At 41.1% G+C, this 576716-nt stretch overlaps 1 protein-coding gene across 3 annotated transcripts; it reads left to right on the top strand.

Annotated features, from left to right (window-relative positions):
- Positions 1-99105: 99105 nt before the first annotated feature.
- LDB2 (LIM domain binding 2) lies at positions 99106-488108 on the top strand. 3 transcript variants are annotated; one of them, XM_022566920.2, is made up of 8 exons: positions 99106-100052; positions 239342-239444; positions 407554-407726; positions 414522-414644; positions 417326-417409; positions 477643-477766; positions 480824-480975; positions 486628-488108. In XM_022566920.2, exons 1-8 carry the CDS (start codon positions 99921-99923, stop codon positions 486856-486858), a joined length of 1122 nt encoding a protein of 373 aa, XP_022422628.1. In that variant the 5' UTR covers positions 99106-99920; the 3' UTR covers positions 486859-488108. The 3 variants fall into 3 exon arrangements, with proteins under 3 accessions (XP_022422628.1, XP_089767826.1, XP_022422630.2); XM_089911700.1 differs by having other exon boundaries at positions 483572-486633; XM_022566922.2 differs by lacking the exon at positions 486628-488108 and having other exon boundaries at positions 480827-481067.
- The last annotated feature ends 88608 nt before the right edge of the window (positions 488109-576716 follow it).

Here is a 576716-nt window from a genome sequence, read left to right as displayed (position 1 = left end):
TCTGACAGAGAAAGACAAACATCATGTGATATTGCTTATATGTGGAATTTAAGAAAATGTTACAGATGAACTTATTTACAAAACAGAAATAGACCCACAGACATAGAAAACAAAATTATGGTTACCAAAGGGGAAAGGGAGAGGAGGGATAGATTAGGAGTTTGGGATGAAAATATACACAATATAAAAAATATTACTATATACAAAATAGATAAACAACAAGGACCTACTGTATAGCGCAGGAAGTATACTCAATATCTTGTAATAACTTATAATGGAAAATAATCTAAAAAAGTATATATATATATATATATATATATACATGTATATAACTGAATCACTTTGCTGTACACCTGAAACTAACACAACATTGTAGATCAACTATATTTCAATACAATTTTTTTAAAACCCAGAAATAGGTTTCTCTCCAAAATGATTCCCAACCCCTGAGCCATTTCTGGCTGTTTTCTCCCTTCTGCTGTAGAAGCCTCAGGATTGATCTTGCAGGTCACTGGGAAGCAGAAAGGCACTGTGCTGGCTGCATTATTGAGATGTTTATCACTGCGATGATCAAGCAGGATCTAACATTCCGGGCCTTTACACTGCCAAGCACTGCTTTATCTCCCCACACTCGATCACAGGAACAAGAGAGGAAAGAGGGGCTGCGTGAGACTCAGCTGAAGTGAGCAAGAAGAGAAAGAATCCATCTCATTACTTAAAATGATGTTTTTATAACAAACTAGCACTTTTTCTGCCTGAGAATGCCATGTTGTCCTTTCCATAATATTTCAGAAGATATCCATAAGCATCATTTTTTTGTCTTATATTCCAAGAAGATTAAAATGCTAAAAGCATGGGGTTTAGAGATCAGCAGGCCTGAGTTTAGATCTAAGTTCCATCACTTACTGGCTATGGAGTGGGATTGAGTCCCATCCCTCCTTCTGACTCAGTTTCCTCAATGGCAAAGCAGGGCCGACAGCACTGGATGGGGATCTAATGGGTCCCCTACCTCTACATGGCAATCAGCGGTAAGGCTCCCCCTATGCCCCACGTTCCTTCTCTTCCCTTTCTGCATCTAAACTCCAAGCACCCAACATTCTCCCTGTGGTCTCTGACTAATTAGAGATACCCGGTTCCTTCTGTTCTCAGTGGCCAGGAGACCCTCCCACATCTCTCACCCCATCACATCGAAATGTACTAGTCTCCTGTTCCCTCCCCTCGGGACACAGACCTCTGTTCGCCCCTAGCTCTGAGCAAAGAGTCCTGTGCTGCCGTGTCCATGGTTAATGATGACTTCATTGACCATCTCTGTGGTTACAGACTTGTCCAGAGTCATTCAGTCACATAGTAACAAAGCAAGGGCTAGCGCTCAGGACTCTTCATTTCTAAAGTGAGAATGAGTAGATTTATACCCTCCTTCCCATTCCATGGGGGGCCCCAGGATGCTGTCCTTCAGCCCCTGTACTTTGTTGGGGACGCCCACAGTGGCAGGACTCCTTGACACTATTTACAATTTTTAATATGTTCTGGGTTCGGGTTTCAGCTCAGAGACTTCTGGGATCGGTAGTGGACGACATCTGGGGGCCTCAGGAGTTTTTTGGTTTGTTTTTTACTTTTTTTTTTTTCCTTTTCCTTAAATGAATAGAATGCTTTGAAAGGGACAGCATGCCAGCAGTAGCCTAGACCTCATAACTTTTTTTTGCTCTTAGCTATGCTTTGAGGAATTGGAAAAAATGCCAATTCCTGCACTGCAATGCAACATATTGTGATAGATGCTTCTTCTGAGATCCCATATGCTTCATATTGCCATGGAAAAAGCACTGGCATAGCAAGATTTTTTTTCTATAAATTTCCCCAGAGATTGAATTGGATTTCTGTTGGTTGCTTTTACAGCAACATGGTCTCAGCAAAGGGAGAGAGAGAGACAGAGACAGAGACAGAGAGAGAGATTGCACATTAACAAATGGTGTGGATTTTAACGCACACATGCTTTAAGACGGCAGCTTGGAGGACATGGCCCCAAAATGTTCCTGGTTCTGACTGTGTGAGCTAATATTCAAAGAGACTAGTCCAGGAATGATGGAGAAACAGTGAATTTAGGAGAAGGAAGCTACAATTCTTAACTTGGCCACTCCCCAGCTCTGGATCTGAAATAAGGGTATCAATTAAGTTTTGCTGAAATGATTTAGTGATTCAAACACATCTTTTTTTTCTTTCTCACATCTTGGTCTGGGCTGGCTCTGATAGGGCTGGTCTAAGGTGACCTCACTCTTGTGTCTGGTGGTTGGAGTGATGTCAGCTGGGGTGACAGGGTGATGTGTCTCTCATCTTCCAGCAGGCTACCCCACCTTGTCCCCATGGTGGCGGTCATGGTCTTGGCAACATGACTTTCTAAGTCTCCACTTTTGTCATATTTGCTGATATCTGACTGGGACAAAGCAAGTCACATATCTAAGCCCACATCCAAAGAGTGGAGAAATAGACACCCCCCTTGATGCGAAGTGTCTCAAGGTCACATTGCAAGCGGGGAGGCATAGACAATCTACTGCAGCAAGTAAATTATGCTCTGGGAGCCTGAATGTCCTCAAAGTTAAAATGGGTAACCACTATGTACCTAACAGCTCAAATTTACCATGTCAAACATGAACTGTTGACCAGCTGTGCACTCCACCCCACACGCTCTCCCTATGTGCACGCCACGTGCTCACTCTTTCCCATCTCTCTAAGTGCCATCATCGTTCACCAATTAGCTGAAAGCAGAAACCTGAGAGTCATCCTTTATTCATCCTTTTCCGTATCCCTGCTGTCCTTCCCATTTAAGAAAGATCTCTGGACTCTAACTCTGAAAATTATCTTGAACCTATCCACTTCTCTCCCTGCTTCTGCCCTTGCTCCCTCAGCAAGTATGATCTTATAACAATTTTCCTGCATATATTCACATGGTTCCTTCTGGTCTTGACTCAAGATCACATTCTGAGTGAGGTCCTCCTTGACCACTAGATGTTATTGTCAACCCCACTGTCTTCATATTTCACCTCCTCTCTTGCCTTATTTTTTCCCGTATACTTATCACTATTTATTTTTTAATTGTCTGTCTGCCCCACCAGAATTTCAGTGCCTAGATGTTTTGGGGATAGCCGGTCATTTGGTTCACCATTGAATCCCCGATGCCTGTAAAAGCGGAGGGAACATGATTAGCTATCAATTTCTTGAATAAATAGTGAAGGAAGCTTTTAATGTGTTTAACCCTGTTATCTAGATCAGTATAATGACAGGTAGGCTCACCTTGAAATATGATGGTCTGTTTTCTTGTGCAAAGGCCCTGAGGCACCTAACTCAGTCCTAAAGAGTCAGAGAAACTCACCAGGGCAGTAATATCTAAGACCTAAATAATAAGTAGTAATAAAGAAACAGGCTAGGTAAGAAGCAGTGTAAGGTAATGAGGTGGGCACATAGGTTCCCCAGAGGGTATGGATAAGCACCACCCCCACTTATGTTTATTCTTGTTAAGAATAAAATAAGCTTTACTCATTTTTAATATACTGATTAGCACTGTGGTCCTTCTTAAGTCCCTAAGAGAGACAGGCAGGGGCTCTAACTGTTACTAACATGTGGAGAGGCATCCCTATGGGGAGATCCAGGGCTCCACAGCATGCAGAACTTGACAAGTTCCTCTTTATTTGTTTGTTTTAACCATGTTGTGACTCACTGAGCATTTCCTGTTGTATCATGGCAGTTTTATAACTAAACTAACCTTCACAAAATGGACAAGCCACTTGGAAAGATTCCTGCAAAGAAACCAACTTGTATTAAAGATAATACTATACAAGCAAGCATAAAAGAAGACTGAGAAGGCAGAGATGATATTTCATCTTCTCCTAAAACAATGACAGTCTAACCAGATCAGATAAGAAGGTTGAGTGGGGGGAGATAAAACTGCAATCGTCAAGACAATTTGAGAAATAAATTTTCATCCATTATTGTTAATAATTCTGAACAGATTATGCTTAAGCTATTAGCAAACCAGTGGTATAAAACATTATGTTGAAGAAGATATGAAATGTTGTTCATTGAAATTTTAATCTTATTTTAGCTTCTTTCGTATTGAGGTTTTATTTACAGACAATTGCACACATCTTAAGTATTTGATTCAATTAGTTCTGAATAATTTTGTACAATCATATAATAACCACCCCAAACTAAATATGGGATCTTTTGATCAACCCAGAAATGCTCCTTATGCTCCAGTTTGTGTCAATGATTTTCTAACTTCTGTCGCCATAGATTAATTTTGTCTTCCTGAACTTTATATAAATGTAGTTGTGTGTAAGGCTTTTTATGCTTGATATAACGTTTATAAAGTTCATCTTTGTTATTTCTATCAGTAGTTTGTTCTTTTTTTTTCTTGTTAAATAGTATTTCATTGTATAAATTTACCACAAATTTAAAATTCATTTTCTTATTGATGGACATTTGAATTGTTTCAAGTTTCTAGCAGTTATGAATAGGGTTGCTATGAATATTCTTGTACAAGTTTTGGTGGACATTTGATTTTAAATATTTCTTTTGTACAAACACTCAGGAGAGAAATTCCTGGATCAATGAATAGGTGCATTTTTAACTTTGTAAATGTTGGTAGCATTTTGTGTTGACACCAGGAATGCTGAGTGCTGTTACTCTTCATCCTCGCCAACATTTCATGTTATCATCTATCAAATTTTGGTCATTCTTGTATGGTGGTATCTCATTATAATTTTCATTTTCATTTATGTGTTTCCCAGTATCAGCTGAGCACTTTTTTTTTGGCCGTGCCCTGCGGCATGGGGTATCTTAGCTCCAGAGATGAACCCAAGCTCCCTGCAGTGGAAGCACGGAGCCTTAACCACTGGACCACCAGGGAAGTTCCCAGCTGAGCATTTTTTCACAAGCTGATTGGTCATTCCTATATCTTTTTTAGTCAAGTGTTTGTTCATGTCTTTTGTCCATTTGAAATTTTTTTTATCATTGAGTTTTTGTATTCTGAAAGGACTCCTTGATCAGATATACATATGCAAATATTTTGCCCCATCTGTGTCTTGACTGTTTTCTTAATGATATCTTCTGGTGAATAGAAAGAAGATTTTTATTTGACCAAGTACAATGTATCTTTTTTTCTCTCTTTGATGATTCGTGATTTCTGTATCCCCTCAAGGAAATCTTTGCTTATCGAAGGGTTGTGAAGATCTTCTCCTATGTTTTCTTCTAGAAGACTTACCTTTCTGGCTTTTGTGTTTAGATCTACAATCTATCTCAAATTAACTTTGTGTATACTAGTATGAGGTAAGAATGTAGGCGTATTTTTTTCCTATATGGATATCTATTAGTTCCAGTGCCATTTGTTGAATGAACTTTCCTTTCTCTATCGAATTGCTTTGCACCTTTGATGAAAATCAATTGACCATATGAAAGAATCTATTTCTGAATTTCATTCTGTTCCATTGATTGATTTGTCTATCCGTTTGCAAATACCACACTCTTGATGAATTTAGCATTACAGTAGAGCTTAAATTGCATAGTGTAAGTTCTCTAGTTGTATTCTTCTTGAAGATTGATTTGGTTTTTCTAGGTCTTTTACATTTCAATGTAAATTTTATATATAGTTTGCAAATTCCTATGTAAAAAGTCTGCTGGGACCATGAGTTGGGTTGGGTTGAATTACTGGGGAATTATTGTTAATATCTTAAGAATATTAAGTATTTTTAACTGTAAACAGGACATATCTTCTCAATCATTTAAGTCATTTAAAATTTCTCTCTGGAGACTTATAGTTTTGAGAAAATAATTCTTGTCAATCTTTGGTTAAATTTACTCTTAAACATCTGAAGTGTGTATGACACTATTGTAACTGGAATTAAATATTTTTTGCTTTCCAATGTTTGCTGATAATACATAGAAAAAAAAATAATGGTTGGATGTTGACCTGGCTTGTATTATAAGACCTTGCTAAACTCACTTATTAGTTGTTATAGTTTTTTGAGAGGAAGTGTGGTTGATTACTTACGATTTTCTATGTAAACAATTACATTGCTTGCAAAAAGGAAGTTTTACTTCTTAATTTCCAATCTTTGTACATTTTTCTATTGCTATATTGAATTAGCTAGTGCCTCCAATACAATGTTGAATGGAAGTGGTGAGAATGAGAAAACTTACTTTGCTCTTGAACTTATGGTTAGATAGTTTACTATTTCACTCTTAAGTATGATGTTAGCTCTAGATTTTTCATAGTTGCCTTTTATCATATTGAGGAATTTTTCTTCTGATTTTAATTTTCTACGAGTTATTATTATGAATGAATACAGACTTTTATGCATTTATTGAATTTACCATATAACCACTCTTTATTCTGTAAATATGGTGAATTACTTTGATTTTCAAATGTTAAACCAAACTTGCTTAAAACCCACTTAGTCATAACATATTATCCTTTTAATGAATTTATATTTTTATATTATTTATATTTTGTAAGTATCAATATGTGTGCATCTATGTTTGTGAGAGATATTGGTGTATATATTTTTTTCCTGTCAAGCTTTGTGCAGGTTTTGGTATCAGAATAATGCAGTCATCATAAAATAAGTAGGTAAGTGTCTTGTCCCTTTTGCTTGAATGAATTTCTGTAGAATTGTTATTATTTCTTCTTTAAAGAATAGTACTTTTCTTTTTGATAAAAATCACCTGCCCCTAGATATTTTTGTGTGAAAAGGTTTTTCACAACAAATTCAATTATTTTAATAAATATAAATCTATTTAGATTTTGTAGTTCATCTTTTGTCCATTTTGTTAAGTTATACTTTTAAAAATATTCATCTATTTCATCTATGTTGCTGCATTTATTGGCATTATGCTATTTAAAATGTTCTATTAACATTTTCATGTGTATAGGATTTTCAAAGGTATCTTCTCTTTCATAACAGATTGGTTATTTATATTTTTTCTTTGTCATTGATCAGTGTCCCTAGGGGTTTATCAATTTTATTGATCTTTTTAAGAAACTATTTTTTTATTTTGTTAATTTTTTTAATGTTCTCTAGTCCTCGTTTGTTTTCTATTTCATTGATTTCTGCTATGATCTTTCCATTCTCTTACTTTCTTAGGGTTTAATTTTATCTTTATTTGTTTGTTTATTTTTAGCATTTTAAGATTGGAAACTAGATAATTGATTTAAGTTTTCTCTTTCTTATATAATAATTTCAGATGTAATTTCACTACAAATTGCATCTCATAACTTTTGATATATTCTTAACCTCACCTGAGTCAAAATATATATTCTTTGACTCATAGATCATTTAGAAATATATTGTTTAAATTCCAAGTATGAGGGAGTCTTTCTCAATGTCTTATTGGTATTAACTTCAATTAGATATTATTGTGGTCAGAAAACATACTTTGTAGATATCAATGTTTTAAAATATATTTAATTTGTTTTATGGTGATTTTAAAGAATATTTTGTCTAGGTTTTATAATCGTTATCTGAAGGAAGGTTATTCCAATCAAGTTTCTCTAACTACGTTAGTTAGCTATTGTTGTGTAACAAATTACCACAACTTAGTACTTTAAAACAACACACATTTACTATCTCTCAGTTTCTGTGTGTCAGGAGCCTGGGCATGGCTTAGCTGGGTTCCCTGCTCAGAGTCTCACAAAGTTGTAATTGAGGTGTTGGCTGATCTACATTCCTTCCTGGAACTCAAAATTCTCTTCCAAGTTCACATAATTGCTGGCAGAATTCAGTTCCTTGAGGTTGTTGGACTGAGGTCTCCATATTCCAGTGGCCACTGGCAGTTTCCTTCCATCCAGAACTCTCCATAGGGAGGGTACAACATGGAAGTTAGCTTCTTTGAGGCCAGCAAAAGGGGTATACTTTATTTCTCTCAGGCATGATAAGAAAACGTGTGTGTGTGTGTGTGTGTGTATATGTGAATGTATATATGTGTATACATGTAATATATATGTATGTGTATGCTATATATATATATATTTATATAATTCCAGGAATGACATCCCATCAGCTTTGTCATACTTATTGATTAGAAGCAGCTTACCAGTCTCCCCCAGACAACACACTCAAGGGTAGGGGATTCTATAGGATGTACCACCAGGGCACAGAGATCATGGGGCCCATGCTAGAATTCTACTTCCCATACTAACCACTATTACTAGAAAGCAGAACTCTGCTTTCTTTTTGTAAAGATATTTTTGCTAGATATAGAATGGATTCTACATCGATGGATTTTTTTTTCTTTCAACACATAGAAGATATCATTCCATTATTGTCAAGCTTCCATATTTCTGGTGAAAAGTTAGTTATAATTCACATCGTGGTAGTATATTTTGAATGGGTCTTTTTTCCTCTGGCTGCTTTTAAGATTCAATCTTAATCTCTTAATTTTCAGCCAAACAGCTGAGAATAATGAGCCTGCATGGTTTTCTTTGTATTTATTCTGTTTTGAGCTCACTCAGTTTTTTGATCTAGAAATTGGAGTTTGGCGATTTTTTTTTTTTTTTTTTTTTTTTTTTGCGGTACGCAGGCCTCTCACTGTTGTGGCCTCTCCCGTTGCGGAGCACAGGCTCCGGACGCGCAGGCTCAGCGGCCATGGCTCACGGGCCTAGCCACTTCGCGGCATGTGGGATCTTCCCAGACCGGGGCACGAACCCGTGTCCCCTGCATCGGCAGGTGGACTCTCAACCACTGCGCCACTAGGGAAGCCCTTTGGCGATTTTTTAATTAAATTTTTATTTTGAGATAATTTTAGATTGGCATGCAGTTCCAAGAAATAATACAGAGAGGTCTTGTTTACTTTTTAACTAGTTTTCCCCAATGGTAGATTATTGTAAAACTCTAGTGCTCTATCACAACTAGGATCTTGACATTGACACAGTTAAGGTACAAATTATTTCCATCATCACAAAGATTCCTCATGTTTCACTTTTATAGCCATATCCACTTCCCTCCCAACCCACTCTCTCCTTAACATCTGACAACCATTAATCTGTTCACCATTTGTATAATTTAGTCATTTCAGAATATATATTATACAGGGAAGCATAACGTATGCAAACTTTTGGGACTGGCTTTTTCACTTGTCATAATTCTCTGTGTGTATCAATAGTTTATGCCTTTTCATTGCCAAGTAGTATTTCATCATATGAATGTACCTACGCAGCTATGTTTAACCATTCACCAATTGAAGCTATCTGGATTGTTTCCATTCTGGGGATATTACAAATAAAGCTGCTATAAACATTCATGTGCATATTTTTGTGTGAACTTAAGTCTTCATTTCTCTGAGATAAATGTCCAGGAGTGCAATTTCTGGGCTATTTGATAGTTAACTTTTTAAGAAATTGATGGTTTTTATGAGTGATTGTATAGTTTTACATTTACATCAGGAAAATATCAGTAATCCTGTTTCTATGCATCCTCCCTCATGTATGGTGTTGTCACTAATTTAAACTTTAACTTGAGATATCTTACTGTAGTTTTAATTTGCATTGCCCTATCTATGTGCTTATTTACCACCTGTGTATCTCCTTTAGTAAATGTTCCTTCATGTATTTTGCCCACTTAAAATTGGATTGTATTTTTTTTTTTTAGTGTTGAGTTTGAGAGTTCTTTATATATTCCAAATGCTAATCCCTCTTCAGATATGTGGTTTGCAAATATTTTCTCCCACATATATGTGGACTTTTAATTATTTAAACAGGGTCTTTCACACAGCAAAAGTTTTAATTTTGATGAAGTCAAATTAATCAATTTTTCCTTTTATGAATTGCGCTTTTGGCATCCAATCTAAGAACGTTTTTTCTGTCCTTAGATTTCCAAAGATTTTCTCCTAATTTTTTCTCTTAAAGTTTTATGGTTTTACATGTAATTCCACAATCATCTTTGAGTTAATTTTTTGTATAAGATCTGAAATTTAGGTAGAGGTTAATTTGTATGCCTATACATTTCCAACTGTTGCAGCATCATTTGTTGGAAAGGCTATCTTTTCTCTATTGATTTACTTTTTTCCAAAAATCAGTTGAACATATTTGTGTAGGTCTATTTCTGGGTTTTCTATTCTGTTCTATTGATCTATATGTCTATTCTCATGTCCATCTTTATCACACAGTCTTGGTTACTGTAGCTATACAGTTGTCTTGAAATCAAGCAGAGTGATTCCTTTTATTTTTCAAAATTGTTTTACATATTTTAGTTCCTTTACTTTTCCATGTATATTTTAGAATAATCTGTATTTATATCTACAAAATATCTTGCTGAGATCTTGACAGGAATTCTGTTAAACCTGTATATGAGTTTGGGAAGAATTGACATCTTTACTATGTTGAGTACTCCAATCAATGAACATGGTATGTCTCTCCATTTATTTAGTTCTTTGATTTCTTTCATCAGCACAGTGTAATTTTCATAATACAAATCTTGCCCATGCTTTGTTAGATTTATATCTAAGTATTCCCTTATTCTTTTCTTTAATATAAATGGAATTGTGTTTTTTATTTTAGCATAAAAATATTCATTGGTATTATATAGATACACAACTGGTTTTGTATGTTTATTTTTTATCCTGTGATCTGGCAGAACTCACTTATTGGTTCCAGGAATTTTTTTGATAGATTCCTGGGGATTTTCTATGTAGAAAATCATGTCATTTTCAAATAGGAACAGTTTTATTACTTCTTTGATAATCTGTGTTCCTTTTATTTCATTTGTCTTGTGATGGTGGCTAACTTCTAACACTCTGTTGAATAAGAGTAGTGAGAGCAGAGATCCTTGCCTTCCTGATCTTAAGGGGAAAGCATTCAGTCTTTCAGCTTTAGGTATAATGTTAACAGTTATTTTTTTCCTACGATTCTCTTTATCAGGTTGAGGAAATTCCCCTCTATGCTAACTTTCTGAGCATATTATCATGAAAAGGTGTTGAACTTTGTTGAATACTTTTTCTGCATCCACTTATAGGATCATGTGATGTTTTTCTTCTTTAGCTCGTTAGTCTGGTAGATTACACTGATTGATTTCCAAATATTGAGCCAACCTTGTATCACTGGAATAAACCCCATTTGTCATGGTGTAAAATTATTTTTATATATTGCTGAACTCTCTTTGCTAATATTTTGTTGAGAATTTTTGTGCTTGTATTAATAAGGAATATTGATCTTCAGTTTTCTGTTTTGTACTGTCTTTGTCTGGTTTTGGTATACTAGCTTTATAAAATAAATTGAGGATTATTTGTCCCTTTTTTATGTCTGAAAGAAATTGTGTAAAATTGTTGTTCATTCTTCTTTAAACATTTGGAAGAATTTTACAGTAAAACTATCTGGGCTTGGAGATGCCTTTTTGATCGTTTTTAAATTAAAAATTCAATTTTATTGAAGTAAACTCATGTACTTATGGTCAACTAATCTACTACAAAGGAGGCAGGAATATGCAATGGAGAAAAGACAGTGTCTTCAATAAATGGTGCTTGGAAAACTGGACAGCTACATGCAAAAGAATGAAATTGGAACATTCTCCAACACTATATACAAAAATAAACTCAAAATGGATTAAAGACCTAAATGTAAGACCAGATACTATAAAACTCCTAGAGGAAAGCATAGGCAGAACACACTGACATAAATTGCAGCAACATTTTCTTGGACCCATCTCCTAAGTAAAGGAAATAAAAGTAAAAATAAACAAAGGGGACCTAATTAAACTTAAAAACTTTTGCACAGCAAAGGAAATCATTGACAAAACAAAAAGACAACCTACTGAATGGGAGAAAATATTTGCAAATTATATTACCGATAAGGGATTAATATCCAACATATATTAATATCCAACAACATATAAAAAACTTGTACAACTCAACATTAAAAAAAGAAACAGCCCAATTAAAAAATTGGCAGAAGAACTGAGTAAACATTTTCCAAAAAGGAAGTGCAGATGGCCAACAGGCACATGAAAAGATACTCAACATCACTAATCATCAGGGAAATGCAAATTAAAACCACAGTGAGATATCGCCTCACGCCTGTCAGAATGGCTATCATACAAAGGAACACAAATAAGAAATGTTGGTGAGGTTGTGGAGGAAAGGGAACCCTTGTACTGTTGGTAGGAATATACATTGGTACAGCCACTGTGGAAACAGTATGGAGGTTTCTCAAAAAACTAAATATTGAACCATCATATGACCCAGCAATTCCACTCCTGGGTCTATACCTAAAAAAACACTAATTCAAAAAGATACATTCACCCCAATGTTCTTAGCAGCATTATGTACAATTGCCAAGATATGGAAGCAACTTAAGTGTCCATCAACAGATGAATGGATAAAGAAGTGGTATATATATACAATGGAATACTACTCAGCCATAAAAAAGAATAAAATTTTGGCATTTGCAGCAACATGGATGAACTTGAAGGACATTATGATAAGCGAAATAAGTCAGAGAAAGACAAATACTGTATGATACCACTTTTATGTGGAATCTAAAAGACACAACAAACTACTGTAGTGAATATAACAAAAAAGAAGCAGTCTCACAGACACAGAGAACAAGCTACTTATTACCATTGGAGGGGGGGGACAATAATAAGGGTGAGGGAGTGGGAGACACAAATTATTGGGTGTAAGATAGGCTCAAGATTGTATTGTACAACACAGGGAATATAGCCAATACTTTGTAATAAATGTAAATGGAAAGTTAACATTTAAAAATTGTATAAAAATAAAATTTTAAAAAGTTCAATTTTCTTAATAGTTATAGGAATATTCAAATTATCTGTTTCATATTGAATGAGTTGTGATAATTTGCATATTTTCAAGGAACTGGTTCATTTTTTCTGCCCAATATGTATATATGTATATAGAATTATTTGTAAGAGCTCCTTATTATCTTTTTGATGTATGCACAGTCTATAATAACTCCTGTTTCATTCCTGATATTAGTAATTTGTGTCTTCTCTCTTTTTCTTTGTCAGTCTTTCTGGAGTTTTGTTGATTTTATTAATCTTTTCAAAGAACTATTTCTTTGTTTTATTGATTTTCTCTATTCTTCTTCTGTTTTTGATTTCAATGATTTCTGCTCATATCTTTATTATTTCTTTCCTTCTACTTGCTTTAGGTTTATTATGCCCTTCTCTTTCTAGTTTCTTGAGGCTGGAGTTCAGATTATTGCTTTGAGACATTTTATCTTTTCTGTTATCTACATTTAATGCTATAAATTTCCCTCTCAGCACTGCTTTAGCCATGTCTCACAAAGTTTGCTATATTCTATTTTCATTTTTATTTACTTTTATTTATTAAAATAATTTCTGTTGAGAGTTGGATTGACGCATAGATTATTTTTTAATAAATTTATTTATTAATTTTTGGCTGCTTTGTGTCCTCACTGCTGTGTGCTGGCTCTCTCTAGTTGTGGCAAGCAGGGGCTACTCTTTGTTGTGGTGCATGGGCTTCTCATTGTGGTGGCTTTTCTTGTTGTGGGGCACAGGCTCTAGGCCTGCGGGCTTCAGTAGTTGTGGCATGCAGGCTTTAGAGTGCAGGCTCAGTAGTTGTGGCACAGGGGATTTGTTGCTCCACAGCATGTGGGGTCTTTGAACCTGTGTCCCCTGCATTGGCAGGCAGATTCTTCACCACTGTGCCACCAGGGATATGGTTTTATCTTCCAAGTGTTTTTCTCTTTTCTTCCCCTTACTGATTTCTAGTTTTATTACATTTTGATTGGAGGGCACATTGTATGATTTCAGTTCTTTTACGTTTATTGAGGTTTCTTTCATGGCCTAGGATATGGTCTATCTTGGTATATGTCCTTTGGGCACTTGAACAGAATGAGTATTCTGCTATTGTCCTATAACTGTTGATTAGGTCTTATTGTTCGATAGTGTTGTTTAGTTCTTCTCTATCTTTGCTGATTTTCTGTCAAGTTGTTCTGTCAGTTATAGAGAGATGGATGCTGAAGTCTCCAGCCATAACTGTGGATTTGTCTATTTCAAAAACAGTTTCTTTTGACTTTCTATATTGGAGCCATTCACATAACTTATGTATTTTATTTTATTTCTATTTTAGTACATCTTTTATAATAATATATTGATATAGTAGTTTACAGATAGATATATGTTAGGAGTGCATGTTCAAATATATTTTTCTGTTAAGGATGTACGATCAAGAGTTTGGAGAAACCACCTGAATCCAGAAATAGTGGTGAGACCATACATTAAGGAACCTTGTTAGTCATGTTAAAGAGTTTAAATTTTATCCTGATGGTATTGGGGAGTATTAGAAGACCTTAAATAGGATGCTAAAATGACATTGATTATTTAGATAGGTTATTCTTGCTACAGAGTGGAAGACTGGAGTCAAGGAGACCATTTGGAGGCTGGTGCAGTTCTGAGTCCATTAACTTTTCCTCAGAAGTTTATACTAGTGTAGGCCATATCAGTGTTCACATATTACATATAAAAGTTATAGATCTCATAGCAAAGCATTTAGTTGCTGATATCTACCAACTTCTTTTCTATCATTATTCCTGTCCCATATTGAGTGACTTTAATATCCCCATGGATCTTGTTTTTCTTGGTCTCTTGGTTTCTCAAACTTTGTAACTCTTTTCTGTTTATCTTTTTCTAGTACTGTCATAGTCACACCCTAGACATCATCATAGCCTTAACTTCAAATACCTGTCTTTAACTATCTCCTATTTTTCCAGCATACTTACTTCCATACTCTCAATTTAGCAATTATATGATTTCATTAAGACCCCAAGTCCATTCTCAATGTCAATGACCTTTTTTCCTGTTTCTATCCATCTTCCACATGATTCAGGACATCCAAAGCCAATCATGACAATCCATTTATTCCCTCTGCCACTGATTGGTTGAGAGATCGGCATGTAACCCAGAGTTGATCCATGAGACATCATGGAAGGTCTGCTTGGCATTTTTTCACACTTAAGAGATCTTGGGAAGAAAATAATGGTTTCTATTTGTCTCTATATATGCATACCATACAGGATATATTATACGTACTTATAGTACCTGGATCTGTGGTAGTCACTTTGAGACCATTAAAGGAGCCATCTTGTAGGAATCTGACATGTTAAAGATCGAAGAGCTGAGTTATGAAAGAACTTCACTACTAGATGGTATTTTTAAGCCACTGCTAAATCAACGCTTGATCCCTGTACTACCTTTGAACTTCATGTGATGTAAGAAAATACTTCCTATTATTTAATTCAATCAAGTCAGAATTTTCTCTTTCACACTTTGTGTGTGTGTGTGTGTGTGTGTGTGTGTGACTGAACATATCCAAACTGATACTCTCTCCTTCTTCACAAACCTTCTGAATATACCCATGTATCCATCTCTTACTTGCCTCCATGTCTTTATTAGAGCCGTTCTCTACCACCACCCTCCTTGGAATCCACTCTCTTCTCCTCCTCTTCCTCATCTTACCTACCTGCCCACGGTTGATTGTACTTTCCAAAGATGATTGTAATGATATTCTTATCCCATATACTCTTCTAGAATCTTGCTACTCTCCCATCAAATGTATATCTTTTCTTGAAGTCTTTTGACTGATGGATGAATAGAGAATGGTGAAAGTAACACCATGTGACTTCTAAAATTAAGTCAAAGAAGGCAATTCAGCTTATTCACTCCTGAAACCTTCAACCACTGGGAGAAGTCCAACTGTCCTGACACTGTCATGCTGCAAGGAAACCTAAAGTACTTCTTCCAGGAATACCACATGAAGAATCCCTGAGACCTTATTGGGAAAGAGCACCTATGGTCATTTCCTGCTCTTCCAGATCTAGCCAAACCTACCTACAACTTCATGAGAGACCCTGGGCCAGAACTACCCAGCCAGTCTATCCTGAATTCCTGACCCACAAAAATCAGGAGAGATAATAAAGTTATTACTGTTTAAACCACTAGATTTTGGGGTGATATTGCACAGACAATAGATAAGCAATAAAAACTACCTTCATAGTGATTCAAAGTAATGTCATGTGAAAATACAAATTTTCTTTTAATATTTGGAATGCTTTGTAAATGGGTGAAATTAATATTCTGTATTTTAGGACAAAATTTGAGTGGATAGAGGGGAGGGAAAGGATAATTCAGATAGGGCAGCAATCAAACTGTAGTCTCTGCTGGAAAGCTCTTTTCTACCTCTTCACACAGCTAGCTTCCTTTCATGTCAATGTCTCCACCAAAAGGTCAACTTCTCAGAGAGGCATTCCTTGAATCTATAAAATAGCCTCTTCATGCTGTCCTTTATCACTACACCTGGATTGACAATTGCCCTCATTGCATTTATCATAATATGAAATTCTATCTTTATTGGTTTGCTTTCTTATTTCTTGCTTTTCTCCTTGCTGTGAATCAAGGAGGGAAGAACGATGCCATTTTTCTTTCCCACTGTCTGCCCAATACCTATCCCAAGCACCCAGTCAGCGCTCAATAAAGACTTTTGAATGAATAACTAAAAGAATTAATAAAAATTTCTTGGGATCCTTAACATGGGATTCATTCACATACTCCCACTTCCCTGACCCAGTGAAGGAAGGTCTGTAACTTTCATCAGATTCTAAGAAATAATCCATGGAGACAAAATATTAAGATCTGCTGATTTGAGGAATAAGATGTAAAAGGGAGTCCAAAAAATGACAGAAAGGAAAATTCTGAGGAAATGAAGATGTTCTATATCTTGATCAGGATGGAATTACAAGGGTATACATAGACATTTGTAAAACTCATAAAACTGCACTTAAAAATCTGTGCATTTTATTAAATTAACATTAATAATGTTAATGGGAAAATCCATTGAACTTGCTTCATCACATTCTTTTTCAAGCTAAAACAAAGAAAAAGGCTCTGAACAAATTATACATTAATTTTAAATCCTGAATCTGCTCTGGCATTCAGTGTGAAGTATTTAGAGCCAGTTTAAACTCTGGATTCATTTTAGAGACCTTTCGTATTCTTTTCTTACACTCATTCTCTTCCCTTAAATTCTCTTACCTTTTTTTCCCTGTGCACACATAAGAGAAGCCAGCTTATAACTCTTAAAATCTTCACAAATACATGGAAAATTAAATAATTCCTGCTGTAAAATTATAATTGATGATAGGAAACAATAAAAATAACCCCAAAAACTGTGGAGAGGAAATATGTTTTTTGACATCAATTAGGAGTTAGGGCTCCACCATTCCTTTCTGTAAAAGAAAGTCATGAAGAAACTAATAGATATTGCAGTTCCTATATGCATGAGACTCTTCTTGGGTAATTTTACGTCATTGAGAGCTGGAAAAGACCTGCCCTGGTGAGGTAGGTTATAAATGCACCTGGAAATTGAAGAGTGCAAATGCAAAGTGCCATATGTGCTGGCGCTTTGGAAAGTAAAATGATTGCACAGTGTGAGAGAGATGTTTTATAACAGAAATGATAATGACACCTTCATTTTCTGAGTTAGTTAGGTCTGGAGATTTTGATGACATTCATTCATTCATTTTACAAATATTTGGAAAGACCTCCTTTGTGTAAGAGACCATCTCAGGTCTGGGGATTCATGAGTGAATATGGATTGGTAAATGCCATGGAGGTATTTCTAATCTAGTAAGGGACAAGGACTAAAAAAGAGTAGTAGGACATGGTTGATGTTGTAATGATGATGTGTGCTATGTGTAATGGGAGTATACAGGTAGAGGACCGCTAATGGCTGGGAAGTCAGGGAAGAGTTTACTCTGGTGGTTCAATTTCAGCTAGGTTTTCAGAGTCTGATTTGATTGACATTTCATGTAGTCTCTGTTCTAAGATTTGTATACATATTCTCTTGGTCAATCCTATAAGTTACCATCTTGGGAAGTAGTAATATTCTCCTGAAGGAGAAACCTGAGATTCAGAAAGGTAAGAAAAATATTTTGTCTAAGTAGCATAGGTGGTCAGTGGCAGAGCCAGGATTTGAATGCAGGATTTTGATTGCAAATGCAGCCTTTCTTTCTTCTTTCCTTCCTCTCTCCCTTCCTTCTTTGCTTCCTTTTTACCATTTTTTCCTCCCAGTGTCCTTCCCACCATTTCATATTGGATGTTAAAATGTTGAAAGAAGGAGAGAAAATAGGCATCTAGAAAAGCCGGCCAAGGGCATCTCAGTTCCCACCCCCATTCCCCAAAAGCCAACATGGATGCAAGGTCCAGAGGTGTCATAATTTATTCAGGAAAGAACCCAGAGATAACAGAAATTTTCAAGTTCGTACTCATTTTCTTACAATTCTTTGTACTCTACTAGAATGTCCTTCCATTCCATCTCCACACATTCCAAGCACCATGTTGAGGTTCCTGCCCCAATAACACATTTTTACACTCAACAAATATTTTTGATTCCTTATTTTTATCATATTTGTGATCTGTGATGTGATATATCACAAATTTGGAAAGAGGGGAAATAAAATTGCCCTTAGGGTTCAAATACAAAATTAACAGCTAGAAAAAGCACAGCAGAGATGTCACAAGTCTCTTTGAGGAAAGAGAAAGAGGCCTAAGTCATAAGCCACATCTGTGACTTGAATGAATCAACAGGCAAATGAGAGGATCCACAGTGAAGCATGGAGGAGTCCCAGGGTAAACTGCATGGTGCTCGTCTCAGAAGAGTCCAAGAAGCCCATATTTGTATCTTCACATCTTGTATGGGAAGATGATCTTTATGGTAAAGTGTCTTCTTTGGAATCAATTAGGTAAACACTATTTTAACAAACTCATTTTGTTCCAGTCCATGCTCACTCAGTGCCTTCTAATTGGGGGATGGCTCCCTGAGCAGGTTGGCCTGCAGCAAGGGAAGGCCTTGGCCATTGCAGAGAGAACTGTGACCCAATGGACAACACCCTCTGCATGAATTAATACATTGATGTCTATACTAGAGATGACTTGGGAGGAAATTTTCCTATAGGTCCAAAACCCTAAAACATTACCAGGGGATGACACTTTCTGCCCATAAGTGGGAAGTGGAATTAGCAAACTGACATTGTTAAAAGAAAGGATGTTCTCCTTTCCATGCATAGACCACATCAAAGATGGAGAAAAATACAACCCCAGAAAAGACTTTTGTCCAAAACCTCTTTGTTTACAATTTCTGCTGGCTTGCTTTCTATGCCTTAATTATAGAAATGCAGGAAGCTTAGCTTTCTGTGTCCAGGGAAGTAGGGAATTGTGATTGAAGGTCAACACAGACCCATCCTCAGTTGCTTCTCTGAAGGAGGACTGCTCAGAGGAACAAACATGTGGAGAAGGATTGCCTACCTGGCCTGAGAGATTTGGCTACAACACATGGATACCCCTTTTCTCATATATGGTCAGATCATTAAGGGATTACCTGTCAGCTCAGGAGGTGGTATCATTTGCACAATTAAAGAATCCCACTTGGGCAGAGGGCTGGAAGCTGGGCCAGTGACATCTCCATTCAGAATGGCATTGCTTTTGTCCAAGAATAAACAATGCAACTAGATAAAGCATAACCTTTTTTATCCCTTTGTTTGTTCTTTATTTCCCCCAAATTTCCATCTCTTTAAGATCAAAAAGAAATGAGAGAAGAATGCTCCATAATTTTTGAGAATTCTAAAAGGGTTTTATGGCTCAGTCACTTGAACTGGGTTAGTAGGAATCTGCCCTTGTGATATAGAACTATTCTTTCTACAATATCAAAATCAAGTTTTTGAGCCCAAAGTGCCAACATAAATTCATCAGGACAAAGCCTTCTGGTGAGGGTCCTTGGAAGGGAGTCAAGGTGCCCTTTCAGTAATCACGTTTGATCACACCCTTTCCTCATAGGGAACTATTAAAACTATTCTGTGCAATTCATGGGAATGAATGTTCTCAAGGATAAAGACACGAGTAAGACAAGCTTTTCAAACCTCAAGGATCTAGTGGCTGGAACAGACTTGCAAATAACTCATTTATTTGAGTTATTTAATAAACAGAATGATATCAATGCCGAATAGCTGTATATTCTGAGAGCTCAGAGCAGAGGGTGATTCGTTTTGTTTAAGCATTCCAAGAATGCTTCATGGAAGAGGTGGCATTTGAGCTGTAAAAGTCTGTGATGATTGGTGGGCAAGAGTCTAAGAGGTAGTGCTTGACATAGAGTAAGTGTCCATTAAATGTTGGCTGACAGCTCCTGCATTTTAACTGTTCTTCCCCTAAACTCCTGTCTCCCTTATGAGTCACTATCACAGAAATGATGCTGCACCACTATACACACATTTTTGGCTTGCTTATTCTTACCTACTACCTCTTTAAGTCCCCATATTGAATCCTTGCAGCTGGCGTACATATCAGGTATTCCAATGAACTTGATTCTGTAGTTAGGTTATTTCGAGATTCATTAGCAACATCCATAATATGACTCTTCGGTACCTCTTAAGACTTAATGTAGAGTTGCTTCATACAGTTGGCACATAATAAATGTTGCTGACTATGCACTGATGGATTGAGAGAAAGAAATCGACCTTTCTTGAGATTCTGAGCCTGCGTCTCTCTGGGCTAAGGTAATTACACAGATAATTATGGCTAAAAGAAACTTGCTGTTTTCATTTGCACTGAACTACTGGGAGTCTACGTCTGCAGTGATCAGATTTTCTAGTTGATGGTTTAGCTCTCTGTCTCCCCAACTTTTACAGAAAAAGCTGAAGCTGTGAGCCATCCTAGAGAGCCTTAAAGAGCTAGAGTTAAAATAATGGACAAGCATCACCTTTGAGAGAGAGAGAAAGAAAATAAACATGGCATTTTTATCCTTAGAATAATTATCACCCCACTTACTGCATTTTGGTAAATGATGGGTAGATGCCTATTAAGATAATGATCGAAAAGCTGAATGAAATTGCAGACAGAGGTCAAGAGCAAACTGTGGGAGACAGGTATTTGATATTTGGTGAGATAAAGGATGGCACCCACTCCCATCTTTCCTCCACTTTCCCCATTTATCTCTCAGGATGAGGTCTTTCTTGTTGTCCTTGTGAGAGAACCCCTATATACTAGACACTTGGGAGAAAATTGAAACCTGAGGGAGAAGTGATGCTGCTAGTTTTTGCCAGGCACACCAGAAGGAAAGGCCCACTTCAGGTCCACAGAAGTGTGAAGAACAGAAAATGAGAGATGAGCTGGTGATGAGCCTTCTTGGGAGCTAGGCCTGTCCCTGGAGCTGCAGGTTGGTAAAGATGGGCCACTATGGTGGTGGCCTCTGCTCCTCTTCAAGGGCTCTTGTCCCACACAACCACTAAACAAGGCAGGCGCTGGCCCACACTTTCCTCACCAACTAAGGCGTCTATTAAATATTTTTACAACATGCCTCCACATGCATAGTTTAAGTGCCTGTGTATAACACTGTCGTACTATATTTGAAGTTACAATGGATTTTGTCAAGATGGCACTGAAAAATGTCAAATAACTGCTATGAAAAATAAAGTTATATAGTTCTTCCTTAATGTAACAGGTCTTTTTATTTGTTTATTTATGTTTTTTTTTTCCCCCTGGCCTCGGCATGCAGGATCTTAGTTCCCCAACCCCAGTGATCAAACCCACGTGCCCTGAAGTAGAAGCGTGGAGCCTTAACCACTGGACCACCAGGGAAGTCCTGCAACAGGTCCTAATATTAATTCTTTTACGCATTTAAAATAACCACCACTGCAAAAAAAGAAAAAAAAGTCACCCTCTACAATTACCATTAAATTACTCATGCATTACTATTAAATGAGCATTGTAGGGGTTATGCTTTTAATAATTTTTTGTTCTCAAATTTATTGGGAATGTCTTTTTCTCAATATCTTTATTAGAGTATAATTGCTCTACACTGGTGCATTAGCTTCTGCTGTATAACAAAGTGAATCAGTCACATGTATTCACATATCCCCATATCCCCTCCCTCTTACGTCTCGCTCCCACCTTCCCTAGCCCACCCATCTAGGTAGTCACAAAGCACGGACCTGATCTCCCTGTGCTATACAGCTGCTTCCCACTAGCTATTTTACATTTGGTAGTGTATACATGTCAATACTACTCTCTCACTTTGTCCCAGCTTACGCTTCCCCCTCCCTGTGTCCTCAAGTCCATTTTCTATATCTGCATCTTCAATCCTTTTCTGCCCCTAAGTTCATCAGAAACTTTTATTTTCTTTTTTAGATTCCATATATATGTGTTAGCATATGGTAATTGTTTTTCTCTTTCTGACTTACTTCATTCTGTATGACAGACTCTACGTTCATCCACCTCACTACAAATAGTTCAATTTCGTTTCTATTTATGGCCGAGTAATATTCCGTTGTATATATGTGCCACATTTTTATCCATTCATCTGTTGATGGACACTTAGGTTGCTTCCATGTCCTGGCTATCGTAAATAGTGCTGCAATGAACATTGTGGTGCATGTCTCTTTTTGAATTACGGTTTTCTCAGGGTATAAGCCCAGTAATGGGATTGCTGGGTCATGTGGTAGTTCTATTTTTAGTTTTTTAAGGAAGCTCCATACTGTTCTCCATAGTGGCTGTATCAGTTTACATTCCCACAAACAGTGCAAGAGGGTTCCCTTTTCCCCACACCCTCTCCAGCATTTATTGTCTGTAGATTTCTTGATGATTCCCATTCTGACTGGTGTGAGGTGATACCTCATTGTAGTTTTGATTTGCATTTCTCTAATGATTAGTGATGTTGCGCATCCTTTCATGTGTTTATTGGCAATCTGTAGATCTTCTCCGGAGAAACGTCTATTTAAGTCTTCTGCCCATTTTTGGATTGGGTTGTTTGTTTTTTTGATACTGAGCTGCATGAGCTACTTGTAAATTTTGGAGATTAACCCTTTGTCAGTTGTTTCATTTGCAAATATTTTCCCCCATTCTGAGGGTTGTCTTTTCATCTGGTTTATGGTTTCCTTTACTGTGTAAAAGCTTTTAAGTTTCATTAGGTCCCATTTGTTTATTTTTGTTTTTACTTCCCCTTCTCTAGGAGGTGGATCAAAAAGGATCTTGCTGTGATGTATGTCATAGAGTGTTCTGCCTATGTTTTCCTCTAAGAGTTTTATAGTGTCTGGACTTACATTTAGGTCTTTAATCCATTTTTGAGTTTATTTTTGTGTATGGGGTTAGGGAGTGTTCTAATTTCATTCTTTTACATGTAGCTGTTCCGTTTTCCCAGCACCACTTATTGAAGAGGCTGTCTTTTCTCCATTGTATATTCTTGCCTCCTTTATCAAAGATAAGTTGACAATATGTGTGTGGGTTTATCTCTGGGCTTTCTATTCTGTTCCATTGATCTATATTTCTGTTTTTGTGCCAGTACCATACTGTCTTGATTACTGTAGCTTTGTAGTATATTTTGAAGTCAGGGAGCGTGGTTCCTCCATATCCGTTTTTCATTCTCAAGATTGCTTTAGCTATTCGGGGTCTTTTGTGTTTCCATACAAAATGTGAAATTTTTTGTTCTAGTTTTGTGAAAAATGCCATTGGTTGTTTCATATGGATTGAATTGAATCTGTGGATTGCTTTGGGTAGTATAGTCATTTCCACAATGTTGATTCTTCCAATCCAAGGACATGGTATATCTCTCCATCTATTTGTGTCATCTTTAATTTTTATCATCAGTGTCTTATAGTTTTCTGCATACAGGTCTTTTGTCTCCTTGGGTAGGTTTATTCCTAGGTTTTTTGTTGTTGTTGTTGAAATGGTAAATGGGAGTGTTTCCTTAATTTCTCTTTCAGATTTTTCATCATTACTGTATAAGAATGCAAAAGATTTCTGTGCATTAATTTTGTATCCTGATACTTTAACAGATTCATTGATTAGCTCTAATAGTTTTCTGGTAGTATCTTTAGGATTCTCTATGTAGATTTTCATGTCATCTGCAAACAGTGACAGCTTTACTTCTTCTTTTCCAATTTGGATTCCTTTTATTTCTTTTTCTTCTCTGATTGCTGTGGCCAAAACTTCCAAAACTATGTTGTCTTTGTTTTTAATTTTTGATAGTTTGATTAATATGTGTCTTGGTGTGTTTCTCCTTGGATTTATCCTGTATGGGACTGTTTGTGGTTCCTGGACTTGATTGACTTTTTCCTTTCCCATATTAGGGAAGTTTTCAACTATAGTCTCTTCAAATATTTTCTCAGTCCCTCTCTTTTTCTTTTCTTCTTCTGGGACCGATATAATTCGAATGTTAGTGTATTTCATGTTGTCCCAGAGGTCTCTGAGACTGTCCTCAATTCTTTTAATTCTTTTTTCTTTACTATTCTCTGTGATAGTTATTTCCAGTATTTTATCTTCCTGGTCACTTATCCATTCTTCTGCCTCTGTTATTCTGCTATTGATTCCTTCTAGAGAATTTTAAATTTCATTTATCGTGTTGTTCATCATTGTTTGTTTGCTCTTTAGTTCTTCTAGGTTCTTATTAAATGTTTCTTGTATTTTCTCCATTCTATTTCCAAGATTTTGGATCATCTTTACTATCATTACTCTGAATTCTTTTTCAGGTAGACTGCCTATTTCCTCTTTATTTTTTGGTCTGGTGGGTTTTTACCTTGCTCCTTCATCTGCTGTATATTTCTCTGTCTTCTCATTTTGTTTAACTTACTCTGTTTGGGGTCTCCTTTTCACAGGCTGCAGGTTTGTAGTTCCCGTTGCTTTTGGTGTCTGCCCCCAGTAGCTAAGGTTGGTTCAGTGGGTTGTGTAGGCTTCCTGATGGAGGGGACTGGTGTCTGTGTTCTGGTGGATGAGGCTGGGTCTTGTCTTTCTGGTGGGCAGTACCACGTCTGGTGGTGTGTTTTGAGGTGTCTGTGAACTTAGAATGATTTTAGGCAGCCTCTCTGCTAATGGGTGGGGTTGTGGTCCTGTCTTGCTAGTTGTTTGGCATGGGGTGTCCAGCAGTGGAGCTTGCTGGTCGTTGAGTGGAGCTGGGTTTTAGCATTGAGATGGAGATCTCTGGGAGAGCTCTTGCTGATTGATATTATGTGGGGGGGGGAGGTCTCTGATGTACCAATATCCTGAATTCAGCTTTCCCACCTCAGAGGCTCATGCCTGACAGCTGGCCAGAGAACCAAGGCTCTGTCAGCCACACGGTTGGAGAAGATGGACTATGAGTTGGTTGTCAGCCACTGCCCTGTTGTAGCCCTGTCTCAGCTTTCTCCAAAGGTCACCCAGATGCAGTGGGTTATTCCACCATTCCTCAGAACTTGCACCTGCCAGTCTGGGATTTGTAGATGTCCTCCTGATACTCTTCATTGAAATACCTTGCATTCATGGTGGTGAGAGATATGCTAATAGTGTTTGTTCTCTTCAGTTCAGAGACTGGGGCAGTCTGAGCCTTCATGTGGTCAAGTCAGGAGCAGCTGGCCAATGGTCCCAAAGTGATAACATGTCAGATTCCAAGAAGGCTTTTTGCAGCTCCCAAGCAGTAGTCCCACACAGCTGCTCCGCTCAGCTGCAGCACTCTGACCAGGGAACTTGGTGGGACCCTCAAACGAGGATTTCTGCCGGCTCTAGAGACTGAGTCGCCCACTCAGGCAAGGAGCTGAGGAGAGCATCTCCCAGCCCCATCTCACCAGAGGAGCGGACCTGGGGAATAATTTTTTCACAATAAACTACTTGCATCTAAAGTGTACAATTCGATCAGTTTTGACAGTGTCATATGCCCATGAAGGCACCACCACAATCCTGACTCGGAACGTGTCCATCATTTCAGAAGGACTCCTCAAGCCCTTTTAGAATTCTTCTTTCCCTCTATTGCCCACCCCAGGAAACCACAGAACTGCTTTTTGTCATAGTGCATTGGTTTACATATATAAATGTAATCATACATGCACCTAGCTTCTCTCACTCAGGACAATGCCTTTGAGATTCACTCACATCGTTGTGTGTGTCAGTAGCACATTCCTTTTTATCACTGAGTACCATTCCATTGCATGGGTTGCACCGCAGCTGGTTTAGCCATTCATCTGTTAATGCACACTTTTTTTGAAGTTTTTGGCTGTTGTGAAGGAAGCTGCTATAAATATTTACATACAAGTTATTGTGTGGACATATGTTTTCATAATACTTAGGAGCAGAATAGCTGTTATGTCCTTTTGGAATTTGAGACAACTGTGGCTCAGAGAGATTACATAATTAGCACATGGTCACCAGTAAGTGACAGGGCTGGGATTTGAACTCAACTTGATTTAACTGTAAACTCAAGGTCTTTTCTGGAATTAAACGTTGGATATCTTTACTGGTTGAACATGCAGGCTCTTTAGAAACCAAGAGAGGGTGTAAGTCCATGTCAATGTGCTAGCCATGTTGGCCTTCTCAGTTTAGTTTATTTCTAAAAACATTTGAGTTTTATTCTGTGGCCAGCACTGGGCCCCATGTGGTGTCCCTGCCTGGGGTGGGGCGTGGCATTATTCTCCAATGAGGTCAGCAGGCAAAGTACACGTTCCAAGTGTTATGAATGGCAAAGCCTAGATTCAGGCTGAAAAAGGAAACCCAAGCTGTTTAGTGTTGCTGAAAAATGTGAGACAGGAAGTGGAGAGCATGGAGGCTGGGGATAGATGTGGACTCCATTTTGAGTCACAAATTGAAACACCAGACAGGTAGCTGGAATTATGGGTGCACGGGGAGGGGGGCCGACTGTGGAGCACTGCCGCCCCTCCTGGGGGAGCACGGCTGCCCAGCACCAGCCACCAAGGGTCATGCCAGTGAGGGCCTTGCTGGCATCTATGGTCATAACACTAACGAAGACACACACTGGTCAAGCACTTTCATTTCGTTTGTGTTATTACTGAAGAAATAAATTTCACTGAGGAAAAAACTAAGGTATGAAGAATAACTTCCCTTTTCTTAAGAGGAGTTAGAAATGTGCTTTTTTAAATTGCAATACTGGAATTATTAGGGCATTTGGGGCTGAACGAATTTATCTCTGAGCTGGATTCTGCAGAGCCCACAGTCTGAGATCTTTGCACTGGCTCCTGGATGAGCTTGTACACTGAGTGAAGGAATTGGGACTCTGTCCCAGGGCCAAGGGAAGAAGTGATGGGGTTTAGGCAGGGCAGTGATCTAAAATCTGGAAAGATCATTCCAACTGTAGAATGGAGAATGGGTGTAAAAGGCAAGAAGCTGTGGCAACAAGGCTGGGACTTGGGGACGCTAGTGAGGTGCCTAGGACAAAAAAATTAAGGAGGTGCTCCCTTTCAGGGTGGTGCAAGTGCCAATAGAGAAAGGCTTAAAGCAGCTACAAGAAAGGATCCAAAAGGCTACAGCAGGACTATGGGCTCTCAGGGCAGGAGAGGATGGGGGCTAATATTCAGAAATGGGGACATTCCTGGCCTCGGATCACACAGTGACTTCAGCCTGGGGTTTGGAGTGAGTTTCTCTGCAGTTGACACCTGGCCCCTTCACACACCCTCCCGGAGTCCTGGAGCAGGGCTCTTGAACTCTCTGGACTCCGATCTCTTCTGTAAACAAAGAGGAGCATTTGCTCTGAAGTTAGTATGGTCATCAAAGGAAATAGGATCTGGTAATCTGGAGAGAGGGGGTGTTTATCCCTCCTTATTGGGGGAGGGGTTACTCTTTCTAGAAAGCTGAGTCTGGAAATTCCCAAATGCTGAGAGACCTAGACTGAGTCAGGACACCAGGTCCTAACCCGGCCCTGTCCTGGCTGTCACTTTACCTCTCTGGGCTTATTTCCTTCTGCAAAATCCAGTGATTGGTTTAAAGTTCTAAGATTCTTTCCAACTTTAAAAGAGAAAAGCAATATATCTGTGGTTCCATGAACACAGAGGAAAAAATGAGACTAGACTAAAAGACTGAAAATTATAAAGCACCTCCTAGTCTGAGCTTATCACACTGTACGGTACAAGAGGAGTTTTCCTTGTTGGCCATAGATATATCCTTGTCTTCTCCAATCTTAATTGTGCTCCGCTGTAAGAAACCAGGCTGAGTCTAAGGGGCGTGGTGGTGTGGTTTTCTTTCTTTCTTTCTTTCTTTCTTTGTTAATGATTTTTAATTTGAAGTATAGTTGATTTGCAATGTTTCAGGTGTACAGCAAAGTGATTCATTTATACATATATATATCTATACTTTCTCAGGTATTTTTCAATTATAGGTTATTACAGGATATTGAATATAGTTCCCTGTGCTATACAGTAAATCCTTGTTGTCTATTTATACATATAGTCGTGTGTATCTCTTAATCTCAATTTCCTAATTTATCCCTTCCCCCCTTTCCCCTTTGGTAACCATAAGTTTGTTTTCCATGTCTGTGAGTCTATTTCTGTTTTGTAAATAAGTTCATTTGTATAATTTTTTTTAGATTCCATGTACAAGTGATATAATATGATATTTATCTTTGACTTACTTCACTTAGTATGATAATCTGTAGGTCCATCCATACTGCTGCAAATGGCAGTATTTAATTCTTTTTTGTGGCTGAATAATACTCCATTGTATATACATACAGGCAGTGTGGTTTTAAGAGTCCTGACTGAGCCCTTCTGCTAAAGACCTCTGCTGAATATACTGCCTTTCATCTTCACTGTCTATTGTCCGGTGGGAAGGAAACCTTCCTTGGAAGCCCCTAGTAAATGCAAACCTCCAGCTGGCATCTTCCCCAGGGACAACTCTTGCTTTGTCACCTCCTCCCTGAACACTGCTGCTGCCCCCCCTTCTTCTTTCTTGGTCACCATGCCTGGCAGGCGGCAACTTGGCTTCTATGAGAAGTGCTGGCTGGGTTTCCAGATTCAGCCAAAGCCCGAGCTTCTCTGAATTTCCAGAAAAGGAGGGAGTGATTCAGATCAGATCCCCAAGATGAAAATGTTTTATCTTTCTTCTGAGAGTTAAAGTTGAATCCACACCTTAAGTAAAAAAACAGATACCTTCATACCAAAACAATAGCAGTTATAAAAATACTTGTGGAGCAGGGTGGACACACGCAGTATAAACAGCTGGCATTAGAACAGACTTGATTTATTTAGGAAAATCCTTTGATTAACCTCTTGGGGGTGAAACCCTGAGGGAATGGATTAGCAGAAAACAAGAGTCAGAGGAGGAGGGGAAGGAATGGTCTGCCTTTAAAAATGGAAGGAGACTTTGGGAGGTGGTACATAGATGGAAAAGTTAATAGGGTGGGAGTTTGGCAGCCAAGTTAAGCTGGTTGGGGGACGTTTCTAACACTTAACTGCAGTGACAGTTGTAGCTCACATCTCCTGAGGAGCTTGTGATCAGTGGGCTCCCTCTCCTGTGGAAGTCAGAGTTCTCTCTTCCTTCGCTTGTCTCGTATTTGGGGACCATACTCAGTTGTCACCTCCCAGCAGAGGCAGCTACTCTCCTCTCTATTGCGTGGTGCCTGGTTTGTTGTTTGCTAGCTCTTTCATTCGTTTGTTGTTCATTCAGAAAAGCTTCCTTTAGGCCCTGCTCTCTGCCCTCTGTCACACCTTTCATTTGGCACCTTCCTGCCACCTTACGGTGGAGAGGCGATGGCAGGGAAAGGGTCAGGAAGGACAGTGAGCTGCCAGCACGGACACCAGGTCGCACTGCGCAGACCTCTGTCCTACAGGCTGTGCTTACGAGCCTGTTGGCCTGAGTTCAAATCCCAGCTCTCCCCATATCCTGCTGTGTGGCCTAGGGCAAGCCATTTCACCTCTCAGAGACTCCGTTTTCCTTTATAATTTGAAGGGCTGCCTCCCAGGACTACTGTAAGAATGAGAGCAGTCCCAGGTGCAGCATTCACGCAGCAGCTGACTTAGCTATTGTTTCATTTCTTCCTCACCCACCCCACACAGGAAAGCCAGAAGTCATAAAAACATCCCCAGTTCTCAGATGTGGGAACTGAGGCTTCCAGGGAAGGTGCTGATCCAGATGCAGGGATCTGGGGCTATACAGGTGAAACAAGGACCCACATCAGAATTCTGACAGCTTTTCCACATAGTTCACTCTATACCTGTGACTTAAATGCTGACTCAAGTTTATGTATCTTGGATGTAAATGAAGATCCATAATCAGACTGTGTATAGAACCAAAAGTCTCAGGAGGGGTTTTTTTGAGGGGGAGTCTCCTCTTTCAGAAAGTTGCACGTTTCTAGTAGTCACCCACAGGGATAGAGCCTTGGGTAATGACGAAAAAGAACATACAGTTGGACAGATACGTTGTAGGTGTTGTGTAGGAAATGAACTTGATGCAATGGTGGCCTCAAGGGCAATGTTATCCCAGAGGTCACTGAACAGGGAGGCTCAGAGGCCAAACTAAGATAAGGTATTCCCCCCGCCCCACCTTTTGAAAGTTTACTTTATGCCACTTGGTTTTTATGAAAAACCTGCATTAGTATCTGTTTTCACTAACCCGAAGAAATCCAAAGTGGATTTCCCTTTTTTGAAAAAATGCAAAAAGCAAAAATAGGGTTCAGCGTTTGTTTTGCAGCGAGGCATTATAGAGGCAGCGTGCACCCCAAGCAGCAAGGGTGGCACGGTCAAGCTCCTTCCCTGGGAACTACACTTAGCATCTCAACTTCAAGCCACCATGCTTTGAACTGTGTCTGTGAGCATCTGTGCTCCACCACCATGTATTTTGTGCATCCATTAGCAAGATGCGTCTTAAGGTAATTTCTTCTTCCAGCTTCAAAAAGCCTTCATAAGAACGCTCTGCTTTTGGATAGCGAGAGAAGCCTGTGCTTGAATTCATTTATTTGATCAATTTTAAAAACTCATGTGTAATGGAAAAGAGATGGTACAAGTTAGCACACTTAGGATAGGGTGCAAGTGGGGTAGAAGGGCCACATGCCCAGATTCTGGGTTAGTCAATTTTCATATGTTCTCTCTTTCCCCACTGACCATCATTCCATCACCATCACTTTCCATCCAGAAACACTCTTGTTTGTTCCATTCATTTTATTTATATTTAATACACATACATTCTACTTACTCTATCTGTGTATGATATGTCTCATGAGCTATATACTTCTATACTTGGTTTCTATTTTCTATAGAAGAGTTGTTTTTTTTAAATAAATTAAGCAAACATAGTTTACAATGAGAAAGCCACTTAGTTTTCTGAATCACAGAATTGATCACAGAATCACAGAATTGCTGAGTGAGATAGACAAAGAAGTATACAGAGAGGAAAGTGATGCACAGACATTGACTTTTAGACATGCCACACTGGACATGATTTGGGACATCAGACAATTCACTAAAACTCTCTGAGCCCCAGTTTCACCACCTGGGAAATGTGGATATTCATACATGTCTCACAGATTGTCGTGAGGATGAAACAAAATAGTTGTGGGAAAGTGGCTAAATCAGTGAGTGGCACAAGGAGGGTGATTAGTAAATGTCAGCTTCCATCCCCTGCAATTAAATCACAGGGTCCAAATTGGACAAAACTTTTCCTCCTTTTAAAAAGAAAACATCCAATCTGACCCTTGGCAATGAGTTAATGTTAATCAACAGACTCAAATATGTTTATTGAGCACTTCCTGTGTGTCACTTCATAAGTTAGCAGCCTTTCAAGACTCCATGGTAGTTGTAGGGAAAGGGTATATATCTATATCCATCCACATCTATCTATCTATCTATCTATCTATTTAATCATCTATCTATAATAGATATATCTCAGTTACAATAACGCAAACATTATTCATTGATCTATTCAACAAATATGGTTTGAGCATTGTATAAGGTTGCTAGGGCTGCTATAATAAGGTATCACAGACCAACAGAAATTTATTTCCTTGCAGTTCTGGAGGCTAGAAGTCCAAAATCAAGGTGTGGGGGGGGTTGATTCCTTCTGAGACCTCTCTTTTTGGCTTGTAGACAGCTGTCTTCACCCTGTGTCCCTGTGTGGTCTTCCCTCTGTGCATGTCTGTGTACTAATCTCTTCTTATAAGGACACCAGTCTGATTGCTTTAGGGTCTATCTAGATGAGCTTACTTGTCCTTAATTACCTCTTTAAAGATCCTATCTCCAATTACTTTCTGCAATGCTGGGGGGTTAGGACTTCAACATGTGATTTTGGGGTGGGGCAGGGAGAGACACAATTCAGCCCATAACAAGCATCCACTATGTGCCAGACACTGTTCTAAGATGCTAAGGATATGGCAGTGAGTGAAAAAAGTGGGGAGAAGTGATTATTGACGAGAATAAGGGAGAGAGAAAAAAGGTGGCATTCTTGGGAGGCTCCTTGACTGAGGGGAGAGGTTGCCAGCAAGTCTTGCTCCTCTGAGCCACATGATAAGTTCTGTCCCCCACCCTTTTGATGAACATTGTCTGTAGCCCTCTCCTTTCTGCTTCCTGACAAACTTCTAACATTGCATTTTCTTCATTGTGTTTTTTATATGTCTGACTCCCCTCTCTACTGTGAGAATAGAAATGTTGTCTTATCCGCTGCTGGTCCAGAGCCTAACATGCTGCCTGGTATATAGAAGATGCTCAGTAAATGTTTGATGAATAAATGAATAAAACCAGAGCAGGCTCTGCTCTGCAGGCTTTGCAGTCAGGGGCCTGTGGGATCAGGCAATGGGTGAGACAGGATTTTAATCAGCAGCAGAAAATTCAAGAACCTGAGACATCTAAAGGCAGCTCTGCTGACTTCCCTGCCATCAGCTGCAGGGTTTCTGAAAGGCAAAGATGGATAAAAAATTTTGTGGGCTGGTTAAAATAAAATCTGAAGTGTGAACATTTTATTTTAGTTTTTAATTGTGAGGCTTTCTGCAAGAGAATCGTAGAATGATAGCTCTGCTCACCCACAAATGTAAGCCTAAGACTATGATTTGTAGTTCTTTCATCTTAAAAGTGCAAGACAGGATGTGTGGGGTGGGGGGAGATAAGATTGGGATATTAGGGGAAATAATAAAACTATAATTTATTTAGTTCTTACTTACATGCCTGGCACATTGCTCAACTTGTTACACACATGATCCTATTTAATCCTCGCATCAACAGGCAATGAATGCTCTCATTTCGAACATGAGAAAACGGCTCAGAGGGTGTGAATAACCAGCTCCAGGACACACGACCTTCAGATCCCAGAGCCAAGATTCATCCCAGACCATCTTGACACCAGCATCCCTGCTCTTACTGAAATGGAGCAGGACCCTATGGTCCTGGCCCCCACTATGTCCTCAGCCTGCCTTTTGTCTGTGGAAAAACTTTAGCCAAAGAATAAGTTTAACCAGAGAGGTGAGAAAATGCAGAAACAAAGGAAAACAGTCAAAGGAGACCAAATAATAATAGTTTAATCATTAAGCATAGTCAAGGACCTTTAGTTCCTCCTTAAGGCCTATAGATAATATTCTGAGCCATATCTTGTGAGCTGTTTTGCAGACACTGAAGCCCATACCAGGTGGAGGAGGATGGCTACATGATGACCAAATTGAAGCCATGACATAAGCTACCACAATTCCGAGAACTCTGGCCTCAAAGAAATGGGAACTGAACATTAACTGTACCTAAAACAATCGAGATGATGCCGGTCAGAAAACCGTTGACCAATTTCAAGATGACTGTCAGAGCTGACTGCATTGTTTCTGCATGTAGCCCCCTCCCTCTGTCTATAAAAGCCCTTGCCCACTGATTGTCGGGGATGGGGGGAGTCGGCCTTTGGACAGCCGTCCACCCTCTCCACAGCCCAGTTGCCGGCAACCAAAATAAAACAAACTTTCCTTTCCACCAACCTGGCCTCTTTATTGGCTTTTGAGTGGTGAGCAGCCAGACCTGGGTTCAGTAACGTTGCCTTCTCTTCTGAGAAACTCTTTCTCTTAAGATGTCTCAGTTGCCTTCTCCAAGAGGTCCCTCGAATTCTTTCCTCACCACAATTCTGCTCCTGCATAATGGCACATGAGCTGTGCACTGAGACTTTACATTTAAACCAAGCTCCAGGGCTCACAGATTCTGAGTCAAAAGAAAACTAACCAATCTGGCGACCCATTGGTGGAGCTAAGAGGTAATTTTCAGTTGTTTGTTTGTTTTCCAGTTTTTAGTTTGCAGAGCTTAGTATGCAGTATCAAAGTAAAAACCAAGGCAATTAACTCTCAAGAAATCATTTCACCAAACTTCGCTCTGTGAAAAATCAATGTTTGAATCTTTTTCTGAAGGTATAGACCCTGTCCGAGGCAGGTCGGGCTGTTCTAACAAAATGCCATAGACTGAGTGGCTTAAACAATGGATGTTTCTTTCTCATAATTCTGGAGTCTGGGAAGTCCAAGATCAAGGGACTGACTGACTTCATTCCTAGTGAGAGCTCTCTTGCCAAAGGCTGCCTTTTTGCTGTATCCTCACATGATGGAAAAAGAGAGCTCTGTTTTCTCTTCCTCTTCTTATCAGGGCACTAATGCCATTATGGGAGCCCCACCCTTATGACCTCATCTAAACCTAATTAACCCACAAAGGCCCTGCCTCCATAAAACATCACAATGGGGGTTAGAATTTCAACATAAGAATTTTGGGGAGATATGAACATTCAGTCCATAACGGTCCCCTTGGCTGATTTTTAATAATTTAAACTGTTTCTTTACTTACTGCAAAGAAATCTATCCTGACCCACAGAAAGCTCATTGAGGTAAGCAGGAGGCCAGTCCTGCCTGGATCTGTGCCTGAATATTATTTTGATGGGTTTGTGATCTGATAGGACAAAATGCCCAAGAATTTGGTAGCTCCATTTCATTAAAATTTCAACTACAAGGTGAATGTCTACTTCTCCTTGAACAGCCTGTCCTATATTGATACCACCCCAGAAACATCTTTCTTCTACTACATTATTTGTGTTGCAGGGTGAAAAAATAAATATTTGATAAAAGAGACTCATTTACCCAAGTTAGGAGGTCTAAAGTGAATTCTCTTTTTGATATGTGTTCTGGCATCCTAGTGAATATAATCACCTGGAATGTTTATGAAGGTTAGACACCACCTATCTATAAAAATATGCCCAAGTCTGTCATCCTACATGTGAATCCTCTACTTGTGCAATACTACCAATCAAAGAAAAACATATTTAAAATAAGAACATGCAAGGGCAGCTCTGATTTGAAATGCAGGGCTATTTTCTGAGCAAAGATAGAAAAGTAAGTAGTTTTTGTTCATTTGATGACTATTTTTCACTGGTCTTAAAATTTTGCTTTGTTCACAAAAGTTCTCCTCCTAGTCCCATCCTCCCAAGATTGTATATCACTTTCCTTCAATAAGTCCAATATGATGCGTCTTATGAGGGATAACCTTAGCTGAGAAATTAAGAGAGGGAATTGCAGGTACATGATGGAGCTACTTCCCCTTGTAAGGTTTAAACAGCATTGAATTTTGAGTTAGGTATAGGTCTGCAAGCCCTCGACCAGGACTTGAGGATCAGATGTGTTCTAGAATTCAGAATTACAGAAATTTTAGAAGGTAGCTCAGTGTACACGTTGAGTACATTACATGATACTCACAGCAGAGGCTGTGAGGAGTTACCCAGTATCCTAACCTTACTATTTCTGCAGGAAAATACACTAATAATTACACTAAGTGGGATAGAGACCATCAGTAATGGTTAGATTTTCAGCCAAATGAGTTTTGAAGAAAGCTTCCAAATCTTCAGAGTGCTTTGGATTTCAGAGTTCCAAAGAAGGGGTTGTGAAGCCATGGTGTATAATTAAAGGAAGGTAGACTCTGTGATCTCATTTTCAGACCATCAGCTGCGTTGGAGAAAAATCCTGGGGAAAAAACCCAAAATCTGTTGAGTGAGCGTGAAGGCAGGAGCACAAGACTCACTTCTATATATTTTTTGTTAGTTTTCCTTTAGTTTACATACTAATACTCATTTTAATGAGAGAGAGAACTGACGTGTTTTCTCTCAAAGGTTTTCCTTTTTCTTCAATTTTTCCTTTTTTCCCGCCTTGGAGTACACCTTCGTAGTTGTTAATATCCCTCCCTGTCTCCTTCCCTGCTTTGCTTTCTGCTTTCCTCCCTCCCTTCCTCCTTCCCTCCTTCCTTTCTTTCCTTCCTCCCTTCCTTCCTTCCTTCCTCCCTTCCTTCCTTCCTTCCTCTTTCCTTAAATGCACAAATCTGGAATTACACAGCTTGCCTTTGGGCAGGTATTTTAGTCTCTAGTCTAAACCTTAGTTTCCTCATCTATAAAATGGATATAGTATCAGTACATCTTATTCTGGTGTAGTGTGTTTCTGTAATGTGAACACCTCCAATCTTAATGGAAAATAAAGAACTTATGCTGTAAAAAAAAAAAAATCTCTCCAAAACTTTCTCTCCCCAACAAAACACTGCTCAATTAAACACATTAGGAATCTGTGCAATTTAGATTAAATCTCAGGGAAATCTCTCCCTCATCCCCCACTCCCCATTCTGTGTTTCCTTCCTCAAGTTGAAATTATCGGAATTTAAGAAGAAGGGAAAAGGAGAAGATTTCTTTGTTTTTGTTTTATTTTTTAGTTTATTGTTCTTTTTTCTTCTTTTTATGAAAGCCTTACAAATTCATGGAAAAACTGGTTATGACAACAAAACAAACAAAAAGAGTTTCAAGCTGCTGACCACCCAAAGAAAATGTCAACAACTTCCTATATATCTTTCCGGAGTTTTATTTTTCTAAGTGTTGAAACAATTTTTTTTAGCAAAATGAACAAATGCTACACAAAATTCTCTAATGGAAGACGTTTAGAAAAAGTAAGATTTTACAAATATGTTATATGTATTTTCAGCAGGCAGAAATTAAGAACAAAAACATCTGTAATCCCACCATGTGTATTTTCAGTTGGGGGTTGGGCATTTTTTTTAATCCTACATTTTGTTTGGGATTTCTGTTAACTTCTTGTGCTTGAGAATATATATATTAAACCTCTGAGAACCCAATGCAGACCCTCAGCATGGAGCTGCTTTCCCCAGAGCACGATGAGATCTTTGGCTTCCTCTTTAAAATTTGACTTAAAACTAGAATGACAGAGAAATTCATAAACTGTTAGAGCTGGAAGGAAATGTAGAAGTGAGGTTGAATGGTCAAGCCTCTCATTTCACAGACAGACACTGGGGCTGGTGAGATCCACTCCAAGGCAGCAACATTGGGTCCCAATGCCTGGATTCAAGTCCCAGCTACTTCACTGTGAAAATCATTTAACTTCTCTGAGCCTCATTTTCCTGGTCGGGTATGGAGTTAGTACCAGTATCCACTTCATCAGGCATCCTAGGGATGAAACGAACTGACATACTTGAGGGCTAAGCCCTGTACACAGTTGCTAGTGAGATTCCAGGAGGTTTAGCTCTGCCTTTTGGTGACAAACCTCTTTACTCCCTGTACAGGGCTTTTGCCCTGACATCATCCAGGGAGGATTGGGGGCGGCAGTCTGTGATTGGATGGGCTTCCGGAAAGGTGATGTGGTGGGAGAGGAGTAAAGACAAGGCAAGAGCTGCTTGATTATTCTCACCCTCTCTCTTCCTTTAAAATAATCACTGTCGGGTGAGCAGCTGTAGGGACCATCTTCCTTTTGTAAGAGAAGCTTGAACTGTCAGCATAAGGTCTCCTTCCTTGATGACCCTTTCAACAGAAGAATGGGGAGGGGTGGGATGCAGGGGACTGGAGTAAACATGATCCTGGAAGGGAATCATTGCAGCGGGTGGGGGAATATCCATGAAGTAGGCACTTGCCCTGAGAAAACAATTTTCCACCTAAACGTGGCTAAAATTTTTCTGAAATTAAGATGAAATGTAAAAGGTGTAGTCACTGTGCTGGGAAGTAATGTATAGATTCCTCAGTAGCGCCTGAACCCTGGAGTTTAATATCAACTTGCTACGAGAGATGTAGAAAACACAATAAAATTTGGCTTAAACCCGATTACTGAAGAAATAGACATATAACATTAATACGAATGCATCTGGCTGGAGGAAATATGAACTGCCTTTGGGTGGCTTGAAACATCCATGCACACACGCACTCAAGCACACACACAAACACGTGCACACACAAATAGCACACCTATGCACATGTGCATATGCTTGTACACACACGTATATTCTCCTAAATTTCCTCGTGACATGATGGATTAGGGAATTGGTGGTGGGCTCTTGATGTATGATTTGCTGACCATATGATCCCTTTTCTTTGCTGAAAATTCCCCAGTTATAAGATCTATCATCTCATTTCTATTTTTTTTTTAAGTGAGGCTGCCACAAAAGGGAAGCCATGTTTGTAACATAACAACCAGCCCTGTCTTTGAATCATATTTACTATTAGATTTCAGGAAATCTTCAAGATTCTCTTAATTTGGAGGATTCAAAGCACCCAAACCTCTTGGAAAACCATGATATATAACCTTAATTTACTTAAAAGAAAATCTTACTAGGGTCCAATAATATGTGGCCTGACACTAATTTTTATGCAACACTGAGATGGCCATTCATCCTTTTACCCAGGGGGCTTCTGGCGGGAAGGTGCTAAGTCCCTCTAAATCACTAATGGAATTAGTTTGAGGGCTGGATTGGTATTTTTGAAAGAAAAAATATTCCACCCCATTTCTCTTCATTGCCTTCATGTTGTTCAGAGGAGGCTGCTTGGTGATCCCTGGGGAATAGAGAGAAGAATTTAGAGTTTAAATATAGTTTGGAATCAGTAAAAAGAGGAAAAGGAATCTAAGACTCTACTCCTGTTTACAAAGAATTGGGGGCAATCTGAAAGCAGATGGGGAAAGGGAGAGTCTGAGCTTACCTATTTAAAGAAATGCCATCCGCATTTAAACAATTAAACCTGTCTTCTACTCTTTGCAAGAATTAATCCATTAGGGCCTTCAGAAATTCCCTTCTTGGGTGTGTTTTCTTGACACATTTGGAGTAAGTGCTAGTGCAAATGGGGAATTTATGAAAAAAAACCCGAATGGAAAATTTTTTAAGCATGCAGCATTAACAGGGTTTCAAACTTCCATGAATCAAATCTCAAAAAGATATAGAAAATATTTCATTTCCTTTTTGCAAGAATGATCTGGCAGACAAACCCAGTTCCTCCTCTGCTGGAAGGGAAAAATGTCCATTACCACCACATTTTAGGTCCTTTCAAAGGGATGCTGGGAACCCAGACCAATGCCGTGTGTGCTTCTGAGCTGCTGTTTTCAATGACCCCATGTGCCTTGATGGCTGGGTTCCTGCTCGCCTTTCAGACCCGTGCACGCACATCTAATCCGCTGGTACGGAGCTGCCCGAGCCCTACCCCCAGGAGGCTCTGAGCTCCTGGCAGAATCTCAGCTTCTCTGAATAAGATGGAAATTTATTAGGAGGAAATTATTCTGGTGTCTTCAGAAATACAACATTCCTGATAAAAATCTTGCTTCTGACAGCAGACTAACAAGATACATTTGTTAGTGGTTTCTGTTCTCGGGAATCCACGGTGAACGCTCTGCCCTTTTATTGCACCGTTTGCGGGAGAGGCATGCAGTGACAGGCATGATTCAAGTTTTTCATTTTGCAAACATTTGAGTTGGATATTACGGGCCACGCACTCTCCTGAACGTGCTCTACCTGCCCCGCGCTCTACGAAGAGATGTGGAGTAATGAGGGGTGTTCATCTTTTGCTGAGCACCTACTAAGTGCCAGGAACTGTATTATTCACAGGGAATACAGGATGGCCTAATGCCTACAGCAAGGTATCATTTCCTTATCTGTTCTGGACAGGTCACTTTATCTCTCGATCTCAGTATCCATTTCTGTCAAATGAGGAATGGAATAACTATTGTGTGTGTGTGCTTTAAACGAGATTTCCATGTATTTTACACAGTGCCTGATACAACTCTCCCCTTCGGAGAGCTCATAACCTAACAGGCAGACAAACAGTTCATTTCAGATACTGGTAATCATCCCACTGGACCTTTGCATACCCAAACGCATATGTCTCCAACTCAGATAGAAGCACTTATGCACTTTACTCACAAGCTAGCCTCTTTGAAAGCTGAGCTCTTATTTATTTAGGAAAATATTGTTACAAGCTTAGTTTTCTGATTTCCTATTTCATTGTACATTAGAAATACCAATTAAGAAAGACTAGAGCTTCCTAAAAGCAGTGTAGAAGCAGCAGTATATGGAGATAGACCAGGCATCTCCAGAGCATGGAAGGCAGAACAATGAGAATGATCTGGCCAAAGAATTCAGACACCCTAGAAGTTCTGGGGGAATTTGAAATAGAAGTTAATAGCCCGATATTACATCTCAATACATTAAGGACATTTGAGTACACAGATCCTACTTTTTACAATCACATTTGTGACCCTCAATTACAAACAAAATGAAGACTCAAATCTGTTCAGTGTGGTATATTGAAGAAGACTGGGAATATATGAATCTTTTAAGAGAAACTTAGAGCAAAACGGTAAAATGTTAAACTTTGGAGACTTTAAAGGGAAGTCTCAGTATCTGTACAATTTACTGATATGCTTTTCCCATTATCCACTAGGTCAAATAAGACCTCACTGTAGTTAAATAAGATCTCACTGTATTTGAGACGGAAGTAGATCCCTGCTTTAAGCATAAGGCATATTTGTAAGAAAGAGAAAGGATATGGGTTATTTTATACTAAATTACAGTTAACAGAACCCTGTAAATACTTTTTGTAATTATGTAAACATGGTTATTGAATTTTTTAGAAACATGTATTAGTCTCCTATTGCTGCTGTAACAAATTAACATAAACTTAGTGACTTAAAGCAACACAAAATTATTGCCTTAAAATTCTGGAAGTCAGAAGTCCGCCCAGAAAAATCAAGATGTTGGCAGGGATGGTTCCTTCTGAAGGCTCTCAGGGGAGAATCTGTTTCCTTGGCTTTCCCAGCTTCTAGTGGTCTCTGTATTCCTTGTCTCCTGGCCTCTTCCTCGATCCTTAAAGCCAGCAGCACTGCATCTTCAAATCTCTCTCCATCTCTTCCTGTGTCTATTATTGGGTAGTTTTTCTCTTCTGTGTCAAATCTCCCTCTGCCCCCCTTTTATAAGGACCCTTGTGATTACATTTAGGGCACATTTAGGATATTCCAGAATAATCTCCCCATCTCGAGATTCTTGATCACATCTGAAAAGTCCCTCTGCCATGTGCATGAACATTGACAAGTTCCAGGGATTGAGATTTGGACACATCTGGGGACACTTATTCAGCCCACCATAGATCATACGTAAGTGATCGTTGGTAGAGGGAACATTTCTTTCCCACATAGTCTTACTTCCCCATTAACACCTTGATCTCACTTTGCCCCCTCACTCTTTCTATCCCAGCTGAGGAGGAAAAGTGATTTAATCCGATTGGTATGAAAGGAGAAAGAGACATCCTTGTCTCAGCCCCTCCCATGCAATAATCTTAGCCTTAAAGACTATGTCCCAAGGTTGGAGGGTGGGGGAGCCTGGAACATCTGATATGAACTTCATAGCAACGATGATGTTATTTGGGGCCCTGGTTTCATGACTTTTTGTCATATTTCACAGTTGGTATAGGATGCAGAAAGGAGGTGCTCTTCCAGGAGAACCTCTGTAGTATCACATGCTAATTATTTAAATTAAAATAATACACATTTCATAAAGTAGACTTCATAATCTTTCCACTTAGAGATAATTGCTGTGAATACTGTGAAATGCTTTCTATATATTTAAACAAATATATATACAGTATCTGTATCCTCCTTTTTTCACTCAATAATATATCATGGTTATCTCTTCATGTCAATACATATAGATCTATTTCATTGTTTTCAATAGTGCCATCCCATTGTGTAAACGTACCTTTATTTATTAAACTAACCACCTAACCTCTTAGGTTGTGCTCAAGTTTCTGCTATTATAAAAAATAGTACAATGAGTTTTTGTTCACAGTCCCCAAGGAAATTTGTTAAATTTCTTAACTTCTCTAAGAAACCGTTTTCTCAACTGTAAAATGGGGATAATAGCAGTATCTATCTCAAAGATATTTTTTAGGAACTAAAACAGTTAATGAATGGAAACTGAATATCATAGCGACTGGTAGATAGTTCAATAAATATTAGTTATTGTTTCATTATTATTTTCACTATTACTACTAAGCATCTTTTCACATAATTGTTATTGATTCCTTTGCATACTTCTTAGAAGTAAAGTTATTGGATCAAAGAGTTTGTACATTTAAAAATTTGGTACATATTGCCAAACCCCTCAGGTATGTGAGATTGTGTTTCCAAGCTCCTTTATCAATATGGAACAATTTTCAATCTTTGAAAATCTGATTCGATAAAAAATACATCTCATTGTTTTATTTTCCATTTAGTAGATTAATACTGAAATGACATTCCTTTTATGACCATGGCCTTTTTTATTTCTTCATTTATGATTTTCATGCTTTTTAGAAAAAAATGCCTTTTTTCTTATCTATTTATAGGAGTTCTTTATATACTTAAAATTTCTTATCTTTGTAGTTCATCCATTATAAATACTTCCTCACATTTTTCTTTAGTCCTCAAATATTATTTATATTGTATTTTCAACACCTCTAAGGCTTCAAAACTTTATAATGGCATATCCTTAGAAATTCTATAGTAATAAGAATATTTTAAATAATATTTTAACAACTAATAAGTATTTCAAGTAAATGTTGAGTTATTATACCTCCAAAAGTGAATGAATACAGTCTTTTCTCATTTGTAAAGGACAAGAAATAAGTTAGTGGATAGATTTTCTTAATTTTTAATTATTTTTCTTTAGCTCACTAACTCGTTGCCTAGTGAGAACTAGCAAGCAACAAAACAAATGAAGAATAGCAAACACATACTAAAGAGAAACTTTAGAAACAGTCGTGCTTAGTTTGATGGTTACTCTTATTCATGGATATATGTGCTTATTGGAGTATTTTTATTGTGGATATTTATCTTGGAGTTTACATATATAATATATATATTCTTATAGCTTATATCCTTTTAAATATTCATTTACTAACTTAATTGGTGTTCATTGAACATCTATAATGAGCTAGACTCGTATCTGTAGTATATATTTTTCACAGTGTTGTGGATTGGTCACTGGGCTTCTGAATCTTTCCAGTCACAATTAGCTTCTTTTCCTCTGTTCTCTCATTGTATGCCAATTTTTTTCCCAGTACTACGTGATTTTATTACCTTCTGCCATGCATCAAAGACTCACTCCGGGTATACTTTTAACTTTTCCAGGGGGGATAAATACCCTATTCATCGAGGTAGCTCCACAAGGCCTAGGACAGTGATTTGCTCATGCAAAGGGCTCACTAAAAGCACTGGCTTCAGGTTCTGTCATTAGCAGTGTGACTCTCCCTAAGTCACGTAACTAACTCATGTCTCAGTTTCCTCATCTGTGAACTCAATGGTTCAGTTACTGGAGAGATGGGCCAATAGTGTCATTTGTCCTGCCAAACTGATGGATGTGTCATGTCTTCTTAGAGTGGAGGATGTGACTGAGACCGGCATTGGCACTGAGAGAAAGAGGCCATCATCAATTATTGACACCTGCCGTGGGAAAGCAGAGGGAAGGAATGGGCCATATTTTCCCTCCAGTCAACTAGAGCAGCTCTAAGTTTCTTTCTAGCTAGACAATCCAACATTTTCACGTGATCTGTTTATTAACCACTCTACCCCTTCCCTTTTATTTGACACATACTGAGCATGTAACATTACTCAAATTTTGAAGTAGCTTTTTCTCCTTCATACTATTCTGAAACTCAAAGGGTTTTACAGCCTGTGGAAACTTGCCCATTTAAAGTGAATGACACCAGATGGTCCCCCAACCAAATATATAATTACTTCTGACTTGAGCTAACAAACCAGGCAAGGAACTCATGAAAAGGTAATTGTGAAACATTTGTGTGTTGATAATTTTGAGAATGACTTTTATTTTTTAGGAAATAAATAACTCTGGCATTTTTAATCAATAAAATAGGAACATACATTTATTGTAGACTTTTTAAAAGTACATGTAATCTAAAAGAATATTTAAAAAAACCATTATTCTACCACTCCAGGATAACTGCTGTTAACTATTCATGCTGCCATTTGAGACTTTTGTTCTATTGTTAAATGTTACCTACAAGTAAATGTATACATTTTCGACAAAACCAGAATCTCAGCATACATTCTATTTCATAATTTTTTTCCTAACAGCATATAATGAATGTTATTCTATTATTCTATATCAATAAACATGTATCTATTAAATTATTTTAAACTTATGGTATTCCACGGTGTTATGTTGGAGCTTTGAGAACACCAACAAAAGAGCCACCATCTTTCCTATCTGAGCTGTAAGCTACTTGAGATATAAGTATCACCTTTACCCCCCATGAGGCTGATATTGGACATGGAAGCCAACACTTGAAGAATGGTAGCCTTCCTAACATTGAACCCCAGAATAATACAGAATCTCCTACCCAGCCCCAGGCAGTGCTAGACAGACAGGCCCTGCCCTATAGAGATGGATTCCTGAGAACATCTCATTCCTAAGAGAGAGGAGGGAGGGGCTAGCTCAGCCTGCCCTGTTTATTCTTCCCAAACTCACCAATTAGAGAAATCACCCCTCCTTTCCCGTGGAAGAGCGATAAGGGGATCAAGAGGGATAGAGATTATCCTGGTAGAGCTCCCTCCACATCAAAGGAAACATCAGAAATGGAGAAGAAGCTCCCCATGTATGGATGCATCATAATTCATACAGCCCTTGTGGGACATTTGGCTTGTTTCCAATGATTCCATTATATCACAAATTATTTTGTCTGGACATGATTATTGTCCCCCTCCAGGCACAGAAAGGGATGCTCAGCAAGTCTCCACATGTTATCCAGGATCAATGGTTAGTGTTGGACCTGCACTTTGAATTCAAGTTCTCCAAAATCTGAAATCCCACAGTGACAAGGCAATTCAGAGGTCTCCCAGGCCAATCCTGTAAGCAGCTATGCGAAAGGCTAGGTGGAAGAGGTGGGGCTTGGTGGGTCTTAACTATAGAGTCAGAACAACTAGAAAATTTCCCAAGTATGTGATGGTCTGGCACAGACCATGGCAGGTGAACGATCCCAGGGGGGCAGAGTTAGGTAGGCAAGATTCTGTAAAGAGGAACTTGTTCTGTGTGCTGCCAGCCAGCCTGTAAACAGCAGCGTTTGTCCTTGGAGCATCTTTCTAAAGGACTGCCCTGCTTCAGTTCAACTGACGGTGACCACGCCTTATCTTCACTTCCCAGGAAATGACAAGAGAAATTACAGACATGTGTCTTCAGAGCCCAAGTCCTAGCGGCGTTTTATTGGAGACTTTGTCATAAACTATAAAGTAGAAAAAGCAGCACCCAGGTGTCAGCAATGAAACTCAGATGGCAAGGGTTGGCAGCCTTCCTCATACACTACTAGTTTGATCTGAAGATGGATGTTTCATTGACAGCAGGCACTTCTGTTGTGTCACATCCCACACTAACGGATCACTCTCGTTTTCTAGTTTCTAGCCTAATGGTCTGCAGTGTGTAAGTAGTTTTTTCCTCTTCTTCTTCATATCTCAAAGTCCTGCTATTCACTCTGACTTGAGCTATAGACACAATCTTGCATTTTTGTCAAATGTATGATGTGCTTTATTTAGCTGGAATCTGCTAAGATGCTGGAGATAATTCTTTGCCCAAGTGTCGCTTGGCTGGATTGTTTTGTAGCAAGTCTTGATTCATTGCTGGTGACTTGATACAGGAAGAAAAAAAAAACTGCCCAGTAGAAGATGGAAGCAGATGGTTATAGAAAGACAGGGGAGCGGGGAGGTCTGGTGTGTAAGAGACCACAGGCAGACACAAAGGAGATGTAGATGGAGCAGGGCCACAGGAGTGGAAATGCTGTAGGACTCATTCATTCGTTTATTTATTCCTTCTTCTAGCCTGCAGGCAATAGGTGCTTAGCATATGGGAGGCTCTGTATTAAGAACTGCTTTATGTAATGTGCTTGGATGATACAAAAAGGAACACAACATATTCCCTGTTCTCAAAGGGCTTAAAAATAAAACATGTATACAGCTATAAAGTGAAACAATGTGTGATACACCAAGTGTAATGGGACAGCTTGTTGAGATGTTAATTTGTATCTTGTTTTCACTCTGTTTTCCCCCTCATCCCAGAGTTGCTGGAAACTTCTATTGTCTCTTGTCCCAGGGAAGGGTTCTGTAAAGAAGAGAGAAGTAACCTGCCGACTAGGTACTAGCCAACCTTGTGTTAGATTATATGTGTCATAGGGGATGAGAGTAAACCTAGTGAACTCGTTAAGTAATATGACGAATATTTAGTTTCAACAGCATTTACTGACCGCACTTACAGCCAGGTATTTCATTCCTGTAACCTCATTATTATTGTAGTAGTTGTCATTAGCTTTGCCCCATTCAAGAGATTTAAACTGTATAAACTGAGGCACAGGGTTTAAGAAACTTGTCCCAATTCTCAGTGCTAAATTAGCGGCAGAGATGAGATTTAAATCCATAGATTAAAGTTTTGGATGTTGGGACTGCAAGCAATTTTTGCATTCTAACAAGAATCTGTCAAGCTATTATTCTAAGGCTGTGGACTCTATAACCTAAGGATTGCAGTAACTCATTGAGGGCTCAGAATTGAGCAGAGGGAAGGCCAGGCTGGAGTCATGGAAATATGGTGGTTGATTGGACTTGAGTTTGATCTCACCTCCGTCGGTGACTACCCTGTAATTTTGGATCGGTTATTCTCCACTCTGTCTCACTCTGCTCACTTACAATGCGGACACTGAACCAACAAATTCTTAGATCTCTGCCTGGTGGAAGGCGCATTCAAATTATATAAGAAGAAAGAAGAACTGCAATTCTTGAATGTAAAATTCAGAAGAATGAGTGAACATAAGACGTCAGTGTTAGAAAGGACACATTTATTTGTACATCTATGCTTACATGGATCTTCAGAAGCTTGGTACCTAGAATTGCCCAGTGCAAAGTAAGTTCTCAAGAAATACTTATTGACTGATACAGTTTACATTGTAGGAGCTGAAATTTAAGTCACTTTTTAAAAAAAAAGTGTGGTTGATATTAAAGTCAAATATAAAAAGGAGATAATGAAAGAAACTCAATCTTATCTCTGAGTCTATTGATTCTCAAAATTAGGCAAATGTTCATCCATTTTGAATACAAAACTATCTTTTCCCAAAGTATATTTTATAATATGCTTGTCTTCAGGATTTTATGTGATTAATGGGTTTTATGATCAAATAAGTTTAGCAGATATTCATTCATACCTCCTCTTAGAGATTCTGTATATATGTTAGCATATCAAAGGTCCTGAGAAGTTCCAAAATCAGAAAATACGTTTAACTTCATCTAAGATTTCCCATCATCACCTCCTCTTTTCTAAAAATATATTTATTTACATATATAGAGTAAACTTTGTGAAGCACTGAATTAAACACAGTTAATCCAGGAAAAAGAAAAATGGATTAAGTAATTCCCCAAGGTCCTCTTTAACATTATAATAACATTTAGGTATTATAAATGTAAATTTATACCTCCTCCTCCTTAAATATTTGGAGATAAGTCTGTTACTTTACTTGATTTTTATGTGGTCAAAATTTGTAAAACAGTATTTGAAATTTTATTTTCAGGTTCAAAAATTTGTTTAATGCTCTTTTGCAATTATTTTCCTACTTTCATATAGCACTTTATAATCTAAAAAGCATCTAAAAACAAGTTGTTTTCAAATATATATTGTTCTCTTTCTCTGGAAAAATAATATTAGACAATTCTAAAGAAAGAAGACTTAAATCCCCTTATTCTCACAGACTTCTGCTTTCTAAGGAGGGTGATCTTTGAGCAGAGGAAAATGGGTGTATATGGTAATATTCTAGAAACTAAAGTATTACCCAAATATTAAGATAAGTTGGGCTTCCCTGGTGGCGCAGTGGTTGAGAGTCCACCTGCTGATTCAGGGGACGCGGGTTCGTGCCCCGGTCCGGGAGAATCCCGCGTGCCGTGGAGCGGCTGGGCCCGTGAGCCATGGCCACTGGGCCTGCGCGTCCGGAGCCTGTGCTCTGCAACGGGAGAGGCCACAGCAGTGAGAGGCCCGCGTACCACAAAAAAAAAAAAAAAAAAAAAAGATAAGTCACCACTATATTAATCCAGAAAGTGGGTGATCCTCAGTGTATACAAGGTAAGCTTCTTTCATGTATATAATTTCTAAGCACTCAGAATACAAAGCTTATGATTCTAAATTTCATGCTCTTTCAAATCTACCAAAACATTTCACCTCTTCATCATCTAAATTTTGCTTCTCTGTTCACTGCTGAAACCCTACCATCTAGAAATCCGATCTTCGCCAAATCTCAAATTCTACCCAGAGAGTTGGCCCTAAAGGGTTTTGAAGCTAAAGGTGGTATCTCCAACAGCCCATCTAAAATTGAGCACATCATCTGTCCCTTGAAATCTGCTCTTGTCCCAAGATCCTTTTTGAGTTGCACCACTATTCACTAGGTATTCACTTTTCACCCACTATTTGCCCATGTCAGCCTTCTGAACCATAACTTTGATTCCTCACCATCCCCAGTGAATCAATCTCCTGGTAACATCTCACAAATTCATTTATTTTGTTCCATGTTTTAGTGGATTGAATCTTGTCTCCCCATAAATATGCATTTAAGTCTTAAACCCCAGTACCTGAGAATATGACCTTATTTAGAAATAGGATTTTTGCATGTGTAATCAAATTAAGATGAGGTTATATTGGATTAGGGTGGACCCTAATCCAATGACTGGTGGCCTTATAACAAGAGAGAACTTTGGACACAGAGACAGAGACACACAGGGAGAATGCCATGTCACTATGGAGGCAGAGATTGGCATCTACAAGCCAGGGAATACCAAGGATTGTGGCCATCCACCAGAAGCTAGGAAAAGGTAAAGAAAGATTCTCCCCTAGAGCCTTCAGAGGGAGAATGGCTCTGCCAATCCCTTGATTTAGGACTCCTAGCCTCTAGAACTGTGTTAGAATACATTTCTGCTGTTTTAAACCACCCAGTTTGTGATGCTTTGTATGACAGCCCTAGGAAACTAACACTCTTGCCCACTATCGCTTTCCTAGTTCAGACTTCCATCAACTCTTGCCTGAATGGCTGGCTACCAACACTGCTTGTGAGATTTACCTGCTCCTGCCTTGCCTCTCTGCTTTCCATCGAATTCCATTTTGCACATGGCCACCTGAGTAATCCCACTAGGATGCACGCAGGTCATGTCTTTTTTCGGATTAAAACTCATTGCTATTAAGATAAAGCCACCAAGTTTTTTTACATAGTTTTTTGGGGATTTTTTGTTTTTGTTTTGTTTTGTTTTTTTACGTAGTTTCTCAGCTCTCTGCCCCTTTCCTCCAACTCAGCTCACCCTCCCTTCTCAGTTTACATTCCCACTCTCCTAGTTGAGGGCAGTTATCATCCTTCTGGATTTCTGGAAGACCCTTTACTGGCCCAACATTTCACATGATATTGAAATTGCCAGTTTGTTTTTTTTCATTAAACAAGAAACTCCATGAAGAGAAGCCCTGGGTCACTGCGCTGTGCTTGGCACACAAACATATAAACACTTGTTACATTAATGAATGCATTATTCCCTGAGTACAGATGTGGAGACTGAGGCTCAGTGTTTGCATGAAATCCCAGATGATATGCTGTGGAACTGCTAGCCTCATAGCTATTCACAGCCTAAATTTATTTAATGAGGTATCTTTGCAACGATTCTCTGAGGTGGGTTCTTTTCTTATCTACCTTTGCAGAAGGAACAACTAAGTCACAGGAGCTTTAAAGACATTTGCCTAAGGTCATACCACTAGTTAGTGGTGGAGCCAGAGTTTGAACCCAGGTAATCTGACTTCAGATTTCACAATTTTAGCATAGCTCCATTTTCCCAGGATACTTTGGTTTAAATATTCAGATCTGGTTTTGGACCATGTTATCAGAAGGTCACGTCTTTTTTCTTTTTTTTTTTTTTGACAGTTACATTTTGTTATTGAAGTATAGTTGATTTACAACATTGAGTTAGTTTCAGGTATACAGCAAAGCTATTCAGTTATATATATATTTTTTCAGATTCTTTTCCATTATAGGTTATTACAAGACATTGAATAGAGTTCCGTGTGCTTTACAGTAAATCCTTGTTGCTTATCTAGTTTATATATAGCAGTTTGTAAATATTAAACCCATACTCCTAATTTATCCAGAAGTTCACGTCTTTAATTTTGTTTTTTGAGTGGGGAGTTGCTATGCAATGTAAAGAAATGGGCATTGTTCATATACCTTCTACACAATGCTTTATTGAAGCCTAGATAACAAAGTTCAAGTTCTGACTTCTCTTCATTCAACATCATTTAATGAACACCTACTATTCACCAGGTGCTATGATAGATGCTGGATGTACAGAGATAGTCAAAACCAGGCATTGGCCTCAGGAGCTTGCGTCCTGAGAGGGGAGACTGTCAAGCAAACAAAAATATTGTAGTTCAGTGTGATTAATACAATCGTGGATTCATCTCCAAGGTAAAGAGGTGGTCCTGAGAGGGCTGGACTCATTCAATGTGTGAAAAGGGAGCCAGGAAAAAAGCTTGCTGTTGAGTTGTGAAAGATGAAAGAGCATTTACCAGTGGGGAAGGGCAACGGCTTGCAAGATAGTACACTGTTTTCTCTTTCTTTTGTTTTTTAATTCTAAGCAGTTTAGTAATATCAGGACAAAACAAAGAAGGCAGAGATCAGACAGGGAAAAAGCCTGGAGCCAGAAAATAATGGGATATCAATTTCATCCTATGGAACTTGGATTTTGCCATGGCGGTGATATAATTACCAAAGGATTTAAAGAAGAGGAGAGACATAAATACGTTTGTTTTAAAAAGAGCAAGTGGGTGGCCTCCTTACATTATAAAAAGTGTGTTCTGTTTCCATTACACATACATATGTCTATTTTTTATGTGCACGCATTTTCATGTGGTTATTTATATGTATACACTATACATATACCTCTACTACTATTCAGTTGAACTGTATGATATTGCCATTTTTATAGGTCAAAAATGGTCAAATATTACAATTTCAAATAGTTTGACCTATAATTGACAGTGTGGTAGAACAGATTTTGAAATAGAAAAGCTTAGGTTTGAAACTCATTACCTTAGTTTGAGTTCCCTAGGACCAGACTCTGTCACAAGGACTTACTGTCAAGGAGTTTACTTGGCAGGTGAAGGACACACTCATTGGGGAAAGTGACACAGAGAAGGGAAGGCATCAACAAAAGATATATTATCAAGCCAGCCACTACCGAGGGCAGCAAAAGTTTAATATCTCTGGGCAAATGAGAATGCCACTGTAGGTGCTCATCTTAGAGGTTTCCTACCAGAGGCGAGGGATCTGGGGTATTTATACACTTGCTCCCATCAATAGTCGGTTGAGGGCTGCTCCTTGGGCTTGCTAATTTGGGGCACCTCTTGCTGAGAGGCAGGCAAAGTAACCTTCCAAGCTTCAGAGAAAGGCCCCTATGGATGAGGTTCAGATACTAGCAGTTTGAAGTCAGCCAGGTGGCATTCAAATGGTAAGGCCCAAGGCACATAGTCCACCATACCCATCTTTATTACTTACCATCCTTAATCTAGTCCCTTAATTTCTTGAGGCTTATTTTTCTTATGAGCAAAATGGAAATACTTACCTCGGCTGGTTTTATAGGCTGAATTGTGTCCCCCCAAATTCATACGTTGAATTCCCAACTCTCAGTACCTCACAATGTGACTATATGCAGAAATAAAGTCTTTAAAGAGCTGATTAAGTTAAAATTAGGTAATATGGGTGGGCTTTAACCCAATGTGAATAGTGTCCTTATAAGAAGAGGAGATTAAGATATAGAGGGAAGAGCACACAGGGAGAAGACAGCCATCTACAAGCCAAGGAGATAGGCCTTAGAAGAAATCAAACCTGCTAACACCTTGAGTTTGGATTTCTAAGCTCCAGACTTGTGAGAAAATAAGTTTCTGTTGTTTAAGCCCCCAACCTGAGGTACCTTGTGACGGCAGCCCTAGGAAATTATTATATCTGGGGAGGATTAACACATTTTACTGTGCTCTAAACAAATATTACTAATGTAGTATATACTTCTAGTGCATAAACTCCCAAATAAATAGCCATACCAAATTTAAGAAATAATTTCACTTTTCACATAGCCCTTCTTGTTACTGACCTTTCATTCCTATTCCCAGAGAAGTCCCACAAGCCTTGAACTTAGTGGGATAAGCTCTTAGAATTGAGAAGTAACATATGCCTATCCACTGTGTTCCTTGCAGTCAAATACAGCCCACTTATAGCTAATAATATTTCTGCTTCTTCATCCAAAGGGGATGTCAGTGGTGAGGTCACTTGTGTGGCCTATAGAGAAAGTTTGTGCGGTTTCCGTGGTGTCACACTAAGAATTCTGGATCGTGACTGCGGCAAGAGGAGTTCAGATCTCAGGGATGTCTGGCTGCTCTGCACTGATGCCTAAGCAAAGGGGAACTCAAATTTCTCAAGGGGGTCCCAGAGTCCTCCATCCCAGGGGCACGGCTGGCAGAAAGGCCCAGAAGATGTGGCCTTCCACCATAAAATACCTCTCTTGCTGATATCTGAAATTCTCCTACTAGCAACACATTCCTTTGTATTAGGTATTTTTCTCTCTCACTTTCTTTAAATTGAAATATAATTACGTAGGGTAAAACGCACAGATCTTAATGTAGAATTTGATGAGTTTTGACAACGTATACACCTGTGTAACCAATAGCCCACTGAAGATAATAGAACATTGCTGTCACCCTAGAAAGTTCCCTCCTGCCCTTTTTCCATTCCTCTGACAACCATTGTTTTCAATTCTATTCCTACAGATTAATTTTGCCTGATCTAGAAATTCATAATGAAATCATATAATATGCATTCGTCTGTATCTGGCTTCTTTCATTAAACACAGTGTTTTCAAGATTCATTTATGTTGCATTTAACAGTAGCTTGTTCTTTTTTAATGCTGAGTAATATTTCATTACATAATATGCCACCATTTATTTATCTGTTTTCCTGTTGGTAGACTTTGGGTTGTCTATTTTATTTTACTTTATCTTATTTTATTTATTTTTTGCTATTGTGAATGAAGCTGCCATAAACCTTCTTTCACAAGTCATTTTGTGGAGAGATGTTTTCATTTCCTTCAGGAAAATGCCTTGGAATGTCACTTTACAAAAGAAAATGTACAAATGCCCAATAAGCACATATAAAAGATATTCAACATCATTATTCATAAAAGAGATGCAAATTAAAATCATTATGAGATACCACTACATCTTGCTAGGATGTCTACATTTTACAAATACTCTCTTTGAACAGGCAAATGAATCTGGAAAGAGCATTTTTAAATTTTTTAGTGCTTTTGTTAATAAAGTTTTGAAACATATAAAGGGAGGAAGAAAAGTATAATGAACTACCATGTACCATCCCACAAATTCAACAATGATCAACATTTTGCCATAATTACCCTGTGTCATTTTTCGACAACAACCAATTCTCCAACACTGCTAGGTGACCTATAATTCAATTCTGACACTAACTCCTGGGAGTAAGCACAGACCTCACAAGTCTAGGGCTCAGTCCCTTGGGACTGCCCCCACTTCACATGCCAGCTGCAAGTGGGATCCCAGGTTATGTGAACTTCTGCCTAGCTGACTGCAGGTTCAGGGGTTCCCATGCTAGCCCCCATCAGGTTTGATATTTCACCAAAATGACAAAACAGAACTCAGGAAAGTGCCTTACTTACAATTGCCATTTTATTACAATGAATACAGGCCAGCAACAGCCAAATGGAAGAGAGATATAGGATGAATTGCAGGGGAGAGGGGTGGGGTGGAACAGAGCTTCCCTGTCTGCTCCAGATGTGCCACCCTCCTAGCATATCACCATGTTCACCAACCTGGAAGCTTCCCTAAACCCTGATGTTTTGGGTTTTCACATGGGATTTCATTATATAAACATGATTGACCAAATCATTGGCCATTGGTAATTGAACTCAATTTCCAACCCTTTCCCCTCCCCAAAGTTTGAGGGTGGAGCCAAAAGTTCTAACTCTCTAATCAGAGGGTTGGTTCTTCAGATGACTCATCCCCATCCTGAAGCTATCTAGGGCATCACCGTGAATTACCTCATTAACATAAGCCCAGGTGTGGTTGAAAGGTGCTCGTTATGAAAACAAAAAACAGTCCCATCGCTCAGGAAATTCCAAGAGTTTAGGAGCTCAGTGTCAGTAACAGGGGACAAAGCCGCTAGATATATTTTTATTATACCACACAACCCAACTATGCCTTATCGATGTCTATCAATTTTTCTACTTATTTCTTTGGCTGTAGTATTTTAAAGAAAAGCCTTTGGGCTTCCCTGGTGGCGCAGTGGTTGAGAGTCCGCCTGCCGATGCAGGGGACACGGGTTCGTGCCCTGGTCCGGGAGGATCCCACATGCTGCGGAGCGGCTGGGCCCGTGAGCCATGGCCGCTGAGCCTGCGCATCCGGAGCCTGTGCTCCGCAACAAGGAGAGGCCACAACAGTGCGAGGCCCGCATACCACAAAATAAATAAATAACTAAAATTTTAAAAAAAGAAAAGCCTTAAAAAATTATTTTTATCTTTTTAACATCTTTATTGGAGTGTAATTGCTTTCCATTGTTGTGTTAGTTGCTGCTGTATGTATACATATATCCCCATATCCCCTCCCTCTTGCGTCTCCCTCCCACCCTCCCTATCCCACCCCTCTAGGTGGTCACAAAGCACCAACCTGATCTCCCTGTGCTATGCGGCTGCTTCCCACTAGCTATCTATTTTACATTTGGTAGTGTATATATGTCCATGCCACTCTCACACTTCATCCCAGCTTACCCTTCCCCCTCCCCATTCTCAAGCCCATACTCTATATCTGTGTCTTTATTCCTGTCCTGCCCCTAGGTTCTTCAGAAACTTTAAAATTTTTTTTAGATTCCATATATATGTGTTAGCATATGATATTTGTTTTTCTCTCTGACTTACTTCACTCTGTATGACAGACTCTAGGTCCATCCACCTCACTACAAATAACTCAATTTCATTCCTTTTTATGGCTGAATAAGATTCCATTGTATATATGTGCCACATCTTCTTTATCCATTCATCTGTCGATGGACGCTTAGGTTGCTTCCATGTCCTGGCTATTGTAAATAGAGCTGCAATGAACATTGTGGTACATGACTCTTTTTGAATTATGGTTTTCTCAGGGTATATGCCAAGTAGTGGGATATGCTAGTTCTATTTTTAGTTTTTTAAGGAAGCTCCATACTGTTCTCCATAGTGGCTGTGTCAATTTACATTCCCACCAACAGTGCAAGAGGGTTCCCTTTTCTCCACACCCTCTCCAGAACTTACTGTTTGTAGATTTTTTTTTTTTTTTTTTTTGTGGTACGCAGGCCTCTCACTGTTGTGGCCTCTCCCGTTGCAGAACACAGGCTCCGGATGCACAGGCTCAGCGACCATGGCTCACGGGCCCAGCCGCTCTGCGGCATGTGGGATCTTCCCAGACCGGGGCACGAACCCGTGTCCCCTGCATCGGCAGACGGACTCTCAACCACTGCGCCACCAGGGAAGCCCTGTTTATAGATTTTTTTGATGCTGGCCATTCTGACTGGTATGAGGTGATACCTGATTGTAGTTTTGATTTGCATTTCTCTAATGATTAGTGATTTTGAGCACTCTTTCATGTGTTTGTTGGCAATCTGTATATCTTCTTTGGAGAAATGTCTATTTAGGTCTTCTGCCCATTTTTGGATTGGGTTGTTTGTTTTCTTGATACTGAGCTGCATGAGCTGCTTGTATGTTTTGGAGATTAACCCTTTGTCAGTTGCTTCATTTGCAAATATTTTCTCCAATTCTGAGGATTATCTTTTCGTCTTATTTATGGTTTCCTTTGTTATGCAAAAGCTTTTAAGTTTCATTAGGTCCCATTTGTTTAGTTTTTTTTTTTAATTTCCATTTCTCTAGGAGGTGGGTCAAAAAAGGATCTTGCTGTGATTTATGTCATAGAGTGTTCTGCCTGTTTTCCTCTAAGAGTTTGATAGTGTCTGGACTTACATTTAGGTCTTTAACCCATTTTGAGTTTATTTTTGTGTATGGTGTTAGGGAGTGTTCTAATTTCATTCTTTTACATGTAGCTGTTCAGTTTTCCCAGCACCACTTATTGAAGAGGCTGTCTTTTCTCCATTGTATATTCTTGCCTCCTTTATCAAAGATAAGTTGACCATATGTTCATGGGTTTATCTCTGGGCTTTCTATTCTGTTCCACTGATCTATATTTCTGTTTTTGTGGCAGTACCATACTGTCTCAATTACTGTAGCTTTGTAGTATCGTCTGAAGTCAGGGAGCCTGATTCCTCCAGCTCCGTTTTTCTTTCTCAAGATTGCTTTGGCTATTCGGGGTCTTTTGTGTTTCCATACAAAATGTGAAATTTTTTGTTCTAGTTCTGTGAAAAATGCCATTGGTAGCTTGATGGGGACTGCACTGAATCTGTAGATTGCTTTGGATAGTATAACCATTTTCACAGTGTTGATTCTTCCAATCCAAGAACATGGTATATCTCTCCATCTGTTTGTATCATCTTTAATTTCTTTCATCAGTGTCTTATAGTTTTCTGCATACAGGTCTTTTGTCTCCTTAGGTAGGTTTATTCCTAGGTATTTTATTCTTTTTGTTGCAATGGTAAATGGGAGTGTTTCCTTAATTTCTCTTTCAGATTTTTCATCATTAATGTATAGGAATGCAAGAGATTTAAACTCTGCAAACCAGAAGGGAGTGGCAGGACAGATTTAAAGTGATGAAAGGGAAAAACCTACAACCAAGATTACTCTACCCAGCAAGGATCTCATTCAGATTTGATGGAGAAATTAGAACCCTTACAGACAAGCAAAAGCTAAGAGAATTCAGTGTCACCAAACCAGCTTTACAACAAATGCTAAAGGAACTTCTCTAGGCAAGAAACACAAGAGTAGGATAAGACCTACAATAACAAACCCAAAACAATTAAGAAAATGGTAATAGGAACATACATATCAATAATTACCTTAAATGTAAATGGATTAGATGCTCTAACCAAAAGACATAGACTGGCTGAATGGATACAAAAACAAGACCCGTATATATGCTGTCTACAAGAGACCCACTTCAGACCTAGGGACATATACAGGCTGAAAGTGAGGGGATGGAAAAAGATATTCCATGCAAATGGAAATCAAAAGAAAGCTGGAGTAGCAATTCTCATATCAGACAAAATAGACTTTAAAGTAAAGACTATTACAAGAGACAAAGAAGGACACTACATAATGATCAAGGGATCAATCCAAGAAGAAAATATAACAATTGTAAATATTTATGCACCCAACATAGGAACACCTCAATACATAAGGCAAATGCTAACAGCCATAAAAGGGGAAATCGACAGTAACACAATCATAGTAGGGGACTTTAACACCCTACTTTCTCCAATGGACAGATCAACCAAAATGAAAATAAGGAAACACAAGCTTTAAATGACACATTAGGTCAGATGGACTTAACTGATATTTATAGGACATTCCATCCAAAAACAACAGAATACACTTTCTTCTCAAGTGCTCATGGAACATTCTCCAGGATAGATCATATCTTGGCTCACAAACCAAGCCTTGGTAAATTTATGAAAATTGAAATCATATCAAGTATCTTTTCCGACCACAATGTTATCAAACTAGATATCAATTACAGGAAAAACAACTGTAAAAACCACAAATACATGGAGGCTAAACAATACTCTACTAACTAACCAAGAGATCACTGAAGAAATCAAAGAGGAAATCAAAAAATACCTAGAAACAAATGACAATGAAAACACAACCCAAAACCTATGGGATGCAGCAAAAGCAGTTCTAAGAGGGAAGTTTATAGCAATACAATCCTACCTCAAGAATCAAGAAAAATCTCAAATAAACAACCTAAACTTACACCTAAAGCAATTAGAGAAAGAAGAACAAAAATCCCCAAAATTAGCAGAAGTAAAGAAAATCCTTTACATCACATTATTCTACCCTTAAATAAGGACATTTCACACATAACCAAAATACTATTTTCATACCTAACAAATAATAACTTCATATTATCTAATACTCTCTCCATACTCAGATATCTCTAATCATCTCAAAAATATTTTTGCATTAGGTTTATACATTTCATTTGGTTGTAATATATTTTTAAGTCTTTTTTTATTCTAGAAGAGTCCCATGATCTCCTTTCTTTCCCATGTCATTGACTTATTAAAGAAACCAGATCAGAGAAAGACAAATATCATATGATGTCACTTATATGTAGAATCTAAAAAAATGATACAAATGAACTTATTTATAAAACAGAAATAGACTCACAGACATAGAAAACAAACTTATGATAACCAAAGGGGAAAGTGGAGGGGCGGGGCAGGAGACGTAAGTTAGGAGTTTTGGGGATTAACAGATAGACACTACTATATACAAACAGATAAACAATAAGGACCTACTTATAGCACAGGGAACTATATTCAATATCTGTAATAACGTATAATGGAAAAGAATCTGAAAAAGAATATATATGTGGATAACTGAATCACTTTGATGTACACCTGAAATTAGCACAACATTGTAAATCAACTATACTTCAATGAAAAAAAAAAAAGAAACCATATCAGCTGCCCAAAGAATCCACATTATGAATGTTTCCTGATAGTATCATTTTCCTTGCTCCTCCAGTGCTGTCTTTTTTAAACAAGAATTTAGATCTAAAAGGCTTAGGTTCATGTTCAGCACTTCATAGGTGGTGTCATTTATTTTGAAAAGCTGCTGTGTGGTTTTTTTTTTTAGTGTCTACCATGTTTTCAGCTCTGGGAGTTGCAAAAGTAAATACCATATGTCATAGTTTTGCCATTAAAGATCTTACAGCCTCATAGGAGAGAAAGGCATGTAAACCAATCAATACAACAGTATAAGGGCCATGGAGGATTTGGGTGGGGTTATAAATTCTGAAGGGGCATCAAGGCTACACGAGGAAGTGATAAATGAGCTGGCTCTGGAAGACAAGTAGGGTCTACCAAACAAAGGAGGAAGAGTGGAGATGGGCATGCTGAACCAAGGACCTGCACCTCTAAAGGCAGAGACACATAAATATACTGAACCAGGTTGTGCAGGGCCTTTGATGCTAAATCAAGGAATTTGGACTTTGTCTTTTGAGCAATGGCAAGCCTGGGAAAGATTTTAATTGAGGGAGATTTTCAGCCCTGTGTGTAGTCTTTAGCACCTTAGCATGAAAAGTTATTCCAAAAATCGCCCTCCCAGCCTAAAGTGGAATCCATAAGTCCTGTTCTGATTCCTCAGCATGTGGCCCCAGACAAAAGCTTAACATTTGGTGTTTTAGAAGTTCCGATGCCATGTTTACTCTGCCCTTTGCCCCATTAAGTGATCTTTGTAACCATGGCAACAGTTTAGGTTTCTCCATCCAGCAGCATAGAAAGAACAGAGATATATTGTTCTGTGGACTATGCAGATAATAGTACCTTCCTTTTCCTGCACTGATCAGTGATGCTAATCAAGTTGTAGTGGCAACAAATAGTCCCAGCTGCCTCTTCTTCAGGCACTTTTTGCTTGTTAATGATTGCAAGAGTAATTGTGGTACATGCTCAGAGGGACCAATAAATAAAAGGCAGGCCGGCACCCACACCTCTGGAAAACTGTGAAAGTGGCTCAAAGAAACTGAGTGGAAGTGCTAGAGCAGAGACAAGACAATCATCTGTTGCTTCACTACAAAGCTGTGGCTCCCAATTCACTCTTCTTGGCTGCACACAGAGGCCAGAACCCAGATGGAAGAACTTTACAAAATACTGCTTTCCAGCCCCTACCCATATACATTTCCATCAAGGTGGGACTTAGGCACTAATTTTTCAAAATTCACAGGAGATTCTAATGCAACTGAGTTTGCAAGTATAGGAGAGGGGAAAAAAAAAACAAACAACTTTCCTTTACCATATCAGGTTCAGTGTCTGGGGTCTGTGAATTAAACTGACAAAAAAACAGATTAACAGGAGAAAAAGTTAGTATTAGGTGTATATGTAGGCTTCAAAGAAGAGAAGTGAAAACCCCAAAGAGGTGGTTGGACCCAGGGGCATATATACCATTTTAACAAAAAGTAATAAAGAGTGAAGAAGAGACTAGACAATGGAAAAGGGAGCATCTGGAGAGAGGGTAAGTTGTGGGAAGAGTAAATAAGAGTTGTTTGGTAAGTTTTGTTATGTAGACTCAAGTCCTCTTAGGTGATAAGAGTTGTCTCCTGAGTCTGTTTCCTCTTCCTGGATAATAGAGGCCAACTTTACAAATATAAATTTTCTTCACAAAAGGGAATTTTATGCCCTGCTTTTAGGCAGAAAGAGCAAGGCCAGAGAGCTTCTCCTGTGTTCACTGTTTCTTAACTGACCTTCAGCTCAAAATAATCCTAATGGCAAAGTGGCAAATTCTAAGATGGCATATTCTGATCCACTTCACAAACAACTGAGCAAAGGAAACTTAGATGGCCAGGCAGAGAGGGGATGGGCTAAATGTAAGACCAGGCATTAAACTTCACAGCAGCCTAGTAAGAGTTGGGAGAGGAGGTCTTGCTACTTTTGAACACAGTCCCCTAAATGGGTCATATTTAATTAGAGAGATAAAACTGCTATGACAGTAAAGAGTTCCTACAATACATAGTGAGGGCCATTGGGATAGAATCAGCCTTACTTCACCGTGTTGCCCAGCATTGGTCAACAGACTGCATCAGGTAGCAAAGTAAGTATCTGCTACAGCCTACCTATAGAGGGGAGGCATGGAATCCATCTCTCTGAGCCCTTGGCATCAACAATCCTGGTACCCCTTAGTGGAGAGATCTGGCCAGATATTCAGAGCTTGTTTGGAATTTTTAGCAGGAAATAAAGAGCATGTGCTTGTATGAAAACAAATCATTAAATAACAAAAAGAACCCAAGCTGCAATCCACCAGGGGTTTAGGGCACTCAGTGAGGAAACATTTACCAAGTGTAATAAGGGAGTGTGGAATTCTGTTGGACTTCACTGAAGAAACAGGTATGTTGTTTTGCCAAAAGACTAAGGATACCACATGTTAGTATTATGAACTCCAACTTTGGGCTGTTTTCCCAGAGCATAAACTCTTACCTACTCTCTTGTGTCCACCTAGAAGGTGGGATAGGGAGGGTGGGAGGGAGGCACGAGAGAGAGGGGATATGGGGACATATGTATACGTACAGCTGATTCACTTTGTTATACAGCAGCAACTAACACAACAATGTAAAGCAATTATACTCCAATAAAGATGCTATAAAAACAGTACATAAAAAAAGAAAAAATCATGGTGAATAATATTTGATTTTTTTAACCAATAAAGAAATCAATATAAAGTTTTTCATGGAAAACAGATGTAAGAATTGAAAAAATAAATTCTTTATAAACTTAAAAAAAAAAAGAAAAGAAACTCTTACCTACTCTTTATCATTCAGTGCTCTAAAGAAGGGACTCAAAGTGAAGATACAACCGTAATAGAAATTTAGTTTCTTCTCCACTCCCCCACAACCAGTCTCTTTTTCTAGAACTCCTAGCATACATTTGGGTCCATGATTCTTTGCTTACTGATAAAATAAGTAGGTGTCAACAGAAACAATTGTTTGGGAAGTATCAGGAGGTATAGACAACTATTTACAGAGGCCAGTAAAAGTCATAGATAAAGAAATCAATCAGTAAATATTACTAAACACCTCGTTTATACTTCTTTGCTCTTTGATTTTTTTCCAGGGCACATTTCACCATCTAACAAAATTCATTCATTTATTAAGCATACTTTTTTCTGTCTGTCTGCTCTTGTCAGAATATAAACTTCTTTGTGTCTGTGTTATGTGATTGTCCTAAGTCTTTGCTCAGTGCCTCGTACCTAGTAAGCATTCAGAACTCATTATTGAATGAAATCCATGAATGAAAGGTGAATGGTACTGGGTTCCTGGAGATCACTTCACATTAACAAAATGGGCTAGGGCCTAATTTACAAATCCAAATTGCAGTTTATGAATTAATGCAACCCCTTCTGATTTAATAGGAAACAGCATAAGATTGTCTAATGTAGGTCCGTTTAGAGAGCAGATCAACATTGGCAGTCAGCATGGTAAGCCAAGAAGAAAACACAATACTCCAATGTCCTTTAAAGCTAGTTTCATCTAATGGGGTTCTGCAAACAGATTTTCTTTTCCACTTTGGGAAAAAAAGACCATTGGAACCTATTTTACTTCATTTGCAAACTAACTCAGTGAAAGTATTATGATCTGTGATTATTGGAATAGCAATTTTAGAATTGAAGAAACAGAGTTACTTTAGGCTCTAGATTTTTAACTCCTTCACAGCAGTGTCCTAGTTTTTTGGGGCTAGCACAGAGAAGATGCTTTCATATATATATGAAATATTTTTTAAGTGGAACCAAATAACTTGTCCCCAGTTCATAAATGGAAAGGTCAAGATGTGAACTAGGTCCATTCTCTTTCCATGGCCCAGGCTGATGATAATCTTGATTCCTAAAATTTTCTGAGTGTTATCTATGTGCCAGGCACTGTTCTAAATACTTTGTATTTTATAATTCAAGTTCCTGGAGAGAAGGAATTAAAGTCAAAGCTGCCTCCCTCCAGGGCATAGCTTATCTATGGGTTTTCATGTTCCTTAAATTGACTTTTGTGAATAGAAAACACTACACAGGAGTTGCTTTTTGCTTTAACTCATTCATATTCAATTTATTAAAGTTAGAGAGTCACAGAAACTAGTTCTTCCTTAGGATTTTAGTTTCATCTAGTAAATTAATGCTTCCTTTATAAATCTAGGAAATTCTAGAAATCCTTTTATTTACTTCTACTAAGTAATGTTGACTTCTTAATTTTTTTTTTGGAAAATTTTAAATATACACAAAAATTGAATGGATAAAATATTAAATTCACAGGTACTCATCACTCAATTTCAATAATCATCAACTACAGGTCAATTTATTTCATCTATACTTCTACCCACTTCACCCTCTCTTATTATTATGAGCTAATTCTCATATCATTTTGTCCATAATTATGTGAATATATATGTTAAAAAGGTAAAAATTCATACTCATAAGCACTTAGAATTTGAAATGTATTAAATATTGCAAACTTTATGAGTAAGAAGTCATACTTCATTAGTTTCATTTCTAACCTCTAATTAGTCATAAATTTAGGCATATTTTATCCACCAGTAGGAATGCTCTCATATGAATAATTTGTTCATGTCTCTTATTTATAAACTGCTATTAAAATCGAGCAGGACCTTGTGGGGTTCCTGGGCACAAAAGCCTTTCTGTCCCCTGTTTCTTGTTTGTAGGGAACAGACTCCAGCCTCCATGACCTTCCCTGGGTTCCAAAGGGCAGATTTAGCAGTTGCTATTCAGGGAAGGGAGGAGATGCAGAGACAGGGAGGAGCCACCAAGAAACAATAGCGCCACCTTGGGGCAGAGTCCTGGTTCGCCTCAAGCGATACACATAACAATATCTTTTGAGCTCTATACAAAACTAAAAACCCTAATAAATGGAAGATGAAGCAATCCTCACTCCAGGGAGAAGGTTGTGGTATGATAGCCTTGAGAACCAGAGAAGCTCTTCAGGAGACCACCTGAGGCCAGATGAAAGGAGTGCAAGCCCTGCACACACCCTAATCTTACCAGCAACCCCACCCTTGAACCCTTGTTATGAAACTCATCAAATCCTAATGGATGGGGACACACCATTTTGAGAGGCATGAGTCCACTGTGTCCCCCTTTGCCTGGCAAAGCAATAAAGCTATTCTTTTCTACTTCACGCAGAACCCTGTCTCTGAGATTTGATTTGGCACTGGTGCACAGAAGCCAAGCTTTCGACATCACTATTAGTATTTGTATTGATTTAGAAATTCGTTCTAAGTTTTGTTAAGATTTCAGTTTCTTTTGCTCTATAATAAACCATCTAAAACTCAAAATAAAAAGGTAAAAACTCTATAAAAAACATAAACCCATTTCATTACTATACATAAACAAAATAGCAATGTTACCAATACCAATTATCCAGTCATTTAGATTTCCAATTGTCTCATAAATATCATCTTCTAAAAAACATTTTGTTTGTCTGAATCAGAATTTAATAAGGTCTATATATTGCCATAGTTTGATAAGTGTGATAAGTTTACTTTAATCTATAGGTTATTTCTCTTTCTCTTTCCTACTAAGGGTTTATTTTGAAGAAAATGGGTCATTCGTCTCATAGTCCTTTCTTCACAGTTATGATAAAATTTACATTTCACATAACTACTTAATTGCATTATTTCTCAAAGCAAATACAACAGTGACAAAATAAGCAAAATAATACAACAGTGACAAAATAATACAATAAGTGACAAAACATTGCAGTAAGCAATACGATTACTTTTAAAACTTTACATATATTTTTAGGGGGGCAGGTCTTTTTGTCATTAAGGTTTATTCCACTAGGGATGAAAAGTCAAATCACTTGGAGTTCTTTTTCTCCTGTGGATTTGATACAAACTGGATACACAGTAAAGTTCACCTATTTCATTTTACTTTCTGTTATTATATATTGATTTTTAAAAGTTAAATTTTATTTTAAATTATTTGCATGATTTGAAAGTCAAATCTATAAAACCAATCCCTCATAGGCACCCTTTTTTTTTAAAACATCTTTATTGGAGTAAAATTGCTTTACAATGTTGTTTTAGTTTCTGCTGCATAAAAAGGGAATCAGCTATACATATACATACATCCCCATATCCCCTCCCTCTTGTGCTTCCCTCTCACACTCCATACCCCGCCCCTCTAGGTGGTCACAAAGCACGGAGCTGAACTCCCTGTGAGATGCAGCTGCTTCCCACTAGCTATCTAGTTTACATTTGGTAGTGTACATATGTCAATGCTACTCTCTCACTTTGTCCCAGCTTACCCTTCCCAACCCCTGTGTCCTCAAGTCCATTCTCTGTCTGTGTCTTTATTCCTGTCCTGCCCTTACGTTCATCAAAACCATTTTTTTTTTAAGATTCCATATATGTGTTAGCATACGATATTTGTTTTTCTCTTTCTGACTTACTTCACTCTGTATGACAGCCTCTAGGTCCATCCATCTCACTACAAAAAACTCAATTTCATTTCTTTTTATGGCTGAGGACTGTTCCATCATATATTTGCGTGATATCTTCTTTATCCATTCATCTGTTGATGGACACTTAGGTTACTTCCATGTCCTGGCTATTGTAAATAGTGTTGCAATGAACATTGTGGTACATGACTCTTTAAAGTATGGTTTTCTCAGGGTACAAGCCCAGCAGTGATATTGCTGGGTCATATGGTAGTTCTATTTTTCGTTTTTTAAGGAAGCTCCATACTGTTCTCCATAGTGGCTGTATCAATTTACATTCCCACCAACAGCTCACAAGGGTTGGCTTCTCTCCACAACCTCTCCAGCATTTATTGTTTGTAGATTTTTTGACGATGGCCATTCTGACCGGTGCGAGGTTATGCCTCATTGTAGTTTTGATTTGCATTTCTCTAATGATTAGTGATGTTGAGCATCCTTTCATGTGTTTGTTGTCAGTCTGTATATCTTCTTTGGAGAAATGTCTACTTAGGTCTTCTGCCCATTTCTGCATTGGGTTGTTTGTTTTTGTGATATTGAACTGCATGAGCTACTTGCATATTTTGGAGATTAATCCTTTGTCACTTGCTTCATTTGCAAATATTTTCTCCCAGTTCTGAGGGTTGTCTTTTCATCTTGTTTATGGTTTCCTTTGCTGTGCAAAAGCTTTTAAGTTTCATTAGGTCTCATTTGTTTATTTTTGTTTTCATTTCCATTTCTCTAGGATGTGGGTCAAAAAGGATCTTGCTGTAATTTATGTCATAGAGTGTTCTGCTTGTGTTTTCCTTTAAGAGTTTTATAGTGTCGGGCCTTACATTTATGTCTTTAATCCATTTTGAGTTTATTTTTGTGCACGGTGTTAAGGAATGCTCTAATTTCATTCTTCTACGTGTAGCTGTCCAGTTTTCCCAGCACCACTTATTGAAGAGGCTGTCTTTTCTCCATTGTACATTCTTGCTTCCTTTATCAAAAATAAGGTGACCATATATATGTGGGTTTATCTCTGGGCTTTCTATTCTGTTCCACTGATCTATATTTCTGTTTTTGTGCCAGCACCATACTGTCTTGATTACTGTAGCTTTGTATGATAGACTGAAGTCAGGGAGCCTGATTCCTCCAGCTCCGTTTTTCTTTCTCAATATTGCTTTGGCTATTCGGAGTCTTTTGTGTGTCCACACAAACTGTAAAATTTTTTGTTCTAGTTCTGTGAAAAATGCCATTGGTAGTTTGACAGGGATTGCATTGAATCTGTAGATTGCTTTGTGTAGTAGAGTCATTAGCACAATATTGATTCTTCCAATCCAAGAACATGATATATCTCTCCATCTGTTTGTATCATCTTTAATTTCATTCATCAGTGCCTTATAGTTTTTTGCATACAGGTCATTTGTCTCCTTAGGTAGGTTTATTCCTAGCTATTTTATTATTTTTGTTGCAGTGGTAGAGACTGTTTTCTTGATTTCACTTTCAGATTTTTCATCGCTAGTGTATAAGAATGCAAGAGATTTCTGTGCATTAATTTTGTATCCTGCTACTTTACCAAATTCCTTGATTAGCTCTAGTAGTTTTCTGGTAGCATCTTTAGGATTCTCTATGTATAGTATCATGTCATCTGCAAACAGTGACAGCTTTACTTCTTCTTTTCCGATTTGGATTCCTTTTATTTCCTTTTCTTCTCTGATTGCTGTGGCTAAAACTTCCAAAACTATGTTGAATAAGAGTGGTGAGAGTGGGCAACCTTGTCTTGTTCCTGATCTTAGTGGAAATGGTTTCAGTTTTTCACCATTGAGGACGATGTTGGCTGTGGGTTTGTCATATATGGCCTTTATTATGTTGAGGAAAGTTCCCTCTATGCCTACTTTCTGCAGGGTTTTTATCATAAATGGGTGTTGAATTTTGTCAAAAGCTTTCTCTGCATCTATTGAGATGATCATATGGTTTTTCTCCTTCAATTTGTTAATATGGTGTATCACGTTGATTGATTTGCGTATATTGAAGAATCCTTGCATTCCTGGAATAAACCCCACTTGATCATGGTGTATGATCCGTTTAATGTGCTGTTGGATTCTGTTTGCTAGTATTTTGTTGAGGAGTTTTGTATCTATGTTCATCAGTGATATTGGCCTGTAGTTTTCTTTCTTTGTGACATCCTTGTCTGGCTTTGGTATCAGGGTGATGGTGGACTCGTAGAATGAGTTGGGGAGTGTTCCTCCCTCTGCTCTATTTTGGAAGAGTTTGAGAAGGATAGGTGATAGCTCTTCTCTAAATGTTTGATAGAATTCGCCTGTGAAGCCATCTGGTCCTGGGCTTTTGCTTGTTGGAAGATTTTTAATGACAGTTTCAATTTCAGTGCTTGTGATTGGTCTGTTCATATTTTCTATTTCTTCCTGATTCAGTCTTGGCAGGTTGTGCCTTTCTAAGAATTTGTCCATTTCTTCCAGGTTGTCCATTTTATTGGCATAGAGTTGCTTGTAGTAATCTCTCATGATCTTTTGTATTTCTGCAGTGTCAGTTGTTACTTCTCCTTTTTCATTTCTAATTCTATTGATTTCAGTCTTCCTTTTTTTCTTGATGAGTCTGGCTAATGGTTTATCAATTTTGTTTATCCTTTCAAAGAACCAGCTTTTAGTTTTATTGATCTTTGCTATCATTTCCTTCATTTCTTTTTCATTTATTTCTGATCTGATTTTTATGATTTCTTTCCATCTGCTAACTTTGGGGTTTTTTTGTTCTGCTTTCTCTAATTGCTTTAGGTGCAAGGTTAGGTTGTTTATTCGAGATGTTTCCTGTTTCTTAAGGTAGGATTGTATTGCTATAAACTTCCCTCTTAGAACTGCTTTTGCGGCATCCCATAGATTTTGAGTCGTCGTGTCTCCATTGTCATTTGTTTCTAGGTATTTTTTGATTTCTTCTTTGATTTCTTCAGTGATCACTTCGTTATTAAGTAGTGTATTGTTTAGCCTCCATGTGTTTGTATTTTTTACAGATCTTTTCCTGTAATTGATATCTAGTCTCATAGCATTGTGGTCAGAAAAGATACTTGATAGAATTTCAATTTTCTTAAATTTACCAAGGCTTGATTTGTGACCCAAGATATAATCTATCCTGGAGAATGTTCCATGAGCACTTGAGAAGAAAGTGTATTCTGTTGTTTTTGGATGGAATGTCCTATAAATATCAATTAAGTCCATCTTGTTTAATGTATCATTTAAAGCTTGTGTTTCCTTATTTATTTTCATTTTGGATGATCTGTCCATTGGTGAAAGTGGGGTGTTAAAGTCCCCTACTATGAATGTGTTACTGTTGATTTCCCCTTTTATGGCTGTTAGTATTTGCCTTATGTATTGAGGTGCTCCTATGTTGGGTGCATAAATATTTACAATTGTTATATCTTCTTCTTGGATCGATCCCTTGATCATTATGTAGTGTCCTTCTTTGTCTCTTCTAATAGTCTTTATTTTAAAGTCTATTTTGTCTGATATGAGAATTGCTACTCCAGCTTTCTTTTGGTTTCCATTTGCATGAAATACCTTTTTCCATCCCCTTACTTTCAGTCTGTATGTGTCTCTAGGTCTGAAGTGGGTCTCTTGTAGACAGCAAATATATGCATCTTGTTTTTGTATCCATTCAGCCAATCTGTGTCTTTTGGTGGGAGCATTTAGTCCATTTACATTTAAGGTAATTATTGATATGTATGTTCCCATTCCTATTTTCTTAATTGTTTTGGGTTCGTTATTGTAGGTCTTTTCCTTCTTTTGTGTTTCTTGCCTAGAGAAGTTCCTTTAGCAGTTGTTGTAGAGGTGGTTTGGCAGTGCTGAACTCTCTCAGCTTTTGCTTGTCTGTAAAGGTTTTAATTTCTCCATCAAATCTGAATGAGATCCTTGCTGGGTAGAGTAATCTTGGTTGCAGGTTCTTCTCCTTCAACACTTTCAATATGTCCTGCCACTCCCTTCTGGCTTGCAGAGTTTCTGCTGAAAGATCAGCTGCTAACCTTATGGGGATTCCCTTGTGTGTTATTTGTTGTTTTTCCCTTGCTGCTTTTAATATGCTTTCTTTGTATTTAATTTTTGATAGTTTGAGTAATATGTGTCTTGGCGTATTTCTCCTTGGATTTATCCTGTATGGGACTCTCTGTGCTTCCTGGACTTGATTAACTATTTCCTTTCCCATATTAGGGAAGTTTTCAACTATAATGTCTTCAAATATTTTCTCAGTCCCTTTCTTTTTCTCTTCTTCTTCTGGAACCCCTATAATTCGAATGTTGGTGCGTTTAATGTTGTCCCAGAGGTCTCTGAGACTGTCCTCAGTTCTTTTCATTCTTTTTTCTTTATTCTGCTCTGCATTAGTTATTTCCACTATTTTATCTTCCAGGTCACTTATCCGTTCTTCTGCCTCAGTTATTCTGCTATTGATCCCATCTAGAGTATTTTTAATTTCATTTATTGTGTTGTACATTGTTTGTTTCATCTTTAGTTCTTCTAGGTCCTTGTTAACTGTTTCTTGCATTTTGTCTATTCTATTTCCAAGATTTTGGATCATCTTTACTATCATTATTCTGAATTCTTTTTCAGGTGGACTGCCTATTTCCTCTTCATATGTTAGGTCTGGTGGGTTTTTTTCTTGCTCCTTCATCTGCTGTGTGTTTTTCTGTCTTTTCATTTTGCTTATCTTACTGTGTTTGGGGTCTCCTTTTTGCAGGCTGAAGGTTCGTAGTTCCTGTTGTTTTTAGTGTCTGTCCCCAGTGGCTAAGGTTGGTTCAGTGGGTTGTGTAGGTTTCCTGGTGGAGGGTACTAGTGCCTGTGTTCTGGTGGATGAGGCTGGATCTTGTCTTTCTGGTGGGCAGGTCCACGTCTGGTGGTGTGTTTTCGGGTGTCTGTAGACTTATTATGATTTTGGGCAGCCTCTCTGCTAATGGGTGGGGTTGTGTTCCTGTCTTGCTAGTTGTTTGGCATAGGATGTCCAGCACTGTAGCTTGCTGGTCGTTGCGTGAAGCTGGGTGCTGGCGTTGAGATGGAGATCTCTGGGAGATTTTCGCCGTTTGATATTATGTGCAGCTGGGAGGCCTCCTGTGGACCAGTGTCCTGAAGTTGGCTCTCCCACCTCAGAGGCACAGCACTAACTCCTGGCTGCAGCACCAAGAGCCTTTCATCCACACGGCTCCTTAATTTGGGATGATTCGTTGTCTATTCATGTATTCCACAGATGCAGGGTACATCAAGTTGATTGCGGAGCTTTAATCCGCTGCTTCTGAGGCTGCTGGGAGAGATTTCCCTTTCTCTTCTTTGTTCTCACAGCTCCCAGGGGCTCAGCTTTGGATTTGGCCCCGCCTGTGCGTGTAGGTCGCCGGAGGGCGTCTGTTCTTTGCTCAGACAGGACGGGGTTAAAGGAGCCGCTGATTCGGAGGCTCTGGCTCACTCAGGCCGGGGGTGGGGAGGGTCACGGAGTACGGGGCAGGCCTGCAGCGGCAGAGGCCGGCGTGATGTTTCCGGCCTGAGGCGCGCCGTGCGTTCTCCCGGGGGAGTTGTCCCTGGATCCCGGGACCCTGGCTGCACAGGCTCCCCGGAAGGGGGGTGTGGATAGTGACCTGTGTTCGCACACAGGCTTCTTGGTGGCGGCAGCAGCAGTCTTAGCGTCTCATGTCTGTCTCTGGGGTCCACACTTTTAGCCGCGGCTCGCGCCCGTCTCTGGAGCTCCTTTAAGCAGCGCTCTTAATCCCGTCTCCTCGCGCACCAGGAAATAAAGAGGGAAGAAAAAGTCTCTTGCCTCTTCGGCAGGTCCAGACTTTTCCCCGGACTCCCTTCCGGCTAGCTGTGGCGCACTAACGCCCTGCAGGCTGTGTTCACGCGGCCAACCCCAGTCCTCTCCCTGCGCTCCGACTGAAGCCGGAGCCTCAGCTCCCAGTCCCGCCCGCCCGGGCGGGTGAGCAGAAAAGCCTCTCGGCTGGTGAGTGCCGGTTGGCCCTGATCCTCTGCGCTGGAATCTCCCTGCTTTGCCCTCCGCACCCCTGTTGCTGTGCTCTCCTCCGCGGTTCCGAAGCTCCCCCACTCCGCCACCCGCAGTCTCCGCCCGCGAAGGGGCTTCCTAGTGTGTGGACACTTTTCCTCCTTCACAGCTCCCTGCCGCTGGTGCAGGACCTGTCCCTATCCTTTTGTCTCTGTTTATTTTGTTCTTTTGCCCTAACCAGGTACGTGAGGGGTTTCTTGCCTTTTGGGAGGTCTGAGGTCTTCTGCCAGCGTTCAGTAGGTGCTCTGTAGGAGTTGTTCCACGTGTAGATGTATTTCTGGTGTATTCTTGGGGAGGAAGGTGATCTCCGCGTCTTACTCTTCCGCCTTCTTCCCGGAAGTCGTGAATAGTTCTTAGTTTTCTTTTTTGGTGCAATTTTATGAACTTTCAGTATCAATGTCATATTCACTTTATAAGATGTATTTAGGATTTTTTTCTTTTTTTTTATATTTAATTCCTAATGTCACTGGGATTGAAAAATACATTTTCATTGAGAAGCACTTTTACCATTCCAATTAACTAAGGTTGCCTATCCATTAAGGGAGACAGATAACATCCCAGTTAACTGTATAAGAGGCTTTGGCTGTGAATGAGGCTTAAAGCTTCAGACAGCTATATGTCACACTCTCAGAGCTACTTTTTCTCATTTCAGGATAGACAGAGTAAGTGCTCAACACTGTTAGGTATTGAGATAAGATGACCCAAGGAACAGGAGCCTAATGAAAATCATGAATCTGAAATCAAAATCAGTACACATTGTCTTTCAACAGGATGAAATATTTGAAACTGGAACTATTTTGGAAACTCCTGGGTGTATAGTTGTGGCTTTTAGAGACCCTCTAATGTTTAATTGACTTTAACATTTGCTGTATAAGAAGAGAAGAAAAAAAGTAAATGGATTAACACTGAGAGTATTTACTAAACATGAAGCTCTGTGCTAAGGGTTTTTCTTACTTGATATTATTGAATTCAAACCAAGAACCCATGGGGGTATTTATTACTTATTATCACTATTTTCAGGTGAAGAAACTAAGACTTAGACTAGCTAAGAAACTTAAAAAATATATAATTTTAGCAGGTGACAGAGAAAGAATTGAAAGAAAACTGAACATTTATTTATAGAGCCTACTTTTAACTAAATAAGGGATTTTTTTTCATTTCTGAGATTATTGGGATAGTCTATATTAGTAGCAGAAAATTTAGAAAACAAAAATGAGAAAAAAAGAAATGAAAGTAATCTGAAATGCCACCATTTAAGAAAATAAACTTGGGGTATATTCTTTCATAACATTTTCTGTGCAAATTCATTCATATAAATATGCATATTTAAATATGTATATAAAATACATATATATACTTTTTAGCAAAAGTGGGGACATTATACACATAGCATCTTCTTAGCTTTTATTTTTTTAACTTAACAATACATGGAGAATTTTAAAGTTTTCGAGATTCTGTTTTTAAAATTTTAATAACAGAATTTTTCTTCTGGCTCAGATGTGACTGTGTGGACCCTGATGGCTGGCCTCGATTCTTCTGCCATTGTTCTGAAGGACTTATTTTGTACATATTTTATAAGTAAGAGCAAAAGGGTTGAGGAAGGATGGCTAAAGCAGTACCTGGCAAATGTAGGTAGTCAACACATGTTTACTAATTGAATTTAAAAATGCACGATGAATTACATTTCTTAAAAATGTGCATGCAGTCATTCCATCCTTTTTAGCAAGTTATGAGGGATGCAAGTTCCTGGAATGCGGCCACTGCTGAGAAACAATTGTATTTATAGTATTGTTTCAATACTACTGGCTCCACTATTGAAAGTGAAAATATAAAGGAGTTCAATAGTCCTTGTGAGAAGAAATACATTTTCAGGCCCTTTTTGTGTTTTTCTGCATCTCCAGTCTTACTCAGCTGACAATCTAATGGTAGCAAAACAGGCAACAGCCATAAACTGGCAAGTTCAGAACAGAAAAATACAGAGATGAGCAAGTAACATAAAAAGTACTTAATCTCAGTTGTATTCAAAGAAATGTCAATTACCATAAATAACGTAAGTATGAAATTATTGTCATGTGCAGTATATATTTTGGCAGGTACTGACAAATTGATCTTCAAAAGGCAGTACACATTTATACTCTTTCCCATGATAACCGTGGCCGTTTCTCCACATCCACAACAGCTTTCGACCTTTTTTGTTTCATTAATCTGATAGGAAAAAAATTCTATGCTGATTTTCATTTTCTTGATTATAAGTGAAGTTAAATGCCTCTCCCCATTGTTACTGGCCATCTGTACCATGTGAATTGTTTGTGAATGTCTAATGTCTGTACTGTTTTCTTTTTCTTATTGATTTGTAAAATTTTTAAATTAAGGTTATTAATCCTTGGTTATTTATTTTGAAAATATTTTCATCCAATGTTTCACTTATTGTTTACCTTGGTTTAGTGTGCCATGCAAACTTTTAACGTTTTATTGCCAGATTTGCCAATCCCTTCTGTACTGGCTTCTGAGTCTTACATTTGACTTTGGAATAACTTTTTCCATTGAGATGTTTTTTTCCTATTGCAACGTTATAAGAATATTTGCCTTTAAATATCATCTCTATATTTCTTTACATGCAGCTCTTTACTCTATCTGGAATTTACCTTTGCATGTGGGGTGAACTCAGGATCTCTAGCAAGGTGTCATCTCGATGCGGTAATATGCAGTGGAAAAAAACACAATTAGTTAATTCTTTGCCGTGTGTGGATGTTGGCTGGGAGAGTGGCGGATCAGTTCATTAATAAATGCATACTGAGCCCCTCTCTACTCTGTGCCAGGCACTACTATAAATGCCAGGAATAGAGAGCTGAAGAAAAATCACTGTTCTTGTATGAAGCTTCTGTTTAAGTTGCAAAAGAAGTAAACACAAAGATGAACAAGAAAATATCAAGTGGCGATGAGTACCATGACGAGCTTAAGAAACTATGGCCATGTGATGAAGAAAGAAAACTTCTTTCTCTCTGGTTAGGGAAGACTTCTCTAAAGATGTTGTATCTAAGCTGAGATCTGAAGGATGAGCAGAAACTAGTCTTAAAGAATCTGAGGAAGAGGCTCCCAGAGAGTAAAAAGCAAGTAGCACAAAGATTCTAAGTGTGGTCCTAGTTTGGAATATTTGAAGTCAGAATGAAGGTGGAAGTATTGAGCGGACAAAAGAGTGGTCATTGAGGGAGACAAGGTCCAGATAGTGCTTAGCCTCGCAGAGCCTGGTAAATAGCTGGGTTTTATTCTAAGTGATGGGAAGACTGAAGATTTTAAACAAGGGCACCGTGTGGTATGAATTACAATTTACAGTTGTGTACCTGCCATCCCTGAAGCTGCCAGTAGAGGGAGGTAGGCAGAGCTGGGGCAGTCATACCACAAGCTGCCCAGTTCACATCCTTTCCCATGAAAAATCACCTTCAATTAAAATGTGAACTGCTTACAGAGGAGCAAATATACAGAAGGAGAACAGACTGCATCCAGTTAAAAAAGGAGGCCAGAAATGTCTAATTTTAAAAAGGTGGGTCTTAAATGGATTTTTATAGATAACTTTTGGAGATTATTTCCAGTAGCAACTGAAAAAAGGTGTCTCCTCAGGACTGGGTGGCCACGCAACCCTCACAAGGTGGCAGGGTCTCTGCAGACAGGGGCTTCTGGTGACTTCTCCAAGAGTCTGGCCCATAGCCCAGCAAGTCTGGGCTTTTGGTGTTTTACAGCACTCCGAAGGCAATGGAATGAGAGAGGCTGACCGACTTCAGCCACCTCAGGAGAGCCTGGCATCTAAGGGGAGCCACATACCAGATTACAGTCAGAACCTCATCTGCCAGGCAGGCTTTCCTTAGCACATCCTTCCCTTAATGAAACAAAACTGGAAATCACAGCCACATGCTGTGAGCAGAGCATGAGCGTTGGGTTGGCCAAGAAGGGCGGTGAGTGAAGAAAATAGAAAAAGTTTCATGTGGCTCTGTATCAGGCTCTGATTTTCATAGCTGAGATGGCTGCCAGGTCAATGTGACTTTTGGGGGGCCTTCTCTGCTGACAGTTCTTGAGAAGGCATAACCGGTGTTTGCCTTAGGGACTCTCTTCACTGCAAGTGGCACTCATTGTGCTGCTTAAGAAAGCCGGTGTCGGAAGGACACCAGTGAGTTCCAACTGTGGCTCTGTCACCCATTCACTCTATGATCTTGGGCAAGTGACTCAGCCTGAGTCTTACATCCCTCATCTCTAAAAGGGGATGATGGGGTAATGTGTCTGCTTCCTAAGGTTGTTGCTGGACTGGATGAAATGACACATGCAGTGACTGACACAGCACCAGCACAAGACAAACACTGTCGAATGGGAGCTTGCCTTCTGTGGTTAATTTCCCTTTTTGATCCACAGAGTCTTTCGTTATATATATATTCAACGGATCTGTTGGATTGTGTTTGTGTATTTTCATTATTTAATTCTAAATGGGCCATCTTATTCCGGATATAGGGGTGGGTGGGTCACTTCCTGTTTACTACATACTGACCATAACCACCTGCAGGGCCATTATCCCCTCCCCCACCCCCCTTGAGTGGCTATTTAGCTCCCCAAGGGGGACCCCCCCAGGCCACTACCACTGCCACTTTTCCAAACCCTTTGATCTTGGGTAATTATTCAACTTGACCATTACCTTAAGCAGAATCTTATAAATAGCAAAAGTTTATGGCTCCAATCTCCTTCTAAGAACCATGTTGGAAAGAATAATGTGTAATCAAATTAGGTTCCAGTAGACAACGAGCTTATTTTTAAAACTACTGAAACTGATGCATCAAAATTCCCATAGAACAGAATAATTGGGATTCTGTCTTAGGTTTTAACATAGCAGAAGCTGAAACAAAGGAGCTGGTATGAAGACCTTAAAGGAAAAAGAGAAATGTCTTCAAGATTTTAAGCTCAGAAGAATATATTTCTATCAAGGGAATGTGATCTAAGATCTGGGTCACTGACCACATTGACTATTGAATCTTGACACAATGGGGAATTCTAAGACAGCACTGTTGCCATTTACGGGGAGACTAAAAGGGATGCCAAAATTTTTAAATAGTCTTAGGAAATACACTGCTGTAATAAATACACCAAAGGCAAAATTAAAATAACTCAATGACTGGGGGAGAAGAAGTAACCCATACTCATCCCGGAAGTGGAAAAGTAAGTGACAACCCACAGTTTCTTTTACATTTCTGTTATACATTTCTTGCAATAAGTGGGTATATAGCTGATACATGACCAGTAGACCAGAAGGAGTCTGCATTTAAAGCACTTTAGTCAATATTCTAGTCATTTCCTTGCATGCTGAAATGTATTTTACATATTCAAGTAGAAGCTTCAAAGTTAATCAATAGACTGTGTACCAGTATTGTGAGGTAATTATAATTAGACTTGCAAATACCCCAACTATGCTGCCCTCTGGCTGCTCCACCAAGTGACTGTAGTGAGCAAGAGACAAATGACAAGGGAATCTACTTATATCAAGAATACATAGGACAACATTATTAGTCAAGGTTCTCCAGAGTACCAATGAGAGATAGAAATAGAGATAGAGATAGAGATAGAGATATATGGCTATAGATAGAGATAAAGATAGAGTTATAGATCCCTCTCAGGCAGGAAGAGATGGTGTTGCAGATGTAGTCCAAGAACAGCAGTCTGCTGGAGAATTCTCTCTTACTTGGGGGAGGCCAACCTTTCGTTCTATTGAAGCCTTCAACTGATTGGATGGGGCCCACCCACATTATGGAGGGCAATCTGCCTTACTCAGAAGTCCACCAACTTAAACGTTAATCTCAACCCAAAACACCCTTACAGAAACAGAGAATAATGTTTGATCAAATACCTGGGTATCCTGCGGCCTAGGCAAGCTGAAGCATAAAATTAACCATCACAACAATCTACTTGTAGAGAACAGCCTTGAGTAAGAGCACAGGCAGTCCAATCTTCTCCATAGACTTCAGCACTGATGCCAATTTAGACAACTCAGCTCGGGCACCATGATGAATTCATTAAAGAAAGATGCTTTTGTATCAACTAAATTTAGGGTTGTGGCTAAGGAGGGGAGCCAGAGCAAATGTTCCTTTAGTCTGCAGCAGACATGCCTGAGTCAGCTTACTCAAAAGCGTACAAATTATTTGACATCTTGGAATGCATTTCCTCAACTGCAAAAGAAATGTCAGAATGTAGGACCTGTTCTTCATCTATGGGTTTTTGGCAAGATCAATTAGGGTTCATCATACATCTGAGAGAGCATTTTAGAAGGATGTTCAACTACCTATAATGAGAAGGAGGTTGATAATGATCGCATTCAGTTCAACAATTGTGGGCATCAGCTGCCTTTACAGATAGGAGACCCCCAAATAACTTGGAGTGAATTTCTGCTGGTGAGAATAGCTTATGTGAGAGCATAGGAACACGGAAGACACAGTTTGAGGACTCTACAGAGCAGGGTCTCCAACATGGATGAGGCAAAAAAATCCACTAGACACTGGAAGGTAATGGTTCAAATTCTATTAGTGTGTGTGTGTGTGTGTGTATATAATTTTTAGTATATATATAATTTTTAGTATATATATAATTTTGAAAAAAATTACACTTACAGAAAAGTTGCAAAAATAGTACAGAGAGTTCTCATATACCCTTCACTTAGCTTCACCTAATGTTAACATCTTACATAATCATATTGCAGTGATCTAAACCAGGGCATTACACTGACAAAATACCATCAACTATTTTACAGACCTAATATGAATTTTGCCAGTTTCCCTACTAATATTTTTTTTTCTGGTCTTGGATCCAAGTAAGGATCCCACATTAATTTAGTTGTTATATTTCCCTAGTCTCCTCCAACCTGTAATGGTTCCCACTCTTTGCTTGTCATCTTTGAAGACTAGTGGTCACATTTTGTAGAATGTCTCTGAGTTTGAGTTTGTCTGATGTCTTCTCATGATTTGTCTGTGGTCATACTTTTTTTGGCAAGAACTTCACAGAAGTGATGTATCCTTTCCAGTATATTGTATCAAGTGGTACATGGTGTCAATGTGTCTTATTACTGTTAATGCTAACTTTGATCCCTTGGTTAAAATGGCACCTGCCAGGTCCATTGTAAAGTTACTATTTTTTCTTCAGCAATTAAAAAGTTTATGGTGGAGAGAGATTTTGAGACTATACATATGGCCTGTTCTCATCCCACATATACCACTACGTTTATCTTCTACCACTGGCCCCTTCCTGCAATGATATTTGCTGTGGTATCTGCCTAATGGTAATTTCCTAATTTTATCCAAAAATAGGAAAGAAGTTTAGCTTTAGTAATATTTCATTGGATTTACAGTGTTGCCTTCATTGGATCTACAAATCAACATAGATATATAAGGTTTAAAAATAACAAAACCGCTGGTCTGCCCAACTTCAAATTTGACATTATCAAGAATGCTGTTTAAAATATGAATTTGTATATCCATTATCAATAACCATAAATATCTTCCCAAATACATATTGCATGATGTGTGCTTTTCCAAAGTAATTTTTCAGTCCTGACAGCTATGATAATCAAGTCTTGAAATAAATTGAATTTAAAACCTGGTTTTCAAATACTATATCTATGTGTTAAACTATGATTCACCAGGGAGGGAGATGCAAGAGGGAGGAGATATGGGGATATATGTATATGTATAGCTAATTCACTTTGTTATGAAGCAGAAGCTAACACACCATTGTAGAGCAATTATACTCCAATAAAGATGTTCAAAAAAAAAAACTATGATTCACCAAAATAGTAAAGAATGATCAAACCCATTATTATTACTAAATGTTTATCTATAATAATTTTAGAAAAATTTCTCCAAAATTATATTATTAAGAAATTAACAAAATAACATTGTTTTATCTTTAATCCTTTAAAACTCCTATTTTGGGAATAGTTACTGTTCAGGTATAAATTAAACACATAAAATACTTTTTTTTGTAGGCACTGATGCAATTTGTTTTCCTAATAAGGATGTATAAACAAAAGATTTTGGAGTTCACTCTTTTTGAATAAGTAGAATTTCAAAAATGTTTCCAAAATTTGCCATTTTTTCCTTTGAAAAACAAAACCTATATTATTCATTCTCACTATCATTTACTAAAACAAAGGTTTCAATACCAAAAGGATAGGGAGACATAATCTTAGAATAAAGAACAATATTTTTTTATTAATTTTTATTGGAGCGTAGTTGCTTTACAATGTTATGTTAGCTTCTACTGTACAGCAAAGTGAATCAGCTAAACATGTACATGTATCCCTTCTTTAAGAACAATACTGTAAAAGGAATACATTTAGCTTTACTTAAAACCTATGTTATTATCTTCTTATCTTACTGTTCACTGGGGAACTTTCTATAATATTCCAATATTATAGGTTGAATTGCATTCCCCCCCCAAAAAAAGATAGTTGAAGTCCTGACCCCCAGTACCTCAAAAAGTAAACTTGGAAATATATGATTACAGATGTAATTAGCTAAATTAAGATGAGGTTGTACTAGATTAAGGCAGGCACCCAAGATGAGGGCCGCAAGAGGAGACAGAGGAGAGGCTCAGGAAACAAAGTTGATCATAAACTCTCAGGTTCTGCGGCCAGGGGGCAGGACATGCCACGCAGGGCACATGGAAAGACACCAGGGTGGTCAGGAACAGAAGACAAGAGGGGCTGAGAGCTCAGCTCATGGCCTTTCTTGGGATTTCTGAGGGAAAGACAAGGCAGGGCAGGGTAAGCAGTTTATGGTTGGCGGGTTCGAGTGGTTCTGGGGGGCTCTAAGCTATAGGGGTGGTCCCTAGTTGCCTGGTACCTGGCCCTGGGATGATCCAAGCAGAGGAATCTTGCTTCCTGGGGTTGTACTGGCCAGACAGAGGAGGTAGGGCTCTGGATAGGATACTGTACATATCAAAGTCATACTCCAGGCCGAGTCCTTTGCTATCTCTAAAACCTGGCTAGCCCAGGGAGAGGCAGTCTCTCCCTAGCCTGAAATGTTTCTTAAGCTCAAACATCATAATATAAAATATATATATACATATAAATAATTAATACACATAAATAATTATTATAATATTACTAGAAAATAAATATACATAAATAATACTGTACTGTATCTATATATGTATATCTATACACACACACACACACACACACACACACACACACACACACACACACACACACACTACACATCCCTAGGAAACCAGTGCATCCAAATTCAATAATTAGCAATGTTTTGGGGAATCTGGTTAATACTATGTTGTGGAAATTCCATATTGAGTTTATATTTCTTTGACCCTTGGAATACTTCTGAGCAGAGATAGATGTAGCAAGTCAGAATTGAGCTTTAGTAAAATTATTCTGGCAGTGGAGTATAGAATAGATTAGTAAACAAAGTGTCTAGAAGTGGAGAGAATGGCCAGAAGATGATGGCAAGGATCTTCCTAACTGATATCAAGAACCCAGCCATGAAGGGGGTCTCTGAGAAGGAAAACATTGTCCTAAAATCAGAGAGGTTGTGGAGATTTTTTTTTTTTTTTTTTTTTTGCGGTACGCGGGCCTCTCCCGCTGCACAGGCTCTGGACGCGCAGGCTCAGCGGCCATGGCTCACGGGCCCAGCCGCTCCGCGGCATGTGGGATCCTCCCGGACCGGGGCACGAACCCGTGTCCCCTGCATCGGCAGGCGGACTCTCAACCACTGCGCCACCGGGGAAGCCTGGAGATTTTTTTTAATTAAAAATATTTTTGTGCTCATAATTGTCAGAATGTTTATCAAATAAGAAAGGAATTTTTAATATTATGCAAAAAGCTTAAAATTGGGTCTGCCTTTAGAACGTAGAATCCCATTCATGGGACTGTCTCCCACAGTGGTCATGGAAATGTGCCTTTCAGCCTCTCAGCTCTCTGAATGCCAGGAGCGGAACTGATTGGCGGCCTCAGCTGCAGTGCTCTGAAATCCACCATTCCTGCCCCGCTGAGGCCACAGTTGCCATGAGCTGCTCCAGCCAATGGCTGAATGCAGCAAAGATACTTAGGCAGGATGCTCCCACAAGGAGATGCAGGACTTCTCTGCTGGGCAACTTTGGCTTGAGTAAGTCTCATTGAACTTCTGGAATTTTCTTAGAACTGCACTTCAGACTAAGACTCTTCCACTCAACCTTCTTCCCTTCCTCTCTCCTCTGCAGGGGTTAGACCTGCATCTTGATGGCACAGCTCTTCCCGCCTCCCCCCAGCTCTCTCCTCATTTTCCCTTAGTCACTTCCCCTAGTAAACCTCCTGCATTTCTAATCCTGTCTTGTGTCTGCATCTCAGAGGATCTGGACTAAAGGAAACAATAAGAAATAAGGCTAAAGATTTACAATGAATATTCATCTCAGTATTATTCAAAAAGAGCAAAACATTAGAAAAGTCCTAAAAATCCAATAATATGGAATTGTTCAATCATGATACCCCCATAAACTAGAATATTATAGTTATTTAAAATTATGTTTTTAATATTAATGATAAAAGAAAATGGTCATATGTAAGTGAAAAAGATGTAAATTTTATATATAATCTTATGGCAATCATATATAAAAATAATCTACGGGGCTTCCCTGGTGGCGCAGTGGTTGAGAGTCCACCTGCCGATGCAGGGGACACGGGTTTGTGCCCCGGTCCGGGAGGATCCATAATAATAATAATAATAATAATCTATGTATGCATAAACAATCCCTAGGAAAAAATATGCCAAAGTGCTAGTGATTATTTCTCTGGGTAGTAGAATTACTGGTTTTCAATTTCCTCTTTATTGTCTTTTAATTTTCTTAATATTTAAAATGTTCTATATAAAATAGGTAAACAACAAGGACCTACTATATAGAACAGGGAACTATATTCAATACCTTGTAATAATCTGTAAAGGAAAAAATCTGAAAAAGAACATATGTATTCTGTATGTACGTATAACTGAATCACTTTGCTGTACACCTGAAACTAACACAATATAGTAAATCAACTATACTTCAAAACAAAAGCAAAGAGTATAATACAGAGAAGAATATACAGCCTTTTAAGTAAAAACAAAAAAAGTTCTATAATGATCATGACTACAAATATAATTGGAAAACTACTAAACAACTTAAAAAACTGATTGATCCTTCAGTCTTATTTAAATATATTACATATAATATAAGATATATCTATGAGATTTTTGCCTACATTTTCAGGTGATGTCTCACTTGATTCTTTTTTGCAACTCTTGATCAGTGCTTGTGTAACTCTTCCAGGGAAAGGGAGCTGGCATTTCACTAGAAGAAACTAATTAGTAGGAGTGTGGTATGATGGTCCCAATATGAAATGACCCACAGAGTTGCACTCACAGTTATAGGAAAACTTTCTAGTTTCCAGGGATTGGAATGAATTACTCTACTCCAAGTGCTCTCAACTGTTATCCTGACCATGCAGCAATTCTCATTGTGAATCACACAGACTGTCTTGAGAGTTCCTTGAGGGCATTCATTTTGTGTCCCTCTCAATACTTAGTGCTCAACTCTAATCATAGCAGGGATCTGACTATAGTTTGGATCATTGAATTGAATCATCTATCACCAAAAAGACATCCAAATTTTGTTTTAATCAATGGAACCAAAAAATAGTATATAATTTAAAATAATATTATTTTCATACCATTTCTGTTATTTCATGCCAGAAACTGTATGTGAATAATCTTGTCTCCTCTGACTCCCTTATTTTTTGTTTGTTTTGTTTTGTTTTGCTTTGCTTTCATCACTCTTCAGGCATTTGGAGTTTCTAATTGCACAATGCTGATTTTTCTCTTCTCTGGCTTTACACATGCCCTTCTCTCAGGCTTGAGTGTTATACAACTTTCAGCTTCCATTGGATGATGGAGCACTGCTATGCACGCCCAACTTCATGGCATGGTGAATTAAATGACACCCAGTTGATGACTGGCGGCCTTGATCACATGATAACTTGGTGGCCATGGCTAAGAATTCAGTTTCTACTAAGGCCCGGTAACAGGCCAAGAACTGTTCCTCAAAAGCAAAAGAATTATTCACAAAGGATGGCAGGGCTTTGCTCCCAAATCCTAAGGGCTTGTGCTCCAATTCACCCATTGAGGTCTGCCAAGTGCTCCAAACTCCATCCCTATCTGCAGCTGACCCTCCAAGCACCATTAGCTCTGCTGGATCATATGGTCCAACTGGCAGTGCAGATTGAATGGTAGCCTGGACCTGTTGCAGAGCCTTCTTTGGTTCCGGGTCTCGCTCAAAACTAGCCGCTTTTTGAGTCACTTGGTACATGGACCAGAATAACACATTCAAATGAGGAATATGTTGTCTCCCAAATCCAAAGACCCCACTAGGCACTGTCTCTTTTTGGTTGTAGCAGATGCAACAACTCAGTCTTCACCTTGGAAGGGATACCTCCACATGCCCCATCTCACTGGGACCCTAGAAATCTCACTGAGATAGAAGACCCCTGAATTTGCATTGCATTTATATCCTACCATCTCACATGCGAATATATTAACAGTAAGTTTAGAGGAGTTGCTGCACCTTGTTCACTGGAATCAATCATGAAAATGTCACCAATATAATGGACATGGGTAATGCCTTGTAGGGGAGGATGATAAAAATGCCTGTGAACTGAATTATGACATAGGGCTGGGGAGTTTATATACTCCTATGGTAGGACAGTGAAGGTGCATTGCTGGCCTTCCCAACTGAAAGTAAACTGGTTCCGGTGGCCTTTATTGACAGGTATAGAGAAAAAAACATTTGCCAGGTCAATAGTGCAAACCAGACACCAGGGGATGTGTTAATTTGCCCAAGCAATGAAACTACATCTGGTACAACAGCTGCAATTGGTGTCACCACTCGATTAATCTTACAATAATCCACTGTTATTCTCCAAGATGCATCTGTCTCCTGCACAGGCTATATAAGCAGGTTAAATGGGGAAGTGGTGGGAACCACAGCTCCTGCATCTTTCAGGTCCTTGATGGTGACACTAGTCTCGGCAACCCCTCCGAGAATGTGGTATTTCTTTTGTTTTTACTATTTTCCTAGGTGAAGCCTGTTCTAGTGATTTCCACTTGGTCTTTTCCATCATAAAAGCCCTCCGTCCATAGGACAGGGAAACAATGTGGGAATTTTGCAGGTAGCTAAGTCTATTCCAATTACGCATTCCAAAACTGAGGAAATAACCACAGTATGGGTCCAAGGACCCACTGGCTCCACTGTGAGATGGACCTGAGCTAAAATTTCATTGATCATGTGACCTCCATAAGCCCCCTACTCTGACTGGTAGACCCCAGTGATGTTTTGGGTTCCTTGAAATCAGGGTCAGTTCAGTAGTCCCTGAAAGGTTTGTATTATTTCCTTTTCCCCATTGCACAGTCACCATGATAAAAACTCATAGATCCCTTTGGGGAAGGCTGGAGGAAAGATTAACAACATAAATTTTGACAGTGTACTGGGATCCTTCCTCAAAGGGACACCGCCTCCCCTTCATTCATTTGGTTCTGGGTCTATAAACTGGCTCAAGTCTGGGAATTGATAAAGGGGCCATGACTCTTTGTTTTTAAGATTCAAGTGATACTTTTGTTCACTTGACCTTGAACTTTTCTGTTTATTCAGGTGAAGTAAGGATTTAGTAGGTTTCCTATCTATTTCACTTCTAGGAATGCCCTGATCAACTAGCCAACACCACAGGTCTGGGTGAGTTAAACTCTTCTCATTGCTGCTTTGACTCCTCTGCCCATTAGGATAACCAGACCCACCTCATCTTTGGCATTTGAGTGCTTCCATTTGGCCCCTAGCATCCTGGGGTCTAGTTACTTCCAGTGCATTTAGATTTCCCAACTCAGTGACTGTGATTCCCCCTGCGAGGTCTGGTCTACATAGAAGAGCAATCACAGTGCTATTCAGGGATGCTAGGGCCCCCCTCAAAAATTTATTTCTCACAGGAATTGTGAACTGTGTCTCTTCTGGACACTCCCAGGGTGAGTGGGTAGGTCTTAAGTGACAAATCCACTCTAACATGCTAATCTCCCTAAGCCTTTGTATCTCTTCATCTACATTAAACCAAGGAAGGTCCAGCATTTCTAATTTGCCCACCATGGGCCACATTTTCCATGTCCATGTTTCAGTCAACCAACCAGCCAAGCTCTTGGAGCTCTTTCTAACTCCCTAGAGTTAATGAGCCACAACATTAAGTGCAGAATCTCGGCTTAGTGAGCCCGTATCAATAAGTTTGGCCTGATCTAACTTTATGATCCTTCCACCATTACCCCACACCTTTAAAGTTCATCCCCACCCTTATCGCTCAGATTTGTGTCTGTATAAGTTAGAAAACCCAAGTAGTTCTTTCGCAGTTTGGTGCGCCTCCTCATGGGTCACGCTTTGGGCCTCACATTGAGAGGCCTGCTGGCACATGAGTCCAGTTAGGGGTCTAGACACATAGAGTGGTGGGGGTGGATCCTGAGGAGAATCAGCATTGTCTTGAAAAACAGCTGCCTCAGCGCTGTTCACTACTATTTCCCCAGACAAGGTAGGGTTAACCCCCTCAGCCAGAGATGGAGAAGCAGCCCCCACTGGGGGCGAATAAACCTCTTTCATTGGTAAAGAAGACTCATTAGAATTTAAGGGCTCAATATTCCCACTTTCATCAGGGTCTTCCCACACATCCCCATTCCAACATTCAGGATTCCAGTCCTTCCCAATCAGTGTCCTCACTTTAACAGGAAACAGTCTACAAGATTGAACCTCACCTCAGGTTGTAATTTGCTGGTCACAGGATGAGATTCTGGGTTTGGTTTTCAACAATCTCAGCCCTGCAACTACAGGAGATAAACCTCTCCTTCATGACACACAAAGAAGATTTCAGGTCATTTACATGGCACTTGAGCCAAGCTGAGAATCTGAAGCCCTGAGCTCATCCTTTTCTTTCTTCACTTTGTCCAGTAACATTGGGAGCAACCAGCCAATCTCATTCTATTTGTTAGTTTGAAAAACATGTTTAAAAGTATAATGTAGGGCTTCCCTGGTGGCACAGTGGTTGAGAGTCCGCCTGCCGATGCAGGGGACGCAGGTTCGTGCCCCGGTCCGGGAGGATCCCACATGACGCGGAGCAGCTGGGCCCGTGAGCCATGGTCGCTGGGCCTGCGCGTCTGGAGCCTGTGCTCCGTGGCGGGAGAGGCCACAGCAGTGAGAGGCCCACATACCGCAAAAAAAAAAAAAAAAAAAAAGTATAATGTAAATAATCACCCAGATCCTTGCTTCTTATAAGTGGGTAGTTAGGAGCATCCAAAGTGATGTTGCCAGATCTCTATTGCCAGATCATACCATGGACCATCATTGTTCTCTTAACTACTGGAAATAGAGTCATTAATATATTTAAGTATAACAACTCTATTTTCAGTAGTTAAGATAGCTGGAGGAATCACACTCCCTAACTTCAGACTATACTACAAAGTTACAGTAATCAAAACAGTATGGTACTGTACAAAAACAGACACATAGATCAATGGAACAGGATATAAAGCCGAGAAATAAACCTATGCACTTATGGTCAATCAATCTATGACAAAGGAGGCAAGAATATACAATGTAGAAAAAAGATAGTCTTTTCAATAAGTGGTGCTGGGAAAACTGGACAGCTACATGTAAAGAATGAAATTAGAACGTTCTCTAACACTATATACAAAAATAAACTCAAAATGGATTGAAGACCTAAATGTAAGACCGGATACTATAAAACTCATAGAGGAAAACATAGACAGGACACTCTTTGATATAAATTGCAGTGATATTTTTTTGGATCCTTCTAGAGTAATGGATTCAAAAACAAAACTAAACAAATGGGATGTAATTAAACTTAAAAGCTTTTGCACAGCAAAGGAAAACATAAACAAAACAAAAAGACAACATACAGAATGGGAGAAAATATTTGCAAGTAATGTGACTGACAAGGGATTAATTTCCAAAATATACAAACAGCCCATACAGCTCAATAGCAAAAAAACAAAACAAAACAAAAAACACAACCCAATCAAAAAATGGGCAGAAGACCTAAATAGACATTTCTCCAAAGAAAACATACAGATGGTCAACAGGCATGTGAAAAAGTGCTCGGCATCACTAATATTAGAGAAATGCAAATCAAAAGTACAATAAGTTATCACCTCATACTGGTCCGGATGGCCATCATCAAAAAGTCTACAAATAATAAATGCTGGGGAGGGTGTTGAGGAAAGGGAACCCTCCTGCACTGTTGGTGGGAATGTAAATTGATGCAGCCATTATGGAGAACAGTATGGAGGTCCTTTAAAAAACTAAAAATAGAGTTACCATACGATCCAGCGATCCCACTCCTGGGCATACATCCAGAGAAAACTCTAACTCATAAAGATACACACACCCCCAATGTTCTTTGCCACACTATTTACGATAGCCAAGACACGAAGCAACCTAAATGTCCGTCAACAGATGAATAGATAAAGAGGATGTGAGATATATATATATATATATATATATAGTATATATATGATGGAATATTACTCAGCCATAAAAAAGAATGAAATAATGCCATTTGCAGCAACATGGATGGACCCAGAGATTATCATACCTAGCAAAGTAAGTCAGACAGAGAAAGACAAATACCATATGATATCACATATTCTAAAAAACTGATACAAATGAACTTATTTACAAAACAGAAATAGACTCACAGACATAGAAAGCAAACTTATAGTTACCAAAGGGGGAGAGAGCAGAGGGATAAATTAAGAGTTTGGAATTAAAATATACACAATATATAAAATATTACTATATATAAAATATATAACAAACAGGGACCTACTGTATAGCACAGGAACTATACTATAATATACTACAGTATCTTATAATAACCTATAATAGAAAAGAATCTGAAAAAGTATAGATATATATGTATCACTAAACCACTTCACGGTACCTCTGAAACATTGTAAATCAACTATACTTCAATAAAAAATAGAAATCAAAAAATATATATATTTAAATCTAATCAGAGAGTGAATTCCAGAAACTACAGAACCAATTCAGAAGACTCATCCTTACACCTCCATTTCTCTAGAACCTCTCTCAATACCCAAACATATATTAGTCAGTGTTCCTCAGAGAAACGGAACTAATGGAAGGTGTACCTCTCTCTCTATCTCTATTTAAAGAGATTTATTATAAGAAATTGGCTCACATGATTATGAGGCCGACAAGTCCCAAGATCTTCAGGGTGAGTCGGCAAGCTGGAGACTCAGGAGAGTCAACGTTTTAGTTCCAGTCTGAAGACTGGCAGGCTTGAGACCTAGGAAGAGCCAATTCAGTTCCAAAGTGAAGGCAGGAAAAATTCTCCCTTACTGTGGGAAGGTCAGATTTCTTTCCCCCCCCCCCACCCAGGCCTTCAACTGATTGGATGAGGCCCACCCACATTAGAGAGGGCAATCTGCTTCACTCAATCTACCAATTCAAATGTTAATCTCATCCAGATATACCTTTACCTACACACCCAAAATAATATTTGACCAACTATCTGGGCACCTCCTGGTCCAGTTAAGTTGACACATAAAATTAACCCTCCCACTCTCCAATGCTTAACTAATACCTGATTCATTGTGGTGCCAACAAATGTTTGTTCGATTGACCTTAACATACATGTCACTGTGTATATGAAAGATTGATTCATCTTGAAATTAGGTTGTAACTGATAATACATCTCACAATAATATATCATATGTTTTGAAATGTTTACTACATACCAATCAACAGTCATTGCATCCAGACCTAGTTTGTCATGATGTGTTAAGTACAAGATACTGTGTGGGTGCTACTTTCTATGCAGAAGGCTCAGGGCCTCTTAGTCTTGTTAATGAGTCAAAGAAAAAGTTGAAATATAGATTGGGGAGTTGAGGAAGGCCCTCTAAGGAAGTGACATTTACATCCAGACCTGAAGGATGAATGCCAGATAGTCATTGTTCTGTTTTCTTATGATTGTGGGAAATGAGAAAAGAATCAGGAATTTGTCAGCCACAGTCCTGTACAGTGGATGCTCTCTTACCAGCATCCAGTGGGGGTGGCAGATGCAGGGCTGCACAGAGGTGAGCTGCTGGGTCCTTCTGCAGAGTGTATGCAATGGAGAAAATCAGGTGCATTTCACATTTTCCTTCATACTTTGAAGTATTGTGTGAATTTCCTTCACAAGTATGTATCATGCTTACCTACATAACAACTAAGTCAAAATTAGAAACTGCTGGTGGGACTATATCCATCTAATTCATTTATAGGGCAATTTGGTAACATGTAATTAAAGATCTATAAAGTGCATACCCTTTGCCTTAAGATGATTTTACTTTTAGCATTTTACTGTGGATAAATGTGGGTGTACAAAAACACCTGCCATCACCACACCCACAAAGAGGTGTGAAGTGATAAACGTGTTAATTAACTTGACTGTGGGAATCATTTCACAACGTATACACACGTCAAATCATCACACTGTACCCCTTATTATTTGTCAATTAGATCTCAATAAAGCTGGGCAAAAAAGATGAGACTATTTGTGCAACGATGGTTGTATTAGAGAAAAATGAGGAATAATGCAAATATCAACTCTAGGGAGGCAGTGGGATCAGTTAAAGACCATCCACTTAAGGAAATCCTCCCCAGCCCTCAGAAAAGATGTGTAGAAAACTAGATAACAACAATTCACTTGGGAAACAAAGCAGATAAAAGCAAAAAGTGGGCTGATAAAAGCAGTGGTAAATGATAAGTCCTTAGCAAACTGCAGAGACACTAAGTGACGCTTTCAGGAGCCCAGTTGCTTCCCCAAGTTACCTCGGCTATTAAACACTTCAAAGGCTATGGCAAATGACAGGGGGAGACCTGGCCGGTGCTGGAAAATGTACCATTATGTACTGTTACTTTCCAAAATAAGTTGTTTGATCTTGGATTAGGGTAGGGCTTTTATGAAAGAAAAACACAGTCACACTTCAGATGTCAGTCCTAATAATAGAGGGACTCAGATGTCAATTCCAAGCAAGTTCGGGCATCAGGGGGTTCTTTTGTTTGAGAATGACTCTGGGTCCAAGTTGCAGGTAGAAGTTTGTCCTTGGCAGGCTTTGGGGCACTGGGCAGCCAGGCTGTCTTCTGGGTGTTGGCAGCCAACCTGCAAGTCTCTCTGTGAAGCCCAAGGGAGAGAGAAGGAGGCAGGAGGTCTGTGGCTGAAATCTGGAGGAGCAAAGGGAGTTCTGGCAAATTGGGGGGCGGGGGAAGGGAGGGATATGGTCGGGGAGCTAGGGAGGCAGCACTAAAAGCAAGGTCTGGGAAAACAGAGGACGAACTTGTTATAATGGATAATAATTCCTAATATGTTAGAAAAGAGTCTGTGTAACAGAGATTTCGCTAGCACGGACTGTCATTCATGAACTTGTGAAATATTTGTCACCCACTTTATTTGATGCAAGCACAGTTTAGAGGTGTGGCGCAGTGTGTGTGTGTGTGTGTGTGTGTTTGTGAGAGAGAGAGAGATTTGGGAGGATGCCATGTAAAATACAAAACCTGGGCTTCCCTGGTGGCGCAGTGGTTGAGAGTCCGCCTGCCGATGCAGGGGACACGGGTTCGTGCCCCGGTCCGGGAAGATACCACATGCCGCGGAGCGGCTAGGCCCGTGAGCCATGGCCGCTGAGCCTGCGCGTCCGGAGCCTGTGCTCCGCAACGGGAGAGGCCACAGCAGTGAGAGGCCTGCGTACCGCAAAAAAAAAAAAAACTGCCTTCAGGGATCTTATCCATCATTTAACAAGGAGGACCACCTTCTGTGTATGGTCCCTCCATCATGCCTAGAGGGAAAGGTGTCCAACTCACCAGGGACATTGTGAAAAATATAATTTTATATAAAGCACCAGACTCTGCATTTGCATGGCAGTTAGTAGGCGATCGGTAAATGATGCTATTGTTGTTATTATGGTAACACTTATTAGTACAGGAAGAGACACACGCAAGGTCTCCCGGCCTCCACTTCTAACCGATTGTGTTGAGCTAAGCTGGCCTCTTCGTGGTTGGATCTGGGAGGCTGGGCACACCGGGTCCGTTTCCCTTCTCTGTTAGAGTGCGAGGGCTGCCGTGACAAAGCACCACAAACGGAGTGGCTTAACCACAGACATGTATTTTCTCAAGGTTCTAGAGGCTCTAAGCCTGAGATCAAGGTACAGGCAGGGCCATGCTCCCTCTGAAGGCTCTAGCCAAGAATCCTTCCTTGCCTCTTTCCAGCTTCTGGTGGTTTCTGGCTGTCCTTGGTGTTCCTTGTCTTGTAGCAGCATCACTTCAGTTTCTCTCTGTCTGTGTTTGTGTCTCTGGGTCTCTCCTGATAAGGATACCCGTCATTGGATTTAGGCCCACCCTAATCCAATAGGACCTCATTTTAACTTGACTGCATCCATCTGTTTACAATAACATCATGGTCACAGGTACTGAGAGTTAGGACCTGAACATATATTTTGCAGGGACACAGTTCAGCCCACCACACCCACCTTCTGGTTACGGGACACTGTGGTTTCATCTGGTCTCTGGATTTAGGAGAGCCAACTCTGACCCAGGCTGGAAAGGTGGACATGTGACCCAAGACCGGCCACCCTCTTGGCCATATTGATTAGTGTAGATGTGTGCATTTATGTCCAAACCAGGCAATGAGATTCAATGCCAGCATTTTTTGGAAACTCCTGAAAAGGAAACCTCTCTTTCTGCTGGTCTAAGTTGGGCAGATATAAACCCAGCTCTGCCTACTGTCAGCACACGGACAAGCCTGCCTGGGAATAAGGAAGGCCTATAGGGGCAGCAACAGGGTCCAAGTCCTGATGATGTCATTTGGGCCCCTGGATCCTACTGTACCTGAATTCAGATACTTCTGATTTTTCCAATGACATAAGCCAATAAATTTACTTCTTTTCTGACTATGGCATTTGTAATAGTAAGTTTTTCTTGTACTTGCAATTAAAAGTCCCAAATGATACATTGTATTCATCTTCACATTTATGTTTTTCTGTTTTCGTGGCAAAGTTTGTTGCAGGTGTGTGCCACCATATACTAGAAAAGGCTTGTTCTCTGCTTTCAAACCACTCACAACCTAGTGTGCAGATGGACAAGGGGCTGTGGACGATATTGGTTGAGAGCCTCAACAGAGAGGACCCAAATGCCTGGGTTCAGTTCCCATCTCATCCATCACCCATCACCACCTGGGTTACCTTGGACAAGTTACTCAGCCTCTCTGTGTCTATGCTTCCTCATCTATAAAATAAGAATAATAATAGTCCTTATATTATGAGACTGTTGCAGGATTAAGTGAATTAATATATAAAAAGTACATGGAACAATGCCTGATGCTTTTTAACAGCTATGTAAGGGTTAGTTATTGTTATTGAGTAGAAAGCATTCTTCCTAAATTCCCATAATGGCCCTATGAAATTAGTACTATTATTTCTACTTTACAAATAAAGAAACTAAAGCTAACTTCGGTGATTCAATAATTATGTGAAATCTAGTTCACACAATGAGGAAGTGACAAAACTGAATCCAGAGTGCAATGTCTTTGACATTTGGCCACATGGCCAGGCATGGGTCAGAAGTAGATTACAAAACTCTGAACAGCAGCTCTGAGATCTTTTGGATATCGAACAATTCATGATGACAAAGGGCTTTATAGGGTAATGACTTCTGAAAATGGAGTTTCTTAAGTTATCACATTTGCCCATTTTTGTTGGGCCAGGATCTAGCATAGTACCTGACTTGTACTAAATAACCAATAGATGCTTTCTGAGTAAGTAAATGAATGAATGAATAATAGCTTTTATCCATCCCTATACATTAGCTTTTTATCTATATATTATGGATAGACTGGCCTAGAATTAGAGGATGTAAATTGCTAGGACACCTCTTGGGATTCATTCTGATAAGTTTTTATCCATTTATTTTACAGAAATATACAGAGCACCCGCATGTGCCAGGAAGCGTGTTAAATTCTGAACGTACATGGGGGGATAAAACCAACACATCATCAGCACTCGTGGGATTTACAATCTCATGGTGGACACAAGCAATAGAAAAGCAAATAGCAAATACAGACACGATTACAAATAATGACCAGAGACCTACCAAAAGGAATTCAATGATAGAAAGTGATGGCGCATGCATGGGGAATTTAGATATTTGGTCATGAATGGCTCTCTCTGAAGAGGTAACATCTTGAGCTGAGACTGAAGCCTAAGGATGAACCATGCCAGGGGCAAAGAGAGGAGCGTTCTAGAATCTAGAGGAAAGCATTTAGAGTGTCCTGAGAATGAAGGGGGTGGAGTGTCCTGGGAGGAAAGAGAGGCACAGATGTGGTTGGAGGGGCTAGAAGGGGGTCAGATCACACAGAGTCTGAGGGAGGAGGGTCCCACACATGGTGGGCGCTCAGTGAACACCTGTGGGATAATGAAATGAATGTTGGATGGTCTATGCTGGGGGGTTGGATTTTACTGTTGCTCCTCAAGAAATGAGCTGTTCTCAGTGGCTATGGCCTTCTTAGTCATTACAATTACTTATTAGATTTGGTTTAGTCAAGAGGACAGTAGAGAATGACAGGAAACACCACAAAAAAAGTAAATCCAAGACGTCTACAAAATTGCAGGGTTGAGACAGATTTCCAAGCTCTTCCGGATAGTCAGCAATGTTCCCCTCAGCCGCGGACTAATTCCATTTGTAAATTTGAAATGCCTGAACCACAACAACTAGTACTGATGAGAAGATGGCCTTTGGGAATTCCACAAAGTCATCAATCACGTTAATTCCAGGTAATAGCCAAGAGCAATGAGAGAAGTCTTTCAGCCTCTGTTCTGGGCCTTGTTTTATCTAGTCCAGAGAGAAGTTACTGAGTAACCGTGTGTTAGGGATTCCTTGGGCTGAAATCAGCCTCCCAGAGCATCCTTCAGTTCTTGGGTCTGTCTGAGTCAAATCCACCCACCTTGTAACCACAAGTCCTCTTGCTCAAACCAAGCACTTATCTTGTCATTTACTGGCTCCTCAGGGCCCATGCAATAAACTGCAAATTCCTTAAAATGGTACTTAAGACGTCTAAAATTGGGTTTCAACATCTTTTTACTGTCTCTACTTTCTCAAAGTTTCTTGATTTTGCTTGATGTCAAACATGTTCATTTCTGTAGTGTCCCTGCTGTTTGGCATGACCTTCCACAGACTCTCATCTTTATCTCTCTGACAGATCCTTCGAGGATAAACACAGATGCGAACTCCTCTGTGAAGCTTTCTTTGACTTAACTAGTTTGAACAGATCCCTCCTTCCTTGAAGGCTCTTTGTAAATTAGCATTTCATTTGTAAAGTTTGAAGATGCCTACCATAGGATGCCTTAGATTTTCGGTCTTATCTCTACTGCTAATGCCTACTCCCTATCTGAGCCTGTCCTCCGCACTTCAGAGTGTCATTTTACGTTTATTTCTGAGATTGGGTAATCCCTGTTACTTTTTCTAATAATAACAGTAACAACTATGAACATTTACTAAATGCCAAGTACTGTTCTAGTCGATTTACATGTATTAACTTATTTAATTCTCATAAAGGCCATAAGATTGTTATTAGCCCATTTTATGTATTAGAAAACTGAGGCACAGAGAAATTAAGTGTCCAGGATCACACAGCTAAATGCAGGATTCAAGATTCAAGCCAAGTCAGTGAAGTTCCAAAGCCCATCCTCTAAAAGGATATTCATGTCTTTTTTAATCTTTTTCCCCCTATCACATCTCACCGTATCTTGCACGCATATGTTAGCTAAACGCTTATGGAATGAAGAGGCAGAAAGAAAAGTAAAAGACGCAGAAATAGGTAAGAAAAGGCAGAGAGGGACAACCAAAGAGTGATAAGAAAGCTAGCTTTCTAAAGCAAACACAGTTTCGTAGAAGGAACTCGAGACGGTGCAATCAGATAGATTAAGGAAAGGGACAATGACTTCAATACCTAGATGGATGAGGCAGGTAAATGGAAATTAGGGACCTTGGCTGGTGAAGGCCACGGAGTGATGGAAACCATGGTGGATGTGCAAACACTAATAGGTCCCACTGCACGTTGCCACGCAGGCAAGGATGGGGCCAAGGGTTGCCAGAGCTTAGGATTTTTCAAGAGAAGATGAAAACCTGGATTTTATGTGAAATTCTTTATTTTTGTAAACTGTTGTCAAGTAGTTCAAATTAAAGGAAAAATAAACACTCTATGGGTTAAACCTAGGGTGAATATACCGAGATGAAACCCCAAGCTCAAAGGTCGGGCCAGATTTTCAAGCATCCTGAATGTCTGTGAGAGGACTTTTGGGGCTTATTCAATACTTAACATGCAAAATTGTATTTAAACTAGCATGGTTCAATTTTGGGGGTAATAGAACTGTTGCATTGGGGTTAGACTTGTTCATTCTTTTATAGTTTACAAACATTGCTTCTTGAATTTCTTTATGGTTTCCTAAAGGAGTTGATTTGCAGGCTTCAAATGAGGACATTTCTTTCATTTCTCAGGCTCAGCTCTGGGCCAGAATAAGATGAGTCATAGCTGGTCCCTCAGTGTGGGGGGGAGGGATAAATAAGGAGGTTGGAATTAACATATACACATGTATATGTATATACATATACATATTTACCTACTGTATAGCACAGGGAACTCTACTCAGTACTCTGTAATAACCTATATGGGAAAAGAATCTGAAAAAGAAGAGATACAAGTATATGTATAACTAAATCACTTTGCTGTACACCTGAAACTAACACAACATCGTAAATCAAATATACTCCAATATAAAATAAAAATTAAAAAAAAAGAATAAGAAAATCCAGAAAAAAAAAAAAAAAGCAGGGAAGCGACAAAACCAACCAGGTAACCTGATAATGCAAAGGATTAAACATCTAACAGTGCAACTTTGGGAGTATGTGCTGGAAGATTTGGACAATGAGAAAAGTGGGAATAGTTTGGTGAGGCTTCAGGGAGAATGGGTAGAAGTGGGGCTGTGGGGACAATGGATGTCTGAAATTGAGCAGAACAAATAATAAAATCAAGGTGATAAGAGCCACTTCATCCTCTTGCCCTTTCTTCCAATAAATTCCATGCGTATGGCTTGAGTACCTACCGTGGGCTTAGCACTACGCTGGCCACTGGGGACAAAGAACAGAGATGCCCTAAAGATGAGGAGGATGGACCTGGGTTCAAAGCAGCAAAATGCTTAAGACCTAGGCAGACTGGTGTGAATCTTGTCCCTGTCACTAATTAATTGTTTGATCTTAAAGGAATTTCTTAGCAACTCCAAGTCCTAGTCTCTGTATCTGTAAAATGAGGAGAGTAGTTCCATCAATCACATAGGTTTATTGTGAGATTAACAAAGAATATTTGTGTAAACCAGTCAGCACAGTGCCTGCCACATAGTAAGGACTTAACAAACAATAGCAATTACTACATTTACATGTAAATTTTCCAATAGAAGAATTTAAAAGATAGTGTTGACCCAAAGGGGAAAATTATTTTCTATCTCTTCCTTTTATTTGTTTCCTTCATAGCATGCACTACAATTTGAAATTATGTTCCCAAAGGCTTCTTAGTTCTTCTATGCTACCTGTACCCCCAACCCCCCATTGCAAGGTGCAGGAAAGCATCTGCTATATCCACCTTGGCCTCCCAATGTTTCCTAGCACCTAAGCCTATGTTAGGTACCTACTAATAATAACATTTTTGAACACTCATATGTGTGGATTCTAATCCATTCTAGTGCATTATCTCATCTAATCCATTGCAGCAATCTAAAGGATTGTTGCTATTATTCTCTCCAATTTAAAAATGAGGTGACTGAGACATACAGAGATCGAGTCACTTGCTCAGATTCACAAGGCAGGTAAGTGGAACCAGGGTTGAAATGTGTTCTGGCCAGTGCTGTAGCCCGTGCCCCCATCCAATGCCAATGTAGTATCTGTAGAATAAATGCATTAATGAATGGGCAATGGAAAAAAAGGCTCACAGGGAAGGGGACAATTTAATTGGATAGGAGGATGAGTAGGAGTCTGCAGGTAAACAAGGGACAGAGTACAAATGTGTGCATGCATGAAATGAGATAGTAACTACAGGAAGATCGAGTATAGCAAACAAACAAACGAATAGTGTGTGTGTGTGTTTGATAGAGACAGAGAGAGACAGAAAGAGACAGAGAGACAGAGAACAGGTCTTAATGAATTTGGGCATTTTCCTACCAGCAGCGGAGAAAACACTGAAGGGAAAACATGGGGCACAGTCACGTCCCTTTCTATAATCAACCTTCTGGTTGCAATAAGGATGAATCACAAGTTAGAAGACAATTGTGGCTCTGTGAGCAGTTTCAGATATTTCTGAATTTGGAATGTTTAGGTATTAACAGGAAGAAATATTTCCAATTATAGTTTGGAAGAGTCCACAAGAATTAATGAGAGCAAGCCTCAACCTTATTCAGAAAGGGGTTCCCTAAATGGATTTTTGAGCTTTTCCCGTTTTTGACCCAATATTGGACTGCACAGTTCTGCTAGGTGTTACTTTAAGTCTTGGGCTGAAACAGCCACGTAAACACAAACGTGGACAGACACTAAACTCTTGGACGGTCTTTAGTTTGGGAATTTAAACACAAGGAATGGTTAGGTTTTGCAGTGGCCATCATTCCAAAACATAAATCACGCCAAATTTGTTTGAATTCCTGTCTTTAGGAGGTTGTGTGTTTTGACAAACCTTGCAGCAAATTTGGTCCAGCTTTTGGATTTGTAATGAAACCTGAAACCAAACGTGCTGGCCTGCCTTGGGGTCCTCTTGAAGGAAAGAGTTCCAAGCAGCCTTACTGTAATGCCTTCTCTAATCTCATCCTGGCAAGAGACGTTACTGTATTGGGCTGCACTGGAAGTTTGGGGCGGACTCTGCAAACATTTCATGCACTTATGGAAAAGGACTAATCAAGACCGCAATTTGGGGGCATTTCTATGCCTGAGTATTCTTAAGAGTGTAAATTGCAGAATTAGCAATACCTTATCCCCTGTTGGCTAGTGACTTAGAGATACCCCAAGCCATGACTGGGGCAGAAAGTTAATTAATTTGCTTATTAAAAAGAAGAAATGTCTCATTTGCATGCATTTACATTTAAGTCTTGCATGCATCAAGCTTTTTGGTGGTCTTGCTTTCTTTCCTCAATACCACTGACCTAGCTAGATATTAGCTCAAAACATTTACATTTTCTGCATCTGGGCTTTGTTTAAGCGGTAGATGTCTGGTTATCATTGGTTCCAGCAGAACTTGATTGTCATACAGATCATTTAATCTCTATAGACATCCTTTCCCCTCCCATGGGCTGTGCGAATTTTCTCCCAGTTATCACATACCGCAATTGAGAAAAGATTCATGTACTTGACCAGTCTTAGAAAATAAAGACCTTGTCTCCATTAGAGTTGGACATGTTATTTGGGGATGAGCCATTCAATTATTTGTAATTTCCTACTCAACTGAATTTTCCATGGTCATTTTTGTGGGAGTTTTCTCTTTCTTGCTTTTCCTCTCTTACTTGGAGGTCTGCTTTGGCAGGGTTTTTTTTCTTTTTCTTTTTTCTCTCTCCTAGGGAAAGAAGACCATTGCACCATGGGTGTATCTTAGGCATTCCACATTCCAAAGAATCGTTTTTTACCTGAAAATGCTTCAGTGACCTGAATCCTGGCCCCCTCAAACCAGCTTGAATGAAGCTTTGGGAGAAGGAGAGGGAGGGGGCTGGGAAGAGGGGGTGATTGGGGAGGGCAAGGGGTTAGGAGCGGTTGAAATGCAAAGACTCTAACAAGCTCTTGCTTGGAACAACAGTGAGCAAAATCAAAACTATAGAGGAAGATTAGTGCAGAGGGAAATCTGCATGGGAGTGAATCACCAGCTCAGTTACCCGGGACCACGATGCCCCCGTTTCTGTATTTTGTAGTCATCACATTTCTGAACCATCACAACGGTGTGGCTGTCAGGGGTGAGTGGCTCTGGCAATGGTTAAACCACCTATATGCTAACAAGCTCAGCAATCAGGTTGTGAAGGGTCCTGGCTAGAGGAAAATAATCCAACCAAACCTTAGACCTCTGTCAGGCTGTGAGGAGAATTATATTTTTGAACTAGTCTACAGTGTGGACAGGAAATGACCTCTCCACAAACTGCTTCTTTAAAAACAAGCAGTGGTGCCTAAAGCTATCCAGCTCCCCTCTCTCTCTCCCTCCCTCCTTCCCTCTCTTCCTCCCTCCCAGCCTCCCTCCCTCTCTGAAGCTCCTGCTCTCTCCCTCCCCTCCCGAGAGCTCTCCCCCCTCCTCCCTCCCTCCCGCTTGCTCTCCGTCTCTCTCTCGCTACCGAGGGCTCCCACAGCAGTTACCAGCCAGTGTGTTCAGCCTGCCTGCCTGCCTGCCTCTGTGTGTGTGTGCGCGCGCGTGTGCGAGCGTGTGCGTGCGGCTACTTTGTACTGTGAAGAACACAGCCCATGTGCTCTGCATGGACGTTACTGCTACTCTGTTTAGCTTGATTTTCGACAGGCAGGCAAGATGTCCAGCACACCACATGACCCCTTCTATTCTTCTCCTTTTGGCCCATTTTATAGGAGACATACACCCTACATGGTACAACCAGAGTACCGAATCTATGAGATGAACAAGAGACTGCAGTCGCGCACAGAGGTAAGTACTTCAACCTTGGGTGTGTGTTTGTGTGTTTTTTTTTCCTTCAAACTGTGCCTGAGCTTTTCCTGGGTGGCTGGCTGCATTCTGCGGGAAGTGTCCCACTAGATACTACCACGTACGTGGAAATGAGCGCCAGCATGAATCCACTAGTTTGGACGCTGGGTTTCCAGGCACAGCAACTCTTGGAGCTGGGGACAGTTTCTGCCGGAATCTTGAAATAGACAACCCAGCACTTGATTCGCTTGCCGGGTGTCCAGAAATGCTGCTCTACCAGAACTCTGGCATTTTCAGGCTCTCAGTCGGTCCCCTTAGTGTTTCTTGAGATAGAATTCCGAGGGATTTGGTGATCATTTGCATCCAGCAAAATAAATTTTTTTTTTTAACAAATCCCAGAGGAAGTCTGCTTGACCGGCATTTGCTTTTCAAAGTCATCAAAATCAAGGTGAAAAGGGCAGAAGAGCCACCCTTCGTACTTTTCAGAACTAGCCCTGGAGGGACATGTTTGTCTATTTCCGTGTTAAATTCAGAAACCAGTTGCTTGGGGCAAGGGGTTCTTGACTTTTTTCCCTCGACTGTGGGAGTGTCTCCCAGGAGCTCTCACTTCCACAGGAGCTGGCTCAGAATTCAAGTCAGCTTGAGTTTTTGCATATTGTGATCTTGTGCCCCAGAGAGAAGCCTCACCTACTCGCAAGCAACTCTGGGAGCAGAGAGGAGACAGGACTTTCAGAACTTTGTAAATGCAAAACTCCAGACCGCCTCCTGCAATTTAAATATTTAATGCCAGTTGACTTTTCCTCTGTGCTGGCTGGGCTGGTAGGTCCTACTGCTGGGCTGTCCATTTGCCTTTAAGTTGGGGCTTTGTGTTGAAGTGTTCTGAGAAGGAGTTTGTTATAGGGGCACCAAAGTCACTTTAAGAAGTAGAAATAGCTGGGAAATCTGTCTTCTCTGCAGAGTACAGATACCCGGAAGGTCGATGGCAAAGAGCTTTCAGGGAATAGCTTTGGTAGAATTTTAGGTAGAAGCTTGACTCTCAATTCTGGAAAGGGACTCAAGGTTTTACGATAAAATAAAACACACTTGCTTGAATTGTTAACAGAGCCATGGAGAATTCATGATGTTTAATGTATTTAATATAGCTAACAAGATGTGACCTGCTTTCTGATTGGCTAACTGCTGGACAAGGACTGATTAAAAAAAAAAAAGCTGGGCTGTCTTTATCACTGCTATTTTCTTTATATGTTAATACATCATAGATGTTAAGTGGACTTGATGATACCGTTGCTCTCCCCAGAAGCCAGTAGCTTTTATACAAGTGTAAACTCTGTCCTGCTAAGGGTGGTGAGCTGTTGGCAGAAAATGATATTTGTGTGTTGTTGTGTGTGTGTAGTTGTGTATGTATGTTACAATTTGTATATTGCATTCAGATCTTTGCAACTGTGTATTGGAATGTTAAACTCTTGCACAAACTATTGATTGTCGCAGCCTGCTTTCAGAATTAGGAGGACAGAATATGTCATACTGTTCAGGCACACATAATTGCAACACAGATTTGGAGTAAAAAAAGTCTTAAAAATATGATTAGTTTTAAAAAAGAGACCAGCGACCTTTATGGATCAATTCTTGAACAGCGGCAGGATTTAAAAAGAACCCGTGTCCATCCTACATTTTAGAAAGTTTTTGAGGAGTTGTAGAAGGAGGGTTTTTCTCCATCCTTCTCGGTTAAGAGAGCAGGCAGATTTCTCTGATATCTGTGCTCTCCTGTGCCCCTTAATTATCACCTGGCCAGTTCTGAGCTAGAATACTTATCTGGAGGACTTCTCTATCCTGGTCCTCATAAAAATCTGCAGGATGCAATAAGGTCCCACATTTGTTTCACATTTGAGAGAAAACCTTTAAAGTCCCTCATTCATAGTATTGTTTCTTAACACTGGCACGTTATCTTTTGTGAGATGGCACGTTATCTTTTGTGAGAGTTAAACTCAGGAATTCCTAACTTTTGGATTCTGGGTTATTACTTTTAAGTAGAAAACCTGCTTCACAGCTCAAGAAACTGGAGAGGAAAGCTTGCTATGGCAAATCCTAAAGATTTTTTTAAACCTCGCTGACTGACAGAAAAGCACTGAGAACTGTTTTCTGGTATGTTCTAGAGCCAACCCTGAACACTTCTTCCCTTAATTAGATCTTTTTTATAATTATCCAAATAATTGCTCTGACACTTCCTTTTTTCTTTGCCAAGCAGTAAAGGATGTCACGAACCCAAGGCCATAAGTTTGTTTTCATTTCATATGAAGAAAAAGGAGAGAATCAAATAATTGCTCCTAAGATATATAAATATTAACATTCGATATTAGATTTTGATCAAAGTTTGTAATGGAAAAAATATTTAGAAAAAAATAACTTCTTGAAAAAGTTACATTGTGCATTTATCAATATTAATGGTGACTATTTATGGTAAAGTTGTTCTGAGCCCTAGAGAGGGATTGGTTGGAATAAAGTGCAGTAATACCCAGCAAGAGTTATCAGTTTATTCACACACAAAATCAAATAGATTGTTGAGTGATTACTTTTAGAATTTAACTGATGCATCCAACCATTTTGGACAAGAGAGACTCACTTTCTTTCTTCTCTCTCTCTTCTGGTTCCTGCTTCTATATTACATGGTATTATTTCATTGACTCCTAATATCGCACTCTCACACACACATACACACCTATGTAATACTCTCGATTCTCCATTCTTTTTTGAACGTAGACTTGCCTAGAAAGAAATTGCAGCAAATCAGTCTCAATGAAAAAATTATAATCAAGTTTGCAGAAATTTCCTAGAAACCTTCTTTATGGAAAGGAAAAAATGTAGTAAAGAAGCATGGTGCTCACCTACTCTCCTTCCATAGATGACTCCCCCAGAGCATTCTCTCCTGGGGATTGATGCATTTCTTCCAATTAAATAAAATCAAAGCCCTTCAGAAGCTGGGTAGTTTTAAAAAACACTGGATTGGGAGTTAATCCTTTTTCGAACTTGTTTCTTTCACTTACATGGATCTTGGTTCCTCATAAGCAAATTATCTCAAGGCCTCTTTAATTTAAAAATTCAGATTTTACCAAAGTTCAGAGTTTGGTTTTCTTTAGTAGGAGAAAGTGTTGTGAACTTGAGTAATGAGCACAGACATTACTTCTTGGCTCACGGTATTTAGTTCAAAATCACAAATGGTACTGAAAAAATAGGGTCATAGTGGAGAAAATATTGCAGGGAGAGACCCTGCCAGTCTTGTTTAAGGCCAGTGCTGGGAGCAAGCAGTTCCTGGGACAAAGTAGGTGCTCAGTAAACATTTGTGAACAAGCCGATCATGAATCAGTAGATGACAGAGGAGAGAGAATTTAACTATATCACTGAAATTGGCACCTTTCCTGAGAAGCACAATTCTGATGCCTTTGGGGCTCCTGGTACCTCCTGAAGCTGCTTTAGGGACCTGCTTCCAATTCCCCTAAAAGTGCTCATCTCCACATTCTCCACACTTATTGCATCATGAGGCAATTTAGATCCCTAATCTTTGTGGCAAAGGAAAGCACAGTGTCTAAGAAATTATGGGACCTCATTTCTTTTTAAAGGAATTTGAATGCATTACGAAGCAAACAAAAACAACACACATATGCTTCAGATGCTGTTGGCTATTGTGGGAAATAAAATTTCTTTGCAACACCAGAATCTCAGTGGAATTTCATAAAGAAGTACATAGATGTTTCCCCCTTTTCTTAGTTGAAATTAAGAGAAACTCTTGGAGCTTTGCGTCAGTTTTGGTCACTGTAATTCCCAGGCAGCAGGAAGAGGGCTATGTTTTCCATTGTGTATGTTACCATGAATTGACCTGAGATCTTCCAAAATTCATTGACTGTTTGAATGGTCTTGCTGTCTCAAATGTATTTTGAAAGAACGAAACTGCACAATTTTTAGTTTAACACTGCACACAGAGTACCGTCAGATAGGACTTAAAAATGTGTCCTAAAGATTTCAGGTTTTGTTCTGTAACAAGCTTCAGTAGTAACAAAAATAACAGTATTTTTTTTCATTTCCTGAAGTCTGTGCTATAAGATTAAAAATATGTATAGGTGAAATATGAGATCATCACAGTGAACTTCATTTTTAGTGAAAGGATTTTAGTAATGTTGGATTTTTATAGAATTTAAGAAAGTTTATCAAGTTATACAAATTTTGGATATTGCAGACAACTCTTTTTACCTTATTTCCTCATTCAAATGACCAAAAAAGTCTCCATTCCAATGAAGATGTTTTTAAGTACATAGATTTTTTTCAGGTTGGCAGTATGCTAATTTTAATAAAATATCACAAACACCAGGAAAGTGTGGGTACTAGGATGTATTTCTTCTGTTTTGAGGTTTTTTATTCTTTTATCAGTATTACACATCCCACTCCCAAAGAGAAAACTGCGATTACAATGGGAAGCTGCCATGTACACAAGGATTTTATTAGAATTACGGTTTTTAGTTTTACAGGATTTAATATGAACGTTGAAAATATTTGAAGACCTTGAAATTTCAATCTGCTGCTTTCACCCCGCTTCAGCTCAACTCTCCAACTCCATGGGGAGGGGGTGGGAGGGGGTGGAAGGCTCTCAGTCTTTTCTTTCAGCTACATTTTTATATACTTTAGTCACAGGGTTTCCCGTTGTAGCATCATGTTTATTCATGGGGTAGCTTAGTATCATTGATGCTCAGATAGAGCCTAGTTAAAATGAGATTAGGTATTCTGGATAGGTGGGAAAAAAAAGAAAACGGCTTTGTGATAAACTTGGATTTTTTTTTTTTCCTAGAAATTTAGAAAGAAAAATGGTGCTGTTACTCTGAGGCATATGAATGATTTTCAGTGTTAAACACAGAACTTTCCAAGTTTTTCGAAGGGGGTTGGTGAGGAGTAGGGGGAGGGGGGATTAGTAGTGGAAAGGAAAGCTATTTTGAAAATGTTAAATGAAACCAAAAGTGAAGTTTTAAAAAATAAGAACTTCCAACCTCTCTTATTTTTCAAGATCTCTACATGGCCTCAGAAAACAAATTGCTGGACTCTTGTACGGATTTTATTTTCCTGAGGTCTTTTTTTCCCCCATTTTCCTACTATGGGAACTGTTTTTAATTAAAAATTGCTGCAAACTAACTATTCGTAGGAGGCCAAGAAGAAAAAAAAATCTCTCAGCTCACATTCAACACAGATTCTTATCAGCCTAAAATCAATGCACACTTAAATCTCTCCCCTTTTGGTATGTAAATTATGATATAGGATTTAAACAGTATTCATTTTTTAAGCATTTAGCTTTTTGTTTGGGTTTCAGAAAGAAATTAATTTAAAATGTATGGAGACAGGGCTATAAATCTCCTTTTATTACATTTGTCCACATTAACCCATTTTCATGAGGAACACAGAAAACCCCCTTTCTGAACAAGCAAGTGAAACAGAAAACAAACAACCCCAAATATTGTCAGGAACAAGATTCATAAACTTACTTATTTGGATTTGGTTGGTGGGTCTCGGAATATAATTGATCTGGAAAAACAAATCTCTTTTTGAAAGTAGCAGAAAACAGAGCTTTAAAAATGTGTTCAGCTGATGTAGATATGACATATACCTTTGTCATTTTCTGACCAAAATATTTTCCTCCTTTCTTTCTTTCCTTCCTTCTTCCTTTCCCTTCCTCCCTTCCTTCCTTCCTCCCTCCCTCCCTCCCTCCCTTCTCGCCCTCCCTCCCTCCTTTCCTTCCTTCCTTTCTTTCTTTTTCTTTCTTTCCATCTTTCTTATCAATCTGAGCTTAGACTTTTTTTTTTACATTTAAATTCTGGCAGCATGCATCTGAACATAGGCAACTATTAATACTTGAGACAAACTTCAGCCCTTCCTTCAGGAATTTCTATACTTCAGGCAATGACAATATCTGTGTCTGGAAATACAGAGACGATTAAGACCATTTGGTAACAAAGGGCGACATACAAACCAGTTCTTACCATGTAGTGCCCTGTTAGGTTAACACACTGTGCCTTTGTATACTGAAGGATGTACACCTTTCTGAAAAGTAGTCGTGATGATAGTAACTAGCATCTATGGAGAGGTCACTATCTGTAGGGCCAAGGTGCTAAGTGCTTTCTGGACATCAGCTCATGTAACCCTCATAATCACCTCCTGAGATTGGTACTCCTAACATCTGCAGTCTTACTGGTGAGGAAACAAAGGGTTAAGTAAATTGTCTAAGGTCACACAGATGGTAGTTTAATTTTAGAAGTTATGCTGTTAACTGCTTTGCTATATAGCATTTCTCTGAGATAAGAAATACTAGCAAGGATTGTAGTTTCACCTGTGGAAATTTATTAGGTGAATGCATTCATTTTTTCCTTGGATAGGTTGACTTTGGCAGTGCCTGGAAAGACGACCCCATCCACCTAACCTGGTTGGACTATTTGCCTCTCAAGTGTCTGACTCATTTCAAAAGGGACCATGTGAAATTCCAAAGGATGGAATCAGAGGGGGAAAATATACCCTGGTTATTGAAAAAAAAGAACCAAATTCACACTCCCTATTAAAGAATGAATATTTTCAGTATTCATTGAAGTGGCCTTATCTGAAGAGTCACTGGACTTGTTGTGGAACACTATGCATAGTTATCTAAGAGTTTAATTTTTTAAACTTAAAAACATCTAAATTTCCATTCAGTGCTTGACTCTTCTCAGGTGTGTTCTGTGGAAGATGGTGGTTTAATTATTTTAAACATCAATGGGATGAGTAGAAAAGCTATCTCATTTTTGGTAGTGCCACGCCCCTCCAAATATAAGATTAGGAGAGTAAATTAGAATTTGGCATGATGTTGGCTTTCTTTGCAGGTAATCAGTTAGGAATCGTAGAAAAAATAAAGGCATAGAGGGAAGAGAGCTCCTAACATGTGCTGGTTTCTCACTATCCTAGTTTGACCCTAAGAGGCAGTCTGTCCACATCGTGTGTCTTTGGATTTCCTCGTGGGAAATGAGGTTTCCTTCCTAATCCTGTAGCCTACTTTAGCTAACTGTGAGGCCACTGTGCTTGTAGTAAATGCCTGCCAATTATTAGAGATAAGATGGATCTTTTCACGTGATCCACTCCCAAGCCCAAGATGCATGTGTTCTGGTTCTCCTTTAACAGATCAGGAAACTGAGGCTCAGAGAGGTGAAAACCAAGTCCATACATGGGCATCCCCGGGGGCTGCATCTTTTGACTCCCCCGTTCAGTGCTCTGCTCAGAAGCTTGCTGGTAAAGGCTACCCGCTCCCTGTTGGAAGCCCTGACGGCCACCCCTTGCCCTCAATTTACTACCACTTTTGACCAGCCTAGTTTGAAGTTATAGTCTTCCAATTAAAAACAGAGTGCTGAGCGTTAAAGATGTGGTAGACCCCTCTGAAGAAGAGGAACCACCCCTGTTCTGGGGACATCACAAGCCCCCATCCTCTCTTTTCAAGATTTGGACGGTCTCCTGACTATACTCTCTGCTCCCTTTTTCCACTATATAATCTGTTTTCCCACAAGCAGCCAAGGTGATATTTTTGAAGCAGAAATCAGAGCACGTCACTTTCCAGCTCCCCCTCACACCTAGAATAAGCTCCAAACTCCTTGCTCTGGCTTTTAAGCCTCTATTGATCTGTTGTTTCCTGATGGCCCAGTCTTACCACGTGTTCAGCAAACTCCAGCCACAAGGGACTTCTTTGGATCCATTAACTTGCCAAGCTTGTGCATACCTCAACACCCTTGCCCTCAGTGGTAGAATGCTTATATGGCTTCCTCCATAATAACACTTATAAGTATTAGGAAATCTAATTTGAATTAGAATTTGGCATGGTGTTGGCTTGATTTGCAGGTAATTGATTCAATGTCTCAAAGAAAATAACGACCATGAAGGATGAGTCCTAGCACTTAGTAGGGCCTCTACTGATCAACTTAGATGCCCCCTTCACAGAGAGGCTTTCCTTGATCAGCTCATTACCCCTCCCGCACACAGTCTCATTCACTTTTTAATCACATGCCCTGATAATTTTCTTCGTAGGAATTATAGCAAGCTGGTATTTTTTTTTTTTTTTTTTTTTTTTTTGCTGTACGAGGGCCTCTCACTGTTGTGGCCTCTCCCGTTGCGGAGCAACAGGCTCCGGACGCGCAGGCTCAGCGGCCATGGCTCACGGGCCCAGCCGCTCCGCGGCATGTGGGATCTTCCCGGACCGGGGCACGAACCCGTGTCCCCTGCATCAGCAGGCGGACTCTCAACCACTGCGCCACCAGGGAAGCCCAGCAAGCTGGTATGTTTTTGCTTCTAGTTTATTTCTCAAGTGTCAATAGAATATAAGCCGCGTGGGAACAAGGGCCTCATCTGTCTCCTTTACAGTTGTCTGCCCAGTGCCCCATAGCACATAGTTGATATGCAAAATATATCTGTTGAATAAAGGAAATTACGTTGTACCAGCACTATCCAGACTGACATTGGAATTTACCTTGAATCTTCCCAACAATCACCGACAACTACAGTTGGAAAAGAACCTGTAAGCCTAATAGTCGGGTGAGCATTTACAGATAGAATGTTCAGCCAGACCTGCAGAGAAAAGAAGCCTGAAGAGAGGAATTTCTTCTGTGAAAGAAGTGTTGAGCTGAGAACTTTGCCCTCTGGGTAGTATGAATCTGTTGGGAATCTCCTGACTTCTGATGAAAAATATTTACACCTTTCTCATTTGCTATTTCTACTACTTCTCTCTTTGGGCCCCTCCCTGAGGGCCCACAGCCATGAATTATGATATGAATCACGATAATACCTTACGTTTCCTGGAGCACTTTGCATTTTGGGAAAGTGCTTTCAGGGCCATTAATTAACTTACTTGAAGTGATTTATATAACAGAAAATATGGGAAGTTATATTAGTATATGATGTGGTTTATAATGTCTTTGTGTTTACGAATTGTGTGGTGTGTTTGTGTTGTGTGTGTGTGTGTGTGAATGTGTGTGCATATGTATGAGGGAGAGAGAGACAGAGACAGAGAGACAAGAGAGAGATATTTGCTCGCCCCAATCAGATTTTGTTTGTGTATGTGTGAACCTTCTGGTTAGGAAACATGCACAACTTTTTTTCCACTAGTGTTTTTTTCTTTGGAATGAAAAGAGTAGCGTTCCTGGAATGTAAAGATCTGAACTGAAGTATGACTTATAACGAATCAGATTTGGATCCAAACCCTGGCTCTACCTCTTGCTTGCTGTGTGATCTTAGGGCAGTCATTTAACTTTTCTGAACCTTCATTTTCTTGGTCTGAATTTTATGTTGGGAGGTGAATGGCTAAAGCGTGTAAAAATTCCTGGTATATAGTAAGTGCTCAATAAATGGGAACTATGATGATGATAATGATTATGCTGCCTTTTTCTCTGCCCCATCAGGAAATTAAGTTGTGTAAATCATGTAAAACATTGCTTGATTTCCTAAAAGTATCTTTATTTACTTATTTTTTATTCAAGTATAGTTGATTTACAATATTGTGTTAGTTTAAGGTGTTCAGTAAAGTGATATACGTGTGTGTGTGTGTATATATATATATATATATATATATGTTCTTTTTTCAGATTCTATCCCATTATAGGTTATTACAAGATATTGAATATAGTTCCCTGTGCTATATGGTAAATCCTTCTTGTTTATCTTATATATAGTGTTGTGTATCTGCTAATCCCATAGTCCTTACCCCTCCCCCTTCCCCTTTAACAACCATAAAAGTATCTTTAAAAATATACCTTACAAGGCTTGCACAAGCATATTTCAATTTAATGAATGAAACTTGCAGTGACATGTAGGATTTGTGGGTTTGGGGTTCTTATAATACGTGACAGAACCATCAGGGCATTCCACCATCATATAATAGTGATGACACAATAATCATACACCTTCTTGTGGCTGTGATCTCCCCCAAAGTCCAGGTTATAATTAACTCTTAGACATACCAAGGTTAAAGACTAAGAACTGATCAATGTATAGGACACATGCACACTATTCTGTTGGGGAAAATCTGTGTTCAGGGTTTGCTCTAGCTAAGAACTCAGTGGAGACAACAGAATATTGAAATGTTCCCCTTCACCAGTGCCTTTGCAGGGCCATCTAAACAGGAACCCTGGGGAGGGCTGGAGAGCACACACCCACTGGCCTTCACTGGCCATTTTGCCTAAAGAGGTGTACTTCTCAAAATGCTGCCTGGCACAGACTCCTCCAAGGGAGCTGTGTCAGTACCGGGTGAAGCCCAGAGCCCCACCTGCATGTCTGGACAGATAACAGCCCTGCCAAACTGATCCACTGTGACACCTTGTGGCTTACTCCTTAACACAGTGCAATGTACATGGGTGGAACTGGTGATGCTCTGAACAGCACCATGTGGTCTCTATCTGGCCAGGGGGATCAGGTTGACAGGTAGTAAAGCTACCCGCTTCTACTTTTTTTTTTTTTTTTTTGTGGTACGCAGACCTCTCACTGCTGTGGCCTCTCCCGTTGCGGAGCACAGGCTCCGGACGCGCAGGCTCAGCGGCCATGGCCCACGGGCCCAGCCGCTCCATGGCATGTGGGATCCTCCCGGACTGGGGCACGAACCCGCGTCCCCTGCATCGGCAGGCGGACTCTCAACCACTGTGCCGCCAGGGAAGCCCTCTACTTTCTTTATGGATGCAACCGAGTGTTACGATGGGCTGCTTTGTCCCACCGACTTCAGTGTACAGCCTCCCTGATTTTTCATATTGAAGTCCTTAAATTACACATACCTTCCTACACTTCATTTCATTGACTAGGTCACCTGTGATTTTTATGTAGAATTCCACATTAATAATTTTTAATCAACTTTTCTAGAGAAATAGCTTACATAACTCAAACATTACATTGTTTTAAATTTTAACTTAATACATATTAAGTGAAATATAATTTAAATTTACGTTTGTTTTAATATATGTTAGTTTTTTGAGAGGGTAGTGCTTTAAATTTTGCCTCCCAATATGGGTCATTTCTTAGGATTCATGAAAATTTGATCTTGAGACTGAAAATCTGTGCAGACAATCAAAAGTTACACTAATTATACAAGGCTAACCATTTGGCAGTACACACACACACAAAACCCTTCTTAGGCCTTATAATGTTAACCATGATTACTCTGCAGTTGGCTGAAATTTCTTCCTTGAAATTGAAATTAAGCAGTTGGTGCATATCATGTGCCTCTGAAAGGTTCTGATACAGAAACTCTGATGGAGCCTATGGCTCCCCAGTTGGATGAATCCTAGAATTACAGGGCTGGAATAGATGTGAGTGATCATCTAGTCCAAACTTCTGATTGTGGAGATTGTGGAAGTGCCGAAACCAGACACAGGTGGCGCTTACCTGGACTACAACCTGTTGTGGATTCAGAAGTGGTCTCAGGTTTTCTAAATCATAACACTAGCTGCCCAGGTAATACCCAGGAAGTGGCCAAATCAAACACTCTTACCTATCACTAATTTGTACTTCAACCCTACAAACACTTTTCCTTTTCAAACCCCTTTCTTCTTTCCAGTTTTCCAATTTGCCCTAAAATGGTATTGATCTTTAGCATCATGCTATTGATGTTGAAAAACACATCACTAAGCCTTATTGCTTTAGAATTTATGACTGTTTCCCTTGCCAATTTATTTAAAATAAAGTTGCATATGTTTTAAGATATAGGTCTACTTTTTCTGATTTTAAGAACTTGGTTCATTATCAATAATAGAATATTTGTAAAGTACAATGTACAAATAGGTAAATACAAATTATCTTTAGTTCTACTATGCAAAAAATTGCGGTTAACATTTTAGCAGCCTTTACATGCTTAGGGACATACCGAACACCCGTTTGAATCCAGCTCTTTTAACTAAAATTATGAGTATTTCACCATGTTCTTAAATCTTCTTAAAATTTTGAGTTGCCTGAATTATTTACACAAATGTTTATGTTTTTAACATGTTATATATATATGTTTTAGCATGGTATATATATTTAAAAAATTATCCAGCTTCTTTGCACCATGATTTGATCTCAAGGAAATAGCATTCTTAGTAATCAGTCTTGTCCCAAGTAAGTTGGAGGCTGCTGGTATAAGGAGTTAGCTATGGTGCCTATTGTGATTACCATTAACATTTAATACTAGTCGGAAATCTTGCACCCAGGGCTCTCTGTCTCCTTTTCAGAAAGCTTTTCCCTCCCATGTGAGGGTAGATCATTTTCCCCCTGTTTATCTTTCCTTTGTATTATTTCTGAGTCGGGAGGCAACCAGCACACAACCTTGTGCAATGTCTGTAAATCAAAAGATTTTTGCACAATTCCTACTGCAAAGAGGGAGGTTGAATTCATGTTAAGAGTTAGTGTTGATCTAGAACCAGTAGTTGGGATACAGCCAGTTAATTTATGATACCGTTTGAAGGACATGTCTTCAATTCAAGGAGGAAAGTGATATTTCATAAAGTGGGTTATGTCATGAGTTGTATGCAGTATTATCTTATTTTCCTCACTGGATCGAAGAGCTCCTTGGGGTCAGGTACTACCTTATTCATGTTTTATCCATCATGACAAGTGACAGTCTTGGTGGCCAACTGCAGTCTTTTTCTTAAAGGTACATTTCACAGAGGCCGCCATTTTGTAACTAGATTCTGAGTTATCACTGTTTTTATATGGGTGATATGCATTTTATAGATAAGCCTCACACACATGTTCTAGGAAAGAGCAGTCATAGCATGCAATCAGACTGTGTCCCCTACATAGCATGAGCACTGAATGATTAACTTCTAGAGTCCAGCAGACTTGTTTCTCTCCTTACTCTTTGTGTGACCTTGAGTGCTCTGGATAATGTGGGGATGATAATAGAATCTACGTCCTTGGACTTTTATGAGGATCAGGTGAGATGATTCTTATAAAGTGATGAGCATAGTGCCTGCACCCTCTGAGTGTTCATTACTATGGTGACGCTGATTTGTTTGGCGGATGTTGAAGTCTACCATATGTGATCTTACTGGTCTGGAGGTGAAGAGAGCCGCATGCCTGACTTGAAAGGGCTAGTAAGACCACAGGAAGGATTTGCAGAGAAGGAGGGATGAATGGGAATTTGCCAATTTAAGAATAGTGGTGGAAAGGATGCTTTTGGCTGAAGGAAAGGCACAGGCAAAGAAAGTGAGTCTCAAAAGGTGATGCTCTGTTTGAGGAAAGGTGAGGATTTTGGCATAGCTGGGGCTTAAGGTCTAGGGTGGCTGTATGAGTGTGCATATATGTGTGTAGGGTGGGGTTGGAATGTGGTAGGAAATAAACCTGGAGAGGAAGTGAGGGCTGGTTGTGAAGGCTTCCTTATGTGCTGTGAGGCCGTTGGTCTCTATCCGTTGGAGACTATCTGTTGGACTTCAGTATAGTGAGTATGAATAGGGCCCTGGAATGATTATTTAATTTCTCAGTGCTTTGGTTTCCTCATCTGGAAAATGACACAAGAGTAGTCCTCACCTTGTAGGTTTTGTTTTAGGGAATTTAGTGGGATGAGGCCTTTAAGCTTTTAGACCTGCTGGTCCAGCACCTCACTACTATGTAGTAAGGATTCCATCAACATTGGTTTCTACTCTCAGGCAAAGGGAACTGATAAAGGTACTTTTTGGCCCGGGCAGTGAAACCAATGATGTGCCTTCGAGCAATGTCACTCTGGCCACTTTGTGGAGGGCAGACTGGCAGTCTGTCTAGGAGCATATTTGTCTGCTGAGAGGAGGGGGTCAGTGGATGGGGAGATGCACAAAGGAAAAATGACACACATTTACTGGCTGGCTGAGCTATTTTTAGCCTAGCGTGTCTGAAGCAAAGGATGGATTTTCATGGCATTTTTTTTTTAAGATGCAAAATTACTGTAAGCCAAAGTTATGTAACTTGCCTAGGGACACTTTGTTTGTCCACCAATGAGGCCACTGTGGGGTCCACAAAACTTTTAGCAGCCATTTTAAAGGGTGGGTCCCCAGGGTTGGCAACCCTGACTTTTCCTCCTGCCTTGACAGAATTGGGAAACTCGAATTGATGAGCTGGGGCTTCTGGGAAGATCCCCCCCCCTTACCTGTCAGCCAGCCTGGAACCAGGACCTCAGAGGGAGATGACAGTGAGTCACGTGAAGAGGATGAGTGGGGAGCGAGAAGATGGGTTGAAATCCTTTCCCACCCAGGCCATGTAACATGAGTCTCTGAGCCTCAGTTTCCTTGGTGTAGAATGGGCAGAACAATAGGTCAGCATCCGAGGAAAATCTTGGACGCTCAGTGAGACGGTGGAGGGACACTGCCAGTACCGGGAGGTATTGGAGGGTGGCTCTGCCCTTCCCTACCTGGCATTTCATGTCATATCGAGGGCCAAAGAATTTTGTTCAAGAGTGTTTCTTAGACTCTTCTCACATTTTCTTTCCTCCCTAAACTTGAGCCTGTGTCCTTAGATAAATCTTTCCCTTTCCTGAGCCTATTTCCTCTTCTGACAGCTCTGGATTCGAAGAGATATGAACTGCAAGGTATCCTTTCCATCACTATTTTTATTCTGATTCCCATTAGGTGGACTGTGTGCTTCTGTTTTTAATCTCCCCCATGAAACATACACTCAAGGTAAATAACGTGCTCCTGACATTGCGACTTCTGCCCCTTTTCTCCCACCTCGCTTGCTGAGGGGATCTTGCTGAGTCACAGAAAGATTTTTCTTGCTTTTCCTCCTGCATTGGCTGGAGCTGGAGCACCACTCTGGCCTTCTCACCCTCCGGGCACCATTGTCTTAAAACCTGCACATGAAAGAAGGTCCGGGGATTGTTTTTTCCGGTCTTTATAAAAAAACCTCAAAATGCAAATGCAGGATGTCCTAAAATCACAGAGATCAGAGGGGTCCCGGTACCCTTGGTTTTTTTTCTTTTTTTTAAAGAAAGGTTAAAATTCATCCGAACCAAGACTAGAAAATAAGCTTAAGGTGTCAAGTTATTCCGAAAAGACTGTTAATGCCTGTTGGCTGAGTGCATTAAACTGCTTTGAAATGATCACTTGTGTGTACTATTTTAAAAGCTGCTTGCTAGGACGGTTATTTAAACCTGTTTGTTTCCGGACTCAAAACTTCACATTTGTCCGTTGAAAAAAATACTATATTTGAAACAAATAAACATTAAAATATAGTTTATTATATTTCCAGCCATTCGTCTGAAAGGAAAATATGTCAAGACATTTATAGTTAGAAACTGAAAACTCCGCCCTAATTCACTCCATTGTATTTCCAAGGAGCCCAGTCATATATAATATTACCGGGTCTCCTGAGGCCTCCTTGAAGGGATACCAGATACTCTTGGTATAACAAGAGATTGGGGGAGGTGGGGAGAGAACGGCCAGGGAATGGCTTCCAGTCCTAATTCTATATTTCCTGTGATTTTTTTTTTTTTTTTTTAATGGAGGCAGGGGAAAAGGAGAGAAGAATGAACTCTGCTGTTACTTTTAGTATGGCTTTGACTTTAAAACCATTTAAAAAGGAACATTCATGGTGGCACCCTGGGGTGTCTAGGATGGGATTGCCTTGGCTTTTTCATCCCTCGGTCACCTATTGAGTTTTTTTATCATGTGCTCAGTGATGGAGGTCTACCAGGAAGCCCTTCCCTCATGCTCAAAGCCTAGTGGGGAAGACAGCCAGCTGAACGTCTGCTTATGATGGGCAAGACTGGGCTGTTGAGAGCAGCGAGGATGGAAGGTATCCCAGCAGGGACTGTGGTGTCAGGACACACACACTCCCGTGCCCGCTTACGCTCTAAGTTGCTTACATTATGGAGTAAATTGTGATCTAAATATTCGTATTTTTAATCTAGAGCGCTGCTAACTTTTTGACAACACTGTGTATCCGATGATCTTTAGAGAAATTAAGCTGCTTAAATATCCCAAAACAGGGAGATAAAGTCATGCAGCATTCATGCCCCCATGATGGCTGCACCCAGGTGTCTTAAACTACTATAACCTAAACTGTGGGTGAGGAAGAAGAAAAGGGGACTCCTCTAAGCCTACTTAAAAGCCAAGATATGGCAAAAATAATCTTTTTTTTTTTTTTGCCTTAGTCCATGAGAAATTGTCTTTGTGTAGGGTAGAAAATGTCATCCTTACCAAAGAGTTAATCATAGTCATTTTTGTGAAACTTCCAGGTTCTCATTTAATGAATCTTAATTGAAAAAATATCCCCCTCCTCCAACTATGGTATATAGCTAGACAATATTGAGAGGAGTTTAGGGAAGGAAACAGATCATGCAAAGCCTTGAGTGTTTAGGAATGCATAAAACTGAAGGCAGGGGACTGGATGAGAAAAACAGTATCTCAAAAATTCAAGATGAGGAGCAATGCAATCATACTGTGTATTTATTAAGCGCCTGCTGCATGTCAATCTCCCAGCTGAGTGCTTTAACCTTATTGTCTCAGTTACGTTGCACAGCAGTGCAACGAGTAGGATTATCACCTCTGTTTCACAGATGAGGGAGCTGAGGCTGAGAGAGGCTTAGTAATTAGCCCAGAGTTTCACAGCAGACAAGAGTCACACTATGGCTTGATCCTGGGCGCACCCAAGGCAAGAGCTGATCTTCACCCCGCAATTCCACTAACTCTCCAGTTGGTGCCCCACTTTACAGGTGAAGAAACTGAGGCCCAGGGAAGTCCAAGCAGGCCTTGGGTCATAACACGAGGCACAACTGAAGCCTTATCATTGGTGATGACTTTGGTTCCTTGGTGGGAACCAGCATGTGCACAGAGGGAATCCACCATGAGTTCACATCACCCTGGCCTTCTTGAGGTGTGGGACCACATTTGGCTCATCTTTGTATCAACAACACAGAACACAGGTGCAGAAGAGATGCTCTAGACCTTTATTGACTCAATAAAGACCATGAGAAAAGAAGCAGGCCCAGAAGTTTAAACACAACTAACTAAGCTCCACACGGACAAGCACGAGGTCTGTCCTTCCGGGAACAGCAGCCTATAGGTCATGTTTATGTGAATTAGTAAAAGGTCTTCCCTCTGGGTGAGCTTTTTTATGCAAAGGGAAAGCTTTCTGGTCTTCCTGGCAGACACTAGCCCCAAAGGGCTTGGCAAAGTGCTTGGGATTTCAGTCCCCTCTTCCTATTTCCTTGGCCAACCGCCTTTGTTGCAGTGCGGAAACTGCCCAGATGTACAAATAGGACTATTTTTATTTAATTCAGTCACCCAGTGTCTAACCCAGGACCTGGAATCTGATGGATACTCACTACATATCAATTGAACACATGAAGAATTTTAAGGGCAGTGCTAAATGGTCTACTGTCATTAGAATACAGTGAATACCGTAGAATGTCTAGGCCATGTGTCATGGAAGAGGTTGGATTTGAATTGGTCTTATAAGGGATTATAGGCATTGGATTTGTTGAGGAAGAAAAAGGGCAACCCAGCTGGAGGGAGCAAAGGCCCGAGATGCTGGTCTGGGGCAGGAATAGGATGTGGCTGGCTGCGCTCTGCTCAGGGAAGTCTCTGCAGGTGGGAAGAGAGTTGCATAATTGGAGTAGGCACCATCCTATTCTCACTGTGTTCCATCCTTGGGGCCCACAATCCACAGAATACAGTCATTTTAATGGCATTTTAAAAACATCACTCAGGTTGCTGAAAGGAGAATGATTTGGGAGGATTTAATAGCAGATGCAAGAAGACACATTAGAGAAGGATATTACAGTTTTCCAGGTAAAAGATAATAATGAATTGGATCAACTTGAAGCCCATCAGGGGGGTAGATGAGTGTGGATGGGGCAGTGCTTGGTGATGGATTGGCAATGGAGTGCGTTGGGTAGGAGAGGTCTCCAGCCTAACTCTAAGGTTACTGGAATAAGTGTAGGGACTCTTTCCAGACTTCATCTCTACCCATTCTTGCCAACAGCATGTATCTGTGTCCTCAAGCCCCAAATCAGTGTGCAGTTCAATGATGTTCGCTCTACCTGCTTCCCAGAATCCACTTGAAATAACAGTAACAGCATCTTCCTTGTCCATCCGTTCTGTGAAATTCCTCCATAGCCTTCTCTGCCTCCCTTGAGCTCTGCATTTCCCAAGCCCCTTCCCTTTACTACTTTTGATTAGCTTCTACTTTCACAGCATCTTCATCACTTACCAGTTTGTTCAACATTCTTTTTTTTTTTTTTTTTTAAAGCAAAGATTGATTAAGGGTTTATTTTCTTCCCCGTTTCTGAGTCTCATTATTTCCCTGTTTCTTCTTGGTTATTAGTGGTCCTGTTTTCTCTCAAGTGCCTTTTGTCTTTGAAAAGCTCTTGTGATTCTCTTAAGCCCATTTGCCGTTTTCCTGGCCTGTCATCCTTTTCCCTATCAACCTTAAGTACGGCATTAGAGTTTTCTGTCATTCCTTCTTCCCTTCTCCAGGTACAACTATAGACACTTGACTGCTCCAAGTTTGCTAAGCGGTGCCTGACTCAACATAGAAGCTCAATAAATATTGGTTAAATTTGTTCCTTTTCTTGAATGTGCAGACTTTGATGGAACCACTTAAAATGCTCTGGTACGCACTCTCTTTTATATTTATATACATATGTGTATGGCTACCTGAATCCAGGCTTTCCCTGGGGAGACTCACAAAATAATTTAATTCTCTGTGACTCTGTAACAGTGAGGTGGATTTTCACCCATGTCTGTGGGAATACCTCAGAAGTATTGGGTGCTCATCATAAATGTTCAATCAATTCTTATGAGTGAATTTACTTTTGAACTTAGTTGCTAGGTGACTTTTGATGTTTTTGCATAATGATTATGGGTCTCAGTTTCTATATCTGTTAAGTGGCGGTAATCAGGGAATCAAAAAAAATTTAGGGACATTTGCAGAGTACGCATATATTCCACATATGGAAACTGTGCTAGTTTCCAAAGAAGCAAAGATGGCTAAGACTAGGAATAAGAAGGAAAATAGGATGGTTTGTTGTAATGATCCTTTGAAGATCTAGTTGAAATTTGAAGAATTGTTTGCCCTGGATCGGGAGTGGACCCTAAAGTGAGGTCATTCTTTCTTTAAACCACATCTGGCCTTTCTCTCTCCAGGTTAATGTTAAAGGTAAGATGAGGTAACATTTGAAAGTGTTTTCAATAAATATAATTACTTTATAAATTCCATGCTGGGAAAGTATCATTAAATCAGAGGTTAGAAGATTTATACAATGGATGGGGCATTTGGTGAGTGAAAGGAGATTTTTGAGGACCGATGAAAATAGTTATTTCTGGAAATAGCTTCTTGTTTGCGGATTACTGCTAATTAGCCTCAGTTTAATGCTTTTTCCCTTAAAGTGTTTAGAGATTTGTGATGGGATTATCTATGCAAATTGAATACTTAAAAAAACCCTCTGCAAACCTGTATGTTATATTTATAAACTTTACATTGTACTAAAGTCAGCAAATGTCACAGAATTAAAATCAGTAAATGCAAAAGTGAAGGTTTCCATAGCAACAGTAACTAACCCATATTGCATGTAAAATGGAATGTACATTAGGATTTACATTTAATCGCCTATTAGTAGATAAAAATACTATACAGAGCAGGTGCAATATGGTTACGTTCGGGTGACCCTAGCAGCTCTTTATCTTTTAAACTTCAGGCTTTAGCTACTGTAACTCTTTTGTACCTAGCAAATTTTGACTCCTTTAAGGAAAATGAGGTACGGAAAATTAGAGGCGATGTTAGGGCAGAGGTATGCATCCCTGGATTTAAATGTAGCAGAACATCATCCTTGCATAAATTATCAATCAACTCAGTAGGTGTTTCAGAGAAAGAAATAGATTCAGAATACTAAATGTTTATGAAATTGTTGCACGAAGCATACTTAAGAATTTCTGTCTCTGTAGTTAGTTTATCTAAATGATCAGTGCCTCTAAAACACGGTAATGCCTGGTGATTTTGTGGCTTTTAATTGGTTGTGGAAAGGCCCATAGGAGGGTGTCAGGACTGGTAGCAAAAACATGGGTCATAGCTCCATTCCACTACTTCTGTGCATCTGGCCTCCCTCACTGAACTTCATTGTCCTCCTACTGTGCATCCCTTATCTACTACTAAGTGTTCTAAGTGTCTCAAGTTGGAATGGGAGGAAGAGAATGGGGGGTACTTCAATCTAGATCTCTTCTTATGGATGATGGCTACAGTGTGAGCTGCTTTCATAAGGGATCAGCAGTCCAAAAATTAGGCTCTGCCTTTGACTTTCTTCCCTGGAGACGGCCTGTCTTTGGCTGTGGCTTGCATAACAGGATATCTTCTTGTTCTGAGGCCTTCCCAGCCCTTCTGGTAGATAGCTCTGTGTCACTGCTGAGAAACAAGCCTCCTCCATCCCAGTATAGATCAGGAGATGGCTCTAGATAGAGACTCTTTTATTGAACAGAATTTTCTTTTATAGAATTAGAAGAGATGTTGGTACTGACTAAACGTATGATTCACTCTAAAATGTAGTTGATTTTCAAAAATAACTTTAAAATTAATCATAAGATTTTTCCCCATAAACTTTAACGGTCTTTAGTATTTCTTGGCTTTGATCTCCACCTCTTTGATACGGTAGATCCTGAGTAGGGCACAGAATCTTCTTTTTATCAAGTAACCATGGTAACTTCTAAAAATTTCTTTTAAAATCAATCTGTTAATTTCGTATAGTGTAAGATGTTAGAATGCGGCTATCTGGCTACAAGATCAGAATTTTGCCACAAGCCCAGAAGCTCTGTCCTAGTCACAACCCTCTTCCTTGTAGAGTATTAAGGGACATTTTTCCTTGTATAGTATTAAGGGACATTTTTGCTTTTAACGCTCTGTTTTCCCTATCAGTTTCAGCAGCTATTTTCAAACTGGTCTGCCTCATTTTCCAGTGAATACCTGTTGGCTATTTTTGGTTCACTTATTTTCTGGGTCATCAGATGAGCCATGGCTTCTTTCTGCTTCTCCCTACCCATACTCTGATAGCATGCATGTCCTGTGGCTGTCAGTGGTCTCTTCTACCTGCCTGTGCCTTAGAGTTCATGTCACTTTTTCTTATCACATAGAATTTTTATTACATACTTACTTAAAAAGTTCTTTCAGACTTTGCCTTGTTTAATCCAATCTCACTCTTGTGCATATATAAAGAGGAATATAAATGAAGTATGTTGGTTAGGTATCCTAAGCCTGTTCATATTCAGAGTCTGACTTTTTGTTCTTTTGACTCATAGCAGTCCAAGAACATTGGTGAGACAGCACACTGCAAAATCACCCATTAAAAAAAAAAAAAGCCATTGGTGCTAGGCTCTGAGCAGACTTTCATTATATAGACCTTGACTAATTTTGAATTCCATGCTCAGGAATGTAGCTTATCTTACTGGATGCACAGTCTCCCTGACTCTGACCTTGAACCATTGGATTCTGAGAGGTTCAAGAGGGATCCATTTTGTCTTTCATTTTCTCCCAAATCATTCACACCTAATCTGCAAATTACAATGCTTCTGTTTTTGATATTTGCACACATGCAATGACAGTGACTGCTTGACAGAGAGGGTAAACTAAAAACATTGTAAAACACGCATTGAGACTTCAGAGCCCAGAGCCATTGATTGATATTGGGAAAAAATGTGTACCTTAGAATTAATATAATTGTATACAGAGATATAAATATTTGGGATCTTACTGCATGTATTACTTTGTAACCTGATTTTTCACCTTAAAATATATATTCTAAACATTTTTTCCATTAAATAGGATATAAAACTGGACTTTGAGCGTATTTTCCAACCTATGCATTACCATGTTATATATAATCAAAGCGCTTTTGGTCTTGTCATCTAATTTTGTTGTGTTTCCCGTGGGTTTTTGGTATTGCACAACTCTGTCTGGTTTATGTGGGGAGTTGGAGATATTTTACAGCGATGCTATCATTGTTTATAATAGTCAAAAAATAGAAATAACTCAAAGGTCTGTTAACTGGTAAATGGATAAACAAAATGTGGTATATCCATACAATGGGATAGTTTGAAGCCATAAAAAGGAATGAAATCTAATACCTGCTACAGCAAGGATGAACCTCAAAGGATGAACCTTTTATTATGCTAAATAAAAGAAGTCTGTCACCAAAGACCGTGTATTATGTGATTATGTGGGTGGGATGGGGTGGGAGTACGAGTCCCTGCAATGGGCAGGAGGGAAATAAGCTGAAAATGGTTGTGGTGATGATTGTGAAAACATGTGCATTTTGTGGCTTGTAGATTATACCTCAATAAAATCATTTAAAAACCTATTCTGCCACCGCTGCTGTTTTCCCAGAATATTAAGTTTTAAGACTAAACATAGGCAAAATAATATGATATAAAATAGTATTAAACAATTTTTTTTAGAACAAAAGAATTTTTTTTTTTTTTTTAAGGCTTGAGGTAGATTGCTGAAAGCTAAAGGACAAAGACTGGGTTTAGTGACAAAATCTCCAGGTGAATAGAGACTATTGACATCACCAAGGTTAACCACAGGCTGGATGTCAGATTCTCTTTTCAGTCATCCCTCACCCATCCCCGTCCTCTGCTCTAGCACTTTCAGTGTTGAGCAGCCCACCTCCTTTTGAGGCAATTCATCCTATTGTCTGAGGTTCCAACTGTTAAAAGGAATAGAAAAGATTAAACTGAAGTTTTTTAGGCACTTTCAGTCACCATTTTCTAAGCTTGTACAGACCAAGCTCAGTCTTTTATAAGACAATCCTCCACTCTCCAAATATTGGGAGTTCATTAGACCGCACCTCTAGGTCTTCTCATTGTTGGACTAAATATTCCTAGGGGATTCAGCTGTTCTTCAAATGCCCCATAGGCATATGTGCCAATCTCCATCACAGCATTTTTACCAACCTGTCTCTTGACTCATCTGGCTCCCCATCAGACAGCATCTCCCTGGCCTGATTGCTTTCCCTGGGCATTGGGTTGTTAAAGGGACTCTTAGAATGTGGCCTTAGAAGCAGGAAAATTATCGCACAGGTGATCTGGGCAGTCTTGGTTTGAAGACAATGGGTCTTCTGCTTTCCCTGCTTTATTTATAAAAGTCATAAGAAACATAATTGTAGATCTTTTGTATGATACAATTGTATCATCTTTTGCTGAACAGTATTGAAAGTAAAGTAATAGTCAGAGGTTAGTTACACAACACTGATCAGAAGCTGTAAAATCTTTTTTTTTCTTTCCTTGCACCAGTTTCTAGACTACTGGCAAATGTTCCTCTAGGTTGTAACACTATGAGAGGGGTCTGGAGTGCTGCCTGCATTTACTTGTGACAAATGATGCCGTTAATTTGAGAAGACCTTTTGCACTCATTCATTTTTTCAAAAATATTTGTTAAGTACCTGCTATATACCAGGCGTCTATTCTCAGTGCAGGGGACAAAGAAGAAATGCCCCCAGAACAAAGTATGTTTTGTTTTGCTTTATCTGCCAATTTAGAACCACAATTCAGTGGAGGAACCAGATGGCAAACAAGTAAACAGATACATGTATGATATAGTAATAAGTAGCGATAAAATACTATGAAGACAAATAAAGTGGAATTGGGGATAGAGAGCTATGATAGGCACCACTAATGTGATCACTGAAGACTTCTTCGAGAAGATAGCATTTGAGCAGAGACCCAGATTAAGTGTAGGGGTGACACCATTGTTGTGTGGGTAACTGTTTAACGACTGGTTTTCTTAAAAAAAAAAAAAATTAAAAAAATAAGGAAGCATGCATATACATAGATATTTATTATGATTTTAACTGATAGAAATATTTATAGTTTACAGTTTATGAATAATAATAAAATATACAATGCCCTTTATTATAAATTCCATAGAGCCAATTAATTCTCCCCAAATGCTTTCACTGATTTGTGAACTCTTGTATTCATAGGCAAACTATAATTTTAATTGACAAGAGTAGCTCTGATATGAAAGTTGGCTGATACTTTCTTTCACATTAATGAATAAAAAGGAAGTGAAACAACAGAAACGAATATCTAAGTTTCTCTCCTTCATCAATGGCATGAGTTACTTCTCTTTTGAAAAAGATAGTGGTTTTTAAATACTGGAAGAATATTTCCTCAAGTGTGCTATTCACAGTGTAATGGCTACTGACAAGGCACACTTTTATGCTTAGTCTGCATTATCAGTGTTTTTGTCCATTACTTTTGTAAGTCTGGACAATCGGCAAAACAAAAATATCAAGCCCTGATGTGGAGCACTGGCCAGTTTCTGTGGTGTAAATCCTCCCGCTATGGCCAATTTCAAGCTACCAACGTGAAGTTACTAAACATGGCATTGGGAAGAGCTGCCCACATGACAGGGGAAGGATCCATCATGTAGGTACAGTAGACATGAATAACCTCAAGAGCTCAGTAATAGCAAGATGGAGCAAAATAATTTGGAAGTTTTGAGCATTTATCACAGTCATTTTTAATATAAAATTTATTGAACTGGAAATTAACAACTGTCTCACAAAATTCCTGAAGATGTAGCACTCAGAGAGCTGATCTGAGCTGGTTGTAGCACACTACAGAGTGAGGTATGTGGACATTTGAGGGAAGGCAGGGAAGTGGGGTGTGGGAAGGCCCTCAGGTGGGAAAGCCGGGGGGTCAGTGTTGTGGATACAGAGTAGACATGAGGAGGGAGGTGGGCAGCAGAGATAGTGGGGTCTGATCAGGAGGGGTCTTTGAGCCCGGTGGATGGGTCATTTTAAGGGGAGCGGGATTGAGAACCATGCTCTCCAGGTGAGACTACCCTCCATTGGCACACACCATCCTTAGCGGAGATGACAAGCCCTTACGTGACTATGGAGGAGCCGCTTATCTCCTGGCTGTCACTTTTCTTATCCAAGATTAGAAAGTCGGACTAATGTGACATTCAGGCTTCCTTCCAATTCTAACAATCTCTGAATCTGGATAAGACTCACAATCCTTTTCTTATGTTGAATGCAGCGGGTCCTGCTGCATCTTGACTGTCTGTGTGGAGATCCCTGGGCTTTCTCAGCATGTCCGCCATATTGATATGGGTATGGTTCGTTTTCCAGACACCGTGAACCCGCTGCATCTTCTGAACTCCTACTTGCCTCTGAACTGGGTGGCCTGCCCCAGTAGCTATCTTGTAAAAAACCCAGTGACTTGTTTTTTCCAGTTAAGCATCTGGGGACGGTGGGGAGCAGCCCCATTCATTCCCGGTGTTGTTGTTGGCTGGCATTCCAGCTTGGGCACCAGCTCACATCATCTCATGTCACTGTCACTCTGAACAAACAAGTTCCCAAAGACTGAGATGCCTAGTTAAGAAAAGGTTGCAGGTAGGGAAACAGACTCAAAGAACTTTCTGAGCGCCGTTCTTGAATCTCCACATTAATCTTCTAGACCACTTCCAAATTTGGAACCAAAAAGCTGGGTATTCTTCAGACTGTTAAGATGTAGGATGATTGACGGTATCGCCGGGGAAAGTGAACATCTGTGTATCAGTTATGACCAGCTCCAAACTCAAGGGAGGAAGCACGTGAACTGTACCCTTGTGACTTAGGAATGTCTGGCCTCAAGAAGAATTATCATTTTTAGAAACACCCATAGTGGCCATAGGACCAGACTGTCTGCATTTAGATTCCAGGCCAATCATTCCTTGGACAAGTTACCCAACTGTCTGAATCCATTTCGTCATTTTGAAATGTCAGGTGATAGTGACAATAACCATCTTATCAGGCTGTCATTAGAACTAGATGAGCTAATACTGTTACATAGTGGTCATGTAACATGGTAGTTTTAGAAGCCGCATCATCCCTACGATTTCACTTTCTCTTTAGAACAACCCCTGTCTTAGTCAGTCTGGGCTGCTAAACAAGACTGTGTGGCCTAAGCGACAAGCATTTATTTCTCACAGATCTGGAGGCTGGGAAGTCCAGGATCAAGCCACTGGTAGATCTGGTGTCTGAGGAGATGCACCTCCTGGCTTGTGGATAGCTGCCTTCTTGTCCCTTCACATGGCTGAGAGAGCAGGCTCTAGTTTAGTCTCTTTCTTCTGGTGAGGACACTAATCCTATCAAGAAGGCTCCACCCTCTTATCACCTTCCCAAAGGCTTCATCTCCAAATACCATCACGTTGTGAGATTAAGATTTCAATGTATGAGTTTTGAGGGGATACAACATGAAGTCCACAACAGACCCCCTCCTGAAAGAAGGTTGGTTAATATCACCACCTCCAGTTCCAAGGGGTCAGCATAGCATGATCTACTCTTCCCCAAACTTCAGTAATTTGTGAACTATTTTTTAGGATTTTTGCCATTCGTGTACTAGAATTCTACCTCTGGAGCTGACCTGCCTGAGCTTAATTTCCAATTTAAATCATTTTACTACGTATGAGTGTCTTTGGGGAAGTTAATTCACCTCTCCAGGCTTCGGCTTCCTCACCTGATGAAAGGGGATAATAACAACAACAACAATAATAATAATACAGCAATGATAACCATGCCCACCTCATAGTGCGATTGAGAATTAAATGAAGCAATGAGGCACTGAGCATGATGCCTGACCAATGGTAGTACCAGTCATTATCATCACCAATAACATCACCATCATCGTTATCCTCCTCTTCATCAATATCATCCTCGTCACCATCATGACCATTATCATCCCATGAGAGGAAACAGGATTTCAAGGAGGTGAAGGGACTGGACTAAAGAAAAGCATCAAGGTGAAGGTCCTGGGCAGGCGGTGCCCCATGTGACCAAGAAATGCTTCTCCATGATTATGACCACGTTGGTCTTCATCCTTTGAGAGGATTTGGCCCTTCTCAAAAGACTCCTTTGTTTGACTGACTATGAAACAATGCAGTGAAGAAGGCATTGAGCCTAGAGTCCAAGTTCTGCTTTTAATTCTGTCTCTTCATTGATTAACCTTGAGAATGACCTTGGGCAATTCACTTCCCTTTGAGGCTCAGTTTCTTCATCTGGCAAATGAGGGTGTTAGTCTAGACAGCCTCTGTAGTCTCTCCAAATGTTACAATGGTCTTTTATTTACTAGATTTAGTTGATTTATATACTTATGTATTTATTTTATTTATTAAATGTACTCTTAAGGTTAATAAAGTAATATAAAGTAGTGTACAGAATTTCGAAAAGTAAAGGAGAACTATCACTTATTATTGCATCACCTAAGTTTCGTATTTGTCTATTTTACCCCAGTCCTTTCTGGTGTCATCGTAAAGTGTGTTACTTTGTAACCTACATTTTTATTAGCCTTGCATCAAGTGTATTTTCCATATTGATGCCTTTTTGTGTATTGATTGTTTTTAAATGGCAGTTGGGAAAAAATTCTGCACAGTCACCTTCCTTTTTCTCCAGCTCTTATCACCCTGTCCTCTGTAGATATCCTGTTTGGCTAGAACAACAGTTATTATACTTCCATGTGGCGATAAGGACTTTGAAGGAAAATAAAATGGGATAAGGGGTTGGAGAGTGACAGGGATGGGGGTAGCTGATTTAGGAAGGGTGATGAGGGGAAATCTCTGAGCAGAGGCCACCTGCAGCAGGTGGAGGCATGGATCATGTAAAGGTCTGGGGCAAGAATATTCTAGGCAGAGACAGCAGCAAACACAAAGGTGAGAATGAGTTTGGAGTGTTCATGGGGCAGTGAGAAGGTCAGCATGGCTGGAAGCATGAGTGGAAGATTCCATCCTTGGGCTCTCTGGGACACATGCCCCTACGCTTCCTTTTTCCAAAGTCAAATTGGATCGTTCCCAGAGTGACTGGAGACAGCCACGTGGTGGAATGCTGACTCATATATTCTTAGTCAACTGCTCTTTTGGTGTGAGGCTGATTTGGCTGAAAGGGAAAGGGGAGCTGGAGGTGCTTCCCCTCCATCTGAAGGGTTGGCTTCACAGACGAGGACACAGTTTTGGAGGCTGCAGTCTCCCCACCATCCCTGGGGCTGGCTGTGGAGACTCCCTGGATGCATGTCCAGCAGGGCATGTGGAGCTGAGCTTGCTGCCGGGCCAGTCCCGAGTCCCTAAATATCAGAAACATTAGCCGAGTCACGGAGAGTTCCTACCTGTGCAGAATACAGAGGCTCCCTGCAACAGGGCTGAGGGCCGCAGTTTCTGAATACTGCTCAGTGGGGCCCAAGGGGATCTCAGGATGACCAAGTGAACTCTAGGCATGGACCATTTTTAAAGAGATGGTTATGGTTCCTCAGTTTCTGTCTTTGTGGCAGTTTTCTTTATATTTCTGTTTTCTTTGTATCCTTTGTATTGCCTGAGACGGGCCTTTCATACCCTGTGGATAATTACCTACCCTAATCTTTAGTCTTTACATTTTACTTGAGTCTAACATTTGCTGTATTTATTTGGCACCAAAGGGAGTAGAGGTTTAAGGCATAATCTTGGATGTGCAAAGAAAGTCCAAGAGACATATTATATTTGAAGGAGTTTCCATTCTTATATCTGAAAGTCAGATTGGATTTTGATGTGATGAATCACTCTTTGACTCTCTTCTGGGTTTGGTTACCAGTTTTGCCCTTAAAACATGTGCATTGGATCTTCAGAATGAAGATCTAATAAAATTGTAGAATAGAAAAGAGTAGTGTAGATTCATCAGGTTAGACTAGCTACTGTAAGAAAAACTTCAGAATTTCAGTGCCTTCATAAAGTAATTTGCTTTTTTTTTTTAACCCCTCTTCCTCTCTCTCACTCCTGTGACAAACAATCCCCGTGGGTTCATGGGAGGAGGGTTGGGGCTCTGATCCACTTGATGGTTCTGGGACCTCTTCATTGAGCAGCTCTGCTGCTTCTTTTGCCCAGGGCTCCCCTTGGGTCCTCTGCATCCAAGCAGCCAACAACCAAAGAGAGTGAGGATGGTGCAGGGGGTCTGAGAGCCAGGCCTAGAAGTGGTGCATGTCACTTCTATCCCCTCATTGGACAGAACACGGTCATATGGCTGGATGTGGCAGGTGATAAGTAAGAATAAAACTTCTCTGGCCCAAACCAAGACCTCATGAGGCTGAATAGCTGAATATGAGGCCAAGCGATCTGCATTGTAATAGGCCACCCAGCCTATGCTTTCAACACCCTGATGTTTCAGATTCACTGGCTGAGAAAGCAGGGGCTGAAGTTATATAGAAGTAAACATGACATCAAATGCTCCCCTCGTCGCGCCTTCTCTACCTCTGGCACCTTTTCAAAGAGGAATTAAATTAATAACTGGTTGATTTGTAACTCTTGCCTTTTAAGCATGTAAGCTCTCAGCACGCTGGATGTCAGAATCATTAGTCAGTACATCAATACTCTTAAGGAGTCTACTCAATTAGCGAATGAAGCAATGCCAAGGTTGTTTTTTCGCTGTCCTTGGCTGGCCAGGGCTGGTGCCCTCTGTGACTGGAAGCGTCTGTCCTTGGCTGGCCGGGGCTGTGCCCTCTGTGACTTGGCTGCCCGGGAAGGGCTGGTGATGGATGGCCTCTTTGCTTAGCTGCCTGTGACCCTCGGTATCCTCTTCCCTTTCCTCATCCTCTTCCTTTTCCTGGTGACCAATCTCTGCAGGGCTTGGCATCCTTATAAGCGTTACACAAAGAACTTCAAATTTGCTGGACTTCGGGGGCGGAGAACTGTGGCATTGTTCCTATTTCTCCTGTTATCGTTTGCTTTAATAATTCCAATTTCCTTATATTCCCGTGGGAAACGGGAAGCCTTTTAAAAAACTACTGTCGGTGGCAAACAGTGTGGGTTGCAGATAGCACTGTTTGGAGAGAAATCCCCCATGGCCAGAGCTGGAGGCTCTTTGATTCACACAAGATAGGGCTGTTTCTATAGTTACACTGGTATCAAACTTGTATTCCCAACTCCAATCACTTAAGGGAAGAATCTATAATGACCCAAAATGGGAAAAAATGGAAAGTTCCTCAAAAGAAAGAGATTTTAAGGTTTTTAGGTCTAATTCTGTATATTAAAGGTGTGAAGATCGTATAGCTCAGAAAGTGAGCCCATTCTTGTCAAATAATTTTCATAGATTGGTAAGAACAACAAGATAGAGGATCTTTTTCATTAAGAACTTGTTAGGTGGCAGCCACCTGAAGTCCTTTACTTCTCATAACACTCATGTGAGGAAGGCTTCAAAGTGCCCATCCTACAGAGGAGGAAACTGAGGTCTCAGGTAGTTAGGTAGCTTGATGGAGTCTGATTCTGGGGCAACTGAGCAAGGAATCAATTCAATTCAATTCAATTCAATTCAATTCAATTCTAATAGTTATTGAGCACTTGTGGAGTGTTCACAGCCGATGTATGGGTTTAGGAAGGTGAATTCATGTAGTCTTTGTCTGTGAAGACAGGAACAGCATTGCAGGCAGAGGGAGCAGTGTGTGCAAAGGAGGAGTAGCACTGGGAAGTGTCCACTGCTACCATGTGGCAGGAGTATCAGGGTTGGGACTGATATCATGTCTGGAGGCTACACAAAGCTGTCTGTGATTTTATAGCCAATGAGAAAAAGACTTGAGAGTTTTAAAGCTGGGGTTCAGAGGCTTCCCTGGTGGCGCAGTGGTCAAGAATCCTCCTGGTGGCGCAGGGGACGCGGGTTCGAGCCGTGATCTGGGAACATCCTACATGCCTTGGAGTAACTAAGCCTGTGCGCCACAACTATTGAGCCTGCACTCTAGAGCCCATGCTCCACAACAAGAGAAACCACCTCAGTGAGAAGCCCGTGCACCACAACAAACAGTAGCCCCCGCTCGCCGCAACCAGAGAAAGCCTGTGCGCAGCAACAAAGAACCAATGCAGCCAAAAATAAATAAATTTATAAAAATAAAGTTATTAAAAAGGTAATAAAAGAATATTAAAAAAAAAAGCTGGGGTTCAGCATAATAATACCTGTGATTAGTAGGAGGGCTGGTATTACCGAGAAAGTTAGAAGTGAATGGAGTCATCTGGGCCTGAGCACGACCTCAGTCCTCAGGGGAACAGAAGAGTTATCACCCACCCTGTATTCTTTGAACATCTGTAGCTCCGGCTTTCACTCGTGGGTGAGTTTGCCTCACCACGAACAATTGTCAATGTCTGGAGACATTTCAGTTGTCACAGCTAGAGGGGAGAGCTGCTGACACCTGACAGGTAGAGACCAGGGATGCTACTAAACATCAGACAATGTACAGGACAGTCCCCCACAGCAGAGAATTAACCAGCCCCAAGTATCAGTGGTGCCAACGCTGAGAAACTCTGAGTGACAGTGACTCAGGGTAAAACTGGCTGAGTGTTGACTGAAATTCACAGTCCCCACATTTATTCTCATCTCTTTTGATCAACTTAGTGAGTCTGTGCTTGAGTTTTCTTATCTGTAAGGTAGATATGAGATAACAGAAAGAATCCTGTTGTACGACAATTTTATCAACTGTCCAGTGTTTATTTTTTAATATATATGTTCTTTATAGACTCATAGTCAAGCAAGGGAGAAACCCTCCTTACCCTAATGAAGGTAATTGCATGGGGTGGGGGAGAAAGGTGGTTCTTCTAAGTTAACATGCCTATTACATTTAAACAAGTTAAAAATCCTTGTTTCAGGACGAATGCCTGCTTTTTTGGCAAATTACTTCAGATTGATTTTTTTTGTAGCTGTAGTTATACTCCTGGGGTATCTAGTATTTTCCACTGGGAAGATATGGATCCATGTGGCAAAGAACAACTGTGTTGCCAAGGTCAATATATTGCTGGATATGAAATAAATTCACCAAGCGTGACTTAGCCCACAAATGTGGGATCACTGCCAATATTGCTTCAGCATTATAGAGTCTCTCATTGGATAGGCTGGTCATGAAACTAGTGCCCTTTGAATGAGATCATTTTAGAACACTCTGTCAAGGAACCATAGAGCATTTGGATGGACGGTACCACTGATTTTGTTCAGTCTACCTGTACTTTTACAGATGAACAAACTGGGGACCAGAGACGTTGAATGATTTGCCTGAGGTCACACACCTGATGGGCGGCAGCCCTTAGGTCCTGTTTCTGAGGAGGTAGGCATTTAAAAACCACTTGCACCATGCTGGCATTCTCTGTATTCAGAGATGAGCAGGTGTCATTTCCTTCTAGGTTGAGCAGAGGTGGATCACTTTGATTGAGATTTGGGGTCTCTATCTAACATAGAGATACTCATGGAACTGGAAGAATTGCATATCTGCTCGTATGAGAGGAATACATTGTTTTCTTTGCGACAGTGGGTCTCCTTGTGCCTAAAGGATCAAGGCTCCAAATTGGTCTGGAAAGGCTTTCATGGCCCTTTTGAAATAAGTCCCATTCGTATTTCAATGGTATAGGAAAGAACAGGTAAAGGATCTGCAGCCCCTGTGGGGCTGGCAGGTAATTTTACTTTCCAGGCTACCAAAACCCATCTGTCTTTCTCAGCGTTTGTCTCAGCAGAAATCTGTAGTTAGAAAGATCCTCTGTGGCTAAGTTAGGGCTTTGGAGAATTTCATGCTGTGTGCATTTTCCCCATGTTTACAGTACAAGGGCCATGCTGCCAGACAGGCCTAGGCCTTTGAATCCTGTCTCTATGACTGAGTGGCTTCTCTGAGAGGTTTTCTCATCTGTCAGATGGGGATAATTATAGTACCTGTCTCCAAGTTGGAGATGATTAAATTTTTTAAAATTTGCATTAAGCATTTTGCACAGTGCCTGAAAAATTTTAAGAGCTCGATCTATATTAGCTATTATTATTAATTTTAATTTTGCTATTATTATTGTTATTTCATTATGAAATATATCTGACACAAAGCAGGTTTTCAACAAAGGTTACTTCTCTTTTTCTTTTCAAATAACTCCTCTGCTACTAAGTGACACATGGCCCAGAAAAAGGCACCCTCCGCTCTAGACCTCAACTTCCTAGTTTGAACGAAATGAAGACGGCCCCTCCCAACTCTGCACATTCTCTGTAATGAGTCTCTGAGTCTGTGATTCTGGTCACACCACAGTTCAAGAATCCGAAGTGACAGCAGCAGGGAAAATGGATGTGAAAGTATTGAGGATGCAAAGAACATTTCTCATGATGTTAATTTGGCTGTGAAGGCTCACCCCGTAATCAAATAGGAAAAATCAGGAGGGGTAAAAAGACATGAGGCATTGTGGCAGCTTCAGTATTGCCATACTGCTTATGACTTTCATAATGCAGTTTAATATGTGGTTAACTGGCTCTGGTACCGGGGTGAATCACCCACACACACAACAAGTCTGGGCAACAAGAATGGGATCCTTGTTCTGTGTAGCCCTTACTCAGGGAAGTCTGTTGATCTCAAGTTAAAGTAGCAAAATGTTTCAAGGACAAGTCATTTCTCTTATTTGCAGCATAGAGATCAGTAGTCAGACTTCCAGGGATCAGAGAACATACCTGTGACTTACTGAGAGTGTCATCACACCACTTTTCTTAGCTCAGTTTCCTCATCTGTAAAATGGGAAATATTCACAGTCTTGGGGTGTGACAGTACTGTCTACGCTCTACTGATGTATAGTATAGTGCCTGACACATAGGAATTGCCAGAAATGCTATTTTCTTGTTATTTGTTTTTTAAAAATGTAGTGATTTATCAGGGTTCTATCTGAGGCCTCTTTTTGTTAAAAAAAATTATGATTTCAAGTTTGGAGGGTTGGTTGATCACAGGGCAATTAGCAAAATCTTTTAATGGATTAAAAAAAAAGACACCCTTCAAAAACATGGGCAACGATACAGAAAGAATTGTCTATTGACGCAGTTTGTAGAATTCAGTAAATATTGTATCAGGTCCAGGATGGAAAAAGGATGTTGCCGAAATCATTGTGATGTGATAGTCTAAAAAAATAAACCCAACAATAGGCCAGTGTGCTGGCCAGCAGGAAGCCCCAACAATACCCCACCTTTTTCCTGTACCTTACCGGGAGTTCCTTCCAGGCGACACAGATAACCGATGGGTGATAAAGTTGCGGACAGGGTTTGGTGCCAGAGGAGAATGGAAGAATGAGTGTCAAATTGTTATCTGATCAGAAAATGGACTTAGCAAAGACCCTTCCCAAGCTGTGTTTAAGAAAGTCCCTCGTGGGGGGGAAAAGTCCTTTTTTTTCACCTGAGAGGTCCCTCTGAGTCACGGTGACGCCCTGAGACTCAGCGCACCAGGAAGAGGAGTACCTCCGTCTCCGCAGCCCTTTATTGCATCCTACACGGAGCCTTTGTTGTCCGCGACGACGTCAACAGTAATTTCTCTCATTTATAGAGAGCACCGAGCTTTCAGCGTGCATGCCCATCCCTTATTCCTTTTAGCTCTGGAGGCAGTTCCTGGCTTTGACTATTACCACCGCGATTTCTGTAGAGCTGGGAACCTGGGCAAATGACTCATGCCCTCTGAGGCTCAGTTTCCTGATCTGCAAAGTGGGAGATAACGATCATATCAACCTCATTGGGTTGTTGTTGAGATTATGTGAGATAATGCAGGCAGAGTGTTCAGCAGCATGCCTGGCATTTCTTGCTATAGTCTAATAATGAAATAAACAGTAATTATTATTAATAACGATCCTGTAAGGGGCAGTATTTTCTCCATTTTAGAAGTGAGAAAACTGAGGTTCCTTCCATTAATATATTTTTTGAGTAGCCGTGTTCCACGCACTGTTTTAGGTTGGGCTGAGGTGAGAGAGGTTGTAAACAAATAAACATATAAAAACAAGACGTATTGGGTTCTGATAAGTGATATGAAGAAGGTAAATCTGAGGATGGGAAGAGAGGATGAGGGAGATGGTGACGGTGGTCTTCTTGATTAGATAGGATTAGATAGGATGATCAGAGATAGTCTCTCCGAGGAGGGGACATTTGAGCAGAGATCTCCATGAAACGGAAGAATGGGTCTTGCCAACATCTCAGGGAAGAGCATCCAGGCAGAGGGAACGGCCTGTGCAAAGGCTCTGCAGCAGGAGTGTCTTCATCTGTCAGGGGAGTGGCAAGGACCCCTGGGTGCAGAGTGAGCCAGGACCTCATTAGGAGACAAGGTCAGGTCAAATGAAATCAGGCTTTGAAGGCCCTGGTGAAGATTTGCAGTTCTGTCCAGTGGCAAGCCACTGGAAGCTTCTGAGCAGAAGTTTTGATCTGAATTGAACTTTGTATAAATCTCACCCTGGATCCATGGAGGGAACGGGTTGCAGGTGGATAAGGTGGGAGCAGGTACATCCATCTGAAGACTTTTTCAGTTCAGACAAGCAATGATGGCTTCTTGGACAAGAACAGTAGCAGTTACAACACTGTAAACCATCTATACTTCAATAAAGTTTTAAAAAATGGTAGCAGTGGAGTCGGTTGAGTTGTTGACAGATGGTAAGGAATAAAAAGGGAGCATGAGAGCCATTCATTCTTTTTCTTTTCCTATTTTTTAAAAAAAATATTTTATTACTTTTTTTAACATCTTTATTGGAGTATAATTGCTTTACAATAGTGTGTTAGTTTCTGCTGTATAACAAAGTGAATCAGCTATACATATACATATATCCCCATATCCTTTCCTCTTGCGTCTCCCTCCCTCCCACCCTCCCTATCCCACCCTTCTAGGTGGTCACAAAGCACTGAGCTGATCTCCCTGTGCTATGCGTCTGCTTCCCACTAGCTATCTATTTTACATTTGGTAGTGTATATATATCCATGCCACTCTCTCAATTCGGCCCAGCTTACCCTTCCCCCTCCCCATGTCCTCAAGTACATTCTCTATGTCTGCGTCTTTATTCTTTATTCCTGTCCTGCCCCTAGGTTCTTCAGAAAAAAATTTTTTTTTTTTAGATTCCATATGTATGTGTTAGCATACGGTATTTGTTTTTCTCTTTCTGACTTACGTCACTCTGTATGGCAGTCTCTAGGCCCATCCACCTCACTACAGATAACTCAGTTTCGTTTCATTTTATGGCTGAGTATTATTCCATTGTAAATATATGCCACATCTTCTTTATCCATTCATCTGTTGATGGACACTTAGGTTGCTTCCATGTTCTGGCTGTTGTAAATAGAGCTGCAATGAATATTGTGGTACATGACTCTTTTTGAATTATGGTTTTCTCAGGATATATGTCCAGTAGTGGGATTGCTGGGTCGTATGGTAGTTCTTTTTTTACTTTTCTGAGGAACCTCCATACTGTTCTCCATAGTGGCTGTATCAATTTACATTCCCACCAACAGTACAAGATGGTTCCCTTTTCTTCACACCCTCTCCAGCATTTATTGTTTGTAGATTTTTTGATGATGGCCATTCTGACAAGTGTGAGGTGATACCTCATTGTAGTTTTGATTTGCATTTCTCTAATGATTAGTGATGTTGAGTGCCCTTTTATGTGTTTGTAGGCATTCTGTATATCTTCTTTGGAGAAATGCCTATGTAGGTCTTCTGCCCATTTTTGGATTGGGTTGTTTGTTTCTTTGATATTGAGCTGCATGAGCTGCTTGTATATTTTGGAAATTAATCCTTTTTCAGTTGCTTCATTTGCAAATATTTTCTCCCATTCTGAGAGTTGTCTTTTCATCTTGTTTACGGTTTCCTCTGCTGTGCAAAAGCTTTTAGGTTGCATTAGGTCCCATTTGTTTATTTTTGTTTTTATTTCCATCTCTCTAGGAGGTGGGTCAGTTTCCCCAGCACCACTTGTTGAAGAGGCTGTCTTTTCTCCATTGTATATTCTTGCCACCTTTGTCAAAGATAAAGGAACCATATGTGTGTGGGTTTATCTCTGGGCTTTCTATCCTGTTCCATTGATCCATATTTCTGTTTTTGTGCCATTACCATACAGTCTTGATTAGTGTAGCTTTGTAGTATAGTCTGATGTCCAGGAACCTGATTCTTCCAGCTCCGTTTTTCTTTCTCAAGATCGCTATGGCTATTCGCCATCCTTTGTGTTTCCATACAAATTGTGAAATTTTTTGTTCTAGTTCTGTGAAAAATGCCATTGGTAGTTTGACAGAGATTGCATTGAATCTGTCGATTGCTTTGGGTAGTATAGTCATTTTCACAATGTTGATTCTCCCAGTCCAAGAAGATGGTATATCTCTCCATCTGTTTGTATCATCTTTAATTTTCATCAGTGTCTTATAGTTTTCTGCATACAGGTCTTTTGTCTCCTTAGGTAGGTTTATTCCTAGGTATTTTTTTCTTTTTGTTGCAGTGGTAAATGAGAGTGTTTCCTTAATTTCTCTTTCAGATTTTTCATCATTAGTGTATAGGAATGCAAGAGATTTCTGTGCGTTAATTTTGTATCCAGATACTTTACCAAATTCATTGATTAGCTCTAGTAGTTTTCTGGTAGCATCTTTACGATTCTCTATGTATAGTATCATGTTATCTGTAAACAGTGACAGTTTTACTTCTTTTCTGATTTGGATTCCTTTTATTTCTTTTTCTTCTCTGATTGCTGTGGCTAAAACTTCCAAATTATGTTGAATAATAGTGGTGAGAGTGCGCAACCTTGTCTTGTTCCTGATCTTAGTGGAAATGGTTTCAGTTTTTCACCATTGAGAATGATGTTGGCTGTGGGTTTGTCATATATGGACTTTATTATGTTCAGGTAAGTTCCCTCTATGCCTACTTTCTGGAGGGTTTTTATCATGAATGGGTGTTGAATTTTGTTGAAAGGTTTTTCTGCATCTATTGAGATGATCATATGGCTTTTCACCTTCAATTTGTTAATATGCTTTATCACATTGATTGATTTGCATATATTGAAGAATCCTTGCATTCCTGGGATAAACCCCACTTGATCATGGTGTATGATCCGTTTAATGTGCTGTTGGATTCTGTTTGCTAGTATTCTGTTGAGGATTTTTGCATCTATGTTTATCAGTGATATTGGCCTGTAGTTTTCATTTTTTGTGACGTCTTTGTCTGGTTGTGGTATCAGGGTGATGGTGGCCTGGTAGAATGAGTTTGGGAGTGTTCCTCCCTCTGCCCTATTTTGGAAGAGTTTGAGAAGGACAGGTGTTAACTCTTCTCTAAATGTTTGATAGAATTCACCTGTGAAGCCATCTGGTCCTGGGCTTTTGTTTGTTGGAAGACTTTTAATGACAGTTTCAATTTCAGTGCTTGTGATTGGTCTGTTTATATTTTCTATTTCTTCCTGGTTCAGTCTCGGAAGGTTGTGCTTTTTGTAAGAATTTGTCCATTTCTTCCAGGTTGTCCATTTTATTGGCATATAGTTGCCAATAGTAGTAATCTCTCATGATCCTTTGTATTTCTGCAGTGTCAGTTGTCACTTCTTTTTCATTCTAATTCTATTGATTTGAGTCTTCTCCCTTTTCTTTCTTGATGAGTCTGGCTAATGGTTTATCGACTTTGTTTATATTTTCAAAGAACCAGCTTTTAGTTTTATTGATCTTTGCTATTGTTTTCTGCATCTTTTTCATTTATTTCTGATCTGATGTTTCTGATTTCTCACCTTCTGCTAACTTTGGGTTTTTTTTGTTCTTCTTTCTCTAATTGCTTTTTGTGTAAGGTTATGTTGTTTATTTGAGATTTTTCTTGTTTCTTGAGGTAGGATTGTGTTGCTATAAACTTCCCTCTTAGAACTGGTTTTGCTGCATCCCATAGGTTTTGGGTCATCATGTTTTCACTGTCATTTGTTTCTAGGTACTTTTGATTTCCTCTTTGATTTCTTCAGTGATCTCTTGGTTATTTATTAGCGTATTGTGTAGCCTCCATGTGTTTGTAGTTTTTCCAGATTTTTTTCCTGTGATGGATAACTAGTCTCATAGTGTTGTGGTTGAAAAAGATACTTGATACGATTTCAATTTTCTTAAATTTACCAAGGCTTGATTTGTGACCCAAGATATGATCTATCCTAGAGAATGTTCAATGAGCACTTGAGAAGAAAGTGAAATCTGCTGTTTCTGGATGGAATGTCTTATAAATATCGATTAAGTCCACCTTGTTTAATGTATCATTTAAAGCTTGTGTTTCCTTATTTATATTCGCTTTGGATGATCTGTCCATTGGTGAAAGTGGGGTGTTAAGTCCCCTGCTATTATTTTGTTCCTGTCGATTTCCCCCTTCATGGCTGTTAGCATTTGCCTTATGTATTGAGGTGCTCCTAGGTTGGCTGCATAAATATTTACATTTGTTATGTCTTCTTCTTGGATTGATCCCTTGATCATTATGTAGTGTCCTTCTTTGTCTCTTGTAATAGTCTTTATTTTAAAGTTTATTTTGTCTGATATGAGAACTGCTACTCCAGCTTTCTTTTGATTACCATTTGCATGGAATATCTTTTTCCAACCCCTCACTTTCAGTCTGTATGTGTCCTTAGGTCTGAAGTGGGTCTCTTGTAGACAGCATATATACAGGTCTTGTTCTTGTATCCATTCAGCCAGTCTATGTCTTTTGGTTGGAGCATTTAATCCATTTACATTTAAGGTAATTATCGATATGTATGTTCCTATTACCATTTTCTTAATTGTTTTGGTTTGTTATTGTAGGTCTTTTCCTTCTTTTGTGTTTCCTGCCTAGAGAAGTTCCTTTAGCATTTGTTGTAAAGCTGGTTTGGTGGTGCTGAGTTCTCTTAGCTGTGGCTTATCTGTAAGGGTTTTAATTTCTCTGTTGAATCCAAATGAGATCCTTGCTGGGTAGAGTAATCTTGGTTGTAGGTTTTTCCCTTTCATCACTTTAAATATCCTGCTACTCCCTTCTGGCTTGCAGAGTTTCAGCTGAAAGATCAGATGTTAACCTTATGGGGGATTCCCTTGTATGTTATTTGTTGTTTTTCCCTTGCTGCTTTTAATATTTTTTCTTTGTATTTAGTTTTTGATGGTTTGATTAATATGCATCTTTTCATGTCTCTCCTTGGACTCTCTGTGCTTCTTGGACTTGATTGACCATTTCCTTCCCCATAATAGTAAAGTTTTCAACTATAATCTCTTCAAATATTTTCTCAGTCCTTTTTTTTTCTCGTCTTCTTCTGGGACCCCTATAATTCGAATGTTGATGTGTTTTATGAGGTCTCTGAGACAACATTAAATGCATCAATTGTCTGAGACAATTTTTAGAATATTAAAATAAAAAAATAAAAAGGTAATAAAAAAAAGAAAGAGAGAGCAACGAAACCAAACAACAAATCCAGCAATGATAACAAGTGCTAAAAACTATACTAAAAAAACAAAAACAGAAACAAAAAACGGACAGTCAGAACCCTAGGACAGATCTCAAAACAAAGCTATACAGACGAAATCACACAAAGAAGCATATACATACACACTCACAAAAGGAGAAAAAATATGTATATATAAAAAATAAAAAAAGGAAGAGAGCAACGAAATCAATAAACAAACCTACCAATGATAACAAGCTCTACCTACTACACTAAGATAAACATAAGACCAGAAATAAATTAGATGCAGAAAGCAAGCCCCAAGTCTACATGTAGATGTAGTGTTGATGTATTTGTGGGGAGGAAGGTGATATCCACATCTTACTCCCCTGCCATCTTGAAGGCACCTCTCAAGAGCCATGCATTCTTAATCCTTAAAGAACTGTTGGTCTACCAGGACATAGAAGATAGGCCAAGGGAATATTAAACTCCAGAGATACTATTTTCTGCGGATTAAGAAGAACGGGGATTCTCATGGCCCTGCACGGTTAACAATAGCTTTAAGGAGGATGTGGGACTTCAGATGTCCCTCAGAAAATTTGAATAAATCAAGAAATGAAGTCAGAAAACCACTTAATTTTGGAAGATCTATTAAGGGAAGACACCAACCAGAACAACATAATCTGTAAAGTCTCTAAATATTTAGGTCATTTCTAGTTTTTTGCTATACAAAAGAATGTTGCAGCCAACATCCATTTATTAGCTGTGAGGCCTTAGGTGTTACTAAACCATGATGCGCCTCAATTTCCTCATCTAGAAAATGGAGAAACTAACAGTATTTACTTCATAGAAGAGTTGTGAGAATTAAATGGGTTAATATATGTAAAGTGATTAGGCCCATGCCCAGAGCATATTAACCAATATATAGGTGTGAGCCTTTCTTTATAGGTACTAAAGAGCAGAGTACCCGAAGCATGAGTATATACATTTTAAATATAAATAAGCCTTTAAAGAGTCTACAAATAGCAAATGCTGGAGAGGCTGTGGAGGAAAGGGAACCTTCCTATACTCTTGGTGGGAAAGTAAATTGGTGCTGCCACTATGGAAAACAGTATAGAAGTTCCTTAAAAAACTAAAAATAGAGTTGCTATGTGGTCCTGCAATCCCACTCCTGGCCATGTATCTGGAGAAAACTATAATTCAAAAAGATACATGCACCCCTATGTTCATAGCAGCACTATTCACAATAACCAAGACATGGAAACAACCTAAATGTCCATTGACAGATGAACGGATAAAGAAGATAGCCATTGGAATATTACTCACAATGGAATATTACTCAGCCACAAAAAGGAACAAAATAATGCCGTTTTGCAGCTACGTGGATGGACCTAGAGGTTATCATTACTAAGTGAAGTAAGTCAGAAAGAGAAAGACAGATAACGTATGATATCACTTATGTGGAATCTAAAGTATGACACAAATGAACATGTTTACGAAATAGACTCACAGCCATAGAGAACAGACTTGTGGTTGCCAAGGGGGAAAGGGGTTGGGGGAGGGATGGAGTTGGAGGTTGGAATTAGCAGATGCAAACTATTATATATAGAATGGATAAGCACCAAGGTCCTACTGTGTAGCACAGAGAACTCTATTCAATATCCTATGATAAACCATAATGGAAAAGAATATGAAAAAAGAATGTATATATGTATAACTGATTCACGTTGCTGTACAGTAGAAATTAATACAACGTTATAAATCAACTACACGTCAATAAAATAAATGAAAAAAAATAAATATAAATAAGGCTTTTTTCCCCCTTTCTTTGGTCTTCATTGAAAAAGTATGCCAACCCCTATAATAGACATGGCCTAAGTGACCTTCAGAGTAACTGTACCAATTTATAATCCCTTAAGCAATCAGAATATGAGAATATTCACTTCCTGTACTCTTACTGATGCTTAATACTATTAATTTTGACAATTTTAGCTAAGCTGATGGATCAAAAAATGGTATCAAAATTTAACCTTCGTTTCCTTGACCAGAGGTTCTCAAAGTTTTTGTTCTTAGGACCTCCTGGCACTCTTAAAAATTTTTGAGGGCCCCTAGGAGCTTCTGTTCCTGTGGGTGATAGCTATCAAGATTTACCATGTGAAAAATTAAAGCTGAGAAATTTTAAAAATAATTACTCATTTAAAAATGGCAATAGTAAACCCCGTGTTAACATGGATGACATTTTTTTAATTAGAAAAATTACATTTTCTCAAACAAATTAAAAGTGAGAAGACTGGCATTGTTTTGCATGTTTGCAAATCTCTTTAATGTTTGCCTAATAGAAGAGAGATGGATTCTCACATTAGCTTCTGCATTCTATCTGCTGGTAGGTTGTTTTAGTTGAAGAAAATATGGAGAAAATCAGCGTCACATAGATAAGTGGTTGGAAAAGGGAGGAATATTCTAATAGCGTTTTGAAATAATTCTTTGTTCCTATACCAAAACTCTACAAGTGGTAGTTTCTTAGAGATAGGTTGCAATGTAGAATCTGAAACCATATCATTGAACTTTTCATGCTTTGTAATATTAAAAATTCACTAGTCTAACTTGCACTGAGTGGTGTACGTGCTCATGAATTTGTAATGTCATACATTGGTTATTTGGAAAATATTGGTTCACTGAATTTTGCAAATCTTCCAAATTTGACACTTTTCGTTATGTAAGAGCAAAAAAATCACATTTGTTAATATCACCATCAATCTCAACAGAAAAGTCTTTAGGTACTGGGGAGCTGTCAAGCTCACAGTGGTAGATACAAGTTTACCATAATTTAATTTTTGCTCAAAAGTTCAAAATTTGTCATTGGCAACAAATACCATCAGTTGCTTTCTTTAAAGTGATTGGCTCACTTTGCTAATTTTTGAGAAAATGTCTGCCAAATGGAATTCTGAATAACTACAGCTTTCAGTTGTTCTTTCACCTAAAATATTATTGAATGAAATAAGCCACTAGCTGAGCTTGCAACAATTACACAAGTGTTTTTCCTAGAAATAGCATTCATACTTCTCACACAGAAAAATAAAATGGCTAGTACTCAATGGTAGAGATATAATACAATTTATAATTTTTATTCCTTCATCAAGAAATATTTTTTTAACTCCAAGGGCATGGTGGTGAAGAATACAATTACTCCTATATAGTTTGGTACCACTGCCTTGATTTTGTGTGAAGGCTCCCAGTTTTTTCCACCACTGCTGTGCACTATCATTGCAAATGTCAACACAAAGAAAAAGGCAAATAAGGTAAAGTATGATGAAACAGTTCTGATCTCATGTATCCCCTGAAATGATCTTGGGGACACTTTTAGGACTGCTACCCTACATAATACTGAGATTGAGCATATTTTTATCTGTATTTTCTTCTGCTAACTGGCTATTTCCTTTGCCAATTTGTCTAGTGGGTTGCCTTTTTTAAATTGATTTTTAGAAGTGATATATATATATATATATATGGAATAGTGATCTTTAATATATATATTGCAAATATTTCTCCAGCAATAGGGCAAAGCCAAAATAATTATGTGCCTCTGTACATAGTAAAACACAACACTGCATGGCATGATATAGAAGGTACTGACAGAAAATCCTAAAAGATATAGTTTATTGTAAAAAATGGCAAGTTTCAGAAAATGTAGAGTATATTACTTACAAATTACTCTCTCCTACCCAAAACAGTTTTTATATAAATATATATATAATTGTATAACAGTTATATTGTATATGTGTACATATACTTATATATACATAACTGTTATGGATATAAAACATATATGTAGATGTAAAATATATTTAAATGTGCAGGAAAATAAACAAATAATTTGAGTGTTTATCTCGAAGGATAAACAGCTACATTGTCTCACAAAATGATAATAACCATTATTTTAGATGGATGAAGAGGACCCATAACAGGAAGTTATATCAATTTTGTGACTTTTGATTTATTTGGTATTTTAATTTTTTTTACAAGGAGGATATATTTATGAATTTATTAACAGCAATGATAACTTTTAAAAATTATAGAAACATGGTTTCTTAAACCTTATAGCATAATTCACACGAGGAAATATTCCTATTCCATATGCAACAGGACGAATAACAGTGCATGCATACTTGAAAAAATAATAATGTTTTCTGGAAGCTCCAGTGCTTTCTTTTGGTTGGTCCCTACTGAGAAGTGATGCCTACCTATTCTGTTATGGAATTGTGGGCCAAAGTTTTCATTAAACTTGAAGTGACCTTTACTTTTTTCCATTTTCCAAATTCTGACTAACTAATATAAATAAGCCTAATTCAATATTTATATGAAATCCAGGGTACAGTAACCACTGTTACTTAAAATATTTGGATCAGTTTGTTTGAGTTAAATATTAGTGACTGACTTTTACACTTTCATAACTGCCTAACTTTCTTGTATTTACCATAGGAAAATAAATAAAGTTAAGTTTTCAGCCCCCAAGAAACCATTTAAGGGATTTAAAACAAATATTACTCTTGTATTGAGTTCATATAAGAAATGAGATCATAAAACCCCCAAAACAGCTAATGTCAATGTAGGAAAAGCTGGAGCAAGTTAATTTCCTAGGTATGATCTTCTGAAGTTATACAGACTTCATAGCTTCCCATGATTCATACCAATAGAACATGTAGGGGCTTCCCTGGTGGTGCAGTGGTTAAGAATCCTCCTGCCAATGCAGGGGACACAGGTTTGAGCCCTGGTTCGGGAAGATCCCACATGCCACAGAGCAACTAAGCCCATGTGCCACAACTACTGAAGCTCCCATGCCTGGAGCCCGTGCTCCACAACAAGAGAGGCCACCGCAATGAGAGACCCACGCACCCCAACCAAGAGTAGCCCCCGCTCGCTGCAACTGGAGAAAGCCCGCATGCAGCAACGAAGACCCAATGCAGCCAAAAATTAATTAATTAATTAATTAAAAAAAAAGAACATGTAATTGGTAAGGACCACATATATTCATGTAACGTCTTTTATCCAGATGATCCTCCAAGTGCTTTATGAATGGATTTCCCTCTGTGTGACCGTACCTAGCTCAGCCCACGGGTATGAAGGTTCCTCACTTAACTGTGCTGTAGTTGTATGTGAGGGGGAGGAAAGGTCCATCCTGTTTATCTCTCATGTCCTGGGAGCTGCATATTTACCCAGTAGAAGGAGCATTTCCTTCCTCCCAGATCATGGCTAGAGCACAGGATACTTTGTGATATTAGTTTAAATGCCTTAATGCCCTTGATAAGGGATGAAGTAAAGAAACTCAAAAGCACCTGGGATCTACCCTGTTCCAGGTACTTGGATAGGTCCTTTACACATTTTAGATAATTGTGTCTTCATAAAAGTGAAGTGAGGTTATTATCATCTATATTTTACAGCTGTGGAAATGAGTCTTGCCTGAGATCACAAAGCTAGAACGTGATAGGGTCAGGATTGCTCCCAACTGTCTTTGATTTCAGAAATCAGGCCTGGGCATCACAATTTCTTTCCTGCTCAAGATGGTAACAACAGAGCAGACAGAAGAACATTCCCCAGAAGTTTCTTGCTCTCTCTAGCATATGGTGGTGCTCTTTACCACCTGAACTGCTTCTCGTCCTGTTGAGTAGCTGCTGTCCTCAACCATTTTTTGGCTGCTGCACGCTTTCTATCTAGTGGCTCATGCCTCTCAGGTTACGCTCAGACCCCACCTTGACTCTTCATCCTGCGGTAGGCATTGCTTTATTTCTACCCTGCCCTTCGTAAGCCAGGGTTTTGAAAGGCTTTCCTAGATTTGTCTCCAGTTCCTTTCCATTTGTTCCCTGTCAAAGCACTGAAGGTCGACTTCCCCTTCCCTCCCTTTGCTGAATCTGCCTCTCAAGGGCATCCCTCACCTACGTATTGGCAAACTGAATGGTATGTTTTGTGTTTATTTACTGGATCTTTCTGTTGTGATTGCCACAACCCCTACTGAGAAACTCAAAACCCTTGACTATCACGGTGCTGTTTTTTCTTCTGCTTCCCTGACCATTTTAGTGTTCAGTACTTTTTATCCTCCCTCTCCTTGCCATGTGTGGCTCACACTTGCTTGTGAAAGCCAATTGTTAATTTTTCAGGAACTTGTGAGCTGTTAAATGTCATGCTGGTGGCTTGAAATTGGTTACACTAGAGTATTTACACCATGGAGATTGGCAACTGTTAAAAATCAGCCCCCCTCTAACCCCAAGAGCATTAAACATTCACCAGCCCCCGACTGCTTCTACTCCCACACAATGTGGGTATTTCTTAGTGTAGCCACTCTGAACTTTTCCCCTCACTTGATATATTTCTTCCCAACACACACACACACACACACACACACACACACGCACACACACACACACGGTTTTAACTGTCATCTGTACTATTACACCTAAGCACCTATTGGCAGACCTGAAGTCACTCCAGAGTTTGAGAGCTGTATATCCAGCCACTTCCTGAAAAAGTCTATTTGGTTTAACAGACATCCTAAGTTCACCGCATCCCAGTCTGAACTTACCACCATCTGGCTCTTTTCCCATGTCCCTTACTTCAGTGAATGGCTCCACCATCCTGCTTCCATCTATTCCAAAAATTTGCTGTGATCTCTCTCTCCTCTTTTCAGTCATGCTGAGCCCAAGATGACATTGTCAAAAGGGATTCTTATTCTAGGAGCTAGTTTTTGGGGTGATAACATGAGGGAAATGGTGATTTTGGGTGACACTGTGGTTTTCGTTTTGATTCTCAGACTGTTCAAGTTTCTGCAGTGTGGGAAATTTGACATCTGAGATTTCTGCAGTGAAAACAGCATCGTCCTCTGTTCCAGGCAAGGGAGGAAGTAAGCTCATGTAAATTAAGCATGTACTAGATGCCAAGACTTTTAGAAGCTTTTCCTTACATAAGTTGACTTAGTCTTCCTGATATTTCTATGACATACATATTACCATAATATTTTTGCACACAAGAGAAATTGAGCCTCAGCTAAAATAAATAGCTTGTCCATGGACCACAGCTAGTAGGTGGCAGAGCCAAGATTTGGACAGGCCAATGGGACTTCAGAGCTTGTGATCTTTTCATTACCCTTCCCGGTGCCTCTGGCCAGGTGCTTTTGTGTGCACGAGACTGGTCACTGGTAACTGAAAGGGCCTCTTGCCCTCACCCCATGCAGAGCTCCAAAGGCCCTCATCCTTTGTAGCACAGCCTCCATGTTCCTCCACGTCCAAAACCTTGCCTGCCCTCCAAGGACCTATGTAGCTTTGTGTCTACTGAAACACCCGGATGGATGGAGTCAAAGTGCATTAACATTTGTTGGAGTTTTTAGGCTAAAAGGGCCCCACTTTCTTGGAGAACATTGTTAGAAGCATGGTTTTCACACTTTTTTAAGGTCACTCGGCAGTATGCACATGCCTACTAGCTTGTGCATTAGGCAGGAGCAAAGGTAACCGGGACCAGATGTAAGGCTAAGAGCTGGTGCCTGCCTTTAGGGTGCTGACTTTCCAGTAGGAGACAGGACCTCTAGCCATGAAATAGTCAAAGAATGATAGGAAGGAAAGTAGGGGCAAGTGTCCTTGTGTTCTTGATGGCTATGTTTCAATAGCTACACTTCAAAGAATGTGTTACTTTTGATAATCAGGAAAGAGTCGTGTCATCAAATGTCACTTAAGACTCCATTAGTCACTATATTGTTAAATGGCTCCATTTAATCGAGTTAAGGAGTTAATACATCAGTTGGGCCAGAGGGTTTGAAGAAAGTCACGCAACTCTCGAAAAAGCTTCTCAATGAGTCCCTAGGCTCCTTAGATAGTGTCTTTGTGTTCTCCCTGTGTGGAATTTGGTCCTGGTCAAGTGTATCTAACACTCATTCTATCTGTGTTAGTTAAACAACTGCTTTATACCAAGCTTTTTTTTTTTTTTTTTTTTTTTTTTGCGGTACGTGGGCCTCTCACTGTTGTGGCCTCTCCCATTGCGGAGCACAAGCTCCGGACGCACAGACTCAGCGGCCATGGCTCACGGGCCCAGCCGCTCCGCGGCATGTGGGATCTTCCCGGACCGGGGCACGAACCCGTGTCCCCTGCATCGGCAGGCAGTCTCTCAACCACTGCGCCACCAGGGAAGCCCTATACCAAGCATTTTGAATGAAGCAATGAACAAGATTGACAAGGTCCCTCTCTCAAGTAGCTTGCATTAGGTGCAATCTATTAAAGAAAAATAAGAACATATCAAGTAGTGATCTAAGTAATAAGGAGAAAGAATAGAGGGTGATGGGAGAGAATATATTGGGTGCAACTTTAGATAGGGTGGTCCGGGAAGTCCTTGCTGAGGAGCTGATACCGATATTTAAACAAAGATGTGTATGCAAGAGTAAGCCAGCCCTATGAACCTCTGGGAGAGAACATTCTACGTGGGAGCCAATGGCAAATACAGAAGGAAAGAGAAAGAGCGAGAGACAGTGAGCCAGACAATACAGCTGAAGCAAATGACCTGAGGTTGTATTGAAGAGATAGTTGGGGGCCAGATTTTACTGGTTCTTGTGGATCAAGGAGAGGATCTAAAAGAACCTTGGGGTTTAATTGTGGTGCTTTGGGAAGCCTTTGGAAAGCTACAGGTAGGGGAGTGGTATCTGTTTTATGCTATAGATATATCATTCTGGCAACTGTACAGAGAGTGAATTTCGGGGAATGGGGAAAGAGGGCAGACAATTAGGGGGCCCCTCCAGTGCTCTACTGGAAAAAGTTTGGACCGGAATGGCGGCATTGGGGTTGGGGAGAAGTGGATGGATTTGAGAGGTATTTGCTGATGGACTGGATGTGGTTGGTAAAGGAAAGGGAAGATTACAGTATTTGTCTCCAGCAACTATGTGGGTATTGGTGCCATTTACTGAGACGGGGATTACACAGATGGTGGTGGGAGAAGGTTTAGGAAGGAAATGATTTCTCCTACATTCTAGCACATGGCCCTGCAGGCTCTGCTAAAATCCTGTCCAAGTTGAGGCGGGTTAGGCTGCCCACTCCTTTGTGGGATGTCTCTAAAGGTGAAAAATTCTTTCACATGCTAATCTCGACTCTGCCTTCTTGAAACTTTCATCCATGTGTATATTTTTGTTTCTCTGGAAACACATGGAAAGCATCTGCTGTCTTCTCAGAAAGTTTTGCCAAATATTTGAATACCAAGATTCTTGACATTGTTTTAACATATTAAAATTTCAAATTAGTTTGGGTAAAAAAGCCATTAATTTGATTGTGGTGTGTATATGTGGGCTTCTCCAAACTGACTGTATAATCTCTCTGTGGAACCATGTTAAGCAGCCTTAGTTTTGAATGAAATACTAATCTTTTAGCGGTGACTTGTCACTAAGACCCTTTACATAATTCTTTTTCATCTTTTTTGCTTTCTGTAAGTTACTTTGTACTTAGTTTTAATGTAGTATCTTAAGTATTTTTCTTTTACTTTTTCACAAGGGGATGATATTTGTACTATACATTTATATTTTGCTTTTTTCATTTGTATTATAACAAATGTTTAAAAATATTACTTTTCAAGGATTTCTCAGAGAATATTTCTCACACTTGCTGAATATTTTTTCAGTCAGTAAGATGATTTAATTTATTTCTAGAGTTTTAATAATTGTTATTAGTTTAATGCCACTGTAGTGAACAGCTTTGGTTAAAAGGATTTTTCCATAATTTGGATCATATCCTCAAGGGGGTTACAAAGTCAGAGAGTGTGGACTTCCCTGAAACTCTTCTTTTTTTTTTTTTTTGGACATTCCTGAAACTCTTTGTACAGTGTGACAACACTGAGTTTCCAGTAAGGTGATGCCATTATCTCTCCTATCATGGATGTGCCTGGTGATTTGACCACACCCGGGCCTGTGTTAAATATCATTAAAAGAAACATTTGCTGATTTAATAGACAAAACCGATTTGGCGTTAATAGTCTCATTTGCATTCTGTGGCTTACTATTGAGGATGAATTATTTTCTATATGTTTGTTAGTCATTACATTTTCTTGCTTCTGAATTTTCTGATTTTGCTTTTGCCCATTTATCAGTTGAATCTCTGTTATTTTTAAGACACTTCCCTGACCACCATATCATTATTCCCTCCCTTATCTTTTATAAAAACATTCATAAGAGATTTTTTTGTGAACTGGAGTCCAACTAACTAGAATGTTAACTATTCAAATTTTGGGTGAGAGGCAAATTGAAAAAAAAGAAAGATATGACACGTTCTCCACAAGTAGAAAAATTCAAATAGAGTGCAGTCTTTCTCCAGCTCTCAGTATAAAACTCATCAAAGCAAAAACTGTTTTATTTAGACATCTGGGGAATGTACTTTGACAAACAGCCGCTTGATGACTGTCAGTGTCATAAAGAGACTTTGATATAAAAAATCCACAGAAACTACTGAAATAAATTATATATTTTTATGACAAAGCGTTCTTTGCTGACTCATTTGCATTGTCCATGTGATGTGGCTTTAGCATCTTAATACAAAGGAGGGCTCCATTTTCATGTAAATGACATGATGGAATTAATAAAGAGCTCTGGGGAGTCTACCAACTGCAAAAGTAGGATCTCCTTCTACCTGCTTTGAGCAATGCTTACACATGGTTGCTCTTCAGTATTTTTAACATATAAGTGTTTCCAAAATTTACATATTCAGTGCTTTTATAGCTCTAGAAAGACTTTCTCAAACTACCGCAGAAGGTAACAAACCATCCTTCAAAAGTCTGATTTCTATGCATGTAGGCCATAAAAATATATAGATAAAATCTTTAGCCCTACTTCCAATAAGTTAAAATGCAACCAGTTCCATTAGACTTTGATCTTTTGTTTATTAACAGTGCAAGGAAGAACATACTTTGCCTTCTGCTTTCAAAACCTGCAACCGCTGGGTTATTAGTTGTTTGAAATTATTAAAACCTATCAGTCATCCTGATGGGCTTACCTATTACAGGGGAAGTGTCTCTTCTAACTACCAACTGCTTGGCAAATTGTGTGTATTAGGCAATAGGCAGAATGTCAGGAATGGGCCAGAGTCTTACAAGACAGTGTGATGTGTAGAAAAAGTATGAGAGTCGAGATCAGAAAGACTTGGCCTTAAAATCCAGCCCTGCTGCTTAGTACTAGCTCATCTCTTCTGGGGCAAACTGTTTGACTCCTCTGGCGCTCAGTTACCTCATAAGTGACCTCCTAAACTAGAATTAATAATACATACCTGGCCTGAAAGTTGAGGACTGAAAGAGATAGTATATATAAACCACCTAGGAAAGCACCTGGCCCATGGTAGGTTTCTATAAGTCCTTATGCTGTTATTATTGGTGGGCTTATTATTACCTATAACTGTTGCTATCATAGAATGTTGCTGGAAGAAGGAGCAGTGAGTGTGGAATAATAGGTAACATTGTATTTTGTAAATAGCCTATATGATATTGAATATTAGCAAGCATAACAAATATTTATTGAGCACCTGACATGTGCCATGTCCTTGTGCCTTGTGCTAAGGGAAGGCAAGAGCAAAGTGACCCTTACTCACTTTGGTCTGGGTTCCTTTAATAGGGAGAGCTGTTACTGACAGGGCTTACACACCCACCGATGATCAAAAGAAACAGGCATGGCCATAAAATCTTCACATGCAGAGTTAGAAGGGACCTCAGGGGCGCCCACAGTACAGTTGTGGTTGTGGTTACCAAAGCTGCTCTTTCATATGGAGGCTCAATGTGTGAACCTGGGAGTAGGGGATCTGCTCACACCCATGCACCCCACTTCCCTCCCATGAGGCCCTCTAGATCTTCAGAAACCACAGAACAAAGACCACTGACCTGGTACAACCCCACACCCCAGTTTTAGCATGGTGCGATTGAGGCCCCAAGTCTGAGGAAGACCCCTCTAAGCTGGGGTTGGGCTGAAACATTCATTCAGTGTGTCTACTCTATGGACTCTTAAAGAGCCAGAGTGAACTGGCCCCCAGTGGCCAGTGGATTCCACTGCATCTGCTTGTAGATGTTTACTCTCAGCCCACCATTAGCAGAAACACGACATGATGTAGTTTTCCCCCTTGTACCTGTTAACAACAGGCCACATTCCATTTGCTTTGAACGTTTAATACAGTATCAAGTCTGAAATTAAAGGAATGGAGGTGGAGAAAACACTAGGCTGTAGAGGTCACGGAAAAACGATGTTTCCAGGGGTTCTGAAGGATGTGAAGAAACTCTTGGCAATAAGATCGGAGAAGGAGCCCTTTGAACCACTGTCTTAAGAAGTCATTGCCAACACGCTTCAAGGTGAGGAAAGGCAGGAGGAATATTTTCTTGAGTGCAAAGAGTCAATCAGTTTGATTACTTAAAAGTTAAGAACGTCTGTGCCTCAAAGATATATACCAAGTATACCATAAAGAAAAAGCAGAATTAGAAAAAAAAATCCTTATGAGAAAAGTAAAAGACAAATTCTTAATATCTTTACTGTATAAAGGGCCATGAGGGAGCCACACAAGTGCTTGTGAAGTCAAGTTTTAAAGTTCCTTTTCCAGATGTGGAACTGCAGAAATGTAAATAGAGCTTGAGGGAAAGGATGTCCTTTTAGTGAGAGGGTATCATTGGCCAAGGAATTTGAAATGTAGAGGAGGGAGGGATTTAGTTTTAACCTCTATACCTGTTGCTAGTTGACCCACTATTAATTGCTCCTAACAGGGGAGGAAAACACCTTGGTTTTTGAAGAAATAAAAAATTTGGGGGGAATTCCCTGGAGGTCCAGTGGTTAGGGCTCGATGCTTTCACTTCTGGGTCCCGGGTTCTATCCCTGGTCAGGGAACTAAGATCCCACGGGCCTTGCAGAATGTCCAAAAAAAAAGAAAGAAAGAAAATTTTAAGTTTTTGACAAAAAGTTTATGCCATTTGATAATGCCTTCATTAATGTATGCAATGAGAGTACTCTATAGTTTTTAGTACTTGGCATTTACATTTTAATGAATGATATATACACTTACACCCAATGTTTAACATATAACATGTTGAAGTCATTCATTCATTCATTCATTTGTCATTTCTTGAACCAGGCTCTCTGCTAGTCTCTGGGGACTTAACAATAAAGAAGAAAGACATGGTTCCTGCCCTGAAAGAACATACATATAAAACATTCATTCTTGGGAAATAGTCCAGTGTGTGGAAAATGCTAAATTCAGGAAGACACTTATTACAACATTATTTTTAATGCTAAAATTGGAAACAACCTCACTGTTTAAAAACTAAGGAAAGGAAATGATTACTTATAATAAATTTACTGAGTGTATATATTGAATATGGTGTTTGTGAGAAAAGTGTTTATGCTACATTAAATAAACACTGCAGTGTACAGATTTGTATATACTGAATGACTGCAAATATGCTAACAATGAGGAAAGGGAAAAGTACAACAAGGAAAAAAAATAATAATGATTATGGGATGAAATTATGGTGGACTTTCTTCTTCTCTTTGCAATATGTCCTTTTTGTTGAAGTGTGATGATAACAGTTTCCCTTTATAGTAAACATTCTCAGCTAGGCTTCATGAGTTGGACACACATTCGTTCAGTTAATCCTCACAGTAGCTACATAACAGGTAAGGAAACTGAGGCACTGAGAGTTGAGAGCTTAGATTCCAATCTGGGAATCTAACTCTATGCCCACTTGTTCCTTCAGAGAGAGAAACTGGTCTGGTTTTAAAAATACAAATCCAAGCAATGGTCTCCAGAGTTCAATCTCCATGTCTTGTTGGTAAGATGGAGATCTTGATAATATCCACTGCCCGAAGGTTGCTGCGGAAAGTATCAAACACGATGATGTTTGTGAACGTTTTTTGTAAATTTTAAATTTCCACTCAAAAGTCAGTGATAGTGCATATTCAAAGTATTTTGAGTGCCTTAGTCAATGTGTATATTAAAGAATTTTAAACATGTTTCTGTTGAGTGTACAAATGTAAGTCAGCTAGTTTATATATTTTAAATAACTGTTAAGAACATAATTTTTTTAATTGATGAGAAACTGTACTGGATAAGGTCTGTTTTGGAAATTAGTTTTTTCCTGTTGGGTCAGCTACTGTTCGCCCTTTCTCCCTTTATCTCTCTGACCTTCTCAGTCCCACCCATTGTGTGATTTTCTTGACTTTTTCCTTTCATTGAACAAGCCCCTTCAAGGTCAAGAAACTGCTCTAATTTGTACTTCGGAGATATTTGGCAGCCAAAGGTTTAAATTCTCAACCAGCAGTTGGGATGCTGGGCTTAGATTGCTTTATTATGCTTTATACCTGTTGACTATAAGTAAAAAATAATATGTGGAATAGAATTACAAAGGTGACTCTTAAAAAGCATGTGGAAGGATTATAACCTTAAAACGTGCTCACCAAAGCCATGAAAATAGATGAGTTCCCAAGAGGGACCCAGCAGTACCCCTTTATAGACTCCTAGAATGCATATATGAATTCCGTGTGGACCTTGCTGGACTCTTGGAGAAAATGGGGAAGAGTTTTGTGTTCTAAGAGTTTATGATGTTTTGGGTTGCACCGTGCGCAGCTGTTTAATTTGGAAGTGGTCTGTTGAAAATGTCATCTGGTTTTCATTTGTAGGGGCCCACTTGAAAACGGGAAGTTGGACTCTGTGACCTCCTGGTTTCCTCCCAACTCTGAAGTTTTTGAGGTCGTTTGATTCTAAGATAAATGTAAAGTTGATTTTCCAGCCCAACAACTGATATTTGTGTAGGGCTTCAGAATTGACAAAACATTTTTCACACACTCCATCATCCTGTCTTCAAGGAGGGTAAAGGGAGAAACAAAGTCCTTGTTCAATCTAGGTTAGAACACATAGTATACAACACGGACGGTATATTGCTGGGTGTTGTTTGCAGTCAGAATGGAAAATAATACCTCTCGTTCAAAGGTAACTACGTGTGAATTAGAATCTTACAAGCAACGTGTTCTAAAGGATTATCAAAACCTGTGAAGTAGGTGCACACGTGATGGATAATGCCATCGAAAAAGGAGTTTCAGCAGGTGGGAGAATTTGTATAAATCATGTCATCATCTAATTTAAATATTTGTTTCTTCTGCTTCAGATATTGAGGGGAAAATATTGATTTTTTTCTGGGACTCCACTCACTTTTTCTATGTTCTAAAATGGACTTTAGTATACTGGGTGTGTTAGCTATGCTTTCCCTGGAAGTTCAGGGCTGTTCAGAAACGTCAAGGCTAGCTATGGTTTTTGAATTTTAAAAAATGTAATAATGGAATCTTTTTCTATGGGGACTAAGAAAAAAATGGTATTCTATAGTTTTCCTTAGGGACTTGGGTAGATAAGACCAGGCATATGTGGTGTACCCAATCAAAACACAATTTCACAGGTTATGAGTTTGCATGAGATGCAGTCTATCTCATCTGGGTTTGAGTGTGCATACAGAAATGGGGGACACTGATGCAACCGAACAAATACCCTTGGATCCTGTTCATTGAGGCTGTATTACTGGCACCAGTTCCTTCCTGGGAGGGTCTTCTAGGGGTTGATCAGGGAGCTGTGAGCTGAAAATGGGGCATCGCCTCATTTGCTTCAGGAAGAAGAGAAGATCTCTTTGTCCATTCTTAGATGAGAAGAATGGACATATTAAGAGCTCTTGTTTTCTTTTGTGTGTATTATGTACACTGCGCCAAGCGCTATAATCCATTTGATAGTCTTTGTGAGTTGGGTATCTTTGTCTGAGACTGAGGTCAGAGTTCATGGTCTAACCTCTGTTCTGCCCTATCACTCACGTAATCTGAAACCTCCGTGCATGCGTGCATGCGGGATTAGTAGACAGGCTACTCAAGCCACAAAGTCAACAGGGCCTTCCCTCTTTGACACTTTCTTCTCCCCAGTGTTGACCTGTGAGTTTTCCCCCCTTATACCTTCCCAGATACATAACTGGGAAAGATGAGATAGAAAACATCGGTATGCATTTTTGCATCAATTTTTATCAGGATCATTCATAAAAGAACGTGTGGTGTGTATCTGTTTACATCGCTGTGATTATAGTACATACATAAACTTAGGTTACACTTTGTCACTTAAAGTCATGTCCCCGTGAAGTTTACCACTGGTGCTGAGGAGCCATTGGGTCTAGTACCTGACCTCACCATTACTGGCTGATGAGTTTGGAGCAAGTTCCTCAACTTCTTAAATCTTTACCTCCTCAACTTTGAAGTGTGTATAATATTTCCTTTCTTTTTAAACAAAATTTATTGAAGTATAGTTGATTTATAATGTTATGTGAATTTCTGCTTTAAAGCAAAGTGACTCAGTTATACATCTAATATTCTTTCTCGTATTCTTTTCCACTGTGATTTATCACAGGAGAGTGAATATAGTTCCCTGTGCTACACGGTAGGGCCTTGTTGTTTGTCCATCCTATATACAATACTTTGCATCTGCTGATCCCACATTCCCAATCCTTCCCTCTCCTACCCCCCGCCTTGGCAACCACAAGTCCGTCCCCTATGGCTGTGAGTCTGTTTCTGTTTGGTAGATAAGTTCATTTGTGTCACAGTTTAGATTCCACAGATAAGTGATATCGTATAGCATTAGTCTTTCTGACTTACTTCATTTAGTATGACAATCTCTAGGCCCATCCATGTTGCTGCAAATGGCATTATTTCATTAATTGTTATGGCTGAGTAATATTCCATTGTATACATGTACCACACCTTTTTTTTATCCTTTGATCTGTCGATGGACTTTTAGGTTGTTTGCATGTCTTGGCTATTGTAAATACTGCTGCTGTGAACATAGGGGTGCATGTCTGAATTATAGTTTTGACTTGATATATGTCCAGGAGTGGGATTGCTGGATCTATACCATTTCCTTTCTGATAGGATTGTTGCAAGGATAAAGGAGATGGACGATTCTGCAGGTGCTTTGTAAGCTGAAGAGGTTTTAGACACAGAAGGTATTAAATACACAAGGATTTGGAAGACCTTTGAAGTCCTTTTCAGTCCAAAGAATTAGTGAGCTTCATGAAGATGTTGGCCACTTTCAAAAAAGTGTGCGTGTGCATGTGTGTGTGTATTTGTCTACTATTAGTGGACCTGTTCATAAGGAGTTAGATTCAGACAGAGGGGTTTCCTCATCTACAAATCAAGGATAATAATTTCTTCACATTTAAATAAGAAAATGGACATGAGGCTCATAGCACAAGGCCTGGCACATAAGTAACTCTCAAAAACAATATTTTTCAGTTGAAAATTTCGTTTTGAGTATCTGTTTTACCATTAATTCCCTGCCCACCCCCAGCTAATCATGACAAATTCCTTAACTTGGACAAATAAATTGTGACACATTCCTTAACTGGGGAAAATGACTTAATCTTCTCAGCCTCAGTTTCCCCTTATGTCATGAAGGTCATTCCCAGCACATGGAGGCGTAGCCACGCTTCCATATAAGCACGTGTAGTAAGCATCCGGAACGTAAGAAGCTCAAAAAGCTTGTATTTCTCTTTGCCTTCCTTCCACTCCCATTGTCGGGTATGGCGTTTTTGAGACTTGCCCGCAGGACACACTTGGGAAAGTTACTTGACTCTCTTGTGGGACTTTCTCACTCACAGCACAATTCCAACTATACTCAATATCATGAAGTAACCTATAATGGAAGAGAATAAAAGAAAGAATATATATATCTCTGTGTATCTGAATCACTTTGCTGTACCTCTGAAACTAACACAACATTGTAAATCAACTATATTTCAATAAAAATTAAAAACAGAACAAGAACAAAAACAACCCACAAAGGCAAATGGAGCCTTCTGGGGCCAAGTCACTGATACGGCCATTCCTTTCAGACCTTTGGACTATGTTCTTCCAAAATGCATGAACTATGTTTTTGCTTTTCATTCTTCACTCAGTGCTCGGATGGCTGAATCCTTTATTAGCATGAATGGAGAACAGATTACGGTCCTCCCACTGGAAGTCACCTGCTTGGCAGGCAGGGACATGGTTGAGGTGAGTGTGTGACTTCAGTGTGTGTTGGGGGTTTTGCAGTGAGGTGTGTCCCCCAGTGTGTCCCCTGAAGGGTGACAGTGTACTCTGGGTGTCCTTCTGTAAATGCTCGCCAAGAAGTGTGCTCATATCCCAAGAGTGCCTCCTAAATCACGACACACAGCTCGAGCTGCAGGCTTCACAGACGTGGATCTTGTGTCTTTAAAGGCCAAAAGGGAGCCACCAGTGTGATCATGAAATCAAGGTTAGGAGCTGCTTTTCCAGATGTGGAGTCACAGAAATGTCAATACAGGTGGGGAAAATGCCCTTGTGGTCACACAGCGAGGGATTTGAGGTTGGGGCCTGGGTAAAGGAAAGGCCGCTGAGTTTGATTCTCTGTTTCTGTTGCTAGCTGATCTCCACTCCTTATTCTCCCTCGTTAGAGGAGGGCAGCCTCTTTCAGCATAGGAGCTGGGATGAGCCTTTCCTTTTTTTTGCATATTCAGTGTTTTTATTTTATTTATTTATTTATTTAAATTTATTTATTTATTTTTGGCTGCGTTGAGTCTTTGTTGCTGTGCATGGGCTTTCTCTAGTTGCAGTGAGCGGGGGCTACTCTTCGTTGTGGTGCGTGGGTTCTCATTGCCGTGGCTTCTCTTGTTGCGGAACACGGGCTCTAGGTGTGTGGGCTTCAGTAGTTGTGGCACGCAGGCTCAGTAGTTGTGGCTCGCGGGCTCTAAAGCGCAGGCTCAGTAGTTGTGGTGCACGGGCTTACTCGCTTCACGGCATGTGGGATCTTCCCAGTCCAGGGCTTGAACTCGTGTCCCCTGCATTAGCAGGCAGATTCTTAACCACTGCCCCAGCAGGGAAGTCCCTTCAGTGTATTTAATAAACTACCAATCTGTAATTAGGAGAAGCAGTGTGTGCAGATACATTGGTTCATGATTTCAAACATATAGTACATCCTGTAGGCCAGCATCCAGCACCTCATAGGTGTTGTCTCAGTTGGAGGTTCACCTGGATCCTCAATAGGCCACTCTGCTGTGCTATAAGGCAAGCTGCTGGTTGAGGCATGGAGAGAATATGAGATACCACTTCACACCCGTTAGGATGGGCACCGCTAGTGTTGGAGGGTCTCCTGTGGAGGCAGGGGGTGGCTGTGGCTCACCGTGGTGGGGGGACGCTGGAAGCAGAAGTTCTGGGAAGTACTCCTTGGCGTGAGCCCTCCCAGAGTCCACCATTAACCCCACCAAAGAGCGGGGTAGGCTCCAGTGTTGGGTCGCCTCAGGCCAAACAACCAACAGGGAGGGAACCCAGCCCCACCCATCAGCAGACAAGCAGATAAAGTTTTACTGAGCTCTGCCCACAAGAGCAACACCCAGCTCTACCCACCACCAGTCCCTCCCATCAGGAAGCTTGCACAAGCCTCTTAGATAGCCTCATCCACCAGAGGGCAGACAGAAGAAGCAAGAAGAACTACAATCCTGCATCTTGTGGAACAAAAACCACATTCACAGAAAGATAGACAAGATGAAAAGACAGAGGGCTGTGTACCAGATGAAGGAACAAGATAAAACCCCAGAAAAACAACTAAGTGAAGTGGAGATAGGAAACCTTCTAGAAGAATAATAATGATAGTGAAGATGATCCAGGACCTCGGAAGAAGAATGGAGGCAAAGATTGAGAAGATGCAAAAAGTGTTTAACAAAGACCTGGAAGAATTAAAGAACAAACACCTAGAAGAATTAAAGAACAAACAAACAGAGATGAACAATACAATAACTGAAATGAAAAATACACTAGAAGGCATCCACAGCAGAATGACTGAGGCAGAAGAATGGATAAGTGACCTGGAAGACAGAATGGTGGCATTCACTGCCATGGAACATAATAAAGAAAAAAGAATGAAAAGAAATGAAGACAGCCTAAGTGACCTCCGGGGCAATATTAAACGCACCAACATTCACATTATAGGGGTCTCACAAGGAGAAGAGAGAGGGAAAGGACCCGAGAAAATATTTGAAGAGATTGTAGATGAGCCTTTTGATGAAAAGTAGAAGTCCTGGATTCTATGTCAGAAAAAGTCCATGTAGTGAGAGAGGTCACATTGCTCAAGAAGGTGCCTACAAATTTGGATTGTTTCTATTAACAAGACTTTGATTTTCTTTAAATTCAAATGGAGTCAAGTTTCCTTTACTGCAAAAAGCCTTATTTTGCACCTTCTCTGTGTCCCAGTTCTGTGAGATGCCATTGAAGTACAGAGACTTGTCTCTGCCTTCAGAGATCGCTCAGTCTCAGACAGAAGCTTCCTGCTTTATAGAACTCACTGAGTGTGCACCACATACCTTCCACATATGAGCTAAAATGCTGAGTGCTGGGAAGCTTGAATATGAAGGACTCGTTCCTGTTTAACACGCCACTCCAAAGTTTAGTGGCTTGAAACAACCACTGTTTTATTTGCTCTGAATCCTGTGCCTTGACAACTTTGGCTGCACTGAGTTTGGTGGCCCTTCTGTTGTTTTCTTCTGGGACCACTGATGTGACTGTAGTCTTCTGGCAGCTCCTTTGGGGCTGGTTGGTCACAGGTGGCCTCACGTACATGTCTGGCAGTTGGTGTTGGGTGTCAATGGGGCCACGTGCCTCCAGTAGGCTAGCTCATGCTTTTTCATGGGGAGACAGCATTTCAAGAAAGCAATGCCAGTGTACAAGTGACTGTTAAATCTGTGCTTTCATCCTGTTTACTAATGTTCTGTGGACCAAAGCAAGTCATGCAGTCAAGCCCAGAGTTAACAGGGGAAGAGACTATGTCAAGACATGGATCCAGGAGGCATCATTCACTGGGGGCCACCACTGTAACAGTCAACCACAGGCTCTGACCCCCTGTTTGCCCATGCCAGTGTGGGGCTTGATGCTTCACATATGCTATTTTATTAAATTTATATGATAGTTCTTGGAGGTAGATATTATTATTCCAAGTTTTCTGAAGTTAGTTGAGTTACCTAAGTTCATACAGAATGTAAAATGGCCAGGATTTTAACACTGAACTGTATAATTCCATGGAACTATGATGGACACAGGCCTGGACCAGCAACGATTTCATGAACAAAAGATGAGGTAAGGAATTGTATCAGGCAGGTGATGGTTGTTTAGCAGCTTAGTATGTGTTAAAGGTTGATCAGTCATAAGGGCTGATAATTCAGGAATGTCTTCAGTGAGTTCTAGAGATTTTAATTAGATCTTCCTGCAAATGGGAAGCATCAGGCTTTGGTTATGAAAAGAGCTAAGTTCAAGATCTGGTAATGCTACTTCTAGTATGTGATTATTTAAATTTTATGAGCCTCAGTCAACTTCTTTTTAAAATTTCGTTCTAAGGATTTAATGATTGCATGTCTGTAAAATTCTGAACACAGCATTCGTACCTCGATGGAACTCAGTAAGTGGCAGACATGAATGATTTAAGTGGGAAAATGGCAGAGGAAAAAGGAGAGGGTATTGTAGGCAAGGAGAGCCATGCTGGGAAGTGGGAGGAGATCTGATAGCAGGGATGACCTTGGGCTCTATCTGAGTGGTGAGAACTGCCAGTTTACAGCAGTGATCAGTAGAAAGTAGCAAAGGCTACATAAGATAAAGCTCAAGTTTGGAGGGCCTTGATGTCCAGGCAGAGGAGGTAAATCTGCCAAGTTGGAAAACAGGGATCCTATGGACAGCCTTGGCACCTGGGAGTAACTAAGATGTGCGTGTGATTGCAAACTCAGGCATCCTCAGAGCCCAGTGGGTTGCCCACTGTACAAGTTCATCCCCTCAGCCAAGTTTTTTAATCAGTTCAAATGAGTTTTTGATTTGAGTCCCATAAACACAATAATTTGAGTTTCTTCAAACATCGGGAGTGAGGCTAATAACAGAACGGCAATCCGCTTCTTTCTTTGTTAATGACCTTGGCTCACACCATGGGCAGGACGATTCATACGGTCATTGTCATTACAAAATTCAGGTTTCTTTTATTGATTGAATCTCGCTGTGAAGTACCAGACAGAAATGCCTTGGAGTAGAACAGAAGAGCCCGGTGTGCACATTTCTTCCCATTCTAAGGACAGATATCTGGTGTAGCTCAGAGGAGAATCCTACCTCTGAAAAAATGGGTATATTTTTGAGTCACCTTGAAAATAAAATACCACACCTACAGATGGCTGAAATGACAGAGACTGCTAACATCAAATGTTGTTGAGAATGTAGAGTAATTAGAACTATTATATATTGGTGATGGAAGTATAAAATGGTACAACCACTTTGGAAAACTCTTTGGCAGTTCTTCATGAAATGAAACTTACACCTACCCCTATGACCCAACAATTTCACTCTTAGGTATTTACCCAAGAGAAATAAAAAATTATATCCACAGAAAGACTTGTATAAGAATATTTATAGCAGCCTAAAATAAATAATGGCCAGAAATCATGGCAGAAAAAGGGTTGAACAATTTGGGTTTGTCCTTATAATGGAACAGTACTCAGCAATAAAAAGGAATGAACCACGATACATATAATGGCATTGAAGGATCTTAAAAAGTTACGTTACATGAAAGAAACCAGAACAAAAGAGTATGAAGTGAATTCCATTTATATGAACTTCAAGAACAGGGGAGTATGTCTATGACAATTGACAAGAACATTGGCTACCTTTGGGGTGGGGATAGAATTGACTGATAAGGAATCTAGGAGAATTTTCTAGGGAGATATAAAGGTTCACATTTTGATAAGGATGGTGGCTACATAAGTACATATATTTTTCAAATCTCAAACTGTAAACTTGAGATTGATGTATTGATATTTCATGGTTACATAAATATGACCATGATTTTAAAAATCAAAGCCCATATTCTAAAATGTAGGAGATACTTGAAACGAGATCTTCCTTCATTGTCTTTGTGGTATAGAAACCAACCCATTGGGCTCAAGATTTAAATTCCATCTATATTGTCTCCATGCTTTTGGACGAGTTACTTAGCCTATCTAAATTTCAGCTTCCTCTTCTGAAATACAGGGAGAATATATTCATTTATTCTTTCAATCAATAATCCCATGTGCCACTTACTGTGTAGATGCTGGGAATAAGATAGTGGACAAGAGAGACCCTTCCCTTCCTTCATGGATCCTACCTTCTAAACCTGGTGCCTATAGGGGTTAAGACAACATCTAGAAATCATGGTGGTGAAAGTTTGACATTTCGTTCACTTTTTTTCCAAAACACATTACAGGCTAAACACTTAGGTTTGTGAACTTTTGCAAAGTTTACTTATTCTTGCAACATTTATTTATAAACCCCAATCTGAGGTTTATCCTATCTGATCTTTAATCACTATTTCAAGTTTTGTATCAGTAAAACAGAAATATTCAAGTTGTGGAATCGTATAGTAGGTGCTCAGTTAGGTAAGTTTTCCTGAGACCCTCAACTTACAGGATTATTCTAAACTTTTCCCATGGTCTTGCAATTTCACTTTATAGGAAGGTGAGAGGTTCTCAACTTCACCCCACCCAACTTCTGTGTCATTTATGTCCCCATTTGTCAGCAGTGTTCGTGGCACTTACAGAGGTCCCTCAATTCTGATTGTCCTAATCTGAGCAATAGCCTTTCTCAAAGCATTGTAGGTAGATTGTTAAAATGCTGCTCAAAATTCAAAACCACCTACTTATTTCTATTTTAATCAATTTCAAGACAGGGTATTTTGTTTCACTATGAATTTTGACGTTACACTGTAAAAGTAGAGTTAGCGCAATATACTTAGCAAAAACCAAAATCATTTTCTTTTAAGAATGTTATAGCTTAAAAACTAGTTTTTGATCTAATTTAAGGAATATAACCTGAATTCCTTTATATTTCAGTGTCATATAAGATGTCGAAATGCAATGTTGTTAGATAAGAATAACTAAGATATTCTCCTTTCCCTGTAATTTCATCAGTATTATCTTCCCCCTTTTCCCCTATTAGTGAAATTCTAGCTAGCCTGGCTCTCTAATTATAAGCTGGGCAGGGATCATAGGTTATTTAACTTTTCACTGTACTAGCTTTCTTTCCACAAGATGGTGACAATAATAGTTCTTCTGTCTTGGGATTGTGAAGACGAAAGAACATAATATGTGGTGTAAAGTATTGATACTTTCCACATTACCTGGAACACAGCAAGCATTTAATAAATATATGAATAGCTGTTATTATTTTTATTATCCTTTGATTCAGTTAGGATTAGGGCAACTGTGAGTGACAGAATAATATCCCAAATCATAGTGTTTTAAACAAGTTGGAAGTTTAGTTATTGTTCACATGAATGTAGGCAATCCAGGGTTGGTATAGATGCACCAGGATCAGTGAGGACCAAGACTTCTTTCCTGAGTGCTGCCAACTTCAACACGCAGGTCCTACTCAGTCCAAGATGGCTGGTCCAGGTCTGGCCATCCTGCATCAGCACACAGAAAGGAAGGGAAAAGGGAAGGGTATGCCCCCTTCCTTTAAGGACATCTCCCAGTAGATGCACACAGTACTTTGACTGACGCCCCATTGGCCACATGGTCCCACTTGTTGCTGGTGAGATCAGAATATATAGGCTATTGTTTTTTCTGGGCAGTCAAGTGCTTAGCTAATATCAGGGGTCCAGTTACTGAGAAAAAAGGGGACAACTAGCACCTTTGCTCTGTCACATTCTTGATAGCATAAACCACGTTCTTTTATGAAGTTGTCCTCAGCTACTTGGATTCCTTAGTTGTTTCTTTTCTCTTAGAACACTCAGGAATACACCATTCTGAGTCTGCCTTTTCTTATCACCAGCACCACTACTATCACTGCCTTTGTCCAAGCCACCATCCTCTGGCCCAGGATTATGGTAGCAGCCACCAATGGGACTTCTGCTGCCACCATTTTTTCCACACAATAGGCAGAGTAAGCTTTTGACAGTGTAGGTCAGATCATGTCTCTTCTCTTCAAGACCTTCCAATGGCTTCTCATATCACTGCGAAGAAAATCTCAAATCTTTGCCCTGCCTTCTGGGATCTATAGGACCCGACACCTCTCTTACTGTGGCTTTGTTGCCCTCCCCCTCATTATATATACTCCAGCCACACCAGCCTCCTGGCTGCTCTTTCTACTCCAAAGGAAGGTACAATCTTTCCTTAAGGTCTTTGTACTGAAAACAGAAAGACAAGCTCAGTGAGGCTACGTTGCCCAAGGCCATGCTGCTTAGAAGTAATCGAGCCAGGATCCAAAACCAGGTTAGTCTGCCTACATGTTCTGTATCTTTTTATTCAACCCCATTGCATAAATGCTTAATGACTGCCTGATTGCTCAGTAATAGATTCTCTGGAGGCCATCAATCCGTTCTGAGAAAAGACTGCTCAGCATTTCTATGAGAGCCACAGGTCCTTCTGTGGGAGAAAACAAGGTCTTCTAGGATCTCTCTCTGCCAGAATCGTTAGGAGCCCTTACTCTAGGCCCTGTAGCCGTAGAAAATAATAGGCATCATCAGGCGTGAGGTCAGCAGAAGCAAATTGGATCAGCCGTCTTCCTTTCAGGGACCAAATGGAAAGATGCTCTCTGGGAGTTAAGGTTGGACCTGCTCAGGTCAGTGCGCTCTTCTGCTGTTCTTTGTGCTGAATCATTTCCATTTGGGGCAAAGCAAAATTAGATACAGCTCTTATCCCATTCACTGAGTCGCCTCTTTTGCTGAGCATTGAAATTGATTTAAAAGAAATGAAAAGGAACATGCTTGCCCTTAAGGACTTCATTTAGATCAGTTACTTAACCTGGGGAGGAGGTGGTTTTTTTGAGCTTCAGAGAATCTGAGATTCCTTTGAAATTACGTGTAAACTCTTGTCTGTATAGATACATGTATTTGTTTTTCTAGTGAGAGGAAACAGAGCTTTTATCAAGTTCTCCGAGGGATTTAGCACTCCGAAAACGGTGAGAACTCCTGGAAATAAACACTTCCCTAGATGCTTATTATTTATTTAGCACAGAGTATACACTCTATGTTATATCACTCCTTTTAATCCTCGAAACAACCCCATGAGTTAGCATATTACCATAGTAATTTCATAGGTGCAAAAACTGAGGTCAGAGAGAATCAATTATTTTTTAATATCACACATAGATTTTAAGCCTGGGAATCACATTTCAAACCCAAATCTGTTATACTGCCAAGAATGTACTCTGTTTTCATCTTGACGTATATTTTACTAAAGCAGCCTATAGACACATGGTTTTAAAAATTAAATAGTACTTTGTAAAAACGTTTTCTTCTGCTTTCTGCATTGTCTCTTTCTTTTGGATTTTCCCCTCATTCTTTGTGTTTTACGTTGGAAACTTTGCTTAAATCTGTGAATCCTTGGTTACCCTTTGATATTAAAGATGTGCTGCCCCAAAAGCTCATTACAAGCTCTGAGGGCAGGTAAAGCTTTTTGCCTCATGGGTCTCACCACTGGGACATTGGGTAGCCAGCTGGGGGCAGGTAAAGCTTTTTGCCTCATGGGTCGCACCACTGGGACATTGGGTAGCCAGCTGGTATTTTCACTGGAGTGACCCACATGAGTTTCTAGAGTTTGTTTTCCAGATCCTTTGAATTTCTCCAGGCAAGAACTTTCCAACTCCCTGCTTAGGGTGTGTCTGAGACCTGCTGTTGGTAGGAGGCGGTTAGCAGTTCTGGGTAGGTGGGAGGAGGGGACCTGATTCTCTAAGTACTCTATTATAAACAGAGCCCTTGTTTCCAGTTTTATGCTTCACATACCTTCTTCAGGCACACATCCAACTTCTGAGCCTTTCTGGGGATCTGTGGGATAAACTAGCTCACCTTTCTTTGATATCCCTCTCTGCAGGCTGCCATATCCTAGATGTCTCCACTTTTAGTGACAATATTACTACTTCTCCATTCAAGTTCCATCTTCCAAAATCGATTAAACTATCTCATCCATTTCACCTCTTCTATTTCCTTTAACCTCTGGAGTTGCACCTTTTCTATTCCTTCTTTGTCTCTTCAGATGGACTTTTTAAAGAATGGATGTGGTCCTGCCACAATTCTAAAATGGAAGTTTCTAGGTTTGTTCTTCCCACTGTCATTAGACTACCTCTTGGTATCTATCACATTCCATCCTGACTCTGAGAGGGACGCAAGAAAAACCTTCAAGCGATTCTGCCCTTAAGTGTCTTATAGTCTATCCCCTGATGACATCATGCCATAGACTATGCACCTCGGATACGACCACGCGATTGCACACCCAAGAGGGAGATTACAGAGTGAGGGCTGGAAGTTTAGACGTTTTCTATGCAGAGGGATCCAGAAAGGTACACTTAGCGAGGTGGAGAGTGGTGTATCTAAGACTAGGGGAAAAATACGAGCAAAATCCTAAAGGCAGACAAGTTCAGGGAGAAAAAGCAGTGTGTCTATCAGCTGGCTTGAGGAAAGGAATGTGTGAAAGGAAGTATTAATATGCAGATCCCGATCCCGCTGGGCGCCAGGTGGAGTCAGGTCCTGAATGTTTGATTAGAAGTTGGGGTATGATTTTGTTCTAAGATGATGGCTCGTCACTGGCATCCTACAAACAGATGGTATAAAGAGTGTCTGTAAGAACTTTTTTTTTTTTCGGTACGCGGGCCTCTCATTGTTGTGGGCTCTCCCGTTGCGGAGCACAGGCTCCGGACGTGCAGGCTCAGCGGCCATTGCTCACGGGCCCAGCCGCTCCGCGGCATGTGGGATCTTCCCGGACCGGGGCACGAACTCGTGTCCCCTGCATCGGCAGGCGGACTCTCAACCACTGAGCCACCGGGCAAGCCCTATAAGAACTCTTATGAGGGGTATGTCACTTAGGACATAATAGGCTGGAAAAATCACTTAAGGGTCTTGAGGTCTGGACCAACCAGGGCACGTCACATGAACAGGGTTATATCCCAGATGCTGGTAAATCTTTTCCATGAATCTTTGTGATTTCTGCTCCGATTTTTGTCCCCTGCCCGTCCAGTTATCAAAGTGCAAACATATGTGCAAAATTTTAGAATAAGAACAAGATAATGTTGATTTTGCAGTTCAGGCAAAATGTGAATATCGAACTATATGCAGACAGGAGAATTTTCATGATCTATTCACATTCCAGATTACGTTTTTTTTCTTTTTGCTGTTTTCAAAAATGAAGACTCTTCAACATTAATCTGCTTTGCAAATCTTATTAACTAAATTGAAAGCCTTGCAAACCTATTGCCAAGCGTGTGAAAACTGTAGACTTTTCTTAACCTGTTATCCTGGTGTTCATCCTGTTTTTTTTTTTCCTACGTAGGTAGGAAACTTCTGAATATGTTGAATAGCAAGGAATGAATGGCATTTTTTTAGACGCATCTTAGTACTTATTTTTTTCACTTTTCATAACTCCAAATTCCCTTTGAAAATGTCAGCCTGCACCCAGCCTCTCCACATTGGCCATTCCGAAGCTGCCCTCTAGCTGTCTGGGTAATGCTGCCTGGGGTGGAGCTGTGGTCTCTGCCCACCAAGGGGGACGGGCAGTGCCTCCGTGGAGATTCTTAAATGCCTTTTCTGTGGATGGGTTTGTGCTTTCTTGGGTTCTCACGGGGAATCTTCCTGTAGGTCCTGTCTCTGAGTCGTGATTACGATTGAACCACTCCACCAATCGAGCCTTGCTCGGTATTTAATCAATCTCAAATTACCCGCCAAGTCGTTGCAGTTCAAATGTCAGTCTGGAAGTCTCCCTGACTCTTTCCATTGGCACTTAACGTACCTTTTCTGTTTTTTTTTTTTCTTTTCCTCTTTTTTTCTTATCGTCCAGACTCTTCCCAAAATGTTTAAGCTTGTTGAAAAAAAGCATATTTTGTCAAGCACTTGCAGTTATATAAATAAGCTAATGAATCAGAAACGGGCTTGGATTTCCCCCTTTCACTGCAGGTATTAGAGCTCAGGTTTGGCTGTTGCTGGAACTACTTGGTGAAGAACTCTGTCTCTGGAACCGTCTGTGGGAGGAGCCCTGCTCACCAGAGGGAGGCAAAGGGAATTGCTGTGCACCAGAGAGGAGATGTCTTTTGCATAACAATTTAACACTTGCTGGTGAATATTCATATTCTAGGTGTAGAAGTTTTAGAATTTACAAATTTGTGGCAGTAGGAAATGTAGATCATCATCAGGTAAATGTAATAGTTACTTCTCTGTTTTAAATGGCCAGGATCACCGAAACGGAGTTTCATTTTTCTCCTTTTGCTTTTGTTTACACTGAAATTAAGGCTGGAAGGTTATAGATACTGAACTATTGGTAACAGACATGCTCTGATGACTTTCACTTTGTGATAAATATGATTTAAAGTCAGTTGGCTCGATTATGATCTAAGGATTGTTTTTGTCTTAATGTTACAGCTAGCTCATCTATCTGTTCTATCTGCAGATTTCTCTATTAATCAGTAATCCGTAAATAGATTAGATAGAACATTAGAGCTAAACCAATATTACTGATGCTAATGATTTATGTATACATAATTATTATAATATATCATGAATATATGTGTGTGTTTCATACATACACATGTCTAAAATCAGTTTTATGGGTGATTAATAAATAAACTAAATTTGGAGTACTTCAATTACATTAAGGCTTTCTAGAGAAAATGAAAAGAAAATTGCTATTTATTAATCCCTGTGGGAAAGAATTTGACTATGTAACACATCTCATATATCCTGTAATTCTCAGAAAAACTCCGTGATGCAGATATGAGAAGACCAAATCACAGAGGGTGAAGGTCATTGCCCAAAATTGCCGAGCTGGGCTCAGGGTGTTCTTCTGTTTTACTAGAGAAATGTAGTCCCTCCATCTCACTATAAGAACAGAGTTAGAACTAAACTGTGTGCCATCCTCATCCCCTTTAGAAAGGAACACTTCTCTTTTTTATCTCAAGGTCTTGCATTGGATAACACTGCATCACCCTCAAGGTCTTGCATTGGTCTTATTCTGGATATCATGTGGTCACCCAAAGACCTACATGGATCACCCAAAGACCTACAGACTGGATGCATCCAGTAGATGTTCAAGGTACCACACTTGCTTTGGGGATTTAAAGTATCAGGAAAGATCAGGGTCTTGGAGTGTTCTCACACTTTGGATCTCTAATCTGGAGAACCCTAGCTCCTGTCTCAGAGTTATCATTTTCACTACTTTTTTTCTGGGTTATCTCTTCACTCAATGAATGACCACATCTAGGATTCATATTTCAGAAAAATAACTGAGCTCCGTACTCCATGTCCTTACTTCTTATTATGCCACAAAGCAAGTCTTTTCTTTCTGCCTGGAGTGTCCTTCCCACATTATCTGCCTGGTGAACTAATCATCCTTCAAGGACTCTTTCTACAGCCACCTCCTCCAGGAAGCCTGCCTTCTCTGAAATTCCCAGACATAGTCAGTATTTCGGCTCCTATTGCATTGCAAATACTTCTCTGGTATCCCACATGTATTTACTCAGCACCTAGTATGTTAGGTACCATGGAGGTTCCATTAGCAGGAGTTACTCTGTAGTGTAATGCTTTCTTTTCTGTCTCCCTCACATGGCTTTAAGACTGAGATGTCCACTATCTTATTCACTCTCATATCCCCAGCACCCAGACTCATACTGGGACATGGTTGGCACTCAACCATGTGCTGAGTTAAGGAAATCCACCTTCAGTCTTAAAAGCATGCTCTGGAATGCGTCAGAAATTGGATGGATTAAAGATGCCAAAACTTTGGGCTGTGGGGTTATGGGCAGAGTCAAAGAAGGGACTTAACAGATTTTGGGGTTCAGGCAAAGTTGAGATCACACAGGTTTAAGTTCACATTCTATGTTGCCTCTTGAACACAGAGGTACTAAATATTCTTCAAGTTAAAAAAAATGATGACGACAATACTTCCCACATGTGGTTGTTATGTAGATGAAAGAAAACAATATTATGTGGATTAATTAAGACAGTTTCTAGGACATGAACTCATTCCAACTTCCCACAAGTAACTTGGTCATGACATGTGAGTAGCTTGTGGCATAGTCAGTATTCTAACTCCAGTCTTCTATGCCCAAAAGCTGGTGGTGATTAACTTGTATCATTCTGCTTTGTAAACAAGTACATGTGCTCTCGAGATGAGGTTAATTCTCATTAATCTTTCATTTGTGTCTAAAAACCAAAAGATAGTGGTCAGTCCTCCTTCAAATGGATGTCGTAAAGCAGCGAATGATAGCATCATACTTTCGACGTGGAGAGCAGTACTTTCATCCCTAAGTTTGCCCACCCCTGTGGAACTTGAGTATAGCATCCCTTCACGGTGCAACCCAGTAACTGGTGTTGTGATGTGGTGTTTAAAAATAGATGTAAATAGTTAACACTTCTTTGAAAAGGAATCAAATCCACACTTATAGCCTTTATCAACCAGCTGGTTCTTATAAGCTTCTTCCCGATCTGTGTGCAAACATTACTTTTAAGTGATCAGCTGGCATAATTAGGTAAGATTGTACATGAGAAACACAACTCTGTTTTCATCTCGGCTAGAAGAAGAAACAAACATCAGGGATGATGATGTGACGGTAAGTTAGATGTGGGAGATTTTTCCAGCAGTTGCAATACCTTGCTGCTCAGCAGAGCTAGTTATTTATTTATTTGTTTTTCTTTTTGAGTTCAAAGGTGCAGCTTTACAGAACCTCAGACAGAGAGGTAATTAGGAAGCCTGGTACTCGTGGGGTGCGGATAGCAGCTCTGCTGGGTCTAGGATTCTGTGTTTTATCTTCTGTTAGGATTTTTCAGTATTTAATTTTTTCTCATTGCGTCATAGATTTAAATCAGATTTAGGGAAACTGAATTGAAGACCGGGCTGGGGATGGGACTGGGGGCTGTGACCTCAGAGACAAGATGCTGTTAAAGAAGTAGGAAGATGTTAAGCAGGGAAACCTTTATAGCTTTGATAAAATGGAGGGCAAGTGGTTGCAGAATGGGGAGACGCACATTCTAATGTCAGGTGTGCCCACTGGGCAGCTGACTAACCCTCTCTTGACCTCATTCTCTGATCTGTAAAAATGAGGGTTTGGAAATAGTCCCCAAATGGATTGAGTGCCTGTTATGTATCAGACTCTGAGGTGATTCTCACCCCGTGGGGCTCAGCTGCCTGGGAAGACAGACCAGGTGGCGAAGGATCCTGATGGAGAGAGTGCAGGGTCCATGCGTTAGCAGGACCATGTGTTATCTGGAGCTAGACTGGCCAGTGTCACAGCCGTCTCTGAGGTTACTAACTGTGTGATCCTGATGAAAACACCAATACCTATAGCACTGAGTTGTTGTGAAACATGGAGAACATTGCCTGACACATAGTACGTGCCCAATAAATCTAGCTGTTAGTACGGGAGCGCAGAACAGAGAACCACGATTATGTAGAGGGTATGGGGAGACCAGACCTCTGAGAGGAAATATTAAACTGAGACCTGAAAAAAAATCCAGTGGGTGATTTTAAGGCATCTCCCACTTAACAAGGTTGGCTGACAGCTTCCTTCCCTCTGTAAAACATATGGTTGATGCCCAAGCTCATGGTCAGTGGGTCATGCTACCTTGGCTTCAACCAACATTCCATTAACCTACCAACTACCAGGTCCTCTTATGCCAGATAAAAGACCATGTACAGCCAGGGAATACAGCCAGTATTTTATAGTAACTTTAAATGGAGTATAACCTTTAAAAATTGTGAAGCAGTATGTTGTACACCTGAAAATTATATAATATTGTACATCAACTATACCTCGGTAAAAAAATTTTTTTTCAAAGAGCACCTACTGTAAAAATAATTGTTAATATTCATGGGGCAGCTCCTAGGCACAGATAGCAATTCAGGTGTACATGGACAGGTATGCCCAGATGATCTCATTTAACCTTTTTTTTTTACAATCCTAATAAGGCTTCTTTATATGCCCATTTGACAAATGAACCCATAAAGTGATAAGTAGGGGAGCTGAATCTAGGTCTCTTTTGGGCCAAAGCTACCTCATCTAAAAGCTCTTTAGAGGTTTGTCAGGTGGAAAAAGTGATCCAGAGCATTCCAGGGAGAGAGAACAGCATGTCCAAAGCCTCAGAACAGAGACAAGTTCTAGGATGCTTTCCTTCCAGCACTAACATTTCATTATTTAATAACTGGCCATGAGTTTCACTGTAGAAAATGAGGCTCAGAGAACTCAGGAGATTTGCCCTGTGATTTTTACATATAATTTCCTTATCATGATTTTTTGTTTGTTTTTTTACATTGGAATGGTTTCCATTCTCAGGTACCAAAGATAAAATTGTTTCAAATATACCATGTAAAAGGGCAGTGGTTTCAAAGGCTGTGGTCTGTTTTCAGACTTTCTGAGAATCCAAAACCGAAACGGCACTCCTGATGTTTAAACACTGCACTAAAACCCTCAGGATAGCTAAATCAATGCCTTCTTGAGGGACAACACCGTGAATACCTCTTTACCTGCTTCCAACCCCTTGCTGTCCCCCCAGTGAGTGGGAGTGGTGACGAAGGAGAAGGGGCAAAGGTGCCAAATGGTAAAATATTTTGGAGAAAATCAACTCCAGCCTCGCACATCCTCTGTTGACAAAAATAGTATTTTTTTCTTTTGCAGCTGTAAAGCATTTTGTAATTAGTCAACCCATTTTTAAATTATCAAATAATGATTAAGAAGTTTAAAAAAAACCTGTAAATATTTAGAACACGACAAGACCATTGCTAATGGAAACTTTGGAGAAATCGGGCTCAAGGGAAAGAAAAAAATCCTTTATACCATCAAACATTATCAGTCTGATCTTTGCCCTAACGGGACTTTAACAATCAGATTTCAAACCTATCAGGCTATTTTGAGTATGCACTGTGCAGAAAAATTTTACTGGGTTTTTCTCTCTCCGCCCCTCTCCTCAAAATATGGAACAAATAGGGGCTGGAGTTAGAAGCATTAAGAATGGGGCCTTTAAATGCAGTATATTCACGTGGAAAGAAAGTGCTGGGTATGTGAGATTCTCTATTCTGCGCCTCCCCATTTCTCCGGGAGAACGCTCTAGGCCTATTTCCTCTTGGGGACCTTTGTCCCGGCAAGTTCACTGCCAGGAAAACTCTGCCCTTGGGTTTGCAGGGGCCTGACTCCTTCCTGCCATTCAAGTCTCAGATCAAATGTCACTTCCTGAGAGGTTCCCTTGACCTGTACATCTGAAGTCATCACTGATCTTCACGAGCTGCTTTTTTTTCCCCCTCATAACACATCACAATCTGCAATGATCTGGTTCCTTTATTTGTCTTCTTGTCACCTCCCTCAATTAAGCTGTAAACTTCAGGGGACCTTGTCTGCTTCGCCACTGCCCAGAGCAATGCTTGGCACAAAGGAGGCACCCAAATATTTTTGAGTAAGTGAATGAAAATAAGTGCTTTAAAAAAAGTAAAGTGCCCCGTAAATATATTATTATGTGAAAATTGAAACCAGAAAATTTTTAATAATTTAAAATATTTGTCACATCACTTCTAGATGTTTTTGAGACAACGGTGTCATGTATTTTCCCTTAAAGCCCATTTTAACTTTATTCCTCATGGACTAATTTACCTGAGTGCCAATTTCTAGAAGTTTAGGAAATCAATATTTTCTAAAATAAACTGGCTTTGCATTTAGAGTAAAAATATATCTTGCTTGTTGGCTGGATATACAGGGAAGAGTCTGCATTATTTTATATTTGTGAGAAAAAAAAAATGACTAGGTCCTACATTCCAGCCAACAGAATCGAACAGATCAGAGAAACAAGGTCATCCACAATTCATATCAACTCTTAATACTTCAGAGTATGTTCCTGTCAACATTTGCAGAACTGTTGAGTCATGGAGTTTCAGCATAAAAGGAAACTTATGGTTCATTCACTTCATCCAGTCCCCGAACCTGACATTTGTATCCCTATATCACTTCTTTAATTTTGCAGATTGTATCTTCTGAATTAATTTAGCATCAATACAATATTGCTCACACTTGTATTTTAAAATATTCTCCTGAGGTTTAATTTCTAGACATCATTACGTTGAATAAAAATTGAATTGTTCATGCTACATCCCCAATTGGAAGGATGGTCCTGATGCTTTTGAGGTAGTAAAGTTTCATTTAAAAAAATACCGCTTGAAATGAATACAGGACGTATGAGCTGGGGCTTGGGAATATTTGCTGTGCAGATTTTTGTCCTAAGGGCAGGAAGTTTGGGTGAAGGGAAGAGTTTTTTTAACCACAATTTGACCTAAGGTAGAGAATGTGTTTTGGGTTCAAATAATAATATATGAGCTGATAAATATGGCAAGTGTATTAGAACAAATAGTCATTTTTTCAGGGTCTTGTTCAAAGCAAGTTAGATACAGCCTCTGTTTTATACAAGGTTATGGTTGAAATGATCATTCCCAGAATCCTTTTTGATCTGGAAGGAATCAAAAAAGGTCACCTAGCCCAGTGGCTTTCAAATTTTTCTCTATCATCTACAGGAAGAAATACATTTGGGGAGCATGATCCGGTACACAGACACACAGACACACCCAGACACACACACGCACATGCAAATAGGCAACCACAACTGAAACAAGAGATTTACAAACAGTACTCCCCCTCCCCTGTTTTCTATCTTTATACTCTGTCATTTAAAACAATGTTGGTTGTGCTTTTATAAACTGAGTTCAAGAGCACATTAGTTTGGAGAACACTAATCTGGCCCAAACCCTTCACTTTATAAATGGGAAGAAAAAGGCGCAGAGAGGGGAAGCTACGTCCTCAAGTTCATACCAAATTCAAGTAACCCTGTCGCTAAATTGTGTATTAGTCAACATTCTGTGTCTTCTCTTTCATTCCAATCAGTGAACCTATAAAACCATAAGAAGAAGCTACAGTTTAGTTAAAAAGAAAGAAAACACACAACACACTTGTTGGGTTCAAGCCCAAGTCCTCAGTGGCAAGTTTCCTAACCTCTCTGAGCCATGGTGTACCCCTTCTATATACAAGAACTTAAACCCTCAGCATAACAAGCCAACATCACTCTGTCGGATGAGTATTGAGACAATGTGGATGGAAATGCCTGATAAAACTCCTGGCTCCTGTTCTTCTGCTTTACTCCCCCTCCTCCCACCAAATAATAATAACTTTTTAAAAAAGAACAAAAAGGAAAGAACAAAATACACAGTATTATATTTTGGTTTAACTACCCGAAGTCAACCCTCTCTATGATACTTGCTCTGTAGACTAAGATGGCCACGGTTTTGCTGGTGTTTCTCCTATCAAGAGGCAGGGTCCATTGCCCCTCTTCTTGTATCCAGCTGGCCTGTGCCTGCCTTGACCAGGCCACTGCAGAGGTGGTGCCAGTTCTAGAGCTGGTCTTTAAGTGACTGATAGTTTTCACCTTGGTCCCTCGAGCAACGAGCCAGCATCTGGACATGTGACTACACAGCTAAGGGACCATGGGGAGAGGCCCTGACACTGCATGGAGAAGAAGCTGGGCTCAGCAGAGACCAGCCTTCCAGCTGTCCCCATCCAGGGGCCAGGCAGGTGGCAAAGTCTCAAAGGACCCTCCAGAGCAGCCTGACACCAGCTGAATACCACCCTGTTTGAACCTGTTTGATCCTACGTGGAGTAGAGAATCACCCAGCTAAGCCACTGGCCTATAAAATCATGAAATTTCGTAAAATGGTTTTTGTTTTAAGCCACCAAATTTGGGGGTAACTGTTGAGTACAACAATGAATAACCAAAACTCTTGATTGCTGCAGATAGCTTACGTAAGCAGTTTCCTAGAGGCAACGTAGCGTGGTACACATTCTGGGACAAGAAGACCTCCACTGAATTTCTATGTACCTCAGTTTCCTCATCTGTAAAACGGGAATAATAATACTACCACCTCATATAAGGATTGCTTTGAGGATTAAAAAAAGTTAATATATATAAAGTTCTTAGAACAGAGTCTTGCACACAGAGTGCGCTTTGTAAATATGCATTATTATTCTAGAGCAAGAAATTACACTTTTGAATGCTGATTTAGATTACAACTCAGAGGATCAGCCTTTACTGCTTTTAGATTGTGAGCAGGTCTTGGTTCTGGGTCTTCAGGTCTCTTGAAATCTGACTTGCATAAACAATTCAGATTGGGCTTAGGAATGAATATCACCATGGCACCTAAAAGAGATAAAGAATTGTAAACAAGGGGAAGAGAGACATGATATTTGCTGGAGTGGCATTTGGTGACAGGTCCACTGTTCTTAAATGTTGTTATTAGCAATGTGAACAAGAGGTTGAATAGCACATTAATCACATCTGTGACATCAAATCATGTAGAAGACATGAGAAAACAGGGATTACATCTCTGTATCAGGAGAGAGTAGGAAGGTGCACTGGGGAGAAAATGAAACAGTAAGATTAAATGCAGTCAAGTTCAAGATTTTGAATTGAATCTGTCGATATGCCAGTCCTTTCCCCAAAGGGTTATTTGAAGCATTTCAGTTGAACAAGTATTTACACATGGTGTGCCAGGCACTGTTCTCAAAAATGGAAGCTCCTAGGTAGATAAGGCCTGTCCCTTCCTGTAAGAAGCAGTCTTGTAGGCAATGTAGATAGAAACCAATAAAAATTATACAGGGTGATAGGTGCCAGAAAAAAATGTACATACAGGAGGCTCCTTAAAAAATTAAAAATAGAGTTACCATATGATCTAGCAATCCCAATCCTGGGCATATATACAGAAAGGACTCTAATTTGAAAAGACACACCCCCCCTAGTGTTCATGGCATCATTATTCACAAATACCCAAGACATGGAAGCAACCTAAATGTCCATCAATAGACAAATGGATAAAGAAGATGTGGTACATTTATACAATGGAATACTACTCAGCCATAAAAAAGAATTAAACAGTGCCATTTGTAGCAACATAGATGGACCTAGAGATTATCATACTAAGTGAAGTAAGTCAGAAAGAGAAAGACAAATACCATATGATATCATTTATATGTGGAATCTAAAAAAATGATAAAAATGAACTTTTTTAACAAACAGATATAGACTCACAGACTTTGAAAACAAACTTATGGTTACCAAAGGGGAAAGGGGGGAGGATAAATTAGAAGTTTGGGATTAACAGATACACACTACTATATGTATAATAGATAAACAACAAGGACCTACTGTATAACACAGAGAGCTATATTCAATATCTTGTAATAACTTATAGTGGAAAAGAATCTGAAAAAGAATATATATATGTATATATATATACATATATATATATATAACTGAATCACTTTGCTGAAACTATCACAACATTGTAAATCAACTACACATCAATAAAAAAATGTATGTACAGGGTGCAGATATCATACAGATGAGGGAGTAAATGTTTCTACTTGGGATGATGTATATAACAATTGACATGTAAACAAAAGATTTAAAAACTAGAGATAGGAATAGGAAATTAAGTCTATATATAGAGAGAAAGAAAATAGAAGGTCACAAGACCTTGTATGTTTGAGAATCGGATTTGTCTGTGTCTTTTCTGTGAATGACATAAAAAGAAAACAGGATGAGCTACAAGTTGTCATCAGAGAGAATGAGAGTTAAAATCAAGATATAATTGAAGAAAAGTGATCCACGAAAAAAAAATTACTGAACTTGGAAAAAATCACTGAGTAAGGGAAAATAGACTTCACTGATATCCACACATAGGACATTTGCCTTGTCTTTGGAAGTAATAAGATTTTAAGGCAAGTATATTAGAGCTCTATGTTCATTTATCCATTCATTCATCAAAGCTGACACAAGGGAAATAACACACAGTCACAGTCCATCTGGGGAGAATCATTAATCAACTAATTATGGCAGTACATAATCATAACTTTTTCACCTTATAATGGAAAAGCAGAGTGAGCTATGAGAGGGGCAACTGGGATCTAATATTAAGGGACTGCTTAAAGGAGTTCTTCTTTAAAGGATGATGCTTAACTTGAGACTTGAAGAATGGGTTACATAGGTAGGAAGAGAAGGGGAGGGTCAGGGCAGTTTACACAGAAACTACAGCCTTTACAAAGGCCCTGTGGTAGGAGGATGTTACAAAATAGGCTTTGGAGAAAACAGGATTTGCCGGAAGGTACTAGATTTCAATAAGTACCATATGACCTTCAATAGAAGAGTTTTGGATTTATTTTATTTAACCTCAATAAAAATTCAGGGTTACCTCAGACCCCAGTGAAATATTTTGGACAGTATAAATCCTTTTAAACTGGGAGAAACATCTAGAGGAGGCTATTATATGCTTTTCCACTCTCAATAATGTCACTAGTGTCAGGGATAGTTTAGACATTTTTTTTTAACATCTTTATTGGAGTATAATTGCTTTACAATAGTGTGTTAGTTTCTGCTTTATAACAAAGTGAATCAGCTATACATATACATATATCCCCATATCTCTTTCCTCTTGTGTCTCCCTCCCTCCCACCCTCCCTATCCCACCCTTCTAGGTGGTCACAGAGCACCGAGCTGATCTCCCTGTGCTATGCGGCTGCTTCCCACTAGCTATCTATTTTATGTTTGGTAGTGTATATATGTCCATGCCACTCTCTCACTTTGTCCCAGCTTACCCTCTTCCCCCTCCCTGTGTCCTCAAGTCCATTCTCTAGTAGGTCTGCGTCTTTATTCCAGTCCTGCCCCTAGCAACCTAAGTGTCCATCAACAGGTGAATGGGTAAAGAAGATGTGGCACATATATACAATGGAATATTATTCAGCCATAAAAAGAAATGAAATTGAGTTATTTGTAGTGAAGTGGATGGACCTAGAGTCTGTCATACAGAGTGAAGTAAGTCAGAAAGAGAAAAACAAATACTGTATGCTAACACATATATATGGAATCTAGACATGATTTTTTTAATCTGAAGTATTTGCTCTACTTAGGATACTGACCAATTATAGTATTACTATAGCTTTCAGTTGGAAACCTGCTTCTAAACCCAGCAGGATTTTACACTGTCATCAAGTGGTAAATATGATGAATGCAATGAGAAACACAATACTTTGCTTTTGACTTACAATTAAAAATGTTTATTAAAGTTCATGTTCTCCTGCTCTGTGATGATTTTCAGGCTTGATGTGAACAAATGCTAAATAACACATTTGAATGATCTGAATATATAAAATCATATTTCCACAAACGCTCTGGTTTTCCGTAAATCAGTCACTGCTTCTTAGAAGGAAAATAAATTTGCTTTTGAATGGAGCACCAATGTTTTTTTCTTCCTAGTATTAGACTCTACATGTTTGAATGGGTTGCAAATCCTGTTCATTTTTCAGGACCCAGTGGAAGCTCCTGCTTCTACAGAAGGCCTTTGTTATCTCTCTGCTTAGCCTGATCTGCGTATTTTCTGATGCCCATCACTTTGTACCCCTGATTGTGGCACTTCATTATATCTTATTTTTTTTTAAATTTAACTCTCTTAGGTGCTTGTATTTTTTTCTCATTCTGATTATCTTCCAAACCATAATTCATAGCATGGCAGCTAGCAATTGATAAATTCTCAATGTGTGTGTCTGTTGATGGAATGGATGAGAGAAAGAAAGGGGCGATAGTGTTGCATTAGTTCAGGCCCTTAAGTTGCAAAAACAGAAAGCGATTTTTATTAACTTAAGCAAGAAGACAATGTATTGGAGTATTACAGGGGTTTCTCAGAGGATGGGCAGGGAGGCTGAGGAACCAGGCTTGGGAGAGTTGGGAACCAGTAGATGCCATAGGATATGAGCAGCAGAAATAACTTCATGGTCATAGCCAGTTATAATCACTGGATTGAAACCATCCTTTCTTCCAACCGTGTGTCCTGCTTTTCAAGATCCTAAGTCATAGGAGAGAGAATCCAACTGTCTGAATCTAGGTTTCCCTGTTGACACGTGGCTGCACTGGGTCAGGCAGAGAAAGACCTGGAAGAACAGCCTGTAGGACTCGCTCACCTTCCATAGATGGTATGTTTACTATCCAACCAGGTCTACGCATACTGCAAAAGCTAATTTTCCACAAGAAAATCAAAGTGCTGTTAGGAAGATTAGTATGGGTAAGATAAAAATTAAAAAGGCCACAGAGATATCCATTGCAGGTGGAAAGAACTCCACAGTAATGAAATTGATTTTGAATTTGTCTTGACTTCTCACTGGCTGGTGACCTTGGAGTGTGTCATTTGCCCTCTCTGGTCCTTTGCTTTCTTACTTATTATATATAATAACGTTGGCTTCTCTACCTCCCTGGATGGTTGTAAGGATTATAGACAATAACATATCTAAAAATGTTATGTAAATGAAAAGTGCTATATAACTACAGAATACTCTTTTTATAGTTTTTTGCTGTATTCTGCAACACCATTATTCAGTAGGTGCTGGTTGAGCAGAATTGAGAGACTTATTCCTCTCTTGAACGTGGAGGCTCCAGAGGAAATGTGAAGGTGACTTTCTCTTACCTACATCATGCATTCTAATAGCAATAAAAATATCACTCATATTTACTGAATGTTCACTATGTGATGGGATCTCACCTAAGCCTCTTTCTGTGTCCTAACTCCTTTAATCCTTACAATTACCCTATGTGTTAAATACTATAAATATTATTATTTTACAAATGAGTAAACTGAGGCACATTGAAACATCAAATGTATCTCATCAACATCCCCCTCTACACTCTATATCCCACTGATAAAGTTTGAATATTAATTTTTTGCTTCTTAACCATCTTGCAAGGTTATAAAGAAGATTAATGAGGAAATGTTGGCATAACATTTAGTGTACCTTGGAAGAAAGCTTCTGGTGAATGCAATTATTGTGGTGCATTTTCATAATAATTAAATGTGAAATATTCTAGTATTTTATGCTCTTCTTCTCTTTAATTAATCATCCAATCCTAGCTCACCATCAACTAAATTTCCAAAGCCAAAGACTTCAGAATAGTTACTCTTTCTTAAGTTTTTTCCCCCTGAATATATATATATATATATATATATATATATATATATATATATATATAATTAAAATTCATTGGTTCTAGTCTCACATATTTATTGTTTTTCCCTTGAGGGGCAGAACTGCAGGGCTGCAAGAGTTTAAACTCCGGGTCCAAAAAGCGTTGTAGCTCCTCTGGCGAGGAGATGATCAAATTTAGATTTGGGGGAACGAAACAAGCAATCCTAAGTTAAAACTTTAACTGCAACTGCAGAGTTAATGCCCATGCTTCTTAGACCATAATAAGGGGCCCTTCCTGTGTTAAGAGAAAAGGGAAAGGAGAGAACGAGAGAATGTGGTCTGGAAAAAATTTCCCCTGATGTCTTGTCACTCACCCAAATGAATGGTGATAATTGGACAGTGGAGACATTTGTAAGATCAAATAGGGTACCACATCCTTAAGAAGCTACATCTCTTGACAGCAGAGTGTCAGTCACAGGGGCTCTATGCCTTGCTAATGTCAATGTGCTAAACCTCAATTATCAGAAAATATGATGAGAAATTATAAAAGATGGAACAGAAGACTTCATCCAGGTGATAGAGTTTAAGACTATCTGGGATAATCCCATATTTCCCCATGAGGAAAATAAAGATACAGACATATTGTGGCAGGATTGGGGGCCTAGAAGAAAAATAGTTGATAAAAATAATTGGAAAGATTTCTATAAGCCTATGAATGAGTTCCGATAATTTTGTTAACTAGAAAAATATACTTTTTTGTGTTCATTAGTCAATCTTCCAAGTTTAAAAAAGCACCTTTACAGAGCAAATATACATGTGCATATATAGCTTCACTCTTTATTTATTTATTTGGAGTATAATTGCTTTACAATGTTGTGTTCGTTTCTGCTGTACAATGAAGTGAATCAGCTATATGTATACCTATATCCCCACCCTCTTGGATCTCCCTCCCACCCTATAGCTTCACTCTTTTTATCTGCTCTTCCTAACTGCATTTTTTTTTTAAATTTTGAAACATCCTGTGGATATTATTATTTTTTAAATTTTTTAAATTTTTAAATTTTTTTAAAGAAGATGTTGGGGGTAGGAGTTTATTAATTAATTTATTTTTGCTGTGTTGGGTCTTCGTTTCTGTGCGAGGGCTTTCTCTAGTTGTGGCACGTGGGTGCCACTCTTCATTGCGGTGCGCGGGCCTCTCACTATCGCGGCCTCTCTTGTTGTGGAGCACAGGCTCCAGACGCGCAGGCTCAGTAGTTGTGGCTCACGGGCCTAGTCGCTCCGCGGCATGTGGGATCCTCCCAGACCAGGGCTCGAACCCGTGTCCCCTGCATTGGCAGGCAGATTCTCAACCACTGCGCCACCAGGGAAGCCCCTTAACTGCATTTTTATAGCACTCTTCCTCAATGGAAAACAAAATGTTTTACAGCAGACCTAGATATAAATTGATACATGTGTCTGTATTGTAATATAAATGAAATGGCTGCTCTGTTAAATTTAACTTATATGTCTAAGGGAAAGCAAGTGTACATTTAGGGATGGATTAATTGTATTTAAAACATGATTTAATTTTACAAAAATAACAGATTGGATGATCATTGTAGAAAATTTGGTCTGATAATTGCCCTTTCTCTAAAAGATTTTTTCAAAGTTTTTTTTTCAAATTTTTATTGGAGTTTAGTTGATTTACAATGTTGTGTTAGTTTCAGGTGTACAGCAAAGTGAATCTGTTATACATATACATATATTCACTCTTTTTAGATTCTTTTCCCATATAGGCCATTACAGAGTGTTGAACAGAGTTCCCTGCGCTATACAGCAGGTTCTTACAGGTTATCCATTTTATATATAGTAGTGTGTATATATCAATTTCAATCTCCCAATTTATCACCTCCCCCCTTATCCCCTGGTTACCATAAGTTTATTTTCTACATCAGTGACTCTACTTCTGTTTTGTAAATAAGTTTGCTTGTACCATTTTTTTCCAGGTTCCACATATAAGCAATATCATATCTTAGTCTTTCTGTGTCTGACTTACTTCACTCAGTATGACAATCTCTAGGTCCATCCATGTTGCTGCAAATGGAATTATTTTGTTCTTTTTTATGGCTGAGTAACATTCCATTGTATATATGTACCACATCTTCTTTATCCATTCCTCTGTTGATGGACATTTAGGTTGCTTCCTTGTCCTGGCTATTGTAAATAGTGCTGCAATGAACATTGTGGTACATGACTCCTTTTGAATTATGGTTTTCTCAGGGTATGTGCCCAGTAGTGGGATTGCTGGGTCATATGGTAGTTCTATTTTTAGTTTTTTAAGGAACCTCCATACTGTTCTCTATAGTGGCTGTACCAATTTACATTCCCACCAACAGTGTAGAAGGGTTCCCTTTTCTCCACACCCTCTCCAGCATTTATTGTTTTTTTTTTTAAGTTTGATGAGTGTATAATAGAGTCTTATAGTATGAAAAAGTACAGTCAATAGCAGTATTTGAATGCTTGATTAAAAATATGGTAGAATGATTTAAAGGTTGTTCTGTCGAGTGGTAAGAATCCTCGTCAATCTATTAAAAACATTAACTGAGCAACTATTGTAAGCAAGGGGCTCTGCTTGGCTTGGATGGATCAACCTCGGGACGTAGTAAAGGGTCCATACCTGACTCCTGATAAGTGCTCGATAAATGTTTGCAATATGAAGGAAGAAATGAACTCAGAAACCTTGAATAACCCTGAGGATTTTTTGGAGTAGATACCACATGCAAAGCGCATCCCATGGATCAGTCCACTTAATCCTTACAACAAACCTGTGCTGTAATTGATTATTCTTGTATTAAGGATGGGTAGAATGACAGATTGAGAAACTTATTTGAGGCCAAACTTCTGGGGGCAGGTAGTAAAACTGGAATTTGAACCTTGGTTTGATTGCATCTGTTTTGGGGGTTCATGGATTCCCATGACCTTCTGTGAATTCCCTGAAAATGTTTTTCAAATTTGACTGTAAATTTTTCCAGAGAGACAGCTAATAGCTTTCATCACCTCAGTGAGATCTATAATGAGATCCCATATCTTCCTCCCAAATTTAAAAAGCTCGTACAATAATTGCAAAACTAAGATTTAGTTATAACACAATAGAAAGATTCAACACACATAGATAAATAGATATGGTTCAACATAAATAATGTGTGATTAATTGCCTGGGAATGTTGTAGGGTTGAAGTGGTAGAAACCCCCGTGGGTGGTGTGATTTGGGAAAGTTTCTCCTGGGGAGAGACGTTTGAGGTGGGCCTTGAAGAATATTGCTGTGCATGCCTCATGGAACTGGATTCCAGCCCTGTGCGCTGCCAGTGGACTCTCCCTCCCTCCCTTCTCCCATTATAGGGACATTTGTCAGCAAGGAAGAATTAATTACCACACATTTCCCTCTGCCTAGAGCCTATTACCTGCAGGCTGCTCCATGAACATTAGGCTGAGAATAGCAAGGAAAATGCCATTTGGAAATGTTCTGCTCAGAGCAGATGTCCAGCTGCTCATTTAGATCATGAACTGTTTGTCAATACTGACAATTAGTGGGCTAAAGATTGCATTGACCACATGACAAGAATCAATATGAGCAATACTTGTTAGTTATTTACCGCCAAGTGTACTAAAGCCTGTAGATTTCTTATAAATCCTTCAAAGCCATCCTGCTATGATCCTCTGGACAACATGCATTGACACATCAATAAATCCTTTTGACAAGGGTGATCTGTGAAAATCAATACCAGTTTATCTGCGATTCCCATGTAGGTGTTTTTTTTTTTTTTTTTTTTTTTGATAGGCCAGTAGAGGTTTAAGATCATATCCCAAAGTTGGAGAACTTACATGGTTGAGGTACAAGGCTTGTTGTCACTGTGCTTGCAGGCACTGACCTTGATTACTATTCTTTGCTCAAAGAATCTTTGTAAATCCCATAGGAGAGAGAGAGACCCCCTCACTGATAGTGATGAGGACTTCAGCCTCTTTCAGAAGTGCAGAGTTAAAGGTCTCAGTGCATAGTGCCTGACAATCTTCAGTTCCTCTCTGTCTCAAAAAAAGTTTCCCAGCAGTTACTCACCCTTATTCTTTGACAGCCTTTAGCACTGGTGCTCAATAATATCTCCTTGTTGAATAGATTTGCTTTTCATTTTTTATTATATGAGCTGAATTAAACCTTCACGATAAACAAAAATACTCACAGTTTCAAGTCATGTACATAAACAGTTAGGATAAGAATAGCTGCTGTAACAAAACTACCTCAAAATGTCAATATCTGTATTACATGTGGTTCTTGTAGCTGCTTCTGGACAGGGAATGATTTTCCTCCACATCATGATTCAGGGACCCTAGCTCCTTCCATATGTGGCTCTGTTATCCTCTGGTATCTGAGTGATTTCAGCCTGAGGAAGTGGCAACAGAAGAGAGAAAGAGAAACCCAACCACTTAAAAAAAAATCCTGACCTGGAAATGGCACATTTCGTGGGCTTATGTTCCACAGGCAGGAACTTAAAAAGGGGGCCACACGATGCAAAAAGGGATTTGTCTGTTTAGCCCTAGATGGACAGTCACCTCCCAAGGATAATCCCATTCTGCAAAAAAGAGCGCAGATTTTCCGGGGAGAGCTGGCCAGAAATGTAGACTAGGACTGGCTACATCTGTGGCATAAAGTACCTGGGCTACAGACATGGAAATACACCGCTCAGATACTTCACAAAGTTTGCTAGCAATTGGGGGAGACAGTCTGTCTGCCCTAAACTAGCAGAATTTATGCAAATGTTCTTTTCCTCCTTACTAATCTCCATGGTCAAATCCTCTAAATGCTGATAAACTTTATTTCTCTGGGTTTCCATGGACCTCTGCTCTTGCCATAAAAACTGCTACATCAAAACGGAATCTTAAGTCTCTTCTTTGAAAGTTCTGTTAGCAGCAGTTAAAAGACACTGAAAGATAAAGTGTTCATAATCATCTCATGCTCTCTCTCCTCTCTCGCTCTCTCTCTGTCTCTGGATTATAATCTCAAAAGAGGCAACTGCACTAAACTTTCAGGCTCCCAGGTCCCCTGGTCATTCATAAAATCTGCCCCCAGCTCTATTTGTCTCAGGGCTTTCTTGCTATCTGCCTTCTCTCTGCCTCTTATAAAAGTCTTTGCTGAAGAGCCATGTCTGTGTCTTGCTGAAACTAATAAAATGATATCTATCACTCTCTCGGGGAGCTCTATCCAGAGTCACGTTTGAGACCCAAAGACAAAGAGAAGTTTCTGCTGGCATTTTGCTGTAATGAAAAACCCAGCAGGTTTCCAGAGGCGCGTATCTAAAGCAAGAGATGCCCACTAACTTGAGGATTTTGAGGGTTTTTTCTTTTCTTTTCTCCCTTCCTTCCTTTTATATCTCTTCCTCCTCCTCCTCAACCTCCTCCTCTTTCTTCCTCTTCATTTTTCCTTTTAAATGACAGTACCAACTGCATTCAGTGTTTAAAGTTATCTGTTCTCATACTTTTTTTTGTTTGTTTTGCGGTACACGGGCCTGTCACTGTTGTGGCCTCTCCCGTTGCGGAGCACAGGCTCTGGACGCGCAGGCTCAGCAGCCATGGCTCACGGGCCCAGCCGCTCCGCGGCATGTGGGATCCTCCCGGACCGGGGCACGAACCCGTGTCCCCTGCATCGGCAGGCGGACTCTCAACCACTGCGCCACCAGGGAAGCCCCTCTCATACTTCTTTTAAGCATAAAACTTTGACATATGGAATTGGGAGAAGAAAAAATGCTTGGGAGAAAGCCTACCTTCCCTTTATGTAGGTTAACTTAAATATTTAAATTCTGAAGGAAAATTCCCCATAGGTAAGGCATACACTTTCTAAGTAGTCTTAAGTTTTTTGCTGTGTATTGAATGAAGTCTTTGGAAATTTCTTGTGTGCTGGGGTGACAGATAAGCGAATATTTGGAAAGACACGGGTAAAACAAGACTGGATGTGGTGGAAGAGAAAGCTGACCTTTGTGTCTTGTTTTTTTAGCCATCTTAGTTTCTCTAAATACAATATTTAAAGAGTACAGCAGTGGGTGAGGTGGGGATGTTCTGTTTCCCTGTAGCTTAGGTGGCCATGAGAATCAGAATGAAAGATCTGGTGGGTTTTCTACAGTGAAGCAAATGAAATAGCTCACTAGCTGTAAAGCAGCCAAAACTCTTGTGTCATTCACCAATAGCTACTATTCCTCAGGGAAATTTATGCTAGGCAAGGCAGGAATAGTAAGAAAGCAAGAAGAAAGGGCACGGGTAAAGCAAGGAAAGAATGAGTGAAAGCATGCTTTCCATTCTTTCAGAAGGATGTTCTGTTTCTGACATACTGAGAGATTTTTTGCTGTACTTCATCTTTGTATGTAGACTATTTTTAGCATCCAGCATTATTCCTGGTTAGAAGGATGACTTTGGGTATTATCCATGATTAATTAAGGCCATATGGCTCTTGAAATATTTTACTTGTGAATATAATAAGACCATAACTGTTTACATTTTTTCAAGGTATGGTCACAATACATTTTAACCCTATGAAGTACACAGGCAGGAATTTACTCCTGTTCTACAGAGGGCATGATGAAATGACACACATATCTTAGGCTCATATTTCAGGGGTGAAAACTTAAAACAGGGCCACACCCACATGAAAGAGGGACTTGTCAATGTAGCCCCAGGACGGGACAGATTCAGGCCAAAAAACAGTTTTCTTAACTCCCAGTCTGTGGCTCTTTCTACCAAGGAGATTTGAAATAGAAATATACTAATGATAGCTAACATGTATGGAGCATTTTGTTAAGTGCTTTTCATAAATTAACTCATTTACTCTTCAGAGCAATGCTATGGTATAAGTTCTGTTATTAGCACTCTTTTATAAGAAACTGGGGACCAGGAGAGGTGAAGTAGCTTATCCTTAGTGACTCAACTGGTAGGGGAAGGGGCTGGGAGTAAAATCCAAGCAGTTTGTCTGCTAACCCCATGTTCAGAACCTCCATGTAACGCCGAACCTCCATGTAACGCCGAACCTCCATGTAACGCCTCCTCTCGAGGAGTTTCAAAATTTGTGCAAGATTCTTGAAGGTGTCCCATGTCCTTGAGGATCCAGAGTTCAGATCCAAGACTTATCAGTCTTCTCTCCTGAGTCCTGATGAACTCCTGCAGAAAGAGTTTTTGTATAATTGGAAGCAAAATCACCCATAAAGTAGTTCCTCTGCCACAACCCCCTCCCTTAAAGGCAGGGGGAGCTTCACAGATGACCTGTATCCTGTGGTCCCTCTTGCTGCACAGAACTAGACAAGCCTCATGGCCATTTATCTATACCTTCATCTGCGAGCTATGGAAGACATAAAGATGGAGAAGCTCTGGTCTTTGTCCTTAAGGAGATCACAGTCTCAAGGGGAGACAGAGATGTGGAATCAGATGGTTATTACATGCAGTAAGTGCTACCATGGAGGTAGCGGCAATGTTCTCCTTGAACCAGAGATGGGAGGGACTAATTTGGGCTAAAGAAATAGGGGGTCAAGACAGTACGGATTGCTTGCTGCTCAGGAATAAATCAGACCACTCTGTGTTCAAGTCATGGCTGGGTCGATTTGTACTTGGAAACTATTAGGAAAGTTCTTTTTCTTCACTATGACTCAGTTTCTTATCCTGACAAATCAGGAAGATAATGCCATCTCCCTCGGGGGGTTAACATGAGGATTATGGAGAGAGCAATAGAAAACTGATCCCATAGTAAGTGTTTGGGAAAGGTGGTGATAGCAATAATGACCATCTTGAAAGCCATCACGGACGCTGTGACACTTAGTGACGGCATTGTGGTTGATGTGAAGGAGGTTGTCAGGCAGAGAAGGGAGGGAGTCTGAGCTGAGGGAGGACAGTTCCTGCACCAGAAATCAGCGCATGCGAACGAAGCCACAGAATAATATCTCCCCATAGTACAGTCCTAAGAATGCTGTCTGGCATAAGGCTCCACCTGCCTTTTCTCTCCGCAGACTTTGCCTATTCTAGCTGATTCTACATATAGTCGGAGGAATCAATGTCCATTGCCATAATTGCTATCATAGCATTTTCCCTCCTGAGAGCTAGGCAATGGTTCCCAATTGCCTCTTGAATCAGCTTGAATCAAAGTGATCATGGACTCCCAGCCCTCATACCCATCCCTCGTCTCATCTCTTGCCATACCCTGGATTTTCTCTCCACTCCAATCAAGGAAGTCTCTTGGAAGAGACTTTTCCTGAGTCTCTACATTATTTTCCATCCTTCCCTCTCCAGGAGAAGGTGACCCCCTTCATATGCATTAGACAGAATTTCTAAAGTAAGTGTGTGTATGAGCGTGTGAGAGTGTGTTTGTTGTGATTTTAAAGTGATGAAAAATGGAGAAGCATGGTGGATAGAATTTATCTGGTCACAAACCAATGGCTTTGATCCAGATAAGCATTCGCTGATGTAGAGTGAACTTTGTTGGCCTACGCAGTGTTTAAAAATATTCAAGTACAGTGTTATGAACTAAATGTTTGTATTTTCCCCCTACATTTGATATGTTGAAGTCTTAACCCCAATGTGATGGTATTCAGAGATGGGGCCTTGGGGTGGTAATTAGATTTAGATGAGGTCAAGAAGGTGGGATGCTCATGATGGGATTAGCGTTCTTCTAGAAGGGTCACCAGGGATCTTCCCTCCTCTCTCTCCACCATGTGAGGATGCAGTGAGCAGGCGGCCATCTACAAGCCAGGAAAAGAGCCCTTGCCAGAACTGGACCAAGCTCATACCCTGATCTTGGACTTCCAGCCTCCAGAACTATGAGAAAATAAATTTCTATTAAGCCTCCTCGCCTACGGTATTTTGTTATGGTAGCCCAAACTGACTAATACATCTAGTTTTATAGCTTCTAAACAAAGAGTAAAAAGAACACCAAAAAAGTAAACAAGCAAACCAAACAAAATAAAACAAACAAAAAGACTCAGCAAAGACCTGGCTCTCCTCCCACATGGCAACAATTGCCTGGAGCTGATAGAGGCCGCCCTCCTTCCACGGGAACCTCCAGTTTGCCGCAGTCCTCAGTGATTCCTATTGCCTCCCTCTGCTGTCCTTGCCTTGTGCCTGTACATTACTTGCAAGACAAGTGTAGTCATTTGAGCTTCCTCTTCCTGCTTTAGAATCATCCTTTCTTGTTAGGAACACACTTCCTTGAAGACCAATCACTGCTTTTATTGCATAAATGAAACAGTAGAGTAGCATATGTGTATTCATAAAGCAGCCTCAATAAATCTGTGTCAGCAGTGAAGTGCAGAGGGCAATTCAGGGGACTTCATTCTTTTGTACTTGTTATTTTTCATCCTGTTCACCTCTGAGAGGGGCCTTTCCAAATGTCTGTTTATCTCTGTCTCTTTCCCTTTGTTTCACCCTCTCTTTCTGTGTGTGTGTGTGTGTGTGTGTGTGTGTGTGTGTATGTATACACATACATATCTACGTGTATGTATTTATGTAGGTTTGGTATACATTATATAAAATACGACAAATCTGATTGTGTAAAAATACGCATCTTCTCTCTCAATTTACACATTTACATCGATTGATAAAAAAATTGCCAACTTTCTCCGAAAGGCAATTTATAATTATATTCTAAGTGTACTCAATCAAGTGATGAAATCAATTCAGTCTTCAGGAATCTGTTTGCTTCCTGCAGGAACCTCAACAGTTCTTAAAGGTAGAAGATTGTCAATTCTTTATTCCCAACACCTGACTGATATGGAAACTATTTCAGACCCGTAATACTTAGTAAGAAAAATTAAAATAATAACAAGCGTTGTTACTTAACAACTAAGTGTTACTTAAGCACCTGCCCTGTGCCCAGCGCTGCGCTAAATTAACTGCTCTCTTCATCTCATTTAGGACATGAACAAACCTAAAATAAGCAGGATTATTTCCATCTTACAGATGAGGAACTCACGACACAGCTAAGTTAAGCAACAGTAAGACATAAGCATAGAGTCGTAACCCAGATTTTCTTACTGCAGTCCAATTCTTCTTCCATTTTTGCCCTATTTTTCATGATTCTGTGGTTGAAAAATTATTGGTTATATGTGAGAGCTTCACAGCCCATAGCAAGTTGATAGGTTTACATGCCTAATGAAGCATGTGCTGCTTTGATTTAAGTTTAAAATAAAAAGGAACTTTGACCTGAGGTCAAGCTCTCCTTTATAATTTGAACTCTGAACCACTTTTCTTAAATGGTATAAATTTACACGTGCTCTGACTCCCCAAAAAATCCTTTCTTGGGAAGTCAGCCTTCTTCTGAGTTTTCAAGAGCAGTGATATTTTTCTGATTCCCAAGAAATTGATGAATTCAGTCATTTGAGTCAATGACTTGATATAGGCTTGGGGACTTTTAAACTGAAAAAGGGATTGGAGATGAGTTATGAGTAACAGCGACTAACAAACTGGGGTCAGTGATTTTTGAATGAAAACTAAGTGATATTCCTCAGGGCACAGTAACTCCTGTTATTCCTGGTGTAGTCCAACAGGGAGGGTCCTTAGAGTGAGATATAACTGCTTCAAAGCTGATTTGGTTTTTTTTTGGCTGCGCTATTGCACGCCTTGCAGGATCTTAGTTCTCCAGCCAGGGATGGAACCTGGGCCCCTGGCAGTGGAAGTGCGGAGTCCTAACCACTGGACTGCCTGAGAATTCCCTGAGATGTAACTGCTTCAAATTATCTCTCTAGGATGCCAGCCTTATACACTCTTTCCTTTAAGCAGTGAGATGCAAAATGTATTTTTTTCAAGGCCAGTGGCAGAGGGACCTCTGGGCCCAAAGACTGCCCCCGAATGTCCTATGACTCAGCTCCAATCTCAGGAAAGCATACAATGATCGGTCCTATTTCAGATTCTTTCAGTTCAAAGGATTTTTCCCCTAAAAGCTTGGCCTGAGATGAATGCTCCTGGTGGTGAGGCGCTCACACCAGCACTTAGAGCCTCTTGCATGAATTCCGGAGTTCCCCATCCCACCCTCCCCAACCATGCCCACTGCAGTTCCATTGGCAGCTGGCCAAGCGCAAATCTCTCTTCACAGCTGCCCCATCATTTTCTAGCCATGTGGCCTGGGACAAGTTCCTTACGTTCCTTATGCTTTGTGAGGGAATCAAATACTTCAGAGTATCATTGGGAGGTAAATGAGATGGCAGAAATAAAAACCCTAGCACCAAATTTCCAAACAAATACTACATCCTAATTGTTACGAGTTTGGGTCCAGTCATTTGGCTTGATTTGATAGTATTGCTGCCACCATCTTGTTATAAAACCTTGGGGAGGTTTCAAAACGTCTTTGTGTCATTTTCTTCACGTCTCAAATGAGGATGGAAATGGCTACTGTCACATAAGCCTGGCGAGGAGTAGGTTAAGAGAATGCATAGAAAGCACTTAGCACAGTGCTTGGCACGTGGTAAACAGTATCTTTTAGTTCTTGTTCTTTTCTAGAATGTTTTTTATACTTGACTGTGTCTCTTCAAACAGAGCTAACTTGTGTTCTGAAAGGTGGACATTAGAGTCACAGGGGGATGCAGCTCTTCAGCAAGATGAGTCCACGGGGTGCACACCCAGCTCTATCCTCATCACCCCACCTCCTGCCTAGAGCTACCCACAACGGGGCACCACCACGAATTCTCCCTCCAGAAGGGTCAAACCCACATCCTGACTCCAGCCTGGCCTTCGCCTATTTGTGGTGGGAGGGGCGTATTTCTTTTGCCAGCAGGTTTTGTTCATTGATATGAGGGACAGGAAATAGTAGCTGTTGAATGACCACTGACCACTAGGCATTCGGTAGTGGCTGCTGTCCCCGGAGGCCAGCTAGGACTTGTCAGAAGAGAAATATAGGTGTGATGGAGCCTGTAGCACCTGGTCTCAGCTCACTTTCTCCACAAGAAGGAATCAGCTTGTACCCGCAGTGGAAACAATATGGTTTGCAGTGGGAGCCGGCAGGCGGTAGGGAAGCATTACCCTTAATGTTCACTGAGACTCAGATCTCTGCAGTAAAAAACATTTTTTTTTTTTTTTTTTGCGGTACACGGGCCTCTCACTGTTGTGGTCTCTCCAGTTGCGGAGCACAGGCTCCAGACGCGCAGGCTCAGCGGCCATGGCTCACGGGCCCAGCTGCTCCGCGGCATGTGGGATCTTCCCGGACCGGGGCACGAACCCACGTCCCCTGCATCGGCAGGCAGACTCTCAACCACTACGCCACCAGGGAAGCCCCGCAGTAAACACCATTTAGCTAATTCACCTGTGCAAGGCCATCAAGGGAAGGGTTTTTACAAACGGAAACCATAGCCACCAGAGTGGGCACACTTGAGGGCTGGAACTCAGGTTGTCCTGGGGAATTATGAGAAGTTACCGGATCCTGAAATTCTATGGGAGCTTTTAATTGGTAATTGAAGGCAGAGATGAGACAACACATTTGAAAGGATTTGGGTGTTTGCACTTTTCCTGGAAGCACCTTGTCTAAATGGGTTGGCTTTTTTCCAGATTGTGGACAGTTGAGGTTCAAAAATATATTTTTTCTTTCTTTCTTTCAAATAGGGAACTTCTTTTTTTTGAGAAAGAATATAAAACACTGAGATTTTAGGTGTCCAATTTTATAATTCAATTTCATAGGAAGAGTAATAAAAATTATTATGCTGTGATGTTGAATAATATAATAATTAGTGCTGTGCAGTTAGACCGGGTAAGAGAGAAGCAGTTCCTGGGGAGGAAGGTGGCTTAGTGACTTGTCCCCTAAAGTGTTTTTCTGGGAACATATAGCTAGGATGAGTCTGCTTGCCTTCGTCTTGTATTTCTCATTCCCTTAGCTTCCCTCTCCTACGTGTGTAAGTGATCCTATTATTCTTCTAGGGCCATTATTCATTCAACATTTTTTTGAGTCTCTCTGTGAGCCAAGCCCCTCTGCTTGGAGTTGGGAATGTACGTGTAAACAAACCAGAGCAGCTTTTGGTCCCTGCCCTCACAAAGTGCAATGGAATGCAGGCTATAGACAATTAAGCAGTAATTGCAATGCAATGAGAAAAGTGCAATGGTTGTGAAGCCCAAGGGGCTCATGGGAGCCCACAGGATGGGCATCCATCTAAACCAGACTGAGAGAGGTCAGGGAAGCTGGAGGGAGCCCCATAATGGGGGTGGGGCAGGGGCAGGGAGAGAGTCCTTCAACTCACCAAGGCAGGGCGGTAAGGGTGACGAGGGTGACAAAATTCCCCAGGGAATTTTGACTTCACGCTCAGGGCCACGTCTCCGAAGTCAGGAGAAGGTTTTCCATGGGGAATGACACCATCAGATTTACGTTTAGAAATGCGTCCTCTTCTGTGCCTCTCCAGCCAGTCCATTTCATTTCACATCTCTCTAGCAGTCCTACAATTACTTAGGTCCAGGCTCCATTTAGACTTCCTTCCAGACTCACGGTCCAGAGAAGAATGACAAACTGCCAAAGAGTAATTTTGTATAAAAGGTAAAATAATGAATCTTATAAATATAAAACTTGTAGGTCAAACATTAATGTCAAAAATTAATTTAACTCATTAGTTAATGAGGGAACTGGTAAGATGTTACAACCAGTTCAAAGGAGAATTCAAAGAACCACATGTTTATGTGCCCCAAAGGAAAGCTAAAATAAGTTTATAAATGGTTGCAGAAATGGGTCTGTCTAGTGCAATAATCAACCTCATGCAACTAACACACATCTATGGATAAAGTGATTTACATTGTTATCCGTTTTCCGTTATTTACAAAGCTAGAGAATAACTCAAAAGTGGAGATAACCCAGATGGACAGGAAACTTCTGCATCTTTTTGGTCCATTTCAAAGTTTTTCATAATTTTTCCGGACAGGTTCTAGAAGTCTGCATTCATTTCTGAGCTTTGCCATTCTAATTTGAACCCTGAAAGTCCAGCCACTTCCCCTTCTGGACCTCAGCCTTTCCGTTTTAATTTATTCATATACTAGGCCTCTGTGTGTGATACTATTTAAACAAAACAAGCCACTAAAACAATAATTTATACTCTATGTAGGGTTGCCAGATTTCACAAATAAAAACACAGGATGCCAGTTAAAATTGAATATCAGATAAACATCAAATACTTTTTTAGTGTATGCAGATCTCAAATGTTGCATGGGACATACTTGGACTAAAAAAATATTCTTAATTTGTCTGAAATTCCAGTTTAAGTATCCCATGTTTTATCTGACAACCCTACCAGTACGCAAAGGGTTAAGCAAGGGATGTAGACTGTAGTATTCAGAGTCCACAAGAGAAGGTGGTCAATTCAAATATCGTATGATTTCGCTTATATGTGGAATCTTCAAAAATGGTACACATGAACTTATTTACAAAACAGGAATAGAGTTACAGATGTAGAAAACAATCTTATGGTTACCAGGGGAGAAAAGTGAGGGGAGGGATGAATTGAGAGATTGAGATTGCCTTATACACGCTACTATATAAAATAGATAACTAGCAAGGACCTACTGTATAGCACAGGAAACTCTACTCAATACTCTGTAATGACCTATATGGGAATAGAATCTTTTTAAAAAAGAGTGGATATATGTAGATGTATAAATGATTCACTTTGCTGTACACCTGAAACTAACACAACATTGTAAGTCAACTATACAACAATAAAAATTTTTTTTAAAATAAATTTTAAAAAAAGACTTGGAAAGCTCGAGACTCCATATCCGAAGTTTTAAATTTTGTTTTGTTTAGTAATGAATCCTAAGGAGAGAGATCTCATTCAATACAAAACTGGAGTATAGGCTACAGATTGGCAGAAACCTATGTTCCAGAGGGAAAGAGAGGGGAAGCAGCCAGTGGAGAGATGGTTTTCCTTCTATTATCCTCCTCCCATTCATTGGGGTCTGACAGGTATTTGCTGGTCATGGGAGAGGACACTGGCCATGCAAGTTCCGTCACCAGGGTGGTTCTCTGCTGGCCTTAGAGAAGATCTCCATCCCTAATTAGCTCAGCCTAGGGCCTTAGGTTACCGTGCGTCTGCTTGAGGCCAGCAGGTGCTTCAGGGGCCGCGTCGAGTGTTTGGGGGTTCACAGAACACTGTGAGTTGGGAGGGACCCATTTCTGGTTCTTCCCGACTTTTACAGGATTTAATCACTCACATTGGACGGCTATTCATTTTCTTTTTTTTTTTTTTTCCTAATTGTACAGTTGGCCAACAGATGAAAACTCTAATCTTAGCACGAGTAAGCGGCAGAATCTCTGCCCCTGGATTTGAGATAACTGCAGATTACAGAGTCCAGCTTCCCAGGGCAGAGGCAGAGGAAGAAAATTCTTATGCAGGAATTCTTACATGTTTTAGGGGGAAACTGGACATTCAAGGAGCAAATTCTGTCCTTACGGAGAATGCTAGACAGAGAAAGGTCCACTGGCCACTGGTCCTTAGGAGATGTGGGGAGAGAGAGATTGGGGTATTTATGGCTTTATCAGAAGTGGTCTGTCTACCAAGATTTCCTGGTAATTAGTAACCAGGAAGGTGTCTGTAAAATTGCAGAGTAGACCAAGGTTAGTTTTGATGCTGTGTCCTCATGTTTTTAGATTTTCTTTCTTTTCCCTTGGAACTTCCTCCCGCTCCTGGAATCTCATTACTCAGGGTCCCAGGAATTGCTTCTTTCCAAGATCCTAAGTCTTGTCTTTCAGGCTTGGGCTTCCTGCCAGATGGGCCTGACTCTGCAGTTCTCTAACTGTGAGATCTGGGGCAAGTTAGTCTCTATAAAAAGGTAGCTGGTTACTACCGCATGTGATAATATTTGCTATGTAGAGAAACGACAGATGGAAAGCCCTCGAGAAGTCACAATGAGGGTATTACGTTGAGCAGTCTACTATATACTGATGACCATGGAGTCATCTATATACACACATCGAATTCTCATAATAACCCTGTGAGAGGGGTAGCATAATTAATCCTCTTTTGCAACAAAGGAAACCAAGGCACCATTAAATCAATTTGCTTAAGACTGGACAGTTTTAAGTGCTGATGCTAATATGTGAACAGGCAGCCTAGCACATGGGACTACAGTATTAACCGTGATGCTCAGAGTCTCTCTAAAAATGTTAGTTATTATTATCATTACTGTTGTTGTTATTATTCCTATCTATTCTAGAGAACACTAGGACCCAAGAGAGTGTAACAGCTATTCATTTCCCTAGTCATACTCATTTGGGAAGATTCATAATGCATCTCAATATATTAAAGTATCTGAAAAGTCAGATAGTAAAAACATCATTTAATTTTTTAAAATAGGCTTTAAAAATTTTTGGAATACTTTTGGATACACATAAAAGTTGCACAGATAGCCCCGAGAATTCCCACGTGTCCTGTACCCATTTCCGCAGTTGTTAAGATCTGATGTTAGTGTGATACATGTGTCACAACTAATGAACCAATGTTAATGCATCATTATGAGCAAAAAAATCCATACTTTGTTCAGATTTCTTCAGCTTTTATGCAATGTTCCCAGGCTTCCACCCAAGATACCACATACCACTGAATCATCATGTCTCCTTGTTTCCTCTTGGCTTGGACAGTTTCTCAGACTTTTGTTTTTTGAGGATCTTGATCGTCTCGAAGAGTACTGGTCAAGTATTCGGCAGAATAGCCCTCAATTTGGCTATGTCTGTTGTTTTTCTCATGGTTAGACAGGGGCTACTGGTTTTGAGGACAAAGACCGTGATGTATAGTGCCATTCTCATCGCTTCATGTCAAAGGTACATATCATCAATTTGCCTTATTAGTGAAAATGTTAAGCTTGATCCTCTGGCTAAAGCGTTTGTTATGTTTCTCCACTGTTAAATTATTATTGTTTTCCCTCCTTTCTATACCAAACTCTTTGGAAGGAAGTCACTAGGCACAGCCCATGCTTAAGGGGTGGGAAGTTATACTCTACCTCTTTGCAAGGGGAGTGTCTACAGAAATTACTTGTAATTCTTCCGCATACGAAATTCATCTCTTTTCCCCCATTTATTTATTCAACCATTTACTTATATCAGTATGGATTCATGGATATTGGTTTTATACTTTGGGTTATAATCCAATACTATATTATGTATCTCTTTATTCAAATTGTTCCACTGTTGGCCATTGGAAGCTCTTTCAGTTGGCTCCTGTGTCCCATATCCCGATCAGCAGTGTGTGTGTGTGTGTGTGTGTGTGTGTGTGTGTGTTTGAGCACTTCCTTACTTTCTGACACTACTAGGTACTCCAGGCTCATCTTATATATTCACTGCTCCAGCTCTAGAATTCACGATTTTTTCAAGAAGCTTTTCTTCCTTTTATTGGAGAATTGGGTGCTGGGTGGGCTCATTGCTACTGAGGTGTTACTGCTTCTGGCCCCTCTCAGTGGAGAGAGTTTGAAACTATATGTATGTATACTGACCCATTTACTGTCTCTAAGCAAATGTTTCCCAAGCTTCTTTGAATACAGGCCTTCCCCCAAATGCTCAAAACATTGCTTAATATTTCTCAGAATGTTCATATTCCATAGAAGTGACTTACTACACGGTACTATAGCAACGGCATTTGTGTATCTGGGTTTCAACAACAAGTATTAATAACAATAGTCATGATGATAGTAATAGTTAGTGATTATTGATTATCTATTCTGTACTAGGCATGGTGCTGGTCTTGGAACTAGGGTAGTGGGATAGACTCCTAGGTCCTTCTTCTTAGGGACTTCTGTAGGTGACTTACAAGGCCTTTGATGACTGGGTCTCAGCCAATTGTGGTCTCTAACTACTTTCTCACCACAGGTTCTCTTTCTCTCTACAACCACACCCAACATCCCTCTTCCCCAGGCTCTCTCGTACTTCTAGACCTTCACAGAAAAGTCTAGATGTTTCTGGAACAATCTTTCTTTTCATCCAACCAATCCCAACTCATCCTGCAGGTCTTGAGTAAAAGATTACTTGTTCAAGATTTGTCTGCCCTCAACCTGTGCTCTGCATCAAGATCCTGTTTTCAAGCATGTCTTTCCATAGTGCCCTTTACTTGCCTAAAGAGGCACTTACTCCATTGATTGTACTTGGTTAGCTGCCTTCTGTTTGGATTAAGCTCTTTGAGGGAAGGACCGTATCAGCCTTGCTCACTGTTTATTCTCAGTGCCTGGCACTAGTCCAGGGTGTTCAATATTCTGCAGATAAGTGAGTGAACAGATGAATGTATGAGGCATCATGGAAGGCTTCTAAGAGCTGGTGATGTTTGAGTTAAACCAAGAGAAGAAAAGATGAGGTTTCAGTAAGGCTACGAACCTTAATAGTTAAGTTAATTGGTTGATAATAGGTTGAACCATATGAAATTGTAGTTTCTCTAAGTCAAAAACGGTTGAACATTCATAAGGGTCAACCTAATAATAACAGGATTGAACATTTAGTATGTGCTTTAAGGTCTTTGCATGTATTGACTCATTATTGATGTTGTCAGTCCAATTAGGTAAATACTTCTATTATTTACATTTGACCAATGAAGCAACTGAGGCACAGAGAAGTTAAGTAACAGACCCAGGGTCACACAGGCCAGTAGGAAATCTAGGGCTCCAGCCCAGAATGTCTGCTTCAGAACCCTGAGCCCTTAGCCAATATCTTGAAAGCAAGGAGGGTGGGGCACATGGAAGGACATTAAAGAGGGTATGAGAAGATGAGACGTGCTCTTTTCATAAAATAGAAAGTCCGTTGGGCAGACTGAAGATTAGGAAGAGTGGCAGCCATCTTGAGATGGTCATCCTGAAATTAGCAGTTTCTTTTCAACTTTTCCTTTAACCAGGGCACTTCCTGACCCCCTCTTTCTGCCAACCAAGGTACCTTCAGCATGTACAGACTCCAGCCTGGCATTTCAAGGGGTTTAAAGCCAAACCATGCCAGCTCTGCCCAAGGCATCAGCTCTGCCCTGCTGAACCCACTGGAGGCCACATATTTGTGCTGCTTGCTGTGGGCTTCATGGTTTTTAGTGGGTAGTTCTAAAAGGGCCCTTTTCTGGCAAGAAAGAAGACTGCTTCTCCCTTTTGCTAAGGCTCTTTTCCTGGAAGTTTGCCAGTGGATTTTGGATATGGTCATATTTACTGAAAGAGGCAGCTATGGTGTTTGGCTGTTGCCATCTAAGATTTTATTGAGGGAGTGAGGACAGGAGCCTCAAGTCCCAGACAAGTGCTTTAATTGCTCTAATGATCCTATGGAGCTTTCAAAGGCCTCCGTGAGCTTTCACATCTGTGAAATGGAAGCATGATCTGCCTGCTTCATTGAGTTCCAGCCCCTCTGAATCCCCAGTCTACATGGTGGTTCTCAGCACACAGTGGTTCAGACTGATGCTCTGCACACCTTTACTCCAAAAACATGTTCTGTATCCTGTCTGCCCCGGCAGAGCGATATAGCATGCAAAGAGAGGTCACAAAGAGGAACCATTAAAAATCCTTCAGAATCATTTGTGAATTATTTACATGAAGGATTGAGATGTATTCAGATGTCTTTATTTCCATGAACAGACACCCTGCTGTTTGTATGAACGAATGACTGCTTACAAGACAAAACTCCCCTTAACTTGAGTAAAAACAAATCTTGGGTAAAGACCCCAGTGATTAGAAGTAAGAAGCTTGAAATGACAAGCTGATGGCTTGATGGCTTGGGCTTCAAATGGAATTCCACTGACTGAACCTTTAAGTATAATTAAGCGCAAAACACCACCTGAAGGAACAATGAGGATTTGATGTAAACCTGCAGAAGCCAGAAGATTCAGCGGAGGCTCTAAAGTCAGGAGGCTCATCCTGCCCGGGTTAGAGGGCGCTTTGATACTGTTTTCGCTCCGGGGAGGCGGAGCCAGAGCAGCGTGTGATAATCGCCTAAACCGAAAGGACCAGGAAAAGGGGAACAAAAGCTCGAATTAAAGGCAAAGTGCACGCCAGTTTTCACCGCTTTCCTTTCGTCAGCTGAAGGAAACCTAGAGATTCTATTGAGCACATTTAGAAATGAAGTTTCCTGATCTGGAAAATCAAATGCTTGAACTGTACAAAGAAAATAGACCCCTCAACCCTCCACTTACATAACGCGAAATCCTGTTACAACGTACCTCAGCCACGGGGGCGCTGTTCCTTCGGGACCCAACTCCTTCCCTTTGAGGTGAGGAAGGCTTGCCACCAAGACCCCTCAGACTGACGCTTTCGTCCTGCACTTGTGGAAACTATTTTACTCTCTCGCAAATATATGAGAAAATAAATGTTAGCTCCCCTCAGAGGCAGCACAATGGGACAGAATGGGTGTCCTGGGTAGGAATCAGCCCAGCTCGGCAAATCCATAAAATAGGAACAAAACATCCCTCCTAGGACTTCAGGGTGGAGAGGGACTTTTTAATTTTTTTAACATTTGCCTGTTATTTATCATGTTGCACTTATAGTAGCAAGTTGTCCTGGAAAGATAAAATCGGCTAATACACATAGAAGGAGTAGGAAGTGAGGAGACACCCAACATTTATAAGGTGACCATGATGGACCATTATACTTATATTATAATCACATAATTTAATTTTACTTCTTTTTTTTTTTTTTTTTGCGGTACGCGGGCCTCTCACTGTTGTGGCCTTATCCGTTGCGAAGCACAGGCTCTGGACTTGCAGGCTCAGCGGCCATGGCTCACAGGCCCAGCCGCTCCGCGGCATGTGGGATCTTCCCGGACCGGGGCATGAACCCACGTCCCCTGCATCGGCAGGCGGACTCTCAACCACTGCGCCACCAGGGAAGCCCTTTACTTCATTTTTGTAAAAATCTACGAAGTAGGTTTTCCAGAGATGAGCTGACAGCTCAGAGAAGTTAAGTAACTCACTCAAAGTCACACAGCAAGTATGGGGCAGAGCTGAGATGTAAACCCTCAAAACCATGTTTATTTCTACCACAGGATGTGGAAAATACTTTTCAAGTGCAGTCATAGAGTGTATCATAACATTCTTTCTTTCTTTCCTCCTAGTAAAGCTTCTTGCAAGAGTTTTCGTAAATTCTGCCTGCAGGTCACCGAGAAGAGAGCTTTTAATTGCAGAGATGGCTGGAGTAAAGGGAAGGGAACAGGGATGTGATAAGTGGGAGGAATACCAGGTTTCCATATTTGTCTGCCCAGATTGGCAGGGCATTGTCTAGGGGCTTGGCACTTTCCCCATAATCAGGATGCATCTTTTGAAAGGAAATGAGAAGTTGCTCAGAAAGAGTAATTAGATAATTGGTTCTGGGGAAGGGGACTTGCTAGACCAGGAGTAGTTTTCAACTCCATGACACTTTTCATCCGCTTTAGAATGTGCAATAGTTCTGAAAAATTCATCCTATGTGATGCAATGAATATTTCTTTCCTACATGATAGAAACAGAAGATCGTGGCTGGGACTCAGATCAGAGATTAAGAAAAAAAAAAAAAGGGGCAAATCAGTACCTACCTCATAGGGCTGTTATGAGGATTCAGTATTGATAAGGCACTTAAAAGAGACCCTGGCACATAGTAGGAATGTAGGTATTTGCTAAGTAAAAGTAGTGGGTTGCCCTGTTATCCTTACTAAGACATGCGTTCCAAGGGCAGTGTATATTCTTGTCAGGCAATAAAGGCTCGTTAAAGTTTAATGGATGAAAAACCCAGGGTGACCATAATGGTCTCAAAAATGTGTGAAATTCTCAAATCCACACCTATTTTGTTTCTCACTGAGTGTGTATATGTTTCTCATTAAGTGTATATGGGAGTGTAAGGAATTACAAAATCAATACTGAGCCTGTTCAACTTCTCTTCTCCAAGACTGGGAATTCATCTATGTAAGTCTCTTAAGATACGTGCACCCCAATGTTCATCGCAGCACTATTTATAATAGCCAAGACATGGAAACAAACTAAATGTCTATTGGCAGATGAATGGATAATGAAGATGTGATATCTATATATCTATATATCTATAGATAGATATATAGATACATAGATACATAGATATATAGATATATAGATACATAGATATAGATAGATAGATAGATACACAATGGAATATTACTCAGCCATAAAAAAGAATTAAAATAATGCCATTTGCAGCAACATGGATGGACCTAGAGATTATCATGCTAAGTGAAGTAAGTCAGACACAGATAAATATCATATGATATCGCTCATATGTGGACTCTAAAAAAAAAAAAGATACAGGTGAACTTATATGCAAGACAGAAATAGACCCACAGACATACAAAACAAACTTATGGTTACTGAAGGGGGAAGAGAAGGGGAGGGATAAATTAGGAATTTGGGATTAACATATACACACTACTATATGTAAAATAGATAAACAACAAGGATCTACTGTATAGCACAGGGAGCTATACTCAGTATTTTTTAATAACCTATAAGGGAAAAGAATCTGAGAAAAGAATAAATAAATAAATATATATATATAATAGAACTAAATCACTGTGCTATACACCTGAAACTAACACAACATTGTCAATCAACTATACTTCAATAAAAAATAAATTAAAAAATAAAAACAATGGGACTTCCCTGGTGGCACAGTTGTTAAGAATTCACCTGCCAACGCAGGGGACACACTACTGAGCCTGCGCTCTAGAGCCCGTGAGCCACAACTGCTGAGCCCATGAGCCACAACTACTGAAGCCCACATGCCTAGAGCCCATGCTCTGCAGCAAGAGAAGCCACCGGAATGAGAAGCCCGCGCACCGCAACGAAGAGTAGCCCCCCTCGCCAAAACGAGGGAAAGCCTGCATGCAGCAACGAAGACCCAACGCAGCCAAAAATAAATAAATAAATAAAATAAATAATAATAAAAAAACGCCTTTTGCAGTAAAAAATTAATACGTTTCAGAGAGAATTATTACATATAAAAATGTTTGGAGCTTCACGTTTTAACCATGCAAGTGGGTACCATTCCATGTGGCTCTCTGAAATGCTCAAGTTGGTTGGTGAAATGGATGCATAGAAGTTATTAGAGGTAAGCACTTCATGATACCTAAAGGGTCCATTCATAATCTTCAATAAAGTGTCGGCTTATCCATAGGCAGCTCCCAACCCCCTATGCAACAGCAAGAGTGAGGAAGGTGCTACAACAAATTACTTGATTAGCTACCTTTCAAAATTAAATTGGTTCTGATCTGGATGTTGTCAAAAAAAAAATCTAAGGCCTGGGGAAGATTACAGTGTTTATAAAGCAAAGGCAGCTGCCTCTATTTGTCATGGCATTTTGTTTAAAAAAAAAAAAAATCTTGTTTCGACAATCTCCCTTTCAGGTTTGAGTTCACTACAAATGTGAAAAATAGGCAAGGTAGTAAAGCACAAAGGACAGGTTTTATCATGGAAATTCTAAAATGCCCTTAACTGTGGTGGTGGTGTGGTGTGTCAGCTTGGCCGTCCATCAGAGAAAGCTAACCCAGGAGCTGATAATGACAGGTAGTTTTATAAATAGATTTCGGGACCCAGGCAGTTGGGTTTCCATAGAGAATAGAAGTACACTGAGCAGAAAGTACGCTAAGAAAAGGCTGGTGTGAAGGTGCACACAGTTCTCATCTACACACCTTACTAAGTCCTGGGTTGCCTGTTTATGTCTCTGCTGAGGACGTGCAATTTAACAAGAGGCCCTTTCATAGTTACCACATTGCTTTGGGTCCTAAGCATTTTTCCGTTTCTGGTTCATTCCCCAAAGTTACTTTGTAAGAGTGTTGAGTTTAGCTCCGGCTTAACTGGGACAACTAGACAGCTCAGAGGGCCCACATCTGCGTTCTTCTCCAGTGAGTCTGTGGACGGTGACTCCAGGATGTTCTAACACTTGAAACTTTCCTCCTGGTTATCAAGGAAAATACTTATTCGTTCCAATAGACTGCTTTGTATTATGTTCTGGGGAGGCCGAAAGATTGCAGGGTCACACAGACCTAAGTCTGAATCTTACCTTCACCCCATGCTAGTTTTATCATGTAGCAGGTAGGTCAAGCTAATCAGGCTCTCTGCATCTCAGTTTGTAGAATGTGGCCAGGAAGTGCTGACATGGAAGGCGTGTGGCAAGGATTCCGTGTCTGCTGTTCATCACTGCTTGCTGTTATTGATCGTAGACCTTTGAAAACGGCATAAAGGGGCAACGTTGCATTTGAGGTCACCTGCTGTGTGTCTTGGAGCAGATAAGTTTCAGAACTCTCTGAGCTTCCGTTTCCTCATCTGTAAAACAGGAATAACTATACCCATCTCATTGGGTTTTTGTGAAGATTAATGAAGGGTTTGGTGAGTGTCTAGAATGTAGTAAGCATTGAGGAAGTGGATTCATGGTAGTTGTGTTATTTTTGTTATTGCGGGTTAAGGCCACTACTATAAATAAGGAAATAATCAACTTCCCTATCCCTGTGCTCTGTTACATTGATTTCCTAGCATTGGAAAGTTTTGCATAACTCTTTGCTTCTTTCTTGGCTCCCCTTCTATAGAATATAAGTTTATGAGGTCAGGAAGCCTTTATTATTCTGTTTCACTGCAGTTTCCTCCAGCTCCTGCTTCAATGTCTGACTCGTCATGGGCACTCATAAATATTTGTAGGGTAAATGAATGAATGAATGAATGAAGAGGCTTTAGGTGGAACACCACTTCCTTCCTCACTTTGGGGTCCCTGGGCCACTGTGCAGTAGCGCTGTCTGCCTGATGCCTGGTTGATTGTTCCGCTGTGTGCCTCGTCCTCTGAGAAGATTCTCTCCACCTCTTGGCATCTTCTCAGGCCACCTCCTTCCCCTGCCTGCTGCCCCTCCCCCAACCAGCATGTGCTCAGGGAATGCAAACTAATTTAACCAAAGCCAAACATAATTAGGAGAGTAAATCTGCTGCTACTGCTGCTGCTGTTGCTGGAGCAGCAGGAAAAAAAAAAAAGTCTTACAGTGCATTCCAAAATGAAATGCGGTGTGGCGGCCTCTTTGGACCCCCTACTGTGAGTGTAATGGCTGTGCCTAGGTGTCCCCTACCCCACTTGGCTGGGAGGGGAAGAGTTAATTGCACAGTGGCACCCCTCGGCTGCCAGTAGCGTCAAGATACCATCCACCCTACGCATGTGCTAGTTCTTAAGGATTCACTGTTGATATGTGACACAAGACCATGCCAAATGCCAGCTGCTTCTTTCCTTTGTTCATGTGTTCCTTTAGTTCCTTTGTTCATGCATTCATTCATGTGTTCACTCGTTCATCCACTTACCAGCGCTTATCCAGGTTCTGCTGTCGTGCCAGGCGCTGTGCTGAGTGTTTGAATTACAGCAGACAGTAGAAGCTGGTGCAGAGCGTGGGTGTGGGATGTCTTGGGGGCTGGCAATCTTGGGAAGACTAGTCCAGGAGGTGCCCCTTGGTTTCTGCTTAGACACCTGAATAGAGCTCATGCCATAGATCTCACAGGGACAGGAAGGCTCAGCATTTGAAGAACTAGCATAGCAAGCCCTTTCCTCTGACTTTGGTTTTACATCTATTTGGGTTGCTTGAGGTGGGGGAACCTGACCCCACAGAGCACCCCCTTTCTATTACCACCCCTCAAGTCCCTCTTCAGCCATTCCTTGGATCGTGCCCCCATGCACAGTATAGTCTCGTGTTAATAGAATGGTATATGGCTCCTTGGGCACTCTTGCCCTAGGTGAAAGGCTATTGAAGAAGCTCTTGGGACTTTCTTGAAGCCAGATATCACACATCTGTCTGCGTCTTCTTGCCTAACTCCCACGCCCAAACTTCACTACTGTACAGGGAACACCAAGCAGGAGCAGAGGAGGGAAGCACCCTAGCAGCCGGAAAGCAAGATGATGAAGCATCCGTAACTGAGCTCAGTTACATTCAAACCTAAGTGGTGGGAAGCGAACCTGAATTCAGGTCCTGACATACCCCCCGCTCCCCGTTTCTGATAATAGTGAGTGCTTGCAGTAGGTCTTGGACTTTGTTAAGCTCTTTATACATGGAAGTGTGCTGAACCCTTACAACTGTCCTGCAAGGCTGTGAAAGGATTCCCACTTCTGAGTAACAAAATCGAGGCTCAACAATAGGCGGTGACTCGCCAGGGCTATATGCCTTCTAAGGGGCAGAACTACGGTTTGGATGAAGGTTAGCCCTTATTTTGCTCTGGTGGCATCATCTTGTTTGCTTATAATAAATCTTGTTGCACCCTAGGTTTATTACCTATTTACTCTTGTGTGTTCTCTGTTGGCCATACGCTTTTTGAGGCAGGGCTGTGTCTTTAGGTTCCCTCTCTGTCCGCAGCCCTTAGCACAATCCCTGACTTAGCATGGCCGTTCCATACACATTTATGGAATAAAAGAGGGAACAAATGAATCAATGCCACTTCAGCACCTGGTACTTCTTCCGTCCTCCGCAGCAGCCTTGAAAACAATCAAGCTTTCTCACAGAGAAGATTTTCATTTCTGTTTTGTGACTTACTTTATTTAAATATCAGCAGTGAGTCCCCTCCCTTTCAGGGCCTGTAAGACAGCTCCGCTTCTGAGGCAAGACAGCTGGGAGAAGGAGGGTGTGTTGGGTCATCACTCTGCCAGCGCCAGGGATGCGTTCATGAGGGATCCGGAGCCTGCAGAACTTGGGCTGCAGTTTGGTGTGGGCAGGAGAGGCAGGTGCCTGTGGTTTCTGGTGAGGCACGAGTATTTCCCAAGGACAGGAAGGCTCGGCCATTTGAGGAGCTGCAGTTGTTCTAAGTCGTACATCAACACTGAGAGGGAGGAGAGAGTGCAAGAGGAGAACTTATGTCCTGATAGCGTGGCTCTTCCCCTTTCTTAGCCCTTAATGTCTGGGCCAACCATTTGGCCCTTAGAATATGCTACCATGATTTCTGTGTTTGTGTGTGTGTTTGTGTGTGTGTGGCTCGCCACCCAGCCAGGGAGACTAAAAATTCATTCCTGGTGGGACCTGTTTGCATCCCCAGGCTCCAGTTTCTCATACTTGAGAGGGTCATCGTGTAGGGGAGGAAAAACATCTTTTTCCTCTACGCATCTTAGGTTGTCCAGCCAGGACCCTGCAAATTAGACTGATTTACAAGAGAAAAACAAACAGGAGTTTATTCACATGTGCATCCCACATACAGATGGGACCGTTCAGTGATGACTAACTCAAAGAGGTGGTTAGAACTTGGACTTATATAGCATTTTAAGGTAAGAACAAAACATTTGTAGAGAATTGACAAGACAAAGGAAAAGGACTTTGAATTTCTAGGAGCAGCAAATTGTGGGAAGGTAAATACATGGGTAAGTCATGGAAGATAAGGGCTAGTTAGCAAAGTTTGCTATGTAGATTCCTCTAGTGCTAAAAAGGGTCTAAAGTTGTCTCTGGTGGTAATTTCTATCCATCCTAGTAGACAGGGGAGGGGGAAAATCTTTACAAATTTAGGTCCTGCTTTTAAGCAAATAGGGGGAAGGCAGAGGGCTAACTTGTATCTGCTTCTTCTCAGTTACCTTCAGTTCTAAATAATGCTTATGCCAAAGTGGCATATTTGGGGGTGGCATATTCTGATCCCCTTCACCAGTCAGCAAATATGTATCAGTGTTGGGAGCCCACAGCTGCTGGGCAGCTCAGGGCTACAGCAGTGAGCACGGCAGATAAAAATGTCTGCTTTGTGGAGCTCACATTCTAGTTGGGGTAAGACAGACAATAAACAAATAAACATGTAGGAGAGCAGATGCTCCAAACTTTTATGGTGGATAATGATGCCGACTACAGCATTCGCCAGCTCCACTAATGAGTCTCCCTGGAAACTTGAGTGGTTGATAAGCGTATTAAGAACCTAGAAAAGTCATACTAGTAGATTGGCTGACTTATGAGTTACAGAAGCCTGTGGATCATGATAGATGCAGGATTCTGTCAATTACATTCTGGCTGGGAAGAAATTCAATTATAATGTATATGTTGAAACTTTCTTCTTAAGGATTTGTTCCAGAAATCAGAGCTCCCTTTTAGTGGTTGTTAATATCAGGAAATGAATATCTGATTACATTTTTCAAAGGTGAGTCCCTTAGCAGCAGGTGGAATCTCATCTTATCGTAGCTTCTGCATAATTCATTTTGGGGGAAATCTCTTGAGTTTTGTTTTCAAAACTTGAGGAGACAAATGAAGCTGGTTTGGGGGTCATAGGAGTTTTTAACTTTCAGGATAAGCAAAAATACCTAATGTCATTCCAGGAACAGACCCTGAAATGTGGATTCCTTGAGAAACGACAAAGGAGCTAGGGCATAGGCGAGGGGGAGGAAGTGTGATGAGCCTGCAAAAAGCCAGCCAGCAAGTGTGTTTTGCACGCTGCCTTGTTTATCCATCATGCATGTCTTGGGAACCACTTTGTGTGCTTGGCTAGAGCTTATTATCATCACAGAAACATTATAGAACATTGTTTTCTTTTGCCTGGTCCACTGGCTGCCTTGTCATTGAAGCCACAATAGGCAATGCTTGCACATTGCATTTTGGCCTGTTTGTGGAGCTGGCATGGGCACCTGCTACTGTGTGTTATGGTGATGTGTCCTTCCTCATCACACAGACCTTCTGTGTCTCAGCAGAGCACGAGGGATTCTCCTGTGAGCTGCCCCTGCCCTCTTCCGTTCTGGCCTGGCCTGTGGTAGAACTAAGACCCAGGAAGTGACTGGGAAAAAGTTGGAATTGGTTTGCACTTTGGTCTGGGCTCTTTCTGAGCACTGGGGTAACTGGCCTGGGGTCCTCGGGACTCTTGGATGGAGTCATGTTTTTTGTGCCAACAGACATTTTCTTTGTGTCATCTTTAATTTAACCACCCAGAGAATTTCTTCCAGGCTTTTAAAAAATAAACATATTTGTGCAAAATTGAGGTCATTAATTTTATATATATACATGCATATGTATAGCTTTATATAGTACTTATTTTATTCACTATTGGATCATATGCTCTTTCTATGGTATTAATAATTGGAAAATAACTCTTTTCCTTAATTATAAAGCAACACCCATTGCCTTCATCCACTCGGGCAGCTATAACAAACTACTGTAAACTGAGTGGCTTAAAAACAATAGAAGTTTACTTTTCACAATTCTGGAGACTAGATGTTCAGGATCAAGGTTCCGGCATGGTCAGGTCCAGGTGAGGGCTTTCTCCCAGTTGCAAAGTACTGTCTTTTCATTTTAACTCCACATGGCATAAGGAAGGAAGGGGCTAGCTAGCTCTCTCTGGGGTCTCTTGTGTAAGGGCAGTAATCGCATTCATGAAGGCTCCACCCTCATGACCTAAGCACCTCCCAAAGCCCCCACCTCCTAATTCCATCACATTGGGCATTAGGTTTTAACATGAATTTGGAGAGGACATTCAGATCATCGCACCCATTTACTGCAGTAAATTAGACACTGTGGAGGATTGGAGGGTATCTAAGTGTGGGAGAGAAAAGGGATGTGGTAGTCTATGCCCAAGGAGCCAGATCTTCAACACTACTTTATTGCTGAAGTAAAGAAAGTATGGTAGTGAAGAAAAAAATGGATGTTTCTGTCATTACTTTAGGGAGAATAAAAACAGGTACAGAAATGCATGAGGTATATAACAGGATAGGGAGAGAGTTGTTGGGAGAAATCAGAAGGAAAGAGATTGATGGGTTACCGTGGCAGGTTGGGATGAGACACCAGAGAGCCTTGAATAGTGTACTGAGGAATTTGAACTTTATTTTCTGAGTAGGGGATTTTGCTCAATACTTTGACAAGTGGAGAGAAGGATCAGAAAGAAGGAAACATTCTGAGGCTGTTGTTGGAGACCTGAATTCTTGGGACCAGCCTCTGAGACCCTAGAAAGAGATACGTATTTTATCTGCCTCTAAGATTGGGTCGTGGTCTGGAAGTCTGGAGTGCTGGCATTATGTGTTCCTTTGGAAATCACTTCCATTGTTGCATAACCCCATAATTTTGCAGGTCCAAAAACTGAGATCCAGGGAGTGGAGCAAATTAGAGAGACATGGCAATGATTATCAGAGCATGTCTTTGTGAGGAGTTGCCTGTCTCTCCAAGCCTCAGTGTCTTCATCTGTAAAATGGGACGAGAGAGTATGAGCCTCACAATGTTGTTGAAGGGATTAAAAGACACAAAGCATGTAAGGTATTTAGCACTGATGTTTGGCATCTGTAACAGTAACTATTCAGGCAGCAGCAACTATTTTCATTGTCAGCAGTCATTGTCATCACCATCCTCATTATTTGTGTCGTGCAGGTAGTGTAGCATTAGTGGTTGATAAAACCTAATGTCAACCCCAGAAAAAAAAAACAAAAAAAACCACTAATGTCAAATGACTAGTAAAAGGCAGATCTTAAGGCATCTTTGCCATGAGCACCGGCCCAGGAACAAGGCCTTAAGAGTACTTCCCTGCCTGCTGATGATCTGCCTAATGTAACATTTTTAATCACAAGGCCCTTGAAGATACATTTAAAAAAAATAATTCAGTTTCATATCCATGATAGTGAGGGCCATTGGGCATCCTGTAATTGGGTTCCCATGAAGATGTATTCGTTCCTGTCCTGGCCTCTTTGGTATTGTAGTGGATTTAACCTATTGATTTCTTTCAGCCCCAGGTAGAGACACATAGGACTCTCTTTACCTGTGACTCTGTTTCAGCAGAAGTAGGACATGGGTTTGTTTAGAGACTTCCCGTCCAGCTCTTTCTCTGAGCAGATCTGTACCTTCTCTTGTTCTTCCAGCTGGTCCCAGTGTGGGTGATAAAACACTTCCCACGCAGAGCTTACCCAGATGCTAGGCCCCGGTGCCAGCAACTTGGACCTCCCAGAGGAGCACTTTCTGGGTCTGTGACTTTCACACACATGCACAGGTACAAGGCTCTCCCTCATGTCCTGCCTGGATCACAGGGCTAGGAGGTGACAGACACTTGGTCGGGAGAAGAAGGAAAAATAAGAAGATTTAACACTGTCAGAGATGCATGCTATGCTCATTATAGATATTCACTCATTCAATGTGAGGTTTGGTGCTTGATAAAAGTTGTGGGGTTTAAGGCATGCAAGAAGTGTTTTTGGGTCTCTACCCCCATGTGTTTATGAGACAGCTGCCAGGTGATGCAGGTTCCACAGGGGCTGAGCTCCTTCCTCTCTGGGTGGGGCCTGTGTGCCTGGCCTGTTTGTGCAGGAGAGGAGAGAGTGTGTCTAGCTTACACGGGCCTGCTGGACAAGTAAAAGATGTAGGGCCCCTTTATGAAACTCAGGCCCAGAGAGACACTAGACAAACATGTGTCCCTGGAGACCTCATATTTTAGTGACTTTGGGATCTGAACCCGTACTGAAAAAGCATGAACAGATTTGGGGGTACATGGTGAGTAGAAGGACCTCTGGAGACACCCAGGCTTGGATCTGAGTCCTGGATGTGCTTTAATGTTCTCGGCCTCAGTTTCCTTATCTGTAAAATGGGACAAGTGACCCTTTATCTTGAAATTTTGTGGGGATTAGATATGAAGTATGCAGAGTGCTGGTACCACATATCAGCTAGGCAGACTAGCAGCTAGTAATTATTCAATAAATTACATTCGTTCTTATTTCTTGTCTACATAGAGAACTTAAGTTCTATGAGATAGGTAGAGTTATTATCTCCATTTTACAGACGAGGAAGTTAAAACACAGATGTTAAGTAACTAGCCAACATCATACAGTAAGTAAGTGGCCCAGCTGGGATTCAAATCCAGGCGCCTGATCTTAAATCCCATGTTCTTAATCATTATGCTACTCTGCGTTTTACAGGAAGGCTGCTGGTTCAGATGTATGAGGTGTCCTGTAATTACTGTGTTCAAGTCATGAGGTCTGGCTGGAGTTGAGTGAATGCAGGAGGGAATATAAGGAGGTGAGGACAGAGAGGTGAAGGCAGCCAGCTGATAGCTGTGGGCCCCATGGGCTATTCAAAGAGTGCCTTTTCCTCTGCGTTGATTGGGAACTACTGGGGGCATTTGAGACATGATTTATGCTTTGAACCCCTGTATTTTAATTCCCTCTCTTCTTCTTAATAATTGCTGGCATTTATTGGGTGCTGACTGCATGCATTATTATGCTAAGTGCTTTATGTGCCCTTTCTTATTTAATTCTCAAGCCAAATTTGCGAGGTGGGAATTTCCAGCCCCAATCTACAGTTGAGGAAACTGAGGCTTAGAGAGTCTCAGGACTTGGTCAAAGATCCCGTAGCTTGTAAACAGTATAATCCAGTTTGGGTTAAAACAAAGTCTGCTTGGTTCTGAAACCAGTGTTCTTTTTCTCTCCCGTCTCCAAAGAGTTTCTTATCTGCTATTCTGTTGTGGTCCACAGACTTAGTCCCAAATGGTCTCCCCAAGGGAGGGCCCCGCAACTGAGTTAGTGCTCCATTGCCGACTTATCAACACCAAGGAGAGGGGATTTCTCTTAATGTCACCTGCCATTATATCTCACCAAGCCCCCTCATGGTACAGCTGGGGAAGGTGGGATGGTGACAGTGACACTCAGAAAATGAAAATCAGAAATCTCTGAGCTGGTTGACATGAATTCTAGTTTCAGGTGTACCGGCAACTAGTTGTGTGATCTTAATAAGCACAGTGCTTATCCAACTGTAATCAAGAGTGCCTGTGAATTTGTGTTTCAATGTCTATCTTCCCAGAAGGCTTCAGGAAGATAAGGTCAGTGTTTATCTCACTTCTTGCTGCATCCTCATTTCTTGGAGCAGTGTTTGTTTGACACATAGCAGAAGGCCAGTTACTATTTGAGTGAAAACCAATAATAGCTGGCTATTATGGAGTGCTTTCTCCCTACCAGGCACAGTACGTACATTTTTCCATGTCATTGAATAACGACAACTATTTAAGGGTGGATAATATTATCATCATCTCCATTTTACAGATGAGAGAAATTGAGGCCAGCAAGTCTTAGCAACTCATTCAAGATCACACAAATAAATACATAATGAAGGTGACCTCAGTGTCAATGACTTTGGATAGAAAATTAGAGACTCTAATTAGCTTATGTCTGAGGGTCTTTCCAGTTCTAAAATTAGACCTAAAGAACCTGACTCCCAGCGTAAAGCTTTTTCATCCCCATGTCATTGTCTCCCTGTAACTCAGAGGAGGGAACTTTCAGGACAAATGCGTGGTTTTCACAAAGCTCATTTTATATCTTTCTTTGTGTTTGCTTTTTCAGGGAAACGCAGTGGGACGAATGAGTTAGCCTGGCCATCTAGCTGAGGGGGCGGGTAGTGAGCTGGAGAGGAGTCTCTTTGCAGAACTTGGCTTAGGTGGCTCAGGGATTTGAACTTGGGCCGCTGCTGGCAGGACTCCTCACTGCTGCTCAGCGAGGGATGGTTATGCAATTTGCTTTCCCTCCCCAAGTGCACCACAGGGTGCCTGGTCTTCTTGAAATTGCTCTCATTTAACAATCTGTCTTTTTTGAAGCAAATGCGTCGTCTGAAACCATTTATGACTTTGTGGAAATCTAACTGCACTTTTGAAGCACAGATGGCCCGGGTTTACCTGCCTGTCTTTTTCACTCCCACTGTTACCCACATAGGAAGGCGACTGGATGGCAAGTTAAATATCTCTTTGACTTTGGCCCCATCATCTTGGATGATGAGAGGAAATGAAATCGTCTTTTGAGAAAGAGAGGAAAGACTCAGGGATGATTAGCCTGGAGAAGAGGAAGGGCCATGGGGGCCCTGGCTGTGTCCTTGAATGCTTGAAGGCCATTTTTAAAAGAAGGAGACCAATATTTAGGACCCTCAGGTAGTAAACCAGCCCTGATGCTGAGTAGCCAAGGAAAATGTGTGACTGGGCACGCTAATTTCCCCCTCACCCCATTACCTCACCCTCTTCAGTGCAGTTGACTGAACACAATAGCCACATATGTCCAAGAATGCTTATTCTAGATTATATACAAGGTTCCTGCCATTCCTAACTTTCTATGGTAATCCCGCTAGTAGAAATTAAACGTGAAATTCTTTTGACGTCTTTCACTTTCTTCTCCAAATTGCACAATCCTCTTTCATTTTTTTTTAAACTGTTACAATGATGAAAATAAGGCACCATCTCCATTTGCTGGCACAGGATTTATTTTTTTCCTCGTTCATTCTTTTGACAAATGTTATTGAGTGTATTGCCCTGTGCCAAGGCACTGGGATTAGAGAAAGATGGACTTAATCTGTACCCTCATGCAGCAAAAAGTCTAGAACAGGAGGCAGGCAATAAACACAGGAGTAAATAAAACACAAAAATATCATTATTTGTCTAAATAGTATGAGGAAAATGGACTGAGTCTAAATAGAGGAGAGATGTCCTCTTTTAGATACAGCTTGTTTGACAGGGTCTCCTTGAGGAGGTGACATTTAAGTTACCTTAAGTACCTAAAGAACGAGGAGGTAGAAACCATGGAGGAAAAACTCTATTTCTCTATCAATGAAAATATAGGTCTTTCTTTCCAGACCTCAATCCAGTATGTTTTCTCTCTTTCTCATAACCTTATTGTCCCTCTATATATCGGGTCTTTCAATTTTCTTTTTTTAAAACTTATTTTATTTACTTATTTTTGGCTGCGTTGGGTCTTTGTTGCTGCGTGGGCTTTCTCTAGTTGCGGCGAGCGGGGGGCTGCTCTTCGTTGCGGTGCGCGGGCTTCTCATTGCGGTGGCTTCTCGTGTTGCGGAGCACGGGCTCTAGGCTCGCGGACTTCAGAAGTTGTGGCCCGTGGGCTCTAGAGCGCAGGCTCAGTAGTTGTAGCACAAGGGCTTCGTTGCTTCACGGCATGTGGGATCTTCCTGCACCAGGGCTCGAACCCATGTCCCCTGCATTGGCAGACGGATTCTTAACCACTGCGCTACCAGGGAAGCCCTAGGGTCTTTCAGTTTTCTTTGTGCAATTAAAAAAACATTTATTGAGCACACCCTATGTGTCTTGAACTGTGCTATATGCATTATTATTTTAAAATGTAATGCATATTTTAACCCTGTACAGGAGGAATTGACATCAATGAGGCAATAGCCGCTAAGAAGGTTAAGCTATTGGTCTACAGTGAGATGCCTAATAAACATTAGGGCTCAGATTTGGACTCTGGGCTGGTTGATTCCTGTGTCTGTCATTTCTCCACTGAGTCCCAGGACATCTTTGGGGATGTCCTGGGCATATCTGGGCTCTGGGGTGCACGGAGGTGGCTGAGATCCTCTCCAATGAGGGAAACAGTTAGCTGTCTCCATACTCTGGCCTTCTGTTTAGGATTCAGAGGCTTCTGTTTCCATCACTGAGAGGAGCTCAGACTATAACTTGTAAGGAGAATGAACTAGGAGTACGGGAGCAGCGGCTCAGGATCCAGGCTAAATTTAGAACCAGAATGGACAGCAGAGACACAAGGCTGAGATTTCAAAGGCCATGCAGAAGGAGCTATAATTTGTGGCAGTTTCTTTAGCTTCCCTGAGTGCTTCAGAATGAGTCTTCCTACAAGGTATCTCCAAGAGGGAGCCCTGCACTGGGCTTGTGCCTCCCCCTTGGCTGAACACAGACCAAGAGATAAAGCAGAAGCAGAGGAGATAGAGCCCTGAGCTGAGGGAGGCTGAAAGGGAGAAGGCAGGGCAGTGAGGGGTCGGCAGCCACCCCCTGACCTACTTCACTGCTCTTCCCCTCTGGTAGATTGAATACATCAGGGGGAGAAGAAGAATGTGGGTCACCCCTCACACTTTGGCATACCCATGTGTTCAGCGGAGAGTAAAATTCTGTCATACTGAATCCATCAGACAACCAGTGCTCGTGAAAGTAAATCTATTTTCCAGAATCAGAGACTAAGGTGTAGCCAACTGTCCTGGGTTGAATAGTACATTCTCCTCTTATCCCTGTCTCCCAAATCCTAGACTCTCAGAATGTGACCTTATTTGGAAATAAGGTCTCTGAAGATGTACCTAGTTAAGATAAGGTCACACTGGGTTCGGGTGGGTTCAAATCCAATGTTTGGTGTCTTTATGAGAAAACAGAGACACAGAGACAGAGACACACAGGGAGAAGGCCATGTGAAAGCGGAGGCAGAGATTGGAGTGATGCAGCTACAAGCCAAGGGATGCCAAGGATTGCCTGCAACCACCAGAGTCTAGGAAAGAAGCATGCAGCAGATTCTTCCTGATAGCCCTCAGAAGGAACCAAGTCTGCTGACACCTTGATTTAAGACTTCTAGACTCCAGAACTGTGGAAGCATACGTTTCTGTGGTTTTAAGCCACCAATGTGTGGCCATTTGTTACAGCAGTCACAAGAAATTAATACAGCCACCAACTTAACAGTGAGGACCTCTGAAATTCCATTCCTCAGGCCAGGTAGCATTACCAACTGTCACGTGCCAGCCACTCCTTGGTACCCTGACACGTTCCTCACCTCACATCCTCCTGCAGGGGGCTGCTTTCTCTTTCTCTCCATCTCCATTCTGAACTCCTTATGGGCAAAGACCCAGATTTAATTCTTAGCTGTTTCCCCAGCTCCTGGAATATACTTGGTACTCAACAAATATTGAAAGGATGAATGAATAAAATAGACACTTCTTGGCTACAGCAGTCCTTCCAAAACTTCAGAAACTCCAAGCAGCCTACCATTTTATGCATTCATTGTACTGATGTTATTAAGTGCCTACTGCGTGCCAGGAACTGTGCTCGGAGCAGGGAACATGGCGGTTAACAAATAAAAGGTCAACATTTCTGCTTTCTCATGGCTTATTATCTAGAGAAGAGATTGGGCAAGGGCATAGGTTAAACCAGCAGATACACTGATGTATTAATAGGTAGTTTGGGATGGCGGTAAGTGCTCAAAAAAAAAAAAAAATCAAGCATGATATTGGGTAGAGTAACTGGAGTTTCCTCAGTTAGATGCTGCTACGAAAGGTCTCTCTCTGGCATTTGAGCTGAGAACTAAATAATAAGGGGGATTCAAGTCTGACGCTTTGGAGGACAAGCCCTACAGGCAGAGGAAACAGTAAGTGCCAAGACCCGGAAGCAGAAATTAGCATGTGGTGTTGGGAGCACAGAGAAAAAAACTGCTGAGCAAGGTCCAGGGGCCCCAGGGTAAGGAATGATGTCAGTGAGATAAACTTGTCTCCTTTTTCATCTCCTGAAGCTGGCAGAGTTCCAGTTCACAGGAGCGTGACTTATGTATGTTTCTGCGGTGAGGGAAGTTGCTTAAAATCAAAATTACGTTGGATGTTTATGGCTGGCAAAGGGGAGCCCCAAGGATGATCAAATCCTGCTAAGGAATGGGGCTAGGTTTTTATCAAAGCCAAAGGGAGGAGAAGCCAGACCTCGAATTTTCTCCTCCTGAGATCATCGGTCTGAATGGCCACCCATGGAGGCTTGGTTATGTTTGTCTTTGTTTTGTTTACAGCGCTGTGTTCTTTGTGCTCTAGCAGAAGGCAAGGAAGACTGGACTTTTGGAGATCATGCCTCTGGCTGATTTGAGCCCTGTGTCACTGGTACCAGCTTTCAGCCATTCCGTGTCCTTCCGTTGGGTGGAAGGGATTTGAGAAGTGGCCTCATGTTAAGAAGTTGTTTTGTTTGTCCTTGGTTTCTGCATTTTCATTAAATCATAGAAGTCTTTAATTGCTTCCATGTGGCCGAAATGCTCCTTGATTGGAATTCTATGGAAAATAGAGTTTGCTTTATTAAGTAGCGTTTCTTGAGGGATTTGAGTGCACTTTGGTTTCCTTCCTCTCCCTCCCCTCTTTTTCTCTGAGTTTTTAATTTGTTGCAATATATAATCGCTTGCTTCTGTGCTGGAATTGCTCTCCAAGCTTCTACGATCGTGTATTATAATTCCCTTTATTACTGCAGCATCATTTTTAGCCTTCGGTTAAGATGACTGGACAAGAATCAGATTAAATGGAATTAGTATCTATTTTTCATGGTGCATTGCTCCTGAGGCCAGCAGCCCCCCTTGCTTGCTAACTTTTTTTGTGGTGTTGGAAAGAATGAAATTAGAAATAATCAATACCTGATCTCTTTTAAGCCTCAGGGCACCCTGGGGGACATAGGTGTAAGTAATCCACATTTTACCTCCTTAGAGAAGTAATATGACTTGTCCAAGGTCATCCATGCAGAGTGTGTCAGAGCTCCAATGCCAACCAAGCTCCTGGAGATCCAAAGCCATCTCTGAGATCCCTTCTACACTGTGATTTTCTAAAACATAAGCGAGCAGGGGAAAAAAAGCTGCTTCTGAGATGTGGGAACACAACAAATTACATCTAGTGCAATGTGTTAGTGAGTCCTTTGCTGCAAACTATTGATAATTAATGCTTCTTCTCCACTGGAATAAAAGGAATTCTATTTCTACTTAATACAGAGAATGGAAACATTCTAGAGCTTAGGTGTATACCACTGTATTAGTCAGGGGTCTCCAGAGAAACAGAACAAATAGGATATACGTATACATAAAAAGAGATTTATTACAAGGAATTGGCTCATGCAGTTATGGAGGCTGACAAACCCCAAGATCTGCATGGTGATTTGGAAAGCTGGAGACTGAGGACAGGACTGAGTCCAATAGCCTGAGAATCAGGAGAGCCAACAATTTAAGTGCCAATCAAGGGCAGGAAAAGACTGATGGCCCAGCTCAGGCCAGTGGAGTTTCCTCTTAGTCTTTCTGTTCTGTTTAGGTCTTCAACTGATTGGATGGGGCCCACCATCAGGAGGGCAATCTGCTTTACTCAGTCTCATCCAGAAACACCTTTACAGAAACACCCAGAATAAAGTTTACCCAAATATCTGGACACCCGGTGGCCCAGCCAAATTGACACATAAAATTAACCATCACAACTCCCTAGATTTGAATGTTGCCTTTATCATTTACTAATGAAGTGGTCTTGGTCAAAATCTTATTTCCTTCATCTGTCAATTGGAAGCAATAATATCTGTCTCATAGGAATGTTGGAAGAATTCAATGAGATAGTTTTCTGAAGTGCTCAGCACACTGCCTGGCCCAGAGAAAATGTTCAATGATTGCTAGTGATTTATTTTGTTACTATTACCATGTTATTGTTGATGATAACAAATCCAGGAACACACAAGCAATGTTTTTGTGCATATATTTATGTTACATAGTTTGAGTCTAAACATTGTTTTTTTAAGTTTTGGCAAATGGCAATTTTATTCAAAATAGAAATCCAGCCACTGGAAGTTAGAAGATTCATATGTAGCTTATGACTTTGATATTTGCTTCCTGGTAAACTTTGAGCACATTGTTTGCTTGCTCGTTTACAAAACACCTGTGTTGTTAGTCGTACTCTCTTGGTATGAGGATCACATAAGATTCAGTATGTGACCTCACCGAGCTTGCAGCAGCCCCTCCAGAGGATGCTGACTGGGGTGGAGAAGGGGTGCTGCTTGGTATCAGGCCCTGTGCAGGTGCTCGTATCCAAGTTAAGCAGGATGGAATTACTGCTGCTAAAGGTAGTGGGGGAGGGGAGAGGGATGAGGGCAGAGAGGGCTGGGAAGGGAAGCTTGTGCAAGGGTCAGCTGGCAGAAATTCTCTGGAACGTGAATTGAGGAAAAAGGCTTTACAGGTAGAAGCATTGTGTAAGCATTATATGTCTTATAAGAAAGTAGTACATTGTCATTAGACGGGTGGGTGGTTTGATGACCCTCAGAGGTGACAGTTGATTGCTTTGGAACTCATTCTTAAGGCAGGACTGAGAGTTATACGTATATGGGGCCTTAAAATATTTAAGGAAGAAGAAGGCCTCTTCGACATTGGTTTTCAAGTGGAAGTATTTGTCCCCAATAAGGACTACTGATAGAGAATATACAGTCCGGGTGTGCAGAGAAGCTGGCAAGCGGGTGGTGCCCTAGAAGTAGAAATGCAGGGCTCTGGGTGCAGAGGCTGGAGCTGGCCTGGGGGTGTGGGTGGGGGCAGGGCAGGGCAGGGATGGGGAGGGTGGATATGAAAGCTACACCTGCAGTACGTTTCGCTTGGTAAGCTTGGCCTTGGTAAGCTTCCAAGAGAAAGGGAAGCAAAGAAGAGCTAACATTTGTTTAAGGAGAGTACTCTTCATCAAGGCTAAGTTTATGACCAGGTGTGCTCTGTGTTCCAGGCACAGTTCTAAATGCTTTGCATAGATTCTCTCCTTTGATAATTTCTCACAACAAACCCGTGAAGCAGGTACTAATGTTGTCCCTATCCCCCATTTTACAGATGAGAAAACTAAGGGCCAGTGTAGTGAAGTAATTCACCCAGGGCCACACAGCTCTTCAGGGGTGGTGGTCACTTGGTCTTGTCATAGAAGGTCCTTGGAACCTAAATTGATCATGACACTTCCCTGCTTAAAACCTTCCTAGGAGGTCTCGTTGGTAGGAAGAGATCCCGGGCCCTCACCAGGCTCATCTTTGGCCTCACTCCTGGCTCCCAATAGTTGGCTCAGATGCCCTCCTTTTCATTCCTTAAATGCATCAAGATCTTTTGACCTCCAGGCTGGGGCACTTCTGGATCCTCACCTCTACTGACCAAACCCTCTTTTGAGAACAAATATACTTAAGAAGGTATTTGTTTGATATAAATTGGCTGTGACTGGGGGAAGGCGGGTAACCCAAGACTTGTTCACCCCTCTGCCTCTGGTGCCTGCCCAGGATCCTTCTAGATCTCTGTGTGGCTCCTTCTCTCTCTTTCTTCAGGTTTTTACTCTAAATCAGTGGTGGTCAACCTGAAGGACATCTGGAAATGTCTGGAGACATTTTTTGGTTGTCACAACCAAGGGAGATGCTACTGGTATCTCTTGGGTAGAGACGAGGGATGCTGTCAAACATCTTACAATGCACAGGATAGCTTCCCCCTCCCCCAACAAAGAACTATCCAGCCCAATGTCAGTAGTGCTGAGGTTGAGAAACCCTGATCTAAAGAGACATTCCAGCAAGGTCACCCATGGTTGCCCCATCTAAAATCTCACCTCTCCTTTCTTACCCTCCATTCTTTGTGACCCCCTTTCCTGCTTTATTATTTTTCTTCTGTGCACCTGTCACTGTCTGATAAATGATATATTTCACTTATTTATCTTGTTTATTGTTTGTCATCCACTACTGTGTATGCTCTACAAGCACAGAGATTTATGTCCTTTTTGTTCACTGCTTTATCGTTAATGCCTAGGATATTGTCTAGCCCATAGTAAGCGCTCAATAAATATCGATTGCATGTAAGAATGGATTCAGAGTCCAGGTAAGTAACAATCACCAGTTCATCACGGAGGCCACTTGGGTTAAAATCCATTTGCCATCCCTATGGAGACTCTTCTTGCACCCTGGAAGGTGATGGAAATATTCCTTTTTACGTCCTTTGGTGATGATGATGCCTTTACTTTAGCCCTGACCAAGATCCCCCAAAAATGTTTTCCCTGAAAGCAAGAGTAGGGAAGGTGGACAGGTTCTTTTTTTGAACAATAATCCCTGAGGAAGTGAGTGTTCTATCAGGATGCCTTTGGAAGGACCCTTAGAATCATCCTTATACTTGACAGATGGAGAAATCAAGGCCTGAAGCACATCCTCTAAGGACATTTAAAACACTTAAGAGTCTTTGATTTGTACTTGTGTGAGGTCACCCAGCAAAGAATTACCAGGATCAGAATTAGAACTCAGTTTTCTGCCTTCAGTGGAGGTGGAAGGGGGAAAGTGAAAAATCCCGCATCAACAAATACGCTGCCTGCAGGCAAGCCACAATTCTCTGAAGCTCTCTTTTGCCCTGCAAGTTGTGATATCTAGCTGACAAGGAAGCAAACTGAATAGCTAAATGCAGAGCTTTCAGAGATGCTGAGATGCAAATTAGCCCCGAACCACAGGCAACTGTGGGTTTGAGGCTGGCGTGCAAAACAGAGGCTTCTCTTCCTTAGGTCTGCATTGTAAACTCACTTTGGTGGATAGCGTACCCTTGCTTTTTCCCAGACAGGCACTGTGCAAGGCACTAGAGAGATGGTGAAAAACAAAACATTCATCCTGCCTTTGAGGAGGTTGCAGCCTGGAGAGGGAGACAGACAGAGGAGGGTGTCCTTGTTGGCATCTGCTGTCAGTAGCAATTGTGGGACAACTGGATAATTGGATTATACATTTTCTGAGGACAGAGATCTCTGTCTTGGGTGCCCTTAATGCCACCCAACACTGATGGCCAGACCAATAACGATGGGTAAAAATTCATAAGCACTCCTTGAGTACCAGACACTGTACTAAGTGTACCCTTCAGTGTATCAGTTCATTTAATCGACACAACAGCACTACGGGATGCAGGGACCATTATGGTTCCCATTTTCACAGCGAAGGCAACTGAGATTGAATATCTTGCCCAGGGTTACAGAGCAAAGACGTGCTGGCTGTTGACATCTAGCCCCAGGCTGTCCGGTTGTCAAGTGTGTGGGCTGTTCTATAAGATGTATCACTGATATATATTATTTAATGTCCACCCAACCCTGGCCTTGAGACTTTCTCCACCACTTAGTAATAATGCCCTTTATTGGGTGTTTACTCTCTTCCAGTCACTGGCCCATGTATTATCTAGTATAATCCTCACAACGAAAGGTGAGGAATTATTATATCCATTTTATACCCAATGAAGTGGAGGCAGAGAGAGCTTACGTAATTTGCCTGAGGTCACACAGCTAGTAAGTGGTAGAGCCAGGATTCAGGATATTTCATTCAAGTGGAATCATTCAATATGTGGCATTTTGTGTCTGCCTTCTTTCCCTTTGCATAATGTTTTTGCCGTACATGTTAAAGCATTTATCAATATTTTACGCCTTTCATTGCTAATAGTGTTCCATTATACAGAGATACCACTTTGTTTACCTGTTCATCAGTTGATGGACATTTGGATGGTTTCCACTTCTGGGCTATTGTGAATGATGAAGCAATGTACAAGTCTTATATGTGATCTCTTATTACTGATATTTTCTGTCTCATGTCAGTCAAAAGGGATGAGTTCTGAAGCCAGGACGTGGCTCTGAACACTGATTCCAACATGTACCAGCTGTGTGAATGGGAAAATTAAGTAACCTGTCTGAGCGTTGGGGTTTTTTTTATCACTTGTTAAAGGAGAATAATAATAGTAGCTACCTGATCATGCTCAAAAGCCTGAAATATATAATGCACAGTGTTTGGTTCATAATTAAACACACAATAAATATGTGTGGTGAGAGGAGTATTGCAAGTTTTCATAACTGAAACGGAAGGGATAAAGGGAAAGTTTGTCAGGCTGCAATGACGTCCAGGAGAGTGGTAGGTGCTGAGTGGGTGGGTAATGCTGGCATCTGCCTACCTTGTGCATCGGGGCTTTCAGACTACGATGAGAAGTGACCACAGTGCATGAGAGTTCCCGTTTCCTCAGCTCTCCAGCAATGTGTGGCATAGTTCAGTTTTTTTTTTTTTTGACAATCACATGGATGTTCAAGGGCTTGGATTTAATTTACCTTTTCTTGACTACAAGTGAAACAGAACATCTCTTCATTGCTTTATTGACCACTTTCTGGGAATGGTACTTTCACATTTTTTGCTCTTTTATATGTTATTGGTTTTTAATCTGGAACAGTTTGTTATATATCCTAGTTATTAATCCTCTTCCAGCTCATCATTTATATTGTAGCATGTTTACAATGTCTTTTGTCATATGAAATGTTTATATTTTGATGGATTCAAATGGATCGCTTGTTTCTCATGATTTGTCTTGTGTTTGTTTACAAATTTTCCCCCTGTTCTGAGGTCACACAAAATATGCTCTCTTTTCTTCAAATAGTCTGAAAGCTTTGTTTTTCTTCATTTATATGTGTCATCCATCTGGAATTTATATTTGGTTATGTGAAGTGGAATCAAATTTATTTTTTCCATGTGAAAAGCCAACACTACTTACCCATTTGTCTATCCTTTCCCCCTCCCCCATAAGGCCACCTCTTTCATAGACCCAGGTCCCATGCATGCTTCTGTCTCTCAGCCCTCCATTCTGCCCTACTGCTCTGTTTATCCATCTTGCTTTCTTAATTTTACATTATAACCTAAGCATGCCTTTGTGTTATTATAAACCATGGGTAAACATTATGTTTAAAGATTCCTATTTTCTTTCTTTCTTTCTATCATGGTTTCTGGAATCATTTCTCCCTTGTAGGACAGCACATTGTTTCTAGTTTTTTTTTTTTTTGCTATTATGAAGGCTCCTGTGGTGAATATTTTTGCATATAAAACATTTACATAGTTTTGGATTATGTCCTTTGGATGGATTCCCAGAAATAGAATTACTAAGTCAAAGGGCATGAATATTTTTAATGCTTTTAATTCATGATATATATTTATTTTAAAAATTAAAGGGAATAAAGATTCTGGTAGATTCCTAGTACTCCATTATGTAGTTGTAGCCAAATGCGCTGTGACAAGTCTGGATCTGGGAATTGTTGCCCTGTAGAAGTCCAAAAGAGAGATTAATGTGGTCTCTTTGATAAGATTTCTCTTTTCTTTTTTCGTAACACATTTTTTGGTATTTTCATTTATTCAAGCCATCATTTATTAAGCACCTACTGTGTACCAGGTTCTACAGCCAAGTGGGCAGCAGGATCTCAATGAGCTTATGCTTTTTTAGTAGGTAGGAAGACAACAAATAGACCAAATCAAGTGATAAGTTCCTCCTGGAGAAAAAACATTGACTGATTAGGTAAAAAAGTTGGCTCCTATAGACTAGTGACAAGTGACACAGAACTTGAGATTTGAATGACAAGGAAGAGAAAGCTACGCCAAGTAGAGGAAAGGCATCACTCACGGATGGAACAGCGAGTGCAAATGTCTCTGTGGTGGACCAGAGTGTGGCCCCGGGTTAGAAGGAAGGTCTGTGTTGCAAGAGCCCAGGCTTGTGAGCTGTGTTCAATGAAGGGAACCGAGGCCAAGGAAAAATACCAAGTCCCAACCACACAGGGCAGTTTGCTCCATGGCTAAAAGCAGGAATGGGAATCCACCGGATGGTTTCGACAGGGAGTGATGCAATCTAGTGGGCGTTGTTCAAGGATCATGCAGGCTTCTCAGCAGAGCACAGGTACAGGGAAGCAGAGTGCTGGCAGAGAGAAGATTAGGAAGCAATCACTGCTGTCCAGGCTGGAGGTACTGGAGGCCCAGACAAGGAGTGCAGGTGGAGGGAGAGAAATGTAGATGGGCTCCATTCTAGGTTGGAAGGAGATTGCTGTTGGATTGGGGGTGTGGACGTAGGAAATGAGCAAAGTCAGGAATATGTCCTAAAAGTTTGGGCTAAGAGAATGACAACTTGGAATTACATTATTGACATAGAAAAGAGTGGGGAGAATAGGTTTGAGGTGTGGTAAAAATAGGAGTGGGTCTGGCTTTGGCCATGTTCAGTCTGAGATGCCTCTTTGGTTAACAAGGGGGGAAGTTGGTGACACAGCTGGAGCCAGGGATCTGGAGGCCAGGGAGAAGCTGGGAGCTGTGATACAGACTTAGGGGGAATCTAAGACCCCAATAAACAGATGTGTAAACTGAAAAGAGCATGGAGGCCTTCGACCATCATCAAGAGAAACCTGTTATTTTCCTTCTGAGTTTTGAGATTATGCTGGATTTCTTCTATTTATCTTTGTGAACAAAAACCTTTTCCCTTTTCCCAAGGAAGAAGAGGGGAAAACACGAGTTTTCTTTTCTTGCTTCAGTCCTGGCATGGCCTTCCAATTTTGAGTGGTAACTCTAAGAATTATTCCTGTCATTTGATTCCGATGCAGTTGGGCAGGTCACAAAATTAAACTTTTGCATCTTGCAAGCTTTTCCAGAAGTGTTCTTTCATTGTCTGCTGTGTGTATGTTGGAACAGAAAATTTGTGCCTGATTTTATGGTGCACTTTTCCCAAGATATACAACTTGCTGCCTCATCACATTATCCTGCCTCTCAGGACCTCTCACACCTAGAGGGTATGATGTAATATGAGGTATGGTGCTCGCCGCCCAGAACTGTCACCAGCGAGACCCATGCTGCTAGAGTAATGCTTCGCTAGGTCATTTTCAAAGTGGGTTTGCGCAGGGTCCCTAGTATATTATTTTTTGATAAGTCAGAGTGCGTGTTTCCAGGTTGGAGTCTGACAGAGGAAATTTAATTATGAAGAAAATACTCCGCCTCCTTCACACCAGAATAGTATAGATGAGAATAGGCAGTGAAACTTTGCAGCTAGAAACAAACATTCAGGAACCAAATCCCAATGTTGCCCCTTACTTGGTCTGTGACCTTGGGTATATATCTTGACCTCCTGGGGCCTCAGTTTCCCCATTTAAATTTGGATAATAAAAGTACCAACTTGATAAGGATTCTGTGATGACTAGAAAGTAATTCGTTGTGAAACTCCTAAGCACTTTCGTTGAGTCACTCATTAAATATTTAACACCCCTGCTTAACAGACATGTGAACAAAAAAGAGAATAGAAGTGTCCAACCATCATGAAAACACGATCGTGTTTCTTCAGGGTTTTGAGAATATGCTGGTTTTAATTAAACAGATATTTATTTGTTAAATGAAATAATTTAAATAATCAAGTAATTGAGTACTTATTTGTTGCATGCCTGCCAGGTGTTAGCAAATACACAGGCACGGGTAGAAATCCTGCCCTCATAAAGCTGATACCAATCCAAATGTTTAAAAAAAGTTATGATTTCATAATAGTTGCAATAAATCCAAAGCTTATTTTTGGCACCTCAACTTGTATACATTTTAGTCATTATTTTTAGATTATTGTAAATAGCATTTCTCTTTGGAATCCTCACAATTAATTAATACTTTCGTAGGTCAAGGGCAGAGATTGAAATACATGATTTTTCCAGGTGTTTGGGGTGTTTGATGTAGATTTAGCTACAGAGGCATATCTGCTGGACGCCAATTCCTGTCTCTCTGCCTGTTTTAAGAAATGTCTCTCCCAAGGCACCAGCACAGGGGAGTGAAATGTAGTAGACACTTTCTAAAAGGGAAGCCTCGAACTGTGAGTGAAACCCTGAGATGTTCTATCAAGACACATAATTTACTCTCTTAGTAACATGCCGTTTTAGAATTTCTCTGTTAAAATGATAACGTTTACTGTTAAATCAAATGCAATTAAGTTGAGAATAAACAAAGTCATAGTTGAGAATGAGAGAGAAAAAAAAACAAAATAAAACTACAACCTCTGGGGGACTTCCCTGGTGGTGTAGTGGTTAAGAATCCACCTGCCAATGCAGGGGACACAGGTTCAAGCCCTGGTCTGGGAAGATCCCACATGACACAGAGCAACTAAGCCCACGTTCCACAACTACTGAGCCTGTGCTCTTAGAGCCCGCGAGCCACAACTACTGAGCCCGCGTGTCACAGCTACTGAAGCCCGCATGCTGCAACTACTGCAGGCTGTGTGCCTAGAGCCCGTGCTCCGCAACAAAGAGAAGCCACCGCAATAAGTCAAGAGTAGCCCCTGCTCGCCGCAACTAGAGCAAGCCTGCGCAAAACAGCAAAGACCCAACGCAGCCAAAGAATAAATGAATAAATAAATACATATAAAAAAACTACAACCTCTTGGACATGAGATTAAAAAAAATTCCATAACATTAAATAAAATGGGGGGATTTAAAATTCTCTCCCTGTGTTCATTACATGCTTGTTCAAAATTACCAGCTAGTGAGAGCAAATGATCTTACCTTATTACTTTTATTTCTGTGTCTCGATGTAGAATTCCATCGATGTGATGGAAAGCCTTGCTTTGAGCTGTCTGTTCAGGAAACAGAGCCCCAAACATTCAGTGCATTAATTGGAGATTGAAACAACTAAGAAGACAGTAGAAAGTTTGAAGAACATTTGCTCTAGACAAAGAACATCATAGTAAAGTGCTTATATGAGCCCAAACTCAAGAGCCAGAGTCCCAGTGTTTGAAATATCTCTGCTGCTTGTTAGCTTCATAGTCTTAAGCAGATATTTAACTCCTCTGTGCCTCAGTTTTCTCATCTATAAAATGGCATGAATAATAGGACTTAGCCCCTAGGGTCATTGTGAGGTTTCAAGGAGTTTATATTAGTCAACGGATTCAGAATGGTGGCCGGCACACGGAAATGCTATGTAACTGTTGACTACTATTATTAAATGCGGCTAATTTGGAATAAACATGGTTTGATACAAGACTCCTAGGTTTGGAGAAATGAAGGAAGCAAAAAGACCTTTGTAGTTAGAGAAAATAAAAACCTGCACCCCCTTCAGTGTGTGAGAGCCTCTAGAAAGGGAAAGCCAGGAGATTTGGCAGGAGATTATTATCTTCTGTCTCAACATATGCAAGTGACAGGCAAAGAAATTTAGGGAAAGCAAGTCTGGCCAAGTGTGCATCAGTCTTGGTCCTGGAGACACATGTTTTTTCTGCAGTGTTTTCTAAGAGAGGTCAACTGACATGTGTAAGATGGGAGTGACCACAACGGTAAGATACAAATGAATAGTGTGCTATCTATGTGTGCCTGTGTATAAGACAGCAGGGAGAGGAGATATCATTGTTTTCTAGAACCGCAAGATACTGAAGAAAGTCAATGCCCTCCTCATCTTCCCGTTTCCAGACCCCTTCATACATTCTCTCCACTTTGACCTGTTTAAGTTTATTTTGATTGAAAAAACACACTTTTCAAGAAATAGATGCTTTATGTATGGTTCATCCTTTGGAGGGGGTGTATGTGTGCCACGTGACAAGTGGTTGCCATGGTAATTTCTCATTATTGTTGAATTGAAAAATAATTACTCTGGCAAAAATCCCACATAACCTGTCAGTGCTTAAGTTAAAGATGCTGGGGGGCAACCCTGGCACCAGGATCCTGTTTTTGGTGGAGAGGGACAGAGATAGGAATGGAAGAGAATCCGAGTTGGAAGCAAAATGCTTTTGTGGATTTTTAAATATAATTAAGACTCTCTTCTGCTATTTGACCTGAGTGCATCTCTCATCCTGATATATGATTTGGCTGCCGGGGCTACTTGGGCTCACCTGTGAGATGGGACAAAGGGACCAAGGACTTTCATCACAGAAATGTATAGAGGGGATTACTTAGAGTGGAGAAGCTTTAATGGTGTTTTTAACCTAATTAAGATATACGGAGAATTGTAGGCCACACCCCTCCACCCAGGTCTGGGTTCAGGCTGAGTTAATTTCGTCTTTATTTACCTGGAGGCTGCTCTCTGCTATTGTTACTTTCCAGCTTTGGGAAAAGAATCCACTTTTTACTTATTAATATTCACTAAGCACTAAATATGCACTGTTCAGGTACTAAACAACAGCCAGGATTGAAAGGAAAAGGCAAGCATGACCTCCATGAGAATCCTCGTGGCAGAGTGTATGGAGTTAGATGGCCCTCACTCCCTACCTGTGCACGCACACATTGGGGTGTTTGGTACTCAATCATTCTGTCTCATGAGCCATTTCGGAGGACCATGAAGCAACTATGCTTCCTTTCTTGTGTTGTGTCAAGAACTAATCCTGCTTTTGGTTAATGAAGTCCCTGGGATACACTCTGCCTTTAAAAGAATGATAGGAAAACTTTTATTAGTAGTGGTATTGCCATCATTGCATATTCTTTGACCTTTCAGATGCTCATCCTTCTCCTGGCAGAGCTGGACTCTGTTTTGTAATTCTGTGGATCTTGTTATTAGGTCTCACTTGGAAATATCTCGCTTGGAAATGCTCTTAGTTTCATCTCTACCCGTTCATGTTCAGACCAGAAGTCATCAATCTGGAAGCATAGGGACCTCCTAACGGAAGAGCCAAAATATACACAAGTGCACACCCTATGCCTAGGCGTGGCCGCTTTAAATATATGCCCCAGAGGAATTCTTACACATTAACACAAAGGGACACTGCAAAGATACTTATCGCAGCATTGTTGTAATGGCAAAAAATTAGAAACTGTCTAGGGATCGTTTGTAGCAAAATGCTTAAATAAAATATATTCTTTTCATCTAGTGTACTACCATGTAGCTTATATAAGGAAAGAAGAGGCCCTAATATATAAAATGGAGACGTCTCCAAAACACAATGTTGAATGAAAAAAAAAAAGTTTAAAGAAGGAGACATAGTGTATGATATCATTTAAATAAAATATTAAAAACATAAAACAGGGCTATATATGAATAGAGTTATGTATGTATATAAATATAAAAGATGGGCTAGGAAGGGCCGTATGATTTTCACGAAATGGTTGTTTATGGGAGCCTGGGGGAAGGGAGAGAAAAATACAGCAAGCTATGGAGCCCAGGACGTTTATTTTTATTTATAATTTTTAATTCCTTTTAAAAAGGAAAGAAAGATATTATTTTAATAATTGTTAATTCTGGATAATGGGCCATAGGCCTTCACCATATTATCTCTGTTCTCTATTTTTAAAAATTAATAAAGTAAAACATCACTTATTTATTTACTTATTTTTAAACATCACTTACTTAAGTTACAATCAATGAAGTGTATTCACTTAACCAATGTTTCACTGAAAAGAACAAGAAAAATGCCCAAAGGTGGTTCAGTGGAATGGCAGTGTAGGTGGGAAGTAATTTCTGCATCAATATGAACTTGTCACATGCATGGTTGGTACGTCCACTGATGAAAAGTGAGGCAACAGTGACATGACAGAGAGAAGCCTCTGCTTGTACATTGCCCTGGTCCCCTAGCAACTGAGTTTAGACTTAAGGTTCCTGCAATCTTCAAGGAAGAATCTTTTTTTTTTTTTTTTTTTTTTTAAAAACCAACCTTTCAATACCTAGGTGTTAGGTAGGAGTTTATTTATTTACTTATTTATTTATGTATGTATTTATTTTGGCTGTGTTGGGTCTTCGTTTCTGTGTGCGGGCTTTCTCTAGTTGCGGCAAGTGGGGGGGCCACTCTTCATCGCGGTGCGCGGGCCTCTCACTATCGCGGCCTCTCTTGTTGCGGAGCACAGGCTCCAGACGAACAGGCTCAGTAGTTGTGGCTCACGGGCCTAGTTGCTCCGCGGCATGTGGGATCTTCCCAGACCAGGGCTCGAACCCGTGTCCCCTGCATCGGCAGGCGGACTCTCAACCACTGCGCCACCAGGGAAGCCCCGAGGAAGAACCTTACTCACTGTGTGGTTACGGCCTCACCATCTGTTCTACTCCCTACTGGGTAATTTATAGGTGGGAGATCTGTTGAGGATGGAGGATGCCTAATGCCTGGTCCTTATCCTTTAGCAGCTCATGGTCCTCTACAGCGGCTGCAAGTTTAGATAAATTTATATTGCAAGGCAGTGATTCAATTATAATATGATCCACACTCGAACAGGGGTAGAGGTATCAAGCTTTCCCAGCACAGGAGACAGGGAAAAAAGGAATCAAAGGACTGGGACTTGGTATTTGCTACACATGCCAGGCCAAAAGAACAACATATGCAAAGACAAGGAGGCAGGAAATGGTTAAAGACGGACCCTTGGTTCGACAAGGTAAGTTGCTGGGTCCTTTGGCTCCACACAGGCCAACTCCTGACCATGCTGGTCCCCAGAGCGGTTAAGAGTGGCTTTTCCCTGGATAGAATGTCTTTTCTGATATATCCACCAAATGTTGTATCTATGCTATGTGGCAGTAACTGGTGTGCACGGCCACCCCACCTACCAAAAACCTCAGGCTATTGGTTTGTTTTTAAAGGCATTTGTCATAACCTTTACCTCCAAGTCTTGAGAGGTTGATCTGGACCTGCTGGTCAGTCTCAAGGCCCTTCCTAGTTATTCTCCACATTGGTTTGACTGGAGGGGATTGCCTGCATGGAGAGTGCGCAGCAAAATCCTACCTTCCCTTCACACCTTAGGGGAAACCAGACTTAGTGAGCTCCTCTTTGGAATCCTTGCTGCGAAACAGCCTTGGAAACTTTCCTCACACAGCCTCCTACTGGTCAGCTTATTGGACTTGGCCATGTGACCTGCTCCCAAGGGAACTCCTTGGTTCTTCCATTTCTCCAATGATGGAGGCGCCAAGTATGCGATCAGGAGACAGAAGTGTTAGCCTGTGGATAGATAGAACCGCAGAATCGTGACCAGTCATTTTCTGTTATACTTCCTTGGTCTCTTGCACATGTTGCCTTTGCCTGCGAGGCTCAGACCATCTAGATGACTGACATCTAGACATTGAATAATGGTGGCACTGATTTTTTATCATTGTCCACAACTCATGAGGCTGTTAGCTCAGCTCTGTGGTTGAGAACTGAGATTCCACCAGTCACACTGTAAGATCTTCTGCCAGAGATTTCGTATTTGGTTTAGCATAGGTCTTTGTAGCTGCATTGCAGCGGCTGCCTGGACTCCTGGCCTAGTCATTAGGCAAATGTCTTCCATAAAATTGACTCACTGATCCCAGGAACTATACCAGCCAGCCAAATGGAAGGAAGGGCTGTTCACAGGGGAGGTTTATTTTCAGAAAAACAACATGAAGGTGGGGGAAAGTGGGCAAAATCTGAAAGAACTGGAGGAGGAGATCTGTTCAAGCAAAATTTCCTCTTGCTAATTAATGCTGGCCTCTTCTTCTACTCTTGTGAATCTTTTCGTCTTCAACCTAAGGTGGAAAATCACTTTTTAAGCAGGATTATTTGGAGAAAACCTGGCCTGGTCAGTTCATCAATTGTAACAAACAAATCTGCTGCTGTGGTGAGGGCTGTTGGTAACAGGGGAAGCTATGCATGTGTACGGGCAGGGAGGGTGTGGGAATTCTCTGAACCTTCCTCTCAATTTTGCTATTTAAAAAAACAGACTGAAATTACGCAGACTTGGATGTGAACTTTAGCTTTGCCACTTTCTAGCTGTCTGATCTTTACTAAGGAGTTTAACTTTTTTGAAATTCAGATTCTCTGTTTATAAATATCTGAAGGTCAAAGGAGACCATAAGAAAAAATAATAATAGCTGCCATTTATTGAGCAACTATTATGTTCTGGGCAGTTTCTCCTTAGCTCTCACAGTCCACTGAACTGATTGTTCCCACTTTGCAAATAAGCAAATAGATGCAAACAAGTTAGGAGGCTTGACTTAGGTCATCAGCGAATAAGAGGCAGAATTCATATGTTGAAGCCAATGTAACATAGAGGTTAAGGGTATAAATTCTTCTAAGGATGCCTGCTCTGCCCCTGGGGGCAATTAGGACAGTTGTGAATATAAGATGGTTCAATTCATGGAAAAAACTTAGAAAATATTGAGTTATGGGTACTACTGTTAACCCAGGGCCCCCCAAACATGTATTCTTTCCACGATCTCCTTCCTTCAGAAAAAAGCCAAATCAAGACTGGCCTGTACTTGACATTTAGTAATGTTTTCTTAAAAATACTACTTTTTAATTCCCTTTCTCCATCAGCATTTTTCCTCTCATAACTAAGGACTAATTCAAAAGCCTTATATATGTGTGTTGGGGGACAGTTGACAACTATAGCTTAAAAATAATATCCAGATTTTTTGTGTGTCAGTTTAAAAATATTGGCCAATAGACAAAGTAGGGTCGACCATCTAGAGCTCACAAAAGCTGTGTAAGTGATTTTCTTGAGTTGGGTTTTTGATGGAACGAAAAGGAATTCCAGTCTTTCATCCACTCATTCATTCTATTAGCCAAAATGTGTATATATTCTATTATGTACCTATTATGTGTCTTGCCCTGTGAAAGCACATATCACATTTTTAGTTTTGGAATGTTCTTGCAAGATTTGTGACCAAAGCCAATTGATTTTTTTTGTGTGTATAGTCAGCTGATATGACCTTCTCCTACCAAAACCGTCCTGACATTTCCTGAGACATTGACTTATCTCATGTACCATTATAGTTAGTTTGAATCAAATGTCATCCCCCCTTCTTGGGTCATCACTCCCCCTCCCCCCTTGATTTCTGCCAACACTCACTTGTCTGGGCCCCGTGGAACCTGTATGGCTGCTCATAGACAATTCTCCCACCTCCTTACAGCCTGAATCCTTTCTTTTCTCCTAGTGACTTCAGATCAGCCTGGGTTCTCCCTGGGCTTTTACCTTCCACTAGTCCATTTTCTAGCAGATGTGCTGAAAACCAGGAATTAGATGACAGGAAAATGGAGGTAGAGGAACTGATCTAGTCACTGGGCCTTGATCAATTTCCATTCAGAGTTTTCACTGTGTTGTAGACAGGTATTGTTGCCAAGTAAATGGGTTACAAATAGTTGAAGTGATTTGGAGACATGCTTGATATATAAACTTTTTTTTTTTTTGCTGTACACGGGCATCTCACTGTTGTGGCCTCTCCCGTTGCGGAGCACAGGCTCCGGACACGCAGGCTCAGAGGCCATGGCTCACGGGCCCAGCCGCTCCGCAGTATGTGGGATCTTCCCGGACCGGGGCACGAACCCGTGTCCCCTGCATCGGCAGGCGGACCCTCAACCACTGCACCAGCAGGGAAGCCCTATAAACATTTTTGATGTAGAGTTCTTTAGAGCATGGAATGCTTCATCCCTTAGGAATGGTGTCAAAGATGGTAGATAAAGGTAGGAAAGGGGCATTGTATTGATCTTTACTGTGTTCCAGGCACTCTTCTGGGCACGTTACAGCCATTAACTTATTGAATTTTCACATCTACCTTGCAAAATAGTTATTAATGTAACTGTTGTTGCATCTACTGTGAACATAGTTATTACTGTTGTTGTTATTATTATCATTATTGTTATCCTTAATTTCCAAGTAAGGAAACAGGGTCAGGGAGGTAAAATAAGTTGTCCAAGTTCACATAGCTGGGAAGAGGTAGTGTCAGGATGAGCCTCCTCTGAGGATTGCCCACAGGACGAATTCCACCAGTGTTGTAATACCACCTGCCCTACCGCATGGTGCCGGCCTCTTTCTGGGCGTGAGTCCTGGCATGTGGGACAGTAAGTACAGCGAGGAGCTGGAAGAGAAACCAGCCTGAGACAAAATATGCCCTTTTCCATCTCCCTTCCTTCTTTCTGAACCCTAGCCCTTGCCTTCCCAAGGACGCCAGAGAAATGAGTCGGCAGAGACCGGGGCAGATCTCAGATGTCCGAGAGTCCCAGTCCCTATATAGGAATTCTGAAAGCGTTCCCCCCACTTTCACTTTCTCTCTAATATCGTATTACATGATTAAAATATAGTTCTGGGACAATCATTCCTTGAACCAGCATTTTGACACCACACTTAATAACTATTATGGAATGAACGTGAGTATTTTAAAAAGCTACATATGAACACCAGCTCTGCTGTTTATCGGCCGAGTGGACTTGGGCAAGTTACCTTCACCACCTAATCCGTTTCTGCAGTTGTAAAACTGGGATGATAACGTGAGCAGTTCCAGCCAGTCACTGAACAGCTTTCATTGAGTAATACCATGGCCTCGTCACCGTCTGGGGCCTGGGAGATGGAGAAGCAGGCAAAACACAGCCCCTACTCACAAGAAACTGATATCGTACTGACAAGGGAAAAAAACAAAACAAAACCAAGAATCAGGGTGGTAATGACGAGCGAGTGAGAAAACGTATATAAAGTATTTAGAACAGTGTTTGGCATGTGGTAAGCGCTCAATAAATGTTAACCATTATTCTTTTTCCATCCGTATAGCAATTTGAAATGAAAAAAACCCTGTGTATCCAGGCTCCCAAATAGGGTTTCTTGCCCCAGCTGCTTCTTCACTTCCAAGCCCACTGATTTTTCTAGAAGCTCTGACAGTTTCCACAGCATTCAGGCCCTGTGCCGTGGTGTCAGGTGTGGAGCGAGGCTGTCTGTTTGATGCTCAGTCGGCTGCGCCCTGCCAGTGGGTTTGAGCCCTTTGAGGGTAGAGACCAATCTCTTATCCTGCTGTGTATTCCAAGGGCCTGCATGTAATAAGTGCTCAATAAACATTTGTTTCTGAAGGGAGATGGGAGGGGGGTAGTTTGTATGTGGAGTCATGATATACCCCTGGATGGTTTTATATTTACTGTATTCTACTAAGAAAAGTGTTGGCTTTTGGTATGGCGATTGGGAGGAGGCCAGAGAAAAAGGGACAAGGACATTCATTTGTCTAAGCTTCTTCTTTTCTGAAAAGAGGAACAGCATCATTCTTCAGTGGCCCCTTATTTATTCCCGTTGGGACTGAAGGCTTGTTCCCAAGGCCTGCCAGTGACAACAACTTAATGTTGTCATAAGCAGAACAACTTAATGGGAGGAAGAGAGGCTGGTGAGACCTTGGCGGGGGCCCCAGGGTGGGGGCCTTTAAGAGAGGAGCAGCGGGCCCCTCTGTGTCCTTCTGCCATCTGACAGGCAGCTGGGAAACATCTTGCCCTGAAATCTGGCGCTAACCAACAATTCTCGGTAAAAAGATTGTGCTTAAGAATTTGAGGGTAAATCGAGCACTATACAGAGAATGAGGCCCAGGTATGATTCCCCCTTTTAAATGTAACACTTTGTATAACCCTCCTAATTCCCTGTTAGAGGAGGCCCTTTCCCTGCCCTTGAAGCTTAGCAATGATTTTAATGGCCTTCAACTGGGCCAATTTCAAATTATTTTCTGGATGAGCAAGGGAAACATTCAACCCAAGACAAACAAACAGAGTTCATGTGGATGGTTTGCATTCTGCTGAACTATTCTGTTTTTAATAACTGATTTAATAACGAGCAAGTGATTGCCTATAATCTTAAACCAACCCTCAAGAACAATCCATATGCATGTGATGGTTGCTTGTGCACAAACTCATCTTTCTACATAAATCCGTGTAGCAATACCAGTATCTCTTATAGGGATATTTGCATAGAGGAAGGCTACAAGCCACACACAACTTTTTTTTTTGAATAAATTATTGTTAAAAAATGTACTCTCCTTAACCTGGTTGTAATATTGTGCTTTCTGTTTGTAAAATCGGACTCCTAAATGAGCAAAGAGAAAGAGAGAGAGAAAAAGCTGAATGCATTTTACATTAAAAACAAAACTTTTTCTTAAAAAATGTCACATTGTGCTCCAGAATATGTTTATTAAATCTCCCCAAATATGTCCTCGAGAATTAATTTTCATTTGCTTTGCATTAACTCATTTATTGAATTGGAATTCAGTCCTCATTCGAGGCAATTAATTTGAAGAGTGACCACACGCCTGCCCACACCCCTTCCAGAACACCCACATACATATGCTAAGCCCCAAGCCACCGATGACTGGATTTTTCTGCCTTTTTCCCTTTTCTTTTCCCCTTTGAGATATTTTTCCACTCTTGCCTGTTAAATAAATGATCTGTCTTTTTGCAGGATAGCGACAACCTCTGGTGGGATGCGTTTGCCACCGAGTTTTTTGAAGATGACGCCACATTAACCCTTTCCTTTTGTTTGGAAGATGGACCAAAGCGATACAGTAAGAAAGAAGTTTATTTTCTCTAATATCCCCTCTTTTTGCGCCCGTAAGAAAACCACAGGGGTCTTCAGAGAATAATACAGTGCTGACAGGCTGACAATAATCCCGGCCTCCTGCCTCTGATCAAGGCACGGTCACCGGGTGGCAGCCCGACTCGGCAGCAAGAGATTTCCTTCGAGGCTTAGGATGTTGGGGCATTTGCCAGTTTAGAGAGCGAGGCAAATGTGAACCAAGCCCCCCAATGATAAGTGGTACCTGAATTGTGGAGACTTGCCGTCCATCTCTTCCTTGCGACCCTTCTTTATGCTTGACAACACTTCACACCCAACGCTCTGCTTCTGAAGTTCCCTTTAAAAATATATCCTCACAATCACTGTATCAGCTATATCCTTCTAATTCCCTCTTATCAATTATCTCAGGTATTTATTTGACAAGTGCTATGTTTTCTTGGGGGCGGGGGAGGCCACAGCTGCTTTGAACACACACTTTGGGATTCGTGTTGACAGAATTTATAGTTCCTTGTCTTTATGGCAAGTGATAACTCTGTAAAGATCCTCAAATTACAGCCTGTGGCACCTTGGGTAACAGCTGATCTGTCCTGATTAGGTTCAGCCAACTTGTCAGAGATCAGATTTGCTAGTTGTGCTGTAAGACTGAGAGGCATAAATACGTCAGCACAAAGACAATTAATGTCCAGTTAGATCAGAGAGAGATGCGTTTTCAGAAATCAGCGTTGCACACGTGAAGGGATCTGTCTGTCAGAGGGTAAAACATCCCAAATGTGTCAAACACGGAGCTGATGATGGGACCAACCACAGTATGTACAGATGAGTCGGTCCAGAGCATTGAGTAAATGATGGGTAATAGCACTCTTGATATACACAATGAAAAGATCTGATTGTTGCTAAATGTATTTCAAAGCCACTAGAGTAAAACCAGTGCTTTTTTTTTTTTTTTCCTTAATTTTACAGGACTTTAGATAACTTAGCATTTGGATCTATTGTATGATGAGTTGATTAATTGTGCTAATAAATAGATGGTGATTTTGCAAAAGTGGCGAACCGTGGAAAGCAGGACAGCTTGCTTAATTGAAACTCATTGCCGGAAGCATCTCTTTAGATTTGTATATTGTGGGCTTTCAGAGGCTGGGACATTTTTAATAAATATTTTGGGTGAGAGGGGCAGCTAGTGTGCCAGACAAGGCTTTTCCAGAATGTCTTTATATTCAACATAATGACACCTGTTGCAAGCACTGGCAAGCCCACTTCATCGGGGGTCCTGATAAGTTCACTCGCTTTCTGTGTGTGGGTGCTCCCAAGCAGCCTCACACCCTACAGAGTGGGAGAGTCGGGTACAGAAGCTGCCGTTTCAGAATTCCCTAGGAGATACATGAACTTGGCAATCGAACAATTACTCTCTCCCCAAAAGCCTACCGGATCAATGGTGAATAATGTCGAACCAAGCAGTCATCCATCCTCTGAGTCTTCTTATTTTTTTCTGAGGCATAAGCTCAGATAACTTCAAGTTATCATTGTTTTATGTTCCTGTGCTGTGTGTGTGTGTGCGTGTGCGTGCGTGTGTGTGTGTGTGTGTGAATCCGTCAGGGTCTGCTCAGGGAACTAGAATTACTAATAAAACAGATTCTCAATCTTCCTTCTGTCCACCCCTGACCCCAACATCATTTGGGGGTGAGGCATGATCAGTGCTTGTTAAGATCTCATATTCATGTACAGGAGTAAATGCCTGACTACGAGCCATTGTTGCCCAGGTTTCTTTGTTTCTCTGAACCAAAATATTTCCCGAGCGGCGAAGAGAAACAAAGATGATCGACAGTCTGGAGCCCAGTCTCACCAGCTGCTTTGCCGACAGCCTGGTGATGTGCACACGCTGCTGATGTGCGGGCAAGTGACAGTTGATTGACAGCCTAGGACCGGGAGATAGGGAGGATGAAGGATGCTTAGAACGCCTGACGCGCTTGCTGTTTATGCAGCGCTCCAAGCATCTCGCGGCCACCTTAACCCATTCACGGTCCAGGCACACTGTGCCGGGTGGACAGGGAAAACACATGCTGGCCCTGGGCTGGGGCTGCAGCACTTCCTGGAGACCTTGCGGGGAGCTGAGAGCTTTGCATTTCTGAGGAAGAAAATAGGACTTGGCTATTACATTTGTGTATGTAAAACATTTCCCCATATTGCTTTCATTCTAGGTACCAAGAAGTATTCTAGATGAGGTTTACTTAATCCTTACTAGAAAAATCTTTTCCTTCTCCCTCCCCATGTCTACTTTTTCAGAGGGTTCCTCTGGCTCTAAGAGATCTTATCTCTAAGCTACCGTAAATCATGTAATATGTGTTTACTTGTTTATTTTTTGTCTGTCACCCCCTATTAGAGTGTTATCTCCCTGTGCACAGGGGCTTAGTTTTATTTATTGCTGAATTCTCAGATTAATACAGAAACCTGCACAACATAGGTACCCAATAAATATTCATTGAATGAATGATTGAATGAATGAATGGACATTTGGGGAAAAGTTTATATCCCAAACAGAATGCTGGCAAAACAATCCCTATACCGACATCCTTGGACTTACTTAAATGGGAAGAACTCAGTCCAAAGTGCTCTGTTGGTGTTTTCAAATAAGCTCTAGGATATGGTTGGATCCGTTTTAAGTTGCAGGGGTAGGGGGGACTCAACATATAATAATTCAGGAAATAATTATGTTGGGGAGATATATTACTCTTCCTTTCAGAAAGCTCTTCTGTATCAATCTGATTGCTCTACCCACCCCAGTCCTTACTCTCCTGATGGGAGTGGGCCCCCTCCTCAGGCGGGATATGATTGGGATTGCCGATGGAGACTACTGATGTCTTCCTAGAAGACCGGGGTGAGGTTTCTGTGGAGAGGGGCCAGACAGACAAGGTTACTGGACCATGTAGCAACTGGGATGTGTGTCCCTAAGGCCATGTGCCTGCCCCTGCCTTGTGGGGCTTCATGAAGTGTTCCCCCAGCATCTGGAGAAGCCAACAGTCCAGGGAAGTGGTTTCTGCTTGGGTTAGGTGGAATCTCAAGTGGGGAAGAGGGCCAGGGGTAAGAGATTCCCTCTTGATCAGCTGGTCTGTGGTTAAAGACCAGTAGAGCTGAAAGTGTCTTTCTGGAAATGGACCCTTCCTTGGTCCACAGAGCTCCAGCTGGTGAGTTATTAGACCTCAGGTTGACCGACTCCAGAGTCAGAGATGGGGCACCCCCACCCCCCGCCATCCTATCCCTACACCTCCCACAGCTAAGAGGAAAGAAATGGATTCGTCAATTCACACATCCCAAGGAACATAAGTCACAAATAATTACTGTCTTATTTGATAGAGAGGGCAAGGCAAGAAGAGGAATGGGGTCTCAGCCCTCTGCACACTTATCTTGCAATTCTGAGTCCAGCATGGTGTATGATCTTCCTTCCGCATCTTATACAGAAGCAACCGTTCTTAGGTTGCTTGCTCACCATTAGCTTCCAGCGAGGATTGATTTTCCTCTGCTCCTTTTCTGGGCGTGTAGTGGAATTGTGCTCCACAGTCTCCACGCTCCTGATGACCAGCACAGAACCTTTTGGGTAAAGGTACTGGTAACCGCCTCAGGAAACCTAGGCCATGTCCAGGGCCACACTGGCCATTCTTTTCATCTATCGGAAATACATGGTTCCCAATTCATTCAGGAAATATTTCTTTGCTGGGAAAGATACATGGAGAGAGTCCTTCTGGGACTTCCCTGGTGGCACAGTGGTTAAGAATCTGCCTGCCAATGCAGGCAACACGGGTTCGATTCCTGGTCCAGGAAAATTCCCACATGCCTTGGAGCAACTAAGCCTGTGTGCCACAACTACTGAGCCTGCGCTTTAGAGCCCGTGAGCCACAACTACTGAGCCCACGTGCCACAACTACTGAAGCCCACGCACTCTAGGGTCCGCGTGCCACAGCTATTGAGCCCACGTGCTGCAACTACTAAAGCCGCGCACCTAGAGCCTGTGCTCCTCAACAAGAGAAGCCACCACAGTGAGAAGCCCGCACACCGCAATGAAGAGTAGCCCCCGCTGTCCTCCACTAGAGAAAGGCCTTGTGCAGCAATGAAAACCCAACGCAGCCAAAAGAAAAAGAGAACGTTCTCCTGTGTCCCATGGCGTTGGAGAGGCTGGGAGGCTAATCAATATAGTAGAAAGCTCACAAGAGTTCAGTGTGAACATTCCTGGGTCTTAACCTGTGCTTGTATTGGTAAACAGAGCCTCCATTTCCTTATCTGTAAAATGGCCATAAGAGTACCATCACTGGCTTACAGTGAAAATTAAATGAGATAATATAATCAAAGAACCGCAGAGCATTTGAAGAATGTGGTAGTCAGCGTTGACTATTATTATTGATAACAATGCGCGACATTGGCATCACTACAGCTTCTGTGCATTGAAGAAGCTTGCCATTGGCAAGTGCTTATCAAGTACGTAGAGCTTGCTGGGCAGCGGAGAGCCTACAGACCCTTCTGATGGGCAATTCCTGCTGAACTGCAACATTGAAGAAATCACCCTCTCCCAGGCTTTCAACTGCAGAAACCCGCTGTCATCACCGGTAAGTGATGTGCGAAAGGAAGGGAAGGGCAGTTGAGAATGTGTGGGTTCTGTGCTTTGGGGGTTAAAGACTCCAAACACTAAACTATGTCCAGGTTGGTCTTGCTTTGGAAATTGGGGTGGGGGTGGAGTTGACATAAATACTAAAATGCCATCTTATTTGGGGGCACTTCCTATTGGCTCTTTTTAAGGGAAAGGTGTGTGGTTCAGGCAGAAATTCCTGGTTCTGAAACCTCGGTTCAAACCCAGCTTTGTCTTTTGCCGCCTCAGTGATTTGGCCTAAGTCGCATTCTAAGCATCCGAGGCCTCATCTGCAAAGTGAGGGTTTGATGAGATGACACGTAAATTTCTTAGCAGAGTTTCCAGTGCCTGGAAAATGCTCCATAAATAGCTGTCGTTATTCAATTGAATTCCAATGAGCATACCTCAGCCTCTAGATTGAGATCCAGGACAACTCAGATACAATCATCACTAATCCTTTAAATATTGTTTGTAATTTGAGGGTGATGGGTCCCGGTAATCTCCCTTCTGACAACTGTTATTTCGTCTTGAGTTTCACATTCTTTCTGGGGTAAGGGTTTCTGGCAGAACTACACACCTTTATAGTCACATGAGCCAAAGACTATTCTTGTTTCCTCTGTGACTGCTGGGGGTTCATTTCACTGTCCAAAAGCAGAAAGTTGTTTTGGGATATGTCATTGCTCTCCAAGATGTTTTCTTCTGCATTCCTTAGTCATCGCGTCCCATTAGATATTTGAAGGACTGCACATCGGCCCCTCTGTGGAGCCGTTTCTTCACAAGATGCTTATCTTTTACATTTTCTCTCCTATTTCCCTTTTTTCTGAAAGCTCTGATAGCACTGCAATATTGACAGAGTTCTTCAATTTTGTCTTGTAATATGTGTTTTTATGTGTGGTGTATTTGGATGTGTCCCCCTAAGGAAGAGAAATTCTACAAAGCCCAAGTAACTTGACTATCTCTGGTTCCTTTTTTTTTTTTTTTTCCTGTCTTTTTATTGGTTCACCTTGTCCAGCTGCGTTTTTATGGTGCTTGCTATATAGGAATTCTGAAAGCACTTTCTCCCCACTTTCTCTTTCTCTCTAATATCATAGTACATGATTAGAAATATATTTCTGGGAAAATCATTCCTTGAATCAGCATTTTGACACCACGCTTAGTAACTATTATGGCGTGAACGTGGGTATTTTTAAAAGCTACATGTGAAGAGCGTGCACTACAGCACACAGGGAGGAGGATTTACAAGGCCAGAATCTGCGCCTATGTCTTTTCTATGGATAACACCTCTAAAGAGTCCACCTGAGATCTGGAAATGTACGGGTTTGTGCGGCCAGTGTTTAAAAACCCTTAGCTTCCTCAAGAGACATGTGCCAATTAGTCCAGGGGCTCTTCCTCTGTAAAGTAACTTTGTTCCTCTGAAAAGTTTGCATTCCTTTTCTTTTATTCATTTATGGAGGTAGAGATCAAAATCACAGACTCTGGATCCCTTTGAGCCTCTGCTTCACCAGAGCTGTGCGAAGTTAGGCCTATGACTTGATGCTGGGCATCCTGCCTAGATTTTCTTAACCTCAGTTTCTTTATACATAATGTCTAGGTGATAACAATGCCAACATCATAAGACACTTGTGAAGATTAAATAAGGTTAAGTAACATGTACCTTAGCTTAGTGCTATCTGGGAAAAACACACAATAAATATTTATTCCTTGAATAAATGAATGGATGAATGAATGAGTAAGAGAATGAGTTAAACCTATGATATGCCAGTCACTTGGAATTAAAATAGAGGATAGTTTCCATTACTTGTTCCATCATTTAGCGCATAGAAGGAAAATCTCTGGCTTTGGGCAAAGCCAGATCAGACTTGTCTTCCTTCTATAGGGAAATCTTAACAATTTAATGACCAACTGGAAGAAAACTTGACATTATGGAAGATGATGACTTAAACAAGTCCCAAACTATTACAGTTGTGACACCTGTCTAACAGAGGGTGACGTTTCCATCCCCTATTTTGCTCAGAGAGCTAGGAGCTACTGAATATTCTCAAGCGCCAGGCACTGTGTTGGCAACATTGGGCTCTATGTCTTGTTGACTGAGGACCAGATGAAAGGAAATGAACTGTGGTTGCATTCAAAATTAATCACAGAGAAAAGAATGCACCTCCTCAGCGTAGTCCTTGATGGTTAGTTACTGGATGAGTGTGGCATTTTTGTTACATAATGACATAGATGTCTTTGTCTCAGATGACTCTGGAAAATGCTTTCCTTTGCATGAGCTCCACTAAATGATTTCTAGAAAGCTCTGGTCTTTGAAATTGTGATTTTAGTGAGTGACCCTTCTCAACAGAATTCTTCATTAGGCTGGCAAGATCTGGAATAAATTAAGTTAGGACTAAAGCAGACATTCATTTGAAGTTCATTTTTTCCTTCAGTCATTCATTGATTCATGCATTTAGAATGTACTGAATTCTTGCTTTTTGCCAGACATTGAGAGGGATAGATAGTCTTGAGAGGAAGGAAGTTCATCACCAATTTTTTCGTTTACTTTTAATTTCATTTTAATACAAACTCTTACCTTAAATTAACATAATCAACTAAGTAACTCAAAAAGAAAATATTCTTGTAATATTAATTCAAAATCTGGGATTAGTTATAAAAAAGACTTGAGAGAAAGCCTACAGGTGATGGATGAACTAACTGACTTCTGAAGGGAAAAAGGAGCCTGAATCTCTTCCCATTTGTGGTTTCAAATTGATGATATCAAGTGTTGCAAATTGGCCATGACAATAGATTGAGCAGACATCCCATTCACTCATCTGCTAATAAATACCACACGAATAATCACATGAGATAATGGACAGAAAAGTGCGTTGAATAAATGTAAAATGCTATACAAGTTGAAGGTATAATTATCATCATATTTATAATTGATCTTTAGGATTTGGTGACTTTATTTTCCCTTTATATGTCAAGCTGTTAAGAAATCTGGGAGGATTGTTGGATCTTTTCTCATGGGGATAAAATTCATTGTCAAATATGCAGGCTTGAGAAAGTCAGACCTATTCTCAAGAGCTTGGTTGGGAGGTCTGAATGAGGTGCTAGCCAGGAAATGGACATCATGTCCATTTTTGAGACTCTGTGTGACTATGATATCTGTGGGGTCCTGGCATGTACATTTCCTGACTCTTGGTTTCATGGGGTATATTCCTACTCTCATTCCCTATGGTTCTCAAATCAAGAAGGCACTACCTCATAGTGGGTAATGGGATGAATGTGGCCAACTTTTCATTATCACAATGATAGGTAATGCTACTGGCATTTATTGTCTGGGGGCTGGAGAAGATAAATGTTCTGCTCAACAAAAAAACTTTTGAGAAACATCTTACCTGACCCTCTTTACATCCAATTTACTCACCATCTTGAAGGCAGGGTTGCTAGATAAAATGTAAGTATACAAATGCAATACTTGGGACATATACTACAAAATTATTTATCTAAAATTCTAAGTTAACTGGACATCTTGTGTCTTTCTTAAAGCTGGCAGCCCTACTTGAAGGACCCCAGTTCACACTCAAATAGGAAATCTTGATAACTCCAGAGCAGCTACAATGGAGTGTGAACATGATACATTATATGGAAAAAACTCTTAAGAGATTTACCTGGTCCTGTTCTGCACATGAGTCTTGCCTCTGCTTACATTCAGCAGCTGGACTCATGGGTCCCACATAAAGGATAAAATACCTCATTGGGGCGGGGGAGAGGTGTAGGCTAAAGCCTGCCTGAATTTAAATCCAAAGTTCATACTGCAGGCCCTCCACCGTTGACTATGCCACACTTGGGCAGGTGCTGAGCACACATGAGTGTGTAATATCATCTCCCTTAAAGGAGCTTACAGTTTAACAAGGGAGATAGACAATTAACTCTAATGCAACAGCATCCACAGTGAAAGAGTAGGGCAAAGAAAGTACTGTGGGATATAAAGAAGGTGATCAAATCTGCTTCCAGGAGAAAAAGACTAGACTGGTGAAGACTTCTTTCTAACCTAAAACCCTTTTGTTCCTTAAAGCCATGACAGAAAACACCCTACCACAGTACTCTGCAGATATAAGATGTTCAGTAAATATCTGTGAACTGAATAAACGTTGCAGCATTGGTATATAGTATAAATATGACCCGAAGGAACTGATTATTTAGCCCACAGGCACATTACTGAACATACGGTTTTTCCCATGTTTCAGTAATTTTCCACCATCACAATCTCCAGTTGTAGCAACACATTTTGTGTTATAGAGTAACAGAAATGTCACAGAGCAATTTGGAAATTTGTCCACAAACAGAACCAAGACTGAGACTTACATTTAAATACCAAATCAAAATCACATCTACCCAACCTACAATACTAGGACTGATGGTTTTGTTTTGTTTTTTCTTTAATGCTTTGGGCCATGGGTTAGTAGAGTATTTCACTACATAGCCTGCCAATTTTCCTGGTAAGTACAATTGTGTCATTAAATCTCATAGAATAAGCAGTCTTCAGCAACCATACATAAATCTTCTTATTGAACGGATCTTATTGGACATAATTTCATTTGAAATATCTATGTATTTATTTAACCTTTCTCAAGGACTTTCCATATGTCATCTTTCTGTGCCCTGGTGATAAGAAGATGAATGAGCAAAATCTCTTGTCTTGGAGGAGCTAAAGGTCTAGTGAGCTATTGTTTCTAGGACTTGACTAGTAGCAGATCTTAGCCAGATTTTTTCTTATTGATGCTCTCTGCCTCTGTTTATAAACCTGTTGTTAATAATGCTCACCACCACATTTTGAGATTCTATATCCAAATGTAAGATTGATATCATTTTTAACATAAAACACTTTGAAAAATCAGCGTTAAGTTGAGATGTATGCAGTATTTCCTTTGTACAGTATTGGTCTGTGAAATTCTTGTTTCGCGGCATGAGCTGATTGAAGCATCCTCCCCACACGCCTATGTTTAGTTTAATCTTCACTTTTGCTTTATGTTTTCAGGTTGTGAATGCAGCTTATTTATGCATATGGGGTAAAATAAAGCATTTGTTGAAGTCAAGTTAAATTAGCCTTCTTCTACAACTATATTAATCAATGTTCATGTGGATTTCATTAAGAATATAGAGGCTTGGTGACAAAATCACCCGTTAGGGTGTGTTTCATTATTTACTGTTTAATCAAGGTGGTTGAATTGGAGTATTTGAACTCAGGAGCTTGCAGAACTTGGTACCTTCATATACTTTACTTTTATTATTCATTCCAAGAGAATCAGCTTCACCCAACCATTATAATGTGCTTATTTACTTTTATGAGGTTGGTCCTATCCCAATTAGTGCTACCTTTAATACATTCTTTGATGAGAACTTCCCTGATGCAACATTATCTTTGGCTTTTCAATAAGTCAGGAGGACTTGAAATTGACAACAACTGACACTAATAATCACTCTGAAGATCTGTTGAAGGAAGAAGTAAGGTCACCTAGGAGCATGGTAATAAAGCCATTCCCTTTTTACGAGACAATTTCTCCATATTATCTAGAGCAAACAGAGCATTACATTATTTTTACAGACTTTTCTAAAAATACATGTGTCTTACTTAGTCCTGCCTTTGAATTATATGATTTGCAATTTGTTTGTTGCTTTTTTACTTTAAAAAATACATCATTTTGCCATGCCAGAATGGGCTCGTTACACTGAGAACAATGAAGAGGTAAGAGTTCTTCCAGAATCTAATTATGAGGTAAGCCTAGTCAGTAATGCTTGGGAAGGTATTTCCCATGTTACTCTCATGTTCCAGATAAAAAGCAACCACTTAAGATGTTCTCAGTAAAAGACAATTTGTGTGTTGTTTCAGAATTAATGCAAGCTTTGAATATATTCCAAAAACTGAAGTTAGTTACCTGAGAGGTGTATTTTGTCCAGGTAAAATTTCCCCTGGAAATGTTTGTCGTGTCATATATGTGAAGGAGTGCTAGCATTTGATAAAGTCAGCGACGCTGTTCAGTTTTCAACTGAGGCATTTAGGACAGTTCGACTTTCAAGCTTTAAAAAAAGTTAATTATAATCAACTTTTTTAAGGTTGCCTGCATAAAATAATGTTCCCATGCTTCTTTGCTTCTCTTCAATGGGACCATAAGAGAAATGATAAACGGTGTTTGACTGATTATGTAAATAAACTGCTAATTATATCCTTTATAGTTCTCCACACCTCTAGACACTGTACCTGAATGTATTTCCTATAAAATGCTTTAGTACTTAGTCCTCTATTATTTTTTTTAAAGATGGACCCAAAATCAGTAATTATGAGCATTATTATTCAGGTTCACAGCAGTGCGGCTGCTATTCTTCACTTGATAATTACCTTGTTAACTAATGTCAGATCAGCACCATGCCTTAGTTAAGAAAATGGTCTACGAGCCCCGTGCAAGCAGGCCCAGCTGTGAAAATATTAAAAGGTTTATTAAGCCCAGACACCTCTTCAGCATTGCCTCACTGACATTAGTTACGGAAGTTCTAAGAAGTTGCATATTTCTCATTAGATGTTCGTAATATCTTTCCTGAGGTGCCATGCATCTCTTGACAGTTGGTGCTTCCATTGTATTCTCCCCATTCTCAGCTCTGGGCTTTGTTGCCAACTGGGCACTGTTTAATTGGCATGATCTCCACTCAGAGCCTCCAGGAAGCACAGGGAAGAAGACCCATCCCTAGGGAAACGAGGAAGGCCTATGAGACTGTTTCTCTTCCTACTTTCGCTGGTTTTGAATTCCAGTTTTATTTATTACTTCTTTCCCTTTGGAAAGGAAAAAAAAAAATCAAGATCCTCCACTATTAGCTGTGGTTTTGTCTAAAAAAAGACACAGTTACAGATTCCAATTTTTAGGCCAAAATAAGTAATTCTTTCTATGATCTTCTAATTTGCAAAGAAGTCAGATTCTTAGTGGATTCTTGTCTTGGTGTTTTTCGAATGTGTCCAACAGTAACCTCTTGGATTGGTTAATGAGTTTAAATGACAAACATTCTGATAATGCTTTGCAGTTATAAAATCCTTTCACAAATCAGGACCATCTGTAAGCTCGTGGAGGGAGAGGAGAGGCCTTATTCTTCTCTGGAGCCTCAGTGCTTGCCACTGTAAGGGACGAAGAGGGGACCCATGGTTAATATTTGCTGAGCAGGATTGGGTGGCAGTATCTCATTCCATCCTTGCTATGAGCCCAGAGCAGGTATTATATTGACCATTTGTACTGTAGAGATGAAGAAAGTGAGGCTCAGATCTCAGAGACTCAGGACTCAACTCTTCTGCCTTCAATACCCATATTGTGGCCCCTTTATCATCCCATTTACCAGCATCTTTTTTAAACAGTAGAGAATCTTTAAATTTTACCTGTTTGGATACGAAAAAAAATCTAACCTCTTGCTCTAAATTCTGGAGCCTTTCTCCCTTCTCTCCTCATCCAATCCTCCCTGAAATAGCACAAGTTAAGGAGAATTAGTTCTTAATGGCGAATATGTATCCCCAGCATATTTTTCTCTTCAAGTTATGTGCAGATCACTTCAATCCTTCCAACATTGCTGCCTCAAAGCTGACATTTATAAATTTTCTTTTTCAACGCAGTATGGGATCCTCCATATGTCTTCCGCAATAATTATCTATGTTTTCAGGGAATCTAAAGATTTATTTCCTTCCAAGTCCTTGTTGCTGGCATTTTCTCCAAGCCTCCAAAACTGCCAAGAGATGAACTTCAATTTAGAGGAACTGTTACATTTGTCATTGTGAATTTGCTAAACTTTGGATAAATTTGAAGATTTATGCTTATTCCCAAGGGGGCCCTGAGACTATCTTTGAAGCTCAGAAAGTTCATGCTTGACTTCCTTTCTGCTGTTCTAAGTAAACAAGTCCTTAAATCTGTGCAGTCTCCCTGCCTGGGCTCTGGGTCTCTGTCATTGTCTAAACCTGGACACATTTGTACTGCCAGCAACTCAGATGTGACTCACTTCTAGGTGTGGGGAAGGAGTCTTTTCTTGGGCTCGTGCTGTGGAAATCACACTCCATCTATATCGCTAGGATGATCCAATCAGAAAGGACCTTTCAGGGCTTCCCTGGTGGCGCAGTGGTTAAGAGTCCGCCTGCCGATGCAGGGGACACGGGTTCGCGCCCCAGTCCGGGAAGAACCTACATGCTGCGGAGCGGCTGGGCCCGTGAGCCATGGCCGCTGAGCCTGTGCGTCCGGAGCCTGTGCTCCGCAACGGGAGAGGCCACAACAGTGAGAGGCCGGCGTGCTGCAAAAAAAAAAAAAAAAAAAAAAAAGAGAGAGGACCTTTCAGTAACCCCTCACTTTAATAGCCCGGGCCTGTGAGACAGACAACCTTCAAATTATGACCTTGTCCTGCGGTAACCGCATGACCTTGGTTGTTACACCCAATCTCTCTGAGCTTCACCGTTTTCAGCTATAAAATGAGCATAAAGTCTCTCTGGCCATGGTAGGATGGTATTTATAAATAATACACATACAGTCCATGATACATGAGAGTTTATCAACAAGTAGTAGCTATTTTAATAGTTATTTATAGATAACATACCAAGAAGTTGAGTTGGCTTTGACGTGTTCAAGGCAATTGGCTAGATTGTGATAGAGCCAGGATTGAATTCATGTCTCTTGATTCTTTATAAAACATAAGACTCCACTTAGTGACTAGCTAACAGTTCTATACTCCTTTTTTTTATTGAACAGAGTCTAGAAGTAACATGGTTTATAGGGACCATATATGATTTAATTTTGATCTTTGGATCATCTTCAAAATCAGAGTCAAGTGCAATAGGAAATGTCACTAAATTCTTTGAATTCAGTGCTGTGCAAAAAATTGGAGATCATCTGTTGACTAGGTGTTTTAGTTTTCTGTTGCAGCATATCAAATGACCACAAACTTAGCAGATTAAAAAAGCACATATTTGCTAGTTCACATTTTCTGTGGGTCAGGAGTCCAGGCACTAGCTAACTGGATCCTCTGCCCAGGCTCTCACAGGGCTGAAATCACTGTGTCAGTTAGGACTGTGACCCCTTCTAAGACCTAGGGCTGTTGGCAGAATTCAGTTCCTTGCAGTTGTAGGACTGAAGTTCCTGCTTTCTTGCTTGCTGTTATCTAGAGACTGTTTACAGGTCCTAGAGGCCTCCCACTGTTGCCCGGCACATGGTCCCCTGCACACATGGAAGCTTGGTCTTTCAAGGCCAGTGGGAGAATCTCTCCTTTTGAATCTCCGACATTAAGGACTCACCGGATTAGGTCACGCCCACCCAGGATCATGTCTCTCAATGAACTTAATCTGTTTAAGGACTTTATTTACATCTGCACAATCCCTCTGCCAGCTCATGTAACATAATCATGGAGTTATATACCATCAGTGTCACAAGTCCTACTCACACACAAGGGAAGGAGATAATAATGCATAGTGTGTATACCAGGGGGTGAGAATCTTGGAGGGGGTCATCCTAGAATTCTGCCTACCAGGGAAATGAGACAAGTACATAGTTATGATATAAGACTTCCTGGCAAATATCAAATAAGGGTAAAGTGCCCTGTGAAGCCCAAGAAGACAGATTATTTACTGCTAGGGGGCTTGAGAGGCATGTCAGGGACAATGGGTAGGGTTTGGGTAGGAGGAGGTTGAGGTGAGCAGGGACAGTGAGGAAGGAAGAGAGTAGAAGAATCACATCCTAGGGCTTCCCTGGTGGAGTAGTGGTTGAGAGTCCGCCTGCCGATGCAGGGGACATGGGTTTGTGTCCCGGTCCGGGAAGATCCCACGTGCCGTGGAGCGGCTGGGCCCGTGAGCCATGGCCGCTGAGCCTGCGCGTCCGGAGCCTTTGCTCCACAACGGGAGAGGCCACAACAGTGAGAGGCCTGCGTACCGCAAAAAAAAAAAAAAAAAAAAAAAAAAGCACATCCTAAGGGAGGCAAAGGAGGTATTTGGGGAAAAAGGTTCATTGTTTGGTTTGGCTGGAACTTGGCTCTAAGGAACTGCTCCGTGGTTTTTAACAGACATGAAACTTATAGGGAACGTGATGAGTACTGTCTGATTCCATGAGTGTCCTTTGCTTCTTAATGTACTGACTCATCAAGAAGGGAAGATACTGGCCTGGCCATGTGTCCTTTGTTTGTAGGGCTCTGAATCCTCCCTCTGGTGACCCTTCAGGACCTTAGAAAAGTTGTTTCTACAGGTTCAGTGCTGTAAGCTATATGTGAAACCAGCTGGAGCTGGCTGGAGCTTAAAGAGCCCAAGACCATGTTGTGTAAGAAACAGTGCTCTTACTCATTCATGTGTTTGTTGAACAAGTATGTACCATGTTCCTCTGTGCCCTTCACTCTGCTTTTGCTCAGGAGATGCAGTAAATAAGACTGCCTTAGCTCCTGCCCTCATGAGGTTTAGAATCTAGACTCCAGACAATTCTTAGATAATTTAGGCTTTAGATTGTCAAGGGATAGAGAGCTAATAAAGACACACTCGTTATGAATTAATTTCAGTTGTGATAAGTGCTATGAGTAAAATATATGGGATGCCATGAGAGCGAATCAGGAGCTTAAACCAGTCTCTGCGGAGGCGGCAGTGGAGGTAGTGGGTGGGGGGGTGTCAAGATAAACCTCTCTGAGGAAGTTATAAAGGGTGAAAAAAATCTCAGAAATAAATGTACCTTGGAGAAGAGACAAATTAAAGTGAACACAGAGTTCTCATGTATCTCTTGGGCAAACATGGTAAAGAGGTTTTTAGATTTGAGATAGAATGAATCAGCTTGAATGCTTTTCTTGTCTTTTTCTACCTGGGGTACCAGAGCTCATTCTTCAGAGCCCACCTCTCTCCCTAGTTCCCTCCAGAGGATCGATTGCTCGCTTCTCTCTGTGCCTGTGACATGTGACAGACACATCCATCGTGCCATGGCTCTCATAGTTCATGGTTGTCTGCTTACACAATGCTTGGCTGGAACCTCACTGCCGATGTCCTCAGACAGTGATTACAGCCTCTTCATCTTTTCATCACTTATACCTAATACTTCACCTGACACCACAGTTGGTACTGAATAGTATTTGTTGAATGAATAAACCAGAACTAGTTGGAAGTGATGAACGTAACACGTTGATAGACCACCATGCTTTACAAGAAATATCTTTCCAAAAAATCAGTTTTCCAAAGTGAAACGTTCTGCCTCAGAATGAGAGGCAGAACTCACCATCCTTGGAGGTGACAAAAGTCCTGTAAATCTGGGTATGTGAATCAGAACTAAAATAGAATTTGAAAAACTTGATTATAACTACTATCAATTATCAAATTATGTTTTTGATCCTGATTACTTGAGAAAGTTGATACATTTTTAACAGGGCTGAATTTAGGTCCACAGGTAGCATTTCTTTTTTTTTTTTTTTTTTTTTTTGCGGTACGCGGGCCTCTCACTGCTGTGGCCTCTCCCGTCGCGGAGCACAGGCTCCGGACATGCAGGCCCAGTGGCCATGGCTCACGGGCCCAGCCGCTCCGCGGCACGTGGGATCCTCCCAGACCGGGGCACGAACCCGTGTCCCCCGCATCGGCGGGTGGACTCTCAACCACTGTGCCACCAGGGAAGCCCCACAGGTAGCATTTCTGATTGGGAGAGTCTTTCCTGGCCGTGTATTTCTGAGATGTGCTCCGCATTTTTGACTCATTACAGAATGTTACATTTAGGATAGGGAGGATAAGATTTTTTTAAGTATAAATATGATACATAGATTACACTAAGGAGATATTCCAAGTTGTCATTAGGACAGAAAATCCTGTTGAACTATGAATGAAAATATGCCTGTGGGACAAACGGACAGAATAATTCTATCACTTTGTATAGAAGAAAAATGCCTATTTGTATACATCAGTAAAAGTCCTCCACAGCATAATTCTCCAATGGTAGAGACAAGCCTAAGGAGGGGGCGTGCCCTAGAAGCCCCTGAGTCATATTAGGCAAGTACCACATTAGCATGAAGCAAAAGTCAAACTGATGCAGAAAGTTCAGGGCTTAGTGCCTGGCATGCTGATTGTAGCAGCCAGAAGGCCAAAGGATATGGAAGAACAATCAAAAGAACAGCTCACACTATTGGAGGCCTGGTGGGATTGATCCATGGGCAAAGAACAAAAGATGTGCGATGTAACTAAGTGACTAATAGCAGAGTACGCATCGTTTGAGACACCTCCAAGCCTCCAGGGCTCACGAGTGACCTGTTTAGGGCAGTGTAAGCAGGAATATAACCAAAAGCAACAAGACAAAAGAAGAATTTAAATAGCTGGGAGTCTGCCAGGAGGAGACATGAGGAAAACTGCCTTTTAGAGGCTCAAAAACAAAGCTGATTTCTTTCAAATGGGAGATGTCCTGGTTTAGGGCTCATAAAACAAAACCAAGAAATATTTATTGAGACCGCACCATGAAATCTCTGGTAGCTCTCTCCTGTTTCCAATTCAGACTTTAACATTTTAAATTTTTTATTTCCACTGATCATACGTATTGAACCATGTAATCGCATGACTCCTTTATTTCACGTTCAAGGAGCCTCCCTCGTTTAATCCAAGTAACGAACACATCCTTTTCCAGTGCGTTTTAAATGATTAAAAGTAGGAAAATTTGAACTCAGATATAAAATGCAATCTACTTCATTAAAAAAATAGTTTGCTTATATATTTATTTATTTACTTATTTTTGTTGAAGAATAGTTGGCATACAATGTTATATTAGTTTCAGGTGTACAACATAGTGATTTGACATTTATATGTTACAAATTGATCACCACACTAAGTATAGTAACCATCTGTCACCATACAAAGTTACAGCAATATTATTAGCCATATTCTTTATGTATTTTGTAACTGAAGGTTTGTACCTTTTAATCCCCTTCACCTATTTCACCCAACCACCCATTCCCCCTCCTCTGGCGACCACCTGTTTGTTCTCTGTAACTATGTGTCTGTTTCTTTTTGTTTTGTTTGTTCATTTGTTTTGTCTTTCAGATTCTCCATATGAGTGGAGTCATACAGTATTTGTCTTTCTCTATCTGGCTTATTTTACTTAGCATAATGCCCTCTGTGTTCATCCATGGTGTAGCAAATGGTAAGATTTCCTTTTTTGTGGCTGAATAACATTCCAGTGCATATATATATTACATTTTCTTTACCCATTCATCCACTGATGGACACTTAGGCAGCTTCCATATCTTGGCTGTAGTGAATAGTGCTGTGCTTCATCAAAGGAGTTTCAGAAACTGATAGAGGGGTCAAGATTCAATATCCCGGAGGAAGATTATTTTGGCGATCCCTTAGACTGGTTTAATTAAAGAGACCCCATGTAGAAGTTTCATCTGGAAAGACTGGAAGTCTGTCTCTTTCAATCTCTCTTTCTCTCTCCATTTCTATCTCTTTCTCTCTCTCTTTTTAAAAATTAACTTTTGGGCTTCCCTGGTGGCACAGTGGTTGAGAGTCCGCCTGCCAATGCAGGGGACGCGGGTTCGTGCCCCGGTCCGGGAGGATCCCGCATGCCGCGGAGCGGCTGGGCCCGTAAGCCATGGCCGCTGAGCCTGCGTGTCCGGAGCCTGTGCTCCGCAACGGGAGAGGCCACAGCGGTGAGAGGCCCGCGTACCGCAAAAAAAAATAATAAAAATAAAAATAAAAAAATAAATAAATAAAAATTAACTTATAATTTCTTCTATCACAAAATTTTGGGATAGATATTCCAAAATGATAGGGATTTTCCAATTTAGAAGAGTTGGATCCAGAATATTTAACTGCCCCCCTCCATCAAAACCCCCAAATTACTAGAACTATCCCAGCCTGCACTGAGAAGAGTTGCATATTCTGGGGGTAAACAGTCCATGATAAAAATTTATTCAATATGGGACAACAAATGTTATTTCATCTCTTCACATATTCATTCATTCTACACTTAACACTCCTAACTTTCGTTCATTAATTTGCCAAATGTTCTATGTCTCCTTGTACTTAATACATGCAAACCAGATTTTCACTTTCCTCTGAGGATACCTCCGGTAGCCTTAAATGTTTTCATTGATAATGTGAAAATGAAAGTGTGCTTTCCATTTGACATGAGTAAGTGTGGATTTTGTACAGCAAGATACAAATTAATTTTATGTCCTGTAGGAATAAACATCAAAAGTCATAAAGACTAGGTGAGAGCTTCTAGTCTTGGGCAATGTGTCTTATGAAGGCTGAAGAAAAATCATTTCCAGTGTTCAACGTTCATTGTATGTTTCATCAAGTGCTACCCCCTCACCTCTAATCCATCCAACAACTCCAAAAAGTCAGTATTATTAGTCTCACTTATCAGATGAGAAAACAAAGGCCAAGTCAACATTTCAATTCAGATTGCTTATTTGTTTGTTTGTTTCTCCTGAATCCAATTTTGTTCTCCTTTCCCTGTGCCAGGCTGCCTCCCTAACATAATAAATTGTCTTCTGCAGCTTCAGCTTTCCCAAGCGTGGAGCTTTTATTTATTTTATCTGTTACCACTAATAACAATAGTTAAAAAAAAATAAGCCAATATGTGATGAGAGTGTGAAAAGTAAACATGGTAATTAGGCAACATCATAATGAAGTTAATTATTGCCTTGATGACTAGGGTGGCTTGTGTACAATAGTTAAGACAGCATAAGCGTCATATCAGGAAGCAGTACTTCTGCACGCCTGCCATGCCACGAGGCAACGTTCATCCTATGAGTGTATCACTGGAAAACGAGCAAGTTCTGGATTCACTGGTGCCATACAAATAATTTTTACCCAGTGCTGCTATTTTCACAGGGCTTTCTCTTCCATTACTTCATTATATCCCAAAACTTCCCTTTGAGGCAGATGTATTAAACCCCCGAGTTGTCAGTGTTTGGTTTTATAAGTCAGTGTCATTGCCTGATCTGTCAACAGCCAAATTCCTGATTCCAAGACCAATTCCTAGACGGCATTTATGCATCCTGTATTTGACAAGAAGTTCCAGAACTGCTCAAGAATCAGATGCCAAGTATTCCTGTACAATAATTGGATATTTGTTAAAATTCATCTGAATTATGTTGCTCATGGCATCTTCCCTAGGTTTAAATTTTATGCCACTCCACTGCACCCAGTATAATCATGAGGGACTAGATTAGACCCTTTTTTATTTTTATTTTTATTTTTGCGGTACGCAGGCCTCTCACTGTTGTGGCCCCTCCCGTTGCGGAGCACAGGCTCCAGCCGCGCAGGCTCAGCGGCCAAGGCGCACGGGCCCAGCCGCTCCGCGGCATGTGGGATCCTCCTGGACCGGGGCACGAACCCGTGCGGCCAAGGCGCACGGGCCCAGCCGCTCCGCGGCATGTGGGATCCTCCTGGACCGGGGCACGAACCCGTGTCCCTTGTATCGGCAGGCGGGCTCTCAACCACTGCGCCACCAGGGAAGCCCTAGATTAGACCCTTTTTTATTCCTACCTTGCATTATTATTAAATGTAGGGAAATACATATCTCCAGTAACAATTGGCCTCATTTGCTTTTGCACCGTCTCTTTTGTTGTGCTGTTACATTTCATCTGAATGCTTCATCTAAGAAAGGGCCTGAGTTTGATGCTTGTCTTAGTTCACAGTTTCATTCTTTTTGTTCTGGTGGCTTTTAAAAATGTGTGTCCAGTTCCAGTCAAGGCTAGTTTCCCTGACTATGATTTGTGTAACCTCAGCAGTTAACCCAGAGGATTACGAACACTTCCTATGCCTTTCTCCCCAACCTGAAAATGTCCGCCAATGCAGAGAAACAGTAGCTAGGTAAAAGTGGATGGATTTGCATAATTTGGTTTTCTAAGTGCAGAGTGTTCATTTTTAACTTACATTGGTTTTGCTTTGCTGACAAACCCCTTTTCAGAGAAAAATGCATCCCATGTTTTTCCCCTCCATCCTGGTCCCTGACAGCTGATACTTCAGATGTGTGTATTTATTTATCCAAACAGATGAGAAACCATCCCAGCCTTCTTCTATCAAAATACAACTTTCTGTATTAGGCAGTTTCTCACGTTTTCCAATTTGACTTCTGTATAGAACTGTAGCTGGAGACGGTAATGAGTTTGCCATAGCAGTTTCAGGCTTCTGTACTCTATACATCCTGTTCTATCCATGCACAATAATTAAGGTTATTAATGAGGTACTGAATTAGTAGAAAAACAGTATACTGAGCCACTGTGATTTGCTTGACATAGGTTACTAATCATACATTATATAACATTTGCAGCCTCCTTGGGTTCTGGAATAGAAGCCATGGTGGCAAAGAGCATTGTGATCAAATCCAAACTAATGAAGTAACATCTGGAGCTTGGCAGGGGATAAAAAGGAAGGTGTTGTTATTGTGAGTGCCATAGTATTGTTCTTTACCATTTTAGGATGTATTGAAATGCATAAGTAATAACCGTATTTGCATTTATATAAAAAAGCTCCAACCAAGTCCCAGCTCATTTGAAAAGGCAAGGCTGGGAGGTGAAAATCATAAATCCGGGTGTCCTGAAACAACATTCTTTTATTTCTCTGTGCAGCAGGTTCGAATCCATAATAAGACAGATTAGAATCTTAGCAACTCAAGATTGATACGGTATATAGTTCATACTAAATGGCTTTGAAGAAACGGATCTACTTTTCAAGGCAAGACCTCTGAATTCCTGTTGGGACATTCTCAAAATCTCACCCATGGCTTGAAAGGCCACCTGGGTGCGTTTTGCACAAGGAGTTTGGTTTTGCCTCAGATAGCTTTGGATTTGCATTGGTTCGCTTTCCTGAAGTGACTGCTTTAGAATGGAAGCAGGCAGACCCGGATGGGCAAAAGAAAAATTCTCCAAGAATATTATAAGCTGAAGACAGCCTAGGCCAGAGCAAGGGATTTGGAAATTGAAACAGGCTGAGGAGGCCCCCAAAGACTTTTAGGAAAGTATGAGCGTGTTAGTCAACCTGGGCTGCCATAACAAAACACTGTGGACTGGGTGCCTTGAACAACAGAAATGAATTTTCTCACAGTTCTAGAGGCTGGAAAGTTCAGGATCAAGGTTCTGGCAGATATGATTCATGGTGAGGGCTCTCTTCCTGGCTACTAGCTTGCTGTGTGGTCACATGACCTCTTCTTGGTGCAGACACCGTAGGAGGGGAGGGGCAAGCAAGCTTTCCAGTACCTCTTCTTAGAAGGACACTAATCCTGTTAGGAGGACTCCATCCTCATGACCTCTTCTGATCTTAATAATCTCCCAAAGATTATCATCATCACATCAATGATGATGAAGCCCTGGTAGTACTTCCACATATGAATTTGTGGGGACACAATTCAGTTCACAGCCATGAGTGAGCCTGTGTGCCAAGTGCCAAGTTGGTCATGTGTTTTCATTTCAGTCCAATCTGTTCCATTTCATTCTATTTCAACCCATTCTATTGTACTCCAGTCCACCCCATTCCATTCCATTCCACTCTATTTCAACAAATGCCTCCTTGAGACCCACCTATGAACCCAGCAAACTGTTTTATTTGACACTCTCATTTTTCCTTCTATCCTTTCCCTTCCTATCTGATTCCTTTTGACGACCAAGAGCAACTCCTTTGTTTTCTCCCTAATTTCCCTCCCTCTCTCCAATTCCAACTCCCTTGGGGAAGCACTGGGAAAGCTTTGCCAACAAATTAAACTCTGCTTCTGACGTTCCGTACGGCCTCAGAGATGTCACCTGAACTCAAGTTGTTGTGTTGCCGGCAGTCAGTGGGGATGCTAACAGTGATAATACTTCATGAAACAGGGTTGTTGTGTGTATTAGGAATGTCTCAGAACAAGGAGCTTAGTACCTGGTATCAGGCATTACCATGATAAACAAGATATGACCGTCTTATCCTGAGGATTTCTTGGCCCAGTGTGGGAAGCAGCTATGTGAGGAGATGAATCTATTGGGTCAACCCTGGTGCTCTGAAGTCAGCCTGTGTGAATTTAAATGCTGACTCTATCCCAGGCTTTCATGGGCAAATGACTTAGGCTCTCTAAGCCTCCACTTCTCATCTAAAAAATAAGATGATATTAGTAGCCACTTTATAGAGTTTGAGAGAGGAGTAAATGAGTGTTTGGTTTGGAGTACATACTCCAAATATTACCTAATATTATTATTATGAAAAAATCCATAATGTGGTAAGTGATGCAGTTATTGAGTCTTTCTCAAAGTATTCAAAGATGAATACCAGTCTCTGCTCTCATGGAATTCAGTGTCACAGACGAGACAGGCACTATACACTTGTAACTGTGGTAATGACCATGAAGCAGAGATCTCTGGCGCTATGGAGGCTGTGTAAAGGGGGCACTGAGATTTGGGTGGGGGGTCCTGGACTTAAGGCGGAGCTATGAAAGAGATGGACTCTGGGTATCTTAGGATCCCCTCAATTTGCCAGCAATCAGGGGAAAGCCGGGACAAAAAAAAGCCAAGAAGGATCTGTTTCTTTGCAATGTTGCTGGACAGAATCTAGGCTTCATTAGAAACAACAAAAACGAAAACAAAATGAAACAGCATAGACCTCAAGTACCTGGATGATACTGTGCCAGCATTGTTTTCGACCCAAGAAGAATGTGTTTCTCCAGAAAAAACTTGATCATGAGAGCAAATATTAGGAGGTGGTCTTGGCCATGCCCTGATAGTAAACAGTTAGGCTACCACTGTTCATTTTCCTCCCAAGGTGTTAAAAATCGATGCTAATGATGAAACACTTTGTGAGGTGATGATTTTAGAAAATCCCTATTGAAAACAAATGCAGGGGCAAAGTGTGCTCTGTGCCAGAGTTGTGTGTGCTCCTTAGAAAGACGATCTATTCCCTGCAGAGAAAGGAAAGAATTAGAAATGATAACCACTTTTTAAATACATCAGCTTGCTCATGTGTCAGTGGTAGTGTATTTTTTTTTTTTATCAGCTTTTCAGCCAAAGCTTCATTTGATTTGTGCAGGGAGGTGTATAATAGGGGAGGCCAGTGAGCTGATTTTTATAGAGTCCGTTTGTAGCTTAAACAAAGATGGGGGATTTGGAGGATAAAGGCGGCCTGAAATATAACAGATTATGCAGCTTTATTTTTCAGAGATTTGCTAATTCCCCTCCTCCCCCTCCTGCTCTCTGACTGAGCTGGTGGCTTTGTATTTTTTCTTTCAGTTGCCATTCAAAGAGAAAATGGTAAGTTTTCAACTTGAATTTCAGACAGAATTCCATGTAACCCAGCTCTGTTACCTTTGCCCATCCTCTGTAAACAAATACATGTCACCTTTAAACAATGTAGCCTTATAATAAATAATAAGATAAATAAAGGCTGAACTTATAAAGCCTCTTTTAATATGAGAAACAGAATTTGTAGCATAAGCAGAGAGGGCTAGAGGGTTTGTGTTTGTGTTTTTAACGTGAAAGATGAAGTTTGCTTTGAAATCTGGAACAATCTGAAATACAATAAGAAAAGGGAAGCACTTGAATTTTCAGTGAGGCGAGGACTTTCTCCTTTTCTGTGTAATTCAGGGGCTTTTCTATATTTTTAAGATCTGTCTGCTGATGACATGGACCAGCTCTCACGCATTTAGCAGACCATAGGTCCAAATCCGAGTCCTTCCAATAAAAAAAAGGATCTCATTTGATTTTTAAATGTGGCTTTAATTTCTTGACGGGGTTTAGCACTTTATTTGCATGCAAGCTGCTGGGGTAAAAAGTCCTGCAGAGCCTCATTTGAGAACTCTTATTCCTTTCCTTGACTTGTCAGTGAGATCATCACTTTCTCTCATTTAGTCATTTAACAAATATTTATTGTGCTGTCATCTTGTGCGAAGCCTGTATCCCCAGAGGGATACAGGGATGCACGTGATCATGTGATAGGTATGTGATCATGTGATATGACCTCTGCCCTCCAAAGGAGGCCACTCTAGTGGTACCCCTTGGAGACTGAGGTACCAGGATATTTTCATGTTGCATCAGCTAGAAATTACATCAGTATGAAATACGAAGGATAGACACATTATATTAGTTACTGTACTATGTGACAATGATGCTTACATTGTAAATACATCATTAACTATTAATTATGTAGTCAATGTACATATAGTTTATGCAGACTTAATTTTTATATACATATATATATATATATATATATAATTGACTTTCATGAAAATGTCCATGTAAGCAAAACAACATTATGTTTTTTCCCTTCTTACCTTGCTGGTTTTTGAGTACATATTTGGTGTGCATATTCATGCTTTCCCTGATACTGTACTGAATTGTTTAATTCTTTCTCTTCCTCTCCCTCTCCTTTCATGTACTAAAATGCAAAGTTTTTGGGTAAACTGATTTCTTTAAGCCTCTTGATGGAAGGTGCCACTTCTCATATGCCTTCCTGCATGACGAATTTGCCCTGTCTCAGCTGCCAAGTTTTCCCTTGCTCTTCTATTCAAACAAATTTGATTGTTTATTCCTTTTTTCCCCATATTTTGCCATGCTTCTTTTCCTCCTCTCCCACCCTTATCCTGTCTCATTTTTCCTTTAATTAAACTCCCTCATCCTCACGTGCAGAATTAAGCAACAAACAACATTCTGAAATCCATAGAGCACTCGATTCCCCACAGGGGAAATCTTTGCTTATTCTCCAGCAGGATGTCGTAAGATGGGTATCATCTGTCAGTGGCCCATCCTATAGCTTTGGGACTGTTTAGAAAAAAGTCTTTCTGGACTGGGAGCTTGGGATTAGCAGAGGCAAACTATTATATATAAGATGGATAAACAAGAAGGTCCTACTGTATAGCACAGGGAACTATATTCTATATCCTGTGATAAACCATAATGGCAAGGAATGTGAAAAAGAATATACGTATATGTATAACTGAGTCACTTTGCTGCACAGCAGAAATTGAACACAACATTGTAAATCAACTACACCTGAATAAAATTTTAAAAAAAGAAATAAACCTTCCTGAGCTCCCATTTACTTCTCTATAAAACTTGGGCTAGGTAATAATCAGGGCTCCTTCTCACAATAACATTCTATCATTATACGTTCATCCGTTTTACTAAATAGGATCTGCCTCCACTTTGAAAAGCAAAACAAAGAAATGAAAAATGAAAACTTACCCAAACTTGGGAAATTAGGGTGTTTAATGTTAGGACAGGAAGAGTGGGCTGCTAGATAAACATTAGCTTGTGGGAGATATAAGAAAAGAGACCCTGGGTATTAGTAGGGCAAAACAAATATTTCATAAGATGCCGTAAGCTATCTGTCTTTAAAAGCAAAGTGGTACCTCTTGTGTTTGAAGAATAATTCAGAGTACAGGAGGGGAAAAGTTCGGTGAGGAGTGCCTTGGACAAAGGGGTTCTGAGCTACGTTTTGACTGCTTTTCCCACGCCCTGGTCATCTGAGTTCAGGGAGAGTGATGTGGACTCTGCCCTGACCTGCACGCGGGCTCCATGGACAGAGAAAACCTCTGGCCTGCCTTTCTATCTCTGTCACCCCAGTACACCAGCTTTTTGGTTTGGAAATTGCCAAGGTGATTTCTCTGCAGAATAGAGCCTCTGCTGTTCTTCCCCTGGGGACACCGTCTGTAACACTGCCCTTTTTGTTCCAAATTCTGGTGGCCTGGTGTTCTGCATCCTCTTTGAGTCAATGAATTAGGAATCTGTGCCCCTGGGAGCATCTATCTTACTGGCTCTGCTTCTAAGTTACCCCAAGAGGAAACTGAGCACCCTCGCCCATCATTTAAATGTGTTTCGGTTGATTTATCAATCTGTGCAGTTACTTGTGAAAGAACTTGCCATCAAACTAGCATAATTAGGCCGTTTTTCTAAAGCAACATGACCACATTATTGTGAACATTGTTAAAAAATAATTATACACATACACCTGTAATGTACCGTATGCAATTTGTGTGTTCCAGGTTTCTTACTGTTAGGAGCTATTTAAAGCTTTTGAAAGAGATCCAGTCTTTTCTGGAAAATGTGCAAAGATGGATTTTGGCACTGTTTTTTCATCTGCTGAATATTTTTCTCTTTCTTTGCTTTAATCCTGACCGACATTCAAAGACACCCTAAACAGCCATCAAACACACGTTATCAGTAATGACTGTTTGGTTGTAAATGACCCACAGGCTGGTCTTCCTTCCCCTTAAAGCCTTCCTTGTAGATAGTATCATGTGATTCCTCTAAGGTGCTTTAAATAGCTTTTCATCGTTAGCACTTTACTTAATTCAAACTAACATTTCCTGGCTGCTGTGTAGTTGACCAATGGTGGACTCCAGATAGTAATTTGGATTTGAACAAACTCAAGGAGCTTCATTCTGGTGCTGCAGTTTTTTTCTCATCCTTCTTGCCTCCAGTTATTTTGCATTTGTTAAAATATAAATGTATTCATTGAGCACCTACCTGTACTTGGTGCTTTCATAGGTACCATGGAATGTCATCTTCACCATCACCCTACTAGTTTGGAATTGTAGGTATTCATCAGGTGAGGACCCAAAACTCAAAGAGGTTAGATCACTTGTCCTAGGCCACGCAGCAGGTGAGCGGTAGGACTGAGTTCAAATTCAAGGTTTTTTACTCCTAAGCTCAGTGTTTGCTTAACTAAGCTATATACACTAAATAATAGTATGTGACATGTTTTCAGATGGTAATTGAATGAATAGATTTAATTTAACAGGCATTGATTTTAGTTTAGATTGGAAAATTACTAGTTTATCACTCTTTAAGATAGAAGTTTGAAAATTCATTTTTAAATGAAATTTTAGACTCAAAGGCAGGCAGAGCAGTGGGAATGCTTTATAATGGAAAACAAAGTTTCATGCCTGCCCTGATGAGAGGCTCTTGGCCTGGGGAAGCTGGAGGAAGGCTAACTAGAAGTGGGGCATCCCATATAATTGGTTAGGGGTGCATCTGTGGCTTTCTCTGGTTGCTCCTAAGCTGGAAGTGGGGACCAAACTTAATCAGCAATCAAGTAATTAGTTATTAATCAAGTCCTGGCCAGTTTAAACCAATTATTACAGAAGTTATTGTTTAGCTTTCTGGATTGTCACTAGAGAGAGCAATCAGGCTTCCTGCAAGTGTGGCTTACAGCAGGCTGGCTTCCTGGGTTGTTCACTGTAGATAAGGGTTGGGTTCCCAGGCAGGTTGTTGCAGTTCGTGGGTCAAAGTTCTATTTTTATAAATAGTCTGGCTATTATCTATTCATGTATTGTTTTTCTCTCTCTCCCCTCCCTCCCCCGCTTCTCTATCTTCCATCCAGGTAGATAGATTTAGATATTTTATGTAGCAGTTGCTCCCCATTACTAATAACTCAAGTGCATGCCAGTGAATAGGTAACAGTAACCTTGAATTCTCCAAGAAGCTGTTCTGCTTCTCCTACATGTGGACAGGCAGTAGCAAAAGACAGAACAGGACAAGTCCTTATTGAAATAGGAGTTTCTGATTTCTCAGGCAGAGTAAACAGACCTCAGACTTCTGATTCTACCCATGACATGTGGTGTCACCATCGGCAAATCACTTTTTGTCTCTGGGTTTCCCTTCCTGTGTCTCTAAGATAAAAGTCTTAATACGCGTCAGTACACTAAGTGACAAGAGCATTGGGCACTACCTCCTCACTGCTCACCCATCTCTTGGGAAAAATTCTCTGTGACTTCTTTAATTATTCATTATGCAACATTTTTGAGTCTCAAATGCCAAACTTGCAGAGGGAGGGGGTGGACTCAGATTTGTATTCAGTCTCTCCTCATCATAATTTGGGTTTTCTAAATATTGGAATGGGGAGGATCTAAAATGTTGTGTTAGTTTCAAGTGTACAGCGAAGTGATTCAGCTATACATACATATATATCTATCTATTCTTTTTCAGGTTCTTTTCCCTTATAGGTTATTACAAGACATTGAGCATAGTTCCCTGTGCTATACAGTAGGTCTTTGTTAAAAAGTCTTGACATGGGGCTTCCCTGGTGGCGCAGTGGTTGAGGGTCCACCTGCCGATGCAGGGGACACGGGTTCGTGCCCCGGTCTGGGAAGATCCCACATGCTGCTGAGCGGCTGGGCCGCTGAGCCTGCGCGTCTGGAGCCTGTGCTCCGCAACGGGAGAGGCCACAACAGTGATAGGCCCGTGTACCGCAAAAAAAAAAAAAAAAAAAAAAAAAGTCTTGACATGACACAGAAGGTATAAATTGTAAATGTAGTTCTGGGAGGGGAGTCTCCCAAGGGAGCTGACTCAGCTTGATTACTTTGCCATGGCCCAGCTGAGGGTGCACCCCAGGCAGGGGAAACTTGACATAGGACTAGAGAGAAGCCTCTGAATTTAGTGCTGGCTTTATTTACTCAACAAGCATGTAAAGTGCTCCTTCTACCTGCCAGACCCCATCACTGAAGGCTGAGGTGAATGAGATAGGATTCACAGCCCTGAGGAGTACGCAGAGAGGCAAATCTTCAATAACTACTTAGTTGCCAGCACTAAGTGGATTTCCCCTGCGCTCCTGTGCCCACAAATCCCCCTGCTTCCAATGCAGCCCTGTTACTCATACCACTTCTTAGTGTTGGAGCATAGATATCCAAATGTCATGGCAAACAATGCGCTTCACATCCTATTGGTCATTTTCTTCACGTTTGTTAAGAACTTTTATAACAAGCGATAGGCCAGAAAACTGACCAGAGGTGGACTTTGGGTTATTAACCTAATGTTTCACATTTAAATTTACTGCTGTCAGAACAAGCCCCTTAAAGAACATTTGCAATATTTGCATGATGAGAATTATTTTATCCATTCATTTATTTACCTACAGTCTTTGACTGCACTGTGCTGGGCACCATTCTAGGCATTGAGGATATAGCAGTAGATGAATGCATGAAAGATTCTAACTTTATGACACTTTCATTTGAGTGGGGGAAAAACAGCCTATCTCAAAACATCTTAGTCCTGTTTCGAGTCATAGAAAATGCCATGGACAAAAGAGGTAGCCCGTAGGGAGGGAGCTGTGTGTGACGGTGTTGCTCCTTATTACAGGTGGTCAGGGAAGGACTCCTGGACTCATTGGCATTTTGGCAGAGAAAGAAAATGAGTCATGGGGACCTGAGTAAAGAGCCTTTCAGGCAAGACAACAGGAAGTTCAGGGTCCTGAGGATAGGGCCGAAAGAAGACCGCCTGAAGGTGTAGGATGAGGCAGCCTCGCGGGTGGCAGGGAGGGAAGGCCAGGTTATTATAATACTTTATTCTCAGATATCCTTTTCCCCCAAATTGTGTCAGTACCATATGGTATGATGAGGGCCAGAGCTGAGATTAAAAACACTGTTCATCTCACAGAGGATATACTGGGCCATGTGCTTAGGGTGTAGAGGAGATAACGCTCCATCTGGGTCTTTTTTTTTTTTTTTAAACATCTTTATTAGAGTATAATTACTTTACAATGGTGTGTTAGTTTCTGCTTTATAACAAAGTGAATCAGTTATACATATACATATGTCCCCATATCTCTTCCCTCTTGCATCTCCTGCCCTCCTACCCTCCCCATCCCACCCCTCTAGGTGGTCACAAAGCACCGAGCTGATCTCCCTGTGCTATGCGGCCGCTTCCCACTAGCTATCTGTTTTACGTTTGGTAGTGTATATATGTCCATGCCACTCTCACTTCGTCCCAGCTTATCCTTCCCCCACCCTGTGTCCTCAAGTCCATTCTCTGGTAGGTCTGCATCTTTCTTCCCATCTTTCCCCTAGGTTCTTCAAGACCACTTTTTTTTTTTTTTAGATTCCATATATATGTGTTAGCATATGGTATTTGTTATTTGTTTTTCTCTTTCTGACTTACTTCACTCTGTATGACAGACTCTAGGTCCATCCAACTCACTACAAATAACTCAATTTCATTTCTTTTTATGGCTGAGTAATATTCCATTGTATATATGTGCCACATCTTCTTTATCCATTCATCTGTTGATGGACACTTAGGTTGCTTCCATGTCCTGGCTATTGTAAATAGAGCTGCAATGAACATTGTGGTACATGACTCTTTTTGAATTATGGTTTTCTCAGGGTATATGCCCAGTAGTGGGATTGCTGGGTCGTATGGTATCCATCTGGGTCTTGAAGGATAAATATTTCTTGAAATGGACATCCCTTCTGAGGCTAGCCCTTTAAAAATGTTTATTTAATAGACATTTTGCTATATTGTAGAATCACAGAATAAAGAACTAAAGGATCTGAGAGAACATCTAATTCAACTCTCACGTATTCTAGCCTAGAGGCAGTATAGCATGTTGGTTAAGAGTGTGGGTTGGAATCTTAGTTGACCTCACTATAGGACCCTGCCTTGGGCACATTACTTTCTATACCTTACTTTTGTCATCTGTAAAACGGGGTTGCTAAACATACCTCGTTTATAAGGTTGTTGAGAAGATTCTATGAGATAAATTGCACAAGTGCTTTTAGAAAAGTAAGCGAGACATAATAAGAAAGCTTTCAACAAGTAGTAGCTATTGCTATGATACAGAAACTGAGAAACAGAGAAGTTAATTAATTTGTCTACTATCTCATGGGTAATTACTGACAGACTTGGATTAGAACCCCAGTCTTTCACTTTCTAGTCCAGGAGTCTCTCCTTGACATGACATTTCATTCTATCTTGAACTAGTTTATGTTGTTTTAATTTTTTATCAAAACAAAACAGAAATGAAGGTAAGCTTTTTTTCTCACTTCGCAGGGCCATGGTTCACAACTTAGGAAGTGAATGCGATTAATTCCTACTTTATCTCCAGTTCCCTAAAATTCTTTGAAGCTACCTCCAAAGGTCACTGTGCCTTCACTCTCTAGCCTTTTGGCTTAGACCATCTAGAAGCTGACTCTACTGCAGCCCAGCCCTATCAAGGGAGAAAATGCAGAGTTTCAGGGACAAAATAAGACGAGAAGCCTTCCACTGTGGGTGGGCTTGGTGTGAGCTGTCTTTATGATGTAAGGTACTTTTATCTATGACAGAGAAGTGAGCTTCACAATTTAGGTTTGCTAATCCATATATTACGGAAACTTGTGTGTGCAATAATTTTGCCCTTTTCAGCCTCAGATTTTCATGTGGGTGGGCTGAACTTTAGAGAGTCCAGGGGAAAATTAAAAATATATATTGATGCTAATTCTTATTAACAGTTTAATCAAGAATTCTAATTGAGTTAATCTAGAGATTTAAAAAAATAAGGGAACCAGAATTCTATCAAGGAAGTGGATAGTTTTTCAGCAAAAGTCACCTCTTAATCATGGAGCGAGTACAGGATTTAAAAGCCAAATGTAAAAATTTGGGGCCCTTATCTGCTGTTTTGGATTATTTGTCCATTTGCTCCAGATATCAATGTGGATAACTGAGAATTGACTCTCATTAACTTGCATTTTTTTTAGTGCCTGTTTGTGGATCTTTGTAGTCACCCTTGTGGGAGGGAGACGCAAATCAAGAGATAAGGTCCATTGATTTACTTTTAATTTTGCAAAAAGTCCAAGCCTGCACGTACTTAGTCATTTGACGACAGTTTTATCAGCAGTTTAAAAATGATATTATGCAGACTAATTATGTAAATGGCCAGAAGACAGAGTTTTGGAATAAGGGAACTTAGCTTTTGTCATCTTTAGCTACCGTTCAGTGCCAAATTCCCTCCCTAACTTGCCTGAAAAGGGCCTTGAATTTGGGCTTCCAGACCTTGACCAATGGAGAGCTTCCCATCTCTTGGATCAGCCCAGGTGATCTTTGGGTTGGCTTAAGAAGTTCTTCCGTGTATTGAGAAGAATCTCACCTCTTTCTCATTTATACCCATTAAATAAGATTATGAATTCAAAGATCTTGGTCCTTTGTTGGAAAGTGGTAATTCCTTAGTAAATATTAATTATTATTAGCATTACTATTTTCGTCTTGCAACTAGTACAAGAAAGGTAGTGTTACATAAATTAAAATACATTTGTATTGTTTGTTCCCGGAAGGTATGGTTAAAGCTGCCGTATTAAGTCAGTGCGGATCTGATAAAGCCGAGACCTATTTGACCTAGATGAGCTGAGTTTTGGTGGTTACCATGATGCTAATAGTTCAGAGCTGAACTCTGTCTCTGGACACAGAGATGTGAGTTTTAATCCAGATGTTTCAGCTAGAGAAACAGAACCAGTAGGAGATATACATTAGGCAATTCATTGCAAGGAATTGTCTTACGTGATTGTGGGGGGCTGGCTAGGCAAATCCAAAAATTTCAGGGTGGGCCCACTGGGAAGGGCAGGCTGGCACTCTCAGGCATGAGCTGATGCCACAGTCACAGGTGGAACTTCTTCCTCGGGGGGTATGAGCTCTGTTCTTCAGACCTTTCAACTGATAGAATCAGGCCTTTACTCCCATCTGCAGAATACCTTCCCAGGGCCAACTAAATTAGTGTTTGATTGGATTACTGGGGGTTAGAGTCTAACCAAATAAATACAGAAAACTGGCCGTCACACCAGCCTCCACGTTTGACTCCATACGACCTTGAGGGAGCTGTTGAACTCCTCTGTGCTTAATTTTTCTCATCATAACAGTTGGAGTTTAATGAATTATAAGAAGATAGATATTTAAATTGACCTTTGATTATGTTTAAAATAGTCCCTAGGATCTGGTTGGTTTCTTGCTTCAGGTTGTTTTGTATCACTGAACTTCAGTTTCCTCATCCATAAAATGGGGAGAGCAATACTATCTACCCACTAGTGTTGTGAGGAGTGAAAGGGAGATTGAATTTCAAATTACTGGCAAATTATAATTACAGTCAACACTTAGGGAACCTTTACTCTGAGCAGATGTTGTTAAATACATTACCTGTATTACCTCATTTAAGAGCTACAGTAACTATTACTCATAGTAACATTAATAACTATAAATATAATCATTTTAGTGGAGAAAATTTACTAAAACCTCAATGGGCCAGGAGCAAGAAGGGTGGGATTCTGAGACACTTCGGCATTTTCAAAGGGATCAATGGGATGGCTGATGGAGAACATATATATATATATATATATATAATTATAAATTTATAATAAATTATAATTTATTTATTATCTCTATCTATATTTAGTGTATACTTTATTTTTTACATCAATCTATTCCTTTTTTTAAGCCACTTTATTGAGGTTAACTGACATATAAAAAGCTGTGCATAATTAATTTATATGATTTGATGAGTTTGGAGGAAAGGATACACCCATGAAACCATCACCACAATCTATGCCATAAACATGTCTGTCACTTCCAAAAATTTTCTCCTGCCCTCTTTTTTTTTTGGTATTATTATTTGTTTGGGGAGATAAGAACACTTAACATAAGATCTACCTTCTTAGCAAACTTTTAAGTATACAATTCAGTATTGTTAATTACAGGCACTGTGCTGATCTCTAGGGCTTATTCATGTTGCATAGCTGAAACCTAGGACCCCTTGAGAATGAGGTTTATTTTTAAGTTATTTTTTATGCTACAGAAGGCCTTGTTGAAGAACAAAGGGCTAAAGGGATACTCATTCTCTCTGGAACTAACATAATGGAAATAAACTTATTTTGACTTTATTGACCTTATGGATATATTTTTTCAAGCTAAGAAACTCCCCATGGTTCTCTGTAGGCATTTTCTTTGTAATTGAAAAGCATGGCTCCCTTTAGCTTACCACATCTTCTGCTGAAGACCATGTCTTCTGCCTTCTCTAAAGGAGTAATCCACAAACTTGAAACTAACAAAGCCATTATGTAAGAACTGACTAAAACAGTTGAATCATGTTTATGCCAAGAAAAAAGAAATTGGGGAAAACCAAACAATTCATAAAGGCTGTTTAACAACAGATTGGCTGCTCTGCATAAAATCTTTTTATTTTCTTTTGCATTTACTCATAACCTTTCTTATTACAGGTTATTCCCTCTTACATACCTACTTATTTTCAGTTTCAATTTGCACAGTTTTCTTCAATATACAAACATTACGTTCTGGAAATGTGCATGGCAGGATGTGGCAGTTTAAGCTCTGTAAAGTGTCACTGGAATCAACACAAGTGGTCTATGGATATTCTTTTAAGAGCAGTAGATATATGTTTGTTATCCATTACTAGCGTATTTCCGAGAGAATGTTCTGGGGAGCACAAGTTCCATGGCATGCCAATAAATAGGTGCTACACAAAAAATTCTATCTATGATAAGGTAGGTTTGGGAAAGGCTGATTTTCATAAATCATGCAATACCTCATCTAGCTTTTCATATGTGGATTTGTCATGAATCTCTAAGATGGAGAGAAAGTATTCAATGATTCCCCAATTAAGTCGATCATGCCCATCCTTTTTGTTTGTTTTCTTCCCTCAAGGGATGATGATCTGCAGGATATACTTGCAGAAATAATAGGATAGCCATTAGGTCAATGACTATACATATCCAGATTAGCTGCCTCAGATATGCAGATCTCAATTTTTGCCCATGTGTCTTATGTCTAAAGATAACAGCAAGAGTGAAAGTTGTCAGAATAACATTTGGTTTAAAGCCATTTAAAACTCTTAGACTTAATCTTATTTTGAAAATTCTTTTAAACTCTTTTCATTTTTCCCTTTCATTGAATTAGACAGCTTATTAAGTGGATTGAAGGATATACACACATACATACATGTATGTAAAATCATATTTGTTACATATGCATAGTTATATATTAAAGAATTTCCCTCCTAGACTGGCGATTCCTTGAGGACAGAATTCATGTACTGTTTTCCTCCATTTCTTCTATTTCCCTGGTAGATGGTACAACACTCAGCACCCAGAAGAAGCTGAATAAATAATTCTCCAGTAGGAAGATGAACTGCACCAGTACCAACACACACACCCCCCTCTGATAATACCTTTATCAGCTTTTTGTTTTTTTTCCAGAGGGAACAATGCTTCTTACTTGCATTTTAAAACTTACCTGGATATCTTTATTAATCTCCCCCAGGGTTCCACATTTCACAAGATTTTTGTCTACCCAACTGCATTTATTTCATAACAATGAACTTGTTTTCCCATTGTTTGCTGTTGAAAGATAGAGCTTCTGATTGCAGGAGATAAGCACTGCTATCACACTGTTTGTAAATTCCTGCTTAAAGCGAAGAAACTTGTTATTTTAGTTAATCTTGGCAGCTGTATTTTGGGGGGAAACATGATGTTTTAGGAACTTTGAGCCTTGGAGGCCCCCATTACCACTTTTAGGAATATTCAAAAGGGACAAAAGTACGAGGTGTCACTGACGTGATAATTTGGGCAAAATGCCAAGAAACACAATCGGTTCACCAAGGAGGGAAGTGTTTATCAAATAAGACATTTGGATATAATAGAAACATAGTAGGAAATGAATGCAAGATGAGCATATGGATTCATTGTTCAGTTGCAGGGCTGTGAGGTAGCTAAATGCCCAGGCATGGAGAAATACAGAAGGCTTTCTGATATGATTATTAAGATTCTTAAAGTATGAGTATTAATCATAGCTTGGCATCATTTTTCTTCCTCTGGGAAAACTTCCCTGCCAGTGTAAGCAAGTCAATGAATAATGACTCAATATGCAGCTATTTGCATCACCCATGACTTCTCCGGAATGCGTCTCACGTGCACAGGGGAGGGGGCGGGGGGTCTGGGTATGCTTTGTATTCAAGGTAACAATCCAGTTTTCTCCATCAACATCCAGTTAACCAGGCCTGCATTTTCTGGCTTGTAGAATAACCACAGCTATTGTTTCTTGTGCTGAGTCATCTCCTGATCACCTATTTCTAGTCCCAGTAGAAAGGAAACTGGGAAAGAGAGAGAAGTGAATCTGGTTGTCGTTATAACTATTGTTATCATTATTATTTACCATCAACTTTGGCAAAAAATGAAACAACTCAAGTTATTAACTACGGTTTGGTCTTATCGTTAGCCTTCCTTTTCTCCACACTAATGTAACCATCCACAACTTTGAATAATTTGAATAATTTAGAAACATCTAGTATGTACTTGTAGGCAAATAGGGGGAGGGCAGAGAGCTTTTCTTGGACCTGCTTCTTCTCTCTTGCCTTTAGCTCAAAATAATCCTTATGTGTAAGGGTCATATTTGGGGATGGCAGATTCTGTTACCCTTCAAATGTAACTCCCAAAAAACTAAAGGGACCCAGCTATTAACTCTGTCTTCCATGAGCTAAGGGAGTTGTGATTGGATGCCATACCTGCCAATCAATCTTCCCAGAAGAGGTTATAAAAAGGTGTCAAACAACCCCTACCACATTGCCACACACCCATGTTCTTTGTGGCAGACTCCTGCTTGTGGGTAGAAGAAACTTAGTCATTGCACCCATCCCACAAAGAAAATAAAGTGGAGGAAGTCCTCCTAATATGAGAGAGAGAGAGTGTGTGAATCAGAGAGAAACTTCACACACACATGTGGTAATATGTGAAAGTCAGATGATGTTTTTGTTTTTGATATCATTTTATTAATAAAAGAAATAATGGGTAGGAGAATAACCCTCTGCCTGGTCACACATTTCTGACTCTTGGAGTCTTAAATTTTTATCTTATTGCTAGTTTTCACCCAACCCTGAATTAAGCCTAGCTAGAGGAGAGCCACTTCTTTATTTTTTTTATTTAAATTTTTATTGAAGTATAGTTGCTGAACAATATTATATGTTACAGGTGTACAATATAATGTGATTCACAATGTTTAAAGGATATACTTTTATAGTTATTGTAAAATATTGGCTATATTCCCCATGTTGTACAATATATCCTTGTAGCTTATTTTACACCTAATAGCTTGTACCTCTTACTCCCCTACCCCTATATTTCTCCTCCCCCCTTCCCTCTCCCCACTGCTTCTTTTTTGTTGTATTTACTGATTCATTGTAGTTTTTTAGATTCCACATATAAGTGATATCATGCAGTGTTTGTCTTTCTCTATCTGACTTATTTCACTTGTCATAATGCCCTCCAAGTCCATCCATGTTGCTGCAAATGGCAAAAATTTCATTCTTTTTTATGGCTGGAGAGCCATTTCTGATTTTGGCCAGGTCCTATTACAATCTTGTTGACATCTGTACCCCAGTGTCCAGTACAAAGCCTGTGGCATTGCGGGCATTTATTTAATCAATAAACATGTATTGAGCACCTACTGTGTTGTTTGTTAATGAATGAATGAAAGAAAGAATGAATGAATGAAATCTGTTGTCACCTATAATCTGCTTGAAGTTGGCACCTTGTCTGGTTAAGCCTATATGGGAGGCAGCATAGAGGCCTTGTTTGAGTGTATCTCCAGAAGCATTCTATATGCCTGGCTTAATAGCTGATATAGGAGAAGAAAACCTTTTCCCTCTATCATTCTCGTTTCTCTGGCTGGTCTAATAACTCAAACAAATTTAATTTGCCACCTACAGGAGCCGCACAAAGACATGAGAGGCTTCCAGCAGTCAGGTAATTGAGGCTTGTATACCATCCTGAGCTAAGGAGAGGAGGACAGGGGTCTGGGGTCTCAAAGAGGAGGAAGACAAATCACAGGAAGCTGCGATGTTTGGTGAACCAATGTTTTCCATGCCATGAAGATGAGTCTTTTCTGATATAAAAAGTTATCTTTGGTAGTAGCTCTCTTCCTGGTATAGGCCCTCAATCTAAATTCTTTTAGTCAGTTAAGAAAGAGGTTAAAAAACAAACAAACTGGGCTTCACTGGTGGCGCAGTGGTTAAGAATCCGCCTGCCAATGCAGGGAACATGGGTTCAAGCCCTGGTCCGGGAAGATCCCACATGCCGTGGAGCAACTAAGCCTGTGCGCCACAACTACAGAGCCTGTGCTCTAGAGCCTGCGAGCCACAACTATTGAGCCTGCATGCCACAACTACTGAAGCCCGTGTGCCTAGAGCCTGTGCGCCGCAACAAGAGAAACCACTGCAATGAGAAGCCCGCACACTGCAATGAAGAGCAGCACCCGCTCGCCGCAACCAGAGAAAAGCCCGCGCGCAGCGACAAAAACCCAACACAGCCAAAAATAAACTAAATTAAAAAAAATTAAAAACAAACAAAGAAAAACTATTCTGCAGTCTGCTAAGCCTTGAATGCCTCCAGGTCAAAACAATCCACATGCAAATGTGGCACATTTTGGGGTGGCTACTCTGCTTCCCCTCACTGAGTAACATAGGCCAGTTAGTCAATCTCTTGGTTTCCTCATTTATAAGATGTGTATAAGTTTTGACCATATAGTTTTGTTTACCATATAGTTTTTGTATGGATTAAACATGATAATACACCTGAATCACTTAGAAACACATGGAGTACATATTAAATCTCATTGTTAGCTATTTGTTAACAGGCTGATTCTGTCCCCCCAAAAGATATGCCCAAGGCCTAACACTTAATACCTGTTTAAGTGACCTTATTTGGAAATAAGACCTTTGCAGATGTAGTTAAAGATCTCAAGATCGACTCCTGGATTTAGGGTAGGTCTTAAATCCAATGACTGGTGTTCCCGTGAGAGAAAGGAGCAGGGGGTTTGAGACACAGAAGGGAAGACCACGGGAGAACCATGTGAAGACAGAGGCAGAGCTTTCAGGGCTATGTCTATAGGCCAAGGAGCAACAAGGATTGCCAGCAGCCTCTAGAAGCTGGAGAAAGGCATGGAACAGATTCTCCACCAGAGTCTCCAGAAGGAACCAACCCTGACGAAACTGTGATTTTGGACTTCTAGCCTCTCCAACTGTGAGTGAATAAATTTGTTTACCCTGTTTGTGGTAATATGTTACAGCAGCCACAGGAAGCCAATACACTCTTCTAACCATAAGGGGAAGAATCATACTTTCATTGTTATTTTTTTTGCCTTCACTACGGCACCTAGTAGACGCCCCAGTTAATAGGCTGGGCTGTTTCACAGTCTAAAGTAGGAAAAGAACTTTCAAGCTAGAAGAGACCTTGGTATCCCTCCGCTCCAGTCTTCTCATTATCTGCCCAGGAAGGTAATGGGGCTCCCCCAGGGACGTACAGAGTGGTGGCCCAGCAGTTGATGGGCCCAAAGTGGATAAAAGGCCTCTGAGGAGTCAGCTGGCCCCTTCTGGGCGCTGCCCACACCATGCCGCTCTCCCTAGGAGAGATGTGCCTGGTCCGCGTGGCGGAGCCCACGGCTGTCTCACAACTGCCTGAGGTGAGCAGGGATACATCACTTGTTCATTCCATGCACAAGTAAAACTTCCGCTGAAGAAACACGGCAAGCATGTATTTACCCCTTTGCAATGTCATCTTCCAACAACATAGTACCCAGGTTCGAATTGTGATCAAAGAAAAACCAGTTTCTCCAGACAAAAATTCTTAGCATGAAATGGATATTAGATGGCTTTCTGATTCCTGCCCAGAGGAAGCAGTTTTCCACCCTGTGACTTTCCCGTGGCTATTTCTGGCTGCTTGTCAGAAAGAAGCTGTTAATTGCCTTTTAAATATCTTCTCACTAGTGAGTGAGTCCTAACTGCTCTTAATTTCTCTCTGGCTGTTGTCCTTGACCTACCATTTGGCATTTCTGATGATCTCAGGCAGAAATCAATCTATAAATGGACATCCCTACAGAAGGCAATTGCAAAGCTGGGATAGAATTGCTCTGGCCGGAATCTACAGACGGAAAAGAAGAGATGTTCTCCGCCACGTGGGTCAAGATAGCTGTGTGGATGTCTGGAAGCAGAGGATCACAAGCATTATAATGAATTCCCAGGGCAGTCTGTGAAGTTGATCCCTTCTCTTGTCCTATAAGCTCCAAAAATAGCTGTGCCGGATCACCACTTACTGTGTGACCGTCAGAAATTTTCTTAACCTCTCTGTGCTTCGGCAGGGTTTTCTCATATATAAAACATGGATAATAACAGTCCCAACCTAATAAGGTTTCTGTGAAAACCTTACAATGATTCATATTAGACACATAACAGTGTCTGGCACAAAACAGTTGCTCAGTTAAGATTATCCATCAGTATCATCCTTGCTTTTAATCCTAGAATTTTTTTTTGTCACCCACTCTCATATCCCTTTGGTCCCCAAGTTCAAGTTCTGCTGATGCTATTTTTTTTTATTGTTGGTTCACATCACATCCCTCCTTTCTTTCTTTCTTCCTTCCTCCCTTCCTTCCTTCCTTCCTTCTTTCCTTCTTTCTTTTTTATTTATTTTTGGCTGCGTTGGGTGTTCATTGCTGTGCACGGGTTTTCTCTACTTGGGGCGAGTGGGGACTACTCTTCCTTATGGTGCGTAGGCTTCTCATTGCAGCGGCTTCTCTTGTTGCGGAGCACAGGCTCTAGGCCTTTGGGCTCAGTAGTTGTGGCTCGCAGGCTCTAGAGTGCAGGCTCAGTAGTTGTGGCACACGGGCTTAGTTGCTCCGTGGCTTGTGGGATCTTTCCAGACCAGGGATCCAACCCATGTCCCCTGCATTGGCAGGCGGATTCTTAACTACTGTGCCACAAGGGAAGTCCACATCCCTCCATTCTTAATCTGTTTCTTTTTTAAATGGCTTTACTGTCTATTTTATGCATACCATAAAATTCACCCATCTTAAGTATACAACCCAAAATTTTTAAAATTATACTTACAGAGTTGTATAACCAACACCACAATCCAGTTGTTTTTTTTTTTTGTGGTACGCGGGCCTCTCACTGTTGTGGCCTCTCCCGTTGCGGAGCACAGGCTCCGGACGCGCAGGCTCAGTGGCCATGGCTCAGGGGCCCAGCCGCTCTGCGGCATGTGGGATCTTCCCAGACTGGGACACGAACCCGCGTGCCCTGCATCGGCAGGTGGACTCCCAATCACTGCGCCACCAGGGAAGCCCCACAATCCAGTTTTAGAACATTTCCATCACCCCAAATAAGACCCATTTGTACACTCGCAATTGCTGCTTCTAGCCCCAGGCAACCACTAATCTACTTTCTGTCTCTAGAAATTTACTTTTTTCTGGACATTTTCTATAAGTGAAGTCATATAACATGTGGTCTTTTGTATCTGGCTTCTTTCACCTAACAGTATTTTTGTGGTTCATTCATGTTGTAGTATGTATCAGTACTTCATTCCTTTCTGTTGCCAAATAGCATTCCATTGTATGAATCCATTTTATGGCTATACCGCAATTTGTTGATTCATTCACCAGTTATAGACATTTGGATCCTTTCTACTTTTTGACTATTATAAATAATGCTGCTCTGAACATTTGTGTATAAACCTTGGTGTAGAAATGTATATATTTTCAAATAGATGCATGTAAGTAGAATTACTGGGTCATATGGTAATTTTATGTTTAACATTTTGAGGAACTACCAAACAGTTTTCCAAAGTGCCTGCACCATTTTATATTTCCATTAGCAAAGTGTGAGGGTTCTGATAGCTCTACATTCTCTCCAACATTTGTGATTTTCTTTTTGACTAGACTCATCCTAGTGGGTATGATTTGTAATTCCCTAGTAACTAATGATGTTGAACATTGTTTTCATGTGCTTATTGGCTGTTCACATATCTTCTTTGCAGAAGTGTGTACTCAGTATTTTGCCCATTTTCAAATGTGTTATTAGTCTTTTTATTGTTGCGTTGTAAGAGTTATTTACATATTTGGGATACAAGTCTTTTACTGGACATATGATTTTAAAATATTTTCTCCATGTTTATGGGTTGTCTTTTCACTTTTTAAATGATGTCTTTTGAAGCACAAAAATTTGTAATCTGATGAGGTGCAAATTATTGATTTTCTTTTTATGGGATGTACTTTTGGTGTCATACATAAGAAATCTTTGCTTAACCCAAAGTCTGTGTTACCTTCTAAAAGTTTTCTTGTTTTAGCTTTTACATTTAGGTCTATGATTCATTTTGAGTTCATTATTATGTTTGGTATGATATAAGGGTTCATATTCATTCTTTTGTGTGAGAATATCCAGTTACCCCAGCACCATTTGTTGAAGACTTTCTTCTCCTATTGAATTGTCTTGACATCTTCATTTAAAATCTATTGACAGTGAATGTAAAGATTTATTTCTGTACTTTCAGTTCTAGTCCATTGATCTATATGTCTATCCTTATATCAGGACCATACTGTCTTTATTACTGTAGCTTTGAGGTACATTTTGAAATCAGGTCCTTTTCTGTTCTTACCTGAATGACTAGACCATTCTCCTAATTGGTCTCCTGCCCCGACTCTTTGCCTTTTTCAGTCCATTCTCTATACAACATTCAGAGAGATCTTTCTAAAATCCAAATCTGGTTTCATTTGCCCCAGGCTTAATAAAAAGTTATTTATTAAGGCAATGTGCCCCCTGCCTATCCATTCATCTTTGTCTCTTCGCACCCTCACTCAGGCTTATTCATTCCAGCATGACTGGGCTATTCAAAGCCATATGCTTTTAACACCTACAAGCACCAGAGCCTAGCACACTGGCAAGTACAGTGCCTGGCAAAAGTAGATATCCATTATATAAGATGAACTAACCAGGAATACAGCTGGTCATTGCCTGGCCACCATTTTATCTTTCTTTTTTAACTGGGTAACTGTTCCCAGAAGGCTTTCCCTGACCAAATCTTCCTCTGTTGCCATGTACTTTTGGTACCCTAGAAATACTTTTACCATACCCTTTACCATATTACATTATAATTATTGGTTTACATGTATATACCTCCTCCTAGATTGTAAGACCTTCAGTATTGGTCTTCATGGTGCCTGATACCCAATAACATTGTCGAATGGATGGATAGGTAAATGTATGTTTTGAAATTTATTTTTTAGAGTTTTTCAGGAAGAGCCTACTTAGCCAAGGATACTTCGTAAGATTCCTGGAGTCTGGATCCATGGCTGTTTGCAGTGAAATTGTTCCCCAGCCTTAGGTAGTAAGGGCAGAGTCAGTTGCCTTTGGCCTATTCTTGAGCCCATCACTCCCCACCCTCAGTTCTGCATCTTTCCCTGTTGCACCTTTCCCTCACATACTATTGTGAGATGGTTCTGGGCCAGTAAACAGTGGGTTAGAAACAAGAAGAGGGAAACAATTAAACAAGAACAACTCTTGGCATAATGATAAAGCTCAGTTTGAATAATGCTTAAGGGTAAGTTGCTGAGCCTTTTGTCCTAATACAAATCCAATATATATCCTTGGAGGCACATTTCTTTTTTCTTATTTTCTTAAAAACGTCCTTAGGAAAACCTTCCTGTCAACTATTAGGGAATAGCTTTCTAAGTTTACTTTCTACTTTGGGTGTCTATTTTTTTCCATCTGCATAGCTATTATCTTTCTTTCATGTCACCTTCTAGGGTTCTATCTACACATAAATGACTCCAGATTTCTCAGGAAGCCTGGATTCTCCACAGACTCTCAGTAATTTTCACTTCATTATGTTATTGATGAGGCTAACCCAAGGAAGAATGATTTGACTATTGGACCCAGACTCTGAATGAAACCACTCCACTTCTTAGAGGTGTCAGTTGATCTTACTGTCAAACAAGGCATCCTTCTAGCATTTTCTAGACTGTATGTAGTCATGGTCATCCCTTCTCTTCCTCAAAGGCCAGCAGAGAACATGTGCAGAACAAATTAACTAACCCCACCCTGTTGTTTTCGGCCCACTTGGCTAGTTTGGGAGTATTATGAGTTTTGTTTAAAAAGGCAGAAATATTTTTTAAAGTGGTTTTTCTTCCCATCCCTTCACTCTCCATTTTAAATTCTCTGTTCTAAAAAAAATAGGCAAAGGATTTAAACTATAAATTATTAAGAATCTAAGAGTGCCTTAGAACTCCTAATCTCAAATGATCTCTCTTGCTTCTCCCTTAATATGCTTCTTTAGATCAAGGTCACAAAGCCAAATATCTCCAGGGGTGTATGGACACATGAAACTAGCCAGGTGGGGACTGTGGTGAGGTGGAGAGTTCATGCCCCATACAGACAAGAGAGCCCCACAGAGCTCTAAACAAATTCCTCCTGGCATTATTCCACTATTTCTAAATCCACTACTATTTCTAAAAAATATGAAGGTCAAATTTTTTTAAATGTCAGATGTTTTCATATTAAAATTCTTTATGTTGGTAAACAATTCAAAATTTAGAAAAACAATGTGCAGATACAACAAAACACTTCTGCAGGCCACTAGCTGATGAATTCTTGTACAGAAACCCTTAACATACAAAAATGTCCTGTGACTCCAAAGTTTGTTTTAGCTCATTCGTTTAATATATTCAACAAATATTATGAGCACCTTTTTGTGCTAAGCTGTGTGCTAAGTAATAGGGACTCACTATTGGATAAGAGAGACCCCAATGGGCTCATGGAACTGGTGTTTTTAGTCAGGTGTTTGAGACCTGAAGCCCCTTTGCGATGGTCAGTTGGCTTACAACTTATTAATAGTGAGTTCCCCTTTGGCCTTAGACTCGTGATAGTCTTGAACTTTTTTTGTTTTGTTTCTGTTTTTGATTTTGTTTTGCGGTACACGGGCCTCTCACCGCTGCGGCCCCTCCTGCAGCGGAACACAGGCTCCAGACGCGCAGGCCCAGCGGCCATGGCCCATGGGCCCAGGCGGTCCGCGGCATGCGGGATCCTCCCGGACCGGGGCACGAACCCGCATCCTCTGCATCGGCAGGCGGACTCTCAACCACTGCGCCACCAGGGAAGCCCCAGTCTTGAACTTTTTAATTTTCTTATACACTACAGAATAGTTTTGTGTGGTCACAACTTTCTAGTCAAAGATCATCCATCATATTGTAATATACCGTAATTCTAAAAACACTTCATTATTAATTTAACACATACTTATTCATTTAACTTATTCACGAAATATTTACTGGGCATCCATTATGAATGAGGCTCTGGGCAAATAAATGAGAATTTGGTGATGGATAGAATAGGCAGCTTATATATCATTGAAAGCCTTCCGTATAAGGGCCTGGACCCTGAGCATATGGTACAAGGAAGAGCTGCCATTGAATCCACACCCATAGCTTAGGAGCAAAGAAGGAATTGGTCAGCTCTCGCCTCCACGGTGTTCAAGGCACCAGGGCAGAAGGAGGTGGCTTGCAGAGTGAGGATCTGTAGAGTGAGGAGCATATCATTGTTGTCACTTTTTTCCCTTCCAATGGAAATCAAGGTTCTGCCCTTCTCACCCTCCCTTTCAGGAGAAAAGCAGGTGTGATGGAGAGAGGCAGCTTCCAGAGAGAACACACGAAACTTGAGGAGGGAGGAGAGGCCCTTCCCCATTCTTACAGGTCTCTGTACTATCCCGAATGGAGAATGTCTATGGCTTTATTGTAATTACCCTCTTTCCTGTTGACTCTAATTGTCGTGAAGTAGAGACCATTTCTACCTTGTCTAAGAATGGATCTCCAGCACCAGGCCCAGAGTCTGCCCCATAATAAGTGCACAATAAATATGTGAACCTGTTGCACAATAAATATGTGCACCTGTTGACTGAGGAAGGAGAGAGTTTCTCCAGGGTCACATTTGAAGAGGGGAAAAATGGTAGGTAGTAAATGGTAGGTGAATTCCCGCAAGACAGAGGTAGAGAGGAAGAGGATCTGGGAGGGTCAATGGCAGGAACCGGAAGTGTGGAGCCAGGGCAATGTCAGAGGGGCAGTGGCTGAAGTGTCCTGAGGAGTGTACTCCTGGAAGGTGATCAGGTAGAGGGGAAGCAGGTCCAGCAGTGGCTGAACACTCTGTAAGTCTTTCTAAAGTTGAGTGGAAGTCAAGGGTCCTGTGTTGAGTTTCTTAGTGAAAGATGTTACCACCAATAACACAAGGTTAAAGGAACTGAGTTTCTTTTTTTCTTTCTTTGAATTTTATTTTATTTATTTTTTAATACAGCAGGTTCTTATTAGTTATCTATTTTATAAATATTGGTGTATGTGTGCCAATCCCAATTTCATAATTCATCCGACCACCACCAACCCCCCGCCACTTTCCCCCCTTGGTGTCCATATGTTTGTTCTCTACATATGTGTCTCTATTTCTGCCCTGCAAACCTGTTCATCTGTACCATTTTTCTAGGTTCCATATATATGCATGAATATAGGATGCTTATTTTTTCTCTTTCTGACTTACTTCACTCTGTATGACAGTCTCTAGATCCACCCATGTGTCTACAAATGACCCAATTTCGTTTCTTTTTATGGCTGAGTAATATTCCATTGTATATATGTACCACATCTTCTTTATCCATTCGTCTGTCGATGGGCATTGAGGTTTCTTCCATGACCTGGCTATTGTAAATAGTGCTGCAATGAACATTGGGTGCGTGTGTCTTTTTTTTTTTTTTGCAGTACACGGGCCTCTCACTGTTGTGGCTTCTCCCGTTGTGGAGCACAGGCTCTGGATGCGCAGGCTCAGCGGCCATGGCTCATGGGCACAGCTGCTTTGCGGCATATGGGATCTTCCCGGACCGGGGCATGAATCCGTGTCCCCTGCATCAGCAGGCAGACTCTCAACCACTGCGCCACCAGGGAAGCCCGCGTGTGTCTTTTTGAATTATGGTTTTCTCTGGTATATGCCCAGTAGTGGGATTGCGGGGTCATATGGTAATTCTATTTTTAGTTTTTTAAGGAACCTCCATAATGTTCTCCATAGTGGCTGTATCAATTTACATTCCCACCAACAGTGAAAGAGGGTTCCCTTTTCTCCACACCTTCTCCAGCATTTGTTGTTTGTAGATTTTCTGATGATGCCCATTCTAACCAGTGTGAGGTGATACCTCATTGCACTTTTGATTTGCATTTCTTTAATAATTAGTGATGTTGAGCAGCTTTTCATGTGCTTCTTGGCCATCTGTATGTCTCCTTTGGAGGAATATTTATTTAGGTCTTCTGCCCATTTTTTGATTGGATTGTTTGTTTTTTTAATATTGAGCTGCGTGAGCTGTTTATATATTTTGGAGATTAATCCTTTGTCTGTTGATTCATTTGCAAATATTTTCTCCTAACTGAGGGTTGTCTTTTCATCTTGTTTGTAGTTTCCTTTGGTTTGGAAAAGCTTTTTAAATTTCATTAGGTCCCATTTGCTTACTTTTGTTTTTATTTCCATTGCTCTAGGAGGTGGATCAAAAAAGATCTTGCTGTGACTTATGTCAGAGTGTTCTTCCTATGTTTTCCTCTAAGAGTTTTATACTGTCCGGACTTACACATAGGTCTTTAATCCATTTTGAGTTTATTTTTGTGTATGGTGTTAGGGAGTGTTCTGATTTCATTCTTTTACATGTAGCTGTCAAGTTTTCCCAGCACTACTTATTGAAGAGACTGTCTTTTCTCCACGTATATCCTTGCCTCCTTTCTCATACATTAGTTGTCCATAGGTGCGTGTGTTTATGTCAGGGCTTTCTATCCTGTTCCATTTATCTATATTTCTGTTTTTGTGCCAGTACCATATTGTACTGATTACTGTAGCTTTGTAGTATAGTCTGAAGTCAGGGAATCTGATTCCTCCAGCTCCGTTTTTTTCCCTCAAGACTACTTTGGCCATCCAGGGTCTTTTGTATATCCATACAAATTTTAAGATTTTTCTGTTCTAGTTCTGTAAAAAATGCCATTGGTACTTTGACAGGGATTGCATTGAATCTGTAGATTGCTTTGGGTAGTATAGTCATTTTCACAATGCTGATTCTTCCAGTCCAAGGGCATGGTATATCTCTCCATCTGTTTGTGTCATCTTTGATTTCTTTCATACTGTCTTATAGTTTTCTGAGTACAGGTCTTTTACCTCCTTAGGTAGGTGTATTCCTAGGCATTTTATTCTTTTTTCTTGCAGTGGTGAATGGGATTGTTTCCTTAATTTCTATTTCTGATCTTTTGTTGTTAGTGTATAGGAATGCAAGAGATTTCTGTGCATTAATTTTGTATCCTGCAACTTTATCAAATTCATTGATCGGCTCTAGTATTTTCTGGTGGCATATTTAGGATTCTCTATGTGTAGTATCATACCATCCACAAACTGTGACCGTTTTACTTCTTCTTTTCCAGTTTGTATTCCTTTTTTTCTTCTCTGATTGCCATGGCTAGGACTTCCAAAACTATGTTGAATAATAGTGGTGAGAGTGGACATCCTTGTCTTGTGCCTGATCTTAGAGAAAATGGTTTCAGTTTTACACCATTGAGAATGATGTTTGCTGTGGGTTTGTCATATATGGCCTTTATTATGTCAAGGTAGGTTCCCTCTATGCCCAGTTTCTGGAGAGCTTTTATCATAAATGGGTGTTGAATTTTGTCAAAAGCTTTTCCTGCATCTATTGAGATGATCATATGGTTTTTATTCTTCAGTTTGTTAATATGGTTTATCACATTGATTGATTTGCGTATATTGAAGAACCCTTGCATCCTTGGGATAAATTCCACTTGATCATGGTGTATGATCCTTTTAATGCATTGTTGGATTCTGTTTGCTAGTATTTTGTTGAGGATTTTTGCATCTATATTCATCAGTGATGTTGGTCTGTAATTTTCTTTTTTTGTAGTATCTTTGTCTGGTTTTGGTATCAGGGTGATGGTGGCCTTGTAGAATGAGTTTGGGAGTGTTCCTTCCTGTGCAATTTTTTGGAAGAGTTTGGGGAAGATGGGTGTTAGCTATTCTCTAAACATAAGATAGAATTCACCTGTGAAGCCATCTGGTCCTGGACTTTTGTTTGTTGGAAGATTTTTAATCACAGTTTCAATTTCATTACTTGTGACTGATCTGTTCATATTTTCTATTTCTTCCTGGTTCTGTCTTGGAAGCTTATACCTTTCTAAGAATTTGTCCATTTCTTCCAAGTTGTCCATTTTATTGTCATAGAGTTGCTTGTAGTAGTCTCTTATGACGCTTTGCGTTTCTGCAGTGTCCGTTGGAACTTCTCCTTTTTTATTTTCAATTTTATTGATTTGAGTCCTCTCATTCTTTTTCTTGATGAGTCTAGCTAAAGTTTTATCAATTTTATTTATCTTCTCAAAGAACCAGCTTTTAGTTTTATTGATCTTTGCTATTGTTTTCTTTGTTTCTATTTCATTTATTTCTACTCTGATCTTTATGATTTCTTTCCTTCTGCTAACTTTGGGTTTTTTGTTTTTTTTTTTTTAAACATCTTTATTGGGGTATAATTGCTTTACAATTGTGTGTTAGTTTCTGCTTTACAACAAAGTGAATCAGTTATACATATACATATGTTCCCATATGTCTTCCCTCTTGCGTCTCCCTCCCTCCCACTCTCCCTATCCCACCCCTCCAGGCTGTCACAAAGCACCGAGCTAATATCCCTGTGCCTTGCGGCTGCTTCTCCCTAGCTATCTACCTTACTACGTTTGTTAGTGTGTACATGTCCATGACTCTCTCTCGCCCTGTCAAAGCTCACCCTTCCCCCTCCCCATATCCTCAAGTCCGTTCTCCAGTAGGTCTGCGTCTTTATTCCTGTCTTACCCCTAGGTTCTTCATGACATTTTTTTTCCCCTTAAATTCCATATATATGCGTTAGCATACGGTATTTGTCTTTTTCTTTCTGACTTACTTCACTCTGTATGACAGACTCTAGGTCTATCCATCTCATTACAAATAGCTCAATTTCATTTCTTTTTAAGGCTGAGTAATATTCCATTGTATATATGTGCCACATCTTCTTTATCCATTCATCCGATGATGGGCGCTTAGGTTGTTTCCATCTCCGGGCTATTGTAAATAGAGCTGCAATGAACATTTTGGTACATGTCTCTTTTTGAATTGTGGTTTTCTCAGGGTATATGCCCAGTAGTGGGATTGCTGGGTCATATGGTAATTCTATTTGTAGTTTTTTAAGGAACCTCCATACTGTTCTCCATAGTGGCTGAACCAATTCACATTCCCACCAGCAGTGCAAGAGTGTTCCCTTTTCTCCACACCCTCTCCAGCATTTATTGTTTCTAGATATTTTGATGATGGCCATTCTGACTGGTGTGAGATGATATCTCATTGTAGTTTTGATTTGCATTTCTCTAATGATTAATGATGTTGAGCATTCTTTCATGTGTTTGTTGGCATTCCGTATATCTTCTTTGGAGAAATGTCTATTTAGGTCTTCTGCCCATTTTTGGACTGGGTTGTTTGTTTTTTTGTTACTGAGCTGCATGAGCTGCTTGTAAATTTTGGAGATCAATCCTTTGTCAGTTGCTTCATTTGCAAACATTTTCTCCCATTGTGAGGGTTGTCCTTTGGTCTTGATCATGGTTTCCTTTGCTGTGCAAAAGCTTTGAAGTTTCATTAGGTCCCATTTGTTTATTTTTGTTTTTATTTCCATTACTCTAGGAGGTGGGTCAGAAAGGATCTTGCTGTGATTTATGTCATAGAGTGTTCTGCCTATGTTTTCCTCCAAGAGTTTGATAGTTTCTGGCCTCACATTTAGGTCCCCAATCCATTTTGAGCTTATTTCCGTGTATGGTGCCAGGGAGTGATCTAATCTCATACTTTTACATGTACCTGTCCAGCTTTCCCAGCACCATTTATTGAAGAGGCTGTCCTTTCTCCACTGTACATTCCTGCCACCTTTATCAAAGATAAGGTGTCCATATGTGCGTGGGTTTATCGCTGGGCTTTCTATCCTGTTCCATTGATCCATCTTTCCGTTTTTGTGCCAGTACCATACTGTCTTGATTACTGTAGCTTTGTAGTACAGTCCGAAGTCAGGGAGCCTGATTCCTCCAGCTCCCCTTCTCGCTCTCAAGATTGCTTTGGCCATTCGGGGTCCCCTGTGTTTCCATACAAATTGTGAAACCCTTTGCTCTAGTTCTGTGAAAAATGCCAGTGGCAGTCCGATAGGGATTGCATTGAATCTGTAGATTGCTTTGGGTAGTAGAGTCATTTTCACAATGTTGATTCTTCCCATCCAAGAACATGGTATATCTCTCCATCTATTTGTATCATCTTTAATTTCTTTTATCAGTGTCTTATAATTTTCTGCATACAGGTCTTTCGTCTCCTTAGGTAGGTTTATTCCTAGATATTTTATTCTTTTTGTTGCAATGGTAAATGGAAGTGTTTTCTTGATTTCACTTTCAGATTTTTCATCATTAGTATATAGGAATGCCAGAGATTTCTGTGCATTAACTTTGTATCCTGCTACTTTACCAAATTCATTGATTAGCTCTAGTAGTTTTCTGGTAGCATCTTTAGGATTCTCTATGTATAGTATCATGTCATCTGCAAACAGTGACAGCTTTACTTCTTCTTTTCCGATTTGGATTCCTTTTATTTCCTTTTCTTCTCTGATTGCTGTGGCTAAAACTTCCAAAACTATGTTGAATAAGAGTGGTGAGAGTGGGCAACCTTGTCTTGTTCCTGATCTTAGTGGAAATGCTTTCAGTTTTTCACCATTGAGGATGATGTTTGCTGTGGGCTTGTCATATATGGCCTTTATTATGTTGAGGAAAGTTCCCTCTATGCCTATTTTCTGCAGTGTTTTTAGCATAAATGGGTGTTGAATTTTGTCGAAAGCTTTCTCTGCATCTATTGAGATGATCATATGGTTTTTCTCCTTCAATTTGTTAATATGGTTATCACATTGATAGATTTGCGTATATTGAAGAATCCTTGCATTCCTGGAATAAACCCCACTTGATCATGGTGTATGATCCTTTTAATGTGCTGTTGGATTCTGTTTGCTAGTATTTTGTTGAGGATTTTTGCATCTATGTTCATCAGTGATATTGGCCTGTAGTTTTCTTTCTTTGTGACATCCTTGTCTGGTTTTGGTATCAAGGTGATGGTGGCCTCGTAGAAGGAATTTGGGAGTGTTCCTCCCTCTGCTATATTTTGGAAGAGTTTGAGAAGGATAGGTGTTAGCTCTTCTCTAAACGTTTGATAGAATTCACCTGTGAAGCCATCTGGTCCTGGGCTTTTGTTTGTAGGAAGATTTTTAATGACAGTTTCAATTTCAGTGCTTGTGATTGGTCTGTTAATATTTTCTATTTCTTCCTGATTCAGTCTTGGCAGGCTGTGCATTTCTAAGAATTTGTCCATTTCTTCCAGATTGTCCATTTTATTGGCATAGAGTTGCTTGTAGTAATCTCTTATGATTTTTTTTATTTCTGCAGTGTCAGTTGTTACTTCTCCTTTTTCATTTCTAATTCTATTGATTTGAGTCTTCTCCCTTTTTTTCTTGATGAGTCTGGCTAGTGGTTTATCTATTTTGTTTATCTTCTCAAAGAACCAGCTTTTAGTTTTATTGATCTTTGCTATCGTTTCCTTCATTTCTTTTTCATTTATTTCTGATCTGATTTTTATGATTTCTTTCCTTCTGCTAGCTTTGGGGATTTTTTGTTCTTCTTTCTCTAATTGCTTGAGGTGCAAGGTTAGGTTGTTTATTCGAGATGTTTCCTGCTTCTTAAGGTGGGCTTGTATTGCTATAAACTTCCCCCTTAGAACTGCTTTTGCTGCATCCCATAGGTTTTGGGTCGTTGTGTCTCCATTGTCATTTGTTTCTAGGTATTTTTTTATTTCCTCTTTGATTTCTTCAGTGATCACTTCATTATTAAGTAGTGTATTGTTTAGCTTCCATGTGTTTGTATTTTTTACAGATCTTTTCCTGTAATTGATATCTAGTCTCATGGCGTTGTGGTCAGAAAAGATACTTGATACAATTTCAATTTTCTTAAATTTACCAAGGCTTGATTTGTGACCCAAGATATGATCTATCCTGGAGAATGTTCCATGAGCACTTGAGAAAAATGTGTATTCTGTTGTTTTTGGATGGAGTGTCCTATAAATATCAATTAAGTCCATCTTGTTTAATGTATCATTTAAAGCTTGTGTTTCCTTATTTATTTTCATTTTGGATGATCTGTCCATGGGTGAAAGTGGGGTGTTAAAGTCCCCTACTATGAATGTGTTACTGTCAATCTCCCCTTTTATGGCTGTTAGTATTTGCCTTATGTATTGAGGTGCTCCTATGTTGGGTGCATAAATATTTACAATTGTTATATCTTCTTCTTGAATCGATCCCTTGATCATTATGTAGTGTCCTTCTTTGTCTCTTGTAATAGTCCTTATTTTAAAGTCTATTTTGTCTGATATGAGAATTGCTACTCCAGCTTTCTTTTGGTTTCCATTTGCATGGAATATCTTTTTCCATCCCCTTATTTTCAGTCTGTATGTGTCTCTAGGTCTGAAGTGGGTCTCTTGTAGACAGCATATATAAGGGTCTTGTTTTTGTATCCATTCAGCCAATCTGTGTCTTTTGGTGGGAGCATTTAGTCCATTTACATTTAAGGTAATTATCGATATGTATGTTCCTATTCCCATTTTCTATATTGTTTTGGGTTCGTTATTATAGGTCTTTTCCTTCTCTTGTGTTCCTTGTCTAGAGAAGTTCCTTTAGCATTTGCTGTAAAGCTGGTTTGGTGGTGCTAAACTCTCTCAGCTTTTGCTTGTCTGTAAAGGTTTTAATTTCTCCATCAAATCTGAATGAGATCCTTGCTGGGTAAAGTAGCCTTGGTTGCAGGTTTTTCTCCTTCATCACTTTCAGTATGTCCTGCCACTCCCTTCTGGCTTGTAGGGTTTCTGCTGAGAGATCAGCTGTTAACCTTATGGGGATTCCCTTGTGTGTTATTTGCTGTTTTTCCCTTGCTGCTTTTAATATGCTTTCTTTGTATTTAATTTTTGACAGTTTGATTAATATGTGTCTTGGCGTATTTCTCCTTGTATTTATCCTGTATGGGACTCTCTGTGCTTCCTGGACTTGATTAACTATTTCCTTTCCCATATTAGGGAAGTTTTCAACTATAATCTCTTCAAATATTTTCTCAGTCCCTTTCTTTTTCTCTTCTTCTTCTGGAACCCCTATAATTCGAATGTTGGTGCGTTTAATGTTGTCCCAGAGGTCTCTGAGACTGTCCTCAGTTCTTTTCATTCTTTTTTCTTTATTCTGCTCTGCAGTAGTTATTTCCACTATTTTATCTTCCAGGTCACTTATCCGTTCTTCTGCCTCAGTTATTCTGTTATTGATCCCATCTAGAGTACTTTTAATTTCATTTATTGCGTTGTTCATCATTGCTTGTTTCACCTTTATTTCTTCTAAGTCCTTGTTAACTGCTTCTTGCATTTTGTCCATTCTACTTCCAAGATTTCGGATCATCCTTACTATCATTATTCTGAATACTTTTTCAGGTAGACTGCCTATTTCCTCTTCATTTGTTAGGTCTGGTGCATTTTTATCTTGCTCCTTCATCTGCTGTGTGTTTTTCTGTCTTCTCATTTTGCTTATCTTACTGTGTTTGGGGTCTCCTTTTTGCAGGCTGCACGTTCGTAGTTCCCGTTGTTTTTGATGTCTGTCTCCAGTGGCTAAGGTTGTTTCAGTGGGTTGTGTAGGCTTCCTGGTGGAGGGGACTAGTGCCTGTGTTGTGGTGGATGAGGCTGGATCTTGTCTCTCTAGTGGGCAGGTTCACGTCTGGTGGTGTGTTTTGGGGTGTCTGTGGCCTTATTATGATTTTAGGCAGCCTCTCTGCTAATGGGTGGGGTTGTGTTCCTGTTTTGCTAGTTGTTTGGCATAGGTTGTCTAGCACTGTGGCTTGCTGGTCGTTGAGTGAAGCTGGGTGCTGGTGTTAAGATGGAGGTCACTGGGAGATTTCCACCGTTTAATATTATGTGGAGCTGGGAGGTCTCTTGTTGACCAGTGTCCTGAAGTTGGCTCTCCTACCTCAGAGGCAGAGCCCTGACTCCTGGCTGGAGCACCAAGAGCCTTTCATCCACACGGCTCAGAATAAAAGGGAGAAAAAGTAGAGAGAATTAGTAGATGTATGAGGAAAGAAAGAAGGAAAGGAGGAAAGGAAGGAAGGAAGAAAGAAGCAAAGAAGGAAAGAAAGGAGGGAGGGAGGGAGGAAGGAAGGAAGGAAGGAAGGAGGGAAAGAAGGAAAAAAGACAGAAAGAAAGAAGATACAGTAAAAATAAAATAAAGTATAATATATTTATTGAATTAAAAAATATTTAGAAAAAAAAAAAAAAAAAAGAGGGACGGATAGAACCTTAGGACAAATGTTGGAAGCAAAGCTATACAGAGAAAATCTTATACAGAAGCATACACATACACCTTCACAAAAAGAGGTAAAGGGGGAAAAATCATAAATCTTGCTCTCAGAGACCACCTCCTCAATTTGGGGTGATTCGTTGTCTAAAGGAGGGAAGGACGGAAAGAAAGAAAGAAGGAACGACGGTAAAGTATAATAAAGTTATTACAATTAAAATTATTGAGAAAAAAAATTTTTTTTTTTAAAAACCATGGACGGATAGAGCCCTAGGACAAATGGTGGAAGCAAGAGTATACAGACAAGATCTCACACATAAGCATACACGTACACATTCACAAAAAGAGGAAAAGGGAAAAAAATCATAGATCTCGCTCCTAAATTCCACCTCTTCAATTTGGGATCATTCCTTGTCTATTCAGGTATTCCACAGATGCAGGGTATATCAAGTTGATTGTGGAGCTTTAATCCGCTGCTTCTGAGGCTGCTGGGGGAGATTTCCCTTTCTCTTCTTTGTTCTCACAGCTCACAGGAGCTCAGCTTTGGATTTGGCCCTGCCTCTGCGTGTAGGTCGCTGGAGGGCGTCTGTTTTTTGCTCAGACAGGAAAGGGTTAAAGGGGCCGCTAATTCGGGGGCTCAGGCTCACTCAGGCCGGGGGTGAGGGGGGGGAAGGAGGGGCACTGCGTGCGGGGCGGGCCTGCGGCGTCAGAGGCGGCGTGACGTTGCGGCAGAGGCCGGCGTGACGTTGCACCAGCCTGAGGCCCGCCGTGCGTTCTCCCGGGGAAGTTGTCCCTGGTTCCCGGGAACCTGGCAGTGGCGGGCTGCACAGGCTCCGCGGAAGAGGGGTGTGGAGAGTGACCTGCGCCCGCACACAGGCCCCTTGGTGGCGGCAGCAGCAGCCCTAGCGTCTCCCGCCCGTCTCTGGGGTCCGCGCTTTTAGCCGCGGCTCGCGCCCGTCTCTGGGGTTCGCGCTTTTAGCCGCGGCTCGCGCCCGTCTCTGGAGTTCCTTTAAGCAGCGCTCTTAAACCCCTCTCCTCGCGCACCAGGAAACAAAGAGGGAAGAAAAAGTCTCTTGCCTCTTCGGCAGGTGCAGGCTTTTCCCCGAACTCCCTCCCGGCTAGTCGTGGTGCACTAACCCCTTCAGGCTATGTTCAAGCCGCCAACCCCAGTCCTCTCCCTGCGCTCCGTCCAAAACCGAAACCCAAGCCTCAGCTCGCAGCCCCGCCCGCCCCGGCGGGTGAGCAGACAAGCCTCTCGGGCTGGTGAGTGCCGGTCGGCACCGATCCTCTGTGCGGGAATCTCCCCGCTTTGCCCTCCGCACCCGTCGCTGTGCACTACTCCTCGGTCCCGAAGCCCCCCCCTCCGCCTCCCGCAGTCTCCGCCCGCGGAGGGGCTTCCTAGTGTGTGGAAACTTTTCCTCCTTCACAGCTCCCTCCCACTGGCGCAGGTGCCGTCCTTATTCTTTTGTCTCTGTTTTTTCTTTTTTTCTTTTGCCCTACCCAGGTACGTGGGGAGTTTCTTGCCTTTTGGGAGGTCTGAGGTCTTCTGCCAGCCTTCAGTAGGTGTTCTGTAGGAGTTGTTCCACGTGTAGATGTATTTCTGGTGTATCCGTGGGGAGGAAGGCGATCTCCGCGTCTTACTCTTCCGCCATCTTCAAGGTCCCCCCCTAACTTTGGGTTTTGTTTGTTCTTCTATCTCTAGTTCCTTTAGGTGTAAGGTTAGATTGTTTATTTGAGATTTTTCTTGTTTCTTGAGGTAGGCTTGTATTGCTATAAACTTCCCTCTTAGAACTGCTTTTGCTGCATCCCATAGGTTTTGGATCATTATGTTTTTGTTGTAATTTGTCTCTAGGTAATCTTTGATTTCCTTTTTGATTTCTTCAGTGATCTCTTGGTTATTTAGTAGCATACTGTTTAGCCTCCATGTGTTTGTGGTTTTTTTACTTTTTTTCCTGTATTTGATTTCTAATCTTGGTATGCTTGGTATGATTTCAATTTTTTAAAATTTACCGAGGCTTGACTTGTGACCCAAGATGTGATCTATCCTGTAGAATGTTCCATGTGCACTTGAGAAGAAAGTGTAATCTGCTGCTTTTGGATGGAATGTCCTATAAATATCAATTAAATCTATCTGGTCTATTGTGTCATTTAAAGTTTGTGTTTCCTTATTAATTTTCTGTGCGGATGATCTGTCCATTGGTGTAAGTGAGGTGTTAAAGTCCCCAACTATTATTGTATTACTGTTGATATCCTCTTTTATAGCTGTTAGCAGTTGCCTTGTGTATTGAGGTGCTCCTATGTTGGGTGCATAAATATTTACAATTGTTGTATCTTCTTCTTGATTTGATCCCTTGATCATTATGTAGTGTCCTTCCTTGTCTCTTGTAACATTCTTTATATTAAAGTCTATTTTATCTGATATGAGTATTGGTATTCAAGCTTTCTTTTGATTTGCATTTGCATGCAGTATCTTTTTCCATCTCCTCACTTTCAGTCTGTATGTGTCTCTATGTCTGAAGTGGGTCTCTTGTAGACAACATATATATGGGTCTTGTTTTTGTATCCATTCAGCGAGCCTGTGTCTTTTGGTTGGAGCATTATACATTCACGTTTAAGGTAATTATCAATATGTATATTCCTATTACCATTTTCTTAACTGTAATGGGTTTGTTTTTGTAGGTTGTTTTCTTCTCTTGTGTTTCCCACTTAGAGAATTTCCTTTAGCATGTTGTAGAGCTGGTTTGGTGGTGCTGAATTCTCTTAGCTTTTGCCTGTTTGTAAAGCTTTTCATTTCTCTGTTGAATCTGAATGAGATCCTTGTCGGGTTGAGTAATCTCGGTTGTAGCTTCTTCCCTTTCATCACTTTAAATATATCGTGCCAGTCCCTTCTGGCTTGTAGAGTTTCTGCTGAGAGATCAGCTTTTAACCTTATGGGGATTCCCTTGTATGTTATTTGTTGTTTTTTTCCCTTGTTGCTTTCAATAATTCTTCTTTGTCTTTAATTTTTGTCAGTTTGATTACTGTGTGTCTTGGCGTGTTTCTCCCTGGGTTTATCCTGCCTGGGACTCCCTGTGCTTCCTGGACTTGGTTGGCTATTTCCTTTCACATGTTAGGGAAGTTTTCGAGTATAATCTCTTCAAATATTTTCTCAGGTCCTTTCTCTCCTCTCCTTCTGGGACCCCTGTAATGCAAATGTTGTTGTGTTTAATGTTGTCCCACATGTCTCTTAGGCTGTCTTTATTTCTTTTCATTCTTTTTTCTTTATTCTGTTCCATGGCAGTGAATTCCACCATTCTGCCTTCCAGGTTACTTATCCATTCTTCTGCCTGATTTTTTCTGCTATTGATTCCTTCTAGTGCATTTTTCATTTCAGTTATTGTATTGTTCATCTTTGTTTGTTTGTTCTTTAATTCTTCTATGTGTTTGTTCTTTAATTCTTCTTGGTCTTTGTTAAACATTTCTTGCATCTTCTCAATCTTTGCCTCCATTCTTTTTCTGAGGTCCTGGATCATCTTCACTATCATTATTCTCAATTCTTTTTCTGGAAGGTTGCCTATCTCCACTTCATTTAGTTGTTTTTCTGGGGTTTTATCTTGTTCCTTCATCTGGTGCAAAGTCCTCTGCCTTTTCATTTTGTCTGTCTTTCTGTGAATGTGGTTTTCCTTCCACAGGCTGCAGAATTGTAGTTCTTCTTGCTTCTTCTGTCTGCCCTCTGGTGGATGAGGCTATCTAAGAGGTTTGTGCCAGATTCCTGATGGGAGGGACTGGTGGTGGGTAGAGTTGGGTGTTAACTCTGGTGGGCAGAGCTCATTAAAACTTTAATCTGGTTGTCTGCTGATGGGTGGGGCTGGGTTTCCTCCCATTGGTTGTCTGGCCTGAGGTGACCCAGCACTGGAGCCTACCCAGCTCTTTGGTGGGGCTAATGGCAGACTCTGGGAGGGCTCACACCAAGGAGCACTTCCAAGAACTTCTGCTCCCAGTATCCTTGTCCCCACGGTGAGCCACAGCCACCTCCCACCTCTGTAGGAGACCCTTCAACACTAGCAGGTAGTTCTGGTTCAGTCTCCTATGGGGTCACTGCTCCTTCCCCCTGGGTCCCGATGCGCACACTACTTTGTGTGTGCCCTCCAAGAGTGGAGTCTCTGTTTCCCCCAGTCCTGTCGAAGTCCTGCAATCAAATCCCACCAGCCTTCAAAGTCTGTTTCTGTAGGAATTCCCCCTCCTGTTGCTGGATCCCCTGGTTGGGAAGCCTGACATGGAGCTCAGACTCTTCACTCCAGTGGGTGGACTTCTGTGGTATAAGTGTTCTCCGGTTTGTGAGTCACCCAACCAGCAGTTATGGGATTTGATTTTATTGTGATTGCACCCTACCTACCGTCTCATTGAGGCTTCTCCCTTTTCTTTGGATGTGGGGTATCTTTTTTGGTGAGTTCCAGTGTCTTCCTGTCGATGATTGTTCAGCAGTTAGTTGTGATTCTGGTTCTCGCGAGAGGGAGTGAGTGCATGTCCTTCTACTCCCTCATCTTGAACCAATCTGCTAAAGGAACTGAGTTTCTAATTCAGACAGAAATCACTTTGTTAAGCACAAATGTTCCCGGAGCCATCCAAGGTCACCACGTGTCGGGTTCAACACTGGAAATCACTCATTTGAGGCGCACATTTGAATCCTTCTCACTCTGCATTATCTAAGTTTTCATGTCGAGTTCCTTGCATTCCAGCCATGAGTCATGTGGGCCTCTGTGAAGGTCAGTGTATAATGATACAACATCTTGCCTGATGATTTTTTTCACGATGTATTTTTCTACCCAAGATTTCTGAAAATCAATCACTCAGTTTTTAAGCACTTTGGTTTTTTTTTGAACTGAGGCTGAGCAGCTGGATGTTGGAATTTGCCATCAAACTATTCACCCATCCCCAGTCTTTAAATGTTTGGAGAGGAAAATAAAAAAAGACCTGTGTAAAATAATTTAGTAATCCACAGAATTCATTTAGTTTAATTTATGCTAATTGCGGCATATTTGTGTACTGGCAGATAAAAATAAAGCCGGTGGAGAAGATTGCATTGAATAAACTGAGACAATTAACCCTAGAAATTATCACGTGAAGTGATTTGAGCTTGCTACTGAAAATAACAGGCCCTACCAATTGTCTTAACTAGTGATGATTAAAAACCTCATTAAATTCCGGGATTTATTTTACATTACCCCCGCATCCATTGGTCATTTTGTATAATATTTTAATTTTAGGGATTTTCCTTCCTCTTAACTGTTAGAGACGAAAATTAGAATTTTATTTTATTATTATGCTCAGTTACTTGGCAAAATGTATATAATAGGAAGATAGCAGTTGTGTTATATGTCACAAGTGTTAAGGTGAAATTCTTAGTGACATAAAATGACCCAAGACATTGTCTTTTGAGTTGTGAGATAATTCACGAATTATCAGATTTTATCTCATCAGATTAGTTCCTAGACTTCCATATTCATCTTCTGTCCCCTATATTAAGTACAATAGTATTATTATTAATTTTATTATGGAGGTCAAATAAATTGAAATTGTTAATACTTTGTCTAAAAGTATTGTAGACTTTGCCTTATCCTGGATTACTTGCCAAAGTAGAAAATAATCATTTTCCCAGAGGATTGGGGGATATGGAAAGGACAGAATCGTGGCCAGTAAAGGCAGAGAGAGCAAACATTGTGTTCAAATAGTGAACCTTGCAGGAACAAGCTGCTTCCTATTCAAGCCATCCTTGTCACCCTGCCAACCATGATGTCTCTGAGAAGAGTTGCTGTGGATGTTATTTTATCTTTTTCAATTTTATTATTCACTTAACTATCCCAATTCTCATCACTTAAAATACAGCCAGCTCAACCTGCTTAAAGAAGTCTCCTCTGATTTCTCCCAGGTCTGAGTTAGGTACCTCTTCTTTTATGCCCTCACAGGGAGAACACTCTTGCTGTCTATCCAAACACTTAACGTGCTAAACTTCAGATGTCCAGGGAATTGTGTCTCCCGCTATAGCATAAATGACTTAAGGCCAAGAACCACGAGCTTGCTCTTCCTATCTCAAGGACCTAATATGGGGCTTAGCACAGAGTAAGTTCTCTATCAGAAGGCTTATTGCATGAGTAAAAGAATATACAAATTCAGAATTATTTTTACTGGCATGATTGGACCCTCCACCATTCAAAAAAACAGTATTTTCTTCAACAGTTTTTAAAGTCGCACCTGAGCCTACAAGATTTGCCTGTTTATTTGGTTCACTTAAAAAATTCGATTATACAGTTACTGGGAAAAGTGAAAGAAAATTCCATATGTATTTTGTGGCTATAATTTTTCAAGTAGGATTGCTTATTTCTCTTCAACTCACATCTGATTGGTGAGAGAGGACTAGACTAATGCAATAATCTCCTGCAAGGGACTCACAGACCATTAAATATTTTGTGTTATAAACTGTCCTAAAGAGTGGGGGAAACGCGGTGGACCAGACAGACAATGACACTGACTTTGCAGAGTTTACAATCATTCAAGGAACCATACAATGCGTGCTAAGGGCTAACGTATTGCTCAGCTATTAATGCAATATTGTTGTGTAACACCAAAACTGTGTGACTTAAAGCGGCAAAAATTTATTGTTTGCTTCATAGATCTGTGGCAGTCTGGGGAAGCTCTGTGTCAGGCTTAGGTCGGCCAGGCTTGGCTCCAGGCCTTGGGTTGGGTTTAATGTGCCTCATTCTCCTTGGAACAGCAGCTATGGGTCACGTTGTTCTCATAGCAAATTGCCAGAAGGGAAGGAGAGAGGGAAACACACTCCGCCCCCTGAGACTTCAGCCCAGTCACTTGCGCCCACTTTTCATTGGCCAAGGATGTCACATGGTCATGCCCAACCTCAAAGGGTGGGAAAATATACCCCACCCAATCCCAACAGGAGATATGGCACAGTTAGATGCCACAGGGCACGGATGTGTGATTCTAACACAGGGAGGGCACGAAGAGTGTGGACACTGAGTCAGTCTACTGTGGGGAGTCAGGAAAGGCACAAGGCTGGTTATAGTCTTTACAACTACTTTGTACATTATACCTGATGGTATTTATATAAACTGTGAAAGGACCTTATATAATCATTTCACAACTAACAACAGAGTCATTTTGTTCCTATTTTAGAGGTGGGGAACTTGAATATGTTAAAGAATACAGTGTAGGTAGGTAAAATTTCCTCTTAAACCAATGATATTTATGCACTAAAAAAAAATCAATAAAATCTTAGGTAGAATCACAGAGTCACAGACCTAGAGGAACACACAAGACTCCTCTAGGTCCCCTGGCATATATCCTGTTCATCTATATTTTCCATCTGCCTCTGTTAGTGTTTTATTAGGGTCATTTGTGAGCATCCTCTCTGTGGCTTCAACACGTAGGAGAGGTTTGAATCTACATTCTTGTCCTCCCCACAAAGTGCCTGGCCTAGCAAGCATCATTTTCTACTAATTTTTTTTAACCATTTTTAAAAATTGAAGTATAGTTAATTTACAATGTTGTGTTAGTTTCAGGTGTATAGCAAAGTGATTCAGTTATACATATGCATATTATTTTTTCAGATTCTTTTCCATTGTAGGTTATTACCAGATATTGAATATAGTTCCCTGTGCTATACAGTAAATCCCTATTGTTTATCTTTTTTTTTTTTTTTTTTTTTTTTTGCGGTACGCGGGCCTCTCACTGCTGTGGCCTCTCCCGTTGCGGAGCACAGGCTCCGGACGCGCAGGCTCAGCGGCCATGGCTCACGGGCCCAGCCGCTCCGCGGCATGTGGGATCTTCCCGGACCGGGGCACGAACCCGTGTCCCCTGCATCGGCAGGCGGACTCTCAACCACTGCGCCACCAGGGAAGCCCTGTTAATCTACTTTATATATAGTTGTGTGTATATGTTAATTCCAAACTCCTAATTTATCTCTCTCCCCGCCCCCAGTAATATTTTGTTTATGTGACTTCATCATTGACCTTGAAGATAGACATTACAGAAGCCCATTTATTGTTTGTAAATTTTTCCTTGCTTTGAAATTTAGCCAGGTTTTAGTCTTTAACTACAAATCATACAAGCTATGTGACTAGATATATACAAAGAGCAGGTGTGGGAATAAATGTGAAAGTGAGTAGAGATGTATGCGGCTTACTTTTGATTTAATATCTACTTCCAATTTAGGAAGGACATTTGTGGGCTGGTTATATCATCAAAAATAGTCATAAACAACAATAATGTTAATTAAACCCTCTTTCCTAATAATCATAATAACAATAACAGTCATGATCATAATGACAATAATATAGCTATATATATATATATATATAGATTATAGTTTGGGGTTACAAACACAAGAAAATAACCATGGTTATTTAAGTGAAAGGGAAGATAACAGAAGGCTATCAGGAACTACTGGAATTGATAGGAAAAGGAGAACAAAGCTTAGAAGAGACTGGAGGAAACAGAAATCACAATAACAACCTTACACGGGAAGAGACTTGCTTAGGTGCCATTGTTAGAATGAATGAATGCCATCTTTTCTCAGTCTTGTTGACTTTGCTTACGCTTCAGATTCCAGGGAAGAAGTACCAGCTTGGCTTAGCATGGGGCACTTGGCTGGGGAAAGGAAGGGCAACCAATTAACATTCCCACCAATTATATCCAATTGGAAGAAGTCCTTCCCTAAAAAGAAAATAATGATTCTAGTAGATGGGAGAAATGGTTGCTGGGCAAACACAAAACAAGAACTGTCCACTATACTACATGGTAAATCCTTACTAAATTTTGGGCACTGTACCTAAGTTATATTTCATTTTCAAATATCTGTGAGCTAGCGGTATTACTCCTTCCGCACAAATGAGTAACAACAGCAATGATAATGTGCACAATGCATTGCCCATATCCTAAATGTCAGGCTTATGTGTGTGACAAATCTCATATATAAGAAAAATGAGCTTCAGAAAAGTTAAACATGTTGCTACCCCATTATCCAAATAGCAGTAGTCTGACAAGCTGTAAGGTCTGCTTTTAAACACAGTCATGTGCTGAGGAAACTGATGATCAGAGGAGTTAAATAACTTGCCCAAGGCCACACAGCCAAGGAGTGATAGGAATGACTATCTTATCTAAAGCTCTTCCCATATGTCCAACTGCTGCCTGCCCATCAAATGACCAGTGAATGTAAACTGGCCATGACAATGATTTTACTGACACACCAACAGACCACTATTATTCTCCCCCAGAAAGCTCTCTGTCCCTCCCACACACCACACCCATTCCTGTCCCAGCATATTTACATAGCACCTTCCACCTGGAACGTTTTGCCCCAGACCCTTTTACTGCTGACTGTTTCTCAGCCTTCAAGACTCTGCTTAAATATTAGTTCCTCCTTTAGAAGGTTCATATCTGGTTTCCAAATTTCAGGTCACTTCCGGCATTTACTCTTTACCACATTGTCCTACTGTAGTTTATATAGCCCTTGTTCCTAACTGAAATTGTCCTTTCTCCATTGCTTAGAGCAGGGCTTAGCACACAGACGGTGCTGAATGAATTGGGGTTAACTGGTACTCGGGATATAGAAATACTCAAGAAGGACAAGTAATCTAGACTTGGTGATCAGGAATGCCTTCCTAATAGATGTCATGTTTAAACTTAACCATTCAGGGTGAGTAGAGAGAAGGAGAGGAGGGAAGGGAGTTTTTCATACAGAAGAAGTTTTTGCATCAGACCATGAATGAAGAGAGAGAGAGCACACTGGGCATCCAAGGGCTGGGAGCAATTCAGTACAGGAGACTGGGAGGGATAGGGCATGAAAGGTCCTCAAGAGCAGTCATTAGGAGGCTCTTAAGTCACAGAAAGGAGTGAAGCTCTTGCCATATTGCCAGTGTTCCCACATGGGCGTGTGTCTGTGCAAACACCGCTGGGACTGGGCTCACACATCAATCCCTGTGCAGACCAAGAAGGCACCCGGACCTCAGCAAACATCCTTTTCATCTCCTGAGTGAAGTAGATAAGAGGAGGATGACGCAAACCCACATCACAGGGTCTGCAGGCGAGAGGCACTTGGCAAGGAAAATAAAATCCAACAAAGCCTAAAACACAAAAGAAGCTTCTCTCACCTTCATTTTGTCCTTACTTACCTCTTGAAACTATGCTGGAAGAGAAAAGACATTGAGTAAGGGGGACAGGTGGAGACTTCAGTACTGACTTTTTTTTTTTTTAACGTTATTAGAGTATCATTGCTTACAATGTTGTGTTAGTTTCTGCTGTATAACAAAGTGAATCAGTTATATGTATACATATATCCCCACATCTCCTCCCTCTTCCGTCTCCCTCCCACACTCCCTATCCCACCCCTCTAGGTGAACACAAGGCACCAAGCTGATCTCCCTGTGCTTTGCTGCTGCTTCCCACTGGCTATTTTACATTTGGTAGTGTATATATGTCCATGCCACTCTCTCACTTTGTCACAGCTTACCCTTCCCCCTCCCTGTGTCCTCAAGTCCATTCTCTACGTCTGTGTCTTTATTCCTGTCCTGGCCCTAGGTTCATTAGAATCATTTTTTTTTTTTTTAGATTCCATATATATGTGTTAGCATACAGTATTTGTTTTTCTCTTTCTGACTTACTTCACTCTGTATGACAGACTCTAGGTCCTTCCACCCCAGTACAAATAACACAATTTCATTTCTTTTTATGACTGAGTAATATTCCATTGTATATATGTGCCACATCTTCTTTATCCATTCATCTGTCATTGGACACTTAGGTTGCTTCCATGTCCTGGCTATTGTAAACAGTGCTGAGTTTTAGCCACAGCAATCAGAGAAGAAAAAGAAATAAAAGGAATCCAAATCGGAAAGGAAGAAGTAAAACTGTCACTGTTTGCAGATGACATGATACTATACATAGAGAATCCTAAAGATTCTACCAGAAAACTACTAGAGCTAATCAATGAATTTGGTAAAGTTGCAGGATACAAAATTAATGCACAGAACTCTCTTGCATTCCTATACACTAACGGCGAAAAATCTGAAAGAGAAATTAAGGTAATAATCCCATTTACCATTGCAACAAAAAGAATAAAATACTTAGGAATAAACCTTCCTAAGGAGACAAAAGACCTGTATGCAAAAAGCTATAAGACACTGATGAAAGAAATTAAGGACGATACAAACAGCTGGAGAGATATACCACGTTCTTGAATTAGAAGAATCAACATTGTGAAAATAGCTCTACTACCCAAAGCAATCTACAGATTCAGTGCAATCCCTATCAAGCTGCCAATGGCATTTTTCACAGAACTGAAACAAAAAATTTTACATTTTGTATGGAAACACAAAAGACCCTGAATAGCCAAAGCAATCTTGAGAAAGTGCTGACTTTTAAAACAATGCATGTAGGCTTGTTCCGGTGATTCAGGGCAATGTGCCTGTGGGGGAGGGGATGGGAGCGTTTGGGGCATTTTCAGTTTGGATTTTTTGTTTTGTGGATCCTTGTGAAGAAACATTGATAACCAAGGAGAGAACTTTCCAAGTTCATACTAAGTGTTGGCACCTGAATATTGCAAACCAAATGGGAATAAAATATTTGAAACTCAAAGGATTGGATATTTTAGATCTTATTGCCTTTTGATTTTCTCCCAGCAGCCCTTCATAAGGGCTTCTTTCTCTTGAAGAAACTTTGGTCTTTGTTTTATTTTCTTTTTTACCTTCTCACTTCCAGATTTCTAGAATTTCAGAAATTACAGACCTTTTGAACTGTAAAGTCTTCGTTTTATAAGACAGAGACAGTGAGCTGAAATAGAAAGGGCATAAATAATAATAGCAATAGTAATAGTAATGACAATAGTAATAATAATAGCAATGGCAATAATAATAGTAATAGCAATAGTAATAGTAGTAGCCAGCTTGTATTAGTGCATATATTCTAGGCAATTGACATATGGTATTGCCTTCTTTAATTGTAACAAACTCTACTATTTTCTCCAACTTACAGATGAAGTAAACAAGGCAGAGAAAGCTTAAATAATGTGCATAGTATCACACAGAAAAAAATGGGTGTTAGACCAGGACTAGCTCCCAGGCAGCATGAACACCACAACCATGTAGCCCACAGGTAACAGTACCCAGGAAGTGAGACAGGCATTATGCAGCTCTTGGCCTTGGTTTTTATTGGATATGTGACTTCTGGAAGATACTTTATTCCTCTGTGACTCAATCTCCTCATCTACAAAGTGGGGGCAACAATGGGAGTTAAGATCACAGTGTTCTTGGCACCATATATGCTAAGTACCCAGTCTTGTGCCTGGCACATAGTAGGAACTCACTCTAGTCTGGCTGCCATGACCATTTGATCACTTTCTGTTCTGATGAGGAAACCACTACAATGGTGAGACCTATGACCTGTCCAAAGTCACATGGCTACCAGGAAGGTCTCAGACATTCAATCCACTCTACTCTTTTGTCGTCCACTTTACTTCACTCTTGGGAGCATAATGGGTGGTGAGGCTGGTCTACAGACAAACATGATGCTTGTCAGCTGACAGGGTATCTACTGAGCCATTAGGTCTTTGTTGTGGCGTCTGAGGCTGCCCAGTGTGGCTTCTGGTATAATCAGAATAAGCCCTCTAGAGAGGCAATTAGATTGGCTCCACGTGGCCGTTGAGAACATTCTATTTTGCCTTTCCTTTATCAGATAATCTGAGAAACAAGTAGCCTCATAGAAAGGAAACATCATATTCTTTGCCTTGGTTTGATTTCCATCTTAGCCACTTCCTAGTGGTGTAACCTGGGGTCGTTTTAACTGTTCTGTGAGTTAGGCTTCTCTGCAGTAAAATGGAACTAATAAGAGTTCCTCCCTCACAGGGCTGTTCTGAGTAACAAATGAGTTAATATATATAAAACACAGTGCAAAATGAGGCTATTTATATTAGTATCATTCGATATTGGCTGTGATTTACTCACTCATTTGTCCCTTTACTTGTGGGAGATGATGAAGACATTTATTCTTATCTATTCAGTAGGGGGCTTTAACTTTTTTTATGAAGTCATTACCTAGACTGTTTTTGTATTCAAACTGGTCCAGGAGATGTCAGAAGTGATTGCTTTTACTTACAATCCAATGAGGTTTTGATTTCACCTCAAGTCCTCCCACTTTGTATATGTACAAGACACTGGTGAGAGGGTTCCATGGGCTTCTCACTACATAGTCTGGCTTCTGGCCAATGTAGTCTGTCTCACTCCAATTCAAGACCATCTTTGCAGGTATGGCATGATTGAATACAAAATGCCACTTGAAACAGAACAAATACAGTGATCTTCTTTAACCCACTGGAGGTTTCCAGTGCGAAATCATGTGGTAATTTTTCCTCAGATCAGAATATGTTTATGTATAAATGAAATATGTGGTTAGGTTTTTTCTAAGATGTTTGGGACTTCTTAGGACAAGGATGTCTTCTTACATTGGCAACCAAGTGTTTTTAACACATAATATAAAGAGCTTGTAAGTTTGGGGTTACCTCAAGAGCCACCTTTATGGAATCTGGAATTTCCAAAGGAAAAATAAGAAGTTGACCATTCATTAGGGTTGCCAGATAGAGTATAAGGCACCTATGCAATATTTGAGACATACTTACCCTAAAAATTAGTCATTATTTATCTGAAATTCTAGTTTAACTGGGTGTTCTGCATTTTTATTGGCTAAATCTGGCAACCCTACCTTCCATGTGTTCTAGTGGATGGAGCATCAGCCATCTTGGGAACAGAGTACATCATGGGAATTCCAGCCTCTCAGGGATTTCTCTTGGTTTTTTTCCCAGAGAAGAGAGAAGTGAGCAATGAAAGGCTGAAGTTTTTCTTTGGAGTAATGTTCATTTTAAGCTGTGAATCTGTCTTTGGTCTCTTCTTCCTTGTTCCTTTTCTCTATAGCTTTTAGTTCTGAAGGTTGGAGCTATTGCCTTATTTCTCTCGCAGTTCTTAGAGCAGTATCTTTCTATTTCTAGATGTTCTATAGCCTCTCCATCTCAAACATTCTCCATGGGAACATGGCTCTATTTGCATAATGGATGTTGATACAAGGTTGTCATATACCTAATTACATAATAAAAGTCAGTGGAAAATGGTATTGATATACAGAACTTACCTAACAGGCAAAGTCACAGAAGTACATCCAATTCCCATGAACTGCAAAGAAACACATATTACTTGATAATATCACCAGAGAGTGAAATCTGTACCAAGATTTACTGCACAATTAGTTAGTGATGATTCTTATCATGGAGTGTTGGTTTGATTTTTGCAGCGTGGATCACAAAGATTGGCAGAATCTGTTATTTCAATTGTGTTCACTTTATTACAAAATCACGAGCAAACACCAGGAGACAGTGTTTGGCTCTGTATTAGGAGGAACTAGCTCACGTTGAAGATGAAGAATGTGCAGCCCCCAAAGATGCCATCATCTCCTGCCCTCTACCTCTGTTCATGCTGTTCCCCTGATTGAACCACAGTTCCTCTACCTCTTATTTGCAAAAAATGAATAAAAAGTTGTTTAACAATATAAAGGGCTGTCTGGTAAAATAGGAAAATTAATTCTTATGGAAGCTGAAGGAGAAGCTGGCTGATCTTCCATCAGAGATATCAAGAAGGAGATTCTGTCACTGATTGGAAAGTTTTCCTTGGTTTTCTTTAAGAGCCCTTTATTGCCAAGATTCTAGGAATTCTGTCTTTCATACAACTACTGAACACAGAATGTTTGTGTCCCTCCAGATTCATGTGTTAAAAGCTAACCCCCAGTGTGATGGTATTAGGAGGTGGGAGTTACGGAAGTTGGATAGGTCACGAGGGTGGGTCCCTCATGAATTGGATTAGTGCCCTTATAAGAGGGATAAAAGAGAGCTCCCTTGCCCCTCCCACCGAGTGAGGACACAGAGAGAAGACTTTTGTCTATGAAGTAGAAAGGGGGCCCGAACCAGACACTGAATCTGTTTGTGTCTTGATCTTGAACTTCCTAGCCTCCAGAACTGGGAGAAATAAATTTCTGTTGCTTAATGCCACCCAGGCATTTTGTTATAGCAGTCTGAATGGACTAAGACAATAACTGTGTTCATGATGAGAACACTAAGATTCTTATTACATGAAAAATAAATCATTGCTCAGGAACCATGAAAGAAAATAAAATGTTTGCATTTAGATAAATTAAAACTTCTCCATATGGCAAAACAAAATAAATCTAAAATAAATAAGTTAAAAGAAAAATGACAAACCAGGAAGAAATATTTGCAATATGAATCATAAAGCAAATTTTAGTTTACAAAGAACCCACAGAAAGGAATAGGAGAAAAGATGAACAACCCAAGAGAAGAAAGGGCAAAGGATATGAAAAGACAGTTTGGAAAGGAATGCAAATATCCAATAAGTATATGAAAAGATGTTCAAGCTCATTCATAATTAAAGACATGCAAATCCAATAAAACAAGCAGAAATCTATCAGACTGACAAACTAAAAGTTTGATAATCGGGGGGACCTGTAAGCTATATGGAAACAGCATTATTATTGGGTTGGCCAAAATGTTCTTTTGGTTAATGAGATTCTTGGTGAACATGAAAAATGTGTCTTTTATTTTTACTCAAAACCGAACGAACTTTTTGGAACCCAATATTTTACACTGGGAATGTATGGGAGTTCAAATGGCAATATCGTTTGGAGGATAATTTGGAAGTATCTATCAAAATTATATGCTTTTTTTCTTTTGACCCAATAATTTTGCCACCAGGAATGTCCTTCACTAATGTGATGCCCAGTGTATCAAGATATATATATTTATAATGTTCAGTGATGTTTCAAATGACGAAAAACAAAACAAGAAATGACCTGTCAGCAGGATTTCAATTAGATAAAAACAATAAATAACAGGGCAGGTCTGCATGTGCTTTTGAGAAAAACTGTCCAAGGTATATCAGTCACAGAAAAAAGTAGAACATAGGGCAGTGCCTAAATTATAATCCATTTTGGTTTAGTATGGAAAAAAGAATGTGCATGCACAAAGGGGAATTCATTTTTAACTAATATTCACTCAACGCCTACAGTGTTCCAAGGACTTTTATAGGTGCTGGCACGGCAATGGTGAGCAAACTTCTGCCACATCATTTTGTTTTTCTTTACATTACCTACCACTGCTTATGTCAATCTTACTTATGTATTCCTTGTTTCCTGTCTGTCTGTTCCTACTAGAAGTTCAGATTGATGAGAGCAGGAACTTTGTCTATCTCTCCCACCAGTCTATCCCCAGCACTGGGCTCAAGGAAGCTTCCCTGTGGAGGTACTAGGGTCAGGGATGGGAATAAAAACAGTGCCAACCCTGTCAAGATCAGGGAGTGGAGGGTTCAGGCAGAGGGAGGCAGGAGCACAGGTGGTGGATTTGAGAAGAGCAGAGAGGCCAGTGAGGTGGCGGAAGGGAAGCAAAGGAGAGACAGGTAGCATCAGACAGGTGGGCAGAGACCAGATCTCATGGGACCGCAGAGGCCATGGTGGGGAGTTGGCATCATCCTTCAGGTTTAATAGGGAGTCATAGGAAGGTTTTAAGTGGAAAAGTGACTTGATTTGGTTTATATTTTTCCGAAGTCCTTCCAGCTGCTGTGTGAGGAATACACAGGGGGAAGCAGGAGGAACAGCAGAGAGAGCAGTCAGAGGCTCCTGCTGTGGTCCAGGGGAGAGATGCTGGCGGGCCAGGGAGAGCCCCCAGAGCCTCCAATAGTTGAGCTGATTTGGAAAGATAGATAGTGGTTAGTTATTTGTAGGCGGAGGAGGAGGTAATCAATCCAGGCAGAGGGAGCTGCATGTCTCTACCCTTGAGGTGCAAAGCATCCCGGCGATGTAATTAGAACTGCTGCTTGGCAGTGCGAGCTTATAGATGTGGAAAAAAGCACCTGTGGTCACAGGTGGAGGCCACACGTAGCTATCAGTCGTGCATATAGTTTGTGCTCGACAAATGCTTTCTGATGGTTGAAATGAAAGTGATATATCTGAGGGAAAAAAGTGTGAATACATGAATATATTTGGGGAGGGTATAGTTCTACTGGGGCAGACACATGGCGTGGTGCAATGATTTTTTGAAAACTTGCAGTTCAGTATTGCTAAAGACGAAAATATAACACTTGGCGGTCCTTGAAGCTCATTCTGTGCTTGGCCCCCGTGATGTCTGTGGAGACTGTAAGCAGCCATTTCTACCTGCCCCCTCCCTCCCAAGAAGCTTTCCTGTTTGGTTCACTAGAGAAGTGAGCCCAAACCTGACTGACGTTAGAATGACCTGGGTGACTTTTTTTTCAAATACATACGCCCTGACACCACCCCAGACCTACTGAATCAGGAGCAGTCTGGGTGGACCCTGGAAATCTGTATTTTTTTAAAGCTCTGCAAGTGAGTCTAATACAGATACCTGGGTCTGGGAGACCATCCAATGGCAGCATGGTGGCCATGGTCATATAGACCCTTCCAGGAATGGGCCTGACAGCTTCTCTTAAAAGGACTTTGTCACAACCACCGATGGCACAAAATGACAGCCTGAGGTGCAGAAACAGGTAATGTATCTCTCCCGTGACCAAATTGCAATAGAGTATAGGCCTTTGACAAATAGGGTCCATCATCATTCTGGTAGGTTCAAATGCCTTCAGCCCCTCCCACATTGTCAGCTCTGCCCCACCCTGGAATCATAGCCCTGACTCCTAAAGGGCCAAACACAGGCCATGGAGAGACAACCCATTCTGATTCTTGGAGATGACTTTTTATTTTTTAATCTATATTAACTCCTTCCAAAAAAAGTTTCTTAATGTAAGTGGTAACTTTGATTATTTTTGTTTAATTTTGTCAAACAGAGTAATCATTAGTAATCATTACTGAAACGTCAGCCACTTGCAGAGTTTCAGCTGCCCTGGCTAAGAGGACAATGGATAAACCGGCCTCTAGGCTCTGCAGCATCCCACCATGTATGGCAAAAAAAACCTTGCTTTTCGCCTCAGGGCCTGAAAATGTTCAGAGCTACTATTTTAAGGAGCAGGCCACTGAGTGCCCCTCAGTCATGCAGAAGGGCTGAGAAGTCCCTCTGCCCTAAGGCTAGTCCCACTTTCCCTTCCATCTCCTCTCTCCCCATGTCTTTGCTGCCCAGAGTTACCCTATAACTGCCTGAGAGTCATATCAGGGATCGCATTGCTCTGATGCCACCATATTAGTGATCCAATCCAGGGAGTGGCAAAGTACAGCCCAGGGCCAATCAGACCCACCCTCTCTTTGTGAATGGCTTGCGAGCTAAGAATAATGTTTACATTTTAGATGCTTAAAAAAAATCGAAAAAAGAATAGTATTTCACGACATGTGAAAGTTATATGAAACTCGAATTTCAGTGTCCATGGATGAAGACTTATTGGCATACAGCCATGCCCAGTCATTTACGTTTTGTCTACAGCTGCTTTCCCCCTGCAAGGGCAGATGGGAGCAGTCTTCACAGAGACTTTATGGCCCACCACGCCTGAAATATTTTCTGTTTGGCCCTTTATAGAAAACATTTGCCGATCTCTGGTTTAATTGTTTCTGATAAGATGGTGCTCATGCTAAAAACTCTCTAGATATATTTTAAAGCATTATGATTTTTTGTATAATTTCTTTTTGCAAGTTTTATAAGGCTTTTCATTCTTTTAAAGGCTTTGCTAACTTTTTTTCTTGCTAAATCTGTCACCTTTTGTGAGGTGTCGCTAGTTCTATGATGGTCCCTGACCACCGTAGAGAGGTTGGGGATTGATGTTGGCGATGCTGAGGCCGAGGACCACTGTCCCCAGTTCATGTCCCCCTGGAATGTGACTGCAACAGTTCTCATACATACATATTTTCTGTTTTTCTCCTGAGGTGCATGTTCCCATGCTGACACTAACCAGGGCAAGGTACAATTATAGGAGGTGACCTGACACACCAGACTTCTTTCTCCCTCCCAAGGAAGCAGCCTGGGATGCAAATTTATAGGGATAACCTTGAGCCCCCTTCAGTATTTACACGAAATGAATCATTCAAACTTTGAATCGTGTAAATTACCTCTTGGCTGCTCACATCACACCACTGAGTCAGCAGAAGCTGAAAAACCACAGCTCCATGGACCACTTCTGAGGCTGCCAGTCCAATCTGTGATGGGTTTTCTTTTATTCCGCCCCAAAGCTGCAGAGCTTAGCTGAACGCCCCCTCTGTAAGGAAGCTTCTTTAGTCAGGGTTTGGTCTGCACATTTGGGATAACTTACTGGAAGGATTTTAATGGATTTCTGACCCTGATAGTCACTTGTGAAAACAGCATTTTACAAACATGTTGCCATATTTCCTCTCATGTTCACACCTTCCTCTGATTTTGAGAAGAAACTCAGAGGAGGCGTTCTCTATATCCTCTGCCCCCTTCTCTCCAGACTTTTTCCTCTCTGTTTTAAGAACATGGGCTCATAACAGCCAGGGGTAGAACATGTGACTGAGAGACTACTCACTTCATAAAAGAGAAGTATCATTGTAGTTTATATTTATTTCAATGAAGGGTGCTTCTTCTAAAAAAAGCAAAACACTAAATTAGGCATTTGAGCTACTCACATCTGGGGATGATCTGCCACGTTGGCTTACGTACCACCTCCTACAAGACATTTTCCCTTCTTAGTTTCCCAAATCTTAGCAGGACACACCTGTATTGGAACTTCCCATGGGATGTGTGTTGTAAGCTCTGGCACGAAGACAAAACCCAGCATGAACACTAGTAGCATCTTATTTATGCTGGAGTGTCTAACATCATATGGTCTAGACTCATAGCTTTCTTCTCTCTATTCTGCAGTTTACTCACCTGCTCAGATGTACGAAGTAGCTGCCATCCAGAGCTGTGCAGATTTAAATGACTGGTATAGCTAACACTCAGGACAATGCTAGGCATATTATCATTATTTAACAAACACTAGTGAGTTACGATTATAGCTCTTATTTTTTTCTCAGTGTAGGAAGTTCGTGGCTTTTTGGTACCAGTTTGGATGGAGTAACAAAAGCTCCTTGTTTAGGAATCTCTATACTTACCTTTTCTTTTTATCCATCTTCTCCTTCCCAACTCCTTCTTCTTATTATTATTATTTTGCAAGTTGTGGTTAGTAGTAAGCCTTGATTATTTCATAGATTCCTTTAGCATGGATTTATAACTTAAGGTCTAAGGAACCCCAAGAGGGGGCTTCAGGGACCTGTCAGTGGCTTGAAAACATTGTACAAATTTTTGTATGTCTGTGAATTTTTCTATGGCCAGTGACTATAGATTTTTGTCAGTGTCAAAGGGTTGCAGGCCGAAAAAAGTGTAGAATCATTCCTCTAGAGAGGAATCATTCCCATAGTGCAAGGGCACAGCAATGCTAGAAGATTCTAGGGCTACAAGAGTTGCCTGGTTCTTCTCTCTAAAGATTCTTAGGTTCCCAAATTGATGAGACCCAAATAAAATCATGATTCATAAATAGACAGGTCTTTGATTCTCTTTCTCTGGGACTCATTCCCGGTATGTCTCATGATACGGTATCCTCGCTGCCAATGTCCTACACTAAGCCAAGCTGAGGCCCCCAAAACTTGTTTTACTTTCTCACTTTCTTTGAGAATTACATGGGGCCTAGTCCAGAAAAATACTTCATTCTCAGTCTAAAAATAAGTGGGGATGGAGGTGGGCAGAGGAAATTTGGGGAGCAAGGAAGACAGGAATTAATGCAAATGCTTACATCAAGGAACCAATTGCTTTGAGTTTCTAGAGTAGACACCAGTCTCACGCTTTCTACTACATAAGGACCACTATATGTATCCATAAAGACCGCAAAAGTGAATCAGGCATAATCACCATCGTAGCAGAAGTTCAGCATCAGCCTTGAGGACCCTGAAACATTTCTGAAATTCACCAAATCTTCGTCTCTGTGCTACTTTCTGGCTCTGTGTCCCCTGCTACGCTCACCCAGCTAGACTGATAGGGGCAGTGGAAAATTCCAAATGGAAGAGGTTCTTTTATTTTCTTCTCCCTGCAGTGCTGAGCTTTACCAAAAAAGAAAAAAGAGAAAAATTCTTTCTTTCCACAGCAAAGAAGAAAAGATTAAAGTTGTATGACTGTTATAAATATTACATGCTCAGGGCCCTAGTACACGCATATCTCCACGTTCTGAGGCTAGGTTAGAAGTAACCCCTTTCCTGCTGCTTTTGGATTTTAGACTTGATAGATCCCCAAGGACAAGATCGAACCTAACTTTTTATTTGTTTGTATATTAGCAAGAGACTTGATAAGAAGACATCAACCATGCTTATTTTGAAGGTCTCAGCAATTAATGGAGGATTGTTTTCTCCTTTATATCCTCCAGGCATGAGCCAATGTATTTACATTTAACTTCTACTTTATCAAATTAGGGTGTGTAACTGCATAAGTTTATATATATCTATATATTTTGTTGTTTTGACACTCATATGATGTTTCTTTTCCTATAAGATTTCTCCGTCCAAATAAATGCTTTTGGCTCTCGTGATGAAGTAAAGGGTGCTACTTTCACACAATGATATTTATGGTACTTCAATCCTGTGATTCTCAGGATGTCACCAAAGCCACAGTAAGGTCACTGCATTATCAAAGAGAAAAGGTCTGGAACTCAACTCTTTGTAACCACAAACAGTGTTGATAATTAGCAGGAAGGGAAAGGATGTAAATAATGTTCAGGACAGGAAGCAGCCTCTCAAAGGATCATTAAGTTAAACAGAGAAGGGGGTCCCTAACAGAAGGAATGGAAACCTGAATTTGTCAGACTCCTAAACTCCTTTTGACAAGCATCATCATGAGAAGAAAATGGGTTAACGTCTCCCTTTCATTTTACAATGAGAAAATGGGAGAATCAGAGTATAGAAGATGGTGAACTGCCTCTGTTCCCCAAAAAGGGCCTGAAACAAAAGCTGCCAAAGCCAACTGGCCAAGTTGAGACTGAGCTCAGACGTGCCAGCCAGAGTTCTCATTCTTGAAAGTAGATATTGCGTGGTTCCTACATGCAAGAAACCACGGTGTTCATTCTTACATCCCTGATCCCATCTCCTTTCTGTCTTGTGGTTGATAAGTCTCCTCCACTACCTAATGGGTAGCATCGCGTAAATGCCTGTAATCACACACACAGCCCTTACTTACACAATAGCCTGCTTCCCTCAGGACAGAACGTTATATTGGGCTGGCCAAAAAGTTCGTTCGGGTTTTTCCCTCACCGCGAACAGCTTATGGAAAACCCGAACGAACTTTTTGACCAACCCAAGAGTTACTGTGAATAATTTGCATTTGCAATGCTGCTCTGCCTCATGTTTATTCTTGTAGTTTCAGAGCCCAGTACAGTTCCATACACATGGTGAGCCTTCATTAACTATTTCTTGAATGAATGAATGAAAGAATGAGTAATATTTTCTCACAGAAGAGACAAAGCATTGTTGACTAAAAGTAATGCACAGCCTAAGAGGTGAGAATTATGTTTTATTGGGTGGATTTTCTGAAGGCTTAAGCCCAGAAGACAGCAACTCAGATAACTCTGAGGGACTGCTCCAAAGAAGTAAGGGAGGAGCCAGACTATATAGTTTTTTCAACAAAAACCAGGTAGCTGGAACACCTAAAGAAGACTGTTAATTAAAGAAAACCAGGTATCTCAAGTTAATTAATTTAGCCCTTTTCTATGTATGGGAAGACGCAAGAGTCTGGGCTCATTGAAACCATTGCTTTGGTATGTACCGTAACCACCTAGAACCAGTATCCTGCTTTTCTCCATCCTGAATCCCCTCAGGGTACACAGTTGGGGATGGCTACAGTGGCTGCTGGCCTGATGGCTGCAACATCCTTTGTTTACTGATATGGCAGGTGACAAGTAAAACATCTTGAGATGCAAAACATCTCTAGAATCCATTATTTAAAACTTTAGGAAGTTTACCCCAGTATGACCTCAATTGCTGAAGCATAACTTTGCCTCTCTCCTCCATAAGCTTCTCCTGTTTCAACCCTCAAGTTGAAGTTTCTAATCAGACTTAGTTGATAACATTTACATTTGTTTGGCCTCTTTCCCCTGAGCCTGAAGGCTGTCCCTCACTTAGGAGGACCTCTCCCAGCTCCCAAGATGATCATAGCAGGTGTAAAAAACCATAGATCTTCCAAGTGTATGTTGGTACTTGATTGGGAAATCTTGGCAGTAGCTGGTGTGGCATTGTTTATAGCACACATGTTTGTGATGAATTTCCCCATGAGTTAAAGAGTGAAGACAGCGTGTTCTCTTTTTAAGAGCACTTGGCCAATGGAGATTAGCCCAACCATCTTTGTTTATTTGGTTGGATAACTGAAGTTGATTAAGTGCACAGATGGGTTTCACCCAATTTGGGGAAGTCCTTTCTGTAGCCTCCTTCCGAAGTTGCTTTCTACTGTGATTTTCTCAGTAGAGATGGCTTTAAGCAAGGTGAGCTCTGCAAATAGACTTTCATATTTACAACTTCAAGGCCCAGTTGTTCTTAGAACTTTCCAACCAGACACAGTCAATTCCATTAGGTTGTACAGTATACAGTGAGTGATTTAGGGAGATGAACAAATAGAAGCCATTAGCTCTCCAAACGCATCATAATTCATTTGCAACCCAGGCAAGACTGCAGTACAGTAAGAAGCTACTCATTTCCCGAGCTCAGGGGGGCTTGGGTCATGTTCCAGTGTTTCATTTCATCTTCACCCTGGCCCTAAGTGGATGAGTTTATTTCTCCCATAAAATAGATGAGGCAATTGAGACAGATTTAGTAATTTAACAAGAATCAGAAATCTTGTAAGTGGGAGAGCCAGGATCTGAACCCAAGTCAATCAGACTTGTATGTATTACGTCTAAAGCCTGGGGCAACCCCCCAGACTCCTGCCTGGTGCTTACCTTTGGGGCTCACAGGCTGTTTTGCGTATGTAACTGTGATGTCTGGCCAATGCAGATGTTGTCTTCAGCAGAGGCTGAATCTCTTTTATTTATTCATTTATTTATATTTTCTTTAACATCTTTATTGGAGTATAATTGCTTTACAATGCTGGGTTAGTCTCTGCTGTATAACAAAGTGAATCAGCTATACATACACGTATATCTCCATATCCCTGCCCTCTTGCGTCTCCCTCCCACCCTCCCTATCCCACCCCTCTAGGTGGTCACAAAGCACCAACCTGATCTCCCTGTGCTATGCGTCTGCTTCCCACTAGCTATCTATTTTACCTTTGGTAGTGTATATATGTCAGTCCCACTCTCGCACTTCGTCCTAGCTTACCCTTCCCCCTCCCTGTGTCTTCAAGTCCATTCTCTATGTCTGTGTATTTATCCCCTATGTGTTAGCATGCGGTATTTGTTTTCCTCTTTTGAACTTACTTCAGTCTGTACTACAGACTCTAGGCCCATCCACCTCACAACAAATAACTCAATTTCATTTCTTTGTATGGCTGAGTAATATTCCATTGTATATATGTGCCACATCTTCTTTATCCATTCATCTGTCGATGGACACTTAGGTTGCTTCCATGTCCTGGCTATTGTAAATAGAGCTGCAATGAACATTGTGGTACACGTATCTTTTTGAATTGTGGTTTTCTCAGGGTATATGCCCAGTAGTGGGATTGCTGGGTCATATGGTAGTTCTATTTTTAGTTTTTTAAGGAACCTCCATACTGTTCTCCATAGTGGCTGTACCAATTTATATTCCCACCAACAGTGCAAGAGGGTTCCCTTTTTTCCACACCCTCTCCAACATTTATTGTTTGTAGATTTTTTGATGATGGCCATTCTGACTGGTGTGAGGTGATACCCCGTTATAGTTCTGATTTGCATTTCTCTAATGATTAATGATGTTGAGCATTCTTTCATGTGTTTGTTGGCAATCTGTATATCTTCTTCGTAGAAATGTCTATTTAGGACTTCTGCCCATTTTTGGATTGGGTTGTTTGTTTTTTTGTTATTGAGCTGCATGAGCTGCTTGTATATTTTGGAGATTAATCCTTTGTCAGTTGCTTCATTTGCAAATATTTTCTCCCATTCTGAGGGTTGTCTTTTCATCTTGTTTATGGTTTCCTTTGCTGTGCAAAAGCTTTTAAGCTTCATTAGGTCCCATTTGTTTATTTTTGTTTTTATTTCCATTTCTCTAGGAGGTGGGTCAAAAAGGATCTTGCTGTGATTTATGTCATAGAGTGTTCTGCCTGTTTTCCTCTAAGAATTTTATAGTGTCTGGCCTTATGATCTGGTTCTTCTGGGACTGCCCTTCCCTCCATTTCACAGTTCATGAGTGGTTCCAGCTCTACCAGGGGGCCTTGGATCCTGAACTCCTGTCTCCCCCTCTGACTTCAGGGCTCAGGGCAGCTGAAACCGAGTACCTCAGATGGGACTTGAACCCATGGGCCAGTACTTGAGCCCAGCCAGAACCCAGATTGGGACTTGAACCCATGTCTTTTACTTGAGATCACACACCCGGTCTCAGGACTTAATGAAGCACAGGTTCGTTATGTCTCATGGTAGAAAGAATTCAGTGTGAGACAAAGCGATAGGTAAGACATGAATTTATTTAGAGAGAAACATACTCCACAGACAGAGTGTGGGCCATCTCAGAAGGTGAGAGGCCCTGAAATATGGCCTGGTTAGTTTTTATGGGCTGGGTAATTTTGTAAGCTAATGGGTGGGAGGATTATTCCAACTATTTCGGGGAAGGGGTGGGGATTTCCAGGAATTGGGCCACCGTCCACTTTTTTTTTTTTTTTTACCACTGTATCCATTCATTCCTGAATATTAAGTGCCAGGCACAGTGATAAAAACTGGGTACACAAAGGCGAATAAGGTAAAGTTCCTACCCTCAAAGAGTTCACTCTTTAGCAAGGAAATCAAATAAGTGAACAGACAACTGTAACATATTTACAAGAGTGGCTCATAAGAGTTTTCGACGGGATGATCACATAGCTTATAGTACAAACCGGGATATTTTTTAGAGTAAAGGGCCATAGTATTAACTAATATGCCTAAAGAAATGCACATGCCAGGTCCATCACAGGCAAACCAGCTAACCAGCCCCTTATCACCGCCCACTTTTTGACCTTTTATGGTTAGCCTCTGAACTGTCATGGTGCCTGTGGATGTGTCATTTAGATAATAATGTATTACAATGAGCATATAATGAGGCTCAAGGTCCACTGGAAGTTGAATCTTTCACCATCTTGGACCTAGTTGGTTCTAACCAGTTTTTGTCATGTCCTATGACTATGTCATTCTTTTAAAGGTTGTGCCTTGCCCCTTTTCCTCCTGTTTCATTCCCTCCTCGGAGATTTTACTCCCATATTCTTATGGGAAGTAGAGAGGTGACGGTCCTGCAGTGGGTAATTTCTAGATCACTTTCTGCCCCTGATTTGTGGTCTCAGCTCCCCCACCACGTGTGAAGACAATGCCTGTGTTATATCCCCTCTGCTTGAAATACCTAAAGTGGGCTTTGTTTCTGTGACTTGACCTTGCCTAATGCAGAATCCAAAGCTAGAAATCTGATATATTGTTTTCTATTTTTAAAAACCGTATTGAAAATAACATATCAACACTTGAAGGTATATATTAGGAGAAAAGAAAGATTGCTAGGGACAAGGAGAGAAGGCAGAGACTCTGAATTTAGGCTCCAAGATCCTGTCCCAACACTGAGCCTACAGACTTGGAATGGAGAACTTTGCATAGTATGAATACCTCATTGAAATGCAGCCCATTCTCTGTTTTGAACACAACTGAATTGAAAAAGCCCCAAACTATGTCTCCTGGGCAAATAATTCCAGATGCTGACAGAAGCAAAGCTATGTTATAATTTTTAAAAATTATTATCAGATCCCATATTATAACCAAATGCTGTAACAGTAATTATAGCTACAGAGCAAAATTCCATTCTGTGCTTTTTTAAGAAAATGGAATAAAAGGAAAAGTGAGAACCTATAATTTCGTATGCGTCCAGTGTGTGGGCAGTGTCGGCAGCTCCCGTGGCCTCTGTCACTCTGCATTTAAGCGGCCTTAACTCTCACATGGCCCTTGAAGTACGATGGGGTTTCCTCAATGGCACCAGTATGATGGTGCCTTCCCACCCTCCCTGCAAGTGATGGGAGAGCATCTCTCCACCTCTGCTCAGAGGAACGAGAATTTCTTTGATGTCCTCTTTTGGACCTAGAGAGAGGGTTTCTTCTTTCTCTGTAACTTCTTCAGGAGCCACTAACATGTCATCCTTACATTATCTCCCTCCTTTGTCTGCCTCTCCTCCCCTTCCCAAAAGAAACATCCATAAACCAGGTTGATCTAGCCCCTCTTCCATGGGGTCCATAGTGAGCAGACTGCAATTTGGAAACGGCCCCACATAGACTCTCAATTGTATCCCCATCAAACAAGCACGTGGGCTGCTCACGCTTGCTTTTTGTGGCCGTGGTAACGTGCCTGTACTTGTCGGCTGGTCTGTCCTAGCCCACGCATGTCTTTGTATCAATGTCTAAACGGGTTCTTCTAACATAGAACTTTACAGACACAAAAAGATTAGTAAAGAGGGACTGTATCTACATCTCAGTGCAGTGTGTCTGTGTGTGTGAGTTTGTGTGTGTGTTCAGTACATAGAGAAAGACACAGTAATATTCCACAAAAGTATCATGTGCATTAACTCCAATCTTTTCTTACAAATTCTTACAAACTCCTTCTGGTCCCGTCTGGACGCTCTTTGGCACCAGCTTCTTCTGTTCTGCTGTTTCCATTCTGCACCCTGTCTCAGCTCACGTCCCACCTTGAATGCTGCTCGCTAAAGTCACACAGGTCATTTGTGAGCATCTGGGCTGATGTGTGAATTGCATACAGTTATCAGTTTAGAGATTATAGATTAAGAGCGCAGATTTTGTTTTTTTTTAATACATCTTTATTGGAGTATAATTGCTTTACAATGTTGTGTTACTTTCTGCTGTACAACAAAGTGAATCAGCTATATGTATACATATATCCCCATATCCCCTCCCTCTTGCATCTCCCTTCCACCCTCCCTATCCCACCCCTCTAGGTGGTCACAAAGCACCGAGCTGATCTCCCTGTGCTGTGCAGCTGCTTCCCACTGGCTATCTATTTTACACTTGGTAGTGTATATATGTCAATCCCACTCTCTCACTTCGTCCCAGCTTACCCTTCCCCCTCTCCGTGTCCTCAAGTCCATTCTCTACATCTGCGTCTTTATTCCTGCCCTGCCCCTAAGTTCATCAGAACCATTTTTTTTTCTTAGACTCCATACATATGTGTTAGCATACAGTATTTGCCTTTCTCTTTCTGACTTACTTCACTCTGTTTGACAGACTCTAGGTCCATCCACCTCACTACAAATAACTCAATTTCGTTTCTTTTTATGGCTGAGTAATATTCCACTGTATATATGTGCCGCATCTTCTTTATCCATTCATCTGTCGATGGACATTTAGGTTGTTTCCATGTCCTGGCTATTGTAAATAGTGCTGCAATGAACATTGTGGTACACGTATCTTTTTGAATTGTGGTTTTCTCAGGGTATATGCCCAGTAGTGGGATTGCTGGGTCATATGGTAGTTCTATTTTTAGTTTTTTAAGGAACCTCCATACTGTTCTCCATAGTGGCTGTATCAATTTATATTCCCACCAACAGTGCAAGAGGGTTCCCTTTTCTCCACACCCTCTCCAGCACTTATTGTTTGTAGATTTTTTGATGATGGCCATTCTGACTGGTGTGAGGTGATACCTCATTGTAGTTTTGATTTGCATTTCTCTAATGATTAGTGATGTTGAATCTTTTCATGTGTTTGCTGGCCATCCGTATGTCTTCTTTGTAGAAATGCCTGTTTAGGTCTTCTACCCATTTTTGGATTGGGTTGTTTGTTTTTTTGATATTGAGCTGCATGAGCTGCTTGTAAATTTTGGAGATTAATCCTTTGTCAGTTGCTTCATTTGCAAATGTTTTCTCCCATTCTGAGGGTTGTCTTTTTGTGTTGTTTATGGTTTCCTTTGCTGTGCAAAAGCTTTTAACTTTCATTAGGTCCTATTTGTTTATTTTTGTTTCCATTTCTCTAGAAGGTGGGTCAAAGAGGATCTTGCTGTGATTTATGTCATAGAGTGTTCTGCCTATGTTTTCCTCTAAGAGTTTTATAGTGTCTTACCTTACATTTAGGTCTTTAGTCCATTTTGAGTTTATTTTTGTGTATGGTGCTAGGAAGTGTTCTAATTTCATTCTTTTACATGTGGCTGTCCAATTTTCCCAGCTCCATTTATTGAAGAGGCTGTCTCTCCTGCACTGTATATTCTTGCCTCTTTTGTCACAGATAAGGTGACCATACATGTGTGGGTTTATTTCTGGGCTTTCTATCTTGTTACATTGATCTATATTTCTGTTTTTGTGCCAGTACTATACTCTCTTGACTACTGTAGCTTTGTAGTATAGTCTGAAGTCAGGGAGCCTGATTCCTCCAGCTCTGTTTTTCTTTCTCAAGTTTGTTTTGACTATTTGGGGTCTTTTGTGTTTCCACACAAATTGTAAAATTTTTTGTTCCAGTTCTGTGAAAAATGCCATTGGTAGCTTGGTAGTGATTGCACTGATTCTGTAGACTGCTTTGGGTAGTATAGTCATTTTCACAATGTTGATTCTTCCAATCAAAGAACAGTATATCTCTCCATCTGTTTGTATCATCTTTAATTTCTTTCATCAGTATCTTTTAGTTTTCTGCATACAGGTCTTTTGTCTCCTTAGGTAGGTTTATTCCCGGGTATTTTATTCTTTTTGTTGCAGTGGAAAATGGGAGTGTTTCCTTAATTTCTCTTTCTGATTTTTCTTTAGTGTATAGGAATGCAAGAGATTTCTGTGCATTAATTTTACATCCTGCTATTTTACCAGATTCATTAATTAGCTCAAGTAGTTTTCTGGTGGCATCTTAAGGATTTCTATGTATAGTATCATGTCATCTGCAATCAGTGACAGTTTTACTTCTTCTTTTCCAATTTGGATTCCTTTTATTTCTTTCTCTTCTCTGATTGCCATAGCTAAAATTTCCAAAACTATGTTGAATAATAGTGGTGAGAGTGGGCAACCTTGTCTTGTTCCTGATCCTAGAGGAAATGGCTTCAGTTTTTCACCATTGTGAACGATGTTGGCTGTGGGTTTGTCATATATGGCCTTTATTATGTTGAGGTAGGTTCCCTCTATGCCCAGTTTCTGGAGAGTTTTTATCATAAATGGATGTTGAAATTTGTTGAAAGCTTTTTCTGCATCTATTGAGATTATCGTATGGTTTTTATCCTTCAATTTGTTAATATGGTGTATCACATTGATGGATTTGCGTATATTGAAGAATCCTTGCATTCCTGGGATAAACCCCACTTGATCATGGTGTATGATCCTTTTAATGTGCTGTTGGATTCTGTTTGCTAGTATTTTGTTGAGGATTTTTACATCTATATTCATCAGTGATATTGGCCTGTAATTTTCTTTTTTTTTGACATCTTTGGTTTTGGTATCAGGGTGATGGTGGCCTCATAGAATGAGTTTGGGAGTGTTCCTCCCTCTGTTATATTTTGTAAGAGTTTGAGGAGGATAGGTGTTAGCTGTTCTCTAAATGTCTGATAGAATTCGCCTGTGAAGCCATCTGGTCCTGGGCTTTTGTTTGTTGGAAGATTTTTAATCACAGTTTCAATTTCAGTGCTTGTGATTGGTCTGTTCATATTTTCTATTTCTTCCTGGTTCAGTCTTGAAAGTTTGTACTTTTCTAAGAATTTGTCCATTTATTCCAGGTTGTCCATTTTATTGGCATATACATAGTTGCTTATAGTAGTGAGATGCAGATTTTGGTAGGAGGCAAAGCCAGACTTGAATCCTAGCCCTGCTACCAAGCAAATTGTGGGCCTTGCAAAGCAAACTCTTAAGCAATCATTTCCTTATTTATTAACAATAAAATGAGAATAATAATACCTCCTCCAAGGATAATATGGGTGAAATTAAATCAGGTATGCAGAGTGCTTAGCAAAGCTCCCATGGGAAACGCTTACTAAATGGCAACAACTGCTACTAAAACTCAGTGACAGCAAGGGGTGTGCTACACTTCAGCCAGCTGGGTGATTCCTGCAGCTCCACCATCCCGCGAGTGCTGCAGTGATGCAGGACTTCTCAGTGCTGCAGGACGACTGAGGCTGCTGCCCTGCAGAAGTGGGGGCTGCATAAGCACCTGCCCGAATTTGGTGGGATAGGAATCTCTGAATCAATACCCACTGTATTCAAAAGACTTTTGTTTGATGGGTATTTCCTTTATCCTCTTACCGAGTTCCCACATCCAGCTCCTGGGGAACTGCTCTTTTTCTGCCGGGTGAGGCCACTCCTGTATGCAGAGTGGTCCAGTCGCAGAAGCAATTAGGACTTCAGGGCCCAACAGACAGGGGAGTTCAAATCCCTGTTCTTGCACTTCCATACCTTGTAACTTGGAGTAATTCGCTTAAGTCTTTATGACTCATTTTTTTAATCTGCCTCATAAAGTCTGAGTCTGAAACTAAAATTATTATAAGAAAAACCTAGCCCAGTGCCTGCCACTTATAAGATGCTGAACAAGCATGATACTATTTCCCAGAATTTATACCTGCAATGTGAGTTGAATTGGAGAAGGGCTCCCACTCAAGCAGTTACTCCGCCCATTTTTGTTTACGCTGAGCAAGGTTAATTCCATGCTTAACTTCCTTATCCTGAAAACTCATGAGACAGTGCTTAGAAACACATATTCTCACATTTTAACTTTTTTCCCTGGTGTCCTTTTTGATCCAGGCCTGGTATAGTGCCCTGCACAAAGGAAATAACCGGGGAGAAGAGAAATTCCTTGAATAAATGAGTGAACGTTAGTTGGTATGGGTGGATACATTTTCCAATAGGGTCTGCTATTGTTTGGTTTCTAAAGAAATCCAGACTTAGTTTATGTATTTCTTAAATCACTGTCTTCCTTATTCTTATTATTCTCATGATTGAAAATAGGACTCTTAACAAGAAGCACATGGTGTTACATTAATGAACTCAAATGGGTGCTTTTCTTAAGTTTATAAAGTCATAGGATCCAGATGTATATAAAAATAAAAAGTCCTCTCTCTCACCCCATATTCTGCTGGTGAAAAAAAAGAAGAAGAAAATAATTTATTCTGAGGCTTTCTTTCTGAAAGCATTTGGGATGAAGGTGAAGGAGAGCAGGGAAGAAAAATAGGAGGCCAAATAAATAGAAGGTCAGGCTTCCAAAGGGTGAAAAGTGGATGAATAAGGACAAAAACATGTGATTTGTAGCAAGATCTAGGACATGCACTAAAAACAAAAACACTAAAGTCAGAACAATAGTTATTTTATCCATGGACCAGTATGGTACTGGCAACCTAAATATGAACCCATCCTTCACTGATTCATTCATTCATTCATTCATTCAAAAACATGTAGAGTTCATCTGCAGTGTGCAAGGCTCTGTTGCAATGTCAAGAACAATCTGGTACTCCTGACTTAGATTCTGATTGTCTCCCTGCCTTATCCGTTTACTGAGAGCCCCGTGGTTTGGGGGAGCAGACTCTGATTTTCAGGTTCACCAGAAAGTTTGGTTTCAGTCACAGCTGCCTAAAGATTCTTAATTTCTCTTGAGATTCATGCCTAAGTGCAAAAGCACAATCTGTGGACTCAAACAATACTCCCCACATGCTTTGTTTTTGGTAAATTGTCTAAGCCTGTGGAGCCTCTGCCCCCGCATCAGTGAGCATGAGAATTGTAATGCCACTGCAGAGCAAGGCTGTAAAGGTACAGTGAGAAGAAAGGCCCTCAGATGCCAGCACAGTGACAGGCACGATGGAGGTAATCAACTTTCATCCTAATTCTTCATTCTGCAGCCCTCTCTTAGGATGTGGGTTATTGGCTTAGGCTGTGATAAAGGAACAGCCACAAGAAAGGGAAAAGTTGGACTGTGGTTCTCTGAGTGTCTAGTAAAGGGGTTGGGAGACTCGCCATTCATGGCTACTCCTTGGTTAGAACCTTCTGCCCCGTGAGAACCACATCCTTGAGATCTTGTGATTAGCCTTGATCTGCCACATTTACATCTTTTTGACTTACTTTTACTTGATTTTGATGATTACTTGCTGTAGACTGCGTCTAAATTCTAAGGGGATAGGGGCAGCTTTGATGGTGATATTAGGTGAAGAAAGTTTCCTGAAATTAGTCATGGAATCCACATTTGGATTCAACTCACATTGCAACATCAAGATCTGCTTGTGGCCCCTGCCACTGAGCTTCATATACTTTATTTCACTTCATCCTGTCAGATAAGATGTGTTAGGTTCATCGAACCGTTGAGGAAGTTGAGACTTAGAGAGTTTAAGTAATTCATCCAAGATGGCCTACCTAGCAAGCCTTAGGTCTGTGCCCTCTGAGCCCAAGTCTAAAGTTTTCTCCAACACAGCTAGCTTTCCAGTCTAAAAAGAACCTGAGAGATGTAAAGGATATTTGAAGTAATCTCGCCTGACCCCCTCATTTTAGGGAAGTAGAAGCAAAGGCCTACTGAAGTTAAATGAGGCAAGCAGGATCACATCGTGCATACTGACACAACCAAAATTAGAACTTGGTCTCCTGTGTCTCAAACTTTGCTCACTAGAAGCTGGTAAATATCCTACCCCTTCATCACCTGTTTACAATAGAAACATTATCTACTTTTTTATTTTATCTTTTTTTATTGAAGTATAGTTGCTGTTCAATATTATATAAGTTACAGGTGTATGATAGTGATCCACAATGTTCATAGGTTATACTCCATTTATAGTTATAAAATATTGGCTGTTTCCCTTGTGTTGTACAATATATCCTTGCAGCTTATTTTATACCTAATAGTTTGTACCTCTTAATCCCCTACCCCTGTATTACTCCTCTCCCCTACCCTTCCCCCACTTGTAACCACTAGTTTGTTCTCTATGTCTGTGAGTCTGCTGCTTTTTTGTTATATTTACTGGTTTGTTGTATTTTTTAGATACCATGTATAAGTGATATCATACACTATGTCTTTTTCTCTCTGACTTATTTCATTTAGCATAATGCCCTCCAAGTCCATCCATGTTGCTGCAAATGGAAAAATTTCATTCTTTTTTAATAGCTGAGTAATACTTCATTGTGTATGTATACACACACACACACACACACGCTACATCTTCTTTATCCATTTATGTTTTCATGGACAAACATTATCTATTTTATATAGGAACTTCCAAACAAACCAGGAAAATCTAGGTCCAAAGTGAAAGAGGAAAGCAGGCCCCCTCCCAGCCATGAGTGAGGAAGTTTTCCACTTTGGGTTTTCTGCCATCTTGTCTCTATTTTAGGGATCAGTAAACTACAGCCTTAGGGGTCAGATCCAGTTTGTCATCTTTTTTTGTAAATAAAGTTTTATTGGAACACAGCCATGTCTATTTATTTGCATCTCATCTATGGTTGCTTTCTGCTTTCCTGCTACCAAGGCAAAGTTTAGGAGCTGGGACAGAAACTACATGGCCCATAAAACCTAAAATATTTACTGTTTAGCCCTTTATGGAAAACGTTTTCCAACCTTTGCTTAGTTAATACCTGTTGTTGGCCTAGAGGTCTCAAATTATATTTTTAATAAGTTTTTCTCAATTATAGATGATAATGTATGGTGGAGATGTTATCAAATCCAAAAGCCAAAGGTCCAAATGTCTTTACTGAGCACACACTTGCATTTACTCAACTTACACTTTTCTTTGCCTTAGAGAGCAAGTTTAAAACAAGGTTCAGCTACCTTAGATAATAACATGACACTTTTTCAAAGTGTTTTTTTTTTCCCCACAAAACAAGAAATATAACTCTGTCAGCAGCTCAATAAGCCAAAATATGATGAATGGGCAATCAAGGAATATATACATATTTTGTAGAATATTCTTGATGAGTTGAATGTTACCTGAATCCAGCCATTCTTCATGCGTTCATTCTTATTACAGTTGGACAGAAATAACTGCGATCACATTTTCTCTTCTCACAGTCATCTGGCTTGTATTTCTGCTTGCATGCACTGAAAACAAAAAGGTACACAGAGCAAAATACACAGTACATTTCAGCTGAGTTGAGCTTGCTTTTAGTCATGAATGGTGCTGTTTTATTTGGCACACTTGTGTCACATAATTAAAACCAGATAAAGCAGAAATTAGTTGCTAACGGGGAAGTTGCCGTAGAAAATAGAAAGTTTATGTCTGTGAGGAGCACATCACATAAACTGTGAAAGATGGAGCTATTGTTCTCCAAAGGTTGACTCTTATTTTCCATAGAAGAAAGTTACTGCTGCTAAGTGGATACCCCGCCAGGAACTACAATTCCTTACCCCATTTCTTGCTCTTTTATATCTAGGCAAGGTCTTATGACCCGTTGTTGCCAATAGAATGTGAGAGAAGAGATGCGTGTTGTTTTCGAGTTGAATGGTTAAGAAGTGGTTTGCCTTCTTCACTGTATTTTGACCCTGGATGGAATTGATGGACTAGAGGCCCTGAGGGTGGGGGGGCCACAAGACAGCTGGGGTCCTCAGTGCGCAAGAAACACATTTCTGTTGTGCTAAACCACTGAGATTTGGGGTTTTATCTGTCATAGCAGCTAACATTAATTAATGCACTCATCCATAATTCTGCTTTTTTCTATCGTGCCACCTCCCTAATGGGAACAATTTCTGATGGCAGTGGTACTCACCCTCTTCTGAGGCGACACTTCCCCACCTTTCTGATTAATTCTATTCCTGTGTTCTTTATTAATTGGCCCTTAGAAGGGCACACTTTTAGAGCAGGGAGGAACTTTGGAGATTGCAGTCCAACCAGTTCTTTTTACAGGTTAATTAACTGACGTTTATAAATGACATCAAGCAATTCAATCAAGGTCCCATTGCTCATCAGTGACAGAGCTAACTCTATTGCTCAGGTGTCCTAATGCCCCCCACAATTCAGGTTTTTTTTAATATCACCATAGTGTACCTTTTTTTGTTGTTTTTTGCGGTACGCGGGCCTCTCACTGCTGTGGCCTCTGCCGTTGCGGAGCACAGGCTCCGGACGCGCAGGCTCAGCGGCCATGGCTCACGGGCCCAGCCGCTCCGCGGCATGTGGGATCTTCCCGGGCCGGGGCACGAACCCGTGTCCCCTGCATCGGCAGGCGAACTCTCAACCACTGCGCCGCCAGAGAAGCCCCACGGTGTACCTTTTTAACCTGTGTTAGTTTATACTTGAAATTATGTTAGCTCTTGGGTACGGGGGAAACATAATATTAGTATTAAGGCAGGAAGTTGGCCTATGTGACTTCTTCCAGCTGTACAATTATCTCCAAGTGGAATTTTCCAAAACAGAAATATATTTGGAGATAAATACATTGCTGGTTTTGTAATGGATTATTTAAAGTGACACATTATTATCTCCTGGACCCCGTAAGCATTTAAGTTTACTTCTCATTTATCTCTGGAATATAGAGCTCCGAGGCTGGGTGAGTTTGTTAAGAAGAAAAAACTTGCTTCATGTAATTTATTAGAGAGATTTGTAAATAAGAAGGGACATCCACTAAGGGGCATGGCCTAGAATCACAGGGTCTGCTTTTAGTAGCTCAATCATGTACCTCAAAATAAAACAAAGATGAGTTATAGTGTTCCAGGGATGTTACTGGGAGTTCAGAATAGAAATCCCAATAACAAGCATCCCATTTCCCATCTTAGTTCTGAAAAGTAGAAAAAATAAAATAGAGCATTTAAGATTAGGCCGAAATATCCCCTTTCTGATTAAAAGGCCAGATTGGAGAACTTGGCATGAGATATGTTGTCCAAGCGGGCTCCTCATCCTGAGCCCCAGAACTGGGTGCAGCAAAGCCAGACTGCGGCAAACTTCCTCCTACAGAAGCTGAGTTGGCCCCTGGAAGAACAGCTGACTTCCTGAAGGAGGAAGGGTGGAGGTAAACTGAGCATGCCCAGGGTCTTAAGTTAACTGACCTGCTGTCACAGGAAAGAAACTTCAGGAACAGGGAAGCAGCATTGCCAACTAACTGGTGGGTGGTCCGGAGGGGCAAGAATGAACATTTATTGAGTATCTACCAATAGTTGTTATTATTCTAAGCGCTTTACAAAATGACATTGGTTGTCCTCGTAGCCATCTTGTGTGGAGGCTCAATGGTCAGTGAGGAGACAGAGCTTCAGTTGGTCAATGAGGGAGAAGCCAGCTGGCAGAGCCTGGTCCTTGCCTTCTTTCTACAGGCATTATTGTACTCATTTCCCCATCTCTTCCTTTCATCCTCAAAGAGGTGAAACAGCCTGCTTTTTGGGGCTGGCAGAACCTAAAGTAGGATCTTTTTTTTTTTTTCCTACTTATACTTTTTGACTTATTTCTAAGGCTTTTCTTTTTTTCCTGACAGATTAAAAAATTAGTGTGGAAACAAACTCTTTTTACTTATTTAAGACTCAAATCCCATCAACAGTCATACACAAGTGTCTTCTTTCCATCTATGTGAAATAAACATGTTGATGAACCATGTTCAAAGTGACATTAAAACTTTTTAAAAAAGATATGTACTCGTCTGGAAAATCAGTCAGCCTGCATATTACTATAAATCTTCATTTATAAATAGGCAGCTATCTCCTATGTCTCTGGATGGTTAAACTTAATGCCACTAAAAGTAGAAAAGATTTCTCCAGTTCCTAAGTTTGCAGAACTGGAATGCACACATTTTATTAAAATGAGAAATAGAGTACATTTCAAAAATTCACGTTATCACGAGATTCTTATATTCACTTTTTTTTTTTTTTGCTTTGTAACAAATTACAACAAAAAATGGTTTAATATAATACTCATGTATTATGCCTTGGTTTTGTAAGTCAGACATCCATATGGGTTCAACTTAGGGTCTCACAAGACCCAAGTCAAGGTATCAGCTGGCTTAGTCTCCTAGCTCGTTCACATTGTTAGAAGAATTCAGTTCCTTGTGGTTTTAGGACTAAGGTCTCCATTTTCCGGCTCGCTGTTGACCAAGGATAGCTCTCAGCTTCTTCCTCTTCTATGACCAACCAGAGAAAATTCTCTGCTTTTAAAAGGCTCATGTGATTGGGTCAAGCCCACTTGGATACTCTCCATATCTTAGGCTGATTAATTGGTACTTCAGTTACATCTGCAAAGTCTCTTGGTAGCAGCACCTAGATTACTATTATACTGAATAAGCAGGGGCCAGGATCCTGTGGTACCATCTGATAATTCTGCCTACCAAAGTTCTATTTTCTTGTGACTTTTCATCTTAATGGTAAGTTCTCAAGTTTACTACTTAATTGAATTCTGCAAGGCTGCTTCTGCCCTTTTTTAGTTATATAATAGTCAGGGACTCTTGATTCTAAGGAGTAAGACAGGAGAATGCAGATATATTGGATTGCAAGAGGATCTTTGTTTTTGTTTTCATTGCATTTGTCCTTCCCCTCATTCTATATCCTCTGCCACTTGTTGAAAAAGTGGAGAGAGGCTAAGTATTCAACAATGGACAAGAGCATGGCTTTGGAGAAGGGAGGGACCAGGATTCCAATCCATGCTTCTCTACTTACTTGCTGTGCTGCACTGGGAATGCTACTTAGCCATTCTGAGCCTCACCTCCTACCTCTAAACTGGAGACAATACCTTCCCAGGTGCTCTTTGCTAGCAGCAAATAAGTCCTCAGTGCAGCCTCCCTGCATGTTGTATGGATCCTGTAAATGGTGACTATTTTAATTGGTTACACAGTAAAGTTTTAAGAAGACAAATATTGGTCCTCATTCCCAGAGGTGATTTTTAAATTAAGTTGCTAGAAAAAAAGCCAGGAGCAGATCGTGTTTCCCTGCCTCCATTTCACTGAGTCTAGAGGAAGACAAAAGTTAAAATTAGCTTTGATTGAGGGAAAGGGACAAGAAAGAGATGATCAAGTAGAAAAGGGATAGTCTGTGTCCTCCCTCCCTGCACGGACCTTCCACTCTGGTCAGGCTGGTTGGCAGGCATCCTGGGGAAGGTCCTTTGGCTGCCCCACCTCTGGCCCTTTTTTCACATCAGCTCCTCCTTCTGGAACATTCTCATGCCCCTCTTCCCTCTTGAACTTCCTCCCCTGACCACCCATTCTCAGTGGCTGCAGAGTATAAAGGTTTGAAGCACACGGCTGAAGGCAGCCCAGGGACATTCACATCCAGCCCCTTGCAAGTCAAGTGACTGCAAACGGGTCACTTAACTTCTGTTTGCCTCATTTTCCTCATCTTTGAAATTGACATGAAAAACAATAGTATCGACCTTACAGCGTTGTTGTGAGGATTAAATGAGTTAATAAAGGTAAAAGATTAGCGCCTGGCCATAGCAAATGCCTGAGAAGCATTAGTGCTCACCATTATTAATTGTCATCATTATTATTGTCTTTCAACCTAGAAAAGTTCCCCTCCCTTCCTCCTCCTTCCTTTCCTCCCTCCTTCCCTCCTTCCTTCCCTCACTCCTTGTTATTCCCTTTCTTTACTATACAACATCATAACATCCACAATTAAAAGGATCATTCATCCACAGACACTCCACTAAAATCGTTTTATTTTTTGCATTGTTTTTCAGTTCTTGACCATATGAATGTGAGACCATATGAGATATGGAAAAAGGAAAGTTTAAAAAAAAATCACCTGGGGGGCTTCCCTGGTGGCGCAGTGGTTGAGAGTCCGCCTGCCGATGCAGAGGACACGGGTTCGTGCCCTGGTCCGGGAAGATCCCACATGCCGCAGAGCGGCTGGGCCCGTGAGCCATGGCCGCTGAGCCTGCGCGTCCGGAGCCTGTGCTCCGCAGCGGGACAGGCCACAGCAGTGAGAGGCCCGCGTACCGCTAAAAAAAAAAAAAAAAAAAATCACCTTAGTACCATTTATATTATTGTAAGACATTGAAAAGATGCAATGTTTTACTTCATATCTTTTCAATTAATTTGTGTGTGTGTGTGTGTGTGTGTGTTACCTCCACAACCTGGTGATAAGCTCAGAGACTATATTTTATATTTCTTGGGTTTCCTGCCACTGAGATTTGGTAAAGTCTAATAAACAGCATGCTACATCCCTACACTTGTTTGACAATAAAAGAGAACTCAAGCAGATAGAAATCAAAAATCATCTTTACAAAGATAGAGGCTAGATTAGAAAATGGGACTTTAGGTGCTTGAATCAAGTAGACTTTCCTCCGTGGGACCCCAGAGAGGACATATTTACCCGTCCCATGTGGGCAATGCTAATGTTCCCTAATCCTTGCATCCATCTCCCTTCCAGGCCCTGCCCTGAAAGCCATACGGTGCAGAGCAGCAGGGAATGGGTCCTTTCTGCAGGTCTCTTCCATAGAGGAGAGGTTGAGGCCAAGCTGGATTTTCTCAATAACTCCTGCAGAATTTACCAAATAGCTTATTCCACATTTCCTGAGATAAAGTGGGAAGGGGCCCAAGAGAGACCCAGGGCGTTACTCCAGTGAGGCTCACTCCTCTTGAAAACCTGAAGCCCAGGATTAGGTACCCCCCTGCACCCCTGAAACCCCACCACTACCCAGCATTACACGTCATACACCATATATTTGGGACACATCAATTGGACACTTGATGACCAATAGGGAGTAAGAATACCCCCAGGTCAATAACATGTTCAGTTTGTTGTATGTCAATTACACTTCAGTACAGCTGTTAAAAAAGGAAAGAATTTACCAACAGGCCTAGTGCAAAATAATTGCTCAACAAATGTTAACTCTTGAGTTGACCTTTACTGTATTCCTGTGGAGAAGATAAATGCCACAAAGATTCATCCTTAACTACACCCCATAGAACTATAGAATCTACAGAATCGAGAGGTACTCCCTGGACCCCTTGTGTCATTGTTTGGCAGGCTTGGCCATCCTGCCTGGGGACTTCTGATTTGGGGCTGAGCTCTGAAATCACTGTTTGCTTTCTCTATCCACTGCTGGTCCAGATACAATGTTCCATCTCTCCTGCATGGAAGTTCCCAGGGCCTCTCATAATTGTTTCAGATGCTGTGAGGGAACAACTGTCTATACCTTTGAGGCATTTCCCAGACCCCTCACTGCAAATTTTACAGAGATCCACGTTCTAATTCACACAGTCTCAAATATACCCACCAAGCACGGTAAAAATATGTCCAGCTATTTCCCAGTGTTTCTATAATAGAATACAAAACAGAAATATAATATTATTTATTAAATTATTTACGTGGGTCGTATGAAATTCGTGCACATGTTCTGGTTGGCTGGACGTTTTCAGTTTCTCTCCATTTTCCTGGCATCCCATCTGGTTTTGCATTTGTCAGAACAAAAGCCTTTCAGTTTGGATAATAAACTATATGAGCACCCTAATTATATGGAACAAGATATTTGATCTAAAAACAAAACATGTTGTGGAGCTATATGGAATCAAATAGAACCTCAGATTAGTCAATTCTTAGATTCTTTCCCAAGGAGGGGTCTTGTCTAATAGGGACCAGCATCACCGTGCTGCGAAACTGAAGCTCTGAATGTGGGGCATGTGGATTGCAATCCTGTTCTCTCCCCAGCGAGTGTCACTCAGCTTTGTTCACTTTTCCTGCCCACTCCAGGCATCCCTCCTGCCATCTATTCTTTGCGATTCTTATGCACACACTTCAGTGCTTTTCTCCATTCTGTTTGATTAGTTGTGAACAATGTTTAATTTGTTAACATGTTTTATGCACATATGCTTATTTGTTTCGATTTAGTTGGGTGAGCTCAGAAGACCCTTCACAGCATGGAAAGAAGTTCAATTCCACTGCCCCACGTCGGTCACCCCTGAACTCTGTCCATCCTCTGTTACTCATGCATCCTTTTCCTCTCCTCTTCCCCCACCACCACACCCCAGTGGCTGTCTTCCTCCAGAGCTTATTAAATGTGCTAAGCACTTCACAGGTGTTAACACATGCAAACCTCTCCAGGACCCTATCATGTGTGTAATATTCTGTCCCCACTCACAGATGAAACTGAGTCTCTAAGAGGTTAAGGAACTTTCTCACTCACTGCTAATAATCTAGGAGCCTAGAAACAAAAGTTCAGCGTATCTGATTCAAACACCAAAGGCAGGTCTCTGTTCTGGCCTCTCCATCTGGCACCAGGCTTCCTTCACCCTCAATGCTAAACGCACACCCCACCGCATCGAAGAATCCTTTCCTGACTCGGTTCTCATGCTCCTTCTTTCTTTGTGGTTTCCTTACAGTGTTTATGGCTTAGGCTATATGCTTTTTGTGTGTGTGTGTGGTACGCGGGCCTCTCACTGTTGTGGCCTCTCCCGTTGCGGAGCACAGGCTCCGGACGCGCAGGCTCAGCGGCCATGGCTCACGGGCCCAGCCGCTCTGCGGCACGTGGGATCCTCCCAGACCGGGGCACGAACCTGTGTCCCCTGCATCGGCAGGCGGACTCTCAACCACTGCGCCACCAGGGAAGCCCAGGCCATATGCTTTTATAAAATCAGGCATTATGTCATTCTTGTATCACTCTTGAAATGCTTCTGATTTCTGGCTTCTTATTTAGAGTGTGTACTTCTCAAAGGTAGAGATGATTTCTCAGAGCTATTTGAAACTCTGGATCTTAGCAGTGGGCCGTATATATCGTAGATGGTGAATAATGCTCACTGGTAGGTAGAGTTCCCTTTTCTGTGAAGTTCCCACAGCACCTGCCATGGCGCCTTATACAAAGCAGGCACTCAAGGGTGCCCGCTCTGATCCAGTCACCAGTGGGCACTGTGATCCTGGCCTGGGGGCTTTGCTTTCCTGTACTTTGGGTCCTTCCCAGGTAAAACACACTTGGATTCGCTCTCCACTCTCTAGGGATCTGGGGAAGGCGTTTAGAAAGAGACAAAATACTCTGCAGTCCTGTCCTAGTCTCCTATCTTGACATCTGCCAGGATTTTCACATGGCTCTTGGACACAGAGTTGGGGACACACTCCAGGAGAGAGTGGGCTAGATTTAGCAGCAAAGAAAGAAAATGCACTTAGATTCATTTGTTTAACACACAAACACACAGCCGGTTAAGCACAACCCTCTCCCGCAATGGGAGATGGAGTGTGTCAGGTATGCGGACATGATGCTACTCAGTTATAAATGCTGTTCCTCCGGTTTCTCCCGATAGGGGCTTTCATATGGGTTTGACATATACTGTTCTTCTTCCTATTATTTATAAAAGCTTAACGAGCACCTGTCCCTCCTCATCTGACAAACATCTTTGTTTAATCAAGCACAGACAGGTACATGTATTTTATGGAATTCTAAATAATCTTATAATAAAGAAATGGGGAAATCTATGTATAAATGAGTCAAGTCTGGCATTGATTTATTTTTATTTTTTTAACATATTGAATTAAATTGTTGCAATGGGAAAAGATAAACAGACACCATCTGATAAATCATTAGAGCTCGTGTGCTTAAATGTTCAACATATGTTGCATGAGCACTATTAATATATTAAGATGTATATAGTGTTAAGGGTTTAAGTGACTTTGGGATCAGAGCCAATATAATAGCCACCAAAATACATAATTTTATTCATCTTGATTATTTTTGCAACTACAGTTGACCCTTGAACAACACAGGACTGGACTGCATGGGGCCACTTATACATGGTTTCTTTTTCAATAAATAGGCACTGCAGCACTACACGATCCACAGTTGGTTGAATCCACCAACGCAGAACTGCATATACAGAGGGCCGACTGTAAAGTTATACGTGAATTTTTGACAGCACTGGGAGTCAGTGCCCTAAGCCCCCGTTGTTCAAGGGTCACCTGTAATTGAAAGGCTTCTTTCATTTTGCACTCGCTGGGTTCTATAATTATCTACATTCCTGCCTTTCCCACGAGACCACAGGTGCCAGGACAGCAGGAGCTATGTTTTTTCTCTTCCTGTCTAATATTTTTTATTTTATGAAAGTGCCTGGCACAGAGAATATCTTCAGTGAATCACTTGAACTACTCTGCATTAGAAATGTGCCTCATCATTGTTTCATATTATTTGACTTTTATTGAAGTTACACAGAGTACTTATCATACCACAAAATTTTAAAAGTGCACATGTGATAAAATTGCATAAAACTAAACACACACACAGTGAGCTCTTACTAAGGTGGGGCTACAGTATCAACGCCAATGCCAGTTCACTGGTTGTGGCCGTTACGGTACTTGGGCTATGCCAGATGAGACCACTGGGGAAAACGGAGAGAAGAATATTCAAGATCTCTCTGTACTATTTCTTACAATGGCATAGGAACCTACAATTATTTCAAAATAAAAAGTTTTAAAAAATGAGTACATCCAAGGTACAGGGGAATTTCAGTGACACTATTTAGAATTGTAGATAGAAGTTAGTAATTTGACCATCCCATTGTCCATGGAGCTTCCCTACATGTAAACATGAAAGCCAACGAGGACTTCATTTTCAGGTTCCTAGTTAACAAATCAGATATTTTGCTATTCTAGTGCTGAATCAGAACAAAAGCCACATGCTATTTCTTTACTGTTGACAAGGAACAAGATGTGTGTGTGTGTGTGCTATCAATATGAGATCTTTATTTCCTCTTCAGTTTTCTCCAGGAAAATGACAGTAACAACAAATGCTGATTCAATACCTTCTGTACACCAGGTACCACGCGTCTGCAGATCTCAACTGATGTAATCGTTTATTACAGACAGTGAAGTCTTGGGAAGGGGGGGCAGACAGACCAGGGTTCAAATCCTGGGTCACAAGTTGTTCTTACTCGTGTGCCTCTATTGTTTACTTGTGTGAGGCAATTGTATAACTTCTCGGTTTCCTTATCCATCAAATATTAGTAAGTGACAATCCCTAGCTTGCAAAAATATAGCCCAGAGATGAAATTATATTATGTAAGAATATAATATAAACCAAGTCCCGGTCCAGCCCAATACATGGGAACTCAACAAAAGGTAGGTGCTTCTAAATTATCGCTGGGAACACGCAGGTCCCCTCTCCTATCACCTCCCCATGGCAACTGCTCTTATCTTTGGCATTTCAAAGATGAAGGGCAACCTCTGTAGTCATGTATCAGAGGCAGATGCCAGCAAACACTACAACCAGCATTGGGATTCAGAAGCAGATGCCTGTGATGGATTATTACAATTTCCCATCATGTAATTGCTTTTCTGTTTGACCAAAGGTACTTCGTTTAATCTATTTCTAATTTGTTTTAAACCGTTAATTCTGGAAACTCATAAAATGGGAAATATTCTTAGGGAAATCTTTCCAACTTTCTCCCCAGTGCAGCTGCAGCTGAGTTAATGTATGGGAGTGCACTTGGTAAACAGTAAAGCGATATACAAACGTGAGTCATTACTGTTATTACTATTATTGATCTTGGCTCTAATTTTCCTACGCGCTCTCTCTGCGCTCTGAGCTCAGAGATCTCACGGAATTTAATGGGCCTTGTCAAAGGAGGGAAGGTGTGCAAAAGAGGAAGAAATGTTCTCATTTTGATATTCATGGTTCCCCTCCTTTTCAACGAGAACCCCTTGTCGAGGTAACCCAGTTTTTCAACCTCGGCACTATGGGCATTCTGGGGAGGATAATTTTATATTGCTCCAAAAAAGCTATTGGAACAAATTTCAGAGCTAGCTAAAATTAATTCTTAAACAGAGGGCATGTATGACAAGAGGGTGAGTTTTGAGAAGACCCAAGTTTTTTCTTATTGCTACCTATTTTAAACGTGACTCACAAACCCCAGCTCCAAAATCCAACATGGGGGCTACAGGAATAACCTTGCCTTTGGCATTCTGCTACTTCTTATGTTCATTTATTCACTCAATGATTATTTATTAAGTATCCACAAGTGTTTTCAATACAGTCTCTTAGTGGAATATACACATGCTGATGCCCAGGGGCCCTAGAAACTCCCAAAGGGAAGAAGCTGGACTGGTGTTATAGGCAGAGCACATCAAATAAAGACTTTGTATTTATAGATTTTAAGCAAAGGTGTCAATCGTGAAACAGATTCGTGCCTTTTTCCCCAAAAAGGAAAATCGTAGTAATTACCGCACTCCTTCAGAATCACAACCCACTTGGTCACAAACCAGGATTTTCAATGGTGAGTTGGGAAAAGAAGGAAGGGAGGGAGGGAGGGAGGAAGAAAGGAAGAAAGGAAGGAAGGGAAAAGAAATAAAGAAGGCAGTAGTTCTTTTTTTGCCCTTGAAGGAAACATTCTCTCCCTGTTACTGTAGGGAATGAGAATCACTACTGTTTCTTATTTTCCTGACCCTGCGAGAGGCAGGGTGTTTAATTAGAGATCCTCAGGCCTGTTGACAGGCTGACGCCAAGCCCCGCCTCCGTTGATGTTGGCCGCCTGTACTTTGGCTCCTTTTTGTCCATAATGTATCTCTCTGTCTTTGTGCTGTAGCTGCTGCCTAAACAGATTTTCTGTTTTTAATAAGGAGCGGGAAAGTCTTGTAGTCCTTCCCAGTAGTATAGTTGAAAAAAGAAACGAGAACACATGTAAACAAGGGCGCAGTTGCCATTCTGTTAACTCTTGCTTCGCCGGTAGTGAGCCTGGGGTGCAGTCTGCCGGCCTCAGCATCAGCTCAGACAACGTTACTAAACTTTCAGCAGCGCCCCCCAGGCTTCCTTCCCTTCTGTTCTTCTCCTGCTCTGACTTGGCCACAAGAGAGTGTTGGTATCTGGGACACCTTTATCCTGGGAGTTACTAGAGTTAGGGGCTAGGATTGCAGGTTCTGAACTCAAACTGAATTGATTTCTAATCGGGTTCTGTCACTCACAGGCTGTGTGATCGCAGGCCAGTTGGTTAACCTCTCTGAGCCTTGGTTTTCTCAGCTGTAAAACTGAGATGATAATGGTACCTTCCTTATAGGGGGTTATGAGTGAGGAAACATCTTTAAGACACCTGGTAAGTGCTTGGCAAAAGGTCACAGCTGCTGTTGTTGTCACCGTCACTTGAGTCTTGGTCTTCTCTATGCAATTGGCCAGGGAGCCAGGAGGCAGCTCTAGAAATTGCATCCCGGTAGATGCCAGATCTCATTTTTCCTGCTGAAACTAAGAAATGGTGAATCATTAAAACAACAACATGCCGGCTACAGCCCACTCTTGTCCTGTGCAGAAAGCAACTTATTTCTTGAACCTGGCTTGTATAATCTAATTATAGTCCCAATCACCCAACTGCTTATGGAGGAGCTCTGTGCGTATGGCGTCTGGGACACGGTAGCATCTTTGTGCTTTGCCGTGTCCCTGGAGCTCTTGCCTGGCCCTCGGTGGCGTGGACACCGCCTGCCATGGCGGAGAGGCCAGGTTCCCTGATTCACCCACCAGGCACCTTCGGTCTGGGATTCTGGCCATTTGAGTTCCCAGACAGTGTCCGCATGGGATGCTCATCCATTTGCACACATTAAACCCAAAGTTCTAATTGTAGGTTTGTTTCCTTCTCTGGGGGCTAGACTGAGCTCTATACCAGAATATGCCTGGGTTCTGGTGGCTGAGGGAGCCCAGACCCAATGGGACAATGGCAGGGGAGCCGAGGGTTCTGGTGGTGACTGTAGCTGCTGTTGCATGCAGCAGGTTTTACGTGAAGTATCTCCTTTGTCTCTCCCAACAAACCTGGGAGCCTGGCTCTGTATAGATGAAGAAACTCCTGATAGACTGAAAGGGAATGTGAGTCCAAGCACCCCGGAATAGAGATTTGCCAGAATTTTTCTTCCGAGATGCACTTGACAGTTGATGTTCTCATGGGCGACGTACTCTCAGGGGTAAATCTATGATTTTAATAAGCCCACCTCCAAATTTTTCAGAGGAAATTAAGAAAATTGGGTTTAAACACTAAGCTCTTGTTTCTGTGTGTGGGCTACTTTAAAAATATGTTTTTCTGAGCATTTGAGTAATGATATCATTCAGTTAAAGGTCTATTTCTGAATATCACAAAGATAACCCAGGCTGTGGGTTCTACACCGTCCCTCCACACCAGCTATACCTACCCCCTTCCTTCTCGTGAGGGAGCGAGCATACTACAAATCAGGTAATAGTTTCAGGGTTGCAGGTTAAAGACAATCCGTGCACAGCTCTTAGACTACAATTGTGTATTCAGTACACTTAATAAATAACAATAGCTAATCTACACATAGCCCTTACTACATGCCAAGCATTCTCTTACCGGGTGGTACCTTTTTAACGAATTTAATCTCCACAAAAATCTTTTTCAGATAAATACTGTTAGTACCGCCATTTTACAGATGGGGTTAGTGAGGCATAGAGTAAAGTGATTTGCCCAAGGCTCTGCCGGTAGAAAGCAGTGGACCCGGGATTTAAACTGAAGCAGGCTTGATTTGATCAGGGTCTGCAGTACTGTTTCTATGCACTAGGCCGTGTTTTACTGTGAATTTGAACTGGCTTGTTTCTTTAATTTAAAAGTCAGCAAGTCCTAAGCTTCAGAATTTGAACTATTGTTATTAGCAAGTTATTGTGGCTGTTTCACAGATCCCGGTGAGGCCTCTGTGCTGTGACTTCACCTTGAGAACCACCCTGGAGAGTGCCCAGCAGAGAGCACAATTGACCCAGTAATTTGATTTCATGAACCGTAATGGATTCCAACCTGTGTCTGAAAAGTACTATTACATAGAATATTCTCATCTAAGATGGGGGACTGTGATGATGCTGCTGATGGCTTTTATTATTAATATTATTATGATGATTACTAACATTACATTGGTAACTTATGTGCCAGGGTCTGTTCTAAGCTCTTTACACATAAAAAGTACTTTTAAACTTCTCTGATCCTGTGTTATCTGTCCTTTCTTTCTTTGTGCAATCTCATAATAGTTTAGCATTTGTAACCACAACTGAGAATTACCTTAACTACATCCCTATGTCCTTTCGTCCTAGTTTAGGCTGCTGTGACAAAGTACCACAGGCTGGGTGGCTGATCAACAACAGAAATGTATGTCTCACACTTCTGGAGGCTGGAAGTCTGAGATCAAGGAGTCAGCAGATTTGGTATCTGGTAGGACCTGATTCCGAATTGTAGATGGCCACCTTCTCTCTGTGCCCTCACGTGGCAGAGGGAAAGCTTTGGTCTCTTCATCCCTTACAAGGCACTCATCCCATTCATGAGGCTGCCACTCTCATCATCCAGTTACCTCCCAAAGGCCCTCAAGAAGGTCAGTTCCATATAAATGAGGCATAGCTCGGAGACCATGAGCTTAGGGAGGAGAGAGTTCTAATTCTTACTGTTTGAAAGAATAATACCATCATGCCATGTGCTCAGCCGCTACTCTATTCTATGTATGGTATCTAATCCTGTCTTCATCCCTATCCATATTCTTCATTTGAGGAAATTGAAACTCAGAGAGGTAAAGCAACTTGCCGAAAGTCACACAGCTAGAATGTAGTTGATGCAAGACCTAAATCCAGGTCTAAGCCTGTATTTCTCCATACTACCCGCTGATCTCTCATCCACTGATTTTCTCTACCTAAATCCAGGTCTAAGCCTGTATTTCTCCATACTACCCGCTGATCTCTCATCCACTGATTTTCTCTACCAAACAACATTTCTCAAAACCTTTATCGGGTTCACAGAAACCGCTCAAGGAACGTTGACTGCAGATAATGCCATTGCCCTGGAATCATAACCAAGTGCAGAAAGGATTCAAGACCAAGTGTTGAGAAAAAAGGAAAGAATTTCTCCAGGCCCAGTGAGGGAGCATGCATGGTGTGAGGCAGGTTGTGGCCAGAGCTGGGGCTCAGAACCAACCCCGGACAGAGCACAGAGGTCCAGTCCAGCTGCCCCGATGGAATCCCCAGGACTTGGATTGCCATTTTAAGATTCCCTGTGACTTGGGAGAACAGCATTGCCTCATGCAATATTTCTCTAATTTGAGGACCATAGACCTCATGTAATAAGTTTGTGAACTCTCTGGATCCAGTCTGAGAGATTTTGCCTTAAGAGTTAAGTTCAATTAGACCCTCCCTTAAAGCATGTGCCATAATCCCTCAACCCACCCGGATGCTGAAGCCACAGCTCAGCCCCCTGTTATTCCCAGGTCATCCCAATGACCCAGAAAAGGCTTATGTTGTGATTTTAGATTACCCTAAACACAACTACACAGCATGTGAAGTGTTCTTAAAGATAACTCCAAATATCTGAGAACACGTCCACAAATCCCAGTGTAAGAAACCATGACCCAGGGCTTCCCTGGTGGCGCAGCAGTTGAGAGTCAGCCTGCCGATGCAGGCGACATGGGTTCGTGCCCCGGTCCGGGAAGATCCCACATGCCGCGGAGCAGCTGGGCCCGTGAGCCATGGCCGCTGAGCCTGCGCGTCCGGAGGCTGTGCTCCGCAACGGGAGAGGCCACAACAGTGAGAGGCCCGCGTACCACAAAAAAAAAGAAACCATGACCCAGTTGTTGAGGTCATTGGCTTTAGAGCCGGACAGGTGCTGCTTGAGGTCCCTTCTATTTCCAGCTCTTAGGAAGTGCCTCAGGCCAGGCAGGTGAGCTCGGGTGAGCTCCCACCCTTTGGCATCTCAGTTTATTCATCTGTGAAAGGCTCATGGAAAAAGCACAGAGGCTCAAGAAAGTGGGTCCTGTTTTTAAGACAGTGCTAGGCCCCTAGTAGAGACTTGATAGATGGTGGCTATTAATATCTTTATATTAGTGTTCATATATATATATATGTATTTTGTAAATATATTTTTTGTAAATAAATATATTTAATTAGTGTTCATTCAACAGAAACACATTGGTCAATCTCTCACTATATTCCAATCATAGTCCTACTACGAGAAGAGACATTTACATGAAATCAGATGGATAAGAAGACATTTCAAAGCTCTAACTCAAATTTGTCCAGAATTTGCTTTCCACCCAAGCCTTACATGGCAAAATATCTCATTCGAATTAGATAGGACAAATATTGCGATTGTCACTTTAGAGATGAGAAAACTGAATCTTCCTTAGCAAAGTGAACCGTCCAGGAGAGAGCCTGAAAAATCATCAACATTTGTAGCTTTAATTTACCAATGTTTACTCTGTTCCAGACACTAAATATGATTTATCCCATGTTATTAGTTCAAGCCTGGGTAAGGTGGGTGCTGTTATCCTCATTTTCCAGGTACTGAAATCAAGGTTAAATAAGATAACATCTTGCTGGTCTGATCCCCAAGTCTCAGAACCAGAATCTGGGTTTTCTGTGCCCTTTCCATTCCAGCATGAGATGAATCCTCATGGGTTTCATGTTCTTGGTACTTTAAATGAGTCAAATCTTCTTTGCCCTGAACAGTTTACTCTTTTGCTGATATCCAATGTGAATCTGGCCCTTTCATGCGTTTAATTACCATAATTTTGTTGTTGTTTTTGCAATTTTCAAAGTGTAGTGGAATTACCCAGATGTGTCACGCAGATACATTGTTACTAAAGAACATTTCTGAGCACCTACTCTGTGCTAGGCAATATGCAAGGTTCTTTGCATCTGGAATTTTGCCCAGTCAGCTACAGAACCTAGTATGGCATACATCACCATCCCATTTATAGATGAGGAAAGCAAGCTCCCAGAGGCTACGAAACATGCCCCCTGGTTGCAGAGCTCATAAATTAAAAAGGACAAGATTCATACCCAAATCTTTCTGAGTACAAAGTTCCTTCTGCTACATCATTTACATAAACCCATATGGAGGGAGCCTGAAATAACCACAAACACAAGACATATCATATGGTAGCGTATGACGGATTGTCAGATGCAGGGAATAGGGCAGAACTTTTCAGAGGAGAGAGCTATTATGATGGCCTTGAAAGGTTTCACAAAGCACAAAAAAACCTTTAAGGATGGGTAAATAGGAGAGAAACAGAGAGGTAAAGGAAGGCAAGAAGTCAGGGAATGATAAGATTCCAATGTTCTCGAATCTCAGGCGCTTTTAGAAGAGCAAAGGGAGAAGAGAGGCCTCCTCATGGGCACTGTGGCTGCCGCTACCTCTGCCTTCCTGAATGTCTGAGTGGATGAGCCTCGGTGATGAACTGAATCACTCTTCTCCTCCACCAGTTTTGTGGGCCATCGTCCTGCCTGGGCCCAGATGGTACAAAAGGCCAGCGGAGGCCCACAGTGAGAAGGAAGGCGCCTGGCCTCGACAGTCACGCCATGACCTGCAAGATACTTCCGTAACATAAAAGTACACACAGGATGGAGAGCCTGAGGCCAGTCCAGGGACAGCTGGGTGAGGGACAATCACCTTCTCGCCCTCAACCGCATCCAGGCAGACATTGCTCATTGATCCCAGCACTTTTTTCCTCCAGGCCTGAGCTCAGCCTCTGAATCCTTCTTTACCTCTCTCTAGACATCTGCTCCCCAAGGAGAAACCTATTTGCCATCCATGAGTCAGCCTTACAGATGAGGGAGGCTCTGAGTTGCCTGAGTCAGAGTCTGGCCTGAAACCCAGTTCTGCCTGATTACCAAGCCCTCGTTTATTCTCCTGCCTACTTCCTGCTCTGCGGGGGCCGAAGTGGCAGGTGTAGCAGAAAGAACACCAAATGGAGAATCGGGAGAGCCCAGGTCTGCTGGAAACTAGCCAAATCATTCCTCCTCTCTCAAACTCAGCGCCCTCAGCCCTAAAACGGGGATGATACCTGTGGGCTTCTCAGGAGCACAGCACGGAATAACCCAGGTTAAGCATGGAGCCCAGGCCTCATGCACTGCAGGGGCTCAAGAAATGCTCCCCCTACGACCGCTGCTCAGCAACAGTTGGCAGCCCCCATGGTGTAATGGAAATGACTTCTTAGCTCTATCAGATACTAGTCGAAGGTCACCCTGAGAATATTAGGACCAGGCCTAGAGATGGAAGAGTTCTGGGCTGTGACACAAGTGCTATCACTCCCTGTCTCTGTGTGTCGTTTGGCAAATCACTCACCCTCTCTGTGCTTCACTTTACTCCTCTACGAACAAAATTGAAATGGGATTCCGTGATCTCCGATGTTCCCAGATACCCTGGAGTGATGATCTTAGTCTAACAGACGGACACAGTGTTCAGGGGTCTAACTAACCAGCTTGCGACATGCCCACCCCTCCATCCCCCCACCGCCACTCAAAGGGAAAATCCCCGAGCCAACCCATGTGGATGGAATAAGGTCCTTTTCTTTGCCTTTCCCCCCATTTTAAAAAACACAATGAAGCTCTGTGAGAAAACAACTACTGCCTGTTCTGTGGAAATTGAGTCTAGGGGGAGAAATTGCAACACTGCTTTTGGACTGGTGTGTGTCCAATTTGCTGCCGTTTGAAAACTCCCAGGTCTTTCCATTTCTTCAATTTTGTAAAATATCGTGGATTTTCTCTCCAAGAACCCGTCTCCATAAAACTGTCACCTACCAGTAGGGGACTGGGGTAAAGCCACAGAGAGCACGAAACCCAAGCTTCAGCAGATATCTCTGCAGTGGAAAGGAAACAAGACACACCCAGAGAAGCAGCAGAGAAGTAACTTGCTCTGATGACAGGAAGTTGCTTTCATTTGGATTTATTCTACCCACGGCAGCAGCAGGTTTCTTCCAGAGGTAGAAAAAGAGTGTCAGGGAGGCGTCAAGACCCTCTTGTGGGGTTGCACACTGGGGGACAGCTCCTTCTCAGCGCTGCTCCTTGGCCTAACAATTCCGCTTTGCACAGCATTCTGGGGTCACAGCTGGGCTTGGTGAAGCTTCAGCTCTTCACTACTGCCCCGTGTGAGCCAGAGCAAGGCGAGTAAACACACCTGTAACTCGTGTATGGCCCAGGCTTGTCGTGTGGATTATGATAACACATGCCCTTATTTTGTCTTCCCATCATCTCTTCAAATTTACTTTGGGTTGTCTTTGTTTCCTGTGGCTGCCATACCAAAGTACCCCAAACCTGGTAGCTTTAAAGGGGCAGAACTTTACTCTCTCACAGTTCTGGAGGCCAGAAGTCAAAATCAAGGTGTCTGTAGGGTTAAGGCTCTGAAAGATTGTTCCAGGCCTCTCTCCTTGCTTCTGGTGGCTCCCAGCAATCCTTGGCTTGTAGGCGCATCACTCCTATTTCTGTCCTTCCATGGACCCCTCCCCTGTGTCTCTATTTTCCCTTCTTACCTCTCATAAAGACTTGTCATTGGATTTAGGGCCCACCCTAATCCAAGATGATCTCATGTCCGCCCTAATCCAAGATGATCTCATGTCCTTAAAAGACTACCTTTGCCAACACCCCTTTTTTCCATAAAAGTTCACATTTCTAGGTTCCAAGTGGACATATCTTTGGGGAGGGGTGGGCTGCTATTCAACCCACTTCAGGGGATTTATTCTTTCTACTCTTGTCTGCTCACCTCTATCCTTCCCCCAACACGCAGCTGCTCTTTTGCTCTCTTTCAGGGTCTAAGGTGGGTAAGGTGGAGGTGCCGGGTGGATTCATGTTCCAGGCCTGGCAAATATTCCAAGGGGAGACCCTGGCTAGGCCTGGCCAATGTGAAAGCAGATTGGTTCTCTCGTGGTCCCCTCCCTCGTGCAGTCCCCTTACCCAGGCTGATGCACCTGGTCCTAAGCCCTGGCATTCAGCCAGCGCCTGTAGAGCAGCTTTATTGGACCTTCCCTCACTCTCCCTTTACTTATCTGGCTCACAGGACATGCACTTGTCCCTATGGCCTCCAGGATAGAGGATCGGTCCCACTAAGCGGTCCTCTCCTGGCTGGCCACCCAGCAAGCAGGCGCTCAACCTCCCCTGCCCCTTCTCAGGGGCTTGAACACCGATACTTGATCCTCTCTAACTTGCACGGGTGTGGATCAGTCTCCAGACTTCTGCGTCTTCCAACGGCCAGAAATAGAAATAGACTTCAAAAATCTCCACATCCCTGAAGCTTCCCTCTGGAGGCTTGGGGTCACAGGTGACAAATGCCCCGTGCCCTGGGAGAAAGGGTGGGGCTCGTATGAAGACAACAGCCCTCTCCAAAGAAATCCCTTCCCCCGTGCTCTGTGCCCACACTCAGGGTCCCTTTTTTATCTCATTGTGCTGCTTGCTCTGTTAGTCCACACACAGCAGCCCCCTGCCATGTCCCACTCACATCGCTATGTGATTATCGCATTTAGCTCCTTAGTTGCGACAGACAAAGGAAGAGCCTTTTTCCTCTGTGGAAGTTATGTGGATTATCTTAGGTCACTCTTTTGATGAAGGCATTCTCACTATTTTAACTTTCACTGCTGAAAACAAGGGAAGCCCAGCCCAGTAGATTGGGAGTCTCTGCGGAGAGGCCACTCTGAAGTTTCTGGAATCATGCAGAGTACCAGTGTGCATCTACTCTGCCTCTATTATCATGCAAGCTCTTGAAGGGTGGGGAAAAGGTAGAAGAGAATTAAACATGGGCCACTGTTTTTTGCCTCACAGAAAGGAGCTTCACCAGAGGAATGCAAATTTGAATAGCAGGGATTTTTAAAAATCTCTTGTATGAAAGTGATGAGGTATTGGGTAGCCTTTATTGATTAAAAAAAACTCATTGGTAACAGATGAAATGGGAACTCAAGAGCTCTTTCCTAGTTCAGATCGACAATGGGGGTCTTTGTTCCCACCCAGCCCTTCATTTCTATGTTCCTGGCTCCCTCACATGTCCCACCTTCCCTGCCATGCTACCCCTGCCCCAATTTTATGTTCTTTTCCAATTCTCATTTTTTTCTCCCACTTTTATCTAAACTTAACACCACTTTGTCCCTCTAACCCCTGCATGTCTGCCAAGAAGGCTGGGAGGACATCGTTAATAACTCATATTGATCTATGTTAATATGGTGTCCATTGCTTGGACCGTCTTTCCCAGGGTGCTGTCACTCTGTCACTCAAGGAAACTGTGTAGACCTTAAGGAAAGATTTTATACCTTAGAATTACCTGAGAATTGACTCTTGCCCACCTGACAGTCTGGGAGGTTTAGATCGTATATCAAGACAAAATCGGGTAAATCCAAACACATCTAAGCAGACATGATAGTGACACATATTTCAGACATGACAAGGATCATTCTAAATGATCTTAAGTTACAAATATATTTGTATATTCCTTGGAAGCAACTGTTTATTGACCAGCTACCCTGTGCAAACCAGGGACACAGAAGGCTGCCGTTTGGCCTTCAGGGAGCTTCATGGAAAAGAGGCCCTGTGCTTTGAAATGTAACAGCTTCAAAAACTGTATTTGTACAAGTCCTGGAGGCGGTGGAGGAGGTGGGATCCACCCCCGACCCTGACACCTGTGAGGGTGTTGAGGTGCTGGGGCCAGCTGTTGGCAGTTCACCACAGCCATTTGTAAGCCTCTCTTCCTAAGTCTGTTCTCAGTTACGTCCGGTTCACAGCTGGAAATCTGCCACCGTGGGAGTGTTTACACCGCAGAAATTGGCGAGCGCTACAAATCAGGGCTTTCTTGTTGCAGGAGAGCCAGTTCAACATTTACCAGCCTATCAGCAGTGTCAGGAGGGCGCTTCTTCCCCTGACTTGCAATGTGACTTGGAATTCGCTTTACAGCAAACCATTTTAGCATGCCTGTATCTCAGCGAAAGGAATCACTCACGCTTTTTCTTTTAATTTTTATTGGCGTATAGTTGATTTACAATATTGTGTTAGTTTCTGTTGTACAGCAGAGTGAATCAGTTATCCATATATATATCTCCACTCTTTTTTAGATTCTTTTCCCATACAGGCCATTACAGAGTACTGAGTAGAGTTCCCAGTAGGTCCTGATTAGTTATCTATTTTATATGTAGTAGTGTGTGTATGTCAATCCCAATCTCCCAATTTATCCCTCACCCCCCCACCTTATCCCCTGGTGGTGATAAGTTTGTTTTCTACATCTGTGACTCTATTTCTGTTTTGTAGATAAGTTCATCTGTATCCTTTTTTTAGATTCCACATATAAGCGGTATCATATGAAATCTGTCTTTCTCTCTTTTAAGGGAAACTGTGAAAACCAAGGAAAGCATACAAAAGGAAGTACTTTGGGCTCTCTAGAAGAAAAGCTTTCCATTCTTTATTCTTTGACTCCAGGAAATGAATGCTCGGGATAGTTAATTTCTCTTCCCGGGTCCAGCAAGTCAGTAGCAGGTCTCTGGGGGAGGGGCCCTCCTTTCTGTCTGTTATTATAATGTTCCAAGTCATTCTCTTATTTAAGGAAAATAAAACTCTGTAACATAAAGTATACTTTTAAAACATTCCTGTTTGTTATGATTGGATGATATATTTTCACCACATATTAATTGATGCAAGGCACTGTGTGGGAGATGGTGGGCTAATAAAAATCAGGAATGGGGGCTTCCCTGGTGGCGCAGTGGTTGAGAGTCCGCCTGCCGATGCAGGAGACACGGGTTCGTGCCCCGGTCCGGGAAGATCCCACATGCCGCGGAGCGGCTGGGTCCGTGAGCCATGGCAGCTGAGCCTGCGCGTCCGGAGCCTGTGCTCCGCAACGGGAGAGGCCACAACAGTGAGAGGTCCGCGTAAAAAAAAAAAAAAATCAGGAATGGGAAGATAGGGAGTTTAGAAGTTTATGGCCAATACTTATTATTGAGCTGCCATCCACACTTAGGTTTGCTTGGATTATTTTCATCTTTCAACAAATAATTGTTGAGCATCTTCTGTGCTGGGTTTGGGGCAAAGATCAATAAGAATCTAATCCCCAGGTGGGATGTGCTGAAGGTCCAGAGTCAATGTGTGTTTACAGAATGGATGGGCACAGTGGTGAGGAAAGGCCTGAGTGGGGTTGCAACCAAACTCTTGCAGAGTGAAATGGAAACAGAAAGATATTTACAAAGAGAATTTGCGCAGAATGAATCCCGAGTTTCCTAGCAGTCAGTGACCTACTCCCCTTCTACCTCTGTCTTATAGAAAGGAGAAATGAACAGTTGAACGGATAGAAGGGGACCAAGAGTTTCATCAAGGGTTTCCTTTGGCTCAAGGCTAGAATCTGTGTGGAAAGCTTCCAAGAATGGATGTTACCTGCCCCATTAATTAAAGTTCCCAGAGAAGAAATTTCCGTGGGCCCTTCTGCCAATGTCCTGCAGAGTCAGGCTTTCCACTGGCAAGGGATCTCTCTGGCTCTCATTCTTTCTTCACTCAGTTTCTACTCTGTTTCTCTTCTGTGGTATGTAGTCTGTATTTTATCCAATCATTCATTTATTCTTCAATCGCTATGGAGAGCCAACTGCATGTGAAGTCAGTGATTTTCAAAGTTATGGAGCTTATGAAAAAAATACTGATGCCTGGACCCTCATTCCTTGAAAGTGATGGGACGCTTTTGGGCTGGGGCCCAGGGCCTCTTATAATGATGACGATGATGACGACGACGACAATAAAAATGGTAGCAGCGCTTGTAATAGCAGCTACAGCAAACACTTATTGGGTGCCAGGCACTGTTCTGCTTTGCATAAATTACCTCATTTAATCCTTACGACAACCCTATGGACAGGTAATATTATCCCCATCAAAGATGAGGAAACTTCAGCATGGAGAAATTAAATAACTTGTCCAAAGTCCATACCTGGTAAGTGGAAGCTGGCGTTTGACCCCATTCAGTCCGTTTCCTAAGCCCTGTGCTTTGCAGCCTCCATATTTCCCTAAAGCTTCCCCAAAGGTTCTGATGTATTTCTGAAGTTGAAAAGCACTGCCATGGTGATGGTACTTGGCACAACTAGGCTGTTTGTCCAGAACGGTTTGCCCCTTTTCTTCTGTTCCTTGGTTCACTGTCCAGCAGTGGGGGTGGATACATTAAATATGCTAATGCACATGCACACGTACGCACCACGTACAATGTGACGAGTCATGTTCAAAGTAATGCGACGGGGACCGTGCGTGTCGGGAGGTAGAGCAGAGTGATTCCTCCCAGGTGTTAGAGGGAAGGTTGGAAGGGATAGGAAAAATCTTGTAATTTGGCTTTAAATTCAGAAGTCTATTCACAGGTGCTCAAGGGAATTAAATTTGCATCCCTGGGAGCCCTGCTCTCATGTGGACGCATTCTCCATAATCCTGTGTAGGACAATGGCTGTCTTCCTGGTGCTTCTGGAAAAAAGTGAGCCTGTGTCTGGATCTGACTGGGCCAAACTCCAAATAATTTATGCAGTCTGTTTCCTAACCCAGCCCATTACATGTCTCTGGCCCTTCCTGATCTCACATGTGTCCTTCTCTGAGGGTCACTGGTTATGAAAGGAACCATGGGATAAGGAATCCAGGACTCATCTACATCATCTGTCCCCATATTTATATCTCTTGTTCTGTCCAGCAATTATAAGAAGATCCTGGAAAGTAGGAATTGATGCAGCAAGGGAATAAGGCGCTCATGTCTTGCTTGTATTTATAACCTCTGAACTTAGCAGGACACCTGGCATGTAGCAGGTGCATGTCTGCTGAATAAATGAATGGAAAAAAAAGAATGAATGAAAAAGGAAACTATGTTACTTTAATATGGACATGTGTGACCCCCCCTGGGATGATATGATGGTGATGATGGCAGTGGTGGTGACATCTGATAATGCCTCATAGGCATCATCTCATTTAATTTTCTCAATATCTTGTGAGATCACGTGGTCAGGTATCATTATCATCCTCAGACCCATTGATAAGTAAAGAAATAAGTAAAGAGTTTCAATGAGCTTAAAGGCCTTGCCTAAGACCACGCGGTGGCCTGGGCAAAATCTAGGTCTTATACTCAGCCTTCCCAAATTCCGTGCCTTCTCTACAACTGTGGGAGGCGTTGCCAATATCAACTGTAAAATAAGATTTCTGCGCCAGAGAAACTGGAGAAATATGTATCTTCTTTTCCCTGTGAGATGAAAGATGCCTCCATAATCTCTTTATCTTCAGGGCAAACTCTCATATCACTCTTGCTCTGTTTTGTAGTTTGCATCTACCCACTAGATGCCAGTAGCAACTCCCCCAGATCATGACAACCAAAAATGTCTTCAGACATCACTAATTGTCGTCTGGGGAGCAAAATCTTTGCTTGTTGAGACCCACTGGTCTAACAATTTTGTTTAAACAGTAAATTTCAAAATAGTTAAGCTCTGGTCTTATTATTTCCTTTTTTTTTTTTCCCCTTAAATGAGAACTCTGAGCTACATAGTTACTAAAAGTGTGGTAAGGGTTACAAAAGAAGAGCTTAGGAGTCAGAAGACAAAGTTAGTCGAATGTAATCACCAGAGTCACAGGACTCAGAATCACAGTAAAATGATTCTGTTTTCTTTTTTATATTGAACTTTAAACTTCCATCCACTTACTTTTCTCAGAAGGCTGATAACATTGTGGTTTGCTACATGCATGTATGTAAATATTAAATGTAATATATATATATGATTTTTTCTCCTTCAGAAGTGTTCTCTCCCTCTTGCCCATGTAAAATTAACCAAATTAATTAATAACAAATTAAAGTTAGAAAACTTTGGTCTTTGAGTCACGAGTAACATTTATTTTCTACCCATCACTTGAACGATGAAATTCAGGAAAAATATGGAATTAAAGCCTAATAAAGTGTTATATAAACTCTTAAGTCATGTTGACTTAAGTGGTGAGATCATGCCAAGAAAGTTAATGGAGCTGGCTCTGGAGACACCAATCCAGTGATTTATCCACCTAAGCACATTTCTAAGCAAAAACATATGTCGGCAAAATGAACTTTGCAAACCAAAGAGAGAAAGATCACACTGCCAAGTGTATCTCAGACCTTGTCCATACATACAACTTTCATAGTTGAAGGCAGTTTTGTTCTTTATGTGCTTGAGGAAAGTACGGCAGAACCTTGACATACTTAAGCACGTGCCTTTCTCTGGAGGGCATTGCCTGAGTGGTGCTCCTGGTCGTGTTTAAAATATGACCCCATCCTAAAATTCAGGCCATTTGGTGGGCCTTTTGGAAAGAATTATTTTTTTTTCTCTGTTTCTGTTTAAGAATTAGTCTGGTATCTGTAATTAGAAGGCAACTCAATGTATTGGAAAGATCAATGGCTTTGATTTTCAGGTCCTGCCACACCAACTTACTGGTTGTGTGACCTTGGGAGAGTTACTTAACCCTTCTGTGACCTACTCTTCTCTGCTGTAAATGGAGCTAATGAGAGGCATTTGTCAGGGAGGCATAAGGAGATGTTGAATAAAAAGGTGCTAGTGCGGTGTTTGCTACATGGATTGCTTACTGAGTGTTTACTCCTGTCCCCTTTTCTTAACACCAGGGTCACAATCTGACTATCCAGTGAGCCAAAAGTGGTGTGCTTACGTGTCTCTTTGCAAAATACTTCTAAACATTCTGAAATAATTGCCAGTATTTAAAAATTGGAGATTTCAAGTAAAAATCTAAACTGCAGGCTTTTGAAAGAAACAAAAAAAAAAGCAGAAGATCTGACAACACTGGGCCCCTGTAGATGGGACACATTGCCCCCAGTCTCCCAATCTCTGTCACTCTGATGTCTCACACCTGGACTGCTTCACGCATTATGTCACATGCCTGATATGTTTAAGACTTGACTTTTTAGCCACAGTACACATAAACAATTACGGAGACTCTGGGTACATAGGAGGCCTCAAGAATGCAGAGACCTACCACCATAGACCCTGCCTTCAAGGAATTCACAGTCTTAATAAGGGCTTACTGTAAGTGATGATTTCAATTTAGCAGGAATTTATTGAATTCCTACCACAGATCTGGCACTGAGGATACAAAACTTAATAAGATACAGCCTCTGCCCAAGAGGAACCTGCTCTGCTGACCTCTTCCATCCCATTGATTGGATTGGAGTTTCTGTTTTCTGTTTCCAACCTGGGTTGAGTCTCATAACATCATTAACGTTTTATATTCTGCTTACGAGCCCTGGTTTTTGTTTTGTTTTTTTGTTGTTGTTGTTGTTTTTTCAATATACTGATAACATAAACTCATTGCAATGACTTCACTGTAGATAAATTTAGTCTTCCTAAAATCTGGGAAAACACAAACAGAAGCCATTTTCCCTTTTATATCCTATAGAGAGAAGTTAAAAAACAAATCTGGCTTCCCATCTCCTAACTAGTGCCTGGCAAACTGTGGGAACTAAGTAATGTTTGTTCATTGAAATAAATGGATGAATGCATACAACATTGAATGGATGGAGGAAATCCCGTTGTCCAACCCAATTCATTCCTCCCCCACATGCATTTATTTATTTAATCAGCGATATATACAGAGCTGGGGAAAGAGTGCTTCAGACAAAGGGGACAGTGGGTCCAAAGGCCTTGAGATGGGAACAAGCTGGATACCTTCCAAGAAGCAGAAGGAAGGCCAGGGTGGTTGGAGGAGGTGGGGAGAAAAGCAGCTAGAAATGACATTGCCCATTTATGCAGGACCTGTAGGCCCTCTCATAGGTCTTGTTTGTTTTCTAAGTGTCGTGGGAATGAGAAATCTGATTTCCATTTTTAAAAGATCTCATTGGTCACTATGTTGAGAATGGGTTACAAGGAGACAAGAGTGAAGCCCCAAGACGAGCTGGGTGATGACCCACTTAGAGCAAGTGAGAGGGGATGGGTGACATGTACGAGGCGACAGTGACCATGGGAGCAGCTTCAAAACAGATTGTGAAAAGCGAGCATATACTGGCACCAAGACACTGTCTAACTGATATATCATGCCAACTATAAGTATAATTTAAAATTTTCTATAAACCTCCTTTTCTAGTACCAACATTTTTGGTTTGAGTATGGGGGGGATAACTCTTCAAATCTACTGGTATTTGCTGAAAATGTCTCTTTAAATTGTCCACTTTATTACCTTTAACTTTTCTTTTATACAGCAAACACCTTTGTTCTGTTCTGGTGCAGTAAACTGCGGTTGACTTTCCTCCTGCAAGAGTGATATTCCTTCTTCTAGTCTCTTTTTTCTTAACTTTTCTGGTTGTAGAACTAGCTTGTGATTTGCCCCTAGATTTTGCATCAGTATTATCAGTTTACACTTTAAAATCTGTCTATACTTACTTGTTTTAACTATAAACTAATCTAATAATTTACAAGTAGCACCATTATTTTAATTTAATTCCCAATTGTGATTTACGTAGTTATCCTTGTTACTTGTGCTGTCTGCATTAAATATTTACTTATTTATTTTTAAATTTTATTTTTTTAAATTAATTTATTTATTTACTTATTTATTTTGGGCTGTGTTGTGTCTTCATTTCTGTGCGAGGGCTTTCTCTAGTTGTGGCAAGTGGGGGCCACTCCTCATCGCAGTGCGCAGGCCTCCCACCATCGTGGCCTCTCCTGTCGCGGAGCACAGGCTCCAGACGCGCAGGCTCAGCAGCCGTGGCTCATGGGCCTAGCTGCTCCGCGGCATGTGGGATCCTCCCAGACCAGGGCTCGAACCCGTGTCCCCCGGACCAGCAGGCAGATTCTCAACCACTGCGCCACCAGGGAAGTCCCCTGCATTAAATATTTAAATAAACATATTACAATGCTGTCTGGTGCAAAGAAAAATCATTCATGCTGAATAAGTCTGTTGACAGGAACGAACACACAATGCCTGATGTGTTTATGTGTAATAGTAGAAATGACACGTGTACCTCACACTCTCACTACAAAATGACAATATTATCTATGTGGTGCAACAGTTACATGGAAATGGGACCCTACCAACATCATAACCATGTTTGATGGAAAAGTAGCTTGCGCTGCTTAAGTTTTTCCATTTAACTTTACATCAATTAAATTTAAATAAAAATTTCAGTTCCCTGGTCTCACCAGCCACATTTCAAATCCTCAACAGCGGCCTGTAACTGGTGGCTGCCATATTGGAGGTGCAGCTCCAGTGAAATTTTAAGCTGAGAGGCTCTGCCCTTACGTCTCCTGTCCTGTTCCTCTCTGACCAGAGAAGGGGGTGGGTGACAGGAGCTCTAAATGCTGCACTCCCTGATTTTCCATCCTGTGGTGCTCAAAACTAAATATTAGGGTTTGCTTAGGGCATTCAGTTAACAAACAAGTCAAGGCCATATGATGCCAAGCCCTTAAGAACCAGATTACATTTTTTGAAGATGTTTTACTCACAAACCAATGAACATTTGCTTTCAGAGAAGGAAATGATCCATTTGACATAGAAAAATTGATTCATACACACCAATGGATTTTTTTTTTTACTTGTTACATTTTAAGTATACATGTCCATAAACCCAGCAGCCTTGAGCAGGCCAGGACTGGCTACCAGCCATGATGGCTGATGTCCACATTACAGCTTTGAGGAGTTGCTGCCACAAGTTGGCTGAATATGTGCATTTTTGTTAAATACCAAACAGGGGGCTGTTCGAAGGCTGTCATGCTCCATCAAACAAATAATGCCAACAAATGCCATGGGCATTCAGTAGACCGTCACATTTCTGAAGTCTGTTGAGCCGATTATACTCATTTTAAAATTTGTGTAACTGGGGATTGACACTTATTCATGTGTTTGCGTGATAGGCGGAGTCACTGCTGGCTGTCACACACACACACACACACACACATACACACACACACACACAGACTTGCACTCGTGTACATCCATGAGCATTTTTGTTCTCCAGAAGCACTATCCTGCTTAAACTTTGATCCCACCGTAGCCCTCCTAATGGCTCTCTAGACCCGCCAACACTGTGCCTTGTCTTTGGGGAGTGCTTTGAAGCAAGAACAAACACCTTAATGTCTGTGAGACTCTGGTTTTCAAGAAGGATCAACTTTGACTTCCTGCTGCTGATGCAAGACCCTCTTTGCCCACCTGTCCCCTATGGCTAGTGTCACAAATATTAATGCCACGCTTCCACATGCTGGGCTCAGAATGGCCCCTTTTAATTAAAATATGAATCTATTTTTTCAAATGCATTTTCCAATTTCTGCATGGGGAGAAGTGCTTCTCCCGCCGAGTGCAATTTCAGATTGGGCAAAATCGGTGTAGATTTCGTTCAAATCTCTTTGAAGTTTCTGAACGTCCTTAAACCCTAGGATGATTTTTTGCTGCTTTTATATTCTCAATGGTTTCCTGGACATTAGGGAACAGCTTTCATGTATTCATTTCTTTGGGATTCTGAAACATTATTGGATAAATATTAAAGAGAGCCAAATTGAATCAAAGTTAAAGTGAATCAAATAGGCCCTAAATAAAATTTAAAAAGCAACACTTAAAATATATTGTTATTAACCAAGACTTTGGGGGAAGTTATAGTTTAAATGTGATTCTCATACCAATGAATCAAGGGTTTCTTATGGGGAAAAAATACCCTCTACTTTTACATATCAATGTGTCCACATGGAAATAAAGCTCAGAATTTACCTCTTTAGGTAACAAAGAAGATGTATCAGGAAAGGAACTTTCTCTGGGCTAAATTCCTCTGACTTTCTGAGTGGATCATGGCTTCCTTTGGTCCCACAATACATTTTGGGGCCTCATTTTTGGCATTTATATTATACCTTATTGGCATTAATGTTATATTTGATTTTTTTTGTTTATTTTTTGTGTTTTTTTTTACCGTTTTCTTTCTTTTTAAAAATTCTTTTGGGCTGCGTTGGGTCTTCGTTGCTGCGTGCGGGCTTTCTCTAGTTGTGGCGAGCAGGGGCTACTCTTCATTGTGGTGCGTGGGCTTCTCATTTGCCGTGGCTTCTCTTGTTGCGGAGTACGGGCTCTAGGCATGCAGCCTTCAGTAGTTGTGATGCGTGGGCTCAGTAGTTGTGGTGCATGGGCTTAATTGCTCCGTGGCATATGGGATCTTCCCAGACCAGGGCTCAAACCCGTGTCCCCTGCATTGGCAGGTGGATTCTTAACCACTGTGCCGCCAGGGAAGTCCCATATATTTGATATATTTTTTAATGAACACTCCTGCTTCTCCCACTCCACTTCTTAAACTCCATGAGGACCAGCACGATGTTAGGTGTTAATATCTCACAGTGTCTCTGCATTGCCCCTCTAGACTCTTCACCATTTTATCCCTTGACTTACCGTCAATTTCTTGTAATTTGGATGGGGTGGGGCAGCTTACAATGACCTGTTCTGCAACTAAGTGTATAAAGCAGGGATTTAGAGGGAGGGAATCATGTTGATATTAACTCTAAATTTTCTTGTTTTCACTAATGTACAGAGTCTCAAGAGAGATCCCTGGGCTCCTGTTCTTTCCCTTGTCTGTAATGTTCATATGTTGGTCAGTGTTCCCGCACTCAGATGCTTGGCTGCATTAAATTTTCATGCAAGTTCTTTGCGCTAATATGTAGCCCTTGGGAGTATAACTTGATCATAGACTTTTCGTCTTGCTGTCTATCATTCATTTAGAGTCGTCAACATGTTTGGAATGGAGTGAATGGGGTTGCAAGGCTTGTCTGGGGCTTTCCAGAGTTTATACTGTGAAGTTCAGGGAAGGGCTCATCGATAAGAGTGACCAGATCTGAGAAGGTGCAGTCACAGCATATTTCACAGACCCCTGAATCATGGCGGCCCAGCTACTTTATGAAGCTGTATTACTCCCTCAATGACTGAGCCCCCGAAAGGAGCCCAGGCACTACTGTCTTGACTTAAATTTATTGTTTGGTATGTTTGTGTTTCCTGCCTAATTTGCACTCTGTTTGCAAAATCTACAAAGTCTGTTTTCTCTAAATGTCTTCCTTTTTCATTCCTCAACTTTTCAGCTGATGTAGCCATCCTGTTCTCTGGATTTTAAGTGCTTGGGAAGAGTGGCGTTTGGTCTTTGTGAGGGTAGCAGTGTTTCAAAGACAGATGAAGACTTTGGATCCCCCTTTATTTGGAACTTTAACACTTTACGTTTGCCATTTCACATCCTCAGAACTGTGGTTTACAGGACATAATTCCCAGGTTTGGTTTGGTTTGATGTGTTCATCACCAGACACCAGTGGTGGGCAGGACATCACCACATGTAAGACACATCAGGTGGGCTTACTGTGTCCCACCTGTGTGTACCTGGTGGTGTATGTTTGATGGTGGGGAGAGAGGACACTCACAGAGATCAGCAGAAACCTAAGAATGAAAAAGAAGGTGTGAGTCAGGAAAGGTGATACGGCACCTGCCAGGCTGAGCTTTCACGAGGCAGGGTGGCCGCAAGACAGGCGGTTTCTGATCCACTGCAGGGCCCGGGCACCAGCCGCTCAAGCTGTGTCTCACAGCCACTCACAACCGTTAACTTCAAGCACATTTTCACACTGTTTGGCTCAAGCTCCTGGCAGCGTTCCTAAACCCTCTGAGGAAATAATTCCACAAAGTGGCATAAATTAATGTGACTAATTAACATGATGTTAATTATTTGTAAATTGTATGTTTGGATACAGATTACTTGAGAGGCATATGTTACATTCAATGTTTACTGAAACAAGTGACTGCTAATAGCGCCTCCTGAGTGTTCCCTGCACGGCAGTCGGCAAATGGAGGCTCCTCTAAAAATAAAAACCGTGTCCTCGGGGGAGCTGTGCGAACGCCTGAATATCGTCAGGTGCCACTGAAGTAGCCTGTTCCCTTGGAAAGTGGAACTTCCTGAGGTTACCGCTCCACACCTGGTATATGTGGGGTTTGGCCTCATGAAAGCTGTTTCTTCTTTCCCAAAGCCCACTGACAGCAGAGCTTTGCGGATGCTCCTAAAGTGGTACCCAGGTCTGGTGGGAGTGACAGCAGCATCTCAGCATCTCCCTCCAGATCTATGTCTGTGAGGTCAGCCGTACCCTCAGCACCATGCCCCCCTGGGACAGGATTAGGGTGGTGCAGGGGTTAAAAATCTGCCAGCCTGGCCTTCGAACATTCAGAGTTGTTCACAGCTTCTTACTCAGCAACAAAGCATTATCTTTGGGTTCAAGCTCGCTGTTCTTATTCTTGGTCCTGGAATAAACCAGCCTGTTTAAGTGGCTTTTAAGTTCTGAAGAGGGTATTCTGTTTCTTCAAGGTTCATTAGTTTAAGATGCTTTGGGTGTGTATTGCTAACATGTAAAATAAGTTACTCTTTTTACCTGAAAAAAAGAAAGTACAGCTTTATAGCATTCTTTGGATACAGTGGCTAATGAGGTTTCTAGGGGGGAAGGTATTCGAGTGACACCTTTTTGACAATGGCATGCCATCTCCTAGCAAATAGTACAGCCATGTGTTTTGCTGAAATTCTTTGGTCAGGACTTAATGACCAAGTCCACTGGGGGGACTAATGTGGATCCTGCTGCCAAGAGAAAGAAAATAAGGCCATGGTTAGATCCAGTCATGGGAAAGCCAAGGGAAGACTGCATAAATCCCATTATTGGGGGTAAATATCTCCAGCTTTTATATTTTATTATAGGCCTGGACATTAAAAAAAGAAAAAAAGATGAGATAAAAACAACCCAGGTTCCAAAAAGATCTCCTGAGTGGGTGAGGCAGCTCCGTCTGGGGGTCCTTCCCTGTGTTAAGTCTGGAAACAGATGCAACTCTTCTCCGGACTATTGTTCAAAGGGAGAATATGGATGGACTTTGTTTCCTGGAGGGGTTTGTGAAGAGAGTTATGGAAAGTTTAAAGCATTTTAACTTATACATGGGAGCTAATGACTTAAGTAAAAGCAAAGAATTGTGTTTAAAGTACACACCTGGTTAGGTCCCACGTTGGAGTTGAGACAAAGTCCTAATGAAGGTGGCACCTGTCTTAGGAGCTGTCACATCTAATGCCAATCTTACCATTTCCATCACGACCACCATAAGGCAAGTGCCCGGCATGGAGTAGACACTAAAGTCATGGGAGTGAATGAATGGCTGAGGATTGGTGGGGAATTAAAAAGAAAGTATGCATCCTTTTCAGACCTAGATAACATAGTCGTTCTCAAAACTCTGTAACAGCACAGATAGAAAAGTCCTTCCAAAGTCTCCAGAGAAAATGTGAGTTGATTTCAATTGAGTTGACAAAATGAATTTATGACGCTTGGAATATATAAAGACATTGGAAAAAAGTGGAAGGAAAGCTGGCAAAAACTGAATTGTCCATGAATGTGATAACCCATAAATACTAGGAATGAAGGAATTAGGATTTCCAGAGAGGCTTTTACATATCAGTTAGCAGAACTTTGCACTGAGAGGGGAGTACTGTGTTTCTAAGAGAAAGGAGAGTGAACATTTACATGACAATATTGTAGGAACACATGAATTCAGATATCAGGATGAGCCACGTTTGAGATGGCTCTGAAAACCTGGGGTCTTTCAATGTGTCCACTTACAGAGAGATGGCACAACCTGATGCTATAAGGAAGATGGCAACTCTTGCTATACACTGCAGGTTTGGTACTTTAAAACATAAACATAAATTTGTTTACAGTAACTAAGTGGTATAAGTAGAGTTCTGGAACATAATTGTTTTTAAATTGTATACATGACTATAGGAAAGAATTGGAAAATTTTTTGACCTTCCGAACATAATCTTAGAGAAATTGTCCTGAATTTAGATTCTTTGTAACCTCAACACACAGCATGAACCCCAACATGTACTTAGCCCTCAGTGAATGTTTACTGGATGAATGAAAGAATTCCTCTAAGCAAACTGACAAGACGTGGAGAAGGTATATAACAATAATAGCAACTGTATTGCTGAGAATCTACTGTATGCAGGCCCAGTTCCAAATGCTTGGCATGCATTAACTCTCTGAGCCTTCACATAGCTCCATCAGGTATGTTCTACCATCATTTCCATGTTACAGATGGGGAAACCTTGCACAGAGAGGTCAACAAACTTGTTTAGGGTCACACAGCTTACAAGTGGTAGTACCAGGATTGGAGGTTAGGCATGTTGATTCCGGAGATTGCGCTTCTAACAATTCCCTCCCTTGATTAAACAGAAGAAAAGCTTTCTCTCAAGGAAAGCATGCTACCTCCTCTGTTAACAAGCAATCTCAGAAAGAACCATGCCATGGGCCCCCCTTTGGAGCACAACGGGGCAAAGTAAGACACTCCCCCCAACCAGGCATCTACAGGTTAAAGGTAAATATTCTTTAAAACAGATAAATATTCTTTAAAACAGATAAATATTCTTTAAAACAGATATTTTTTCTGTTACAGCCATCAGCTTTATAAACTCCTTAAAATACTGTTCCAAATAGTTCTCACCTCTGAGGCATTTTTTTCTTTTTTTTTCTTTTTTTGCGGTGCGCGGGCCTCTCACTGCTGTGGCCTCTCCCGTTGCGGAGCACAGGCTCTGGACGCGCAGGCTCAGCAGCCATGGCTCACGGGCCCAGCCGCTCCGCAGCATGTGGGATCTTCCCAGACCAGGGCACGAACCTGTGTCCCCCGCATCGGCAGGCGGACTCCCAACCACTGCACTACCAGGGAAGCCCCACTGAGGCATTTTGACAGCATGGCATTCATCATTAGTTTAATTTTCAGCATTTTATGCTAGTCTCTAAGTTCTGATAACAATAATGAGCAAAAGAAGAGGTTAATACTCATTCAGTGTTTTCTATATGTGAAGCAGTGTTCTAAGCCCTTACATGGACTTGTGCAGTAGGCACAATTATTGTCATCCACATTTTACCGATGAGGAACACCCCCGCCCAGGCACAGAGGTTAAGAGATAGTGAGTGGTACTGTTGGTGGGAATGTAAGTTGGTGCAGCCACTATGGAAAACAGTGTGAAGGTTCCTCAGAAAACTAAAAATAGAATTACCATATGATCCAGGTATCCCACTCCTGGGCATATACCTGGACAAAACTATAATTCAAAAAGATACATGCACCCCTATGTTCATAGCAGCACTATTCACAATAGCCAAAACATGGAAGCTACCTAAATGTCCATCAACAGAGGAATGGATAAAGAAGATGTGGTACATATATACCATGGAATACTATTCAGCCATAAAAAAGAATGAAAATAATGCCATTTGTAGCAACATGGATGCAACTAGAGATTTTCATACTAAGTGAAGTAAGTGAGACAGAGAAAGACAAATACCATATGATATCACTTATATCTAAAATATGGAATCTAAAATATGGCACAAATGAACCTATCTACAAAAGAGAAACAAACTCACAGACATAGAGAACAGACTTGTGGTTGCTAAGGGGGAGGCAGGTGGGGGAGGGAAGGACTGGGAGGTCGGGATTAGCAGAGGCAAACTATTATATACAGGATGGATAAACAACAAGGTCCTACTGTATAACACAGGGAACTATATTCAATATCCTTTGATAAACCATAATGGAAAATAGTATTTAAAAAGGTCTATATGTGTATAACTGAGTTACTTTGCTGTACAGCAGAGATTGACACAACATTGTAAATCAACTGTTTCAATAAAAAAATCAATAAAATTAAAAAGAGTTAGTGAGTGGTAGAGCAGTCTGGGTCTGCAGCTGCTCCCATGATTCCTGGGTAGGTTTTTAATGCACACATTGTAAAGCAGAGTGAAGGAGGCACCCTTTATACTGATTTACTCTACCAGATGTAGAAGGTGTGTTATGGCTTGCCTGCTCTTTGTATAAAAGAGATCTGTTAAACACTTTTTTTTCCTTCTTCTTTTTTATTTTTATTTTTTAGGTTTCTGTATTTTATTTTATTTGGAAATTATCTACATATTAAATGAATTTAATTTAACCCATTATTTAATTTATTTTATTTAACATTTTTATTGGAGTATGATAGTTCTATTTTTATTTTTTAAGGAACCTCCGTACTGTTCTCCATAGTGGCTGTATCAATTTACATTCCCACCAACAGTGCAAGAGGTTTCCCTTTCCTCCATACCCTCTCCAGCATTTATTGTTTGTGAGACTTTTTGATGATGGCCATTCTGACTGGTGTGAGGTGATACCTCATTGTAGTTTTGATGTCCATTTCTCTAATGATTAGTGATGCTGAGCATCCTTTCATGTGTTTGCTGGCAATCTGTATGTCTTCTTTGTAGAAATGTCTATTTAGGTCTTCTGCCCATTTTTGGATTGGGTTGTTTGTTTGTTTTTGATATTGACCTGCATCAGCTGCTTGTATAGATTGGAGATTAATCCTTTGTCAGTTGCTTCGTCTGCAAATATTTTCTCCCATTCTGAGGGTCTTTTCGTCTTGTCTATGGTTTCCTTTGCTGTGCAAAAGCTTTTAAGTTTCATTGGTCCCATTTGTTTATTTTTGTTTTTACTTCCCTTTCTCTAGGAGGTGGGTCAAAAAGGATCTTGCAAAAAAAAAAAGAAAAGAAAAAGGATCTTGCTGTGATTTATGTCATAGAGTGTTCTGCCTATGTTTTCCTCTAAGAGTTTTATAGTGTCTGGCCTTACATTTAGGTCTTTAATCCATTTTGAGTTTATTTTTGTGTATGGTGTTAGGGAGTGTTCTAATTTCATTCTTTTACATGTAGCTGTCCAGTTTTCCCAGCACCGCTTATTGAAGAGGCTGTCTTTTCTCCATTGTATATTCTTGCCTCCTTTGTCAAAGATAAGGGGGCCGTATGTGCGTGGCTTTATCTCTGGGCTTTCTATCCAGTTCCATTGATCTATATTTCTGTTTTTGTGCCAGTACCGTACTGTCTTGACTACTGTGGCTTCGTAGTATAGTCTGAAGTCAGGGAGCCTGATTCATCCAGCTCTGTTTTTCTTCCTCAAGATTGGTTTGGCTATCCGGGGTCTTTTGTGTTTCCATACAAATTGTGAAATTTTTGTTCTAGTTCTGTGCAAAATGCCAGTGGTAGTTTGATCGGGAGTGCACTGAATTCTTCTTCTTTTTTAAATCTATGCCAACCTGTCCATGTCTTCAGAAAACTAAGGGAAGTGAAAGGTTTATAACATGTTAGAGCAATTAGTCTTTGGTCATATGTTTTACAGGGAACATTTGGGGCAAATGTATACTTCATCATGGGGAATGGAAGCATTTGATTCCCAGTATAAACCTAGCTAGAACTGTAGTTCTTACCTCAGCTCACCCTGGAGGCCAAATATTATAGTCAACTCCTGACAGCAGAGGTTTCTGAGTAGCATTCCCATTAGGGTGATGCCAAGGGAAGATGTAAAGAAATAAAGTTTGAAGCTGGATTTTACTTCTTGCCACTGCCTAGTTAATATAAGATTAATATTTTCCTTTTCTACATAAAAAAGTAGTTTTCTAAGGGATCATAAATTTATAAAGCAGAGACTGTCTGTGATTTCTGATTGTTTTTTATAAATTCAAATTATTGGCTTCAGCTCCCATTTTTAAACTCTGTCCTGCTTTGTACTTACTGAGAACATTCAAACTTCAGAGCCCTTCATCTGTGAATTAATCATGTGTGGAGTATAGGCAGTTGGAATTTAGCTATAAATATAAATGAAATGGCTCCAGCCGTGGCTGGGTTCAAAAAAACTAAAGTGATTCGGAGTTTTCAGTTTAAAAAAAAATAGCGGAATTTTAAGAAAGGAAAAACAGAGTTAAGTTGAGAAGGGTGATTAAATATGATATAGTCTTTTTGCATTAAAATATTGGGCTTGTGTGGTATCTGGACTTTATTCCTAAGATTCTGCAAATCAGTTTATAAGCTCTACTGTCAAGGTGAAAGGGATTGAATAGTGTTTACCAGACTCCGGAGTATCTTTCTCACTTGACCTGCAGACACGTGAAAAGAAGCTGCGGACATTAATCGCCATGAAATGTGACCACATGAGGGGTTATATAGTTTTTCTCGGGTACCAGTTGGCAAGAAGGTTCACCAAGCTCAGCAACTTAGACAGATGAGACAGAGCGACAAAGATGAATGAACGGTGCCTGCTGGCCTAAGGGTACACACCTGAGATGCCATTTTCCTCCCAGAAAAGTCTGGGGTATAAATAGCTAGAAAGCACTTTCGTCTGCTCTGGAGTTTCTCATCAGATCTAGTTGAATGTCTTCACTGCTGATGAGGGAGGGAAAGGAGCTGGAATTTGAGGTTGGGGCTCTGAGTTTCAGTCCCAGTTGTCACACTTATTAGCCATGGGGCTCCAGCCAATTACCTAACGCTCTCGGAGACTCAACTTTGTCAGGAATAAAACAAGAGCGTCCGCCTTTTAGGATTTCTGTGCCTCCACAGTTGAGATCAGCTGCTTTAATTACGGAGCTACATTGAATGTCTGTCGTGTGCTGTGATGCTGTGTAAAGGGCTAAGGATACAAGAAACAGTTACTTCTCTCAAGGAATTGATCTCTCAGGAAGACAGATTAGCGAACAATAATGAGAGTACATTGTGAGAAATAAAACAGTAGAAATAGGATTACATTATAGGGTTAGCGTAGGAGAAAGCTGAGTCAGCCTGTAAGGTGTACTCTCTGTGGCTGAAAATACGCTAAATGTTGGATGCATTCCCCCCTCTCTCAGCGAAGGACACACAGAGAGGACCTGAGCACAGTATTGGTACTTGAACAGCAGTGCCTCAGATGGGTGTCAACAAGAGGGCGTGGCACGAGCAAAGACATGGAGGCCGTCAGAATGGGATGACTGGGGTTGCAGGGCTAAAGCACTGAGTCTGATCAAGGGAAACTTGATTGCCTTTCCTGGAGATTGAGCTCCATCCCAAGGACCCTGAGTGGGTGAGGAGTACGGTCAGATTTGATGCAGGCACAGGGGCCAGCCCAGCATGGAGCCTGGGACCCACTGCTTCACAAAGGTGATCATTTCCCAGGGAGCTGTTCATCTCTTACCCAGCACACTATTCAGGAGTGATTTTTTTTCCTTTTCTTTCAGTTTTTCTTGTATACCAGCTGTATTGAGATGCAATTTACATATCACACAAACCATCTATTTAAAGTACACAATTCAGTGGTCATTACTATATTCATTGAGCTGTGCAGCCGTCAGCACAATCAATTTTAGAACATTTTCTTCACCCCCGCTAAAAGCCCATACCCATTAGCAGTCATGTTCCTTCCTTCCTTCCCCCAGCCCCTGGCAACTACTAACCTCCTTTCTGTCCCTGTAGATTCTGGACATTTTATACATGGAAGCATAAAACATGCGGTCTTTTGGGACTGATTTCTTTCCCGTGTCTTCAAGGTTCACCCATGTTAGGTATCAGTAATTCATTCCTTTTTATCACCAAATATTATACCCCTGGCTGGATAGGCCACATTTTATTTATCCACATTTTATTTGATGGATATTCGGGTCATTTTCACTTTGGGGCTGTTGTGAATAATGCTGCTCTGAATACCCATGTTCAAGTTCAGGTGTGGACAGATGTTTTTATGTCTCTTGTGTAGGTACCTAATAGTGGTATTGCTGAATCATATGTTAACTCCATATTTAACCTTTTGAGGAACTGTCAGACTCTTTTCCAAAGTGGTTGCACCATTTTCCCCTTTTTACTTAATGCCTGATATATTGTCTATTGTGTGTGAACTGGGGAAGAAACCAGAACAAGGAGATACAACTCAATTTAGTCTGTCTTCGCCTGACAGTCCAGGGAAGGGTTGCTATTATTGTGATAATGCTGCAAACAAAGCCCAGATCTTAGTGGCTTACAATAACAAATATTTATTGCCTGCTCTTAGGTCTACAAGTCGGCTGTAATTCTGCCGGCTCTGCTAGGAGAGGTGGGGTTTGATTGTAGTCTGTAGGTCAAGTGCATTCAGGGGCCAGTGGTTACCGAGCCCATATTCTTCCTATGGCAGATGACAGATATGCACGAGGCCATATCAGACCACTAACACTCCTTTGGCCAAAGCAAGTCACGTGGCTAAGCCAAAAAGTTAGTGGTGGGGGGAAGTTTGCTCTACCTACTTTTTTGGAAGGTTCTGCAGTGTCACATGGCAAAGTGTGTGTTTCTATAATCCTATTATAAAAATGGAGTAAAGGGCTGAGAATATAGAATTTACAGTACTCTAAATCAAGATGGTAAGCAGGGAAATAGATAAAAAGAGAGAAAGGGTAGAGAGATTTACGAATTATAGCATATTTTTTTAAAAATTAAGATGTGAGAAAGTCATAGTAATTTAGAAGCCATTCTTTGGAGATGCACTTTAATAAAAAGGTGGAGGTATTTGTAATTAACCTATTGATTTTACATATTCCATTTCGACGCTCATGGAGTCCTCAAATCCTTGGTACTTCACAAAATAATAAAATTCAAGGATGGAAAGACCCTTCAGAGACATCTCATTCTATCTGTAGAATCACTAAAAAGTGTTGAAAGATGTAAGCCTGGGCTCCAGACTGAATGGTACCCTCTTCTTAAGGTAGCTTGGTTCTCTGACAGCCATCCTGGGTGGCTCTCATAATAATTACTTATTAATACATTCTACTTATTTCAAGACAGCCCTTAAAGGAGATGCTATCATCATCCCATTGCACAGATAAGGTACCTGTGACTTAGGAGGATCCAGGCCAAAGTCACGGCTACCAAGGGACAGATTTGAGAGTTCAGCTTGGAGCTGTCTGACGCCAAAGCCCACATGATCAGCCACAATCCTGAATGTTTCTGGATAGAAAATCCCTGCTTCCACTGATTATGAATCTTAGCCAGAATCCACCTCCTTTTAGTCATTCATCCTAGTTTATCTTTTTGAAGTAGGTAAAACACTTCTCTTTGCAGCCTTGCTTATACTTTGGATCTACCCAACTGATCCTCTCTCTCTCTCTCTTTTTTTTTTAATCACAGCTATTATAAAAGGAAACCTTGACTACCATGTGAATTAGCTTAGGTTCTGAACTGATGGAGTCTGAGTCATTGGGGTTCAATCTGTTGCCTAAAAGATGCTGTACTTTATGTATGGGCTTCAATTGGCCACGCCTCTCCCTTTGGTCACAGCCTAAATGGAACACAGCTGATACGTAGAACAGAAAGTTGTTTTGTTTTATTTCAACAGTAGTAAGAACTTTTTTTCTCAGATTAGGTGTTTGTACTTATGCCTTCATAACAGGTGGGCCACTGGAAGCAAATAAGATGACCAGAAGGTACTTGGAGTGGTAAGAGAGCGATGGTGAGAGCAGAAGAAGGAAAAAACAAAGGTGTCCGGAAGGTTAATTGGTCTGAGTATCTGATATGGAAGGTGAATGGAAAAGATATAGTCTATCAAGAGAGGATTGTGGGGATCTGAAAGGTGGAATTATGAAAGAGAGACGCCCTATCAGAACGTATAAGACAAAAACCGGTTCATGGGAAACAGCTAATGATGAGGTTGGTGGTGAAAATGAGTACCTTGCTGGAGGGAGGAGCTAATGGCATTAGACCAACCCTTCCTTAGCGAAACACCTGGAGCTTAGAATGAAATATTGAAGCACAGGCCCCATTCATTTTTGTCTCTATATTGGTCGACATTCAATATTCAAAGAAATTCTGTCAAAATCAGAGTCTGCCAAAATGATGGTAATAAATCTCCCATGAACTCTCTCTCTATCGTCTTGGGCATGAACGGAACTCACTCAAACAGGGCTGCCATAGTCAATGGCATCGCAAAGTGATGAGTTTCTCCGTCAGACCGTAGACAGCTGTGCTATGAGAATGTTCATAAACTGTGTGTGAGCAATTGACAAGTTGACAAAACATTGACAGAAAACAATTACTCAAGAAGCAGCACTTGGAAAGGTTGTTTGTTGTTGAGGAGATACCAAAGAAACAGAGGAATGACAAGAGAAGGTGCTATTTTTGCAGATGCACTAAAACATTATTTATCAGGCTGCATCTCAAGACTCTATCCGTAAGGAAAAAGTCAGTAGATGAAATAATATACTATAATACACTGAATGAATTCCTTACATGTTATTTGTGAGATGCACTTAATTACTGGGCAGCCTTTTAAGAAAAAAATCATTACTCTCCACCAAAGACCAAAATACAGAAGTTATTTTAAGATGTCTGTATGCAAGTACTTGAAACAGACGAAGTACTTTGAAGTGCTTAAAATATAAAACATGTTTTATCAGTTTGAGATAATTACTGTATTTTTAGGTATGGTCTGCACACGCTACTTATTTTGAGAACGATTTGCTTTCTTGGGTTGGAAATGCAAAGGAATCAGGGTTTTAGCACCATTTAACAGCAGCAACAAAAATATGATGATGATGGTATAAAATAACATTTAGCTCCTATTTTGTGCCCATTAGCCGTGCTAAATGTTTTACTTGTTTAATGACTCCTTGATACCTCTCTGTAAGAAAGGAACTTTTATTAAGCTTTTTTATAGATAAGAAGTCTGGACCTCAAATCAGTTATATTACGTTTCCAAGATCATACAGTAAGTAATCAGTGGAATCAGGGTGTGAAAATAGGTATGTCTGAATCCATGCCCAGGGCACTGCAGTTAGCACATAGGGAGTCTCCATGGGAATTAGGAAACAGTGCCTCTCCCTCAAGATACTTTTATCTCTGTTAGAAAATTGTTGTGATAAACTGACTGTGTAGACGAAGACAGCTTACCGCCATCTACCAGAAAATTGCTGTAATAAATATACGAATCTATGATATCCATGATGTGAAAGGTATTCCCTTGGAGGTGGCTCTGCCTGGCTCCTTACTGATTCTCCGATTCAAATAGGAGAGCATTCTTATTTTCCAGGAAAACTAAAGAGAAAGCTTCTGCCCACCCTGCTGCAAGTTTTCCTTTTTATTCAAACTTAAGCCTTAATGAAACACTGCATTGATCTTGATATCAATTATCTATCCATCCAACATTTATTCCCTGACCACCTGCTAAGTGTTTGTACTCCTCCAAGGGGATGTAAAGAGGAGTAAGAGAGAATGTCTGCTTTCTAAGAGCTCACAGTCTAGGTGGGGCAATGATTAAATCCATTATTACACTGTGGAATAAAGGTCCCTGGGTTTCCTTGCAAGAACTATCTCCAAGTGTTTGGTCATGGCCACATGGGGGAGAGTCACTGGCATCAAGAAGGAAACGGATCCTGAATCTGGGTTCACGGAGAAGAAGTCTCACTGGATTATTATTACTTTGGCAATTATGTTATTTTATTCCTTAATGCTTTTTGTTAGATTTTCTTTTTAATTTATCTCCATCTGGCATTTTTCATCTTATTTCTGAGTTTTTAGTTTAATGAATTCATGTTCTTATCAAGTTTTTCTGTATCATGAAGCTTTTATGGTACATTTTCTTTTTTATTTATTTTTTTCTTAGAAGTGGGTTTCTGTGCCGTCTTTTATCTTCTATGTTCTCTTTTTTTTCTCTTCTTTTTAAAAATGTTCTTTTCCTATAGTATATTCTCATTCTATGTAGCTCATGGTCATATTAATCATGCTAGGAGGTGCAGACTTTTCAGTTGTTCTGATACAGTAGGGATGACCTCTTTGCTCTCTCCTCTACTGAGGTTTCTATGATTTTCCCTCTAAGCGACTCTTTTCTGAGGCAATTTGATATCTGGGGCTGAAACCTGCTTTGGTAGTCCTGCTGTGTTGCAACTCTTCATTCCACTTTAGAATAGCTTGTTTCTTTCTTTGACCATCAGTTCTTAAATTTCATTACACTAGGTCACATCCCTTCACTCTTAGTCATTGTTTTTTGCTGCTATTTACTTTTCTTTGTTAAAGTAACTTCATATTTGGGCAACTCCACCCCTCCCAGGCCCCACCTATTTTTCTATGAGACTGTGTGTATCTTTTTTGTTCCTAAATGACCTGCTTTCCCAACACAGTTACCCTGTGACCCTGGGCTCTTACACTATAAACTTCACTTTTTCTTCTTTCCTCACGGAACACGTTTTCTTGGGCTAGGCTCATGTCCTGCTCCTTTCAGTGATACTAAAACAAACCTACGCTTCTTAATTCAAAAGCTATTGGCTGTTTTAGATACTTATCAGATACCAGCTTCCTGTTTCCCACCTGCCATTTCCTGAAATGAAGTCCTCTTCTCTTACAATGCCCTTCCTGTTTTGTTCTCTCATTATGCTGTCTGCTCATCAGAGAAATACCATTTCCCTCTTCTCTACCTCCAATCCCTTGAATCAAACCTAAATTCAAAATCTTCCCATCTCCTCAGCTTTATTCTTCTTTTCCTTATAACTTTCAACTCCGCATTGTCTTTTGGAACTGGTATTCTGTCTATCCTAAATGTGCAGTCCTGGCATAGGAAGTAAACTAAACACAGCCATGTGTGCGTGTACACACATACACACACACACACACACATTTTAAGGCAATGGTGTAGGCTGTGCTCTGTGTTAGCTGCCTGGTATTGAGAACTATAGCTGGGCTCTACCAGGTAGGAGAAAGGCGGTAAGGTGTTAATTTGCTTCATTGCATTGAGAACTCTGAGCCTTAAGTGGAAATTGACTCAACTAAAATGAAAACAACATTGTCATGTAGAAATCATGGTTGAATTTTAACGAAAATGGCAGTGTTTCCTGATAAGAACTAGTTCCAAATATGAATCTTACATTAAATTCAAAATATTAGATAAACAGTTCATTAGGAGCCCTTTAGAGTAGAATCTGCCCTTTCCAGAGAAACATTTGAAGCAAGACTATTTGGGTTTGAATCCTGTATGTGTCAATTACAAGCTATAAGATCTGAGCCAAGTTACTTCACCCCTTTATTGGTCAGTTTCTCTATATGTAGATTGAGGATAATAGTAATATACACTTCATAGACTCTATTGTGAGAATTAAATTAATTAACAAATAACAAGTGTTTTTAATAGTACCTGGCTGATAGTAAATGATCCAAAAGTATTAGCTGCTACTATTATCTTCCTTTATCCTATGGATCTGGGAAACAGTAGGAAGAAAAGGGATGAGTATACATCCCTAACGTTGTCCTTGTGGGTTATTCTTTCTCCTTAATGAGTCAGGACCATCTCTGAAGCCTTTATAACAGCCCAGCACACCTAGGAGATTTTTATTATTTCAGTTAACTGTTTATAATCCATTAACCATCTAAAGAGTTTCCATTATTGCACTTACTTGGCTATTTTACTGTTCTCTACTTATCTGTCTCTTTCTTCACTAGTCTATTAGTTCATCTGTTTGTTCATTCTGCAATTTTTTTTGCAGATACACAAGGTGGAATACTTACCCTCACATTCCTTACAGAATAAAAGGCTAATAAGACACTAAACGGGTGATTATACTAGTAAGTAGTATATTCTAAGTATTGTAAAAGAGAAGTTTAGGGTGCTACAAAAATATAAAAATTAGGGTGGCACATAGTAGATGTTTAACAAATAATTAATGAATAGATAGATAGATAGATAGACAGATAGGAATTTGGGGATTAACTAACTCCAACAAAGTGAGACTACTATAATGTCCTTTGGAGATAGATGGATAATCGATGCTTTTAGTCATCTTTATCTTCTACTGACATTTTATACGACTGTGAGTGCCTTGAAAGCACATCTGTTCCACCTCCTCTGGGTCTCTGGTTACATATCCATTGAAGGAATGAATTTAATATAAAATGTGAGCTACATTCAATATTTGAAAAAAGTAATTCTTATTTGGTTCCAACTTCCTCTATATTTATTTTCTCTCATCATAATGGCTGTCTTTTTCTCAATAAAAGATTTGTTTATGCCAGGGTTGTGTTTAGAATGCTACAGCTACCCTTGAGTTTGTTTATAGCTCTCTCTGAAGGCAAATCATGCCTATGCCCAATTCCTACAGACCCAGTTTGGCACAGTTAGCTATCTAACCTTTAAGTTACTTCACAGAAATTTGGGAGGTGTTTTTAATTGTTGTTATTGTTTGGTTGGTTTTGCCAGACAATGTTAGAAACACTTTGCCTAGAACTAATTCTGCGCGGAATTATTCAGGGTGAGAAATGTGAAACTAAATAAGAATTACAATTCTTATTTAGTTTCTTTTCCTCCTGCAAACTGTATCAATTTCTTTTCCAAAGCTCTCAAACTCTTCTCTGAAACATTCCAACACTGAAGAATCCAAGCCTGCGTTTACTGTTTTCTTTTGCATCACAGAGGGAATAAGGCATTTAAACAGTATATTACAAATTCCAAATTGGAGATTGTCTCTTTGCTCCCATAAAATCTTGTGCTGGCTTCTATCAAGAGCACATGTTCTTGTCTTCTTGTAACAATCTTCCCTTGTTTGCGTTGAGGGCCAGATGACAAACTTACGTACAGGAAATATAAGGTGCCTACTTTTATGCTCTGATAGCCAGCACCGCTGCTTGGCAGGTAGAAGGAATTCACTGGATAAATGTTTGCCAAATGAAGGAAGGAAGGAAGGCAGATGCAGACTTTCAAAGTGCAGTGTGGACAGGGTTGGCAAAACACAAAAGCAATGAAAGTTAATATGAAAATCAAGGAAAGACAAATATCATATGATATCACATATATGGGAAATCTAAAAAATATGATACAAATGAATTTATTTACAAAACAGAAATAGAGTCACAGACATAGAAAAACTTATGGTTACCGCAGGGGGGGAAAGGGGAACAAATTAGGAGCTTGGGATTAAAATATACACAGTAATATATATAAAATAGATAACCAACAAAGACCTACTGTATAGCACAGGGAACTACTCAATATCTTGTAAAAAACCTATAATGGAAAAATAACCTAAAAAAGTATATGTATATATATGTATAATACATATGTGTGTGCATATATATGTATATATATATGTGTGTGTGTATATATATATATATATATATATATATATAACTGAATCAGTTTGCTGTACACCTGAAATTTAAACGCTGCCAATGTAGAGGCTGTGAATATTTTACCTGGACTAGGCTAGGCTGTGAAAATGTTTCCAAAGCCAATGATTTACAGCAACAAGACAGAAGGCACTTCTGTTTATCCTAGAGCAAAATGGTTTTGAGGAATCTCAGCACCTAAATTGCTGTGATCAGTTGGGGGTTTCCAATTTCAATTAAAGCAGACCCATCCGGACTCCTATCTGGAAATTCTTTGTTATCAGGGAGTGCAAATTGCAGAGGAAACTTTAATGCAATACAGACAGTGCTTCCTAAAGTCTTAGGGTAATTATGCTGCTTTTTCTTCTAAATGGCTTCTCAGCTCTCCTTTGTGCAAATCCTATTTGAACTGCTTTGACGTATATGAGCTGTAATACTCCAAGCTGCTTTGGAGGCTTTTGTTCTTCTTGTTTTAGCTAGATAGTTTATAAATTTAAAAAACATGTCATCTTTCTGAAATCATTATATGGTCTAGACTTCTCCCCAATTCAAACTGCCCTTCTTGTCCACCCTCCCCACTGCACTCCCCTTGTCGAAATGTAAGAGGATCTACTGTAATAAAATGATTCCTATTATTAATCTCAACGAATGAAAATGCAGAGTTGAAAACAAAATACATAAATAGAAGTTGTCATATAGCTGGAAGGATCTTCAGGTAAATTACAGAATCTTATTGTCTAGGGATCACCTTATCTCTTAAATAATCAGAGGCCCGCCAGAAACATAACACTTCCGTGGGCTGCCACAATCTGCTCCCCCGTGGGCTGGCTGCCCTGGGCCTTCTGACTGCTAAGTGTGATCTCTGCATCTGTCCACTTCCAGTTTCTCTGGTGTGATAATTTGGGGAGAAGAGGGGCAAGCGCAGGCTAGCTGGGGCAGTAGAGAACAATACAGGATATTCCACATTGCTATGGCACTCCCCATGGACCCAGGCAGACTAGAATCTCAGCTCTGTTTCTGTTATAGTGATGTGGTCCTAAACACTTCAGCTCCCTGAATGTCAGTGTTCTCATCTGTGAAATGGGAATAACATAATCATGAATTTCAAGATTTGACCCTCAGTGTAACTCAGTTGGGGCTTTAGTAATTTGCAATGGCTTTTTATGCCACATATGCCCCCATATAAAACAATCCTAAAACCTGCAAAAATTCTGGACAGTTAAGCGCTAAGGAGAATCATGCTTCTTCCAGTCTTTAGGGACCACTTCTTAGTGACAGCGCCTCTTTATCTGGAACATATCTGAGAAGCTAGGACATGACAAATGATGATCACAGCCCCCCAGATAGGAATGATAAACCGCATGCAACAGAGCTCTTGTATTTCACTTCTACCAGAGCCTGCGGGCCCTGATTTGGAATCATATTTACTCTTTTTACACATTTACAAAAGGCTTGGTTACCTGGTTTTCTAAATGATGGGAGATTAGAAACAACAAATAAAAGAGAGTGGGGTTGCTGCCAAGGTGAACCAACAGAGAAGAGTCAGGTGATGATACAACAAAGAGGAGACAGAATCTCTTTTTTTTCCCTTCCTTCTCCCCCAACATAAGAATTGGAAAGCATCGTTGATATAGATGTAAACATTCCCACACACCTTCAATAGCACTTCAGGGCATGACTGCATTCCAACACTAACCAAGGACAGCACATACATGGTACACTTACCATCACTCCCTTCACCTGTGTCTAAAGCAGACAATTTTTTTTTGCGGTACACGGGCCTCTCACTGTCGCGGCCTCCCCCGTTACGGAGCACAGGCTCCGGATGCGCAGGCTCAGTGGCCATGGCTCACGGGCCCAGCCGCTCCGCGGCATATGGGATCTTCCCGGACCGGGGCACGAACCCGTGTCCCCTGCATCGGCAGGCGCACTCTCAACCACTGCGCCACCAGGGAAGCTCAATCCTGATACTCTTAATTGATGCTAGTACAAGACACCCTTGTATTGGCTCCTGAATCTTTTCTAGTCTTACTCAGGCATGACCTACCAAAACTGAACTAAATCCATGAGCTGACATTCATTTACACTCTCCGTGTAATGACTATTTAAAAGGATAGGAACATGAGTAGCCACGTTTGAGAGAATTTTTTTCTGATGTTGAGGGAGATGGTAAAAAAGATTTAACTCATTGAATGATGCATAGGATTTTGTTAAGCATGAAAGTTGAGAAAGGCCTTCCCTGAAGTTATTTTTCTCTTCCTACAATTATTAGGAAGATGGAGCATGGCAAATCAATCTGAGGCAAACTCACTGGCTGTTAATTTGGGTTAGAATCAATTACTTTGGGCCAGGGCTTCCATTGTAGCTAAAGGCATGGTGAACAGCCCCAGAGACATTCTAAGTCAGATGACACCCTCCCATGTTGCTAGGATCCTATCTGGAGGTTTTGGGGCATGAGATAAAGGAATGCCATTTTTTAAGGTTCCCTGGAATTCACATAATCCTTACAAAACAATATTTTGATGAATGGAGTCAGAGGAATGCAACCCGTAAGTTTCTGATTCATGTCGAGTTTATGAGGGTTTACAAGTTAAAGGAAGAGGTGCTAGGAAAGATGTATCCTCCAATTTCACTAAACCCCAAACATCTGAAACAGAGCCTACTTTTCCTTTCCTTGTGTTTAACCCAAAGCTCAGAGACTTTTTGGCCCATTCAGGAACCTTTCTAATCTTCCCTGGGATTTTATGACCCACAGGGGGATAAGGATGTGTTTCTCTAGTGGTCTATGTGCAGTGAAAGGGGCAGAATCCAAACTGTAAGTTGCTGGTGTGTGTTCATTTCACGTCAGTTGCTTGGCCCTCTTGTCTGCAGGGGCTGGGTGATCAGGCCAGTACTCAGAAGTCAGTTCTCCCACTCCTCAATGGAATGTGTAGTAATTCACTAAAAGGTCCAGAGCATCATGTCTTTGTGTGTGCAGGCACATTTCAGGGGCAAAGCATTTAGTCTTTTTACATGGGGTTACTCTGTCTCCCATGCTTTCCCCTCACATTTCTATATTCATTTCAAGAATGTATTTGACCCCCTACAGTGTGCGTTTGGGATACAGAAATGAATGCTATAGGCTATAACTCTCAGTTAATAGGAAAGAGAGACATAGATACAGATCATTATAATACAGTGTGATGCATGTTGTATGAGGGGAAATACCTGCTGTTATGGGAGGACACAGGTGGCTCCTCTGACATAGTTTGGGATACTGGGATGGGGGCAGGTCACCAGATGCCAGTAAAGATTTCCTGTGAGAAATGGTCTGTGAACTGGGTTTTGAAGTATGTGTAGGAGTTCACCAGAAAGATAAATAATTGTGGGAAGGATAAAAGGGAGATGGGAGAGATAGCAGTCTTGGTGGGAGGTGCAGCATAGGTAAAACACTGAGGACTAAGAAACCATGGGATGCTTGTAGGCATTGCTAGGCAGGTAATGTTTGCCAGATCATGAGGCACCTTTCATTTGCCACCCTGGGCAATGAAATGGAAACCCCTTGCGTTCCAAGTGGCTGGTGGGGCCCGTTATGTGAAGGACCCTCAAAGGCTCAGATCTGAAATGGGACTTGAATATAGATTCAGGATGTAGAGTGTAGAACTTGGGTGGAGTATATAGGGGTGCCCAGATATCCAACACTTTTCAATCCACCTGTGTCCAGCCACTGCCCCTGTGTATTCCTCAGGCCCTGTGATTGGCCTGCCTACTTCCCCTTACACTGCCCAAACATACAACACAACTTGCCCCTCACCCCAAGCCAGTGTACCACAGAAAGAGCCTCACACACTTCCCTGCACCCAAGATCCTCTCTGCCTCTGAAAGAAACAAGCCACAACCCTCTTTTCCGTAGAACACAGAGTTGTCAGGGCTCTGGCACTGGAGGGGAAGCCTTCAGGTGGTGTAAAGAAATTGTGTAGGTGGCTCTGAAAGCCAGCTACCCCCTTTCTGACTGTCATGTTCTCTCAATGGGTCTCTCCTATTGCTTTCCACCCATGGCTATTATCAGGCTCTCCAAAGGAATACCAGCCAGTTTACCCTTTAAAGCTCTGCACCAATTACAGATTTTCAAACACCACCAACAGCTACAAAAGTCACTTCTGTCTTGGTTCTGGTTAGATCATTAGCATCTTTGCGATTTTCCCCAAAACTTTACCAATCAACAAGGAAGTACAAATTCAAAATAAAGAGAAACTCAGTTGAGTGACACAGTGTAGCTTCCCAGGGCTATTATAATTGGGGCTATTCCTAGGCTTCACAAGGCTCGTCTTAGGCCACCCATTATTAATAAGACACAGCAATGACCACAGCTACTGGAAGCCCATGCATGAGTTAGAAGACGCCCCCTTTGGGTGGATATAGCCAATTTCAGTTTACTCCTACCCATTGCAGCCTGGTACCTCTGTGCAGTGCCTAAACTATACAACTGTATTTGGTACCCTGGCTACAATCTAGCCCCAAAGGGCTGCTGCGATACTTACTAGACTCATCACGTCTCAGGTCTTGACTGGTGCACACCTGGGCTCCTTTTTAGAGCCCAGAAATGGGCTAAGATGGTGTATCAGTTAAATACTGCTATGTAACACATTAGCCCAAAACATAGCAGTTTAAAGAGCAAACGTTTATCATCCCACAGTCTCTGTAGTTTAGGAATCTGAGTGTGTTTTGTTGGATGCCTCTGGATCGGTTTTTCTCACAGAGCTTTAGTCACGAGGTCAGCTGGGGCTGCATTTATCTCAACACTCAACTGGGGAATCTGCTTCCAAGCTCACTCTCGTGACTGTTAGCAGTTATAGGTCCTTGGTGTCTGCAAACCATAAACATCCTCCCATAGTGCAGTTCACACATGGCAACTGGCTTCCCTCGGGGTGAGCAGGCAATACAGGGCAGCCATGATGAAAGCCACAGTCCTTCTGTAACCCAGTCTCAGAAGTGGCATCCCATCACCTCTGCCACATTCTGTGGTACTGCCAGAAGAAAGTCACTAAATCCAGCCCACACTCAAGGGCACACGATTACACAAAGGTATGGAAAGCAGAAGGCGAGGATAGTTGGGGGCCATCTTGGAGTCTGCCTACCACACTAGGAATCCTAACTCTTTGTCCCTTAGTATCTGTGTGAACTTGAGCAAATCATCTAATCTTTCTGAGCCTTGATTTCTCCATCAATAAAATGGAGACGATTAATGTAAAGGACTTGATCTATAATAAATAGCAGCTAAAAATTGTCATGATGATGGTAACAATGGCGATGATAGATGTGATGAATGTTAGTTTTTCTTTTATCCTTTTCAGAAGGTAGAGGAAGGTCCCAGGGAGCGCCTAGTGGAGTAGTCATTTGTGTAGAAGGATGTACTGGATGGATGAGTCTAATGTTTTTAACATTCATCACCCAAGCTGGAGGAGAACAGAAGCACACTGCCCCAGCAATATGAACCACACCAATAACTTCCACATTCACTTCTGGTCCTCTCAATGATCATTTACTCTCCAAGAGCTTTAAAAACATAAAGTAGCAAATGGAACGTGGAATTATGGTGGGGTGGGCATGACAGTGAAGGAAATAATCCTTTAGTCACTGGACTCCCAACCTGACTTATGGAGTTCGCCTCACTGCCAAGAAGCCCTGACTATGAATATGCAGCCATCGGGGAAGGAGACATTGAGAAGGGTGGGTAGTTTTTCACAGAGCCTCCCCAGGTTTCTTTAAATAGTGGCAGCAGCCTTTAATACAGCTAGGAGGCAGCCCTCTGTGCTCAACCTCCTCACAGTTCTTGGAGAATCTTTTCTGTAAATCCAGCTCTCCCGTTATGGCTATCCAAACAGATCTGCTTTCTGCAGCATTTTCAGCTGGCTGTTGGCATCCCTTCAGAGTAGAGGGCAAGAAAGGTATTCTACTGAGGCTCATGTGTGTTAAATACACAGTTAGCTGACCTTCACTGAGAGTCTCTCTTCTGAGGACCTCATCTAAAACTCACTACACTCAAGGTAAAGGACTATTATCATTCCCATTTTATAGACGAGGAAACTGAGGCACAGTGAGGAAAAACAGATTGTCCAAGGTCACACAGCTAGTAAATGGAAAGATGTTTGTGATGATTTGCAATAAAATGCAATTTTGCCCAGAGTTGGCCACGGGAAAAGGGGATAAATTGTACTTGCTTGATTTTTCCCAGAGAATCTGGCTAGGTTCCAAGCACTGGATTGGAGCACAGAGCTAGTAGGATTTCAGAATAAGGTCTTTTCAAAGTTGTCAACATATGCTACTCACTCCTGACCAATTTCATACTTCAGGCTTTATAACATGTCTCCCAAAGCAGTACATTGAGAGCGAGTTCAATGACATGTGACATTGTGCTACTGCAAACCAGTGAGACAAAGAATGAGATGCGGGCAAATGAAGCCCAGGGGCTCAGATTGGTGGTGAAGGCTAAATCTCACATTCTCTGGGTGGTCCAATAACTGATGTGTATTCTGATTGGAATGCAGAAGTTTGGAGTTGTGGCTGGGGAGAGAGCATTAGATGTTCTAGCCAGTGTGGGACTTTGGACAAGCCACTTAGCATCTTTAAGCCTTACCTCCCTCATTTGTACAAATGGGTTAATAAGAGCTGCTACCTCATATGGTGTGCTATCAATAATTTAAGATACTGCACAAAATCTTGGTTCAAATATGCAGGGTTCTGACTGCTACCTTGTGGCGACTCAGGATTTCAGTTCCCTGTCCTATATCAACCTATATCAGAATGAGGGCGTTGGGCAAGATGGTCTCCACAGCTCCTTCCAACTGGGCCATTTTGTGACCCCAGGACAGAGCAGAAGGGAACAAGAGTTCCATGGAGATGCTGTCAGGAGTGGGAAGAACGTGCCTTCCTAAGAAGCTTTCGACATTCTTTACAACAGCGGATGCTATCACAGGTGAAACTGCATATACAGATCAAGAAGGGCTTCCTTGGGCTTCCCTGGTGGCGCAGTGGTTGAGAGTCCACCTGCCGATGCAGGGGACACGGGTTCGTGCCCCGGTCTGGGAAGATCCCACATGCCGCGGAGCGGCTGGGCCCGTGAGCCATGGCCGCTGAGCCTGTGCATCCAGAGCCTGTGCTCTGCAACGGGAGAGGCCACAACAGTGAGAGGCCCGCGTACCGCCAAAAAAAAAAAAAAAGAAGGGCTTCCTGTGGCTAAAAGAAGCCGTAGAAATGAGTAGGCTTCGGGACTGTGGTTAAGCTTCTGTGAGTTTTCAGGGCAGCTCAGACTGTTTCCCACGTGAAACCATGCCCAGGATTCAGAAAACTACCGCACAAAGACTTTATTGCTTTTGTGTTTTCCCCAGTTGATAAGCTGACATATTCATGGATGAGAGCTCAGTGAGCGTCGGAAATCCTGGCTGCTGGGTCTAACTCATTCATTCACCAAGTGCATATCCAGTCTGCCCCGTCCCTGGTACTGTGGGGATACAGCAGTGAAACAGTTGTAGCTCTTCTTCAAAGAGCTTATGATCAGGTGGGGACCAAGTAAACTGTTCAGTCCAATGTGAGATGTGCTCTATTACTGGAGAGTAGAAGAAATGGCAGAAGCATTGCTAAAAGACACGTTCTCCAAATGTCCTGGAGGTGGTTTTTAAAGAAGTAATTAACCAGAGGAAGGTAATGGTATTCCAAACAGATGGAATCTCATGAACTAAAGTGCAGAAGCAAGGGAGAGTTGTCAGATTTAGAGGAGCAGTAAAAAGTTCTGTTAGAGCCAAGACTGTGTGCCTTTTTGTGACATGGGCTGGATGGTAGGGACAGGAGAGAGGCAGGAGAGGCTGAGGAGAAACAGAGATGCAGGGAAGTAGTAAGAAACGAGAGCAAAGAGATAAGCAGGGGCCACGTCATGAAAGATCCTTGAAAGCCATATTAAAGCGTCTGGACTTCACCTTGAAGACAACTGGAGGGAGCCATTGAAAGATTTCAAAGACTGTTGAACTTGGCAGATACTTTTTGGCACATGGTTAAACTAGATGATCTTTAAGGTCCCTGTAGATTTAAACCATCCCCAGCAGATACTATTGTATTCTCTTTGAGATGCTATCCAAAGGAATAAATTATTTAATATTTTTAAAATAGCCAATTGCACTTTTGTAGGCTTTATTCACATGATGGCATCAATCTAGCAAAATATTCATTGTTCATCTATTATGTGGATGACCCCATGCTGGGTGTGTTGCGGAATTCATTTGTGCATAAAATTAAATAAAAATGTGAGGGACACATAACTGTCCTACACAATAAAAGAGATGGCACAAGATGTATTATTGATTGATTAATTTTGGAGTCAGACATTCTAGATACATGAGCTCTATCTGTCTGAGCCTTGGTCCCTTTATCTATAACATTGGGATAATAGCAGTGTCTACTGTGTAAAGTCATTGAGAGTATTAGAGGAGATAGTACAATTTTTTAAAAAAACTTAATCCAATGACTGGCACGTGATAAGAACTTAAATTTAGTTAGCTATTAACATCATTCTTGGCAGCAGTAGTATTGGTACCTTTGTGAAGCTAAAACTGGCAGAAAGGGTGCGGATAACAACAGTGGAAGGTTTTTACTACTGTCACATTACCAGCTGCAATATAATCTCTTATATTAGAACACCTCAAATTTGGGATCATGGTAATTTGATTTAGTATGAAATTCTTTTCTCCATGGGACCAAAAACAGTTTGCTTCACAAGTGAACAAAGGAAAGCCTGGTGGTGGTAGAGGGGATGGGGGTGTTAAATGCTCATAAAATATATATATATATATATATATATATATATACATATATATCAAGTACTTTAAGCCACTTCTAGGCATATATGCCACATGATAATTATAAATGTAGCCATACTGATCTATTCAAGTATCTCCAAGTATCACTTAAATTGGTAGCACTTGATAGCCATTGATTTCAAAAAGCATGTTTAAAGTAATAAAATGGCATTTCTTTGCAGAACATTTTGTCCTTTTTATTATTTGGCATGTTTTTTCCCCCTTGCTTTCCTCCAGTTACTCTCCACGAATGTTATTTTTGCTAAATTCATAGCAGTCATCATTTATTTATTTATTCAACAAATATTTATTGAGTCCCTGCTCCGTGCCAGGAAGTAGGCTGGGTGCTGGAGAAACAGAAATGAACAAAAAGACAAAGGTCCTCCCTCTTGGAACTTACATCCTAGTCATAGGTTTGCCTTTGGCATGCAACAGTGATAATCTTTGAGGTAATCTTTGGTTAAAAGTGTCCAGAGGTAGGTACAGAAAAATAAACAGAAATGGAACATTGGTAGATTGTGTTAAATCCGATGGACTTCAGAATTTAGACCATTACACCAGAATTTAGACCATTACACAAGATCACAGTCCTGGGACAATAGCTTTTTTATGACATTGTTTTTGTAGAGGTTTTGATTGAGTCTCAAAAATTATATGAATGACTCTTTTGCACATAGAGATTTGAAGGGACACATGCTTTCATCCCACACCAGATCCATAAAGTTCCTTCTTAGTTCCTCAGTGGTTTGATATGAATATTAACAGAGAAAATTAAGCACTACTGGGCTGTTACCAAAAACTGTCATAGAAATTTAAAGCTGGGAAATATTTAAATCCAGATCTGTCCCAAGGCTCAAAACCCTTAGTAACTTGTCTGCTGAACTCTAAAGTTTTCATTTAAAACTGCCATATGAAGTTAGCCAACAGCTATTGTTCTTCTTGACACCTTGTATTTAATCCCCAAGGCCTCCTGAAGACTCAAGGGACTTTGGGTGTGGAGGGGAAATTATACCAAAGCTATTGCCTGTAACTTGAACCACTGCTTCATCTCAGTGATTTGTGGTTTGTACCTGTCTGGGCTTTTTTTTTTTAAGCATGTGTCTACTTCATTTATGTCATTCAACCAAGAGATATCGAAGGCTTCCTGTGTGCCAGACATTTATAGTTTTTGTTTTTTCTCTTTATTTATTCCCCTTGAAGTATATAATCCAGTCTGTGGTTTCTCTGAATTTCAAGAAGCATTCACTGTTGGCTCTCCAACTGGTACCTGACTCAGTCATTTAGAAAATCAAAGTAGCCTTCCCCATCAAAAAAGCAGCTATCATTGTTCCACTGATTATTCCTGACTGTCTGACCAAAAGAAAAGACTCAAGGAAGGAAAGTCTTTGGAAGGAAGAGGCAGGAGCTCTTTGTATAGATTTCTTATCCACTTACCTATCAGCTGTCATCTTTATTTCAAAGCATCTTCACCTATACTGTTGAAACACGGTTATTTGTCTAGGAAAGGTCCCCACGATAGTATTTTTGAAAACATATTCTAAATTTACATGATTTATTTTGGAGTGTAATTGTTAGGAGAGCTCAAATGCTCTCTGGCTTGCCATTATGATCACTTGAGGTGGAGGTGATTGATTACCTTCTTCCCAACACACATCTTTCCATATCCAGCAGCACTCATCCATGCAGCCATCTAGTCAACCATGCCATTATGATGCTCTATGCTAAGCCGTGTTCTAGACATGGGGACCAAGACAAAGACTAACGCAGAGTTCTTGCTTTCAAGGAGCTCACGTTTCAAGATGCACTTGGGACTGCAGAAGCCCAGGTCAACTAAAGTTTGAATATCTAAACCCAGGCACTGGGCAATGGCTTTTGCCATTAAATCAGTTGTCATGACATCAGAGACCTGCTCCTCTGTCTAGAGACTAGAATGTTGTATAGTACCCTGGCCTGAAATCTTGTCTTGGTTACTGCTGTAATTACTCTGAAAGGTAATGTGGGACTGTACACATAGTAGGTGTGTGAAAAGCATTTGTAAAATTGAATTGGGTTGAAATTTGTTTGCTACCTGCCAACTATTTGTCCGGTGAATTGAGATTCCAATAAATGACACATTTTTTAACACTTATAGTTCTAAACCAATTGAGAAGTAAGACAAAGGAGATGTCAGATGTAGAAAACTCTGTAATTCTGGTACAAACACTCTTTGGAGAACATGCCTTATATCTACAGGCAAATGGCTTTCCTAATATTAAATCCAAGGACAAGTAGACTTACCCACCCGATCACCAGCATCGCTTGTCATGTCTCACTGGGGAAACTGAGCAGAACACGCAATCCCTGTAGAGCTTGTATCCAAGAAAAGGAAGAGGAAGGGGTGGGGCTAGGGATGCCCAATTACTCCTTCTACACTTTAAACTCTCCGATAAGATTTCTCAAGTCCCTGCTTCCCCCAGGTGGATTGAACAAAGAGGCAGAGAGAAGTGAGGAATATCACCTTGATAGGAATTCCTCCACAAGGAAGAACTCTCAAGAGTCTATAACACTGCCTGGCAATATCAGTTCTCTGTTTCTTTCCAGAATGTGCTCCTTACCTATTTATTCCCTGCCTGTGTTTTTGTATCTCTCTTGGGCAGCTATTGGTTTCTCCATCCAATTCACCTTCTTTTAATTCCAACTCAGAACTTCCTTCCTTCTTGCCTGATTCCTCTCACCTGCCCCTTCCACACAGGCTCATCCCCTTTTCTGGATCATATCTTCCTGGTTTGGCTTCTAATCCCAGTCTACCTGATCAGCTCCTGTCTTCCAACTGTTAAAGACCCAATGTGATGAACGAATACATCAATTATTTAGTAACTGTGCCAAGTGCTGTTGGACATTCAAGATGTAGTGGTGAATAGATATGGTCTGTTTCCTAACAGAACTTTGAGACACCCAGAGGCTAAGAGATGTAGCAGACAATCATATCCCAACCCTCATAATCCTTCAGGCAGAGAAAGCATGCCTCTGACGTATGCAAGATTCTCCTCGCATTGGCTACAGATATTAAAATATGAATTTAAACTGTTTTCAGTGGTGTTTAAAGGGCTGATTAAATGGTTATTCATAATTTGTATTTGCTTTCTTCACTTTTTTTTCTTTTTAAAATTTCTCTACTATTAACTTCTCTGGTCAAAGAAGGAAAAAAAAGAATCAAACCTTTCCAAAGTCTTATGCAGCCAGGAAAAAAAAAAAAATCAAAGATATCCACCAGCATCTTGCAAAAACAAGAGGGAGTTCTGGGGGTTATAAAACATATGCTTGACAACTGGTATTATCCACTAGCGAGATATTGTTCGTATCACCACAGCCTGAAATTGCACGAATGATCACTCAGGTTATCAATTCACACATGCTTACAACGGCCTGTTGGCTCTGGGAATTACTTTCTTGGATTACTGCAGATCCCTCATCTCCAACCAGGTCATCCTGCAGAGTCCCCACTATAATGAACCTTGGGTGAAGCTCGGCACTCAACTGTATTTTAACATGTCAAGTGGAGTGTGGGGAGTCGTAGAATTATAAGAGTTTGGGAATGTTAGAAAAGAGACGCCACCTTTCAAATCTGTTTCCCAGAATTATCTCGACACACGGCCCCACCACAGTCTCGGTTGTTTGAAACTGAAGTATTTGTCCTCTCAGCAGAAGTGCCACCAGGGGAGGCTCCCGCCTGGTTGTATGAAGTTCCCTTGATCAGTGTCTGCACCCAGGAATAACCAGCAGGGTTAGCCTAGTGGAGCTTCCGGCAGGATAGAGGTGGTCAGCTGTTACCTAGTTGCCAGTAAGTGGAAGTTTTTGCTTTTGCTTTTACTTTCTGAGAATCCTATCCATTCTCTTGGCAACCCCTCATGGAGGAAATTGGTGATAACAACCGGAAGCTATGAGATGCTGCGTCCCAGTACTCCATGCTGTGATCATTCTCATCTCTGTCGAGAAAAGCAGACTCTAATCTACCAAACAGAGCTCCATGTCACATTCACTTAATGACTATATGTGTGTGTACATATGTACATATACAGGTATACATATACATACATAGATACACAGCCATCTACATGCCTACATACATACACACACACACACACACACACATATATATATATATAGAGAGAGAGAGAGAGAGAGAAGGTAGGGGGTGGCTGTTATTGGGTTCTGAGTGCTGGGATCAGTCCTACTGTGAAACTAGGCAGATATGGTTTCTGTTCTCATGGAACCTACATTCTAAAAAGACACAGAGACAATTCAAATAAATTAGTCTTGGAATATGATCTAGGGATTATCTACAACCAAAGCACCTGGGATACTTGTTAAAAAGTCAGACCCTGGGGCTTCCCTGGTGGCGCAGTGGTTGAGAGTCCGCCTGCCGATGCAGGGGACACAGGTTCGTGCCCTGGTCCGAGAAGATCCCACACGCCGTGGAGCGGCTGGGCCCGTGAGCCATGGCCACTGGGCCTGCGCGTCCGGAGCCTGTGCTCCGCAACGGGAGAGGCCACAACAGTGAGAGGCCCGCGTACCGCCAAAAAAAAAAAAAAAAAAAAAAAAACTTTGAAAAAAAAAAAAAAGTCAGACCCTGGCCAGTCCTGCTGAAACAGATGCTTTTGGAGGTGAGGCTTGGGAATCTTTATCTCAACATGCTCCTCAAGTTGTAGTCTGTTTGAGAACAACTATAATGTGATAAATCCTATGAGAGAGAAGGGTAGGTTGTCAAGAGAATTTGCAGGAGATACACCAGACCAGCTTAGCCTATGGAAATTAGAGAGGACGTCCCAGAAGAAGTAGTTCTCAAGTTGGGAGCTAAAGAAGAGAAAGAGCCTGTGCTCCGCAGCGGGAGAGGCCACAACATTGAGAGGCCCGCGTGCCGCAGAAATTAAAAAAAGGAAGATAAAGAGTTACCCAGAAAAATACAAAGGAAGGAAGAAGAGTCAGCAAGAATGGCCAGCAAATGGAAGCCAGAGAGTCTATGGGGAGATTTTTCAAAACATACCACCCTTGGTAACTAAGAGACTCCTGTGAGCAGAGATCAGTGTGGTACTTTCTCCATTTGTAATGCTTCCAGTTTAACAGAAGACCAGGCTTTCCTTGGCACCCTGATAAGCTGCATCCATTAGCTTCACTTCCCTCTTCCTGTGCTTATTTCTTTCCAATGATGACAGCACCATAGAAACCTGAATTGATGTTCTGACATATTGCAGGAGCCAGACCTCAGATCTGGAACCTTCCATGTGGTACTCTCAGGAACACAGAATCCCTGACCTCATGATGGTTGCCACCAGTGGAATGGATGATTTCACCTTTCTATACAGAACCAAGAAAGTCCTGAGAAAGTGGAACTTCAAACATCTATACACTGATGGTCCATTTCTCCACTGGATGCTACCCACTTCTTAATTTTATGTTTGTTCAGGACCCAGCTTACTAAGGTCAATTAAAGTCAGGAAGAGATGTCGGTTTGATTTAGTAAAATTGGATTCTTTGTCTCCCTTGGGTTTATCTCCTTGGGCTGGGCTGTCATTTGAATTTTATGTTTTTGTCCTTATTTCTTCGGACCATTTTTTTTTCTGGGAAGTGTTTTTCAGGGTTACACTCACTCTGTTTGCAAGGAAGGTGTTTGTTTCTGTAAAGTGCCTGTCCTATCTGATCTCTATCGTCTTTACGATCTTGCATTCTGTCGCCATGGCTCATGTCTGGCTGTGGTTTATGTTTTGACAGGAGTTTGTTATAAAGCTGGGGATCACGGCTCCAGCTTTGCCTTTCAAACTTTCTTCTTTACGGTAGTCATAAACCCATGCTGTTAAAATGTTCCCTCTGAGGGAGGGGGTGAAATTCTGATAACAAAAGGCTTGGGAGAAAGGAAAAAAGAGAGGGGGGGGACGGAGGGAAGGAGAGACGGAGTGAGGAAGAATTTTGTAGAGGTGCTATTAAAGTAGCCAGGTACATACCAGCGTCATTCAAATGTAAACTACAAAAAGAATATGTAGAGTTGTCAAAGATTTGAGAAAATAATGGCACAAAGGCAAGAGAAATGCACCTAGATTATCGTGCCGTGCTGTTTTTTATCTTTGGGATCTTGGACAAGTTGGGCAGTGCAGACCAGTGAATGAAGTTAGCCCCGAGTTTGCTGGAAAGGGAGAGAGTAGGGCAGGGACAGCCCCTGAGCCCTCTGTCCTCAAAAGCAGCCATCTTGCAAGTTCCTTTGTGAAAATGCTTAGAATCATCTTGTTTTTTGTGTCAGTGGTGGAAGATTTATACAGTGAGGTGGTGTCTGGATTTCAGCCTTTGTTCTTGCCTTCAGTAAGCAAGTAATGAGGACTTGCTGTATTCAAGGCCCTAACTCTGCATCCCTCCATCCCTGGTGGAGTCTACTGTTGTGCCCTGGGAGCTCAGCTAGACACTCAGTGTCATTTTCTTCTATTTCAGTTAATCCCCAAGGTCATATGGAAGGAAAGTAATATTATCCCCATGTAACTAGTTTATGATCAGCCACCTAGGTATATAGCACATGTGTATTGACATGGAGGGGGTGGGGTCTGCGGAGAAAAAGAACAGGTGGATCCATTCTCATTAACGATCTTAAACTGCGGCTCCCTGGAGCAACAGAAGTGGGTTGGGCCCTGTTCTCTCTGATTTCACAGCCTGTGTCTCTCATGCTACCCCAGGCTGATTCTTCTCTAGCCATCTAGTGAGCGAGAAAGAGGATAAAGCACAGCACTTCACTTTACAGGAAGGTCTGGGGACCTTTTATTGAGCAAGCAGTGGAGAGTTACATCCCTGATTCCCCAGCCTGGGAAAGAGCTCAGGAGATGCCTCTAGATCCCAGATGCAGCCATCCCGCAGCTCCTGTGCAGCCCGGAGTAACTCCCACCCAACACGAGTTCTCCTGGTGGCCTTGTCTCCCAGACCCACAAGCCTCACTCACACGTGAGTGCCTGGCCAAGGGTTTCAGTGTCTCTGTCCCACCTTCCCATTCTCCTCATGTTCACCACACTTTCCCCTCGCTGCCTCCCACGCAGAAGTTATTTGGGAATGTGTCTGCCCTTCTCTCCTTCTTTCCATTCATCCTCCATCTCCCTTCCTTTTTTCTCTTTCTAGCGTTTATTCACTGTGTATTGAACACAAGGTATGTTCCATGTTATTTAATCCATATAGAAAGCTACCACTAATAACAATGAAAAAATAATAAAATAACTATTATCAAGGTCTTTAAGAGCAAAGTTCAGCCATTCAATAAATATTTAAGTGCCTACTCTATGTTCCACATTGCTCTCAGTTCTGAGAATATAGCCAGGAGCAAACAGATACAGTTCCTTCCTTCTTGGAGCTTGTATTCTAGTGAAGGAGCAGATAATATACAAATATAATATGTGGGCAATGCTATGAAGAAAAATTAACTAGGGTATGATTAATAATTCATCGCCTAATAGCCAGAGGTGAGAGCATTCTGTGGTGGATTTTATGTGCTCTCTACAGAATCCCTGTGAGGCTGGCCCTGTTCTCACAGGTTTCTCACCTAGCAGATGAGAAACCCAAGGTCAGGGTGATTAAGTAACTTGTCCAAGGTCACACAGTGGCAGAGCTGGGATTCAAGTTCCACGCTCTTGACCCCATGGCCAGGTCCACGCTCCAGGTCCACGCTCTTGACCCCATGGCCCACTCCAGGGAAGAGATCAGGGCTAGTGAGGCCTGGGAACAACAAGGCCAGGAGGGTCCCTGAGCCTTTTTGTCAGTTCTTAATAGTGACAGAGGAGAAAGAGGGGAGTGAGAGAGAAGCCAGAGCTGTGTGCATCAAGATGCAGTGGACCTGCTCCAGCTCCTGTGGTCCAGGAGACGTCTGGAACCCTCATCTCCCGGTAAGATGGCACCTCTCCTCTTGGAGGTGATGGAGTGCAGACAGAGGCCAGAAGTGTCGTTTCATCCTGGGAGGTGAAGCCACAGTCCCCTCGCTGCAAGAGGATGGGCAGCTTCAGGGAAAGAGCTATTGGATAATGGTAGAAAGTGAGGGTTTTTAGCTGTTTAACCCATGAGGGACATTAGCCCCATGCTGGTAACTGGGTACCAAGGCTCAGACCCATCCCAGAACCCACAGAATGCCCAGAAGCTGCCTTCTCTTGCCTAAATCCTCTGATTTTTCTGAAAATCTGCACACAGCATGTCAGATTCCAACAGCTGGCACCCATGTGGTTTTACCAGACCTGGGTAGGTGCAGTTGGGCTGTTAAGTCCTGCTGCCAGAAAGCCTATGCAACATTGAATTCACTGTCAGAATCTCTGTTCCTTTCCTTGTAGACACAATCTAAGGGCCAGAAGCACAGCCCCCAGTGGACTTCGGTGGAATGTGAAGCTGACCCTTTTACTGCTTCTCATTTCCAAGGATTTTTACTTCCCTGTAAAATGCCCCTGGAATGCTGACTTGCAGATGGTGTCTTTCTTCCTTTCTTCCTTCCTCCCTTCCTTCCTTCCTTCCTTCCTTTCTTTTTCTTTCTTTCTCCCTTCCCTTCCCTTCCAGCCCCTTCAAACTAAGTAGTCTCAGATGAGATGCTTTTTTACTTGTAAAACTCAAAATTAACTTTAATCCCAAAACGAATCTGTTAAAATGACTAGCCTCTGATCCTTAATTATCTGGACTAGAATATTCAAATATGAAAATTCCCTATATGGGACCCTAAAACCTTTTTTTCTTCTTCTTGTGGTTTTGGTTCTCCAGCCCTGAGTTTTGAAAGTGGCTTTACCTCTGTATGAGAAACCCATGTGTATACATAACCAGTTTGGGGTTGGCAGCCTGTCTAAATAGACATGCCAAGTCCACCTCCATCCATTTGCCAAATGTCTCGTAAGTAGCTATTTATGTCACGAATGCGCTGTGATACTGAGATGACTGAGGAATGTTCCCTGCCTTCAGGGAATCACAGTCACTGATGGAAAGACAATAAAATGAATGATTCCAGCACTGCAGTGTAAGCCATACAGCCTGTGCACACAGTGTTATGGGAGCAATGACATGCATTAAATGCTTAGCAGGGTCAGTGCTAAGCACTTTGCATGCATGATGTTATTAATACCTGTTCACTGAATTCGTGACTATTCTATTCCCATTTGACAGATGAAGACAGTGGGGTGTAAAGAGCATACATCGTTTGTTCAAGGTCACAAAGTGAATAAATGAACTTTCACTGCAGCATCCAATTTTAAAATCACTTTAAGAATACCAAGGAGAGGAGAAAACCATAATTCAAAAAGAGTCATGTACCACAATGTTCACTGCAGCTCTCTATACAATAGCCAGGACATTGAAGCAACCTAAGTGTCCATCAACAGATGAATGGATAAAGAAGATGTGGCACATATAAACAATGGAATATTACTCAGTCATAAAAAGAAACAAAACTGAGTTATTTGTAGTGAGGTGGATGGACCTAGAGTCTGTCATACAGAGTGAAGTAAGTCAGAAAGAGAAAAACAAATACTGTATGATAACACATATATATGGAATCTAAAAAAAAAAAAAGAATGGACTTGAAGACACGGGGAGGGGGAAGGGTAAGCTGTGACAAAGCGAGAGAGTGGCATGGACATATATACACTACCAAACGTAAAATAGATAGCTAGTGGGAAGCGGCCGCGTAGCACAGGGAGATCAGCTCGGTGCTTTGTGACCACCTAGAGGGGTGGAATGGGGAGGGTGGGAGGAAGGCGCGGGAGGGAGGAGATATGGGGATATATGTATATGTATAGCTGATTCACTTTGTTACACAGCAGAAACTAACACTTTTGTAAAAACTAACACCACTGTAAAACAATTATACTCCAATAAAGTTTTTTTTTTTTTTAAAAAGAATACCAAGGAGAGAAGTGGAAAACTCGGAGGGAAAAAGGGATTCACCACCACAGGATATGGTGCTTTAGCTAAAATTTGAGGGTGCCTAAGACTTGGGATGAAACAGAAGAGGGAGGACTACGATACCCCAGGCAAAGGATGCCGCGTGAGCAAAGGCTTCGAGGTGTGCCGAGCACGGAAGCACTAAGGGAGCGGGTGAGGTTGAAATGGAGCTGGGAGGATGGTGGGTACAGCCAGTTTATTATTTTAATTCTACAAACCTTTCCTGCGACTTCAAAATCCACTTTAAAGGGTCATGTTTTATTAGCTTCTATTTTAGTGACCACTTAACACCTTACAGGGAATGTCTTGTATCATATCCAGCCCTGGGAGAGGGCCCAGTTTTATTCACGTTTGCCTCTGTCTCTGCGGAGAGGAAATCATCTCTTTTGCATCTCTTGGCATTGCTAAAGGTTGCTGAGTCCTGGTTTCGATTAAGTTTGAAATCACACACATATGTCTTTCTCAGGCAACATTTCTTTAACCCAGATGAATTGTGCTGATATTAAAACACAAAATTGAATGACTTGTGGTGTCTCCATGGGTTTGAGTTTGAGAAGGCCCAATAAATCATATTGAAATAATTTCATAAGAATTCTTGATGTTTGGCACCTTTGAAAAATCAAGGAATGGAATTTTTTCGCTTCTCTAGTCTGGAGTAGTTTGTTTTTGTTTTTGTTTTTTCCTTTAGTCAAGTGAAGTGGTTTTGGGTAAAAAGATCCAGAAAATGGCAAACCATCTGAAAATGTCAGATGTGGTTGGTTCACTTGGAGCAGTAACCCCCGTGAGCTGGAAGTCTGTAATTAATTACTTAATTTCATCATCTACATGTAGAGAAAGTTTTGCATACTTTAAGGCTGCCACTTTGTAAGGGACATACTTTGTGATCTAAATGGCAAAAAATGCAAAAGTTAACACTGTTCATTGCTGGTGAAGTTGTGGGTAAAACATGTACTATCAGGGCAGGTGGGGGAGTAAATTGATCACAGCATGTGACGGGTGACTACTGGTACTTAGTTAAATAAAATATACTTTTTTTCCCTTTTCAGTGTCTGTCCTTTTGGAAAAAGTTGGAAAACACTCTCTATGCCCCTCAACAAGGGAATGTTTAAATAATGAGTGAAACAGCTGTATTCTGGAATACAATCCAGTGATTAAAATCAAGCAATGCTTAATCATCTAATCTAATCAATTAGATGTCTTAGTCTTGGAACTCAAAGATGTATTATTGAGTGAAAAAAGACAAGTTCCATATAGATAGATTTATTATATAACTTTTATGTAAAACAAATAGAACAAAACAAAAAGCATGCACATAAAATGATATGTGTTATCTATGTGGACATACAAATGGAGATAAATGTATAACTTAAATATTTACAAGACTACATAACATACTGATAACAAAGGTGACCTGGGGAGGGGTGAAGGCACTGACATTGGTGGGTACAGGGTTGTCAGGGAAACTTTAGACTCCTAATAATTGTATTAGTTAACCCTAGCTTCTTCAACAAATAAAACTCGATATCTCAAAGTCCAAATGGGTTTTCCCAGTATGTGGCAGCTCTCCTCCTGGTGGTAATCCAGGCTCCTCCCATCTCCTGGCTACTCCACCCATGGCGGGTGGGGGTCCACGGAATCCTCTGCTGGGTCTTCAATATCTGGCTGTTAGAGGTAGGAAACAGCTTGCCAATTACATGTAGAATGATTTTACTTGTCCTTTCTGAAAGTTGAATATGCCTCGATGTCTGCTTGGTGGAAAAAAAATGAAAACAATGAGAACGTCCACTGGGCATTGGTTACAACTCCATCACAAGGCAGCATCCAACTGAAAGGCAGTTTAAGAAATGAGGTCTACTCTATGCCTAGAAAAAGAAATCAGATCTAGCGAACAGTTAGTGAGTCTCTGCAGCAGTACTGTATTAATTTTTTGCATGTGTATTACTTATGTAATTAAAAAGTTAATAAAAATTAAATTCAGGCATAGAAATAAACAAAGATTGGTTGATTAAAAACAATAATCAGGGCTTCCCTGGTGGCGCAGTGGTTGAGAGTCTGCCTGCCGATGCAGGGGACACGGGTTCGTGCCCTGATCCAGGAAGATCCCACATGCCGCGGAGCGGCTGGGCCCGTGAGCCATGGCCACCGAGCCAGTGCGTCCGGAGCCTGTGCTCCGCAACGGGAGAGACCACAACAGCGAGAGGCCCACGTACCTCAAAAAAAAAAAAAAAAAACCCCAATAATCATTCTACTTTACCTCATCCTGGCCCCAAGTAGCTACACAGCTTTCTTCTCTAGTCATCAGATTTTTCTGCTGTAAAATGAGGATGTGGAATATAATCATGAATAACCTTATTACATTTATTAAATAATTGTTAGTGTTTTGTAATATATTTTTCCCACATATGTTAAGTGTTATTCATAATCACTAATCAGGAGCTAATCAGTATCACCATGAGTTAAATTCATTCCTACTCAAATCAGAGAAACATGCTAAACATATTCTTTTTTTAATAGTATTTTTGAAATATGGAACTAGCTAGAGCTGCATTTTGAGATTTTCAGAGACCCATTGGGATTAGAAAATGCTATGGGAGTCACTGGACTAACCTGGGGTCTTCTCTGGCTCTGTCATTCTAATTTAGTAGCTAGGCTAGTGCCTCATATAGAGCACTGCTTTCATGGGTATTTGTTAAAGAAATTAGTGAAATCATAAGTTGAATTTATGCAAAAACTTATTTAAAAATATATGTGTGCATGTGTGCACAAGAGAAAGGTTTATACCGAGTACAAAAATTATTCAATAATTGAAGATATGTTAATAGATAGCTTTCTAAAGGAACTTAGACAATCAACTCAATAGTGAGAAGGCATTTGATCAAATTAAACATCCATCAGGATTAAAAAGGACAAAATCATAAAAACAAGATGTAGAAAAAGAATTTGTTTTTCTTTCCGTAATAAGTAATATGATCAGATCTCAAATCAACATATAGTACTTTCCTAATCCTAGAGGAAATTCTCAAAAAAATTAGGGAAAAAAAAAAGAAAGCCTACTACTTTCCTCATTATTTAACACTTTTTTTTCCTCAATGAGCTGTTCTAACTAGTGTAATAAGATGAGAAATTAATGGTATAAATATATTGGGAAGAAGGAAATACATGGATTTCTTCACCTAGAAAACTCAAAAAAAATCTTCTAAAGAACTATTAAAATAGTAGGAGCATTCAAGTAAGTGTCAGTGTTCCAAATAGAAATATAATGAAAAAAATTATATTAACCATTCAGCATAACTAAAATATTCAAGCATTGTTAGCTATTTACCTATGGAAAGCTACAGAATGATTTTGAGGTAGAAATAAAGATTTAAACAAATGGACAAACATTTCATGTTCCTGTACGGGAGGATTGGGTATTTTAAAGATGTCAACCCTTTTTTAGCAAATTCAATTTAAGTTAAACCAACCTCCTTCCAGTTTTTCCTGTGGGGGAGGGAGGGACGGGGGGACTTGACAAAATTATCTTAAGATTCACCTTGAAGAATAAACAGTATAATTATGAAAATGTTGAAATAAAAATAATAGCGAGGGCAGAAATAAATCTACCAGATGTAAGCTACATTATAAAGTTTGGATAACTGAAAGAATATTGTACTGTCATAAGGAAGGAATGAGAGAACATTATGTAACGGAGTAGTTCATCCAGACAAGCTCTTCTAAGGTATAAATATTTAAGATCTGACGAAAGCAGCAGCCCAAATCACGGGAAACGCACATATGCTCCTTGACACATGCTGTCTGTCCCCTGAGCCAGGACTACTCTCTTCCCCCTGGTCCCCTGTGTCTGATTGATGTCTTTTCTTCCTTTAGCTTAGGTCTTTCTCTGACACCTCACTCTCTCCCCATCAACCCTGCACCATGTCCATGAGGCATCAGTAACTAGAGCGTGGACTTATTCTGAAAGTCAGTAAAGGATTTCAATTTCATACTTAGAGGGTACTGATTCATGGTAAGAGGTCCAGCCATGGCTGTGGACCTCACCTGCAGAATGTTATTATCAGTGCTTTGGATAAAGGGATAAAGAAACTTTGCCCCTCATGAGAGGCACACAAGTGAGAGAAACACCCTGTGGTAGAGCTGAAAAAATCGGGATCCAAAATTATCTGATTATGCCAAGGCACTGGTTGAATTAAATGAAAGGAAATGAAGTAAGGATTACAAGTAAGTTCTTGGAACTTGGAACACGTAAATCCATTCATTCGGCAAATATGTACGGGTCCTCAATGTGTGTCAGGTGATGGATAAACAGTGGAAAACAAGAACAAACCATGACACACATCTCATTTGTCCTTAATTAATGAATTAATAGCTCTAACAATTGCTTGATCAGAAGCTCCCTAAGAGCGGGATGGGGTTTATCACAGTCATCATTGTTTCTCCAGCACATATGTGAGGTGGTGTGGCAGAAGTCTTTTGGTAGAAAATGGAAGAAAAATACCTATTAGATTTCTGGGAGGATCAAAAAATTTTGTGGCGTTTTGGAACCATGTTGACAGATGGATGACACATTTAAAAACAGTACCTTCATCAGATCATGATACATTTAAAAACAGAGTAGGTCCATCTGATCACATCACTGACTGAAGCCTTCCCGTGCTATCTCATTGCACTAAGATTGACATGTCAGCCCTTTGCCGTGGCCGAGAAGGCTCCAGATAATCTGACCCCACCTCCTTCTCTGAGCTCATCTGTCACTTCACTCTCCTTGCCTGTGGTCCTTCCACATTGCCTGCTGTCTCATACTAGGACACGCCAAGCACCTTCAATTCTGGCTTATCCCTCTCTTAAGGCCTTTGTCCTTGCTGGTCCCTGGGCCTGGACCTTTCCACTGCCAGATGCTCACATGGCCCGTTCAGTCCAGACTCAGCTCCATCAACACCTCCCCACTGCAGCCTTGCAGACCAGCCAGTCTAAACTAGACTACCTTCCTTCACTACCAGCTTTATTCTCTGTCTTCCCACTTGTCTGCTATTTATCTCCATCACCTAAAACAAAGCCAGGCCCCGTAGCAGGTACTTAATAAACATATACTGAATGAAAGAATCTTTGAAATAGCAAGAAAGAAGATACTTAAATCAGATGCTTTGCTTGAGAAAAGAAGTAAAAAGGTATGTTAGAATGAAATAATGTTAATTTATGGAAGTAAAATGAATTTGGCTTGTTTTCCCTTCATTGAGACAAAAGGAACCTGCCTTGAACCTGTATCACCCCTAACAAAGTTCAAGCACGTCTTATTTCCATTGTTTTGACTATTTATAATGGTTATTTATAATAAATGAAAAACATCAATATTGTTTATTTCACTACTAGGCGCATTTCCATTTACATGCTAGCATAATGCGTTTACTAATTTCTGAATACAGGTAAGTCTAAAGTTGAATGAATCTTCGTGTTTATTATGTAGTAGAATTTTTAATTCATTATGCAGTGGTATTTCAGTGGTAGAATTTCCTTTTGGATTTCTGAGGTACTGCAGCTTTAGAACAACTGTATAAAACTAAGCCAGTTTATCCAGTATCTTGTTTATGAAAAATCGTTTAAAAATCAGAGTTACCACTTGTTTTATTATAATTGACTTTGCCTAATTAAAAGCACAAATGCGTTGTGTGGTTATATGGTTTTCTCTTTCCAATGAGGTAGAAAATCTTTAGTTAAATAATTGTCAAGAGTTAAGTGGTACTAATATATTGTTAGTTATAAGCATTCTTCTTATTCCCCATTTTAATTGGGGTCCTCAACCTCTTACATTTTTTTTGAAGTGAATTTTCTTTGAAAGATGAAATTACAGGCATTTAGAATATAAGTGATGGCCCCAAATCAAAGGTCTTAACGTTGGACAGTGGTTTCTCAAAGGTCTTGGAGAACTTCAGAGCGCTTAAGATCTAAACATCAGAACTGCAGTTTGGCAAGAGTATTTACCAAGATCTTAGAGTCACACCTAATAAACTACCAAAGAGCCAGAGATTCTCCAGACAAGGAGCAATTGTTACATTGATTTCCCTAGAAGTATGTGAGTATGCTTGTTTTACCACAACCTCATCAGGTTTATGTTTTAGTCTTTTTATTATTATTTTAATATGTATCGTACTTTGATTACTAGTTTGAACATTTTCCCATATGATCATTTTCTTCTTGCAATTTCTTTCATGTGAATTCCTTATAAACACCCTTAAGAGTTTAAGAAAAAGTTTCATAATTATTGATAGAGACAAAATGCTCCAAAAGGCAGATGCACAGTAGTTTATATCGTCTCAGTGATTAAGAGTTCCCAATGAATCCATTTGGTTTCTAAATGGGGGAAGAAATCAGCTAATATCTACAAGTATCCTGTAGATACCTTAATGTCTACAAGTAACACCTACAAGAAAAGATAGAAGCTAGATCCTGCCTCCATAGCGCCATCAGCCCTATGCAAGAACTTCTGGGGAGCGGTGCCGGTGCTTGGGGACAAGACAGAACAACAAAGAAAGACTTCCCAAGGAACTGGAATTCAGAGCTCAAAACCCAAATTAGCTAAGGATAAAGTGTTAGCTATTCAGGACTAATAATGTTTACCTACACAGTAGAGCATTATTTAAACATTCTTTATACACATTTCAGGCTCCTGAATAATTTAATCTGTGATTTTCTTTTCTGTTTCATAAGCACATGGATAAATAACATTACCGTATTCCACTCACCTAATATCACAGAAAATCTTCCCATGCTCTCTTACTCGCCATGCTTTCCCTTTCCAATTTTTGGAGCACTGACCTAAATGTGTTAGAAAAATAGAATCAATTTAATAATCTATTAGAATCTTAATCTCTTTTCAAGTATATTTGAAAGATACAATCCCTTTCGTGGAGGCACAGTGTAGATTTATACATATCAATATTTAAATTATTTTTAGTTCCAGGGACTAAAGTATAAATGTAAAGCTTAGGTGCAGTTTATGAGTGTGACAGTATAAAACTTAAATAGATCTAGAATTGGTGTGGCTGATGAGTTAGGAGACCATGGGGTCTAAATCTGAAATGTTCACAGATTTAAAGTCATTTAAATTAGGCTGTGCAGTGTGGTTGCACAATTTATTAAAAGGACATTTTAATCTTCTTGGTGCTTCAAAAATAATAAAATTGTATATCGAATTCAGGATTCAGAAGAAAATGGCAAAGAGTTCAAAATCATAAACCTATTTTTAACTTTAACTATTTTCACATTGCATTATAAATACTTAGATATTTTGTTATTAGAAATGAGGTATAAAGACAAGGACAAAAATCTATCTTTGTGTTTCCAGCACTTGCCAAAGAGCTTTACACCTACTCTGGGTTCAGTGAATGTTTATAGAAGAGATCAGTGAATGAGCTAGAGGGATTTCCTCAAGCACATGAAATTTTTTTTTTTTTTGGTTGGTTGTCCCATTCACTGTGCATTATCTATATGTTGCACCGTGTGTGTGTGTGTGTGTGTGTGTGTGTGTGTATGTGTGTTGTATTTTTGACTATACTCCCTTGCAGAACAGAAGCTCTTTAGAGATAATCTTTATGGTAGACAGAATAATAGCCTCCCAGAGATGTCCAGCCTGAATCCCTGGTACCTATGAATATGTTACCTTACATGGCAAAAGGAACTTTGCAGATCCAATTAAATGAAAGACCTTGAGTTGGGAGATTATCTTGGATTATTTGGGTGGGCCCGGTACAATCACAAGGGTCCTTAAAAGCTGAAAAGGGAGGCAGAAGAGGAAGTGAAAGTGAGGCCATGAGGATTCCATCCACCATTGCTGACTTTGAAGATGGAGGACGGGGTCACAGCAAAGGAGTAGAGAGAGCCTGTAGGTGCTAGAAAAGCAAGGAAATTGAGCCTGTACAGAGAAATGCAACCCTGCTGACACCTTGATTTTGGCCCAGCAAGACCCATGTCAGATTGTCAAACTATAAGGCAAATAAATGATAGATGATAGATGATAGATGATAGATAGATAGATAGATAGATAGATGATAGGTAGATTTTAAGCCACTAAGTTTGTAGTAATTTGTTACAGCAACAATAAAAAACTAATAGTCTCTGACAACACCTTTCTCTCATCACTTCCTCCTTATTTTATGTGTGTTCACGCCTCCATTCCATGCTGGAACAGGACAACATTAATCAGGATTCTTCTGTTTGCAAATCACAGAAAGCTAACAGACACTCAAGCAAAAAATGGAGGGGGATGGTATATCTCTCATAAGTGGGACCTCCAAGGGATTGAGTTGGCTTCACTCCCAGCTAAGACAAGGCCCAAATCAGTCTACAAAGACTCTTGGTCTCTCTGATCAGCTTCCCTCTATATGCAAGCTTCAGCATTTCTACAATTCACATGCTTTTAGTGGCAAAACTGTCCTCTTTCTTTCAGGAAAGGATTCTAATTTGCCCATCTCTGTAGCGTAGGAGGTTGAAAGTGTGCTATGGTTATCCATCGCTACACTTAAAAATGCCCCAAGACTTATTGGCTTAAAATACAAACATTTCTTTTATTTACTCATGATTCTGCAATTTGGGCAAAGTCTGTGGAAGGCAGCTCATTTCTGATCTGTGTGAAACCAGCTTGAGGCAGCTCATTTGGGGCTCAAGGATCCACTTCCAAAATGGCTTCACTCATGCAAGCTGGTGCTGGCTGTTGGCTGGATGCTCAGCTGGGGTTATTGTCTGCAAAACACAGTTCCCCTTCATGTGGCTGCTCCACATGGCTAGGTTGGGCGTCTCACAGGATGGCAGTTTTAGAATAGTTGTACTTTGTACATAGCAGCGGGGTTTTCCCCCAAGCACAAAGTGGAAGCTTCTAGGCCTTCTTAAGTTTTGGCCCCAATAGACACAAGGTCACTTGCACTACATTCTGTTAATTAAAGCAGATCACAGGGCTCAGTCCAGATTTGAAAAGAGGAGACTACATACACAGATCATGAATTCCATTGTTGTGGCTGGTTGGGGCCATCAGAGTAGCAGTCTACCACATTGGATAACAGAGCTTTGTGAGTGATGGTCCAAGTAAGACCATCCGTTTCCAAAAAAATGGTACAGGCAGTCCCACAAAGGAAACAGGACTGAAAACAAACCTCAGGTATCCATAACAATCATTTCCCTCAGTGCTTGAAAGTATTCCATGAAGCAAAGCTGAATTTCCCTCTACGTCTATTGACTATACAGCTTGTACATTTCCTGGAGTTGGAGACATGATTAAAAATTTAAAGTTAAGGAATTAACCAACTTTTTTCCCATTTGACTTTTCTTAAACTATGAATGAAAATAATGATATCATAGAGCAAACACTACTAAAAAGAAATTAAATTGTGCAGGATTCATGAATAAACTATAATGTAGGCTAATCCAATGATGTTTATTTGCAATAACCTTTTTAATGTGACAATTCCTTGGATATTGTAGTAAAATATTTTCACCCTATGTGTATATTTTTATGGTTTGTGTTTATTTTCCACAGTATAGATCCCAAAATGTCAAATTACTAGAGCTGATTTATGGTAATTAGTTTTAAGTTAGAATATTTGAAATGCATTTAATTAATTTTAGCTGTTTAGCAAAGTACAATAAGGTTTTTTGCATTAACAAAGTTTTCTTTATAATATATCAGCTATGCATATGTTTAAGGATATGATGGACTCAGATTACTCTTATCTGAATTTTATATTTAACAAATAAACATGCACTGTTGGGGATTAGACAGTGTTTAGAAAATGTATGTATAAGGATTATTTAGGCTGAAATTGCCAAAGATCCTGGAATATTTAGCACACACTTGTTGATTGATTTCACTGCAGTAAATATGAAGCAATAACAACTATATAAATTATTCAGAGATTAGTCATCCACATCGGGATTCTTTAGAGATCACTTCAGAAAACAGTTTGGCAGGGTATTCTTTTTATAGTTTTTTTTTTTTTTTGAAAATCCATGTACAAAAGAGATATAGATCCATACAATGGATAAATACTGATGCTTTTAAAATGAAATTAAATATTTTTAAACATTCAAGTGAAAATTGCATGGTTTTTCCTACTAAAGCTCTCTTGCGTAATTTATTTATCTTCAGTATTATTTTTGTCTTTCAGGAAGCCTGATATAGTGAACGTAAGAGATTTATTAAAAACCTTCAATCGCTTGAGAGTGCTTTAGTACTTTGCCTCAAAATCTGCACATAGGCAAAATTCCTGATATTATGAGTTGGGATTTTCAGTGTAAGAGGATTTAAAATCTCTGCTAAAGCATGGGCTTGTTAGCTGTTTCTAAGCGTCATATATCAGAGGGACCCAGCTACTTACCAATCGCTCAAACTAAAATGGGGCAGGACAGGACACGTGGAATGAAAGAGACCAATTTAGACCAAGTGGAAGGTATCAAGTTCTCTGAAAATGGCCCTTTTATTCTGGAAAGATATTTTATTCAGCTCCAGAAGCGGAGAGAGTAATCAACACTTACATAGGTATGGATCTCTTTGTACATACAGATACAGATCACTTTTTAAAGATTTCCCTTCATTAAAGCAATTTGAGACATAGTGTTGGAAAGTGTTTTAGTGGTTGAGTGTTTGCAGATTTGAAGTTAGAGACCCCAGTTATCTACTTATAAATCATGTGACTTTGAAACATTCCTAAAAACTTTTTCTTTTGTAATAACCTTTTTGGGTCTCAGTCCCCAATTCTCTTGGGGTTGTGCTAAAGATCCAGTGAGTGAAGGCCAAAATACTCCACATACCGCAAAGCATTACATTATCCAAATTTATATCATTATGACTACTACTACCAATAATAAAACATGATTGGGTAACTGGTCTGCAAACAATCCATTGAAAAATCCAGGTGAATTGGATATGTTTTATTTTTTGAAAATATTTTAACTTAGAGAATACACACGAGGTCCAAAGTAGTCAGTACATTTGCCCCCCTTATGTTTAAAGTATTAACTCTTACATTACTGACTTTTGATGGACACTGGATCTGGAAAGATGACTGTATACATTTTTCCTGAATATTAGGGATTTTATTTTATTAACTGTAACCCAGAAGGAACATGGTAGGTAATAAAGAGAAATTTGCCTCCTGGTATGATTTGTATCCAGTTGGAAGTCTGGCAATGGTGTGGGGCATATGAGACCATCTGGATATTCTTGTTAATGGTTTATTTCTCTGTTGTTTCTCTCCCAGCTATCGGCAGGACCCTCATCCCCCGTTACTTTAGCACTGTGTTTGAAGGAGGAGTGACTGACCTGTATTACATTCTCAAACACTCGAAAGAATCCTACCACAACTCATCCATCACGGTGGACTGCGACCAGTGTGCGATGGTCACCCAGCACGGGAAGCCCATGTTTACCAAGGTACAGGGCGGGCTCGGCAACGAGCCTTGTTCTTCTTTGGGTGCATTGAAGCATAGTAATTATGGTTGTCTTCTGGAACTTTAACCTGACTTCTCACATCTCAGACGCTTTCAGCACCGTGAGGTCATCGTTTTTGTTTGTAACATGGCAAGACCCTATGGTGAACCCTGTTCTAAGGTGTGTGCATGTGATACAGATCCCAGGCAAGTCAAACATGATAGACCCTCAAGACTAAGAGAAGAGAGTTTTGGCTGCCTATCAAACTTAGGCTGCTAAATTAGAATTTTGGTGTTTTTTAAAAATTGAGATATAATTGACATTTAACAGTATTAGTTTTAAGTATACGAAATAATGATTCGATGTATGTATATATTGTGAGCTGATTACTACAGTACGTTTAGTTAACATCCATCACTACACATAGTTACAGATCTGGTGATGAAGACTTTTAAGATCCACTCTCTTAGTATCTTTCAAATATATAATACTTGAAAGATACTAGGTATTGTTCACTATAGTCCATGATGTTGTATATTACATAGAATTTTGGTTTTTATACAAAGGGTCTTCTACAACTAAAAGAACACTCTCCTATTACTGTGAGGTCAGTATTTGTGTTTTGTTACTAAAATTAAACAATTTTTAAAGCTAAATTCAAATATTAACAAGCAGGGGAAAAAAATCAACAAACCACAGCTCAGCTAGCCATAATCTTTAAGGAACACAAAAACATAAAAATGTAAATGGAACACTATAGACAATCCCCTTATATCTTCTCCCAAGGAGAAAAATTAGTAAGAATAAATATTTAGTCAAAGAATCTGGCGAACGGAAGTTTATTTTAATGAACACTAGTTCACTGCATTTTGACTAAGATTCAATGTGAAACTAATTTGTAATATCTACGATAGCAGCTATCTCTTTTAGTTGAAACACAAATGACAACCCTCTCTTTATAGTTAAGAGAAGTTGGATTATCAGGGTTAATTGCAGAAGCCCAATTATAAAACTGAAGATGTGTTTGTTACTTATGCACCATTTTGCGGAAAGAGTAGCTATAAAATGTTTATTATTTAAAGTATTCTTTGATTTTGGTGCGAGTTAACCTTTCCGGTGCCCACGAGGGAGTAAAAAAACCAAAGGAAATGCTTATAAAATGCTTATAAGCAAAGGAAATGCTTATAAAATGCAAAAGCAAATCATTAAATGCCATTGAGTTTATGGTATCTTGATTTTTGTCAATAGACATTTTAAATGTGGAAGAGGAGATGGGTTTTTCCCTTTCTTCCTTTTTAACATTTGAGCAGAGAGGAAAGTTCCCACTGCATGTGAAAGTCCATGCTGGAAAGAGCGTTTTGCTGTGTGGAAAGGAATGATCACCTAGATGATGGTTTACTCTGTCTGTGGCTCACCTATTTTCGGAGATACAAAACATTTACATCACCTTGTGGATACCTGAGCCATTTCTAGCATTACAAAGCCTGAGCACTGCAGAGAAAGCCTTTTTCCTGTTGCTTCATTATCGTTTGTGTAGGCTTACTGTTACTTTTAGGTCATTCAAGAAAAACACACCAATTCCTTATGCTTTCAGGGAAAAAAGAAATCCGTGATATGTAAATAAAACTTTCCCATAATGAAGGAGCTACTTCCGAAACCTGTAGCCGCTGAAAATAAAAATGCATGTTGAAATAGCGCTTTCATCTATTTCCTCAATTTCTTTCTTTCTCAGACCAAAACTTTTGCAGAAATGAGCACCGTCAGTTGTTCCGAAGATATAGTGCTGTACGTTCTGGACTGGTTTTAAATCAAAAAGAATCCAGTTCTTTCGATGACTTGATAAAGTGCTTTTTTCATTCAAATTAAGAAACTAAGGCTTTCCTCTGTTGCATTCTCCCCTATCCTGGAGCACTCCCCTCTCAGATGGTACTCACCTCCCAGACGGGACAATCTCCTGAACTCAGCTCTCTTGGTCTCAAGCTTTAATTATTTAGATCACCCATCTGACTCTACTCCACAGCAATACATTTGCCAACTCTTGTAATGAATATTTCTATACTGTGGTGAAAAATATCCCTTTCTGGGAAATGTAGCTTAGCTGTGTGGACTTCGTCCAGATGCTAATTATGCACATTTATTTTTAGAAAATTCCAAAGCATTCATTTTTTTTTCCTCTTTTTTTTGCTCCTTGGCGATTATTATACTACCCAAAGAATCTTTCCAACTTTTCTTTTGTTCTTATATTAATTAAAAATAAGTCATCTTTATGTAATAAAATAATATGGCTATTTAGTAGAAAACAGGGGGCTAATGACATTTCAGTATCACAAAGCAAAATAGTTTGGAATTTTTTAAAGGGGAGCCTGCTATTTGTACATGGCATCACTTAGCACACTATGTGAGGCACTATCACGTTGTTCTAATTTAGAATATCAATAAGCTCTAATTCTCCAAATAGCATTTGACCCAGCATTTCTTAGTTGCTTTTATGAAAATGTGGTCAACTTGGTGAATCAAAATTCAGCTGCAGTCCTAATCAACAGTAATATTTAATATTCCTCAGGACCATAGTGCATGTTTTGCAATTTCCTGATCCTAGGAACATTATAGATTATGGATAAATATGTAATTAGAGTTTTTAAACACACATTATGAAGCCTTTCTTTTCTGTATTCAATTTCGAATCAAACTGGAAACAAGGCTTAATAATCAGAAGAGCAGTCACCAAGGTTTTCAGAGTCAAAGACCCCTTGAATTGTATTTGAGGGTGTGAATTCAGATAGTGAAAGAACTCCTCTCTGGGGTACATATTGGGTTATTTTGGGGGCTCACAAACTGGAACCATAATTATAGCCTTTACTGGACACCTTATCACTTCTGTAAACATAGGTTTATGTTTTTTTCTGATCTCAATTATTGATTATGAAATTATTTACTACTGCAGAAAAGTACCATGGAAATACCAACTAGTTTTCCAATATGAATCCTCATCCATGTCTTTGACAGTTAGTTCATCATTCTTACCTTAGCCTGTACACCATGTTACCACGTTATACTCCAGGATTTATACATTTACGCTCTTATCCTGACTCTAACCAAATTACTATAATATCAATGATTGTATTGCTCTAATAAATGTATATATATATCTATTGACATATGCATTTACATATGCAGCATCTCGAAGTAAAACGCAATGAGCTTTTTGCAACGGTTAATCTAAAAGCACTAGTCCATGCATGCTGTTCAAAGCATAAAGGCCAAGAAAATTAAATGAACACCCCCACCTAAAAAGTACATTGTATTTCATAAAAGCTACATGAGAATCATTTTATTATACAACTACATGGTCAGTATTGCTTTACAATTAGTCAAAGAAAGAAAAGGGTTAAAAAGCTACCGGTTAGTTTGAGAAATGTTCTTTTTTAGTTCTCTTGTTCCTGGCCTAGTCTCAAGCTAGCACGTGATCCGCTGAACGCCTGCCAGCCTCTTTCTTGTTGATCCTCCAGAGACCATCTGTGCTGGGGGCATTGATTAGAGTGTGTCTGCTGGGATTACATCTTTTCTGTTGCCATGCCAACTAATCAGCTGATTTTGGTTACCACAGAAACAAAATGTCAGAGCTCACAGTACGGTAACATGAATTCAGCACAACAGAAAATGTTTTCTTAATTGGGGACCCTTTTGATTTTGGATTCCAAGTGAAAGGCAGCTTTTTTTAAAAAAGGCCAACTTTAGATAAAATCTACATTAATTGTATTGATTACAAGGAATGCACAGAATTTTTCTGAAAAGAGAAAACATTAATTCGCCTTCATAAGTTATGCCCATTTTTTTTTTTTACAATTTCCAAACAAGGAATATATACATTTTTTTTTTTCTTAAGTGCCTCTATTCCATTTGCTGGTTGTTGCATATAAAATAAATCACAAAGCCTTCAGTTTCCTTTAACCTCCATGGTGGGAGCAGGGGTTGGAGAGACTGCATAGGGCTTGGGTGGAGGCTGTGGATAGAATTACTTGGGGAAGATTAGCAGTGACCAAATTCTCTTCCATCTTTTCGTTCAAGGAAGTCAGTCATTTAATTTCCCTTAAAGAAAACACCCAACACGATCAACTTAGATTCAAGTCTCAGGATTCCTCTTTTGCACATCCTATGCCTTGGATAAAGGTGATTCCTTGGTTTTGGCTGAGAAAGGAGGAGTCCAAGGCTGTTGAGATGTTCCCTTTTGTAGGCCCATAGCAGTTTGGCTGCATGAAGAGTCCTCAGCTGGTTTGCTATGTCACAGTAAACAAAAAACACAGTTTAACTTGACCTTAGAGCTGCTCCAATTGAGTAATTCATCAGACGAACTCCATCCAGGCCTTCCCTTTATGAAATTCTATTCCAGTAGAAGTAAACTGCCTTGGGTTTATGGTTCATAAACACAAAACAAACAGATTAGATAGTAAAAAAGGGTGACATTTAACTGGGCTAATATTTGTTTAAACAGCCAATAATCCTCCCTCTTTAAAAGAAAAGGATTGTAGCATCCAAATATCCCTTCCCTGTCCTGTATTGTCAATACATTTCTCTGTCACTGTCTGGCCGCAGTTACCTCCCCTTTGTGAAAGCCTCCACTGCAGGTGGCTTCTGTCATGTTAACACTCCAGGGGGAATTGCGTGTCTTAATCTCCATGCAACTCTTTTGAAAACCTTGTTAAATTAATTCTGATGCTGATGAGGCTCTAGAGGAGTGAGGTGGGGACGCTGAAGTCTTCCCCAATTTCACTGTGCTTGACTCTCATGGCAAAGTTGCCAAACATGAGGCTCTGAAGACCGCTCAGCCAAGGAGTTTTGGGGCAAAGAGCCCAATGCCTGAAATTACCCACAGATTCTGCTAATTGGCTCTGAGTTAGAGGTCTTCACCCAGATTATCAATAATTATCTGACAGTGCTTCTGAGACCTTTGATAAAATGAAGATGGCAGACGTTATTAGCATCTTTCTTAAGTGGTGCCCTATCAACACATTACTAATTCTTCTGCACTGGTATTTCACTTGTTTAAAGAAAATATTACCTTAAATTAGAGAGAATAGAAATCACCTAACCCAGTGCCTAGGACATAGTTGCAACTCAATAAATGGTGGCTTTTTGTATTAAATTCCCAAAGAAGGAAGTGATTATTAATATTTCATAAAAGGTTGATATAAATTGCTAATTATCTTCATGGACTATAGTTTTAGAAATGATCATTTTCCCTATTCAGTTGATTGCTTTTTTTTTTTTTAATGTGTAGTGCAGTGATTTCCAAAATTTTGTTCTTTTCTCAGTCTAAGAAATCTTTCTTCGAAAAGGCTTGATCAGAAGTCCAATATTTAAAACAGATAAAACTGAAGCTGTTCTGGTTGAGTCTAGAAAGTGAGTGGGAATCTCAGCATCCAGATGGAGGCTAAGTTTTTCCCAGCAAAGGCCCTGAGACACTGCTCAAACCCCCCGTCACCCCCGCAGGTCTCAGATAAGACATTATAACAACCTGTGGTCTAGGGTTCTGTGTTCTTTGGTTACATGTCTTTCATCCTTAAACTATCACTTACTGGCAGGTACAATACTAGGCAATCTATATACACAATTTCATTTAATATACTTTCCCAACAGTCCTACCTAAGGATATTATTATCCTCATTTTACAGATGAGGAAACTGAAACTTAAGGAATTTGTTTTTCCCGAAGTTGCAAAATAAGTGAAAAATAGGGTCAGGATTTGGATTTAGGACTTTCTGATGCCAAAGCCTCCATCCATTATTTTCTACTGCTTCTCTAAGGTAAACATGGACTGAATAATGAGCTGTAATTGTTTAATTACAACTGAACCAATATTATGCCTCCACTTCCTATCTTATATAGTTGAGATAGAATGAGTGCCATGAGACTACCCAGCATTTTCTTTCATTTCAAAGTCATTAACAGTGAAAAGAAAGGCAAATAAAATAAGAACTACATGCCTAAAATCATCTGACTTTCAAAAGAAGATAAAAATGCTACCCTGTCACTGATCACTCTATCAAGGGGTTCCTGAGCCTCAGAAACCCTGTCTCATTAATAATATATATTTTTCTTAAATTAATTTGGCTCCCCCAAAGCCTGGCCCTTTATGCAAGCAGAATTTGTCATGGCTGATAGGATGTGATTCAAGGAATATATTCTAAATGTGCCTCTATTTTCCACGTGTCACTAACTAATACCCACAGCCTTGGGTTAAGCGTTGCCCTCTGGCATTTCTCTTTGGAAGTGAAAACTTTCTCTGGTTGGGCAACCTTGTAGAAACTCATACGTAAGCAGGAATACTTTTATTAGATACTTTCTCCCAGAGTAGCATAACCAAGATTAGAACAGAGTTCAAACTCCTATGGTAGAAGCATAATGAAAGTAGAGAAAAAAGGAGGTGAAAGAGTACCAATTTTGTGGGGGACACACTGTGTGCCAGGAGTTTTTGACATATCATTGCTGTAAGATGGGTTTTGTCTGTATATTTATAAATGAAGAAATGGGGGCTCCTGGAGTTTCAGTAGTAACTAGTCGAGTTACCTTTAGCTCATGGCTAGTGAGCAGCTGTGCTGTCTTTTGACCCCACTGATTCCAGATCTTACACCTGTCTTGGTTCTCCTTGGATACATCACCCGTGTCACATTTTTGTCAAGATCCAGCACCGCCCAAGGGGAGTCAGGGAGACCACGCTGAGTGGCTGACCCGTGAGTTACAAAAAATGTGGTGATCACAAAGTACCTAATCACTGAGTCCATTGTTTGTTGCTTCCAGGTGTGTACAGAAGGCAGACTGATCTTGGAGTTCACCTTTGATGATCTCATGAGAATAAAAACATGGCACTTTACCATTAGACAATACAGAGAGTTAGTCCCAAGAAGCATTCTTGCCATGCATGTAAGTAACTTAATTTCTATTTTACTACCTTCCTTTCATCCCCTCATTTTACTCAAAAAGGAGAAGCCCCTCTTTCTCACTGTGAAAGAACTCCCAGAGTCTTCACACTTTAGGTAATTAACTCTAAATTACGAGTTTTTCCCCCAACCATTTTCATCCACAGGCCCCTTTCCCCCTCCTTTGTTTCTGAGTTTGGTGCATTGTGAGCCTTTTTAAAAAATAATTTATTATTTTAAACTCCAAATTGAGGTTACCTCAATAAACAGTTTGTACTTTTCTTAAATTCCATGCAGTCATTATCACGTACTGCTCTGCCTGGGCTAATAAACCTGTTATGTATAAATGGGCAAAGAAATAGAACAAAGAGTAAGAAAAACAGTTTCCAGTTTTGATTAGAACCATCCGACAAGACTTGGGGCTCACATACCTCAGATCCGTGTCCGTGCCCTTCCTAACCACAGCGCTGGGAAGCAGCAGAACACCTGGGGTCCTCTTGGTTGCATTTGGCCATAAATCACATCAAATTTATTGAGCACAAATGAGGTGCAAGGGTGGATTTGATGGCAATCTAGAGAGATTTTTAAAGGTAAGGCTTGGTAGGAACTCATCAGGTCAGTCCCTTAAGAAGGAGTCACATAGCATCAAATTAAATAAATCCCTCTTCCAGAATGCGCGAGGCAGCAGTTTCTGCGAAAATGCTTTGGAACAAAATCAGACTGAATGAGCCTGATTTTTAAGGCCCTGTACAATGAAAAGAGAATACAGTCACAGTAGTGAGCGTTTACTGGGTGTTTGATACGCAGGGCCTGTGCTAAGCATTTTGGTCACCTTATATTTAGTCCCTACAGTAACTCGAAGAGGTGAATTGTTATTACTCCTATTTTCGAAGTAAGGAAATGGAGGCTCAGATGGGTTTAATAAGTTGTCCAATGCTTTTCAGCCCAAAAGGGACAAATCAAGATTTCGATTCAACAGGTTCTGACTCTAACACCCAGGCTGATAAGCTGTCTGTCTCCCCACTGTCCATACACAGGCCGTCTCCCCAGGCTTTTGTCCTCAGCACCCTCCTCCCATCTGGTTTGTCCAATCTCTACCCTTTCCATCGACCCTGTGCTTTCTGCTGTACACTTGAGTGCTGTACACTTGAGTGCTACATTCTTTTTGCCCATCCATGCCCAAGTCCTCCTCAATTTTCAAAGCCCAGTTCACATTCTCCTCTCTCCTTGAAGCAGTCTGGAAGAGCCATTCTTATTAGTCTCAACATAGACGGAGAAGCAGCAGGGTAGAGTAGTGGTCAGGAGCCTGGGCCTGAGAACACACGGGTTTGAATCCCTGTTCCTGTGTGACCTTGGGCAAGTGGCATGACACCTCTGTTCTTCCAGTCCCTCATCTATAAAATGGGTATAGTAATAGAGCCAGCCTCAGAGGACTGGTTTGAAAATTAAGAGTTAATGCACATAAACACTTAAGCCAGTGCCTGGTACATAATAGGACCTCTGCGAGTATTGGTGATTGGCTATCAGCAACAATGGCCATGACGAAAGCAAAAATATCCTTCCATGGGTTTATTATCGTCCTGTCTTCCAACTGCAATGTGAGCTCCTTGAGGTCGACCACAACTATTTGATGCGTAGCTACAGAACCAGCTCTTCCTGGAACCTGGAAAGGCCTCAATAAACACCAGCTCCATGTCCACAAAGGATCCCCTTTCCAGAAATTGACATGAAAAGTGACAAGCTCTGACTGTTTCTCCTGCATTTTATTTATATACACAAAGCCAGTTGGTTGTATCACTGTGAGGAAAATTAAAGTAAAAAAAAAAAAAAAGAATAAATTAAGGTGTTGGTATAACCTAGATGGTCTCATGAATGCAGATGTGGAGACAAAGGGATGTTTACTTAAGACTTCCTCTGTTTAGCAACAGTTTATATCAATTAAAAAAGAAGAAAAGACAAACAGAAAGAAAGAGCATCAACTAAGAGACACTTTACATTGGAATCCAGAAAGAATTTTCATTTTTTTCTGGTCAGACTGAACATTGGGGGTGGCCCACAAAACATTACATCTTTTTTTTCTGTGGCTGATACTTTGGAAAATATTATGCATACCCTTGCAGTCCTGCAGGATGAAAACTGTTGAAGACATCTATTTCTAGCCTTCGCTTAATGGGGAGGAGAGTTAGAATTTTTTAATATATGTGTATATTTCATGGCAGTTGCAAAGTTTTCACGTTTAGTCCTCAGCTCCAAGCTGTTGAAAATAACACTGTCACAACACACAGCAAAGGCCAGTCCTAAAGCATGGCTCTGCCAAATCCAGCCCACACCTTCCCTCGGGGCAGGGGGGCGGCAGTGCCAGGGACCTTGGAGGTGTCCTGGCTGGACTTAATGACCCTCCTCCTGAAGACACAGGGCCTCTCACAGAGGAAGTAAAGTCATTTCTCCCACCTGACTCAGTTTGATTCTCCCCGGCGATGGGTCTTGCACCACTGATCCAGAAGCGTCCTTAAGTGTTAAATGCAAGTGTCTTCAAAATGTGAACTAAATTATCTCCAGCAGCCTCTGCCCCTCTGAGAAAAATTGACAAGGTGCAGATTGCATTTCTTAGCAGATGTAGCACAGTCGAGGACTTTGTTGGTACCATCTTACAGGGCTAAAATATATGCTTTTTTTCCTGTTTAGGCACAAGATCCTCAGGTCCTGGATCAGCTGTCCAAAAACATCACCAGGATGGGGCTAACAAATTTCACCCTCAACTACCTCAGGGTAAGACCAATGGGTTGATTATATTTCCTGTTGAGTTTGAATTTAGAGGTTTATATACATCTTGAGCCAAGGAATTAAAATGAGGTAATATAGCACAGTACGTATATCTTTTTAAATGTATTTTATTCAAGTATAGTTGATTTACAGTGTTGTGTTAATTTCTACTATACAGCAAAGTGATTCAGTTATACATATATATACTTCTTTTTCATATTCTTTCCATTATGGTTTATCACAGGATATTGAATATAGTTCCCTGTGTTATACAGTAGGACCTTGTTGTTTATCCATCCTATGTATAATAGTTTGCATCTGCTAATCCCAAACTCCCACTCCACCCCTCCCCCACCCTTGGTAACCACAAGTCTGTTCTCTATGTCTGTGAATCTGTTTCTGTTTCGTAGAAACAAAATTCATTTATGTCATAGTTTAGGTTTCACATATAAGTGATATCGTATGGTATTTGTCTTTTTCTGACTTACTTCACTTAGTATGATAATCTCTAGTTCCATCCGTGTTGCTGCAAATGACATTATTTCATTCTTTTTCATGGCTGCGTAATATTCCATCGCATGCATGGACCACATCAACATTTGCAAATGTTGATGGACATTTAGGTTGTTTCCTTGTCTTGACAATTGTGGATAGTAGCACAATATGTATGTCTTATACCACAGTGTGTGTGTGTGTGTGTGTGTGTGTGTGTGATCAACAGATGATTGGGTTTAATTAACAAAAAGCATCAAACCTAGACTTTGTCAGTGTTGAGCGTCTTCTCTATGTTTGTATGACTCCTGGAATAAATTATTCACAGGCTAGCAATGTCTCTTTCATAAAATGCTTTGGCACTATGTCCCTTCTGATTGGCTCAAGTTTCCAATGTGCTTTTTGTTGAGTTCACAGCCTCTGTGTCTGTACCCAGGGACCAGTCACCTATGAGGAGGCTCGGTGTGCCTTCCAGAGAGAGTCCCTTGAAGAAATTCACCTCGGTGCTATAACACAGACATTTATTTCTAAGGCTTCTTAGGGATTCTCTGTGTAACATGTAACAGATTTTCTGGTTTGGATATAAAGTGAATTTTTATTTAAAAAAAATTAAATGTTAGGCAAAATTCTCTGCCCACGTAACACTTACAGCCTCCGTATTTGGTCTAACAGGGTAACATATATCACACTGGTTTTTAGTGTGGAATGGCAGTCATCACATTGCAAGTAGAGGATATGGTTTCCTTCATAAAGCAAGCATTGTCTTCCAGAGTCAACACGAAGGCAGTGGCCACAGTCCACATTCCTTTGCCTCTGAGTTGCTGGCTTTCTTCACCACCGTGATGTAGCAGACCACTTTTCCAGGGCCCGACCCCATCATAATGTTTATGCTATTGTTTCTTTATCCTTAAGCGCAGGTTTGTGAATTTTGTTTTGTATTCACAATCCTCTAAGTACAATCATGTTTCATATATTGAAATGCTGAAATGTCCTGGCCGGACTTCCTCCTCTGTACGTGAAGAATAATTTGGACAAATGTTTCCAAGTCATGCCCTCATTGCAATGTGCCAGGCACTGGGCAAGGCGCTGAAGATTCAAAGACAAAAGTCGTTGCACCTGTTATCAAGAAACCTCCTCCTACGAGAGTCAGACCCATAAAGACAGAACATTATATGCAAAATGGTGAATACCATGATAGAAGTTTCCAGATGAAATTATGGGAATACAAGATAGACATCTCAGAAGAATCAGTCAGAGAAGGCTTCATGGAAGAGATAATGCCTGTGTAGTGTGTGAAAGAATGAATAAAGTTACACCAGAGAAAGGAGGAGGAAGGACATTTCCATCAGAGGGAGCAGAAGTTAGGGGATGGAATTCCAAGCAGTCTGTTGATGCTGGGACATGAAGGGGGTTGCCAGGAGAAATGGGAGAGAGAGTTAGTTGGGAGCCAGGTCTTGGAGCAACTGGCTGCCTGGGCTACTGGGCCAGGAGCCTCTGAAAAGATTAACCACGAGGATGGCAGTGTCCCCTTCTTGGGTGAGCGAGAAGTCTCTTTCTATTCAGTTTAGATGCCCCAGAGCCCAGTCCAGACGTGGCAAAAGCCAGAGTCAGCTTCACTTCCCCCTGCCTCAACCCCAGCATGCCCGCCACTTTGGCAGCCCTGAGCCAGGGCGTTCTCCACTAAACAGCCCCCTGGTTCCTGCTCAGAGGAAAACCAGAGTCTGCCCAGGAGGGTGGATCCAGAGGGGAGTGTTCCCAGCCAAGGTAGCCGAGGCTCCGTTCTCCTAAACCTCCAGGCTCTGCATTAAGAACTGCTCCCCCGTGGGGCTCCTGGCACAGTGGGAGTGGGTAGCAATGTCTGGGCAAGTGAGGGTCTGCAGTGCCGTTCCAGCCACAGGAATTCAGAAGGATGCCCTACACTGCTGGGCATTTCTTCTTGTCAGGAACCAGGAGAGATTTAGTTTAAACCATCTGAACGTGCCTCTCCTTAGGCGGATCAAGAATTTCCACACTACGTACCCTCAGCTGACCTCACATAGGAATCTGGGACTTTGGAGTCTATCCTAGACTTGGTCGCTAACTCTCTGCTGAGATCTTGGACAGGTCCTTTGTTACATCTTTTAGCTGCGTTTAACACAGGGAAATAAAGGCTGAATTTCCCGCCCCCCGCCCCTAGTTGCTCTTATTGTCATCAGTGAGACTGTGGCCTTCACCCTGGGCTCAACAAGGCCCACTGGTCCCCACATCTGCAGTTCTCTGCTTCCAGCCCACGAAGAGGGAGGACGTCACAGCTGCAGGGGGGAATGACACAGGGAACCGCGTATGGTTTGGGGCAACAGAGAGTAGCGTTTCCAAGGCTACCATCTGAAGTAGCGGTAGCTGCAGGCTCTGCTATATGTACACGTCCTGATGTAGCTGGATGTCACGATGGCCCACGTGCACCAGTACCTTCCCCACAAGAGAGCTGGCACAGACGGTGTGAGTAAAGTCAGTCACCCAGCTTTAAGCCCCCAAGTGGCAGAACCAGGACTTGAACTCTAGAATCTATGTGTCTCGTGGCAAAACTGCTGCCTTTCTAGTGAGAAAGTAGAATGATAGTTTTTTTTTTTAATTTTTGTATTGAGGTATAGTTGATTTACAATGTTGTGTTAGTTTCAGGTGTACAGCAAAGTGATTCATATATATATGTATATGCACACATATATATTCTTTTCCAGATTCTTGTTTATAGATTATTACAAGATATTGAATATAGTTCCCTGTGATAGACAGTAGGTCCTTGTTGCTTATCTATTTTATATACAATAGTGTGGATCTGTTAATCCCAAACTTCTAATTTATCCCTCCCCCCCTTCCCCTTTGGTAACCATAAGTTTGTTTTCTATGTCTGGGAATCTGTTTCTGTTTTGTAAATAAGTTCATTTGTACCATTTTTTTTAGATTCCACAAATAAGTGGCATCCCGTGATATTTGTCTTTCTCTTTGGCTTACTTCACTTACTATGATGATCTCTAGGTCCACCCATAGTGCTGCAAATGGCACTATTTCATAGAATGATGATGTTGATAGGAATTGGGTCGTGTCTTTCCTTCCTTGACGGGGGAGTCAGCGTCTCTCACTGGGTCCTTAACGTACTTCGCCAAAAGTAATATCAGCTCCTGGTATGGTTTAACGGGAGGATTAAGTAAGACGATCCACGTAAAGGGCTTAGCCCAGAGCCTGGGGCAGCAAGTACTCAGTTAGTGTTCACTGTCATATTTATTGAGCACCTGCTGGGTGTCCATCATTGTTCCTCATACTGGAACCATTTAGAGCAGCATGGCATCTGGCTGCCTTCTCTCACCCTGGTCCTCCCAACACTACTTGATTTCCCCGGCTCGTGCATCCTGGTTCAGTGGCCGTTTGCCTTTCTTGCCTCCACTCACTCCATCACTTACTCATCTATTGATTGCTTCAGGACACTTACTGAGCCTGTTCTGTCTTCCTGGCTGTGTGCCAGGTGCTGGACCTTCATCGTGGAGACCTGGCCTTCTTCCTAGGGGGCTGCTCACAGGCTGATGGGCAAGGCCGGCTACAGCTCCAGTGAGGCGTGCTGACATGGAGGGATGTGCAAGGCCCGTGAGAGCCCAGGGAAGAACCCATGGGTCTCGGGAAGACGGTCAGGATAGAAGCCAACCTCCCATCAGCAACCCCTCCGGGCAGCTGTGAGCCACTTGGCAAATCATGGCTGAGCAGATTCTCAAACTCAGAAGCCAAATCCAGGACACACGGGCTTCCATGAGGAGACCTGGCCTGGTCAGTGGTCGCTAAGAAGGAGAAACAAAAGTTACTTCTTCATTTCAGAACCAGAATCTAAGATTTCCCTGGTACTCTTATCACCTACTTTTGTAAGACAGTTGAGCAGTCAGAAAAACCATTTATTTATAAAACTGCCTTAAAACCTGGAGCTCCCCCATCCTTCTGAGGAACTCAGCCTTTGTCTCAAGCCTCAGAAAGTCAGGTGAAGTGTCGATTAAATAGAGTTAATGAACTTCAATAACTATGCCCAATGTCTGCAGAAGAGGTGAGACGTTTTATGCTGACAAATATTAATGCAAGGCCTTCTAAATCAGTAGAAGAATTTTAAGAATCAATGTGTCCTGCTTTGGAAAGGAGGAATGGAGATTTTAAATACTCCAGACATCTGAAATTTCAATAAGCTTTGTCTTTCATGAAACGAAATTAAGCAATACAGAAGGTAAGCAATTATAATCACCTAGCTTCGCCAGAACAAGTTCATTTATTCCCAAGAAATTCCGAATCAGCCTGAGGGCAGCCTGCCCTCAGGGAATGTGCAAAGCCCACCAAGGCGGCTCCCCTGTTTGGAGGAAGGAGCCTGCGAAGCACAGCAGCCCAGCTCCAGAACTTGTGAACACAGATGGTGATGCTGGTGCGCCGGGCAGCACTCTGCTGGGGACTCTGGTGACCTGATGCTTTCGAAGTGACCACAGAACAGCCGCTGTCATTTGATTTGAGTTGTCAAACTGCCTGAGTTCCCTCAGGCACATCCCAGCACATCAAGGTGGGAGGTGCACAGTGCTTGGAGGCCAATGGCTGGTTCACTGGTCCCCAAGGAGCAGAGGCTGGAGGTGGCCGAGCAGAGATGATGCCCTGACCAGGTGTGGCCTCACTTCCTCTGGAGGCCGCCTCGGTGACTTCTGGGAGGCCAGGGCTTACTGACCGAGTGTCTCTGTGGTAGTTATCTGGGCTGGGGCTGGGGCTGGGAACGGACCTGCCGAGTGAGTGGCTGTTAGGCATCCCGGAAACCGGGTAGTGTGTTTCACAAAACGTGCCCACCGTCTCCTGGAGAGGGAGTCATTTTCTAAAGTAGGTGTGACAGTGCCCCTCAATCAGTGCATTCTGGTGAGGGAACGAGAGAGGGGAGAAGGGGGTGGGATTTCAGGAACGTGTCCTTTGCCATGTTTGCTGGACACAGCAGTAGGCCCTGCTGTCCCTGGTATTCCTTGAAGAGGGCACAGGAAGGCCGGGTGCCCTTGAAGAGGCATCGGCGCAAGTCCAAGTCAATGAGACCTGCCCGTGGCCCCTCATCAGCTCCCCCCAGATCCCCTTCGCCCATTATTCGCTGTTCATTCCACAAGCATCCATAAGACACCACTCTTGTGCCAGGTCTCTGACACCCTTAAGGAGATCACTGCCTGGTAGGGGAGAAAGAAAAAAAATGTGCTGGGAGAGAAATCTGTCCAGGTACAGTGACGCACGTAATGCTAGCTAACATCACTGAGCACTTCCTGTGTGCCAGGTATGCCGCTGTGCTCTTTGCCGGGAGTCTTTTTTTAATACAACAACCTTATGGGACTCCTGTTAATCCTGTTTTGCATATGGGGAAACTGAGGCACAGGGAGGTAACTTCCCAAAGTCACAGAGCCGGTGAGTGGCAGAGAAGGGATTTAAAGCCACGGTCTGACTCCAGGTACAAAGGATGGAGAAGTTGTTGGACGGTGGGTGTGGAAGGTATAAGTCTTCAAGGAGGAACTGGCCCTTGAATTGATTCTGAAAGATGAGTAGATGGTCCCAGACAGACAAGACAGAGGGTCAGCCATGAGCAGTGTCAGAGAAGGATGCAGAAAGCTGGGGGGACTGGGGGAACACTAGACAGTTCCACATGGCTGGAATGTAACTTTTACGTTTGTTTAAGAAGTTTGGGTCCAAAACGTACAGCTTAGCTGAGTGGTATAGTTCTAGAGAAAGTTTTGTCCTGGAAAGAGCATGGCATGGTCCAGGGAAGCATCTCATGCTGAATCCTGGGCTAAGGGGTCAGACAAACAAGAGGATGTATCAGAGGACAGCCACTTGCTAGCTTTGTGACCCTGGGAAAGTTACTTGACCTTTCTGAGCCTGTTTCCTTATCTGGGAAATAGGATGTAACACCACCCTCGCTGGATTCCAGTGAGATAAATTCATGTGGAGCTCCCTTCTCTTTGCCAAGTGCACTCTCGTAAGGGTCTCTGGTCCTTTCTCCTGGGTAGAGTCCAGTCTTTCAGGTCTCTGGTCCTATCTCTTGGGTGGAATCAAGTCATTCACTAGATTCCGCTGTATTCAGAGTTATGAGGAGAGCTCTCGTGGGTCAGCACACCCAGGAGTCTCATCCTTCTTTAATTCTCGACTTTCATTTCATCAAAGTGAAAGCCCTTTCTAACTCAGGGTTTGAAGTTGCCATCATTTCCAATTTCTCATATGCAGTTTGAATGTTTACTGTATGCAGAAACTGTTTTCTTTAAATAGGTTTAAAGAATAAGACTTTAAAATTGAAAACGAATTGACATCTGTTCCATTTCCTATCCCATAGAAAGAATGAGTGTTGGTAATGCAGAAACCCTGTCGGTAAGCATTTAAAGGAAACCTCTGGCTTGGCCATGAATGGTATGTGCCATTTTCATTCATCTCCCATCAACAGTAGAGTGGACAATCCTTGCCCACTGGATACTGTAGGGACAGCACTTCTTTATACCTTGAAGGTTTGGGGTAGTCTGGCTTTGTTTTTAAATTTTAAGTCAATCGTCTAACCAAGAGACTTTTGGAGTGGCATCTACTATGTTCCAGGCTCAAAAAGGCCAGGGCCAGGGTGTTTATAAGAATGGATAAGGCACATTCCCTTTTGCGGGGAGTTGAAGACACTGTTATAAGTAGGTCTGCTTCCAGTTCACATTGTCCAACCTCAGCTGGGGACCTGAGGTCATCCCAGAGTGTTTCTCCTCTCCTAATAGCCTGAGGATACCCATCCTTGTTGGTCTCAGCAGATGACTTAACTTGGACTTGTTTACAGTTTCTAGTGCCCTTGTCAAGTGCTCTGCTTCTGACTTTGGCATTCTAGGCCCTCCGTGACGGGGCCCCTGCTGCTTCCCGGCCTCGTCCCACATCCCTTCCCCATCTCACATATCATCCCGTAGCCACGCAAACTGCCTGCATTTCCCCGAACTCGTCATGCCCTGTTGCTTCCATGCCTTGGCACAGTATGGCTCACTGCCTGCAACACTGTTCCTACCCTTCCCTTCCATCCAGTTTTCCCAGGCTAGCTTCTCCTCATCCTGCAGGACTCATCGGCCATCACCTTCGCTGAGAATCTCTCTCTGACTCTCAGCGGGAGCAGCTGCCCCTCCCCTGTGCCCCTGGTTCTTTGCACACAGGATCTCCTGCTTACCTCTTGGTAGGTCCTGCGTAAGAATTGTCACTCCACGCATCTGTCTCCTGTGCTAGACTCAGAGCAACATAAGGTCAGATTATCGTATTTCTAGGGCCTCACAAGGTCTAGATCACGATAAGCACCCAGTAAATGCCTCTTGAATGGATGGTTGGTGGATGGGAGCTTGGTAAATGGAAGACTAGGTTTTGAACGACATACACACACCAAAAGTAATAGAACTCGGATGAATTCACCTGCCCTACAGTATTTAAAAAAAAAATGTGTGATTCATTTTCAAAGTCACTACCTAGAACTTCACCATGAAATCTAAAGAGAAGTAGAGTTGAATGCATCAAGGAAATGAAAGAAACATGGCATGGGGCCTCCAGATTGCTCTAGTGTGCAAAATTCCCACTTAAAATACTCAGACTTCCCAATGTCAAATTTTTATTCTAATACCACTACTTCTACTTGCTCTGAATCAGCATTTAATTTTTACTCTAAGTGCCATTATGCCCTTCTCATTGTTTTGGAAATGTGTTCTTTCAGATATCGAGGACACATTTCTTTTTTTTTTTTTTGCGGTACGCGGGCCTCTCACTGTTGTGGCCTCTCCCGTTGCGCAGCACAGGCTCCGGATGCGCAGGCTCAGCGGCCATGGCTCACGGGCCCAGCCGCTCCGCGGCATGTGGGATCTTCCCGGACCGGGGCACGAACCCGTGTCCCTGCATCGGCAGGCGGACTCTCAACCACTGCGCCACCAGGGAAGCCCGACACATTTGTTAATGGGAGATTATTTTTGCCTATTTTCTTTGGCCAGCTTTTCCTGATGCTTGGATACACAAACTTTTTTTAAGCATTATGTTTAACGCAACTTTAAAACATCTTATTATCCTGTATCCCCGCCAAAAGGTATTTTCTTTGTGTTTCCTCTTACTCTTTCTCCATCTAATATGCATAATTTCTGCATAAATGTAATCAGTATACATACAATTTCTTAATGTTATTTGGTAAACACTTTTGTGTGTTTCTACATAGTTATCATATCAGGCATTTGTCATTTATCACCCTGCAAATATTCCAGGGTGGGGCTAACCAAAACGTTTCTCTAAATGTCGAGCGCTGAAGTCCTATTCAAGTTGTTGCGGTCGTTAATACCATTCCTCTCAGTGCCCTTGCCGTGTCCTGCTCTCAGCGGTGCTCTCTGCAGAGGCGGAACTGTGGAGGCCACGTGGGTAAGAAGAGCAAATGTGCTTCAGATTTAGAGAAATGTGGGTTCAGATGCTAACCCCCTACGACCCGTAACAGCCTTGAACCAGTCGTTTAAATTCTCTGAATCCCACTGTCTTCATCTGAATATCAGGAAGAATAATGTCTCACAGGTTGGCACGAATTACATTTTATAAGATTAGATGAATTACAAGGTAAAAGAGCCCGGCACACAGGAGGAAAGTGATAAACGCTAGTCCCCTCCTGTGCTGTCTAGAGCAGTGGATCAGGGCTCCAATTTCACTTTTGCCACTTTCTCCTTCTATGATATTGATTAACAACTGCCTTAATTTCTTGGAGCCCCAGTTTTCTCATGCATGAGTGATTACGTACATTGTGAATCACAAGAACTGAATCACAGTCGAGGGTTAAAACGATCATGCATGTGAAGAGCACATGTAACTTGAAATGACTACACCAGGAAGCCAAGTAAGTCTCATTCCGTTTATCACTCCTGTACATTGGTCATGGCCTTGAATTCTACACTGAGATTCTGAAGCCAGATGATAGATCAGAAAAAAAGAGAAGTGATAAATGAATGACATCTGCCGAGGAGGGTGGCAGGAGGGAGTCTGAGGCATGTGCCATATATTTGGAACCCCCTTTCCAATACAAAGTATAATCATTGTCACTGGGTGTTTTCAGTACGATTTATAACCTTTTGTTGTGATTGTTAAATAAATCTACCCCTTCAAAAAAGCAGTGTCCTCAACTGGGAGTGAAAGCCCTGAGTTTTCACGGGAACGTTTTTTGATCCTGTACCTTTAATTTCCCAACCGAATGAAAATTTTGTTGTTGTGATTGTTACATTCTAAAGAACATTGGTCCTTGCATGTAGCTTCTACAGGTAGCAAAAGAGTATTGTCCAATGTCTGGAAGAACTGAGCAATTAGCTTTGGAAAATGACCCTCAACAGAATGACATGACGTGACCTCTTGGAGTGGCCATGGCTGGAGTGAGCGTTTGGAATCCTGCCAAGGTGTTTTTTGTTTGTTTTTCATTTTTATGAGGCTTGACTGCCAGCCAGCATATTTTCCTTGGTTTTATGACACGAGAAAGGATTACAGTCCAACCCCCTTTCCTATCTAAATGCCAAGCCAAGCCCGAGGATGGAACAGGATCCTCGCTCAGAGATTGAGATGAACCAGCGCTACTGGTAGTCACCGTAATTATGGGCTGGCACCTGGGCAGACCGCTGACCATTCACGCAGGCAGACCAGCAGCACGCTCTTACTAAACACTGAAGTTGGCGGCGGGGAAAGAACCATCCCAGCAAACCTCCGGGGCTTCCCACAGGGCCTTCATGGTGTGAACCCTCAAAAGGCCCACAGCCTAAAACGTGCCACTCACTCTGTGGTCCTTGGATCACTGCAGATTTGCAAACTGTTTGGTACCAGTTTGTGATAAGTCCAGAAAACGAGAATTAAAAACTTTAAAACTACTATAACAGTCGGACATTGCCAGGACATCCAAGTTCATGCAGTGGACTCAACCCACTGACCGGGCTATAGAGCAGTTTAGGTGTGATTCAACTCCCATGCTGCGTGGCCACTAGTCAAGTGTTGGGAGCACACGTGACCCATCGCTGGACAAGCGCTGGCTTAGGACACTCGTCATGAATCGTATTCAGAGACTGTTCAGAACCACCATGACCATCATAACATCATTAGCTAGCCAGGAACTTCTCTGTTTCTCAATAAAAGGATGAGACAGGAATTATTATCCACATTTGACAGATAAAAATCAGTCAGTGCCTAAGGTTGCGAAGCTGGTCCTGGCAGCAGTGCTTCCCAGGGCTCAGGCCTGCCTGTTCCCCAAGCCCCCTGCACACCCAGTCTTGGTGAGGACAGGCTCCTTGGCCTGGGCCTGCAGGAGAGTTGGTGCTTTAAGAGTGAGGGATTTGGCCTCCGAAACAAAGCTGTCCCACCTCATTCTGACTTTTCCACTCCTCCTGCCATTGGAGAAAGGCTCCATCTGAGTGAAGGCAAAGAAAGGCCTTCTGAGCCATGAGAACAATGCACACATAGAATGAGCAAAACCTGGAACACCCAAAGGGAACTTTTCATTGCATTTGGAGATCGAAAAGTAGTACACGTGACCACATGATAAGGGAATTAAAGCAGTTAACTCTTAAAGAAGTAAAAAAACCATAGCATAGAGACAGCCCAGTGTCCAGAAAACAGTGATTTCTAAAGTCAACCCAAAAGAAACGGCTATCGGAACATTAAAAGAAAAAACTATACACACACACACACACACACACACACACACACACACACAAACAGTATTTTTAAAGAGCAGTCCTAACTGAAAACAATTTCAGAGCCACCCATGCTTCTAAAATTCTTGGCCTTAAAGGTACAAATAGGGCTAGGATTAAAGAAAGTAATTTCCCAGCCTCGGCACTAGAGAAAGAGAAAGAAATTGTTGTTTAACAAGACACTGAAAATCAGGGGAGATGGGAAGGTGGGAAATGGCAGTCTGGGGGAAAATGGCTGAGGGATTGCAAAATGAAGTGCAGGACGGAGCCCAGAATTAATGGTCCTGAGAAACAGCCTTCCTAATTGTCTAGAATGGGTAAAAAATGTATGTCAGGAAAATTCGGGGCACGGGGCAAGGGGAGAGCTGTTTGAATTTATTTTAATTTAAGAGCACAGGCAGGGAAGTAGCCTGAAACGTGAAAAGGGGCTCGTAGGTTTCACTGTGTAGCGTTGGGGCTCGAGACCTTTCTCTGTGCCCGGTCTCTGTTGTTCTCTAACTTTGCCTGGGTACCACCTCAGTGCCCACAGAAAACTCACATTCCTTAGAGATAGCAGCTGTTATTAGATGGCATGACCTCATCATTTGTCCCCAGCAGAGTTCAAGGAGCAGAGTAGGTAGAAAAGAAACAAACTTGTGAAAGGGGGGAAGACAGATGAGGTTAAACTCTTCTGTCCTGATCTTCATAAATCCGCTTGGGAGTGGCTGGAAATGTGAACCATAATTAAGAGAAAACAAATAAATTTTAAAGTATCCACCATGCCCCTCCCAAAGAAGAGAGGGCAGTGAACTGAGATTGTTGAGTACCTACTATGGGCAAGACACAAACTTGGCTTTATTTAATCCTCACAATTGGTTTGGGAGGTAGGTGTTCATGGCCTCATTTTACAGAAGAAACAGATTCATTGCAGTTCCGGGGCTCATCTAAGGTCATTCAGTGGGTAAATCGCCAGGCTGGATGGGATCCCATGTTGACCTGGTGCCCTGCCCACAGTCATGCTGCAGAAATGTCACCTCCTAACAAGAGCTGGGTTGAAGATTAGGTCAGTCATTTCCACTGAGATGACCAGACTCTTTTGCCAAATTGTCAACAGAAAATTATCAACAGACAATTGTCAACAGATGCCATGGATGGAGAGCACAAAACACTTAAGCACAGGGAGGCCATTGGCCTGCAAGGCCTTATGGGATCTGACCTGCGCAGCTTCATCTCATCGCAAGCTCCAGTGCCCTGGCCTGATTTTTGCTTTCCAACCTATTAAGTTCCTCTCCAGGGCCCCTCTACTTGCTCTATCATATCATTTATCTAGCTACGGAATCTTGGGCAATTTTCTATCCTTTCTGTGCCTCAATTTCATCAACAAAATGGTGATAATAATAGTCCCTTACCTCAATGGGTCATTGAGAGGGTTAAATAAAATGGTACTGGTGGTTACAATAAAGCCTGGAATGTAGTAAGTCCTCAGTAAATAACATCATCATCGTCGTTGTTGTCATCATTCCCACTGCCTGGGATACTCTGCTACAAGGCTGTCTCCCTATTAGTCAGCTCTCAGGACACGTCACCTCCTCCAAAATGTCTTACCTGATCAGCCAGTTTAAAGTGGGCTCCCCACCTCAGTTACGTTCTGTTGCCTCCTTACCTGGCTTATTTTCCTTGTAGCATTTTTCATCAGTTGAATCGTCCTACCTAATCTTCAGGTTTATCCTTTGGTTGTTTCCCTGTCTCTTATGCCTGTCAATGGAATGCAGGTGTTTTGAAAGCGGGAATCTTGTTTCTTCTGCCCTGAATAGAGAACCAATAATTTTAAGCCTACTCAACTTGAGATGTGCTCCTTGATAAGCTGGAAATTTTAAAGAGCAAACCATTTATAAAATCCCAATTCCAAGTGTTGCCTTGGAATAGGGAGGACACTTAACGTGAAGGCTATTAACCATCCTTGACACCATAGACTGAGCGCCTGTAGCACTTTCCTCTAAGGATTTGATGTTCTTATTTGCAATTATAAACAACCCTGTCAATGAGGGGAGGGGAGGGATGTCATTCACTTTATTTGATAAATGGTCCTCATCTATAAAACAAGGGAGATAAGCATGACTTCTAAGGACTTCTAGTCAAGCATTCTAAAAAGAAGGAATACAAAATAGAAATATTAACAAATACCACAAATAAAGTATTAATAAATCCCATGCTAGAAATGAGGAAACTAAACCCAAGAGGTTCAAGGCTGACCCAAATTCAAGGCTACCTGCCTATTAATATAGGATAGTTTCTGGCTTTTTGTCTCCATTTGCAGGACTCGTTCACATCCATTCAATTCACAAATGTTTACTGAGCACCTACTGTATACCTGGGTCTTATCTAGTCCCATTCAATCTATAAACCTTTACTGAGCACTTACTCTATGCTTGGGTCTATTCTGGTCCCATTCAGTCTACAAATGTTTACTGAGCACTTACTCTATGCTTGGGTCTATTCTGGTCCCATTCAGTCTACAAATGTTTACTGAGCCCCTATTGTATGCCTGGGTCTACTCTGGTCTCTAGCCAGCAGATTCCCTATTTGACACTAAATTTTTCTGTGCATGAGAATCTCATATATGTTTCTCCTGATTTCTTTAAAACTTTTCCTAGGCCAATCATAGGACTGGAGGTCTACCTGAGAAGGCAGCTAATTTTTCCCTCCTTTCTTGCCTGTTTCCCAAGCTTTGTGAAACAAGGTAGGGATGAAGTGATGCCTTTTCAGTTCAATACTGCCATAGATCATCATGGAAACTTTTGACACAAGAGCAGAACTGAACTCCAGAAACTTCACAATGTGGCTTTTATAGAAAAAGTATCTGTAGTCTTAGGAATTGATCAAAGAAGTTGTTTTCCTTCCTTCCTTTGTCAATGTCCCTCTTGGGTTCTGCCTATGCTTTACCTACAGAAGGCATTTGTGGTCATCTATTCATATTCTTGAAACGATTTACCATGAGGGGGAAACTTAAGTGGAAAAATCAAAGTTTTTTTTTATGTTAATTAACAGAATTTACAAGCATATGCAAAATGGTGGCAACCCTACAATTTACCCATAACTTCTGAGCTTTGGGACTCTTGGTATCTCACTCACAGATGGGAGGTGGGAAGGACAAGTGCTTGCTTTGGAGAGATGTGAACCGTATAGTCTTACCATTGAACAGGGGCCATGCCCTGGCAGTGGGTCTTGGTCTTTGTCAATTCCCTCAACACCAGTTGTGTTGCATTGGTTAGCACTGGCTTGCAAAGCAGAAACAGTTCCCCTTTTGTAAAATGGGGTGGGTGTTGTGATAACACCTTCAAAGTTTAAAGAATGTGTGAGGCTACTTATACTAAAATGTTTTGTAAACTATAAGGTTCTTTTGCAAAACAGGTATCCCTCACTCACTATTCAAACCTTCAATGTCCAAACTCTTGTATTCCTAATTCAGGATTAAATGAGTTTTGAAAAAAAAAGGTTAAATAAATTTTTCCTTATCCAGTTCAAGCTACTTGCTATCCAAAACTCAGGAACCAAATTGATTCATGTAGTTCAGTATCCCCATTATTCCAACTCATTCTCTGAATTCTCACTCTCCAAATTTGGAAACCAGGTAGGTTTGGATGGCAAGGAATAATTAAACAAATGGCCACCATTATTCTCACTATCGAGTACAGTCTTAATTTACACAGAAGAAAGTAATTTGGGATTGAATTGTATGAAATTGCTCTTTTTGCAGGTCAAACCTTGTTAAATATTGGCTATTTCGTATGGTTCATTCTAATATTTAGGGACAGGGACCCCCATATCCAAGATAGACAATCACTTGACTCCATGATTTTTCCATTTTCCACCGTCATCATCCAATTCTTATTTAATGTCATAATAGCAAACATGAGAGCCATTTATTGCCTGGTGACGTTGTGCCAGGCACTGCAAGTCATTTAATTAACCCTCATTACCTCATTAAAAACAATTATATTTTGAATAGATAACTTATTCATATATTGCAAAATTCAAAAACTGTAAAAATCTTTAAAATATGTACCTTTTACACCTAGTTTCAACCTCTTAGTTCTCCTTCGTACAGGCAGCCAGGTTTGCCAGTTTCTTGCATTTTATTCCTGTGATATTCTATAAGCATATACTGCTTTAAACACACACACACACACACATACACGTGTGTGCAAATGCTAATATACTATTCATACGGTTCACAGTGTTGAGCAGTGACACTCTTTAGAAAAACAGCAGAGATATATGCTAAAGAGGTATATCGCTCTTTAGAGATATAATTTATTTTATAAGTGCTTTATTGATGGACATTTAGGTTGTTTCTAATCTTTTTCTATCATTAACAATGATGTGCAAGTATCTTCTCGTATTTGATTTTATAGAGCAGCACCTAAAAGACTAAATTCATAGGAGAAATTCCTGGAAGTAAAATTGCCAGGTCCAAAGACACATACATTGTAATTGTGATAGATATTGTCAAGCTGTTCAACAAAGAGATTGTACCAAGTTTCCGTTTCCCCAGCAGCACATAAAATGAATATTTTCCACACTTTTCAACAACTGAAGATTATCAAGTTTTTCTATTTTCCAATATTATAGGTGAAAAAGGCATCTCATTTTCATTGTAATATGCCTTTCTCTTATTACAAAAGAGATTTATTATCTTCTCATATACTTAAGAGCCATTTGTATTTCCTTTCTTGTGAATTATTTGTTCATATAATTTACCCATTTTTCTTTTGGCTTGTTCTTTTCTTATATTTGAAAGAAGCACACGCTTCGTTGTGATATATAGTTTGTGGGGTTTTTTTTAACTTTCTATACGTTGGTTTATCCTTGATTTGGTTGTATTTTTTATGTTTTTTGGGGGGGGGTTTGTGTGTGTGTGTGTGTGTGTGTGTGTGTGTGTTAGGTGGAGCAGTATTTCCCCTATGTCTCCAGTTTTGTGTTTTGTATTTAGTATTAGCCCTGTTTGAGCTAATAATAATAATATATATTTTTCTATGCTCTCTAATGCCACTTTTAAAAGTTGGGGAACTTTTTATGTTTAAATAATTGATCCACATGGAATTTGGGGGGTAAAAATGTGAAGCCCCCATTTAATTACTCAGTTGTCCAAACACACTTTGTTGATTAATGCATATTGTCCCCACCAATTTGAAACACCAGTTTAGCATATTCTGCTTTGCCGTACCTATCTGAGTCAATTTCTGGACTGTTAACTTGTCTTTATATTCTTTATCCAACACCACACTTTAAAAATTACTTTTGCTTTACAGTATACTTTAGCACCTAGTAGAATTAAGATAGTATCATCATTCTTCTTTATAGAATTCTTAAATCTTTATTTTTCATATAAACTTTAGAATTAGATTATCTAATTTAAAAATATATTTACTGGTATTCTATTGGAATCCTATTAAATTTACTAATTAACAATAGGGAAATTGCTATCATTATGATCTTTGGTCTTTCTATCCATAATTTTGGACAGCCTTTCCAATACTAAGGTCCTTTTTGTGCCCCTTGGTAATGTTTTGAGGTTTTTCTTTGTATGTATATATTGTATGTCCATATGTATGTGCATTTTGTATACAGATACAGATATGTATCTTCCATTTCTTGATAATTTTGCACCTACATCATCTGTATTTTGTTCATTATCACAAATATAATCTTTTATTCATTTTATAGTTTAATTGGTTTACTTGTATTTATAAAAGTTATTGATTTCTATATATTACTTTTATTCCCAGGCATCATATATAATCTTCTTAATATTTATAACAGCTTTTTTTTTTTTAGTGTATCCTCTTGGGTGTTCCAGCTAAGTTACATCATTTGTAAATGATGACTATTTTACGAAGTCTTTTCCAATTTTTATGTTTTCTTTCTTTCTTTCCTCTAATTATATTGGCTAGTGCCATCAGAAAAGTGTTAAATAATAGCGAGGATAATTAACATCCTTATCTTGTGTCTGACTTTAATGGGAATGCGTCTAGATATTTTCATTAAGCAGGATGATGGCTTATGATTTGAGATAGATATATTTCTCATATTAAGGTAATATCTCTCTATTCTTATTTTATTAAGAGCTATTAAAAGAAAAAATGGATATTGAATTTTATCCAATGTACTTATAGTGTCCAAGCAGTTGGTATTATTTTTCTCTTTTTATTATTATGATTAGGTATATTAATAAAAATAATTGGTGCTTATTTGGTGCAATTACTATCCAAAGCAGTATTCTAAGTTCTTTACATGCATCAACTCATTTCACCCTTACCCAACCTAGAACTCAGTATTATTAGTATTTTCACTCTAAAGTTAAAAAAACTCACATTCACAGAGGTTAAGTAACTTGAACAAGATGAGAAAACCAGCGAGTGGCAGAGCTGAGAGCGGACTCGTGTCGATTCCTTGTGTGTAAACACTATGCAAAGCTTTATTTTGACAGGTTTCTTACTAAATCATCGTTTCATTCTTGGGACAAACCCCACTTGTTCAATAGGTATCCTCCTTTTATTGGGTCACAGATTCCATTTGCTAATATTTATTTACAATTTCTGCATCAGTCTTAAAAAAATTCAGTTAAAATTCTCTTTTATATGATGTTTTTGGCTGTGCTGAGTCTTATTGGTATCCTGGCCTCATGAATGTTCTGCAAATATTTCTCTGTTTTTTCTTCTTCCAGGATAATTTAAATGGCATTGAAGTTACTTGCCTTTTAAAAGTATTGCAGAAGTCCCCTATGAAACTACCTTGGCCTAATTCCCCTATGAAACCATCTGGGCTTGGGGTGTTTTTTTGTTTTTGTTTTGGAGCAGGGCTTTCTGATACATTTTAAATTTGTTCTAGATAATTGGTCTATTTAGTTGGTCCTGACTTCAATACAGTTTAACATATGGGAATAATATACACTGAATGAATAAAACTTATGAATGTAAAATTACAATCACAGTAAGGTCTAGAAAAGAAAAAAGGAGCACATGTCACAAGAGAGAAAGTAAAAGTCATAAGGGATGGAGATGGAAGGTGGGTAGAGGGGAAACTCTCCCAAAATGAATAAAGACCCTGTGTGGGCAGGGAGCTTTTATATATTCAAGGGACTAAAAGAAGTTTAATGTAGCTGGAACCCAAACAGCAAGAAGGGGAGCATGGTTCAAACTGAGGCTGGAGACACGAGCTGGGCCCCTAGATAGTTAAAAACTTTACCCTAAATCATTGCAAAGCTGTTGAAGGTGAAGAACATAGAGAAGTGTGTGTATCTGAAAGATTTGAGGATAGAAAAATTAGTACATTTTGGTGATTAGGTAGGATAAGAAGTGTGAGGAAGAAGGAGGTGTCAACTATCTGTCTAGTTTTCAGAACAGGCTGGTTGCTGGTTCCCTTCACTGAGTAGGGCTTGGAAGAAGATTTCGTGGAGGGTAGGTGTGGAGGGTTTGGGTGTGGGGAGACACTGAGCTGTTGTTTTTTTTGTTTGTATGTTTGTTATTTGATATGTTGGGTTGGAAGGCATTTGAGACATGTAGATTGTCACAAGGTGATTGGATATAAGCTGTGAGTCTTCTGAATATCTGACTACCTGGTAATTAAAACCTTGAAGATCACTGTGAAGGATGAAGCCCAGGAAGAAAGAAGAAAGGGAAGACAAGATGTTAATTCTTGGACAAGTCCATCAATTGAGCATTTGATCTATTTTGCTACCCATTGAGATTCCTTGTCAGGGATTCTGTGAATTCTAAAAGGAAGAATGTGGAGAGCTTCCAAAAGAACTTCCCCGACTTGGGGTCTTCAGGGAATCCGTAGATGTCTCTCCTTAAGGAGATATTTGGTGTCCAATGTCAGGTCTAAAGTAATGTGACTGCCTTCTAGTTTTTCTGTTGTGCTGTTTTAGAATCTCTGAGCGAATGTGTTTAAATGATTTCAATAACACTGTGCTTTGTAATTCGGTACATGCGCCCAAAGATCCTCTTGAAACCTAACATATAAGTTTTTAATACAAAAATGTTCTAACGTTCAGAGGCACACGTAGAAGCCAGTGCCTGGAATCCTGAGGGAGATTTGTCTGCTTATTAAAATTCTGTAAATTCTTTATGGAAAGGAAGTGTTTCCACAGTTTTAATATGACTCTCTGGAATAATCTCTGGATATGATAATATTAACACATAGAGTTACTTTTAAAAAATCTATCTGGGGCTTCCCTGGTGGCGCAGTGGTTGAGAGTCCACCTGCCGATGTAGGGGACGCAGGTTTGTGCCCTGGTCCGGGAGGATCCCACTTGCCGCGGAGCGGCTGGGCCCGTGAGCCATGGCCGCTGGGCCTGCGCGTCTGGAGCCTGTGCTCCTCAATGGGAGAGGCCACAGCGGTGAGAGGCCCGCATACCGCAAAAAAAAAAAAAATCTATTTGATAAAGGTTAACTTTGGTTTTCTGGACATAGAGTTTTCTAGAAAACTCTAGAATCTGCTTTCCCCAAATCTGAGTCTAAGGAATGTTCTTATGTTATTTCTTCTTTCTTAAAAATATTTGGTACACTTACTTCATTAAGCATAACTATAAATTGGTAAGGAGATTGCCTCATTTAAATAAAAGTAGTTATAACAATATTTTCTATAACTATATTTACATGTAGTTGACTCAACTTTTAACTACGTATGTTCACTAAGGTTTTTCTTATTAGAGGTCCTTCACCCCTCTGAAAACTATTATTTCCTTATTAATTTCCCAGTGGCTTTAGGCAATTTCTAGCTGTGGCAATGACTTTGTGAATAAACGGTCTTTATTGTCTATGGTTTTATGATAGAGAAAAATACCTTGATATACTTAAAATGCTGATTATTAGATGAAGTTAAAGGAATAGTCATTAACTTTGATAATACACAAAACAACCTCTTATTCCCACTATATTCCAAAGCCTGGGGATTATAAAAATGAAGATGTGTTGCTGCTCTCACCAAGCTTAGCAGTAATGACCAGAATATCCTGAGCACTTACTATGTGCTGGGCATTCGCTGACTCTTGTAGCAGATGTTTTAGGACGCCTGCTAGGTGCCAGGCAGGGTGCTGCGTGCTAGAATTCCAAGGACGAGCAGGAACAGTTGCATTCATGCTCTCATATGCTTATGGTGGGGTGGAGAGACATTTACTAAATAATCTCACACAAATGTGTGTGTATTTCTTTTTTTATTGAAGTATAGTTGATGTACTATGTTGTGTTAATTTCTGCTGTATAGCAAAGTGATTCAGTTATACTATATATATATATATATATATTCTTTTTTTTTTTTTTTTTTTTTGGCGGTACGCGGGCCTCTCACTGTTGTGGCCTCTCCCGTTGCGAAGCACAGGCTCCGGACGCGCAGGCTCAGCGGCCATGGCTCACGGGCCCAGCCGCTCCGCGGCACGTGGGATCCTCCCGGACCGGGGCATGAACCCGTGTCCCCTGCATCGGCTGGCAGACTCTCAACCACTGCGCCACCAGGGAAGCCCTATATTCTTTTTTATATTCTTTTCCATTATGGTGTATCACAGGGTATTGAATATACCTCCCTGTGCTATACAGTAGGACTTTTTTTTTAAACATCTTTATTGGAGTATAATTGCTTTACAATGGTGTGTTAGTTTCTGCTTTATAACAAAGTGAATCAGCTATACATATATATATATATATATATATATATATATATATCCCCATAGGACCTTGTTATTTATTTTATATATAGTAGTTTGCATCTGCTAGTCCCAAACTCCCAATCCATCCCTTCGCCAATGCCTCTCCCCCTTGGCAACCACAAGTCTTTTCCCTATGTCTGTGAGTCTGTTTCTGTTTCATAGATAAGTTCATTTGTGTCATTTTTTAGATTCCACATACAAGTGATATCTATGGTATTTGTCTTTCTCTTTCTGACTTACTTCACTTACTATGATAATCTCTAGTTGCATCCATGTTTCTGCAAATGGCATCATTTCATTCTTTTTTATGGCTGAGTAGTATTCCATTGTATATATGTACCACATCTTCTTTATCCATTCATCTGTCAATGGATGTCAAATGGGTGTGTATTTCTAATTAAGTCAATTCCACCTTGGAAAAGAGCGTATAGTTCTTTTTGTGAGTGAATATAATAAACTCGCCTGTCTGAGAGATCTCAGAAGTCTTCCCTGAGAATGTGATGCTTGGACCAAGTTTTAATGATGAGTTGGTTTTAAATAGTGGAGAGCAGAGGAAGGGATTGATAGCCTCGGGGATCAATCTTGACTAAGACTCTGTGGCAGGAAGAGGAAGGAGGCCAATGGCTGGAGAGAGGAGTTAGATGGAGGATGGTGTGAGCTTACATTGGGGTGGTAAGGAACAGGAGGCAAGAAGTGGTTGGTGACCAGTGACAGAGAGCCTGTAGGCCATGTTTCAAAAGGCTTGATGCTAAAGGAGACCGTAATCTAAGCAACTGCTTATGCACCAGGAGTGTTATAGCAAAGCTATATACCAATTGTTCTGTGGGCTCAGAGGGAGGGACCATGCTGTTGGAGGATCAGAGAAAGCTTCCTGCTAGAGGGCATTGAAACAGATGTGTGAAAATGAATAGAAGTTTGGCAGTCAAGGAAGGAGAGTATGGCCATTCCAGGCAGAGGGAATGTGCTAAGGCCTGGTGCTGTGGTCTGAATATATGTGTCTCCCCTGTATGTTGAATCCCCCAAAGGTACTGGTATTAGGAGATGGGGGCTTTGGGAGGTGTTTAAGTCATGAGGCTGGAGCCCTCTTGAATGGGATTAGTGTTCTTATAAAAGAGGCTCCAGAGAGGTCCCTAGCCCCTTCTACCATGTGAGGACCCTACAGGAAGAGTCGGCAGTCTGCAGTCCAGAAGAGAGCCCTCACCAGACCATGCTGGTACCCTGATCTTGTACTTCCAACCTCCAGACTGTGAGAAATAAATGTCTATTGTTTACAAGCCACCCAGTCTAGGGTATTTTGTTACAGCAGCCCAAATGGAAAAGATACCTGGAAACATAATAGAACATGATGTATTCAGAAGGCATGAAATACTTATATGTGGCTAGAGTGTGTACGTAGTGTGTATATGTGAGTGTATTTATGTTCACATGTATGCACACATGTCCACCTGCAAGGGGACCAGGATGGAAAATATTAAAAGATACATTTAGAAGTTCAGGTTGGGGCATTAGCAACGTAGCACCATCTGCCATACTAAGGAATCAGGACTACCCCATAGTCACTGAGGTCTTTTAACAGGTGAGGGACCTCTTACAAGCTCATATTTGTGAGTTTAGAATGAGATTTCTCTGAACTCCACCGACTATTATAGTAATCATTTGGGGAGGGGCCTGCTAAAGCTCCAGATCCTTAAACTATCCCAGACCAATTGAATCAGAACCTTTGTGGGCACATCCAGGCATTGGTACATTTTAAATCTTCCCAGGCAATTCCAATGTGTAGCCAGACTTGAGAGCTGGTGGTTTAGAGAGACGCCCTGGCTGCTTGTCAGAGATTAGAGTCCAGGAAGGAGATCAGGAGGCTTCCATAGCAGAGAAGGGTGAGGTCTTGAATAAGGTGGCACCCAATGGGAACTGAAAGTAAGGGATGGGTTTCAAAGACATTCAGGCCATTGAATGACAATAGTAATAACAGACATCAGGTTGGATGTGACTGGAAGGGTGAGAGAAACTCCCAGTTTCTAATGGTGGTGTCATAATCCAGAAAGAGTGGTGGCTAAGAGCTTGAGGATATGGTTAGGAATCCCTGCTCAGCCAATTTACTAGCTGGAGGGGGAGGGGGGTGCGGTACCTTAGGCAAATCACTTACTCTCTCAGGCCTCAGTTTGCTCGGGTATAAGATGGGGTAATAGCAGGACTGAATGAGCTGGTTCACACACGAAGGGCTTAGAACTCAAGCTGATGCATCAGGTACCATTTGCAAATGCCAGTTCTTTTCTGCTAAGAGCAGCTGAGGCAAAGGCAGGGCGATTTTCAAGAAAAAACTTAAACCCAAGGCCAACGTTAGGAAAAGGAGGTTTCTTCCACTCTCAGCTTCCGAAGTACAGCTTCACCTGTACTCTACTGGCTGTGCAATCTTGGTCAAGGCTCAAAACTAGAAATACCTCTCTGTGCCTGTTTCCTCACCTATCAAATGGAGATCATAAAAATATTTTGTTCTCAGGTTACTGGGAATAACCTGCCAAAGGAAAATCCCTCTATGCCTACCTAGTGCCTGAGAAGGGCTATTTCTTGCTTTGACGTGGTTCTCCAGAATGCATGGAGATTTGGAGTGATGTTTGGCTATATGAATGTGTGAATGATTGATATGCTGGGGACTGACCACCCTTCCAGCCAATGAAGGAGCCTGTCCTGTTGTGGGGTCGGTGCCTTCCACCTCCTGCACCCTCCTTGGCCGAGCCTGTCTTGTGTCTCAGGCTGTTAAGTTGGACAGGACCCTTCTCAGCCAGGTGAACATCACCTGCCTGTAGGGATCCTGTCCTTGTAACTGTACATATTTTGTATTTCCAGTTTGTTTGTTCTCAGTCATCTAAGCCCAGAGAGTATCAACAAGAGACTTTGGAAGAAATGTTTGTCAGTTGTGGTACAGAGATCGTTGAGAGTGGCCTGTGACTCTGCTTTGATTGGGTCTTAAACAGACGATGAGAATTTTGTGGTTCAGAAAATGTCACCTCATGGGCTTCCCTGGTGGCGCAGTGGTTGAGAGTCCGCCTGCCGATGCAGGGGACACGGGTTCGTGCCCCGGTACGGGAGGATCCCACATGCCGCGGAGCGGCTGGGCCCGTGAGCCATGGCCGCTGAGCCTGCGCGTCCGGAGCCTGTGCTCAGCAACGGGAGTGGCCACAACAGTGAGAGGCCCGAGTACCGCAAAAAAAAAAAAAAAAAAAAAAGAAAATGTCACCTCTGAAATAGGAGAAATTGTGGTATTTGGGTGAGTGGCGGTGACACAAAGATGAAGAGCAGAAAGCTTGGTTTTAGAAGCATCTCGGATGCAGACTGTTTGCAGTCTTACGGTTATCCTTTGTTTCACAGATGTGCCAAGCAGCAAATAAGAAAGAGGAAAAAATCCTAAGTAGTTAGAGCTGTTGGAGTCTAGGGAAGAGAAAATGTTTGGATATTTTTAGGCTGTTAGGGGGTTTACTTTAAGAAAAAAAAAAAAAACTTTTATTAATGAAACTATAATTGAGTGCATTAACTAAGAGTTGGGAAAATTCTCAGTAAGATAAAATTCAAAGGCATTGGGATAATAAAGATTGGGATTTATTTTAATGCTTTGCACACACTCTTAAGTCAGCGCCATTGGAAATACATTGATTAATTCATTGATATAGTCAAGTAATATTTCTGTTTACTGACCATCGTTTATGCATCAGGCCCACCAGTGTAAAGTTCTCCATCACTGCCTTCTCCATCACTGCCTTCAACTAAATACCAAAACTATAATACAATCTAGTAAGGACAAAGCCAAAGCAAATGAAAGATCTCTTTTTCAACCATCTACCCCAGGACCTAGAAGAGGGTTATAAATAGTTAAGCCTCAGCAAATAGTTATTGGGTGAAAGGATGAATGAATGAACAGACGAACACTACACATAAGATTTATAAAGCGAGAAGAAAAAGAAAACGATTCTGTAAAGAATGAAGTGGGTATTTGTAAACCATATATTTTGTAATATTTGGTTCAAGTGTGTTATGCCCTCCAAAATATTCCCATTACAGAAATATAAGGGAAAATAGTGGAAATTGAAGAACAAATATATATATATACAAGGACTTTTTAATGCATTTCGTTTTGGAACTTGTCCAATGGAGTTTATATACTAAATAAAACTATGAAGGCTGTCTCACCCAGGTGCCTTGAAAATCATTAGCTGCTGTGCAATTTACATAGTTAAGATTAAATTTTTCCTTAACTCTTTAAAAATGTTTTAAGATGAATGCAATGAACAATTACATATCTACCACACAACTTTTTGAAAATTTTAGCATTCTGGCATATTTTCTTTAGTCTTTTTACTTGTGAAATAACGACATTACAGTTGCATTAGAAGATCCCTCCTCAACCCCATTATACTCTTCCCATCCCCCACCATCCAAAATTTGATGGTTACCATTACTTGCATGCTTTGATACTTTATTCTGTATATTTGTATGCAGAAAAAAAAATAGGTTTATTTTCTGTTTTTAAACTTATTAATAATAAAAGTGGTGTTCTGTACAGTATACATCCTTTTATAACTTTTTCTCAAAAATATGATTCCAAAATTTATTTATGTGAATGTATGTAATTCTCATTTATTTATTTTAACTGCTGTAAAGAGTTGCATTGCAGGAACAAGCCCCAATTTATGTATCTGTTTTGTTATTGATAAACATTTAGGTAGTTTCCAACTTTATTGCTATTACAAACTGTGCTATTATGAATATCTTTGTGCACAATTTCTCAAGGTCCTGTACCCAGGAGTAGAATGGTTGGTAAGATGCTGTGTGCATCTCAAGATTTATTTTCCAAAAGGGTTGTACCAATTCGCTCTCCCACCAAGAGTGTGTGACAGTCCCCATCACTCCCATCCTTATCAACAGTTGATACTGGGATTTTCACCAGTCTTATTAATAGGAAATAGTTTCTCGTTATTTTCCTTACCTCATGAAACTACAGTGCTTCCTTTTTCTTCTAGTTCACTGACACCATTTACCAAAGTAATAAAGGAAAATCTCTCGGAAATGCAAAATCATAACTAGCTTTCACACTGGAGATATACCCTCCATTATGCCTGAGAGCTCATTCACTCATTTATTCAACAAATGTTACCAGCATAAGACATGTTCCTTGCTGCGCAGGAACTCATGGTCTTGAGGAGAAGGTAGACATGCAAAACAAATAAGAAGGGATGGTAAACACATTGATAATTTATTATGAATAGGGAAGGAAAGTGCAGAGGAGGGGGAGATTGATTCTGTTAAAAGCTTAAGCAGGCTTCCTGTAGAAAGTGATATCCCAGAAGAACTCAAGATAAATATGACTGAATGAATATGATCCTCCGAAGTAAATATTATCATCCCACCTCACATGTGGGGAGAGTGAGGTCTAGGGAATTTACTAGGGAATTTATCATAACTTACTTGGGTAAGTAAATAGTAAAGGAAGGAATTGAACCTAGATCTTTGACTCTCAAGCTTGAACACACCAAAGGTTACCATATTGTTTAAGAAATCCTGACATCTCGATGGGTACCAAAGTCCTATGGATACAGAGTGGGTAAACTCTGAAAAGAGCAAAGAGAGCATGCCTCACACAAGATGACAAACCCAGACATTTGGTTTGACTCATACATTATTTGAATTTCCTATTGGTTTCAGCCCTTATGCCATTCATTTTTTGCTGCCTATCTGCAAAAGCAATTGTGATTGTTACAGAAAGGAAGTACTATATCAACAAGAGTCTGCCATATTCCTACTTCAGATATGACCTTAATGGCACTGAGGCCATGAGGAGGTAATTTTTCTAACCCTTTCCAGGGGCTTCCAGGGCCTTGTAGATCCCTGAGAGAACATAAGTTTTTACTCTGGGTGACACTGCAGGACTTCAAGAAGGGAGTACCACGGTCTGAGTTTGTCTGAGTAAGAAGACTGGCTGCTGTGTTGAGATCAGATGGAAGGTGGACAAGGGTAGGAACAGGAGACCAGTCAGGAGGCTGTTACAAAAATCCAGACAAAAGATGATGGGGATTGGACCAGAGAGATAACAGTGGACATGACCTCTGGATTTATTTGCAGGGCAACATCAACACTACACCCTGGTAGCCTGCAGGGGGACTTAAGTGAAAGAGGGAAAACCATTTCTGTTTTCTTCCTCATTCCTCAAAAAATTGCTGAAAGGACAAGCAGAGGTGATCTTGTTAAGAGTACACGCCTGGGGCTTCCCTGGTGGAGCAGTGGTTGAGGGTCCGCCTGCCGATGCAGGGGACGTGGGTTTGTGCCCCGGTCCAGGAGGATCCCACATGCCGCAGAGCGGCTGGGCCCGTGAGCCATGGCCGCTGAGCCTGCGCGTCCGGAGCCTGTGCTCCGCAACGGAAGAAGCTGCGACAGTGAGAGGCCCGCGTAACGCAAAAAAGAAAAAAAAAAAGAGTAGACGCCTGATACAATCACAAGTCCCCTCCTGTAGTGGACACTTGCTTGGCCTCCACCATGAATTTGTCTTCAACACTAAACCCCTAAGCTCCCCTAAAAGCTGTGGACTGGTCATTTAGATGAAACTAGAAAAAACTTTGAAAGGACACTAAGTCTTCAAGATACCCTTGGGAATTGTTTTCTTGTGGGCTCCATGACGTCTAGAGACAGCTCCATGTTAGGAGAATGGCAGGCATCACGTTCCTGCCTCAGTTCTACGTCATAACTGAATAAAATTGGTTCCAAGACCCATAAAAGCTTTGATACTGTAATACCGCTTAATCACATAGGATGCCACACTTCTATTTTCTTCATTTGCTCCCAGGCACAAGTTTTGGGATATTACTCTGCCCTTAATCTTCTAGAAATCCTACTCCTTGCTCTTAATCTCTGTGGTATCACGTCTCTGCCACTGGCACAATTTGCTGTGCTCTTTGTGAAGAATAGGTTGTTGGGCTTTGTAGGAATCTAAATGGTGAGCGACTCCTACATTTCCCAAAAGGCTTTCAGCTAATTGTTGAAACAGAGGATTTTCGGACTATAATTTGGAGCCAAGATCCTTTCACAGGCCTACCCTGACCTTTACTCTCAGAAGCTGCTAAACAAATGGGTGATCGTTTCACAAAGATTCCCTGCATCTCAACTATATGCAAGCTGTGTTCCAAGTGTCCTAGGTGCTGATAGGAGTAAAACAATTCCTGCTGTCGAAGCGCTGACAGTCGAACAGAAGAGATGGATTAATAAACAGATCATTACACCTCAGCCCACCGGATCAGTGGTGAGTGTCTAGAAGGCTGTACCTAAGCTGAGTCTGACTTGGGGAGAAAGGTGGGAGGATGGGAAAGAACAGAAGGGGAAAAGAAGAGCATTTCAGGTGAGGGAAGAAGGCTAGGTACCACCTAGAGGAAGGTGGGCTAAATCAAACAGTAAACGATGGAATGTGGGCTTCTGGTACCCTGAACAGATGGTCTCAGAAATACTCTTCAGAGCCATCCATACCTGTCTTTTCTTCCCTGGATGGGAAGAAAAGGATGAGATCTTGCTGACCTTGAGTTTGGGTGAAGAACTAGGAAAGTTAGATGTTTGTAAAATTTGTATTTATTTAAAAATTTTTTTAAATTGTATTTATTTAAAAATTTAAAATTTTGTATTCAAAGAAAATAAACTTTCTAAGGGCTGAGCAGTCTTCTAAGCACTTCACATATAGCAATTAATTTAATCCTCATAATGCCCATTGGTGTATTATTATTATTATTATGAGTTACAGATGAGAAAACTGAAGTAACAAGGTAGAAAACTTACCCAAGTTGAAACAATTAGAACAGAGAGCCTGAACAAGGCTTCAAGCCCATGCATTCAGTCTCCAGAGTCCATGTTCTTAGCTCCTGCATTTTGCTGCTGCCTCTATAGTTAAGGTGCTATTTGGCGGTATAGACAGTTCTTGAATAAGAATGTGAGTTGCAAGCCTCTAGTTTCAGCAGCAGAATCAACTAGGAGCCATCAGGATCCCAAGGCTGGGTATGCATCTTAAGAGAGAGGTGTGTAAGACATCCCAAACAGGTACCAAGGTTCAGAGGGTCTGGGCTGCAGCTGTGGAATTGAGTCATTTGGTTAAAGTGGCCTTTAAGGTCTCATTGGGGTGAATATATTAGTTTCCTAAGGCTACTGTAACAATTTACCACAAACTTAAAGGCTTAAAACAACAGAAATTTATTCTCTCAAAGTTCTAGAAGCCAAAAGTATGTAATCAAAGAGTTGTCACCAGTGAAGTTTCTAGTAAATAGTCCTCCCTTGTCTCTTCCAGCTTTTGGTGGCCCCGGGTATTCCTTGGCTTGTGGCAGCATCACTCCAGCCTTTGCCTCCATCTTTATATGGCCATCCTCCCCTTGTGTTTCTCTGTGTCCTCTCCTTTACTCCTAAGAACGGTTGTCATTGGATTTAAAATCCACCCTCAATTCAGTGTGATATCATCGCAAGATCCTTAACTTAAGTCCATCTGCAGACTCCATTTTCAAATAGTTTGCACGCACAGGTTCTGGGGGCCAGGACAAAGATATCTTTGGTGGACATAATTTTTTTTTAATTTTATTGAAGCTTAGTTGATATACAACATTGTGTTAATTTCTGCTGTACAGCAAAGTGACTCAGCTATATATATTCTTTTTCATGTTCTTTTCCATTTTGGTTTGTCACAGGATATTGAATATAGTTCCTTGTGCTGTACAGTAGGAGCTTGTTGCTTATCCATCCTATATATAATAGTTTGCCTCTGCTAATCCCACACTCCCAATCCTTCCCTCTCCTACCCCCCACCTTGGCAACTACAAGTCTGTTCTCTATATCTGAGTCTGTTTTGGGTTAGTACATATGATGATTTGTATTGTATTTTAGATTCTATATATAAGTGATATCATATGGTATTTGCCTTTCTCTTTCTGACTTACTTCACTTAGTATGATAATCTCCAGGTCCATCCATGTTGCTGCAAATGGCATTATTGCATTCTTTTTGATGGTGAGTAATATTCCATTGTATATATACCACATCTTCTTTATCCATCCATCCTTCGATGGACATTTAGGTTGTTTCCATGTCTTGGCTATTGTGAATAGTGCTGGTATGAACACAGGAGTGCATGTATCTTTTCGAATTATAGTTTTGTCTGGGTATATGTCCAGGAGTGGGAATGCTGGATCATACGGCTGGATCTATTTTTAGTTTTTTTGAGGTCCCTCCATACTGTTTTCCATCGTGGCTGCACCAATTTACATTCCCTTGGTGGACATTATCTAACCGACTCTAGTGGATGAGCTTGTTCTGGGAAGGTTGAGCAAGCATGCAAGACCTGGAGCAGAAGAGTGGGGGAGGACCAACATTAGGGGGAAAGAACCCTGAGAGGAGACCCAAGAGAAGCCATCAGAGATAGGAGGCAATCGGGAGAAAAACGTAGAAAACCAAGGAGAGTGTATTATATATAAAAAGGATGGTGTGGGCAACGGCGTCAAATACCCCTGAGAAGTGTGGAGCATATACAGTGGGTTAGCAGAGGGGTTTTTGGTGACACAAACCATTTGGGGATTTTTTTTTTTCACTTGGCAGTGCTGATGGGAAAAGGGGCAGTGTGGAGCTGAGATTCCTGGTAGCCAGCAGTGTCACACCATTTGCAAGCTCTTCAATGACATTCTACACATCAGCAGCCTAGAAGAACCCAAATGAGGACACTCTCATATTCTAACCCTCCCCCATCCCTTATAAGAGTGTGTTTTACATTAATATTCTCTTATATGATTATATTGAAGTGCGGATAAATGAATGACTTTGTCTATGTAAGGTAATTATTTTAGCTGACAATATTTTGACTCTCCATTTCCTTTAAATTAGTTTTATATGGTAGGGAGCCAATTCACATTTTGAGTGAATTAGAGTTTGTTCAGAAGCTGTTTTAATTGTGCCTTCAAACATAGATACCCAGGCTCCTGAAATGTCAAAACTGGGCTGCATTTTCGATAGCAATAAATGACATTTCTTATACTTTGATTTCACTAGTGTGCTTACACTAGTATCTGTTGTGAAGTAGCAGAGCATGGAGCCGACCCCAAGTAGATTTTGGGTGCTTAAAAAAATTACCTTCTTTTATCTGCTTGTCTGAAATAAGAATGTAACTTTTCTTACAGTTACCAGAGTTCATTTCAATTAGACCTTAATGAGGGAAAATGTGACAAATGGGTCCATGAGCATTACCTCTCAGACCTTTCAATTTTTATAAATTCACTTGCAGAGTTCGACTTCCCTGTTGCAATTATTTCATTTGGCTCTTGGAAATTTTACCCGAATTGCGTACGGCGGCTGCCAGAGGCAATCGTCTGCTTTGGGCTTAACTCTTGTGGTCGTGTTATCCGTCTACATCTATAATCAGAGAAGAGGCATGTTAGAATGGTGAAAAGTATCATTTGTCACAGCATTCTTGCGTAAAGATGGCTGGGGATTGGGGAATAAGGCGGCAGGGGCAGTTTTTCTTCTCATTAGCTGCTTTATTTGTAACTGCAGGGGCTGTCAGAAGCGTGGACTTAATAACCTTCAAGTTTTTCAGCATTAATATAAAACAGGTTGCATGAATTTTGCCAAATCAGTGTCCCTGTGAGAGTATCGGAAATACTTTTGCGGGTGAATACAGAATAACCCTTCTTTGGGGAGTGCTCAGCTGAATTAAGTATATAATTGAAGTGGATTCACCTAGAATGAGACATTTATGCTGATCATGTATACATTTTGATGATTCTGAACCTTCACGTGGAGTGCCTTTTCAATTCTCCATGGGTAAAAGTTGGAAGGAAAGTACCAGCAGTGCTATTATTATAATAACAGAGTGCAAGGGATGCATTTTGTACTTAGATATGATTTTATCTATTTTGTACTTAGATATCTTTATCCGCTAGGTCTTTGCATGCATTGGGAGGTATCAGGAGAAAACCTAGAGTCCTCAGTTCTGTGAACAGGACCAGAGAATATCCAGCCTGAAGGATGTCAGACTAACTGGGGAAGGAAGGAAGGAGGGAGGGAGGGAGGGAGGGAGGGGTAAAATCCTGTTATCCCTTCTTTTGATATAGCTCATATTGCTTCTTGAAACCTTTTTTCTCTTGATTCATGTTCTCTTGGTTTTCTTCCCACCACACTGGCTGCCCTTTCTCAATCTCTTGCCCCAGGACTCAGGGCATAGTTTTCTTCTTGTCTCTTTATACCTTTTTCCCAGGAGATCTCCTCTAGTCCCATGCCTTTCAATGCAACCTCTAAGCTGACAACTTCTTAATCTCTATTTCCTGCCCTCCTTTTAATTCCAGCCCTGTCTATCCAGCTGCCTACTCAACACATCCATTTGGAGGTCTATCAGACAAGTCCAACTCCTCTTCTTCATAATTGAACTGATTCCCCCACTCGTGCCCACACTTGTCTTTCCATACACTCTCAGACCAGTGTCATTGACTTTTTCTCCAACTCTCTTGTTTATCTCACAGCCCCCATCCATCCTATAGGGAAATCCTACTGGTTCATCTTCGAACTATTTCTCGAATCTGATGACTCTTCACCACTCCTGCAGCCAATCCAGTTGCTTTCCCTGTTTCTACTCAGTCAGTTCTCTCCCCAGCAACCAGATTTATCATTTTAAGCTTAAACTGAATAATGTTGCAGCACCTCTGCTCAAAACTCTCCAATGTTTCCCCATCTCAGAATGAAATCCAAAGTCCTTAATCTGGCCCATGAGGACATATATGGTCTGGACTCCATCCATCCCCACCATCCTTCCTCGTCCATCTCCTCCTCCATTGTTCCAGCCACCAGCCTTGAGCACCAAGCATGCTCCCTGCCACGGCCCTTTGAACTTACATTCCCCACTTCCTTGACTGCTTTTCCCCTGGGTGTTCTTAGGGTTCTGTTCTTTCCCATCTTCTCTCCAAACCCCGTTAAAGAAGTCCTTCCTGACCCCTATCGAAAGCAGCCAGTACACACCTACACACATGCATGGAACTCTCTCCTAATGATCTTCTATTTTTCCATCGTAAAGCTTAACATTTCCTAACCCATTAAATATGTGTTTGTTTATTGTTTATCTCTCTCCACTAGATTATAAGACCCGTGAGAGCAGGAATTTAATTTTTGTACACCGTTATGTCTTCAAAATCTAGCACAATATCTGGTCTAGGCTGGCTGCTCAGTCATTATTCGGAGAGAAAGAGAGAATGATTGAGAAAGAAAAGGGGAAAATATTCTTGAAAATTACCTAAACTTCAGTAACAAGGGTAGACCAAGGGAAAGTTGCTCTTCTTAGACTTCAACTCTTGATTGTAATGTCCAAAAGGAACCCTCCAATGGCTTCCCTTTGCACTTACAGTAAGATCCAACCATCTTTGATTGGATTATAAGGTTTACCATCACCTGGCCCCTGCTTCTCTCCCCCTTTCTCATTCTACTGCAGTCACTCCAGCCTTCATCAAATAAACCAAACCCTTTCCACCCTCTAGCCTACTTGGAAGAATCTTGTCCCAAATCATGATCTGGTCGAGTCCTCAAATGTCATCTCTGAAAGACCTTCACCAACCCTGATATTCCCTTCTCTAGTCCTTTTCTATCACATAACTCTGTTTTATTATCTTCATGACATTTATCCATATCCAAAATGTGTTGTTCATTTCTTTACTTTTCCATCTTCCCCCTTTAGATTCTGAGCCTTATTTGGGCGGAGGCTTTCTCTACCTTTCTTCCTGCTGTGTGCCAAGTGTCTACATCTCCACTGGGCACATAGTAGGTGTTCTGTCAGGATAAGCTTAATGAATGAGTAAATAAGGCTGCCTACTAAGATGTTGACCTTCCTTGTGTTCTCCTGCCCTCCCCTGACATCAGCACAGATGACGAATATTTACAGATTTGCTGCTATGTGCATGGCAGTGACCTGGGCACCTGGGGAACAGAGAAGACTGCAGAGTCCTTACAAGAAAGTGTTCCAGGGAGTAGAAAAGAGTGAAGCACAACATAGTTTGGGAAGGAAACGCCCACAGCAAACCTGATGAGGTGAATCCTCATTCCTCTGGACCAAACCTTTCAAATAGTATCCCCACACAATTCCTGAAGTAGCAATTCTCAACTCATCAGCTGTGAGTGGTACCATGTATGGCAGCCAAATTCCCAAATTTGGGTGTTATTTACCTGTTACGTTAACAATCAGGTGAGATTTAAAGTCATCCTTGTAGCGTCCGAGTTGCATTGGATTCTAATTTGCTTTCTTATGGGGCTGGGAGTAAAGTGATAACTGACGTACTAGTAGTTGTAAATAGGGCACAGACTTTCTTGCCTGTCAACCAGCCCTTACCTGGGATGCCCTAGGCAGGGTGACACATACTTGACTCTCATCTATCATGTCTGTCTCAGAAAAGGAAGAAAAGATTCAGGAACCCCAATCATGGTGATCGCCTGGATTTCACCAGCTCCCTGCCCCACACATAACTGCAAATACTCAGGTTCTACTATGGAGTAAGTACAGATTCAGTGTTTAACAGCTCATCATCATTTTAATCAGTCCTCATGCTGCTGGTTTGATGGACATCATTATTTTTTGTTCTGTAGCTCTCTCAGCCTCTCAGGTAAAGCATAGAAATCTTGTTGAACAAAGATAAAGTACTTCTCTATAAACTTTTGTATTTTCTTAACTTGAGTGCAGATATAAAAGTTGTCCAAGACTGAAAAACCTAGTCAGAGAATCATCTCACATTAAATGACATCATTTCTAAAATCAGCTAAACTGCCTTGGGAGTCTAAAAGTATCCCAAACAAAGTGGTCCTTTCTCACAGATCCATTTTTCGATGACATTCAATCCCATGCACGTTTCTTTTGTACCAGGCTCTTCCCGGAAAGAATTTGTTTTTCTAAATGATTGCCACAGCTCTGCTTTCAAGGAACTTACTTATAATCTAGTAGGAGAGGAGGGGACTGTAAATAATCCTTGAAGGACACGCTCAGGGACTCTAAGTGGTCCACTGAGGCATGAAAGTAAATTGGGGGGAGAAATGCTGGTAGGAAATAAAATACAAAGATGAGTAGATCACAAAATATCTTACCTGCCAGGCTCAGGGATCCAGACATCTGCTGGAGCAGTGGAAAATCTTTGAAGACTTTTGAGCAAGAAAGAGAAGTGACTTCAGCCGGTCCTAATGTGAGATTAGCAATAACATGTTTTCTGCAGTGTTTTCTGGAATATTTCTATTTGTCTCTATTCTCCAGAAGGCATATGTCAACCTGAGATAAAGACTAAGAGAAGGTAAGGAATAAATGCCAACGTTTTGAAAGCTATTATAGGCAGGACAGGCTAGGCTATGCAAGAGTAAAGATAAGACCCAAAATTGCAGTTGGCTTAACCCAATAAAGACTTGTTTCTTTCTCTGAAAGTCCAGCTTGAGTTGGCCACCCTCCACCATCTTGAAACTATCCCGTCTAGAAGACACGATATCCAAGGTTGCTGTGTTGGGGAAAAAGCAATTAAGAGAAAGGAAGTAACTACTTTAACTTGAAATGACACCTCACTTCTAGTCCCAGCCCACTGGCCAGACCTAGTGTGACTTTGGCTCAGCTGCAAGTGGTCTGGGAGATTCAAGGGAGCACATGGATATTTGGTGAACGCTAACTCTGCCAGAGTAATGGTGAGCTTTTAGTAGATCCGATTGATTTTTTTTTTCTTACTGGATAAGAGAAATAGCAGGAGACTTCTGGACTCCAAATGCAAAAAAACAAAACAAAACAAAATGAAACAAAAAAACCCAAACATTGTTTGACTACTACCTTTTGAGGTAGTGAGTAAATTTGGCACAAATTCACGTAAGCAGCTGGAAGTTAAATTATTTTTGTGTAACAGGGGGATGAAAATACTCCCTGCGTTGCCTTCTTCACATGTTTAAATGATGTACTGTAATGTATGTGATTGTGTTTCATAAACTGCTAGGTGTTGTGCAAATCTAATCTATTATCATCATCACCACTCTCATCACCATGGTTACCAACGTGGAGGAGGGCAGAGACTGCCCTGGTCTGTGTATGTGACCAGAGAAAATCAAAGCCCCTGCTTATCCTTCTAGCTTCGTTTCCCTCCTCTTTTTTGTAAATATTCTGCATTCCAACCTTGCTGAACTCCTGACCATTTCCCAAACATGCCTGATCTTCTCTATGTCTTCGTACTCCTTTCTCCCTCTGCTTGAAATGCCTTCCCTCTCCTTCCCTCCCTTCCTTCATCTAGAAAATACACGTGTCCTTCAAGGTTTCACTTGAAATCCCCCAATCTGTAAAGGTGTCCTTGACCCCCAACTCTAAGACAGCTTGGGGTCCCTCCCTGTGTCATAGCTCTGTTGTGAACCTGTGCCTACATATCACAACCATTTTCATGCCTGTCTCCCCTACTGAGCTATGAGCATCTACAGATCAGGGACTGAGTGTTTTGCATTATTCACCAGGACAGGCTCAGGACAGCGGCAGCATGAATTCCAACCCCAACTCAACCTTGTACTAGTTGTACGATCCTGAATGAGTTATTTCAGCTGTCTTTGCCGCTGTTTCCTCATCTGTAACATGAAGATAACAAAAGGGACTACCTCAGGGTTGTCTTGATGGTCAAATAAAAAATGCAGGTGGAGTGCTTAATAATAATGTCTGGCACATAGTAGGTGCCCAGTAAATGTTTAATGAGTGAAGGAATAAATGAATGAGTGATTAATTGACTCAATCTCATTAGCTGGTATTTCTCAGATGAGGAAACTGAGGCTTCGGGAGGTTTTGTGCTCAAGGTCACACAGCTGGTTTGAGCTGGCTGACTCTGGAAACTCCTCTTTCGATGCTGTATGTGGCACAAAGCAGGTGTTCCACAAATGGGTGGAGTAAACATCTGACTCGATGAAACCAGATGAGAACCGTGGGAAGGGAAAGGGCACGTTGAATGAAGCTTCAGGATAGCTCTCCTTGTCTCCCACTGAATCTTTGCTATTGTGATAGCTTTTGCTTGTTGGTCTTTTCTGGTTTCCTTCCAGTGGATAGAGAAGGAAAACAGCCCATGCAGCAGGATTGGAAGGCTCTGGGCACGGAGCAGGGATTTTTCATTTCCCAGGTCATACGCAATGCTCAGCATCCCCCTCATAAAGTCAGTCTTTATTCCTTTTTTATTGAAATATAGTTGATTTACAATGTTGTGTTAGTTTCCTTGATGCCGGGAGAAAGCAGAACAGGGTTTGTTGCTTAGAAATGCAGTCCAGGCCCATCAGGGAGTGGTCACACTTGCCTCTTTTGCTGCGTTAAGAACGCAGATGAAGAGTTTCAGGACCCGAGCCCAGCAAGTGCGAGGTTTGGGGCTGACTCACGGGGATGGAGAGACCCTGAGCATCACCCCCGTGGGGAGGCACTCTCTGAGCCATGTTCACAACCCACCTCCTCAGTCACCAAAATGCCAGATCACCCGTGCCCAAGCCCCTTGTCCCAAACCCTGATGTTTAAAGGAACCAAGTAACATGATGTAAACTAAAGGGAGGTTCGACCCTCCATAGTCTGGCTCACTTTCTTACCCTCAGAGTGACCCCTGTAATAGTAAGTGACTGACTTGCCCTATACTGTAGGTAACTTCAGAAATCAGGAGCAGCCAGGGACAGACAGCACAGGACCCAGGTTCTAATCCCACTCCAACCCTGACTAGCTGGGGGCACATAGCATCAGCATCTTGTGTGAGCGCCTACAAAAGGAGGAGGGGGCCCTCGTTGACCCTTCCCTCTTGATTGTTAGGGGGATGTTAGGAACAATAATCCATCCTCCATGAGAGTTCTTTGCAAACTGCTATGATCTGTAACCACATAAAACTGTAAGAGAGGCTAATGTTGACCTCAGACTCTGTTATGCTGAATTCCCGACACCCTCCACGCTGTCAGTCACAGACTAGGTTTTCTCAGTAAAGAAACGAAGAAGGGAAAACAGCCCCGGCTGTTATGGATTTATTGATAAATGAGTTTTTGCTTGGAATACATTTCACATATACAATTTTCCCCCCGAATTATCCCTTCCCAGGAAGCAGTATTTCTATACCTAGATCTCCATGCCGCAGGAAGAAACTAAGGAAATCTACACATTTCCTTATAAAAGAAGGGAGATCAAGAGAAACTAGTTGTTACTTAATGAAAAGTAAACCATATTTTGCCTGTTAAAGTCTCCCAGAGTTTTCTTGCATTATCACTCGAGGGGAAAAAAAGTTGATATTTCTAAGAATCAAGAGGAAGAAAGTCCCTCTTTCCTAAAAAAAACATAGACACACAGTCACACAAACATGATTTTTGATGTCATACAACAATAAAAAATAAAAATCAACATTTTGAAAACCTCTAAAACGGCAATATAGAAATATGACTTCAGAAGGAAAAAAAAAACCTGAAGTGACTAATACGATTGGTGACAAAGTGTCAGCTCAGTACTGGGCCTGGTGCTTTACATACATCATCTCGTTTAAATTGCAGAACAGCACTGACAAGGATGTTTTATTTTGAGCACAGAGAGACTGAGTACCTGGCCTAAGGCCACGCAGTCATAAATGGAGGAGTAGGGTTAACAACCAGGCATGTTGGAGTTCTAACCTGTGCTTGCCCTCTAGACCTTCCTCTCCATCCCCTCAACGCCTCGGGAGGCTTTTCAGCTGCCTTGCCATCTCCTTCTCTAGCCGTTCTCCATCACCTGAGCCATCCGCGTTACATGATTCCCGAGGATGACATAACCAGGATTCCCTCCACCCTAGGACAACCTCCTTTTAGGTGAGAACACATCTCCTCGTTACACAGGCTAATTTGAGTTAACACAGATGCCTGTGCCTCACGCCGTGGGCTTCCCCTTCTCGCCCAGGTGGCAGGGGTTTTTCTGTCACCTGAGGCAAAAGCATCTTCAAGAGGCACCATCCTCTCTGGGAAGTGACAGAGGCCACCAGGGCAATCTGACCCGCAGCCCAGCTCGCCTGAGTGCCCACCCCGTGTGGCCCAGGAAGGCAATATGGCCCGGTGGACCACATGGATTTTCTTAGTGTGTGATTTGTCTCTGGACCCCAGGATAGGGTGACACCTGCTGATACAGCAAACAGAGTCCAGTCTGTTGACCTAGGGCCCTCTGCTCTCTTTTTTTTATACTATACCCTCAGGAAACATTTCTGCTATTCATAAGTAGGTCTTCTTGTGCTGTAGAAAAGTCCACCAAATTTTGCCTGATTTTAATTTTATTAAACAGCAGTTAGTCTGGAAGTGGTATATAAGGAAAACACGGCACCTTTCCTCTTCACAGGGGTTATGTTCAGGACTGGAAAAATACTTACATTCACATTTTGCAAACTGTTCTTCCCAACAGAAGTCCCCGATCAAAGAGCTTGGTGGTAAAATGCTAGGTTGAATCATATAAAATCGCCACTATTTGACTGTTATTTATGTACAAAAATGGCAATTTTGATTTACAAAAAAAAAAAGAGTTCAACTTAGTAATAAATTTGGGAAATCTGGCATTCTCCTCTTGGGAATTCAGCTGATGGCTCCGAGAATTCCTGCAGAAAATTTACTTCATTTTAATTCATTCAATATAGTATTCCAAACTGCTTCAATCTGGGATATTTTTTATTCTTTTGTCAAACACTTATTAATATCTGCAAAGTACACAGTAGGAAATATTGATAACATACATTTTACAGGCCTTGGGCTTTATTTCCTGCCAATCCTCCCCCAAGTAATACCAGACACTCCCCAAATATACTATTACTGCCTGATGCTTCTATACATCTGCACATGATTTTTCCCTCTTTTCTGCCTGGCAAATTCCTTTTCACATTCAAAATCTAGTTCACTCCTTTCTGACCGTCACCCAGGAAAGAGAGCAACTCCCTTCTCTGAGCCAAAGCATCCCTGCCACACTGGTCCTGAGTGTGAAGAGGGGCCAAAACACTGGGAGTCAGGCCTCACTGTGGTTTCACCCAGTTAGTAAGACCCCAGAGGAGATGCTCCTCTTTATACTGGGTCGGATCGTAAAGTTACAGTGGGAGGCGCTGCTGTTTTCTTAACATGCTCGTGCATTGTCAGGCCGGGTGGGTGGGATAGAATAAGCCCTTTATGACTTATACAGAGATCTTATTTGTGTTTTTGTTTTTCACACTGAATTATAATTTCGTTTTCACTTGTCCATCTTCCTCACTGGGTTTTGAGCTCCTCCGAGTTGGGGAACAGGGCTTATTTATTTCAGCATCTCCAGAAGCTACCCTAATGCCCATCTAATATCTAGTAGATCCTCAGAAAACAGTCTTTTAAAGTTATTTTTTTTTTTGAATTTCACATAAAGAATAAGAAAAGAATAAAGGGCTAGGTTCTGGTGAAGGAACACCTGTTCCGGGCATTCTGAGCAGAGCTATCTCATGGTGTAAAGAGCAGTGTCAGGAAGGTCTTGATGAGGGAAGCAGGGTCGCGTAGGGACAGGTGGAGAGCCAGGGGACGCCCTGGAAGAATTATCCTAACCTGTCCTAATCCATTCTGGGTCTGACATCCTCCTCCTTGTTGGTAACTCAGCCAAGCTGTGCTCTTCAGAATTTACGCCGGAAAATGAAAATAGCAATTTCGTATCATTTTGCATCTACCAAATTGGCAAACTTATTTTTTCAAGGGTAAGGCATAGCGTTTGTGAAGATACACAGAAACGGGTGCTCTCTTAAACTGCACGAGGAATATAAATTAGCATGACTCTATGTTCAATAGTTTGTTTCCTCTCTCTTGACTAGCACAGGCCTTTAGCAAAACCAGTGATGATAAAACATGCATCTCCTTCACCCGAGTGCTTCTGGTACCAGAGGCAAGAATCCCGCAAAGCCAGCCTGGACTCTTGAAGGATGGGGCTGGAAATTGTGGAGCAAGACCACTGGGGTGAGACTCGGTTTCCAAGACCCTAAGGAAGGCACTCCCACTCAGCCACGTACAAGTACCATGATGTCCTGCGGGTTTAAGGATGGAGTCTGCGGTAGAACAAGCACTGCTAGGATATTCATCATATTTTACCACATACAAAATTTGGGAGTGCAGCCAAATTCACTCAAGCTTGGACTGTAAAACCTATGTCATCCCCCAGGGCACCGTGGACAGAGCATTCATGGTTATTTAGTGATCACCAGAGAGAGGTGAGCTGTGCACAGGCCATCCTGCTCTGCGAGGCTCCCCGACCCCCAGGTTTAGGATCATTTACCTTGAAAGCTAAAATTAGAGCATGGCTCCGGCACGAAGGCTCTGTTGGTGTAATGAATAATGCAGAGTCCTCGCGTGCTGTATGATAGGAATTGTGTTGCTAATTATATTGTTATGAATGTGGTTTAGAGTATTATTAATGCAGGAAATATCAATTCTTAAAAGCTTCTCTGGCAGGGAGATTTTTGCTTCAGTAGACATGAGCTGGCCTGTAAGCATTAAATACTCTCTTGCTTAGAGGAATTAATCTGTACTCTCTTTGAATACATTTAATTAAAATTTTGACTTTCCAGTAATTGTCATTTTTATGTAGCCCCCAAATGGAATTTTAGGGAGGGAAAAGGTCTTTTATATAAGCACCATCTGTCCAGCCAGGAGATGGTGAAGGAGGAGGACTTCTCCTTTGAAGTCTTGCTTTCCTGGGAAAACCATGTGTGGAGTTAGAATGAAGGGACCACCATGGAGGGTATAATTTGACTGTGTCATTTGCTGTCACTTTTTTAGAACCTACTTCTGAGAGCCCATCACGAACCACTGTAGAGCCAGCTGACCCAGGCTCCAAAGTTCATTATTTCTTATATGTGCCAATATTTTCACCTGCAAGATTTTGCCTTGTCTCAGGTGATTTGTGAGGTAGCTGTTATTATTTTTATTTTTGCCAACGTGATGGTTTTAGAACTTCAGAAATGAATGTGGCAATGGGATGGGGGAGAGCACTGTGTTCTACAACTTAAATATCTTATTTAAACCTCATAACAACCTAAGACTAGGCATTTCACCCCATTTTGAGAACACTGAGGCTCGAGGAGGTTAAAGGGTCACATAGCTGGTAGGGCCCAACTGGGATTTGAACCTTGGGTCTGACTCCAAAGCCCAAGCCCCTTCCTGGCTTCCTTCACTCAAGTTGGTGACTCTTCCATCTTCCTTCCCTCAAGTTGGTTACTCTTCCGTCATGGTTTGTTACTCAACCATCCCATTTTGAATGGGACCAAGCAATTTCCTGGGATGTGGGACTTCTGGTTTTAAAATCTGGGGCTGTCCCAGGTGAAGTTGATCACCCTCATTCCAGCCCATAATTCCTCATTTTACACCATCTTCCCAGATGACTAACATCATCAGGTTATCCCAGAGAGGGGATTGAAGGCTACTGACCGGCTCCCTCCCCCCAAAAGTGGTTGACCTCCAAGAAACGTCCAAGTGACTCACAGAGGGAGCAGATGCCACAGTGAGGGACAGAACTTCCCTGAAACAAACCAGAACCAGGAAGTCACACTAAAATGCCCTGGGTCAGTTACCACCATATGCTAGTCCCTCCATCGGAAAAATATTTCTTCTTGTGTTGGGTTTGGAAAAACATAACTGTATTGTTCAATGCCAGCTGTCATGGAGACAAATAAACAGACATGGTCTATTAGGGTGACAGAGAAAAAGCAATGTTTATCAAAGGTTCACCTCTCCAAATAATTTGCAGCAGATTTAAGAAGCCCTCCATGAACACACTGAGTCCCACGCTTTGAGACTTTACTAATAAAGTTGAAAATATGCTAGTATACATATAGCTGGCACTAAAGAATAGGGAATAAATGCCTGGAAGTGTGTCAGCTTATTAATCATTCCTTTGTAAGCGGTGTTCTTGCTTCCATTGCTGCAGCATCGAACCACAGTTCATTGGCTAAAGGCCAGGCTAGCTTTCTCACTGGCATATTACCATGTGCTGGGGTTCTGTGCTTCTTGTCCATTTATTAACGCTGCAGACTTCCTACCGTTTAGTCTAAAAATAGCATCAGTTCTGTGGAAAACACTGCATTTGTGCTTTAGCCGTGGTATAGAAGCATGAAAGAATGTGTGTGTGTGTGTGTGTGTGTGTGTGTGTGTGTGTGTGTGCGCGTTTGTGTGCCTGGAGAAAATATTGTGATGTCTGAAATCCATAATTTGTTAGGCTCCTGAAAACCTTATTTTTGGCATACTGAAAATTAAAAGAAAAAAATTAAAAGGGAAAGTGGGGAGGTTTCAAAGGAGAATAAAAAAGGAAGCTGATTTTCCCCCCAGAACCCTAGCTATGTATAATCTGTTTATTTCAGTGCCCATGAGGATCATGCTAAACTAGAAAGAAACCTTAGAAACAGTCTTTTATAAGAGCCTTTTATTCCTAAATGAAAATTGTGCTGTGCTCACCCTAGATGCTATTCTGCTTTCTCTCATCAGTTTGAACTGCCAAGTGTCCACAGAAAAATGATCTGTTGGCATATTTCCTTATATGATATAGAACTGCCTCCCTTTTGGGTACTTTTCGATAGGAGATTCCCAGATAAAAATTATTCCAATAGTAAGGTTTTCCTAAACCACATGCCTGGTTTGAAAATGTCCATCTGTCTACTAAGCCCGGCCAGTGTGGTATGCGCAAGTCTGGATGACACAGTGATGATTTATTTTGGACCCCAAAGAACTTGAACAAGACAAATAGTGTTTGAGAAGCCATGTGAACCTGATGGAGCTGCCAAGGACACAGGTGAAGAGTGATAGGGGACGCATTTCATAATGGAAACACGAAACACAGAAGGAGTGATAAGGTTTCTTTGCTGCATAAATAGGAAAAGTGAACAGTTTGCATATCAGATGCATCAGGTGTTAGGATTTGACGCAGAACTCCTGAATAACGTGTTGTTTGCCTTTTGGAGAAATTAAGAGGAAGGAAATGTCATTCTGCAACTTCACACCAGATAGTGAAGAGAGATGGGAGACTAGGAAATTGTCATTTCCTAGGCTGCTTCCGAAAGATACCGTTGGGAGCCAAGGGTTACAGGGAGGTCACAGAGGGACTGAGACGCCCGCAGCTGGCCCGAGAAAAGCACCCTTGGCAGGATGCTTTTTTAATCAACCTCGTGTGCCAAAGGGAGAGATAACTTTGCAATAGCAGAGGGTAGTGGAAAGAATGTGGGCTTTGGAATAATCCATTTCTTCAATAGATGTTTACTGAGCACCTGTTATTGGCTGAGATCCTGTCTGGGTATAGGATTAAAAGGAGTTATGCTCAGATCTGGCTCTAGTACTTTCTAGCTATGGAATAGGGGAAAAGCACTGAAGTTCTCTAAAAATCTGGTGAAAGCCTCTGAAAATGGGGATAACTAGTCCAAATCCGTAACATTTTTGTGAAGATGAGTTAGTTTATGGAAGGTGAGTCACTTAAATCTCTCTAAGCTTATCTATAAAATGAGGATAAAAATATCTAGTTCCTAGGGCTGTTGTGAAGTTTAAAAGGGGTAACAGAGCAACTCCCCAAAATAGTAGATGACATTTTTAAGATTCGTTGTGAATAAAATTCAAGAACAGAGCTTCCCTGGTGGCGCAGTGGTTGAGAGTCCGCCTGCCGATGCAGGGGACATGGGTTCTTGCCCCGGTCCGGAAAGATCCCACATGTCGCGGAGCGGCTGGACCTGTGAGCCACGGCTGCTGAGACTGCACGTCAGGAGCCTGTGCTCCGCAACGGGAGAGGCCACAGCAGTGAGAGGCCCGCGTACCGCAAAAATAAATTTAAAAAAAAAAAAAGTCTATAATCTTAGGAGTCTTGTGGCAGCTGCTTGCTCATTTATAAATAACTTGAGAGCCTCAGACTTCACCTGAATTTAGTAGCCTAAAATGAATTTATGGTTGTGTTTTCCTGCCTATCTTGCTGGAAGGCCCCCAGGTTAGTTCTGCCATTTGCATTGCCATCTCCAATGAAGATGCCCACCCAGGTTCCCTGCTGCTCTCAGAGGGCCTAGGGAACACATTGTTCCTCACATCTAGGGATTCAGTGCCAGAAGAGGCAAGGTCAGGCAAATGTCAACCATAAAACTCTCTTAAACACACACACACACACACACACACACACACACACACACACCAAAAAAGGACGGAAGCTGAAACCTCAGCCTATTGGGTCAATTTCATAGCTAGAACAGGAATAGGTTCTCAATCATTGTATACAGAGCTTCTGTCAAGGGCTCAGGGACCAGGGATGCTCTGAAAGAACAGAAGATGAAAAGAAAACAATGAAATAAACACATGGAGGAAGATGAGGAAGGCAAGCTTCCAATGTGCGTAACTGTAGACAGATGAAGAAAAAATAAAAAGAACTACCATCTGTGATCCCTCTTGAGACTCTTAATATTCTCGGGGGGAAATACGCAGAGTAAAATTAGAAGTGATGTATATTTAAGTTTTCATGTGACTCCAGAGAAAAAGCAACAAAGGAGCAGGATCCTCAGTGCCTAACTTGATTCTGCCGAGGATGAAGGAACCAGGGCCCTGCCCTACCTGCGACCTGGCCTCGTCCATTTTTTGACAGTGAAATTTCTGCAGCTAAGACTCATAAGAGGATATTCCATTCATTCATTCATTCAATCAACACTAATTTGTTTTTCTGCCTGCCTACGACGTGCCAATTTCTGATGACATAGATAAACAACTCTTGCAGCCTCAGGATCCCAGTTTCTTTAGGGAAGCAGATATATATTCAGTTCATTATAATGCAGGGTGACAGAGATGTGATCACACGCATGAGTATAAAAATTAAGAGGGAGTAACAGACCCAGTGTGGGGGCTAAATTCAAGGTGGTTGAAGCTAATAAGTCCCTGAAAGCTGTGTGACCTTGGACCAGTTACTCAACCTCTCTGGTCTCCCTTTCCTCTTCTGTGTATCTGTATGGTTAATGGTGCTGGGAGGGTGAGAAAATCCATGGAAGCCACTGAGCCCACTCCCCAGTGCCCAGTCAACACTGAGTGCTAGGCATGATTAGAGGTAATGAGTGATTCATTAACAAGCTACTAAAAGTTTTATAATCATGGTTTTCTTCCCTCCTGAAAATTTTTCAAGGGAATTTTGAGGTGTTTGAAGAGTTGAAATATGGCTCCTTGGATCTTGGCTAAGACTCTGCTGCTCTGAATTAACTGGAGTAGATGGTAGACAGGACACGCTCTTTCCTGAGTTCCCAGACACTTGAGTTCCACAGTGAAATTTGGCTTTGTACATAATGTCTTTGCCTTCACGAGGTCCCCAGGCATCTGTCCTTTCCTCCATCATTTATAGATGTCCTTACAGCCTTCAGATTTCTCATCATGAACCACTTTGTTCTCCTGAAATCCTCTCATCTCCCTAGACCTTTCAGGTTCTGATGGCAGATGGCACATCATTGAGTTCTACCAATTAGAAGGCCTGCTGGCCTCCCAGCACTTGTATGCTTAAATATCTAGGTCCAGGCAGTGCAAAAGTAGATCAGACCCTGTCGTCACATTGCTTATAATCAGCATCTCTTCCTTCTCAGGAGACTCCAAACATTGGTACTCCTCTACCCAAAGCCCCCAGTGTCTTCCCACTCCACTCAAAATCAAACCAACATCCTCCTTATGACCACCATGATCCAGTTCCTCACAACCTCTCTGAATTCTTCTCCTACTGGTCTACTCGTTTTTTCCCCTCCAACTGTACTTCTTTCCTAGATTTTCCTCAAACCCCCAGGCCTTTTTCCTTGCTGTTCCTTCTGCCTAGGATGTTTTTCCCCCAAAGAGCCCACTTTCTAACTTCCTCTGAGTTGAGGATTGCCAGATAAAATACAAAATGCCCAGTTCAACTTAAATATCAAATAAATAATGAATACGTTATTATATTTATTTATTACTTCAACAGATTATAATTTATTGTCTGAAATTCAAATGCAACTGGGCATCTTCTATTTTTATTTGCTAACTACATAACCTTATTAGAGATCTTTACTTAGATATCAACTTTGGGTGATTCTATTAGTTTCCTATTGCTGTTAAAACAATTACCATGAATTTAGTGGCTTAAAACACCACAAATTGGGCCTCCCTGGTGGCGCAGTGGTTGAGAGTCCGCCTGCCGATGCAGGGGACACGGGTTCGTGCCCCGGTCCGGGAGGATCCCACATGCCTCAGAGCGGCTGGGCCCGTGAGCCATGGCCGCTGAGCCTGCGCGTCCGGAGCCAGTGATCCACAACAGGAGAGGCCACAGCAGTGAGGGGCCCATGTACCAAAAAAAAAAAAAAAAAAAAAGCCACAAATTTGTTGCCTTGTAGATCAGAAGCCTAACATGGATATCACTGTGCTCAAATCAAGGTGTCGGCAGAGCTGTGTGCCTTTCTAGAGGCTCTAGGGGAAAATCAGTTTCCTTGCCTTTTCCACCGTCTTAGAGGCCACCCACATTCCTTGGCTCAGGGCCCCCTCCCATCTTCAAAGCCCTCAATGTCAGGCCAAGTTCCTCTCATGCTGCCATCTTTCTGATTCTCCTTTCTGATTCCTTCTTCCATTTGTCAATACCCTTATAATTAAATTGGACCCATCTGGATAACCCAGACTACTCTCTCCATCTCAAGATCAGCTGATGAGCAACTTTAATTCCCTTTGCCATGTAACCTGACATATTCACACATTGAAGGGATTAGGCCATGGACATCTCTGCAGAGCCATGATTCTTCCTAGCACAGTGACTTTAGCCAAAGTGTCCAAATTTTCCACCCTCCGAACTCCAACATTTCATGTCTCCTTTCCCTGCTTCCTTTTTTCTCTTTGGTACTCATCACTACCATACATCTTTTGCTTTTTAAGTGTATCTGTCTCCTTCACTAAAATGTAGTTCTATAAGAGGACTTTATTTCTTTTCTTTATTTCTGTTTATAGCATCCCCAGCACCTAGAGCAAACACGGGGCATATAGTATGTATTCAATAAATGTGTGTTGAGTGAGTGAATGAGTGAGTGAGGGGACCCCAGCCTCTTCCAACTCCATTTTCATAAGGCATTGCCATTGTCAGCATGAATCCCTCTTTCCACCCATCTCGCTTTATCCCTGGGAAGGGAAATGGCTGCTGATTCAAGGCTCCGCAGGCATAATGATGGAGGTGGCCGGGGAGCAGTCAGGCAGCTGAGCGCTCCATTATTGAGAAATCCCTCCTTCCCTTTGTGTCAGAGTGGAGTGGCAGGGAGGGCTGTTGCCTGGCAGAAGCTCCCGGCAAGCAGACAGGCAGGCACTCCAAAGGCAGCTGGGTTCTGGGTGTCCAGGACCAAGAGAGAGAAGTCCATACCCGACACTGACCAGAGCCCAGAAATCCTCCCAGACAGTGGCCACAGGGATGCTGCTCCAAACTCCAGAACACAATGCTGTCTTTAATAGCCTTGTGGGTATTTACGCCAGAGCAGGAGAAAAACATAAGCACGCAGTTAATGTTCGGGAGGGATTATAACTGCATGAACAAGATAGCCATGTTCCTTGAAAACTGTCACTGACAGCTCCCAAGGACCAAATCCAAATTCCCTTACTCACAATATTGGGATTGTAAGGCCCCGTTCATAAATGCTAGTACTTAAACATTCCCTCCTTGCAACTACACAGTTTCTCAGTTCCCCGGGAAAAATAACCAACATGTTACAAAAACTACCTGTTTCCAACAAGGAACAGCGTGGACCAGTGTAAATGCTCCCAGTGGTGCGATCAGCACCGGTCAGCTTCGGGGACAGTCGCCACTGCTTGGAGACAGAGCAGCCAGTGTTTGCCTTTAGGGATATTTGGTGCTTTTGTTTTACCAACCACGTCAAAGTGTCGATGAGGCTTTCCTCACGCTCGGGAAACGTGGCTGAAAGAACAGCATGATATTTACCATATTGCAGTTCGGCGTTCGGCTTAGTGGCATTTGTGGAGGGCTCGTCATGCACAGCATGCTTTTGGCCACATCAGTTGCACCTCTCGGCTCCTGTGGGGCAGAACCTGAGGCCTTGATGAGTCTGACCACTGCCTGCCTCTCTGCTGTAGCTCACACAAGTCAACGCTAATCCCATCATTTTGCGGTTTCTAATTCTGTGTTCTCTCTTGCATTCACACATGTATTCCCTCTACCCGAGATGTCCACCCTAACCTTCATCCTGGCTGTCTTCTCTTTCACTTGGCTGATTTCTAAGTCATCTCTTTAGCTCTCAACTTAAATATTGGTTCCTCCTGGCAATGTTTCCTGACATCGCTTGCCCCCCTCCTTTACAATATCCAGCCCGTTTGGAATTCTTGTTTATCATCTGTCTCCCTTCTGGACAGTAAGCTTCAAGGGAGGGAGGTTGTGTCTGCCATTTCACCATTGCATCCCTGCTACCCAAGTTACTGTAATTACAAAGTGGATGAAGCAAGATCTGACCCATTTTCTGATGTCTGATCGCCTATTTGTTTTTGTTTTCCATTCGATCATATTCATGGATTCAAGGGGTCATTCAACCCACAAACATTAGACTCATTGGTTGGTGCTTGGCAATATTTTTAAAAATAAAATAATAGGACACAGCCTAGGTCTCCAGTTCTTTACAGTGTCGTGAACTATGATAGTTCTCAGTGGCTTAAGGCAGACCTAAGGCAGTCAGGCTGCTTTAACAAAATACCGTAGACTATGTAGTTTAAACAACAGAAATCTACTTTCTTACAGTCCTAGAAGCTGGAAAGTCCAAGATCAAGGTCTGGCAGGGTTCCCTTTCTGGCGAGAGTGCTTTTCCTGGCTTGCAGATTACTGCCCTCTTGCTATATTCTCACATGGCCTTTCCTCAGTGTGTGCATGTGGAGAGAGAGAGAGAGATCTCTGAGGTCTCTTCTTCTTCTTACAAGGCCACCAATCTATCAGATTAGGACCCCACCCTTATGACCTCATTTAACCTTAATGACCTCCTAAAGCTCTATATCCAAGTATAGTCACATTGGGGGCTAGGGCTTCAATGTAGGAATTTGGTGGTGGGGTTGTCACTTTTCAGTTCATAGCATCTATAGTACCAGTTATTTAGTCAAAGGCTAATCAAAGGTTTTGCAGTAAAGATATTTTGCATTTGGTTTTTCCTTGGTTATCGTCTAGCCCTCAGCCTACTTTAAGTGAAGTAGAGTACTGTTGGGCTGAGCTTCATCCAATCAGTTGAAGGTCTTAATAACAAAACTGAGATTTCCTGGAGAAGAGGGAATTCTGTCTCAAAACTGACGCATTAACTCCTGCCTGAGATTCCAGCTACGGAAACTCTGGATTTCAGACTTGCTAACCACTGCAATCACATGAGCTGGTCCCTTAAGATACATACATACATACATCCTATTGGTTCTATTTGTCTGGAGAACCCTATCTAATACATTGACAGACAATAAAGAGGCACTTAGAGTAATTCTGAGCCACTGACCTTCATTTTCAGTGTCGGACTCATCTGAGGGCATAACAACTGCTCAACAAGAATTTTTTAAATTTACCTGAAATTTGCTCATAGCCCTCTAGGAACAGACAGAACTCCTTAGATATTTGTTAATGATTGTGGGATATTTCCAGGCAGATGTTTCCTTTTTCCTCTGGAAACTTTCCAGCTACTATGCCCTAGAATTTAGAGACGCTGGTAGAACACATGAATAGGATACTTGTGGCAATGGCTCAGTGATAAAATCAAGTTATTTACAGGAAAGGCATGTTGACTGAACATTTTTTTCTTTATTTACCATTTTTATTATGTTTGGCCTAATTTTATATGACAAATGCATAATTTTAATTTTTTCTACTATACTTTTCTACACTTTGATTTCCTTTTTCCAGCATCTAAGAGAAAAACAAATACCATACACTAACACATATCTATGGAATCTAAAAAAAAAATGGTTCTGAAGAACCTAGGGGTAGGACAGGAATAAAGACGCAGATGTAGATTGAGGACACGGGGAGGGGGAAGGGTAAGCTGGGATGAAGTGAGAGAGTGGCATGGACATATATACACTACCAAATGTAAAATAGATAGCTAGTGGGAAGCAGCCGCATAGCACAGGGAGATCACCTTGGTGCTTTGTGTCCACCTAGAGGGGTGGGACAGGGAGGGTGGGAGGGAGACGCAAGAGGGAGGAGATATGGGGACATATGTATACGTATAGCTGATTCACTTTTTTATAAAGCAGAAACTAACACAACAATGTAAATCAATTATACTCCAATAAAGACGTTAAAAAAATTTTTTGAGTAGAAAAAAAAAATGACTGAACACTTTAAACAACCATTGTATCACCAAAATCTAATAATTAAGCTGTGCGTATATGTGCATTGGGCAGGGAACATCCATGAAATTTTACTAGGTATGTTCTGACAAATTTCCAAATGTCTTCCATGAAGCACCTGCCCCCTCCCCGGACTGATTATCCCCCCATCATAATAAACATGTATAGAGCAATTTCCGTATGTTAGAACCTAGGTACCTACTTTGAGCAGATTTTCTTGTTTCTCCTAACAATGTAATTTGTTAGGTACCATTGTTATCCTGACTTTGCAGATGGAGAAACTCAAACACCAAGAGCTTAAGTAACTCACCCAAGGTCACTCATCTACTAAGTAGCTGCCATTCAAACCAGAGACTAGTTTGCATGCTTAACCCCTACACAAGATGCCTCCACACACCTTTTAGATACAGCGAGCCCCCTACATACGAGCTATTACTGTCAGGCCACCTGATAGAAGCTGGCACCATAGCGGGCCTTGGTGACAGCTGTTGGAGAGGCCATCTGAACCACGGAAAGGACAAGAAATACCCTTACTTATTTCTTTACCCATGTGGTACCGTGAGTGGTGTCCCTCAAAAGTCCATGTTTATCTGCAACCTGAGGACGTGAACTTATTTGGAAATCCAATGACTAATGTCCTTGTAAGAAGAGGAGAGGACGCAGAGACATGGGGGGAAAGACCATGCGAAGACGGAAGCAGAGGTTGGAGCCATGCAGCCACAAGCCAAGGAACACCAAGGAACTCCCGGGCCAACAGAGGTGGGAAGAGGCAAGGAAGTCTTCTTCCCTAGAGCCTTCAGAGGGAGCACAGCCCTGCCAGCACCTCGATTTCAGACTTCTAGCCTCCAGAACTGAGAAGAAATAAGTTTCTGTTGTTTAAAGCCACCCAGTTTGTGATACTTTGTTACGGCAACCCTAGCCAAATAACTCAACCCACTCTCCTCCAGTCTTTCCTGGTGCCTCCAACTGGCCAAAGCTCACCCAAGGCCAGTTGGGAAATAGTGTGCAGGGGTCTCTCCCCTGCAGTACAGAGCTGGGAGGAGGGGGTGGGTCTAAGGGTAGGAAGGCAAATGACCAGAACACTGTGGAAGGAGTGCCCATACCAAATGACAGGGCAGAGAGATTAAGTCCATGGGTCCGAAGGAAAGAGAATGATCATTGGAGGCCTTGAACCATCTCTTCGTGGGCCTGACTGGTGCTGCCGAAAACAGCCGTGAGCTTGGCTCTGTAGCTCAGGAAAATCGCCCAACGCTTCTCTCCTGAGGGTGGGTCAGAAAAGCAGCCAGCGGCCTCAGTGACCACGCATAGGCGTCCTTCCTTGCAGCCTCAAAATTGACATCAAGGCATAGATATTGAAACGCGCATGCATGACTCCTTGCTCTGGAAGAAGATGGTCCCTCCAAGTCCTGAGTGGTTGTCACTATACCCCCTCCTCTCCTGGAGCCTGGAGAGAGCTGCCAATCTCCAGGGTTGGATGTGATAACTTCCCTGAGTAATCAATTTGCAAAACAATTGAGAAAAGGCAAAGTCTCCCCTGGTTGAATCTTCAGATAAAAAAGAGGATGTTTTGAATTGGACAATCAATCTACCTTTAATCCTATCAGGAAATAAACCCAAATCATAACCTGATGCTTTGGAATTGCACAGCTTCTCAGGGAAAGCATTTCCTTCCCTCTCCTGTTTGTCATCCTCGGAGGCAGAGTGGGTTTTACTCACGTAGATGCCTGTTATTCATTCTTATCTGTTTCTAGGGGAATTACCTGCTTGTTTTGTTTTGTTTTCCTTTTAGATTCCGTACGTTATATTTTTCTATTGTTTTAATATAAGATCTCTTTTTGTGATGTGTTTCTTAATTAGGAGAGACTCCTTCACCCTTAGATAAGAGCTTGTTTATAATCATGCCCATCCTCTGATACCTTTCTAATTCAGAGTTAGCCAGAAGGGTAGGTTACTGGGGGAAAAAGAAAAGAGAAAGGACTCTGGCTTATGGATTTGAACATTTTGTATTTATCACTGAATTCTAAAACTGGATTGTTATCAGAGACATTAGCTACTAAAATGCCACGGACCATTGGCCTGATGACCATCCCTTAGAGCATTTAGACCCCCTAAGTCTCAAGGAGACCAAGTGATTTACTTCCCGGAGTAGGTAGCCAATCACATCACACATTGCTGTGTTGGCTCAGGGAAACTGCACCACTGGTGCAACCAGTATTTATCATAATACCAACTTCCATCTTTTGAGCACTGACCTTGGGCATTGCATTAAGGATTTACAGATATTGTTTCAAACCTTTAGAGGTAAATATCAGTATCTCCATTTTACAGATGAGGAAACTGAGATTCAGAGAGACTGAAATTCGTTTTTTTTAAATAAATTTATTTATTTATTTATATTTTTGGCTGCATTGGGTCTTGGTGCTGCGCGTGGGCTTTCTCTAGGTGCGACGAGCAGGGGCTACTCTTCATTGTGGTGCACAGGCTTCTCACTGTGGTGGCTTCTCTTGTTGCAGAGCATGGGCTCTAGGCACATGGGCTCAGTAGTTGTGGCTCGCGGGCTCCAGAGCACAGGCTCAGCAGTTGTGGCGCACAGGCTTAGTTGCTCTGTGGCATGTGGGATCTTCCTGGACCAGGGCTCGGACCTGTGTCCCCTGCATTGGCAGGCGGATTCTTAACCACTGTGCCACCAGGGAAGTCCCAAGGCTGAAATTCTTGGCCAAGAACACACAGCTAGTAAATGGCAGACTAGCCATTGGGTTTGGATCCAGATGAATCTGGCTCCAAAACCTGCACCCCTCTGTATCACCCACCTCTCTGTGTAGAGATACACCTCTCTGTGTATATTGTTCCTTGCCCAATACCATGTGCAAGGAACAATATAAGAGACAGGGAGAGCCTTGGAACTTGTTATCTTAGCAGAGATTTAGGCCATTCATATTCAGAGAGTTAGACAACAGAGCAGTAGGGAGTTAGGAGCACAGGGTTGAAGTCAGGCAAACTTGACTGTGAACCTCTTTTCTGCCCTTCAGATGGTTGTATAACCTTTACGTTATAAGAATCACACTCTTTAATATCAACTCTGTGTGACTTACCGGCTTTGAGTCTGAGTTTTCTCACCTGTTAAAAGTGGACCAGGACGCCGTGAGGGTTAATGATATATGTCAGTTGCATACTCCAGGGACAAACACAGTTTAGATACCCCACAGCAATTATTAAGTTATGACTCAACAAATATTTGAGTATGCCTAATACCGTGTTAAATAAGAGAGAGAGAAAAGTACAATAAGGCTTGCTATAGATAAGGAGATGAAACAAGTCCACGAGAGAGAAAAATTCCCAATGCAAATATTAACTCTGGGGTGTACGTAGGTTAGTAATAAGTGCTACAGAAGTAAGAGTCCTTTGTGGTTGGGGATGGTCAGAGACAGATGTGAGATCTGAGCTGGACCATGGAGGACCTTAATGGTCATACCATTATGACTCAAATATGGTTTGCAGACCAGCGCCAGACTGTGGATCACTTAGTGATCCACACCAAAATAAGGAGCTTGCTTTGGAATGTAAAGCAACTACCTTGTTGAACACATTGTTTAATTCATCTGAGTTATTTTTTGACACAAGACTTTCTTAATGAAAGAGGCAATGAACTGAATTATACTCTAACTCAAGCTGTTATCAGGTCAAGGACACATAACAAATAGTTTGCAGACGGCCTCCTTTGAGTAGCATTGGTTTAGGAGAGAGGTCAGCAACCTTTCTGTGAATGGCCAGATAGTAATATTTTGGGAGTCTGTGGGTCATATAGACTCTGTCATACTTATCCAACTGTGGCATTGTAACACAATAGGAGCTCTGGACAATACATAAACATGGCCGTGTTTAGCCCACTGGCTGTAGCTTGCCAATAGCCGGCTAAGATGACTGAGAAAGAGGGAAGATGTTCAAGGCAAGAACATGAGCTTCTATGGACACAGTAACCCTGGACAGACCTATATGCAAAGAGTAGGTCAGTGGTTCAAGCTCAGAGTATGTCATCCATGATCTGGAAAAGACTGAATTAAATGTTGGAGGTCAGGACCCAGCTTTAGGAGTTAGCCAAATGCCAACCCCAAGGCATCAGCTTTTTAGGCCAAAGCCAACTCTGATAGGCATCACCCATTCCTGGGTTCAGGCCAGGAGATGAGCGAAAAGAAAAGGTGTGGGTGTGCAGCTAAGGAGAATCAAATTTCTCCAGGAGAACTGTCAGATGAAAACAAAACAAAATAGCATACTGTCTGGATCTACCAGGTTCTTTGTTACTATGAACAAAGACAGAAGTCCTGGGACTGAGCTAAGATGTCCCCGCCCAGCCAGGACATGTGGTAATTGGGTATATACATGTGCACATGTACAAAGCATTCTCCACAGAGGAGGCAATCAGTTATTTATCAAATGGACAAATTCATCACCTCTAAGCCCAGAGGACAATGCCCAATTTGTCTGCTACTAGCAAATGACTCCTTGCTATAAATCTGGCCAAGATATCTGTTAAATCATTCATCCATCCATCCACCCATTCATTCACTCATTCAGCAAGTCACCATTGTGGTTATAGGTTTTGGTTTCATACCAAAGGGTCAGTGCTGGGCCAGAATCCCAGAAAATGAAGTCGGAAGCATAAGGAGAGCAAGCCTGGCCTAAAACTCTCACTAAATCTGCCCAAAGGCATCCTCAGAGCTTTGCCAGGATGGGCAATGGGCAGTGGTTTTCTTTGCGATTCTAAGTGGACCTGGCAGGGGCTTCCTATTCAAAAAGAGGTCTCAGGCCTTGCTGGCTCCTGCCACCTTGCACAGTGCCCTGGGATTCTTCCTGGTATCTTCAGGCAACACAAATAAAGAGGTAAACTGAGGCAAGCTCAAATGACCAGAAGTTGAGTTTATTCAGGAATAGCGGAGGAACTGCAATTAAGGAAACATGCTGTGAGCCAGCCCCAGTGAGTCCCTTGAGGATTAGGGATGGGCTGTATTTATGGACAAGGAGTGCAAAGACAGGGAGGTCCAGCCAGAGTCCCAGCAGCAATTTCATTGGCTTGAGGATGGGGACGGATTCTTGGCAGCTGTTCACTGGTCCGGAAGTAAGTTTCCATCATCTCTAAATCAAGTACTTATGGGAAATCAGTCTCTCACTTCTTAAGTTCCCTTCTTCTGAGGGCAGGTTGGGAGTCTCTGTTTCCTATCCTCCGGTTCTATTTTAGATCGAAATCTTTTCACACCTCCAACACCCCCCACAGGTGTAGACCAAATTCACTCATGATGCTGCAGTGTTGCAGATGTCACTGTCTGAGGCCTTTCTTTTCAGGCAAAGGGACTGGTCCACTGGGAACTTTGTAGCAGACACAACTTTACAGATAAAATCGTTCTTTAAAAATCAAAGGACGCTGTGCTATTATGCTCAGTTCCATTAATATGCCTTTGAGGTTGGAGTGAGGGGTGTGTGTGTGTGTGTGTGTGTGTGTGGGTGTGTGGGTGGGTGTGTGTGTGTGTAGGGCGGGGGCAAAGGCATCTATATTGTAGACTGGATCATATATATTACAAACAGGGGACTCTTTACCTGGAATCAATGGATGGGAGTGTAAGAGGGTTCATAAACCTCCAGATATTTTGTATAAAATTTGGAAGACAGCCTGCATAGCCTTCACCAGATTCTCAAGGGGGTCTGAGACCTCAGGGAGAGCAGGAATCCTGGCTCCAGAAGGATTTGGCTAGTGACTGAGGGAACCTACCCCCCGAACTTTCCTGGTCTCCTTTCATAAGGCCCCAGGCCTTTGCTGTTGCCAGGATGCACTGGTTTGCTACGGGAGAAGGCAGGCTCTTGTCTGAGTTAGTTCTGCCACCTACAGCACGCAGCCTGGCAAAAGCACCATCTCTGCGCCAGAGCTGGAGGCTCATTTGCATACATGAATAAGGGGCGGGATGTCTCTCCAGCCCAGTACCCCTCCACTGGAAGAAAAATGACTTTGGGGATTCCTGATTAGCATTCAGAGATGCAAATTCCTTTGGGGTGGGTTACAGCAACGGGAAGATATTTTTACATGAAAGGGGAAGGGATAAATCCTGAGGATTAGCACCTGTAAAAAGTGTTGCCCAAAACCCCGAGAGGAAAGGCACCTGGGGAAAAAAGAAAGAGAAAATGAGCTCGTGAGTTCTCACAATAAACGCAACTCTCCTACTTCCTAGCATGTGAAATGCTGATAATCCTTTCTAGGTCCAAATAGGCCTGACACTTAGGAGAAAACTCAATAAATGCTTGTTGATTTAAAGTAATAGAAATGTGGTTTGTTTTGCAATCTGTGCTGTGCTTGCTAATATGTAATCATAATATCTGTTTGTTGAACTTATGTGTCAAGACGTATTATTTCAAATTTCCCAAACAATATACAAGATGGGTATAGTTTTACAGGTGAAACTGAGACCCAGCATTACTAAGTGGCTCATCCAAGGGTATGCATCTGGTGACAGACTCAAAATCTAGACCTAGATCTCTTGATTTCTAAGTCCATGTTTGTTCCACTCCATCCATGTATTTTATAGCCACTGTAAGTCAATTGCTCAAGAATGGGAATGGACAAAAAGGAAATGGTTTTAAAACCTTTATAACATTTTTAGTTAAAAGAAAAAGTTTTCCCAGTCCTTAGAATTTCTCTGAAAGCTTTTCTTACTGCCCTAGCTTAATAATAGATGCAAACATCTTCTGACCCTGTCTGAAGCTAGCAGTGGTTCTCCTTTGGTGGATAATCCATTCTTATCTCTATGTGTAGAGATGATTGTGGAATCCTTCACTCCATTTGGTATGAGTGACAGGGGAAGACTTGAGGCTGTCTGTAATTTGCACATACTTTGATTTCCAGTGTGGAGCTGTTAGTAGAGGAATACACACTTGCAGTCTTGGAATATGGACTTAATTGCATAGTAACCCTCCCTCTTTCACAGGGTTTTCCTTATTAACATTTTAGGTTTCAAAAAGGACTCCAAAGTAAACAAGAAGATAGACAAGATTGAAGATGCATCATAACTAACCCAGATCTCATTACTTTACAGCCTGATACACTAGGGTCCAGTAGCTTTGTCTCTCTGGCTCACGTTGCACCTGTGTTGTTCAGGCTTTGAAATCTTAGTCTCTTCTTCCAAAGAAACTGCAGATGGAAGGAGATTACAGTTGGCCCTTAAATGGGGTTTGTGGTTCTGGCAAAGTTTAGATCATAGATAGGTAAAAAGGGCTGAGAAATTTTTCTAGATGAAGGCAATTTTGATTATCACGCCTAGACTTGAGAAGAGAGGAAGGGCATGGAAAAGTGAGGTGGGGGGGAGTAAGAAGAGAGGGGAATTTGAGCTGGAAACCCCTGGGGATTTGTGCATGTCTTGCTTCTATATTTGTCTCTTCTAAAGCCCAGCATATGCAGGGCAGTGGATCTCAATTTTGGGTAATATTTATCAGAATTAGATGGGAGAATGCTTTTTTAAAATACAGATTCAGGACCCCACCTCCAGACTCAGTGAAACAGAAAGGGCAGAGTCTGGAAGTCTGCATTTTTAATAATCAACTCTTCTGATTCTGATGGAAGTGTTCCTTAGACTTTGAGGAACATTGGCATAGAAAGGTCCTCCAGTCTTTCTAAGAATCACTCCTTAAATGCATCCATTCATTTGAGCCAAATCTAGGAACACAGAGATAAAAGGCATAGTCTCAGCATTCAAAGAGTTCAACGTTGAGTGGAAAAGAGACTTGGAAGCCGATGGTTACAAAAAGTAAATGAGTAAGTTTGTAGAGCAGAAAGGGCTGTGTGCTCTGGGAGATCTGTAGAGTCATCCAACTCAGCCCGCACAGGGAGAGGTGCAGAGCCAGGGGGGAAAGGCCTAACAGAGGAAGGAACTTTGCCTTCAAGGCTGAGTGGGCATTAGCCAGCAAGAGGGAGAGCAAAGAATTCCAGGTAGAGGGAACCAGTGGACAATAAGGAATGTGGACTCTAGGGAAATACTCAGGTGAGAAATGGCAGAAGGGAAGGGAGTAGTAAAAACGATGGCCCCATGAACATGGGGATTGCACATCTGCCTTTCATAATAAAATGACGTTTTTCCACATGGGAAGGTGCACTGCCAATGTTAGTATAGCTCTAACTGAAACAGCAATGGATGCATTGTTCCTAGTCTTGGTCTTTGCCCTTTCAATGCAGCAGCATTCTGAAAAGCTTCCAAATGAGAAAGAATTCAGAAAAGTCCAAGGCAATCCTAACTGAATTTACCTTCTTATTTCATTCATTAATCTTTGTCATCAGAAGTCTTGGACCGAAGTAAAGCTGAAAGATCTAACTAAGGGAGAGAAGAAGGGCAACCGTGTGCAGAACCACAGAAAAAGCTCCCACACTGAGCGAAAGTCAGCATATGTAACTGACATTCTCACCTTGTGTAAAATACAAATGAGTATATGAATAAAAATAAAATAGTGTTCATCATGGCCCTTTATAAGAATTAGGATCAAAAACATACCTGTAGTTGCCACTTTCTTCTCCAAAGTTTAAAGGACGGCTTTCACTGCCACATAATCTACATAAACTAGCATTGTAACTCACAGTGTGTGGTTATACAAACAGGAACCACAGCAGAGACCAGAGTCGAAATCAGAGCACGCTGCGCTCCATGGAAGAGAGCTTTTTTCTTTAACCAGAGAGAATCATTTCAATTCAGAATAGAACCACATATATCCACCCAATAGTCAGTACAGAATGTGTGGGGATGTGTGTGTGTGTGTGTGTGTGTGTGTGTGTGTGTGTATGTTTGTGTGTATAAACCACACTCAGCTATAATATGATATTATAAATGATGGTAAATTAAGTGGGCATTATCAAGTGTTGGTAATATTTCTTTTCCTCCAAACTTATACAGAGAAAATCAAAACCCGGGGTTGGGGGTGAAGTACCTTTAAACTTTCTTTTGGATTCCAGCTGTTAAAATTATTTATTGCAAATAATGTTATCAAGTAGTAAAACACCGATGTCTTTGAACTCCTTGCAGTTGTGTGTAATACTGGAGCCAATGCAGGAACTGATGTCCAGACATAAAACTTACAACCTCAGTCCACGAGACTGCCTGAAGACCTGCTTGTTTCAGAAGTGGCAACGGATGGTGGCGCCGCCAGGTACGACTGCGTTCTTCACTCTCCATCTACGTGCTTTTTCTGAGGCTTCTTCTGGGGATGAAGGCGTGTGAAAAGGAAGTGATCATAAATGTATCAGCAAAATAGTTTATAAGGGATATCCTGACTGTGATATTGGACCCAAAGACACTGACTTTGTGAAGGGCAAACATCCTTCTTAGATGTAGTGACCATCCTCTACAGTCTCCTCACTTGCTAGATTAGGACCTGAAACTCACAGAAGGAAATTGATTTATTTAACGTTACCAAGAAAATATTGACAAAGCCGAAATCGGAACCCAGGTTTCCTGTCTTCCAGTCCAGTGGTTGTTCCACTGGACAAGACTGGTGGCTGCTCATGGCTTGCTGTGATTTTGTTTGTTCTTTGAAGAATGGTGGAAATTATGAAAAGAAAGGGAAGGAGGGAGGAAGAAGAAAGGAAGAATAGGAGGGAATAGAGGAGAGAAGGAAAGAAGGAAAGGAGGAAGGAAATAAATAAACATTTTTGGTCTATTTTTTTAAGGTATATAATATCAAAGGGTTCTCTGATCATGAAAAGAATACATAAAAGACTCCATTTCTCTCACTTCCCTAGAATGTAGTTTAGATACTATAGTCTCCTGCTGGGGTTCTGAAATTACTGCTTCCAGTCATCATTAATTGTCCTTCTATCTAGTACATTTTCACTCCCAGGCATGTGTCGAGCCTCACTGATCATAAAAGCAAAACGTATCCATTCGCTAAAAATTATTTTTATAAAGAGTAACTATTAACACAAGGCACATAGCCTTCTGAATCACAAAATATAATGGTCACCTTCCGCTGGTAATTGGCCAGGGGTTTTATGTAAAGTGAATATAGCAGATGCAACCAAGTACATACTTAGAAGGCTGAGAAAAATGAGCGTTATTTTACGTAGAATAGTTGCATCCCCATCTTACAGGAATTGTAGACATTTAGAACATTATTTTTCAAATGTGTTAAATGTGCGTAAGTTGGCCTTATTTTCTTTCAGTACCAATAAGGCTTCAAAGGAAAAAATTTCGCTCACTAAATGCTTTGAACACCTATTTCGCAACATGTGCACATATAATTCATATATTATTCATTAATTCAGTCATTAACTCAACAAGTATTTATTGAGCCCCTACTAGGTGCCAGGCACTGCTCTAGCCACTGTGGCTATAACACTACATGAAAATAGTCACAAATCGCAGCCCTCTCAGACCTTCCATTCTCTTACTGAATCCTCACGACAACCTTATGAGGTATTTCTTGCTATTCCCATTCGATATAATAGGCCTGAGATTTAAAGTAGTAACTTGCCAAAGTTAGCTGAAGCTAGTCAGTGGAGGCCCCTATGTCACAGTAAGTTTTTATGTCTTCAATTCGTGACTCTATTACCACAGCTACCTACTGCCAGTGGGAGTGATCCAGAGCATACCATTTAGGTGTATTTCCCCAAAATTCCATGAAAAAGTACGAATTGTTTTTTTAAAGCAGCCGATTTCAATTCAAGTCAAAGGAAGAAGATGCCTGTCAGGGAAAGATGGGTGTTTGCTTTACTTTAGAATGTACCTCTCAACTCTCTTCCAGCCCCATGAGCTGGAACAATTCTGTTTCCTGTTTCCATAACCTTCAGAATAAGCACCCATAACTCTCTATGGATAGGGATGTTAGGCCCTTTGATGAAACTCTTTAAACATTAGAGATAAAATGTTTATGAAAGAAAATATGTTATATAAATAGAAACATAATCTCCTACTTCATCAAAAGTCAGAGATAACCTGATGGACTAAGTGGTCTTTGAAAGGACCTTCAAGGAGATCTCCCCCATTGTTCATCAGAAGCAGTATAGATGCCTCAAGAAAATGCTCCAAGGTTACCTCACTTAGTTCCAGTATGGTCCTGGCTTACCTTCTCTCCATCAGAGTTGGATCTAGAATAGGGTTAGCAAAAAGGATGCTCTTACATGCCATTTCCAATTCATTTAGTAACTGCCTGGAACAGGTTTCTGAAGATTTTTCATTCTCAAAGCAAAGATTATAATAGTACCTAGTTAACAGAGTTGCTGTGAATGTAAAATAATGACATAGAAAACATTAAAAATATGAAAATATTGAGTCATGCTCGTAATACATAATAAATAAATAATATTCTTTTTACTACACATTTCCATGAGTCCCTATACTTCTATTAAGATGTTGCCTCATCCTTCAGGTCCAAAATATTTTTTTCCTATTTCTAAACAGACCTTTCTGGAGAAGGTCTAGCTTCTCTTCATTCATATGTTGGCTGTAGCATACTAAGACATTTTTTCCCCGGGAATTTTGAAATTAGTTGCATCTTTTAGACGCCAGGATCCAAAGCATGGGTATTTCTACTGAGCTTGGGAATCCCTAAGTTCCACATCAATGGCTGATGGGATGGACACTTCCTCTTCTTTGTATTGGGTTGGCCCAAAAGTTCGTTTGGGTTTTTCCATAAGATGTTATGGGAAAAACCCACACAAATTTTTTGGCCAATTTTTCAACATTTCAGCGTGTGATAGAGCTGGGCTGCAATATGACACTTAGCCAGTAGGTGCTGCTGTAACTCACTGGTTCACTTAATTGAGCTCAGCTCATACTTCTCTCAACCCCTGGAGGTTCCCTAGGAGTCCCAGAGCCCTCCTTTTGTTATAAAAAGAGGGTAGACCACAGAAAAACGTTTCGCCCCAAATTCATAATGGTAATGATATTTTAAGTTCAAACTAAACTGCTTAGTAGTGTAACTCACCCTAAGACATATTAAGAGCCTCCAGACACACACAGTAGATGACATCAGGAAGAACAAGTAAATACAAATCACTTTATCAAGATACTAAAGAAAAGAGTTTCAGTCATTGTGCGCTACAAATAAATCAGCAGCTTTCTTCTTTTAGGTTTCATCAAGTTAAAAGAAGTGGAAAAAATATCAACAGTCCTACTCTTTTGAACTTACAAAACACGGCTTCCCTGGAGGGCCCGTATTCTGGTGCTCACCCTGGCACTGACCCTCCTTCCATGTTTCATGTTGCAGCAGAGCCCGCAAGGCAACCGACAACGAAACGGAGAAAAAGAAAAAATTCCACCAGCAGCACCTCCAACAGCGGCGCTGGGAACACCGCCAACAGCACGGGCAGCAAGAAGAAGGCACCAGCCGCCAACCTGAGTCTGTCCAGTCAGGTACCTGTAAGTCTCGCTTTCCTTTTAGGCTGAAATCCTGCCTTTGCCTGTCGTCTCCCCGAGTCCAGGGGCCCTACGGCAAAGTCTCTTTTAGCTGCAATGACCTTCTGGGCCGGTTGGGGGGGCGGGGGAGGGGAAGGCAGGGACACGGGGTGGGAGGGGGGGAGGAGCTCTGTCCTGGAAACCTTCCCCGACAAACTGGGACTTAGAAAGGAATATGGAGAGTCTGTGCTGCAGTGGGACCGTGGGACCGCAATGAAAAAGCCTTCAGAGCCGTAGACAGGAGATATGTCACTTAAGGTTTAATTAAAATATCACTTAGCAGGGTGCTGGTGGCATATAAGGGACTCTCAGCTCCATCACCGGGACCCTGTGCTCCCCTGGAAACTAGCTCCTGGCACTAAGGCTCCAGATTGTCCTTCGACTGCCCCCCGACCCCCCCAGACATGGGCATCCCCTCTTATTTTAAGACCCAGGTGATTAACTCAAGGCCACTACAAATGCAGCTCAGTGGATTTCGCTTTCCCATTTCATTAGCTTAGGGGGAGGCTCAGCCCCTGGTTTGGTCTCAACTCTCTCGACCTCTTGACCCCTTTCTTTCATTTCTGGGTCTTGACAAAGGAAATGGGCCACTCAGAAGGGGGCTTCTTTGGACTCCAAAACTGACAGCTGAGGGCGTCCCCACAGAGGGTAAACTGGGCGGGAACTTTCTTCACCTCCCATGTTTTCTTCCTCGATTTGCTCCCTTCTGCCTGATTCCTTCCTGACTCTGACTTCCTCATCCCAGTACTAGACCACTTATCACTTTTAAATTCTCACGTGTCTTTAAGCATTTCTTGCCCCTTCTCCCCACCACGATGACTTGTGGGTTTTCCTTCTCCGCTGCCCTTGTCACATCACCCTCACCAGGCTTTTGACTATCCTTCAAATCCTGGGATTTTCGTGGTGCTTCATAGGTACCCTCTAGATACTATGTCTTCAAAAATGCGCCCTTTCTTGTAACTTCTCTCAAGCGATACAATTTTACCTTTTCCCTCTTTCTCACTCTTTTCCCTCTCTTGGTCTGTGGGCCTCACCCTCTGCTTCTGATCCTGCACCATCTCTCTCCATGTGAGAGCGGACCTTCATTTCCAGGGGATTCTCCACTTACTTCTAATTGTGTCTTTCAAATCTGTCCCCCACCCACTCTCTCCCATTTTCCATTGGTCAGTTCTCTGGCTAAAACCAACCCCATCAGTACCTGAGAATTACCTGGCCTCTCCTCCTGTCCTCCACAGACAGAGGACACGGTTGTCATCCCTGTTGCATTAGAAAGAAAAGGTCATGAGAAAGTGGCCAGCCTGTGGGATAGGTGCCATTTTCATTTTAAGACTGGTAGGGATTGTAGTTCTTAAAAAATACCAGAGTTACCTCTGTTTTTTGAACTGAGTTTTCACCCCAGAAGAGTCAGGAGAAAAAAAAAAAAATCAAAGGAGAAAAACAGAGTCTTTTTATTAAGGTGCCAGTAAGTTATACCCACTCCTGGTTAAATGGGAAAATGCATAGAAAAAAATGGCCAGGCGTAAATAAATCAACCCCAAAAGTGCACACAAGCAGCCCATTTATTCATCTAATTCTGGAGTTTTAGAAACTAACGTTTGTTAGTTTCCACGAACAAATGAAAGTACATTCCAGAGATTTCTGGAAATTTGACATAGCTACTTAAAGGCTGCAAGAATTCAGATTGGTTCAACAAGTGTTTTCTGAGCTCCTACTATGTGCCCCACACTATACCAGGTGTTGGTAATAGCAAGATTTAAAAGAAACAAAACCAAAAAAAGACCCACCCAAGCTCTGTCATTGAAGAGCTCATTGTCTAATAAAGTGATAAAGAGGTTTCCTCTCTCCTGCCAGCTCAGACTCCTGGTTTCAGCTCACAGAGTACAATATTGAGAAAGATTCTGAGGCCTGGACTGGGTCTGGTGGGCCATCCATTAGTGATGTCTGCCATGGGTATAGAATAGCAGCATACACATCCATGTATTTTGACATACCTGGCCTAGTCGGAATCATTTCAATTTTTTTTAAAGAGCACCTAACTTTTTCTATTCCATTATGCTCTTGTCCTCCCAACCTGCAATTGCATTTTGGTGGAAGATACCTGTGTCAAGAGGGTTTTTAATCAGTCGAGACCCTTTGGACAAGAACAAGGCGCCGTTAGAAAGTGCGAGTAGAATTTCAGCACTATCCACGCCATGCAAACAAGGATGTTTTCATTAAGTAAAACTTAGAGATGGCTGAGAGAAACAGGGAAGTCGTCCGGGTTAAGAAAATGTGTAAATTTCTGTATGTCCTCCAGCTGAATGGACGTCAAATGTATAAGCACTGGCTGGCTTGTAGGGACCACATTATTTAACCCTGTCTCCTGAATGACCAGCACCCCTTTCCTGTTTAAATAGAAATGCAACCTGCAGGCCTTAGCTGCCTTGTCCGAAGGCATGTACAGATCGGGTGTGCTACCACGACCACGGCTGTGGTCCGCACAGCTGCCACGGCAGCAACATGTGTGTCTGGCGAGGGTTAGGGTTTAATCCTTGGATTCTGCTTCTCACTCCATGAGCAGGGGCTAGGAGCGATCCCGAACTGCAGCCTCAACCCTGGGAGGGATGGAGACCTGTGTCATTCAACAGCAGTGACCCCTTCTGGCCAATTTAAGGAGAAGCATTGAGGGGCCCTGAAAGGAGTCACTTCCAGTCCTCCTCAGAGGTTGGTGGTCCTTGCACGGGGGATTAGTGAGAAGATGTGACACGGGCAAGAGCTGGTGGCACCTCCAGGCCCCTGGCGAGGAGCGGAGGTCTGCTTCCTGGGGAGTCGAGACCATATGGGTTACTCTCAGATGGACCAATATCGCCTCCTGTGGGACACACGAGACAGCAGGGACGGGAAGGAAATGCATCTCTCACTACCAATGTTGAATGTTGGGGGGGGACTTTTAAAGATGTGGGGCGTGTGGGGAAAACGGTGCCAACATCCCGTAGTCAGAGGGAGCCCAGAATGTATGTTATGTCTCCACTCATTTTGTGTGAGGATAACAAACCAAGCCCTCCTGAGCCGAGAACCCCTATCCTAGCCCAGAGATTTAGAAGAGCCAGGTAGAGCGGTGTTCGTAACTATGTAAGTGGCGTCAGGTATCTACGTGCATATGAAGTCCTTAGCACACATCTCTTTTGTAACTTGCCATCTATTAATCACTCACGCATGCACACATGCGTGCAAACACACACACGCACACGCATGATTATGCATCTGGCTAAGGATACGTTTTATAATCAGTAAGGCAAATGTGACATCTCTCTGAAATTTAGCATGCTCCAAAATATCCATGCCTGGGCACCTTTTCCAGCCGTTCCTGGAACCAAGATATACCAAACATATTACGAGCCCGTATAAGCCCCATTTGAAGTGATGTAGATCACTATTTTCACAGTACTTTTCTGGAATGACTGTTATTTTCTGATACAATGAAGGCATCTGACGTGTTGAGAACGTCTCTGCTAATATCACGCTTAAATTGGCTTCTTCTGTTTCCAAATTATGCTTAACCTCCCATTCTCCCAGCCTCTCTTGATGACCTTGGACTCACAGTACTAATGCAGACCCACGTGTCGCTTCTAACATTCTTCTCCTGCCCCGTGACACGTCATGCATGTGTTTCCCCAGCCCTGCAAAGTGTTCTACACACAGGTCATTTGGTGGAATTAACCCTCATGTCGTCCTCCACCCCATCTTAACCTGGTCTTCCCGCCTGCCTTTGTTCCTGATCGTAAGCGCGGTCCCCTAATTGCCCACAACGAAGTAACACTTTTTTATCCCCAACACCCCAATGGGTCAGGTGGAGGCCACATTCCATTTAAAATCCTGTCAGCATTCTTGCCACTCGGAGTCTGTGTCTATTTTGTATCTCACTTTAAGAGTCCTCACGAGTCTCTTACATGTCAGTGTCATGTCTGGCTCTTCGTGGCATCATAAGTACATTCTTGGAAACACACAACTGAATATCCTGCCAGTACCTCGATTGCTGAGTCTTCCCAGGTCATATTTTAGGTATTTGCTTCATCTGGGGCATTTCTCTTTAACATCACTGTTATCAATTCACAAGAGTGATTAGTCTGAAAACACAGTGTGAAACCTATTGATTATCTCCCCTCTAATTCGAGGAGAATCGATCAATCAAACAAGGTTTTCCATTCCAAAACAAATCAGGTGGTCACTAAGGGATTTGTTCAACTGGCACCTTCAAAATTCTAGAAGGACCCTGGCGGGGCCGCTGGACCCTCTCCTGACCACAGGCAGTATTCCACTAATATACTGCTCCAGGAAAGCCTCTCTTGCCCCAGTGAAAAGAATGTCTACCCAGCTGTCAAGGCAAATTAGCCTCCCTATCAGGAAATGCATACTTACGTCCCCAAAAGCATATGGCCAGCCCTGATTTTCCAGCCTCAGTGGAGGCTGATGGCAGTCGGGCACTCTTAAGTAGAATATTGCTCAGAGCCCGCCCAGCAGGATCCACCTGACAGGTGTCCTGTCCCATGCCCATGTCGCCCATCAACCCCATAGGATCCCCTTGGGACAGAGAGGCCAGAGCTGTGCCCTGTGTATGCGTCCTTCTCCCCTGTCCCCGTGCTTCTGCAGCGGTGGCCTCCACAGAGCTCCCAGCTACAGTAGGTGGCTTCCTTGTTTGCATGGAAGGACAATTTGTACTTAAAGGAGTGATTAGATGGATTCTTCTTGCATGCTTCCATTTCTGATGACTGCTGGCTTCATCATTGTAATTACAGTTAGTGCTCTTCAACTTCCTTTTATGGCACCAGCTGGACAGACTGGCTCTCTTTACTGCCCAGATCGGTGGTGGGGTTGCCTGTGTGGGGATAGGTGACAGGCACCATGGAATAACAGATGGTAAATTCAGGGCTTGTTGGCAATCAGCAGGTTTTTGCTAATGACTTAATTAGCTATGCAAATTGTCAAATCAGTGTGAACATTGTTTTTATCGAAAACTTTACCTAAATTAATTACCATAATTAAGTAGCAGAATGTCAAGGATATCGGCTGCATAAAAGGGCCTGGCTGAGTAGAGAAAAGAGAGATCTGTCTTCAATTAAAATGTATACCGTCCTTGGGACAGAGAAAATGCCGTTTGGAATGAGTTGCATGACTGTTGCAGAACTGCATCCTCCCTGTGTTGGCTGCTAGTTTCCAAAGCCATCCAGAGGCCCTAAATAAAAGTGGTGGATTTTTGGAGGTCTTGCAAAGCACCCAGCAGAAGGTTCCACAGCCCTCTCAAGAGTCCCCAGTGTCGGCAAGTTGAAAAGCGTGGATTTTTTTAATTTTGAAAAATCCATTTTTTTATTTCTGCAGATTGCTAGCATTGCTCGTTCTCCGGTGTCAGGCTGCGCACTAAGGACATAAACTCGCGTGGTTGTTACACATCAGGAGGCGATGTTTATTTCCTGTAGAAAAATCCAATATGCGTCTTGGCCCCCCGACATTGAGACTTGACCCCGGTGTACAGGACACGAGTGTGTCTGTCCTAGATCCCCCAGCGCCTCCCTCTAGTGTTTTAAGCTGAGCTTCTCTCTCCCAAGGTTTCCCTGTAATAATGTCAGCTGCTGTTCACAGGATGTGATGGTGGTAGGAGAGCCAACTCTGATGGGAGGTGAGTTTGGGGACGAGGACGAAAGGCTAATCACTAGATTAGAAAACACGCAGTATGATGCGGCCAACGGCATGGACGACGAGGAAGACTTCACCAGTTCACCCGCCCTGGGGAACAGCAGCCCATGGAACAGTAAACCTCCCGCCACTCAAGAGACCAAATCAGAAAACCCCCCACCCCAAGCTTCCCAGTAAGATTGACCAGCTCCAGAATCCACTGTCAATAGCCACCGTGGGTTACACTCACTATTTCAGATCCTTACTCACAGGAGAGGAAGGAGGAGACATTAAAACTTTTCCAAGCAAACACCGATTTCGAAACCACAGTGATCTGAGCTTCTCTCTTTCTTTTTTTTAATTGAGAGGATCATTCCCAGTAAACTTCCATGACCCCTCCCTGGAGGCCTTCACAGGTAACACAGATACTGGCACTGATCGTAATTAAAGTAAGAGCAAACGCTAGCGCTTCTCCTGGCTCGGTTTTAACCACGTTTGTTAATTTCACTCCCCCCCCCCCCCCCGCCCCCGGCCCCACCCAACCATCCAACGAAGGCCATATTGTCAATAAACCCTCAGTGCTCAGGATCTCATTCTATGCCGAACCCAACTACAGATAGACTTTTTAATATTGTAAAATATTTTCTGCTTTTTGACTTGCATCTGAGAGTTTCTTGTTTCAGTAAAAAAAGAAAAGAAAAAAAATCCACTTTTGGAAAGTAATTTAAATGTACCTTTATTTTCTTTTCCCCTTCACCTTTTCTTTCATTGGGTAACAGCTAAGAGGGCCCAGCAGGGTAGTTTATGGCCGAGCTAATGTCAATTGGTCCTCGAGCCTGAGTTGGTTCAATCGAGCCCGAGTGCTGAAACAAGAAACGTCTTTTTGTCATCAAAGACACCAAGGCAGATTTTTATGTAAAGAAAGGCACTTGGCCCCCTGAGAATGTATGCGTTTGTAAAATTTCTGTTGATCCAAATATTTTCAAGCCATGTAATCCATTAATTTTGTGGGCAGTTTAATAAATCTGAAACTCTTTTGTGTTTTTTTTTGTTGTTGTATCTGAGTTGACTGTTGTTTCTTTTCATAGTATATTTCCTGTATAATATTTTGTAAAGCCCTAACCTAGTTCTTTTATGGGGACTTTTCTTTGGGAGCAATTCCAGTGTATTTATGTGAAACTTTATAAAAGAACTAATTTTTCCATTTGCATATTAATATGTTCCTCTATACATGTAAAGACACAGTGGCTCCGTGTGTTATAAAACAGCTGTATTTTATGTATGCTTTACTGATAAGTGTGCCAATAATAAACTGTTAACGACCAAAGCAAGTGAGTCTGGGTGTTTGTGAGCCCGGCAGAGAAATCTGCCCACAATGATGAGAAATATTGAGCTTGGATTTACGGCCCAAGCTCCAGATGGAATGGAATTGTGAAAACTGCACCATCTTTCTAAGGTATGGTTTCTTTCCCCGCTCACTGCAGTTTACTTGGGCAGACACAGGGGTGCCTTCCACGTGTCAGGCACTGTGCTGGCTGAGGACACAAGGATGGGAAAGGAAGGGTTGACCTGGCTTCCTGGCCAAATGCAGGGGCAGCGGCTTCCACTCACTGAGTGCTTATTCAAACATCTCTATTTAAGGTTCACAGACATTATTTCGGCTAATCCTCACGACTCCGCCAAGTAAGCCTTAATCTCCCCATTTTTAAAAATCAGTTCCTTGGTTTGCCTGTTTTTCTAAAGGATTTGCAATACAGAGATACGGAGAATTCACGTGAGGACTTTTTGTTTAAAGAACTTTCATCACATTTTTCTGCTTTGTATCCACGAGGAAGACGAGAGGAAATCTGTTAGTATTAACTGAGTGTGTACGAAGTGCCAGGCCATAGTAATATATCATCTCAGCCAGTTCTGGGAAAGGGGGGCTTGAAAAAGAGAAGCTAAGGGAGAGTGTGTGTCTTAGGTTGAGATTCCCAGAAGGAGAGCCTGAGACCAGGATCCCGGGCACGGATTTATTGAGGGAGAGTTCTTCAGTAAAGAAATCTTTAAGGGAGTGGAGGGGGTAGGATAGGGAAAGGGAAAGGGCCTAGGAAAGCTTCAGACTGGTGCATGGGGCAGGGGAAGGCTTTGAGCACAGTTATCCCCTCCTGGGCTGAGCCACCAGACTTCTGTGCACCTATACTGGTCAGTCATCGGCTGGGGCCATCCCCAGGGTGTGTAGGAAGTGGTAACCTTTACAGAAATATGGCACCCATCAACCAAGGGCTGTTCTGCAAAAAAGAGGCCAACTAGAATGCAACAGTCCTAGAATCTTCGCATGGGTGGACTGGTCTCAGAAAGGGCTTCTGGGCAGGGCAGCAACAGTCAGCTTCATTAAGTGACTTGTCCCATCTCAGAGCTCATGGGTGACACAGTTAGAATTTCATTCTGCATCTCCCTTGACTACAAAGCCTGGGTTCTTTCTAGAACATCACATCGCTTCCCTAGAACATTAGCATTTGGAGGAAAATGTGCAGTGCAATAGCAATAGAGCCAAAGGAAATAGAGGAGAATGGCTACTTTATTGCTTCCCCTCTGATGTACTGCTAAGAGAACTGCCGGTTTGTCCCCCACCCCACCTGACCGTTTTAGGTTTCCTTTTATCAATTCTTTAAAGTCAGCAGTATGCAATCATTACAGATGATGCCTAGGACAATTTGTTTGACATCTGTTCCCGTTATGTATTACTCCATAGCCAATCAACCCCAAACTCAGAGACTAAAGAGACAATTTATTATTATCAGTTACCGTTCTGAGAGCTCACTGGTCTGTACCAGGTGGTCTGCACTTAGAGGCACAGATGCTGGATGGGGCTGGAGTCATCAGAGCTTAGGCTGGGCTGGACACTCAAGATGGTGCACTCACATTGCTGGCTATTAGATAGGAGCTTGGGTAGGGCTGTTGACTAGAGTGCCTTCCCGTGCAGCCTCTCCATGAGGCTTTCATAGAATGATGGTTGGGTTCCAAGAGCCAGCATCCCCGGAGAGGAGAAACATAAAATACCAGTGCCTAGAACTGAAATACCATCACTTCTCTGTGCTATCCATCAAGGCAGCCCAGATTCGAGGGCTGGAGGCACAGACTCCACTCCTTGAAGGGTAAGTAGCAGGTGCCTCCAAGGAGGGGAGAAACTGATGGTGGCCATGTTTGAAAACATCTACAGCATCCAACACAGTTCACAACCTGTTCCTTGCTTACCTTACTTTGTACCTTTAGCCACTTCCCACTTGAACCTGATTCACCATCTACCTAGACTCCTCTCATTTGCCTGAATACACGAAGTGCTCAGGTCACACGTGTCTTTGTATATGTTTTTCTCTCTTAGAATGCCATCCCCCACCTTCTTACATGACCAAAGCTATTCATTCTTATAGGCCCAGTTTGATTCTCAGGTCCCCAGAGATGCCTCCCCAACTCTGGTCAGGGCCTGTTGTCCCCTCTGAGGTCCAAGAGCGCTTGGCGCTTGCTTCCTTCTTGGTTATTTCCTTACAAATTTTTGTTTTTGTTGTTAAACACCCTTCACTGTCCCACTAGACATTTCTAGGTCTGAGCAGTGTAATCATTTCCATCTGAGTCTTTAATATCTAAACTCTATCATACATGTCGGTGGAATAGATGGAGTTAAAAACTCCCAAGCTAGAAATCATGGAACCACTGCTTACCATGCATTTTTCCATTACATTTCAAACAGTCTGTAATTCTATGCCACAACGTAAAGTGACCTTTATCCCTGTAGATACGTAAGAAGGTAAGAGGTAGCAGAGATGGGTTTGTTCAAGTTTTTCAGAGGTCAAGTAAGCACAAAACAAACATTTTACACAACACTGGCTTAAGCCTAACTTCTATTAAGAAACCCCATGAGATTTGTCAGGCCCAGAATAATCCTAAGGGCAACCATCTATTAAATACACACTGTGTGCCAGGCGCTTGCTAGGTGGTTTGCCTGGGTGGTCTCAAACTGAGAATCCAAGGGTACGTAAGTTGGGTTTTACTTTGTAATAATCTCCAAAGCTCAGCAGGCTTTGACCACAAACCTTTTATTTTTCTCACTCATGAGACTGTGGGTCACCTGGGGCAACTCTACTTTAGGTCTGCCCCTCAGGTCCCTTTCTAGGACCGTGGATCCCCAGGGCATGCTCTTCTCTTGGCAGATTCTACTCATGCTGCATCCATTGGCCAAAGCAAGTCACAAGGACAATCCAACATAAGTGGGGTAGGGAAATACACTTTACCACTTGTAGACTGCAATGGTGGCGGGTATGAGTAAACAACTGAAAATCCAATCTACCGCTGGCAGCCTACACAAAGGTGCCTGGAAAACTTCTAATGATTTGCCAACATTTAAAGACTGATGAATTTTCTATAAAAGTTAAAATTTCTTGCTTCTCTCAACAAATCGGATCTAACAACCATAGATTCAGACTTCTGAATCCCTGGATGGTAACAGTTGACTGGCACCAGGTCATGGCTACCCTGCTTAGACACTCCAGCTCGTCATCTCCACACCATTTTACCCACTCACCCTACCTGCCTGGCTTCTGTTGGCAGCTGCTCTATCCATTACACCATACTCTCTACTCCTTAAGGCCGCATTTGGAAGTTGGCATTTGGGACCCATTTTACAGATATGAAGACTGATGCTCAGACAGGTTAATTGACCTTGTTTATCACACAGCTCCTAAGTGGTGAGGTGGGCTTTGAACTTGGGTGTCAGGGTCAAAGCCTTTACCCCTTTCACCAAACCACACTGGTTTATAGGAGCCACAGAAGTGGTTACCTTCTGTCGGTTAGGTTAGGAATGGGACAAGCATGATCTCATTGAATCTTTGCAATATCTCTGTGGGTGAGGTAAGGTTATTTTCCCCCATTTTGCAGATGGAACGTAGAGCAGTTAAAAAGTTTGCCCAAGGTCACAGAGCTCACAAATGACAGCATCATGTCACCTCAACTCTGACCCACTTTATTAGACTTACTGTCAGGTGCACAGTCCGTCGGTGGGGTGTTTGGAGGTGTTCTCTGGCATGGGAGAGGGGTCCTGGCAACCACCTTTCTGCCATCCACTATGTATTTCAGGGGGTGACAAAGAGTTTGCCAGAGATCAAGACTTGCCACTTACATGGTAATGGAACAAAACAGGGAGGCCCCCTTTTAGGGCCCTGAAATCTCAAGGACATCTGACAAGGGATTTATAAATATGTGGCCCAATCCCTTTGGGAAATTCTTTCTCTCTCCATTTCTCTTTAACCTTGAGGTGAACATTTAATGCAATAGAATAACACAACCCACAGTGGTACTACATGGGGTGGGGCACAGTGAAAACAAGGCCAACGAGTTCAATTATTGCCCTAAAGCAGGTTTGGCAGCACCCTTGGGAAATTCATTTTATAATGGGATACCCCCTCCATCTTCCATAAAAAAATTGCTAGACTATTTTTTTCTGATTGTTAAGCAATACATGTTCATTATAGATCATTTGAACAAATGGGGACAAGAAAAAAATAAAGTAATCCCCCTACACTGATAAAACCATTGCTGATATTCTGATACAAATACTTCTGGTTTTTTCTTCTTGGCTCATATACATTACAACGTTGGTAATATACAGACTAGATAATTACATATCCCACCCTTTTCTTATAATATTGTAGCGAGCCACTTCGTTAACTATTCTTTAAAAACATGATTTTAATTTCAATATAATGATCCACTAATTGAATATACCATAATATATTAAACCATTTATTTATAGCTGGTCAACTCCCTTTTTACATCCATTAGAATTTCATAATCATTAATAATAAGCTGGTCAGAGGTTGATAAGAGTGTATTAAATTGAAATTCAGTTATTGGCTATTTGCCCTGTGCCCAACACCATGCTGGGCGTTATAAGGGATACCTGTACCTGGTCCTACCGTCAAGGTGCTTACAGATGTGATAGAAGACAAGTGCATAAAATGCTACCCAAGCATATGAGGCTGAGTGTATGCAAAGTGTCCGCAAACACCAGGAATAAAAGCTCCAGGAGTTTATAGGTATGGAACTCACATTCATTGAGCCCTATCATGTCATGTGCTGCACCTCATTTAACCTTCACCACAACCAGGGATGCAAGCATTTTGTGTATGAACCTCACAAACCGAAAACAAGGGCAAGTTTGAATCAGCACATGACTCCAAGGTCTGTTCTTTCTGGGGTGAGCCATAGGAAATCCCTGGGAAGACACAAATGCTGTGATTGCGTGTTTGTGGGAATGATTTCACGACAGAGGGGATGATGCTTCGATACGTGTACGCACTTCTGAGTGTCTGGTTGCTTCTCTGAATTTTCTCTCTGGCTTCACCTCCTTTGATCCATCGCTACAGTCAAGATAGTGTCTCTGATCACTGGGAATACTGAGGAGTTTGTGTTTTGAACAAAACCTAAGGCGGCAGCACTGTTGGTGTTTATATAAAGGTGTCTTTTTTGCACTTAAAGCCATTGAGCTAGAAAAGGCACTGAAAGGTTATTAGAACAATAAATTAAGGAAACTGGTGAAGCAATTGCTATGGCCTTGCTCATTCCTGTTTTACTTTCAGTTCCTATTCATTCCAGAATTTTATACCATCCTGGACAAAGAAAAGTTTTCTTGTTTTCCAATGGCCTTCAACGAATCTCCACAAAATACAGTCATCTTTCATTATCTGCAGACGATTGGCTCTAGAACTGCCCCTCCCAACCTTTACCCTCCCACCCCCCAACCCTCCCATACCAAAATCCAGGTGCTCAAATCCCTTATATTAAATAGCATAGTATTGGGGGTCGACTGAAAAAAGAATGCACAACGTGACAGTTGTGAGTTAAGTTTTATTGGGAGTAAAATGAGGACTATAGCCCGGGAGACAGCATTTCAGATAGCTCCGAGAAACTGCTCCAGAGAGGTAGCGGGGAAGGTCAGTATATATGTGATTTTGGTGAAGGGGGAGTACATGCAATCAAGCATATATTTTTTGTAGAAGGTTTCTGCTGGTTTCACGAAGGTTACTGCTCGTCATGGGGAGCAGACGTTACCATGAAGGATTTTAATGCTTTTCTAGATATGAGGAGAGGCAAGAATTGGGCTCATAAAATCATCTCCTGAAAATATCAACTATCTGAAGACCTGTTCTGCCAGTTTTTCCCAGAGCACAAAGTGCCTCCTGATCTCCACCCAGAACTCCTTCCAGGGCGTGTTGAAGGTCAGCAGCTGCAGCGGCTCATAATTTGATCCTTGTAGAGGTAGATGGCAACTGCCAATTTATAGGTGACATTGCATATAACCTTCGCACATCCTCCTGTATACTTTAAATCGCTTCTAGATTACTCATAATACCTAATAAAATGTAAATGCTATGTTAAATTGTTGCCAGTGGGCAAATTCAAATTTTGCTTTTTGGAATTTTCTAGAATTTTTTTTTCAAATATTTTTGATCTGCAATTAGTTGAATTTGCAGATGTGAAACCGCGGCTATGGAGGGCTGACTGTGTTTATTCCTGAGTTAGGCAAACCTGTTTGGGAGGAAGTTCTTGTTTGTATCTCTTTCAGAGCTGACATGCTGTATCTTGAGCTAAGTCATACTCTCTCTTTTCATTCTTAATTTGTTAAAAGTGTTAAGTTCACTCTTTTGGGGTTTGCAAATTCTTCTGTCATGTTCTAATGAAAGTGTTAATGCTTGAAGTGAAATCTGCAAAAATTCAAGAATGAGTGTAAAATTGATTTAACTCCTGAGGCCTAGCTGAAGTCGATTGTCACAAAAATGAAAATTCAGAATCGGAAAGTTACATTTTGTAGAAAGAGGGAATTTTGTAAAACCTAGGCACTATCTGAGGGATCAAACACGATTTGTTGATCACGGCAACTTGGGACCTCACATTGGGAAAGCTTCTGAGGAGCAGCTCACTCGGGAAGAAAGATGTGAACCACCGTTAGCAATGCCTGCCATTGTAAAACAGCGGAGCTGGAGGCTCAGATTCCTCTCATTTGCCATCTCCACTCTAAATCACAAGCATTTCAAAGGCAGAAGCCTATGGAATTCACCAAAATTGTTAACCCATGATAGGGTGAGAAAGTCCATTTTCCTGAATCTGTCCCAGTTTTAACACTGAACATCCCTGTTCCTGGGAAATTCCTCAGTCCCAGGCAAATCTGCCCACACATGTAACAAAACAGACGTACGCAAAATTGTAATAGCTACTACTTATTGAGCATCTTTTTCATTCCAGGCACTTTGCACTTATTGATTCTAGTACACCCGCCCTGGGTGGGGACCCATTAATGCCATCATTTTACAGGTAGGAAAACTGAAGCAAAGAAACATGAAAGAAGATGCCCAAGGACCTCCAGCTAACAAGCAACAGAGCGGAGATCCAATCCTAGATGTGACTGGCTGCACCGCCTGTGCTTTCTCTGCTACACCCATGGATTTGAACTTTTTCTTTTCTTTTCTTTTTTGGCTCTGCTGCGTGGCTTGCAGGATCTCAGATCCCCAAACAGGGACTGAACTCGGGCCGTGGCAGTGAAAGCCCTGAATCCCAGCCACCAGGCCACGAGGGAACTCCCTGAAATTTTATTCTAAAGAAGACCAAGATAAGTGCAATGTATGTTTACTAAGAGGAACAATCAAGCATCAGAGACTATGAGAGGCAAAAAAATTCCCCAGGAACCAGAGTCCTAGCTGTGCAAGCCAGGGACACACCTGCCTCTCACACCATCCCTCCTTCAGTTACAGGAGAATTCCACCGGCTCACTTGAAAAAGCTACCACGCACTATTGAAGTTGGCCAATTAGAAAGTATTCAGACAAATGACATCAGGGACATAGAGCAGGCAGGCCAAGTGTTATTCCATTTGGCCGAATGAAAACCTCCCTCCCCATGTAAGGGAGGTTAATCCAGCCTGTCTTAAGGACTTACCTGTGGTTTTGCTAAAGAGAGCAGCTAGAAACGTCTGTGGCTAATTTGCACTTCAGTTCAGTTACCTCTGCAGCTGAGTTTGGGGAGATTGCATTTGCCAAGTGCACCTTGTGAGATTCTTACAAATATTTAAACATGAAAGTTGTTGTCTGGAGTGAGGGGAAGAACCTCCAGGGTGGGCACTTATATAACTCAACCACTGGGTCTACCTTTCTGCCGACACCCAAGAGGGTCAGTGTTGCTTACCTCTCACTGCAGAGCTCAGATAATGAGGTTACAGAATCCCCAGGCTGTATTTTTGAATGGAAAGTATTTTTTAAAAGAGACCAAATAGTCTCCATTAGCAAATTTAATCTCGATAGTCGCTGAGACCAAACATCATTTATTCCCTCCTTTCTTTCAAATATGTGCACAAAGTTGACTCCACTTTTAAAGATCCAGACCAATGACTGTTTTATATTCCTAGGAAAGAGGTTCATGGATAACTTCGGATTTTAAAATGATGCCCAGTTTAAAATGGCTTCTAGCTGTTGCCCTAAAACAGAGGACAACTGATGTAACTGTCGTCAAAAATAAATACTGGAAGGCACAGCCCAGGACATTTTTGAAAATGAAGAATAATGAGGGGAACTTGACCCCCAGAGACATCAAAGCAGAGTGTAAAATGGTGTGGCATTGGCGCAGAAGCAGACAAACCGGGGGAAGGGTTCAGAAACACACCAACGTCAATATCTCCATTTATGTTATTTTACATCTATGAGGAAAGGATGAGATTAAATAATATGTAAACAATTGGCTATAGGGGACTTCCCTGGCAGTCCAGTGTTTGGGACTCTGCCTTCCAGTGCGGGGTGGGGGGTGTGGGTTCGATGCCTGGTCAGGGGTGCTGGGATGCCACGTGCCTCGCAGCCAAGGCTCCAAAACCTAAAACAGAAGCAGTGTGTGGCAAATTCAATAAAGCCTTTAAAAATGGTCCACATCAAAAAATCTTTAAGAAAAAAAATTGGCTATGCATTTCGAAATCATTATCTTACATCCATATCTTAGCCTGCATATGAAATTTTCAGATGAATTAGAGACTTAAACTAAAAAACAAAAGCACTAGAAGAAAACATTGTTAGGATTGGGAGCTAAAGAACAACCTCTCTTCTCTAAACACCAAGACGAGAAACCACTGTTGTTTTAATAGACATATTTGGAAGGGAATATGCAGTTGTGGTGAAGCATCTGAACTCTGGAGAGTCAGACGTAGGTGCACACCCTGACTTTGACATATACTGGTTAGGTGACCTTGGCAAGTGACTTAGCTCCTCTGATTTCCTGTTGTCTTCATCTGTAAAACAAACATGCTAATAGTTCCTACTCAAAAGTTTGTGTTGCAAATTAAATGAAATATTATATGTAAAACACCTGGCACATAGTAAGAAATCAGTTGACATTATAAATTATGTGTGCTAATATTTTTATAGCAAAAACATAAAATAAGACTCAAGGACATATAAAAATTAGAAAATACAATACAGTGGAAATAAGGTCAGAGTAAGAGCTATGATAATAAGCTTAACTGATTTAAACTCCTCTGTTAAAGGGCAAAACACAAAAGAGAGACAGACACAAACAGAACCAATATTCAGTAAGTAAGAAAACATGCATAAGACAAAAATGACTCAGAATGATTACAGTTAAAAGGATGGGAAATTATCAGTTATTCATATACAAAAAGAAATCAAGATAGATGTTAATTTTAGACAAGTTAAAATTTGTGGTAAAAAATATTAAATTTTATATTGACCATGTTCCAAGCAACAAAGCATCAAAATACAAAGCAAAAGACTTCTAGAGGGCTTCCCTGGTGGCGCAGTGGTTGAGAGTCCTCCTGCCGATGCAGGGGACGTGGGTCCGTGCCCCGGTCCGGGAAAATCCCACATGCCGCGGAGCGGCTGGGCCCGTGAGCCATGGCCGCTGAGCCTGCGCGTCCGGAGCCTGTGCTCCGCAACGGGAGAGGCCACAACAGTGAGAGGCCTGCGTACCGCAAAAATAAATAAATAAATAAATAAATTAATTAATTAAAAAAAGACTTCTAGAACTCAAGAATTTGACTAAAGCACAATGGCAACATATTACGTTAGCTTTTCACAGATTAAACGAGAAAAAAATGGGAATGGGAACATAGAGAATTAATGTAATTAGATTGAAATAATAGGTATATATTTATCTTTAGATTAATTAACGAGTATGCCACATTTTAATGTAATATATACAAAACCATTCTCAATAATAGGTCCAAAAAAACCCGATTCACTAGTGCAGTAATTTGTACAGGTCGCATGCTTTGATCATAATATAATACAAAAGTGTTTAACAGTGTTTCCATTCTCTGGTTATTGCTGTGATTTCTGTACACTGATGTCTCAATTTGACAACTTTACTGAATTTTCCCATTAATTCTAATAGTTTCTCATTCCATTCTCTTGTGCTTTTTAAAGGATATAATCAATTTGTCTGTAAATATTAATAATGTTACTCCTCCTTTCCAATAGATATCTTTGTTTTCATTTCTTTGCTTAATGCACTAGATAAAATTTAAACAGTGTTAAATAGTGATGTTGGTAACAGGCATTTTTGTATTACTCCTGGTGTCAGTGAAATTAATTCTAGTGTGTTTCTTCATTCAGTATGATGCTATCAATTCTATAATATGTAAAGAAAACAAACTTTTAAGATTTTCTAATATTTTTTATTTAATCACTGATGGAAGTTAAATTTTAGCAAATGCCATTTTGTCAACTCAGTATATCATCAAGTGTACTTTTCTTTTTGTGCTATTAATGAGATATATTTTATTGATTTATTTCCTAACTTTGCTAGGTTAGACTCTACTTGGTCATGGTAAGTTAGTCTCTTAATATGCTGTTACATTATGTTTGTTATTATTTCATTTATGCTGAATACATCTGTTTTCTGAGCAGAACTGGGCCATTGCTTTCCTCCTTTGTTCTATTCTGGGCTATTATGCTATCTGAATTGTACTATCTGTGTAGAATGAACTTGGAAGTGTCCTGTCCTTTCCGGGTTCTGTAATAGTTTATATAGTTTGGTGTAACCATATGACCCCACAATGTTCTTGAAGGCACTATTATGATTTTTCTTCAGAGATGTGAGTCCATTTCAAATTGATACAAAAATTACTTAATTTCTGTTGTTATTTTAAGTATTTTCTATTTTGTTTTTCTTATCTTTATTTAACTGTGCTTTGGGGATTCATTGAGTTGAAGCTTGACTTTTTAATTTTCACTCTTTGTTGCTTAATAATGATACAATTCTAAATTAAGAATGTCTCTCTAGTTACAGTGTTTGAGGGTCCCTAAAATTTTTATAAGGATTTACATTCTCACCATTATTCTTCCTATCATTTTCATTCAGCATTTTAAAATTTGCGTCTATGTTAAAATGAGGATAATTGGAAATTAAATGAATCAATACAAGTGAAACAAAATACTTGGAAAGGTATCAGGCGCATAATAAGAATACAATAAATTTAGCCATTCTTAAAGTTTTAGCTAATCAAATAATATGACACTTCACTTCCATTGAAATTCAATAGGATCCAATCCCAGAAGCTATTTGTTTACATATTTGTTTATTTATTTATATTATTTTTTGGGCCACTGCTTGTGGGATCTCACTTCCCTGACCAAGGACTGAACCCAGGCCATGGCAGTGAAAGGCTGGAATCCTAAACACTAGGCCACCAGGAAATTCCCAGCCCAGGAGCTATTTATTAAGTGACCAGATCCAGTACTCATGAAAGCATGTTTCCATGAGTGATACATGCTATGTATATGCCCGTTCATAATGAAATAGAAAATAATAGGTGTACCTATTAGGGAAAATACAGAATTACCATTTTCTTTAATAACAGGTTTGCTGAGATATAATTCACATAGCATACAATTCAGGGTTTTAGTACATTCACAGAACTGTGCAATCATAATCAATTTTAGAACATTTTCATCACACTCTCCAAAAACCCCATATCCATTAGCAATCACTCCCCATTTCTCCCAACCACCCCACTACCAGCTGTAGGTCATCACTAATCCACTTTCTGTCTCTATAAATTTGCCTACTGTGGACATTTCATATAAATGGAGCCATGTATAATATGTGGTCTTTTGTGACTGGCTTCTTTCACATAGTGTGCTTTCAAGGTTCATTCACATCATAGCACTGTATCAGTATTTCATTCTTTTTTGTAGTCAACTAATATTCCATTTTGTGGATATACATATTACTAAATCATGCATTAATTAACAAACATTTGGGTTGTTTCCATGTTTGGCTATTGTAAATAATGCTGCTTTAACCATATATTTGCAGGTTTTTTGTGTGGATATACATTTTAATTCTCTTGGGCATATATTTATGAATGGAATTAATGGGTCATATGGTAACTCTGTTTAATCTTTAAGGAACTTCCAAACTGTTTTCCAAAGGGACCACACAATTTTACATTCCCACTAGCAGTGTATGACAGTTCCAACTTCTCCACATCCTCACCAACACTTGTTATTATCTATCTTTTTGATTATAGCCATCCTTGCCAGTATAAAGTGTTATCTCATTGTGGTTTCAATTTGCATTTCTCTGATGGCTAATGACATTGAGCTATTCTTGTGCTTATGATCATATGTAGAAATCATTATCTAGTCCAAGATCACAAAGATTTATCCCTATGTTTTTTCCTAAGAGTTGTAGTTCTAGCACTTACATTTAGGTCTTTGATCCATTTTGAGTTAACTTCTGTATATGGCGTGAGGTAGGGGTCCAAATTCATTCTTTTACGTGTGGATATCCAGTTGTCCCAGAACCATTTGGTAAAGACACTGTTCTTCTCCTCATTAAATTATCTTGGCATCCTTGTTTAAAATCAATCGGCCATAAATGTGAGAGGTATTTGTTTTTGTTTTGTTTTATTTTCTGAACTCAATTCTATTCCACTGATCTGTATATTTATCTTTCTGCCAGCACCCTTCACACTGTTTTGTAGTTTTGTAGTAAGCTTTGAAATCAGTAAATGTGAACACTCCAACTTTGTTGTTCTTTTATACAACTGTTTTGACTATTCTAGGTCCTTTGCATTTTCACATGTCAGTTTCTGCAAAGAAAGCAGCTGGAATTTTGATGGGGATTGTGTTGAGTCTGTAGATCAACTTGGAGAGAATTGTCATATTAACAATATTATCAATTTTTTGCTGGTGAAAATCCAGAGCAATCAACTGAGAGCATCTTCAACAGATCACTAAGTTGGCCAGGTACACTATAAATATAAAAAATTAATACCTTTCATATATGTCAAAAAAATAAATAGAATGAACAAAAGTAAAAATACATATAAAATACCTAGGAGTAATCTTAATTTTAGTACAAAATCTATATGAGAAAATAATAAAACTCTCCTAAGTTATAGAAAAAGAACACGGAGCAATGGAGGAATCTCTTACACACAAAGACTAGAGACATACCTGGGTTTAAGTCCTGACTCTGCTTCTAATCAGCTATGTGATTTTGGGAAAGACATCTAATTTCTCTAGGGTTTATTTGTCAAATGAGTCCCATAATAGTACCTATCCTATAAGATTATTTTGAGAATCAAATGCGATAATATATATGCAGCACTTTTGAAACATCAAAAATACTCATTAAACACAAAATACTATTAAGATTATGTTTATACAAAGATGTAAGTTCATCTCAAATTAACATAAATATTCAATCAAAGTCCCAAAATAATTTTTTGTGATAAACATCATTCTCAATTTCTTTAAGAAATACATACAGAGTGAAGTAAGTCAGAAAGAGAAAAACAAATATCGTATACTAACGCATATATGTGGAACCTAGAAAAACGGTACAGATGAACCGGTTTGCAGTGCAGAAATAGAGGCACAGATGTAGAGAACAAACATATGGACACCAAGGGGGGAAAGCAGGGTGTGTGTGTGTGTGATGAATTGTGAGATTGGGATTGACATGTATACACCAATATGTATAAAATAGATAACTAAAAAGAATCTGCTGTATAAAACAAAATAAATTAAATAAAATTCAAAAAAAAGAGAAAAACAAATATCATATATTAATGCATATATATAGAATCTAGAAAAATGGTACCGATGAACCTATTTGCAGGGCAGGAAAAGAGATGTGGATGTAGAGAACGGACCTGTGCACACTGTGGGAGAAGGGAAGGGTGGGACGAATTGAGAGAGTAGCATTGACATATATACACTACCATGTGTAAAATAGATAGCTAGTGGGAAGCTGCTGCATAGCACAGGGACCTCAGCTTGGTGCTCTGTGATGACCTAGAGGGGTGAGACGGGAGGGAGACTCAAGAGGGAAGGGGTATATGTATACATACAGCTGATTCACTTTGTTGTACAGCAGAAACTAACATACTGTAAAGCAATTATACTCCAATTTAAAAAAAAAACAGAAAGAAATACAATCAGGCACAATTGCTAAAAACTTTTCTTATTTTATTTATTTATTTTTGCGGTACGCGGGCCTCTCACTGTTGTGGCCTCTTCAGTTGCGGAGCACAGGCTTCGGACGCGCAGGCTCAGGGGCCATGGCTCACGGGCCCAGCCGCAGCATGTGGGATCTACGCGGACGGGGGCACGAACCCGCGTCCCCTGCATCGGCAGGCGGACTCTCAATCACTGCGCCACCAGGGAAGCCCTAAAAACCTTTTTTAAATAAGACCAATTGATGAAGAGAGATTTTTTTCCTATTTAAATGCATTATAAAGCATCAATAATTCATAAAACATTATAATTACAACAATCAACAGATTCTTAAACCAGAATAGATAGCTTAAGAATCAAACTCTAGTATATTTAAGGATTTCATTAATGACATAAATGACATCACAAATCCATAGGCAAAGAAAAATTATTTGATAAATAATATTTGCACAATTAGCTAACTATGGAAGCAGGACGTGATTGCATATACTCAGCACTCACAAGAGAAAAAATTAAATTCCCAAATGGAACAGGGAGCTAAATGTGTAAAACAAAAACATAAAATAAGAAAAAAGATAGCTGTATTTGTCTGATCTGACACCATAGACTGACTTTCCAAGTGTAAAAGCAATAGAGAAAATTTTATGAAGAAAATCATCTGATTTTCTATTGTAAAAATTTAAAACATCTTCATAACATGAAAATCAAAAGGAAATCAACTGGGAGAATTAAGTATCATAAATCTACTAGGCAAATGGTTACTATTGTTGTTAAAATAAAAGCATTTATGAATTGGAAAATGATAAAACTTTAAGAGACAAAGGATAGGAAAAAGTTTATCAAACTATGAATCATTAATAAACATATAACAAATGTTCAACCCACTGGTAATCAAAGAAATATGAATTCTAACTACAGCCATCTCCCCGTGTCTTAGATGTCAGGTGCAATCACCTAATTAGACTCAAACTCCCAGTTTTACAGCCTGAGGAATTCCAGTGCACTCCCCACCATTTCCATGAGCCGTAAGCATCCCTGTGTCATGGCTCAGCGCAATCTTTCTGTATCTGCTCCCTCTCTCACCCTGTAACCGGCTTGAATTGTCTTCTAGTCTTGCAGCATCCCCCTTTCTTCTAGTAACAATGGTCTATTACCTTTACTTCTTAATGGGGTGAAATATTGGTAGGACTGCATATCAAGGTGCTCTGCTCTCCTCTAGCCAAGGATGTGGCTTGTGATCCATACAGATCATTCAGAATATCGCATCCAGTGAATCAGTTTGAGGGAGAAAGAAAATAAGTAAATAATCTTAGTCGGCGATGGGGGCCACCTAGAACACAAAACAAGAGAGTGGGCTAAAACCTATCTTCAGCTTCCCTAGGTATGGGGCTGAGGTCTCATTAGGACAGGCTTGCCCTGGGTGACCTCTACAATAAAAATATGAATGGCACCTCAGTTCCATTGAAGTCCAGCAGGACCCAATTCTAGGAGAAATTCATGAAGTGACAAAGTCCAGTGCTCGTGAAAGTTGACGCTCCCTTGTATGATAAACGCATTATCTCTGGCCATGAGTTTTACATTCAAATGCTCAAGAAATGTTTACAAGGGTAGCCTCTTCCCTTCCAACCCTATTCTGAAACTGGCCTTCATAATTTGTTGTAAGAATTCAGATTGTACCTAACACAATCTTTATTTTTGTTGTATTGTTCAGAGAGGAATGATTGTCTCTTTTGAGTATTAATCTTCTGTTGTTTCCATGGATACCTGATTCACTTAGAAATGAAGCAGGGGGAAATAAGGGACTCAGAAGCCAGAGAACCTATATTTGGTTCCTGATGGATGGAAAATCTGAGGCTCAGGGAGGGGAAGTTGTACACCCCATTTCAGTGGGCATGAATTTGTTAAACAATAAAACTCCAGCTCCTGTGTTTGGGAAAGAGGGAAACATGTTTAATCGTTTTTACAGCCGACATAATAACATCTGCATTTCCGGTCAAAGGAAGAATCCATTTTCAGAGCACACCCCAATCAAAGGGATGCTCTCATTGCTGAGAGGAGTGGAATATAAACCCACTGCCAACCAGACTCCAAAGGAAAAAAGGCAGCTATAGGTGCTCTAGGAGATGGGCAGGTCCATGTGAAAGCACAGGGCACCCCTTCCTGGGACAATGCCTTTTCAGAAATATTTTCCACTAAGTGCCTGTAATTAAAGTCTTATTTTTGAACAATAGTATGCAGAAAACAAGATTTTGCTCTGCAATCCCACATTACATCAGTAATCAAGGAAAAGCACACACCCTGGCAACTGACCTCAGGCAGAAGCTCAGGGGACAAACTGGTGAGAACCAGAACCTGAGTAAAGAGGAACTGGGACCAGGACAAATGCAGACAGTTCTTTTATTCACAATTGGCCCAGTTCCTTATATTAAAAAAGTAGAAAAGTCATATCAAAATCCCTTTGCATTTTGCTGTGTATTCTGAATACCCTGATGGTTAAGGCAAAGAGAGAATTATGAATGATGATTCGTATATGTTGGAGTGGGAGGGGTCCCAGTCCATAAAAGGAACCACATTTCTGACCAAGTTTGGAATCAATTTAGAGTTGGATATGGGTTACGTTATACGGATATCAGCCGATTACCTCATTATAGACAATGCTGATGTAGAGAGTATGGCTTACATCTGCAGGCATGCAGCCTTCATAGACTAAATTAGGGAGATATAGCCAGCCAATCAGAGGTGGCCCTGCAGCCCAGGAAAGCAGGCAAAACCTGCTTTACCACACGACAGCACACCAAGCTAGCAGAATGTGCGCTTCCTTCACAAGATCAAGGAGAGGGGAGAAGCCTGCATCTAGTTTCTCTTCTCAAAACCATCCATCCAGTAAGACACTCCACTGCCCAGGCAGGAGGGTTGAGAGAAGTCAAGAGCATTAACCTAGTGGATTTCCTTCCACAAGGAGTGGGACGGACAAATCCACTAACCCCCACTCCAACATTAGGGTCCAAAGATTCTTTTCACTAAGACTTGCATTCCCAATATCATGACCTGAACTTCCTTTTCAAAGCACTGTATACCTTCTATGTCCTTCAAGACAAGTACCCTCCTGCTGATAACAACAACCAAAATGATCGCTGAGATTCATTCAGAGAATTTGAATGGTTACGCCCCACAAAAGAGGGAATATGTCTTTTAATACAGGACTGTGTTGGTTACAAAGGAATGAATTACTAATAGTGAAGTTTGGAAGGTCACAGTATTGGGGAGGGATAGGGAAGAAGGAGAAAACCTCAAAACCCATGTTGTATTCTGCCCTTTGAGTTCAGCTATGAGATTCCAATTCTTCAAATTCGTGAGCTAAGAATAAGAACTTAACTTCCATTTATTGAGTGCATGCTCTTCTCCAGGCTCCATTATAATAGTCCTCACCCTCTTCTTATAAAAGTCACCTAAGACATTGACCCAGGAAAATAGTTCTTATGACAGCATCACAGCAGGAGATATAGGTCATGGGACAGACTTTAATTCTCCAAAGTCCAGGTTCTTTGTAATAGGTGACATGTAGATCTCCAGAAAGGTCTGAGGAGCAATGTGTGTTGATTGCTTAAAGTTTCAAATTCTCTCCAATACTTTCTTCATCTGTGGATACCTTGCTAACCAAATACCGGTAGCCATGAAAATTGCTCCTAGGTCAAATTATCTGTCAAGAAGATGGTGACTGTGTTTTAAGTCAAATTCAACTCAACAATTCATTTCAAAAATTGTTTTTGAAATTGCTGTAACATGCAGGGCCTTGAAAAAAGTGGGTCTTGCCTTCTAGGAGTGCTCAATCTTCTCAGGATTTCAGAGACATCCTTAAACCACCCCCAGCTACCGTTCAACAGAAGGCAGGCTGAAGGCTATGATATTAGAGAATAGGGTAGTTGTGGTATGGAAACACAAGAGGAAAGAAGTATTTATTCTACCTGGAGAAGAGATGAGTTTTGAATGAAGCCTTGATGTAAGGTCAGGAATTGAATAGAATTGAGGTTGTGGTTCATCTTGTACCTAAGTGCATGGCTGGTGAAGACAGGGTTAATTTAAAAAGAGAGCATTAAACTTCTGAGGGCGTGCCACTTTCTTTTCTATACTCTATGATCTAATCCTGCCTGGAACTTCTAAGCACAAGGGTCAGTAAAGAGCCTAAACTATCCACTGTCTTTTTCTGACTTCTCTACAGTGATTGCTCAGAGATACTACATCACATTTTCCAGTCACATCCAACACATGGGCTAGAGGCAAGGTGAGAAGTCTGGATCAGAATTTCTCTAGGTCAAGGATTTATCTCCTAAGGTCACTAAGCTCCAAACTCTGAACTAGTCAATAAGGGTGAAATTCCTTTGAGACCCAAGGTCATGCACAGGTGACCTTTGGAAATGGAGGTTTATTGCAAGAAATTGGGTTTGGCATAGAAAGCCCCACCTTCACACGGTTAACTCATATGCATAGCTCATTTCTTGGTTCATACCACACTTTGTCCAGAAGCTTCCCTTTCACCACCAGACCAATTTTGTTCCCCTTCCCTATGCTTTCATATCACTCAGAGCTTACTTCCATCCCAGAATGTACATTCTGCTTTGCAGTTGTCTTTTTACACTCTTCCTCCCTGTCTGGTAAGGAGCATGCTCTGTGGTGGTAAAGATTACTTCATGGTCGGTCATATGCCTAGTGTCTAGCAAAGCAATTGTCCATATTAGACATTTTAATGAACACATGAGTGAAAGAATGAGTCAACCATACAATACAGTTCTAGCAACTTTGACACTGGAGTCTGCAGTAGAGTCAACAGAAAACCAAGGAAGAAATGTATCACTGCTTCAGAAAGAAATCTTGAATGAGATACCTTCTCTTATTCATCTCAAATTTATATTTCTTCAAAGTTAGGTCAGTTGATGTTGCCACCTCTCAGCATGGAGCATTCCTGCTAGCTAGAGTTCACCCCACGTCACCCTGGAGGTGGCTGGCCAACCCACAGCCAATCTTTAGGTCAGTCACTTTTCACTTATGTGTTAACGCATTGTCCACAGCTAGAGTTTGGGCAACAGATCACAAGTCTTAGCAGTTTATTCAAAAGACAAATGTTTAGAAGCACTTTCCTGAGCGAGGTCCAGTGAATGCAGAAAGTTTAAAGACTCTACCGTCAGCTTATCCCAACTAGACTCAAAAGTAGTTTCCAACCGGCTGCATGGACACAGGACACAAACTGAAACACACACACAGAAGCTTGACAAGTTTCAAGCCTTTAGGGGCTGCAGGGATTCCTTAAGCTGGAGCCTTCAGTGGGCTCCAATGGAGATGGCTGGAGTGACCATCCAGGACAGTGGGGCTCCTGCAAGACTGGAGAACCAAAATCAGAGTGACTCAGTGAGAAAATGTATCTCTGCAACAATTTTTTCCTGTAAACAATGGAATGCACATTGTTTTCCCTTAGAGAAAAGCGTGGCCTGGACAACATTGCCATCCAGGCTTTAATTTTCAGGATTTTAAAATGCTAATAATTGGGCTTCCCTGGTGGCGCAGTGGTTGAGAGTCTGCCTGCCGATGCAGAGGACATGGGTTCGTGCCCCAGTCCGGGAAGATCCCACATGCCGCAGAGCGGCTGGGCCCGTGAGCCATAGCCGCTGAGCCTGTGCGTCCCGAGCCTGTGCTCAGCAATGGGAGAGGCTGCAACAGTGAGAGGCCCGCGAACCGCAAAAAAAAACCCAAAAAACATAAAATCCTAATAATCATTCTGTATTAGATTTGCATAAGCACACTTAAAGGGTCTTCCTTATTAAACTTTTAAGATTAGCATTAGCATTTTAATTTCTGAAAGATTTATTACATGATATTATGCCTTCCTTATCAGTAAACAAACACAAACATTTAGAAATGGAAACACTCCTATATTTGAGATTCACCACGTTTGATGTGAACAACAACAGAAAACCTTAATAGAGAAGAGCCACCATTTCTAAGAAGTTTCAAGATGCCCCCGCTCCCCTGTCTGAAAGTTATTACTTGGCTCTAAGGCATTCTGGGAGAATTTGTCAATGGCCCCCCTTGTTTGAGCCCTGATCAGGAACTCAGCTCGTGGCCCAGGTAAATCTCACTCTCAGGTATGAACAATGCTGGGACCAGTATTTGCAGTCCCACAAGGACTAGCAGATGAAAAATCTGCAAATAATTGGCCAGGGACATTGGATGAGGGTCTTTTACAGGAAAGAATATCCAAGGTCTCTGTCCGGGACTTTGCTCCTCCAGGAAGACTTCCTGGGCCAAAATCCACAGTGGTCTCTCTCCAGGGAACTTTGACGATATTTATTACACACAGTTAAAAGCTCACTGAACCACAGACAGTCAGAGCTGGAGAGGATCTCAGGACATCTATCTAGACCATGGTCCCCATATCACTGCCCACAGGCAAAGTGACCTGCAGATGTACTTTGCTTGGTTGCATAATGCTTTGGAAAATATTTAATCAGTCAGCAGCACTTAGAACTAGAAAAAATTTTCATTAAAAAAAAATATGGACTTCTTGATTGTCTTGAAAAATAAGAAGCTCTTACAATGCCAGGTATTTTGGTTATTAAACTACAGGCTCTCTGCTCCAAGCTCATCCTGTCATAATCTGGTTTATGACACTGGAACTGGAGCTTTGCAAACATTTCTCTTTTGCCAGCTGGTTCCCTGTTAGGCTCTGCCAATAATAGGCATTAGAGAAAGAGAGAGAGTCTGGAAGGCTGGACACATACATCCCTGGTCCTTCCTCTTCCTGTCATTGTCACCCCAGCAACAGTTTCTTACCCCGGCAGGGCAGGATTTTCCAGTCCATGGTTTTTCCACACCCTCCAAACCAGGGTAGTTGTACCCCTCACTGAGATTCAAGCTCCAGCCAGCCCACATCCCCTCCTTGGAGGTCTGGGTCCCAACGCCATGGAGCCCTTGCTCCTAGCTTCTAGATTCGTGCTGTCCGAGAGAAGGATAACAAGAGCCACAAATGTGAGTCACACATGTAATTTTACAGTTTCTAGTCACTACTTTAAAAGTGATGAAAATAAACAGGAGCAATTAATTTTAGTCATTAGTATGACTCATCTAAATTTATCCAAAATATTATCTCAATATGTAATCAATATTAAAAGCATCATTAAGAAGATAATTTACATCCTTTTTTACATACGGTGTCTTTGAATCCAGGATGTATGGTTATTTTACAATTAGAGCATTTCACAATTCAGACCGGCTACATTTCAAGGCCTCAAAAGCCAAATGGATGGGCTTCCCTGGTGGCGCAGTGGTTGGGAGTCCGCCTGCCGATGCGGGGGATGCGGGTTCGTGCCCCGGACCGGGAGGATCCCACGTGCTGCGGAGCTGCTGGGCCCGTGAGCCGTGGCCGCTGAGCCTGCGCATCCGGAACATGTGCTCCGCAACTGGAGAGGCCACAGCAGTGAGAGGCCCGTGTACCGTAAAAAAAAAAAAAAAAGCCGAATGGAGCTGGTGGCTATCATATTGGATATCACTGTCCCAGGCTCTAAGAACCCTGTTCTCTCTTTCCAGTACTGCAGTATAGCAGCTTCCTGCAATTATTAGCTCAGCATTGTCTCAATGTGCTCCTTAGGACTTTTCAACCCCCTAGTCTCTGTTTAACCATTCCTTATAATTCTCCACATTAAAATGAATGATGTACTTCAGGTTTCCTGATAGATCCTGACCAATGCAGTACTTGAACGAACAATTGCTGAGTAGCAGCTTCCCTCTGGTGAGTCCAGGACTCACCCTTTTATCCCAGAGCGCCCTCTCCCCAATTGTGAGGTTGAATAGCAAATGGGTTGTTATTTATCATCCTTCTGTTGGTAGAATTATGAAGAAAATGATGTTTCCAACAAATAGTCTCGCTTCCAAAATTTGGAAAATAAATGAAGGAGCTAACTTTATGTGTCAAGTGAAATGTGAGTGGTCTTTTTTCCCCCAGGAAGTAAAGATTCTTCCTATAGATTTAATCTGTAAACGATAGCAGTGTTCCTTTCCCAGCACCTTCACTCAAACACACTGTTTTCCTGGGCCCTCTGGGCATTTGGGCCTGCAGTCCCAGTTCCAGACTATTCTGGTTATGAGCTCTCAGAGGATGGATCCCGGAGACAGACAGGGACTTCCTGATTGATGATGAACCTGGCGGTTGATCATGTCACAGGTGAGGCTGAGGATGAGGAAAGGTAACTATGATGATGGTTTAGAATTTACAAAGTGCCTTTGCATTAATTATCTCATTAGCCAGATATGTGCCCATTGCTTTCCTACAACCTTGCTTCTCACTCCACAGCCCAGCCTACAAGACTCCTGGCCTTTGCAACATAGGCTGCCCCAGTGCAGTAGTTAGCAGTGAGGATTCTGAAACCAGAAAACCTGGGTTGGAATTCTGGTCTGACTTTCTAGGGACAAGTTCCTTAACTTCATTTTTGTGCCTTGACAGCCGCATCTAAAATCGGGGATAATAACTGTGTCGATCTCATTGTGTTGGTGTGAGAATTCAATGTGTTAAAGCATGCTCACAACAGCATCACTGTGCTTGGCATATAGTAAATGTTCAATAAATATTTGGCGGTTGCAGCCGCAACAGCACCACTTTCTGGCCTATTAGACCAGTAGGTAGAGATTAAGAATATGAACTTGAATTGAGATAAAGCAGTGTGCAAATCTTCGCTCCTCCACTTACCAGCGGCGCTACCTTCAGCAAACTGCTTAACCTCTCTAAGTCTCAAGTTTTCTCACCTATAAAATCGTAATATATGCCTTCAAGGGTTTTGTGGAGAATAAAATAAAGTAATACATGATGCATACTATTGGGTATAAGGGCTAAAAAGAATGCATGTTATCTAAACAAGATGAAAAGACAACCCTCAGAAAGGGGGAAAATATTTGCAAATGAAGCAACTGACAAAGGATTAATCTCCAAAATTTACAAGCAGCTCATGCAGCTCAATATCAAAAAAACAAACAGCCCAATCCAAAAATGAGCAGAAGACCTAAATAGACAATTCTCCAAAGAAGACATACAGATTGCCAACAAACACATGAAAGAATGCTCAACATCATTAATCATTAGAGAAATGCAAATCAAGACTACAACGAGATATCATCTCACACCAGTCAGAATGGCCATCATCAAAAAATCTATAAACAAAAAATGCTGGAAAGGGTGTGGAGAAAAGGGAACCCTCTTGCACTGTTGGTGGGAATGCAAATTGATACAGCCACTGTGGAGAACAGTATGGAGGTTCCTTAAAAAACTACAAATAGAACTACCATATGACCCAGGAATCCCACTACTGGGCATATACCCTGAGAAAACCATAATTCAAAAAGAGTCATGTACCAAAATGTTCATTGCAGCTCTATTTACAATAGCCAGGACATTGAAGCAACCTAAGTGTCCATCAACAGATGAATGGATAAAGATGTGGCACATATATACCATATGCATATGTGGGTGGATGGATGGAATATTACTCAGCTATAAAAAGAAACGAAATTGAATTATTTGTAGTGAGGTGGATGGACCTAGAGTCTGTAGTACAGAATGAAGTAAGTTAGAAAGAGAAAAACAAATACCATATGCTAACACATATATAGGGAATCTAAAAAAAAAAAAAGTCATGAAGAACCTAGGGGCAAGACGGGAATAAAGACCTACTAGAGAATGGACTTGATGATATGGGGAGGGGGAAGGGTAAGCTGTGACAAAGCGAGAGAGTGGCATGGACATATATACACTACAGAATGTAAAATAGATAGCTAGTGGGAAGCGGCCGCATAGCACAGGGAGATCAGCTCGGTGCTTTGTGACCACCTAGAGGGGTGGGATAGGGAGGGTGAGAGGGAGGGAGACTCAAGAGGGAAGAGATATGGGGACATATGTATATATATAACTGATTCACTTTGTTATGAAGCAGAAACTAACACACCATTGTAAAGCAATTATACTCCAATAAAGATGTTAAAAAAAAGAGAATGCATGTTATCATCATTATCTGTACTACCATTATCATTATCATCATTATCTCTCCTCCTGGTAAAATACAAGCATGGAAAAATACTTTACCTCTTTAGATTTACTGTATTCAAGGTCAAGGGAACCTACACAAATTAGTGAGGTGTTCCCACTAACTGTGAAGCATCACCCGTTTTAATCAACGTCTCTTCATAAGTAAATTAAGAGATATGAACTAAAACTCTCAAGATCTTTCCAGCTTTAAAATGTTTTATTGTCAAGTCTATAAACATTTCCATGAATAGGTTTTTCTGATAAACATCAAATATCCAGGGAGCCTCTGGGACAGAATACAGAAAGAGTAATTTTGGGATGGTAGAAAAAGGAGAGAAGAAATTATTAAAATATGGATTGATGCTTGGAAGGGTGGATGGATGGATGGAGATAGATACATACATACATACACACATAAATACATACATACATACATAGATTATCAAACAGATGACTAAATGCAGCAGGTTCAAAGTTTCATCTGGTGCAACAGAATCCTGGGAGAAAGATTCAGTAAATGGAAAGGAAGGTGGACCAAAAATTTATTGGATACCTCCTCCCCAGGTCAACTTGAACTTGCTACTTTATTTTATTGTCTACATCTTATAGTTGAATCCCAAAGAGGAAGTCCCAAAAGTTACAGCACTTATAAGTGGTAGAACCTGGACTTCAACCAGGGACTATTGAACTCCAAAGCCCAAGTTCTATTTCCAAAGAGTTGAGTCCGCCAGCTCAGAGTGAACCTGGCTGAAGAGCAGCCACAAACCTGAATTCTTAATTAGAAAAGCAAAGGTAGAATAAGAAATGGTGCTTGGTTAATTTCATAGGGAACACTTTCCCCTTCCAAGTGTAGGTGAAATGGACTAAAATGAAACTCTCATCTTGGAAATAAAATCTGCTCTGTGCAGCCAGCTGAATCTATGTGTAATATACTATGCAACTGGATCCTTGGAAATTTAAGCTGAGTCAGTCTGTGCTGACCTCCTTAACCAATTTTAAATCTAGGCAATATTTAAAACATTTTACTCTGGGGGAAAAAATCTTTCTCATAAAGCAATTAAAGAAGCTGAACAAGAAATAGGAAGGACACCTTTTCCAGGAATAAAGGATGGAATTGCTTGTCCTGCATTTTCATCACTTGTTTGCTCAAAATTTTTTCCACTACAAACAGAGTTCACACTGCACAGAATTCCCCAGCATCCAAGTTAATCAACTACTGTGCTTCACAGAAACCAGCTCAGCTCAAGCTAATCCTCTCATCAACTAGATAAATAATATCTTAGACCTTTCTAAGCGTGGTCCAATTGGCTTTGGACCTTGTTACTTTCATAACCAGCATTGGACTTTTTAATACTGACCTGATACTCAGAGCCCACCAGTCTAAGGTCATGGCTTAAATGTCAGAAAGCTCTGGGGGAGGAAAGGTTTCAATGAAAGTTCAAAGGGTGGGCCCAGAGCATCCAACAACATCAAAAAGCTAAGCAGAGAGGGACAAGTTGAGATTGTTTATTTTATTATAAGGTCATGGAAACTGAGCTGAAAGCAAGGAAGTGGCTTGTCCAGACACAGGCTAGTGAGTGACAACGTCTTGACTCATGGCCCGGTGCTGCCTCAGACTAATTTGGGTTCTGTTAGTAATAAAGCAGGGGAGAAGGGATATTTCACAGGCTCTCAGCACTGTCAGACACAACACAGAGCACACAACAATGGTGGTACATGGAAAACTATATTTTTAACTTTTAATAGTTAAGCATTTAGTTTACTATGTATTAGAAAAAAATGACTAGTATAGTAAACTTGAGATTTTATGAATATTTTTGTTTTTAATGATACTAAGGGAGGTAGAAAAGCAAGAAAGTAAATTGCTTTAAACAAAAATGTTAAGTAAAATTGTGCTAGCAGTTTTCAGACATAGTATGAGATACTTAAATTACTACAATTTGGGAAATGTTGGTGCAAACCCATTCAATTTCCCTGAATATTCCTGATCACTTCACTTCTCTGTGCCTTTGCAAATGGATATTTCATCCTATTTCATCCTGAAATAAACTTCCCTAAGCTTTTCTTCCTGGAGAAATCCAAAATGCCTCCACAAATTTCATCTCCTTTGTTATGCCTTCTCTGGGGTCTCCAGTTCCTTATTCCCTACTGTGGGTTTCCTTCAGCACTTGGTATATACCTATATCTTCCTTATCTCCTTGTATCAGTCAGCTTTATTCTGAAATAATGCTGCATAAAAAACAACCTCCAAAACTCAAAGGCTTATAAGCACAAATACTTATTTCTTGCTCATGTTGCGTTTCAGCAGCAGTGGGTCAAATGCTGTGCCTCTGCCAGGTTGTGACCAGGTCTGGGTCTGATCCTCATGTTTTCTCATTTAAGTACCCAGGCTGAGGAGCAATCCCCCAGTCAGGACCATTAAGTTCTCATGGTGGAGGGTGGGAATGCAAAAGAAATTTAGAGAAAATTTGCAATACCTCTAAAACATTTATTGCGCTATGGCAAACCATCACTCCCACCCACAATTCCACAGACAAAAGCAAGCCCACACGGCCAAGTCTAACATCAAGCAGGCTGCCCCCCTGAAGAAGTGAGAGTTAGGATTTGCTGATAATAATACAAACTTCCATTCTCCTGATGTTGTAATAGTGTATTTATATCTCTGACATTGGCACTAGACTGAGTTTTGGAAGGTAGAGACTAGGTATAAGTGATGTTTGTCATTGCTTTTGGAGAATCTTACTCCAAGTTAAAATATAGAAACTCACATTGCCAGATTCTCTTGCAGCTAGGCATGTAACCAAGGCTCCTCCAATCAGAAGAACTCAATGGAGATTTCAGTTCAGACATAGTATCCTGAAGAAGGCAGGACCGTGTGGAAGCCTTTCCAGCAATATGGACATTTGCCTTTCAGCACTGGCTTCAGTCTGAGAAGCTTTTCCCCAGTGACAGGAGCAGAGGCTATGCTAGAGCAGTCCTGTGGAAAAAATTGGCATTGTGGCTGCCAATGTTGGCCAGTAGCTGGCTATCCCAGAGATTCTATGAGCTACCAAATATCCTTTGATAAATTTCTTTTCTGCCTAAATGAGCTAGAATAGATTCTGTAGTTTTGCAGCTCTGAGCCTAACTAATACACTATGTCTTACCACTGTGCCCAGCACACGGTGGATGCTGCAGGTTTGATGGAAAAAAGTAATTTATAAGATTAAGAATAGCTAGCTTGTTGAGCAGTTACTGTATACCAGGCACCCTTCTAAGATATTTTAATCAATTTTCCTGTTTAACCATTATAATGACCTTTTGAGGTGAACCCATTGTAAAGATCAAGACACTGAGGTTAGGAATGAATAACTATCACATCATCAGATACTAGCAAGAGCTCTTCTGGAGGCATTATTTCTCTTGCACTGCTTTAATTAAAAAATGTGGTCTCCAAAACTTTGCATGTACCTGATTCAGTCAGGAGCACCCCTCTTGAATGGCCGTATGGAGTTTCTTGGTGTCTCTTTGGCAGTGCATTTAGAAGACATTTAGCAAACGCTCGGTTTGGAGCAGTCATTTAACTCTTCTTATCCTATTCTCCTCCATTGCTTATTTCCTCACATAAAGTTTTATTCTCTTCCTTAAATGATCTCTGGGGGGTTGAAGGACTGAAAAAGCTTTTTAGAACGACTGTTTCAGTAGCTCCACTAGCCTCTTTAGGAAAGTGACTCTGAAATAACTCAGGTGTTATTTTTAAATCTTTACTTAGTGAATTAACCCTTCAGCTGCTTTCAGAGATGAGAAGCATTATCAGTTCTGTTTTGCTAATTTTCTGCTCCAAGATCAAATACCCAGAGTAAAGTTAGACTGAATTCTGCAGTATTCTGGAAGATTATCACTTAAGGCAGCCTTTGTTGCAGAATCTTAAAAAATTTATCTCAGCTGATTCTGTTAATGTGCGTAGCTTTTGGCTGGAGAAAAGAAAATGAGAGACAAAGCAGTTTACAATCTGCATGAATTGTATTGACAGGTCTCTGTGCAGGGCTCTTCCTCCCCAAAATCATCCAGATGAAGGAAACTGGCTCTTCACATCCACTGCCAGCCCCTTCTCTCTCCTGTCTGTCCTGGTCTTGGGTGTCCTCCTATTTTTTGTTCATTAGGAAAGAACGAAGCTAACAATGGTAAGGGCCAGGTGAGTAGGTATTGAGTAGAAAACACATAATCTCATTCAATTTTCACAACCACCATTATGGACCCCCAAAGTGGAAAGGGATGAAGCTGAGGTCTGGAGTAGTAAAAGGACCAGCTAATGAGCAGCAGACTTGAACATCTAGTGCAGTGTACATTGTATTAGATCACGTGGCCAAAAGCCCAATCATATCGACTTGAGAGACATTTGCATTTTAAAATTCAAGGATGAAAATTCTTGAAAGCACAAAGAAGGGAAGCAAAAGGCTGGAGCAGAAACAGAGAGGCTTCTGCCAAGCACCTTGACCTGCAGACAAGTTGTAGGAAGCCTGCCAATTAAGCCACGTATAAAACCAGCTCTACCTGCTTTGTGAATTGCTTTCAGGTAGTCTTTAGCTGTCAGAGTGTTTCATCTAAGAAAATAATTCATCCAGAGACTGACCAAGCCTAGGGGAACACCAACTTGAGTGCCTGTTGCAGGAGTTCTTTCCTGTGCTGGGTGGAATAAGATAGGAAATGTTACCTGGTCTTCAAGCTCCTACATAAATGGCATGTCCCTCAAGCCTTCTTCCTAAGAAAGAAAGAAGGATCATTGAAAATCAGGAAAGACTGGTACTCAATGCTCAGTGAATCCATGTATCTATTCTGAATGGGTCCACAGAGCCAGTCCACCCAGTGACACTGTGAAATATCCTGATGGCCACCACTTACGGACCAACATGGTGTAGATTAAGAGTAAAGGCTCTGGAGCTGGATCCTGCCTCTGTCATCCCTGTGTGTTCTTCAGATCTTCAACATCCTTACTGATTTTCTGTCTGCTTCTTCTATCAATCATTGAAAGAGAGGTATTGAAATCTCACCTGTAACTGTGGATTGTCTTCATCTTTGGCCGTCCTATTACTTGTTGCTTCATTTATTTTAATGCTCTGTTATCAGTGACATAACAGTTTCAAATTGTCATATTCTCCTGATGAATTTACCGCTTAACCATTATCAAATGACCTTCTTCAACCCTAAGAAGATTCTTTGCTCTGAAATCTACTTTGTCTAACGTTGCTACAGACCTTGCAGCTTTCTCCTGATTAAAGTTAGCTTTCTATATCTTTTCCATTTTTTTTCTTTAAACCTATTTGTGCTTTTATATTCAAATGTGCTTACTGTACTAAGAATATTGATAGATCTTACTTTTTTATCCAATTTGGCAATCTCAGCTAAAATGATTCTTAATATGACTAGGGTTAAATCTATCACCTTTCTGTTTGTTTCCTATTCGCCCCATCTTTCTATTTGCTCTATTTTTCCTCTTTGTTTTTGCCCATTTTAAGAGTATTTTTACTAGGCCATTGTATCTCCTCTTTGGCTTATAAACTATTGCTTTTTGTTGTGTTAGTATAGTGGTTGCTTTGGGGTTTAAAGCATATAGCTTTAACTTATCACAGTCTACTTTCAAGTGATACTTTACAATTTCATGTATAGTATAAGAAAATTTCAATAATACACTTCTGTTTCCTCTTTCACCTTGGTGCCATGTTTTTAAATGTCTTACTTCTACATAATGTTACAAATCACACCTTACTTTATTACCACTTTTTTTAAGCAATAAATCATCTTTTATTAAACTTTTTCTTTGAGATAACTGTAGATTGTAAGAAATGATACAGAAGTTCCATGTACTCTATCTAGTTTGCTTCAATGGTGATATCCTGCAATACTGCAGTACAATGTCACAGTCAGGATAGAGACATTTATACACACAACCAATCTTATTCACATTTACCCAGTTTTCTTTGTACTGATATGTGTATGTGTATTCAGTTTTGTAAGTTCATGTATCTCCCACCATAATCAATTATCTTTTAAAGAGATTTGCTGTGGACTGAATTGTGTCCCCCACAATTTCATATGCTAGAGTCCTAATCCCAATGTGATGGTATTTGGAAACAGGGGTCTTTGATGGGTTTAGTGCCCTTGTAAGAAGAAACACCAGAGGGTGCCCTCTCTCTCTCTGTAGCTCTATCTCTATCTCTATCTCTATTGCTCCCTCTGTCATGTGAGGACACAGCTAGAAGATAGCCATCTGCAAGATGTGCTACAGACTGAATTGTATCCCTTCCCCCTCCTACTCTCAATCCATATGTTGAAATTCTAACCTCCAGTTCCTCACGATGTGACTGTATTTGGTGATGGGGTCTTTAAAGAGGTGACTGAGTTAAAATGAGGTCATTAGGGTGGGCCTTAATCCAATATGACCAGAGTCCTTAAAAGAAGAGGAGATTAGGACGCAGACAGACACAGAGGGAAGACCATGTGAAGACACAGGGAGAAGATAGGGAGAGAGACCTCAGGAGACAATCCTACTGATATCTTGATCCTGTACTTCTAGCCTCCAGAACTGCCAGAAAGTAAATTTGGGATGTGTAAACCACCTAGTCTATGGTGCTTTGTTATGGCAGCACTGGCAAACCAATATGGTCATCATTAGGGAGGCTAAGATTGAATCCTACTCACTTCATTGTACAGTTGTTATTTCTCACTTGCAACCAGAAAGCAACATATTAGGTATTTCTTTGGCACTATCGAACGCCCAGTTCTCCATCAAACATTCATCCAGTGATTTTACCACCAATAGAAAATCTTTCCTTCAATCAACGTTTCCAAGAGGGTTTGTAAAATGAGATATTTAATTCTACCATTCCTTTCCTATTTATTAGCTAATGTTCTCTTATAAAATGGAGATTTCTGTCATCAACTAGGGCTGTTTGGTAACACCAAAACATAAGTTCTATTGGAAAGGCAGGATAAGTGTTTAACACTGTTCGTATAATTACCAATTTTCAGAGTAATCAGTTATTTTTAAAGCTGCCTCAAATGATAACAAATGAGATTTTTTTCTTTATCTTTTCTTAACTATTATTACAGAACCACAGATTTTTATTGATTAAATGTTTTAACCTATTATAATAATTACAGCCTTTATGTTCAAATTCCCATAACATTTTATAACAGTTTTTAAGCTGACTCTTGGGTCTCTTTTACATTACACAGTTAAACTTTGAAAGTTTCTTTGCTTTTTGGCACAAGATGTTTCTAATTCATCTTGGCCCCAGACCCAGGATTTCCCATTTTTCTGAGAATCTCCAGTTCCTTTTAGTGTATAATTGAATCAGGGGTCATAATCTGGATGCCAAGGGTACTCTTTGTTACCATTTCTATGGATAGAGCTAGGGAAAACAGTGTGTGTGTGTATGAATGTGTATATGTGTGTGTGTGTGTGTACACACACACATACATATATACACACACACATATATATATATATATATAATCCTGGTTCTTACTAATATTTCAATTCAATAACATTTTCTTTAACTTTATAATTGTGTCTTAAACTGAAAATGATGACTTCTGAGAGCATTAACAAGATTATTCATTTGCTCTAACCAACATTATAAAAAATTACTTTCAGAGTATCAATGCTGAAGTTACTATAAACAATCAAAATATTTCTGGAAGTTTAAAATTTCTTTATACCTCTTTTCATCCTTAGCATAATTCCCATCGAGGATTACAGTGTTCTAAAGCCCATGAAACAAATTTGTTCTCCCTGTGCCTGTGATGCCAACTTGACATATGGTTAGATTCTTTCTCTTATTACTTTCAATTTAAAAGGATTTTTTTATGGCAGTGTATTTGCATGATTTAAAGGCAAAAACTATACATAAAGTTCTATCTAGAAAAATCATGTTTCTACCCCTTATCCCTCCATCCTCTCCCCTCTATCATAGCCGATCTTTTTGTTTTAGTTTTTACGTTTACAGTGTGTTTGTCAGTTTAAAAAAATACATTTAAAAAAAAAATTTTATCGGAGTATAGTTGATTTACAATGTTGTGTACAGCAAAGTGAATTAGTTTTATATATATATATATATATATATATATATATATCTCCACTCTTTTTCTTTTCTTTTTTTTAAGATTCTTTTCCCATGTAGACCATTACAGAGTATTGAGTAGAGTTCTCTGTGCTATACTGCCGGCTATTATTAGTTACCTATTTTTATATATAGTGATGTGTATATGTCAATCCCAATCTCCCAATGTATCCCTCCCGCCTTTATCCCCTGGTAATCATAAGTTTGTTTTCTACATCTGTGACTCTACTTCTGTTTTGTAAATAAGTTCATTTGTACCCCCTTTTTCTTAGATTCCATATGTAAGTAATATCATATGATACTTGTCTTTCTGTGTCTGACTTACTTCACTCAGTATGACAATCTCTAGGTCCATCTATGTTGCTGCAGATGGCATTATTTTGTTCTTTTTTTATGGCTGAGTAATATTCCATTGTATATATGTGTACCACATCTTTTTTATCCATTCTTCTGTTGATGGACATTTAGGTTGCTTCTTTGTCCTGGCTATTGTAAATAGAGCTGCAATGAACATTTGGGGTGCATATGTCTTTTTGAATTATGGTTTTCTCTAGGTATATGCCCAGTAGTGGGATTGCTGGGTCATATGGTAGTTCTATTTTTAGTTTTCTAAGGAACCTCCATGCTGTTCTCCATAGTGGCTGTACCAATTTACATTCCCACCAACAGTGCAAGAGGGTTCCCTTTTCTCCACACCCTCTCCAGCATTTATTGTTTGTAGATTTTTTGATGATGGCCATTCTGACCGGTGTGAGGTGAAAACTCATTGTATTTCTCTAATAATTAGTGATGTTGAGAAGCTTTTCATGTGCCTCTTGGCCATCTGTATGTCTTCTTTGGTGAAATGTCTATTTAGATCTTCCACCCATTTTTTGATTGGGTTATTTGTTTTTTTGATATTGAGGTGCACGAGCTATTTGTATATGTCGGAGATTAATCCCTTGTCAGTTGCTTCATTTGCAAATATTTTCTCCCATTCTGAGGGTTATCTTTTTGTTTTGTTTATGGTTTCCTTTGCTGTGCAAAAGCTTTTAAGTTTAATCAGATCCCATTTATTTATTTTTGTTTTTATTTTCATTATTCTAGGAAGTGGATCAAAAAAGATCTTGTTGCAATTTATGTCAAAGCGTGTTCTGCCTATGCTTTCCTCTAAGAGTTTTATAGTGTCTGGTCTTACACCTATTTTGAGCTTATTTCTGTGTATGGTGTTAGGGAGTTTTCATTCCTCTACGTGTAGCTGTTCAGTTTTCCCAGCACCACTTATTGAAGAGTCTGTCTTTTCTCCATTGTAAATTCTTGCCTCCTTTGTCATAGATTAGGTGACCGTAGGTGCAGGGATTTATCTCTCTATCCTGTTTCCATAGTGTAAATATTCTTAACATGGCCAATTTCAAGCTCCCACATGGATGCCCACTGGCTGGAAAAACTCCTGAAAATTTAACACAGCCTCAGCTGATTAACAGTGAGCTGCCTCGAGTGCGCCTTTAGCTGTCTCTCCTCCACCTCCTGCTTGTACAAGAGGTAGTAAGCTCCTCTGAGCCTTGATTTTGTTTTTCTGTTTTGTTTTGTTTTTCCCCTACTTAACAACATTTGGTTAGACGCCATGAAGTGGTTGTCATATAAGTCATTAGAACCTCTTCCTTGTCTATTTCATTTCATGTAACATGACCTTCCACTTTTTCCCTAAGTATGGACGTATGGGAGAGTTTAAATTTGGAGTCAAAAAGATTTGGGTTCTGACCCTAAATGAGACCTTTAATATGTGTGATCTTTGGCTGATCTCCTTACCTCTCTGAACCTCAATTTCCTAATTTATGAAATGGGAGCCATAACAAAAGTTTATGGTTTAATAACTTGAAATAAAATGTTCAAATATAATATTAATGATAATTTTAATAGCCAGCTCTTATTGAGCATTCAGTTTTTTTCCAGGCACCGTTTTTAGTACTTAACCTAGATTAATTCACTTCATCAAACATATGGTGTATACTATTCACAACATCAAAATGTGATGTATACTATAATTATCATCATTTTACAGATGGAGAAAGTGTGTCACACAGAGGCTAGGAAATGTTCTCACACTCATATAGCTAGTAAGTGATGGAGCCAGGATTACACTCAAGCCATCTACCTCCAGAGACTGCCCTCAGTTTAACCACTACCCTCCAGCAAGTGCCTGGCAGAGAGGGGTCACTTAACGGAGTTAGTTTCCTCACCTCCCTCTAGTTCTTTTGTTTCAGCTGCAACTTCCTCTTAGTTATTCAAGGAAAGTTCTTCTCAATGTGTGGAGCTCCTGAGCTTCTCTCAACAACTATTCATCTTCCTTTCCTTGTCCCATCCAAATCACTCCCTACCCACTCCAAATTCATGACCACAGTCCATCTTTGGGGAAACTGAAAAATGAACAGGAAAGGCTTAGCTGGCAGCACTGCCCTGACCTCTCCCTAGTTCGGGGACGCTCTGAACTGCCCCCTCCAGTTACCCAGCACAGCAGGGTGTCCGTACTGATAGATTGGTATCTTTGTTGGACTAGTTGTCAATATTTTGAATATTTAACAAGAAGTTTCCATTATATGCGCTCTCACTGTTTAAATGGGGAAACTGGCTCAAAGAGATTAACTTATTTGCCTGAATCCCAGGGAAATCAATCCTAAGATTCAAGCCCAAGGCAATGTGACTACCAAACTCTTTTTTTTAACCTATAAATAATTATTTTCTGTTTTTTACTCACTTTTTAAAAATTGAAGTACAGTTGATTTACAATGTTGTGTTATTTTTTGCTGTACAGCAAAGTGATTCAGTTATACATATATATACATTCTTTTTTGTTATGGTTTATCACAGGATACTGAATATAGTTCCCCTTGCTGTACAGTAGGACCTTGTTGTTTATCCACTCTACACATACTAGTTTGCATCTGCTAACACCAACCTCCCACTCCATTCCTCCCCAAATCCCCTCTCCCTTGGCAACAACAAGTCTGTTCTCTATGTCTGTGAGTTTGTTTCTGTTTCGTAGATAAGTTCATTTGTGACTACCAAACTCTTAACCTTTGCGGTTGGCATGGTAATTTTGAAAGGAGATGGAAATCCTCATTTCCAAGACTACTTGGGGGAGAGGCTGCTTTCACTCAGTGAAGCCTTAACTGTCCAATTAGAAAGCTTTGCCCTCAACGCTGCCCTAAATCAGAGGTACAATCTCAATCACCAGCATTTGGCTTGGGCTCAGGATCCTAGGGCTGTCAATTAGATTTAATACTTTACCACATACTCAGTGCTGATTTAACAGGGACCCTGCTGCTTTAAGAGTGGATACAATTAGATGCTGAGACCATGATTCATCTCTAGCATCATTGCAAGGATACAATGAGATAACTCACGCAAAGAGGTTAGCATGATGTCTGGCACATGGCACTCAGGAAGTGCTATTGATTTTATTATTACCGCAGGAAAAAAGTACATGGGAGAAGACTGAGAAGCAGATCTGGATTTAAAACTCAGAACTGACACTTACTCAGTGATCTTAGCAAGTCCTTTACGTCTCTGAGTATTCTCCTCTTTAACTGCTGCAAGGAGTAAATGAGATAATATATGTAAAGCATCTACCACACGGTAGACATGAATATAAGAGAGCAATCTTGATTCTGTATTTGCCTAGCAGCAAAAAGTTAATGAAGGGCTTTAACACTTGTGCAAAGAGCAAAGGAAGAGGGCTACAAAGACCTGCCTCTGTATTTAAAAAAGGGCAAAATTACGACTCTTCTCTGTCCCTTTTTCCTTCTCTGTATAATGGCTGGTTTGGAGTCCATGATGTCCTCCCAGCTCCAGTGATGTGCTATTTCTTGGAACATCTGTCACTCCTTCCAGTGATGTTGTGAAATAGTCAACAGGCATTGCACCCATCTTACAAATGAGGAGGCCAAGACTCAGGATGTCAGGGACTCAGAATCACAGACTTTCAAGGTCGAAAGGGTCCTTAGAGAGTGTCTTGTCCAGCGATCCTTGACCTCCTAAATCCCCTTACCTATCACCCCTTCTTCAATCCTTCTCCCTCTTGACAGGGAGTGGGCTGGGACCATTGTTCCTCTCTGATGACATTGAGAGTCCGGCAGAGAAAGCCCGTAGCCAGCTGTCACGGGGGAGGGTGCTGCGGAAGATGGACCTGCCATCACACAGGGATGAAGATATGGTGAGAAACAGGACAGAACAGTGGTAAGGATTCTGAAGCCCTTGGTTTATTCACCCTAGTCCTGGTCAACCCAGTGGGAGGTACAAGTTCACGGATTCAGTAAAGCCATTTATCCATCACCGAGTCTTCCTATGGATGAGGTTAGTCTCTGTCGTTAGCACAAAGTACTTCCAGATTCCATCCTAGTGCATTTTGCCCTGGTTTTAGGAATAGCAAACTGCATAATCTCATTTGTCTGATTCTGTTAATTGTCTACATTCTGTTTCACCTGCAGAATCTCTCTAGACATACAGGGCTACATCTAAAACTCCCTACTTGGTATACGTTGCATATGAAAATTTATCTCTAATTTAATGTAAAACTTTTACCCATCTTTTCTGGAAGTTCCACAAACAACCACATGGTTGGTAACTTGGCCAAAAGGACTTCCAGGCCTCAGAGGCAGTTGTAGTTGCTTCTATGCTTTATTACAGTGAAAGGAAATGCAGCAGGGTCAGTGTGGGGAGAACACTTAACAGGGAGAGTCTGGAGGAGTCCAAACACAGGCTTCCAATGTTCTCCCTCCCAAGGGAATTGTCCTGTAGAAAGTACTCCTTCCTGCAGTGAAATGCAGCCCCACGTGTACGGCGTTTCTGCTGAGGAAGCACAGGTAAGGCTCAGAGTCCAGGGTCGTTACTGTGGGCTGTTCACATGGTCACTCCAAGAAAGAAGGCAGGCGTTCACCATCAACATTGTTGGCACAGTCTAGGCAAATTGGTACGGCGGGTTTCAATGCCCCAGGCATACAAAACAGGCTTATCAGTTAATAACATAGGGAAGATGCCAAAGCCAAGTTCCCAGATGCCAGGCAATGGTCACCTCAAACACAGGCCCATCTAATGAGCAGCATCAAGTTTGTTACGTGAACTCTTGCCTGCAACTCATTCATGCCTCTTTGGGACAGATGCGAAAAGCCCACGTGCTTATTTAATTTTTGAAATTTCACAGTGGGTTAAATGTCAGGACTAGGTTGACAGCAAGTTTGAGGTCTTCTCATGAAGAATTTATACAACGTTTCAACACTTTCCTCTTCCATGTTGGAGAATCACTCATTTAATCCACTGAGCATCCTCCCTCAATCACACGTGGACCTTAAATCCAGGCCTTCTTACCTCCCTAGAGTTCCTTCTCAAACTTAACTGCAAGCTGTAATCACCTAAGGAGCTTTAAAAACTACTGAGCCTGCGTCCCATGCCCAGAGACACAGATTAAATTTGTCTGGGGTGCAGTCTGGGATTTGGAATTGTTTAAGCTACCCGGGTGATACTAGTGTGCAGCCAAAGTTAAGAACCACTCCCGAAGGCCAGTGGTTCTCAAACTGGGGTTCCCCGACCAGCAGCATCAGCCTGACCCAGGAACTTGTTAGAAACACAAACTCTCAGGTCCCACCCCAGGCTTACTGAATCAGAAATTCTGGATGTGAGGCCCAGAAATCTGTGTTTCAATAAGCCTTCCAGGTGATTCTGAGGCATATTCGAATTTGGGAACCATTGCCCTAAATGAGGACACAAGTTTTCTGCCAGCCCCTGGGCTCTTGGTCAGGCTACTTTTAGCCACAGGAAGTCCCAAGCACTACACCTGTGTGCTCCTAAGAGCCTCGACCTGCACAGCTTTGCTTAGCATCTCTTTTCCTCCCAAATTTCCCAATGATGACTTTGGATGTGGGGATGTGGGACTCGGCGTGTTAAACTCACAGCCAAGTACAGGAAGATGGATATGTAAACAATACCTGCATACTGCTGGGCAGGACGCAGAGGGAGTGTGGAGAGTGGAGAGTCACACAACAGTGCCGGGCAGAGTCAAAACACAGCAAACTGGCACCTGAATTCTACTTTCCGTTGTGACTCTCCTGGTACCCAAACGTCTGCATCTCAGTTTCATCACCTGCAAAATGGAGATAATAATTCTTTCCAACCTAATCCTGAAAGCCTCTTTGAGGTTTTATAGAAATAATACATAATATAAATAATACATAGAAAGGTGTAAAAGTATGACGAAGATCAGATACTGTTATCTCGGTCTGTAAGGAGAGAGGCAAGGCTGGGAGCACAGCGTTGTCTCTCCGCTGGAAGTTCATTGATCCCATCCTTCCTTTAAGATGTATGTTCACTCAATATGCTAACCACCCTCTGGAAAGTAAAAATTCTATCCAGTTCCTGTATTGGCATCATGTTAATTCACAGAAATATCTCAATCATTTTACTAATTTCGATCTATATATTTTCTCCAATTCAGAGAAATTCCTGATACACGTGCAAGTGTAGCTCTTGCATTGTCTGCATTGGTGCTTTCAGGGGAATCTTGTAGGGGCAGGGGAGGGAAGGAAACTAGTATTTATCTAGTACTTGTTATGCACCATTGCCTTCCATTTCGTAGTGTTTAATCCTGACTGTGAACAACAGAAATTTATGATTATCTGTATGTAATAGATAAAGAAGCAGAAGGTTAGAGCGGTTAAGGAACTTGACCAGAACCACACAGAGATAGAACAGCACGGTACTCAGGTCTCTGAAGTTCACATGCCTCCCTCTAGCCCAGTGTCTGTTACTTGCAGACACATCTCTAATTATGGGGTGAAGCTGGGGGGACCCAGTAATTAGAAAGATGGGGATTCCTAGCCACATATGGTTTGTCTGTGACTACACACGCCTCCCTGAAGCGCCCCAGCCAAGTGAACAAGAGATAACTTCACAAAGAGCAGACATCCCCCTCTGAGGCTCTGCACATTATGCTTTCCAAATTGAAACATGAAATATCCCATAGGCACTTGTGGAAATCAAACTCTTGTATGTGGAGAAAGATGAGTGTAAAACCCTGGCAGCTGTGAATCACCCAACCCAGGGAAAGTTACTTTGGAGTGAGAGCAGCCTTGCTCGGGAAAGCAGGGGACTAATCTATCTTCAAAGAAAACACTCTCCTGAGATGTCTGGATGTCTGCCGGCACATACAGGGCCCACCACCAACATGGCAGAAAGGCATGAGGTATGGCAAGAGTCCCTGGATGTCCTCCTCGTGCTCCGAGGCTGCAGGCACATGCCCACGGGCACTTGTTCCTCTGAGTCATTCCCTCTCTGAAGCTCTGAGCAGTTTCTGCAGACACCCTAAACCTGCTTCCACACGCTTCCTCAATTTTTCACTTTCAGTGGTCAGGAGGTCTTAGTAATGGTTTTTCATTCTTTCCAGGTGGTCTCCTTTCATAGACCTCCCTGCTCATTTCAAGTTTAGAGTTAAAAATAACACTGTATTATACTTATCCATGGAATGTAACTTAAATGGTTGCATTTCCAGAACAATAAATGTCACTGTACACTAAGTACGTCACACAGAACTATGCCTTGTCCTGAAGATAAAGCAATAGAACCTCTGGACCCAACTTCGGCTTATAGAACCAATGGGGGAATCAACCTAGCTGAGTGAATCCCTGCAAAGCCGCTTGCTAGTGGGACCATTCATAGGTGCCCCATCTGGCTCTGGGGCCCCTTCTCCTCCTCTACAACATCTTCCACTTCCCTTTGGGGCACTTAGCACATTGTTTTGGTGCTGCTGGTTTACTCACCTGTATACCCAGCAACACTCTCCACTTTTCGAGGGCTGGAACCACTGTATTCCCAGCATCTATTACATAATTACCCTTTGCAAAAAAATGTTTGTGGGAAGAATGAATGGGATAAGGAGTTGCTCCTGAGTTAAATGTTTATAAATTGAAATCTATTTCAAGTGTGTTCACTGGGCGCTTTTGAACTAACTTAGGGCAAACTGATTTTTAATGGATCTAGTGGATCATGTATTTTGAATGTCACCACTGAGAGTCCATTTCTAATATGCATCATTCGGGTTAACAGATCAATTTCACCAGTAAAAAAACCATTTCAGACATTCACTGAGTTACTCAGTAAAGCCTAAGTTATTGATCCAATATGGGTAGCAGACAGTTGCATCTGTCTCCACCAGAGTGTGCCCTCCTCATTAGGGAGTGAGCAATGTGTAGGTTATAGATTAATACTACACACACACACACGCACACACTCACACATGCACAAGCAAAATCACACTTTGTATACTGAAGTATGTTCAAGTACATTCCAGACATTGTAACTGCAGTAGCAAAACTTCAGGTTGGCTTGACTGCGTGATTGCCTGAGACCTTGCCCTTATTTCTGGATCTTTGGAAGCTGAGGCAAATAACTCTGTAGCCAAGTGTGCCCATGAGAAGGAAGTGGCCACTCAGCAGAGCTCTGCACCACATGGTCCTGGGCAAGACGAAGCCTCAGAATGGTGTCCTCGGCCTGAGAAGCTCCTTCCTGTAACCCCTCCTCCAACTCTTGGGACAACCCTAGGAAGGAGTCACTAAAACGTTGGATATTTTTTCCTCCAACTCTGGTGTGTGTTGGTTGTGCCAAATTTGATTTGGTTTAGAAACAAAAACGTAAAGGGACATTCCTGACTCCTTGATTATGATGGAGCACAAGCATGTTCATGACACATCCATTATCTAATTTAATTCTCAAAGCCAGACTATGGGTTTGGGATTAAGTTTTCTCATTGTGAAGAAGAGAAAACTGAGATTCTGAGTGTTTCACAGATCTGCTTAAGGCCACACAGCTGATAAGCCAGGATTCAGCTCTGCCTGACTCTAATGTAGGTGTGTTTTCTCTACTCCCCAGGCTGAACTTTATATCAAGTGGCAAAAAGCTGTTTAAATGTGAGGATAGATATATACTCAGGCTGTGAAGAGTTAATAAGATACAGAAAAGAGTCAAGGGAACATATTTCCATTTTATTGCCATTTTTGTCCATTTAAAATCTCTTTTCTGTTCTAGGCTTTTGACCCCTAGCTTTTCTAAAGTAATGATTGGTGAGCCTTGATTGTTTAATTAGAAATATGGCACCATTATTCAAACAGTTGTCATTACCTAAGCTGTATCGGTCAGAGAATAGTCTAAATACATGGAAAAAAATGCTTGACACGTCTCTTTAATTTAATTGTATTTATTTTCACATTTCTAAAGATACTCTCTCTGCAAACAGCTCCTGGGCACAAATTCAAAACCATAAATCGGCCAAGCAAACAGCACGCTCTCCTCTGCTTCCTCATTTAGGTAGTATCCAAAAACTCATTGTAGTTTCTGTTGTTTTTTAAATACTGTACACAGAGCCAACTGTGGATGGTTGTGACTCCGGTAGCGTCCTGGCTAGGCTTTCAGAGACCCTGATCTAGACAAAGGGAAAGGGAATTTCAAGACCACCTATCAGGAAGTTGAAATGTTTGCAAAAGTAACAGTTAACATTTATTAAACATTCTGTGTCAGCTACTGCTCCATGAACTCTACTGATTTATTCTTTACAATACTTCTATTCAACCCATTTCACAGATGAGGACACTGAGGCACAGAGTTACTAAGGAAATAGAAAAAAGGATTCCTGGGGTGGGTATCCAGGTCAGGAAAGTGTTCTGGAGAGGATTCCTGAGCTGAGTCCTAAGGAACAAGTGAGTGTTGCCAGGCAACTCGGGGGAGGGAGGGGTTACAGGCAGAAGCAAAGGAAGTTTAAGGAGAAAAAGTTGCATGCCAATAAATCTATCAGAAGTTCTTTTTACTAATCCAGAGAGTAGAGGAGGAAAGCCCAGACTCGGCAAGTGCAGTGAAAAAAGAGAGGATAAACAGAGATAAGGAATATTTTTTCTATTGTTTAAGCTCCCCATCTGTGGTATTTTGTTATGGCAGCCCAGTGTTCAATGATGACTCATTGAAATGGCATGAAATAGTGCCTCGGTGTCCTTAAAAAAAATCAGACTGATTAGATACAGAAGGATAAAACAAAGGGGAGTTCAAATGCCTGCAGGGGTCAGGATGGACTGCAGTTTCACTCCATGACAGGAGAAATGCAGGAAGAGGTCAGCCGTGGGAGACAGGATGAGGGGTTAGTTGGGGTCCACTGAGTGGCCACGCCCATGGGACATCTTGGAGATGTTCAGCAGATAGCTACCCATGTGAGTGGGAAGTTGGTAGAAGGTTGGACTCTGGAGATAAGTGGCCAGTATGCGGCGGGAGCTGACATCCATAGAACACACTTCCTGTATTTCATGGGCAGGCAAAGCACCTGGGGAATCTTGCTAGAGATCTAGACAATTCAGTGGCTCCAGGGTGGGACCTGAGAGTCAGCATTTCTAACAAGTGCCCAGGTGCTGTCGATGCTGCTGCTCTGCAGACCACACTTTAAGTAGCAAGATCCTAGAATGTTCCAGGCCCCAAGGAAGAATATTCAGAGAAAAAAAAAGCAGTGAGTTGACAATATATACCTGTAGGAACATCAATATGTAAAGGTGTTCTTTGTCTCAAACGTCAAGGATATACAGGGTTTTGACAAAAGCTATGTCCTGCATCGCCTAAAGAAGCCAAAGGGAGAAGTCAGCCTCTAGCATTTAGTGGTTGACACAGCACAGAGACTACGCTCAACTTTCAGCAGGTGGTCTCAACTGGCTGAGACCGAGGCCCCAAGGGCAGTAACTGGGTCTGGTCTACATTACACCCCAGGTGCTAACACAGCACATGGCACATAACAGGCATAATGGGCTGGATTGTGCCCTGCAAAATTCATAGGTTGAAGTTGTAACCTTCAGTACCCCAGAATGTGGCTATATTTGGAGACAGATCCCTTAAAGAAGTCATCAAGATAAAATGGAGTCATTAAGGTGGGTTTCATCCTGTATGACTGGTGTCTTTATAAGAAGAGGAAATTTGAACACAGGTATGTGGACACACAGAGGAAAGACTGTATGAGGACACAGTGAGAAGGCGGCCATCTGCAAGCCGAGGAAAGAGGTCTCAGAAGAAACCAACCCCACAAACACCTTGATCTCAGACTTCTAGCTTCCAGAAATGTGAACAAATACATTTCTATTGTTTAAGCCCCCCATCTGTGGTACTTTGTTATGGCAGCCCAGTGTCCAATGATGACTCGTTGGAATGGCATAAAATAGTGTCTCAGTGTCCTTAAAGTCTTGGAGGTCCCACACTTCACTCCACTGACCTCTTCTGGTCCTGGTATAGCAGGAATTTTTAGATATCTCCTCTACATGACCACCGGTCCCAGGCTTCCGTGACCACCCCCATGAAAAAGCCTTGGTCATGGCACAGAAGTGCAAGTAGCCAGAAGCAGAGCTGCAGGAGGCTGTGAGGAGAGGAACGGGGAAAGCAGTTTGATGGGACCGCTCTTGAGATGGAGATTCCTCCCTAGGAGACTAGTGTTTGAGAAGTCTCAAGGCAGAAGGGACTCTGGGCCTTTGCCTTTTTGCCCAAGGTGACTGGCTTACTTTTTCAGAACCAATGTCTTTTTTGCAAATGACTAGCAGATCCCAGTGACTTATTTGTATGTTGCAGTCAGATGGCAATTGACTAGTATCAGGACGTCATGCCGGAAAACTAACCAAATCACACACCCCATCTTCACAAGCTGTAGTATTTCAATACTTTAAACCCTGCTCAGCCAATATTTCTAAAACTGACCACCAGTGGTTAAATGGTTCCCCCATGTGGCAGTACCCCTTAGAACCCCCCAAAGCTCAAACACTTTAAACAAATGCAACTCTTGCATATAAATGTTCAAACAAATCCCATCAGAAAACAATTTAAAATATCACTTTCAAACAATTTACTTGGGACAATCAAGTATTCTGTGAAGGTTATGGTTGCACGCTGAGAAGACGTTACAGAGCTTCCTCTAGGCAGCATAGGGATACAATCGGAGGATTTTCCAGTCCTACTTAGGACACGTAGGTATTTTCTTTTTCTCCCAAATGCCTGGCACCTAGCAGCGCTCCTTTCTCAAAAGGCGCATCATTAAACCCTAAAAAGAACCAGTGAAGTATTTATATCCAATTTGTACAGATAAAGATACTTAGTACAGAAATGCTTAAGCAACTAGCCCCTGGAACTACACATAATAAATAAATGGAGAGGCAAGAAGTTTATCTCAGGTTCCCGTGACTCCAAAGACTGCAAGCTTTCTACTGTTAGCATCTTCTTTTTAAGGAGTTCTTCTTCTCTTCAAGGTTACCTGTGTTGTTCATTTTTTACTGATTCACCTGAACATCCTGTAGGCACCAGGTTAGACTTGGAAGTCTAACCCCAGAGGACCAAGCCGGTGACCTCTTAATGCACCTTCCCTGGGGACTAAAGTCACCTTTTCTCATCCATCCAGTCCCCTGTGCTATGTTAATCAATAGCCCCTAAATCCATTTCAAAGAAGACCTTTGTCTGGGATCTGAATTGCTCCTTCCATAATCATTTCAAATGATCCCTCTGTTTACCTGCAAATTTCAGGAAGAGACCAGACTCTTTTATGAACTGCTGTCTCTATGATCAAAGCAAATCGTTCACCCTTGTGATCAAAGAGATGCTAACTCCCAGCTGGCCTCCTTTCCCAACTTGCACAACTCCCACTACCTAACCCATAATTTAAAAATGGTTCAGCTCAAGAATTCTGATTACAATATATAAATGACCTTGTCGCCAGCAGGCTTTGAACAAAGCCACGGAGAGGGCCAGTATAAGCCTCAATATTACGAGAAATTATGGTGACAGTAAATACTGTGTTTATGCGGGTCAATATGCCTTGACAGTTTCTGACCTGCTAATTGGTCTTAGAAATCTTGGGTGCACCCAGCACAACCCAGGGAGAAAGGGGAAGGACGAGGCAAGATGCAGGGGGACCAAGGGGCTGAGAAACGTGCCCCAAGCCTTTGAAAACTCCCCAGCTTCTCCTCAGCACTATTTGCCAACAGGATCGCTGAGAGGTGGTAAATAGAAGAATCACTTGTTGACATCCTGTGTCTGGGGTAGTTTACTGAATTACGTCTGCAGCTGACACAATGTGCAAAGCAAACCTCATGTTTCCCGGCTGATACCATTCAGCACTGGAGAGATCTAGGAGATCTCCTCCACAGGGAGGAGAGTGGGGATGGCAGGCCTTCTGAATGTGACTTATAAAGGGTTGGAGCAGAGGGCAAGGACACAAGACAACTTAGCTAAGCTTCTCCGAACGTGGGGAGGTCAGAACGCTAAGGCATTTTTGTAAAACACAATAAATCATCTCAATCACCAGGAAGACAATAGCCGGCCATCCTTGGTGATACTGATGGAGCATGTTCCATGCAGAGGGCACTTGTTTAAAGGCCATCAAGGCCAAGACCTCTGAAACTTAGCTTGTGCAAAGGGACATCGGGTTGGCTTTGGAGAAAGTGCAGCCATCTGAATGTTCTGAGTCTTTTCTGCAGCTCAGGCTACCGATGTATGCTTGAAAACGTCAGGTGAGAGCTTTTCCTTGGAAGTGAGTATTCAGGGTACTGCCCCGTGATTACATTTAACGCAATATATTCACCACAACTTCCTCAACCAAGAAATCGTCAGGTGTCATGGCACAGGTGACCTGGCTATCGATAATCTTCAAGCTGGTCTAGCTCTTATCCAGCAGACTTCACATGAGGAATAAGAGGGGTGGGAGATGGGGAGTGTACATGCAGGCTGGAGGAATAGGAAGGGAAATGGATTCTAATTATGCAGGTTGGGAAAGTGGAGGCCTGAGAAGCACTAGATGGTCAGCAGTTAGCACATAACCTCTGCCACCCAGCACAGAGCCCAGACCCCTTCATCTTTGTCTCCAGGATGTAGTAAGAGCATCCCAATAACGTGGATTGAGGATGGCATGTAAAGACACTGTTAAAAGCTTTATAACCACTATTTTCATATGTACCCTCAAGTAGGTGCTATTTATTATGCCTGTTTTGCAGAGGAGGAAACTTGAGGCTTTTCAAGGTTAGGAAACTTGAGGCTTTTCAAGGTTAGAAACTTGCCCAAGTTCACATACCAGTAAATACCAGAGCCAGGATGTGAACTCAAGTCTTTCTGGCAGCAGAGACTAAGCTTAGAACTTCTTCTCCTGTCCAGCCTAGGAACTGCTCAGAGGATACTTGTGAATTTACCTCAAATGGGTAAATAAGTGCCCAAATGGATGAATAAATAAATAACATCTTCACTTTGGAGAAGCCCCCAGATTCTTTCACCAGACCAACTCTCTGGGTCATAAAATTCTTTCTTTTATATGAGGTAAGGTCTATGTGACAAAAAACAAACAGTTGCTGCTGTTCTATTCGTAATTAATGATAAACAAGTTCATTGTTAATAATTAATCTAATGAAATATTAAGGACAATTCAGCTGTATTTTTTTTTAAAGTCCACCAGGACCAGGGCTATACATGATATAATGTAGAACTTCAGCAAAGATTTGCAAATAATAAGCTACTATTAATATATATTACAGTAATAGGTCAAAGGCAACAAAAAGTATATCATTTGAGTAAATGGTACAAAGGCACTTTATAAAATTTGTGACCAATTTCTATTTAAAAAATTCAAGTAGGAATATAAGAAAAGCTGCTTACCATGCAAAGAAAATATATTTCACAGTAATAGTTGACAGTCACTCAAAGGTAAAATAGCAAAATCAAGAACCAGAAAAACAAGCTTTTTATCATTATATTTTACATCGTTTGAGAAATCCTGACCAAAGGAAAAATAATAAAAAAACAAAGATAAATATTGAAAAGAGAAAATTTTTTTTCTCTATAGATCATGTACTTATATACATAGAAAATCCAAAGGAATGTGGTAGAAAGTATCAAAATTTAATAAAACTTAGGAGTTTCAATCCAAAATAAACAAAGATTACCAAAAATAATGTAAAAAATAATTTAAAAAATTCTGTCTCCAGTAGCAACAAAAATAATACATCATAAATAATTCTGATGGAAACTGTATGACCTATATAAAGAAAGCCTGTGAGACTCTGAGGGGCTCTATGAAAGAAACCTTACATGAAAGGAGGCAGACCACTGGTGGTGCTGAGTGTTGCAAAGTTTTAAATTCTTAAATGAATGTGTGGCTTGCTACAATGTTAATAAAAATCCCACCCCAACTTTGACAAAATGATTCTAAGATTAACCTATAAAAATAAACAGGATATTCAAGAAATTTTTAAAGGGGAAGCACACCACATTTTATAAAGCTATAACAATTGAAACAATGTGACACTGGTGCAAAAGTAGCATTAAGGACAATAACCCAGAAAAATGATCCTATTATGTATCATATCCTACTATATGATAAATAATTCATCATAAGTCAATTCCCAGAAAAGCTAGGATTTTTCAATGAACAGTGCTAGGACAATCAGCTAACAATTTGGAACACAATATATTTAGATAATTACATCATTCCACATACCAAAAGCCATTTCTGATTAATTAGAGAGTATAACATATATAAATAAAAGTTAAAAGAGGATTCCATTTAACTTCCTTGTTTTGGAGAGAGAAAGTTTTCTATTCTCAGGAATGATAAAATAATTCATAGAGGGAAAGATAGACAGATCCTGCCTGGTACAGTACACAGGAAACACCCAACCTTATGGGTTCATACTCACATTACACCTAATGTTTACATTTTGAAAATCACTCTTGTAGACAACTGTATATCAATTAAATCTTTGCAGGGTAAAAACAAATATATAATGATAACCAGAAGACTAGGAAAAATAATTCAACCAATGTGAGAAACAAATAAGAAAAGCATGAAAACTCCCATAGATAAGTTAGTGAAAGAAAGAAAAATTCACGAGAAAGGGAAATGTAATTAGCAAATAAAGCGTAAGAAAATGTTCAACCTCAATGCACATTATAAGTTACTATTTTTTGCTGATTAGCCATTTTATGTGTGTATGTCCTTAAAAGAGGAAAAAAACTTAAAAATCCATATAATGGCAAGAGTGAGGTAAAACAAACACCCTGTATATTACTAATGGCAACTTAAATCAATAGGTTTGGAAAGGAACATAGCAATTTGTAGAAAAACTTTTAAATGCTCATTTGCATACTCTGACCCAGAAAGTCCACTTCTGGGACTCTATCTTAATTAAATAATTCTAGATGTAGAAAACACTCTATGAATGAAGATGTTAAATGCTGTGGTACATATAATAGTGAAAAGTAATAACAGCTCTTCAACTTCAGAAGAATGATGTAACGGGTTGAATTCTATCTCCCCAAAAGGTATAGTCAAGTCCTAACCTCCACCACCTGTGAACCGTACCTTACTTTTACCTTATTTTACAAGGTCTTCACTGATGTAATCAAGTTAAGATTAGGTCAGACTGAGTTAGAGAGGGCCCTAATCCAAAACGACTGGTGTCCCTATGAGAAGAGGAGATACAGAACCACACTGGAAGGTCCTGTGAAGATAGAGACGGAGATTGGAGTAATGCATGTACAAACCAAGGCATGCCAAGGATTGCTGACAATACCAGAAGCTAGGAGAGAGGCATGGAATAGATTCTCCCCTAGAGGCTTCAGAGAGAGCATGGCCCTGCTGACACCTTGATCTTGGACTTTCAGCCTCCAGAACTGTTACAGCATACATTTCTATTGTTTAAATCCACCTGGTTTGTGGTAATTTGTTACTGTAGCCCTAGGAAACTGATACAAATAACATGTCTGTGTTAGTCAAGAAACAATTTCTCAATGGAATATACAGCCACTGAAAAGAAATTAAAACTATGTAATTATTTAGAAAACAAGGTTACAATATATTATAAGTAAACAAGCAAGATATAAAGTATATAAAATTATGAATGCTATTAGCTGAAACAATTCACTGAGGCATAAAAAAAAGACTGGAAGAAATTTCAACAAAATATTCAAAGGGGCTGCATTTGCACAGTGAGGGAGCAATATGTTTTCTACTTTTCTAGAGTTTTCAGTTTTCTTTAGTGAAAATGTATGCATAATTAATTACCATAGTTGGTTGAGACTAGTCGAGACACCCTAGGACTGGAGCTTGAGCTGCAGTTGAAGACCTGAACAAAATTGGGTTTCTATTTACAAAGTGGGTAGGATGTTAGGTAGGCAACTAAAAATGTCTGCTACGGTATCCCTGGTGGTGCTTCAAGCTTGATAGACGCTGTGAAGAGGGGGATGGTAAAGTTACTATAATTAATGTGGAGAAGGAAGAGTGTATTTCCTGAAGACTAGGTAATACCACTGAAATGACCATTTAATTCACGGGTAAAGCTCAACATTAGTATGATAAAAGTTGATTACCTAAGAGTCAATCTTAGGATAACAGACAAACTAATTTTCCTACTCTTGGTAAGCCAAATACTAGAAAATTTCCTACACCTCTTCCTTTTATGGCTATGTAGGATTTAGTCGATCAATCACAAAAGTTCACAAAGTCCAGTGGTATATATTCACAATTCAGTGGGGTAAAACCTGATATATCTGTTATTTAAACACACATTCATTCATATTTCTTGCTCAATACTGGGTTGGGAGTTCATGTTAAAGCACTGAACAAAAATGTCACAGTTCCCACCCTTTAATATCCTGTAGTCACATTGGAGAAACAGATGTTAAACAAAGCATAGCACATTTCATAATCATAATTATGATTGTGGTTAGTGGCACAAAGGGGAGGCAACAGGTGCTATTAGAGTATATAATGAGGAAAACTAGTCTAGCCTGGGGAGGCTGGGAAGTGATATTTAAGCTGACCTATTTAAGATGAGGTTAAACTGATTCAAGAGAAAGGAGGAATTTGCCAAACAAATTGGAGAATGGAAGTGATTTGAATATCCTGAACAGAAGGAGCAACTTGGGCAATAGTCCAGAACTATTCTGACTGATTTGAGAAACTAAGAGGAGGCTAGTACAATTGGCACGCAATAAGCAATGTGGAAAGTGGTGAGAAATGAGGCTGGGAGTGCATACAGAGTCCTGTAGACAGCGCTGCAGATGTGGGACTTGATCCTGAGTGTAATGGGAAACCACTAAAGAACTCTAAAAAGAGAAGATAGTGACATAGACTTTATAAAGATCAGGACAGGGCAGGAGTAGATGAGGGGAGACCAGGAAGCAAGTGACATCACGAGTTCTGGGCAAAGGCAATGGTGGCTTGCACTAGGAAGTGAGGCTGTAGAACAGATTTGGGATATTTATGTATAATTGAGTAAATTTGGCCACAATGGAATACTGACACATGTTGAACACTAGGAAACATTGGACTGCATGATCCAATAAGGTCCTCCCTTGATCTCCTCATTCATGAATTCATTCAATCTTCATTTACTATGTACAAATACTATATTCAAGCTTACTAATTCATGTTTCATCTGTATCCATCTGTCCGTTGAGTGCATCTATTGAGTTTTCTATTCTAACAGTTATATATTTTTTATTTTTTAAATCTCTGAAGATGTTTATTACCTGCTTAGTCTTTCCACATATGCCACTTTAGATTTAATTCCTCTTCTTTATCTTTCAAATAATATTGAGTACACTTTTAAAAGTTTTATTTCGCCTATTCTGAATTATTCTATTTCCTCATATAATCACTCTTACAGTTTTTAGGTTTTGGTCTATTTTGTAATCTGGGCCTTGCTCAAATATTTAGTGAGTTTTAGGCTGTCCCTTATGTGAATCGGGCGGGGTGATAACCTTCATTAACAGCTATGATGTCTTGTGGTATTACACTTTTCAGCAAATATTCACTCCCCCCACGTCCGACCTCCATGGAATGAATATACCTCCTTGATCATTTGATGTTAGACTTGGCCATGTGACTTTCACTGGCCAATGAAATGTTAGCAAGACTAATAAGATTAGTAACCTGCTTTCACGGTTAATCTTGCTTTCTTAAACTTTTGTCATCCCCATGAGAAGCACATGCCCTGAACAGTTGCTGGTCCTAGAAGAAAAAGAAAATGGGAAGAAAGATCTAAACTAAGCCTGTGGCCGAGAGCCAAGAGAAACTGAGCCCAGCTTAGATCAGCTATATGCCAGCCAACTCCCATCCCCTCACTTGAAAAAAATACCACCCAGCTGACTCCCCTCAGGCTCATGAGTGAAGAGTATGTGTTTATTACTATATTTCATTGATATTTTGGTGGTGGTTTGTTACACGGCAATAGATGACTAACATATCTCTTCTACTAAGAATTTTTCACAGCTTCTGTCCATGAAGAATTTTCTCTTGTTTTCAAGTGCTAGTATAATTTACTTATTCTATTTATTTATTTACTTATTATTGTATGTTCATTGATATTTATTTACAATTTTAATTTTTTATCATTTGTAGGTCTTTGATGTGCAGGAGGAATATTTCAAAGAATTCTCAGGCCACCATCTTGAAATTAGAAACCTGAGCGAGAGACTGAATCCCTTATAGGATTATGCTAACTGCTTTAATCAGAAAAGCTCTAGGAACTTTGGGGAGGTCCAGAGAATAGCACTTGGAGGCTACTACTCATCCAGCAATAGCTTCCACATTAAAGCAAAGGGCTGCTCTCCTGGTGACACCAGTGCTGCCACTTCTGGGCTCGGCTACCATGATGACATCTCTGGTGCTGGGTGGCACCACTAGAACCTCTGCCTCTGACACCTCTGCACGCTGGACATTCCTGACACTGGCCTAACTAGGATGGGTCCTATTCAAATCTCCATCTTTTACTTTCCATTTATCACCTCTTATCTTCTGGTGGGAAGATTTCACTTCATAGTGCACCCTTGTCAGAGCCTTGCCGGCTGGACCTACTTACCCCTTACCATCTCCTAGTCACTGGCTAACAGTCCCTCCCTGAAAACCTTCATTCTAAGTTGCTGGTCTGGATCAAGAATTTGAAGAGATAGAAACATCTATGGACCAGTGATCCTCAAAATTGTAATTTGAGTGGAAAGGGGGAAAAAAACTTTCTAGCATGCCAAAATTGATGTATAATAAAGCGTTTCCCCTCCCTTTCCTGTCTTCTTGAACTAGCGAAATTCCACAAGTGAAGTAAGACCTGGAGATCAGTAAATGTAAATTAATAAAGAAAAAAGAAAGCATAACTTTCTAACTTTGAAAAATACACTTTAGGTTTTTGGAGGATTGAGCAAAGTGGGTTAACCCAAACTTCTGTAAAAATTTAAATAAGCATTTATTGAACACTGGTCATGTACCAGGCTGTTGGCCTCTGGGGTACAGAGGTAAGCAATATCAACAGGGTACCCACTCCAAATCTGCTGCATTTGAACTTGGGCTTCCAACCAGATGACTCCAATAAGATCAAAATATTCCTTTACCCAAGAAAACAAATCAATATCACTCTTACAAAAATAGGAAGGAAGGAAGAAAGGGAGGGCAGGAGGGAAAGAAAGAATCTTAGCTTGGGTTCTTCTGTTAGCAGAGTCTGAGACAATGGTTTATGTGTGAGAAGTTTATTTGAAAGTATGAGCTCAGGAGGAAGAAGTGAAGGAAGAGGAAGTGAAATAGGAAAGGAAAGAGAGCCATCTTCTTTCCTTCCTTCCTGCCTGCCTGCCTTCCATTTTCCATTGACTGCCATAGGTGACTGGGTACTTGATCCTACTGAGAAGACTTTTAAAATATAAAAGGAAGGAAAGGGGGAAGAAAGAAGGAAGGGAGGGAAGGAAGGGAGGGGAGGGGAGGAGAGGGGAGGGTGACAAGTTCTTGGCACTGTGATTTTTTAATCAGAAACATTAACAGAAGCACCACTCAAATATTTGAAGTTCTCCTATAATTAATTATTGTGGCTTACCCTTACTGATTATTTCATTCGATCTTAAGAGCAACCCTTGGAAGTTGGTATCATTGCCAATACACTAGTGTGCTTAAAAGTGTGGGCTCTGGAGTCAGACAGCTTGGAAGGAAATCCTGGCTCCATCACTTGTTAGTTATGTGACCCCGGACAAATTGTTTACCATTTGTCTCATGTGTAAAAATGGGGAAAATAAATGCACGTACCTCAGAGGGCTGTTTGTTGTGAGGATTCAATGAGTTAATACTTTTAAAGTACTCAGAATGGGTCTGGCAAAGAGTAAGTTAGCTATTATAAAAGCCCGTTGTTTTTCTTTTTTTTTTTCCTTTTTCTGATGCTCTTTACTGGGCTAAAGGACAGATTTCAAATGCTTTCTGATCCATAAAATAGGCGCAGTTCCTGCATTAGAAGAATTACTTTGAAACTCTTCAAAGTAAAATTCTCTAGAAACTGTCCTAAACAAGGCTACAGGGCAGCCAGAGGAGCAGGGTGCAGCCAGGAGATCTGGGATGGAGGGGTGGGCCTCAGCTGGTAATGTGCCTTTGGAGCAAATGCACATTTCACTGATCAACAGCTTCTTGAGGGAGGTCCTCCCTAAATCGTTTCTCTAAAATGTAAAATCATCATTCTAGGCAGGGTGCCAGGTTTCTCTCCTCTGTACCCAATGAGCCAGTGTTCCCTTCTCCCTGGCCATTTGGAGAGAAAGTGAAACCAAGATCCTGTTTTAGTCCAAATGCTCAACATTTATGGAAACATGTTTGGGTGGTTTACAAAGGCTAACCCCCCTCTTCCACTCCAGTGGGATGATTTTAGCAATTCCGAGGGTTCTCGTCACTGTTTCGCACCCTAATTCTTTGCAGACTAGCAAAGAAGTTTCCCCTTCCTCACTTCTCAGCACCCCCATGGATTCCACAATATCTGTGAAGCCATCAACATGTTAACAAAAAATATTGTCCCTTATCTGAAGCCTCAGAGGTCGTACTTAGCACAGTCAGGAAAGGGGGTTATTTAGAGAGCAAGTCCACACTTGCATAACATGAGAAGCAGTGACTGTGCTGACTCACAAAGCCTTCAGCCTTGAAAGAGGAGAGGAACTGGGGAGACAGTGGGAGCAGGCAAGATGGTGAGAGACTCTAAGCCATTTTCCGAACTTGGGAGGTGTATTAAATATTGGCAGAAAGCAATCACTGCAAAATGTGTATTTATTTATTTATTGGAATGGCTGTACTCAGCCATTGCTTCTTCCCTCTGGGGGCAGCTGGAAGAATCGCAGAAAATGAAACTGACTCACAGCTCGCTTTTACAGCTTCAACTACTCGTATCAGATCCCACAAACACAAGTTATCTATTATATTCTCACCCGTGCTCACACCCACCCTCGGATCTCAATCCAAATTCCATTTATATTCTAGAATTTCCAAACGAAAATGGTCTTCTTGTGTGTTTCCTAGCAGTTGTAGTAAGGAGACCAGAGGCTCATTTTCTGACTCATTCCTGCTTATAAATTTTGCCTATCTACTCTCACAAATACACACACACACACACACACACACACATACACACACACACACGCACACACAAGGGTATCCTGTCCACATTTCTAAGTCAAATAATTTCACTCTTCTTTGTTCAAAAACCATTTAAGTTTTCTGAGAATTGTGGAGAATCTTCTAGGTAAAGTCCCCAACAACCACAGATCTCTCTCACTTTCCCCACTCATGCTGGCCTTCCTCTTCCTCCCCACCCACCTTATGACCTAGGGTTCCTCATCTATCAAGTTCTAATTGTTTTCCCACTCCTGTCTTTGTCTTCATTGATCCATAAAGATTTTTTTTCCAATGGAACATCTCTGCCTCTTGCGTTCCACTCAACATTAGAGCCAAGAGGTTACCCTTCAGAGTTCAACTCTCTTCTTTTCTGGGCAAGATATTGAAGCCTGGAGAGACAAAGTGATGTGTCTGCTCCCAGGCAACTGCCCAAGTAGTTATTGGATTTTGACACAGTATGGCACACTCTTAACGAGGGCAGCGATACCTCTTAAATTCAGTTTACGAGTCTCTACACCATCTTGGAAGAAAATAGTTGACAACTTTTCAAATGAACACATCCAGCATGTTTGTGCAGGTGGTCCAATATAATTTACCAATAGTCATAGCTACCCACATGAGTTAGTGGAATCAGTCACTGGCTGGGGACATGCATTCAAAATCCACCTCAGAGGGCTTCCCTGGTGGCACAGTGGTTGAGAGTCCGCCTGCTGATGCAGGGGACACGGGTTCGTGCCCCGGTCCGGGAAGATCCCACATGCCACAGAGCGGCTGGGCCCGTGAGCCATGGCCGCTGAGCCTGCGCGTCTGGAGCCTGTGCTCCGCAACGGGAGAGGCCACAACAGTGAAAGGCCCACATGCTGCAAAAACAAAAACAAATACAAAATCCACCTCAGCCTCTCTGTGGCCGTGGGCAATTCACTTATGCTTGCCAAGCCTCTATTGCCTTGGTTTCCTCATCTATAAAATGGGGATGTGGATACAGCACTCATAAAATTGTCATAAAACTAAATGAAATCGAGAAGTAAAATAATAATTTAAACCATACTATTAATTGAGCACTGGGCCAAGTGTTTTAAAATCCATGTTTCAAGGGATTAGTAGTAGCCAGAGGTTAGGAATGATGGGGGTGGGAGTGGCGGTTGTGACTATACAGGGGTAGCACGAGAGAGACTTTTGTGATGGAATAATTCTGTATCTTGATTGTGGTGGGGAATTAGATGGATCTACACATGTGATAAAATGGCACAGAATGATACACATTGTACCAATGTCAAATTCCTTGTTTGATAACGTATTATAGTTATGTAAGACATAACCACTGGGGAAACAGGTAAGAATACTCAAGACCACTGTACTGTCTTTGCAATTTCTGTGAATATATAATCATTTAAAAATAAAAAAATTTTTAAACAACAAAATAATAAAACCCCTTCCAGTGGAAAAACACTGACCCTTAGAAAGGTTAAATAACTTGCCCAAGGTAACAGAAGCATTATGTGACAAAGGCAGGATTCAAACCCCATCTGTTGACAGCAACGACCATGCTTTCCCATTTTGCTATGGTGCTTAACATTGGCACCAGTCATTGCCCCCCTGTCCCATGTCCCCAGGTCGTTACATACAAAGAACTGGTCATCTGCTTCTTTTCTGAGTGTCCAAGCAACATATAACTAAGCACCTACTCTTCCATCTGGTTCCTTTAGACATTTACTATCTTGCAAGCAAACACTCTAGATTTTACAAAAGCCACAGAGATGTGAAAACTGTTATCACCGATGATCCTAATTCAAATGGTTAAGGACAGGTCAACATATGAACATAGGGTAGTTTCATGTATATTTGGATCCCATTTAACATGCCCTAGGATAATCAGCACATTCAATTCTAATCTGCATTAGTCAGGCAAACCTTACATCGAGAACAACCACGCTTGGCTTTGGGATTTCCCTCCACACTCATCCAGCACTCGGCTACCAAGTGTTCTATAAATGTCGCCTCGGAGGTAGCTGGGCACATTCATATCCAGAGCAGTTTCTGTGATCACATGGCCCTGTCCTGCTGAGTTGGGCACCATCTCTGCACATCTTCCCTTTTCTTTAGTCCCATTTCCATTTTTTTCTGGTTTGCTATCCTACACAAGGCACTGACCTGGACTTTGCAGAGTGCGGAGAGGAGCGTGAAGTGGATGAGATACAGGAGATTAAAGAACAAAGAAGAGGGTAAGATACGATAGGAAAGACTTCATGAGATGGGCTTAAGAGTTCACTGATCCAACTCTTTTTCCCTGAAGGCATAACCTTGGCAGAGGAGAGGTTCTAAGCATCAGCTATATTGGGCCCCAAGTCTGTCCACTTGAACAAATCCACTCCATATCCCTCTCTGTTATTTATCTAGCACTAAGGACACATGTCCTGGTCAAGTCAAGACAAGCACAACAGTCCACTGTACGTCTTTTAAAGTCTAAATAACACCACGGGGAAGATATCAAATATTCAGCGCATATTCACTCCTTAACAAAGATATACGTCTCCTTTTCTGCAAAGGCACAGTCGAGATAAGGATGTACCAACCTACATGCATAAGCAGAATACAGAGTATGGCAGCTGGCAGCTGATTTATGGCTAGCTCAACGTTTCTCTTTTTCCTTGACCTCCTGTTACCTCTTCTTCCACTCGCAAGAAGCACCGGCCCACCTGAGGTCGGTCCCCACAGCCTCCTACCCAAACCTGGACACGCCCAGCGCAGAAGAGCTTGGCCCGAGGCCCCCCGCCAGGCTTGCCTGCTCTTCTGTTTCTCCAAGGTAGAAGTAGCTCAAATTAGAGTAGTAAGATCTGAGTCTCAAATTTGTGCTTTAAGTGGGCAAGTAGAGGAAACAGGTTCCTGAGAACAGCATATCAGGCTGATCAAACTTAAGGAAAGGAGATGTTTGCTCTTCTAAGACCCAACCTCTCCACTGACTCACACTGCACTCCTGAAGTTGCCTCATTTCCTCAAGAGCAGAAGCTGGCTATCCATCTGCTGAGAACATAGTAGACATTAGGGAATGCTGTTTCACCCAAATACTTTATGCTCTTGGCTATATTCATATATTACCTTTACCATTATTTTCTTAACGTATTTTAATTGGCCATGAATAGATCATAGTCCTAAGCAATCATATCTTTGTAATCACTGCTTGATGTTCCAATTCTGTGTTTCATACTCATTAAACTAAACACATGACTGTAAAATAAGAAAAGGCAATTGTCCCTCTATCACCTATGGTCATCTGGTTTACCATCGGGGATGTCCAGACCCACTTTGGGAACTGCCTTCCGAGGCTACAGTTCTGATTATCACAGGAGAGGTCTGAATCTGCAAGAAGGAAGGGAGATGTGGTTCAGGCTCAATGAGGAAAACGCAATGTAGCAAGATACATGCAATTAAAACATGTCAGAGAACAGCAGGAAGCACACATTCAAAGGTTTTTAATGTAGAGATAAAAGAGCTAAGCTGATCCCTGGAGGGGCAAGTGTGTCCATTCTGAGCTTGTTTTTTCTGAGCCAATGAGTAAATTGTTGTTTGTATTTGAAGAGGAGTGTTGGTTCCTCTCACTTGAAAAAGGAAGATGAAAAGCATTCTACATGAGTCTTCTGTTTCAACTAGATGGAGAGGGAATTCTCCTTGAATTTCCATCCACTTGTGTTCTTTTGTTCATAGTTCTTGGGTTGTCAGTTGAAAGAATTGATGGTGTTTTGTTGTACATATCAGAATGTATCCAAGTGACATAAGCTTAATGCCACCTGAATCAACCCATAAAGAAAAAACCATGGAATACTACTAATTTGTGAAGTTCCAAACTCAGTCTTTTCTGTGTTGGGGAACCAACATTTTAACTAAAGTTTTCAAAATATGCTTTAAGTCATAAATGGTCTTTTCTCAAACTATTGGGTCAGAACCCTTACCTTTCCCCAGAAGAGCATCTCGGTCATAAGTCTTAATGTTTTCCACACCATAAAGGGTGCATTAGCTCTGGGGAAAATGATAGACTGGCAATATTTGTTTTCGGTGACCTAACACTGCTTTTGAAATACGGTCTCCAACCCTCATGATTCATATCCTACTTCTCAAGGTTGTTGGAAAAGCTCATCATCTTGACAAAGATATTCACAGGAAAGGCTTTGACATCTCTTACCCCTTAGAAGGTAGTGCACCAGAGTTCCTCCTCCCTCCTCATGTTTGCAGGCTATGCCCTCACAGAAAGGATGAAGTGAGCAGCATGTTGGAAAGAGTGTTGTCTTTGGAGTGAAGAGAGTTGGGTTCGAATCCTAAGTGAGTTGTCTATCTCGGGAGAAGCCAACTTTCCTTCCTAACAGAGCCACTTGCCTGGTATTGAAATACTAGCCATTGAAATACTTTGTATTCATTATAAATAGTAGCTGACTCAAGCTTTCTGGGGGCACCTTCTTAACCCCAGAAGGGGGTTTGTGTCGCAGCCTTCGTAACTCTTTCTGGGACAAGCTCTCTAAATGGTCAATGCCTGTGCTTCTCTGGTGGTTAAATATTTTGAATATCCTTCTTGTTCTCAAGCCTCTGTGTCCTAATCTGTATAACGGGGCTATTATGGTGAAAGAAAAAACTGAACATGCCCAATATTTAGTAAACATTTAGTAAATGATCAACAAATGCTAACTACTTTTACTCTTCATGTCAAAGGGATTTAGGCTTAAGTCTGAGAGACCTTTCTTCCCCACCAATCTGAATAAGTGTTTCCAAGCCCAGGACTCAAAAGACACTCCCATATAGCAAACAAACACTTATACACACACACATGTTGTAGGGTTCTTGTCACAACTACTTTGTAGCCCAAATATCAGAGGGCCCTGCTCACGTCGCAGTCCTTGACATTAGGCAAACATGGTGATATCCTTGAAAATACAGACTTCCATGATACCGAGTCTTACTCCTTCTTCCAAACTCCCTTTCATGGGCTGTCAGATCGATGCTGTAGCCTGTTTGAGCAAGTTGATTAGGGCCTGAGGGAGCAGCTGGGCTCTGCCGTAGACTAATGAGGAGGGGGCAAGGCTGCTGAAGGCTGGGAAAGCCACCTTCTCTTTCCTCTTCAAAATATGTGCTGGGGGGGAAAAAAGACCATTTTTGCTCAGTTTTGCAGTTTTCTAATGTCCCCCAGTCATTTGAGCTGGAAAGTTTAAATCCAAGATTATGCCATAAACGGCATTTTTTCAATTAGCCGATTTTAATTGCATAAATGTTCTTCTTTGTCTTGAACGGAAAACACGATGCAGAGTTCATTGCAAAAGGATGTTGCCTTGATTGGGGGTAATGAAGACTCTCTGTTCAAATACACCATATCAGGACTAGAAAGCTAGATAGGACTTATCCTTTCAAATCACCTCCAAAAATTAAAGAGCTCTCACCCTAATCTGTATTTTTCAAAATAAAGCCTAAATAGAGGCTAAATAAATAAATAATCTGTTTGTATTTTCTCTCCTTAAATATTCTTTTCAAACTCTAAAGCGAGTTTTTACAGATTTTACCTGTATTGAAACATTGAAGGTATTAAGAAGGAGGTTTGGTGAAGTGAGGTGGGGTGGTGGAGGTCTCCTCTCTTGAGAAGGGACCAGCATTGTCAGAATACTGGAAGGGTACTTTGAGCTCTCTCGCACATCCAAATTTGCCATTGGGTTATAAAGCGTTTCCACTTATTTTAAGAAAATGTGGTTTAGCTTTCATCCATTAAAAATATTGTTTAGGGGCTTCCCTGGTGGCGCAGTAGTTGAGAGTCCGCCTGCCGATGCCGGGGACACGGGTTCGTGCCCCGGTCCGGGAGGATCCCACATGCCGCGGAGCGGCTGGGCCCATGAGCCATGGCCGCTGGGCCTGCGCGTCCGGAGCCTGTGCTCCGTAACGGGAGAGGCCACGGCAGTGAGAGGCCCGCGTACCACAAAAAAAAAAAAAAAATGATGAGATCCTACTGGACTATGGTGAGTCATAATCTAATGACTGGCCATGTAGAGAGACAGAGACAAGGAGACCAGAAACACAAGGAAGAAGGCCATGTGAAGACAGAGGCTGGAGCAGAGTTATGCCGCCACAAGCCAAGGGAGGCCAAGGATTGCTGGCAACCACAAGAAGTAGAAGAGGCAAGGAAGGATTCTTCCTTAGAGCCTTCAGATGGAGCACGGCCCTGCTGACACCTTGATTTCAGACTCCTGCCCTCCAGGAGTGAACAAATTTATGTTAAGTCACCAAGTTTGGTGATTTGTTACACTAGCCCTAGGAAACTAATATAAACCTCAATTCCTAGGGTTCAACAAGTAAAAAAGAGGATAAGACTGCCCACCTTTTTGTGGGAACAAGACAACATATCCGAGGCTCCCGAACAGGTCGAAGTAAAACTACCTTTGAGGGCTTCCCTGGTGGCGCAGTGGTTGAGAGTCTGCCTGCCAATGCAGGGGACACGGGTTCGTGTCCCGGTCCGGGAAGATCCCACAATGCCGTGGAGTGGCTGGGCCTGTGAGCCATGGCCGCTGAGCCTGCGCATCCGGAGTCTGTGCTCTGCAACGGGAGCCTGTGCTCTGCAACAGTGAGAGGCCCACGTACCGCAAAAAAAAAAAAACAAAACAAACTGCCTTTGAAAGCCCCATCTGGTGTAAGTGGGGTTCTGCACTGCAGTCTCGCTGCCCTCCTATATCTGCATCTTGTTCCCCACATCCATCTCTCCCGATTTCCTCCAGAGCATTTTTAGCTCCTCAGATTCTCTCTAACCTCCCAGTCCTTCCAAGTCACAGGACTGGGAGGTGCAAATTGGAAACCCGAGCACAATCCCTGATCTCCCACTGATCAACTCTGCTTTCACGAGGATGTTGGGAGGTATCCGTGAGTGCATTGGCACATTTGCAAATCAGGAACAGGAATATGAACCCCATATGGTTTGGGAGAGTTTTCCATGAAGTGATTTATGTTAAAATCCTGGCATCTAATAGTTCCTTGACAAAATTTAACTTCCCTCATTTCCCTTCCCAAGAGACAAACATACTGTGAATCAAGGATTGTGAGAAAATAAGTGTAGAGAAGCCAGACAGAAAGGAGAAGATTAGGAATCCCTGAGGACCGAGATGGACACTATCATGGGCCAGGCATTCTGCTAAATCCTTTATAAGAGCCAGTGAATCCTCACCCATACTCCATAAACCAGATGCCATTGTCTCCCCAGTTTTCTGAAAAGAACCTAAGCTTAGGGAAGGGGTTATCAACCCAACACTATTGACATTTTGGGCCAGATAATTCTTTACAGTGCAGGGCTGTCCTGTGCCGTTGTAGGATGTTTAGCAGATCCCTGGTCTCTATCCACTAGATGTCAGTAATACCCCCTCTCCCAGCAGGAACAACCAAAAATGTCTCAGACATTGCCAGATCTCCCCTGGGGGGCAAAACTACCCCAGTTGAGCACCACTGGTTTAGAGAGATTCAGTTACTAATTCAACATCACAAAGCCAGTACAACCTAGGGTTTCAAAACCCATTCTTTTTTTGCGGTACGCGGGCCTCTCACTGTTGTGGCCTCTCCCATTGCGGAGCACAGGCTCCGGACGCGCAGGCTCAGCGGCCATGGCTCACGGGCCCAGCCGCTCTGCGGCATGTGGGATCCTCCCGGACCGGGGCACGAACCCGTGTCCCCTGCATCGGCAGGTGGACTCTCAACCACTGCGCCACCAGGGAAGCTCTCAAAACCCATTCTTGTCATTCATTAACAAGAATGACAGAGAAGACAGAGACAACTGGCTTTTCCCCTGCTCCAGGGTTGCCCCAGTAACACTGACTTTTGATGAAAGCAGTAAGGGATGCTCTTTATACTCAAACCACACCCTAAGACAGAATGACACAAGGGTAGAGGGCTTAAATCAGGAAGATTTCTCACAAGTGTCAAGTTAGGTGATGAAGATACACTAATCTCTCCTTCCACAGTAATTGAATTTTTAGATGATCTCATGGTCAACTGCAACAAAGTCATCCATGCCCAGCATTCCTTGTAGCTAGATGTGGCCATATGATGCAGATCTGGACAATGGATGTAAGTGCAAGTGATACAAGCATCTTCACAAGGTCACATGCTCAAAAGGAAGGCATATGCTTCCCCCTTAATCGCTCCTCCATCATGATGCTGCAGCTGGATACATGGTGAGCAATCTGAGACCATGAAAAGAAGGACAGCACCCTAGAGATGGCAAAGCAAATGAGACAGAAGCTGCCTGGACCCTGACAACTTTGCAGAGCAGAGCTTTCTGGCCACCTTGGACTTTACACAAGGCAGAACTAAGCTTCCATGTTTTTTCAGCCACTTTCTTCTTGGGTGTCTGCCATAGGCAGCTGAGGCAATAGCTATATCTCTCTGTACAAGGTGAAAATGCCTTCAGAACGGTACATTAGACCTTCTGACATTAGCATTTAATAGGGCCCAACCTTGACCCAAGCAATTACTCAGCTGTTGACTCCTGGCCACCGATGAAAAGGGCTGCACATCTGAGTTGGCAGAGCAGCAGTGTGAAGACATAGGCTTTGGCATTGAGTTGGCCAAGTTCAAATTTCTGCCTTCTATTTAAAGCTGTGTGACTTTAGGCAAGTTATTTGATCTTTTTACGTTTTAGTTTCTGTTGTTATAAAATGGGGATCGTAATTGTACCTATTTCAGGATTTTTCTGTGTGGGCTAAATAAGTTAGTATATATGAAGCACTTACAACAATTCGTGGCACAGGTAGTAACCAGTCAACAAATATTGCCCACCATTATTTCTCATATACTGTAATTTAGAGAGAATAGAAAGGCCTCTTTTATAAACTTTCCTATCTACATTCAACAAAAATAGAACCTGAGACAAGGATTTAGGAACAGTCAGTTTATCTGGGAGATGATCCCATGAAACCCAAGTGAGGAAGAGGGGAAACAGAGGCAAGGAAGGGAGAAAATCCAGTGGGGGTGCATTAGAGTGTGAATAACCACTTCGGGAAGCTGACTCAACTCTACTGGGGATGCTCTAAAGAGCAATATAGAATACGCCTTAGTATTGCCCCACTGGGAGCAGAGGCTCTGAGGTAATTATCCATTCTCTTCACCCTTCACTAGTTCCATTCTTCCAGGTTGTGTCTGACATCTGGGAGAAAGCTCCTGAGGTTCAGAAAAAGTCATCAGGTACAGCAGATGAGAGATGCAGCTACTTGAGCTGGGACAATGTCAGTGCTCTGGCAAGTCTTCTGGGACCGCCAGTTTACTCAGGTGGGCCAGAGGATATGTGGGCAAAATATCAACAGTGTCTGCTACTCAGAGACTTCTTGCTGGATTTTGTTTAGGTTGCCAAGGCAAAGAGACAAAGCTAGTCTTTCTAAGGAAAGAGACTAATTAGACACCATCCCAGTTTGTCCAGTGGTTTGTCTTCTGGATTCATAAGATCCGTCATCTTATATCAAGGTTTCTTATGAAAATCAGAAAGGTCATAGAAAAGCTTCTGCTTAATTATGTTTTAGCAGAATTAATCAAGACCATTGGCAGCCATGTGGCTAACAAGCCATTTAGGTCCATTCAGGCTCCCTGGGTGCTTCCTGAAACAAGTTTTCAAAAAACACCTTTAGCTTTAATACATATGGAGAAGGACTTGTGGATTGGGAAACAGTTTGACAAGAGCAAAATTAACATAAACAGACATGAAAATGTAACAGTTGAGGCAAAATGAAGAAAATCTGCCTGGTGTGCTTTCCAAGACACTGGATTCTCTGGCAGAGGAAAGGAGAGTGTCTACTATGTGCAGGCACCGTGTTAGACATTTTACAACCATTATCTCATTTGGTCCTCAAAGAGCCCTTTGCAGGAAGAACTGCTGTTTTCACATCACAGATGAGATAACCATGGCTTAATGAAGTGATCTGCCCAAGATCACATAGTAAGAAAAGTCAGCATTCACATCCTGCCCATTCTATCTCCAACTTGCCTGTGCTTTCCTGGGTTTTCTTACTCCTGCCTGTGTACCAGAATTATTTATATTAAAGTAGGTTTCCCAAGCCTATTGAATTAGTCTCTGAAACCAGGCCTAGAAAATGTCTGTTGTAAATTTCCCCAGGTAATTCTAATCAGTCACATTTCGTAACATCTGTTCATGATACATTTTTCCCCCCCCGGATGTTTCTGTAGTCAGAGAGGTGAAATTGAAAAAAAAAAAAGACTGTAGAAAGAGCTGATTTAAAATCAGTTAATATCAGAGGTGTGTCCAGATCCTGCAGCAAAAAAGTATGCCCTAATACAAGAAATGGCAAGCATCTTGTGTAAAGGGCCAGATGATAAATATTTTAGTCTCTGTCACAACTACTCCACTCTGCATTTGTGAAAGCACTCATAGACAATATGTAAAAGTGAGGGGGCCTGGGATCCAATAAAACTTTATTTATAAAAACAGGCTATGGGCTGAATTTGGCCCATGGGTCATAATTTGCTGTCCCTGCTTTAATGGCAGATGCTTCTTGGAAGTGTCTTGGGCAATTGGATATCTTCTGATGATAGAATACCACTCCAAAAGGAAAATTTTCTTTGTTTATGTTCATGTCCACAAGGTTAAGTTTATATTCATGCACATAAAAAGAATAGACCACTATATAGATGCTCTGGTTTTGTTGGCTGACTTAATACTTGATGTGAGTCATGTACAATCAAATAGGCCATAGTACCAACCATGGCAAGATTTGATTGAATAAGCTGTCTATGATTGAATTAATTAGAGTTAAAGAATGTTCTCAGATTCTAGTTTCAGAAGCACCGGGGCTTCTTGGCAAAGACCTACTTATTTCAAACCATGAAAGCAGCTCTTTTGCCACTTTCCTGTTTGCCCATTTCTTTTTCCCTCTAAGCTTAAAAGAACCTAATTATAGGAATGAGATCCCTAGGCAACATTTAACCTAACTCCTGACCTATGCTCTACTGGATGCACACAATATCTTGCCTGTTGATTCTTTCCCTAGATTAAAAAAGTAGGAAAGAAGAATTAAGTAGTTAAAATTACTAGTTCTCTACCTCTAGCAGCCCCCTTAGCAATCCTGCAGGCAGACCACAAAAGGACGAGATAAAATCTGCAGAAAGATCACGAGGAGTCAGCCAGCCTGTACGCAATGGAAAATGACACAGAGCTTGATCTCCTGACTTGATGATTCACTGAGACTCTTTCCCTTTTTTCCTTTTAAAAACTGACAGGCTGAGCAGAATCTTTGGAGTTGGTTTTGGGGACATGAGTCAGCCTTCTCCCCAAATTGCCAGTCTTCTGACTAAAGCAACTTTCCTTTCTACCAACACTTGCCTCTCAAGTATTGGCTTTTGAGTGGTGAGAAGCTGAACCTGAGTTCGGTAACAACCAGAAGAATCTTCACAATTTGGAGGATTGAACAGAGAGACAATAGACTTTGCTCTTGTGAGCTCTGGATGACTGGGAACAAACACTTAATCCTTCTCCACCTTATGCCTTACTTTTCTCATTGGTAAAATGAGGCATTTGATTAGACTCATTCAATCCTTTTTCTTGCTGACCTTCATGCAGCTGATGCTAAACAGGAAGCTTTAAGAAGACAGGTCAGGGCATGACAAAGGGAAATCTACTTAAAGAAAAATATGGATTGAGATCATCTGTTTTACAGGATATAATTTCCTCACTTTCAGCCTTCTTTCCATTACAGAAGCCCTTCCCTTCATTACATCCATTCTCCAGAAGAGCCTTTGTAAATACCTAGACTCCTCAAGGCTGGGCTACAAGAGGAAAGAGAAGAGGATATCAGAGTGAAGCTACCAACAACCCACAGATTTTTCAACAACTAGAGCTAACTCTCCAGATGGTAGGGTCATTCTTGCCCCAAAGAGTTCCAGTGGGAGAAACTTATGGTATAATAGTATTTTACACGTACATACATGTTTTATATATATATATAAAATAATAAGATTAGTGCTAAATGGAGCTACTAATCCATTTGAGCCTGGTTAGGCTGGGAAGAAGACTCTAAGGTCTCTTCTGATTCAAAGTCTGTGATTCTGGAGCACACAGTGGGTAACACTGTATTTCCAACTCTGACATTGGCAACAAGGGCTAATATGTTGGAATTCCTGGTTTCCTCTTAGCTATCTAATTCGAAAGAGGGGAGCACACAAAAGAAGTTCACTTTTGAGAATCTATCCTAATAAAGGGTGTTCTAAGCATCTTACATTTCTTTTCAAAATACTCGTCTATGGAACTACCTACTCATTTATTTAATTGAACTCTTCTTGATGCTGTTTTTATTTTCACCCCATGGTACTTTGTGGGGTAACAATGATATTCTCGGGTCTTTGAAGAATGTTCCTTTCCAGGCTGGGGCTTGCAGTGTTGTGTAGACAGCATTTGACTCTGAAGGCTGGTTGGGCTCTACCTCCCTGCCCCACTGTGCTCCCTGCTTCATTCTATCACAGCCCTCACTACTGGGCATTGCAATTACTGTTTTCAGTAGGTTTGATTTTCCTCATAATACTGAGGTTCCTGAAATATCTTATTGCTTTGCTTTTGTATATCAAATAAAAATATAACTCAGGGCTTTCTGTACACAGAGTGTTGAGAAGGTCAATTGCAACCATCATTTGGATGTCTTCTGTAATTCCCAGGAGACTGTAAACTGTCAAGAACATTCAAGGAGGCCCTTCTCCTTCTTCCTCTTTTTCTTTTAGATTTTTTTAAAGTCTTTATTGAGTTTGTTACAATATTGCTTATGTTTTGTGTTTTGGTTTTTTGGCCCCAAGGCATGTGGGATCTTAGCTCTCTGACCAGGAATCGAACCTGCACCCCATGCGTTGGAAGGCAAAGTCTTAACCACTGGATCACCAGGGAAGTCCCAAAGGAGGCCCTTCTGATCTTTTGTCCACAGGCCACAATATTCCTTTAGGCAGGACTCTGCAGTGTCTGCTCCAGTCTTGAGCTCCAGGTCTTTACAGTTGCAAATTTAATAAATTTGCAGAGGAAAACAGATATTGAAGGACAAAGAGTGATCTCCCATAATGCTCATCAGCTATTTCTTAATTTTCCAGTTTTAAACATTACCTTCCTTCTAGGAATTTAGCTCTCATTTTCCCTATATACATGTGTACACACACACACACACACACACACACACACACACACACACACACTAACCTTTCCCTCTCTTTATCCCTCCAATGTAGTTATACAGCAATATTTGATCTATTAAGTATTTAGTATTTACCAAACTGATTTGTGTAAATGTTATTCATAGCTTATTAGTTTTCCCTTCTGAAATTTTTTTTGTTTTCTCTAAAGTTAATAATGGCCTTACATTGAATCTGCTTAATTTTCTATGCATTCATCAAAAATTCCTTTCCAAACCCCATGGGAATCCCAACACATCCATCAGTTGTTTCTCTGTTGGAAACCCTCTTCCAAAGCTCTTTGCATTTCAGCTTTCTCTGGACGTGGTGTTTTCTGAGCCTGCTGCAAAACCATCCCCCCCCAGATGTCTCTTCCAATGATCCTGGGAATCCCTTCCCTACTCTGCTGTGCTAAATTCACTCTTTGCAGAATCTCATGTCTCCCAGCTTCTAATCATACTCCATTTTTGTTGAAAATCACATCCTTCTGAGAAAGGAGCTATGATAAGGGGGATTTTTGAGAGATATTAAATGGCTGAAAATGTCTTTATTCTTGCACCACATTTGAATAATCATGTGTTGGATATAGAACCCTGGGATGGAGGTAATTTTCCCTCTGAATTTAAAGTTGCTCCTTCGTCACCTGGCTTCCAGTACTGCTGTTGAGAAGTGTGATGTCATTCTGATTCCTAACGTTCTGTAAGTGCATTGGTTTCTCTCTTTGGAAGATTTTTGGATCCTCTTTTTATCACCAGTATTCTGAAATTTCATTCTAATATGCTTTGATCAAGGTCTCTTTTTTTAAATTCTTAGTATTGTCTTTAAAATCTGGGAAATTTTCTTATTTTTATTTTATTTTATTAAAATAATTTTTATTATTTTATTTTCATGGTTCCCTCCCCTCATTCTCCTTGATTCTCTCCCTGGAACTTGCCTCTGCTTTTTACACTTTCTTTGTCTCTTTGTTTTACTTTCTGTAGGATAGCTTCAACTTTACCGTCCAACTGTTTTATTGACTTTTTAATCTGTCTAGTATCATTTTTTTGGTAATTTTCAGGGGTTCTTTCAATTCTGAATATTCCTTTAAAATCCTTTCATGGGTATAATATCTTGCCTTACCTTTCTAAGGAATTAGTATTAATTGCTGTGTTGTTGTAAATTTTCTTCTATTTACTGCATTGTTTCCTTTTCCTCTGGGATTCTTTTTAATTGTTTATTTAGGTGCCTATTTTTCTTATTAGATGTCAGATGATCCTCAGTTTTCTGTTCATATTTGGAAGTGAGGCATTAAAAAGCTGCCTGGGATCTCTGTGTATGGGCAAGTTTACCAAGTAATGGATTTCACCATAGAATTACAGGAATTGGACCTGGCCATTATTAGGGACCTCTCCCCCCAACTATTTGTATCTGCAGATTTTTTTTCTTGGGCTAGCTAGTTTCTACCCAGAGAATACTGCAGTCCCCCATCAGGGGCTATAAACTTGCCTGCGAACATTCTTAGCACAGCTGGAGGCTGAGAATTTCATAGTTGAATAATGTAGATTCCCACTCAATCTACATTTTTCTATTTTTATAGTGCTCCTATCTTTTCATATCTTATGTCTCAGATCCCAGAGTCTACAGTCCATCTGGTTTAACCTCTGCTTAGAGTAAACCTCCAGTTTTCTACCAGTGGAGCAGGACAGTTCCTACTTAGAGAAAAGATCTGGGCTCTTCGCACTTCCATGAAGACTTTCAACTACACATCCCGCTCTCAGCTCGTCGCATTCCCTACCTTCAGTGCTACCTGATGCCCTGAATTCCTTTCCAGGATTCGATAACATGCATCTGTTTTCCCCTTATCTTTACCCCAGCAGGCACTTAAGGTTCAGCTTTCTCAGTCACACAACCCAGTTACCAAGAGCAAGTCTGCTTTTCAGCTTTTAAAGGTGCATTGATATCTCCCATTTGCTTTAGTCACCTCTCTCATCCTCTTGGACTCCATGGTTTTATGCTTTTTATCCCTTTACTCTTACTTTAGTTAGACTTGGAAAAGAAATGATATAAATACATGTATTTGATTTGTCCCATTCAAGTTGAAACTTGCAGAAATATCATTTTTAATGGTTCCATAATGTCCATGAATAGATGCCTTATGTTTCCATAGCCATTATCCAGTTGTTGGACAGTTAAGTTGGTGCCCATTTTTTCACCACCAGTAAAAACAGTACAACAGTGAATCTCTATGCATAAAGTTCTTTCTACCTTTGAAATTATTATTTTTAAGATAGATTTCTGGAAAAATAATTAATGATCAAATTCAAAGGTTTCTGCGATGACTTACAAAATAGTTTCATCAGGGAACATACCCACCAGTGGAGCAGGAGAGTGTCTGTCTCACTAGCGTGACCCTTGCAAATTGTTCCTCTTATTTTAAATCAAGGTCATGTTAGAATAGAGGGCTTTTCTTTGTATCTTTAAAAGCAAGACTTGCCTCCATGGAAGGAATCAAAGTGGAATCCTGAAGGTAGCAGCAGGAAGAATTACCTGAGCGGCATCCCAGCTGCCTCAAGGGACAGGCATCCTGAAATCAACAACATACAGAAAACAAATACTGTTCTGGAAAGAAGAAGGAGCTAGTTTTACTTCACTTCTTTACTTCCTAATCAAGGTGACATGCTGTTTAGGAAAGTAGATGCACTGTTTGGAGAGCTATTACAGGGTTTCCTGAATTTTGAAGCGATGTCTAGAGGAGCCTACAAAGACAGAAGCCTAAGTACCAGGAAAGCACAGGGTGAGGCGGGCAGAGCAGCAAGACGATGGACTTGGGAGCCAGAGAGACGCAGATGAGTGACAATATATTCCACCCCTGCCTCCTGGGACTCAGTTTCCTCATCTGTGCAATGGGAATACTGACACTCTCTGTGCAGGATTGTTATAAGACGTAAGAGAGAGAATGTTGGTGAAGGCTTCTTGCTCGGATTTCACTGGTGAAGCTGAATGATGTCTTTAGCTCCTTTCCTTTCCCTCCAAAAGGATGTTTAGATTTGCAAAAAAAAAAAAAAAAAAAAAAGCCAGAAGCCCCACTTGTTTTTCTTTTACATCAGAGCTTAGAATATAAATATCATTGATCCAGCGATTTCTTTCAATTTTTAAAAACCCCAAACTATAATAAGCTAATATCTTAAAGGGTTTGTGTTTTCTTTCCCCTCTCCTGCTAAGAGGGAAAAGATTTTACCTATAAGCTCAAGATTTGCCGTCAGGTTTAGATGCTCTCAGGTTATCATGTGTCGCTGAGTTTGTTAGTTGGCTACCCCTATTTGTTTTCTGTTTTGTATCATTTTGATATATATAGTGAATGAAGCAACAAGGCACAACACAATGGCAAGCAGGTGTTTCCTCTCAATCACTCAGAAAACCCCAAGGTTGGTGAGCCAAGAGTGTTGGTGAAAGCTAGAACGTATATGGCTTAAATCAGATGTGGCCTTAAAAACCTCCTATTAAATTTCAAGTGAGTTATTTTAAACGTAAACTGTAAGTCTACTATAGCAGAGAAGGCAGTATTTTATCAGGAAGCTTCTGGTAGACACCCAGATCACTCAAGCACAGCGAGGAAACTTGAAATATATACGGCAAGATTAGATACTGTCACAGCCATAAAGATAATGGTGCATTTCCAAGACTAGCCATACTCCATGGACACCCAGGGGTTAACAGAGCTGGATGTGAAGGAAGCTATTAAGAAAGACAGTTTATATGAGCAGTAAAAGACACTAACTCCTGGCGTGTGATATGATAGATGGGCTTGTTGGAAGATTTATATGACTAATCCTGAACTGAGGTATAATATTCAACTGCTTTGCCAGCTATGGTCTGCTCAACAGTAAACTTTTTGCAAAATCAAGATAAAATTTATACGTACATTTCACATATATGCTAATTTCTATGGTAGTGTATCTTGTATAGTGGCCTCTTAGAGAAAATTAACAGAAAATTCAGAAGGATTTGTCTCATTAAAGTAATAAATAGAGTAAGTGCTCTCCGCCTACTGCTTTCCTATACCCCTGCATCCTCTTGGTGGGCAAAACTTCCGGGAAGGGGTTTGGGTTTTATTGAATTAATTTATTTTTTATTGAAGTATAGTTGATTTACAATGTTGTGTTAGTTTCAGGTGTACAGCAAAGTGATTCAGTTATACATATACATATATATATGTGTGTATATATATATTCTTTTTCAGATTCTTATCCCATATAGGTTATTACAAAATATTACAAAATAGAGCTCCCTGTGCTATACAGTAGGTCCTTTTTGTTTACCTATTTTATACATAGTAGTGTGTATATATCAATCCCAAACTCCTAGTTTATCCCTCCTTCCCCACTTTTCCTGTTTGATAACCATAAGTTTGTTTTCTTTGTCCTTCAGGAGAAGGGGTTTTGTAAAATCTTTCTACGTAGCTTTACGTGTAGGTTCCTATATATGGGCATAAAATGAGGAAGATGGCCATGGCAAGAGGGTGGGAGGAGAGAGGATGCGAGAGAGGGAAGGAGGGAGAGAGGGAGGATGGAAGGTATGGAGGGAGGGAAAGGGGAAAGAAAGAAAAAAAGAAAGACTTATCCACTAACATATAGCTAGAAATGTCTGCTGCTACCTCCCAGACCCTTGAAATCTTAGTAAGAGTGGAACATTTATTTTGTAACCTATAAAAATTGCAAAGCTTTCTGCCAGTATTTCAAGACTTTGGGGGACCAGTTTTCTTCTTGTGGCTTTCTGTGCCTTTAGCATCCAGCGTCTGCATCTTCATCCAGAGGTGAAATGTGAACTCGTGCTCCACTGCAGCAGTGCTGACCACAACAGAAACTCACACAGAATCGGAGTGCATGTGGATCATACACGTTATTGAGTATTTGGAGGGGAGCCGGGGGAGACGGAGAATGGGTTTGCATCATGGAAAAACACACAATTTTAAATTGAACGTTAGAACAGTTTTGTTTTTTAAATCTCCTTTGGCCATTTCAGTGCCACAGAATTGTCCCTGTTCACCCTACTGCCTGCCAAGGCGCTCACTGGCTTCCCTTTTGTTTTTCTCCCTTCTCACAATCCTTCTGCCCAAGCTTAGATTTTTCACTGTCGCATATGACAACACTGTCCTCTCCACCCCTGACTTCCAAAAGTGACCTGAGGCCAGGTTTACACATCCAAACCCATCATATCAGACAAAGTCCTTGCTTCCCTGGAGGCAGATATCCCACAAAATATTATGCTCTTTGAAGCCCAGTGAGACAGCTGGCCTGGCTGGCTGATACCCAGTCTCAGCAAAGCCAACAAGCCACACATAGCAGCCCCACTCCAACCAAAACACTGACGGGTAGCTGATGGCTGCATCCCCTGGCTTCTCTGTTACCCATCCTTTCTCATCCTGCCTTGCCCCTCAGCCCCAGGGCACCAGTCTCCTCCTTCACACTCATGGACCATCTTTCTCCTATGACTTATATAGACCCCATGACCTCAAGCCATCTAGTCCAGTCTCGGTGTCTCTTGTAAACACATTCCAGCTGTGAAAATCAACTAGGCTGAATTCTAAATGTGCAGCTCTTAAAGAACTTTAAAGATGATCGGATTCACAGTCTATTCCCATGCTTCTTTTTTTGTTGTTTGTTTGTTTGTCTGCGTTGGATCTTCATTGCCGCGCGTGGGCTTTCTCAAGTTGTGGCGAGTGGGGGCTACTCTTCATTGCTGTGCACAGGCTTCTCATTGCAGTGGCTTCTCTTGTTGCAGAGCACGACTCTAGGCACACAGTCTTCAGTAGTTGTGGCACCCGGGCTCAGTAGTTGTGGCTCGCGGGCTCTAGAGAGCAGGCTCAGTAACTGTGGTGCACAGGCTTAGTTGCTCTGCAGCATGTGGGATCTTCCCGGACCAGGTCTTGAACCCGTGTCCCCTGCATTGGCAGGCGGATTCTTAACCACTGAGCCACTAGGAAGCCCTTCCCATGCTTCTTAAAATGATTTTTCCTTCTTTTTTCGCCTCTCCAGGACTCTCCCACCCCACTTTACCTGTATCTGTATCTACAACCCTCAGGTCAGCTCTCTGTTCGAATACATTCAAAGTCCAAAGCTCCGTAGGTTTTCTTCACTTTGTTTCCCTCCTCCGACTCAGATTTCTTTGTTTCTAAGCATTTTCCACCTCTACCACCCCAAATCCCAGCAACTCAGCAGGCAGCAAGAACTCTTCCAAGAAGGTGGAGGTGGGAGAAATAGGATGGTTACCCATCCCCCATTGGGTTTTTGTCTTCAGCCTCTTTATCTCCTAGTCTCAGAGGCTTGGCCTCTTCTCTTAGCCCAACATCAAGGCTCTATGCCCTTCACAAAATCCATTAAACTAAGGTTCAAATCATTAGCAAAAGAACATTTCCCTTTCATTTTCTGAATTTAGAGAAGACGGCTCATTTTGAAATACAATGTCCTATCTTGTCGTGCAGAAGAAACGTGGTGAAGGGTTGAGGAAGGAGGCAAGTCGCTTGTTTATATGATTTTCCACTGGTGAGGATCCTCACATTAGGCAGAAGATGAGGACCTTTCATAGGTGCTCTGAATCCTTGGGCAAGGACTTCCTAACAACTACAAGTTGCTCTGCAGGGTGTGTCCTGGCTCCATGGGCAGGCCCAGAACATAAAAGCATGCTAGAGAAGCTTAGCAATGGAATGACGAAGTCTTCCCAGGGTGGTAAAGGGATGAAAGCGAGACAAAAGGACATCCTAGAAGAACGCACAGTTGAGCTGGCTCTTGAAGGATGAGATTACCAGGAATTAAAACTTGGGACCAGGTTACTGCGTAGAAAGGTAATTTGAGGGGAGAGGGGTATATGGGGGCAACAGATCCCACAGAATGGCTCACAGGTCCCACGTGTACTATGTGGGCTTTCATGGGCTTCGTATGTTCCTGGACATTTGTCTGCTCCTGTCAATAGAGTCCTTAGCGAAGGCGGCTCAGGAGTCACCCTTATCTGGTCCCTCATGGCTCTCCCTGCCTATTTTTAGCAAAAATGTGCCCATTTGATGAAAATATGGAGAACTTTGATGGGTGAGTGTGTCAACCGAATGTGGTCCATCAAGTTTGCTTTTGTAAATCATATTAGAATCAGTAGTGTTGATTTTAGAACCGGAAGGGGACTCGGCATGCATCTGGTCTTACTCTGCCCTAATCTGGCTTTGAAGGTGGGCAGACGCTGTTGGAAACTCTACACTCCCACCTCCAGCCATGAGACCCGAGTTAAGTCATCACCTCCCTGAGCCTCAGTTTCACTACCTGTGCAGTGAGAACAATAACAGGCAATTCACAGTGTACCGTGAAGATTCAATAGGATAATGGATGTCAATGGCCTAGCACAGTGCCCGGCACAAAAATAGACACTCACAAAAAATGGCGCACACGATCGTGATGCTACGGCCTTTTAAAATGTGAGATAACTGAGTGCCCATGAGATAATTCATCTGCCTTCCAACGAATACCTATTTAATCCATTCTTCCTAAAAAACAATTCTAAAGATGTGTTCTCTAAAGGAAGGGCTGATACAGCGGAAGTCAGCTGTCTGTAATCAGACCCTTCCACGATGTGGTTCTCTACTCCACAAGCAGAAGCAATGAGGTCCTGGGGCCCAGGACTCTTCCTCCAATTGCGGAACTGTGGCGGTATTGAGGAAATCACGAAGCAAGCTGGAGCTTTCAAGGATTTTTATTGCAGTCTGAAAAGACACACTGGTCTGCCTGCAAAATCTCTATTGTTGCTTGCAGATAAGAACAAGGGCAAAGTTAGACCCAAGTCTTCATGAAACTACACCGAGAAATACAATCCTCACCTCCTAGAGTTTCTCATGCAGAAAAGCCCTGTGAGCCCCCAAGGAGTGAGGAAAGGGGAAAGAAACTGATGTAGTAACGGGATCTTGCAGGGAATTGAACCTGATCCTGTGTCTTTCAACATCTCTCCAGGTCTACCAAAGGCTCTCACAACCTTTCAACCCCAGGCTGGGCTGTATTTTATTAAATGAAATGTATCCATCTCTCCATCACCCCTGGGGCTGTACCCAGCGGAGTGCTGTGTGAGATTGAGCCCCTTCCTGAGCCTTCTTCCCAGGGAGACTCTTCATGAGGCAACACCAAGGGGGCAGCACAGAAATCACTGTGATGTGTGTTTTATTTAGTCGTTTGCACACTGTCTTATTTCATAAGGGATTTAAAGCAGGTTTCAGCAATAATAATAATAAGTAAACAAACAAAAGAACACCCTACCACGGCCAAAATAGTTTCTATAGAAATAAGAATTGCACATTGAGACCAGCAAAAATGTAAATAGAGGAATTCAAGATGGGGAAGGGGAGGGATCATCACAGGCCATCGACACCAGCACAGTCATCCCAGAAGCATCTTCAAAAGTCAGGGTGCGTGGTCGCCCCTTCCAGTGGGCACCCTTTTCCTCTCTGACTCTGCCTGCTGCTTTCTCTTGCCTTTGGGAGCCGGCATCAGACACTGCAGTGTGGACAGGGGCCGTGGATGCTCCGCCCTCTTGTAACTCACTGTGTGGCTTGAGGTAAGTTGTTTGCCCTCTCTGGGCTTCAGCCTCCTCATCTGTGAAACGAGAGAAAAGATTAAAAGGGGGAGAGACTTCGCTGGTGGCACAGTGGTTAAGAATCCACCTGCCAATGCAGGGGACACGGGTTCGAGCCCTGGTCCGGGAAGATCCCACATGCCATGGAGCAACTAAGCCCCTGCGCCACAACTGCTGAGCCTGCGCTCTAGAGCCCGCGAGTCACAACTACTAAGCCCGCATGCTGCAACTACTGAAACCTGGGCACCTAGAGCCCATGCTCCACAAGAGAAGCCCCCGCTCACTGCAACTAGAGAAAGCCCACGCACAGCAACGAAGACCCAGTGCAACCAAAAACAATAAATAAATAAATGAATTAATTTAAAAAAAAAAGAATAAAAGAGGGAATATGTCCTAACCCTTTTCCCCTCCCAACAGACACAGGAGAGGAAGAATGAAAGGGCCTCCGCCTTCCTTCTCCACCCCTCACAGGAGGCCGGGGCAGCAGGTGCCTGTGTGTGGAGCTCCGGGCTTCCCGCTAAAGGAGGGGCAGCAACAAGGGTGGGCTGGCCGAGCTAACAGCCCTCTTGTGCTTCAGGCCCTGCCTTTTTATTCTAAGAAGGATGGCGGGGAGCAGCGCTGTCCAATAGAAATTATGAGAGTCACGTAGGGATTTTAAGTTTTCTAGTAAACGCTTAAAAGAGTAAGAAGAAACCAGTGAAATTAATTTTAGTAATGTTTACTTAACCTAATATATCTAAAATATTATTTCACCATGGGATCAATATAAAAATTATTACTGATATATTTCACATTTCTCTGGTACCAAGTCTTCAAAATATGGTGTGTATTTTACACTTAGAGCACGTGGCAATTGAGACTGGCCGTATTTCAGGGGATCAATAGAGTAGCCACGTGGGGCTGGTGGCCACCATACTGAGTGAAGGCTTCTGTGCTCTAAGGGACAAAGGAGGAACAGTGTCTTGTTACTGGGGATTTGGGGCCCCCAGGACAAGGGGAGGACACAAGCCTTGAGGACGTACCAGGGGTGGAAGCTGGGGTCCACCGTGAGATATGACTCCATAGACAGGGAGATGGAGGTGATTCCAGGGGACTGAGTGAGAGTCCCTGAAGCATGAAATCAATCCAGTTGAGGCATGTCTCTGAGGTCAACTGGGAATGGAGGTACCTGAAAGGATATTGAAGGAGCAGCTTCGGACCCCTGCTTTATGTAGCAAAGGAGCATGACCAACATGGGCTGATGCCTTAAATCACCCACATACACACACACAGTATTCCAGTGTGCAGAAGGCCCAGAGCAAGGCCCATCCAATGGTTTTTATTGGGCTTCTCGTGGACCTTGTTGTACAGGGACTGAGCCAGAGTTGATTCGATTTAGACAAATTTAGAAATGTGACATTTTGTCCACCTCCAAATTTATAGAGTAATTTACATATGTTGTATAGGTCTTAAAGTCTTGTCCCACATTTTTTTTTCTTTTCATCCACAAAACAGAAAGCTGGATGTTGACACAGATCTAGGAATCATATTCACAGGGTTCATTCCCATCTGATGTGGACATCAAGTCCTGCCCTGTCTCCCCTCAGGAAATCACCTAGGATTGGTCCAGACACCAAAAGCTTCGCGGACAATTCTCACTCAGAGGTCTGCCTCCCAATGGCTCCATCTTCTTCCTGCTGCTTTTATCTCATACAAGATGAGGAGAGTGGAGCCACACACAGAGCAAGGGGTCCTCAAAGACTCACAGAGAAACAGCCATGATCCCGAATTCCCTCCCCTCCACCAGCCACCTACTGCGGTAGCTGCCATCTGTATAGAGGGAACAGATCAGGCAAAATCATTCCTCCGTTGTAGCCAGAGATCTGGTCCTAAAACCCTGTAGGGAATTCTCCACTGGGGAATTCTCTCCTGGGAACCCCAAGGGAATGCTGAAATTCCTTGATATTGACCCCTTTAGCTTAGGGCTTAGATTAGTGGTTTTCAGACCTGGAGTCCCAGATCATTGTACATCAGGGCCCAAGATGCCTACAAATGAGAACAGGGCTGCACAAACTGGACTACCCATGAAGATCTCCTGTCCCAGTAACATGCAGCAGGCCCGGGGTGGATGCAAGATTCTGCACCTGTGACAGTGTCCTGGCTATTCCGATGCCACTCTTTGAGTAGGAAGCAAGTCAAGTGCATCCCATGGAATAAAGAATTTGTCACCTCATCTCTCTTTATGGTCCAAGCTCCACTCCTTCACATCAGGACCCAGTTGTGCCTTTGGCCTTGAATGTGTCAGAGTGATTCTGCCCAGGGACAGGGTTGGAGAAGGTTGGTAAGTTTAGTAGCTTCACTGAAGACCTCAGTGGGTCACAGCTGGAGGTCACATCCATAGGACACTTGCCATCCCACTGGCTCCACCCACTGACTTTTCTATCATCATTTTGCCCTACCTCCCCACAGACTCCTGGGTCACGGCTGAGGTCTTCTCTGGTTTTATGCAAAACAGCTCCACCCACTTTCAGACCCTCTTTGAGGTCTGCCTTTCTAACCCATGTACCTTCCTGAAGTACTTCCTAAGAGAAGGTCTGGTCAATTATATTCTCTATCTTATATGTAAAGCAGAGGTGTTCTTATGGAAAGAGAAAAAGAGAGGGAAATGTGTGGGTGTGCTGAGCCTCCTGTAACATCAGTGGCTCTGAGTTGACTCTGCAGAGCCCCCTAGAGGTGAAGAATGCTTAATACCTACCTCGGATGGTGCCAGCCTCTGGTCTAAATACTCCCTACCAGGGCTGCATTATAACTTCCATGAATTCTAGATACTTTACCTTCATGTGCCCCTTCCTTCATAAAAACTAATAATAGTAATAATAATATAAAATTATATTTTATGACTGCGTTGGTATAAACATGAATATGTTAATGTCATGTATTAAATACTTACTTCTCCCTAAAAGTTTATTTTTTTTTCCTTCTGGTTTTACAAGAAATTAAAACATTATGTTGGACCCCTAATATTTAAGGCTGTGCCCCCTGGGTAGGTGCCTACAATATCTAATGGTAGAGTTGGCCCTGCTTCAGACATATACATTATTTAATACTCTTAGCAGCCCATTTTACAGGTGAGGAAGCAGAGCAGAGAGAGACTGTTATCTGACCTGTCACACAGTAAGTGATGGATTCAAACTGAGACCACCTGGCCTAGTGCCCTAGTCATAACCACTGTGCACACCACCTCTCTCCTTCAAATGTTTCAGAACAGCTCTTGTGTCCTCATGCCCTTTTATCCAATAAACTCTCCCAATTCTCTCAAACACAGGACTGCGTGGCGTAGTGGACACAGAAGAGAAATATGGAACAAATTTGGGGTTTTGTTCCATTTTTGCCCCAAACCAGCTGTTTTAATTTTCCTGAATCACTAACTCCCAATGAGTCTTGGTTGTTCTATCTACCAAATTGGCACAGTGATGCCTGCCATAGTAATAATACTTACAGGGTCATGGCACAGATCATAGTCGATATGGAATGCTAGCAAATATTCCTAGCCATTATTGCTGTTAATAAATGTTAGTTGAATTGAATGTCATGCTAGCTGATTTGCAAGACATACTAATAACAGTAAGTGTACTAGTGAAAACTGCCGTCGATTCAGCACCTACTCTGATTCGCATGTAACACTGCTCATATGACCAACATTCTCTCTTTAAATCTTCACAACTTCCCAATCAGGTGTACACATCACATTTATCCCCCTGGCATCACGGGTTAGGGAATGAAAGTTCCTAGAAGTTAAGGAAAGCTTATTCAAAGACACACAGTCAACCGCAGGGCAAGGCTGTGCCCTCAGATCTCTTCACTAAACCCCACACGGTGTTAGGACAGTATTTTTATTTCATAAATTGAATACCTAACTTCCACGTAGGGCCTGCAAGACACAGCCCTGTGTGCTTTCCATGAAATGAATTCACACCAGCCCAGGAGCAAAGTCCTATTATCGTGCCCAAAGGAAAGTGAAACATAGACATGGAAGAAACTCACTGTCATAAGTCAGGCTCCCCAACAAGAGACACTGCAAGGGAGGATTCAAGAGCAAGTGATTTATGAAGGACTGCTTTTCAGAGAGCCGGAAGAGGGTGGGGAAAGTAGGGCAGGGCAGGAGAGGAAGACAAGCAAAAGGTAAGATATCATGAAAGAACGCTCAACTTCATTAATCATTAGAGAAATGCAAATCAAAACTACAATGAGATATCATCTCACACCAGTCAGAATGGCCATCATCAAAAAATCTAGAAACAATAAATGCTGGAGAGGGTGTGGAGAAAAGGGAACCCTCTTGCACTGTTGGTGGGAATGTGAATTGGTTCAGCCACTGTGGAGAACAGTATGGAGGTTCCTTAAAACACTAAAAATAGAGCTACCATATGACCCAGCAATCCCACTACTGGGCATATACCCTGAGAAAACCATAATTCAGAAAGAGTCATGTACCATAATGTTCATTGCAGCTCTGTTTACAATAGCCTGGAGATGGAAACAACCTAAGTGTCCATTGACAGATGAATGGATAAAGAAGATGTGGCACATATATACAATGGAATATTACTCAGCCATGAAAAGAAACAAAATTGAGTTATTTGTAGTGAGGTGGATGGACCTAGAGTCTGTCACACAGAGTGAAGTAAGTCAGAGAGAGAAAAACAAATACCGTATGCTAACACATATATATGGAATCTAAAAAAAAATAAAATGGCTCTGAAGAACCTAGGGGCAGGATGGGAATAAAGACAAAGCTGTAGAGAATGGACTTGAGGACACAGGGAGGGGGAAGGGTAAGCTGGGACGAAGTGAGAGAGTGGCGTGGACTTATATACACTACCAAATGTAAAATAGATAGCTAGTGGGAAGCAACCGCATAGCACAGGGAGATCAGCTCGGTGCTTTGTGACCACCTAGAGGAGTGGGATAGGGAGGGTGGGCGGGAGATGCAAGAGGGAGGGGATATAGGGATATATGTATACGTATAGCTGATTCACTTTGTTATACAGCAGAAACTAACACAACATTGTAAAGCAATTACACTCTAATAAAGATGTTTAAAAAAAAAGAATAAAGGGAGATAGCAAAGTATTGTATATAGGATGGATAAAAAACAAGGTCCTACTGTATAGCACAGGGAACTATATTCAATATCCTATAATAAACCATAATGGAAAAGAATATGAAGAATAATATATATATGTATAAATGAGTCACTTGGCAGTACAGCAGAAATCAACACAACATTGTGAATCAACTGTACTTCAATAAAGTAAATTTTTAAAGAAAAGAATAAAGGGGGACAAAAAAGAAGGAAAACCAACAACTCTGTACCATGGGCTGTCCTGCCTCCATGCCCCACATGCTTGTCCTGTTATTCTGAGCTCATCAACTAAAAAAAAAATTGAATTAATCGAATCACACAAAACTAAAGAGCTCTGAAGGGAAAAAACGACTTCTAATTTATTTATGCAGATTATGTGTTTCTGCAGCTGCCAGCACAGAGCCAGCAGACATAAGCATTTATTCAAACGGGCCCACATTTTAGAGTGGTCACAATACCTGCAACTTACAAGATGAACATAATTATCCTATTTTTACAAACTCTAGTATGACCTCAATCAGTGTCAGTAAGTTCTGATTGAATTTGTGGCTGATTAGAGTTGATCGTCTCTTTGAACAACAAGAAATTATGTCTCATTCAGTTCATTAGCAAGACTGGCGCTTAGCTTACGAGCCATAGCACCAGGGGTACTTATCAAGGATAATTGATTTCTAATGTGGACATATTAATTACATAGCTATAGGAAAATTAAAATATTTTAGCCTGCCAATTATTATTATGAAAAATAAACAAACCGTAGACCACGGACAAGAAAGTTTAGTTCACGCTGCCAACTTACCTCCCCTTTTGTCCCAGGGAAACTACATCCAGTAATGAGGTTATGGCACAGACATACCACAGACAGAGGCCCTAAGAGGCTGGCTTGGAAGAGCGAACCCCAAGGGAACCTGAAGGTGACCCTGTGCAGAGTAAGAGGAGGAAGAAGATGGACATGGAAAGAGAAAAGGAAGGTCTCTGTCTCATCTGGAAACAAAAGAATGTGCATGGAGATGGCATAGGAGAACTCACACCGTCATGCATGCATTCAACAAACATTTATTGAGCATCTACTGTGTGTTGGATGCTGGGGTTAAACTACCAACACATGACTGCTCTCAAGAGCCTACAGCTTAAAGGGAAAGTTTGGCATTACCCATGAAAACGTCTAAATACCTACATAAACCTAAGTATTATGAAAGAAAAGCATAGGATGCTATGAGAGGGACTGAGAGTGGGACCTAGTTTAGATTGGAGGTGGGGATCATGGAAGAACTCTTGAAGGAAGTGGCATTTACCTTGACACCTGAGTGATGAGGTAGAGAGGTGAATAGGGGAGAAGGATGAATGATCGCGGAAAAGAGGTAGGTGCATTGGAGAAAACAGAAGATGGTCTGAAATAAAAGAGTGTTTCATGGTGATGTGACATAGTCCGGGCTAGACTATACAGAGCAGGGCCATCCAATAGAACTTTCTGGGATGATGGCAACCTTTATATCTGTACTGTCCAGTACAGATGTGGCTATTCAGCACCTAAAATGAGGTCAGTGCCACTGAGAAACTCAGCTTATAATTTTAATTAAATTAAATAGGGACTTGTGGCTAGAGGCCACCATACGGAAAAGATCAGGAGCCTTATAGGCTTTGATAAGAGCCGCACATTTTATTCAAAGAGCTGTGGGAACCACTGAAGACTTTGTAAGCTCAGGAGGGCCACAGTTCCATATGTTTTTGACAGCTACTCAGTCCTTGGAGCCAGGAAACTCATTTACAAGACCACTCACTCTGGGAAAATAGAAATGGGATTTATCAGATGCCCCTGTCAACCAAGGGTAGCATGTTATATTGTGTGCTTATTGCTTCAACCTGTTCTTTCAAATCTGTTCAGAGTAAGGAGTGAATATGGCTTAATGCTAACTATCGTGAAACAAAGTACAGTGATTCCCAAGTCTAACAAACTATACAAAACAAGATATTGTATGGTGTCCTTACCCTTGACCTAGAGTTGTATTCCTGAGCTGACAGTGGCAGTAGCCTGTGAAGGAGAGAGGAGATTTTTTTTGTTTTTTTTTTTTGTGGTACGTGGGTTTCTCACGGTTGTGGCCTCTCCAGTTGCGGAGCACAGGCTCCGGACGCGCAGGCTCAGCGACCATGGCTCATGGGCCCAGCCGCTCCGCGGCACGTGGGATCTTCCCGGACCAGGGCGCGAACCCGCGTCCCCTGTATCGGCAGGCGGACCCTCAACCACTGCGCCACCAGGGAAGCCCGAGAGGAGATATTTGACTTTGCCTGCAGATGCAGGCCACAGCCAACCTTGACCTTAGTTAGAAGGATTGAGAATGCCCTAGGAGAGTGGTTCAGATGACTCAGAATTGAGTCCTCCTGGATTTAAATCCAGCCAGTGTCAGTGGGATCCAAGTAGCAGGCAACTGAGCCCAAGAGACAGGGCTACCCACCTGGGCCACAATTTCAGCACTGCCATTAGGAGAAACAGGCAAGCTTAACCCAAAGCCCCTACTTCTTTTGGAGAACTACTCCTCCCAGCCCTACCCCAGTTCATAGCTAATAGGCTATCACACTTATATAACATTCCCTATGGGTCAGACACCATTCCAAGCAATGGCAACGATAATTGTATGGACACCGTGACAATGTGAGAACAAATGAATATTATACACACATACATATAGATATATACAGGGATACCTATATGTAGAGAGTGTGTTTTATGCTTACATATGCATTTTCACTTCGTTTATTCTATATACATTTATATTTAGTTCTCATGAGACACATATTACTATTATCTCCATTTTTATCTCCTGTTATCTCCATTATCCCCAATAATAATAATATGGACATTAAGAAAATAAATAAACATTATACATACACACACAGTGTTTAGTCCTTACATGTATATTAGATATATATAGGTATATAGATATAGATAGCACAATGTCCATATTATTATTAGCATCTCTATTTTCAGATAAGTAACAGATTGGTCACAAGGGGTTAAATAAATTGTCTAAGATCCTGCAGCGAAAAAGTTGTTCCAGGGTCTGTGCTCACCTCCTCACACGGCTTCCCCAACAGATGCAAAAGGGTGCATGAGCTCAGTTCACTGGACACAGTACTTGGTCTGAGGGTGGATCTCTAACCCAAGCTGGCCTAATAATTTGACCTTGGCCCGTGGCTACTAATGGGTCCAGACTATGTGGATATCACCCAAGTTTGGTCCAATCAGAATATTTCTTGAGAGTTTTTGTCTCTATGGAGGCCATCCTGAGAAGAAGCCAAGCAAGGAGCCGTAGATGCCATGATGCCAGTCTTCTACAGAAAACAAGGGGAAGAGCAACGCCCAAAATCAGAGGGAGGGAAGAGCGAGAGGGAGAATGAGTGAATCATGGTGGAGTTCAGATCCCTCTGTCTAGCTCCTCAGGTGCCCATATCTGTCCTTCCCCAAGGCCTGGATTTTAGCTCTTCCTTTGATTCTGAGAGCAACTTGGGAGTCTCAGGCTTGTTCCAGTTGGGTTCACGTCCCTTGTAACCAAAGGTTGCTCATACAGGAAGGTGACCGACTAGCGGAGACCAGCACAGATTTCCACCGCCATCCTGCAGGCCCAGGGCGTGATGCTGAGTGCCGAAAGTAATATTAGTTAAGTCTAAATGTTTTTGTCCCCTTAGGGACTCTGAATAGTGATTAAAGTTCCTAGAAATCAGTCACTCAACAGCCTTAGAACAATTAGATATTGTCTGAACTCAGTGAATTTCTGCCTTCAACATTTACTTTGAGCGACTGCCACCAACGGCACCCAGCAGAAGGTGGGGACCACAGCTCCATGTGCTTTTCCTTAGCTGCTCATCTGTCTGCATTCTCAGTGGCACTCATTGTCCTTTGAACCTTTGTCCACTAGGCACCTAATTAATTTTAATAATTGATAATGACATTTCTATAATTAAGAGGACACAAATCATCTGGAATAACAAAGGGCAAGATTGGTTATATAGGTAGGAATGAAGTAGTGTGAAGTATACATTGATTTTCTGCCTTTGGCCCAAGTGTAGCTTTTCTCTGAAGGCTGTCTTCCTTCTAACTAAATTATATTTGATGTTATTATAATTCAGTCCTTCATCACACTTCTCCTGAATGTCTACTATATGTTAGGCACTGGGCCTAGGGCTGGGTTGTAAAGATGAAAGAGGCAGCATCACTGTCTTCAAGGAGATTCGTCTAATGATGGATTCAAGCACAGCACAAGACATCACTGTTGGCTTACTCAGCATCTAGCCCTTCCTGCTTCTTGACAGACACCTGCTACTGTTCAGTTACCCGCCTCGTGCTGCCCAAGGATCCCAGAATAAGCTGGCCCTATACCGGGCTTTAGGACTTGGCAAGGGGTTTCTAAGGAACCCCCTTTAGCCTTGCCAGTGAGTGGTTAGCGCAGGAACCCAGGCCTGAGCCAGTCAGCACGTGGCCTTCCCAATTAGCAAGGCTCGCTCAGCAGCAGACCCCTGAGCTCCAAGAGGTCAGTGAGACAAAGAAGGAGAGTCTGTGGTTTCTCTCTGGCCATTGAATGTACTGAAACCATTACAGCCATCAGGCCTCCAACTTGAAGATGAAGCCGGCACCTAGAGGACAACAGGGCTAAAAGAATCACAGAGAAATAGAGCCAGAGCCTCTGGATCAGGGCAACCCTGAAACCCAACCAGTCTCTGTGTTTCCAGCAGCAAGTGTGTACGTGCTGTTTCCTCATTACTTAAGGAAGTTTGAGTTGGTTTCATTCTAATGGATGGAGACAGATGAACAGAAACTCAGAAGGCAATGTAAATACATACAGAGAGTCTTAAAGGAAATCTGAGGCGGGGTACCCACATCTCCCAGCAGGGACGGGGGTTGCATGGACAGGTCAGGGGAAGAGACATCCAAGTGGAGCCTTAAAGGTTAAGCAGGAGACAAACTAATGAGGGTAGCGGATAAGGAAGGAAAGCATTTCAGGTAGAGGGAACGGTCAGACAGAAACTCAGAAGGAAAACAGCGTGACGTTCAATACTACCAAGTCATAGATTATAATGTGGAAGGTAGAAGGTGAGGTTGGAGCCAGATGGTGAAAGAGTTGGATGCCATGAAAAGGGGCTCGGACTTAGCCCCTAGATGATGGAGAACCACTGATAAAGGAGACAGGCCTGGCAGCAGCAGATTCGCACTGTACGCATGTCCCCCTGGCGCCCATGTAGAGGACGGACTGGCAAGTCTGTCCCAACTTCTCAACCCTATCTTGGCAGTACAAAAGCAGCTATAGACTATATGTAAATTAATGGGTGTGGCTGTGTTCCAATAAAACTTTATTCATAAAAATAGGCTATGGCCTGACTTGCAGATTCTCAGCACCTCGTAATCTCATAAAAAACACAAACCACAGAGGATCAGTCCCCTGCTCATGACCTTCCTGTGATCTCCCATCACACTTGGAATAGAACTCAAGCTTCCCAAAGCCTCCCAGGCTCTGAGCAGCCCCTGTCTTCCCTACTGACTCTGCCTCCTGCCACTTCTGCCCTTGCTAACTTCACTCCGGCCACGCTGGCCTTCTGCTGCCTTTTAGATACTCCTAGGTTATTCCCACATGAGGACCCCAGCACTAGCTGTTCCCCCTACATGGAATGTCCTTCCCCCAGAGCTTTGCACGGCTCACTCCTTTATATGGCCCGTGTCTCTGCTCAAACGTCACTCCCCAGAGACATCTCTGCCAAGCACTCTGTCTAAAATTGCTCCCACACCTCCTCTAATTTCTATCCCTTAATACTGACAAATTCTTTTCTCACAGCACTTATTACCACCTGACATTATATTATGAATTTGCTTGTTTACCGAGTTCTTATCTGTTTCTCTGACTGGGATGTAGCTCCACTAGAGCAAGTCATTTTGTCGTGTTCACTGCTACATCCCCGGCACCTAGAATAATGCCTGGCATGTCATAGACAAAGAGTATGTATCAAAAGGCTGAATGAATACATTTCTGCCTTATATCCCAGAACAACCCATATTACAGGGACTTTATCAGGAGAGACCAAAAGCCTAAGTTTGAAATTGTGACCCTCATTTCCTATACAGAGATCTCCACACTTCCCATTTAGGGAGCTCAGCTCTTCTCATGGGCTCTTAGCATCCTATGATACCTCCCATATGCTCCACTTGGGAAAATCTGGGATGCTTTTATATCAGGATGTATCATTTGCAATATCCAGCAAAGTCAAGCATCCAAATTCTCCAAACAAGCCTATAATTACTCTGAAGTCAAAGGGAAATCAACATATTAGGGTGATAGAGGTGTGATGCCGAGGGACAGAGGCAAGAAGGATGCAGGTCAAGGTGGGAAAGGGTCGTGTGGAGGTTGGCCTAGTGAGGTTTAAGAATCCCAATAACAGGGCTTCCCTGGTGGCGCAGCGGTTGAGAGTCCACCTGCCGATGCAGGGGACACGGGTTCGTGCCCCAGTCCGGGAAGATCCCACATGCCGCGGAGCGGCTGGGCCCGTGAGCCATGGCCGCTGAGCCTGCGCGTCCGGAGCCTGTGCTTCGCAACGGGAGAGGCCACAAAAGTGAGAGGCCCACGTACCGCAAAAAAAAAAAAAAAAAAGAATCCCAACAATATCACTGACCATTCATGATGAGGGGAAACTGCTCCCGAGATCATCTAGCCTTCGTGCTGCTTTAGCTGTGGTCCCTGAACCAGAAGCATCGCATCACCTGGGAGCTTGTTAGCAACCCACAGTCTCTGGTCTCAGACTCCAGACCTCCTGGATCTGACTCTGCTTGTCAGCAAATCCCTAGGTGACTCACGTGCACATCCCAAAGTGTCACTTCAGCCCATTCACCTGGCAGCTCAAATTCTGAGGTCTTTTGTCTACGAAGTTTCACCTTGCTCAGAATTATTATAAAAGTCATTTGTTTCCCACATTTAACAAAAACAAGGAATGTCACAAAGAAATCAGATCCCTAACTATATTTGAAAACTCCCAAATCTGGCAGCCCTGGTGTGTGCATTCCACACGGCACCGACTGGGGAGGGCCGAGCAGAGCTTCCCTGTTACCTGGGGCAGGTAAGCTCCAG

The sequence above is a fragment of the Delphinapterus leucas genome, chromosome 5 (assembly GCF_059928025.1).
Source record: "Delphinapterus leucas isolate spDelLeu-1000000601 "Yukka" chromosome 5, BTC_Dleu_Yukka2, whole genome shotgun sequence".
Lineage (NCBI taxonomy): Eukaryota > Metazoa > Chordata > Mammalia > Artiodactyla > Monodontidae > Delphinapterus > Delphinapterus leucas.
Note: the sequence above shows the minus strand (reverse complement) of the source record. Positions and strands in the feature narration are given on the sequence as shown.

Bases quoted from the DNA above. Each gene is read 5' to 3' on its own strand.
- LDB2 (XM_022566920.2), top strand. From the start codon at position 99,921: ATGTCCAGCACACCACATGACCCCTTCTATTCTTCTCCTTTTGGCCCA. The intron at 239,445-407,553 runs GTAAGAAAGAAG...TTTCTCTCCCAG, and splicing joins AGATGGACCAAAGCGATACA to CTATCGGCAGGACCCTCATC. The intron at 414,645-417,325 runs GTAAGTAACTTA...TTTCCTGTTTAG, and splicing joins GAAGCATTCTTGCCATGCAT to GCACAAGATCCTCAGGTCCT.